Here is a 576,716-nt window from a genome sequence, read left to right as displayed (position 1 = left end):
CTTCCGTTTTGCCCAAAAGCCAGCTGAGAGCCACTCAGTCCCCTGAGATGTGGCTCCAGGCCTGGCACTGTGGTTCTGCTACCCAGACAATGAGGTGTGCTGTTTCCCTATGTTATGCATGACAAAGAACCTGCAATTTTCTTTCTGTTCTTTTTCCTCTTTTTTTCCCCAGTTTTGGCCAAATTTCCCAGCCATGTTCAGTTCCTTAAAAAACAGCTAGCCATTTCCAGTATTCATTCTGATTGAGGAGGAAAACTTTGCTGTCATTAATGTTCAAAGTAACATTGGTTTCATTGAAAGGAGATCAGCCTCTCCTTACTCCTTTGTTCACACTCTCTCGGAACATGGATTTTGCCCAAAAGCAGAAATAGAGAGTTGAAATCAAGAACCTGGAAGTATATGTGGATTACACCTTGTTCTTTCCAAATACTTTGTTTTCAACCTCTTTTTTTCCTTCTGTGCAAAATTCAGCCTTGCTTCTTTTGGTTCCCCTGATTTCCTAATCCTTTTGCTGTTGGCAGATCGTCCTTGTATTTTTCTCTTGACACAAGACAAGCATCAGACAAAGTCTGAGCTCTTCTGTTTCCTGTGACTGTTGATTCACTCTCAAGGGAACTTCAACCTAGTTCTCAAATATGGAGGGAATACTTCTTCCTGGTCAGGTTTTCTAATACAAACTTCCCCTCTTTTGCTATCTCTGTTTGAAATGGGCACTCAGAATGGCATTCACTTATCTTTAATTTAGGAGGGAAAGTTGTGTCTATTGATAAAATTTGTGCCAGATTTGAATCTTCTCAAGGAATATTTTCAGATGTAGAAGGAGATACTCCACAGAAGCCAATCATTTACAGTGAATATTTGGTATCAATTGACAGCTCATGTATGGATCACTCTCTTGGAGTACATACAGTAAGGCATTATGCCAACTCAAAAATGCCTCAAGTTCAAAAAGAAATGGACTAAAATGGAGAGAAGCTTTCTACTTCTGAAAATGTCAAAATAAAGGAGAAATATGAATTATTAAGTGAATGAAGGATAGTAAAAAAGCATTACATGGCAAAATACTTATGCAATTGGTTCATATTTCTGTAAATTGGATTTTAAAAGGAAAAATATCCATGTATCTCAGGCTCTATTACCTGTTAGTGATAAAAAAATGCATAATGAAATGCACAACTGGAAGATCCGAGGCAGTGTAACACCAGGAAAAGATGCATAACACTTGGTCTCCATTGAGTTTTAGAGGTCTTTTATGTGGCAGATACTCAGTGGTGAATTTTCCCTGTCAGCTTAAAGTGGGTAATAAAGTTATTTTTAAAAATTTGACCTTTTTATTTAAATGAAATGCAACTTCAACTTAAAATAAGCAAATCAGTACATAAGTGTGTGGTGAATGTTGCATTTCTGTGAAGTACTGTATCTGAAAATGACGCAAACACAATAATTAACTGTAGTATGGCATTGTTTTTTTCACAGATTGTACCCAGAGTGGGAATCTAGCCACTTATATTGAGACATTTAATAAATTCCTACATAGAAATTTTCCTGTGCAGCAGCTTGTGAAATAAAGGACCATTTATACAGGAAGAGTAGTTTTTCTTCTTTTTTGTTCCCTAAGAAATTTATTTATTTAATTCTGATTTATTTGTCTTGTGGTAAGACTTCTAAAGTTTTATGTGTAGGATAAATCTTAGGGTTATGTTGTTTCGGTATGATTTTAACACTCATATGCTAATGCTAGCTTTAGTAGAACATCTCCTGTTGTCCTTACACTAGTTAAAGGAAAAATAAAACATAGCAATAAATATGTCTAAACCCAGCAATGCACAGGAATGTGCATCTGTGACTGAAAACCGTTTTGGCAAGTAAGGATCCATACTTAGACTACAGTGCATTTACCTTGGGTGGTAACTAGCAGGGACTGCAGGGATGATGTTTGTTTGTTGAAGTCTTGGGGATTTTATAATTTACTTGTTTATTTGGGTTTTTTCAATTTTCTCTAAATTATGAAATCTCAGTAGTAGTTCCCATTTAATTATGAGTGTAAAATCTTAACTATATTTGCAGTGTTTAAGCCTGAAGGTCACTTTGGACACTGCTGTCTTTTACTACCCAGACACAAAGCACATAATGAAGATGAAGAAAATGATCACAAGCCTTCTATTTCCAAAGCAGACAGAACAAATAAAAGTTTTCTTTTTCTCTAGATAAGAAAAAATCTGTGAATCTCAGATGCAGAGAACTGAGCCAGGTGCTTTTAACTAAATCAAAATAAGTTGCAGACATTCAGTAAGAGAAGTAATCAAGCTTTCCTGATGACAAAAGTAAGCAACCTTTAAATCTGAGACAAAGTTACCGTCTAACATGGAATTGTTATTTCAAGCTGTGCATTAAGAAAAACAAAGGACAAAAATATGAGTGATTTCTAGATTTCAAGAATTGATTGCATGTTATGCAAATCTTTGTGCTTCAAAAAAGAAAGGAATGAGCATATTACATCTTTTATGAGCTATTTTCCTAACTGGCATAGCTCTCAGTATTGCATTTAAAGCCCTGATTGTTGCCTTGTAGAGAAAGGAAGAGACAAGTCTGGAAACCAACAAGGGACTACTAGGGTTTTTTTTATATTAGCCTGTAATTAAATAATAGTTCATGTTGCCTTCTTCCACCGGGAATTGCATCCTTTTCACCTCTCCTCTGCTAAAGCAGAGACATCCATTACGATGAGTAGCTACAACACTTGTCAGATCCAATCAGCTCCAAATGACTGAAAAGCAACTGACGTGTGCTCTCTTAAAGCATGGTTTCTTCTCCCCCAAAAGCCCACTGTCCTTTCACGTGCATGTAACAGTCAGAAGAGATCACATCATGCAATGAAGAAAAACAGAAGCATATGGTACTAAGGGGCCTCTGCAGGAGAGGGCTAAAATGCCAAGGCTCACACATAAAATATATGTAAAAATTTGTGTTCATATAGAATGCCAAACAGAAGCAGATTACAAAAACAGCACAGAAACACAAAATTTTGCCATCACTTCAGTTACCTTGGATTATTTTTTTTGGTTTTTTTTTGGTGTTGTCTAGAGTTCTTGACAGAAAATAGCAATTGCAGGCATTTAACTATGCATAGTCATCATAAAGTTCAATTTTTCAGTACAAGGAATGTATTCTTCCTACTATATTTTCCTTATGTGTTTAGTATGTTGAAACATGACAACTGACTTGCAAATTCTCAAGTGATTACACTGGCAGATTTACCTTCCTCATCTCATTGATATTAAATAGTGTATGTAAAAGCAGAGACATAAATTCACTGCATGTTCTTAACCAACATGTAACGCGCTCTCTCTCTCTCTCTCTCTCTGGAGACACATCACTTACTACTTCTTCTAACCCAGATAACAGCATTTTCTAAACTAAGCAGCCTTTTAGATGCTTTGCAAAGAAAATTAATGAGCTGAGGATTCTTCCTTCTCCCACTAAATTTCATATTTGTGAGGTACTTCTGTTGCGAAAACCGTGTTAAAGAACAACACGTACTAAAAGATGCTTCTTTCATCATGTCCTATAAACTGAGGCAGCAGCTGTTTTCAGGAACACTGTGAAGTGTATAAACACAGTTACAGAGATTTTTCTGTAAGCCACAAATTGACTAGACGCTTTAAAATATTTTTTGTTGAAGAAGACAATGTTTATTTCAGTTTGTAATTCTATCACAAAGAATGTTTAATGGATGTAGGGAATTTATGAAGACAGGATTCACCAACAGAGATGCTTCTTGATCCATAAAATATATCTGAAAGTATTTTGGCTGCCAGTTTTAGGTGATGACTATTTATATTTCCTGTAGAAATCCATAGAACTGACATTATGCAGGAAAGGGTTTAATTTTAGCAAATTTGGTGGGGTTTTTTTGCCCTAATTAATGAATCTTCATACTTCATGACTTCATTGAAAAAAAACCCAACAATTCCTATAAAACAAATACTCTAAAAACTTTGATTCACTTACTAGCTTTACTAAAAGATTTTATAAGAAGTTTCTCTCTAATAATCAAAAATATGTACTCAGTCTTTTGTAGCAATGGTCCCTTCCCTAATTCAGGTTGTTAAACATTGAATTCATTGTTAACAGCTCTTTTTGTTGATTTGCAAAGATTAAATTTCTTCCTTTAAAACTTATTGTAGGTCTGAAAGTTAATATGTAGGTCTAAAAGGGTTTGAGGCATCAATTGATCTTAATATCAGTAAGATTCCCTGCCTTGCAAGGATTCATTGGATATAATTAGGTAACTTTCTAATTCATATTTGCATCAAAACATTCAGTTATAACCAGGCTGTTAAAAAGTAGCTGTCCCATTGTCACAAGTTATGCTGTGAAAACATAATTTAAAAAAAAATAAAACCAAAAAGAAAGAATGAGTAAAATTAACCCAGAATATTCTACATGCATTTATCAGCTTGCTGAATTTATTCTGTTATACTATAATTCAGCAGAGAAGTGATTTACTAAGGAAAAATAAAACTGCAGTGCTATAATGGATAAAAAAGTGATAGTTGGATAATTCCTCAAGTCAAGATGTCAGTCAGCTCTGAAAATCCATGATGCTTATGTAAGAGATGGATTTTAAGTAAAGAAGGGTCTTTCTCCTTCATCTGAGAGGTGGTGATATACTCTGGTTAGGCTGTTCTTGATGCAGAAGTTTATATCCTGTTTTCTACAAGCATGGCTTTTTCATAGAAATTCAAATCAAATAATATATCCTATAATTTCCCTGTGTTTACTTTTTTCCAAAAGGAAGGAGGATGGTTCTGAAGGCAATTAGTAAGCAAGCTTGGGAATGTCATCCACAGTATGGAGGTGATATTGTTAAACATAAAGAAATACAGAAAGACATTAGAACTTTTTTAGGGAATATGTCCATTTAAAAACTACAAATTATGAGTGAGAGAGAAACCTGAATAAAAACAAATTGGTAATTTCTAACTAAAAATGACAATATTACTGAAAATATCTGCAAAGAATCACAGGGTTAGTTCCATCCTTTTTCCTAGCAGTGTAGATAATTTTTGTATTTTTTTTCTCAAGCGCTGTCCTTGTTTGTTAATACATGAAACAAAACTAATAAACAGTCTATTTTACTGAAAAAAAATACCATTAACTATAGACTAGAAGACCTAAAAGGTAAAAAAAAAGGCTTGTATCTTACATCTGGTAAGGAAAAAAGAATTCTAATCTAAAATCCTTGAAGAAACTTCAAATATTTCCATGAATTAACCCAAATCTCAATTAATCTGGCCACCCCTTTTGCCTGATGTGTAGGCTAGTCAGTGGTATAGAAAGCACCTCTTGCTAGTGGCACAGCCTGAATTATTACTGCCTTCTTCTACCTTCTGCTGCAACTTATCTTACGTATTGTTTTTTGAGGTTTGGACCACTCCTACAGGAAACAAACTACTTTTGAAGTGGTTATGTAAACCTGTGCAGCAAAATTAGAAGCTGCATATGTAAAACGTAAACTGACACTTCGCATGACAAAAGTATTTTTATCACACTTTTGATGTCAAGCACTTATGATATAAACCACAGTTGATTCACACCAGAACTTCTCTCTGGTGAAGCATTCCATTTTTAAAAATGTTTTTTTAAGGATTACTATGATAAGGTTTTTCTCAGTACAAGCAGCAGCTGTACTTGTAAAGAGAGAAGGTTCTCATTAATATAAAAACAATGAACCCCATTTCTTCTGGTGACATCAGACTTCTGACACCTTCAATATTTTGGGTTTTTTCCTTTGAACTTATCCTGTGTTTGAAATCTGAGGAACTTGAATGCATTGTTACTATTTCTTAAATCTTAATAGTTAGAACACCGACAAGGGACAAAGATTTTGGAATCAAGCTAAATACAAGTGAGAGAAAGTTCTTACATACATTTCATGAAGCCATGTTTTACAGCCATTCTATCATGGAATAATAGAATAAGCTCAAAGTTGCAGTTATTAGCACCTTTAGATTCTTCGGTTGGGTTTTTTCCCCAGTCATTTTATTTAAGGAGAATAATATTGAAAATACCTTCTCTTTATACTATTCCTATTTTGTATATACTATACAAAATCCTATTTAGCAAAATAGAATGTGCATAGCAAGAAAAATTGAAAAGGTTAACTCACAAGTAAAGACTGAAAATTCTTTGAACTTCATAATCCCCCAAAACCAAAGCTGTATGGATGGTCAATGGTTAACGAAATACAGTAAAGGTATGCCAAGTATTATTTATATTTATCATTCAAAAAAGTAAAGCAGTGATGGACACACAAAACATGTCTTACTATCAGGTAACAGATATGGTGCTGCAAGGACTCAGTCAAAATGAAAACTAAAAAAAATCATTATTTGAATTTAGGCTATCACATAATGGTGATGCATTGAGTCCTCCAAAACCAAAGTATTGATGTGACCTACTTAATTTCTAGTATATAAATAATAATTCTTTCAACTTTCCAGCACATGTAAGTATTCTAAATTTGCTGTTTCCAAAAAGTATTCAAATTTTCAATTGAGATGTATGCCTTTATTCAATTTTGTCTTATTCCAGATCCAAAACTAGTTCATAAAGCTGTCAGAATGCAGGCACTGGTTTGGAGATCAGCAGCTCTTTCACTTGAAGGTGTACATCTCACTGAGTCAGACTGACTAAAAGAATGGGCTCTGACCTGCAGTTGGAAGTCACAAAGTGCTAAGAAATTAAGTAAGTGCAAAGAAATATTACAATTCTGAAGGCACTTGAAATTGGTAATGTGATTAGCTATACTTTCTTGTGACTACTAAATTGGTATTTACATTTCCTAATAATGAAAGATGCCTTTATAACCTTCAGTCTGGAGAATTGAAAAAAAAATCTAACTTTAAAATAATATAAGATAAAAACATATTGCCTTATTCTGCTATAGTAATCTAAAATTCAGGTTGAAATAAGTTGACCAAATATTGATATTTCAAGGTGTTGAAACTCCAGGAGTTAATTTATTGTCTGTGCAAGATATGGATAAGGAGTTAGCAGCTGCCAAACTGGATACAGACTGTCAGTAAAAAAAGAATTCTTGTGAGAATTCTTTGTCTCGCTACTTGCTGGCAAGTAAGTCTATCAAATTACCACTTAGCATGATATTCTATTCTATTGTATAAATCGTGTGTGATAGATGTGTGATTTGCCTAGCATGAAGACAATTACATTTAAATTAATAGTCTAAACTCACATAACCTGTTTATAGGGCTTTGTTTATAACAGAAAGAGCTTGGAAAGGGAATATAAAATACATAATGCTCAGTAGGTATTCAACCCAGCTGCTGGTACAGGGGCTTTTATTCTGAAATGAGCTTGCTTCTCCTTGTACATTTGGGAGCGGATTAAGCTGACCATGCAAACCATTTCTGTTGTGGGCCATACCTCAAAATCTTACAGAACAATTAGATATGTAGCCTACCATGTTTCACAACACTTTTCTTCCTAAAGATAGACTTTATTGTTAAGACACAGACCTAGGAGCCTGCACCTTCTTAGCAGTCTCTTCAGCCTGTGTCAGCCAGTCACTCTCTGATGGCAGCTACACCACGCCATCGGTGTCCCACCTGAAAAGTGCTGACTGTCTTCAGCCCAGACCCACCAAATACTTTATTTGTGTGCTGTTTCACTTCACATGATCCATGGGTCAAATCTGGCAAAGGTTCAGGATCCCAGAGGGCTGAGTTCTGACAGACACACTCATGATCAACACAGATTATTTCAACTGCATGGAAGGTAAGGCAGTGATATTTCATGTTTTAACAACTTCTAGATCCACTTTAGAAAAAAAAAAAGAGAAAAAAATTGCTATTGAGTTAAAAAATTATTCAAATGTGGTGTATTTTTAAAGCATGTACTACACAAAGAATGATTTATTCTAATTAATTATGTGCACATATTGTAGTTTCACACCCTCTTTTCACTTGAGAGGTAAATGGTTGAAGACAGAAGACTTATTATAGATTTTAAATCCAGCCCATGAGGATTTGGACTGATTCCACAGAACAGGTTCAGGTCAGCTAAGTTCTTCCCTTCAAAGCATCATGGGTGTCTCTGAGCATCATTGCAAGCTTGTTCTGGCAGTAAGCCAGGCTTCAAAAGCCTTTCACTGTGCAGTCACTGACTCACTAATGGGCAACTTAGAGGCTTTCTGATTTTCCTTTCGTTTCATGTGTTCATTTGACATAAATTTAATTAAACCAAATCTGGTGTTAAAGGAAGAAGAGATAAAAGTGATATGTCACAAATTAAAGAACTGTGTATGATACAGGAAACATGATTTTTTTTCTGTTCCTGTAAAATATTGTCAATTTTAGTAAGCTCACTACTTTAAGTCTGCAAAAAATGTGCGGATATGCATTATTAAGAATAATGTGCATCCAGGGTTAGATGAAGGTCTCAGCCCTGTATTCTCTGTAGTAAAACCTTTCAGAGAATTCTTATAATTTCTTTCATACCCACACTTCAGGTAGTCACCTCTTCACAGGATATGAGACAAGTTTGCCCTTCTGCCAGCTATATATCCATAGTTGTTAGATAGCTCAAAAGCATACAACAGCAGAAACATGAAAAGATCACTTATTAAATATAAAAAATCATCATTTTTCAAAGACCTCTTTTGGTTTTTACTTAAGGCTAAAGAGGTGATAGTGAGAATGAAAAATATCATGCTGTTAAAAAGGTTTCATTTAATTGCTTTGAATGTTGCTTTAGGAAACATCGAACTTTCTTTTTGTTCTTTTTAAAAGTCCTTTTTTTAAAATTAAAAGAACATTCAGACTGGAAATATACTAATGTGAATTGAAAGGGTATTTGCAAGCTGCCCAGAGATGTTCTGAACTAATCATATTCAATGGGGTTCCAATACTGTCATTTCGTAAGAACTATATATAAGTTCTAGCACTGAAAGCATTAGCACCACAGGAAAAAACATGAACAGTGCAAGGAGGATCTAATGACCAGTGAGAAATTTTTGAAAAGTCTCATATTTGCTTATGTGATCTATAAGATATGAATGCATAATTTATGTATGGACCAAGTTCTCGTGGTCAGACTGGCTATTTGTCTTAGCACCACCTCTCTGTCCTCCTTTCATTTATAGATACTCCTGTTAGTCTGGTTTTTTCGGGTTTTTTTCCCAGGTGGGTGGGTGTTCAATGATAATTTCTTCAGCTTCTGACACCTAATTATGGTGGGCTGCTAAAGTAAAGGAGACCACACCACAGATGACTGAATAGAAGGTGTCCTTGAGCAGCCTGCACTGCAGGTGGCTTTTTAGTGTTTTCCACAGCTATGATCCCTGGCTCCACTCTGACTCCTGCATAGGGCAAGAGGATTGTGCAGATCACCCCTTAGCAGCCCTTGCTGTCTCTGGGGGAAAAGCCTCTTGCAGCCTGGGCAAGCAGACCTGATGAGAGAGAACTTCTGCAAAGTGTAGACAAAGCATCCTTCAGCACCCTGTAATTTCCCTATCTCTTACCCAAAGCTTTTTTCACATTAAGGTCCTTCAGGATGGAAAGGAAATATCTTTGAAGAAAACAATGAGAAATGCTTTTGTGTAGAGAAAATTCTTCCAAGACATAGTAAAAATGATGAAAATAAAGCATATAGAACTGAATGTTACTGGACTACTGCAAAGTCTTTGTCCTGCCCTGTTGAAGGATTTTCTTTTCCTTTTGTTAATGATCCAGAAGAGTCTTGCATTTATTATATTCAGAGACTTTACTCTGAAACATGAACTTCTTTAATTTTTAAAATCTTATATCTCAACTAATTGTTCCAATAGTTTGCATAGTTTAAGCCAAAGACACGTATTTCAAGAAGCAAAAATTTAATTCCATAGGATTATTTTGGAAACCTAAATGTATACATGAAATTAGGACATGTTTATGCTTGACTAATTAAAAAAAAAAAAGCTGTTTCACTTAAACAGACAACTTCCCATCAGCCTAAATCCCAATGGGGATAAATTTAGCATTTGACATAAGCAAAGGCGTTTTGGGTACACTTTTGTAAAGCAACTACTGCTGCTTATGTGCCCAGCTCATTTTGACTTCCAGTGCTCAATTCCCCTGACACAAGAAAATCCTAATTTGGTTTTCTCAAATAAAACACTACATGTGTATTGAAAAAGGAGAACATTAAAGAAAAATTAATTACAACATAGAGCTATCTTTGCTACAGACTGTAAAAGCTGCAATCACATAGTGTGGCAGAGTTGATGATCTTTTTCAGAAAGTGCTATTTTTTATGGCTATTTTTACACTGTAACAATGTAGGCCCCAATAAAATTATACTGGGAAAGCAAGTGGCTACATCTGTTCCTTCTAGTTCAAAAACTCCTATACTGTGTGTCTCTGAGTAAATCTGATAGTATATAAAATTATACTGTTTTATCTATTCTTGTTGTGTGATCTTGGAGATTTATCAGAGTGAAGCAGTTTTTATACAAGGGCTTCAGCCTTAATTATTTATTGACGTTAAACTCAGAAAGAAACAGAGGACAAAAATATGTAACAGTCTACATATTGCTTTATCTTCTTTCACAATCTATTTTTAGACAGGCTTAGCAGAGTTAGGCAGAGGCATCCTGACATTTAAAAAGCTTATGTTAATCCAGAAATGCTTCACCTCTTTATAAACTTTGGGACATAGAGGGCACCATTATCAGACTGCTTTGTGTGCTGCATTTCCTCCATGGAGAGCACCAACGCCAGCCTGTGAGGCCTTTTCTGGAGCCATCTCCAGACCTTCTCTCTCTCAGAGTACTCCTTTGCATTACTAAGTTACTTAGAAGCTGAAATTCTGTTAGACCTCTAGAACGAAACAAATTAAGTAAGAAATTAGCATATCAACTTAGTTTTCTGGAATCTGTGGTGGAGAGCTGATGTATAAATCTTATAACCTTCAAAGAGGAGGGTAAAAGTAAAATCTGGTATTACTAAGGATGAGAGAGCAAGGGAACATCTTTGTAGAATTAAAAAAAAAAGACAAAGACATGATGCAGAACAAATAGTAGCAGACAGATTCTTTAAGCTAATATAACTAAGACACAACAGAATTCTGGAAATATTACCTAAAATAAACAAATAAATAAATAAACAAAACTACTAATTTGTCTATGCACTCAACCAAAATAATGGTGTTCAGTTCAGAGACAATAATCATATCTAGTTTTAATATTCACATATTTTGCCTCATCTTTCAAAACTGCTGCTTGCCCTATTGTATAGCAGGCATCATCAGGGGCTGCTTCTGCTCTTTCTGAACATTGGGGGTCTCAGGGTAGTTTCTGTGATGTAGGAATGCATATGCTACTGCTCTTTTTTCTTTGCCAATGTACTTTCTAAATACAGAATATGTAAAATTTTGTACATTCTCATGTCGTATTTAGGTATTCTATCATTACTTTCCTTCCAGATGTGTCAGTGGATCAAACAATTAGAAAGGCCTTTAAAGAGATATAATAAAACAGTATAATTTCTCTCTTCACCTCTGAAGAAAGCTATGGTAGTGTACACCAAAGTTTTGGGGCTTTTTTTTGATAACACTGTTTACTACATAACAAGAGCAAAATATTATTATTGCTAGAGAAAAGGCCTTTTTTCCTTCATGGTTTCCATTAGCACTACTGTCAAATGTGACTACATGTTTCATATTTTTCTATTTTCTTTTCCAGCTGAACAGCCCAGTTCTGCCTCTTCTGCATTTGTACTTTGAAGTGGAAGTCAATAATAAAGATTAGGGTAAGAAAGGGGAGTTTTCTATGAAAACTGCATATCCCTCCCCTTCAACAAAAACACAAAGGCTATTTATATCAAACTTGCTGTCCTTGATCTTCAATATGTTTGTGACATTCTCACCTCCCCTTCAGCACTGACACTGTAGCAGGTCTTCACCCATTGTGCTTAAATACAGTCTTTTACTAAAACTCTTGCTCCTGTCCCTTGCCAGAAGGCATGATCTATTTTAAGGTAAGGTGGAGGTAGGCACTAGAGAGCTGTTACTGTACTCTGACATCAGGAGTGGGAAGCTAATGATTTATGGTAAAAGTGGTGCAGCGAACTTCAGAAAGTCTTGAGAGTTCATCCAAAAGCACACACCCCATCACTTGTTTTAAACCACAACTTAAAGTCAAAATAACTTTGTAACCAAGGGCTAACAAAGCTCCACACAACATCCTCTCAGGAGGAAATGCTTTTTGTCAATGTTAAATTTGGTTTAAAAATAGGTTCCCTTAGAATGTTTATAGAATGAAAGCCTAGGATTTGATACAAAACAAGGGAAGTAATTGGTTTCAAAGGATTTTGAATCATGACTTTGTTATCTACAGGTCAAAAGTAGATGACTTGCTTCCTAAAAACACACTACTTTATCAATGAGGAATACCTGGTTCAAGGAAGTCTCAGGGAAAAGGACTGAAATATTTTTCAAGATTTCATAAGATTTGATTATCAAATTCTCCATCTGAAAGCATATAAGATGATACCTTTAAGAAGTCAGAGAGGCTTTAGGCAAGAGAGACAAGAATGTGATAGGAAAGGAAACTCATGTTTAAAATACCCACAAATCAGAGTAAGTAGAGCACACATGCAGCAATACTCTGAAGTTTCACAAATTACACTGTTATCACTGTCTTTTCTTCTCTCCTACTGTGTGGTTTAATCACTTGTCTTTAATTGGACTATAAAGATACCGTGTCAAGGCCTATGTTTTCCTGTATGTGTTTTTACAAAACCTAGCACGGTAAATATTTATCTTCCTGGGACATTTAGGTAATACTTCAGAGAAGTCTACAGACTCTTTTCAGAATATTATATAGCCACCTGCAAAGCTGGTCAGATAATGACAATATCTGAATAATTTATTTTAAGTAAAAGGTTCTAATTAATCAGATAAATTAGCGGCAATTAATAATTTAAGAAATCTAACTGTAGGGAGCAATCTTTTACTTTCAGGAGAATGAACCGGATGACTCAAGATCTTTCCAATTTCTAGGAAACAAAAATTTTTAAAAGTCAGTGACAACCAAGAATTTTTGCATAACCTCATCTAAATCCACAATTTTCCCAAAGGCAGAATGAGAGACATGAGAAAGGGCACCATAAGGATTCCCAAGAGCTTCAGAAAGCAGAAGCTGTGCTGTGTGCCAGTACCTCTGCAGGGAGGTTTTTCCTTGAAACATTGGAGAAAAGCTGCAAAGTCAGCTTGTATTCTTTCCCTCTCACCTCACACCACGTAAGAAGCTCTTTCCCCCAAAGCACCATATATAAAAAACTTGAAATGGTTACATGCCTGCATGTGCAGCAGACCTATCCTCTTCACTACAAAGTCCTTGTTTTTTGGCAACTGTGACTTCACCATCCACTCCCTCAGTTTTGACTGCCCCTCACCCAAAAAAAACCAAACAAAAAATGCAAGCATTTTTAATTCTGCTCATTTAATTAATACATGTAATATCATATTTCAAAAGAGAATTGAACACATTTGTTCAATGAAATAAGCAAAAACATTATCTACCCAGAAGTATTCTCTGAGCAGAAGGCTAAATTTTCCTGAGTGTTTCAGCTGCCACACATTTTACACTTAGTACTAGTTAGTATCAAAATACTGAGCTTCTCTGCATCTGGACTGAGGGTTGAACCAATCTGACAACTAAAGCAGTTGGACTGTGCTGATGAGCTCCAAAGAGAGCCAAACATCTGTCCCCATTTTGCTGTTGCGTGTTCCAAACAGACGTTTCTGCATTAAATCTATTTATCAGACGATACTCTGTGTAAGCCAAGACATACCCTGTCACCATTATAGGATATATCTCTAATATGGGAATATGAAAGATTGCTACTTTGATAAGATATTAATATCAAAACACAAACCATTTCGCCATTTGATTTATCTTCAGTACTTTTCTTCAATATTTTTAACCTTGTATGAACAAGACATGAAAAAATATGAGATGTATTCACAGTTATGCAGAATGTCCTCCTCCATTTAGGATTACAAAAAATGTTCCCTCCATTCAAGGCTACAAAAATGAAATAGTTCTGTCCTCTGCTCTAGTTCCAGTGTCACTTTCATCCTGAGAGATGTAGGAGGATTTTGTTTATCTGCAGGCCCAGAGCATTGCCTCCTCCTTGCAATACATTGTGTAATGAACTTTTAAACATTCTACTGCTGGTAGGTACAGAAAGAGATTGCATCAGTGTCCCCATCCCAAGTTCCATTAGACATACGTGTTTCTATTTAAGATATTAAACAAGAATTTTGAGGAAAGGAGGGATACCTCTATTTAAGAGGATATCCCTTTGTGTATTTTTCTTATCAGCAAAGCCATGAGAAGGTGTACTAAGTGTTGGGAGATGTCAGAATTAATCAGCCTTGAAATAAAGTTCTGTTTCCAAGTCAAAAAGGTGTTTTGGTATTATAATTATACTAAAATGGCAAAGAACTATTACAGCATATTTTCAAGTTCGCTGAGTGTGGATGAGAGAGCAGATTGACAGAAAGTCTTTTGCCGGACTGGGACCCTCACAAGGTTTAACATGAAAAGGACATTCTGTGAAAACCCTCCAGTTCCACTGGCAATAGTTCTGAGGACAAATCTAGATCAGCTTAGCAATTTCCTGATTCAAATCCTTCTATTCTTCCCTACTTCAGGAAGTTTCATTTTCATAAGACTGAAATACTTCAGTCTAATTAATGTATTTGGGCTTTATGTGGAGTAGAAATGGTGAATGCTGAGCAGGAATTACTGATTATTGCCTCATGCATGAAACCTTATGGTATATTGATACACTGAGCATATTAATTTCATTTGTTATTTACTTTACTGAAGTCTTTTTCATGTTAAACTATGATGTAAATGTTGGAATGACATGCAAGTACCAAAGAAAAAATATTAATACAATAGGAACCAGGAAACCATGATCTTAAAGAATTTTTTTTCTAGAAGTCACTATCATGACAATTAGATTTTTAATGACAAAAAGACAGTGAAATGAACAGTAATAACATTGAAAGAAATATCCATCATGAGAATCACCTTTAGCATTATAGTCAGATATAAGGATGTGGAAATTTAATAGTTTAGATAAAAAAACCATCCCTTTAAAGGATTTCTAAGCAATGAAAAAATATTTTAGTTTTAGAATTGTCCTACTTCTAGCACAGTATACTAGTTGGGTCTGAATTCAGAAAAAATAAGGGAAATATTTAGATAAGTCAGAAATATATAAAGAGAATTTTTTATTATCAAGGGAAAGCTCGATAATGCAAAAAATTGCAAGACAAAATAGAACAAAAGAAAGCAGGAAAAAAATGACACTGTCTGCTTGCATTTTATATTGACAACCAGTAAAAAGTTTAAAAACTGCTAACAGCAGGAAAAAATTTTGTTTTAGAAATACCAGTATAGAGACACTTCTTGAAATGGGCTATGACATTTCTAAATTCTATATGTTGATAGTACTTTTTGTGCAAATTTTGCATTTCATAAACAACAAGCAGAAAACTCCAAGTAAGCTACTGCAGAAATTATTAATTTTCAAAAGGGATATACAGTAAAGAGTTTTCAGTTCACCCTTAAATAGTACTCAGAATAATTTTTAAAATAATTTAGACTTAGAATAATTTAGGCTAAAGACATTGGTTGTATCAGCTTTTGCAATGGTTACTATGCATTTAAGTTGATACAAATCTGAGTTCTGTGAACAAGTAAGTGTAGCACAAATAATCTTGTGATCAATAATGCAAAAGTGCAGATACTTTACATTTTCCTTTGGTTGGCAATTCCTCTATTTTACTAACTCACTGAATAAAAGCTAGGGAAAAATATATATACTAAGATAAAAGACCATAATGCATTGCACATAAAAATTGCTGACAGGGCATAAAAAACATACAGAGAAAAAAAAATTCTCCTCATCTTCTGAAATACAGCTTAAATTTTCTATTCTGTCTATAGGTCTGTCCAATCATTTTCCGAAGTGAGCTTCACAGAACTGTGGCTGATATAGTCCCTGGATCTAAATGAAGGGGGGAAAATCTAGAGGAGAAAAGGGCCATAAATACAGTATTCTTTTACAGATTTTATCTGAACATCAGGCATTACACCTTCAGGGCAATCTTTTTAACAAAAACTCTCTTAGATGGGCATGTCTGGAAATACTAAAAGCACTTGGGCAAAGAATGTCAACACTAAAAATACAGAAGTGGCTGGAAATGCTGTTGTGTGTCAACCTTTATTTGTCCTTTAAACCAAGAAAAAGGAACAAATGTATGCCTGTAGGCCAGAATGCAGGAGCTTGGGATTTTTTTCCTCCTCTCCCTCCAACTTGCATGAAATTTTTACAATGAATTGTAATAGGAGGTTCAGATGACAAAAATTACAGTGGTGTAGCCAAGAAAAATACCCATGGGGCTTTCTGCTTCCCTTGTGCCCAGCCTGAACTATCAGATCAGCCTTCTGGACTCAAATGCAACACTGTCAATAGGAATACATCATCTTTTTTGTGGTATAGAAGAGCTGTCGGTTGCAATTCCCATTATTCCAAGGCCAGGATTTTCCATTAGTGTAGCCACCTGCTGGGTTTCTCTACTCAGGTTTAATGGAGTCTGAATTTGAATTTATCACCATCTGTGGGAAGACAGGAAATGAGAGGAGCATCACTAATTCCTTTCTTCATTTACTAAGCATAAGCATAATCTTTATAAGGAGATAGGCAGAAGCAGCAGTGATCAGGGAGACAGAGAGAATATTTTAACTCATACTGACATCAGAGTTCCAGACCAAGCAAAATGCAGTCTGTTCATGAGTCAATTCCAGCAACAAAAAGAATTTTTTTTTAATTTCCTATGCAATGTTGTACCAAAACATGCTGATATGGGATATTATTTTGCTTTTGCTTCCAAGGAGGTCTCTGAAAACTTAATAATTTAGACGATAAAAAAAAAAATAAGGGTTTGGAATCTGAATAAGTTCTCAGAAAGAGTTAAGAATACTGAATCATGTTTTTTACCAAAAATGGACTAAAAGAATCTGTTTGCACATTTTGTTCTTGTTTTTCTGTCCCAAAAGAAAAAAATCTGAAACAAGAAGATTTGGGAGAGGAAATTAAAGAATTCAGTAGAAACAACTGTTCAAGGGCAACATGAAAATCTTAAAAAAATGAAACGAAAAGAAGAATTTCTGTATCATTATAAAAAGGAATATGTTTTTATAACAGAACACCCAAACCAGATGAAATTGATGTTGTTTCCTTCTTAAGTATAACAATAAAGACTCTTTGTGATGCTTTCATACAACACTGCAGCTCAATTTGGAGTCATAAGTGGTCCAGGAATCAAAACTCCAATCGCTTAACTATATAATTTGTTGTTCCTACCTGTTGAGGTTGAGCTCTATGCAATTCTCTGGTTTGAACATAATTGCTACTTTAGAATGGACAGAAGAGGAGGTGGAAATTTAAATGTATATTACAAGAAACCTTATGTGATGGCCATTTGCCCATTTCTAAGGAGCACTGACATCCAATCTATATTTGTATAAGGGTTTTTTTGAGTTCAAGCCCTTCTCATGAATTTTTCTCTATGTTTATAATCTTTGGATTTATGATTTTGAACTTCTGAGGCTGCTGTCTTGTCATGTGGGTCAAGAAAAGGATTTGACTAACCTAGATAATTTAAAAGAGCGTTATTTATTGCTGGGAACAAACAATTACAAGTTGAGAAAAAAATGCACAAACCCCCTCCACACAAATAACCATGCAATGTTTTTCCCCTTCCTTTTCCTTTTACTTTTAAACTACCTACATTCCTCTTCTATTGAAGGAATTTTGTGCATTGCAGTATAACAAATTGAAAACTTTAAGTGTGTGTTTCTGATGAAAATCACATGACACTGGGTCTATAATGAGGCAGAGGACAAAATAATCTCTGATTATTTGATGCCTTGATGAATAAACTGGATGATTGAGTTTAATTTGTTTCATTGCCGTATTCATTGTTAGCTGATTTGTCATTTTTTGGAGATCTCTTGGTCTTGTCATACCACTAAATGTTGCATCGTGGCTGATAATACTACTACACTTTGGTCTGCAGACTAAGTTTAGCCACAGAAATGACTCCCAATAATTCTTATATGATGTGGTTCAATTTTAATTGGCTCCCATTTTTGTCTTATGCCTGTGGATTTGTCCAGGCTTAAAAATCAATAGTGAAACACTAGGGTGTGCATGTTGCTGAAATTACAGCTTTTTCATTAAATGTTATGAATTGCCCTTGACCATAAGCATTTCAAGATTTTGTCACTGTTTTTCATTTATTTTTTAGGGTTATTGTGTGAGCGTAAGGTACCTTAGAGATGGGTAGAGGATATATTTAAACTATGTCAAAGCTTTTTTTTTTTTTCCAAGCAGATAGGCAGTTCCTCAGGTTCTTGCAGTGAACATTAAGTCACTGGGAAAAAAAAATCCAGCAAGAATATGAAGAACCTAACATGCTAAGAGAAAAAAGAGACATGTATTGCCATGGAAAACTCTGATGAAAGTCTTTTATACTAAAGGTTTCTGAGGTTTCTGATTTACTAAAGCTGAAGTCTACCAAACTTTTTCGCCCAGTTGATCTGTTTTTATCAGTGAGTTGTTTTTTATCTGCTTCTAGGACTAAAAGGATGATGAGGACAGAAATGTTATCTATTCATTGGCTGAAGAATTTGAAACACAGTTTGAGCATCTTGCTTTTTTCTGACAGTGTAAAAGTATCTGGATTGCAATACAACACCACTCCAAATCTGAAGGCATAAGAATATTTTAAAGTCTTGTGTATGTATGAAAGATTCAGGGTGCAAGCCTGCACCTGATCTGCGTGCATGAACCTTAGTAACAGGGAAGAAAAACAAGCAAAGAGAAGACAGCAAACTCACGGGGTAGTTAACCGTGGCTTGCCTGTTTTGTATGATGTCACACATATGGTTATTGTTATTCATACTGAGGGTGGCAACTTCAGTGATTCAAGACCAACACAAGAAAATCTGTCAGCTCTGGTTAAATGAACATTGTTATTACCTCAGGTCAAGCAGATGGAGGGCAAACTTCTCTGTTGGATTCTGCTGCTCTTTAATTAGTGTCCACATTTGTTATGTCAACATGATGCATCATGTTTAGTTTAAAGGTTTGTTTTATTCCTAATAAAAAATACTTATAAAATTGAATTTTCTACATTCTAAGAGTTGATCTGGGAACTGGGGACCTGTGATGGATGAAGATTACTTCAGTTACATTTTTGAAAAAAATAGTCAAACTTCCATAGCATTACACATATATTCTTCTTCTGTTTTCTTCTTGAAATAATTCTTTAATAAATTATTAGGAACTCTTTGCCTATCAACAATTCTTTCCAACACGGGAGGGAAATGTTTCTTCTTTGTATCTATATTGCTATACTTGTGGTGGTAAAACAAATACTAAAATAATTTTGAATTCAGTAAAACCTTTGTTATGTTTTATTCTGGAGGGAAAAAAAACCAAAACCTATCTTGTAAAGCACTTCCTTGGAAAGTTTTTCTTCATGCAGAAATCATGAAAATAAGAACATATGAAGGAAAAAAAATGTAATTACCATATAATGTCTGCAGAGACTCCTTCATAGAAGACTTATTTAAAAATTATAAAGAATAAAATGTGTGGACAAACATTTCATGTTTTTCACTTAATCCTGAGAAGCAAAAAAAATCTTTCAGCAACTGCCAAAATAACAGACGAAGAAGACAGAGGCTTCATGAAGCAGAAAATAAACAAAAAACCATTTCACAGTGCAATATTATTAAACGGCTGGAAGCTTCATATTTACTTCTTGGTACTCAGTGTTTTGCTATATTTTCAGACATTTAATATTGCAAGTTTGTAGGGTTTATATGGAGGAGCTTTTCTGACAACTGTGCAGTCAGCATTAAGGAATCTTTTTCATCTCCTTTGTGAGGCTTAGTCCTTATTTGGTGGCTGTAAAACCTGCCCACAAAAGGGTTGATGTGTTGATTACACATGGAAAGGAGCCATAGACAGGCTCTGCAAGAAAGGTTTTATTTGGTCTGTAGCCCTATGAGAGATCTCTCCAAGTGAAGTGAGTATTCAGAAGTGAATCAATGAAAGGTCACAGTGGCCTTTTGCATGTGGTCAATGTCTCCTACAAAAGAAAAAAATAAGTTTTATCTCATGTAGTCTCATTAGAATAATGACTTCCTTTCATTCCTTCTTTTAAATTATCCTTCCTACCCTACATGCTCCTTATAAAAAAGGAAAAAAAAAAGATCATTTTGGACGATCAGATATAGCTGTCACAATAGCAATAATTTTTTTACAGATTTCCTCAAATGTATCACCATAATCTTAATGTGTACAGATATATATCTCAAGATTTATTACAAGGACACATTTTTCAAAATATTTATATATAATATTAATATTCTTTATTATTTTAATGTTCTTTAGCTTGTTTATATATTACCTTAAAAAAGTTTCCATTCACTTCTTATGGTTTCCATTCATTTCTTATTTGAATTATTCTGTTTTGCAAATGAAGGATCTGTCCTGGTAAAAGGATTGATTTCATTGGAAGTCAAGAAAAGTAACAGTTTCAAATCTGGAGTGGAGTTACAGGAAAGTGAACATAAATATGCTCTTTCCTATTCAAAGATATTTGTCTTGATCAGTTACATCTTCTACAGAAACCCAAACCCAAAGGCATGAGGGCCTGCTTACATAAAAGAGATGAAGGATTTCCATTTGACATTTCAATAATCCTGCAGGTTGACTGTCCTGAGAAATTCAGAGTGTGTAGATAAGTTTGTTCCTTGTCTCTCAGCTTTGTAGTATTTCCTTGGGTCCCCTGTCCCAACTGTGCTCTGGGATTTCTGGCCCCACTGTACCTTTACCTCGGCTGTCAGTCCTCCATGCCAGCTCTGGTCAGCCCTACTTACGGCTGTTTCCTACAACTAAGAAGGTGAATGGAGGGAAATATTCTTTACCTCTCTTTCCTTTTCTCTATTTGCCAAGTATCTCTTGAAGCTTTGTGTGTCCTGAGATTAGGTTATACCAAGGAACTCAATCCAGGATGTAAAAAAAAAATAGAAAATTCCCAGATTACCATATTTTTACTAGTAATTTCAGCAGGAAGTCCTACACTTGGGACATCAGAAAAACTAAATGTCAAGAGGAGTGAATAGAGAGAAGGAGAATCTAGTTTCTACATGTCATGTCTAGAAACATCATTTATCTTTGTCCCAAAGGTTTAATAATAGCATGATATTTTATGATAAAGGAACAACATAATTGCAAGTATCATAATAGATTTGGGTGTTTCCAATCTCACTAATCTTCATCATAAGCCATTTTGGTCATAAGTCATACCATCTCCTCTGATTAAAAAAGTAAATAGAAGACTTCAACTTTAAAAACCATAGTGTTTTGTCAATTTCCCATGTAGAGGAAATGGATAGACACCAGGTTTTCCAGACTGTTTTTCCAGACAGCTTTCATAGAAATTAAAAAGAAAAAAAATTACTAAAAACCCTAAACAGCTATGTAAAATGTTCCCTTCAGTTACAAAAAAAAAGAAATAAGGTTGTTTTGTATTATGACATTAAAAGATGGCTTGGATAAATTAGAAGGCAGTGGTTTCCAGGCTTAAGCTCCTAACAGAATAGCTTCCCCTGCTGATCTTCCCACTGAATATCTATTTCAGTTTTTATCTGCACCCATCTCTGAAGTCTTTTCCTATGTCTCACTGTTTATTCAGTGAAGAACCTGGTTCCCTCCTTTGCCACTTCAACCTTGCTAAAGACTTGAACAAATAGCTGCTTATTAATTTCTCTCAGGTTTTTATCAAGTGCACATGTCTCATTAATTTTCCCTAGCTGGTATTCTTCCCTTTGCACAGTTAAAGGTGTTTGGGAGAAATTGTGAGAGACTTGCACAGGGAGCTGACTTTAGAACTCAGTACAAGTTGAGAAGCTGATTGCTGGTTGCTTCATTTGGTTTACTTATGGAAGTTTGCAGATAAATGGAGTCATAATTTGTCTATTAATATTTCAGGGTTCTTTAATTCTGATGTTGTATATGAAGCATGCACATTGATACGTATGTAGTAACTTAAATGTTTTTACTGACTGAAAACCTTGATACAGATCAATAGCATATCAAGAACTATTTTAAAAGCATTCAAATTCTATGTATGGCCTCTAGTGAAATTATTACTTTTTTCACCAGAAAAATGCCATGGAACATTACCTTGCCTTTGAATGTATAATTAAACATATAAATATATTTAATATTGAAGTTAAATTTGAGTATGTAGTCACAAAATAGAAGGATACAAAACACATGTTTAATGAAATATCAGCACCCCTTTTGCTTGTGAACAATCTTCATCATATATTCTTAATACCTGCCCAGGTCTTCTGTCCAGACTACTTTCTCTTTATTTCCTCTTGGAAATTCCTAACAAGGAAAAAAAAATATTTTAAATCAGTAAAAAATTGATATCACTCATTTCATCAAGGAAATACAGTTTGTCTTTGCTATGACCAAAGAACTCTAATAGATTCTGTATTGCTAAATTAGTGTCATTCACAAGATTGTACTAGGGAGGTATTTCACAGAGTCACAACATTGCTTGAAATATTTTTAATAGAGCTTATCTAATTACACCTCTGTTAAAACTTTGCTATTGCCATTTTAAAATTCAGTAAATGCATCAATATTTCTTTGATTGAAAACTGAGGTTTCAGATCAGTACATTTCACAGATTCTGAGGCAGAGCATCCTTGCTTATAGAACAAAGAACCTGTGGAACTAAAAAAAAATGCTACAGGAAGATATTAGAGCAAAAATACTCAGACAAGAGCCTATGGAGTTAATGATGTGAATGAAAGAAAATGCTTTTTAAGCATCTCTGCTTAAAAAGAAATGCTAGGCAGTAGGAAGGATTATGTTTAATGTCTACAGTCAGTGGATCAACAGCATCAAAAAAGGAATATGCTGGTCCCCAAAATTATGTAAACTCATGGGGTTTCCTAACCACCACAAGAGTGTAAATATTGCAATTTTTTTCTAAAAGCAATTTTTTAGAAAAACAAAGATAAATGTGTGTCAAAATACCTTTTATCAAAGTCTGGGAGGGTAAAGAGCTGCTCTAGATGAATTTTCTATATACAGCAATAAATGTGGGAAGAGGGGAAGGGAAAGGAACATACAAAGATATTTAAAAGGCAATTAGGAAACAGCAGCAAGTACAGAGGAAAATTGAAAAGGGCAATTCTAAAAGGTGGCTAACTCATGGGAACAAGATATTTGAGGCTAACCTAGCTGGATATGTTGAGACCTCCATTCTCTCTCACCAAGTCAAGAAAAAGGAATTTGAATCTTTAGTGTCTTTCTACATTTTAAAATACAGTATTTTATTACTTTCTATTACAAGCAATATTTAGGTTATTTACAAGCAATTTCTTTCCCTAAAAGAGCAGTTTTCTTCCTTAAATGCCAAGAATATTGACAATATCAAAGTCGATTTTTACACCATGTAAAAAAGTCAAGAGTTGGACTTGCGGCTTAGAGGACTCCGCCAAATATAACATTATTATATTTTGGCAGGCCATGGTGGGGAATGGTAAGAGTTTTTCAGTCTTTATTGATCATTATAATTAGAACATTCTAGTTTTGTAATCAAAAGAGTTTATAACTTAGTGTATACTCTGTAAGCTACATTTTCCAAGGAAAAATATTTGTGACTTTAACAGAAATTACAGAACAGATATATAATTACAATGCAGGACCTAAAATCTCAGTCAATTAAGATTAACAAGGAAGAAAACTAAAAGTTTACAAGCCATAGCACATCAGTCCTTGCTGGACTCTACCACTCTGCCATGAGGAGAAGTAGACTAATGTATTTGAGAAAACAGAGAGCTAGAAACAGGTTAGTAATTTTTTTTTATTTACAAATTAGAGGACCAGCTAAACATTAGCACTTTGGATTCTGAAGCTCAGTCGCAAGATAAAAATGGCTCAAACAAGTCACAAAAATAATGATCATATTATAGCAATACTCTTCTGTAATACAAAACACCAAATCAAAGTAACAGAGGGGAAAAATTCCTAAATCTATTCTATAGAAACTGTCTGCTGTTGCTATTAACTTGTTCTGATAGATGAAAAAAAGGTATGTACACAGACATTTCTTTAAAGTCTGGAATTTTCTAAACTATATTGACCACTGGGGACAAGAAAAGAAAAAAGCCTTTGAATTTTGGTAAATATTTATTGTGTCAATTATTTAACCTGTTTCTTACTCAGCTTCTCCCTGCAAAGTTTCTTTCGTCCATAAGCTATTTATTAAAACAATGTCTATGTTGTGCTGACTTGTATGATCCCTCTTCATCTGTCTAACTCTATAACTCTTCTGTGTTTCTATGAAGCTCTAATCACCAAATACACTGCATGTCTCCTATACAACAGCCAAAACAATAACAGGTCAATGGTTCAGTTCTCTCTTCATTGTCAGTAGTCCTGGTGCTTTGGCTCTCTTAGAGTATTCTCATTTTTAGGTATGGCCACACACTTTGGTGCTGCAGTAACAGAAGCATTAGCAGGAGTGTTTTAGTTCATGTCTTATTTATTTCTATTCTAAATTTAGTTATTGTGCTGTTTTTTAGTTTAACCAGAGAGGTAATTTAAGTACTGTTCCTATCTTGAAAGAAATTTCAGTCTTAGTGTCTGTTTCAGCAAGATGGAAAAGCATGTACCTAATTTAATAAGTAACTATTAATGAATTCTTACAGAACTGAAAAAGAGAAGAAAAGAGAAAACAAAAGCAGTATGACTAAAATGTACACTCCAGCCGTGTACTACTGCAACACAGTGTCATGAATAAGAAAGTGTTCAGACTACAATCTACTTAAACCAGAAGCATGGAAGGTTGGAACTAAACAGCTTTTCAGAGCTTAACAATTGCTTCTTGATTACACAACCTGTGAGATGTGTCTTGTAGCATTGGTTAATAATTATCAACAATAGCCTTATCATATGCCTGTGTGGACACAGAAATATTATGTACTCTTCCCTGAAATAGCTAAGAAACTTGCACAATCCCTTTTTCATCAAAATGTAACTCTGAAAAAATTACTTGTGTTCATCTTACGGTGCTCATCTTATTGTCTTCTCTACTCACCTCATCAGTAATCTGTAGAATATTGTGAAAGTTAGAGATGTCAGTCTGTAATTTCAAAATGCTTGATGTCTCCAGACCAGAAAGAGCATTTGAAGCTCCATTCTAAAAAGGACAGTCAATAATTTTGTTCCTTAGGCATAGGAGACTGGTGAGTATTACAGCTTTACCTTTATAAAGCACATATGTAGGATATAAAGAGTTTTCGGAAATAAATTATTGTGAAAGGTATTTCACTTTTTTTCCTCTGCAAAAAGGGTTCCAAAAAGATCCATTTTACATAGGAGGTTGATGATGTTTTAATTTATCTGTGGCAATGGAGCAATACATATATTATTATATATATTACAAACAATTAATGCCTGTTCTTCTCAAAAAACAATAGCTCTGTCAAAAAGAACCCTGTGATTTGAAACATATATGTAGTGATTGAAGGTCTGCATGAACTCAGTAATTAGCAGATTATCAGTCATATATCCACTGGAAATAGTTAAAGGATCTTTAATAACATAAAATACATGGAAATATTTCTAAGAGTTGTTGTCTAAATAAATAATAACGAAATTAAAAAACAAAAACATCTGAGACTGAAGTGTTGCCAGACAAACTTTTTGCTCAGCTGATTTTAGTACAGTGCTTATTTTGCAAAACCATTAGTCTATGGAACTGCACAATCAAAAAGGCATTAAACATTAACCAAGAAAAGGCACAAAATGGTGACCCAGCCCTGGTACGCCAGCTCAGCTCCATATTTGGGAAGTAACACCATTACCAAGCAGTCAGCTGTGACCCTGGGTTCTGTGACCACTAGAGACCATCAGAGGGACTCCTGGGACAGACAAAAGCCTACACAATGGGATGGGAGCTTATGTTAATGATTTTGGGGAAATGCTTATCATATGTATGTTTATTCTGGGAAAATCAATGAATATGTATGTAAAACATAGTATATGTAGGGGAACTTTTTCTCTATACTAGAGATGCACGACAGGTGGAGATATCCCCCACACATTCAGAGCTGTAACAAACACGCCTGCTACTTAATGCTGTACTGGTGTTAAGGAGTTTTTGACCATATTTTGGCAGCAGTTTCTGGCAACACACATAGTACACTACTCCAGAATTTCAATGGATCTGAGGAATCACTTGGAAAGATTTGGTCACATACTGTAGGAATTGGTGTCTGAAATACGCTTTGAACCATCACAGAAACTGGCCCAAATCTGGCACCCTAAATTATAAGATCAGTACGCAACCTCTAAAGAAAGAAGGCATTGGTAAAAAGAATATTCACCCAGTCTGGGTGAAATCAGACAGGAAACCTAAACCTGGATCTTTAAACCATCAAGCTCATGACCTTAAAATGAAGATGAAGAATCCCCCTGAGGGAGACCAGGGGAATCATCCTCATCTGAGTCCCTGGTTACATTATAGCTAGGGAAGGAAAAGATAGATTTTTTTGAAATTGATCCAAGAGCAACTTACTCAGTATTATCAGAACCCGCAAGCACTGTAGATGTGACCAGGAGAAAAGGTAGTAGGCCTTTTTTACAAGAATTACCATTTAAACTAGGAAGATGGTGGGGGACACATCAATTTTTGTGTATCCTGGAATGCCCAGGGTCCCTTACAGAAAGAGATTTGTTGAGTAACTTGGATGCAAAATCTAACTTTGAAAATAGAGAAATAAAATTAAAAATTCAAAAACATAAAATTGTGTGAGTAAGTACTTTTATATTGCAGGAGCAGGTAGAATAAGAAATACCTGAGGAGATGGAGAATTCAGTAACTCCTTTGGTGTGGCTAATTGATACACCAGGAAAATCCAAACTGACTATGCTGGTAAAAATGCCATTGAAGCTCAGCTCTATTTTATTGGATATTTTTTTGGTGAGTCAAAAAAATATCCAATAAAACTAGGCATGACACAAGGACTGACCAAGTTAATTAATAAATTCCTGTAATGTGGTTTATTGGTAGAATGTGACATTATAATACTCCAATTTTACCAGGAAACAAACTAAATACTGGAGAATTAGGTTAGTACAAGATTTGAGAGCAGTAAAACACTCTTTTAACTTCCTTTATAGAGGAGGGCAAATGACTAACAGTGCTTCTTAAGGATGCATCTGAAAGATGCCTTTTCCTGCATACTTCTTCTCCCACAGAGATAGAAAATGTTTGCTTTATAGTGGGGGAATTCAAACACTGGGTAGAAGGTGCAGCTAACATGAACACTGTTACCCTAGGGCTTCAAAAATACCCCCATTTTATTTGGCAATCAGTTGGCAAGAGAATTGGAAAGCTGGAAAAAAGAAATTCTGGATAGAAACTTACTAAAATATAGATTGTATTCTGCTAGCAACCAAAACTGAAAGGGAGTGTCTTGATGCTACAGTAAAAGTCTATTAATTTTTTTGGGACAAGCTGGATACAGGATATCAAAGAAAAAGGCACAACTAGCCATAGAAGCAGTAACATATTTTGATTTTGAGAGCCTAAGGGATAAAGAGGCTTGGGAAGAGCTTAAGACATTTGCCAGACTCTGGAGCCCAGGACTTTAAAAGATGCATGAGCCTTCTTTGGTATGGCTGAGTGGTGTGGATTACAGATTGTCAATTATGAGGTACTTGAAAAACCCTTGTATGATCCTCCACCAAAAAATATGTGGTAGGGACTCCTGAGAGTCAGAGGGACTTTAGAGCCCTAAAAAGAGCCTTAATGACAGCCTCTGCTTTCCCAGACTTAAGCAAACCATTGAGCTACTTTTAGTGAAAGGATGCACCTGGCACTAGGGGTATTGACTCAGTATTTGCGGGTCATGGAAGCAGCCAATGGGCTGCTCTTCCAAACAATTGGGCAACATGAGTAAAGCATGGCTCTGATGCTTGAAAGTAGTGGCACCTGCAGTGCTTTAATCCAGGAAACACAAAAGCTGACATAAGATTACAGTATACATACCCCAAAAGGTAATAGCTGTTTTGGAATCAAGAATGAGAATGCTGAAATACCAAGTTGTCCTGCTGGAGTAAGACAATGTAAAATTTGAGGTAACTACTTCTATGAACCCCGCCATGTTTCTCTAGGCTTCAGAATAAGGCCAGAGACCTTTGTACCATGACCACCTGGTAACATTAAACGAGTGTGTTCTGGCAGATCAGATCTCAAGAGCAATCCCATACAGAACCCAGAACTGGAGGTATACACTGATAAAAGCAGTAGGTACCAAATGGAAGATTGTCAGCTGCAAATCTCAAGCCCAGGCTTTAACTTTTTAACCCATCAGCACAAAAAACAGAATTAATAACTCTTCACTGACTCCTAGAAATTGCTAAAGGAAAAAGAGTAAATATATGGAGTGATTCAAAATATGTTTTTGGAATATTACATGCCCATGGAGCCATATGGAAGGGAAGGAGATTGTTATAGGCATAGGTGTCTCCTATTAAGTAAAAGAAGAAATTAGTCACTGATTAGAGTGTGTAAAAACTGAAAGAAGTGGCTGTGATGCACTGTAAAACCTCTCAGTTTGGAAATTCCTCAGTTAATACAGGGAATCACTTAGCTGATAAAACAGCTAAAGAAGTTGCTACAAAAGGTATCATTCTGCTAAAACCTAGGAAAAAGTTGGATGTCCTAGAACAAAAACCAAATTATTGTCATTAGGACTGCAGCTGGCCACATTATTAGAAGCTATGGAAAATTCACCCTGTTTATTTATACTATTGTATATTTACAATTTGAATTCAACCTCAATATAAGAAATATATAATTTCTGAGCTTCTTGAAAGGAATGAAATTGTTAGAATAGTTAGAATTCTGTAACATGCCACCCAAAGCAAAATCTGCCATGTGCTAGCATTACACTCTGTTTTTCAGAATATTCTTATGTAGCAGCAGAAAGACAGATTTCTGTACCTTTAAAAATCCACATAGACAAGAATATCAGCCTTATAAGAATTTGTCTATCATCAATCAAAACTTTGTTACTTCTTGTCTTGAAATTACACTTTCTGATACTTGAGATATGTATCCAAAAATGGTAGTTAATTTAAGTAATTTTGTCTTTTTCTCTCAATATACAAGGTCATTAATTGCAATTGGGACCTTCATAAACCCTAGTCTGCTGATGGGGCGAGAACTCTATTGTTAAATGTATTATGGCAGGGTTGTCTTCGGAGATTGCCTGCTTGATTGCTTTGTAAAGGCCCAATGGCACACAGCAATTAAAATCCATAGACCTTTATAACCCTACTGATGTTTTATGGGCCTTTTTGTGTCCTTCGGTGTGGTTTACCATTTGTGTGTCTCCCAGTGGATCTTCTTTTCAGAACTCAAAGTGGAATTTTTTTCCGGAGTGATAAAGCTAGTTATACATCATGCAAAAGGTTAATGACTATTTTCAAAAAAGAGCTTATGTTTAATGTCATAGGGTAAAAGTTATAGTAAAGAACAATTAAGTAAAATCACTTGCCATTTTTTCATTCTCAAAGTATTTAGATACTACCCCACTACTTACATAGAGCCCATTGAGTTGGTAAGTTACTGGATGATTTAAAACTTTTCAATTAATTTTGTAAAACAAGTCTAACTTCCTAAACAGAACTAAATAATTGGACAGTTATTCTACGTGTATACATATACATATGGAATGAAAAATATGCCAGCTTCAGAGTGTGATTCCCAATGTTTTCAGTCAGTGAGTCACTTATGGAACCATTACACAGTAGTGGGCCTATGAATGTTGTGTTCTTAGAAGGTGTGTGGCTTCATACTGACTTGTTTAAATGCTTTGAATTGCTCTCTTTTAACAATGAGTTAACCCACACTAGCAGCAGAATCACAGAATACTTGGGGTTGGAAGGTTCCTCTGGAGATGACCTAGTCCAAACCCCAAAGACAGCAAGACAACTGTCTAGTAAATGAGAGCCATATTTTTCCCCACACCTATGGTTTCACAGACAAAATATCCTTTCTATAACACTTAAGTATTTGGAGTTATAGTGAATGCACAATCTTTACCACTAGTGATCTTAACACTAAAAAATGTATCTGTCTGTATGATTTCTTATTTTATATTTGTGTCATGTTTTCAAGAACAGGAGAAATGACTGCTAAAATTCAGTGTAAAATAGCTATTAATTAAGTTTGCACCTGTGATTTAATGGAATGGAAAATGCCTGCTGCTAGAGGGAAATAATAAAAATTTCCCAGATATCTATGAAACATTTTTTTTTAAATCCATTTCTGTATGTAATAGAATAAGTGCCTTGGAGAACTAAGTTACACAACACCTTAATTCTCAAATGGTGTATAGACAAAAATTGAAAGAATGGTAGAAAAAGAACTAAAGATGGAACAGGAAACTAAACTGCCATTAACTTATTTTCAGGATACCTTTTGAGAATGCGATAATTCACAACTGCAAAGACAAAGAGTTTTAGAGCCTAGCAAATAAGGAAAGACTGAACATGTTATTTTACTGGGAAAAAGAACAGTTTAAATTTGAAGTACCGAAGACTTGTTGCTTTACACATCACTTTAACAATTTTTAAATCTAAATGCACTTTTAATTTTGGTTTCAATGCTAGTTACTCTAGCCACTTTGGACCCCAAAATCTATATTATTGTAAGATGAAAAGAATTTGGTGGCCAAAGTGGACCATCAGAAATTCTATTTAAAGTTGCTTAAGCCCAGAGTTATCATAATTAAAGACATTTGACTTTAAAGGTATAGCTGGATCCCAGAATTGTCTTGCAAAGTCTCTATTGTTACCTGTGGCAAGCAAGATACTAATTGTTAGAAGCTAGAAATGTTATAAACCAGGGATAAGGGGGAAGGTAATTACTTTTAGTTAAATTAATTGTATTTCATATTGAAATCAGAACAACACAATGAATACAGAATTTCATAACACCAAAGGAAAAAAGCCACTTTCTGATTACGTCATCACAGTTGATGGTCTCCACACAGCTCAACAATTAGTCATTTGGGCCCAGGTTACCTAAATGCATCTTTGATTTTCTCATGTCACAACCACAAGTATTGTGGCGTCCTCGGTTCTTTTAAGAGGCTATTATTCAGGGTTGTTTGATCATTAAGTGTATCAACTGGCATCAAATGTATTTTGTAGTCATGGATCACTCTCACTTTAGCAAAGAACAACAGCTGTCCACCCTCACAGCAGTAATTCTTCTTTGTAGGATTCAGTTTCTACCCCTCAGTTAACTTATGGTAATTGGGACCACAAACAAGAAGAAAATCAGCCCTCAAACCAGAATTTCTTTTAGCCCTTGGAGTTTCATTATTTAGGCCTTATGTCTGAGGTCAGAGAAAAAGTTTGGTCCAGTTTCTGATAAGGAATAATAGGCAGGTGGTCCAACAGCAGATTTCATCATAGCTAAGGTCCTAATATTTGTCTGAAATGAAAGTGTTGATGGTTGTTATACAGACAATTAACTGAATCTGAGTTCTGTTTCTTGCAAATTAAATCAGTTCTAGTAAAAGGAAGAGTTTTTTTTTCTATTTACTCTCTTCTCATCCATACTTCCTTAAAATAGAATTATGCCCAAAAGCTTTTCTCCAATCCATTTGTTTATTTAGAGAGAGGTAGAATCTATACATTAAAAAACAAAAATAAAACAAGAACAAAAAGGAAAACAAAACCAAAACCAAAAAATAAAACCAAAACCAAAACCAAAAAAAAAAAAAAAAAACCTGCCAAAACAAACAAGAAGAAACCAACCTTGTTTTTGCTGTAATGCTGAATATCAGATAAATTTGGAACAGGGGTATTTTCAATTAAATAGAACACACAATAGCTTTTCTCCTAAAACACAACAGTTTCTTGACAGATTAATATCTCTTTCTCCTTCTGGATTTTCTTAAGCGTTTTTAGTATTGCTCTGGAGCTGTTTTATTTGGAGCTTTTTTAATGTGTCCACAGCTCTTCATGTAGTATAAACTGTATAGCTAAATTTGAAGCAATAGAACTGTTATGGTTTATTCTAGGTGAGAGTATGATCTTCAGAAACATATTCAATCTTTTTTCTTTCTGTGAATAAAAGATTGAAAGATGAACTTAGGAAAATATCCATAATATTCAGCAATCTTTAAAGTTTAAACTTGTTTTTATCATTCAGGATATTTACATCAGAGTGAAATACTGCGAGAAAATGTAGTGAGAGGAAAAGGGAGAATTAATTTAAACTGAAAGACAATAGATTTAGGTTATATATTAGGAGGAAGTTCTTTGCTGTGAGAGTGGTGAGGCGCTGGAACAAAGACATGGTGGATGCCTCATTCCTGGAAGAGTTCAAGGCCAGGCTGGATGGGGCTTTGAGCAATCATGGTCAAGTGCTCATGGCAAAGGTGTTGGAAATTTATGATCTTCATGATCCCTTCCAACCCAATCCATTCTATGATTTTATGATTCTCTGATTTTGCAGCACATACTTTCCAATATAATGTATGGAATCATGTGTTCCTCCCCCACTAGTTTAATTTTAAAATACAACAGTTCAGAAGGGTTTTAAACTGTGTTCTAGCAAATATGTTTTACATCAGAATAAAAAAAAACAGGAATGAGTAAATGAACTAGTGCACTAAGTGCCTCTGAGCCATACAAAACAACAGAGCATTTGTGAATAGAGGTTTTCTGCTTATTTAAAGGTGAGGCATTAGTGTCACTTACAGTGTTCTTGATCCTCAGTACACCATGTTGGCTCTCAAGTACAATGGGAACATACTGCCTCATACTGCATGTTTAGTGCCTCATTTCCAGGACTACCACCATCCACATGGTAATGTTCATGTAGAGATCAAGCAGTACTCTCCTCAGAGTGGAAAGGACACTTTTCTCTACCTTTCATATATGGATCAAAGAGGTGGACCTTTTAAGTGCAACATTTCCTGAAGACTTCAGTGCTATGTCGATTGTTTTTGAGATGCATAATGTCTTGCAGATACATCAGCAAAGTTCCCTGAATTCAGAAACATGTAGCCTGAACTGCAAGCTCTGGTTACTCTTGTGCTACAGTGGTGACAGGGTTTAATTGGATCTCCGTTCCTCAATTCTGGAACTCTTGAAGGAAAACAACTAAAGTTGAAGACTTGTGCAGATGTCTCATCCTGGTAATGAGAGGAATCTGGCTGGTCTAGTTTTAAGTAAAATAGCTGAAATAAAAGCTAAATTAAGGCTTTCTGACATGGATGATCAGTGATTGCAAACCGAAGTCTTGAAATTAGTTGACATTTCATATGGTAATCAAAATGGATTCAATGAAGCGACTGAGCTGTCCATTGAGGTCCTCTCCACCATGACATTCATTCAGGAGCAGTAACTCATCAGACACACTTTGATGAAATCAGTTAAGACACTGTGGGAAAGTATCTTTTTTGGGAAAATGAAGACATTTTGAAAGGTCTGAAGGTTTGTGTTAGATTCTGAAGGTACTGCAAATGAGACACAAGAGAAAACTGCATTTGATAGCTAAAACCTAAGAGAAGACAATTCTCTGTCTTTATAAATAAAAATTGATGGGTTTTACCATGCATTTATATGAGGCAGAGATAAAACATCTTTCATTTAAAATGATATTGCAAGCTAGCTACAAGAAACATGAAGCAAAATTAGAAATTCTTGCAACTGCTTTCAAATAAGCACATTCTAAGTTTTAAAGAGTCTAATTATGAAAACTCCAAAGGAATATTAAGCAGGACAATGCTTACATTAAATCTACATCTGTGAAACTTTAGTGAAAATGTTCATTTTACTTTAGCCAAGTTACCAGGTTTGTCCCCTGAATGTATATCTGCTCACTGCAATCTCTCAGATTTCCAGGGTCAAAACAGGGATTTGCAAAATTCAGATTTAATTTTTTAGTCTTTTCAGTATTAATGATCTCCAATGTAATGTTAATTGGAGTCTGAAATTGACTCCTTTGTATTTATTTTTGGTTTACATTGTACTACATTATTGTTTACACAAATGACCCCTGCCCCTGTGAGGGCTCTGCAGGAGTACTATCTTTCACAGTCAATTGTGAAAATAAAGCAGCTTTTATTCTTTGTTTAAATTTTTATTTACTTATGGAGACTTTCAATGAGATAGAACCAGTCAAAGTGAGAAAATTCTAAAATCATATTTGTAAGTTTTATTTTTATTTTCAAATCAGTAGTTTGCTTTAAAATACTTAATTTATTTTAAGCCACAAGCTAAAATTATGTGACATTACAGTATGGGCCATTAACTTAAAAGTTGGGCTCAATGATTCTTGACAGCTCAGAATATTCTGTGATTCTAAGATAACAAGTAATATTGTTTGGAAACTGATTTTTTTGTCTTTGAAACACTCTAACATAGGATTCTTTTCCAGAGAAAGTATTTTTATAAATGTGCATAAGCACACACGAATCTACTTCCACTTTTTCTGAAATAATGGTTAGATGTGAAGTTTTCCACGTGAATTGTTCTATTCTATAAAATATAGAGGCTAGCAATAAGGGTGAAACCTTGTGCCATGTTTGACTTTTCCATTTCCAAGCTCTTGTAATAATAAATGTTAACTGTGTCTTTTATGTGTTAATACATGCTAAAGAATAAAATGGGCATTTTTCATGCCTTTTTCACTTTTCATATAGTCTCTTGTTTTTCTTAAGACATTGAAGGATTAATGCATCTAACTTCATTAGTCTCACAGTGTGCCTGTTAGAGCATCTCTTTGTGCCATGCAACATCTCTTGAGACACAAATCCCATCTCTCAGTTTGCCTTTGGAGAGTCACCACCATGGCTCTCCAAACAGATGAACAGCAGAGGGCTGTACTGCTTGGTGGTTTTATACAGCAGGAAATACCTACTCTACTTCCAGATCTCATCTTATGCAATTCTTATAGTACACTGTAGCAGGAGAGATATATTCTTGTTAGGAGTCAAGAACAAAAAAGTTATAGTACAGCCAAATACTTTTGGACTTGAATATGTGATTTTTGCTAGTCTAACAAATGTCATTTACATTGCTATGTTAAGAGAAGTTAGCAAGGCTGCTCTTTGGATTCATAGTGGTGAAGTTTTATGGAAGAATGGCGTTAAGTCTTTTATTTGTCACATGTGTACACCCAGAGATGACAATCTCCAACAGCGTTTAATTGGAGACTTAAAAAACAACTTCAAGTAAGCCTTTCCTCTTTTTTTACTTATTCAAAGACACATTCCCAGCACCCCAGCAGTCCAGTGATGAATATGGGAATTATCTGCTTCTAAAATCAAATCTTTAAGAATACTAAATAATTTTAGATACCTCTACATGGATTGAGAACAAAAAGTTTGTGTCAGTACTTCCTGTCAAGTCTTTCATGGGAGTCTGTGTAATAGACATGAGTCTGTGTCTAGATGGAAAAAATTCCACACTAGATGGAAAAAATCATGGTAAATGTTCCTATCCAGAAGTAAAGTTAGAAAGGTCTCCTTGTAGTCCAAGAGCAAAACACCCATAAAAATAAATAAATAAATAAATAGATTATTAAATAAATAAATTTATAAATAAATAAATAGACCTGTCACCCTATTTATTCAGGAGTTACACAATTCACCATCAACTACAAAGTAAACTTTTCCCTATAAATGCAAAGGTGCCTGAGGGATATTTTTGTTTTATGGAGTACCTTGAGAATAATTCAGGTTTGCAGTTCAGTACATCAATAAGCAGAGAAACTAAGTGCTTCAGCCGAAATCACAAACAATAAATATGATATTCTCCCACTGTAAATATATAATAAAACAGTATGACTTATAGCCCCAGCTACATTATAGACTCCATTACCGTGATGATTTGTCAGTAAATGTATGTTATTCACTACTGACAACATTTTCAGATTCAAGCATAAACTGAGTAATAATATTATTATCAGAAAGGTTTCCATGTCTTTTTAATTCAGATGCAAGCAAGACAGCTGAATAAATTTTAAGACACTTAAATAGATTGTTCATGGGGTGGTATGTGCAGAGGAAAATCTGCAGGCCTTTAAGTATACAAACACCACATGAATGTAGGCCTGCTATTACACTACCACATTTGACATTTGACTAAGGACAGCAAACTTTAATGAAAGTTGAAGAAATATGCTGAAAACAACAGCAGTGACATTTTTCCAGTGAGGTGGAAATCCATCATTTCAATATATGTGGGCTGAAGTGTGGATGAAAGAAACATGAGCTCTTGTGAGTATACAATGCACAATTGTTACAGGAAAAATGAATTGAGGTCCCGCCACTTCTGCCTGCATCATAAGATATTGTTTCCAGTGCTCTTACTTCTGGAGGTCAAACTGATGGGAGCTCTTCATTTACATGTCATTTACATAACAGTGAAAACAGACTGTGTAGCCTAAGCTACTGAACACCATTGAAAATTAAATCCCTGATCGTTCAGACTCATTTTGAAGGAAGAAATAGAAACTACAGGAAAGACACAAACCAACATTAACAATTCATCTGGTTTAAGTAATATCTGAATTCATTATAGTCACTTCTGCAGCAATTGTAAGGATGTGTCCCTACCTGATGCTTAATCTCCCACTATTCCAGATGTATTGGCATGGGCCTTGACTGGCATTTTCATTAAACTAAGACTGTATCAAAACCACTCCCTTTTTCATCCATAATGGCCATGAGAAATGGTCATTTAGGACAACAGAGTAGTTAATGGAACTGTAGGGGGGCTTAAACAGTGTGATTTCTGAGCAAGATAATCTTGAGGATGACAATGAAAAATCCAATTTCAAGATGTGAGAGTAGTCAGAGGACCACAGGAAACAGGGAATTTCCAAGATATAATTTGTCTCAATAGGTAACACCTTCTCAGTGAAGAACACTGTGCACCTATATTTTCATGACTTTTTGGAAGTGGACTGTAGTTAAATACAAACTGAGGGAAAAAGGGGCAAATGGAATATGTTTGGATAGGACTGCCATCAAACATTCCTAAATTACTAAAAAAACCTCAGTTACATTACTGTATTTAAGAGACAAAAGGATTTGTGCATGTTGTTTGAAGCAAGCCACTTGCACATGTGAAACCCAAAGCCTATCTTTGTGCCTAATTCAGAAATTTTTTCATGAGCACTTGTAAAGCCTCAATGTGAACCACTTCTTTCAATAGAATATATACTTGTTATTCTCTTTTAGCCAAGAAACATCAACTATCTATATTTATTTATAGATAAATAGTGTTCTTCACTGAGAAGGCATTACCAATTGAGAAAATAAATATAAAAGTAAGTCTGTGGAATAAAACACTCTTCAGAAATTAATATTATTATGGTTTGGTTATGGTAAACCATAAACAGAGAGGTGTTCAAGTTTGTCCAGGAAATTCTGCCTTTTTCCACAAAAACAGTGCATCCCTCATGGATGCTATTTCATAAATGCCTTTAACTTTTCATTGTGAGGTTTGTGTTCCTACTTTTGATGGTGTTTACTGTATTTTCCTTAACTGCTTCTTAGTAGTAATATATGACACTCCTTTATAGTTTTAGCCTCCATCTCAATCATTATATTCAAAATATTAACAGATTTATTATGAAGGCAAGGCAAAAAATGCTTGAAGACTCAATAAAAGAAAGGAAAATAGAGTGACATTATGTAGCTTTGGGCATAATTGTATTGTTGATTTTGCTGCTGCTTTTTTGTTTGTTTTCCAGGAAAATGGGGGAATGTCCAAACAAAATAATTTTATTTTCATAAAGGAGTTGTTATTTAACATGTATATCATAGCACAAAATCCTACATTTCTGTGCAACAGCTATGAGAATCTCTCCTATAATACTAATAAACATGTTTTTTTAGAACTGAGGGAATAAACCATTTTAGGGTAAAGCTAGAAATCTTCGGTTTATATGTAACTGTAGAGTGCTTCATTAAAAATTCTGGACTTCAGCTCTTTTCTCAGTTTCCTCAGCAAGAAACATACAGTGCTTAAATTTTCAATTGAAACAGAATAGTTGAAATTTTCCATTGATGAAGAAATCTCCCCTCTGCTGTGACTGGATTTTAAGCTTCTGACTGCTACTTTTGTGTGCAATCTAGCAAACCTGGACCTTAGTGTTGTAGGAAGTTCCATCTCATATTCCTAGAAAACGTATTCCTGCAAACCATTCCTACAAGAATGAAGAAAATTTCTTAATTGTTTTCTGCACTTTCTAGAACAGATTTCAGACCTGAATACTAGAATACAAACCCCTTGAGTAAAACTGAGGAAACCTGGTGGAGAACATGCAATTTATGGAGGCTGTACCACCACAAGAGTTGTTTTTGGTAAGTGTGAAAAACAAAACCGCTCCTTTTTGTGGAACAGAAATAGGACTAATTTCTCACCAAATAGGCTTTCCTTGGTTGGCTGATTTCCATCACAATCAACCTCCTAGGTGTAAGAAAATTATTTCAGTGGCCACTTCGCAGTAAAGGACTTATGTAGTGTTTTAATCTGTCTGGTTCTATTTCATATGTACATTTCTTTCTGTGGCTAGCAAGCAACAATAATTTCTGTAAAACAAGTAAGCATCATGTTGTAATCCTTAATTACATGCTAACTTCTTTTTCCCCCTTCCTTGCTCTCCTTTTCTCCCCTTTCCTACCCAGCTTAAAATTTTAGTTATATTTAATTGTTTGCAAAACAGGTGTTACAAGTATTTCCTCATCCTTACACAGTGGCAACACAGCCAGAATCCAGTCTATATCCTGTCAGCCTTCATGAGTGCAGTTGCAACTGTGTGCTGTGTATGAAACACACAGAATTATGTGAAAAAGAATTATGTTTTGGTTATTATCATAACCAAAAAAAAATTATGTTTTGATTATTATCATACTCATGCATAGTATTAATAATATTGATTACACATTATTGATACCCTCCAACAGAAATGTTGTAGTTGGTATTTTGTTTCATTGGGTTTTTGCACTCCTTTGAAATAACTCATTTATCACTGTTTTTGAAAACTTCTGTCATTTTGATAGAAACATTATGCTTTTTTTTTTTCCTAGCAAGCAGCAGATATTTCTGGCTTCTACATCTGATCAATCGGCTTAGCCACTTATTGTTCTGCTGTATTATGACTCATTTACAAGCACAAATCAAAGACAATATCCTTCTCCTGGAGAGCTTGAGGGGAATTTTCAAAGGAATGCTGGTCCAATAGGCAACCAACTTTCCCTGCCTTAAAATGGACTGAGCATCTAATTGTATTTTATGTCTTTCTTTTAGGATGCAATTATCCTGTCTGGCACTACAACTGGCAAAAAAGAATCCCTCAATTATATCTATTCTCACACCTGAAGTCATTGTGGTTGCTCTCCTATCAGTCAGTTCTTACATTGTGACTATGAGATAAGACAGGAAAAGGTTGTTTCTCTGGTTTGTTTTCTTTCTCTGAGACCTAGCAGCTCTGACTAAATTCCTCACAAAAAAAAAAAAAAAAAAAAAAAAAAAAAAAAAAAAAAAAAAAAAAGGCAAAAAAACCAAATACAAAAAAACACACATTAAAAAGGTACCCTCACAAAACCAACAAAAAAATCCCTGAAAATTAACAAGTAAAAAATAAAGGGTGAGCTGGGGAGGAAAAGGGAGAAAAGGGAGAGGAAAAGGAGAAATAGAAAAAGTTCTCATGTCAGCGGATTTCCTAGAACATAAAAATTAAAGATGAATGAAATTAATTTTTCATGAACTGCCTTCAGGATTTAGCTTCTTAATCTTGCAGCCTGTTTATTACACTAAGGACTGCAATTACTTTCCATGGAGGGCTGAATCACTAACAGATCAGTATTTGGTAACCAAGTATTGATTAATACCTTGCCATGTGGAGTAAGTTGCTTGTTGAACTGATGCTGAAGGTGGCATTTCAGACATCTTTGTCTCCTCATATGACTGATGTTTTTGATCCATTCACTCTGACAAAGTTTTCTTTTATTCAGAATAGAAGAATTCTATCCAAAGGACTCATGCCTTTCTTCTAATGTAATAATAGTTTTTTCTAATATAAAATATGGCTCTATTTCTGCACCAAAATTCATACAAATAAAACTTATTCATAAAAGCCAAAAGCAATAACTATTATTGAAAAAGAAGAATGACTAGTCTCATCATCAAACAGCTACTTGAATGCCAGGAGATCAAGGGTGCATTTGCATTACTCTTCGGTATCTCACAAAAAGCATTTGATAAGCATCAGCATGTTGACAGAGCTGACTAAATGAGCTGAAATAAATAGTGACCAAAAAAGTAATTTTCACCATGATTTCACTAGAAATGTTGCACGATTTGATGTCTTATGCGATATACCTGTTTTGTTCATATACATACAAAAATATAGTGTCTTACCGTGACCATGACAGGGATGGGTAAGATGGGACTGAAAGGACATGAAAGAAAGAAATGAGAGTGAAATGGTCAGGAGATGGTAATTGAGTGTACATTTGAGCTGTAAGATATGAAAAGGACTGCAGTAATGTGTGTGATACTCAGTTCCCATCCTTACCTTTGTTGCTGTTACCCAAAAGAGTCTAAGAGGGGACACTGCATCAGCCCTCTCCAGGTTGACTCCAGGATACAAGCATGCTTTTCATGCCTAGTTGCTTTTTGGTAGAAATCTGCATTAGGTTCACAGTTTGTCTTAATAATGTATTAAAACTGTGCATATTAGAAATGTACAACTCAAATGTACAACCCACAAGTAGTACAATCCACCAGTGGATCAACTCTACTGTTGATGTAAAACTTCACACCTCATCCCACCAGAGTAAAGGCCATCTTTCTAAAAGGATCAGGCTGATCATCTCTGTTGTTACTGGTGCTGCCTTGGTTCTTCAAGAAACAGCAACTATTGGTAGAAAGACATTGGTGGAAGAAGAAAGGAGGTCAAAGACATGAAGTGCAAGAACAACGCATTTGACTCACCACTTTTGGATACTCTGACTCCCTCTGCTCAATGGCCTGGGGCTGCATCCTAAATTGCCTTCAGATTTGGGGGGAAATGGGAAGCTGGAAGGGGGAGAATAGCACAGGGAAAAAATAGTAAAAATAGGGGAAAAGACCTGAAAACCAAAGACAAAACAAAAAAAACCCCAAAAGTCCCCAAATGAACAAGAAAACAAAAACCAGAACCAACAAACAAAAACCACCAAAATCCCAACAAGCCTGGTAGTCATGTTCTCACTATCCTACAATGTTCTTTTTAAGATTTGAATAAAGTTGTGCTCTGGTCACATTCATTTGCTGAGGCAAAGCTCCTGCTGGTGGGAATTCCAGGACTGAAATGGTTATTATGTTTTGTTAAGGGCAACTATTTATCTAAAGACAAGGAAAGACAAGACTCTGCAAATAAGAGATTTTAATCACTGTGTTGTTCTATTTGATACTGATTTTAATAATTCCCTCCCCCAAGACTTATTTTTATTACATTAGAAAAGATAAACTGATTTTGAGACCTCCAAGACATTTCTGATTTAAAGTTCTGAAGTTGGATACTGTAGAAATAAGTACCTGGAAGAACATTTCATTGCAAACCTTAAAGCTCCTTTTATACCTAAAATTTTTCTGTCTATATAGAAATATATAGTCTTACAAAGTACATAATCAAATAGTGCTTAAATGCAAGAAGATGAGTTTGCCACCTGTAAAAATCGAAAGTATGCAGGCATTTTGTCTTAGCACACTGTGTAGCTGTGCTTGTGGTTCTAAGCTGATAATAGTTTCATGGGAAATGTGTTGGTATGCCTAGATGGCTGCTTTGAACCCACACACCACTCCTTACTTTTTCATTTACCCTTTTTTCTTGACTGTTTCTCATAGCTCTATGCTGTCCTTTGTCACCACTAGACTAAAACTGTGGAACTGTCTTTGACCAAATACCCTTAATGCAATAATATAACAGCACAAGATAAAGAAACCTGCTAAACATCTGTAAGGGAAACATAACACAGCATATTAATTTAAAAATTGATTCTGGTCTATCCAGAAGGTAAAAATTTCCTGGCTTGGGTAAACATAAATAGGAAGAGATATGAGCTAGAATTTGAGACAATAATTTAGAAGAAATATTTTATGGAATGAACACTTATTTTTCACAAGGCCTGTAATAGCAATATGTCAATTGCTGTTTTCAGTGCATGATGGAATAATGGAAATTCTTTTTAAGATATATATATATATGGATAGATATAGATAAAGATATAGATATAGATATAGCATTGTTTACCTGTTTTTCCTTACTATGTAGCTGTGGCTGGCCTCATGATTCACATTCCTGAATCTGATTAATATTTCTTTTCTCATCAAGAAATCCCACCTGTCTAATGGATAGAATAGGGTCTTGCCTACAGCTCTTTTTAGAAATGTTTTTCTATCTGTGGTTTTGTGCATACAAAATAGGGACAATATAATAAAATGTACGATAATATTCCAGAAATAGAATGTGGCAGATTAGTTTGTTATCTTCTTTGATAAGGTTAGCTTTCTTTCTAAATAATGCCATCCATGTCGAATTTTGTGAAATACATAGGATGTCCCTTGCAGATCTGTCTACCAGATGTGAAATCTATGATCACTTTAAACCTACTTCTGAAATAGAATAGCACATGGCAGTCGCTAAGCTGTGCTTGGACCTCCAGTACTAACCCCATGATATTGAAGTAATTGTTTCCTTTCCTTCCTTGTTGTTCCTGGGAATGTTGCTGGGAATCAATGCTCCTTTGTAGAAGATAATTCACTCTTAGTAATAGCAAAAAATAGATGCCATCCATACCAATGCAGCACTTTTCAGAATAGAAAAATCTGATGTAAGTCCATTAGTGATACTGGATGATATTAAAATTACACTGAAGTTAGCAACCAATGTAATTGGCTTCAGTAATATTGGAGTTTGTTGTTTTTCATTGAATGAATGCTGCTTGAAAAGGAGAACAGACTCAGTTCTTCAAAAAGTTCTGGCATTAGTAATATTAGGAAAAAAACAAACAAGCATCCTAATAATAAAGGGCCAGCAAAACCCCTACCATTCCCATTTACTTTATTGTGCAGTCCAATTGTTACTGTAATTATCCCAAGTATAGTCCACAGTCAAAATCAGCAGTGATTTTAATTCTGAACATAGCTCTGATGATAATGCATCACTATTTACATCTCCATATGTTTCCTAGACTGTGCAATATCAAAGCTGGCCAAAACAAACCCTTCTCACTGTGCTGTCACTATCACATCTTTTATAGGCATGGAAATGGAAGTTTTTAGCTGTCATAGAGAGATAATGTAGCTATAATTATAATGTAGCTATGATACTGTAAAAGTAAAGTAGATTTATCAAAATAGTTAGAGGCATGATGCTCCATTAAGGTCAATGACTGCAGAGACAGGCTGACATAAATGAGTGGACTTTTCATTTACTTCTTTGTTGTCCTTCATTTATTCTCCTCCTGTGAATGGATATTCACCTGGAATATGCTGACAGAAGCCTCTCTGGGAACTGACATATTAAACCTTAGGTCTGAAATGTTTATGTGTCAGTTAATGGGAATACCTGTAGCTCTGAAGACATGCACAAACTTACATTTACAGAATCATTCTACAGTTTGGATAGTGAAGGATGGGGAGATACATAGTGCTAAAAATATGTTAAGAAAATTTCAGGGTTCTGTATATTTTGGATATTATGCTGCTAGTACTCTGTGGAATTCATACTTATGGGTATTGACATAAGTGGTTCTGAGCTAAGTCAATTCATTTGCTGATTTCCTATAGAGATGTACTTAAGACATCTCTTAGTATTAAATAAAAAATTACGGGAAAGGGTCATGGCTATTACCAACCACCTTCTTCTTTGGGGCTGTTGTTGATACCTAAGATGTCCCAATGTCTTTCTGTTAGTTAAACTTGTGTGCTAAAATATGAACTAGGTAAACTGGTTCACCAAAGTGCCCGATATTTTTCTATTTTTCTATTTTTCTATTTTCTATTTTAAAATTGTAAGAATTTTTTTCAATATTCAAGCTGAATAAATCAGGCATTTTCACTTAGATTTTATATGCAGATTCCATGCATTTATCCTTCCTTTTTTCCCCTACAGATAGATAGTGGTTAGATTTTTTTGAATGTGGGCTAGCAGGAATATGTACTGGATGTCCTCATAAAAATTGCAATGGCTCACATATTGATTTTCCCAAGACATTCTGATGCGCAGGTTATCTCCAGGTTCCAACAATATGAATGTGTCATTAATCATATCTGAGAAAATTTTAAAAATTAAGGTGATTGGGGCTTGAAAAAATCTCCTTTCCTGGTAATTAAAGTTCTCCTGCATTTTTAGGGTTTAATCTGTGGGACATAAAGAATTGCCATCAAGCATGGTAATGGGGACCAAGACAGTAGTCTCATTTGGATGCATTATAAAAACTGCTGTGAAATACATTTACATGTGTTGCAAAAAAATGGCAAGGAAATACTACTTTCTTAATACAAATGTTTAATGGAAATAGTTTCCCTTTCAATTTTCATTGAATCTTCTCCTAGAATGTTTGAGGTTTTGGTGGGAGGAGTTGCTAAATATTTTGGTACCTGGGTGCCAGTAGCTCTAATATATATTACAGATTTTTTTTCCATTTTTTCCAAGGAAAACAAGAACCAGTTTAAGAAAAACAGAACAGAAAAATTAAATTCTTAGTTCAAAAAGAAAAAAACCCACAAAAACAAACCAATGTGAGATAGAATTTTCATTCAACTTTAAAAAATGGTCAGTTCTTTCTCCTATAGATTGGCTGTTTTCTTTCAGTGGCACATTTACTGCTTCTTTCAGTTTGTAAGGTGTCAATTTCATCTGTTATACATTTGATATTGTACAGATACTGTAGGCTTCGAATGCTTTGTGCTAGCAAAAGTATGAGCAATTTAACTTACTCTAAAAGGTTTAAAAATCTGTCCGTTTTAACCCATGCATGTCTATGAAGAGAAATATCCACATGTTTTCTGGATACCTATCAGACTGTGTTTGCTTTGAACAGGAAAATAGGAGAGGGAATTCTGGGAACCTATGAAGGTCATAATGGGCAGTGGAAAATAGCAAGATTGTAAAATACAACTAACCAAATTCACCCATTTTCTCTGTTGGGTGCTTATCATGTAAATAATTCAGTTAATAATACACCAGCTCTGTGCTCAGTGGCCATGGAAAACCAAAATAAGACTTGAATTAATATTTGGAAAAAAACCCCACATTTGGCTTTGTGTCCATTCACCTATCAAATTTTCTTAGAATTTTTTCAATATGGCAGACAACCTAAAATCTATGAACTATTTGAGAATAAGCTCAACCCATAGAGACAGAGTGCTTATTTTCTGATTGTGTTAATCAATTTCCTGTCTACCAGTTCATCTCCTTCCCTTGTTTCATGTTACTTTGTGATGTGCTTGTTGTATCCACTAAATGCAAAAAGAATATAAACTTGTAAGGACTATATTTTCCCTTACTGTTTACCACAATTGCTTTATGTTTAATGAATGACTTCTACTCTTCACACCAGGACTTACTGTGACCATGAAATTAGTATTTAAAAACCCTAATAATTTATGTGGTTCATCTGCCTGCAGCTGTAGGTTGGTACAGGGATAGCACTGCCATGAAAACACATGCATAGTGCAGTTATTTTTCTTTAATAAATCACTTTTGCAGAATGCATACATTTATTTAAATACAAACATATAATATGCTGTTAAGTTTATCTCTCATTATGTGGGTTCATAATGGATGTTGTGATTCCTGATGCAGCTCATCCTGCTGTATCTGAAGTAAATTCAAAATTTCTGTTTTGTCCACCTTGTGCTCTTGAAGAGCCAAAGAACCGTGTTCAAACTGTAGATCGCAAACCAGTAATTTTAGACTCCTCTCCCCCATTAAAATCTGTTCCCCAAATACTCAAAAGTTTTGAAGTTACACCTTTTGAAATTCAGATTATCATATTCCCCTTACAAATTTTAAAACCTTTTTATTTACACAGATTTTGGGTGAAAATTTAATGGATAATTAGTTTTTGTGTCCTTTATTTTTTCTGGTTCCTACTTTTTTATGTTTTCAAAACTGGTGCCTACTTTATCCATATTTTACTGTGCCACCTCATATAGTAGCCATGGGCTCTGCAGTCATGTACTTTTCTCCATTTGTGCTTTATATCTCCTTGAGGTTGGTTAGAATCAAATCACTATTTTAAAATTACAGGATGCTATAATGCTCTCACTATCTCAAGAATGTGTTTAGAGTGTTGCTAAGTTTTGTTTTTGTCAAAAAAATCTGGCCAGTCAGACTCCACATTGTAAGTTATATTTTCAGCCTCTTGTGCTTATGAGTTGGTATCATAAGTTAGTTAAAATAATATTTCCTTTTAAACTGATTGTTCAAAGGACAATATATTGATTTCAAAGATTCCTGACTGCTGGAGACCAATATCCATCTCACTTACGATCTGCTCTTCGGCTCTACCCTATCACTGAAATCTGAATGCTTTGCCTTTTGATCTTTTCACTTTTGTCTTTTAGTCTGTTCACTGCTGATTTCCAGAAATCCCTACCTCAAGTAAGGTTTTTTGATAAGCAAGGATAACACAAGTTCATCAGTATTTTTAATTACAGTGTTATGAGTTGATGGGAATCAGATAAATTATCATTAATTCAATACTACTTTAAGTTCATAGAATCATAGAATCATAGAACCTCAGAATAGTCTGGGTCAGAATGGATCTTAAACAATCCTCTAGTTCCAATCCCCCTGACACAGACAGAGACACTTTCTGCCAGGACTAACTGCCCAGAGCTCCATCCAACCTGGCCTTGAACACATCCGGAGATGGAAGTGTTCCAGACACAACTTGTCTGGGCAATATGTGCCAATGCCTCTGCACTCCTTGTAAATAATTCCTAATAATAATTCCTTCCTGGTCTAAACCTACTGCCTTTCAATTTGAAACCATTTCCCCTTGTCAGGTTCATGCCTCATCCTGTTTTTTAACTGGGGATTGCCCCAACCCCATATCAGCACTTTGTACTTGCTCTTGTTAAACTTCTTGAGATTTCCTACTTCTTGAGCTTATCCAGGTCCCTCTGGATGACATCGCATTCTTCAGAAGTGCCAACTGCACCACCCAGCTTGGTATCATCAGCAAACTTGCTGAGGGTGCACTTGATGCCTCTGTCTCTGCTATTAATGAAGACATTAACTAGCTCTGGCTCCCATATGGACCCCCGAGGAGCACCACTGATGTCTCTGGGACACAGAGCTGCTGACTGCTTGGATGTAGCTGTCCAGCCAATTTCTTATCCACCTAACAGCCCACCCATCTAATCCATCTCTCTACAATTTAGAGAGAAGGATGTTGTGGGGAGTTGTCAAAGGCTTTACAGAATTCCAGATAAATGACATCTGTAGCCCTTCCCTTGTCTGCTGACACAGTCACTCCATCACAGAAGCCCACCAAGTTGGTCAGGCAGGACTTGTCCTTGGTGAGGTTGTGCTGGCTATCCCAAATCACGTCCCTGTCCTCCATGTGCCTTAGCAGAGCTTCTAGGAGGATTTGTTTCATGATCTACCCGGGCAGAGAGGTAATACTAACAGGTTGGTGATTCCCAGGGTCCTCCTTTCTACCCTTTTTAGGGACAGGTACAATGTTTTCCTTTTTTCAGTCCCCTGGGATTTCACCTGGAGCACCATGACTTTTTAACAATCGTGGAGAGTGTTTGACAACTACATCAGTCAATTCCCTCAGGACTCTGGGATGCATCCCATTGGATCCCATAGACATCTGCACATTCAGGTTCTTCAGATGGTCATGGATTTGATCTTCACATACACTGGCAAACACTTTGCTCCCTCAGCTCCCATCCTGCTGTCCATCTACACATGAGATGTGAGAAGAAAGGGTGCCTTTGAAGACTGAGACAAACAAAAGGAGCTGAGTACCTCAGCCTTCCCCTTGTCCATTGTTACCAGTTTTCCAGCATTGCTTAATGGGGTGTTCACCTCCTTTGACCTTCCTTTTCTTTCTTTCCAGGTAAACACACCTATAAAAAGCCCTTCTCATTATTTTTTGTATCTCTTGTCAAGTTCAGGTCTAGCTTTGCCTTGATCTTCCTCATCTCATCCATATACAACCACTTCATACCTACAGAGCAAAAGAGAAGTCATGTCTCAAAATTGAAGTATTATGGGGAAGAATTGCAAAAGTGTAACTGATAAATGTTTTGAAAATTACATTCATGCAAAAGTAACACATCCTTCAAATGGATGTGTTATATGAGACAGATGTGGATTTTAAAAATATATTCTCAACAATCTAGGAAATTTATTTAAAATTCTGCAGTTAAATATAAAATAATTTTTTTCATTTAAAAATATTTATATAAAATATATTAAAAATTCTTTTAGCTTTTAGTAAGCATGACAGCATGGCAAATGAAACTGATGTTCTAAAAATGGGCGATATTGTGACTGAATTAGAAGTCTCAATGGATTGAATGCATTCAGGTGTGAGCCAGTTTGAAGTTACAACCCTGGATCGTAAATAAGTAACATATGACTGTAAAATAGAAAATTCTTTTGACTAAGTGAAGCAGTCAGAATAATGTACATGGAAAAGGCCATGTTATGCCCATAGTTTATTCAAGAGAAAGGCAAGATACAGAAAGATACAAGCCCACTAACTTGATCTTGAAAATATTCAGAATTTTTATATAAATCTTGAAGGAATGTTGATTAAAGACCTTGAGGGAGGGAATGAACCTGTAACATGAACTCTGTAGCAGAATTGTGTTGCAATAACTTGATATTTGGCTTTGATGTCTTGTGGACAACAGGATTTCACTGAATGTAAGCTACTTAAGTTTGGTTTAGCATTTGAAATAGCAGGACAAGCAAAATTGTCACTGAAATTTGAAAAATAGGGCTTAGCAGATGACCTGGAAAGAACTTACCTTATCCATGATGCTGAAACAGCAAATATTTGCTCAAAGTTTCTTAGTGATAGTTCTGCAGGTTAAATCTGGACACACCCCTTTTACTAAAATAAAAGAAATCTTGTATTACCTCAAAGACTGGAGCCAAAAGGATAAACAGAATTAAAATCTATAAAAGAAAGTGCAAAACACTGTTTCTAGCTACCAGTATTTATGCAATAAATTTTAATGCACCAGATTTAAAAAAAGACAACCTGTAACCAATTGCGGAATTAGTGTGAACCATCAGTATGCTGATGTGAAGAGGGTAGATGTGATCTTAGAATGATCTGGGTGACATACTCTCTGTGAAATTATGAAAACTATTTACATCACAGCACAAGGAATTATAATAAAATATAATGGAATAAATAAATTATTATTATTATCATTAATCATAATCATAATCATAATCATAATGGTGGACACATTGTTTTACCATCAAACAATAGCATCACTGAAAATTTGGTGACAGGAATGAAGACAAGGTGGTTGCCTGTGAACTGTAGAAGAAACATTGCGCTGCAAAATGTCAGAATAAGTTTCAGAATACTCTGTTTCCAATAGTAGGAGACATGAATGAGTGACCCAGAAGTATCTTTCCTGTGCTGAGTCCTGAAAAATAATTTCAGAGTGGCCACTTTTTTCAATATAAATTAATTAGGCCAAAGTTTCTCAAAGAGAGATTATTAGATAGCCTTTACAATTCTGAGTTTCCTGAAATTATTTCAACATTAACTTCAGTGAAAATATTCATAAGACTGTATTTGATGCAGAGGGCTATTATTTATGGGAAAACTTCAGCAACAATATCAGCTAAAAATCCCTTTGGAAAGCAAAATGGTATTTTGCATTTGTTTTCCTCTTTAAGTTCTTTTTTCCACTAGTGAGGACATCAACATGACTCAGAATTTCTATGGTGAGGAATTGACTGAAGGAATGTCCTTTCTTCTTTCCTGTTTTGGCTAGTAAAAATATTCTGTAAGATGTCAGGTCAGCACAGTGCCACAGAGATTAAATATAATTTCACAAAAAAGCAAAAAACATTTTAGTGGCAGCATAAAATTCTTCTCATAAAATAAAAAAAAAAATCTTCAAGTAGAATGTTCTCAAAGAGCTTGGAAGGTGATTTTTAATACTGAACTAATTTAAAGAAAAGAATGTGTTTCTCACTTTAACTCTGTTTAATCTTCATGATACAGAGCTGCATCTCAGGAATATTTTCTTTTCCTTGCTAACTTTTCTCCCTGATTAATGTATAAAGATGAATATTTTACTCCAATACACATAGCATTAGAATAAAAAGAAAGAAGAATAAAAAAAAAATTTAACAAGTAGGACTAAATAAACAGAGACAAAACTTTTAGATCTTTATTTTACAGAAAGAACAGAACTTAAACCACATGGTCTTCATTTAAGATGTATTTGGTTTGTACAAATTTGCTCAATTTATATCTGTAACTTTATTAAAATCCCTGTGAGCTTTGGACACAGTATAGTCCTAAGGACAAAACTATGACCTCAATTGCTCCCATTTAATAAGGTCTGAATTTGCCCCTGAATGTCAACATTATCTCTAAAGCTCTCATTTAACACTGTGTCAGATCTGGAATTAGCGTGATAGTGGCACTGTTTTCTTTTTTTTTTTTTTTTAAGTGGATTGAATTTATCATTTAATCCAAGACTGTTCCTTAGTGGCATTTGTGTATTGTGCACAAAAATTAAAGCATTTTCATTAAAACAGAATGTGTGGAAGAAAGAAGATGGTTGACTTGAAGTGAATTTAAAAGTCAGAGCAGACTGTTAGTAGGATGGAATTGCACTGGGTGCCTGAACATTGCAGATGCTAATTGTAAATCAAATTATATCCATGGGGTCTCTGTCTGCAAAGCTGAAGGAACATTGCTCCAACTCTTTCCCTTCTAGACCAAGTTACTGTAACACAGAAGATCTCCAGGGGTGCTGCTGCAAGTGAAAGGGGAAATGTGTTTTTTTTTTTTTCCAGAGGCTCCCTTCTGACTCAAATCCCTCTGGGCCAAAAAAAGAGAAATTCATAAGCAATCAACTTAGCCATCATCAGTCATGAATGGGGAATACATGACAGCTAGGGAATTTTGTTACAATAACTCCACTTTACTAGAACTATGCCAAAAATAAATGATTTTCTGCTTTGTTATAAAATTCACTCTCTACAAAACATGTAAATCACAGTGGGAGTTTTTCAGTATGATTCAGCTTTCAAATCTCAAGATCCAAAACCAAGCTCCAGGCTGCTCTATTTAAACTGTTGGTTTCATAAATCTTTAACCATTAATTAAAATAAAACATAACATTTCCTGCAAATAAAGCCAAAGTGTGCCATTCTATGACTACATTTAGGGATTGTGACATTTTGACTTTAAAAGCAGCAGCACAATGCAGAGACAGAGTGAATAGTTTCCTTGCATGTATTTGTAGCACAGTTTAAATAATCAAGAGTGGGACTTTGTCTTAGATATCAAAGTCAGATCAGCAAATGTGTATGAATAAACTCATGGTCTCTCTGCCAGGCTGTTTCTCAACATCCAGGATGAAAACATGCCTTTAGGCTGTTAGCAAGGGCAATGAAGGTTCCTGAATCCCCAAGATAAGAGTCTCTAAATGTTGTACAACGACCTTTCAACTAGAGCTATCACTTCTACCTACATAAGCCTACCAAATATGCAAGGGCTTTTCATTGTGCAGAGTACATGAAATGTCAGGCCACTCACAGGATGAGATAAGCCACCTACCCACAAGACTCCTGGCTCATGACTCTGAGTGAGAAGGCTCTGGAATAGCATTTTTGTGCAGGAGAATACTGAGCTAAGGGGAAGATCTCTTCCACAACCTTAGGCTTACCACCTGATGTCTTTTCCTGCATTGTGTTTGCACAATTATTTTCATTATTTGTTTTCCTAAAAATAAAAATGTTGTTGTTCAGAACAGAGTATGTTTCAAAGTGGATAAAATTACAGTATTTTGAGAAATCTATAAGAACATTTGATCAAAGAAAAAAAGCACCCCTCAAGAGACCTGCACTCTATCTCATGTATTTTTCAGAGCAGTCCCTCTTTGAGAGTGTTCCAGACTATTCTGCACTGTGTATATGATTTGATTAAAGCTACCTGCAAACTAATGAGATGCAACTCCTCACTACTGGCATAGTGCCATACACCACCTGTCTCCTTTGTCATGTCTCATATGTTGTCTTTGAGCTCACTATAAATTCAGAAAATTTATTTCTCTAGATAAAAAAGCAAGTTCCTCCAGATATCTGTAAATAATTAATGTAATATATATGAGGCTGAGTAACAGCAAACATAGCAGGAAATTTGAACTTATTTGAACTCATATTAGACTCTAGATATTTAGATTGAGTAATATATCTTACTGTGTGATATATCTTACTATTAAGATATGTGGTGGTCAAAAATCACCCACATTTTCCTGAGAAATAGAAAGGGCATTACCTTAACTGGATTATATCCCTGTGGTACTTCTCCAAATGTTTATATTATTATAGAGCAAGACTTAAAGAGCTTCTGATTAGTCAAGCAATCAAAATATTGCTGCTGAGGCGAATATGTGACAGCACTGTACTATTTGTTCTTGCATAATTCATAATTCCTGCTACAATCTATGAAGCACAGATTCATAGAAGTTGAGTTGAAGAGTTTAAGTCCATGCTTAGTTTAGTATTTCTTAATTTATGAGGAGAGTTGATTTTCTTTCTCTTTATATGCACATTTCAACTTTGAAATTACCTTGTACCTGATATCTATAGAAGATAGAGATTGGTAATTTTTTAAGCCAGCAGCACCATGTGCATCTCTTGTTCCTAGATTTTCACTAGCCACAGTTTTTAAAATGTAATATTATTATTAATATTCTCTTTTTCATTTTCCTGCTTTCATAATCTGTGCGAGTATGGGGGTAGAGCAGGGGGTAGGTGCGTGGGGATTCTAATGTTAAGTATTCAATTATGTCAGCTATTAAATGTCAGAATCTCTCATCTTCAACCATTTAAAGCCATTTAAAAAACATTGACGTCTGTGTAAGTAATAGCAATAACAGAAAATAAGGATAATTTCTGTAATTTGGAGGTAATATTTTCTGAGTTAGCCTGTTCCCACAGGATTTTGTTTGCATGCAAAACAGGTGTAGTAAATAGACCCATTGTTATGTTGTGGGTGACTAGAAATGGAAGTAGATAGACTTTAAGAATCTGATTTTAGCCTAGGTAGTAGCCCTTTCATTTTGAAGAGAACCAAGACATGGACACATATTAGATTCATGAAACTATCACTACTATATAAGTGCACTACTATATTTAGTTATATACGAAGAGAGGTGAAAGAAAATAGTATGTCTCTATTTAACTTATTGCACATACATAGAAAAATATACATGAATATATATGCATGTATATCCAGACTTTTATAATATTTCCTTCCCTAAAATATATATGCAAGCACCTTTCTTTAAGTTTTAAAAATTATTAGTCTTCCAAAACTGTCTTTGGAATATCTCTATATGAAAACTAACTTTAGAATGATACACTACACACAATTATTAAATAATTATATTTTGAGTGACCTTTGGAATCAATCATATGACTAATTGTAAAGCAATAAAATCAGATTTGGGCTTCACACAAATTTTGAACTGAACAGACTGTGTCACAGAATCACTGAATTGTTAATGTTGGAAGCGATTTCTGGTGGGCTAATTGCATCCTTGCTCAAGAAAGATCTTCCTAGTGCACATTGCTCATGATGGCATCCAGATGGTCCTTGAATATCTCCACTGAAGGAGTTTCCACAGCCTCTCTGGGTCACCTGTTCCAGTTCACAGTTACACATACAGTACAGAAGCTCTTCCTTGTGCATCAGTTTCTGCCTGTTGCCTCTTGTCTACTGGCTTGGCACCACTGAGCAGAGCCTGGCCCATCCTCTCAATGCCCTCCCTTGAGGGTTGAACTCCCTCTGCCTTTCCTCCTAAGAGAGATGCTCCAGTCCCGTCATCATCTTGGTTTCCCTTCACTGGACCCACTCCAGGAACTCCATGTTTCTGTCTTGGGAGCCCAAAACTGGACACAGTATTCTAGATCCAGCCTCACCAGACCTCCTTGTTGTTGCTGTCAAAAAGAAACGTAGGTTAGCTGGAATTTTGAGCATTAATCTTGCTTCATGTCACTTATCTTCAGATTTTAATGAAGCTAATGATTGTAGAGGATACTCAGTACTTCATAGGAATTGTTAGGCAGCTCATGGGAATGTCTTCTTTGTTAATTACATTCTCTTTGATCTTCTGCATTTGAAATTCAGGCCCCCCATCTTGTAGACATTTATGTATGAGAATGGTTTCTCACATGTACACAGCATAACTAAACTCAGTGGAACTATTCAGGTATCAGAGAGTTTGAATACTGGAATCATTGACTAAAGATCTACACCAGTAGAAACCAAAGAAAATTGTATTCTAATAGTTTGACCAATGTCATAGCAATTTATTACAATGTTGTTGTGATAATAAATTAAAAATAGAAGAGTCCATCTAATGCAGAGTAAAAATTCTGGCAATGTAAATGCAAATTTTACTTGCCCTACTCCTCCCTTCCCCATTTCAGATGAGAATTTTCTTTTAAGACTGGCTGGTAAGAATAGCTGGTCTTGAGGAAGAACAGGCTTTCAGATGGAAGGCTTGAGGCAAAAACAGGGTGGAGAAGAATGAGGCAGCCAGAGCCCAAAGCACTTGGCTAAACTGATCTGTGTCTTTTAAGGAAGTAATTTTCTCTTTTAAAGCTTTCAAGTTTTAATTGTTACCTTATGGTATATAGTAAGAAATTATAAAGGCGAAAAAAGAAAAAAAAATCATACAATCATCACAACTGAAGTGCATTGATTTTGAAACAGTTTCCTATAACCAATTTCCTCTAAGATTTAAGGAAGCTGCAATATTCTGACAAAACCATAATTAATAATTACTGTGTAAGGAATAAGAATGCTGTTTATTTGATTGATGTTTATTTGAGATACAACCTATGATCATTGGTGGGATAAATATATGATGGAAATTTTCAAGATGTCCAGTGAGACACTTCAGTCTTTAAAGTTTACTCCAGGTCTCTGTGAGACCAAAGTCATATATGCAGAATTCATTCCCAACAGCCACCCTGTGTACTTTAAGGAACTTCTGCTATTGACTAGGAAAACGATTTGTACTCATGAAATATTTGAAAACACATTAAATCAGAAGTCAGCTCACAGATTTCCAGAGAAGAAAAGACTTCATGGCAAAATCCAGAACAGCAGTAAGGATGATAAGTGTTGAAATGCATTAATCTGGGGCACTGGATTTCCTAGATTGCAGTCTAAAAATCCCTGCAAACCTTTTTTTGGCTGGGGAAAGCTAGGTGTCTTAAAGTCAGCTCCAAACCAGCATAAAAACCAGTGACCCAGATAAATTCAGCCCTGCCAGAGAAGGCCACCTCTTGAGGGGCACAAAGAATGTGCTAAGAATGCGGTGTCATACACCTTGCCATGAGCATCAGGCTCCGGACTCCTGACTCCAGGAGACAAGCCCAGGTATTCACTGTCCACAGAGCAGGGGATGTGGACAGTGAATACCTGGGCTTGTCTCCTGGACAGAACAGATTCAAGTCTCTTTCTCCCAAAAAAAGTGAGAAACTTCTTATTTTCTTTTGCAGTATCACTATCTAGAGGTCTCCTTTTCCTTCAAAATCTTAGGCAGTCTAGATAGAATTTAGGAGACTGATATTTTTTCTTCAGTTAAAAACATTACAAATAGTTTAAAATTATCATCTATTGAAAATTACATCTGGAATACATTTGCAATTATAAGGGGAAAAGAGATGGTCCATACGTGTCCTTCTACCTTTTCTTAAAATGTATGTGTTTCTGCACAAAGAATGCAAATGAAAAGATACTAGTGATGAAAATATGTCATCCAGAGAGTATAGCACAATAAAAACTAATTCAAAGGTTAGTTTGTCATGGGTTTTTATCTACTGTTTGCTTTATTTAGCACTTCCGCAGACAGTCCTTGGTCATTTCAGCTGAATTTTATATAGATAGTGTGTTATTACTATCAAGTAATTTAATAAGAGCTAATTCTTATTCTTATTGCTGAAAAATCTAATAAACCTCTGATAAAAATATTATTTTTATCTTATATTTATAGAGCATATACATTATTTCAATGCCATTTCACAGAATTTTACTGCTGATACACTTGTACATGTTACAGTTAGAGAATGTAATGAGAAATTATGTGTCTGAAACAAAAGTATCATTTTAAAACATGCAAAAGAAACATCAAGTGAAAATAACATTTCTAAAAAAACCTAGTGAGTATTCCCTGAAGATGTCACAAGTGCAAACCAATGACCTTATTATCTGCTTCTTATTTCAGGTATTTCAAAATGCACTGTAATATTAAAATTTTGAAGTTACTTTTGCAAATATATCAGACAAATTCAAATTCTTTCTTTAGCCATATTCTGTTCTTCTTCAAAAATTTTGGTTTTGATTAAACTGGACTTCACCCATAGTCTTCCCAATATAGCCCATACTTCATGGTCACATTCTGAGGTGGTTCTCAGCTGTCTGTATTCCTAATAGTCCAAAATGGGAACTAGCCCATAATTCAAAATATCATTCTACTAGCTCATCTCTGTCAAATTTTTGGGATTTTTTTTCCCCTTAAAGAAAATCAAGCCTCTCAAGAGAGCTAGGCTGTACAAAACCTAGATTTTATCCAGACATAGTGATGAGATTGACCTGGAGCATAAACTTGGACCAAGTATCTGAGTAGCACTGTAAAGTTTAAACAGGGCCTGCGGGGGTCCATAAATGGCTGTGTACTCTTTATTGAGGTCAGTGAACACTGAAGGGAGGGCTAAAATGGGGTGATTGTGTCTGGGTAGCAAAAACAATTTAAATTTCCTGGGAGACACTTCACATATTCTAATTTAGCAGCTACCTGCTCCCTCAGAATGAAGTGGGTACTTAGACAGAGAAAATAGACCCATGAAAGCTATTAACTGATTACCTTAATACATACAGATATAAAACTAGCTGTAATAATACATTCTTGGTGACTAGATGTGGGTGGAAGTGACCCACAACAGACTTTTTATGTCTTTCTGTGCTATGCCTCAAGTCACACTTGATTTTATATAACTCCAATACTAAGCCAAGGGTTCCTGGTCAGAAATGTCAGTTGCCTCAACAAGTGCATGTCTTTACCTCTCACCACCATGACTAAAGGAGTGTGTTTCCACTAGCCCAGCTTAGAACAGAAAGTTTACAAAGTAATAGAAAAAGTCTCCAGTTCTCTGTAAAGAACTTTATACCTAGACAGCAGGTTTTAATGCAGTGTGGCATGTTTTGGAGCAAGGTGGTAACATGCAAAATAATTTTTCTGACTCTCTCAGTTTCCAATAAATATTATAGATGTAGGTGTGGTTGTCTAGTAAGTCATTAGCTGTTTGGGATTGGAGGTAAAAAATCAGAGCCTTAAAGGACACTGTGAGAACTAAATTGTAACATCTCAGGTCCTCTACAATAAATCCTTCATCAACTCCTGGTAATGTTTAAAGATTGAATTGATCTAGACAAAAATTGTTTGTCAATAGGTCAGTTTTTAGGTCATTTTCTTGACATTCACAGGGCAACTTGAGCTCAGAATTCAAAATTTTCTAGCCTGGGGCAATACCTGGGGCTATATTTATGTGACTACAACTTTAAATAAAATAAGAGGGAATTAATTTCATATTTGATGCTGCAAGCTATTTAGAATGTTCTAGAAGGGTATTTCAGAAAAAAAAAATCTCTTTACTGTGAACCAAACAGAGAGTTTAAATGATTGGAATTGATTAGAGGAGTCAGTCATGAGCTCTAACATGTATTTGTCCTCGTTCCAACAAGGACAGGACTCACTTCTGCAGCAGGCAGGAGGAGCATGTCCAGGATTCAGGAGTTTTTCTGTACCACCACACCCCACACATGGGGGTTGCTTCTTTTCCTGGTTAGTTCCAGTGTGTGGGCAGATAGGGCTGGGTTCTGCATGGAGAGCACTCACATGTGAATCGACTGTATATCTTGGACACTCATTATTAATATTGCTGCTGCTCTTTCGTTATTTCACTGCTGCTTCAAGTAAAGTGTTCTTCATTCATGGTCTTTACCTTTTGTGCACCCAATTCTGCTCTCTATCGTGGCATAGGAGTAGTTGGGTGGAGAGTGGGTGAGTGGCATGAAGTCTGGAGTGTTTTCAGTGGGAACACTAATTAGAGAATACCATTCCTAAACTATGACAACTTGTTTTTTTGTCTTGCCACTAACCTCACAATGCTACCAATCCTGCCCCTTGCTTGAGGTGTGGAAAATGTCAAAGTAACATCACTGTCACTGAAGTCATTGACACCATTTCTCAACCTTACTCTAAAAAGATGCTCAGAAGAGGATATTTTACCTATTCATCATTGCCACAGTGCATTTTATATCTCATGTACAATTAGTCTACAGAACAAAAAGCTTTATGGCTCTTGTGCATGGGAATAATCATGCTTCCAGATTATTCCCACCAATTTTCTCTCTGCAGCTACGTGCTAGACTGATGTGCTAGACTGTTGCTGCCTGTTGCCGCTTGTTCACACCTTGCCCCTGTGGCCTAGATCCCGGTAATCATTCTCTTTCTGGTATTCTGTCCATTTTGCATTGTGCACATTAACCTGGTGACATACTTTTCAGAATATCATATACTAAAGTCCCAACCATTTTGCAATAGAAATATTGACAGTTTTGATTTAGCCATAGTTACACAATGAGTAGAATACAGAACTTGAAGGCGGAGGGTCCTGTGTAATTAACTTTTGTGTAATTAAAACAGTTAATGATAATGATTGAATGGAGGGAGAAGTGAGAGCCCACCTGGCATACTGCATTCAGTTCTGGATTTCTCAGCACAAGGAGGATATGCAGCTACCAGAGAAAGCCCAGTGAAGGACCGCTATGGTGTTAAAGGGGTGGGAATATTTCCCACGTGAGGAAAAACTGAAAGGAAACACTTTTTCACTTTTCAGTGCGATGACTAAACACTGGCACAAGTTACTCACAGAAGTTGTGGAATCTCTGTCCCTGGGTGTATTTAAAAGCTGTCTGGACATGGTCCTTCTATTTACTTCAGAGGATCCTCTTAAAAGAGGATCCTCTTTTAAGCAGCAGATAGTAGGACAAGATGATTTCAGAGGGACCCTCAACTATTCTGTGGTTCTGCGATTCTGAAAAAAGCAAAGAACTGTATTTTGACTACACAAAATTCCTCAAATGATGTTTAGGAAATAATCCAATTAAAAAGGAAATACAAAGGAGTGTGTTTGAATTAACTATTGAAAACATGAAAAGTGAATCAAAACCTGAATAGCATATTGACTACCAAGCAGGTTAGAAAGGCAGCAGAATGAATATATCTTGAGGCTGTCCCTCTTTATACACCCACATCTGAGCCTGTGCACTAACTCTCTGTGACTGCTTTGTGGCAGAGCGAAAGAGTAATTGACATTCTAGTTAACATAGGCTGATAAACGACCTTGATTCGTCACTTTGTTCCTGGCTTAGCAGGGTAGCAGGGTTAAAGAAGGTCAGTTGATTCAAAATCTGCAAATATTTTGTCCTAACAAACACCAATAAAATGAGTGCAATACTTTAATTGTTATAATTTTTACTGGTTAATTAATTGAGAGAATACATAGTCCAATGATAAAAGAATTAGGTCTTCTTTTTTAAAATATTTTTGGCATTTTTTTAAGCTAATGTAATATTATATATTTTCAAATATCTATTCTGGACAATGCTCTGGCAAAAAAAGACATAGTAGTAATGGCAAGATGCCTAGTTTTTGTGTTGCTGTGGTGTGACAGACTGGCATTTCTCTGTCAGTGTTATTTATATCTAAAAAAGGAGTGGGTTTTGAGTAAAACATGGAAATGAAAGAGAGCATCTGTAGCATAGACCTGGTTTTATTTTTGCTGTGCTTGAATTCAAGTTACTCTATCTTTCCCAGACTTTAATACCCAGAGAACATTTACAACATGCAAATACTGAAACAGGTGGAAACACACTGTTCATTGTGTAGGTTTTTAGTGAGACTTCACAAAACTGGGAAATACAGTCAGAAAAGAGAAGTTGAATGCTTTTGCTAGTACAGCCACAATAGAGCAGAGTCTGCAATATTGACCTTCAAACTGTGGCAATTAGAAAATCTGTCCACATTTCAGTGCACAGAAAATCTTATATTTGTTGAATATACTATATGTTTCCTTCTAACACTGAAAGGAAAAAACCTTATAGTTTTTAACAGATGTTGTTATTTGGTCACAAAACTTTGCAACAAAAGGATTTCTGGAAAGAATCTTCTCCTGTGGAACTCTGTTGAAAATACTAAACAAATTAAGAACCATACAAGAAAAAAACCTCATCAGAACAAATTCTTATACACATAATACCTTTCCTATGCCTTAAATTTTGAAGAAATGCTGTATTTTGTGAAGTGAGTTGCATATGCAACCTATCTTCAGAAAAAAAAAGGAAAATGTAGTCACACAGAGATTGCTATATGTGAACCTTGCAGAAAAAAAAACCTCATAAGTTTTGTAGGTTAATAAGAGGGAAATATAAGCTACCTAAGAAATAAAAAGAAGACTGTAGAAAATTTCTGATTTTTGAGCTCTCATACAATAGATGACGTAGAAAAGTAACAGAGTGAGGAAATGCTTCGAAAAGAAGTTTCTGGAGTTGAAGTTGAAAAATTAACAAGTTAAATACAGACTCAGTAGTTAAAAGAAGTGATGCTTCTTAACATGGTTTGACAGCACTGAACAACCAGAGAAAATATTGGAAATGGTCTCCAAATGCTGGCTCTGTGTTAAATCAGGCTCACTGGGAAGACACAGAGGTAAGAAGCGTAGATGGAATGGAATTGACCAGAGAAATGGAAGAGGCAGATGTTTTCTGCATTTGTTGCCTCGAGTGCATGATTAGCATAATTAATCTATATTTTTTGCACTGACCCAGTGAGGGAGTGATTCTTTGATGCACCTGGTGAATAGAGGGATTGAGTAAACTAAAGGAGGTAATTGCTAATGCAGCTACATTACAGCCTTTGTGAGTAGCAAGCAGGTGCTTTCAACCCATCATAGCTGCCTACAACTCAGGGAAAATATAGGAATGTAATTTGAGTGCTTATGGCCTGACCCATGTCCTGCAGAGATCATAGATGGGATTGCAAGGACTGCAAAAGTGGAGTGGCTGCCTGATGGCAAAACTGGTGGAAAACAGTAGATGATCAGTGTCTTTCTGTGGAAGCAAGTTTTATTGCTCCTGGGCATGAGGGAATCTGTCAGTTCAGCCTTTCCCTTCTTCTTCTTTCTTTCATCTTCTTTCATTTTAAAAGCAACCTATTAAAGAACTTCAGGTGACATTGTATATGAAAAGCCAAGGATTTTAATTTTAAATACCAATGTCTTAGCAAAGGTGCATGCAAGTGAGCAGTACTGAAAGCTCCTGAAGAGACTATATTGAAAGGCTGTTTCATTACAATTTTGTGTCCTTAATACAGGTAAGAACTAAAAAATTCCATCTGGTGTGTAACTTCAGGAAAACCTCTATTTTATGATTTTCAAAAGCAAGAAGAAAATTACAAAACTCACATGATTCAGAACACCATTTTTCAGAAAGTAAGTTTTGATGTGTTTGGGTTGGGTTTTTTTGTTTCATTTTGGCTTTTTTTAGATACTTAGTTGTAGTAAACATGAAAGAAGAATTTTTGGATTTCCATTGTAGATTTTCAAATTTACAAATAACAGTAAGAAATGGAGGGAAGTAAATTCCTCAGTGCAATGGGCTATTAATTTACCTCCTCAAACTTGCAAGCTTTTGTACACAGAAGGAAGGGCTGAAGATCAACATTGCCAAGGAAATAGGGAATCAAAACAAAGACATTCCTTTAAAAGCTTAATTAAAAGACAGTAGTTGAAATACGTGTCTAATTTGTGAAGAACAGAGTTAGTTACTGAAGCAATGTATAATTGGGGGCTGTAACACTTTGACTGACTGATTTTGATAAATTGCAGAGTTAGTTTAGGGATCTTTGTGCGCTACTTCCCTGTGTACGTGTTTAGAGAACCAGTTTATAAAAAATAAGGGAAGTTTAAGACAAGATGAAAAGTTAGATCAGACAATTTGGATATGAGATATTCACTTTTATGTGCATTATTTAATTCATTTATGCATTTGGTTTCCTCAATTGTGTCTTGCTCTTCTAGTGGTATGATGGAAAATTTATTTAATATGAGTTAATATGAAAAGATTTTTAGAAAAGTTATGATTTTGATCTGGCACAAGCATAGGCTAGAATGAGAAAAAAGAATGTTAATGGATATTGTGCTGAAGAACAAAAAAGGAAGAGCATTCCAATGACTTAATGAAGGATCAGCAATTGCTCTTGAACTTGGGAGGTGGCACAGATATGAACTAACACAGCATTTATTATTTCATTCATATAAATCACTATGTCTCCCCAGATCTCTTCCTTCATTCCTAGTATCTAATATCCCATGGAAAATTTTGCACCTTCTCATGGAAAAAACATACACTATTAATATATTCATGCCATTTCTTCCTTTATTCTAAAGGATTACATTTCCCAAGCAAGTGATAAGATTTTAGGAATTGCACTCTGGTATGAATAGCTGTCAAACACATAGTACTTCCTGCAACAGTTTTACATTGCAAAAAAATTATGTGCATGTTAATTACATAGTTAAAAGTCAGGGAGACTTTCTAGCCTACGAATTCTGTAGTTATACACCCACAGCATTGTGACATAATTGATCAAAACAATGCTTAGGGTCCTCTCATTGCACATTCATTTAGCATTCATTAGAGTATCACTGATCATAAGGATTTCATTTGGTATTCAGAAGTGCCATATGTTTTGCCATAGGTATTCATGGACACTTAAAATAGATTGCTTCTTTCCTCTGCTGAATTCTCTGATGACATGCTGATGCAAAATGCATTTGCACTGACAGAGTCCCTCCCTGCCTACCTGGCAACAGAAGGGCAGTTCTTCTGTAACATCTGAATTAGCAATATAATGAATTTTTCAGTGTTGAATAAATGGATGGTTTTACTATTTAAAAACAAACAAAAAATTAAAAGAAAAATAAAAAGGAGAAGAATAATAATTTTACTTTTCTATTTAAATAATGGAGGTGTGAAAGAATTTATAACTTTGAGACAGACATAGAAAATGCTCAATTAATCATATGTTACATAGGTAAGATATGTTAGAAGAAGAGGATTTTGGATTAAGCAAAAACCCAAACAGAATCAGGATTTGGAACCTTAAATTTGCTTTTCACTCAGCAAAGATCTGGTATATCTTTTCTTAATCTGTCTCAAATTACACAAGTTAAAGGACTTCTGACTGGCATGAAGTGAACTTCAGTACCTACACATACCTTCCTGCCTGCCTCTCTCCTGAGTTTATACAGGTCTAAGGAAGAAAAAGCAGAGTCTGATTATCAGCCACAGGTTAATCTATCAGAAACATTGATTTCTCTGTCAGAATTGTTCATACTCCTGCTTGTACTGCCTTGCCAGTGCTGATGTTAAATTTCCCAGGCTAGACAGATGAAAAAATGTTGCCCTTCTTTTCTTGTTGATTACTGTTTGAGAAAGAAGACTGAAATTATTATTTGCTTCTGATATTTCCTGGGTAAGGATGAAAAAGAATTGATTAGACTCAGTATTTTCACCCTCTCATGTTCAGCAAAGTTACCTGGGAGTGTGGAAGCCTTTTCTGTACTTCCAAAATGCTTAAGGATTATGTGTCCCTAATGAGTTTCATGTAATCTTGCTTCCTTGCTCTAAAAGTAGCTGGACCAAGATAGTTATCATTGAGGTAGATTGAGCATTGAACATGATTAAACTTCTCTGGGCTATAAATGCTTCAGTATGTAAAAGATAAATTCACTTTCATTCTCATATTTTAACTTAAAAATAAAACTGTAACATGACTATCAATGATACAAACTGAAACACAAATCTCAGGAGGCAAATGCTTAAGTCAAAAGGGAATGGCTTTGTAAAACTACAATATTTTCCTTAATCTTTCAATTACCTCTTTTTTTCAGTGTCATGTGGCTTCAACACAAGTTCAGACTACATTTTCTGTTTCTTAAGGCAATACTATATCCATTATCAAATACATATTATTGTAACAGGTGTTTTTACTTGGACATAGTAGCATTTCCTTTCCTCCACCACTACAGATAAAAGAAAACGGTAGCATATAGAAAATGTATCTTGTCTGCAGGGAAGAAGAATTTTGCAATTTCTTGTGTGTCCTGCAGAAGTCATTCTTGGATTGCAAGGTATAATTAAAATACACTTTCAAATCTAGTTAGACACTGCTGAATTAGTAGGAAAAAGGAAATTCCTTAGTGAATCTCCAGTGTCTCACTAGATCTTTGGTTTTTCCCCATGGTTTCCTGAATAAACCTTCTGCCTGTCTTTTCTTTTTTCTCCCACAAGGCAATGCCACAAGTTATGCTCCTATGTCCATGTTCAAATGAATAAAGCTGCTTCATTAATAACAGTACTGAATGATGAGTACCATCATTAATTTAAATCTATTTATCGTATATCAGTCTTAATCTTTAGAAACTTCATATTCTTTCTAAAAAAGCTGTCAATCTATGAAGGGAGTGTCCCTAGTACTAAATTTTGACTTCTACCTGAGTGTTCAGTCTTCTAAGGCACTTCAGTTATTAAACAAAGTTCTGGTACCTCTTTCTCAAAATGGGGGTGATCTTGGACATTTTTGAGTGAAACTGAATACCAGATAATGGTTTTAATTTTTTTTTTTTAATTTGTATCCTCCTAATGATTAGCCTGCTCCCCAAAAGCAGGTAAGAAAGTTAGGTAGAAAGGGACATCAGAAGATCAATTTGTATAAAATCCCACTTGGATCAAGGCCAGCTGAGATCTAGTTTTTCAGGAACTTACCTAATTGAGAATAAAATATCCAGAATGAGCTTCATGAACACATGAAGCTATCATGTGTGCATTTCATTAAGTGCATTTCTCTACTGCAGCTGTCCTAAAACAAAGCAGTGATATTTTTGAACTATAAAATATGTGCAAAAATATGAGTGTCACACTAATGCTTTTATAGATTAATATTGTACTTGAAAAAATATAATAGCACAAATTCAAAGATAACAAATAATGCTGACAAGCACTCAGAGAAGGGCCTTTTCTGACAAATTATTAAAACACAGGATGTTTGTCTTTGTTGTTAAGATCACCTTCTTCCCTCCCTCCCTTCACACAGATTTAGCCCATGCACCAGCAGGGCTGGGGGCTGACCTGCTGGAGATCACCTCTGCAATGAAGGACCTGAGGGTCTGGGTGGACAACAAGATGTCCACAATCCAGCCACGTGGCCCAGTGGTCAGGAAGACCAATGGTATCCTGGGATGCATTGGCAAGAGCATTAACAGCTGGTCAAGGAATCCTGTCCCTGGTGAGGTACTTCTGGAGTATTGTGTGCAGTTCTGGGTTCCTTGGTCCAAGAGAGACATGGAGCTCAGCATTGCTTCAATATACCAGCTAGGTACAACAATATTTTAAATGCAAAGGCTTTAAATTAGTTTTCCTCAGAGTTCTTTTAATCCCATCTTTTTTAAAATTTATTTTGCCTGGTCCAAACCCATACATTTTGAGTGATAGTTTGCCTGAAATTATCTATTGTTGTTAAACCTGAAGGTTCTTAAAAAGTAAGTCTGATGCAGAGATACCATATTTGTTTACTGAGGTCTGCTGTTTTCTGGCACCTGGGAAACAGAATGCAATATCATCTCACATATCATGTAAATTTAGAAGAGAGATCTTCTCTGCATGATGCTTTTTGCACAGATCTGAAATTGACAATATCAAATTAGTGACTTGGGTAAAAAATCAGGAGTAATAGATGAAAATTAATGGTAGAATGAGAAGCTGCCTAATAAACTCTACGAGAAGCAAGCTGGGGCGATTTTGCTTCCTGTATCCTGGTGAATATTGCTTAAAACAGTACTTGTGGGAGAGAAAAAATTCCCTATGGAATCATTTTTCCCTCCTCAGAGGCAGAGCTCCCCTGAGCTTAGAAATCCCACAAGCATAATTTCTTTGAATAAGAGGAGAGGAAGAAATAGAGTCCTATCGCACTGCCTCTTAGCACTGAGGACAGAAAGAGAATGTCAAGTCCAATTTGAAGATTATAGGAAGTCTGAGGCTGAACTAAGATCTGAATTACTATCTGTGATGTTTTTTCATCCCTAATATTTCAGCCAGATCATCTTAATTATACAGAGTCATTTGTTCTACTCACCCTGCTGCCATCCTCACCATACTTCATTAGGATAATGTCTTGGTTGCAGTAGCCAGGAGAGGCCATGGATAGGACATGGAGGTTATTCTATACCACCTCACATCATTGTCAGAGGTGGAAAGAAAGGAATCTCTTACAGTCAGGGTAGTATAGCAGTGGTCATGTTGGGGTAGGGCTCTGCAGTGAGCATTTTGCACGTGAATCACTCTATCTCTTTTGTAGTCTTCTGCTATTAATATTATTGTTGTTACTGTTTGTTTTCTTATCTCATTGCTGTTCCCAGCAAATAATTCTTATCTCAAGCCATGAGCTTTATCTTTTGTGCCTCTGATTCTCTCCATGCCACTGCAGGCAAGAGTCAGCATGGTTTGGAAAGTTTTAATGGGAGCCAGCATTGCCACAAAACAAAGGCCAAAGGAACTTGTGAAGGTAATTCGATTTTTAGGAGTAAAATGGCCAGATGAACATAGTCAGATTCCAATGAATGTGGTCAACAAAACAGCTGTCCCCACCAACTAGCAAGAAGGACATTCTTTCCCAGTGTTGCTTTCCCAGGTGCTGTATCTTTTTGGAGGGTGCCCAGTCCAGATTGCAGTCAGATTGAAAACCTCTCCATCAAGTGGCACGGAAGAAAAATGGGCTACAGAAGAACATCATAGCAACAGGCATTTGGACTGGGCTGCCAGGATTAAAGTGTCTCTGGTGGATCTGGACTGGCAAAGGTGGATGTGGACTGGCAAAATAAGGGTGAATTATTTCTGTCTTGGTCAGCCTCTGACACCTCAGGTCGTCAGGGAGGTGATGCAACATTACAGATGGGCTTGTGGTTCAGGTGTGTTCTTACCTCAACCCACAATCTTTACCTTTTGTGCCTCCAGTTGTCCTCTCCATCCCACTACAGGGGGAGAGGGGGAAACAACATGTGGTTGTTTTCTTGGTGGGAGCACTAACTGTACCATTCCTAAGCTGCAACATAAACAGAACACTAAAATCAAACAGTGGCATCTACACAAAAGGATTCCTTAGTTGTGTTGAAGCTTAAGTAATCCACATTAGCAATAACTACTGTTTGACCATAGTGTCACCACAAGGCCTACTGGAGAAAAAAGTCACATTTCATTAACTCTGGTCATTATTTCTCCCTGTTATGACTCCAAGAACAACTGCAGCTATATATGACTCCATTCTGGCACAAGCACAACCACTCTGTTACTTGCAATCAGTAAGTTATTCCCTTTTTCTCTGTAATACGATGAATTTACATGCAGCAAAGCTTCATGGAAGTCCTGCAGTTGATCTCCTGGATTGTTCTTCACTTCCTAAATTTTTTTTTGCACTCTTCCAGATATCCTTACTTAAAGAGAGGTGAGCACATAGGCAAAAAAGAAAAAGTAAGAACTAAGGTGTTTAGTTATTTCTTAATTAAAGTCCTAAAGTAATTGATGCTTAATCTATAATTACCCAGTAGGAAGAAACTAAGAATCTAATTGAGACTGGTTATTGTTAAATATTGAAAACAAAGTTGGCACTTCAGTCTGCATAAGGAGAGTAAATTTAAATTTGCATATCACTTAAAATACAATAATTTTTAGCTCTCATCTTTCTGAATGGCAATGTGCATATTTATCCTCTGAGATTTACTACAGAAGCTGTATGTTGAAGTTACACTTCACCTTCCTCACTGTTCCTGGAGAACCCACTGGGTATTGTATACAAAAAAGCTGCATGTGTAAATACAAACATTCACAGCACTGCCTCCTGTCCACACCATGTCTGAAACACCCTCTGCAAGAATGGCAATGGTAATTTATCAGTGTGGTCAAAACATGCTAGCCTCCAGAGCTAATGTGATGCTTGGCTATCAGACCATATATTAATAAAAATCAGTAGTTTGTGCATTTCATAAGAAATATTGGTGCATATGACCAATGTCTGACATTACTGATGCTGGAGTTCAATGATTTTAATAATTATTATCATATATGCACAACAATGTGGTCTAAGCAAGAGCCACATATCAGTTGAAGATTTTCTACTCTAAGGACATGATCAGGCACTCATTTGCTCTGTTTCTAGCTTGTGTGGCTGTATCATTATCAGAAATATCTTTTGTTGATTTTTTTTTGTTGGTTTGTTGGGTTATTTGGGCTTTTTGTTTTAATCCTCAGGTCAGTGCAAATACTTTGCTTTAGCGAAATACCGCTTAAGGGTTTGGAGCCTGATCAATCATCTAGAGATGAAGAGTTCTTTCTGCAGACATCCAATAGGATGTACCGTTTGAGTGCTGGAAGTACAAATGCTTCCATAATAATGAAATTAACTTTGTGGGATTGGGATACTACCTTCACTTAGTACTAATTTGCTGGAATTCCCTGTAATTGCTGGTCAAATCCATCACCTGTTACTATCTGTCTATAATAGAAATCTATATGCTTCTTCACCTGTCTTTCTAACCTTGTAACTTAGTGGACCAATACAGAACAGGAAAGGCAAGAACCTAAAGCTGCTACAAGGTCAAGGTTCAAGTAAGAAGGAACAGCTTGTTCACAGCATTCTCAAAGGGAAGGAACTCACTAAGAAATTAATTGTGCACCCATAAATTAGAGACACATGGTTTTTACACTTCTGTTTTTCAAAGACACTAAAAACTGCACCAGTAATATTGATGTTGTAGGTGAATGTGAAAAATAGTGTGCAACTAAGGTTAAGAACAGCTTTGGCATATTCAGTCCTTTGAAGCAATTTTTTCTCCGAAAATGACTTGTCTCTGTGGCCCCAACGTGCCAGAAAGTGGTTGAGGTAATAAATATCAGCATCATATGTTCAATGATGAATCAGAACCAGATTTTGTTTCCTTCAGTTTTGGTATCATGGTTGGATCCACATGTACTGCAGGAGCACTCACACTCCAGTCTGTTCTGGGAATAGATCTAGGAGCAAACCAAGCTACAATACAAAAAGTGTGTGCTTCTAGTGCTTCCTAAGTTGTAGACAATATTATCAGACAGACAGAAAATCCTTTTTTTTTTATAGTTCCACACACCTTGTGAGGTCATGCATACCTCTATAAATGCTGAACTTGGTGCAGGAATGGAGGGCATATATATATAATCTCTTATTTAAACTAGCAATTTTTAACACTGACTAGGACTAAGAGTATGCAGAATATAATATTTTTTCTCCATCTTCTGTGGACTTATATCCTAGTATGTTTTGTCTCGTGCTTTTGACATGTATTTACAGTCTGAAGTGAGTAGCTGAGGGATTAGCTGCAATGTTAGCATTCTACTGCAGCCCTGATATTTTAAATCACTGCAGGGCTGGTCAAACAGATGAAGATATGTGCCTGTGCAAACACATATGCATATGCAATGGGAAATGCTCTTTTTGGTGGGTGAGACAACAGAGAGAAAGGCATACGGTCCCTGACCATGCCATCTTATGCTAATTGGCTCATTACTACACAAACAAAAATGATTACCATAATAATTATTTAAAAACATGTTCCCAGTTTATGTTCCTTTTGAATTTCTAGTTTTCCCCTTTTCTTGTGCCATAGGTAACTATTCCCCCACTAATTCATGTGGGATCTCTGAAAGACCAATCTGCTTTTCCTCTAGCATATGACTAATTAAAATATTTATGTTTACTTTCCTTGTTAAAAAAAATCACAATATTTATGTTAATTAACTTTTATCTAGTTAATACCAAGTGTTTTTCCAGCAAAGGTTCTTTACTACTCAGTAATAAATTTTAATAAGGGTTTACAAAAATCTATTACTTCAAAAGAGGAAAATGATTTGTGCAAAAATCATAAAAAATCCCTTTTGCTTTCATTCTAAAATCCAGAGCTGACTATGCACAACTTTTCCCAAAGTAATTATTCACTCAGAGGCTTTTGTCCCCCAAAATAGGGATTGTATTGGCAAACCCAGATCTTCTCTAGCATCAGTGAGCACTTTACAATTTTCTTCTAAAGCTGCATGCTATCTTCTTCCAAGAATTTCTTTAAAGAGTGAGTGTTAACAAGGGTTCAACTCTGTTAATGTATAGAAGGCAAATTCCTTTTGGCATGTATGTGTGCAATCTATAACTGTCAGACTCCGTGTTTTGAAACAGATAAAAGGTTCTAGATCTCTTGCTGTGCTAGACACACTGGCCCATGGGAACAGGAAGATTTTCCCACGAGATATGTGCATGTACAGCTTTGTGAAGCAGGTTTGTTTTACACCCAAAACCCACAATCTGTGTCTTCTTTGGCTGGGTTGAGTCAACATTTACCTGGAGCGAGGTGGTGAGGAGAGAGAAGCCAAAGCTGTGAGTGTATTCCAAACTCAGCTGATTGCCTTCAGAATGGCTGATGAATTGAGTCTGAGAAATATGCAAAGGTTTTGTTTAGGAGAGAATATTTCCAAACCATCATTCGCAAGTGAAATTCCTTATATCAGTGATATCAGTGGAGGGCTGTATGATATGGTCTGCTCCACAGGCAGGAATAAAACAAGACTGTCAGACTTTACACAAAGGGCACTTCTTAGATGTGATGGGTCCAAAAAGTCCATCTGTTCCTACACTTGAAATAACTGTCTGAGGTGTTTGGAAGTACACCACAGAATAATCTTATGGTTCAAAGACAGCAATACTGGTACTGATTGTACCTAAGAAACAAGGTAAAAAATGGGTGTATAGGATTTCTGCCTTCAGAAGAAAGCTGTATTTTTTTGTGCACAGACTCAAGGTGCAATTCATTTCCTCAGACAGAGATCCAAGAAACAAAGCAAAAATAAGTGCAGCAGGCTGATAAGAAAGTTTCAAACCATAGATAGAGCAAGAAATGGGTCTCCCATTCCGTAAAATATGCAGGCTTTGGAGACAAAAACAAAGACAGACTAACAAATGGACGCTTGCATTTAACCCTAAAGGTTAGAAAACACTATAATAACAACTTCTCAATGTTAGGTTTTTTGGTTTGGGATTGAGTTGTTGGTTTTTTTGCTAGTTTGACTGGGTTCTTTGATAGAGAAAAAGATATAGCCATACAGAATATTTAGGGTTTACCAGCATTGCATACTAATGCTCAGGGAGTTTCTTACTTCAAACTGGTATGCTTTCATGGAACTCCACTGCTCCATCTAGACATACTCAACTTCATCTTTAATGTATGCTGTTGCATAGAAGAGGAATAATCTCCTAACAGAAGATGATTTGGGCATGGTGCGGAAGAGAGTCTTACTCTAATTGGGTGGAATAGATAACTGACCTGATGTACCCACAGTTTCCAAAGAAACCCTGGAACTGTTCTATGGACAAGAGGTGGCTGCTGTGTTTGATTAGAATTTCTACTGCTTACTTAATAATCTTAGTATTACAAATACATCACTACAAATTATGATGCTAGTGCTTTTCTGATGAAGTTACATTGCAAACAGAATTCTAACTTCATAGATAAAGCTTTCAGCATAAAGATAAACTTTATTGATGAAAGCTCAAAAAATTCTCCAGTGACAGTGAATGCTTGTTCAAAATAATGCATTTTGTGTAAATGTAATATTGGTAAATGAAAGCAAACGAGATGAATTCTGGAGAATTGAAAAGGAGTTTCTTCACATGTTCCTATTCCTCTTCCTTTGACTGTTTTTTTAATTTTAGAACATTCTATATTTTTGACATCACATTTGTCATTAATATTTTTTTAAACTATATGTAACAGTTTTTAATAAATAGAATTTTATATTTGCAGGCTTGCAGACCTCTTCTGCATCACACATAAGTATAAGCTGACAAGAATCAGAAGAGATTGAATCGAAAGCTGAAAAATATCACCAAGTCTTATTGCAAAAATCTAATTAAAGGTCAGAAATCAAACTTTGCCCTTAATCTTTTTAACTCCACGGTGTTGGTTCTTGTAAGCCAGTTAGCAGCACTGAGGTATCCCAGCCCACTGTCACATTTAAAACCAGGCTGGACCAGGAAATGTGTTTGTAAGAAGCACAATTCATGGACAGTAGGTGACTTGTTTAAGCTAATGGAGATTTTGTCTTCCTCTCTCACTTTCATCTTTAATTCTGTGAATTCAAGATAAAAGTCAGCAGTGTTGTGTAGGGTTTCATCCTCAAAAATGGCATTTTCCCCAACTATTAATACATATTGTGTTAGAATAGAGTCTAAACACTAAGTGAAACCTTACAGTCCTTCTAGGACATAGACAGAACCCACTCATTTAAAAGTAGTGGGAGGCTTTTGACATATTTCTGGATAATTTATACATGGAACTATCATCAGAAATTTCACCAAGACAGTAATGGCATTTATTTCTCATTAAAGGCAAAAGGAGGCACAAATATCTGGAGATAGGAATATTTCCTCTCCTCACTTTCATAAACATTTCAGTGCACCAAAAGTTTCAGTTTCAAAAACTTTCCGCTCTGCAAACTGTGGAAGATAAGGCATCCAGTCCTCTCGTTAATATATATATATATATATATATATATATAAAGGGGGTCTTCAGGAAGATAAAAATTTTAAAAAGCTGGAATTTTTTAGGTGCTGACTTGACAGTGCTGAGCAAACAATTATATCTTTTCAGGTGAAGGTGATATCCTTTCCCCAGAGAACAAGCCTCTCCCTGCACTTACGTACAACATTATCCTGTTTATCATAGAATAATTAGATTGGAATATACATCCTGATATGATCTAATCCAATGCCTCTTCCTTTTCCAAGGTACCAAGGAAATTATTGACAGAGAAAATGTTACAATAAAATCATGGCATATTAAACAACAACAGCAATAATAATAATAATAATAATAATAATAATTTTTTTTTAATTATCCTTTTTTATTATATTCACTGACAAGTCTACTCAAAGTAATAAGATTTATTTGATTTGTCTTTATTTTTTTGAATAAAGTGCCCATTTTACTCAGCAGAAATTGCATTTTGAATGTGGTTTTACCTAGGTAATGTCAAGATGGTTTTGTTTAAATCATAAAATGTATCTTTTTTTATATTATGGATCTGTAATATAGTGTATCATATTTGATTGGAGATTATATTCTTAGTTTTTACTTTATCAGATGAAATGTGTATGACATTTAATCTGAACTGACAACAAAATCCATTAACTTTGACTCTTTATACCCTCCCTCTTCCTTTGAAGTATGATATTGGAAAGATTTTAGCTTCCTCCAAAACTACATTTTGGAAGTTAACTGCAGGTTGTCAGCCAAGGTCCTTACATCTAAGGAATCCAAACACAATAAATGTTTATGCAAATTTTTTTTATTTGGGATTTTCCGTCTGTGTTACTCCCATTGAGACTAAACTGCTCTATTTCTATCTATGGGCTTGTTTTAATTCTATTTATCAAATTGTTTTTATTATTATTTTATAATTTGAAGCAGATGAGACATATTCACCAACAAAAAACACTTAAGATAACCCTCTTGAAGATGTTTTTGAAATTAGAAAAATGAGCTGCTTCTTAAGAAAAGTGAGTTTGCATCTCATTGAACTAAATGTTTGAAAAGGTAGTCACAAACCCTCTGAAGCCTGTAAGGCACTGGCAGGATACTTGTACGTGGCAGCACAAACTATCCCCGAAAGAAGATTAGTGGTCAAGTTCTGGTAAGCTGCAGTATTATGACAGCAAAGTTTTAGTAAAGAGACATCATAAAACAGAGAAGAAGGAGTTGCATGATGTTTTATTTTTAAAAGACTTACACTTAGATGAAAAAATCATCCACAAAGATTCACTTCTAGGAAGGGCAAGAGGTACTGGGAATTGGTGTTATACTCCTTGTACTTCCCAAGAGCTATTGGGCCCTTTGGAAGGTGACTTCAGTCATACTGAAGCTGTATATGTATTAATATATGCTAAAATTTGTTACAAAGTCTTGAATTTTGCCCTAGAATTAATGACTGAAAAAGGTTCATGAATGGTATTTTATTCTTTTAGGTGGGAAGGAAAGAAAGTTTACAGAAAATGTAAGGAAGAAAGATAGAATAGAGTTCCATTCCAGGAGTTAGAACACGTGAGGATGCTAAAACAAATTTTACATAATAATATATAAGAAAGTTATATATAACATGAAAGTTATTCTTGATTCCTGCTTTTTTTCCCTCTTAATTTCTTTGATTGAAATAAATCTTTGTAAAAAGGTGTCATATCTTTCTGACAAATTTCAACATAATCTAGTTTTAAAATTTAAATTTAAACCAAATTTTAACAAAAGCTGGTGTTTTTTAAAGACTCCCAAGCATTGCAGCCCAACAGGGACAAGGATGCTACAGCTCCAGGACACATCATGCAACCAACAGGGTGACTAAAACACCACAGGAACGTGTGTCTACATGGCCAGGCACATATATCACAGACAGCAGGGCACTCACACAAGCACAAACAGCATCATCCTGCTCCTCTCTCTGGGGTGAAGGGATACTGGTGCTCTCACAAAAAAGGGCATGCACAGATGTGCAGTGCAGAGCCCTTCAGCAGTGAGGTTTAAACACTTGGATGCATCCAATGGCAGTCAACAGCTCCCAGTATCCTCCAGGGAACCTCTAGGAAGTGTTGTGTAGTCCCAAGAGGGACTTCCCCGGCATCCAACAACATGTGCCCTGCTCTCCTCAGTCCCAAAGGTGACCTAAAGAGCTGTTTTGGATGCTCACTATGATCTCCAGAAGCTGACATGTCCTGTGATTGGTCTGGGGAGAGCTGGGGCAGCCTATTTCTCAAAGCAGGCTATTTTACTTTGCAGATAATTCATGACCAGGGTTTTGTCATGCAATGGAATGATTCTCCCATTCTGTTGTGTAACACTGTCATCAGAATTAAAGAAAAGATATCCCACTGTGTGAATCATTTGACCATCTAGTGCAGTGACTTCTTAAAAGATCAGGAATATCTCCCAGACAAATAATAGAGTGATTCTCATGCAAATAAAACCTTACAAAACATTTTCTGTAACTTCTGATCTTTAGTTGAGACTACAATCATGAGGTAAAGAAGTACATAAATGTTTACTCTGAACGTCATTAGACGTTGGCAATTGAGCTAAAATACTTGGACTCTGAGTACCACTTACAAGTTTCAGAGAAGGAAATTGTAAAAACTTTTTACAGAAAAAGCTATTTGGACTTCACTCCTCATAATATGCACAATGCAGCTTTTTGATATTTTGATTTATTGGTTTACAATGTTGGACAGCAAGATGTGCATAAACTGATGGAAAACACTTTGAGCAGAATCTTCTGAGGCATGACTCATTCCATAAATATTTTGAAGTAGGTCTTTGTGAATTGGGCCACTTTTAGCTCTGAACTAATGGAAGAATAATGATGTTGCCAACACGAAGATGGTATGGAAGACCTACTCCTAATATAATAAAATCCCAGTAAACTCACTTAATCCCATGCAGTTACATAATTTGGGTACTAAATAAGCATGTTTGAGTAACAGGTTTTTCCCTCAAGCAGTAATTTAGGAAAATTTTTGCCATATAATCTTCGTCAGGAAGTTTCAGTTCATGACTGCAGCTTGAAGCACACGTATGACAACCTTACTGTGATTGGTTGGCAATTACTTTAGCAATACTATGCAGGAGAGATAAGTTGATTATTGATTCAGTTGATCTGGTTGATTTGATTTGCAGCAGTTGAATTTAGAATATTGTTTGAAATATTTCTAAATCTTGGTTTACTCTATGGACATTACCAGGCTGTCTATGAATGGGACTCAGATTCAGTATAGTTAAGCAGTTACAGTTTATAGTTAATAAAAGTGCATGAAGGTTCATGTCTCCTATTCTCAAAAATTCTTCAAAATCTGAATTGGAAATTAATCTTGATGGAAAAAGATGGTCATGTTAGTGTGTGGTGGTTTAAAAAAACAGCTGAGAATTAAACTCCAAATAAACATCTCTGCTTTCCTCTGCCCTGCTCCAGTGAGAGAGGGACAGAACCAGAGACTATGGGTGGAGATAACAATCTACTGAAAATAAACAGCAGTGTAAAGAGAAATCCACAGTAACAGCAGTGATATTAGTAACAAAAACCTACAAAAGACAATGTGCTTTACACACAAAAGGTGTTCACACCTCAGCTCAGTTCCACATGGCCCACCAATAGCAGAACAAGGTGGTGCATGCTCTCCCCTGCTGGTGTTTCCTGTCCTGGAGCCTGAGCCAACAGAAACAAGACAGAATTATCCACATTGTGTCACCTGCTTTTCAGACCACTGGGCTCACCTGTGGTCAGCAGAACTCAGCTCAGCACAGCTCCTCTCTGCTCAGCTTGGCTTGGGCTCAGCTGGGCCCAGTCTCTCTGCACCCCTCAGTGCCCACAGCTGCCCACTGCACCAGCGCTGTGGCACACGTGGACTCCCCCGAGCTCAGCTGAGTTTGGCACTTGGAGTTGTGTTCTTTCCAAGGGACAGGAAGGGATGGGCAGCGGTGGGAGAGCAACAAAATCTATGGTGTTGGTCCTGCTAACTTTCCTGAGAGAGAAATGGAACAAAATGGCGCTGTTTCCAGGGTGTGTTCACTTTTTAACTCCCCTTGAAGCCATACTCTCCTGGAGCAGTGGCCGGTGAAAAGTGAAACGCCCAGGCTAGATAAGTGTCCAGCCAACCTCCAGCCAGTAAGGCACTTCCCCAACCCGGAGTCAGGGGCTTGTGCCTAAGGCGATGTCAAGCCTTGCGGACGTGTGGCCGCAGTAAAGAGCTCCGAAGTCGCAGGATGAAATGAAGAGGCGACCCTCAGTTTCTTCGGGGGGGTGGTTTTATTGGTAGGGAAACGTGCAGGTTCGGTGGAAGAAGCTGAGAGCCCCGAGGCAGGGAAAAAGCCTCGGTTTTACAGAGGGTGGGAGGGGTGAAAGATAGCAAATCAGAGAGGGATACATTAAGGATTGGCATGATCGGAGAACCCATCAAACACAGTTGCGGGAGGGACCCTGGCCCCTAACCCAATCACTCGACACCCTGGCCCGAACTCTCTAGAAAAAGAGGCAGGGGTGTCGAGTGACAGGCAGGCTGCCAGGGGTGGGGAACAAGAAAGATACATTTGGTAACCAAGACAACTGGGGAGGGGTTTGGGGATTGACACAAACTGGTAACAGGGCAGGACTTTCTGAGAGAACAATGGAGGGAAAACTGAACAAGCATAAAACACACCACAACACTCTCCCAATGAAATTCTTGGTATAGAATAGTAATAGCAACCTAGCCACCCCCACACAGCTCTAGGCTCCTCCCTCCACAGCACCTGCAAGCAAATTGGGACATAGTGTGATTTTGGTCTAATAGTTGTTGCAGAATTAAATAATTAGATTTAATAAAGTCACATTTTGCAGGTGTCAAATCTCTGAACATTTGAAAAGGATTAATTTTCAAAAAATCCCTGTAGACATGTGTTTGTTTCAATTCCTTTTAATAATAAACTTGTATTGATTATGTGGAATAATATTCAGAATGTACTCACACCTGATTTTCAATTCAGCTGTAATTGCAGTAAGCTGAAGATTGTAAGAAAATTATTTTAACTTAACTGTGATCATGTCTATAACTGGTTTGCAAGCACTAAAAAGTTCTACATAACATAAATTATAAAATTAAATATGAATATGGAGCTTTTATAATATGAAGCCCTTAATTTCACAGGTTTATCAGTCTAACAGTTATATTTTATCTACATAGGTTTCTTAGTGAGAAGTCAACTCCAAACAAAATACTAACAGAAGGATGAAACACAGTCTAATGCTCACAGTTAAAATTCCTATGTAATTAGAATGCAAAAAAACCCTATATGCTTTGTTTTTACTTTATTTTTTCACCACCATGTCAGAGGTTACAACAAGGTCATTAACCTTTTTTCATGGCATTTAGGCCACTTCATTGATCTTCTGATCTGAGACTCTAAACAAATGATCTTTTGTACTTGCATCTGGGCATTTGTTATGCTCGTTTATTAATGACTATTCATTATAAAGGAAAAAGGGAAAAACCAAGCCAGATGTTTCAGTCCAGGGTCAACAAAAGTTAATCAACTGGGCAGTTTACAAAAAACTGTATCAATTTCTACCATGTTGTCTAGCATGAGACCTCCAAATTGGAGAAGTTAAAGCAATCTAAGGACACACAGGATAGTTTTGCAGTGCATGGGTCCAAATTTTAACATAAAGATTTAGCTTATTTCACACTGTATGGAAAAATTTTGATATATTTATGTCTTGCAGCTAAGCTTCTGCATTTTAAATATTCATGTTAAAAATCTGATTTCAGCAAAACTATTTTTTATGTAATATTTTAGTGTAATTTTAATTTTAAATTCATGTTATTTTTACCACATTTTATGAAAGTGTAATAGGCTGTTCCATGTAATATGCAACACAACTGTGTTCTCTTAGTTGAAGAACTATGCAAGAATGAGGACTGGCACATCCATACCTACTGGTAAGACATTTACAGGTGGGACCAATCTCATGAGTGTGAAGGAGCTCTCAGATTAAATGTGAAGGGATTTTAGCTTTTTAGTAGCTACAGTTTTATTTTCTTTATCATAGAAACTGCTATGACTGTGTTCTCTCTTTTCCCATGAATAAGCATCTTCATTACTCAGCTCTGCAGTCTCCTGTACTGACTCACTACCTTGAAGCTTCCTACAGCAATTACTCGTCTATATGTCACAACTGATACTCCCAAGAACTTGGCATTTCTCTACATTGAAATGACTACAATAAGCAAGTCTCCAAGGAAGATGAAAGTTTCCATCTTACTAAGGCCACAGTATCATACTGTTTTGGTAAATCAGGTATGTGCTATTGTTAAAAGAGCTGTTTTCCATTGCATATCTTATGATTCTGTGGAGGAAGACATACATTAAGAGGAACTTCATAATCAATAGCCATCACATCTTTTAGAAATTTAATTTCTGACCTTTTCACCCATTATTTTTGTGTACAAAAAGCAGTCTGAGACACAAAAATTAGTCAAAATCTGGAAATTATGGAATCACAGAATGATTTGGGGTGGAAGCAACCTTAGAGATTATCTAGTTCCAACCCCCTGCCATAGGCTGGGGAACTTTTCACTAGACCTGTCTGCTTAAAGCCTCATCCATGGCATTGAACACTTACAGGGATGGGGCATTGATAATATCTCTGAACAACCTGTGCCAGTGTCTCTCCAACCTCACAGTAAATAATTTTTGCCTAATATCTAATCTAAACCTATTCTTTCTCAATTTGAAGCCATTACATCTTGTCCATCACTACATGTCCTTGTAATATACCCTTCTCTAAATCTCTCACAGCCAACCTTTTTCAGGTACTAGAAAACTACTGTAAGGACTCCCCAGAGCCTTCTCATCTCCAGGTTGAGAAGTCTGAACTCACTCATCCTGTCTTTGTATGAGATGCTCCAGTTCTCTGGTTATTCCATGGCCTCCTCTGGACTCTCTCCAATATGTCTTCTCATACTGAGACCCCCCAGAGCTGGATGCAGCACTCCAAGTGGGATCTCAGGAGACCTGAGCAGTGGTGGAGAATCAGCTCCCTCAACTTGCTGCCCACATTTCTTTTGAGGTTTTCTGTGCTGCAAGTGCCCATTTCCAGGAGATGGTGGACTCTTCTTGTCTATCAGCATCCCCCGTCTTTCTTCCCAGAAATCAATTCTATTCTCTGCTCACCAAATATTTTTGGGAGATTCTCCTGACCCATGTGCAGAACTTTGCACATGAACTTGTTTAACTCCACGAGACTTGCCCCGGCCCACATCCCAAGACTGTCAAAGTCCCTCTGGATGGCATCCCTTCCCTCCAGCATGTCAACTGCACCACATAGCTTGGTGTCACCATCAAACCTGTTGAGAATACATTCAGTCCCACAGTTCATATTTCTGAAAAAGAAGTTAAACAGCATCAGACCCAATACTGACCCCTGAGGGGTCAGTAAAAAGCAGGTACTGACCCTCTTTTTTCACTGGTCTCCACCCAGACATCCAACCATTGACCACACTCCCTTTGAGTGTGATCATACAGCCCATTCCTTACCTACTGAGTGGTCCACCTGTCAAATCAATGTTTCTCCAGTTTACAGACAAGGATTTTGTGTATCAAACACTTTGACTTAGAACTCTTTGAATCTGCCAAAGCCAGCCTTGTGTTATTCTGGTGTTACACAGACAGATTTTTCTAATTTCAATGTCATTACTGAAACTGGTTATCATGAAACCTCTGGCCATAAATTGAAATCATTTGGACTTGAGCCAGGTGGAGCGTTGGTTGATTTGGTTTTGTATGTGGTGGAGTGGTGGTGGCGTTTTTTGACGTTTTTAGATTTGGGTTTTTTTTGCCAGAAAAACATTTGTTCACATAATTTTAGCTGTGCAGCGTCCCATCCATTCCTCAGCAGCGACATGAGTTTCTGATGGGGAAATAAATTTTCTTTTGGGAGAACACAGGCAGTTATAAATGGTCAAGATTCAAGCATGCATTGAGTCCACTGGATTGTTGAGTTGAGTCTTGTGAACTGTTGAACAAAACCAGTACTTGCCATACTGTGATAACTAATATATTCTGTTTTATGAAAACCATCACTATTTTATGGAATAGATTTTCAAAGGGAAATTACAAGAGGAAGAACTTATGATATCATCAAGCAGGGGTTTGTTTAGACTGGTAAGAAGTGGCAATGGAAGGGAAGAAGCTGGCATGGAAAAAATGTTGAGAATGTAGGAGGAAATTAAGATAGAAGCAATGATTTTAGAATGAGCAGACACTCGTTCTACAGAGGAGACAGGTCAGAAGAATTAGAAATAAAAAAATCATAATGGAAAAGAGAGGAGGATTTTGAAAACACAGTCTAGGACTGGTTACACACTGAAGGACAAATGGGCTAAGGAACCAGAATAGGGAGCATGACATACTGGTAATCAGAGGAGAAAAAATGAAATATATTAGAAGGCAGATTAAGAAAAGGTAAAAAGTAGTGATTTTTATTCATTTTGTCTTCAGAGTGAAGGAAAGAAGCTGTAGATGTAACTCTGTTGCATTTTTGAAGTTCATAGTATGAACACAGTATTTCAGATAACATCAAGCTACCTGGTACCAGCCAACATGTGTTTTTAATCCATTCATCATTAGGTAAATAAAACCTGGGAAAAGAAACAGACAAACTTGCAGAAAGAAAATGTATCCTGGAGAAGAATGTTGAACCAAGTTTATATCAACGTTCTTCTGGTTTTTAGTGGCTTCCAAGTAGAAAACTGAGGTGAATAATTTAAATTAAATTTACCGTACCTGAAAAACTTGAATCAGCAGTGCAGTTGATACCTAGAGTAGAATTATATCATTTGAGTAAAGGACTCTCACCTAACAAATATCCATGTGGGACCAATGGCTAAATAGCAGGCACAAGGGTGATGAAATAAAAGGTCTGACAGATTCTGGTAGTCATCTGTGTAAGCAGATGTCTCCACTTTATACACTCAAAGAACAGTCCTTAACTTTGTACAGTGGCTGTGCTATGGAGTCTACCAAGGCTGCTGAGAGGCCCATTGTGATAACAGCAACTTCAAATCAGGACACCAATGCTGCAGCAGGCACTGCACTGCACTGCTCATGACTCTCCAGTCTCATGAAGATGAGGAAGGAAAGAATAGCTTTTTTTAGTTAGGTACCCAGATTCTGCTTAAATCAGTTCTTAACATACTCTAAAGGTGATCTTCTCTGCAAACTAGCCTGTTGTTGGAGGGAATGTAGATTTAATGATGTTATCAGGTGTCAAAATGAGAATGGAGCTGTGGCTATGTTCTCTTTTTATTGACGATACTGAGCATGGACTACAGTGGGACAAGGTCAGAGAGAAGGAAATTGGAAGAGAGGGAATACAAGTAGGACTACTGTTGGACTACTACGAGTTTCATGTTCAGATAATCTCCATGAGCTGGGTGATAATTTGAAGCTGAATCTTTGTGCTACAGTCTAAGCTAAGAGTATGTTTACTCTAGATATGTGACACAGATTTGTTCCCCTAGTTTCTGTGGCCTTTTAAAATACGACTGCACTACGGTATTTGCTGTGAATTTTGGTACCAGCTATCTTTATCCCCTTTATTTTTGTTGTTAATTACAAAAAGTCAGGAAATTAAATCTGAAAATTATCCTTTCTGGCATTTGGCTGTGACAGGTTTTTGGTTTTTTTGTCAGTTTCATGTTTGCCTCTAGCTGTGGCAAACTGAAATGCTGCTTCTGGTTTACAGCTGGCTTCCATTCCCTTTGATTCTGAGAAGGATTTTAGCATATTGGTGGATTTTAGATTTTAGATTTTTCAAGGATTGTTATAATCAGAACCAATCCCTTGACTTAATAAGAAATTGCTCTACTTATTTATAATCTATTCCTTTGAATTTGCATTGATAAAAATATTTTTGTTTTGAACAAGTATGTTTGTTGGAAAGTAGATAGTGGATTTTAATCATTATACCATAAAAGACTTGTATTTGGAAAATATATCAAACAAACAAAAAATAAACAAAATCACAGGTCACAAAATTTGTACCCAAATTAGAATTCAAGACTTCTGTTACTATAAGGCTGTCAAAACTCTGGCTTTGGTTTTAAATTCTGCTTGTATCAGAAGTTACAATTCAGTTTCACTGAACTTTTTGACATCTGTCTTCCTTTTGAATGTAGTGTAAGGCTAAACAAAATCTTATTTTAATACTTATTTAGGAAACCTTCACGTAAGGCAGGAGAGGGTACATATAATGAAATTCAAATAATCTAATCCTTCTCATATATTGTATGTTTTCACTTTACATTTCAGATACATGAAAGGCTTTTACAAAGGCCTGTATTTATGAAAGTATTTTTACAGAATGCAGAAACATATGAAAAGGCTGTTTCTCACACTGTGCTCAAATAATCCATCACTGGGAGTCACACACTGGTATCAAAAGTCAAACATCTGTAAGTGAGAAAACAGAGTGTTAATAGCTTCATACCAAGACCACTAGTATCTACTTTGGCTGACATACTCTTAGTACATTCAAGGGGTATATTGCAGCCTATCAAGTTGCCCAGCACTACAGTTTAACATTTTGAGATCATCACATTAATCTTTCAATTTTAATATTGCTTGCAATACTTCTTTTAATTAATTGTAGAGAGATTTTGCACATATATATGCACTAACCTTTCAGAATTACTAATAATAACATTACATTTCATTACAACCAATGTCTATTAGTTTGATTAATTTGTCAAAGATTCACATTACCTCATTATGACTATTTTATTTGAAAGTTAACATGCATAATAAATGAACAATATTCCCTTCTATCACAAAAATTTCTCTTCTATTTATTTTTTAATAAGGTAATTTGTTGACAAAATTAATGAAAACCGTACATTTGTGTATATGTGAGCTTACAACGACGAATGAAAAAGAGCTTGCTTTGGGATTTCACTATGAAGTTATACCATTGAAACACAACTGTATTGGTACCCAGAATTGGAATCATAACACTTTGGAAATGAACTATGATTAATCATCCTGTTAATCCAAGCAGAGATAAATGGCAATTACTGTAGTTTAGGGTATATTTTCAAAGCCAGGAAAAGGTTTAGCCTCCAGCAGGTTCCCAGTGATTTTAACGGGCGTTGCATAGCACAGTCCCTCTATGTTGCTTTGAATGATTGCTTCTTGGTCTAATGCATTCCCATTAAAACTATCAAGAAAAACTCATGGGATGTGAAAGCTGCTCCATCTTTTTGACAAACTTCTCTATGGAAAAAGCAAGGGCTGGCAGGGGAGAAAACCCACCAACTCCAACAAGAAAAACCCTTTTAATTCAAACATTGTTGCTCTCCGAAGATGAAGGACTCAAGACTGTTTAATTTCACTGCAGACTATACATTTTTTTAAATTACTATCCTGTTATTTCGGGTTACAATAATTGCAACCAGTTTGTGGATTTTCTGATGAGATTTTCTTAATATGGACGAGTCCCAGCTGTATTCAAAAATCTCTGGTGAATCACAGGAAACTGCTTTACTGAAACAGAATGCCAATTATATTAAAATCTTTCTGCAGATCTCTCCATCAGAAACCACAGTTACAGATAAAAAACTGCAAAGACACCTTGCAGCTTTGAGATTTCAGTTCCTGGGACTTCAGCTTTGATCCTAGCAAGCCTTAAATCACTCAATCCCTCCTCAGGAACTTTTACCTCCTAAAGTCTTGAGACAGCTTCTCCGTTACCTGTCTGGTTTCAAAAACAATGTCAACCACTGTAATCTAAATTCTTAGGCTTCTCTAGGTTCCTCCCTTCCTGCAAATAATGCTGTTGTTTTGAAAGAGAAAAGTCATAAGCACAGAATTAGTCACAAGTAATTTTCTGATTAAATAAACTATTTTTAGTTCCCAAACTAAAAAAAAAAAAATAAAAAAAAAAAAATGCAATGTCAGATCCCAGTATGTTCTACTTAGGGTTTTGAGGTGCTCATGGTTCTAAACCATCTATATGACAATAAAGATGCCAGCCAGTTTTGGGGAGCTGCCAGCTGGAGATAACAACGTTCAGAATAAATGACAACTGTACTAGAGAATGTAAAGTGGTTATAGATGGGGTTAGAAAGTGTCCGCATGCTGTAGTTCTGATAAATGTTGATAGCAGCTCAGATAGAATAAAAATTGAAGGACAAGAATTAATTTGATTTGCTGCCTTCTCACGATAACACTGTTCATCAGAGATGGTCTAAGCAGAAGAGATTACACAGCAGTGAGGTTTATGAGTGACTTTCTAAAGGGAATCTCGTAATGCTTTATCTTAAAAGAATTCCCTATCCCACTATTTTCTTGCGAGATGTCAGTTTACCCCACAATTAAAATGCATAAAGTGTGCATGTGTCTGGGAAGTGGGAGGGTGTGAAATGATACAAGAAGCAAACAGAATTCAAGCACCTAAAATGCTAGAAATAATCTGGAAAACATGGCTCAGAATGACTAAACCAAATTCATTCCTCCCTCCCCAAGCTTGTTATTCCACTAAATAATGATAATAATAACAAAGACAATTATAATAAAATCAAACTTGTGAAAGAAATCAAGTGACTGGACAGCCCTAGGAGATGATGGCAGAGGCCTCACAAGCTATTATAAGTCATTTTCCAGAGGCCATTTAACCTGAGAGGAGGTCAGAGAGAATTGGTTTCTCTGCTGGCTGCCTGAGTAGCCCTTCTGCTAGGGCTACTGAAAAAGGTATAAAGATAAGTATAGGTATCACTCTCTTTCAGTTGGTAAGGAAATGCCTGTGGAGATACCAGAAAAATTTTGAGCTATCATTCCAGATAGAACTATAGTAAACATTGAAAATAATAATGAATTTGCCACAAAGGCAGACAATTTACAAAATCACCAGCCTAATTTTGGTAAGAACTTTAAATATCTGCTTATCTTGGGGTGATGAATTGGTTATCTGGAATAGTAAATAATTTTATGGAAAGGGTATACTTGAATATGCATGAAAAAATCTACATTATTTAACCATTATCTTAGCCACTAAGCAGTATAATGAGTACCTGTGTTACATGAACAGTTTCCACTCTCAGTAGTGAAGAATTTGAATCAATAAGCAAATATCAATAATATAAAAGCCTTGAAGACTTCCCACAGTACACAAGAACAATTCACTTTTTAGGAAGGTGCAATGTAGAGTAAAGATGCAGCAGTAAAAAAAGTACTTCTGAAATATATTCACGCAGAGTACACCTTACACTGTCAAACTCTGCCAAACTCATTTGAAATCTCATTTGAACACCTTTTGGATGTCTCCCTAATTTCTTTTCTTTTGCATGCTGGCATGAAGATGTGTAGCTGTACTTAAAATATTTTATATTTAAATTAATTTTACCAAACCAAATCATGTATGTCTTTTCAGTCATGGCACATCTTTTCCTTTACATTAAGCTGTAGCTTGAGAATGGAAAACAGGGATATGGACAAGGCAGGGTATATAACGCATTCTTTGCTTCTGTCTTCAACAGAGATGATGAACCAAGGAGGTGTCAGTACCCTGAGCTGGAGGACTGTGGCTGCAAGAATGATCGACTCCCAGCAGGCACTGATATAATGTGGGATCTGCTGCTCCACCTGTATGCCAACCAATCTATGGGGTCTCATGGGACTCATCCAAAAATCCTCCAAGAGTTAGCTGATGTCATCACAAAATCTTTCCCAATTATTTTAGAGCAGTCTTGGGAACCCAGAAAGGTCCCTGCTGATGGAAGCTGGTGAACATTGTCCTGATTTCCAAGAAGCGCAAGAAGGCCTGTCAGTCTCACTTCAGTGCCTGGTAAGGTTATACAGAAGATTAATCTCAGAGTATTGAAAAAGAAGAAGAAGATGCCTGGAAGACAACACAATCATTGGTCACAGCCAGCACAGCTTCATGAGAAGAAACTCCTGCCTTCCTCTTATGACAAAATAACTGCCCCTATGGGTTCCCTTGATCAAGGGAAGCCAGTGGATGCACTCTTTTTGAATTTCAATAGTGTCTCTCCCAGTATCCTTCTGGAGAAAATGTGCAGCACAGAGATGGATAAACACATCGTGGCATGGGTGAGCAACTGGCTCACAGGTGAGGCACAAAGGGTGATAGTGAATGGGGTGACATCAGACTGGTGACCTATCACCTGTGGGGTTCCACAGAGCTCCATCCTCAGCCCTGTGCTCTTCAACATCTCCATCAATGACTTAAACGCAGGAGTGGAAGGAGAAGCTGTTGACTCCCTCAAAGACAGGGTGACCCTGCAGAGAGACCTTTGCAAACTGGAGAACTGGGCAATCACCAAGCACATGGAGTTCAAGGGAAAGTGCCAGATTCTGCACCTGGGATGGGACAACTCTGCGCAACAAGAGCTTGGAGAGCAGTGCCTTGGAAAGTACCACAGAACTAAATGCAGTAGCATTCATGTGGCAGAGGGAAAGAGCAGGAAAGCACAGTAATGAAAAGGAAAAATAAAGTTCTGTTTGATTCTTTTGGAAACATGCTGAAATTTTAGGTTTTGATCTTTGATCTACAAACTCATGTACCATGAGAATGGATTTGGACTTCAGATAGTGTGTTGACCCCCATAGGACCAATGAGAAGGTCAGAGACAGAGATGGAGTACACATTTCTGACCAAAAGTTCATAAGTGAATTTTCTTGAAGATTGGAAAATTTTAAAAATTTAAAACTTAAAATTTCAGTCTCATTTTCAATTTAATTTGGTGATACACTTCTGACTGGTGACTATTAAGTTAAAATATGAAAAACCACATAACCTTTACAATTAGAGTGTAAACTCATTTCTTCTTTTACTCAGACTCTTGGAAATATTGAAAGCAAAACACATGAAAGAGAAATGAGGCTGACCAACTTTATGAGATTAACTCCATCAAGGTCATCTAATCTGAATGATCCACAGGCCCGTTGTCAAATCACTGATATATTAAGGTGGGGTACATCAGGGCAAAAGCATAAGCTAATGTCTTTCCAAAGTGTTTACTACTGGTCATTATTAGAGCCAGGATACTGTGCCAGAGTAATTTGTCAACTCATTCCATAGAATTGCTTTTCTGTAAAAAGTGGACAGAAGTAAAATTCATGAAGGCATGTTACTAAGAATAAAGAGTATAACTGCTAAAACCTCTCTGGGAAAATCACCAGACCTAAACTTTACCTGCTAATAAGAACTGCTGTACTCTCCTCTGAGATTTTCAGAGCCATATTTTAAAGAAACTGCAACTGGAATACCAGATATAAAAGATTTCCCTGAAGCTACATGTCTCTGTATACTAAATACATTTGTACATTTGTAGCTGTCACCTTAGAGTCTCTGACCTAGAGAGAGTATGCCCTGAGAAAATGGAACAATTTTCTCTTTTGCACAGCATATTTCTTACTTTCTTTTTGATCTGAAATTCAACCAATCACTAAGTGGAAAAGACAGAGAAATGGAGCTGATGAACTGAAACATGACTAAGATACAAACATGTTTATAATTGCTTAACTTTTATTTCTCCAATGTCTGTCTCTATAGGTGATTGTGTGACAAGCTTCCACCTGCACTTTTTATTTTGAATAGGTATTTGGTGTAATCCTACCGATGCATTGAGCCATGATATCACAAGCAACAGGTTTGACCATCTCACCCTACCCTCCCATCCTGCCAAAATTTCAATCAATTTTTCACCATGGGACTGGAAATCACCAGACCAAGAATGCCACCAAGAATTCTCAATACTAGTATTTTTGAATTTCTACTTCAAAAGCACTTTGTGAAAACTATAAGCAACTCAACAGACATTAAAAGAAAAGAAGTTTAGAAGGCTAATGACTCTCTCAGTGTCTTCATCTAGGCATAAGGGGGAGTAGAGAAGTTTAACTCATGTGCTAAAGGATATGCACGTAACCTCCAGTGACTTCCAGCTTATCTTTGCTGTCATTTGATAAAGCCTCTATCAATACAGCATATATGGTGGAGTGGATGACACTACTACACACCTTGGTTGCATTTGCTGTAAATAGCAGCTGTCACCACCAGCTCTGGGAAAAGCAGTAGAAATGAGTGAAGGCAACGCCCTCCCTCCCTCCCTCCCTCCCTCCTGCCCACCTTTTGTCCCTCCTGCCCTCCTCCCTCCTTGCCTGCCTGCCCACCTTTGAGTCTGGTTTTGGTACATCCTATGTATCTGCTCCTCTCTTCACTTCAACTATTTCCATTTAGGGCTTGACTGATTATCTCAAAAGATATGTAAACAGAACTGTTTTGGATGAACCAGAAAATCATTGAGTAGTCCATATCTTCTCTATGCCAAGTTTGCCCAAAGTTATAACCATCCTTTCTCTTTAAAACCTGACACCTAACTTGTGTGTTTTGCCCCAAGCTCATGGATGAATGGTGCAACTGTGTCTCTCTAAAAATAGGGAACACACATGCTTGAGCCCTCTTTTGTTTCTCTCCAGCCTTGGAGGAGAGGTCCAGGTCTCACAGTAGCAACCCAAGAAGCTGCATTTCAAAATCCATTACTGTTTCAGAGGTAATTTTGCAACAGCTTTCCACAAGCCACTGTGCCAAGCTGAGACTGGGAGGGCCAGGGCCACCACTATTCAGTGCTCAGCAGAGCTCTTTTTTTTTTTAATTTTTTAGTTTGTTTTCCCCCACACTGGGGCAGTGACCCAGGGCAGCAACAACAACACCAGCTGAGTGCAGCAGGAGGAGGCAGAGTCAACACTGACCCCACACATAGGAACACCCAACCTGGTGCTGCATCCTCTCAGTGTGCAGTGGGACTGTTTCTCCCCCCTGCAACACGGCAGTGACTTGGAATTGCAGCACTGGTCCAGCCAGGAAGCAGGAAAAATGGGGAAACTGACAAACGCATCAGAGTTGCCCCACACAACACCAGCATCTCGCATCTGCCACTGGTACTGCTTGGAAAGCTCCTACCTTCCCAGTCTTTTGTTCTGGGGGGAGGATCAGCCAAGCAGCTTATCTTCCATACTCTTTGTTTTCCAGCCCACGCTGTCTGTTGTGGCAGCTGCCATCTTGGGAGGAGGGCCTTCTCTGCCATCTTGTTTTCCTTCCTCCCAGGGTGCCCCTTGGGATTCAGCACCTTTGTGTCTAATGGTTATTGAGGTTATCTTGGTTGTTGCTGACTTGTTTTTTAGTTAACTGTTGTTTTTTCACTTAAAATCTTCTTGCATTCGTCTCTCTTTTTTTGGTGAAAGGGGAGTGGTTAAAAGTAAAGGGGAGGTAGCTCATTTGGGAGTCTCTGTCCCATATAATTGTCTTGAACTAAGACAAGATGCTAACATTGGAATCAATGACATCTCACTTAGACCCATTCTTTCCATGTGCTCCTTTGTGTAACAAATTTGTGTTTATAAATTCCCACAGAGCAGGGGAAGATATTTTTGGTTACTGTGGTAAAAACATGCAGCTTTATTGTGAATCCTTACATAACCTAGGAAGTATTTGAAAATAGTAAAGATATCAAAATGCTTGAATAACTGAAGACTGAGAAGGTTCTATAGTCTCAATTCACCACAGGCAGTAAAATCCCTGGAGCTATCTTTGTTTTTTACATTTTGCTGCAAGGAGCTGTAACAAAACACAACACTGGCCCTGCTCATACTTACTCTTTTGTACAAGGCTGAAAGACAAACGTTTCTAGTGGGACTTCTTCCAGTTAACTAGCTTATGAACCCTTTGCATCATGAAAGATAGCAATTGTGGATCAGAACCTAATAAAACTTAGGATACTACAAACACATGAAGTCTGTATGCCAGTATCCTATGACAAGATTTTAGGGCTGCTGCCTATTTAACTTCAGGTACAGTTTTTGTATCCCTCCGTAACCTTTCCCTCCAATGTTAAAAATTCAGTTGTTCTGTCTCAGGATGTTTTCTTGATTAAATAAATTAGTTTAGTGATCCAGCTCCTACATCGTGTTAAAACTCAGGTTGCCAGCAATTATTCCTTCTGACAAAGAAAACTTTATTTATTGATGTCTGCCTGTAACACCATTCAAATAACTCTGTTTCTAAGTGAAGTGTCTGATTTACTGCCTGAGACTATCTGAAAAACATGACCATTCAATCCAATCTCAGATTTACACCTCAGTTCAAAATACACTCAACTGGGCCATGCTGCCTCTAGCCCTGACTGATAATGAACTGATCTGTGATTTGACATTAAACTCAATTATTGGAAAAGGAAAAAAAGTTGCATCTTTCAAATACATTAGCAAAATTGTCACTAGAATTTATCTTCTGTTACATCAAAGAGACTTCAGGATAGTTTTTCTCAGGTTTTATTGTTAAAACATTTTAATTAAAAGATGTCTGCAATTTTCTGAATTGTTGATGGAACCAGGCGCAAAAGCTTGGATTTGCATATGAAAGCAAAACCCCTATGATATCTAGCTGTCAGCATTTTTTTCAAATAGGATATAAACCTGTCAAAGACTCTTTAATGTTATAGCACATACTAGAGTCTCACTTCAGACTAAACTGCATAAAAAGTGAACAGTTTACTCTGCCCTAATTGCCTTCCAAGAGCTTAAGATAAAACTTTTTCAGTCTAGCTTTTTTTGACTTGAACATAGTAACTCTTAAAATGTTCAAGGTAGGCAATATAAATGCAATTGATGTATTTTACTACATTTTAATGTGGGGTTTTCTGCTTTCATTTTTTGCAAAAGCACTTGTGATTATAATGAATTTTTATGTCTCTTCCCTCTAGATACATGCCTTATCCATGCAGGCACATTTAACCCTATTAATTCAGGCATGCATAACATGGTTTACTATATATCTTGCAGTACATATATTGCAGGACAGACTCTCTCTGATAATAGCAAATGACTTCCCTGCTAATCCCATTGATTTACATGGAAGTATGGAACTATTCATAACCATTTATCAGGGATCATCTGCACTGTATGCATACAAGGCTTGTTGCTTGTTGGAGTACACATTTTTCACCCTTCCCTTCTTTGCATAAAATTTTAAATATGTCTTTTATTTATTATATCCAAGGCAGATGGATATTGCTGAGAGGAATCTTAGTGTCTGGTGTTTTTTTTCCCTTATGCAAACTTTTGCTTACATTCATAAGGACAGCAGTCTTGCATTGAAGTTTCTTCTCCAGTTTGTGATTAAATGAAGGTGTGCATGTTTTCCTCTGGAGCTGATGGCTGCATATGTGTACAATCAATTGCCCCTCCTTCCTCCAGTGTGTCTTTGCCCTCTCCCTCTAATTGCTTCAGATGTTTTTTGCTGAGTGTTGCACACCACCAACCTCTCACTTTTCCTGCTCTACCTGAGCACTAAATCCCAGGAACTGGGCCAGGTGTCTCTTCCATTCTTCTGCCTGAAGGAAGTAAAATGAAGGGGGCAACTTTTTTTTTATTGAAGTGCTAAATATACAGGCAATGATACTTAAATGAGTAAGTAAATAAGAACGTAATTCAAGCATTAAGTATTGTCAGTTTCAAGTGTATCTAAAAGTGCTTGTTTAACAGTAGTTTTCATTAGATTGGGGGTTCTTTCTGAGGACTCTTAACTTTACCTTTTCTGAAACCATTTAGGGATCAAGAGGCTCTACGACACTAAAAAACATATCAACCAATAGAATAACTTCTGTTTAATTGTTCTGAGGTCAGAACTTTCACTTACCTTCCCAGTATATTAATTTCTTTTTTTTTTCCTTGGATATTTTCAAGGTCAGCAATGTGTTGACTATTTTTAGTTAACTGCTAACTGATGTACACTATTGAGTTCATCTTACTTCCCGTCCTGAAATTTAAAAACTCAAACCAGCTTTAACACTTCTAAATATAATACCCATTTTATAGCTGCTAATCTGCTGAGTTTCACAACAGAGTAGTTTTTTCATTATTTCTTTGCCTTAAGGCTTTCTTCATCTATAATTCTGTTTTACTTTATGGTGTTTAAAAGAGTACCTCAGCATTGCATGGAATTTGCACAATTTGAGTCTCATGTATTTCAAGTACAGATTACTTTTTAATGTTGATTATGCTTTTTTCTATGTCTAATTGTTTATCTTTTGGTGTCTAAAATTCAATAACTCTGATTCTTCACCTATTTACCCTTCATCATGGATAATTCACTCTTCTATATAAAAACAGCAAAAAAAAACCAAGCAAAAACAACAACAACAACAATTTAATGGGAAGGATACAGATAAGAATAAGTCTATTGTAGCAGGTGAAACTCCAGAACAAGAGAGTAAACCTATTTTCTTTTATTTGAAGAATATTTTCCTTTCTCACATTGAAAAGGACAGTAAAACTGGAACAGAACAGCACAGCCTTGGAAAAATCGGTAAAAGATGTAATTTAGGCATGCAGAAGTTGTGCAAAACTCAAGCAGGATACCAGCTCAGCTCTGCAAGGCTGACAAAGTAGAAGTTATGCAAAACAATGATATTGCACTTACTCAAAAGTGGGGGTCAAGGAACAGCCACCTAAAAAAGACACCAGACATTAAAGCCCACTGAAAAGGACCCCAAAGAGCCATGTAAGGACCTTTGACAGGGGAACAACCAGGTAAAATAAAGTGATACATATACACCAGGTAATCAGGAATAGCTGATGAATATATAACCAGTGCGTATTGCAAAAACTCTCTTTACCTGATGCTGAGGGCACTCAATTAGAGGGAGGATGCTCCAAGTGATCAGCATGGTGCAATAAAGAATAACAAATTTCTAATACTCAAAACTGAGTTAGAAAGTTTCTATCTGCCCAATTTCTATATCAAGGTATTCTATATGTGAGAATTACTATTTCAGGGAATCTGAGGAAAAAGACACCAGAATATTAAAAATACATTTACCATAGTGCCTGTAATAGAGACTCCTGAGGTAGTTTTTGAGGTACTACACTAATGTGAACCCCAAGTGTCTTGGTTTAAGACAGCTTAAGGGGGACATCCTAAAATGGGTTACCTCCTCTACAATTTAACCCACCCCTTTCTACCACTAAGGATAAACAAATACAAGTAGATATAAGTGAGAAAATAAGTTTAAAATTAAAATCAAAATAGCAACAGGCAAAAAATAACAGTAATAGCCACTAGCTACCAAGTTGCTGAAATCTCACCAATCCTCGGGAACAAGGAGAAAATTAAAATGGCAGAGTAGCATCTCCCCTGGATGCTGGCTCCCATTGTCAATTGCTGTAGGGAGACAAAGGTAAAAATGGCTTCTTCCCCCTGCCCCTTTTCAACCCCCAGTCTCTCCACCAGTGGCAGCTGCTCCATCAGCAAAGGCAGCTGCACGCTCTGGCAGCTGGTACTCGGCCAGAGGATACAATTTGTGGAGGGCCTTCACCTTCCTTTTAGCAGGAGATGGCAATGCAGGCAGCTGGGACAACTTGTACTTGGTGCCTTCTTGCCTCAGCCAGGCACTGCCAATGGGCTGGGGCACCTTGGGCTGGAGCAGGGCCACTCTGCTCCTCTCGGGGGGATGCTGTGGCTGCAGACAGGCACTCCCACCACTTGCACAGAGTCTGTACAGGGCAGTGAAACTACCCTCTCAGTAAAAATAAAAAAACACTTGGAGCAGCACCCTTGGAAAAAAGAAACAATCTTGTTGGTCAACTCTCCATAGATTTTCAATACAAATTGGCCTTTTATGAATATAATCAGAATTTGACTTGAGATGTCTCCTGTAAGAGCAGAGGGAGGTTTTCTCCCATTTTTTACAAATGCAGTGATTAACTAGCAATGCTAAGCTCATCTTTTTAAAACATTAAGCCAAACCACTTCATTATTGATTCTCCTTGAAATGAATCAGCTGTAAGAACATTCATATCCTTCTGTCTAGATTATTTTTATCTACACAGCTGAAATATTGCTGCATGATCTCCTACGAGGACTTCCAGCTAAATTTCACATTTCTCTGTTGTTTTGTTCTTCTTCCCTGCTTATACAGTTAAGTTAAAACCAAAACCATGAATCAAATTAATCAGTTCTTCCAATTGTTGGTTATTCCATGTAAATAGAGAGTGGTTGCTGTTCAGATGCATGCCATTTTTATATGTGTTTACATTTATCTTACCTCCATAATATGTTATCATTCTTCTGATGAGCTTATTTACTTATCTTTACAACAAAATAATCTGTAATGATGGCAAAATTTTGAATTATCATTTCATTTGAGGAACATCTACTTTTCATGAGCTGTTTGCACAAGCTTTTTTTCTGATATTAACTACAGCTATCAAGCAGAGAAAAAAAACCCAACAAATCACCTCTCCCCAGACTATCATTGAGTTCTAACCTGGAAGAACATTCAGCAGAGTTTATTCAATTATTAGTGTGCCATATTCTTTCAGACAAGAATGATAGTTGTACCTGAGCCTTTGGGACAAGCAAATTATAGTGAAATGACCAATAGCAACATAGTGACTGTAGGAGTCACTATATCAGTGTTTAAGGAAATGACATTTACCCTGTAAAATTTTACATTTTCCCAATGTTACTCGGTCCTATCAAATACCCCACTGCTTGACTGTGGCTAGCAACAGCTCATATGTCATTGTCATGTGTTGATATAAACTAGTTAACAAAATGCTAGGGTTTCCTCTTTGTTATTCAATGTTTTCATTAACGACACAGAACAAGATCTCAAGTGCACCTCAGCAAGTTTGCAGATGATTCCAAGCTGAGTGGTGCAGCTGACAAGCCTGAAGGTTGAGATGCCACCAAGAGGCACCCAGACAAGCCCAAAAACTGGGCCCATGAAATCTTATGAGGTTTAAAAAGACCAAATGGGGGCAAGCCCCATTATCAATATAAGCCTGGGGATGAACAGATTGAGAGCAGCCCACTGGAGAAGGACTTGGGAGTGCTGGTTGGTGAGAAGCTGGACAAGAGTTGGCTGCTCTTGCAGCCCAGAAAAACAATCATGTCCTGCATCAAAAGCAGCATGGCCAGAGAAATGAGGGAAGAAGTTCTGCCCCTCTGCTCCTCTCTGAGGCCCCACCTGAATGCTATGTCTAGCATTGGGTCCCCAGCAGACAAAGAACCTGTTGGAGCAAGTCCAGAGTGAGGCCACCAAGATGATTAGGGGAATGGAGCACATCTCCTCTGAGAATTGACACTCTGAAGCCTGGAAAAGAGAAAGCTTCAGGGTGACTGGATTGCAGCCTTCCAGTACTTTAAGGGAGCTTGCAAGAAAGATGGTGGGAGACTATTTACATGGGCACATAGTGATAGGACAAGGGAAGATGGTTTTAAACTTGGAGTGGGTCTAGATGAGCCATTAAAAAGAAATTCTTTATTGTAAGAGAGGTGAGGCACTGAAGCAGGTGACTCAAAGAAGTTGTGGATACCCCACTCTGGAAACATTTAAGGATGGAACTATAACAGGTTGGATGGAACTATAAGTAATCTGGGAAGGTGTCCCTGCCACAGATGGCAAGGGATTTGGAACCAGATGATCTGTAAAATCCCTTCTAACCCAGACTCGTCTATGATTCTGTGGTTCTCTGCATGTTGACTCTTCCAAATATGCCCACAAAATTCTCTAGCCCTTAGGTCATTCAATGTCAGAGTTCAGTGGAATTTAAGTTCATGTTCTTCTGTTTTACCCTGTCATTAGCAGATGAGCAATATGTAAAGGCACATCTTGAGATCAATACACTGTGGCCTCACAGTTTAGGGACTCAGGGTCCTAAAGCATTTGTCTACAGAACACTAATTATTTCTTTGTCATCAGTCCTCTTTCACAAATAAGCACTGATTGGGTGTGTTTTCCCAAGACAAATTTTTATACTGAACATCTGCTACTGCATAACATATGCTTGTCCTTAAGAAGCTCCAATTAATTACAATCAACAGCTAAAATGAGTAAGGTGGAAAAGCCATTTCCATATCTGTGTCTGACAGGCAGTCATCCAAACTGAATAACAAGGGGTGTCTTTCAAAAAACTGTGTCACTAGTACCAAAATTATTCTTGTAATGCAACTATTCATCATAAAATAATTTCCCTAATAATAGATGAACAACTAGGTAACTGTAAAAGTTGATTCCTCCTCAAAGCCTGAATAGAGACATAGCTGATGTGAGTGGAAGGAGCCACAGGCTTTTAAGGAATCTGGGCCTGGCTCTGAGAGGACCCAGATCTTGATTCTCCAGTGGTAATCAACTGTAGTAGCTGAAAATAAAATGATTACTTGGAAATATTCAAAAATGGGGGGACAAAGTAAAAAGGAGAAAGAGACTGGTGATGAAAATAATGTCAGAATTTATTCTCTTAGTCCATCAAGGAAATAAGGGATGCCTTAACAGAGAAACATAAAAGTATTTGGAATGCAGAATGACAATTTCAAGAATATTCTGAGTTGGAAGGGATGGACCCACAAGGATTGTTGAGTCCAGGTCTTAAGTGAAAGGCCTGTGCAGGGATCAAACCCACTACCTAGATGTTATTAACACCATGCTCTAACTTGCTTGGGTGCCTGCTGGTGGCTCGTTTGCAATCTCTTCTGTACCCTGCCCTTTTAATCACACACCACAATGAAGCAAAAGTATAAAGTATTGACGTTTTGAGACAAGGTAAAAGCCCCTGATTTTGGTGAAAGAAGTACTAACTGCAAAAAAATGTGGAGAAAAAACCTTGAGAACTTTTCTCAGTAAAATATATTTTAAAATGTGCCTGTTTGATGCCCATGGAACAATAACATTTATTTCTTTGTAGGGATTGTGTTGGGCCAAATGGATGGTCATTTTTCAAGGCATTTTCCTGCTTCCTTTGTTATACTTGCTACAGTATTCAAAAGTCAGGAATAGATTGTATAATATCATATTGTTTTTAATTGTTAGCCCAAGTCACTTCCTGAAAGGAAGGGAATGCTACATGGATATCTCACAATATGTTCAAATATGCATTGTAACCATAGGCATGAAAGAAACTTAGTACATTTTAAACATTATTTATTATTCGGGTTTCCATACAACTCCTGATATTCAGAGTCCATACTTAATTATTAAAATATTGCTCTAATCAAAGTCTCCAGATGATTCAAAGGAGAGTTTAAGATCAGGTAACTAAACGCATTATTGGGAGATATTATAGAAACTACAGAAAGGGAAAGGTCCAGACTGCTGTCAGAACAAAAGGGAATGGTCCAGACATTCGTCCAGACTGCTGTCAGAACAAAATTATTCCTTAAATAATATATTCCAATATTTTGTGTAATAAAACTGTTAGCATTCTTAGAGATGGAGCTTTTTTCCACGATTTCTCAGGGGAGATTGTTTAATAACCAAATAGTACTTAATGTCTAGTTTGATTTTTTAATTCGGTTCAATTTTCAAAACACATATTTGCACATCTTTATTGATTTATTTAGCAGAACATAGCAATAGTAGCATTTCAATATGCATTTTTAAGGAAAAAAATCAGAAATATAATCTCTTCTCTACACTTAAAAACAGCATGAGACTTACTGACCTGAAGAATCTTCACTCTGCTTCTGTTTATATGCAAAAATACTAAATAAAAGCAAGGAAAAGGAAACAAGATTTTGAAGTTGTTCTGCCTTTATCAAGTTCAAAATTTCATGCTTGTTTTAAATTATTTAAGTTGTTCCAGAATTTTTAACTTAGCTTGTGGTAACCCTATCTGATTTTTAAGAAATAAATGTTATATCAGTTTCATTAATTGAAAAATATTTAATTAATGTTCCTAGTCTTCTTTTTCAGATATTATTTTTATTGTTAGTTTCAAATATCTAATATTGTGGTTATTACTGATGTTGGTGACAAAAAAATAGCAGGTAAGGAGGGAGTATTAAACGTGATTTCTCACTTTTTTTGAGTAAAAAGCTGTTACCACTCATATTTTCAACCAGAAAATCTGTATTTTTAATAGGATCCTTAGAAAGGGTCACAGCAGAAGAAGTAGGTGACACTATTTTATTTCACAAGACCTCTCATTTTCCCTTTGAGAGAATATAAAATATATACCAAAGCACAACATCTTCAAATTATAACCACACTTCTCTTCAGCAGGAGAACATAAAATTGGTAAAATCCACTGCAAAATAAGAATAATTTCCATGCATTTTAAATTAGTTTTTGCAGGTCTTTTTTCTGCTGTCATGTTTGTCTGTAAAATGAGGCTCTTCTTGTAACATCTGAAAGACCACAGATAAGCCTATGAACTTCTGACAATTTGTGAGACATTTGAGGAATTTGCCATTCAAATCTTAGTCTTAAAGTACGTCATGACTTCTGCATTCACTTACATCCTGAACTTACTTGCTGCTCAGAACTACAAAGAGCATTCAGTGCAAACACTGAAACTCTTGTGTTTTCTTTGTCTCTTTCCTACTTTGGCATAAAAATAGCCGCTGATTATTAAGAGAAAAATAAAATAACTAAATTTGTACGTATAAAGAAAATAAAATTTGTAAAAAAAACAAATGTGGGAAACCTTGCCTATTTGTGGTGTTCTCTCTTCTGAGGTAGTCATCCACATAATCTAATTTCTATGGGTTTTTAATTTTTTCATGGAAAATAGTAACTATATTCTCACCAATAAACTTTGTTTAACACAAGAAAGTATGCTCAAACAGTCTTCTTCTGCTCTTGGGAATAGTGTCCTAGATGGATAGTAACAAGGACCTTTCATATCATTCAGTTCTAAGCTGGAAATTTCTCCAAAGCAAATGAGTGAGTTGATGCACAGAACACTGATGGGCTCCTATTACAAAGAAGTAATCCAGGTGAAAAGAAAATTCTTAAAAATCTCAAAAAGTAATCCAGCAGTCAGAATGGTTTGAAGCCATAATCTTGGCTCTGCCAGCCAGCGTGCTGAGTTTCTTACCTAATTTCACCATTTATAACATCTTTATTATCAAATACACAAATTCAATCCATAAAAAATACATTTCACCAATAACAGCTATATGAAACCAGGACACCTAGTGTCTCTGCTATAGGTTAATTTTCCTTTTTCATGCCATATATATGTCTTGCCCTGTATAGATTGTGATGTAATCTCCCCTTCTGCTGCAGAATCCATAAGTGTTGCAGTTCCTGGAGCTGAAAAAGTATGCCTGTGTTAATATATTCTAACTATAGAGCAGCAGTGTACTGCTAAACACCGCGGGTAAATACTGCAATAATTCCACACTATTTGTGCTCCTGGGTAGCATATCAAGTGAAAACATTGAAGCCTGAAAGATAAATGGAGACAGAGAGGATACCAAAGAATTTAGAAATTCACAGCTTGCAGTGAGATAGAATCAAAGATGGTCTAGGTACAGCAAGATAGAGTGGTGTTTGGGAGGAAGATGAAGATCAGACTGTGTCCAAGTGAAGTGATAACAAGCACACAAGAGAAAAGACTAAAAGACAAGCAGTAGCATCTTTGGGTAAAAGGCAAGCAGCACAAGTAGTGTGGAATTATAATATAATATAATTCCACCAAGGCAAGCAGTTGGTGGAATTACCTTCATCAAATAAAGCAAGTTATCTGATGATAGCTACTACTTATTTTGAGTATTAGCTCAGTAGATTTATGAAGATCCTGTTTCCCCAAGAAACTTTTGTGGATAAATTACCTGGTTGTAAATGGGTCCAAAACTTTGGTGGTGAACCAGTGCAGAATGTAGTCCTTGTTTCCTTCTGCTACACACTGGTAAATGTAGGTTTACTACTTTTCCTGAGGTCACACTGGAGTTATTTGTACAGAAGATGTTTTTAAGAATCCTCCCCATCCTGTCAACATTCACTTTTAGGATCTAAGAAAGATTAGGGCTCTAGAGAAGCAAATGTGATCAATTTCCACTATAATTTATAGTGCAACTTCTTTCCAAGTTCAGTTGCTGCAGGAGTTCAGAACTAAATTAAATGAAACTGTGTAATATTCCCCATGAAATAGTCTATAGATGCCTTTACAAGACACTTTTTTTTTCTTTTTTTTTCCTTTTTTTTTTTCTTTTTCATTCCTCCTAACCCTAGAGCTGCCACATCTGCCAGTTGCCTCCTTTTGACAACTCATCACTCCTGAAAAATGTTTTGGATAATTTCCAGTTCATTCTTGCAGGAAATGAGGATTTGCTTCCTCACTTGGGATACCTGCTGCTAGGTTTATTCACTAATAAGCATGATAAATGTTTTAGCCTTTGATCAGTGTTAAATTAGCAAGTAAGCTCCATAGAAAAAAAAAGTCTTTGAGGCTCAGAGGCTCAAGACAGTGAATGTGTTGGAAATATGATTGATTGTCTTGCTGTGAGAAATTTCCATAAAAAACTTTTATCATGCTGTTATGTTCTGAACAATTAAATCAAAAGTGAAAGACATCTAGCCTCCAAAGAGGACAAGAGGAAGGAAGAGACAGAATATACAACTTTGTTTCAATCTATACAGACTGATTTTCCTGGAATGTTTTTGGGTTTTTCTTTTATTATTGTTTTTCATCTGTCTTACTTGAAGGATTATTTTCCTACATGGCAAATTATTTTTTATTTATTTTCTTCTTTCTTTTTTTTTCCATTTTACTGGCTTTAGCAGGGATTAAGTTAATTTTCCTTATAATATTCCAAGCTGTGCTCTGCTTTAGATTTGTGACCAAACCAGTGCTGATAATTCAAGAATGCATTAGCTATTGTTGAACCCTGCTTGCACAATACCAAGACACTGTATGTTTTTTATTCTGTTTCTTCCAGACTGTAGGCTGGAGGTGGGCAAAAGAAATTTTGTAATTAACTTACTTACAAATTTCATACTATTGTGACTGCAGTGTAATATTCACTTATACAAGAAAGCTTTAGCATGTCTAGCTTTGAGACAGATAACTATATATTAATCAGAGCAGGAGATTTAAATGGAATTGAAAAATATTTCCTAAAAAGCAAAAAAATAAAGTTGAGCTTGAGCTAACATTTTTTGGAAGCATCACCCTCTCCTTTTCAGGGTGTGGGAGAGGATGCTCAATTAGTCTTCATGGAAGATTAATCAAAGGTTAATCTGTCAAATACACATACAGAAATAAGTTTGTGAAATGGTGTAAGGCACAAAAAACTAAGGCTCAATGAGTTTCTTAAAAGGGCTTGCAGTTTTTATGTACTCTAAGTAAACACATAGGAGAATTACTAAGATATCCTCAAGAGGTCAAGACAACAAAAAATTTTACTGGCATCTTCAGAAAATCAGATGATTTTGGCAAAAGTTTAGAGCAGCATTCAATCAACATAAAACCATCCACAAAGCATTAGCTTAGCCCATTCCACTGAGCAAACTCCAAGCCCATCCAATTTTAAGTTAATCAAAACTCTGAGACAAGGGAATTAGATGGAGAAAGAGAAAAAGGGAAGATAGAAAAGATACAGAAAAGAACAAACATAACTACCACTCCTGGTTCCAGAGGTGCTCAGCTCATAGAGATTCAAAGAGGAGATAAGGTGAAGACATGCTGACCTTGTGTCAGGTTAAATACCCTTTGGCTTTCCTGGGCCCTTCCCCAGGTGGGAGTTCCAGTCATCTGGCCACTCTGGGGCAGAACTGGGGCTCCAGGGGCAGAGTGTGGAGCATTGCCTGCAATGCCAGGGATTGGCGGCCACTGTGGGGCTGGAATACAGGCTCTGGGGATGGGATATGTAGAGCAGGACATTGCCTCAGCAGTGCAAGGCCCAGCCTGCTCCTTTCCCCCCACACACACAAAATGTTACAAGCCAGGGATCTCTTGCAGTCTCACAAATGGTAGACCCAGCTTCCTGTAATTCAGAGGTGCCTCTGAATCTTTTTTTTTCTCCTGTATATATAAAGTGCCCAGTAACCTTGCCATCCATCAATCCTAATTTCTCTTTTTCTTTAAACAGAAGTCCAGCAGCTAACATCCCTGTTTTCACTGGTGCCATTCAGAAAGTATACTGTGCACGCCATAGATCACAGTCTGCTTCCATATATTTATGAATGGGTCATTGGACTGACAGTATCAAGTACCTGGCCTAAAACAATGCTATATTACAAAATTACATTCCTTTGAGGCCAGATGTCAGATTGTTACTGTGGGACGTATCTGGTAGCAGGCAAATGTGCATACCTATTGGTTCACACTTTCTTATTAAAATTTAGGGTTTCTTAAGAACAGAAATATTTATTACTTTTTTCCCAGTCTTTGCAAACATTTATCCTTTGTTTCAAGTCTTTGATGTTCCTTTGTTAACAAAAAAGGAGGAAAAAAAATCTTTCCTCGACCTTGGCAGAAAGCTTAAGAGATTTTTAATGTCAGTCTTTAGATTCACAATGGTATGAATCTGTCGATCCTTTTGTGCTTTTTTATACTGTAAAAAAAACAATGTTTGCCTTATTTTTTTTTTTTATTCTGCAAAAATCTTTTCTAGGAGAAAGTAAATCTGGTTTTGCATAGAATCTCATTTTGTTCCTTGTTCTTTATACCACAATCTTTGGAACTCACAACAAAGAAAGTTTCATGGTCTGCCTTAATTCGTGGTTGTATATTATCTATTTTACAGTGGAATATTATCCATGAATATGTCTGAAAACCCTGGGACAGCTCTCAGAAATTATTCCCATTTTCTGCAGAGTCTCATTGGAAAATAATTATTTTTCATGACTACATTTATTGAATTTGCAAAGATAGGAGGAGAAATATGCTGCAGCACTATCCTTCTCTCCCCATGCAAATCTGTCTTACCAATGGAACTATAGTTTTGCAACAGAAGAGAATTCATATTTTTACATGAATGAACAACAGAAACATTCTGCTTTAAATTGAAGATTGCCAGTTCAGCAGTACTATTGACTCAGTATTGAAGTGTGCTGACAGAAAACAAGAGTGGACATGTAGGAAAAAAGAGCAGGGAGCAAAAAGCAGAGATTGGAAACACCAGACACCAGGTCTGCCATCTAAACCAAGACCACCTGTGGAGACATGCACCATAAGTCAGATATTCAGCTGGTTAGGTCAATATAATCTCATGAATAATAGTGAATAATTTTTAAAATGGATTCCTTTTCCTCCACTGCCCCAAAAGCCTCTTATTTTTTTAATACTGAAGCTGTTTTCACATGAAGAACTTAAGAGCCTTCCTTATACAGTATTACAGCTGTGTGCTCAGTACCTTTCGACAGAATTACACAGACTTTGAAGAAACAGAATAAATACTCTTTTCATTGGACCTCAGTATATGAAGTAAAAGGAAATACGACCACTGCATTTATTTTATGAGGAAGAGCTAGCTGTGATTCACAACTCAAAGCAAGAACATCAGATAGTTCCTACCAGCTTGGAGTAGGAATATCACAAGGTTGATACTGAAATCCAAGAGATCAGGTCATTTTAATGTAAACATCTCTTAATCTATTTTTAATGGCTAGTTTAGGCATATGCCACTTCAGCTTGGGTTTATTGAGTTATTTGTTTCATGTGAATCCTGCTTTTGCCAATAATTCTACTTGGAGACTGTATATAGCAAAAATATGCTGTGTGGAAATATACATTTTGCTGTGCTCAATCTGTTAATGTTTCAGCGGTAGATCTAGAGTCTTTCATCAGAATCTCAAATCCAGAACTTTCAAAGTTTTTTTCAGTCATTTTATTGCCATTATCATTTTTATCATAGGCTACCCAAATTAGTTATTCCAGTCTCAGTGTGCATGCAGAGATGTTTTACTCTGTTTTATGATGATTAGGGCTATAAACAGAAAAAGTCAGGTTTTTTCTGTGGAAAATGTCAAAATAGTTCCTCTGTAGAAAGCAACAGCAGCTGTACTAGAAAAATTACAATGCTTAGATGAATCTTCATCTCAAGCGTTTGTTTTATTTTCTGTGGATATATTAGTGTTGCCAGATGAAAAATTGTCTACACCTGGTGAGATAACACAATGCTCACAATTCTTCAAAGCCCAGTGGCTCATGGAACTGCAAAATGCCCATTGTGTAAGAAGGAGGACTGGGAGGTACCCAGCCCCAGTTTCTGCAGTTCACCAGTCAGTCAGTCAGATCTTTTTGGGTCCCTGACAGCTAGGGACCACCTAGTTGTGGGAGCCCTAGAAGAGGCTCCCAGGGCAGAAGAGCATATGTATAAAGGAGAAGAAAAATCTGTTCATGATTTCAGGAAAATTATTATCATATGTATGTTTATTCTGGGATAATCAATGAATGTGTATGTAAACTACAGTATATAAACAGAATTCTTCATGTATACAGTATGCACAATATTTCGGAGCAAATATCCTGTCATGCAGCTGGCTAAATAAAGAATGGCTGCTTCTTAATGCCACACTGGTGTTGAGGAGTTTTTTACCTTTTACTGATCTTTTGGTAACAATACCACTCAGATTTGAGGAGACCAGTGTTGGTTAAGAAGGCTCTATGACATCAACAAATGTAGTAAGCTAGGAAGAGTGAGTGATGTATCATATCCATTGCATATGGTTTCTTTCCTGATATCAGAAGTCAAGGCAAGGGACATGTACCTAGCCACATTCAGATGGAAATTAGAGTGTTCAGATTTGAAAACTCCTTGTGGGCATACTAGAAAATGAAAGGGAGAAAGTAGTACCCATCAGTGTTGAATTAATTTGATAAAACAATATTAGTAGACTTAATAAGGCCAGAAACTTCCCTGCAAAATAATAACAAGCACTTGGAAGCATAAAAGTGACATTTATATTGCCTATTATGGCTTTCACCTTGAGACCCACATGTTCCTGACAATAGCAGTAGAATCTGTCAAATGGAAAGAAAGTTTCAATGGGCACAGTGAAAAGACAGTGTTAACAACCTACAAATGTTAATGCAATTGATTCTCTTTCCTAAGGTAATGTGCACTATAGAAGATAGCTATCTTACACCACAAAGTTATAAGCTTTATTTGGAACTATATGAAGTGGATTGTCTCTGCTGAATACTGAATAATGAAAAACATTGGAAAGAAAATGGAGTTTGTATAGCATCACATATCTTCAGACACTGGTGGTAAATTCTGGAAATGGGGACCGGAGATTTTTCGGTGAATGGATTTTTAGCTTGTATGTCACCATTTCCCATCTTATTCTAAGTAATTTGTCCTATATCCCTGTGTATATGATTTAGATATACCAATTTATCAGAGATATATAAATATGCATCCATGAAAGGAACAAACCATTGCAGATGTGTTAATGGGCACCTAGATTATCCTTAATTCTACCTGATCCAGGTTTATGAAATGATGGTGAGTTTAATCTATGTTTTATCTTCTTTGGACAGTTTTATGGTGAGATAATTGGCCCACGGAGACTAATTTTCAATGGAACACTAAAAACCACAGCAAAAAACTTGCATTCTTTAATTTAAAAGTATTTTGAATATTGATGGCGTTTGTGTAAATTTGTGTTTAGTGTTTCCATGGGAATGAAATACATTCTCTTTCAGTTTTGTTCGCATCCAAGATGCCCGATAATGGAGTACTATGAGATTTAGTAAAAGTCAAGTTGCAGATTATCAGATAAATTCTATGCTCTTTTGACTGCAATTTGGATGACTTCTTAATTCAGAAAATCTAGTCAGATTGGCTTCTTTGTAAAGAAACTATAGAATGACAGCACACAATAAATCATGTCTAGCAACATGCTGAAAACTGGCAAGAGACAGCTTGTACAGTGACAAATACAGCTGACAACAAACATATACACCTGTTTGGCAGAATTTATGAGGAAATAATACAAACAAGGAAAAAGGACTTAGCTTTACAAGACATTTGAAAGTCTTTTATTTATTTCTTACTAGCAGTGAAAATGCAACAAATAAAAAAATTGAGATTAGTAAATAACTTTTAGTCATTTTAAACACAACTAGCTCATGAAGAGAAAATGTAGATTAATGTTTTAATCATCAGCCTTTTATTTTATTGCCAGTGGAACTAATAAGAAAGTGACTCTAGTACATACTGATTAAAGGATAGCATGGTGCATCTATTTTTAACGCACACATTTTGTATCCTGCCTCCAAAGCTAGGAATAAAAGCATAAGAATAGTTCATACATTATTCTTTGGTGCAAAATGAAGTATCAACCCATTTTTTCACTAAAAATAAAATGAAAATTTTATTATAGGAAATGACCTTGCAAGAAAAGTCATCAAATTCAAACTCTTTCATAATTAACTACTCAGTTATCTAATTGAAATAATCAAGGTGTGGTCATAAAAATTATGATGGCTGAGTCCTACTGAAATTATTACACCTTGGTATTTTGTGTTGAAAATTACCAATGACTTTGGTAAAGATTAGCTCTTCTGTAAGTTTATTCTTTTTAGTCAAAATAAATGTGTTTGATAAAATTTAATTTCATGGTAATGGTATAAAAATTCTAACTGAAATTAGTAAATGTTATGTGTTACCTCTCCAAAGAGCTGAAGTTTATTGTAAAGGATACAAATGGAAAGGAACTTAAAAATATCAAAAAACCTCAAGAAGTTTACAGGTAAATTAATACAGGTGTTTACTCTGTTTTGAGAGAAAGAAGTGAAAAAATAAATATACTTAATTTAATGTTTTATTAAACTTTATCTCATAGCTACAAGACTTCCCTGAGGAGAACAGTTCTGATAGATATACAAAAATGCTTGAGGATTGCAATGATATCTTAGAATTTTCATAGCACATTTATAATAGGAGAACCATGAAGAAGAGATTAAAAGCATTAGTTCTGTCAGTTTAGGATGAAGTCCTTCTGGACTGCTGTGTTTGAAGAGTTTTGGAATCATTATTGGAAAGAGCATCCTATTAATAAAATAACCCATGTATATCTCTCTCCAGATATGAAATCTCCTTTGGTTTTATAACTCCTAGGCAAAAGGTCAGCTAGCTAAGAGGAGTAAAAAAATGAAAAAAACTCCAAATTCATCTCTTCAATAATATCTCTTCTGTATATGGTTTAGGACTAGCATGGATTGGTTTACTGTGAAAGTTTCTGCCAAGCAAGGCCACATGTGGGAAGACAACGGTCCTGTGCTTCTGTTTGTCATGTTGCAAGAATACAATTTTCTTAAAAACTGTTTATATATATTTGCATTTTTAAAGAACTTCTGAAAGACAGAGATAGTTTTACAAAGACACTGGTGGTGTACTGTACCTGAATAATAAATTAAGAATAATTAATGTTTGTGGTTTAGAAACTTCAGCTTGAGGTTTAGAAACTTGTGGTTTAGAAACTTCAGCTGTGCAATCCACAGAACCAACACCATATTAACGTTGAAAATATTAGGCCTAAGTTCATTATAGCACAAAGTTTGCAAAAGGTGATTTAAAAGATAAAATGAGGCACCTCATGTAGTCTGGAAGAACCTCCACTTTGTGGAGATGGGGAAGGAAGGCTGTTCTCAATTTTCCTCAGTTATAGACTTGTATTAAACCCTGTCATCCTTCTCATGATACACTCATTATGACTTCCTCCAGGTATTTGCAATGTAGGCAAAATTGTCAAGTATTAAATATAGTTATGTGTGTTTGATTAATCTGACTGCATCACTAAAATATGTACTTATATTAGAAAATACTTTTGCAACTTTGTAAAGAAAAAACAATATAAATCACCAGGCAAATATTCATGTTCACAGCAACTGTTCTTTTTTTTTTAATTTCATAATAAAAGAATCTTATATTCATTTGACATGTGCATCTAAACTGAGACTGAAAACCTGATGCATTTATTGCAAATTTCAAAAGAAAATAAAAATCTATAAAACAATGCTTGTTTCTTTAAAATTTCATGAAACTCACAGAAATTACTTTTTTTTACAAATGCAAATGGCTTGATTATGAATGTTTTTTCACAAACTCTCCTACCTAAATAGAAAGAATGGTATTGCTGTCCTCATAAAATCAAATAACTATGTATCCATTCTTGCAGATATTCAAAATACAACTGGACAAGGCCCTGATGTAAGTTACTCCTGCTTTGAGCAAAGCACAGGAAGAAGTGACAACCTTTAGAACTTCTGAAACTAAGCTATTCTATGATTCTAGGTTGCTTATTCTTATGCTTATGCCACTTAACCATACATGGCTTGTTCACATTACACCATTTTGGTTTAGGGCTTTTTGGTTTTTTGGGGGGTTTTTTGTGCTATTTTTTTGGTTAAACTGAAATAATGAATTTCATGTTTTAGAAATATATTATTTACATAGGGGAACACTTTGTGTGGAATATTTTCAAATTACTCACCATACTTCTCAGATTTTTAAGAGAATGGATAGATATAAAAGTATTACAAAAATTTATTTTTTGCAATCATTAAAATAAAAACCAGGTAGTTCTTATGTACATACTTGCACAAATGAAGGGAAATATTAATAAAATATATCTGTGGTCCAGAGAAGTAGATAAGGAAAAATCAAATACTGTTTCAGTTACTGAGATATTTTCATGGATGAAGAGTAATCTTTAATTTTTGGCACTGCAAAATTATTTGTTTAATGCACATTTTTATTTTGAAACATAGGACAAAGCAATCAGTGTCTAGACATACTTTTATTCCTTATTGCAACTACTTATTAATGTGATTTTGTTTCCCAGAAAAACAATCAAGGCCAATACTGTGTCTTGCAATCCTGCCTGCAGAAGTCCTCAGTGAGAAACTGTAACTAAATTAACTTCAGTGTCAGTTTAAAGAAACGAGGGGCACTCTGTGGGAATTTTTCTGTTTGCACCTGTTACAATCCAATCCTACTGTCTTCTTCTTCAACTGGTTAGGAGCAGAAAAGCTTCCAGCAATATTAAGTAATAATCAAAAGGATGCATTGGGAAATTTCCTCTACACTGAAGATTAAGAATTCATCTGTTTTCAGCACACATGACAATGGGAAACAAATTTTCAGACTTCTGTTCAGACACCATTGCTTAGTGATACCAAAAGGAGCATACCATTAATGTTAATTACATTAATAATCCTACCATGTAGGATGATATATATACACTCTAATGAAGCTCTAACATGCATCAGAACTCAGAGGGAAACCTAGAATACATACATTTCTGAATGCTAGAAAATGTAGCTAAAAGAATGCAACATAAATCCATCTGTCTTAGGAAATTCTTGTGCATTTAGAGAATTAGCTAAAAAATATCTTAATATCAAATTTTTGTAGGTTTGTGCTGTGCTTATTTGTGGATAATTCAACTACTGACTTTGTTCAAAAAATGAAGAGTTAACTTTGATTCCAACCAGCCGAAGGAAGTATGGTTTTCTGATGGCAAAATTAAAGCAGATTTTAAAAACTACTGCCTAGCACAGCAATTCTTACAGGAATAACATAGGAATTTAGAAGTGATAATATTTATGGTAATTATAAAATCTTGAGTTACAAACATCATTGCTAGTTTGATTGCTCTCAGATGCTTTTCATCTGTGAAAATCTACATTATTTGTAAATTTACATTACAAATGTGTTCTTGTTTTTTATACAGAGGGCTTCTGAGACTAGAAGATGTGTAACCAATGCAAGCGTTATGATCTCCTGTCTCTGAGAGAATTTAGAAGCAGTCTCCCTGGAACAGAAGCCACAGTCCAGCAGACAGCTTTGGATATTATTTGGAATGCTTTCCCCTGGTCCTCTGTGTTTTACCACGGCTTTTCACTCTATCTGTGTTACACGGCCATCTGTCATGTCTTGGCATGGCTTCAGCTTTAAATATTACACAGAAAAGTCAAGATTATTTTTCTCTTCTCCAACAGTACTTGGAGAGTACCTGTTCTGGCTTTCTCAATCTCCTGGAGAAGCAAAAGTAGCAGTCACAGGACAATTTTTCACAAATCACTTCTAAAACTGAAATATGTCAAAATAACTTGAAAACTAAGTAGCTGAAATTATTGAGAAGGAATATAGACAATATAACTACAATACTTCCCTCACTGTGCAGTTTTTGCCTAATTCTCATTTATTTCATTTGTCCTAATTTGATCTCTTCCATAATTTAAGTTTTGACTTTTCAGATAATAAGATTTTAGGGTATATGTGTAATTACTGCAGGAGTCCTTTCTGCAGATCATTTAGATTTTTTTGTTCATCTGTGTTTCTGGGTATGCAGGTACATCAACAGGATATGCTTTTCAGTACCAAGTATGTAGAAACACCATGATTTATGAAATTTAGAGTACAATTGAAAACACCAATGTGTATTTCTTCAATTTGTCAATGCGAGGAGTTCATGAAGAATATCTTCACGAAGAATTCCTGCAGTTTCTGTCACTGTACACCTGGCACCTGTACAGCTGGACACCCTCTGCAAGTCTTGAAGACCTTGTACTGTCTTAGAAGACCAACAGAAGTCATTGGGCGATTTGAAGCATCATTGCTTCAAATCCCCCAATAGTCAGCAGTACTTCAAATGAAAGAGCATTACTCTTGGCTTGCCTTCATCTCCCTACCAGCTGACTTATTCTGCTCTTCCTACTGCATACTTGTGCAACCCTTGAAGTTTGAGTTTTTACCTGCTGTAGTTCAAGATATACGCCTTTGCTTCAGGCTGAGGTAAACTTCTAGATTAAAATTAGGCTGGCTCCTTATGGTTCACTGAAGGAAAGTCAATGTACAGTGGTATATTTTTATAGTTTATCTTGTAATGAATACTGTCTTAATGTCTTTAATGGGCAATTACAAGCATTATATTCATCGGGAAAGCTCTACTGAGAAAGAGTTCAAAAGTCACCTAACCTGTATTATAAAATTCAGTTCTTAACCTTCCACTGTTCTTTCTGTCCAAACTCCATTTCAGTGGTATTTGGCCAAGCAACATGCAGTAGAAACAGCAGTTAGTATTGATTGCTGAAGCAATCAGTTATGAAAGATGTACCTAGGTTAGAAAGCTATTCATTATATTATTTTACCTGAATCATCATTGCAAAGAAAGTAGTTCTTAAATGCTGGCTTGTTCACTTCCTTTTCCTTTTTTTTTAATATGCAGAAGAACTAAAAATCCTACAAATCTGCATCTGTTTTCATCTTGATTAAGTTTAGACAATATGACTAAAGAAATTCCATTGAAGTAAACTACTGTAAGTTTCAAATATAGCTCAGTATTCTGGGAAAACCTTGAACAGTTTATGATTGTAGGTGGCTTGAGAATAAAAATGCATCCTGTCAGAGCAAGACTTTTAATTCACTATAACAGAATTAAACAAAACAACTTCTAATGCCTCCCTTAAGACCTGTGTCTGTCCTTGACCTGCTGAGATACCCAAAACCACAAACTAGCCATTAGCATCAAATGCATGTCCTGGAATATTCAAAAAAATATGACTGTACCTGTGTCTTTTATTGTAGCTCTGATTAAATAAGGGGACATTCAAGGACTACTCAACATCTTCTTTTCTAGCAGTTAGTAAAGAGAACCTTTGTGAAGTCTTTCCTCCTGGTCATGTCTTAGATATAAGAAAAAATTGCGGCCTTTAGACTGATAAATGGATTTTTAAAAATGTATCTGTCCTGCTAAAGCATTCTTCCTTTAATATTTGATAATATTTTTGTACTAAAGACATATCACAGAAACATATATTTCTAGACATACTTAGAAACATATATTTCTAAGTAATCAGTATGAGAATGCTAAATAATAAATCAGCTCTCTGTCATTTCTAAAGGTCAAACAACATCATAAAATAAAATCTTTTTTTATTTATTATTATAAATATTGTCATTCATGTAATTTGTGACCGAAAGGTTTTGCAATAAATTTATTTTTTGCCGTACATTATGGTACAGAATCAACAGTATGGGTGGGTTTGGAAGGGACCAATGAAGATCATCTAGTCCATCCCCCTTCCTCAAACAAGATTACTAGAGAAAATTGTACAGAATCACATCCATCTGAATATCTTCAGATAATGAGACTCCACAGTCTCTTTGGGCAGGCTATTCAAGTGCTTTGCCACCCTGAAAGTAAAGAAGTTTTTCTGCAGATTTGGATGGAATAGTTTTTTATTTTATATTTTATTTTATATTTTAAAATATTCGTTTGTGCCTATTGCCCCTTGTCCTGCTACTGGGCAGGACTGGAGAGAACTGGCCCTATTCTCTTCATATTCACCTGTAAGATATTTGTCTGCATTGGTAAGATTCCCTTTCTGTCTTTCTTCTCAAGGCCAAACAGATCCTTTTCCTTGTAAGTGAGATGTTCCAGTCACTAAATCATCTTTGTAACCCTCCAGTGAACCCTCTCCAATAGTTCTTGTCTTTCATGAACAGGGAAGCCCAGAGATGGACACAGCACTCCAGATGTGGCCTCACCAGGGCAGAGTAGAGGGGAAGGGGATCACCTCCCTCAACCCACTGACCCCTTTCTTCCTAACACACCCCAAGATACCATTGTCCTCCATGGTAACAAGGACACACTGCTGGTTTGTGGACAGTTTGCTGACCCCCACCCAGGTCCATCTCTGCAGAGCTACTTTCTAGCAGGTGAGTCTCTATCCTGTACTGGTGCATGGAGTCACTCCTTGTAAAGTACAGGACATTGCATTTGCCCCTTCTGAGCTTCATCAGCTTCCTCTGAGCCCAGCTCTCTAGTCTGTACAGACTGGCAGCACAGCACTCTGGTGCATCAGACTCTCCTGCCTGCTCTGTATCCTCAGAGAACTTGTGGGGGTACACTCTGTCCCTCCATCCAGCTCCCTGATGAATATGCTATATAAGACTTGGCCCAATACTAATCCCCGGGAAACACCGTTTGTTAGGGACCCTGTGCTGCTGACCACAGCTCTCTGAGCCCTGCCATTCAGCCTGCTCTCGATCCACCTCAGTGCCCACTCATCCCATCCATACTTTCTGATGTATAAGAGACAGTGAGAAACACCCTGCTGAAGTCAAGGGAGACAACACCCACTGCTCTCCCCTCAACCAGGCAGTAATGTCATGACAGGACACCATGAGATTCACTGAGCCTGGTTTCCCTTTGGTGAATTCATGTCAAATACTGATAATCTTCTTCCACATGCTTAGGGTTGTCAGCTGCATTACTGATTCCAAATTAAAGGCTCCTAGCATATAAGTGGAAGCACGTATTCCTTTGGAATAGAAAGAAACAAAAATCTGCTGCAAGCTGGCTTACTTAATTATCTCCGCTCATTTCACTGCTGTGGGAAGGTGGATTCAAGCAAGAAAAAGGTAAGGTACTGTCTTCTTTTCTTTCTTCAACTGGAAAAAAGTTTGGCATAGAATACACAATTTGGGTTTACCTTTCAGAGCCTCTCCTTAAGAAGACAAATGACAAAACTGTTTGCAATGAGTAGAGCCCAGGAAATAGCAGGCATTAGTTAATTAGTAAGAACATTTCTCATCTGATCTACCTCCAAAAAGAGTTGAGTGTATTGGTCCAAGGAAATTGTAGATTTTCTGCTAATACGTCATTTGAGGGGCAAAGGGTGTTAATGGTTTTGGTTTTTAACTAAAAAGAAAAAAAGCTATTCTGACTTTATCTAAACTTCATGCTTGGGTGTGTTCTAATATTCCCACTGCACAGGAAAGAAAGTTACTGCAGTGTCTTTTACAGGTGGTGTAGCTCCAGTATTTTGTTTGTGGAGGTGGAACAATGAGGGAGGCCGTCTCATCTCCTGAAACAGAATTCAGATGTTTATAGGGTCATAATTGCTGTTAAAGCTTGGAATATTTTCTATATGGTAATAGAGAATTATCTATGGAAGAAATCACAGTAGAAATGTGAAATCTGTGTAAAAAAACAAAAAGGCTGACTTTTGGGTTTCCACTTCAACAGACTTGTTTTGAAAATCTCTTTTGAAAGTATCAAGGAGAGGGGAAAAAAAATGAAAGCAAAATAAAAGCACCTGGGCAAGATAATAAGTTCACTGGAGCTTTGCATCATTTTGCTGCTGTCATGATTGTGGAATTGCAAAACATTTCCTGTATGCAATAGCCGAACAAGTCAACATCAAACCTTGAGTCAAAAAAAAAGACTAAACAGAGCAAACCTTCCCAGTCTGAACCAGAGTAGGAATTTTGGATCTTCTACTGACTTTTTTCCTACTCCCTTTCTCTTCCATCTTTTTTATTTTGGTTAAAAGTGTGCAAAAGATCTCAGCTGAAGAGATGGGGACTGAAGTCAGTGAACAAAGGTAGATGGGTTCTGTACATGTTCAGTTTTGAGCCCCTCATTGCAAAGGAAGACATTGAGGTGCTGGAACATGTCCAGGAAAGGGCTACAGAGGTGGTGAAGGGTCTGGAGCATAAGACTGATGAGAAACAGCTAAGGGAGCTGGAGAAAAGGAGGCTTGTCAATTTAGGTTCTCTATCGTTGCCTAAAAGGAGGCTGCAGTTCACACTACGCTACTTTTAGAAGATAAAGAAACAATGAAACATTACTCTGCACATCAGACACTTCAGATTTAAAATACACTATAACATGATAGCATGCAGCAAACTTGCTTCTTGAGGTGGTATATTTTGAAAATGACACCACTGAAAGTGTACTTCATGGTACAGGAGTAGTTTGGTCTCAGGCAGTATAGGATATGGTGAAGCATAGATTCTTAACTTGGAATTCATTTTTCTTTTTAAATATGGTTATTGTAAATAGGAACAGCTTTTTGTGCTGTGCAGCTAGGAAAGGTCAGGTGTTGCTGCAGATGTCTCTGCTGCAGCAGAACAAACCAAAGAGGCACGAGGATTGCCTGTTTGTCAAGCTCCCACCCTGGCCACTGTGGGAACTATCACAGCAAGAAAGAGAACAAAGCAAAGGGCAGTGAAGGGAAGGAAAGAGACCATGATAGAGAATCTTGCAAAGAAAAGAAAAAGTGGTCTGTCAGGGAATGCAAAACAAAATCCCACCTGAATCACAGTTCATGTGGCAACAGTTCCCACATTAGATCAGAGGGAGGGTGTAAGGTCAAGGGAGCCATGTGCTGTGCAGGCAGCAGCAGTGCTGCAGAGTGACAAATGAGTGCATCACAGCTGCTGGGGAAATGTGCCCTCATCTCTAGATCTCTTTGTCATCTCTTTATAAGCCTAAATCTGTTTTCAGTTGCATGTCACTAAATAGTTTGAAAACAAAAAATTCTGCCAGCTTAGTATTGCATATGTCATTTAAACATGCCTTTGTTTAGACTGTACCCACAATGGCTCTGACCCTTCCACTCTGCTTCATTGTATGTTGTGTGAGGGATGAAGGTTAGAAAGGCAGAACATATCTTTACATATGCATATGCATTTAAAAATTCGAGAGTCCAGGAACCAAAGTAGTGGCATCCCTTTCAGTAAATATCCCAGGCTGTAATATATGCTCTACTGCTGCATATGGATAGTGGACAAAAATGCCCCACCCTTCAGGGCAATCAAGCAATCCATGGATAGTAAATTTCAAGCAGAATTAAAGAGAAGATTCTAACAGATTTCAAGTAAATTTTTGTCAAATGAGTACTCACTGATTTACTCCTATTTATGACATTTCTCTGTGAATTTGCATGAGCTACCTGTGCTGTAGGTCCTTCAAGTGTTAAAGTACTGTGAAGTGCTCATAGCTACAGTTTGTTAGTAACTTCAACTCTGTGACATTCTTTAATCACTACATTGTGTATTCTGTATTCATAAGCACACACCTGATTATTGTTGCCTACATTAGACTGATATGATATTTAGCTTGACTTTGACACTTCAGTATATGAACATGCTTTATGAAAGGCTGTCCAGGTAGAAAGCACCTTACCTATTCACTGCCTACTTCCCTAAGAAAGTGATTATGACAGAAGAAAACTCAGAGAGAAATACCTTGATTTCTTCTCACAAAATAACTGTAGTGAAAAAAATGAAATAAAGTTCGTAGAATCACAAGCATGTTGTGATATCAATTTTGTCTGACCTGTTGATTTCAAAATCACAAGCATGTTGTAATATCAATTTTTGTCTGACCTGTTGATTTTTATTGCTAAGAATGGTATTGTTATAACCAGAAGAACTTCACAGCAGTAAAGTTAAAACATATTAATTAATCAATGTTTAACAATGTGCAATATTAGCCATTGCTGAATTTGGGCCCTGTTTGGCAGCTTGAAGAAAGGTAGGAGATAATGAAATGCAGGACCCTATAATAAGCACTATTTGATTTGTTTGTTGGGTTTTGTGTGCTTGTTTTATTGAAAGATGATGTCATTTTTTTTAGATCTGTTTATTTCCAAAAGGGGTAAGAAATAAGAATTTTGTAAAAAGGTCTCAGGATACATTAAGCAGAAGAACAGGCTACTCACTAATCTCTCTGCAGAACAAAATTCCAGCCACAGCATCTGCTGACTTTCATCTTCTTTAGCTATTGCAGCTTTGAATGCTGCCAGCCCTGCCCTGACACCTAACCTCATTGACAACCCTCAACAATAAGTTCTGTATGTTAAACTGCATGGTTTGAAGCAAGACCAAAAGGAATACTTTGCTATTGCCTAGGTGCTTTTACCCATCAACCTTGAAATGGGAGAAAAAAGGGCAGAGACAGGGAAAGAAAACTTGCATTTGTTTCATTTATTGCATGTGACAGTTGTCTTCCAATTCCGCTGACTCAGTAAGGTCATTTGTTTTGCACCCCTAATCAAAGCATATAAAAGTCTTGCAAGTATGAGTTAGTCACCTCTCCCAACACAGAGGCCAGAGAACCTGTGAAGTCTGTTGTAAGTTTTTTGGCATTGGCTTTCTTGCTGAAAGGGCAAATCTTCTAAAAAGTTTGTTTTGCCAATAGCTAGTTTTCTCCATTCCTGAGGATGTGATCTGTTCCTGCATAATTTTAGCAATGTCACCTGGATAAACCTCTACTGTGATACTTTTCATTGAATAGAGCTGTAAGAGGTGAAGCAGGTGAAGCAGCCCTCAGTTCAAGAATTAAGTCACTCTGTGTGGTTTAGCTCTACTACATTGAAGCTGCTTGCCTCAGTGACTCTGTATTAAAATTACAGAAATTTGTTTCAGAACTCTTGCATTTTTTTCTCCACTTCAACAGTTCCCCTCATTGTAATCTTCAAATTAGACATTTACAAGGTGTTCTGTGCCCAGACTCCATTTATTTGTGCATTGCAATACATATTTATGTTCCATATACTGCAGGGTGCAGGGTGCAGGGTAAGATCATGTTTTATCATCTTTATTCTTCCTAAAATAAGATAGAAATCCTGTGAGCTGTTTTAAAACAAAGCTGAAGTAATTCATATGTGCAAACATAACATATATTAATAAAAACTATATGTTGCATTTATTCAGTATATCTAAAGGTCTAATATAAAATGGTCCTAGGCAGAAAGAGATACTTATTTTTAAAGAAAGTGGTAATGCATGACACATACATGATGCTTTTCTTTTGCTTACAGGTAACAGATTATTTGCTTACTTAACAAAGGCAGAGCAACCAAGATGGAATATGTTACACCATGGGTGCTTTAATATACTATCAAGAAGAAATTTTGAAGAAATTTTGAAGAAATTTAAATGTATTCACATTAAACACAATAGCACAGATGCAAATACTAGGCTAAATCATTCTGATCCAGTTCTATTAGAGCGACCTTGCCATGACTCGGGTATGCCTGCCAGAGAAAATACATCCAAGATGAAGCCTCTACAGGTGGCATGCAGAAAGTTGCTATTTGCTCTCCCCACTGCAATATCTGCAGTTAAGAAGACACTTTCAAAGACCCAAGGCTGACCTCCTTCCTGGCAAGGGCTGGGGGTACACAAATATGTTCAGAAGCTAAGGCAAAAGGCTCAGCAGGGCGTTGAACGTGCATTTTAACAGCAGAGGTGCAGGAAACACCGCAGGGTGACCCTCAGCACCCTTGCACTGCTCCCACCCCTGCACTGTGTCAGCCGTGAGCCAGGTGCACTGCTCTGTGCTTCCCTGCCCATTGCTGCCCAGGGCACCTCCAGGAACAAGGGGATGGCGAGTCCCAGAACAATCCTGAGAGTGAAAACTGGGGATACATGTTTTGGCCTTATTGATCAATAGCACACTGATAGAGAACACTGGGACTGTGCAAAGTACAAGTAGATCTGCTGCTGCTTTCCCCAGAGCACACACTTTTATGGAGCCAGGGCCACATATACAGGAATGATTTGGTCAATCTCAGTTACACTTGATTCACATGTAAATACCATATAGTATACATGTATCTATAAACTTTTAGGGACCAAAATATTAATTTGGTATGGTGAGCACCATAGATCTGTTAAGTTGACCTGATAAGTCTTTATCACCAAAAGAAAGATGAAGCTCTGTTCCCCTTTCTCAGGATACTCAATGTTTATGATAACCTTTAGACCGCACTGTGAACAGATTCATTTCATCAAGCTAGCAGAAAAATAAGCCACTAGAATAGGAATAATAGTTTTATGATCATTCAGTGTATCATCTCTGTTCTGATCATCCAGTCATGCATGGGTCTGAAAAATACGTTGGAATATTAAAATATTAAAAAATATGTTGGAAAAGAGGAAAAAAGGCAAGGGAAAAAATGAAAAAAAATCCGAGAGTGAGGTGATGAGTCAGTAAAAACATGCAGTCTGCAAAACATTCACAAGGTAATTACTAACAATCCATCTATGGGACATTTAATTCTTTGAATTTTACATTAAAAATCAAATTTCTGTTGTGAATATTAATCTCTATTTGTAAGCATCACTTTTGTAAATTCATGGAAATAATCTGATGAAAGCTGAAATTAAGATATCTACATCCATTTGAACATCAGTGTCCTAAAAGAAAAGTCTGGAAAAATTGCCTAACAACATTTTGTAAGTATGTAGTGTTGGACAGCCAACTATAAAAATAACTTTCTATATCTCTTCCTTACATCTAATTCTAATCCAAACCACATTTAGGAGAAGGATGTGTAATTGTAAATACTCAACTAGGTGCCAAGGTAGCACTGTCATTTAATATCTGAGCTACACTGCAATGGCACACTTCAAGGTTCTTCTGAAAAAAGATTTATTTTTTAAAAAGTTAGATCCTTACACGGTTGTCTATCCACATAGCTCCAAGCCTAGCCTAAAGATCTGAGTACATTTCTCACAACTCCTATTTACAGTCACATATTTCTCCATTGCAGGCTGAATTTTTCCCCGAAATAAAGTCTTCTATGGCAAGTGACAGAAAGTAATACTTTCAGCAACATTTGAGTGACTGACATTTGCAAGGATGCTGTATACATGCATTTATGAAGCCTGAGGGCTAAAAAGCTGGAGCTGACTGTTCTTTGTTGTGGGACTCTGCTTATGGATTGCACCATGGGAAGGCAGCAGCAGAGGCATTCACAGACCTGTCCTGTGCTGGGCAGGCTCACTCTTTTGATGCCTGACAATGGAGAAGGCTCAGCCTCATATTGTCTACTGTGCTGTCTACTGTACTTCTTGTAGTAACATTCCCAGTCACTCAGACATTGAAAATTATCCTTTTACTCTTTATGTTCTACTTAAGAACATTTTTATGGTATACCTTTCAATTCTATTTTAAATTTATTTCCTTGTTGAAATTAAGATTGCATTCAGACAAAAAGAATGGAGGACAAGACACATACTTTGGTTGAAATCTTTTAATCCAATGATTCCAAAGAATAATGTTTAACTTATACAGCGTAAAAAAGTGGCACTGTTAATTTTTATGCTCCTTTGGTCTCTCCAAGTAGGTTCTGCCACAATAAACAGCCAAAGGAAACATTTTCTAAGTGAAAACTAACATATCCTCCAGTTCCCTTTGACATAAAACTGCTCAGACAATTTCTGGCTATACTTTTGCTAAACTCTGTCCATATGCTGCAGGGGTGGCCAGTGTGGGAATTTCGGGTTATATGTAGCTGATGAATAGTTCAAGAAAGGTTGCTGGGCAGATGCTCTTTGATGTGCCTGGTGACATCTCTGATGTGTCACTGTGATGGCTGAACCCCTCTCCTCTTGGAGAGGACAGGGGCTTGAGAGCCTGACATTGCTGCGTTAGCCTGAGAATCTCCTGTACATCCAGCCTAACTCTACCATTCAGATGAGACTGTCTCTACCAATGAAAATTTAATGTTTTTTCTTCCTGTGATTTTTTTTTCTCAAAATGTATCTATTGCCTGAATGAGGATCAGAATTTTCAAGCCAGTATACACCCCATGCAATTAGAACCAGTAAGTGTCCAGTAAGTATTAGATCAACATGCTAATATGTTACCCAGCTGAGTAGAACCATAGAATGGTTTGTGTTGGAAGAGACCTCAAGGATTCACTTCAACCCACTCTCTTGGCAGGAACATCTTCTACTAGGCAAGAATACTCAGCACCCCACCTAACCTGTAACATTCTCAGGGATGGGGCATCCCCAACTTGTCTGGGCAACCTCTGCTGGGGCCTCACAGGAAAGAACTTCAACCTAGTCTAAACCCACCCTCTTCCAGTCTAAAGACTTTGTTCTCTCACCTTTTGTCCTTGTAAAAAGTCCCTCTACAGCTCTCTTGTAGGCCCCATTTAGGTACAAAAGGCCTGAACAACCCCAGCTCTCTCAGCCTTTCTCCAGAGGAAGGGTGGTCCATCCCTCTAACCATCTTGGTGGCCTTTCTCTGGCTTACTACAACAGCTCCACATCCTTCCTGTGCTAGGGACCCAAGAGCTGGATGCAGCTCTCCAGGTGGGGTCTCATGAGAGTGGAGGGGCAGAATCACCTCCCTTGATCTTCTGGCCACACTGCCTTTGATGCAGGCCTGACTTTTGGGGCTGCAGTAGCCCGCTGATGGCTCTGGTGCAGCCTCTCACCCACCAGCACCCCCAACTCCTTCTCACCAGAACTGCTATGATCCGGTCATCCCCTAGCCTGTGTTTACATCAGATGTTGATCTAGGGGTATCATTATGACTCTTTCTGTACTGAAACAGCAGCTAGCAAGGTTTCCATACATATCCTGTTACAAACAACTCAGACCCCAAGTGGGAATGAGTAATAAAAATTTTATTGAGAACTAAATAAAAATGCACAAAGCACAAGGGGCAATGCCAGGAGCGTGACTTGATGCCAGGGGCTCACAAATTGGTGGCTCTGCCTTTTATACACCTGGGAAATTGCATCAGCCACATGATGAGCATATTTTAATATTTTCCTTATATATATGCTTGGCCCCTCCCAAAGTCTACCAGTTGACTCTCCTTTGTAGTCCATTGGTGGAGTCTTTCTCACAGTTTGATTGTTGGTGAGGTGTTACCATGTTCCCCCAGGGACAAGCCTCCCCCATTCCCAGCTGTCCCATGCAAGGGGCACATGTACACATACGGAGGGACAGAGCTGTCTGGTGGCAACAACAGGGAGGGGAGAAGAGGGGATTGAAGGGAGATTGAAGGGGTCCAAAACCAAGCTACAGCAACAGAGTCAGATATCAAAAGAACTTTAAAGCTTAATAAACCTTTTTAAGACACAAAATCATTTGTGGGGTCCAATTACCTCACTACTCATCTATAACATCTGATCTTGCTGCTTGCACCAATGCATACTAAAACTGAGTACCTTGAAAAAGCATCTTAAAGTCACTACACCAGATCAAGATTCCATGGCAAAGATGGCAAAATTCAATCAGCTGGTAAGACTTAGGAGTCTCCTGTCTGAGTTTCTGTTACATTAACCATACATATTTGTAATAAAAGAAATAGGTCTGGGAACAGCATCACAAGATGGTCAAGATTGAACGGGCTCTCTAGAGGTCATTTTTCCAAATCACATGTCCAAATAAAGTCATCTGGAACCAATTACAAGTGGCAAGAATGTCACAACTCCCTGCAATATGTGATTGCTTAACATCAAGACACCTCAGCTGTGAAAACTGTGGATGGAACTAATAAGTCCAGGCAGCTTTTGAACATTTCCAAAGATGGAGGTTTCACAACAACCCTGAGCAATAAGTTCCAGCACTTGCTCACATTCACTGTGGAAAAGTGTGCTGAGGTTAAGAGGGAACTTCTTATGTTTCAGTTTGTGCCCATTTACCCCGACCCTGTCACTGGACACTGCTAGAAAGAGCCTGGCCTCATCCTCTGTGTTCCCTCTGCATTCAAATGTTAAGTCCCCCTCGAAGATCAGGTTCTGTGAATATGAGATTACTTGGAGGTAATTTTACAAGGTCTTACCCACCATTTCTTCCTGGTCAATTGACCTACAACAAATCCTCACCACCATATAGGTTACCCATGCTGGTCTGCTTTTAATCTGAACCTATAAGGTTTCAGTTGGCGTATCATCAGTGCCTAGATAGAGCTCCAGAAAGCCGTTCTTTTGCATAAAGGGTGACTCTACATCCATAACTTCCTACCTGGTCCTTCCTAAAAATCTTGTGTCCCTGCACTGAAGTACCCTGTGAACCTATCCACAAGTCCTACACAGTCCCAGTAAAAAAGCTCAGTAAAGCTCTCAACAGCCCAGAGATTTCTGAAGCTTCCTATGTGTTTTCCATGGCATCATTGATACCCAATGTGACACCGATTCCTCTGTCCCTGTAGCCTCTACAACACCAAATGTAGGCATACTCCTTAATGGTAATGATCCTTGCAGCACTTTAAATTGAGACCAACATCCAGCAGCAGCAAGTAGTACTTGTGGGTGGGAGGCAAAGCACAGTACTGACTAGTCTGGGAGTTTAGTATAGATAATGCTATTTCTGGGTACTCTCTTAACTTATTAATATAGACATAGCCTCAGATTAGCTTTAATCCAAATGAGGCAAAAGGGAAATTCCTGATTATTATTTTAATTGTTGCTTTAAAAGACAATCAAGAGCATAACTGTTCTTACTGCTCTGAAGAAGACCAACAGTAATACGACTTTGCCTCTCAGACACTAATTATACACAACCTCAGACTATGTGCTGTCTAACCCTGAGGACAGTACAATCTCTTGCTTTGCATAAAGGCAACAATATTGTGATGAGGAAATTATTTTCCTGAGATAGCATTCATTTTAAAGATCAGTGTTTCTTTTAAGGTAAGGAGGGAAGTCAAAGCTGTGGGAAAGAAAAGTTTGGCAGCAGTGTAGATTTATACTTCAATAATTTTTCTTAGATTTTTTTTGTGTATGTAAACTTTTTCTTCTCTGTTTAATGAGATTTGAGAGGCATAGTCCTCTCTGTCCATTAGTTGACAAAAAATACTAACATATTTTCAAGTCAGTTTAGAGGACCTTTTTATGGTTACACTGCTAATCCATCACTTAAGGCACAGAGTTAGCTGCTAGCTGTGTAGGACACAAAGCTACAAGAGTGGCCACTCACTTTGGCCTGTGTCAGAGCCCTAGTGAGCCCCTGGTTGTAGATTGAGATAGAAGAGGTTTCTCTTCACTCAGGTCTCTGTCTTAAGGCTATACATCTCCCTTTTGTATTTCTTTTTTTCTCCTAAATAAAGCCTGAAACTTTCAAAGCTTTTTTTTTTTTTTTATCCTGCTGAGAGGCTTTGAATAGCTCTGTTTATCCACTTATAAACAGAGGGAACTATACAGTTATTCTGCCGCCTGTGGACATAGTTCAATATGGATTATAAAATAATAACAGGAAAAAAATTAAACTGTGTGTCATTGTACACCTGAGAATCCATATTAGTCATATGATCCAAATAGTGTAAATTGAAGAACTTAGGGCAGCTTTTGTTTAATTACCTGACAAACTCAAAAACATGGAAGAAGCAGATATCCTGACTATGTCCATGATACTTAGGTTATGTGCTAAGCTGAGCCCTGTTTCAGACCAATGGCCTGCATCAGGGAGGGCTGGCCATTGCAAGAGGCATGGTGTCTGAATCAAATGTGGGGTGAAGCATCCTCTGGCTCTTGGTGTGGTAGGGGGTCCTGCAAATATGTCCAACTGCAAAAGTGTGAACATTCCATGGAACTTTGAGTCTAAAATGGTCACAGGTGCTCTTCTTGCTAACTAAGGAGCCAGGGGAGTCATTGGGGTGGGCTAGGGCCTGGATTGCATGGTAGATCCTGAATTCTGATGTAGGCTATGTTGGAAAACAAAGCAGTTTGTGTATCTCACTTCTATGCCCTATCACACATAAAGATACAATAACTCGTGTGGAAGAAATAGAGCTGCCTAATATATTAATGTTTCTCCTATTTTGGTGTTTCATACCATGAGAGGGAGCAATAACAAATGAACAAACTACTGAATTTCTTATTTTTTACTGGGACTGATTAAGAAGCCTTATCTCCTGGCAGCACTGAGTCACATGTGATCTGGAATTTCAATGTCCCAATACTCACCATGCTGCCTGAGAACCTCTAGGACAGATACAGTCAGTTGAAATGCTCTACTAAGCAGTCCCTGGTTTCTTGCATTTTTAAATGCAAGAAGCAAGGAATTGCCTCCAAGAAGGCCCTTCAAGATGGAATGCACTTTTCAGCTGCTGTGATACAGAGTTCAGGGGTATTCAGAGTAACCTGCTTACACTCTAGTGCTCATTTGGGACCTAACAGAGTAAAGGAGAGCAATACAGATAATTTTGTTGCATAGGAAAAGTGATCCTTCCCTTTCTACAAATAACCTTTGCTACCACAAATATTTCTGAATGACAAAATAACATATATCCACTATGAGTTATGGAAAGGACCATACAATAGTCCAGACACCCAACATAGTACTTTTCAGTTGAGATTTTTAAACCTGATTCTTTTCTCTAAAGTAAAATATTAACATAACTGACTAGGATTTCATTATCTGGCTCCCACAGCATGTTGTTTTTAGTTCTATAATACAAACATCAACATTAAATAATAAGCACCTAAAACTAACTAAGAGGAAGAGAAATTCTTATAACAGGAGGATTTTGCATATTCAAAGCAATTTTTTAAAAATTTTCTTTCTGTGAGTATGAAATTTTCATTTGGTTTTCTTCCTACCTGCAACATTTAGCTGTTTCTAAAAAGGGAAGTGTCACAGCTCCCTGCAATATGTGATTGTTTAACCTTAAGTCACCTCAGCTGTGAAAACTGTGGATGCAATTTGAAAAAATGTTTTGAATGTGGCAGCACAATTATTTTGCAACATTTATACATTTTTAATAATTCTCATTCCAGAAGAACTGGTATTTCTCGCAGCCACAGAATAATGAAACCAACTGTTAAAAGGATGCAGTTTTGCTTGTGTTGTTTTCTCTGTCTAGTTAGCTAAGAGACTATGGTGTAGCTTAATGCCACAGAATAATTACAGTGATGCTTTAGGAAGTCTCAAAAAGCAGAGGTACTTCTCCTTTTACATGTCTGCTTTTGGGGAGGAGGGCATGTGTCCATGTGTGAGGGAGCACAGCAGCATGATGGCAGATGGAAATAGAGTAAGACAGCCAAGAGAGGACTTGGACAATGTGCCACAGAGCTCAATAAATCTATATGGTCTCTTTATGCTCTGCAAGGTCATAGATGACACTGACACTGGTTTCCTAGCAACCCACTCTACTAACCTACTTTTGTCCCAATCACTGGAGAATGACTTTAATGCTCTGAGCTGTGTTTCAACATGTGGAGGAAAGAATCAAATTGACGCTGGTTAACCACTGATGTGCAAAATGCCAAAAAGCGTTTTACTGGTCCATCTCTCCTCTATATGTCTTGCACACAGAAGGTTTTTTTAATAAAGAACAGCATTAAAGAACTCCTAAGTTTCACAGGAATATTAATTTCATTTAAAAATGTAGACATATAATGTGAAAGGACACATGTGTTAGTTAAGCAGGCGTATAGTACTAGATCCCAGTGGAAAAGGATTTACCCCAAACAGGAGAAGCTTATGGAATTTAAAAATAAATGAATAACAAAAGGGAAAAAAAAAGTAGAAACTAAAAAATAGGAAATTACAAAGTACTTAAATGATTAACATGGGTTTAATAAGCCACAGATAATGTAGTCAATTAGTTAAAAATATTTAATGTACCACAGTAATTATTAAAAAAAAATCTAAATTTCATATACCTGCCATAAAAACCACATATATTACATAGAGAAACAGAGTTTTTCAATGAAAATTACTGACATAACCATGTGGAATGAACTCTTCTTTTGTAGCTAATAAGTAAAATGCATATGGTGAATAGGATACAGCTATATCTTGTCAAAGTAATGATGTATTTGTGTTTTCCTCTTTAAAAATTTTACATAACCCAATTCCGAAACAGATGTCAAATGACACAGCAGAGTAAAAAAATGTAAAGCAAAAAATTCATTCAATGAATTTTGCCTTTTTCTCTGCTTGAGTAATGCTCCAAATTCTAACTAATCACAATTTAGATTTATGTGATCATTTCTTTTAATTTTATTATTCAGATTTCCAATTCTTGACTCACAATATTCATTCTTCACTGGTTAACTGCAAATATTTATAAGAATCAGATGAAAAAGCTCTTCTGTGCTTTGGTAAAAAGTATTCTCATCCAGCCATAGGATGTAAAACTTGAAAAATAACCATTTTATTTAGCATATAGAAAATTATTACCTTCAGAACACACATACTGTATAAATCTCAGCTCTGATTTACATTTGGTAGGGCTTTCATTTCAGACAGACACAGCAACAGTGCTGTGGTTTAATCCCAGCCATCAACCAAGCCCCACACAGCCGCTCACTCCCTCACTGTCCCACCCAACAGGGCTGGGGAGAGAAGCAGAATAGTAAAAGCCAGTAAAATCCAGACAAGTAACAGGCTGAGATAAAGACAATTGAATAGGGAAAGCAAAAGTCACATACGCAAGCAAACCAAAATAAGGAATTAATTCACTGCTCCCCACAGGCAGGCAGGCATTCAGCCATCTCCAGGTGAACATAACAGTGACTTGGGAAGAAAAACACCATCAGTACAAATGTTTCCCCACCTTCCTCCCTTTTCTCCCCACTTTGTATACTGAGAATGATGTCATATAGTATGGAATATCCCTCTGGTCAGTGTGGGTCACCTGTTGTGGCTGTGTCTCATCTCAGGCTTCCATGCACCCCTACCTCACTGGTGTTCCATCACAAACAGCAGAAGAGGCCTTGACTCTGTGTAAGCACTACTCAGAAAAAACAACCATCTCTGTATTATCAATCCTGTGTTCAGCACAAATCCAAAATTTGTAGTACAGTAGCCCACAGTAGCCCATACTAGCTACTGTGAAGAAAGTTAACTGTACCCCAGCTAAAACCAGCACAAACAGGCTTGGGAGGTATGCCTTTGCTTCCCTATACTCAACAAGACTTGAAAAAAACTTGTGCTAACATCTTCCTAGCCCACTACCAGAAAAACACAGTGGATGTATCACTGGATGACTACTGAATATTTTGGTGATCTACTTGAGGGACACTTATGAGCTGAGATGGAGCATTTAAATTGTGCTGACACAGCACTGGTCTTCTCCATGACAGGTATTACCATTAACATGAGAGAACAAGTTCTTTAGTGCCAAATTGCCTAAATATTGGCTATCACCCATCAGCACACACAGAAGACTGGCAGATACAAGGAGTGGGAACTGAAAGATTACAAGATCCTAAACCACATATGTAGTGTCCTGCCCCCTGATTGAATTGAATGTGTCATGAAGATTCTCCTAAACTGTTTTGACTGTGAGTGGCATTGTGAGGCCATAACAAAAGCAAGAATCACCAACCAGTTGCAAAATCCACTGATAGGTGTTCCCCACATAGGGTTTGGAGAGTGGAGAGACATGCAGATTACCAGTACAGTAACTCCCTCACTGTAGGGCAAGGTCTCTCAGGATTACTTTGCCTCAGTTACACAGGATCGTCCTTAGGTGGGAAGAGTCTGAGCTCCCATAAAAATAACTTCTGTCACTCTCATTTTTACCCCACAGTGCATTCGTGCTGCTGATGTGGTTTGAGGTGTTTTTTTCTGGTGTGCCCAGCTGTCATTTATAACCTCAGAATAATGGCATTATGTAGGGGAAGAATTGGAAGTTTTTAGCCTAGTCTCCTCAGAGCAGGAAAGGGGAAGAGTGGATTTTTCAGGGTCTTGTCAAATCAGCATCTTAATATCCCAAAGGACTTCATAACCTCTCTGGAAGCCTCTTCCAGTGTTAGAAAATCCTCATGATGATTTTTTTTCCCCCTTAAAAGTAATAGAATTTTCTCCATGTTACATGTTTTTGGAAAAGTCTCAGCTAATAAAGAGGACTGATGAGTCCTACTCCTTCAAGAAATTTTCTAGGAATGACAGCTAAATTAATGCAGACTATATGTGTAGATGTGCTTGTTTAGTGATGAAGGAAAAATGCTAAATGAGAAGCTGAGCCTGAGCACAGCTAAATTGTATTGACTAAAATGTTTCCCAATTAACAAGGGGAGATTTGAAAGAATTATTGTCTCTATACACGATTAAAAACAAGCAAAAAAACCCCAAAACAAAGCAAGAAACAAACTAAAACAGAAAAAAAATTAAAAATATTAAATATTAATGCATTAAATATTCTACAGAAGCTTGCAGAAAACAAGCAAAAAGCTAAGCTTGAAGGTTATGCAGTGCTGCTTCAAAAAAAGCAAAGGAGAGTGATCCTGAACACAACTAGAGCTCAAATCAGCCTTGATGAAATCTCCTCACACTAAATTCTAGAAAATAAAATCCCTTAGACACTGTTAAGCAAACAGACTATACCAAAAACAGACTATACCAAAAAATGCATCCATTCCCATCCTCAGTCTCTTCTACATGAATCTGGTTCCATCTCCTTACACCCCAAAGGGCTGGGCTGAATGGCCTTTCTTTAAGACAGTTTGATAATATTAATACACTTTTATTTGCTACAATATTTTCTTGCTTTCTCTGTTATTTCAGCTGCTAAAAACCATACTTTCAGTCCCACAGGCATTTGTCTTGGTTTCTTTAGATTTATTTTCAAATGATACAGTTGTTTGGACTAATACTACCTGTATGGTAGCCAACCATGTGCTGGTAAAGACAAGCAGAAAAACAGCTGTCTTTTGAAACCCAAAAGGTTGAAAGTAAGGAAGTTTCACTTTCAGCTTAGTTATTATGCACATTTATATCATCGGTAAGGTCTAGCTGCACTGTGTGGTAATACAGATCTTGAATCTTTTCACACACCAGCCCCTTCCTAAACTGCTGTGGCTGAGAACTTGGCAGAACTGTAAATTTGTAACCAAGAGATAATAGAACGTCTTATGAAATTCCCTGGAAAGAAGTTTCTTTCTGTAGACGGAATTAGTATTTTAAAGAACCTATAGGATTTTTTGCCTAAACCCCAAAGTCATACTGCCAATTTTTCAACATTTCTTAAATTCATTTGCATACATTGGTAAAATGCAAATTGATTATGGCACTCTGAGTATAATTTTGATTCCAGTAGAACTGAAGCTCATGCAGAGTTAACTCACTAGCCCTCCCTAGTGTAATCAATATCAGAATCTATGTGTGTTAAAAGATAATAATGTTTTCAGTCAGTTTTCAACACTTGCATAACTAATAAGTAATACTAATAAAAGTAGACATAACTAATAAAAGATGGAATAATCTTCCCAAGAGCAAGGAGTGAAAGAAAACTTTTAAAAATGTATTTGGTGTGTTTGCTTCAGGTATATGTACACATTTATGCAAATACACCTATAAATAATGTAAAAAACCAAACGGGTATGTGGATCTATATGGTCTATCTCCCACTTCTCTGTAGATCAAGTGGCAGACAGGCAAACATTTTTTCTCAGAGAAAAATTTATCTCACTTTATATTTGCAATAACCAAAGAACATAAACAGCTACAGCTCAGCTGGATTGTAATTTACCCTTTGGTAACTTCAAACCTAAGCCAGATACAGGTGGATGGACACACACAGGAAAAGACAGAGGACACCTGGTTTGTGTTGTAACGGGCAGAAGAGTTAAATTCCACAAAAAATATTATGTAAAGCATGAACTGTACTTATGGCTGTCATGCCTTGCCTTTAGATTCACAAAGTGTAGGTGCTAAAATGAGACAAAGCTGCTACCATCCCTTATAAAACTTAGATACACTTCTTGATCGGCAAAGGAGGCAACAGATAGTTCATCAAATTCTCCCTCTTCTCAAACTGAGAAGTGGAAGCCAGTTTCTAGTTTTTAAAGGAATTAAGTGGCTGGTGCCAGAGATAACCAGTCCTAGAAAAGCCTTCCAAATTGTTTATTATGGCTTTGGCAGCTGCAAAAGGGATCCTCCTCCGAGGCATTGAGCATGGTTCCTTTATCTAGTCTTGGCAACAACTTAAATATCTTTCTCCCACCTGATCTTCCTTTGCTTTTCTCTTTTTATCACCTGACCTCTGATAATATAGGTATCACTGCCCAGATATTTCATCTGTGATAGGAGGGGTAATGTAGATAAAGTAAGAATCTGAACATATCTGCAGCTGTTTTTAGAATCCAAAATTTTCCTATAGAGCTGAATATATCCAAAAATGTTCTTCAAATATAACCTAAAATTAAATACAACCTTCTACTCTATTTATATTCTCTTTCTTCATGTGGGTTTTTTTGTCTTTGTTTGTTTGTTTGTTTAAAGTTAGAGAGAACAATTTCTCTGGGAAGAACATCTATGAAGAAAACCTAATTTTAATTAGAGACTTTTTCCTGAACTTTTGTTGGGGTTTTTCAATCACTGTACCTACATCAAATAATGACCTTAAAATTTCTTAACCGTGTTTGAACAAATGCAGTATATTATCAATGATGAAGAATTACATAAAACCATGGGTTTTTTTGAATATACAACTTAAATGTAAAATGTAAGATTTTTTAATGTAATTGTATTTGCCAAACAAGTAGGTAAATAGTAATTAACCTTTCTACGCTGTCAATAGTTCCTATAATACATTCAACACTAAGTCAATCCAGGGCATGCTTTAGTTAAACTCCATGAGATCTTTCTGTAAAACCAATTATTCTTCTCCACCCACGAGGCAAAATCCATCCCTCCAATCAGCAGCACTGAACTTCATTTGAAAGTCTCACAGAATAACCCATGAGACAGTAGGCATACATTACTAAACATTGTATTTAAAAATATGCTGAAATTAGCACCTTTATCTATAAATCCAACTAGCAGTAGAGTATGGATCAAAATTCCTTTTGGCCAATTATCCCTTATGTATCTGACCAAGGCCAACCCATATCTGTGAACATATGCACTTCTACCTACAAATATATGTGACTGCGTAAAAATACACATTATGCACAACATATGGAAAGAATGTTTATACAGACAATTATGCATGCATGTCAGTAAGAATCTTTAACCAGAAAGAATTTCACACACATAGAAAAAGTGCTCTTGTGCATTCTACACCAGCAGATATGTAATAACATTTTCCCCACTCCATATAGTTAGTCTGTTAAGAAATTATATGGTACAATTACTTTTTACAGGCATATTGTAATAATATCTGACTGTAAAGTGAGTGTAATGATATTCAGTTAATATTCATGTACTTAGAACAATATAAACATTTGAAATACAGTAAGCACCAAAATTTTGGTGAAGGAGGGCAGGAGGGTAGCTTGTCTGTGCAAGAAGAGCATAATCAAATTGACAGCTTACAGAGTGTGCATGTACATGCGCAGCAAGTTTAGCTTCATTTTTATGTATAACAGCAAATCAACCTTGGGGGATGTCAATTATTTTTCTAATCTTCACAGAAGTGTCCAACAGAAGATCTCCACAAGTTTACACAAAAACTGGAATTCACTTGTCTGCTAAAACACTGTGGTCATGGTTCAGGACTGATATTCCCCAGTTTAAATGTTCCCAGTGAAACACTCCAAACCATGTGCTGCTCCATCACACTTCCACCCCCTCCCCCATGCAGCATGCTGGAAAGGAGAATGGGAGGGATAGAAGTTAAAGATCATATGTCAAGATAAGAAAAATTTACTGGAAACATTTGATAAGGTAACAGACATTATCAGCAGCAATACTAATGATGGACGATGCAAGAAAGAGGCGAAGGATTGGCACGCAATGGAGCCTGGTATTTTGTGAACTGCTGCCAGGGCTCCCCAGCCAGAATAGATGCACTGCCCCCCACACCCAGCATTGATGTGAGGTGGTGCAGAACAGCTGCCCATCTTGGGCAGTTGTTTTGCACCGCAAAATTAGCCCTGTCCTGGCTGGAACAGGGAAAATTATCTACAGGTAGAAGGCATGGCAAGAAGACAGAAGATTTTGGTCAGAGCCTCATTTAAGCTGCCCACTATGCCAAAAATTGGATATAACTGACTGTAACTACTGAGAGAATGGAGATCCTCTTGATGCTGTGAGAACTAACAAGTGGTGTATAAATATGATTTGTCTGCCCCTTTTGTAGTGCAAGTAAGCCTATTCACTTAGATGTGTAAAAATATGTCTTGGGCTGAGTTTTTAGTCAATTAAATTATATCCATATAAACTAGGGTTGAAGGTGAACTATGTATGCTTTTTTTGCTACTTTGAGTAGGTCTAACAGATGATTTAAACTCATATTTTTAGTCAAGACATCAATAAATCCTGAATTTGTGATGTGTTGACTATGTTTTCCATGTATTTATTGATACTGCTTCTTGTTTTTAGTGTGTTGTAAAATCTTCAGAAATGTCTCATTTTTGACTGAACAATAAATAAACAGTAAACCTAGAATAATAACAAATAAAAGAAATGTAACTTTAGGATGGCTCATTGTCATTGACAACCTTACGTGTGTATTTCCATCTTAAATATTCAGAGAATTTTCAAAAGCACGCCACATATAATCACCAAATTCTGACCTGCCTACAGCTAGTATTTTGGCTCCTTAGTAAAACTCAGGATTTCTACTGAGTTATGCTGGACTTGCATTTCACTTCCAGCCACTTCTATGATAGTTAGAAGGAATTAACTTCTGGAGTTTTCTTCATGGACAATCAGTAGTGGAGATGGTTACTCCATAGCTCTTCTCATTGTAATAATTACTTTTTAATAGCCCCAAAAATATTTCAAACTAAACCAAAAGAAGTTTTTACATTGAAAACAACTGGAAATTTTTGTCTGTAAAATTTTGATTTTTAGTTGAGACCTTGTCAATTTTCCTATCAACAATATATCATTTGCCCTGAGCATCCATGAAGCAGTGTGTAAGGAAGTAAGGGTCAATTCAAGCAAGGCAAGTAGCACTGCATGGTCCTCCACATGGCCCTCAGCCAGCTCATCCCACCATGGAAATGCATGAATTTTGGTCCATGAACCTGTTAGCCACCATGTTTGGCTGGTCTGGGAGCTCAAATATGCCTGCTTGAAGCTGGCTTTGATCTTTCTGGCAGATCACACATTATAGACATATGTTATATGAATAGCTAATTTTCAGTTTGAAAGAATCAAATGCAGAACAATCATTAAATCTGTAGTAATATATCTGTTTAATTCAAGAGGACATAGCTGATGGCACCCTTTTAACGTAAATATCTGGCAGTTCATGTACTAATTATTTCTTGAAGCAAGAGTCTTTGCTGAATGCCATTCTAGGTAATACCTAAATCAAACCTTTTTTAGTATGCCAAACATGCTATTGATAATACACTGGAATTAAAATATACAATTTAACAATACACACAGTACGAAATGTCTCATCTTAACGTGATTTGGAACAGAAACTCAAAATGCCCTTGACAACTGAAAGCATAAAAACCCCTGGTATTTGATGGCAAGTCAGACACAATTTTGGCTGTAGATTCTGTTTTCAATTAATCACTAATCTTGGTCTGGTCAGACACTTTTGAGCAATCATGAATTATATGTCAAACTACATTACATATGAGATCAATTCATAGAAACTGCCTTTTAGATGCAGACAATCAAAATGGTTAAGTAGGTTTGCTAGTTTTTAAATGCCATGTTTTCTAGATTGCAAATTCAAATCAGTGCTGCTATTAGATCTCACATCACAATGGAGAAAAAAGAAAAAATATTTAAGGTATTTGGCATTCTAAATGTACCCTTTTTTCACTCGGAAATTCAGCTTGACTTTAAGTCTAAAAACACCAAAAAGTTACACAAAAGCTTTTGTATATCCCAATGTTATGGTTTCACATGTGTGTTTCCTGAGATGAGCAAGTAGAGGGAATAAATTTCAGTTGGCATATTATTTTTTTTCTGACATTTCTGGTTCAAAACAGAACATCAAATGTCTGTGTAATTACTTTGGACTGATGTTTTCCTTTACTCTTATACATGCATCTTTTTATGAATAAAAAAGGTTTGATTTGTATGGTGATGCTTAAATCTTTAAAAAATTTATTTACTTTAGTGATTTTTAAGGATACTTCAATGATGATAAATGTAGAGCACACAAGAACACTCATCAAGTGTTGAATTCAGTTTAACTTCATTCTTTAAAAAACTCATCTTTCTGAATCTTAGAGAAGTTGCTTTCTGTTAAAGGAAAACTTTTGTTGGTACCACATATTTCAAAGTTGTCTCAAAGGGTGAGAAAACAGATAACCTAATTGACATTGAAAATAAAAACAGGGTTTTAGAACAAATACCTACTTTGTATCTATAGTCATTTAATGCGTTGGAAATCTGATGGTATTTATGCTTAGCTGTTGTTTAAGCCACCTTGAAGACACCCAGCCATCAATTCTCAACCTAAGTTACTCCAGTGTTCGACTTGGGGTGTGAAGCATCAGGCTCATGTCACAAAAATCAACAGACTAAGCCAGGGGGCCGGGGCTTCCTGATAAGTAGAAAACAAGTCCAGGTGAAAGAGTCAAATGCTACAAAGCAATGAGATAGAAGCAAAATGTTGTGATGATGTCATATAAGGGCACCAGTATGGCCAAAAAAAGTTCACCAATCTATTTGGTGCTACCACATAAACTCAGAGTTAACTTACAAAGGACTGAAATCTTGCTACCACACTCATGGTGTTTTCCAGTACTTATTTACCAGTTAAATTAAACTTGTCATTAATCACTTGTGTAAGATTTATAACAATCAGTTGATTAAGCTATCCAAACATGGTCTTGGATTTTTAGTTTCCTTTCTGAAATGAAGTCAGAACTGTGGTAACATGACCACATTTACAAAAATATCACAATTTTAAGAAGTGGGGGAAAAAGAGCAACTATTATCCAGCATCTGAAGCCAGAATACTACATGAATGGGCATTTCTTTGTATAGACAGACGTGTTGCCAAACTTTTTCAGCCTAACCTTGCAATGTTCTTTGTAAATACCTCTGTGCATTGGGTCCCCTGAACACCTAAGTAAATCTCTTTATAGCAGTACAGTTCATTCAGGAAACAACAAATTCAGGAGCTCGAGGAGAAAAAGGTGCATTTCAGAGCCTAATTGCTTTTGTTTCTATGCTACCTGTATAAAGTGCATGGTCTCTGAGCTCTTGTCATTTACCCTGTCTTCTTTCTTCTTTGCCCTCTGAAATTTGTTCCACAATAAATTGTTGCTAAATCCAGATACCTTAGTGGCTGTGTGAACTGTTGATAAGTAAAGAAATAAGACCAAATCACTTATTTGTCAGGCATACTGTGTTTCTCAAAGAAAAAATGATAGACTCTAGTACTAAATTGTCATTGATGAATACTGAAATAATTCAAAATAAAGGATATTCAGTTTGAGATTTATAATGAAGGAAAGTTCATTAGCTCATTTGCTGTTAAAATAAGCTTTCAAAGGGTTCATGAATCTATAATAAAGAGAATCAATGCTATCTTATTTACCTTGTTGAGAATTGGTTACATTGACTTAATTAGGATGTACCACTGTAATTCAGGTGCATAGTTAAGTAACAGTACAGAGTAAACCTAGACTGATTTTAATTTCATTTAAACAAATAAAAATTGATGGAAAACAATAATATTCCAATTAGTTTTAAGAGTATTTTTGCCTGGGAAGTGTTATATATGTTCACTATAAAACAAATATTTGTTTTGTAAAGGCAGTAACTAAAACAGAGACATGTGATGTATTTAGAATTTTATAATTCTTTAAGACATAGCTACTCCAATATAAATATTAGATGTGAAATATTTTATTATTTCTACAGCTATGAAAAGTATATTGCTAGAAAAATTGCATAATGTAGTCAATCAGTCTAGCCCAATCTTCCCATATACGTTTATGGAGATTCTGGAGCTCTGGACAACATCTAATAAAATCCAGTTTAATGCACGTGAGGACAATAGAATAATCACTTTTCATTCAGCCATCTACTGCCTGCTCCATCCAGATGTGGTCTTCCTTTAACAAAGGTACTTTAAGTATTTAGTCAGGGAAATATTTTACATTTTACTTTTTTTCCTAAAGCATAAAAAAAGGACCCTGGCAACTAACAAACTGCTAGCCCCATCTCTGCCTGGGAAAATTGTGGAAAAGATCCTTCCAGAAACTCTGCTAAGGCACAATGGAGGACAGCAAGGTGATTCAGGAAAGACAGCTCAACTTTACCAAGAGAAAATCCTGTTCGACCAGCCCAGTGGCTTTCTAAGGCATGGTGATTACATCACTGGACAAGGGGAGGGCTACAGATGTCATTTATCTGGACTTCTGTGGCTCCTTTGACATGGTTCCCCAAAATATCCTTCTCTAAATTGGTTCCATATGGGTTTCATAGGTGGACTGTTCAGTTGATAAGGAGTTGGCTGCAGAGGTGCATGCAGAGGCCAGTGGTCAGTGGTGTCATGGTAGACATTGATGACAAGTGCTGTCCCTCAGGGATCTTCACTGGTTCTGGTCTATTCAAAAACTTCATAATGCCATGGACAGTGGGATTGAGTGCACCTACAGCAAGTCTGGTGTTGGCACCGAGCTGAGTGGTGCTGTTGAAACAGCTGAAGGTCAGGATGCCATCCAGAGGGATTGCACAAGCTCAAGAAGAGGGCACAGGGAACCTCCTGTGGTTCAACCCAGTGGAAGGTGCTGCGTCTGGATAAGGGCAACCCCTCCATGAGCACAGGCTGGGGGATGAAGAGATTGAGAGCAGCTCTTTGGAGTTGGAGGTGCTGGTGGATGAAAGGCTGGACAAGAACCAGCAGCGTGTGTTTGCAACCCAGAAAAACAATTGCATCCTGGGCTGCATCCAGCAGGGCCAGGGAGTGAATTCTGCCTCTCTACCAGCTCTGGGGTCACCAGCACAGGAAGGAAATCAACCTGGAGGAAAGAAAGAGCCCAGAGGAGGCCCCCAGGATGATCAGAGGGTTGGTGCACCTCTCCTACAAGGCTAGGCTGAGAGCATTGGGAGTGTGAAGCCTGGAGAAGAGAAGGCTACCATACTGAACTCTTTTTAGTACCTGAAGGGAGCCAAAAAAAAGGCTGGAGAAAGACTTTTTACAAGGGCACATAGTGATAAGGGGCAATGGTTTTGAAGTGAAAGACAGTAGGTTTAGAATAGTTACTAGGAAGAAGTTCTTTGCTGTGAGGTAAGTGAGGTAGTGGAACAGGTTGCCCAGAGAAGCTGTGGATGCCTCTTCTCTGGTTCAAGGCCAGGCTGGATGAAGCCCTGAGCAACCTGGTGTAGAGAAAGGTGTGGTGTGGGTTCCTGCCCACAGCAGAGGGGTTAGAACTAGATTACCTTTGAGGTCTCTTCCAACCATAACCATTGTATCATTCTCCACAAACTTCAGTGGAATCTCAGCTTTGGCAGGAACAGTTCTGGAATAATTTTCTCCCCTCTTCCTCCTCAGTCCTGGTGCCTGTAGGGCTGTTTCTTGCACTATTTCTCTCATTACTTCCATGCAGCATTTTTAATTATTTTTTTAATATAATATCAGAGAGATAACAGCACCTTGGCTGAGGGGCTCAGGCATGTCCTATGGTGTGTCCAGTGGAGCTGACTGAAACCCCCTGTGTCAGGTACAGGGAAGAGTCTGGCCTCTCCTCACAGAGGCCACCTCTGCAGCACAGCTCCTACCCCTCTAGCACCTGGGCAGCAACAGGCAATACAGATAGGTTTACATGATTCAATACCTAAGCATACCAGAAAGCAAATGAAATGAATTGAATTTTTGAGAGCTATAGCTAACTATTGGAATAATTTGCTTTATAGCATTACAAGTGATTTATTTGCTGATTGAAACTATGAAAGCATATTTCACTGCTTATCTGAGAGCATTCAGCTTCACTACATATTACCCCAAATATTTAACTATTTTTCTTAAAGCTAACAGTAATGGTTTCATTGTTCTGCTAGCCTGGAAATAAGTGTGCTGAATATTTGCCATTTCTGGGAGAGTTTATTGTAGGACCAGTTACAGTAGTTATTAAGTTGTGAATAAGTAGCAATTACAGTTGTGTCTCATATCAGCAAGGTACCATTTTGTGCAAACAGCTTTCAGCAGTGGAGTTTTGTTGCTAATAGTCCTTTCTCAACAGGACAAGTGACACACTGACCATGGTCAACTTGAGCTCCATAGTTTCTGCAGCACTTAAGTCTCACCTTAACCAACGATGATTGCAAATGATTCTGAATGTCCAACAGCAGAAGATCCTTTAGGCAATGAATTTTGATTGTTCTGCTCATAAGAGACTTGAAAATATATGAAAAGAGGAACTTTAAATGTCCCCCGATCCTATTAGAGGGTCATTATTCCAGGTCATGAATGCATTGCATTGTTAATGTATTATAATAAATGCTGACAACTATAAAGTACCAATCATGGAGAAAAGCAAACAACCACCTAGGTTATATACTAAATGATTCATTTACAAAGTAATGCAGGAAAAGTTGGTTATCTTTTTGTTCATGTCTTGTATACAAGTATAGGTCTTGACTAATTAAAAGCAACCTTCTCTAGAGTTTTGGGTATTATTTTTTCTTGCAAATCTTTTGGCAAAGGAGCTGTCCGAATAACAGCAGGTCAAAAACTGTTTTAAGACAGTATCTGGGCTTTCCTTTCTAATGTTATTACTCCACAAAAAGCCACATTTTTCTTATTATAATGCTACTTTCCCAGTCTGATTAATGTGTTAAAAAGAGTGGCTATACCCAAAGGTATAGTGGAAGTTCTCTTCCTTTTCATCATACCTACACACTTTAAACATATAATTTTAAAAACAGCACAGCTCTTCATTCTAGTGTTTTGGTCTCAAGGACAGACCTATTTTTCTTCTTGGAACACTTTCTAATTTACTGACATTATCCTGAATCATACTTTGAAAATGTTCCTCGTTTATTATTAGTTGTTGAGAGCAAAACCAGATATATTAGAAAGAGGGCTTTTTCTGGGCTTTTCCACTACAAAAACAAAACAGGCAAATATTGATAATTGAATTAGGAGTTGAAATGCAAGGGTGTATTCTAACTGTTGAACAACCATGTCTTTGCTTCTAGTTACAGTGGCAGCCAAAATCTGTGTAAATTAAATGTAACCCTCAAGTTTTCCTTTATTTAACTGGATGAAGTCAGTACAAAACCCATTTCCCTCATAGGCCTTACAGAAGAGTGCAAGTATGACTCCAGTGATGCCTGTTCTTTCAGTTAATATTTGGCTTTAGGAAATATTAAGAAACAATAGACATCTTATTTACAATGAATGAATATTTCGTTGTTTTCTTGTTTTGTTTTTTTTTTTTTTTATCTATGCAAAAGCCCCCTTCTCTCTGAGGCTCCAAGCTGAGTTTTGCAAAGAAATTAAATTTGTCTCTTGCTTTTTCTTGCTACATCAGACTGGGGTGTAACTTCATTTCTATCATCTAGTTCATCATGAAAGGGCCTCCAATTAGAATTTCATCTACCAGCTATGTCTGTTTCAAACCTTTTCTTAAGTCAGCTTGATAAACATGTTTCTGAAGTGTTAATTTGGAGGATAAAAAGTATCTCCATCATTGTTATCTTGCACAAAAACATTCAGAAAAATTGCTTTCAAGGATCAAGTCTAATAAATGACACTGTAAACATATAGCAAGTATACTTTTAGAGCTCATAGGAAATGAAACAAAATTGCAAGGTGTAATAAAAAATTAATGTATGCAAAAAGGAGCAATCACTATCCAAAGTGATAATCACCATCTTTGCAAATATTGTTAAATGAGATGTGGACTGAAATATCAATGAATTGTGATGCATATAGAGTTAGAAAGAGACAAAATACAGGTATCTCTTGGAAGTATGGTCCTTGAAGATGACAAGGGGTTCACAGCATATTCATGAGGATTTGCAGGTTGTTTCCCTAAACTAGATTTATCTTTGAAGACAAAGACTAGCGTAGCATCTCACAGCATTTAAGATGTTGATGAATATGTGAATTATTTGGATGGGTAGAAAAGAGTTATGCAGAGAAGCAGTCAGCTGCAGGGTTGTTACAGTTTGGCTGTGAGGAGATTCATGGGGGTAAATAAGGAAAGCACAGCAAACTACCAGAACCTGTATTTTTTTTCCCAGTGATATTTTTTCTGAAGTTATTTCTAAAGGAAGACATGAATTTTGGAAAGGCTTTCTTTTTCTTTCTCTCTTGTGGCAATACAAGAGAGAAGCAGTGGAAAAATTAATTTCAATTTTCAACTTAAGCTCAGCTGTACCCAAAAGGAAACAGGTGAGGTATAAAGGTAACATATGCTCTTTCTCCCAGATGCCTCACTCTCTGCTTCTTTCCCACAGATGTTTTATTTTCTTTTCAACTAGCACCTGTGAGAAAATAAACATTAAAAAATTGCAATTATTCTCCCTCCTGTGATTCAAGCACTGGAAAGATGTGCAGTGTGGTATTCAAAAAATGAAAGTCAGATATGGACCTCTATTGAAATTTAATTAATATTTTGTCTGTATAAATACAATGATTAAAGAATAAAAACCAAATAAAAACTAAATAATACACATAGAAGTGGAAAAATTAGTCAGCCAGTCATTATATTGCTGAGTCTGTCACTAAAAAACTGGAAAATAAACTCTCCAAACAATTTTCAAGGTTTTGGCTTTCTAGCCAATATTATTTCTTTAGTGGCACTGGATGCATGGGGAATTATCCTAAAGCATGCATAAGGAGCAAGCTAATAGACCAGGTTATAGCCATGAAACTAATACATATTCATCACATTTTTATTATGTTGTCTTAACATTTCCCGAATATGTACATATATGCTGATTATTTCCATGAGCTTTTTTGGATATGATTAAGGGTCTTTTGAGGGTCTTTGGTGGTCATTTGGGAACATCCCATTCCTCAAAATTTCTTTTTACAGTCCCAGACCTCCTGATGAATCCTGTCTCATTGGGAGTTTCCCAAATATGTTGTCAGGTAAGGGTGCACTGGCATTCTACCTCTGTTCTCAAGACATCCACTAGTCCATATTATTCTCTGATAAATGTAAATAAGCTGACACAAGACTCTGAGTCACAGACATAGAGAGTTAGCACAAGGCCACATTAACCTCTGGTGTTTGTACTAAGCCCTCTATTGTACAAAACTAAGCATTATTCCCAAATATAGGGATCATAACTATTGTGCTAAGGTTAAAAGAATTTTCTAAACTCTCACTTCAAGTATACATAGATTTCTTAAAGAAATATAAGCTATTTGGCTGCAGGGAGTATTTTTGATTTTTTTAGACTTAATTTATTTGAGAAAATTTGCTCTCTAGTTAAGCTAGGCTTTTGTCCAGCAATAATAATTTTGATGCTGAGCAACTTGAACAAACATGCTGGACATTATTAGCTGCACAGCTCCACTAACATCTCTATCTTTGCAGAAGGGAATGCTATCATTTAAAGACCCATTTTGCCAATCTCTTTTAACTTACCCTGTTCAACCCTCTCATTTTTACTCAGTAATTTCTGAACAGAAATATACAGTGCAAACACAGTGCAGTGCATCCAAAATACATAATTTCAATTTTTTAAGTGATAAACCATTGATCTGTGCTTGCACAGTAAGACCAACAGTTTGAGAATACATGACATTTATTTAAAACTTACTGGCATCTGTGCTTTCTCAAAGTGTTTGTAAGGGATTACTCTTTCACGTAGCAACAGGATCTGGTGTTTCTATCAGAAAAAATGAAAGAGGATGTGGTCAATTTCTTCAAGGGATCCACCAGAACTTTCAGATAAAAAAATTCTCTTGATCTTTCATATATCAGAAGCCCACAATGGTAATAAATATTCATTATAAAAGTAGTGCTCAAAAGAAAAGAGGTCCTTTTAAATTAAACTCCAGTCACACCTCCTGTGAATCTAGCAGCTGAACTAGCAACTGAGTTCTTTGGCTAGAAGCATGAGAGTAAAGATTATGTCACTTCAATCCTGTATTTACTTTGAGTTTCTCTTTAGTAGCTTTGTGTTGCAAACAGTGCAGGACTGAATGTCACATCTATTGCCAGGTGAGGTGTGCTGACAGTAACTCAGAATATTCCTGGCCAGCAGTGAGACTGAAGCTGCGTGCTGCAATCTAACCTCATTTGGTTTGTGCTTAAAAAGGTTATTAGTGAGTAGAAGGTGTTGAGCATATCTAATGGTAAGGGTGAAACGAAGCAGAGATCCCTGTCACACATACACACATACAGTTATGTACACCTCACTTCCCTCATTTTTTCCCTGTCTGGATCTTGTTCAATTGCAATAAAAGGAAGCAGACAAACTCACATAACCTTCATTCTCTTTTTCAGTGCTGTTCTCTTATTGTCAATTTTGGATCACTATTTCCATGAGGTATGTTAGTGTGGGAGACAGCACAGAAAGCAGACATCAGAATGAGCAGCTTATGTGTGTTCCTCATGTTGACTTCAGTTCAAGTATGTATGACTCAAGCACACACATTCAACTTGCACAAATGCTCTCTTGCTACTGAACATGAAGGTAATGTCTCCCTCTTGGCCTTCTTTCTCTAAGAAGAGAGAGGACACTGTAAACCCAACATGTCAGTGTAATTAATTCATCACTCATCCTTGCTGTCCTATATTGGTGATGCCTACTTTCTCTAGGCTACTGCTGCAGGCTGTCTTTTAGTGCTGCAGAAAAAAATAAAAACCTTTCTGAAACATAATAAAAGGGATAACAGCACAAAAGAATCTCCTAATGGCCAAACCTTTCTGTCAGTCCGCTTCCCATAGGCTGTTCTGCTAGGTTTGAATTGTAAGGACAGCTAACAGAGATGTGCAAGTCAGTGCTGGTGTCATGGTTATTGCTTGCTCAGAACCTCAAGTACTATCCTGCAAAATGACTGCCTAAAGGTAAGCATAATGGTTACCGACCTGCAAATGCCAATCCCATGCTGGGACAAGCCATGCTGCTTCCTTTCTCTGATTTCCTTGGCAATGTTAAAGCACACAGCATAGGTAGAAATACAGAGTATTGACTATTCTGACTGTCCCCAGGCACTCTAACTCTTTTTCTGGTCTTATTAATTTATTTACTGGTGGGCTGAATAAAGAATAAGGGCATAAAGCTTGGGCTATCCAGTATTGTGGACAGTGAAACTGCTGAGAAGGAGGAATACATTTATTTCCAGGGCATCAAAGCCATGGTTCTACAGTATCCAACAGTGTTTTATATATGAATACTAAGTGATCTTTCCTTTAAAACCTAACACCTTTGCACAGCCATTTAGGTGTACATGACACAGCTGATCCATCTGTAGTTCAGGGCATTACCACAGGGCATTTGTACTACAAAGAATTAATTTGTAGTGGGATCCATTAGAGTCTAAAGCAATACCTCAATAAGTTATATTATTATCTTCCATGCTTTTATCTTCTCTCCAACCAATCCTCATGCTTCAGGGCATATTCTGATTAGCAGCTGAGAAAGGGGAAAAAAGACATTCCCAGTTGTGTAGATTTATATTATTAGATGAATTGTGAAATTATGCAGTTTCCCTGAAATATCCAGCAGAACTAGGAAGACGATGCTAGATTAGGTGAGCTGATGTGGTTTTGCAAATCCTCTGGAATGGGTTCTAACACTGAAAATAGTTTGCTCTGGTTATTAAGAACAATTTGTCTGGATCTATTGAATAGAAACTACTGGAAGTTTCCCTCTGGGTTTTGTTGTTAGTTTTCTTTCTTTTTTTTTTTTTTTAATTAGGCATTGCTCTGTTGGCTCTCTCCAAGTTATTCAGATGGGGTACGCACTCTGATGATTACCAACACAACTCTTTAGCCTGTGGTCTTTCCCAAACACAGAAAAGCTGGCAGGAGGCAGCAGTGGTGGCCTGAATCTTTTCATTGATTTTAAAGGACTTTGGATCTGGCCAGTAGGCATGGATCTGTCAGAATTCTAATTTAACTGACATGTACCATTATAAAAGGCTTCATCACTGGAGGGAAGTGGATGAGACCACAGTCAGGTGCACTGGAGAATAGATAAGATGTGATTTGATATCCTTCCATGCAAGCAGTGGTTATAAGGCCTTGCACAAGCTTCAGAGATTCCTTGATCTTCAGTGTAATGTAGGACGGAATTTTCCCCCTCCTATTGCTCCTTTCCCAGTTTTTTGAAAAAGTGGCAACATTAATGAGGAAAGCAAAAATATGGTGTGGAGTATTTTTGAGAGCATGAAACGAATTCGTCTGTCAATTTCTCTCCTCTGCCATGCCTCTTCGTATTCTACTAATGGCAAATCCTAACCCTGATTAATATGGGATACATTTAGCAAATAGAGATCTTGCCTCTACGCTGATTTTCAGTCAGTGTTTTATGTGGCATTGCCAGTTAGATAACTCCCCAGTGAGACATGATAGCACTGGTACAGTTCTCAAAAAACATTCAAATTGAATATTTGTGGGTAAACCTGTCAACAGTAAATCATTTTTGGTCCCTTCAAGTGCAAACAAGATGTAGTATTTTAGCTTTGGAACATATTTTTATAGTCCGTGTGGGCCTGAGTGACATGACTGCTGAGTAATGTCTTTTTCTTTTCAGTGAAGTACACACTGTTTCTTCAAATATATTTTCTTTTCAGCAGTGCACAATAGAAGCTCTTTAAGCAACTGATCTGCTATCAAGAGAGATGAAGGTCACTTGCTTGGAAGTACCAAAACCTTGTTAGAGTCAATATGTGCAAATAGCTAAGTGAAATACATTTCCTATGACAGCCATAGCCCTAGCGGAAATGCCCATGGACAAAGTAATAGATCAACAAATATAGTTGCTTTATCTATCATTGGATGCAGTTGAAGTTGTGGAGGAGGGATGTCCTTAAGCCCTTGTGGCACAACATTCCATCCCAGAGCTGAAGCAGTGATGGGTGTGTACAGAGGGAACAGAGACACCAAAGCCATTTGGTATTTCTGTAACGCCAAGTGCTTTGTATGTTAAAACCATAGCTGCTGAGGGACAAACGCAGACCTTCATTTCAAAGACATAAAACACTCCTGATAGGACCAAATTTTTTTCTGATTTGTTGGCATTTTAGAGATTCATTTATTTGGCTAGCTGGCAAATATAAGAAATTTTGTAGGGACATCATCAAAATATACTTGAAATTTCTGAATTTCTATAAATCAGATCACTGGGTTACTGCATACTTAATATCACCTACTTGCATAATATGACAGTTGCTATAACATTTTCCCTTTAAAGTTATTTATTATGAAGTACAATCAAAATTATTCCAGAAACAAAAAAATCAGAGAATGCAAGCAACTGAATTTACTCAAAGTCTCTACATGCTTCTTCTAAATTCATTTTCTAGTTATGTTCTAATTTATATCCTTTAAAGATTATTCATAATATTTGTAGCATTTCATATTTCTTCATCTTGGGCCTTCACCTTTTCATAGGACACACAAAAAGCATAGTTTTAGTTACATTTTATTGATGTTGCTCTGGCCTGTTTACAGCCCTCTGATGAATAATAAGAAATTATGTCATTTTCCTATGAACACATACCATAATACGGGACCACTGGCTTTTCTCTCAGATAGCACCAGAGAAGTTAGTGTGGTCTTAGAAGAGGTTGTGGATTTTCATGCCTTAATTCAGCATGTTTTCAGTAGTGTTGAATGCTTAGCAAAAATACTTATAAAAATAGAATGCTTAGTTTTTTCTCACACACACAAAAAATTAACCATTGCAGTTGATCTAGTGTTATGAAAGCATATTAATGAGGGGGGAAAGTAGAAAAATGCTTTGATTAAAATCTCTATTTCTGCTTATTCAGTTTATGTAAGAGGGCATCCTGCTTCTTGAACTGATTTCTTTCTGAAGCAGGATAACTCACCTAGTTAATCTTACAATGCCAGCAGGTGTAATCTTTTTGAACTTCAGCATAGCTTTTGATACAGTCTCTCAGTATTCCTTCTGGACAAATATTCTGCACACAGCTGAATAATTCAGTGGGCTGGTCATGGGTCGGTCACAAAGGGTTGTACTGAGTAGGGTGACATCAGGCTGGGCTCTCCTCTCGTGTAAGGTTCTGCAGGACTCCATCCTTGGCCTAATTCTCTTCAGCACTTCATTAATGTCTTGGGCACAGGACTGGAAGGAGGAGCTGTTGATTTCCTCAAGAGAGAGAGGCCTGGCAAAAAGTGATGGGCCAATTAGAGACATGTGCAGTCTTCAATGATGTGAACTCTTAAAGGACAAGTGCCAGATTCTGGACCTGTGTTAAAATCCAGTTTTTTAAGTTATTAGGAGGGCTCTGCCTGAATTAAGGTTCAAATGAGACATATGCCAGAGTCAATAGTATGGGTTTTATTTAAAAGTAAATGTGTGAGAGAGAGAGAGAGAAATAGAAAGAAATAGAAAAGGGGTGGGAAGGAGAGAGTGACAGAGAGATAGATTAAATACAAAATAACCCCCCCACTGGGCATCACAGCAGCATCCATTTGATCCTCTTCTTTTAGTCTTCTTGGTGGTGGGAGTCCTGCAAACCATAGGGTTCAATCAATTAATGTACATTCAGGCCAGATAGGAATGCCCAGGGACCTTCCCTGGATGAAGCAAGTTTGGGTCAGTCTCTTCCAACAGACACTGGATCTATTGCATCACTTTGCATCACTTGCATCACACACAGTTGTCAGGTGCAAGGGCTCAGGAATGAGTCTGGGGGTACTTTGGGGTTCTTTGATGGTTTTTGATACCTCCTCAGCTGCCTCTCCATGAATGTCCCCTGTGGACATGGCATCCCTGCAGTGGAGGTTTTTCACAACTGACCCAGTTTGTGTAAGGGAGGATGGGTGCTATTTCCCTCTGGCCAGAGGTTATGCTACACCCACAAAATCTTTACTTATCTCCCAAATGGGTTGTAAAGGAGTGTGTGCAAACCTGCCTTCAGCAGATGAACCTATGGGTTGTGGCCTTCCTTTTCCTCAGATCCAGCCAGAGCAAATTTTCAGGACAGCTGCTGGGTTTGGCTTTTCTGTAGATACATTCTTCTCTCTGAGCCCTGTTTACTTCTCCCTAGACCTGAGATAATTGAACAGTAGTGTCACCTTTTTCTTATCTCAAGTTCCCATTGGCTTAACTCACAGTCCAAAATTCCAGTCAGAAGGCCTTTTGTGCGAGGGGTGGGCTTTGGTGGTTGCAGCTTCATGATATAGCTTTGCCATAAAGGGCAAAAAATCCTCCATAGCAATGTTTAAACCATTAACTATAACATTTCAGTCTCTCACAACCCGGCACAGGAGCAGCTGAGGTCACTTGTCTGTTCAGCCTGGAGAAGAGGAGACTGAGGAGGGATCTCATTGTGGTCTTCAGACTCCTCAGGAGGGGAAGTGGAGGGACAGGTGCAAATCACTTCACTCTCATGACCAGTGACCTGATCCAGGGAAACAGCCTGAAGCTGTGTCAGGAGAGGTTTAGGTGACATACCAGAGAAACATTTTTCATCTGAAGAGTAGCTGGGCACTGGGACATTCTCCCAGGAGAGTGGTCACAGCACCAAGCCTGTCTGAGTTCCAGAAGTGCTTGGACAATGCTATCAGGCACATGATGTGATTCTGGGAGTGTTCTGCACAGGGCCAGGAGCTGGACTCAATAATCCTGATGAGTTCCTTCCAACTCAGCATATTCTACCATTCTACAGTTCTATAATATTGTTTTGGTAATTGTCTAGTGACCACTAGAATAGCCAGCCTGAGAATTTTTTTAAAATTCATTTAGAATGTAAATAAAAGCACCAAAAATGAGACAACATAAACAATTCATGTCAGAGAACTGTTTTCTTAGTTCATAAAAAAACTTTCTTTCTTGTTAGGTGGTGGTACATGAACATTCCATCAAATGACAATGGAAAAAAAAGCATAACTCCCAAATAGGTTTGACTCAAAAGTGTGATTGTTTTTCACTCATTCTCCCTTAAAACTTCCATAACAGCCAGCAACAGAGGAGCAACCAACACAGCTGCAATACTGTATAAACTAGAAATGGATACAAAGAATATACAAAAAATATACAAAGAATATACAAAGAATAACTCTTGTAAAATCTCCATTATCTTTCTCCTTGGTGCCATAATTCATAAAATCTTCAAGTACCATTTAGCTAAATCTAGAAGTGCTCCAACATAAATGTAAACAGGCAGAAATCATCAGATATTTTCCAAGATCCGCTACAAAGGGAGCCAGCAAAATTGCTATAATTGAAGCCAAGCAAGGCCAGACTTGACATCCATCTGTTAAGATCAATTAGGAATAATTAAATCATGATGCATGATGGAGTAGATAAACTCTTCCAACCAGGTGATAATGACATCATTTCCCCTTTAGCCCAAACAGCCAATATTGTGGATCTGTTTTCATTAGGAAAGAAAGTTGATTACATGGACCTACAGTATTCTTTGATGTACTCAAGTTTGTTTGCAAAGGGTACGCTCAGTATCGTTGGTTTGAAAAAATAGAAATAAAAAATGGAAGGCAGTTTTCTTGCACACAGATCTCTAAGTCTGCCTTTTGGGCATGTTTAGGGTATTTTTTTTTACAAAGTGAAGATGCAAACATTCCTCCCACTTGCTGGCACAGACACACAGAGTGGTTTTTTGTTTTTCAGGTGTCTTTAAAAACACTCAGATGAACACTGTCTCTGCAGAGTTTGTCAGCTATTGCCCACCCTGCAACTTTAGACAATAAAATAACCTTACATCTGAGCAGCAGACTGCTGAGCAGGAGCACTCAAGCTGAGCTGTCATAATGCAGTGCTAAGTGACTGAACCAGGTCGTATTCACCAGCAAACCCTGGCTGGGCGTCTGAAATCTCTGCTCCAGCTCCTGGGGCTGTTGCTTGCAAAACTTATTGGGTTTGGTTACATTTTAAAAGGGAACCTACCTTCCTTCCACTTTCAGGGAACAGAGAGTGTTCATGTGGGTTTTGACATATTCATCTTCTCTTCACAAGACCAAAAACTTAATAATGGCAGCTATTAATGCCTAGCATAACAAGACTGAATAGAGAATTGTATTGTTAAACAAAGATATTGATCCTTATGCTTGGTGGGTGGCTGGGAGATTCAGTAATTACAGCTTCTGTTTCAGTCTCCAGAATAGACTCCAACAAAATGACAGCAAATTACTTTAATCTCTCTGAGTTTTAGTGTCCATAGATCAAACAAACAGAATATCACATCTTTTGCAGAGATTGAACCTATGGCTACTCTAAATTAGAATTTGGTATTAATCTGATTCAAGACTTAAGAAAATCAATCAAAATATTTCTATTGACTTTTCCAATAAATTAATCATATTTTTATGCACCAAGTAATGTTGTGGGTTTTTTTGGTGATTTTTTTTTTTGTTTTGTTTTTTTTTTTTTCTCTGAGGGGGAGTAAATGGCTTCCTGCCAAATGACCTGAGGTGATAGATGCTGTGCAGATCCATTGAGAGGGGGCAGGGCAGGGTTTGCAAGTGTTGAGGGGGTTGAGGAACAGGAGGAAATGCTAGCTAGGATATTAATCGTAAAAAACATCTTTTTTAATTAGATATTTTCCAAATCATATGACGATGAATTAAAAGAGTAACAAACTGATTTGAAAAATATAATGGGTGTGTTGACTGCTAAAAAGTATTGAATGGTAGATAGGTAACGTTTGGGCCAAAAGCATCCTTTCTCCTTGCTCTCACCCTTGCCTCCAGCAGGTTCAGTACAATTGGAACAACATGCAAACTTTTCTGCACATGCATAAAATACACAAAATGTTCCTCAGCTGATACTTACCTGGGTTTTTTTGAATGCTACCCAAATTATGAAAATAATGCCCTATAAAATACACCGTCTACAATATTATGTAAGGTTTATTATGAATGTAATCCTGTATTTTTCATTCAATGTAGCATTTAAGGATGCTTATCCAAGTGTTTTTCCCCAGTATACCTAGTCTATAAAAACTCAGAGAAACCTGTGCAATCACCTCTGCATGTGAACATTTCTACTGAACAGGATAAAATGTGCTGAAATTACTCTCATGCACAATTGTTTCCTGAATCAGAGAAGCAGAAATAAAATAATGCCTCATACACAAAACATAGCTAATCAATTTTGAACAGTTCCTGACCATCAGCCTTCCTCCAAAGCCTGAGGGTGTTCTTTTGTGCCTTAAAAAACATACAAAATATGCTCTATTTGAGTTTGCAGTAATAAAGTCTTATTGTTCTGTAAAACAGAAACAAATTAAGAGACTGAAGAAAAATCACACAGGGAAGTGAAATTTCTGACAAAAATTGAATGCAGAAACTCTGTGAATATCAAGCATACCAGTAATTAAGACTTTTTAATTTTTTTTTCTCTTTCTAATTAATATCTACTACCTATATTCCAGAGGTTAGGAAGATGAAGCAAAGTTGCATGAATTTCTTCACAATTGTAAAATCAGTTGGAGGTTGAGCAGCTCTGTCACTGCTGCTGAAAAAGCCTGGTATTAAGAAATGGCAGCACAGTAGAAAAAAAGATTGTTTATATTTTGTTTTCTTTCAGCTTACAAGGAGTGACTAGAGTATTTGTAATACTCTGTGTTCTCCATTGATTTGAACTTGAGAAAGGATGTCTGTCTTAGATTGGGATGGAATATCCATATTTGAGTTGAAGGGTAGGAGGGAAAATGGTATTTGTTCCCTGATAATTAGCTTTTCATAACTACTGAACCCATTTCCAAATTGCATGTCTCTTTTATTTAAGAGAAAATATCTGGAAAACCTTTATAACCAAAATACACATTGTTCTAGCACCTTGTTGAAATTGAAGTACTTTACATTGTGTTGGAGACACAAGATAAGTAAACTTCCATTTTCTTATATGGAGAAGTGAAAGATTCGAAGCAACTTTTAAAAAGGCAGAACCTTTTATTTCTGTCTCAGATATTAATTACAGTAAGAATATGGCTAAGAATAATATAGCCTTCCTGTTAGTAAAATAGAAAGCAAAAGTAAATGGACCACAGTTACTTCTGCTGGAGAGAGCTTGTCATCTGCTGGAGGCAAGCTTAAAGAAATAGTTACATGCAACAGATGAATACTACATTCAGATACCTTGATGATAGGGGCTCTTATTCAAACAGGATTTTAAAACAGTAGCAAAAAAGTAATAAATAAAATTTGCTTCTGAATGTCATAACTTTCGTTCTTTAAACCTTATTGGGTTATGAACTACTCCAGTGCTCATGAATACATGTTTTGATTTCTATAAAGATTCCTGGCAGATTGAGTCATTTTTGAACATTGTTAGCTATCTATCACTATTTTTTCCAAGCTGAGAACTAGACTGAGGGAGAAATCTGCATGCATGCACTGTTCTTTAACTGTGTACTCAGAGGCTAGTGATCATATTCCAAGGAAGGAAAGATTAGTCTGTAGATAATTTTGGCTATATTGTCAGGATCAATAATAGTTTTGCCTGTCTGCAAAATATGCACAAATAAATACAGTATAAACACTGTTAAATAAAAAACTGCAGCATTAAATAATATGACCTTGCTACCTTTTAGTTGCAGTGTTAGAGTACAAACTTATTTTAATTAGCAGTCAGCAACCAGACTGTAACTTCACTGAAGGAGCATTGAAGAATCACTGCCTATTAACAACCCAGCGGTAAGTAAGCCAGTACAAATACTTATAACCAAATAGTGTACATTTCAGGAGTGGAGAGGATTAGCTATTGGGCACACAACACAGTGGAGGAAATTGCTTTATTCCCAGTACTGCTGGGTACCAGGAGGCAATCACTATGCCTCTAGCCCATTAACAGCATTCGCAGTGTTGCTTCCCATAGAAGGGGTTATTGGCTAACCACTGGGTGACCAATTAAAAGCTATGAATAAGTCCCAAACCAAACAGCATGGGGCCTGTTTGTGGCACAGTGGTATCATTACTAAAGTGAAAAACTTGATGAGAAAGGAGCATATTTAATTATAGAACTATACAAATGGCTAATTAGGACTATAAAGTGAAATGAATGACTTTCCAGTGGATTTTTGAACGTTACTGATAACTGCTCAGCTTCTTTGGAGACCTTGAAAGTGATCTACAGTGCTGGGCTGCATGTTATAGTAATGAATAGATCTTCATTACTGGGGACATATTTGACCTGGTTGCTCAGGTAGCATGGGCAGTCCTAGATTCTGCTCCCTGCAAGGGTTCTGATGCAGTCCCTGGTCTGCTGTGAGCTTCACTTGCTTTCACCCCATTCTCACAGGTTTAGAGGCAAAAGAATTACCTGCAATTGAAAGCCCCTCTCACTTTGAAGTCAAGTGTCTCACTAATTTTGCAGAAGCTTAGACCCATGCTTAGATTTGGCCTTTAAAATCACTAATGAGTTTGAAAAAAATCTTTCCCCTTCATATCCCTCCCCAGGATCTTACAAACTCCTGCACCTGCACCAGTTATTTTAATCTTTACTGCACAAAGTAGAGATTCCTTTAAATTACTTAGTCTAGCTTCCAAAAGAGACCCCAGAGCCCAATGATTTCTTAATGAGTAGTGAACTTTTCATTTCTTCGCTACATGTATCCTCAAAATGAGGAAAGGAATGTTTCTACTTCGCAAAAATAAAGAGACCTGATTTTTTAACTGAGCTTTTTTCCAGCTGTGTAAGCACTCTGAGGCCTAGAGAGGATCCTTATCCAGGCAAACAACCCATGCAATTATTTATTGACACGATTAGTGGAAACAGGAAAAGAAGAGCCTGAATTTTAGTTAGTGTAGTGGGCATATTCTACAGCTGTATAAATAATGTGTTACAATATATCCATACCACACAAAGCAGTAAAGACAGAGCAAAGCCTGGCGATTGGAGTCCCTCAGTGCTGACAAAAACCCTTGTAAATAAGAGGTTTTAGTGGTACAAGAGTTGTGCTGACATTTGTTTAGACGGTGTCCTTAGATTCTCTGTTGATGGGGGTCTTACCCATTCAGTGTACGCGAAAGGCGTGGAAGGCCCAGGAGAAGTTTGTGGGCATGCTTTTACCAGGCTTTTTCACCCTAAATGGTCAATGCTAAAGGCTTGAAAGATTTAACATCACTCCCAGAGCCTTACAGCCTCACTTTCATTACATCCATTATCATATAAGTGCACACCAACTTTTCTGTCCTAACATGCAGAAATTAATGCAGTTCCTTGTTGACAAATGGAAAATCAATAAATGTTTTCAATAAACAGCAATCTCAATTAGATCAGCTTGCTTAAGATGCCTTTCTGCCCTAATTGAGTCATGAGACTCTAGTCTGTGAGTCCTATTGTGATTTAACAATTCACCATGGAGATGACAAAATACTTCACTGAGGCTTAATTTGAAATTTGGCTAACTCATCCTTTGAATCTGTTTTAAAGTGACATAAACCACTTTCTTAGCTTGGATACCTCATGAAATATGAATATAAGTCTAGGCTATAATAATATCAGTTGGGGTTGGTGCTTTACTTTTTTGGGAAGGTTGTTTTTCTTTTTCGGTTGGGGGGGGTTGGTTGGGTCTTTTTTTGTTTTGTTTTTTTCACCAAGGCGAAGCTTGCCAACAGATGGTTGTGGATCTGCTGTTTTATAAGCCTATAAAAGACAGCAATCTCAGCAACAGGAGACCTTCTGGCTTTACCTACAGTGTCCAAAGTCCTTTTCTTGAGAATTAAAAATCTTCTCAACAGCAACAGAAAATTATCATCAGAACCCATATGATATCATTACATACAACAACTTCTAGGATGTTTCAAATTCTGAGTTTTTTCCCTGAAAATTCTACCATGTTGTTGTCTGCAAATATATATATATATGTAGAACATCATTATTTATAGGGAGAGGATATAAAGAATATATATTTTTTGCAACTCTTATATGGAGTAAATCCTAAAGCTGGCATGAGATTGATTAGAACATGATGATATTGGACAGAGAAGTACCAGAAAAAATTATTAGAAATCTTTCAATACTCTTCTGAATCTGAATCTTATCCATATATTACAGATGCTTATATTAATGAAAAAGTTTCTCTTCATAGAATCAAGTTATTTTCTCCATATTTCACTTTTGAAGACAGAATAATGCTGAAAAATAATTTTGCATACTAATCATAAGAGCTATTTTTCCCTAAATCACACTATGCAGCAGAAATCACTATAAATGTTTTTTGTCTTCAACCACAAACTGTAGCAAAATATCCATCTTCTGGGCTGAAATATTGCTTACAAATACTTCTATTGATTTGATTTATTAATTGATATGCAGCAAAAAGCAGACAATAAAGCTGTGAGGTAACTAAAATTCAGAGAAAGTGTGGGAATATTTCACCTTACCATCAACACAAGAAACAGTATCCTATACATGTGATCAAGGGAAGAGTGTACAAAATGGTAAATGATCAGCTCCTTAAAAATTACAATTCCAGCTATGGTGTGCAGAATACTTTATTTCTGCTTAAAGGAAAGAGCCAAACTGAGCTGTTCCAAATGTTCTCATCAACTTTTCATTGCTAGTGTGTCCAGTAGTCTGTAGCTCCCCCAGTCATTGATAAAAAATTGCAGTGACTGTATTCTGACATGGACTGTACCACTTTACACTATCAGAAATTTTTCATTTTTGTTATGAAACTAAAAAGGGCTCTTTTTTATGCTGAACCACTGTAGTAACAAACAGACTGTACACAGTACAAATTCTTAAAAGCAGCCACGGCAGCAAGCATAGCAATATGATTTATCCTTCTGCACTAATCTGAACACCTAGACATAATTTATGATGTGGTATCCTGCACAGGTTAATATATTAGAGAACTAAAGCCAAAAGCTCCATGCAATGCCGTAGTAAATTCCTTTGTTGTGTGGATAAGTTAAAATTCGCTAAGTTAATTTTCAAAGAAAGGGTAGAAAGGTATAAAGTGACCACCCATGGATCCAGTGACTAGACAATTGTTGCAATTTCAGTGTTTGTTGGTCAAGACAATAATTGTGGTCTTGATCCATTGGGGCTGGGAGAAACCCGTGAAACACAAAGTTTAGTGGGTTAATGTATGACCAGGCTGGGTGGGAACACCCGAGTACCTCCCCTGGGGTGGGCAGTTCCACACTGTATGATTCAATGCTGTGGGTCGTGGGGCACTTTGAGGGTCCCTTTTCAGGCCTCTGACATCAGCACAGTTGACCCAAATATGCCACTAGAAGGGACAAACTCCTTTGGGCCAACTGCTAATGTGCCTGTACTTCCAGGGGAAGTTTTCACACGTGAGCCAGTTACATAATGGAGGAGAGTGGCTTGATAACAGCTTGCAACCTCTGGTGCTGGGTGTGCTGCCCCTCTGCGCCAAGGCACTTGCATTGCATATCTGCAGGAAAGCACCCACTGCTTTTGCAAGTGGCCAAGTGTTTTGAGTCATTAACCATTAACATTCCAGTCTCCCATACTTGCCAATCTCTTGTATATTCAAGCAGAACAACAAATTTGATAAAATTTTCTTGAAGAAATGCTGATATATCAATTTGATCCTAACTTAGTGGAAGGTAGATTGCCACAAATTGTAAATTCTTTGCCTTTGTTGTACCCAACTCCTTATGAATGTTGCTTTTGCATCAGATGATGAAAATACTTGCCACTATGATCTTATGCAGTTGAATAGCCCAATCTATGTACTAGTATTTTAATTTACCATATGTTTGTCAATATTCTATTCTTTAATTAGAATGAAAGGGATGGCAAATACACAGTTTCTTTCTTAAGAACATTCATGTAAACTGAGCATCCAGAGTTTAAACGATGTAAAAAAAGATGTGGCTAAGCTGACATACAGTAAAAAATTGTAACTCCATCTTCCCCAAAATGCAATGTTGGTCTCAGCTGTCTTCCAGGTGCACCACCAAGATACTTTATCAATCCCTTCCTGGACAGAGAGAAAAATATGAAGACAGGATCTGGGGTTGAGATAAGGACAGGGAGAGATCAGTCACCAATTATTGTCATGGGCAAATCAGAATCAGCTTGGGGAAAATAATATTATTTACTGCTAATCAAATCAAATTTGGAAAATAGGAAATATGAATAAGTATTATAGCACCTCTTCCCCATCCCTCCCTTCTTCCTGGACTCAACTTCACCCCCAATTCTCTATTCTTCCCCCACCTTTGCTATAGGGGGACATGGAACAGGAGCTGCAGTCTCTTCATCATGTATTGTCTCTGCCACTGCCTTCTTATTTTCTTGTCCTGACCAAGTGTCAGGTTCCTCCAACAGCACATAGCCTTCCATAAACCTCCCTAATGTGAGTCCTTTCCACAAGCCACAGTTCTTCACAAACTTCCTCAGGGATCAGCCCTGCAGCAATAGCCTGATCTAGTGTGGCTCCCCCATGAGACAAGTCCTGCCAGCAAACCTGCTCCTCTGTGGGGTCCTTTCTCCACAGGACCAGAGATCCTGACAGGAGCATGCTCCAGCATGGGCTTCCTGCAGGGTCACATCCTCCTTTAGGCATCCACCTGCTTTAGGGTCCTGTAAGGGCTGTGGATGGATCTCTGCATCCCCGGGGACCCCCATGGATTGCCTCACCATGACTGCAGTGGAATCTCTGCCTTAGCACCTGAAGCACCTCCTGCCACTCATTCTCCACTGACCTTGGTGTCTGAACAGTTCCTTCTCTCACATGTTCTCCCTCCTTTTTCAGAGTTGCAGTTGTATGGCTCTGTTTTTCCTGGTTAAGTATTTTATCCCAGTGGTGTTACCTCTGTTGCTGACTGACACAGCTTTGGCCAATGTCTTGGACCCAGCTGGTCCTTTCTGACATGAGGGGATGCTTCTGGCGTCTTGGTACAGATGATACCCCTGTACTCTCCCCCATTACCTAAACCATGCACATAAAGCAAATATACAGAGGTCTTTTCAGCCAGCAGAGACCAATGGGAATTACAATATTGAGAGGACTGAAGAGGCTTCTGGAAAGAGACATGAATAAAAACCTAGTGGTTGCCAATTTCCTGTAAATAGGTTTAACTTTTGGGAATTAGAAAAGAAGTTATAATGCAAAAACCTAATATCTGTAGGAATCCATGTTGGTCTAAATATTGGAATGTTGGGAAGAAAATAAGTGAAATAGATGTCATCCTTAGGAGCTTAGTTTACCCAAGCATTTCTTGTGTGGGCATTTGCTGCTGAATAGGTGGATGTGAGATAGCTGATAAACTAAATCAGTGAAGCACTAGACCTCAATGTCTGAGCCCTGCTGAGAGGTGAAAAGTGCCAGCCTGGACATATTTAACATAGTAATGCAAATGGATGTTTTCTAGACAGAAACACAATCGAGCCTGTACACCTTGAAGTGGAAGTTCATAACTCTCTCCTGGGCAGCATCAGCAAAACACAGATTTTTGAATATGCTTAAAATTTTGAAGTTATGTCTTTTTCTGGTAATATTATATTAGATATAACATTATGTTATAAGACAAAGATATTGGCTCCCACAGAACAATGAAACAACTTGATTCTTAGCTAAATGGCTACCTATCAATGACTTCTTGTCTGTTTTTTTCTTTTGGACCTAAAATTATCCAAGATTACTTTAAGGAAGACTGTTAGCAAAAATTTTCTGTCCATAAATGAACATTTAAAAGATATTTATGAACTGTTTTGAATTGATTATAAATGCTTTTTACCTGTACCTGAGACCTACTTTAAAAAAAAAAACATACATCATACTCAGTGCCTTCATTAGTGAGTTCCCTTTTCTTTTAATATGCTGAAGAATGAATTTGTATTCTGTTTCTGAAAATGTGCTTACAATATTAAAGATGTAGACCAAAAGCTGAAACTTGCAGAGGAACTACAAAATACATCTGGTTTTCATGTCAAGCTACTGTGGTTCTCATGAATGTGCTACTAAGTGATACTCAAAAGATTTCTTGCAAGAAAATTCAAATGAAGATTATGAATTTTCTGTTGCGTCTTCAAGGTCATCAGCATCTTTTTCTGCTGGTTTTCTTTGGAAGTGGCAGTTTTGTCATATGGTTCATTTTGTCATATGGTTAATTTTTCCAGCCGGAAATCATCTTTAGTAGTGTGAGAGGGAAGGAGTCTCCAAGGACAAGCACAACACCTTTCCATCCATGTGTATACACAAGCTCCTGGAACCCATGCTCAGTGACTGACATCTTCTTCTGCTTACTATGGTATCTTGTCAAAAGTGATGGAAAACTATTGTGTGGTTTTATTTAATTCCCTTTGAAAATCTAATTTTGCCTTTAAATTGTAAGTAGCCCAGTCAACTGGGAATATCCCATGTAATGTAGTTACAGCTCAACCTGAGAGCAATGACTGTGACTTGTAAGGTAAACTGAATGGCAAGGGTGACAAAAGTGAGATTTCCATCAGTTTACTATTGCCTCAATTTTCACAATGACTACATGAGAAAGGCTTTTATTTTTGGCCTTTAAGAATACCAAAGATCCTTGTTTCTTATAGAAAGAAATATGAAATGTGTTTTAATATTTAATATATTTTTGGAAAATATTTTTATGTCATTTCATGTCAAAGACATTTTCATTTTGGTGGTGATACAGTGTTGTTTCATGAAAGAGTAATGTTGGCATGTCTCTTTTTTTGGATTGTGATAGGTGAAATAGTGGTGTTTCATGTGTGATAGGTGCAAATAAAAAATTGGGTTTGTTTTGAAAATTAGGGCACTGATACTTTAAAATGTGATTATTGTTCTGTCCAATTATCTCAGGACTTCCTTGCTTTGGCCAATATTTCTTTATTAGGGAAATACATTTCTGTCAAAATATTTGGTATTTGACAGCCAGAATAAAAAGGACAATGTATCATTTCCCCCTTGAACTTTCACTGAGGTACAGTTATTTCAACATATATCTTTATTTTAAACAGCAGATTTATACCTAATATTGTGGTATTCCTTCAGTACCTAGCCATTAAATAATGTTTGTGGCCTAACTAATATTGGGATAACCATGAAAAAGGAAGTAGGAGCACTTTTGTTCTTTTTAAGGCAACTTCTAGGACTGTGGTAACCTAAAACAAAGAAAAATTTACCTCTGAAAAAGAAGACAGACAATTTCAAGATACTGTGCCTGGTAAAGGGAAGTTTAATGGCAGTCCATAACATTCACACTTTAAAAAGAAATTTAATTTTCTGTGTCCTCAAATCAAGGCCAAAAGTTAGAGGTTCTGGCTTGGAAAATTGAGTTTTTTCCAACAGTTAAAAACACCTTATCCCTTGAAATACAATGAGATTCTGATTTGCCTTCAAATAGCAAGATTTACCTTCAATTCAGTGCAGAAAACAGTATGGTCAGAAAAATTCCAGGCAGAGGAAACAAGACCAATCCTACAGGACAGTCCCTAGAAGTTCTGAGACTTCCAGGCATTATAAGATCTTTCTCATATGGAGTATGGGCCATTAATTCAGGAAATTTATTAAAATTTAAGAAATCTGTACTTCCTGGCTCCTAAAGGAAAAGTAAAGAAACCATGAGATTTCTATATACTGCTTTAAATATGGTTGAAGTACTGTGGGGCAATAATAGGGAATCAGAGCAATAGCAATGTGAGTACTCCTTGTTTCCACATGACTTAGAATCTTTCTGCTGCTTCTGAAAAAACATTGGTATAAAAAAAAACATTGTGGGGATACTTTATTTACATTAAACACTCTGGTGTAGACAAACTTTTTCTGATAAACACATCTCAGTAACCAGTCCCTAAGGCTCCTGTAACGAGTATCAGCAAAGGTGCTGCTTTCATTTGAATCCATGCATTTGGGGACTACACTGGCTAATAATGGCCCGTGATGTACTGTGGATTAGGTCAAAGGCATCCCCAACACTTCTTTCAGCCTGAACTCAATGAGAAAGAATTTAGCTTCAGCTATCACCCAAGACTGGTTAAACTCATTTTCTGTTTGCAGACAGGGGAAGCAAGAGACAGGCACTGGACAAGCCACAGCATTTTCACCAAAGTCATGCTTGGAAACCATTGAAAATGAAAATGCCTCACCTGTGATTTTCCTCTGTGCTTGTGACAATAGGACCTTGTATACAAATAATAAAAGCCATAAAACTAAGTAAAATTAATGGAACTTCTTCAAGACATGGCAATTTTCAGAATTATAATACTGGATGGCTTCTTGGGAAATGACAAAAACAACACTTGCAGAATTGGGTTGTCAGGAAGCCAATGCACTTAGGATGCAGGGATTTAGTTACATGAGCAATTAGAGCAGTTAGTCACAGCAAATTTGTCATGAGTCAAGTTATGAGTCAAGTTATGTACTGGAGTAGTACAACTATATTAAGGTCTTCATGTATATTCTGCAAGTAATTTCTGGCTACTGAGAAAGGAATGTTGCTAGTAATTGAAAGATTACATTATCATTTGTTATTATTCTTGACTGTCCTCCTGTTCTGTTCACTGGAATGCAAATGAAAAAGTAATATATAAATCAATTAAAGTAAAAAGGATACAATGCCTAGCAAAATGTGTAAATACAAACAAAATTGATGTATTTGGAAAGGCTATATAGTTTATAAAAATCAAGAAACATATTACTGTTCAGATGCAGTAGAAAACATATTAAATACTGCCAGAAATATGAATTAAGTCAGGAAATTTTCTCAATTTTTAAAGTTGTGATTTTAACATTAAGAGCTGGCATCCTAGAGCTACACTGAAAGCATCATTGCAACAGTAGACTCAAAACAGGAGAGTGAAAGCTGGAGTCCCAAGAAATATAGTTAGTATTTGTCAATATGGATGTCCTGTTCTTTTTATGAACTGCCTTAGATCCTTAGGAAAGACCTATTCTATAACATAAGAATTTTTTATTTGAATTATTTATGTTAATATCACGGGACATGCCTAGGAAATAAATATACAAACAAGTGGTATATGCTTGTTCTGATACTGTCCCAACGCTAAGAGATCAATTTTGCCATAGTCCTTAATTTCCATTTTGCCTGAGAAAAAATGGTTACCAGCACATGGCTATTTTTACATACTGCATGGCAAGATTCCAGCTGAAAATTATGACATTACAGCAACAGTCTATGTTTTGTGTTATGAATATTTGGCACTTTGCTTAGTAATCACTCTGTAGAAGTGATTTCTTCTCCTGCTGTCTTTACTCCTCTGCCTTTCTCTTCTCTCTTCCCCACTTTGCCTCTGTCATGTTCAGCTGAGATAGAAACACAATTCAGGAAACTATCTGAGAAAACAATAACTTTTTATGGAATCTTTACTTAAGATAGGAAAACGAGACAACTTGCAGCTAAAAATCTCTTCCATTAAACACTTCTTACTTCCAAAAATTGTGTAATTTCTGGATTTTTACTTTTCATTTCTGTTTTGATGTCTTAGACTCCATCAAGGGTAAGTAAGGAGAAATTGTCTCATTCACTGAACATGAGAAGAGGCATGTACTTCAGTAGTGAACTTGCTGCTTATACTTTCAGATCTGTCATATGACAACTATATTACAGGATTCACTCACCTATTTTATTAGCTATTTTTCTTTAAAACCTCCCAGGACGACTGTGTGAGAGAGGGAGAATCAGAAAGCATAGGTAATTGTAATTACAGCAACTTTGTACTGTTTTGTAGACGTAATAAATCTGAAATTGCAATGTAACACTGGAGCCCAGATGAGCCTTAAAGAATACTGGAATTCAGGCTCATACCTTGTTAATGAGCCAACTCACATGCATTGAAACAGGGAAAATATTACAATACTATTTTATTTCAAGTATCTCTCTAAAGACACTCTCCTAAAGATCATGTAGTTTACCTTGAATTTCTTAGAATCCTGCCTCTGTTATTCATTTAACATTCTTCAAAACATATTTTTAAGGAAATACGTCCACAAAAGCAAAAGATATGTTTGTATATGCAGCATAAGCAATAAAGGGGAGAGGGAGCATAACAAGAAAATGGAAAGTAAGTATTCTTTAGGATAGATGCTATAGAATGGCATTTTTGTAATTGTCACTCATGTTTCGTATATTTTTGTCAGTTTGTTTCTCAGTTTCAACAATAAAAAAAAAATTGCTATGTGGCTTAAATGAGAAGTAGTTCCTTGTGAATATAGAAAGACTTCAAAAAGTCAAAAGCTGTGCATTTAGGAACTCTCCCTAAACAATGTGAATGGGAATCATGCACAATTTGACACTGTTGCTTCTCTATTTGTTTGCCTTTAGTACATATTTTCAGCTAATTACTCATGTAGAGTATCCTTTGCTATTCCCCACCCCAAATAAATTAACAATTTACTTTCTGGAATGAAATGCTGTAACTTTCTCTGAATTAATTGTGCAAAGCAAAGTGAAACATGAAAGAAAGTAGCATTTGAAGATAGCTTACTTATACTTTATTCCAAAAAAAATTCAAAGGAGCAAAGTTCCACACTTCTCTTAACTTTCTGGTATTTTGGGAGGCTGAGGGAGCAGATCAGGAACAGAACATCATCATCCAGTAGCAGATTGCCTGTGCCCAATCCAGTTTGTAAATGCATTGGCCAGACACAGAGAATAATTCTGAGAGGAATAGGGATCTCTAGTTCTATTTCTTACAGACAGCAGGAAAAAGCAAGTTTCAGAATGAGACAATCTTTTCAAAAGGAAAAAAATCAGAAGAATAATAGGAAGAGGCTGTGCAGTCAAATTCCTCTTCTCGTTAAAACCAGCCAAACAAAAAAAACCCCTGATGTCTGTATAAATTGAAGCTCCAATGCAAGAATCTGCAGAAAAGGGAGAGCTTTATTAAGTACCTAATAAGAATAAGATGAAATAATAGGCAATATATAATGACAGAACAATGATTCTAAATCCTTGCCCTAATGAAAATTTTAAATTAAAAGCATTTACACATGCCAGACATCTCATGTCAATGGACTCTGTTTTGCCTTTAATGATTGATCTCATTACAGCTGAACGTGGCTTTAATCCCCTTGTCGCCTGCACTGAATTTGAAGATTAGCATTCTGAGAGACTGAGTCATCAGGTTATTCTGAACAAGTTGCAATCATTGACTTTGAGACAAGTTCTGATCAGTGCAATACAAGGTTAAGATAATACTTGGTCTTCTTGACATTTTGCCTCCCATTCTCGGTTAGGGAGACAATCAGCTGTCTGTGAAAGATTTCACAAGTGAAGGTGTTTTAAAGTATTTTCTAAAACCAAATTAATGGCACAAAATAATGGGGAACCAACCTATTATAAGGCCTAATTTAAACATATTTTGCCAAATTGAAGTGTAGCCTTTCACCTGCAGGGCTGAACATCCTATCCACATTTGTCTTTTCATTTAATTTCTGCAGAACAGCTTAGTCTTGCACTTTCAAAGCAGAAATCATGTAAGCCTGATACCAGGCCACAAATCTTCTCTGGTAGCATGCTACCTTGCTGGAGAGCTGTGGAGGAAGTTCATGTTGTTTTCATTTTCAAGGTGAGAGACTTAAATAGTCATGGTTAATACAGTATCTTTGCTTACCAAGATTTGTTTCCCAATTCAAGGGCTGTTCCTCATGCTGGTGTTTGAAAGTTGAATTTACTTTTATACCTTAATATTAAGAAATTGCTTTCAGGAAAAGCTATCATGTCTTGTCTTTGTTGCACTCAACATATTTCACAAGATGCTGATTTCTTCTGAGCATTGCTTCTTGTTGCATTTGCATCCTGATCCTTTGCCAGAAAGGTTTTGCAGGCTCCAATATTTTTAATTTTTGTTTTTTTAGTTGATGCCCCTGTTCTCTGTATAGTTAATTGGTTCATTTCTCTCCTGGAAAAGACCTCCCATGTTTTTGGTTCCTTTCTTAGGTACCAATAAAAGATTTATTGCTATCTCTGTTTTTCAATAAGTATCTGTGGTGGTTTGACAGGAAATGTGTTTTTTGGGATGCTGTGTTTTTGGCCAATGGATATTCAGACTTTAATATTGGCATTTAACCTGGCCATTGGGACATGGACACGCCTCTGAGAACACGAGGTTAAAAGCAGAGCTCTCCCCTGGGAGGGCCCTTTTGGGTTTCCGGCGGGAAAGAGTTCGGGTCTCTCCCATGGCCCAGCTGCTGGCTGGGCAGGGGGAGGGGAAAGCCATGTGGCCGGGAGAGGTAGGCCTGAGCCCCGGGGTGGAAGGGTGGAAGAGAGAGAGAGAGAGAGACACCGGGAGCCATCGGGTGCCCCCCCTGAGAGACAGAGAGAGAGAGAGAGAGAAAGAGCTGCTGCCTGAGACTGACCTTGAAGCTTGATAAACATGGGCCTGTGCCGGCAGCACGGCTGGGACGGAGAAGAAGGGGGGGTTCAGCCGGCCGCTTGTAGGAGCTTTTAACCCCTTTTTGGAAAATGAGAACTTTACAGAACATTGACCTTTCCTAGAAGATAGAGTGGAAGATGAAAAAGGAAATGGGCCAGTGTGAGAGAGGTCTGGGCGAGTGAGAGATAGTAGAAGAGTAGAGAAGAATCCTAGTGGGAAGAGATGATGGAGTAGCTTTTGCTGGACTCTTTTTGTATAGCCATGGGCAGAACCATGTTCCTTGTGACACAGAGACTGCATTCTAGGGGGAGGCAATGGCCACAGAACCAAGAGGGTTCAGTGTTGATGCCCCTCGGCCCCAGGGGGTGAAAAAATATGGGGGGGACAGGTGTCCCAAAGGAGAGATTGTGGGGACAGGTGTCCCAAAGGAGAGACTGTGCCTTTTTTGGATCGGGACAGAGCATCCTTAAAAGACAACCCTAGAAGCAGTTCTGGTCCATGTTCAGTGGTGAGAGCACTGGACATGAAAGGAAGAGGTCACGACGGCAGATGTACTCCGGGCAGTGCCACGAGTGACACGGAAACACAGGAGGCTTCAGCTGTGTTTCCAGGGGAAGCCCATGGCACAAGAAGGACTCCTCTCCTCTTGATGAACTGAGGATTGATTGTTTGAAGGGTGGTGCAGGACTGAGAGTTGGTGATTTGAGGATCAAATGTATTGTGTTGAAATTTGGTGGGGGGAGGAGGAAATGCATTTGTGAGGTTTTCATTTTCCCTGTGTATGTGTGTTCCTTTTCTTTGTAGTTGTAGTGTAGTTAATAAAGTTTTGTTTTCTTTTTTTTCCCTAAGTAGGAGCCTGCTTTGCTTATTCCTGGTCACATCTCACAGCAGAAACCAGGGAGAAGGTATCTTCATGGGGGCACTGGCATTGTGCCAGTGTCAAACCATGACAGTATCATAACTGCATACCTATATGCTGACTATACATATATTCAGATAACTGTGCAAATTATTTCCTTATACTTTCTTACCAGGCGTAAGTAACCAGCTATTATCCAAAAAGAAACCTCTTGAAAATAAAAACTTTGCTAATGACAAGTTTTATATTGGAATATGAATCTACTGCTCTATAGAATTATACAAGAACATTACATATGATAATGTTAAAATGTAAAGAAAAGATTATGCTCCATATAAATGTGTTTTCAAAACTAGTAATGGATACATTATTAGATAAAATATCAAAGACAAGTTTGAATCAAAATGTAATTTTACTGCAAATTAACTTCTTCAAAGCTTCAGTTGTTCTCTGTTTTTCACATTCTTGAGGGTTTTTTTTAGTCTGATATCCAGCATTGGAAATTAGAAGACCAAATGAAGAGCTATATACTGGCAATAATACCCTTATTTTACAGATTTTTCTTCTCCAGAATTGAAAGGTTATTAACATTGTTTTAAAAGTTATTGAAGAGAAGAAAAAAAAAACTAGATAAAAAGAAAGAATGCATTCTGCATGAAAAACTCAATAGACAACAGTAGTGCAATATACACACAATTCATTTTATGTGCTATATCTCTCAAGGATTTCTTATTGCAAAAACTTTTTTGACAATGAAAGTAATTTCAAAGCTCTTAACAGGAAAACACTGCTTTAAAAATATTTTCTGAAGGTATTGAAAAATCTTTGAAACTTCTAAAATATTTGCTCATCATTGTTTTAGGGTTTGTTCAAATAATTTCCTAGATTAGAACTAGATATTAATTACATTTTTAAAAAGGGTGAACTAGTTTTAAAAAATAAGATTTTTAAAAATCAAACAAAATTCTTTATATTGTTTTTACTTATAAATTTCAGATCTTCAGATGTTCACTTATAATTTTCAGCTGAACTGGAAGGGATTTTTAGGAAAATCTTACATAGCAGAAATACTGACTCCTTTATATCATACATCTGACTTTTTGCTGTGAGGATGCTCATAATGTTAAATTCACACTGACACTGCTTCTGTGTCATAGTTGTCTATAACTGACTCAATTGTCATCATCAAATCTGACAGTTGTAGCTGAGTGAGATACATCAGATATTTAAACAGAAAATCTTGACTTCTAGTAACAGAAGCATTTAAAGTTGTCTTGCATATGAAGCAGAACAGGACTTTTATGACAAAACCTCTTATCTTTTTCTCTTAAACAGACATGAAGAGAACTTCTATCAGGAAAAGCTCTATATGATTTGGTGAGGCATTATGTCTCAATATGCATAAACCTGTTATGGAGCACTGTGTGTGTATGTGTGTGTGTGTGTGTGTGTGTGTGTGTGTGTGTGCCTTTATATTCCACTCAAAACTGCAGTGGGATTTCTATTGCTGCCAAGTGTTATCACATATACTGAAATGAATTAACTTTGTGGCAGAAACCTGGGCAGAGAACTACTCTCATTTTAATATATTTACTGCTAATTGTTAATTTCTCAGTTGCTCTTTCCCTCTCTGAAATCTGCTGTCCCTAGGAAAGATTGTTTAAGTCCTCATGTCCCTGCTGGTGCAAATGTGGGTGCTTCAGCTTAAAGGGCAGCATATAGAAAACCCACTTTATTGTAAGCCGAGTCTATCAAATTTTCATTTTTTGCTTTTCTAGGACTGAGGATGGAACAACCTATGAAACAAACATCATCAGTAAATCATACAAGATGTACCCCTAAAAAGCTAAGTAATTCATGAGTGTAATGAGAAGTGAGTTGTTTCTTATAACCTGACCTGAAACGGGTCTGGACAGTGCCTACAAAGACATGCAAACACATGCAGGCTGAAATTGCATGTGATTCTCATAATTTCCACTTCTCTTTACACATCGGCATAGACAAGGTCTCTGTAAGCATCTGTGTGTCTCTATGCAACTCTATGTGCATAAAATTACGGGTGTATGTGTATAAAATGTAGGTATACCTTTTTTGTTTTCACTGGTTAGATTGACAATAATATTTTCTCTACTTTGCTTAAGGCTCTATACATTCACAAGTCTAACTGGAAAAGAATTACTGATTCTTTATTAGTTTAATTCAGATTTTTACTTTCATGTTCAGTTTTCTTTTTTTTTTTAAAGCAGGCCAATCCTTAACACCTATTTTCTTGCCCTCAGTTCTTCAGGCAGTCCGAGTAAACAGCTATTCTTTTTTGTTACTTGAAATATGACATGGACAAAGATGTTGTTACTATTAGGGCAGCTAGGTGAAATCCCCAGTGATCTGAACGAGGGAACCATCACATTTCTTTTTGAAAGAGGTAAAAAGAAGGATGATAGAAACACTGACCAATCAGCCTCCCCTCTGTGGCCATTACAGTCATGAAAGAGGTCTTGCTGGAAGATATGTCAATGCATTTGAAAGACTGGAGATAGCCAGCATGGCTTCACCACAGGCCAATTGTGCCTCACTAACCAGGTAACCTTTTATCTTGGAGGACAACTGAGCTCCTACAAATATCTTCTACCTGGGCTTCTGCTAGGCCTTGGACATGGTCCCTGCCTCTGAACTGCAGAGATTTGTGATTGATGGATGGCCACATCCAAATATCTTATATCTTAACTAAATATCCATATCTTACAACAGGAATCAGTAAGGACTGGTGTCACTCAGGGGTCCATACTGGAACTAATAAATATTTTTATATAACCTGATCAATGACACAGAAAATTATATTGAATGCATGTTCAGCGAGTTTGTGGATGGGCATCAAGCTGTGTGGTGTAGTTGATACACTGGAGAGAAAGGATGCCCTCCAGAGGGACCTTGAAATGTCTAAGAAGTGGGCCCACATGACCCTCCTAAAGCTCAGCAAAGCCAATTTCAAGGTCCTGTGCCTAAATGAGGTCAGTCTCCAATATCAGTGGAGGGTCTGTGATGACTGGATTGAGAAGAGTCCTGTGGGGAAAGGCCCGGTGATATTGTTAGAGGAAAAACTAGATGTAAGCCAGCATTCAATGCTTGTGGCCCAGAAAGCTGCAGTATCCCATATAGATTTGATAGGTTTTATAACAAATTAAAGACATTTTAATGTTGCACTTAAAAACAAAATGGAAAATTTTATTCTAATTCTTTTATATAATCCATGTCTTTCCAGTGTGAGAACAGTCCTTAGAGAGTTTGCATTAGTATGCTATCTTGTTCTAGAATGTATTCAACAGTGAGGAAAGAGATGGGTCTGCTACGTCTTAAAGCAGTAGATGAAAAATGTGGTCCTTATTAGAAGCAAAAGCCTAAAAATCCAGCTGGATCATTGGGACTACAACAGGTATTCAACATAGAGGAAGGCTGTACTTATTGAAAACAATGAAGCAAAATGTAAGTGCTATAACCAGCTTTAAATACTTTATACTGTCTGGAAAGTGTTAGCTATCCCTGAGTTAGGGCTATTTAACACACTGTCAGCAGCCAGTGTGTTTGCACCTGCAGCCACTGATTCTGGCATGGCCTCATTCTTGCCACATGGGTAGGTATGTTACTATTGTTACTCTAAGGAAGTCTGATCTAGAACTGCTTGAATGCTGTTTTGCATCAGCAATATGCTTGCAATTTCCCTCTCTTTGAGCTATTGATTGTTATGTATTCAGTATTCATGGGTGAGTGCATGCTGGAAGCGAAGTAACAGAGCACATTTGATGCCTTGAGAGGCTATACAGAGTTAAAGGAATAAAGTAGGTATTTATTGTAGGGGTACACCTCAGGCAGTACAAGAGCCTGGCCATGGCTCTGACCAAGATGGACAGTGAGTCACAAGTTTTCACACTTTTATGAGTTTTGGTGCATTTACACATTGGGGCGAAGTGTCCAATTACAGCTTCAGGTTATGAGGTCCCATCCTCCCAGAATGCTCTCCTCGGTTCCCTCTTGTTTATACTTTTTGGGACTGAAGCTTCAACAGTGTCCTTGGTTCTCAGTCTGGAAAAGGATTGTTTTGTCTGACTAAACTGTGAGGAGAACTCTATGTGAAGTTCATAGTTATATACTAATGCAGTACAGAATCTGGAAAATATGAAAGCTAAAACTTAAGGCATCATATTGCGGTTTCATTTCTATGCTTTTGGTCTGTTTTTCTCCTCCCTGTGTAGTTTCAATTATAGTTTGGGGTTTTTTTTAATTTTTAGTAAGTTTTTTTAATTTCACATGAATCACAGGCTTCCATTTTCACTTTTGTTTGCCTTGGTTTTTCTTTTCTTACACACTCTAATGTAAGGCCTGCCTTGCCATGTTTTCTTCAGCTGGAAGAATTAATCACAGCCATTTTGACAATGTATTTCTAATCCCACTGGCTCTCTTTCACCCTTCACAGCAAGTATTTTGATTATTTTGTCAGAGGATGTTAAGGATTTGCTAAGGACAGTTGTTTGTGAATGTTTAATCTTTAGTTGGCAGCATTTTGATAAAATATCTGTAGGAGAGATACACTGTTACACTGGAATTCAATATGTGGTTTACTCTAGAAGGTAATACTTACCTTTCTTCAGATTACTTAGGGTAATTAAGACATGTATGTCCTCCTCTTATCAGAGGAAAATTTTTGTTTTGCTTAACAAGATTACTGAATTATATGAAGTTCTGACTCTCATTAGTGTCAGTCCAAAATACTGTTTAATGATATTCTTGTTTGCCTATATTCTTGTGGGTTTAGTTTATGTCATTGTTCCAGAAGATTTCTAATCCCATAACTATAAATTAGTTTGTTTTGGTCTGCCTTTTTTCTAGAGCACAGGAGGTTAAGGTCTTCTGTTAAATCTGTGTGGAAATATAAAGTCCTCACAGTTATCTGGTTTATCCCTTTGCTTTATGCAATCACCTGAAATGGGAAAAAATACAATATTATTACATAGTAGGTTTTCAAAGTTTTGAGAAAGGTAAAATATATGCCGAGAGAAAAGATGGCCCCAAATCATTATATATGAGTCTGAAACAAGAGTGAAAGTCATGGTATAAGTTTTTGTTAATTTGAAAAATTTTATTTCAGAAAGAAGTGCTGTAGACAAAATCTGTAACCATATAGAAGCAGACATGCTTTGTTGGTCTCCTGCCTCTCAAGAAAGATGTCATGAACAGATGGTCTGGAAGAACAACAGAAAAAAAAATGCTGAAGTAGGACAGAATAAAAGCAGTGGGCTGTACAGATTTGTGAGTAAAATTAACTGGTACTGATTTACTAAGCAGAACACTTCATATAGGATCACAGAATCATAGAATCATTTCGGTTGGAATAGACCTCTACTGCTATTGGGTCCAACCATTAACCTCACACTGCCATGTGAATTGGAGGGGACACAGCCAGGATAGCTGGCCCAAACTGAACAATGTGATGTATATGTCTTCTCAGGAAAAAAAACAAAAACAAAAAACAAACAAACAAAAAAACCAAACAAAAAAAAAAAAAAACCACAGAAAACTTAAGAGAAAGAAGGGTGAAGACACACTAATTTGTTATTAGTGTTTGTCTTCTAACATCTGCTTCCCAGGAAGTGGGCACCTGCTGATGGAAAGTAGAAAGTAGAGAATAAATATTTTTTTTTTTTTTGCTTCTGCATGTGGCCTTTGCTTTTGCTTTAATAAATTGTTTTAATTTTGACCCACAAGGCTTTTTCTGTCATTGTTTCTCCCCTCTATACTGCTAAGAAAAGGAGTAACAATACAGCTTGTGGGCACCAACCAAAGTCAATCCACCACAGAATTCAGTTATGTGGTAATTTCTGAGTCAATGGAAAACAGTGTGGAGTCACAAAAGAACAATCCTTTTTTTTTGTTATTACTTGAGCTTGTGAGATGTTTATTTTGTCCCTTGTTGATCAGCTCATTGACCTCTAACTTCAGAGGGAAGTAAACAAGGTACAACCTTGTGGTCTGACATCACTTTTGTTTACCTCAGTGACCACTCACATCAGGGAACCAAATGGAGGTCAAGAAATTCTGCCCTCGATCACTGGGGAGGTGAAGCACTTTCCACTACAGAAAGCAGAGGCAAATCTATTTAAACACAAACAAAATGTAATTACATATCTGGTAATCAGTGTTGGTGCAGGTGTTGCTGGCATAAGATTCAAGCAGATTAATTATTTACACAGATTATGTCTATGATTTGCAGTGGACTTATGGGAGGCTTCCTGGCAAGGATTGAAGGAGGTTTGTTTGTGATTAACTTAAAAGCAAGGATAAAGCAATGCTATTATTAAGTAAATACTGCAGTCTGAATCAACATTTACTAGCTGCTTGGTAAGTCTTGCATGCTGATTGCCTTCAGCAGGCAGCCTGAAGACAAGGCAAAAGTATGGGCAGCAGTAAGGGGCAAGAGAGGAATGCTGTGAGTATGCTCAAATTCTGTGTTTGTGTTTTTGTACACTGCCAAAGAATGACTGTCTAGCAGCAAGAGAGTGGGAATGAATTAGAATTCTCTAAACACTGAGATTCTGTTGCCATAATGTGCTTATAGGTATTATAGTGGAAGTGAGTATCTGGAGGCAGATTGAAAGACTTGACCTAATGCCCTTATCTCTCAGTCCTCCAACTCCAATCTAGTGAACATATACCCATAATTATTTCTCAAATAGTTTTTATCTAATTTTAAAGTGGATAATTTATAGCAGTTGTATTAAAATGCTGTAAGTTTTACTAAAATGTTCAGCATTAGGAGGGCTTTGACCAGAATATATTTCCTTACTATGCTACAAAGTCATACATATTTATAATATTAAAAACTCTTCAGTTGCTTTAATAATGTTTTGTTCCACAGATCTGAATACTAATGTTAATATATCTGCTGCATGTATTAGAAGGCTGTGCACAGAATAACATTTTATACTTTCAATTTTTTTTTATTTTTCAGATTTTCATTTATTTACCTTCAATCGAAATTTGTTTCATTATAAAAAACACATTGTAAGCAAGAAATAAAGACTTTGGAAAGAAAACTAATATTTCCTAATAGCTCTGTTGGGCCCCAGCCTGGCAGCACAGAACATTTAGAGTTGAATCATAGACTCATTTAGGTGTGAAAGGACCTCTAAGATCACAGAGTTCAAATGTAAACCAAGCACTGTCAATTCCAGTACTAAACCATGTCATTAAGTGCTACATCTACACAACTTACAAATGCCTCCAGGGATGGTGCCTCAGCTACTTGCCTGGGAAGCCTTTTCCAATGCCTGACAAACTTTCAACCAAGAAACTTTTGTCTATTATCCAATCTCAACTTCACCTGATTCAACCTGGGGCCATTTCCTCTTGTCCTTGCTATCTGGGAGATGAGGCCAACCTCCTGACTGCCACAGCCTCTGTTCAGGCAGTTGTAGAGAGCAGTAAGGTTTCCCCATGAGGCGCCTTTCCAGGCTAAGCAGTCCTGGCTCCCTCAGCCACTCCTTATAAGACTTGTGCTCCATAACCTTCAGCTTCATGGGTGCCCTGCAGTTTGCTGCAAGTCTGACTGCTGACAGCTGAAGGTGCTCTGCACCACACAGGAGCCAGCCTTTGGGAGTGTGTGGGCATTGGGAACACCAATGCTCTCACCTGGGATGGATGTCCCTTCCTGTAGCAGCAGGCTTGGAAGTGGATGCCATTTAAAGGTCTATTCCAACCCAAACTATTCTATGATTCTGTACTTCTATTAATGTACCCACAGAAATAACTAAGCAGAGATAAATTTTTCAAAATGCTGATTTTCATATCCTTGGTCCATCTGGTGTACAGAAACAACAAAAACCAAGGCTTCTCCTGAGAAGAAAAGAGCTGGAAAACAAAAAAAGTAAAACAACAACGGAACTGTGTCAAGTTAAGCATCTGGGAGAGCATCTCCTTGGTATTCTTATCAGGCCAGCTACTTCAGCCCAGGAGGGGGTAGGGTTTTACCTCCTGAGGGAGTGCCTGGGGAAAGTGATTACAGAAGCAAAATTGTACTGTGACTGGGGAGGGGTAGTTATGCTAAAGCTGCATTTGGAAAATATCACAGGAGTACGTTTACTACCAATAAGTTCAGACCTCATCTCATCAATGAAAAAAAAATATTGCAGCACAACTCTTCTGCTGTTCATAGTTGAGACAATGGATAATGTTCTATTTTCTTAGCTTCCCTAAAATGCTCTAGTCAAATAAGAGTGCAGTAGCCCAAGATCCATAACATAGCTGCATAAAGTTTGGGCCAGCAGATAACAGCATAGACATGAAAATGTCTAATGGAGAAGAGAGCAGGCATATGCTTCATTTCTTCAGTGACAGAAACCCATTAAATTCTAGGTTTAAAGTGCACACACAAAAAACTGCCTTGCAGTAAATTTGGAAACACTGTCCGCAGGCAGAAACTTCAGAAAATCCTGATTCTAATATAATTTCATTATTGTATCAGAATGGTTGTGTTCTGATTGAAATCTCCCTCAGTTCACTGTGTATCTACTGAGATGTGTGAATGTGCTCGTGTCTGTGCCTAGGTAGGTGGTTTTATCACATCTCTGGGCACATGGAAAAATGAAAGGTGGAAAAAAGTAATGTGGAAATATTATCAAAAAGTTAAATATTTGTTAAGTGGTTTATTCCAGTTTGTTTTGTTCTTTAAGATCGTGAGTCTATGATCTTTTGACAATGCTGTAGAATGACTGCAAAAAAAAATTGTGGACAGTATGAAATCAGAAAGCAAGAAGACCTGGGTAGGATAGTCCTTACAGAAAACAGAAAGTTAGAAGAAAAATTGTGTTATTTAATAGTAGGCACAGCAGGAAGTAAAAAGATCTGCAATATATTGCTTCACAAAGGGATTAAAGGAAACAAAGCAGTCTAGCACAAATATAAAATATTTAAGTAGGATGATGAAAGAGCAGACATCCCATGAGTATTTATATAAGTGTATGTCCACCCCTCATCCACCTATCTGTTTATTTAGACATGTTTATTTAGACATGAACAGGGCACAAGAAATTTTAAAAATGCAGGAAGTTTTGAAAATGTTTAAAATACATTTTTTAAATACGTCAACTGAAAAGATGAGTCAGCAGGGAAACACGTTCATGTCAAAAAAATAGGAAAGAAAACACGCTTAGATTCACAGACAATATTACAAAAGGAATGAAAGGTCTACAGTGCAATTTTCTTTTTCTCTTTCTCCACTTCCTGTAAGTATGAAATTACTGAGCAGTTTTACACAGCATGCTTGTTTCTTCTGGCAAAATGTGGAGGCTTGGTAGAAAACTGTTTTAGTCAATTAAATAGAACTAGGATTTTCTTAGCAGAGGAAAAGCAACTAAGAATAATTTTTCAGTTGAAGAAATTTTAAGTAACCTTTCCTCCAAATAGTTTTTCTAAAATGAAAAATGAGGATTTTATAATTTAAAAATGCATTAATCTTAAACTACTGTATTTCAAATGTTCGATCTAAAACTAGGAAAAATGAAAATAAAAAACCTCTCGGGTGTTCAAAAAGGAAAAGAAATGGAAAACAATAAAATTGTTTTCTTTCCATGTACTAAACTTCCATGGTTTGTTGTCTTTTTTTCCTGAAACATTAATAATAACAACATGCCTTCTGAATTTAGGTTAGAAAGTTTTTAGGCTGAAAACTTTTTGGACTTCTTTAGACTCATACTTCTACACAGAAAAAGAAATTACTTTTACTCACCACTAACCTCCACTCACTGTTATGAAAAGACCAAATGTTACTAGTGTTGGCCAGAAAACCAAGAAGGAGAAAAAATATAATATATTTATTATTATAACATAATAGGTAGTATATAATTACACAATTATATAATAATATAATATATTGTATTCTATAATTATATAATTATAATATAATGTATATAGAAAATATTATATATAAAAATATAATAAAATGTACACCTATGGTGCAGGATATAAATAAAAATCTTGCTATAGAAAAGAAGGGGATTTTTTTTTGTTGTGAGTTAATAGAAAAGGCATTTGTTGAAAAATCAAAATTTTGGGGAAGACATGAGATACTTTTTCTGGGTGGGAGAAAGGGCATTTTCCTTTGTTTTCTTTCTTTTTTTTTATCAACCCCAAAAACTTCACCAAAACATGCAGCTCTCAAGCAGAAGTGAAATATTATAGAAAAGTAAAAAGTTTGCATATAGTGCTGTGGAATTGACAAATCATTAAGAATCCCTTTTGAACATTTAATGACAAATTAAAACATGATGTCTCTTGCGGCTGCGCTGATTGCAAGAGACCCGGCTGCTCACAGCCCAGCACGCAGCCTGGGTGCTTGCCCGACTCGGAGTCGGGTCCGCACCTGTGGGTCACAGCCTCACAAGAGAGCGATAGCCACGAAGCGCGCAGAGACGAAGAGAGGACTCAGGCAGTGTAGGGAAAAACGTTGGATTTATTGACCAACAAAACGGGAGAACTGAGGGGAGTTGCAGGGAGCAAGGTGGAGGGGAGCTGCCTGAGCAAGGAGCAACTGGGATGCAACAACTTATAAAGACAGGGGGTGGGGATGGGTGTAAACTTCCAACAGCAAATCAGGACACAGAAACTTAGATACATACTAAGAGTGACAGAACAGGTTAACAAATCAAGAAAAAATTGAGGAGGGGCCCCAGCCCCGGACCAATCACCCGACGCCTTGGAGAGAAGGGCCTAGAAAAAGAGGATGGGTCGCCGGGTGACGGACAAGGGGACTGGGGAGGGGAAAACTTGGATACATGAAAGGCACCATAGCAACACAGGAGGGGCAAAAGGATTGACATAAAACTGCTCGAAGCAGGGGAATTCCAAGACAAAACCATTGATACTTAGGATAGGGGGGGCTGGGGTGAACCAAGAACAAGACAACACATCTCCCCCTTTTTTGTTTAAAAAGAAGAGGGGAGAGTGGAGGAACAAACTCTTTCAATTGAACAGTCTTTGGGATAAAACTTAAAACAACTCAGTCTCTGAGGGGAGCTGATCCAGGGACACTTTCTTCTGAGGCGTTGGGGTCGTCGGAGGGATAGCTGTCTTCTGAATGGAAAGATGTTTCTTCCCATGAGTTTTCTTCAGGAAAATTGCTTGCTTGTTGTAGATGTAAGACTTCTGGTGTTTCAAGTAATTTGGCAACAAACCTCTTGAAGCAGCCCCAAAGAATTGCCCCTGAGATCAAAATAATGATCAAAGTAAAACAAACATAAACGACAGATTTCAAGACTGATCCGACCCAGCCCGACAGCCCCCACCCTGAAAACAAGTCTCCCAGCCAGTCTGCAGTCTGTTGCTTGATGTTAGAAAGAAGGCCATGCATCTTGTCAATGGCGACTCTTGCATCTTCGGCTCGGGAGGACAGGTTCATGCAGCAAAGGCCTTCGAATTCTTCGCATTTATGATTGTGAAGCAGCAATAGAAAATCTATTGCTGCTCTATTCTGCAAGGTCGCCTGCCGTGTCATTTTCTCATCATATAGGAGGTCGGAAAGGGCGGCTGAGGTAAAATTGGCTTGTTTCTCCACCCAACACTCTAGGCGGGCCAATTCGCCTAGAGACTTTGCGATAGACACCCACGGCAAAAAGAGGGTGAGTGCTACGATTTTTGGCTTAGCCCAATGCTCAACGACTGAGTCACAGTCTGGGTCAAGATCCTTTAGGTCTCTTTTTGCGCGGGCCGAATCAGAGGTCGAATTCAGGCTGAGACTCTTGTTTCTCCAATCATAAATTTGAGTAATGTTGGGGGTCAACAGCGACAGCCGACCAAATGCGCAAGGGCCTCCTATGTGGTGAGAGGGGATGCCTGCCCAAGCTCGGTCTCCGCAAATGAAAAAAATGCCCCGGGGGAGGGCCATCGGCTTCCCGCCCGGGGTGGAAGAGAGTGGAACCTTAATGGGTTTCTTGCACCACCGGGCGGCCTGATACCTAGGATCGGACGGGTTCAGGACCGTGTACCCTTTCTCTCCAGGACGGGGGGTAAATTGGAACTGAATGCAAACAGGGGCAGCTGCGGAGCCGAGCAAATGGAGCTCTTGGGGTTCGGAGTCTAAAGGGACAAGGCCTCGGACTCCGTCTCTCCAGGCGCTCCAGAAGGTTGCGATAGCTTCGCGGGTGGTGGACAACGAAAAGGCATAATTAAAAGGAGGGGGTAACTCTGAGGGTGGGAGAGGGATCCCCACAAGGCAGGACGACATCGGGTCCTTTGCTGCGCCGGTGTCTAGGCAGAGGTGATCTTGTCCTAGGGCCTCAGCAAGAGTTCGCCAGACGTTTGCCTTGGGCTGGGGGACGATCCACGCGTTGATGGCAAGCTGCGTGGACCACAGGGTGGTGGTAAACAGGAGAAAGCCGGTCAGGGTTGGTGCCATGTCTAAACGAAACTGAAAAACACAGTGTTAGAAACATCAGGAACTCAAGGGTCGGACAGATCTGCATTGAACAGGCAGCAAATTTCTGGGATAGCATGAGGAAAGTCAGGGGGCCTCTTCTTCCGCCTCCAGTGAGCGACTTGGACTTGGCTGACGGTTGTCTTGTGCTTCGTTCCTTTGGGTACATAAGGCCATACCCATTTTGAGGGGACCCACTTCGGGCCTGAGGGAGTGGAAACGCAAGCGTAACCTCTCCCCCAGGTCACAAGATCAAATGGTCCCTCCGTCTTCCAGGTCTCCGGATCCTTGACGAGGACCGGAGGCCTGGATTCAGGCTGCAGTTGATTGTGTTTCCCGAAGTGCCGTACCATTGGAGGATTGAGGTTCTCGAACGAGCAGTTCAGGAAATTAAGCGTGAACATTGCTTGTGCGAGACGGATGTGGGGAGGCTCTACCTTCATCGCCATTTTCTGATGTTCGAGAACCTTTTTCAGGCTCTGGTGGGCCCTCTCCACCATGGCTTGGCCTGTCGGGGAATAGGGGATGCCTGTTTTATGTTCTATTCCCCATTGCTGCAGGAACTGGCGCAATTCCTTGGACGTGTACGCTGGCCCGTTGTCTGTTTTGATGAGTTTGGGGATGCCCAGGACAGCGAATGCCTGAAGCAGATGCTTCATGCAATCAGCCGCCCTCTCACCTGTGTGGGCGGAAGCATAGATAGCGCCGGAAAAGGTGTCGATAGAAACATGCACAAAGCTCAACCGGCCAAATGCAGGGATATGCGTGACATCTGTTTGCCACACTTCGCAGCTTGACAGCCCTCTAGGGTTTGTCCCCAGGCTCATAGATGGCATCTGGTGGGACTGACACTGGGGACATGTCGCCACAATCGCCCTGGCCTGTTCGCGTGTGAGGTGGAACTGACGAACCAGACCAGGAGCGTTCTGGTGGAATCGCTGGTGACTAAGTTTGGCCTGTCCGAAAAGATCAGGGAGCAGGGCCACCTGAACAGGAGAGGCAAGGGCGTCTGCACGCCTGTTGCCTTCCGCAATGAACCCCGGCAAATCAGTGTGAGACCGGACATGCATCACGTAGAAGGGTTGCTCCCGGTGGGAGACTAGTTTAACAAGCTTCGAGAGCAATTCAAAAAGTCGGATGTTTGAGACGTCTTGAAGGATAGCACTCTCTGCCCTGGACACTACACCGGCTACGTATGCTGAATCTGTGATCAAATTAAAAGGCTCCGAGAACTTCTCAAATGCTCTAACGACAGCATCCAACTCGGCTACTTGTGGTGAACCTTCTACCACGGCAATGTCTGCCTCCCACTGTCGAGTTTGAGGATTCCGCCAAGTCACTACTGACTTGTGGGATGCTCCGGATGCGTCTGTAAAAACAGTTAGGGCATCGAGCGGAACTCTGCTCTGAATAGATTTGAGTGTTAACGTAAATTCTTGGTTGAATAATTTGTGGGCCGGCCGATTGACAGAAATTTGGCCAGTGTAACTATCCAGAGCTAACTGAAGCATTTCGTTGGTTTCGAAGACATTCTCAAACATCCTCATTTTGAGGTGGCCCGATTCGAATTTAATAGGGACGTGAATGCATTCCAAGTCCACACCTGCCAGCTCCCTGATCCGCGATCTCGCTTTCCGGATCAGGTCTGCCACCAGCTCAAGTGGCTGTGTCATTCTTTTGGACCGGTGATGGCTGAGGAACACCCACTCTATGATTAAGAGGGGGTCCTCTGAGCTCTGGCCCTTACTCTTCTTGATGTTATTGTCCCACTGAAAAAGCAACCCGTGGAGGTGTGGCAACTTCCCCAGGACGATAAAACGAAAGGGCAGGCCCGGTTGGTAACGGTGGGCCTGTCTGGCTGCAATTGAGCTTTGGATCTTTTCCAGCGCTGCCTGGGCTTCCGGGGTAAGGGCCCTGGGAGAACAGAGCTCCTCTCCCCCTTTCAACAAATTGAAAAGGGGGGCTAGGTCTTCAGTTGGAATTCCCAGCCAGGGTCTTACCCAGTTCAAAGACCCACACAGCTGATGGACATCAGCCAAACTCTTGATGTTTGTTCTGATCGCCAATTTTTGAGGAACAATGGTCCTCTTTGTGATTTCAAGGCCAAGGTACTTCCAAGGCGGCATCCGTTGAATTTTGTCTTGCGCCAATTCAAATCCTGCAGCAATCAACGCATTGGTTGTCAGGTCAAGAGCATGGGCTAGCAAGTCATCGGTCGGCGCACAAATCAAAATGTCATCCATGTAATGATGGATGATGACGTCCCCCACTGCTGCACGGATCGGGGACAGCAGGGAAGCGACATACCACTGGCAGATCACAGGGCTGCATTTCATGCCTTGAGGAAGAACTGTCCAGTGGTAGCGCTTGCCTGGGGCTTCACGATTGATGGAGGGAACCGTGAAGGCAAAACGCGGTGCATCTTCCGGGTGTAGGGGAATCTGGAAAAAGCAGTCTTTTATATCAACAATGGCCAGATTCCAATTTCGGGGGAGCATTGCTGGGGAGGGCATCCCTGGTTGAAGAGACCCCATGTCTTTTATGATGGCATTAATTTGCCTGAGGTCGTGCAAGAGTCGCCACTTATCTTTGTTAGGCTTTTTGATAACAAAAACTGGGGAGTTCCAGGGCGACATGGACTCTACCAAATGACCTTTTTGCACTTGTTCTTGCACGAGCTCGTTGAGCGCCGCTAATTTTTGTTTATTGAGCGGCCACTGCGCCACCTGGACTGGTGTATCTGACTGCCAATTCAATTTCCAGGTGGGGCGCTCTTCAGTGGCCGCTGCCCGAAAAACCTGGGGAGCTGCTGGTAGGTCAATTTTGGCTCCCCACTGGGCCAAGAGGTCTCTTCCCCACAAGGGCTCTGTATAATCTAAAACGAATGGACGGACGGAAGCCAATTGTCCGTCTGGCCCCGTAATTTGCACAACGCTCCTTGATTGTCTAGCCAATTGGAGGCCCCCTACACCACGGATCCGCCCTGGAACGTTTTGCAGATCCCAATGCGACGGCCATTCCCGAGAGGGAATGACTGTGACATCTGCCCCTGTGTCTAAAAGGCCGTACATTGCGACTCTCTCCCCTCCTTTGGAAAGCATACACATGACTTTGGGTTTTTCCTGTCCAAGGGCTTGGGCCCAGGCTACCGAATGTTGCTGTAGTGAATCGTGTTGAGCTCCCAGTGAAGATGTAGTGGTTGGGTTCTGCTCTGCCACACGAATGGCTTGAGCGATGATTTGTCCCTTGGGCAGGAAGAGAGGAGGACAGACACAGTGCAGCAGGAGTGAGAATTGTTCCAGGCCAGCTGGTAGCAGACTTGGAACAATACTCACCCCTGGTGGGGTCGTCTTTGTGTCACCAAGCACGACAAACTTGCAGCTCACCCGCTCCCAATCCTCCGGGCACTCAGGAAGCACGGTCACTTGGTGGAATTCTGCAGAGCGGAGATGGATCGGCTCTGCGAGCTGCAACCTGCAGGACGAAACACAAGACAAGGTAGTTAAAGATGGCTGGGATTGGTAGAATGTCAAGTCCGGTAAATGGTCAAAGTCGGTGGATGGAGGCCGGCTCCCTTCATCCTCCCCCCTCCCTCCAGATGTCAAAGCACCAAGGACTGCCTCCTGATTTCTGTCTTGGCGCAGGGGGGCACTGCGCTGCCATATTAGTTTTTTTGAGGTGCCCTTCCTGGGGCTCCCTGTTGCTGCTTTTTAAATTCGTAGAATTGTTTTCTCAATGGGCACTGGGGCATCCAGTGCCCAACCTTGCCACATAAGTGGCAAGGCGCAGCGGGTGGAGCGGAAACAGGGGTAGGTGGTTGATCTGTCCCTTGGAGGGCTGGGCAGCACTCGGCAGATGGACCGGCTTCTTCTGCGACGGCAGCAGCTTGTGGGGATGGCGGCTTTAGACGACGAATGACTGCGGGTGGTGCACTGGCAGCTGACGGAACGAGGACCTTTTTCCTGCACACTTCGAGCATGTCACGGAGAGTGCGAGGCGGCTCCAGGGGGAGGCTATTGATGGCTTCGCGGCAGGCTGGGTTAGCGTTCAGAAACGCCACTTGTTTCAGCACCTCAGACTGCACGCTCTCGCCTTCCACTTGACTGTTGACTGAACGTCGGAGCCGCTCTACAAACTCAAGGAAAGGTTCCTCTGCGCCCTGCAAAACTCGAGTATACGGAATTTGAGGCGCTGCTGCCCGCAACTCCAAGAAAGCTTTTTCAGCTGCCTTGGCAGTCTGCTGTAGCGCCTCTATTGGGATGGTCCTTGCTTGAATGTGACCATCGGCCCAGTCTCCGGTTCCTAAAAGGTGGTCAATGGAAAGCACTTCTCCCTCAGTGCTAAGGCGGGAGTTCGGGCTGTTCCATAGGGATGGGAGCACTCTTAGGACTTCTTTTCTCCATGCCCCCTCCCAGAGCACTTGCTCCGAGGTGTTGAGGAGGCAGGAGAAAACTCTACGGAGATCGGCTGGTGTGATTACCGACTCCGAGAGGACGGCCTGAAGGAGTCCCCGAAAATATTCGGAGTCTCGCCCGAACTCTTTTTGGGCTTTACACAACTCTTTCATAGAAGAGTGGGAGAAGGGGACCCACTGCGCCAGCGTCACGCCTTCCCCCACTGGGTGAAACGCAACCGGGGCGGCTGATGGGATGACAGCCGGTCCCAGCTTCCGGATTCCCACGCTCTCCCCCCCTCCCAAGTCGTGGGAAACGGAAGAGGAGGCGTGAGAACCGGAAGTGGAGGAGGCGTGGCGTGAGAGCTGGGTGGGAGGATCTACAGCAGAGTGTCCTGCCCCTTGGGAGGAGCTTGCCGGCCCCAAAAGGAAATCTGGAGGTGGTGGGAAATGAGGAGAAGGGGGCGGAGTCGGGGGGGGAGATGGAGGAGGAGGAGGAGGAGAAGGGGCTGGACGGGGCGGAGTAGGGGAAGGGCAGGATCTGGGGATGGAGCAAGAGGGATGATGGGAAGAAGAAGGGAGTTTTCCCGCCTGAACCACGCGGTCTCCGCCATCTTGTGACTTAAGGTCGCCATTTTGATGAGGAGACTGAAACTGAACTTTGGGTTTTGTAACTGGGGTGGTGGGAGTAGGAGCGAGGGGTATAGGATCAGGCTCTCTGAGAGACTGGCCAGGTCTCACAGGGCAAGGGGACCGAGCCGAGGGGGAGCCCAGGGAATGGTGGACACCTGGCGCGGGGCTGACGCGGTCTGCTTTCCCTCGGGACTCGGTACGGGAGAGAGGGCGACAGGGACGAGGGATAGGAACAGAGGGTCGGGGAGAACTGGGGCACGAACGGGGGTTCGGTGGCTGCTTTGAGGGATCAGATTTTTGTTTCAGAACCTGAAGGAGAAGTGAAATCCAATAGAAATGTTTTTCAAAGGAACGTTCTCCAGTCTGGATATCTCTCTGCAGTCTATGCTGCACTTTCTTTAGGAAAGCAGGGTCCAGAACTGAGGCAGGAGAAACGTCAGGGAAGTTCGAAAACAGCCACTGAATTAAACTCTTAATTTCTTTCTTATTAACTTTGACTTTCCCTCCCCCCAGGGATCCCACAACTTGGTAATAGACTCCCTTCTGGGATGCAGACAATTTCGCACCCATCCCTCGGAGATGTTAACTGGGGAGGTCTGCAACCCAACTCAACCCAAACGTTGCAGGAAAGCGTTAAAGAAACTGAAAGTAAAAGGTAGAAAAGGGGGTCCCAATCCGACCCTTACCCCAAAAGAGAGAAATAGAAAAGCAAGAAATCGGAATGAAACCGAGAGGGGTAAGGTGGTGACACCGAAAACGGCCACAAGAAACTCACCCTGTCGGCGGGACGAACTAAAACTGCAACGCAGGGGAGGCTCTGCACGCAGGACAGTCTCTCTGGATGCGTGAGAGGGCGCTGTCCTTATCTCCTAGGAGCACCACTCTCTAAAACAAGAGCGTGCTACACTAAGGAGTGGCTTGTCGCTCAATAGGATTTGTAATCCAAATACGAAAGGCGGTCAGATACAGGTCCAGATCACAGTCCTCTGGGACGATCCCAGGCGATCACAGCAGACGCGTCCAGACGCCGCTTCTGGCTGCCCCACGTTGGGCGCCAAGTCTGCGGCTGCGCTGATTGCAAGAGACCCGGCTGCTCACAGCCCAGCACGCAGCCTGGGTGCTTGCCCGACTCGGAGTCGGGTCCGCACCTGTGGGTCACAGCCTCACAAGAGAGCGATAGCCACGAAGCGCGCAGAGACGAAGAGAGGACTCAGGCAGTGTAGGGAAAAACGTTGGATTTATTGACCAACAAAACGGGAGAACTGAGGGGAGTTGCAGGGAGCAAGGTGGAGGGGAGCTGCCTGAGCAAGGAGCAACTGGGATGCAACAACTTATAAAGACAGGGGGTGGGGATGGGTGTAAACTTCCAACAGCAAATCAGGACACAGAAACTTAGATACATACTAAGAGTGACAGAACAGGTTAACAAATCAAGAAAAAATTGAGGAGGGGCCCCAGCCCCGGACCAATCACCCGACGCCTTGGAGAGAAGGGCCTAGAAAAAGAGGATGGGTCGCCGGGTGACGGACAAGGGGACTGGGGAGGGGAAAACTTGGATACATGAAAGGCACCATAGCAACACAGGAGGGGCAAAAGGATTGACATAAAACTGCTCGAAGCAGGGGAATTCCAAGACAAAACCATTGATACTTAGGATAGGGGGGGCTGGGGTGAACCAAGAACAAGACAACACAGTCTCTTTCTTTATAAAACATAGGAATTTTTTTATCTTAACAAAAATAATTCAATATTTTTGTAACCTAAAGTTAGAACAAACTAAATATTGAATAGCAGATATTGCACAAAATTGATGGTTGCAATAAAGAATGTGTCTGTGGAATATCAATGTCAATTATCTTTGCCATTCAGGATTAAAAAAAAGAGGTGTATTTTGGAGAGCTTTACCTCAGGTATTCTATAAATAGATAGCAGCATTATCACAGTCAACATTGTGCAATTAATTACCAAGTCAGAACAAGCCCAAGATGATGCAACACTTTCCATAAAGATTCTCCAAGCAGAATTTCTCAAGGAGTGGATAACTGTAGACAGAAGAATCAAAAGTCTGTGTTTCATTTATTCAATGTGCAATACAAACTTTAAGTACTATAATAAAAGAGAAGACAGCATCAGCAGAGATTCCTGACAATGTTCCTTATCCAGGAAAATCAGAAGTAGTAGAGCTGACCAATATAGCATTGATGTCCAATGTTTTTAAAGAATTGCAGAAACTTTGGCTTTATGTAGACCATTCAGGTCTCTAAATTTATCTCAAAGCAGCTTATGAAGTAATGATGAATCAAAACCAATAAAATGCAGAATCTATTTGAGTAAACAAAGTCTTAGTGGGAGCAAAACAAATATATAGAGAGATTTATGCAAGTAGGCAGCCCATCAAGCTAACCCACTAATCCATATTTGCGTTGAGTGCTTAACTTACTTCTTTCACCCCCACCCCCTCCATGGTCATTGTTTTGACATCTGGATACAGCACAAAAATATATAGCGGTAGAAAAATAAGTGGAGGGCTGTTCAGAAAACAGTAGAGCACCAAGTTACTACTTCCATTACTGCAGAAAGACAAAACACCTGTCATAAAATCTTTATAAGTCCTGTTGATACTAACAGAGATGAAACCAAATCCCTTCATTTCTGCCAGCTCACTAAAGCAGTGTAGTGGAGAACAGATATTACAGATGAAGACTCCTGAAAATCTCCTTTTGTCATAACTTTATTAAGAGAAACCAGGCCAGAAAACTCCTTGTGTGCTAAGATGTTTTGCCAGACTTGAGGGCTTTTTCCTATGCTTTGCTTTGCTGAACTGATGTAAACAAGACTCCACCTCTAATTCTCGTATTGTGGTTTTGTTGTCAGCTTTTTTCCATAAGAGATGAAAAAGAAAAGGCACTTTCATTTGTTGGTGAAAGAAGTTAAAAATATCTGAATTCAAACACATAGAGAGCATAGATCTTAGCAGAATGAGGTCTTAATTAGGCCCATGTAAAATCATGAAGGAAGAGAACCAGACTGTCACTAAGGCACTGTTTGAGATAATAATTTACACAAAACCAGAGATAATAGATAGATCTAAAAGAAAGGATTAATCTATAAGCAGTTCAGACAGAATTTCTTTATGCAGAGGATTACTGAATAATGGAACAAATTGTCAAAGGCAGTGATAGAAGCAAGTGTGAATTATTCTGACACATTTCTGGATGAGAGAATTGGAAAGTACAGTTGTGGACTAGATTTTCAAGATAAATGATGATATAAGGATTGCTTGCATTTCAAGTTGGTGAGGGTAAGGGAGCCAGCCTGTATTAAAAACTGACAAGGTTAGTAGTTACGGGAGATCTTAATGAGCCATGCTCTGCTCCTGATTCCCTTAGAAGTTCCTTTATGGTATTACTTAAGGCAAAGATTTGCATAATTGATAATGAAATGGCCTAGCTTGAAAGAGGGGAACAATCTACTTATTGATAAATATATGAAAGATTAAAGGATCACAAAATATTTATTTGCTTTTCTTTGTATAAATGCTTTTGAATGAAAGGGATTTTTAGGTATGATATGACAACTTCAAGAACACAATAGTGAAAATCTTGCATTTTAAAAAAAGTAGTCAGTAAAGGCATTAAACAAATCTTTCAAATGTAGCATGTGTGGTCATACAGTCACTTGTGCCAAAGCCCTTGACACAATCACTAATAGACTTGCAGTTTGTCTTATGGTTTTTAACACCATAAGACATGGTGCACAAAAAGGCCAAGAACATTTCATTTCAAATATTAAAGCATTAATATTTTAAGCTAAAACAGAAGCACTATGGGTTAATCACTATCATACAAAGATTGATGAAGGAGCTTAAAATAGGAAAATAATTTGACTACTTTCTTCTGAAAGCCCACATAATGAAAACTTTAGATGGAAGAAAATAAAAGCAGAATACTTTGCTTAGAAATAAATAAAAATTTCACATGCACCTGGTGGAAAGTAACTGCCTTCCTTCTCAGTCCCCTTGAAATTACTTGAAATAATGATTAATAATAAAGCTCTGCATGATAAAAAGCACCTATGATACATATATCATATTAAACCATGGAAGAAAAATGTGTCATAAACAACTTGTTCATCTATTGTTATGTCTTCTTAAAATAGTTAAGCTAGTGTTGATTTTATCCTTAGAGTATTTTTGGCATATAGCTCCCATTATGGGAAAAAGATATATTAGCACAGACATGTCACTGCTAAAATTTCTGTGAAAATAAATATGATTTTAGTCGTATGACAGGTTTGCAATCTTTGAGTTTGGGTAATCCCAAGGTATTACCCAAACTCTAATGAAGTATTAGTGAGAGAATGCATTCTTCTGTTGAATTTATATAAAATCCAGTGTGGCCTAATTTCTCAAAAAAAAAAATTAAAATCTTTACTTAATTGAGGGATATATATATATATATATTTGCTGGTTCTTTTATTGGGTTCACTAAAATGTCATAAAATGCTTTGAAATAGTCAAAACAAATATGCAACCAATCTATACTCATTAAGAAATAAAATTGTTTACTAAATTTAGCAAAGTTAGATTGGGGAATCAAGAAAACTGTCCTCTGAATTACTATGGGAGACTACTTTCAAAATCAAAAGGAATATGGAATAAAACTACCATCTAAACAAACTAATGCATCCCAGAATACACAAGAAGCAGATTGCCCAAACCTCTGTTTGAACTGCCTCAAAAGCAATCCTCAGTGATAGAGATGGGGAAAATGGGCTTTGGGACTTCTATATGGCTTTGGAGAAGTCTCAACAGATCTGAGACAGGTTTAATGAGGCAGGATCACAAGTTAGGGCAGCTAACAAGGACAGTGATAATTAAGCAGAATTCTAAAGATTTAAATATTTTTCCACCTAAATTTATTCCATTAGCAAAAATATTTACTTTCTAGTACAATGTAATTTTCTGTCCTAAAACAGCTTTCATAAGAGGATCTTACAAAAACTGGAGCACCTGACACAAGTGAGATATTCTGGCCTCCTGAGGCTGGCCCACCCACTGCTGTCCCAGGCAAACACAAATTTCTAGAGGCTGTCTAACCCAACAGGCTGTCAGATGTTCAAGAGTCTGTTGGACAAGCACTAATAAGGTGAAAGCGCTCAACAAAAGATGAATAAAATTAAATATTGTGCAGAAGCACCTTCATTAAATGTCAACAGTGTCTCTCAACAATGTCTCTCAATTATACTTGTGTTCTATTCACAAGAATTGGATACATGGAATCCCTACTACTTTTTATTCTCTCCATCACCCTATGAAACAAATCAGACCATTAATTGGTCCTCTAACCACATTAAATCCTAAGGAGACATCCAGGTGACCTGAGTCAAATATTTGTTGCCTGTACAGCCTGGCTTGAAGACAACAACACCAAGGGTATGGGAAAGAAAAGTAGATTGAGGTTGCCTTTCTCTGAGCCCCCTCACACAGGTTTTTGCTCTCTTCATGGAATGCATTTCCATATCCCAGTGAAACCCGTTATATAGTCATTATTAATCATATCAAACATTCCTTTTTTATTTCTACTTCAATAGATTCTCTTTCTTTATTTTTTCCACACCTTCCATCCCTCCTCTCTGTGTTTATAACGTTATATAATCTTTAGGGAAAAAGGAAGCTGTTTACAGTTTGTAATCGTACTAAAAAAGAAATCGAACCACAAATTCACTGCAGAGTGTTTGATCCAGAATATTGTTAGAAATGTAATTCATAGCTGAAAGAATTTGAAACTACAGTCCTCAACTTAGCTGCCAGACACACAGAAAAATACAAACACCAAGATTTTCAGAATTTAATGTTCAGATATTTGTTTTTCATTTTAGTATTTGAGAAATTAATTTGGTGGATCGTTTTGTTAATGGGAAACAGAAATTATCCCCACTTTACAACCTCAAAACATTGTATTTGTTTAAGGGTTGTTGATAGTAAACCTGTTGAACTTCACTGAAGGCTCTCATTTTGTAACACCCACCTTCTAATCTTCAGGGAGCCTTCAGACCTGGTAAACACAAAGGGAACAAAGGGAACAGGCTGGGATCACCCACTGAGCAGTGAGCTACATACCTGAAAAGGGTTCAAATTACATAGCAGAATCACCATTTTTAATGTTTCTCTGGCTGGTGTAAGGAAGTGCAGGTCTGCATTTGTGCAGTACAGTGTCAGCTTATGGGGTTCAGACCCTGGGAGAATGCTTTCCTTCATAGTTTCCTTTCAAATCTCTCCTTTGCTGGTTTCCACAGTTTTCACTGTATATAGGCAAAAAAATTAAGTGTTATGGACCTTTAGGCTTCCTACTGTTTATCATTGCTCATCTATTCACACTCTGTTATTTTTGCTAATATTTTTGGTTTTCTTTTTATTTTCTTCTTTTCTTCTATTTTGAATTCAGACAGGTGTGCTCATCTCAACAAGCCTCAGCTGTTCAGTGGGATTATTTTCTGCTCTTTTACTTTCCTCCTTTTGCTTTTTCTTTGGTTCACACATCACAGTAATGCCTCTCCAGGGATGAAGGTCTCAATGCACACAAGAGTGTCCTAGTGCATGAATCAAAATCCCCTAGGTATGGGTAACTTAGGTTTGCACCTGTTATGTTTGTGAAGGCATAATGCTGCCAAAAGTACATTGAGAAGGCTGGGAAAAGTCTGCATTTTTCCAGGTGCAATGTTGTACTGGAGAACAGAAGCAGGAGAAAGACTGGGCACAGTGTTCGGTCACAGCAGCAAGGCTAAAGCTTTAAACATGGAGTGAGATCTAGAGCAGCTTTCACAGGGCCCCCAAATAATGGATTCACACTCGAAGCAGAGAAAAACAGTTGTTTTTTTTCCTTCCTGTGACAACCATATCTAATGATGTTTCCAAGGCAATGGCAATCATCTGGGCTGTACACTGTTGTACCAATGTTGCAAGAAGACCGTGGGCAAGAGATGATTTTGCCCCTGCAGGAAGCACACCTTGGGAAGCAGCTTTCCCAATGGCTACTCTGGTCAGGTCTGCTCTGCACACATAGCAGGTCTGTCTGCTGCTGGGTTTGCACATCCTTTCAGGATTATCTCTGTAGCACAGATATCAGCTCAGCATTTATCAGGAATTTTGAAATATTTGAAGTCTGAATTTAAAAAACAAAGGAGAAGAGAGCTAGAATAATTTAAGTGCTCTACACAAATTAACTTTGAAATATATTCTGTCAGTTCTTTTAGCAGTATTCTTAATCGATGTGTTTTGTCACAAAAATTTTGAATGGGATTTTGTCTTTTTTTTTTTTTTTTTTTTAGCTTACGGGTTAAAGATTCTAGGGATACTTGTCCAACTGATACCACCTTTCTAGCTAATTTCCATTTCAGTTTATCTCAAAATTGCCATTATGCCAGAAGTATTTAAAAACTGATGTTGTTTAGGCTGGACTTTTCTTAATTTAAGTATATTAAATTCTAGTAATTTGTGAATTTTATCTTCTATAAACCAGCTAAACTTCAATCATCTCTTATGACGAGCATAACTAGTAAGTCTTAAAAAGCAGATCCTTCTTATTTTTCTCAGAATGATTTATTTCAGTGCATCACAAATAAAGATGCTGTAAAAATTAAAATTATAGTTAAAATTCAGTTTCCAGACAAGTTTTTGTCTGATATGTTAATGATGATCTTGTGTGTGGAAGTAATAATGATTCAAGTGCTCCACTGGGATTTTACGAAGACATAGGGCTGAACGGTCTTCTACTCATGCAGCAAACTGATTGGAAGTGTTTGTGTTTGTTATTAAATACAGATAGATATTGTTATACAATAAAGGCATGAGTCAGGTTTCTTTCTGCTGCTGCCTTTCACCACACAAGAAAGCAGGAAAACAACAAGTGCCTTCCAACACCATTGTCTGTCAAACTGAAAAGTTGGAGTCTAAACATCCTGATGTCTCAGTAAGACACTAAGAAGCATCTAAACCAATTAGCAGGAATGTCCAGCTGGTACCTTTACTAATTCTAGTCCAGACTCTGGCTGTCTGTACTGGAAGCAACAGAGAAAATCCCACAAGCCTGTTAAGTGCCTTATGCGGAGGTCAGCCATACATCCCATACCACGCAGATATTTTGATGAGCTGTTGCAATAGGTAAAAGGCTATAGTTGACCACTATAGGGTTGAATATACATTCTATGACCTCCACTTTTCATGGGACCCTGATATCAATGGAGGAAGACTTTTTCCCATGGTTTTCATACAAGTAGCTTTAATCACAACCTGAAAGAAACCATGAGTCCTAGACCTTCCAGAGCTATAATCTACACCTGGTAAAAAGTTCCAGCTGGCTGGGGAAATGATTAATATTAAAAGTGATTAAAAAATTGTTTTCTTGCCCTTTTTAAAAGATATTCCTTAGTGTGTGAGTGTGTTTGGAGTACTATTTGGCTCACAAAATCCCGAGATCTAAGAAATAAAGAAAAACTATTTCTCATTTTTTACTTAATGAGAGTGCGTTTTCCTTTCAGCACAGGTACTCATGCTGTTGTAAGTAGGTGCTCTCTAGTGGTTGCTGTCTAGAGTACACCATGAAGGTGAGCTGGATGATTTGCCACAGCACCCAAGACTTGAAGTAATTCTGTGCCCTTCATCCTTTTTCATTTTGCTTGCTTTCAATTATAGTGTATGCACTATTCATGGTGACCTTTAAACCACAAAGAGCCTGCTATCAGACTTGTAAATATGGACCAACAACTTTGGTCCCATAACTTTTAATCTAAGAGGTTTGCACGATGCATGGATATGATCAATATAAAACTGTTTTGCCAGAGTAGTTTTCAGCATGAGAGCTATTGGCCAACTTTGCAAACCACTGTCTACCTATCACTTCCATTGCATCCAAATAATCCAGAGAACACTGAAAATTCTCCATATAAATAACACTCAAAGCTATGTTGTTCTAGATTATTCCATTCCTTTTCCAAGCACAAGTGTTTTCTCTATTTTTGACCTGCACACTCTCATCTCTGTTAGTCAAATATTTCTTCATTGGCTACCTCAATTCCCTCATAATGTACCAAATCTTCTGTAAACTGACTGAGGCCAGGGCAGGGGGACGTCAGAGTGGCAAAGAGAAACAGGAGAATGGAACAATATGAAAATGGCATGCAAATGATAGGAAATATTTTTGCTTCCAGTAGTTTCAATGAGAAAATTCTATCTGCTCAGAGTCTTTGTTTTAGATTCTAATACATTAGGTATACCTCTTCTTTGATTCTGTAATCAGAAACAGATTTTTATGTTGCTGTATGTCCCATTAAGTTCTTGCAAGACCTTTTATGTATGTATTATGAAGACATTATTTTCTGTATGTATTATGAAGACATTATTTATAAGGGAGCATTACCCTAACTGAAGCAAAAAACTTTTGATAGCCTCAATCCTCCAAAGAGATACATATTTTGGAATATTTTCCAGGAAAAAAACACTTTATTTTTTTTGTAATTGTAGATTGTAATTAGGAGTGGAGTGTAATTAATAGGAGTTATGCTGATCTAAGTATAAACTGCCTGAAAACAAGATTCTTCATTTTTTATTTTCCTAAAATCTTTACTGCCAAAATATTTTAAGGAATTTGCGATGAAAGCGATCCTAGACCTTCAAAAGTACATGACAGTTTTGAATCTACTGCCTTTGAACAGGAATGTCATCTTCAAAAACATTTCTCTAAGCTTTTCTGCAGGCACCTCCATAAGAAAATGACTACCATCCTACCTACAATTAAGTCTGTTTTTCCAGGTGCTTCATATTTTACAAGGCCCACTATGCATTTTAGAGGGGAAAGAATGGAACATGTGAAGTGCTTTACCCTGCAGAAAGATAAATAATTAATGAAAAGAAATGCAGAGTATAGCTCCTCTGTGTCTTAAAAAACACTAAGATCCTAATGTGACTGATTTCATTGGATAAATGGAACTAAATATCACATTTGCAAAAAGAAATTACAGGACTGGACAATACACAGAACAAAAGTTCCTTGGTAACAGCTAGGGAAGGCAGACTCTCAGATGTTGCAGGATTTAACAAGTTGTGTGATATTTCCCTGTCCTAAAGTATTTATTATGGAATATATTGACACAAAAAATAAAATTTTCTCTCTTTCTCTTCTTTAAGCTTATATATTCATTACTATCAATTTTGCAGCACTGCTGGTTAGAAAGATGTGAAGTTGTCCAGTGTGTTTAGCTTGAAATATTACCATGTCTGAACACCTTCACTGACAAAGGCTGATTACTCTTTATGAAGCAGTTTTTGTTAATGCTTTCATGTTTCAGATTTATGATGTCATCAAAGTCATCTTTTGTAATATTAGACAGGTATTCTCAAAATAAACCAAGTAGCAATTTAGTTTGGCTTTTAATGTCAGCAGAAATTCCTGTATTACAAAACTACTCAAAATATTAATGGTGTTGTTTGTATTCCCAAATATACATTTCATCTTAATAAGTACAGCATATCCCTTCGGCTAGCAAAAATCTCCATTGTCTGAAAGTCAGAGGAAATTCAGTTGTACTTTAGAAATGTGATTCTGGGGCACAATTCACTGAACAGGAAAATTATAAATTTGATGATCATGGTGTAGGTAAAGTAGATACCTATATGAGAAGCTCAGATTTTCAAAATGCTCAGCACCGAACAGGTCTCTTGAGGATATTTAAATCAGGTCATGCAGTCTAAACTTGGAGCCAAATGTGCATTGTCATGATACTCTGATCCTGGTTTATAATTAATTCTGAGAAATAATAAAAGGCCTTATAGCACAGAATTAAAAATTATTCCATGTTGGTTTATTCTGATAAGCCTATGAAAAATTCTATTACTGTACCAGATGCTCATCTTTTTTTCTATCAAGAAACTTGGGGTATCCAAGCTTTTTTTGATTTTAATGGATATTATGCACTACATCAATATTCTGTCTTCTATGTTATCAGAAGGCTGATGAAGTGTCATGCATAACAAGATGCTCTCATGCTTGCAGAAGAAATAGGTGTTGAACAACTGTACCTTTTACTGCCATAGTTGTTTCCTATACTGTTTTCATGAAAAAGAAATCCTTTAAAGCAGGCTGGATGATAATATTGTCCTGATCTGGGGGAAGAAACATGCAGACCTGTGGAAAGCAGAAGCTGCAGCTGTACAAGGCACTATACTCACTAAATATCAAGAGCTCAGCATAATAACTTATGTCCTTATTCTCCTTCTGCTGCAAGTGACGGGAATTCTGGCCTCAGTCCAACAGATCACTGAAGAAGATGAATAATTTTGAGATTGTGGGAAACCTACTGATTGCAATGATAGAAAGTTTAGAAGTAGTGCATAACAAAGAAAATAAAAGCTAGTAACATGGTAGTCACCACTAGATAACCATTCCCTGTAGAAAATCTGCCATACTGTGAATCAAAATTGTTTTAAAAACCTTTGTTTGAGAAACAAGAATTTGCATCAATTAGCTGTACTTTAGCCAATAGAAAGCACTATTTTAAATCCGTGGATCTTCCTTAGTGTTGTTTATGGAAGGAATTTCTCCAACAAACAGAAATAAGGGGTTTCCCCAGAAGAAAGAAGGATGTCTCTCTTTCAGACTCAGCACATTGTGCTCTGGTTGAAGCTGAAAATCTACCAAGCAGATATTATTAGGTGCTAAAATACCTTGAGAATATAATGAAAATACAGTGGGGTAAAATCAACTCTAAAATTACAACATTAGTGACTATTTAAGAGGAAAAAACTTAAACTGTGTCCTTCTCCTGAATGTGATTCCAGTCCTGAAAAAATGCATGCTTTATCAGCACAATAGAAATGTAGAATTATACTTGCTTGAATTAAGTGTCAGTTGTCAAATATTTAATAGGAAAAAAGAAGATCCTATGGTACCAAAGACAGAAAAATATTTTTATTTTTATTTTTTTCCTATATGCATTATAGTCATTAAATTGTATTGTGGCTGTAGAAGAAGGTTCAAAATCAGAAAACAGTATCTCACTCAAAAGGTATGGGTTCAATATATCTTAGTGTCATCTGTACTGTAACTGATATTAAGGAGCTTGCCGTGTATTTGATGAGACAAGTGTAAATAAACAGAGAGTACCACATCCTGTACCTTGTCATTCTTCTCTATATTATGTGGCATAGTTCAGTATTTCATGTTAAATTTTTATTAACAGTTTTATTAACAGTTGAAGCTTGTTTGTACTCTCACTCTCAGAACAGATAAGTTATTCCCAAGTTTTATAGTGTTTAGGTGTTTTTAAAAAGGCAAATATATTTTATCCTCATTTCAGTAAACAGATGATTGTACTAAAATACAGAAAAACCTCTCAGCTATTAATATTCCACAGTATTTGCACTACTTGCTTTTTACAGAAACATCTTCATCAAAGGAAATCTTTACATAAACTGAGTAGTTACCTCTAAGGTCATTCATAACTTAGAAAATACTATTCATCTGTTTTAAGCATCATTTATGTCTTTGTATAACATGCACAAAGCCTCTACAGGACACCATAACATAAACTATAAAATTCACATGTACGGTATGTTGTTAATTCTTCACAATCTTTCATACCACTGAGACCTGTCCCATATTCTTTTCTCTGAGCCTGACAAATAGCACTTTATGATAAAGACTCTTCAGCTAATTTCTGTCATGACAGGAATGTAGGAAGGCTTAGGGAAAAAAATTGTATTAATATTTCCAGACATGTAATATGTGAAATAGAACTTACGGTATCAGATACTTATAATGAAAAACTATCCTCTGCAGAAAAGATATTTTGTCACAGAGGACTCCAATTTTACCTTACTGATTTTTCACAAAATTATAGGTGAAGAAACTGCAATAATGTCCAATCTGCAATCTGGGCATTGGTAAAAACACTATAGCATGAAAAGGGTAATGATTATCTAGGTTAGACATAAGGGATCAAAATCTGAACCAGGAGTAAGAGTTTTCTGCAGAATAAGCAACAGTTTTAATGTTTTAATTTTGTTCAGATTTTAAAATCTGAACAGAGTGAATCAAAAGCAAATTTTAGGCATTATCTTGCTGGTTTTTTAAATACAATTAAAAGGTAGATGTATCAGGATACATAGAAAGAACTGGATGATCTTGAGAAACTTTATATATATATACATATGTGTGCGTGTGTGTGTGTGTGTGTGTGTACTCATGAGAACCACTATTACAAATTGTTTGCACACCATTTTGGCAAAGTAAGAGAAAGAGAAAATTAAACCAGCACAAACAAGGTTTTACAGTAATTCACCCAGGTAATGAAGCTGTGGAAGGTGAGTGTGCTCAGGAAAGATGCATAGTTCAGTATATTTCCCATAAGATTTAGTTTGTTTATTGCTGCAGAGATTGTGGTAGGCATCTCCAGAATACCTACTGTACAACTGAAGAAAGATCCAGGCATCAACAAAGACCAAAAGTTGATTGAGAGTCCCACAAAGATGACTTAAAAAAATAAGGTAATGTTGTTATGCTAGGAATTGTAGACTAATTATGAAATGTACTGGCATATTATTAATAGATTTCTTGCACAGATAGCATGAAGGGAAAACAAATATCTTAGACAATATATATATATGAATTTCATTAAAAAAAAAAAAGGAAAAATGGGTTTTTTCCTCTTGAGGTCACAGAAGTGAGGAATCAGTAGGATTCCTCTCCTGCCACTAGTTTTCTGAAAGAGTTTTCCATTACAAGTTTCAGAATTAAAAAAATCAAAAACGATATGTGGATAGCTAGCTAGCTATCTAGATGATAGATAGATAGATAGATAGATAGATAGATAGATAGATAGATAGATAGATAGAGCTATCTGAAAGGCACAGAATCTTATGGATAAGATAATATTCCTAGAAAACAAAACCAAAGACACATTTTGGGATTTTGGGGAAGAATTTATTCACAGGTATATTCTTGGGAAAAAAGTTCCTTTACAAAAAAAAAAAAAGCTGTTTAAAATGCTTTTTCATAAGCAAAATCAAACTACATATTTTGATGTGTTTCTCCTCACCTATTTCAAAATCACAACTTTTTTGCAGGCATGCTGAATAAAACTTATGCTAGTGCTTGGAGATGCAGATGTAATCAAGTCCTAGGCACAGAGGCCTTATGCATGTTTATGCTCACTGTTTCATTTAAACAGGGAGGGTTTTGTGTACAGAGAGGCATTGCCTTCCCCACTCTTTTTTTCTGTGTTATGTGCTCTGCAATCTGTGAAATCAGTATGTGGTGCTCTTTGCTAAAGATTGTGATTCCTAATGTGTATTGAACATTAAATAATTTCTATTTCACTCTGTGGTGAAACTCAGAGAGATTATCTGGAATCTTCTGACTTTTGTGCACAGTTTAGAAATAGATTAATTTGAATATGGGAAATAATTATTTTCATTAAACATTGAGCTATGATATGAGGTCATTAGAGTATATCTTGTAAACTCAAATCTTAAAACTACCACTGGGAGATTTCATATATCTGTTCCAGCCTAAAACCAAGTTTAAAATTGGATGGCTTCCAAAATGTGCAGTTTTTACGTGTTGGGTTTTCTTATTCATTTAATACTTTTAAGCTCTCCCATTTTGAAGAAAAAAATTGCTCTGGCATCTCTCAAGATGTTTTGCTATATATAAACAAAATTAGTTCAACTTAACCATGGTGTAGCTGATTGAGACCTCTGAAAAGACATTTTGGGAATTCCACATACGTTTTGCAATCTTTTAAAGTGCCATTTTCAAACTGAAAGTTGCTTTGCCTTCAAACTTTGAATAAATTTTCAAGTACATGTTTAAGGTTTTTTGATACCATTGTTAAAATGAATACATATAAAATATGACATAGCTAATATTCAATAGCTAAGAAAAAGCTATTTTGTATTGTGTAATAATAGATGGCAATTTTCTGCTTTGATAGATAAAAATAATAGAAATGGCAATAGCAAGTTGAAGCTAGCAAAGAAACAGAGTAAATCAAAATGTTTCTTCTGCTGTTGTCTCTAACTTGTTTCCTCTCTGATTTTTCCCTGCAATCTCAAGATAAATTAGTCACTGAACTTATTACCAAAACGATCAATATATTTTCTGAAAAACAGGCAGGTTTTGAAAGAATCCCTGAATTTACTTCAAAGGCCCCTTTGCTGTCCCAGCACTGCTGCAAGTAGGAATCCTTTTTGCAATGCCAAGAGAGGTGGTGTCACAGCCAGCATACTGATGTAGGGTAGAGGAGGTGGCAACCTCCAGAAGCTGAAGTCAGACATGAAAATGAAGGCTAAGGAATCCATAGCTATCTAAATGAACAATGGCTTTCAGTGTAGCTTCACTATTTTGCGCCAGATGAGACTGGCACAACACTTAGAGGAGATAATTAAAGTTGGAAGGGATAAAAAAAAGGAAAGGCAAAATAGTATAGCCCAAGGCTAATGTTGGCATCTGATTAATTCTTCCCAATTCTCCTGTGTTACAAAATCATTTGTTGAGGGAAAAGGAGGAAGTTGAAGTGTGAAGCAAGAAACAGTGGTCAAACTGAATTCAGGAATACGTGATACATTTTTGTTCCCAAGAAATAATGAATAATTTCAGATCTACCCAACTTCCAGCTTCTGCATGAATAAAGTGCTGTTTCTATTGTAAGGTTTCAGTGTACAACTGGAGGGTTAAAGCTAAGTGTCTGCCTTGAGCTATTTAGTGCCATACAACATAATCTCAAATTGTGTATTAAAATCAGAGAATGAGAGCAAGACATGAGTGAGTGGTCCATGTACTGGGTCTTCAGCACCTCCTTAATCTAGCAGCCTGTGGCAGCTGTGGGTTGGCTGATCTCTATACAGCAAAAAATGTTACCCTTCATAACAAATTATTTGATTGCATTTCACTTCACTGGGCACAGAATACGTAACATGTTAGTAAAAGTTAAGAGAAGAGATAGTAGAAGAATTTATCCATGGTGTATATAGCACTTAAAACAATGACACAGATTTCTGTCATTTAATTTCATTTTGCTCCTGCTGCTGCTCTGTAATTCACAATATCCAGATCCTTTCAAAAATATTCAGCATGCAGCTTACTGTGTAAAGGACAGTCCTCAGATGCAGAGCTAAGCTGCTGAGTGGTGCTGAGGGGGATGGGGGACCTGGAGAGAAGCTCTTGTCTGCAGGAATGGCTGTACTTCAGCAGAGGTGAAGTGTGGTCCTGGCTGAGTTTTGACCTGCAAGGCACCTGGCAACCTGTGGGTGAAAGCAGAGAGGTCTGTGCACAGAGGCCAGGACTGTTGCCCAAAGCTCCTTGGGTTAGAGGGTGTGATTACTGAATGTCATTATATGAACTGTGTGAATACACTCAGGGTGTCTCTTTTTTTGTTGTTTTTGTTTAAAAGGAGCATTCTTTGTACAGTTAATGAGAAATCCTTCGCAGAATATTAACATTACGAGTGGTACAATCCCTTTTGTTGTGTACACACAGTCAATAGTGACTGAACTCAGATCAAAATCAGATGAGGTTATGCACTGCTTCTCTAGGGAGCTTGTGCTCTAGTTCAAACACAAAGTGTTTCAGGCACAGATGGTGCATGGTCTGCCAGTGCAAGGTGTTTTGAGGTAAAGTAGGAGCTGACCTGTTCTCCTTGTTCTATCTATGATCGATGCTTCCTGTGTACTTCAATTTCCTCATTAGTACGAAAGAGCCTCAGAGCAAAGATGGATTGGTCGGGTTTTTTGTTTGTTTGTTTTTAATTACAGAGCCATAAGAAATATCTCAGTTGCAGAGAGCACATGAGGTGCTGCTGATCTGCATGGTGGTGTAGCTAGCTGCAGAAAACAGCAATGCAGCCCTATGCCAATTTTCCTCAGTAAATTCATGCAATTAAGCGCAGGCCAGATTTCTGGTTGCAACAACTGAATGGTTCTTTTAAAGACAAGTTCAGTACATGGATTAAGTTCTCCATCTGGTTTTAGGAATTGTGACATCTCATTAAATTAGAAGAGATACCTAAGTTAAGACTAAGAGTGGCAAGTTTATAGAGCATTTAAATAAAATTATGTACCTGGCACTCTTCTAATTTTTATTTCTCACATCCTTAATCTATTTTACTAGTAAAACACTGGTGCCTGGGAAGGACATTAAAAAAAGTTATAAATTGGGACTTAAATATGGGAAAATATAACACACTTTACATAAACTTGGTTTCATCTAGAGGTCTCCAAAATGCCTAGAAAAAAAAAAAAAGATAACGCCATAAAAATGAAAAAGACAACACTAACAAGAATCTTTATTTTCATCTAATGTAGTATTATGGCTGATATTAGGATAAAGGTTTTGGCTATATCTTGAAAATGCACTTGTAATGACAAACTGTGACAAGTCCTGTCACTTATTTGTTTGAATATATTCATTTGCTTGAATAGAAACTGTTAAGGTGGCTTTATGAGTATTAGCTCTGGTCCTTCTATCACAATAAAGGAAACAAAATATGTCAGAGATTATAATAGTAAACTCTTTCCTTTATGGTTTGTATTTTTCATTTTAGGAGGAGACATTCATAAAAATCTGTAAGCCCTTTTACAAGTGTACTTTCAATTGAGTCTTGATAGATCTTGTATTTATTTGTGAATGACTTCCAGTGGGGAAAAGAGCAGTTCAGTAGAGCTAGTTTATTTATGAAACAGGGAAAAAAAAAAGAAACAAAACCAAGTAAAACAAGTTACAGTTATACAACATATATTTTTGGCTAAAATGGTGTGAGGTGTGAATGCTGCTTCAATTACAGGCAGTAAAAAATAACTTGGTAAAATCACACAGGAAGTCCTTATTCAACACTTTGCTTTGCTCTTTCCATTTCTTTGAGCAAATCTGACATTATAAGCACAACTGACTCTCTAAGGAACTCTTAAATAATTTAAAGATGCTGAGCCTCATATTCTACAGGCAAAAGATGCTGACATTATTTTAAATTAGGTTTTTATACTTAAAATATATTGAAGTGCATTTTGGGAAAATGAAGTTTTGCTACCTGTGCTTTTTCTGAGAGCTGCTATGTGCAGAACAATACTGACACTGTGGGTAGAATAATGTTCACATGCACTTTTGTATATTCTGAAAAACATTATTAAGCACAATACTAATTTTTTAAATACGAACTTAATATACCCATGTAATCTTCTGGAAATGTACTGGGTCTCATGGGGTTTTTTTGCAAGTAATTGTACCTGATAAATGTAGATAGTGTTTATATAAAATTTTGTGAATAACTAAAAATACACACCAGGTAAAATTGTACACTGGCCTATTTGGGGAATGCTTTGACTTCAGTGAAAGTTCAGTTTTGGCCTTTTTTGCTAATAGCTGGAACACAGTAGCCTCATTGTTATTTTTACTTCTAACTCTTGATATTTTCAGTTATTTGCCACAAGCAGCTGGCTCTGTCTTACTCCCCCACGTTGTTCTCAGATGTCCTTCAAGTCAAAAATCAAGTGAGAACATGCAGAGAAGGGACTCATGGATAAAAAAAATTCATCTTTAAAATATGGGGAACACTGAGACAAAGATTTGACACTAGTGTAACTTGTTTGTGAATTTTATTTTTATCTTCTTAAGGCTGTTGGGTAATACTAGTTTAACAAACAGAACCCAATAAACCCCTCATAATTGTCCTAAACTAAAACCAAAAGTGACCCCAGATTGTTCTGACCGTGCAGCTTGCTAAAACCTAATGCATGCTGGGATTAGACATTTGCCAGTTAGCCTATTGATCATGTCTGATAGTGCAGACATGATCAATAATGCCAAAAGTCATGTATCTCCATATCAATTGCCATTGCATCATCTGTGAAGCCCTAGAGATGAAAGCATAGCACAAAAGCAGCATCCTATGTTCCCTCTCACATTTGGCTTTCAGCTTAAAATAAGAAGCTTTTAAAATCATAGCAAAGTCAGCATTAGTGTATTTGCTACCCGATTTTGAGCCATTGGACTCTATCTGCTCTGCATTTTCAAGCTCTGAAACTTCACCAGCTAAAATTGTCTTTTCTGTCTTTATGAAGTGGTACAACTCTCCGGTACTTACTGCCTGAATGGGAAAGACATTGGAAATAGGTATATCAGTCTACCTTGCAGACATCCCAGGAGAGAGGAAGAACTTATTGTTCACCTGAGCTCATCTGTTACATTATGAAATAATGTGATTAATTTCTTTTTTGACTACTTTGGGAAAATATAATTCAGAGAGGAGCAAAACTTCTTCGGGGCAGTTTAATTTCTCTGCACCACCAGCTACTGCTCAGCATTCCTGCAGCTACTGTCACTGATGGCTAGCCTTGGTACTGGCTGTGACTAGCAAACTACATGTGAGAGAGATGGAGATAAATCTCAACACCATTTCAGAGGCTTTGATAAAACCCCACCCATATTTCATATGTTAAGTCCATTTTCTTGTACATCTCAGTAAAATCCAATTCCATTTTTCTCAAGGATGGTAAAGGACTCACAACCAAAGAACTCAGTACATCCCTGCTGATGACTTTGGGAGATAAGGTAATGGGATTTTTTTTGTTCTTCAAACCGGATTCCCACAGACAAAAGGCACATTTTTTTCCCTAATGGAAATGGCAGCAAGTTTACAGAAAATATGATACGAATTTTCATGCTGACCAATGACTTTGTGTTCAGTCAGTTCTAGATAATCTTAATGACAGCTGCAACTTATTGAAGAGTTTGAAAAAGGGAATTTCCATCATAGTCACAAATATACCAGGCCTGCATGGCACATTTCCACACTGGATAGGCTTGGACTGAACAGACTAAAGAAGACCTAGGTTTGAAGGTTGCAAGCTCAGTGAACTATAGACTGCAGCTTTCTGAAGTTACCCAAGAAGGTCTTCCACTCTGGTCAGTGCAGTAGAACTGCAATTATAATGTCTTAAATGGAACTCACTTTTTTGTGGTAAGTAGGCAAATACCTCATATACATGCTCACACTTAGGCCCACACACACAAATATCATTGTCAGAGGTAGAAATTCATCCTGGATGCATCATCTGGTGAAATGGAATGGAAAGCAAGCAGTACCTTCACATAAGACCAAACTTACAGTAGAGACTGTCAAACCAAGAGGCTATGCTGAAAATTTGGCTGGAAGTCTTGGAAGTCCAGACAGGAAGGCCAACAAATAAATTATTGGACATTTTTGTCCTTTGTTAAAGTCAGTAGCAGAGATGGGAGTGAGAAAAAAAAATGTTGTTGCCTTAGGCGTGCTTTCACTGTACATTTATTTTGTTGTTGCTGCCTGGTTCATTGAGCTGGTTTGCCTTTAATGGTTCACTAAGCTTTGACTACTGTAGAGATTATGGTAATTTATTTTACTGTAGTGGTGTCCCAGAATGGGGCATATGTTGGTAATTTCAAAGTACCAAATTAGGTAAATATCAATAATGTAAAAAGTTTTCTTAGCTGAGGTTAACTACTGGACTCCAAAATTGCAACATTTTTAAGTGGAAGATTCCAGTCCAGGAGGACAAGGGATGCAGTGTATTGGTTTGTTTTGAATATTTAGTGTTTCAGATACTTTGACTTGAGATTTAAGTCATATAAACTGCAGAGGTTTTTCTGAATTAGAATTAAAATGCAGAGAAAATGTTATTTGGAGCCACCAAACTATCAAGTGTTTAAAGCCAAACTGCGTTCACAGACATTTCTCTTAGGAGTAGAGAGACCAAGTGTGTTAAGTATCTCTCCTGTTTCCAAAAAGGTTTTTATGATGAAGTTATTACCATTATTAGAGAGACACTTCTGTACAAATCAAGATACAATTGAGACCACATGTCGAAGTCAATAAAGTAAATCTGAGATAGGGAGATAGCAAGAAACAGGAAAAATAGAGATGCAGGGAGAGAAAGAGAGTGACTGAGACCGATTAAATAGAAAGGTATCACTACCCCTATGGATCCAGTGGTGTCCCATTACTCCTCTTCTTCTGGTCTTCTGGTGGTGAGGGTCCCACAAAGCAGAGTTCAGTGGGTTAATATATGTTCAGGTACAATGGGAACACCCAAGCACCTCCTCAGGGTGGGGGCAAGTTTTGCACTGTCTTTTGACACAGACTGTGGATCTGTTGCAACACTTGGGTCAGAGGCACAGCCCTCTGGTGGAAGGCCTCAGGAATGAGTCTGGGGGGGGCACCTTGGGCTTCTCCCAAGGTGAAGATATAAGATATGCCAGCTGCCTCCCATGAGAATGTTCTGTGTGAAGGTGACCTTCCCAGGGTGCTTGCGAGTTTTACAACTGAGCCAGATTTTTGTAAGGGAGGATAACTGGCATCTTAAAAAGCACCATTCTATCTCCACAGTGTCTGCTTATAGCCTCCATATAGTTGGTGTTCATCCCTTCTGTCTTAGGCGGACCGGAGGCTTCATCCTCACACACCCAAAAACTTCCTCCCCCAGCTCAGCTGTGGGGGAGTGTGTGTGGAAGCCTGGCCTCTGCAGATGAGTCTGTGGGTTATGGCCTCCCCTACCCAGATCCAGACAGAGCTGATTTTCAACACAGCTGCAGTGTTTGGCCTTCCTGGTGAATACTTCTTCCCCAGGGAGTTACATCACCTTAGATATGAGATAATTGGACAATAGTGCCACCTTTATCACATCTGAAATTCTCATGATTTAACTCCCAGTCCAATTTCCTGAAATCCAGAAGGTGCTTTTGGGGGTGTGGACTTCAGTGATGCAGATGACTGCTTGCTGCTTTGCACATTTCTCTACAATGTGCCTTCTCTACAATGTGAGGGCAACCAGACTTTGGTCGAAGATGCCCAGAGTTGTTGCGGAGATAGTACCCCTGGAGAAAAAAAAATCACCTGCACACGGACCTGGATGGCCAGCTCTCACTTAGCACTCTTGAACAGAGGGGCTGGACCAGGTGACTTAAAGAGATCCCTTCAAACCTCAACAATCCTATAAACCTTCTGTCTGTGCTCAGCTGGGAAGGCTGGGTGAGAGATTCGGAACACAATGAAAACACATCACTGAAGTGGCCCTGTGTTTTGGCAATGGACTTTTTCAAACACAGCCTGACTTGAAGGGCAGCAGCAGGCAAGACAATACATTGAGATACTGTCGAGTTCTGTAGTCTGTTGTTTCAGTTCAGGTAAGTCTAGAGGAATTCTTTCACACTTCAATATTGCAAAAATCTTACTGCCTCAAAAATGGTAGTTTGATGGAGTTATTTTCCATTGATGTCGTTAAAGATCCCATACAGCAAGTCATTTAAATAAGATTATCTTCTGGTGATGCTGAAATCATGGAGTAAGTATTCTTGAAGGTTTCCAGTATTCTTGAAGGTCCATCACACACATTTCTCGTTCTACTTTAGCCAATTAGCATATACATAGTATTAGTTCCATCTAATTAATTAATTATTGGTTTTTTCTCATAATGATCATTATTATTTTTCCTTCTCACAATGAGTGGAAGTAGGATAAGTTTTGTTTAATATTATATATTGTGAGGATGTTTTGTTTGTACCCTACAGCTCTCCAGTATCCAAGGCCCACTGACTGCTTCTAGGCTCCAATTTTTCCAGACCATACTTTTTTGGGCAGAAATTATCAAAACTAATAAGATTAATCACCTGAAAAAAGCTAATTTTTGTGTCATCCCTGCAAAAACATTAGCACTTTTTTAATTTGCCATAAGCATTGAAATAAGTTTCCTCTGAAATTAGTATGGTAGATAATATTGTTCGTTCTGTGAAATGTGCTTCAAAATATTTATAAGTAACTTGTCTTGACTAAAAAAAAGGTCACCTAGAAAAAGCAAGTTATAATAAAATCAACTTCAAAACAAAATTCTAGTTTTTTCAAGACCTGCACCAAAAATATGACTATGAATAAGTGGCATACCTATTAGTGACTATTACTGTACAGCTACTGTCCCAAAATCCTTTTCCTGCCTTAATTAAGTATAATTGCAATAACAAAGGGAAAAATAATAGCAAGACAGTTTTCTAAATCCCAAGATCCCCCAAAACACCATGGAAGAATAAAGAAATAAATTAAATAAAGTTTATGCTGCTTTTGATATCTCTTTCCTTTTTCCAGCCTGCTTCACTGCTACCCCTAGAGTTCTGTTATGATGCGTTTGGATGGCATAATTGCTGCCCTTGTGCCACTTAGGCCTTTAGTTCAATAAAAGTTCTCTTCTCAAAAAAGAGAAGCTACAAATGGAAGGTTACTTCTTCTTGTTTTGAATGTAGAAGTGCAGTTTTAAAACACTATGCAGAAGAAATGAGTTTTGAAGTTTTGAGAATAAATGAGAAGGAAAATAAATGAGTTTTGAACAGTGTTGATATTAGATCTTCAGAGACCTTGAAAGAGCTCTAAAATTAAATGTGTTCAGGAGTTAAATCTGTCTCTTTCTCTGAAGCATTCTCTTTTATTTTAAAGTCCAGCTTTTGTTGCAAATAATTAGAGTTCATTAATGAAATTATTTGTGCACTCTTTTCTCCTTTCTCCTCAAACAGGATTGAATTTCACTACACCACAGTCATGCAGACTTACTGCTCTTCATATTCTTCGAGACTAGACTTCACATTCCAACTTAACAGCCTCACTAACACACGTCTAGGGTATACAACTGAAAAAGGAGAGTCAGCAAATACTTTACAAGAATTTTCTTTTACTTTTTTTTCTCTTAAGAATCTCATTGGAAAGTTTTGAAGATTTTAGGAGTACAAGTTATTTCTGGCAAGGGCAGAAACAAAGTTTGTAGCCCTTTTAAACACTGACACAATTCTTAGTGCTTCTTTTCTTCTGGTAGAGAAGTGGGAGCACTGCTTGCCTACTGTTTTGAAATGGTTACTAGTGCTATACACAAAGCTGTGTGTTGCTGCTCTTTCTCTTCACTGTTCTTTCTTTACATCATTTCTGATTTGCATGGAGTCAAATCTTGGTCCTAGTGAGTTTTCACAATTATTTAAATGGAATCAGAAAATTTCCAACAGTCATTTGACATATGATTTGGTGAAAGAGAACAACAACTTATTATCTTCTTCCTAAATGCCTCTGTACCCTCTTCCAGGCCCTCTGGAGCCATTTTTCTCATTGACTTGTGCAGGAGCTGAACAAGGCCATGGATTTGACTGCATCAAACTCACAGATTATAAAAATATAGATTAGATACCTAAAGGCTAAAAGTACTTGCACACAAAATAGTGCAAGGCAAAAGTCTCTAAGGCTGGAAGGACAAAAGTAAACAAACTATATCCAACAAAAGTTTTTATTTTTCTGAAAAACAGTCTCTCATTCACAATATTAATTAATAAACTTTATAGTTCCTAGACTGAGTTGTATCATTCATCCACATGCAAATCAATTTCTCCACAACTTCTAAAAAAGGTCACAACTAAGCACAAAGCCCTAATAGAACTACAGGACTATGTGGCTAAATTTGTGTCTTCCTGTCATTACCAGTGGTGAAGTTTCAAAGTCAACACATGACCACAAATAAATAAATCATCTCCCCTTACAAAGACATCCTCTTTCAGAGTTTGCATTTTCCTGGACTAGATGGGATAAAATTTGATGAGTGATTCTCCATGGCAGATTCTGTCATAGTTTTCATAAACTTGGCAGTCCCCAAATGAAAAGCTAGGTGTTATACAGGTCCAACTGTTTTTCTACTTCTTTATTTCATAACTTTTGTCTCTTCCAAACTTGTGAGATGCAAAACAGGACACACAGAAGGAGTCATTCCCTAGAACAGAAAAATAGTATAATTATACTCACTGTTGTTTTTTTACTGTGTAATATTCCAGTGGTGATATTTCCTGTACTCATCCTCAGTGAAAATGCCAAAGTAGCCTATAAGTTCTGTGTGCATTTACTTTAGCAGAGCACAGCCTTTTTGCTGTAACGAAATGCAGTTACGTGTCTCAAAACACTGTCAAAGACACAAAAGGGATTTCCCATAAGATCAACTGGCAGACAAATAATTCCCTTTGTGAGAGCTTGAGGCAAGTATAGATGGCAAAAACAGGAAGATGCTATTTTCTGGCCTGGTGAGACAGATCTGGGTAAACTATCCTGACAAAAATTTGCACAGTGGCAAACTGTGGGGAAGGAAGCCACTCATACACATGCCAGCCCAAGCTGTGGGAACAGCATCCATGCCCCAAGGATATCTGGGGCTTTTACTGTATAAATGTGGTGCCTTCCAAAGAGCAGCTCTGGAAACCCCATCACCAAGAAGACCTGGGTGAGGAAGGATCAGCTGGACACCATGGGATTCATGTGGTGGTGACTATCTTTCTCTCTAATCTCTCTCACTCTCTGTTTCCCAGCCCCCTGCACCTGTCTTCCTATTTCTTTCTATCTCTCTCTACCTTTTTCACGTTTCATATCCCTCTGGATTAAAAAATTAATAGAGGTAACTAGTGTTCTGAACTCGTATGGTAATCAGGAACATCACTTGCTAGAATTTGTCTGTTTTATTCCACAAAATTATTTTAATGCATAGGAAGCAATGTAGGAAAAATTAAACTATAAACAATATTAAATCCATTAAACAATAGGTCTTGTCAATCTATTTCTTGGTAACTAAACAGTGAGACCTTTGTTTTCCTGGTCAGAACAGGGTTAATTTCTGCAGTAGCCAAAGGCAGAAAGGGGCATGGCTAGGAGGTTATTCTGCTCCACCTCACAGCATTGCCAGAGGCAGGGGAAGGGATTCTCCTGTGTTGTAGTTCGTTTTTTGGTATGTTCTGTTCCCCCCACGTTATTCTGTTAATGGTTCTGCCTTTGGTCCCCTCCCTTCCACAGTTATCTGTCAATCTCCCAACTCCTCCCCAGTTACCCCAGCAACCTATGCATCTTTTTAATTCCCTGCCCCCGGCTGCCTGCCAGTCACTCGGCACTCCTGCCTCTTTCTCTAGAAGCTTCCAGCCAGGGTGTTGGGTGATTGGTTAAGGGGCCGAGGCCCCTCCCTAAGTTCACCATTATTGGTTTTCCCTTTATGTCATCTATGTATCACCCTTCCCCAGACTCTGATTTGTTCCTGAGTTGTTACCACCCCTACCACCCACTCCCTTTAAAAGCCGGTGTTTCCGCACCCTCTGGGCTCTTCTGTTCTTGGCCTCCTTGGGTGTGCTTGGTTCCCTTGGGGCTCAATAAACCTTAACCTGCCATTAACTGGAGAGTCGCCTCTTTTTCCTGTGGGGTTGAAGTCCTGTACGGCAATGTCCCTCAAGGCGGGCTATTGTCTTTGAATGAGACGCCAGCCTTAGGCACTGTGCCCAGCCACGGAGTTGGGAGAGTGCCCCCTCTGGCTGAAGGTGGGCTGGCCAGCTAGCCAGAGCGTTTACCATCTGCTGGTCGACTTCACTCCTGCTTCTTCCAGTCAAGCAAGAATGGAAGAAGCAGAGCAGGCAGGGTAGCAGGGCACCAGTCCCAAGCCAGAGGGAATACTGGGCTGGCGTGGCTGTGGTTGGGTTGAGGTCAGTGAGCATTTCTGTGGGAATCAATCTCTTTTTTGTACTCTTTTGTTGTTAATATTGCTGTTGTCACTGCTTGTTTTCTTATCTCATTGCTGTTTCCAGTAAATTGTTCTTATCTTAACATATAGTCTTTGCTGTTGGGAGGGAAAAAATGAGGAGAACCATTCTTAAACCAAGAGAATCTCCCCGTATAACAATAATAAAAGTCTCTTCCTCCTACACACACACAAACACACACAGGGGTACAGGTGAATATATTTTTAGCAAGAAGCTGTTAGAGCCCTAGTTTCAAAAAATTCATTTACTTTTCAGCAAAGCAGAACAATCTTTCAAAAGGCATCTACGTTTTACTTTTTTTCATCAGAGGTGCTAAGGAATAAATTTCTTGGAGATAAAATGCATTCTACTAAATGAAAAAGATTGTGATATGAACTTATTAAGGCATTACATGAAAGAGATAGGTAAGTATTTCAATTCAAAAACAGACCAGACACCATAGAAAATTATCTCCTTGCTTCCAGGTAGAGTGGAAGATATAAATGCCAAGACTTCGTGACAAATGTGACAAAATTTGTACTTCCCCAACAAATTAATAGAGTGCAGAAAAATCTGGTGTCTTTTTCTCTCCTTTTGCATGGGATGAGCAAATAAAAAGAAATTCTTTATGAATGCTAGTATTTTTACCATGCAGCCACAGTCTGACTTGCACAGACCATGTGCTTTCTCTCTCATCATTTATTCTAATGCCAGATACCACAAGCTCTGTACAAGCACATCCATGGCCTGGCAACAAGTATCATATTTATTCAGACAGATACTAAGCTTATTCCCATCATGGTCCTGCCCTCTGTGACAGTCAGTGTCCTCTACCCCACTTCAATGGCACGCTGGAAAATGTTGTTCTCTACCCGTGTTATGCAGCTTGCAGGTGAATTGCCTGACATTTTTAGCACAAGCAGGTTTTCACCATTTCTTCCCATTTAAAATAATCTCCATTAATTGCCATAAATACCATCTGTATGGTATCATTACAAGTGCCACTTACTTAAAATAATTTACACCTCACATTTATATGTGATCTGATTTTTAGCAATGTTTGCAACACGGACACAAAGGTTAACTTGATACTAAATCTGCTGTTTTAATTATTATTTGGTGTTAAATTTAACCTAAGAAAAAATATTCATGGAATTGTTAAGGTTGGAAAAAACCTCCAAGATCATCAAATCCAATATTGCAGACTATAATTTGTTTGTATGTTTTAGTTTTTCTCATTTGTTTTCTCATTAACATTTATCATTCTTTTAAGCTAGCAGCCTGATATACCTGGTATTAGTAATCTAGTGGATTCCAGGTATATCAGTTTCAGTAGTCCACTGGTTTATTGCTTCATGAGTGAACAGAAAAAAAAAAAAAAGGGGTGAGACTCCTTAAAATCCTACAGTTCCTCTGTAACTTCTTGATTGTGGAATTCTATAGATTTCAGATTGATCCCTTTTAGAGTTATCCATTTGATTTTCTAAAACTAGGATAACATGCAGACTGCTTGGTCCAATGTTCCAAACATTCAAATCAATTTGGGAGAAAACAGCCTATTTAAACAAAAACCTTACACTGAATTCAGTAGGAATATGTGACCATACTTCAGAAATGTTTCTCTGTATCTATTTTTCATCTCTCAAAAAGGGATTAGTTGCTTATCCCCAACTCACTACAGGTCTTCTATGGAGTAAATAATTTGAATGTAGTAACACACAGTCACATTCTGCTCTCTTCCCATCTCAGTGTCCCCAAAGAGTTCCCAGTGTGAAGTTACCTCTAAGGTGACTCAAAGGAAAGGGGAACAGGGCAGCAATGGTATGCATGCAGCCAAGTAAACTTGCCCTTGGGTGCCAGAGTGAAGATACTCGTATCTGGGATGGAACAGTGTAGGTTCTTGCAACAGACTCCTTTAATAGAAAAGTAGGGAATGGGAAATTGCTAGAGAATGGGAAGTGTTTGATGGTTAATGACTCATGGTAAGTAACTTGGACTCAGTGATTACCAGAGTTTATAAAAAGCTAGATAAGACATACCTTGTGCATATATCTAAAATTAAATACTTGTGTAAAGGTATTTAACACTGTTTGGTTAAGCTATCAAATATCAACCAAAAAGAATTTTTTGTCATTTTGCTTGTATTCCGTACTCTTTGTGTTCAAGGTTTCTGCAGTTGTTCTCTTTGTGTGATGTCACTGGTTACATAATTCTGTAGTGCACTCTTAAAACTTCGTTCAAACATAAGAGCATAAGAATCATTGCTAACTTATCTGTATCAGATCATGGATTCCCTGTGCATTATCAGGATATTCAATCAGCTCAGGAAATAAGTAGTGTTTAGCAGAGTGTTGTACCTGTCTTTGATTCCACAGTCAGGTTGCAAGTACTGGCCCTTGCTAGACAGAGGATATTACAATTAACAATGTTCACATCCCTAAACCCACAGCTTCCCATACAGTACATGAGTAGCTCAGTAAATGGTAGCAAACGCTGCTACAGACAGCTCCATCATCTGAAAGTGCTTGCATCTAAACAAATTTTAGATAAATATTTCCCATTTTAAAATGGCTTTTTTAAATGTGAACTCTTGTATTATTAATTCGTTTTCTGGTCACACGGATCTTTCACTAGAAGTTGCCAAACTCTGATAACATTAGGAATCAAAAGGTCAAAGAGAGGACATACCCTGAAAATAAAACCAAGTTCTAAGGACATTTCTGTTTTGAATTTCATAACTAACAAAATGCAGTACTGCAGCTAGGCTAAAGTTCTCATCATCTGTATTCACAAACTTCAACAACACACAGTGCAAATTAATTGAGACTTAAATTTCAGAACCAGTTATCTCTACTATGGAATTAATCTTTTACCAATTTCACATGATTCCTGCAACCTAGCACAAAATATCGTAATGCATTTTATTAAACACCATGCATTCCATGTGTTGGTTTAAGTTAGGGCAGTGGGGGAGAGTCTGCTTTTTACAGAAGTCCTCATTAAAAGCTAGACAGTTTTACATAGAATTGATGGTCCTATATGGCTTCAGTCCAGTCTTGTAATAAATACGTGCTGTGTTCAGGAAACTGAAAAAGCTGCACAGAGGATATGGAGATATTTCTCTTTTCTTGAAGTTGGCTTTTTGTATCCTGACAGAGGCAGAGATCACAGCATCTGAAATCAAAACCTGATAACTAATGAGGAAAGTATTAATCTTCTTATAGAAATTTATATCTCCCTTTTAAATTAAGTAATGAATTCACTTTTAATAATTTCCTCTGAGTTCCTTTTTGACTCTTGAAATTTCAGATTTGCATGCTAATAGTGACAAGGATTTCCAAATGAAAGAGATACGATCAGACTCAGTCCTGCAAAAGCAGATTTCTGGCTTTTCCGGTTGGATGAAAAGAGTAGAAAAATGTTAATTAGTGATGCCAGGGTATTTGTTTGAGCTGTTATAGATGTGATACCAATGCCTTTAACTCCTTCTAATGAAGAAAAAAGGAATTCCACACAGTAAGTATTCAAAGACTTATGGTGTTCCTTGGGTAGTTTTTACCCAGAAAAAACAAATAATTTAACCATCCTCTGTACCACCAACAAACTTCTGGCTGCCTTATGCTATGGTTGTTAGGGAAAGAAATAGTGAGACTAATTCTTTTTTTAGTTGTCTATGACAGAAGAATCTACCTATTGAATGCTACAAATGAAAACACTGAAATAAGGAAGAAATGAGATGCATATTTTTCTCTCTCCAAATTGTGTGTAGATACATACGTACTTGTATATTAAATATACAAGTTTTTTATGGGTTGATATTTATGGGTTCAGCTCTAGGAGTTTCACTTTTCTGTACTAATGATCATTTCATACCATTTATTAGTTATTTTCACTGGTTTTTCTTTAGGGATCATTTTAAGGACTGCTTGAATGTGGTTTGAGAGTATATAAGCATTGATAATGTAGGAGATGGAATACACAAGTGACTAAGTAGCACAAAAAGAGAGCTAGTTTCATCCCTGGCTGATATATTGAGTGCATTCACCACCACACAGCTAAGGATCAAGGAGATGTGATGAAAACAATCTGCTACTAACTAGATTCATATTTTTAACAATACTATAGAGCTGAGTGTCAGTGCTTTTGTGAACACCACAGTTTCAATATCGCATTTCCAGGAAGAAAGCTGAGATGTTTAAAAAAAAAACCCTACAGTATGTTATCAAATTACTTGCCAATGCATCACACTGAAAGCAATTAGTCACCTCATTCCTTTGATATTAGTTTCTGTGTCGTACAGGGGAAAGAATCTCCTAATGGCATTGTCTACTTTTTGCTACAAATTTTCTCATTTCCATACATTCCAAGATTCTCTCTACATAGAAATATTTTTTTAATGGATTACTTAATAACAGTGAGACTACTATACTATACCTGGAATAAGTGTTGTCAGTTACTTGCTTTATCTTTAGTAGTGGACAGTATTTCTTCTCCAAAATCAGGCAGTTTCACACTGATGATGAGAAACAGACTTTCTTTCTGAGAAAAGAAAATTAACTGGACCAGAAACTTCATAAATGTTGTAATAATTCCACTCAATTATAAATCTTCTGAAGGGTGACATTGTACAAATTTGATTGCAACACTACTTTGCATACTGGGTCTATATAGGTAGTCCTTAAATTTAAGGACGTTGTGCTATGTCTTGGTATTGACCAAGGAATAGTATGAATGAGAAAGAGCCTCAAATTAAAATGACGTATCACAGAAATAATTCTGAATATGCTTGAGATACTTAAATAAAGTGGTGAATACAGCACCAGCAAAAAATCTTTACCATGTTGAAGCAGCTTACCTAGAAATTTGTTCTGATTTTAATGAAGATGTTGAACTTCATTGGGCTCTGTGGCTCTTTCACGTTGGATAGCGTAGAAGTGTGCAAGCCACAAAATTAATAAAGTACTCTTATTCCCTCCACTTTCAGATGTGTTTTGCAGTGTTTCTTTGAGACAAACTGTGTGCAATCTTCAAGAATTTTATGTTCTGCTATAGTTCTCCCGCACTTCCATAGAAAATGCACAGTATTTTCTGTGGAGATAAGTATTTTCTGCTGGAGACGTCACAAGTAAAAGCAACCTCTAGCTCTATAAAGACAAGTTTTACCACTGAGGTTCCATAATTTCTTTGTATAAATAATAATGGCAGGTGGCAAATAGAAAATCAGGCAAAGCTGTCTTCTCACAACCGCTGAGGGAAGGATGCAAGCCTTGGACTCATACAGATATTTAACTTATGAATTACAACAATAATTTTTAAACTATTTATTTATTTATTACAACACAACTGCATTACAGGACAATTAAGTAAAGTAGAGCAAGGAAAAGTGCCAGAGAAGAGTGACATGTGCACTATTAATTCATTCATATTCAGTTTGCGTGGCATGATTTTGGTTCTGGGGGGCTAAAAAGGTGGCTTCTTGGAATAGCTGCCAGAAGTTTCCCCCATATCCTGTAGAGACAGCATCAGACAGCTCCAAGGCACACCACTGCTGAACTGGCTGTGCCCATCGTCACCAGAAGCAGTCACTCTGGGATAAGGTATTTATGGGGAAAAAATCAGAGCAGAGGAGAGTGAGAAACAGCCCTGCATATACTAAGGTCAGCAGAGCAGGACAGACAGGAGGTGCAGCAACTGCCAGGGCAGACATTCCCCAGCAACCCTTGGTGAAGACCAGAGTGTGGTAGTCTGCATCCCTGCAGCCCACGAAAGCCCAGCGGGGAGCAGAGATCCACTTGCAACCCCTGGAGGAGTGCACACCAGAGCAGCTGGCTGCCTGAAGGAGGAGGCTGTGACACTATGGGAAATCCATGCTGTAGTGGCTTCCTGGCAAGGCCTGCGGACCCATGGAGATAGGAGCCCATGCTGGAGCAGGTTTGCTGCCCTGCAGGAAAGCCATGCTGGGACAGTTTATGAAGAACTGTAGCCCCTGGGGAGGACTCACATTGGATAAGTCCAGAGAGGACTATCTCCACCTCTGGAGCAGGGAAGGAGAGTGAGGAGTCTTCCACACAAGGAGGAAGCAGCAGCAGAGACAGACAGCGTGGTTTTACTTCTTCTTTACTCTTCTCTAATTTGATAATAAATTGGTAATTTATTTCTTCAAGTCATGTCTGTTTGTCCCATGGTGGCAGTTGGTGAGTGCTCTTTCCACGTCCTTATCTTAACCCATTAGCCTGTTGCTTTATCTTTTTAGTTGAGAAGTGATAGAGAGGCATTGGTGGAGACCTGGCATTAAGACAGGGTCAACCCACCAGGTCATCCCTCGTGTGTGTACCTTAATTACACAGTCAGATACCATCTATTTTCCTCTCGGACCCCAGCTTCATTCAACACTTATGGCTTAGCTGCAAAATCTCTACTGACTGTCTTCAAACTGAAGAATTTCTTAAAAATATGTTGAGCTGTCACTGTCTGTGAAAGCATGTTTTCCCCATGTCCTGTAAATGTGAGACTGGCACAAAGTGTACACATTCCTACCGGCCATCTTTCTTGGCCAAGTTTCAGAGATGAAATTCCTATATGGTTTGTTTTTTTCAATAGCTGATGGTCTGTTCTTAACTTGAGTGAAGACATGTACTTGTCCTTTTATAAATCTTGTTGAAACAAGCATGACTTGTTCTTGAATATAACTTAAAAAAAAAAAAAAAAACACTTTAGCCTGAATTGCTAACATGGGAAATACAGAAGCATTTACAAACCAATCATGAAACAGTAGTAATAAACTTAATTGCTGTCAGCAATTTCAGCTGTATGATAATATACTGTAAAACATGTAGAATTGAGGATAGACCTTTTTCAGTTGGGCAGTAAACCTGTGAAACAGCATTGTGAATACAAGAAGTAAACATGGGTTTCACAGAGAGTGGACAAATACTTGGAAAATGCACCTGCTGGGATCTGCCAAACTGGTAAAATATCAAGAAAACATCTAGATTAAAAATATCTTACTCCTTTCCAGGTCTCTACTACAGACACATACTCTTTTGCCTTTTATGTTCTTCAGACTACGCTTGTTCACATTTTGTTGTGTGGCTCTGTGTTTCCCTGGGCAATAGCATTACCTGTATATACAAAACATGCTCCAGAGGGGCTGTGACTTTCACCCAGAGATGGTTCAGGCCATTATTAGGAATGGCACACTGCAAATGCAGTTGCACCTCTGATTCCCATCCTGTCCCCTGACATGCTCCATCCAGCTGGAGATTATCCCTCTTTAGATACTCACCTATGGCAAAAAGCTTACTACTGGGCACTGCACCAATCCACTTCCTAGTGTGATCAGGAACTCAGTCCCTGCAGAGCAAGTGGTGTGTGTTAGTCACAAGAAAGGGAGTACTGCTAGGAAAGAGTGAAACTCTTAAACCTCACCTCATCCCCATGGTATAAAGCTTCACCTCTGTGTCTCCATCCCTTTTCAATAACAGCTGTGATGCTGGTCTGTGTGGAGTATTTATTTGAACTAGGAGAGGTGTTATGTTGTTGGTAGCAAAGACTAGCTTAATAAACTCCTCTTCCATGGAAATAGCCAGTACAGTACAGCCCAGCAGGAATTGTGCAAGGAAGAAAAGGCAAGACAAGTAATATTCATACATGAACAGAAAATCTAGGGTGTTACAGAGTTTTCTTTCAGCTTTCTACCATCAGATGGAAAACAAAAGGTTTTCCTAAGGTCTAAGGAAAGCAAACAGCCACCTGAGGGGTCTGCTGCTTTTCTGAGTGCTGCTAACCACTTTCATGTACTTTAATTCCAAGCTAACTTAGTGGTGGGACAGAACACCTTGATCATTCCAACATAGATTAGATGCTTATCCACGTTTTAAACTGGAAAAACAGAGCTAAAAATTTACATATTTTGACCTATACATGCAGGAGTCTTCATAGAGAAAGTAATCCTAAATATCTTACAGTGGCTATAGATCTCTAGTTAGAGGCACTTTGGGAGACTTGCTTGCTATATGAAGGAAATTTTGAAAATAACAGCTTGAAGATCAGCAGGACAATGAGGGGAGGATTACAAGGGAGAATTGACAAGCTGCTTGTATATAGCTTGACTGAATAAGTGCTAAATTATAATTATGACCAATGCTAAATGATAGTTATGACCAATAGATATTCTAAGTACTGTGACAGAACTGAGGTTGTTACTCAAAGGTATTGAAACATAACTAATTTAAGGGTATTAGAATAAAGCTGGGAGAAAGATTGGGATCAGGAACACTACTCTGGAAGTGATATCTGGTGGATTGCAAATCTCCCAAGAGTAAGGGAGAGCTTTCAAGATATAAATCATTTAATATTGAACTAGCAGAGTTCTCAAGAACATTGTCATCTTGTATCAGCACCAAAAAAGGCTAGGTAATCTTATCCTATAAACCATGCTAATATAGGAAAAGGAAGGATTATTTTTTCAGATACACCTTGAAGCATATTCCATTAGGAAATGATGGCTATGTAACTCCGCTTTTGAACTAATCTCTTGGCAAATAAGTGTCTGTCTAAAGTTCAGTCTCATACATTAAATTTTACCCCTCCTATGTACTACACACAATTATTTTTCCTATGTTGTAACAAAACCTCTATTCAATGTAGTTTAACAAATTTGTCAGATTTCAAGTGCAAAACTTAGAGAGAATACAAGATTTCATATGTGTGCTTTCTGAAAGACACTAGAATTATATGATGACAACAGGAAAACCAGAAGGATAGTACAATTAGGATGACATTTTTTTAGAATTCGTCTCTGATAACAGGAGAAAGCTTGGCTTTACTGCAGAAGAAATTACTGTTCTTGTCGGTCTCTTATGTGATTAGCCACAATTTGAATTGACCGCAAAGTCCAAATTCAGAGCTGACTTGTGACAATATTTGACAAGTCAGCCATGGTCAGATTTCACTGCTAAGACAGAGCAGACCCTTGGCCCTGTAGTTTTCAGCTAGCACATCTTTCCTGGGCTTTCTTCTCCCTGCCCTCAATTGGGCACTTATTGTCACTGAATCTGTAGGGTAGAGAATGTTCCAGTTGTTCAGAAAAGGTACTATTTAAGGGCCTTTGCAGTTTTGTAGCTGCTTTTTCTGTAAAAAGCTAATGTTACCATTAGCATCCTGGAAGGTAAATTTAGTGCAATAAGTAAATACTTCGAGCTTTGTGAGACAGAATTTTCATCTGTTGAAAAAAAAAAATCAACATTTTTTCAATAATAAGTTTCCTTTTAAGATGTTTTCTGAAGGGAGAGATTTTTTAGGCTTGCTGTTTTAAGAATTTGTGAGAAAAATCTTCAACATATTGAAGCAGAAATTACATCATAAGGTTTGACTGAATCTTTCTTTAAATTGTATGCAGCATCCAGATGTAGGGATGGTCTTGGGTGAAACAGATGTTCTTGCTAGGAACTCAAAGCATAGAATCCCTACTTGTGCTCAATAATTCCAAGATCTCTGGATGCAACTAGTCTAGATTTCCATACATGTACTTTTGCCATTTGTTTTGGGGTTTTTGTTTAATATTTGACATTGCTGTACATTTTATTTTGCATGACACTGTCTAACTAGCTTCAAAGAAAATCTGTCTTTCTGTCATGAGTCACAGACAAGGAAAATAGGCAATACAATTTTAATTATTGGGGACAATATATGATATTTGACTTAAATAGCCAAAATTCTATATCAGTGCATTATGTGCAAAAGCTTCAGGTTATAAGAGGAATCTAACTGAAATTGTCAAAGTTACTACCTAGTAATACTGTTTACTTTAGCATCAGCAATGTTATGGTGCTTGGTGCCAGCATTTCTGAATGGTTTCGCAGTGATGTGGATGGAAACTTTCATTGACAATGATGTTTTTTCTTTTTCCCACACATATATGCATATTGTATGGCTGCTTTTCTTTCTTTGAAAGAATACTTTCAGCTTGAAGTTGTCTTCAAAAGAAGAGAATATATTGAAGAGTGTCAAAGGTACAAAACCCAAATGGGTCAATATCTAATATTCCAGATGAAGCAACTCCATTATGGGGTCAGTGAGATAAGCACATTGATTTTGAAGCTTGCAGTCCCTGCAAAAGTGGTCAACACCAGCTGGTGTGACAGTGTTAGGATTCTACATCTGAATTCTTGTTTGATTTTTTTACACACATTTCGAATTAATTAGCTAACACTTCTGCTGCTTATAATGAATGAGGTTTGGACTGTGAAGTGCTCCTTACAACCTGACACTTGTAAATAATGATATGTCTCAAGGTTACCTTTGTTCTGCCCTTTGTTCTTCATCTGACTGTTTTCCTGGGGTACTGTCAGACAGACGGAGAAAGGGAGTCATTTGTGAGAGAGCCCCTAAGTATGGCTAGATTGCACTTGTAGAGCATGCAGAACTGTAAATATTGTGTTGCCATGCACAGTTTGCTGTAAACAAAGCATTTTAGTTAAGAGTGCCTGCAGACATTTCTCCCTGCAACAGCAGAGTGTACTGGGGACTACTGAAAATATATTCAGTTTATGAGATCAGTAAATCTCCATGTGTTCATCAAAGCTATCCCAATTTTGTTGACACTGAGAAAAGAGTCCTAAAAGTTTAGAGAGTTTGCCCTACTAATTTCATGGTCAAAACACTCATTGATTCTACCCTGTAGCTAAAGAAATAGAAACTGCTTTTAAGCACATACCACATCTTGCATTAGCCACCATTGCCTTTGCATGAATATGGTTTGGAGAAGGTCAAAGCTATTCCAGAGTGTGTATGTTTCCTGGGAAAGGGCATTCCAGCAATGCATTAATACATAGTCTGATTCATGCTGAATCAATGAAGTAATTTCACTATTGTGAGCCTGCACAATAGTGAAATTAGTGGGCCAATGATACATAAATCAACAGATGGGGCCTCAAAACATTCATGCTCATACTCTGTCAACATGATCTCCACTGAATTTCCCTTACTTATTGTCATCTTTTTCAGGACTGTTTGATGGTTTGTCTAGTGTAACTAACCAGAAAGCATTTTGCCTAAAGATAGTCCTCTCCAGACAACAACACAACATGTCATCAGTTTCTGACTGAGAAAATATGGGCATTAATAAGTTACAGTTTGTTGATTTTAGGCACTCAGTGGTGGTTTGGCAATTGGTTGTCAGCACTGAAAGGTCTGAGGTACAGAGTGCCATGCAACTTTTTTCAAGCTGTGTCTTGATGAGATGAATTCTAATGAATCCCTCCTCTACACGCTGAAGCTTAATCCCTATTCAGAAGGGATTAGTATTCAAATTTATCATAGACTAAAGACTGATTAGCGATCTAACACAAACAGTATGTCATGGAACATTCACTGGAAAGTTTGTGACATTTCTTGTTTATTTCTCAATTTTTATGATATTCCTACAGTTAGCAGGGTGACCTGTCTCACTGTTGTCATTTGCCATTAGAAGTTATTGATTAAAATGCTGCAAGGAGTTGATGGGGGAAACTTCAAGACTGCACTTAGCGACCGTTTGCAGCTGTATGCAAATTACGAGAAAAGTTCTCTGTTTCCTGGGGGAAGGTCAGTAAGAAATCTGGTTGGGTGCACTGGCTCAGGAGATGTAGTTTTGATCCTGCCTGCCTAAAGAAGTTTCTACAGGGACATTTCATCACAATCATGAGCTACAGTGGCAGGCTTGTGACGGAGCATTTGACTGAAGAAGTCTTGCAGATGGAGGGCACAGACAGTTAATCAAAGTACTATTTTAAAGCCCCTTTCTTAATAAAATGGAGCTAGGTTACTTCCAAAACTTAGATAAGCCTGAGTCATCTGAGGAATTAGACAGAACTAGTTGGAAGAAAACAGGAAAAGTAATACAACTAGGAATGTGCACCACCAATCAGTTCAAATTGGCAGTGGTTGCTGCTGTGAATCAAATAGCTCCTGAGTTCAGATTAACAATTTTTAAGCAAAATGTCATCACAGGGGCCTGTGTTCACTAATGATTTGGTAATAGGCTCCAAGATTTCAGATGTGCTTTCCAAAAGAATCTTTCTATCTCTTCCTTTTCCACCACAGTCCCCATAAAAGAAAAATTAGGGAAAATGTTTTCAATTATCTCAGGGAGATAGGGTTTATGGAACATAAATAAGAACATTTCTGCCTAAGTCTATTAAAATTTAAATGTATACTATTTTATTATATACTTGCAATATTTTTTTTTCTTTTAGTTCTATTTAAAGTCTGCTGAAATTGATGGAAATCTTCCTTTGATCTCAGTGTTGTGTGGGTTTTGGTGCTCAGGAATGTTGAATGAGAAGCAGAAGAGGAAGATTTTCAGGTCAAAACAAAAAGAAAGAGCACTTGATTAGTGTATATGTTGCTGGAATTTAAAAAAAATTAAGGTTGTATTGTTGATATATGAAACATAAGCCCAATATTTATTACTTCCATATTGATACTACCAAACAATTGCAACTCCAATAATTCTCCTGCTGTACCATCATGTAGATAACCGGTCTGATCATGGAGGCACCTTGTACTTTACAAATGTATGAAATATTTGATATGAATAAAAAGTTGAGCAAGGGACAGTATGGAAGAGCATAGAACCATAAATGGTTGTGCCCACTAAAGCTGAAAGTTTTGATCTGTCAGTAACGTGATGCTACTTCACAATTTTTTATACATAGCTTTTGGTGTTGCGATCTTTCCTAAACTCAGATGGTAGGTGAATATGAACTCTTTGTCACTCATCACCACAGTTTTAAGGGTGCCTGTCATATTGGGACCATGCTTATAGGAGCAGTAAGAAATTGACTTAGAGCTTAAATTGTCCAATGTGTCACATAAGTACCTTAAAAATTTGGTTTGCAATATATACTTAATTTTTACTGACTCTTAAATTAGATGTAGGTCATGGTCAAGGTGAACTACAAGTTTGTGTAGAAAGAAGGAAATCGTGTTCTTAGGAAGTTACTACTTTGTTGCCATAGTTTCATCTCATTCTGTGGTCTCATTGTCCGATATCAGTGCTCTGAGGGCAACACAGTACTAGGAATCAGACTAATGATGTAAATTAATTTACATGAGCCAAGTGCCAGTATCATTAGCTGGCAATACCACCTCTGCAAATAGCTGATTATACTGAAGGAAATAGGGCAACCAGGCAAATTGGAAAGCCATAAAAAGGATGATAAAAGCTCTCCAAGCTGTGACATTCCTATTATAACAAAGTGTGCTGTATCGACTCCTTGGTCACACCAAGTCAAAGGTAAATGAGTGAGGACTAGGCAGGTCCCCTCCCCCTGTACAGTCTCCTGTTGCAGTGTCATTCAAAAGCTGTTTAGTTAAACAAGAAGTATTGTACAGCGTAAATTAGAGATTGTGAGCTATTCCCTACCACCAATAAAAAGTCATTTCATACCTCAGAGCATGGAATCAGATTACATTATTTCCTTCGTTTCCTGAATGCTGCATCCAGGTTGTGAAAAGCCTCCTAAAAATCAGCTGAGAGAAGGTATTTCAACCTAGAGTTTCATTTATGGTGATGCCTTTTTCTCTGGTCCTAGAATTATGAGCTAGACATGGTTAAGAGGATGAAAGGGGTTTTATCTCATTTAATAAGGATCCTTATGGTGTGCAACTCAACAAGGTGTAAAATGCTGAAATTACAGCACGTGACACATATACAATTTTTATAGACTTTGCAAATTAACACACCTGATGAAGATTCCCCTATGAGAAGCTTAATAGATTAAGTAATGTCCCCCTGCTCTGGCAACCTCAAGTATCTCTCCCCCTCAGATGAGGCTTGTATCCTGGTTATAAAAATCTGCCCTAGAGACCTGGTTCCAGCATTGGCTCCTATGGAGAACAAAGATAGCAGAAAGCTTCAGGCCTTCAACAGGGAGACTTTTAGAAGATTTTGTCCTCCTGCCTAGGGAAATACCAGGCTGAAAATATGTAAGCTAAGCATATAGAGAATATATGAAAGGTATATTAAACAAAGCAAAAAACTGCCACAGCATCAATGCAAGATTCCTGCTAAAAAGTATGAGGAAACAAGAAACACAAAGGGTCTAGAAGAGAGAGGACAATGAGGAAGAATTACAAATGGCTTGGAAGACACTCTGAAGAGAGATGACAAAAAAGTATTTTAGTTGGAAGCACTGACCTTCAAGAGTAAAGACAGTTTCAATAAGCCTCAGGAAAGAAATAAAGGCCTGAATCACTTAAAGTGACTGGTCTTACTTTGGGCAATGACATAGCTCAGTTACCCAGGGAAGGTGAGCTTCATCTTTGCTATAAGAAAATACAGTTTAAAAAAGTCAGTGTGGTCTACACTTCCTAATTGCACCTAGCTCCACAAACTCCAGCAGGAGTAGATATGTTGACCTATCTCATCATATCTATCACTTAAAAGAATGTTTGCAAGGGAATGGACTAGAAGCCCTAACAAGTAGGAAGGATGAGAGCAGGCGTACAATGATAGCAAGATGTGGGTAAAGAACTGGTAACTATGAGGTTAGTGCATGGTGGAAAAAAGGAGATCTCTGACTCTTTTTTGAAAACTGTTTTTTGACTGCAATCAAAAAGATTGGTTAAAATCTTGGTTAAAACTACACCACTCCTGACTAGTTAAATCACTTAGCAGCTTCATCCCTTTCACTGGAAGTTCATATAAGTCAAAATATCTTTTAAATGCCTGCTGTACTGACATTTAGTGAAAAAAACAGCAAAACCATTTTGCTGTCCTGCATGCCCTCAGAGCATTCTTTTGCAGGCAAAATGGTAGGATATTCTGAGTTGGAAGGGACCCATCAGAATCATCAAGTCCAACTCCTGGCCCTGTGGAGGACACTGCAAGAATCACAGCCCGTGACTGAGAGTATTGTCCAAATGCTTCCTTACTTCTGTCAGGCTTGGTGCTGTGACCACTTCCCGCGGGAGGTTATCCAGTGCTCAACAGCCCTCTGAGGGATAAGCTTTTTCCTGATATCCAACCTAAAAGTCCCCACACTCAGTTTCATGCTATTTACTCAAGACTCATCACTGGTCATGAGAATGAAGAGACCATTGTCTGCCCCTCCACTTCCCCTCATGAGGATGTTGAAGACTACAGTGAGATGTCCCCTCAGTATCCTCTTCTCCAGATTGGATAAACTGAGGGATCTCATCCACTCCTCAAGATTTCCTCTCCAGATATTTCACCATCCTCTTCGCCCCACTTTGAAGGGTCTCTAACAGGTTAATGTCTGTTTTAAAAACTACACACAGGACTCAGGGTGAGGCTGCCCCAGTGCAGAGCAGAGCAGGACAATCCCTCCCTTGTCCAGCTGGCCATTGTGTGCCTGATGCACCCCAGGACAGAATTGCCCCTCCTGGCTGCCAGGGCACTGCTGGCTCATGTTCAACTTGCCACTGACCAGGATCCCCAGGTCCCTTTCCACAGCACTGCTCTGCAGGCTGTGTGTACAGCCAGGGTTAATCGCACCTATCCTAGGCTGTGTGTACAGCCAGGGTTAATTCCTCACCTCATCCTAGGTGAGGAATCCAGTTCTTGTCCTTGCTAAACTTCATATGGTGATTGCCCATCTCTCTGGTTTGTCCAGGTCATTCTGGAGGGCCTCTCTGCCTTTGAGGAACTGCACAGTTTAGTGTTATCAGCAAACTTAGTATTACTTCCAGTTATTTTTGAAGTTGCTGAAGAGAGCTGGCCCTAGGACAGAGCCCTGCAGAACCCCACTATGAAGCTCCTCTGCTCTGCTGCAGTGGTTTCATTCTCATTTCTACTGCTTCCCTGTACATAAGCCTAGAACCAAGTAAGCGCACAATGATTTAATCAAATCTCTTTTCTCGGTAACTGGTGATTAATCTAAGTAGTTTGAAGTCAGTATAGCTAAAAAGGGGAGTAAAAGAAAAGCTTGTAGGAAAATACTTCTATTTTTCTTTTATAATTTAAAATGAGAAAAATAAAAATTTATAATTGTATATTGCATCAGTTCAGAAAATTGAAAGAAGAGTTTCCCTAGGTCAGACCATGAAGCAGAGACTGGGAGATATTGTGTATTAAATTCTGCTATACTCATTACCATACAATCAGAACGTTTACTACAATATCGTTTTTTGTTCTCTTATATTCACATGGTTTAAGTGATAACCTTGTTCATTGTATAAGTGATGCTGCTTCCCTCACAGATGCCTCACAATATTTGTGGTGTGTTACCAAGGTCTTGGTTCCATCACAGCCTCCATGGCGCAGCAGCTGGTTTGTTATGGGTTACACTGTCTCAATCTCCTGAATGGACATTTATAGATCTTCCGCAGTAACCCACACCTGATTAATGAGGTGAGAATATAAAATACTCAACCTGCCACAGCAGCCACAAAAACTGAATTAATGTGTAAGGAAAAAAGGGAAAAGTAGTCTCAAGGCTTCAGTGTACAGAACAAGCAAGATCAGCTGCTTATTTACCTCAGCTCCTAATGAGGCTGTCTGTGAATGAGTTACTTGCTTATTCATTTGGCCCATTAGCAGACAGTCATTCCAGGGAAAATCATGCCTTATTGTAATAAATATTGTATGACATAAAAAACATCTTACAGTCTTTAAGACTGTAATCTTCTGGAAAATCCCTCCGAGTCATTATTCTCCATGTAGTGCTTAAGAACAGTAAACTACTGCCTGTTGAGATACAGAGGGGAATAAATGCATTGAGTTTTTGCAGGCTATAGAGAATGTGCACTGGTTATAACTAACACGTTTCTGGTCTTTTTTTTAATATGAAGGAAATTTTTTTTTATTTTACATTAAACAATTAACAATTGTAAACTTGTGTCCAAACTGTGTGACTCTTGCATGACACTGAGAAAGTTTCTCAATCTTTATTTGAAATACATTAGTATTCGTTACTTGAAAGATATTATATGCAAACAATCACATCTTGAATTAAAACTAGATCCATTCCTTTCTCTGTTATGTTTAAATTAATGTAAATATTAGCAATCCATATCTAAACAGAATCCATGAGTGCTTTATGAAACCAATAAGAAATCATGTGCCTCCTTTAAGTGGAAAGGCTTTCAGCACAGTCAGCAAAGTGATCAATTCAAACTGTTGAGCCGAAGGGAAATCCAAAAGATAGTAACTGAAAATGTAGTCACCACTTTTTGTGCTTATAAAAGGAAAGTGTCTCAGCAGCCAGGTGGATGGAAATGTAAAGACTTTTACATTTTTAATATTCCCATTTTAAACTAGTTTATCAACTTTTTTTTTTTTAATCCACAGAATTTTGAAGATATCATTTGCAGCTGATTTTTTTAACCAACACTTGCAGTTTTCAGTGAAGAGTGAGGAACTGACATCTGCAAGCGAGAGTTCTCACACTCGGCTACTGACTGCCAGCAGTCTTTCCACTTTCATTTCCATGGAAACTGGGCAAGAAAAGGTTGTATTTCTTATACTTTTTTAAAATTCTTATTTTTATTCACCCAACCACTTAACTTGCAAAAATAGGAATTAGCCCAGAGCATCTAGCGGAGTTTATGTGCGACTAGTGCTTTTAGCAGATGTAGTCTAAAGCTGCCACAAGACCTAAAGTTCATTTCATTGACTGGAACTACTTGTTGTGACATGTTTTACCTTTTTTGGTTTTGCTTACTGATAAGTCCCAAAAACTCTGATGTTTCAGTAGCAGTTTTGCTTCTTAGGTGCATACCAAGTAGAGGGCTGATTGGAAAATATAGATTTCTTCTGTAGAGCTTTATATGCAATTTCTAGACTCTAACTACTGTACAGCTCTGAATCTATATTTGTTCCCCCTATTTATAGCTGAACACCACTGAAGATGAGTTCTGATTCTGAATTAATTTCTTTCTTATTCAGCTTGTGCAGTCATAGGTCTTCACTGAGTTTAATTAACTAGTCCCATATTTACCTGAAAACCAGATTTAGATCAATTCTGTTTAAGAAATGTGAATGTCAGCCAGTAGCTCTGAAACCACTTCAACTGGGAGTTGTCTCAATGACAATACTGAAAAATAATATTGCTGCAAGTTCTAGAAACCTATCTATTATAACCAAATCTACTTCTGTGAATCTGTGTTTACAAAAGGAAATATTTCTAAAAAAGAAATGTTTTGCACTTTCTCTAACAGCCTTCATAGCAGTGCTGGATCTCATTAGTTTACGGGATTTGTGGCTTAAGATATTAAAAATTACAGAAGTGGCTGGATTAATCAGGTGTCATTGAATAAGATGAGTAATGAAGAAAGAAACCAAGAACCTATGAAAGTATTCTGATGTCTGGTAATGAAAAGTTCAGGAATTATTTGGTGATATTGTGAATAATTAAAAAAAATGGAAATTTATTCCAGCAAAATGTCAAAAATTGTGTTATGAATAATTCATAATGAATAATTCATCCATCTCCACACTATATAGAAATGTTCTTGGCATTCTGCACATACATTTATACCATTACTTTAAAGTTTCACTTCCAGTGGCTTCAAGCAGTGTTCAGCAGCTGAATAAATTCAGGAACCCCACAATTTTACCATGCAAGACAGAAGACCAAAACAATGCTTGCTCATGACAACCCAACTGACACTTTCACCATGGTAGTCCAGACTGACTGTGGGTGCACAGGAGCTGTTGAATGTGCTCCCTTTTCAGTGCTGGTTGTTGGACTCTCCAGGGAGAGCTTCAGGGACAGCTAATCACTGGATTTGTGAGGTTGCATCCCCTGCTCACACACAGAAACCTTTCTAAGACATCATTCTCTCCATAACAACCCTTTCACCTGCAGGGTTGTTATTCCCTCCCTGGGAGACATCTCATCGTCTGTATCACATTAAATACAACAGGTTGTTATTATACACACTGCCTTGTCTGTCTCTTTGAGCTGCTCCTGAAAACTCACAGGCCAGAAGTCCACATGCAATTCAGAAACATGCTGGATGCCGTGTTTTCAAATACGGGTCTTCCACTAGCTGCTGAAACCTGGCATACTTTTCTTTGCTACAGCAGACTGTGGGCTGCCATATATCCACTAGCTATGGTTTTTAGAAAAAGAAAATATTTCAGAGTTGCTATACAATTTCTGCTACAGCTTCCACAGCTCCAATTCTAGGGAAGATATAACTTGAATGTATCTTTTGACAACAACTCTGATCTCAAACTATGCTAAAAACTATTTTTTCTTCAGCCCATCTTTTTTCATTACTAACCTACACGTGAAGCTGCCACATACAGTAGTGTAAAACATCATGAACATTTTTTTTACAAGGAAACATCTCAGTTAATGTATGTAGTGCATTAAAATACGTTTTCCTAGATGCAGAACAGATAACAGAAGCCCACAAATACTCCCCTTCTGCACCAATTTTGATGTTCCAAAGATTGTTTGGTGACTTGAATAATTATATTTTAGCAAGAAGGAAGTCTGGTCATTTTTATTTCCTTTTTCAAAAATGTAAATTGCAATGGTGTTGTTCTCTATCAGATTTCCCTTTTATGTAATTTTGTAAGTTTATTGTGATAGCATTCAAAAGGCTGTGCCTGAAAAGTTCTATAACATATGGCATATATTTAACATTGCTTGTGAATTAAAAATAACAACCAGCCATCTGCCTTTCTGAGCAGATTTTAACAAAGTCTAAATGAAAAGCTCAACGATGTGAATGTTGTCAATTAAAATATGAAACACTTAGGTTCATGACAGGGTAGAAGTGTTTAGACTTACCTTACTTGAACCTGAGTCACTAACAGATTAGCCTCCATATTTGAGTAGTCACTTTATAGAGGAATAAAACATCATAGTGAGCATCAAGAGCAGGTTTTGTTTTAAGAAAATATAAGCTTCAAAAGTCAGCCTATTGTCTGCTGGTTCATCATGTATGAACTGTTTGAAAAAGTGTGATTTTGGTAATTTTCACTGATGCTAGCTATTTAAATTAGCATTTCTATAAAATCTCATTAAATCTTTTCAGCAACAATTAACTGAAGGGTTTGTAGATTTTACTGTACTAGAGCAATACAGTATAAGCAATACCTGTCCCCAGTTTTCTCCACTTATTGAAGTCAGAATTATTAATTACTGCTTATTGCCTCATGTTTAGCTTCAGAGTTATTTGTTGGGGTTTTTTCCCCAAGAATGTAGGTGCTTTTTTCCTTTTTTTTTTTAATGAGGTAAATGAAAATTCATTTTAAAATAGAAAGTAAAAATATTTCATTTTTTAAATGTTAACAAGAGACACAGAGACTTTCAAAAGAAATCTCCCACTCCCTCAACTCACTAAATTTTTTAGCTAAAATTATATACTAACTTGTCAAATATATAATGGCAGCCTGGCTGACACTGTCTGCCCATAATATTCTATATTTTTGTTACCTTCTGACTTTATTATTGCAGCTTTTTACCCAAACTACTTTCAACTGGTGTACCACCACCTGAAAAGAGTTACAGAGTTTTGTTCTCATAAACCTAGAATACAACTCAAAATACAGAATATAATAGTGCATCATAAATACAGCCAAAATTTTGCAGTCTCTGCCAGCTCTGCTCTGAGTATGTTTTCTGTTGTATGTAAATGCTTTTCAATTTTCTCTCTCTCTCAAAACTCTCACTTTTTAATTCTTTACTCATTTTTTAAATGATTAGGCTTTTTAATAAATTGAGAAGAGAGGAAGGAAGCAGCAACTTTTGTTTCTACTTTCAATGCAGAACCTCAGATGTCACAGTGAAGTTGTACAGTATCTAAGAGAGTTTGTAGCACCCATAAGATGTGTCACTGGAAAGAGAGAAGCTGGTCAGTTCAGCCTCTATCCTTTGCACAGGCATGATGCCACCTCACACAGAAAGCTCTTAATTCAATTGGAATAAACTAAATTGCATATGTGGGTGGTGTGGAATCAATTTTTGTCACTTTTAGTTGCCCTGAACTGCTGTATGCTCTCTAAAAGAGGGATTAAAGAATAATGTCTGGAATCTGACTGCTGCAAAAAAGTATCTACTGTTGGGGAATACAGCACTTCCCTTGAGAGATCATTCTAAATGGCTGATCTCATTGTGAAATAAATTTTCTTTTTGTGTCCAATCAGAATCTCCCCAGGAGTCATTTGCACCCATCACCTCTCATCTTTTCTATGTGACTCCTTTTTAAAAGGGACTCTAGATGAGTTATTCAATAAATAATTTGAGTTCGCTGCTCAGATTGCTTTCAGCATTTTTGGTAAAACTTCAGTGACTTCCAAGAATGTAATAAAACTAATTCTACTAATATTTAATATAAAATTAACTATTTTAAAATACATATTAATATAAAACAAGTGCAAGCAAGTTCCAGTTTTTACATAGAAAAGCCCAATTACATTTTGAGCACCAACATGAAGTAAGGGAGTATTGAGTTGCAAGTAACATATGACCTAGTCAACCTAGATACCTTAAACAAGTCAAAATAGATTTGAATTAAATTTCACAAGGAAAGTGTTGGAGAAATTGTAGCAATTTATTTAGCTTAGAGAAAAGACAAGTCTTATATTCTCTGCAATATGTAGAGTGCAGAGCACAACTCCAAAAATGCATTGTTAGGGAAAAATACAACTTCTTCATGAAAATGGGCTTTCTCTTTGTGAAGGTGGATTGGCATCAGAAAGTGTCTGGCAATGAACATCTTTGGATCCACAAGACAGGAAAAAAAGCTTCTTCAAAAATGGATGAATAAATAAAGAGATGAATAAATAAAACCTTACCTTGGGCACTCCAGAAAGCTCATAAAGCTACAGGAATTGTGATTCCTTGCTTACATATTGTTTTGGACTTCGTTTTGATTAATACATTGGATCAAATGCATTAAAATTTCACAGCCCGCCAAGTTCAGTGTACAAGTGTTCTCTCAGAAACAATTAATTTGTCTAGCTGCAAATATTTGACAGCTTCTCTGTAGAACAGCCTGAACTTTTGGAGTGTTACCATTTCCCTTTCTTAGTCTTGTTTGATCATTTATCATTGTCTTGTTCCATTTCACCAGTTAAGTAAATAAACAAAAGAAGAAGGAAAGCAGAATTATGTAATTTTTTGTCATAGACCTAGTGAAGCTTTTGTGTAATTTTCTGTGCAGGAAAGTGAGGGAGCAACAATTTGAGGCAAAGAGGAGGTTTGTAGTTAAAGCACAGGAGTAGTAGTCAGGAAATGGTCTTCTTTTCTCAGTTGCTATGGATGTTCTGTGGGATCACAAGCCTGGTTTCTGAAAATTGATACTTAGACTTAGCATCAATTTGGATAGAAATAGAAGCAGACTCATAATTCTATTTATCATCTGAAAAATGGGCCTCCTATTTGATCCCATTGAAAAGTCTGTGATCCTCATAACTAAACTTGAAGGGGTACTGGAAAGAACAAAACCATTTGTGATGACAAGCAAGTAGTTCATATTAATAAGATTATACAAATGTTGCACCTATGCATATGCAATCTCTAATTCATTCTGTACAGATTTAAGTAGATAACAAACCTTTAGAGTAAAAATGCACTACATTTACCTCCTAATTATCATTCCTAACCATCTCTTCCACGTTTGCTTCCAAATAACATGTTTGGTTTGTTTCTCAATATTTTTTTTAATTTCATTATACTGAGAACATACACTAGACTGTAAGAAACAATTTTGATATATATTTCCAAGCCATTTTCTCCAGGAAAAAAAAACAAAAACAAAACCAGTTGAAAATCAGGTAGTACTTTACATGGAGGTTCTCTCCTTCCTTTTCATATTTCTTATGATTTGATGGGGAACTGGAAAAATAATATTTCTTGGGTTTCACTGCATGTCTCCTTCACCTGCACGCTTCACAGAATCACAGAACTGTTTGGGTTGGAAGGGACCTCTAGTGCTCATCTACTCCAATACCCCTGCCAAGACACAGTCATGCAGAGCCGGCCACAGAGGAACTTATCTAGGTGAGCTTGGAATGTTTCTAGGGAGGGAGAATCCATGACCTCTCTCAGCAGCCCGTACCAGTGCTCTGACACCTTCAACATAAAGCAGTTCTTCCTCATGCTGAGGTGGAACTTCTTGAGCAGGCTTTAGCTTTTGTTCCTGTCACTGGGCCCCACTGAAAAGAGTCTGGACACCTACCTTGGAGATATTTATTTACATTAATGCCATCCCCTCTCAGTTTTCTCTTTTCCAGACTAAACAGGCCCAGCTCCCACAGTCTCTTCTCAGAAGAAGGATGCTCCAGACCCTATCATCTTCATGGCCTTTACAGGACTCTCTTCAGTAGCTGCTTGTCTTCCCTGCACTGAGGGGCCCAGAACAGGGCCAAGTAGAAAAGGGGGATCTGCTCCCTTGACCTGCTGGCCAAGTAGAAAAGGAGGATCTGCTCCCTTGACCTGCTGGCCACACTCTTCCCAGTGCACCTCAGGATACCATTGGTCATCCTGGCCATAAGGGCACACTGCTGGTTCATATCAACCTGTCATCTGCAAAGACTCCCTGGTCTTCTCTGCAGAGCTGCTCTCCCTGACCTGTGCTGGTGCTTGGGGTTATTCCTGACCAGGTGCAGCACCCTACACTTGCCCTTGTTTAACCACATTGGGGTTCCCTCCACCCAAATCTGCAGCCTGTGAAGGTCCTGCTGAAGGTGAGCACAGCCCTCAGGTGGAGCAGCCACTCCCCCAAGTGTGGGATCATCAGCAAACTTGCTGAGGGTGCATTCAATCCCTTCGCCCGGGGGTGAAAATGACAACACTTGAGACTTAACAAATGCATTTGTCTCTTCATTTCAAGATATGCTTTTGATATGGCAATATAAAAGGCCATATCAGCTGGAACAATCTTTCCCATACTAGGCTCCATGGAGAAAGTTTGGTAAAGGTTCTGGAGTAATACTATGAACCTGTATGAATCAGTGGCACCTCCTGTGTGCTGTAATAGGCCCTTACCACTGGGAGCTAAGAGCAGTCCATTTTCTTAGTTACAAAAGTAAAGATAAATATTCCATCTCTAAGGTATTGTTTTAAATGGGGGGGTTGTCAGTTTTTTGGTTTATGGTTTTTTGTCTAAGTTCTCAATTCAGAATGTTGCTATATTTCAGAAAGTCCTCTGTCATAGGACTGAAAAGAAATCATCCACAACCATGTTTTTTTTTGATTACACTGATATTCAAATATACTTAATAATTGTTTCTGGTTACTTTTTAGTTAGGATTTACAGAAAGATGAAAATAAAAATCACAGAGGAAATCCTAAATGACAATGCAGCTATGGGCAAAAGAATGAAAGTAGCTATTTTTAAAAAGAAAAATACAGAAACACAAGAAAAACAAACAAACAAAAGCCTCCAATGGAATAACCCACCTTGGCAATCATAAACAAAAGGTTTAATTTTCACCCCAGTAATTTCTGGGAATATATCTACCCAAAAAAAAGGAATTATCAAATTCAGGTGGTGTTGGATCATCAGTAAGAACTTGTTTCAGGTTCCAACTGTTCTCAAAGTCTCTGTTAACAGCTCTTTCTCTTTTTCATGTCAAGTCTGTCAACTTTAGAATGCCATGGAGAAGTGGGTCTCAGGTGGTCCCTGCTGAAAATTCCAGCCTAGTATCTCTGGTGACAACAATAAGTGGGTAAACCAGAAAACACTTTCCAGGTCTATGATGAATTAAACTCTGTTGCCTATTAACAGAAACAAGTTGAGGTAGCTAAATTCCTCATAATTCTAGAAGTGAAAAATATGGAGAAAAGAAAGAGCTCAGAGAATGACTCATCAATAGCTAGTGTTTGTTCTTAGTTGGTCCAGAGGCTACTAATAAAAATTATATATGAATACTGAAGTCTAAATGCTGGATTCTAAAAAAAAACCCAGAACCTAAAACCAAGAGATCAGATAGATTCCATATAAGTTCATATATAATGAAATACCTGGACAGTCCTTCTCACCTTCCTTCTATAAATATCTGTTCCTCTTTAGAGGAATGCTTAGGATTTGTCACGAAAAGGATTTATGCATTTCTCTGAAATGAAGATGTTAGCATCCACTGACCATGGCTTTTCTTTAGCTAGCTACTGAAAAAGAGAAATGACAACATCTCATTTAATCAGTGCAAGGGCATAAAATTTGTTTCCTGAGGCTGCAGGTAGTGGGCGTGGAGAGTACAGTGAGTTTGGCCTCCTGCTTGCTTTGGCTCTCCCAAGTAAAAGAAGTCAGTCTTACTGCTGCTGCTACTGGGAGAGCAGCTGGAGGTGCCATGTACCACAAGTCAACCCCACTCCCACCCATTCTTTTTCCCTGGTGATGCCTTTACTTTCCCTTATAGCAAGAGTAGCTCCAACCACATACCAGTCCCTCTGTTTGAGTTAGCAGAATTCATCTCTCCAGAACTGAAAAACCTTGAGCTTACCATGAATCTCAGTCATCAAACACATTGCATTTCAAGTATTTAAAAGTAGTAGGAAATGCCAGCTAATTAATATGATTATTAGTGATTATTTTTGAAATGTTATCATTTTTATCACTTTTTTCTCTCACGGTCTCTTTTTTGTAGCAACAAGTATGTTCTCAGAAAAATGTTTCATTTTAATTATTTAACTAAATTACATTTTAGAGGAGGAAATGCTGACAGAAAAACCTCACCAAATCCTAGCAGCACACAACAAAAGACTTTGAGTCCAATAAAAAAGTAGCAAAGCCCAACTTCCTGTGTAAGTAACAGCAGCAAGCTTCAAAAGCAGAAGACTTCTATTTAAGGTAAGACATTGTTTATTACTACTATAATTTTGTCAAGACAATCCTGTGTTGCCAGTGCTAATGATTGCCAGCTGTAACAACATGGTTTCTTTACTGCTCATTTTACATATATGGGAAAGTGACAGCAATTCCTTTCATTCCAATTTTCTTTGCCTTACTGGCAATAGTATTAATAAGAATGCTGATGTCTTCTGGTGGAGCATGAGTTCTTGCTATTCTACAATTCCTGCTTTCCAATGTAATTAACTTCTGATGGTTCTGGTGACCTGCGCAGGAGGCAGAGGCCCCCTGCACACACATTCCAGCTCCTGTCATTAGAGGGACAGTGTAGTGCCAGTCAGCAGCTCAGTAGCTTTACAGCATCCATGGCCCTGCAATACTTTGCAGTGTCAGGTGTGCTGTGCCTGAGAACCTCTGTAACCAACAGAAAATACAGGAATAGTGGGACATGACAGCTGGGTGACTCCAAAATGAGAAAGGGAAAGGATTGAGTTGGGGATAACTGGTTAGTCAGCATTCTAGTCTCCATTGAAGGAATGAAGAAGCAAAGCAGTGTGACCTGGGATGCAATCAGGATTTGGCAATTAGGACAACTGCTAAGCTCTTTCCTTTCATCTTTAAAGATGCCTGTGGGGTCCTAGCACATTAGTGAAGCCAGAAGGGGCTGCCAAGCATTTCTGACAAACAGCTTCCAAAACTGCAGATCCTCATGCAGCAGCACCCATCCCACATGCCTACAGCCACCCCTGCCAAGCAAACGATAATCCAGCCTCCAAACAGGGAACCAAGAAGACAGAAACCCACAGCTTTACAACTGTGGGCAGAAAGCAAGTGCCAGCAATCTGAGATGAAAATAATAAAACATCTGGAGCTCAAGCCTTGAGTCAAACTCCAAAAAAAAGGAAGGAAAGAAAAAATAATCCCAATGACACAGTAAATCCTACTGGAAGACAAAAATATGAAAAGTCAGAATTCCTACAGAGAAAGAGTAGCAGAAAATACTATGTCACCACCTACTTTTGATGTCATATGCTATTGGTTGTACAGCACAGCTGAGTGATACTGCACCTGTTCTCTGTAATTTACCTGGAGAAAAAAAAAAAAAGATTTTTTTTTGATCTGCAGAAACTTGCATTGTAAAGGGACTTCTGAGAATATTTGTGTTGGTTTAAACCCTGTAGCCATTCTGAAACAAATAGTTTGTGATTAAGATATCAGTCACTCACAGTAGTGACAGACGTTGGGGTTTGACTGAGTAGTGTTCTCTCTTTTTGAAGCAAAATTTACACTGAAAGATACATCAAAGTGTATCTTTCCCCAGGCCTCACAGTAGTAATAGGTAATTTGGTTTTAGGTAGAATTTTTGCCTGTATTTATTTTCCACAAAGTGCCTGTGGCCGCAGCTCTCTTCATAGAGAGCAGCAGGCACAACTTCCCCAGGCATTGTCCTGGGGAAGGCTGTGAGAAGATCAGAGAAAAGAATGATAAACCATTCCTATCTCCACTTGCTGCACCCGTTGTTGTGATGTGGAATGTGTTATGGAGGTTTGTTTACCAAAGGGTGATTTCTTAATTAGCCAATGGTAATGGTGGTTTGGAATCAAGGACCAATCTGGTCTGTCTGTATTGGCGATGAGTTTCTTATTAATGTAGTGTAGTATGGTAGAGTAGAGTATAGTATAATAAAGTAATTGATCTGCCTTCTGGAAGCATGGAGTCAATGCTAATTATTACCTGGTGTGGACCCATGCTACAATATGTGCCAAATAAATTCTTTTGCCTTTTCACTGGCTAAAAGTGCTATGTTGATCAGGAGCACGTCTTTTTGAAGGAAAAAACCCTTTTCTCTGAGTAGTTTTAAATATAATTCAGTTGTCTCTACTGTTTAACCGTGATGAGCTTACCTCAAGTTGCATTAATGAAAATGCAAACCAAGGGTTTTGAAAAACTTTAGGAAGAATTAATGTTCACCCTTCTGAGCATCTACTGCAAAACCTAAAGGATGGCAAAAGGGACATATGAGGGTTTGCCCTGGGCACTGAAAATTACTGGGCTTGCTATCCATCTAAACAAGTCTTCATATAAAGTGACAGAAATAACTCTTGCCAGCTACATGTAAGATACATAAAAATTCCTTCTTTAAAAAGCACCTGTTAAGGCTTTGTAGTATAATGCTGCACAGAGGTAAATGCAACCCATATTGGTGGTGCAGGGAGAAAGAAAATTAGATCCTAAGTCTCCTTAACTGCTCCTTAACTGTTAAATTCAATTTGAGTTTACAACATTTCTCCTCCCAGAGGTACTAAAAGAAGTTGCTTTTTTTATTATTGTTTAGTTCTTATACAAAACTCTGTAAATATCAATTGAAAGCATCAACAGCCAGCAGAGTTTTAAATCAATTGGTAAGTCTTTTACAGCAGCACCAAATAGTATTTACCTATTTGGCGCTGCTGGTGACCAGAAATAGACAGAACCTAGCCCACAAAAATGATGTTGAGGTATCCTACATTATGAAATTGTACTGTAATTCCATGGTGAGAGCACTAATTCCAGATTCTGCTACTAGTTTGTTGTACAGGTGATGTACACTACATTTCTCTTTCCCTCCTGACAATCTTCATGATTCTACAGCTCTCAATTATTTCATAATAATTAGCCCAGCAAGGGCTAGCAGGTGAACTTAGAGTGTTATCAGTCCTATTAAAAATATAAGGAGAAAAATTGCATGCAAAATATGCCTTCTTTACAAGAATACAGATTGAACCACAAACATAATACATTCAAAGAATAAAATTTATTATATTTGCTCAGGAAATTAACAGCATGAAATAGTTACACAACCAGTGTGTTGGTATTAATTTAAAATTCAGCAATATTTCCCTGTTGATGAACACAGACCAACAGAAATTTTAACAGAAATATTCACCATGGGCTTTACTAATGTAATTGAAGGCAGTACAAAAACCCTATAATCTGTGATTGGTATCTGACTTCAAGTTATATATAAAATATATAATGGACATGACAGAAAACTACAGTGCATTTCAGTCAAGCCACAATGTAGCATTGATTTATTACAGGACACAGAAGCAATGCCACTGGTTAAGGATCTGATAAGATTCATACTGGATGTGTGAGGCTTTTGAACCTGCTTTTCTGCGCTAAATAGCTCCTGTGAGGAAAAGGATGTATGTCTCACCTAAAGGGGAAAATGAAAGTGATCTGTTTTGACATTTACTGAGTATGTCTCTTTTGTAAGACCATGACATTTTGGTATTAAAAAAAAAAAAAAAGTCAAAGAATCAGAGAATCTTAGTATCTTAGAACATCCAGATTTGAAAATGACCCACATGGATCATCAAAGTCAACATCCTGGCCCAGAACAGGACAACCCCAAAAATCACACCATGTGCCTGAGAATGTTGCCCAAATGTTTCTGAACTCTGGCAGGCTTGGTGCTGTCCCACAGGCTTTGGGTTGCCTGTTCAGTGTTCAGTCATTCTCTGGGTGAAGAATCTTTCTCTAATGTCCTGCCAAATGCCCTCAACACAGCTTCATGCTGTTCTCTCAAGACCTATAACTGGTCACTTAAGAGGAGGGATTGATCCCTGCCACTCTACTTCACCTCATGAGGAAGAAGACAGTGATGAGGCCTCCCCTCAGTCCCTTCTTCTCCGGGTTGGACCAAGGGATCTTGGCTGCTCCTCATATGGCTTCTGCTCCAAACCCTTCACCATCCTTGTTTAAATGTTAACAGCTCAATGTCTGTTTTATGTTGAGGCACCCAAAACTGCCCCCAGCACTTGAGGTGAGGCTGCCCCAGAGCAGAGCACAGCAGGACAATCTCCTCCCTTGCCTGGTTGGCAATGCTGGGCCCGATGCCCCCCAGGACACGCTTGGCCCTCCTGGCTGCCAGGGCACTGCTGGCTCACGTTCAACTTGCCACTGACCAGGACCCCCAGGTCCCTTTCTGCAGCACTGGTCTCCAGCCTCTCATTCCCCCCAGTCTGTACACATGTCCAGGGCTGTCTCATCCCAGGTGCAGAAAGAATCCAGTACTTGTCTTTGTTAAACTTTATATGGTTGCTGATTGGCCAGGCCTGTAATTTGTTGAGGTCCCTCTGCACTGACTCCTCTCTGCCTTTGACGGAGTGGACAACTCTTCCCAGTTTATTGTTCTCAGCAAGTTTACTCTGTATACCTTGCAGTCCTACATCCAAGTTATTCATTAAGAAGAAGAAAGAGAAGTGGTGATAGGATGGAGCCCTGGGGATTCCCAAGTGACCAGTCAACAACCATCTGGAGCAGCAAATCCTGCACAAGTTCAGGAGTAACTGGGTGTTTATCATTCTCACAGCCTCAGGTCAGAAGATATTCCTCATACCCTCACATCCTTCAGCTCAATACACTGGCACTCCCACAGCCCATCTTCAGTTTTGAGGAACTGAAGCAAAGTAATACATTTCTCTGCCTTGTCCCTGTTTGTATGGCCACCGTCCTCATCCTCCTCAAACAGGACAAAGTCATTACTGAACTGCCTTTAGCTATAGACTTTTTTTAAAAAAACTCTTTTTTTTTGTCCCGCACAGTACTAGCTAACTTCAGTACCAGCTGGGCTTTGTCTGCATAAAGTTTCTCCCAGTGGCAAGCAGCATCTCTGTATTCCTCCCATGTCACCTGACCTTGCTTCCACTGGTTGTACATTCTATTTTCTTGCCTTGGCTTCAGAAGAAGATGCCTGCTCATGCAAGCCAGCTTTCTGCCTTGTCTGCTTGGCTTCTGACATTCTGAAATTCCCTGCTCCTGTGCTTTTAGGATGTGAGCCTTAAAAAGTTGCCACCACTGATGGATCCCAGCACCTTTGAAGGCATTTTCCCAGAGGACATCATTAAGTAGTTCCCTAAGTAACCTTAAGTCTTCTCTCCTCATAACTAGAGCTGAAGTTTTTCTGACCCTTTTTCTGGGTTGCCACCAAATATAAACATGATTGCTTCATGATATCTGTGGCCAGGACATCCACCAATAACCATTTCAGCCATGAGACCCTCTCTGCTGACAAATTAAATCAAAGCAACAAATCAAGGAGGACACCTTTCCTAGTTGGTTTCTTTTGTACGTGTACCATGGGTTATGATCCAGGTGTTTAGGAATCTTTTAGGAACCTTCTGGATCTCTTCATGGTCCTAGAGACATTATGAAGGCAAACCACAATCTTACACCCTATCCATCTCCCTTGTTAGCATGCCAGTCCTTGTCAGAGGCAGCCCAAGACAGAAAATAAGGAAGTAGACCATACTCAGCTGAAACTATGAAGGAAATTTAGCTATCAAAATACTTGAACTGGCATTTTGCCATAACACTTATTATAATATCTCAGTGCAATAAGTAATGACTAAGATTCTTATGCTTTTGAATGTTGACTTGTACACTGAGAACAGTACAGTTGATACCCACCAGGGTAAATACAGGGTATCTCCATTGCAGACAGCAGAATCACTTTTCAAGAGGAAAAAACAGTAGCATTTTTCTATATGCATTTTCAACTATATAAATCTTTTTGATACAGAAAAACTCTTTAAAAGCAAGCTTTTACTTGTGCTTTGCAAATGCTTTTGGCCATATGCAGAAAAATTCATTCCTTCCCTGGTGGTAATGTGCTGCTGTTGGGCAGCTGTGTGGCAGAAATGAGGAAAGGACCAACTATATCCAACACAAAAGACAGACTGGCCAGAAAATAAAGAACATCTAACAAAGTTAGAAGGACATCAGTGATAGTCATTTTCATTTGGACATTCTCCCAGATGGAGGAAGTCATCAAGTTCTCTTGTTTAGTGTAAAAAATGTATAATTCAAGGTCATGAAAAATATCTCCTGTCTTTAAGAGCTCGAGACTTCATACAGAAATAAGAGAAACATTCTATTCCCTAAACAAACACTTCCCACCACACACCTCCTAGTCTTGGGAAGGTGGTTTGCAGACTTCCTGGAATGGTGATGGCTAAACAATCAGGAGTCAAGCTGCTGAAGTGCAAAGTAACCACTCAGGTGCAGAGGGCAGAGCACACCCACCACCTCAGGCTACAAACTCAATGCTGAGCAAGGTGAGGGAAGAACTCTGGAAGTGGGGTACTGTCTCTTTGTCCTTATTAAAGCGAGATCAGGCGTGAAAACTCCCCTGCCAGAAAAGTACCCAGACATTCACTCCCAGGTCTTCAGCTCTGCTGATGGGCCATGATGGCTGTGATGGACTCAGCTGCTCTGATGTAGGCAGCTGGCCTCAGAAGGCCTCACTGAGCAGTCCTGTGATACACAACATTACCTCATTCAGCTCCTCACCCCTCAGGGAAGGTGCCTGGACATTCCCACCTGAACCCGAACCCTCTGTTCTGTGGATTTACCCCACCATTTTGACAGGGCTTCCCCCACCCCTGACAGAGCAGGACAGCAACCACCAGACACTGCAATTGCAACACCAAGCCTTGTTGTGGGATCCAATGAATGGTGACTATATACCTTCCTACTTTCATTCCTTCTCTTGGTTTTCTCTATTTCTTTCTATCTCCATCTACGTCACATTTTCTGTTCAGTAAAAATCCGTGCTAGTGTCTTCAGCATATGGTCTTGTTCAAATGTCCTTTTGGGCAGATGCATCTCTCAAAAAATTTTAATATTTGGATCATAAATTATTAAAGTTATTTTAGTAGAGATAACCATGGACTTTTTACTATCATTTCACAAAATTCCCTTGATGAGAAGAGTAAACCAGCAAGAAACTTCATCATTTTCTTATAGCTAATTTGCAACTCAACAATTAAGGAGTAAGGGGATTCAATTGCTCAAGCTGATCAGTGTATCCTACTCTGCACACTGAAAAGAACTCAAAAGTCCTCTGTAAAACTCCAGAGTACATTTAACAGCAATGGAGAGCTTACCAATGAAAGCAAAGGACACTGATTCAAGATCACTGCTTTACATTCAGTCTCTGTTGTGGTCCTTCCCCGGCTCTTTGGCTGTACTCCAGAGTTTAGGTACAGTAAATATTGATCTCACTGCAAGGTTAGGAATGGCAATTTGTAGTCATATGCCTATAATTCTAATTTCCCTTTTTATTTTTTATGTTTTTGACTGATTTTTTCCATGACATTAAAAAAAAAGCCTCCTTTAGGACTTCTTGTGTTTGCTCTGGCAAATGCAAGAATTAAATTTTCAGTCAAGATTAGCTCTGTCACCCATGGACTTGTTTCAAGCCATTTTCATGAAAATTTTTCTCTGATCCCTTGTTTGCCTAATGCAAACCTTGACAATGTCAGTGTAGATGACCATAAGAAATTTCTAAATTTTGTGACAATAATTTGCTGTTGTTGTGACAATATAATTCCTGTAGAGAAAGTAGAAAATAGAGAGGCATAGGAAATTTATTATGGTATCAAGTAATTTATAGGAGTATATATTTGATCTCTAGTAAACTGTGACAAGCCTTTGACTGAAAAGACAGGTGTTTTTCCTGTATGTGTTAATATGTGGCTTTAGATATGTAGATATTTTGCTAAATCAGAAGTTTACTGTTGTGGATTTTTTTCCTTTTATGAGGACTTTTACCATTGTGGAGGACTCTTCTTTTTATCAATGACTCCAGCTTCTGTATTATAGCACACCACTCCAAGTTCTTGCATCTTATTAACAAGAAAACACAACACTAGGCCAAAAACTGTTGTGGCAAAGTGTTGAATACACAGCTCAGGTCTTTAAAGCAGAATTCACTCTTCTTAATTGAACATGAATTCTTGTGTTCTTATGGTGCCATCATGGTTTCATCCCTCTGGACATAAGTGCTATGCCTTTTTACTAACACAGTAGTGGGTTACACCGTGCTCACCCTTTTGTGCCCGAGCCCCTGAGTGCCTCCCTGACTTCATCTGGGAAGGTTCTCATGAGAAGCTGTGTGCAAAGGTTCATAGTGAGACCTCCAACAAATACCAGCAAAATTATAACCAACAGAATTGTGACTGAAATGGGCATAGTGTGTGTTCAAAATAGTAGCAGAACGCTGACATTTTTTGAAGGGAAATACAAGGAAATCAAATCTGCTTTCTCTGCTCCTAGGACACCAGATTATATTTGCCATTTAATTCAGCTAAGCAAGTTCACACAACTGGGCTGATAGTCACAATTATACTTGTTTTTCTGCTAGCTCTGGTGACTTATGTCACCAGTACAGCAAAAAGAGGTCTTCATTGAAGTCAAGAGCCACAGCATACAATGTTTGCAGGAATTGGTGACAGCAATTCAACCACATTTGTGTTCTTAATAAAGCCAACCTTTTTAGAAACAGACAGGAAGTCTACAAGTAAGAGTAAGAGGAGATGTGCTCCAGGTTTGTATATTGCAGTACTTGCCATGTCCTTCAAAATGCGATGGCACAGCAAAATGGCTTAAGTAAATGAGACACAGTGAATGAACTTTTAACTTGTTAATTTCCAGTGGTGCTCAGAGCACTTTGTCCTGTACATACATGTGTTTTGGCCAAGGATGTGAGGGGACAGAGCTTCGGCCATACAGGCATGTCTAGGTTCTTGCTCTATATTACCCGCATCATCACTGGGGGACAGAAGTAAGGGATACTTACCTTTGAAAAGAAGGAGGTATGACTTTGGGTGGAGGAAAAAAGGGGGTCAAGAGGGATCTGTGGGAATTTTACCCTTTTCTGGGGGACAGAATGGCAAATGGAGCAGTTTGTCCCATCTTGTTTTTGAATGTCCAAGACTGGGAGGGAACAAACATGCATGTAGAAGGGATGGGGCCATTTTGTTCTTTGTCTCAGAGGGACACATGGCACCAGACCAGGTCAAATGGCTCAGTGAGCACTTTTTGTATGTAAATAACTCTCTTTTTTACTTTCATTATTAATATTAGCGCTGGTTTTATCTTATTGCTATTTGCAGTAAGTGATTGTTATCTCAGGTCTGGATCTCTGCCTTTTGTCTCTTCCACTGGACTGGGTGGGGGTACCTAAGCAGTTCCATGGGGCTTAATTTCCAGCTGGGCTTAAACCATGACAACAGTTTACATTTGTCTCCCAGACTCGATTTGAGGCAGTTGTAGCTGATTCTCTGCCTGCTTCTTGGCTGCATAAGAAACATTGCCCAGAAATGAGCATTAGTATATCTGGCTTTCAAACAAAAAAAATAACCTATTGTTTAAAGTGAAGCTGTATGTTTGATTACTTTGCATTTCAGCCACAACTGACAATGTATCAGTTAATACCAGTCTTTTAGACAACAGTCAGTATTCTGTAGCTGGATGTAAAGTACAAAGTAAAAAGCTTTGGCTAAAGTGCTCTCTGTATTAGTTTTAAAGCAGAAAAACTTTTTTTACAAGTATGATAACAGAAAGAAAACAGAATTTATTGCTTTACCTGTTGAATCTGAGCACCATGAAATATTAAAAAAAATTAAAATCATATCCAGAAATAAACAGTTGCGCTACTGCTTCATGAGAATTTAAACCTCAATAACTACAGTTGTGTTTACTTTTTTACAGTGTTTTGTCCAGCCACATGCACATATTCCTGGAGAGTCTAGCACATACAAACATTTTACCTTTACTAAGGATATTTTCAAATGTGCAGAAGACAATGACGATATCCTGCAAATACACTGCCTATTCAACATGTTATCAATAAAAGGATGTTTTTTGGAAAGCATTGTAGCAAATACACAGAAACCACCAACAAAAGGTTCATCCTTAAACATTAATTTAATAGAAAGTCTATTTTTCCAGAGACATTAATGTCTTCAAACAAAACTAAACTCTCTTACAGGGTACTCCTTCTTTCAGGGACACTTCAAAGCAGGGGACTAACTTGGGCACACCAGGTGTTTCCCTGAAAGTCTTTTATCCCTTCAACAGAGTGGAAGAGAAAGAGGAGGAAAATTGCCACTTGTAGGTTCATGTTGGTCTTAACTATCCTTAAAGCTTCAAAAGATTTGCCTCTAAGACTAAGTAAGGTAGTTTTATATGAAAGAAATACCGAATAAATAAACTGGGAAAATATCTTCTGTTATGAATGTGGTCAAACAGAAAACCAGAAAGACTGGTGAGATGAAAGCAGAAATTAAAACTGTTACTTCTCTAGAGAAAGGATCCCTTCAGACAAAAGAGCTTCAGAATACAAGCATTCCATTTCATAGATGCTTTCAAGCAGTATTGTTACCTAGCCGCTGAGCAATTGATTTTATCCAAAAATGTTCCTGGCACCTAGAAGATAGATAAGAAAGCCATATGAACAGTTCCATCTCTGCCTAAGATGATTCTCATCTGAGAGTTCAGGAATTTTCAATTCAAGGGTTTCAAGCCCTTTTTAAAATATTTTCCCAAATGTTCCAGTTTCAATTTTCTAATCGAGCTTTTAATTTATAGACTGGCCTTTTTCATTTTAATGGATTTGACCTGTAAAGACAACAAACCAGGCAAATACTAGGGTGAATATTTTCAAATGGCTTGGGAGACTTCTTTTTCCTTATTTACCTAGTTTTCTTATGCAAAGTTTTAAGTCAATATTTAGCCATAAATCAAATGCTCGATGGAACTATCAGCACAATACATCACTGAGTCCACTAGGAACTGATGAGATTTATTGAAAGTGTGACAGAATAAGTTCAAATTTATTTGCTGAGTTTTGGTGCCTAAACGTGGTTATTTTCTGATCTCAGGTCTCCAGCAAAAAGAAATGTCTCTCCTAAGCTAAACTGGCAAAAAATGCAGGCTGCTAACAGTTTGAAAACTTTGTTGCTTCGACAGAAACACCAAAAAAGTCTTCTCTGGATTAAAACAATCTTGAATATTGGTATTTGATTTGATGACATTTAATTAGTACAGTAAGTGTATATATATACACTTGTACTTTTGTCACTAGGGAATAGAGTGCATCAGATTTGCCTTTTCAGTATTGTAATGTAATGCTGTCAAGTAGTCAAAAATACCTACACCAGTATGTTACATAAAACTTTTTAAAGTTTTTTAAATACTGGGTAAATAGCATGTTCAGTTACGAAGATGGTTATGTGCATTCCTCCTGCTATTTCTTTATACAAACATTTATCACATGTCAGATAATTCATCAGCCAATAGATAAAATAGGCTTGAAATTCACTTGAAGAGTAATGGTTCTTTTTTTCTTTTTCTAAAGCCATTGACTCACTGACTTCAGCTACGTGACCAAACAGATTTGAGGGAGCCATGCACGGGAGAGAAGTGTTTACCTCCTTTACTATACATCAGAAGAGAAGATGTGAAGACCATTTCTTAAGAACTGAAGCATCTAAACATGAAACAAGGAATTTCAGACAGACAGTCAAGTTAGACAGTCAACTTAGGTTAAAAAGCCAATTGTTGTTTCATTGACATTTGGAACTGTATCATACCAAAAGCAATTATAGAATGGTTCCTAATCTATGGTATTAAAGTGGGCAATAATAGATCATGTAGTTTTCATTCATTTTCTTAGCCTGGGTAAGACATTCAGTGCTTATCAGGTTTCTGCATATCCATCAGTTCTCCTTCCCCTACAATTTTTTCCTCTACTGTGTAATCCCAGTCAAACTTGACAGATCTCAATGACAATTAATCTTCTCTGAATACAGAAAAAGTCACTGATTGGTCAGACAGTAACACCCTTAGCTGAGAATAAGTTGAGAGAAAATAAAATATTGCATTCTAAATTTTCGCCTTACTTTCTGGCTAGCCAGACAAAACAAATATAGCATTGACAATTCACCCACATGGCAAGTCACCTTGGTCATTGGCACTGTCAGAAAAGATAGGAGGTTGCTAAGGACAGAAATACTGTGACAGAAAAAGGGATATAAGCATAAAAGGGCACAAAATATGTGAACATTTAATTCACTAATGTTCGTTACTATGTGTCTTGGGTACAGAGACAAAGGTGTTGAGGGTGTCTGTGCTGTCTGTTCGGGTACCATTCATGTTACAGCCGTTGGTGTGGCTCTGGCAGGGAAAATCCATGGCCACAACTGGAAAGGGATCCATTTTGTCTGGCTCACTGAAGTCAAGGGCAGACCCTGGCACCACACAACCAGCCTTTCCAGGACATGTCTGCAGAGCCAGGCAGTGAGGAGAGGCATCAGGGCCATTCCCAAGCCAAACAGTGCTGAAGTGACAGCTCCAGAACTGCAGCTGGGACCAGCAGGGCAAGGGGCACTGTTGTTCGGTGACCAGTGAGTCCATTTCCTTCCCCTCAGCATCCTGGCAGTGGGTCCAACTCTGCACTGACACCAGCTGAGTCCTGTGGGTGGCAGGAGGAGGCAGCAAGCAGCAGGAGTGACCACACACACACAGACACACACACATGCCTCCACGGCTGCTGAAAGGAAGAAGGACTGACACAAATAAGGACAGTAGAACTAGAGCAGAACAGCACAACTATTCTATTTTGGAGAAACAGATGAAAGATGAAACTCAGGCAAATATGAGTCAGGCAAAATTCAAGCAGGATGCCAGTTTAGGTCCGCAAGCCTGACAAAGCAGAAGTTATGCAAAACAATGATATTGCACTTACTCACAAGTGGGGGTCAAGGAACAGCCACTTAAAAAGGACACCCATCATTGAAGACCCCAAAGAACCATGTAAGGATTTTGATAAGGGGTGAAATCTAAAGTAACCTTGCTGGGGTGAAGGTAATAAGATTGACCATTTTTTCTGCTAAGGATGTCTTCACTTCCTTTCTCTTCAAAGAAATGAACAAAAACATATTTACAATATCATCAGGAAACACAATGCTTAAAAGCAAGCGGATTTTGAATCTGTGTGAATCTGTAAATTATAGTTATGAAACAATTACACCTACATGAAAAGACATATTGTGTACATAATAAAGGGTTGCTCATACCAGGTTCAAAGAAATGCATATCTGAGCCAAACAACTTAATATCCAATCCATGTTTTCTTGATTGTAAAGTTCATTTTTGGTTATAGTGAAGGAAAATATCTCTCATTACTTACAAAAACTGTAGTATGAATATTAGAATGATTAAAATCATTATCAAAAGGGAGTACTGCTCATTGTTAATGCAGCCATCATTGCTTTTTATGAGAGTAATGGTGCATCCTTAACAGAAAAAGAGAAGTACTGAGCACTATTCATATTAAAATTATGTCTGTGTTATTGAACTTAAGATAAATCAATATATGCCATTGAAGTGATTTCCTCAATCTTCATAATCTCCTCATAGAAGCAATTAGTTTTAAGTTCCTAGTTCATTAGACTGCTGCCAAGAGACCAAAATATATGTGAAATTTGTGTTTATGATTATGCATGTGCAGGCAGAAGATGTAATTAGCTTGGTTTCAGATTTGGTTTAAGGAATTTGGAAAGGAAAGCTCTATCATGAAGACTTATATGCCCTTCTGTGGAGTTGCCCTCCACATGAGATGACACTTGGAATATATTTAGCTCTGTGTCTGAAGAGTGTGTAGAGATCTTATAGGTTAGGATAAAAGGGGGGCTAGTAAGGGTGACACTGTTGTGAGTGTATGCTACAGGCTCCCTGATTAAGAGAAGGAGAGTGGATGAGGCCTTCTACAGGCAGCTCAAAGCAGCCTCTAAGTCAGAAACATTGGTTCTTAACTGCCCTTATATCAGCTGGAGTTAAGGGTGCACTGCAAAACACAAGCAATCCAGGAGGCTTCTGGAAAGCAGTAATGGCAACTTCCTATTTCAGGTAGGGGAGAATCCCACCAGGAATTATGCGCTGCTTAACCTTACCCTAACAAGAGAGAAGGCGTTGTTGGAGAATCAGAGATTATCCTGAGTAGGAAGAAGCCCACAAGGATCACCAAGTTCCATTTTTAAGTAAATGGTCTCCACAGAGATTGAATGCACAGCCCTGGTGTTATCAGCACTGTGCTCTAACCAATTGAACTCATCTCAGTATTTAGTGAGGGCTGGGGGCAGATACCACTGAAGGGACCATGAGAATGTGGAGTTCAGTATCAGATGAGAGGGAAGCAGGGCAGCAAGTAGGATTGTAAACATGGACTTCAGGAGAGCTAACCTCTTCAGGAATCTTCCTGGAAGAATCCTATGGGACAGAGCAACTTCCTGCAGGCTCAAGAATGATGTATCCCAATCAAACAAAGGGGCAAGAGGCCTGTGTGGATGAACACAGAACTCATTTCATTACTCAAGCACAAACAGAAAACCCAGAGAAGATGGAAGCAGGGCCAGACTACTTGGAATTAATATAGAGAGGTTGTCAGAGTAAGTAGAAAGGTCAAGGCTCACCTGGAATTAAATCTAGCCAAGGATATCCAGGCCAACAAGAAGTACTTTTGTACTGATCTACTTTTCCAAGTATATCAGTAATAAAAAGAAAACAAAGGTTAATGTGGGCCCATTACTAGCGGAGGAAACCTGGTAAGAAAGGATGCAGTGGAGGCAGACTTACTGAATGCTTTCTTTGCATCAATCTTCACTGACAAGATCATCCCTCAGAAAATTCTAATCCAGCAGACCAGGGTAAAGGAAACTTGGAAGACAGATGGACTCTAACCCAATTCTTCTTGACTCCTGGTGAAGCAGACTCAGGCTAGAATCATCTAGGCAAACTTGATATCCATGAGTCCAAGGGCCCTGACAGAATGCATCCTTGAGTGAGAGAGCTGGTGGAAATCACAGCAAGGCTGCTCACCATCATCTTTGAAAGGTCATGGAGTTCAGGAGAGGTGCCTGAGGACTGGAAGAAATGAAATGCCACTGGTCTTCAAAAAGGGCAAGAAGGACTGCACAGAGAACAGCCAACCATCTCAGTTCCTGGAAAAGTGATGGAGAACCTCATTCTGGAGGCCATTTCTATCCATGTGGGCAGGAGGTGATCAGGACCAGAATGGAGTCACAAAAGATAAATCATGCTTGACAAACCTGATACCTTTAGAAAGGATATTGTCGACAGGATATTGTCTACATTTAGAAAGGCTTTCAGCACTGTCTCTCACAAAATCTTCATAGACAAATTTAGGCAGTGTGAATTGGATGAGTGGGCAGTGGATTGAGAACTGTCTGGATGTCAAATTCTATAGTGTCCAAATCATTGTCACAGGGTCTGTTTGGGAGCCTGTCACTAGAAGTGTCCCTCAAGGTTCAATACTGGGCCCAGTATTGTTTAACTTATTTGTTATTCACTTCCATGAAGGGGAAGATGCCTTCTCAGCAAGTTGACTGATGACACAAAGCTGGGAGTGGCTGATACAAGAGTGTTGTGCAGCCCTTCAGAAGGACCTAGACAGACTGGAGAAATGGGCAGAGAACTCCCTGATGTTCTATGAAGGCAAATGCAGGGTCCTATAGCTAGGGAAGGATAACCACAGGCACAAGTACCAATTGGGGGCTGACCTGCTGGATAACAGCTCTGCAGAGAATGACCTGGGGATCCTGGTGGACAACAAACTGTCCATGACAACTATCCATGTCCAGCAATGGGCCCCAAGAAGGCCAATGATATCCTGAGGTACACTAGGAAGAGCATGGCCAGCAAGCTGAGGGAGGTGATCCTGCCCCTCTAGTCAACCTAGTAGAAGGGTTTCTCCAGAGGCCACATCTGGAGTGCTGTGTCCAGTTCTGGGCTCTTCACTACAAGAGAGACAGGGAGCTCCTGGAGGTCTACAAAGGGGGGCTACAGAAGGCTACAAAGATAATTAAGGGACTGGATCATCTCTCTTATGAAGAAAGGTTGAGAAAGTTTGGCTTGTTCAGCCTCATGAAGAGACAGCTGAGAGGGGATCTCATCAATGTAAGTTTCTGAAGGGAAGATGCCAAGAGGATGGAGCCAGGCTCTGCTCAGTGATGCCAAAAAAATAGGACAAGAGGCAATGGGCAGAAAATGATGCACAGGAAGTCCCATCTTTTTCAGACTTTTTCACCATGCAGGTTACTTTACACTGGAACGGATCGTCCAGAGAGAGTGTGGAGTCTTCATCACCAGAGATATTCAAGAGCCTGCTGTACACAATTTCATGCACTGTCCTCTAGGATGACCTTTCTTGAACAGGGAGGTTGGAGAAGATAACTCCCTATGGCCCCTACTTACCCATTCTGTTATACTGTGATTCTGTGAAATGCTTTACATGATAAATACCTTGCAAACAGCTGGAATTAGCAAGTATAACTCTAGAAAAATTTTAGTAAAGGAACATAAATCATCCTCTCATGATACTCCTTTTTTTTTAGAATTAACTCCTCCAATTAACCATGGGATTCTTCTTCAAGATTAACATTCTTCAAATTTTTTTTAAATTAAATATTTTATTTTGTTTAAATCACCTATACAGTGATGATGAAAGGTAGTTTGGTAGAATAATGTGTGTTGAATGGGACTGTAGAAGACTTTAGACTTTCTACTAGAACTGTAGAAAGAACACAGTTAAGTCGAAAAGAAAGAACACAGACGTGTAAAATAAAAAGATGATTAGTAGACCTGCAATTTAACAAAGAAAAATGAAAGTACCAAACAAATAAGAACAAATATGCTAATGAAGATTAGAAAGTGGGTAATAGCAAAACCAGAAAATTTATATAAAAGATTCATGAGCAAAATTCATGTGAAACAGTAGCAAACACTTATTTGAAGGGCCACTTATATTTAGGAAAACTTTTTGGTATAAAGTAGATAACATGTACAGGTCCCTGAGGAGTCTATATTGTTCAGCTTAGACATAAGCCTTTTTTAAGTCAGACAAACAAATGTAAGCAATTAAATTCAAATTTGGGTAGAAAACAAGGCAGGAAACAAGGCATGAATTTCAAAAAGCACTTTAGTAAAGGCTGAGTTTCAAGTCTGCTTTTGAACTTCCTTGAAAAAAAAAATTTTCTCAATTTCAAAAACATAAACCATCAATTACAAATCATCCTTTTTGTAATGGTTGTTCAGATATTTTAGATGCAAGCATAAAAATTGCCTGTGAATATTCAGAATGCTTTTACAGTCTTCAGCATACAAAAAAACTTGTGCAAAAATGTATTCCCAAAAGGTAAGCACTTTGAATATTACGGCTATAATTGCTGATTTTGTTATTCAGAGAAATAATGTAGAAAATTAAGTTATTTTATGGCTGGAATAAGCAATGAAATAAAATGCAGTAAAATGCTTCCAAAAATCTTATGAGGCTGTGCTGGATTTAAATCCTATTTAGAACATTAAACCCACTCAAGCTGATCCCTTCTCGCCCCTGCACCTTCTGAAAATGGAAGAACACTGGGAGAGATTATAAATTGGAGTGTCAGTTTGCTTAAAATCACAATAATCATAATCTTAATGATAAAGACTGTACGAAAGAGACAAGGTGTTTTACTCACAAAAAAAGAGTCACCACCAAACAAACAAAAATGTTTCCCAAAGACAGCATGTGACATGGTTTCCAAAACAAAGACAAGCTGGGGGCTGGCCCTGCACTGGGGCCAATGGTACTCAAAAAAACAAAAGTAATGTGAATATCAATGAGAGCTTCCACAGTTTAATGCCTCCCAGTGTTTTTGCACTCGCCCACCCCAGTGCAAAAACAACATCGAGCTAAGGCCAACAAAACCTCTTGGAACCTGGATCATCTGTGCTGCCCCGACCACTCTATTTCACTGTTTCAGCTCCACATGGACCCCTGTGGTATTAGTGATGCTCCACCCAGCTCTCCTGGGGCCTGGGCCCCACACAACTCTGCCCTCACACTGCTGCTGCCACTCTGGCTCCCTTTCCTTTTCCTCAGAGTGGTATCTTGGGCTCACCATCACTATCTTTCAGCCCCAAACCTCAAAAACAGCAACTCAGAGGAACGGGAAAAGGAGTAGCTGATGGTGGCAGCAGGACTAGCTCCATCAGGCTGACCTGGGACCTTCTTCCTGAAGAAGCCAGGCAAAAATGGCAAACTTTCTGTTTCCAGTTCCACCCCCGCTCCCTGCTGTGATGTGAGTGGTGTTGAAAAAACAGCACTAAAAGCTTCACCACCTTGTCTCTGCACCCAGGAAACAGGGGTACAAAATAAGGGAGGATATACACCAAATATATAAGATATATATAAATTATAAAAGACAGTGATTAATATTTTAAAAATATAGGGTGCAGGATATTGTACATGGCTTTATGAGCTACTGTGGCTATGGCTTTTAGTGGCAAATTTCAGAGTTTGAATTCCTTTAGGTTTCAGTTTGGTCAGAAATACTTCTTCATTTAGACCTGAAGCATGTCTTTTTCTCTCTAAATATTAAGCAGCTAGGTTTGCAGTGTAGCTTAAGAGATGCAGCAAGCAGGACTGATATTACTGAAATCCCCATTTATGAACCAAATTGCTTCCAGAGCCCTGATGCATGATCACTTAAGAAACATTTAATGTGGTGGATGCTCTTGTGCTCTGAATGCATAGAGGTGGATGCTGCAATTCTGATGAGGTCACATGCAAATTGGCTGCATGGGCTTTCTGTCTCCATTAATGTACATTGAGATGGTTTGCTTAAATCAAACCTGAAACAGAATGATTTTGTCCTGGAGTGAGTTACAGACAGAGAAACGGAAGCTGCTTGTTGTCTTACTTCAGCTGAACATGAAATATTCCTGCTACAATTACTCTATGTATTTTCATTGTGTTCTGGCAGGAAAGCAATGAATTTCATATCTGTCCTCCAGAGGGGGACAAGGTTTCTTAACATTCTTCTCTCCCATCATCTGTATTTCTGTATTCCAAGCACTGGCAAGTCCACACTGGAAAGGATCAAATCAAATGAGAATCAGCAACATGTAAATATTAGCTCTAAATAACAGCTTGTCTTCATTTTGTTTTAGGAAAGCAGGACACATTTTTCTCTTAGAAGAATTTTCATGCTTCTATTGCAATGTAAAATAAAGCACGCAGAGAACTAAGATCAAAGTAGACGAAATAAATTTAAATGACATTAAATTAAATACCTTTTTAACAATTAATGTTTGCCATCTTTAGTTTTGACACGTAATACATACCAACAGTGCCAGAGGAATTAAGTTGGCATCAATGAGAGCTAGGGAACTGTATTTCACTTCAAACTTACAGTTATGTTATTTGAAACTGGGTTGGGGAAGAAAGATCATAAACAACAGACCATGTTGATGGCTGGTACAAACCAGCTCTTTTGAACCCTCTCGAGCATGCAGATTTCAAATTTTGGTGATTCTGCCACAATATTTCTCAATCACAGTTTATATGTAACTTCAGATAGGAATATATTTGTTCAATGTGGCAAAAAAATTCAAAAATTCATAATAATTTTCTTAGTATGTTGTTCTTCCTCTCTTATTTGTGCTTTTCTGGTTGTTTTTGTTTTTTCCTTTCCTATATCTTCTTTTTCATTAAGTGATGCAAATAAAAATTGCTTTCATTTTGTGATTGTTCATATGCCAACTACACCTGTTCTTTCACATCCATTGTATAGTCTATTCCCAGATGGATTTTGTCCTGGTTTTAGCCAGGACAGGGTTAATTCTTGCAGTATCCAGAAAGGGCCATTGTTAGAATCCAGAGGTTATTCTACATCTCCTCATGTCATTGATGGGGGTACGGAGAAGGGACTCTCTTCTGGGGAGAAGGGATTCCAGTCTGGTCAAGTAAACATGGCAGAGGAAGTTGTCTGGTATGGCAACAGGTGCCATGTGAATTTTTTCTTTCTTGTACCCTCTGTCATTAGTATTGCTGCTGTTACTGTTTGTTTTCTTATCTCATTGGTGTTTGTAGTAAGGGGGAAGAGGGACAGGAAAACAGGAGAGAGAGAGAGAGAGAGAGAGAGAGAGAGAGAGAGAGAGGAACATGATTTAGGGGCACTGAACTGGGGAGAACCACTCCTAAACCATGACACATTTCCTCTGTGATACAAAGACAGATCTTAGTTAAGATATTTGGTGAAAGGGTTGAATATGGTCCCCAGCTCTACAAGGAATGTGATTTAGCTGCAAAATTTTATACTGCTATCTAAGCACAGTGAACCCCATTGAACCCTCATGTAGAGGTCTCAGTAACCTGGGGGCTTTGACAAGCCTCTGATTCTCTACACATGATGTATAGAGTATTAATTATGTCATTTTTATTGCAAGGGAAAGAAAAGTCCTATGGATCTCAGAGAGATGTGTTCCTAGAATGGCTACCTCCTAATATTCGCAGAGAGACTCCAGAAATTCTCTGAAAGAGTATAAAATCCTAGAAGTAATATCTCAGGTTCTCAGTCTTACTGGACTGCTCAGTCTCAGAACACAAGACTGCCAAGAAGATATATTATGTCAGGAAAGTTTAAGGAATGACATGTTTATGGCAAGGATTCTATTTATTTTGACCGTGTAAAGAAGTGGCAAATTAATTTCAATCTTCTCAAACAGTGAATAAATTTTCTGTGTTGTCTTCTTTGACAGAGTCAGTTGAGAGAGAAGGAAACACCAGAAGTCTGAAACAGGAATAAGAAACAATTTATTGGTAATATATGTGTAAATAATAATGGTGTGTTTACACCCAGGTGTACACACACATAGAAACACACAGAAACACATGCAAAAAAATAGTATATTCTTCTTTTGAATATTTGGTCTACATGGGACAAATTGGTTATTTTCCCAAAGCTAGTCACTCCAACACTCAAAAGGGAAGTCTTAAAAGCAATGAAAAAATGTTATAACCAGAGAAGTAAAAATGTTATACATATAATATGAAACAGAACTAGAAATGTGATATATATGATACATAGACAAATTAGAATGCAGTTAGTATTTTCAGTAGGTTTAATCATACAAGACCCCAAAGATGATAAAATAATTAATAAAATGCCACCAGACCTATTCATTGCACTGACTTAAATGCAAAGGGTGTTCTGTTGAAACAATATCAGAAATTGGAAGAGGATAACTTTCATTTTTAAGGCCTCCTAGCCTGCATGCAGTTAGAACTTCCATTAGAGCTTAATCTCTACTATAATAATATTAAATTCTTAATAAAGGGTGCACAATAGAATAGACAGTGCACATGTTCTTTCATTTGCAAAAGTTATTAAAAATAATATGTTACTATTACTAGGAGATAAATAAATTCTGCATCTTGCATTTAGGACTACTATTCACTCACATTTGACTTTTCATATTTTATTATATATTTCTTAATCCATTAGCTAATAGCTAATTATGTTGAAAAATATGGTTCAAACAAGATTCCAGGAGGAAATCTTGCCTGGTTTATAATCAGTCAATCTAATAAACTAAAAAATCTTGGAGCCAGGACTTCAAGATGAGGTAGGTAAAAATCTCATGTCTGTTTAGGATAATGTGCTGTGTGACTGCAAATTTTAGGACTTTTTGAGTCTTGGATTTTCAAAAGAAGCTCACTTCACAGTTCCTATTATTAATAATAGTTAATGATAACAATTTGAAGTTACAGGAGGAAAAGGAGACATACATTTATAGCATATGAGATAGGTTTGAACCTATGCTATCCCACAGAGCCATAACAATTTAGGTTTAGAATCTTTATCAGTGTAAAACTCAACTTTAGAGCCATTTTGAAGATTGGCCTCGCTGTCAGCTGATAATAATAATATCAGGCTTGCAATCCAGGTGCAAGTCACAGTAAGGAGTTTTCATAGCTCTTCTTATGCTAGATTGCTATTGTTTCTTATGTTTCGCTTGTGTTTTTCACTTGTGCAGTAAGAATATACTGGGAATTCACAAGAGCAAAATGAAGTGTCTCATTGCATGTTTGTGTGCCTCTGCCTACAGCTCTGATCTGCCCATGTCATACATTATTATTAATAATTTCTGTTTGAATCTATTTCTCTAGCGTCCAAACTGGGTTAGATGCTATATGAAAGAGGAGAAGGGCACTGTTCCAACCCTGCCTACTCCTAAAAAGAAATAAAATTGTCAAGTGATTCATGATAGAATCATCACTAAATGTCAACAGAGCAAGCAACAGTTTAGGTCATACAAAAAGAAGTTTTAAAATGTCTCTTTGGATGTTTTGGATATTTTTCTAGGAAATTTCCTCCTCTAATGTATAAATGCTGATAAAGTTAACATTTGTGAAGTTATCAAAGGAAATTGAAAAGACCATTTCAATGGTTCTTTTAAACTATACAAACTGCTCAGTTTTTGTAGAGAAAAACGTATGTTCCCTGAGGCAATGTGGAATGAGTAGTTAAGAAGAAAATACACATTTATTTCCATTACAGAAAAAAAATCATTCATGACCAATTATAAAAGATGTTATGGATCTCTGAATTCAAACTAGCCCCTTTTTATTATAGCCAGGAAAAGAAGACAAAAACATGAAAGCCATCCTTTTTTAAAAAAATTCTTCCTTTTCTTTTATCAGTAAGTAATCATTTTTCTTCCTACTTCATAAGGATTCTGTTTTTATACTTGTTTAACTTAAGACATATCAGTGATTAATGCTAGATCTTGCTCTTGCAATCGAGTTGAAGTGAAATGCTCAGTCTTAAGTTACAGAATAAGCATAACATAGTTACATTTTTTCCTTTCACATTCTTCTCTGAGTAATATCTACCAAAAGTCTACTGCTTAATCTTTTGTTTGAATACAGTTTGCTATTCTAAAAAGCTGCATTTTCATCTGGCAGATACATCAGCAGTTGCAAAGCTGAACCAAATTTAAAATTATATGAAATATTCTACTGTCTTAATTTGATTTTATTGGATTTAGGCATCTTTGAAAAGTAACCAACAGGTGCTTCAAATAAAAACAAGCAAAAACCAGCCAATCACAGCCCTTCACAGCTTATAGAATGGTTTGTGTTGGAAGGGGCCTTAAAGATCATCTGGTGGTGCCAACCACCCCCTGTCACAGGCTGGGACACCTTTCACTTGACAAGGTTGCCCAAAGCCTGTCCAAGCTGGCGTTGAACACTTCCGGGGATGGGGCATCCAGAACACCTTGGTGCAACATGTTTTGGTGCCTTGCCATTTTCACAGTTAATATCTGCAATAAAGGAAAATAATGTAAGGAAGATCAAGACTAGAAAACCTAGGGTTGCCACAGTCTTTTTAAAGAAAAGTTAACTCAGCCTACATTTTGAACTTTTTCCCTAAATTGGTAGTCCCCATGGAAAAGGTTTTATAGTTTATCTTTTGGTGGTTTTTGCTTCAGATGAATAGCAAGGTTTTTGCTTCAGATGAATAGCTATTCATCTTCAGATGAATAGCTAGGTCAGCTCATCTTAATCTATTTCTGTACTGGTTTTGGCTGGGATCGAGTTAATTTTCTTCATAATTAAGCACTCTGTATAGTGCTATTTTAAAGACTGGTGATCAAAAACACTGGTGGATAGGACATCCACCCTTCATGTAATGGATCCATTGTGCATCAGGACGCCAAGGAGGGAATGCAGCATTGTGTTCCAAGGGTAAATATGACCAATTGAGATTCTTGCACAAGTTATCCTGGGACTGCAAAACATGCCATATTCAAAAGACACAAACATGCAAAGCTTGGCTTTCTGGCACAGAGGATGGTGGCTGAGATACTAATATGGGGAGGCCTCCCTTACCAGGAACATGCCACGATTATTGCCACTTGCTTACAACAGTGGAAACTACTACCAGATGGCCAGAAACATGAGACGTGACCAACTCCACTGCCAGAAACACCGTCCTGAACCTTGGAAAATAAGCCTCAAGGCAAGAAAGTACTCCAGTATAAATCAGATCAGGCTATTGTGCTCACAAACACCTTGACATATCATACACCAAATTTTAATTGAACAGTTAAAAACTATACTTAAGAGTGATGGGTACTGGGACCTTCAATCATTTGGGATAAAAATCCAACAGAGATCACTTGGGTGATTAACACTAGAGGGTTTGCTAAACAACCTGGTTCTGCCCAAACAAAATCCCTATGCATTGTAGAAGGACATACAGTTACTATAGTCCACATTAGTGACTCTGAGAAAGCATAGATTAGGAAAAGGCATACCCATTCACAAGATACTTTTTGCTCAAGGACCTTGGTAGATAACACAAAACAATGGGGAAATTGAGTGTGCACCCTGAGGAGGTTTTACTTTGGGTGAAAATCATCTGTAGTCTCGGTTGTATGTTGCCATTGCTGTGTGATGCCATAGTTCTATGTCAGAAGTACCAAAGCAAGAGCCATGCAACAAATGGAGGTAGAACCTAATAAGGAATTGGGCAAATGCAGCAAGGACCTAACACAGCATCTCTCCAGTCTTGAATGACCATCAAAATTTGAGGAAGGACTAAATTACTGAATGGACATTTGAATGGATATTTGAATGGATATTTGAATGGGAGTGGCCCATGGAATGAATGAAGTTATGTCTGTAAATACGTCAAAAGGCAGGGCAGAGTATGATGGTGTCTTAGGAAAATAGATTAAATAATGCAGTACCTGATCACAATACAAATGGTACGGAATAAGGTATAAATTGTAATTCCTTACAGTTTATTTTCTTCACAGTATCCCATATGGTGCTGTGGCTTATGTGACAATTGAAATTGTGTTGATACTCACAGATGTTTTAGTTATTGATGTTTTAGCAATTGCTAAACAGTACCTGCACAGCATCATGACCATCTCTATTTACCTCTTTTTCCCCTCAGTGAGAAGGCTGGCTAGAACAGCCAAGGCCGCCAACACAGCCAGGGCAGCTGAACTGCCTTAATCAGAGATCTGTCCCATGCCCTGGAATGTCATGTTCAGCAGTAAAGAATGGAAATGTGTGGAAATTCTTCCAAAGTCTCTTTTGCATGGGTACTGGCTGGGCATTGATATTCTGGTGATGGGAGATTGGGTTTTTGCAAAATTTGGAGGGCATTATCCTTTTTCTTTTTTTCCTTCTTCAAGTGGCCTTACCCCAGCCTACAAACATTCTCATTTTTGCCCTATGGACTCTCTCCCACATGCCACCAGTGGTAGAATTAGTGAGTCTGCAGCTGTGTGGTCCTTAAGCAGTTTGTGACTTAAGGCACACATGTGAAGGAAGATTTGGACTCTCATTCCTTGTTGAGTTATTTTATAAAAGGATTTATGTTGAAAATTTATATCCTGTGGAGAAAGCTTGCATGCTCTGTGTAGCCATCTATGCATTGCTCAACACCTAATAGGTGTTCATTGGAGAAGGTACGGAATAGTGGCTTCTGTCACCTCAGGAGAGGAATTTTCAGCAATGAGATTTTTTAATTGTTCTCCTTCCTTGTACTCCAACAAAAACCTAAACTTTTCATAAAAAGTAGAAGTTTTAGAAAGTTATTTATTGTTAGAAAAACAACAAATCAGGCTCAAATCTTTGCCTTGACAGAAGGACTAAAATTTGTGTTCTGGACATATTTTTTGTGCAAGGCTGCAGAGTTAATGTGTTGGGAGTTAGATACAATAATAATAGTGGAAACATCGTCTCTTTACTTATGAAATACCTTGTCCTTTACACTCATAGGAATAATTCAGATTTAGCTTGAAAAATATTTTACTTGCCAAAATAACAACAACAACAACAACAACAGCAACAACAATAGAAGATGTTGGTTAGGCACTAAACCAAAAAGTCCACTATTTATGCAGCTTTCTTTTTGAGAGGAAAGGACTCAAAAGAATAACTCTATAATGAAGAAATTGTCTTTACTGGGTAAAATAATGCCAAAATTATGGGAAGATAATAATTTGTAGTGTGATAACTTAAAATTACATAAGAAATTGTTAAATAAAATCATATCACAAAACATACATATATGTTCATTTATACAAATTCAATTAAGACTGAAAATTGTCACATGATATGGTGAGCTTGCAGTACCAGGGGTCATTTAAATCAACTTTTCTATCAAACACAGGTACCGATCAGACTGCTGGTATAAATATATTAGCTAAACTAAAATTAGCTAAATTAAAACTCTAGCTAAATGACTAGCTGTCTCATTCTCTACATACATTGAAACTATTAGACAGCTCCTGAGCACACAATATAGTTTGGGCTAACTAACAGCTATCTCAAATAGATTACCTCCATCTATTGTATGCTGTGTAGCAACTGGAGGAAAGTTCAGTGTTTGTGGGGTTTTTATCTTAAGATAAGATGGACAGACACTTAAGAATTACTTCTGTGAATATTATTTCAGGCTCTTATAGCCCTTTTCCAGAGCTGGAAAGGAAATTTAAAAAAACCCTTTTTTCTAAAATAGAGAAGCTGCTTATTCTTTTATGAGACTCCAATTTGAAGCAGTTCCCACTTGAATTTACAGCATAAATAAGTATAGAAACAGCAAATTTCTTTACCTTCAAATTTAAAACTGGAAAATAACAGAGATTATCTCTGAGACACTTCACTTGTGGGTTTTAAATACAACACATGCAAAATTTAATTTTTAAAGATTACCTAGTGCAGCAATTATATTTGAATATGTTAAGTATGAGAAATCTGTGAGGTAAAAATATTCAATTTCATCATGAAGAAGATGCACAATTTTATCTCACCGATACACTGCAATTATGATCTTCATAATTTAATATTTGTATTCTGTTTTAAATATAGCACTGTCATTTATCATACTACACAAAGCAAGAGGGCTGGGTCTCTGTGAAATGGATAAATGAGTCCTAGTAGCAGTCTAGAAACAAAAGACCAGAGAACTGCAACAGCTACTTTGTAAAAAGAGAATGAATGTATTATTTCATTCAACAGTTTGAGAAATATTTTATTGGAAAATAAGATAGGAGCAAGTAAGGGCCAGAGGCCTGACTGTTTGTAAATCTCCCAAGCTATGGAGGGAGGACCATTCCTACACCCAGGAGATGTTAGAGAAAAGAATGCCACCTTGAAAACAATACCAGTTGAAATACCTTCCAAATTTCAAATATAATGGAGTATAGTATTTTTCACAGAAATTGACTTCACAGCACAGAGATTTTGGTAGGAAAACTGGAATGAATTTTTTTTTCTGGTAAAGTCAATCTTGAATTTGAGTTGGCATGAACTTGTCAGAGAAGCTACTGGTGGTGAAATACCTGAACTTTTTCTCATCCTTTCCACAAGCAGCTGTTGAGATCAGTGGACAGGAAAAAGACATTCAAATTTACCCTTTGTCCCCCCCATCTCCAGCTAGCACAGCTGCAGGCTATTAGTGTGTTCCCAGAAGCAGGAGAAGGTACAGCAAGGAATGGCCTTTGCACTCCATAATGGGTTTTTTGGGTGGTTTTTTTTTTTTTTTTAGGAGCATGTAGCCAGAAAAATGGGAGGTAGTGTTTCCAGTTTATGAGACCTCCACCATCTGTGAATATCATACTTTTAGAAGGCAATATGGGTGCAGGAGCATCTCTGAGATATTGAAGGTGAATGATATCAGTGCAACAGCAGAATGTAAGAAAAGGTGTAGTGATCTGACCCACCATCTGCTCTCTAGTAATAATATGACTAACAAAAACCACTTCTCTTACCCAAATAATCTAACATGTAAGTGTTCATTACTTTAATACTTTTTCTTCCTTTACCCTAAAATCCAAACATTTTCACTGACATATGGAAATTAGGTTAAGAAGGGGCCTGTATGATTTTAGACCAAGGAAATATAGATATAAAACATCCTATCCTCACATTAGCCAAAATAATCAATACCATCTCTAACTGTGAGTTTAAATCATATTCCATCATGGATGCACATGGTCAGTGGGAGTCCAGTCCTTTGAAACTGAAAAATAAAAAGCTCTGATTAACTAACTCTTCCAAAACCTAAACAAACCATATATGTTGTACATATATGTACAAACAAAATATGCTGTAGCCAGTCAAATATGTGTATCTCTCTAATTATTCAATTGTGATGAATAATGAGAGGGAGGTTGTCTGGGTTTTCTTTCTGTTCTACCTTTAGCAGAACATTTTTTTTTTTACCTGAGAGCCTTTGAAGGAGCTTAAGCTTTATAACATCACTTTTCTCTAATGAAAAGACTTAATGCCTTCCTCACTGACCCCTGTACTCCCTACACAATACTTGCTTAGAAGCTTTGATTCAGGTTTAACAAAGTAAAGGGACATCTTACTCTTAACTGACCTAGGTGTGATATTTCCAGCCTATCTATAAAAAGTGGAGAAAAAGGCATTGCTTAGAATGAAAGATACGTATTATCACCTCATACTCAAGTATGGATCACTGATTTAGCACTCTTCTCTTCTCTTCTCTTCTCTTCTCTTCTCTTCTCTTCTCTTCTCTTCTCTTCTCTTCTCATTCTATTTTTTGACACATTATGAGCATGGTGCCTTTTCAATGCTTTTCAATGTATATGTTGTTTATTAATTGTGCTGAAAACATACAGCAGAATTCTTGTGTAATATGAGTACTCCAAAGCAGACTCCTTGCATATCAGCATATATGAGCATATCAGATAGTTTCTCAGATTGTATCCAGTGTTATAAGAGTACTGTATAATAGGAAAAATGTGCCAATAGAAGCTGTTTTCTTTTGGATGTATATTTAAGAAATCATTATCAGTGACTGGAATTATTTGACAACTTAGGTCTGTATGAGAACTGAATGTGCCAGTATTTTAATTAAGCTTTGGCTTCTTAAGTCAAAATGGACTACATTTCCTTCTTGCTGTATTTCATTCAGGCAATAAATCTGTCATTGTGTGTGTGGAATATGGAAAGCTACAATGAGAACTAGACAAAACCAGACATAACTCCTGTTCAAAATTGGAGCCTGGTTTTAGAATGTAGCCTATGCAAGAAAGGAGAATCACATGGATTTCAGAATAAGAGAAGTTCATTTTGTCTAATTCTTCACCTATTTTTTGTCTATGGTGATGTGTCTCACTCTGAATTTTGCAGAGTTATACTAATCCAAGACAGTAGAGATTTTGTACCAGTGAGTTTACGAGCTTCTTCCTTACTCATGTAAGCATGACAATTATCTTCACAAGTCTATCCAGAGGTTTACCATAACGAATAAAATTAATATCCTAAGGAAGTTTTTCCTTTAAAGAGGAATCTGCATTCAAGTTTTGGGGAATATTTTCAAAAATGGTCATATGGCTCAAATTCTATTAAAGTCCTTCTGATATCTGTGTATTCAGAATAGTTTTTCTCTGTGCTGTAGCTCAGTGTTTAGAGGTACTGATCTTTACATAGGATACTTACAGAAGTCAAGTTTTAAAAGCATAGTGAATTCCCAGATCTGACTGTCTAACAGCAGAGAGGCTCTAGGACCATGGAGATAATGGTGCATCTTCCACTTTCACTCACATCAGAAAGCTGGTCCCTTTACCAACTTTGTGCACACCCAGCCTTTTGCATCAATCACAGTTCACAAAATAATATTCAAAAGTTTGAAATTGTTAATCATCTGCCTAGAGCATATATTTACCACAAGCTTAAACATCACAGGGATTTAAGAATATGTTCAGTTGTCAGTTATGCTGACCTAAACCCAGAATAATTTCTGTGAAGTCTCTGATATTAACCCAAAAGTAAGTATGTGACAACAAAACATTTCCTATCACATCTAGTCTGTTAAACACAATCCTTCCCAACTTGGAATTTTTCAGGGCAAATTTTAATGGCACATGAAGATATTCAGTGTTAAGGCTGCACTACTTAATCACTTTCTGACATGAAGAAGTTATTCTAAAACTTTGTAAGGTTTGGAAATCCCAGGTTGGCACAATGGTCTGCTTTGGGAATTTATGGTCTTCGTTATCTAGAGAATTTCTGACTTACACCTGTTCTGAATCAATCCCTTAATCTTCTTTAATATCACAGTTTTTTGAAACCCATGCAGCTACCATGGCTGGATGAACAAAACAGGGATATTGTTGGAGAGTTTAAAGGTGCACAATTAAATTCAGATCTGGTACACAAGGACTGATGTAGTCCTAGCCACACCCTATTTCACCTTTTTCCTTTCTAGATGTGCTGTTGATAGTGTGAGCAATTATTTCAGTTCTGTGATAAGTGGCATGATATAGTACTCCAGAAGTAATAATAATTTTTCAATTTACTTCCTCTTTTCCTTGGGGAAAATAGTGATTTTTAGAGGTGTTTCAAAACCCACCTTTGGACAGGAAATTAAGACTGGATAAGAACAAAGGTTCTGCTGGTTAAAATAATTTTGCTTTTTAGCACCTCTTGCTGATTAGTGTTATGAGGGGTGTTATGGTGAGTGATAAAAGTGGCATATTTATCACATGTTTATTCTAACTGGATGAAAGAAGATGAAGGTTCTAAATGCCTTCATAAGTAAATGACATCGTGTTTATCCAGGTTCCTCTTTAGAAATCTCAGCCTATACGGAAATAGTACATAAGTCTGGCAGAAGATGTTACCTTTGAAGGTTATGGAATGAAATGTGAACAATAAGCCTAAAATTTTTTTCTGTCACAGAGAATTTTAAAATTATGACAAATTGGTTTGCATTTAATAAGAAAAGCTTAGATGGGGATCATATTTATGTTCAGGTCAGAAAACTGCTGTAGTTAAAACATTTTTTAAGATCAAAAAAAGATTACATTTACCATGACTGGTAGGTATCTGCTGACTGAACTATAAGTGTTCTTTTCAATAGCATGTCATATTCTTCCCTGAATTGATACTCCAGAATATTTTGGCTTCGAATGGTTACTTGAAAAAGTAAAAATAAAGGCTACTGGAACAGTGAGAAGCTATTGTTCAATTATAGGACGGAGTTAAATAACCCTCATAGTAATGTTGAAATTCAGCAGGCATAGGCTATCAATTGTATCTTTTTAATATAAAATATGCAGCATAAGGTTAAGCATACAGTGCAGGTCTGTGTGTTTGTCTGGAAAGACATTTAATGCTGCATGCTGTAATTGCAAAATACAGTATACACTTCAGTGAAACTGCCAAACAAAGGTGAAAATCAAATAGAATTTTCTTCCAGTTCTCTGGGTCTTATGGGCTCAAAATCATTGCAATATTTTAAGTATTTATGGAAATGTATTTAAAAACTGCTCAGAGTTGGAAATCAGTGTAATAGAAATTTAAGACTTATTTACTTCACTATAAATACTAATATTACCTTTGCCTGACAAAAAAAATTCACTATCTGAAATTTGGGTTTTATGCATAAAAGTCTTATTATCTTTCTTTGTGATATAGGAATACTGTTGCCATCCAAGTAAGTATAAGTGTATTTTTTTTGAGCTAGAATATGGTGAAGATCTAGCTGCTGCTGGGAAAACAGCTTTTAAACAGCATCCAAGGGATAAGGGAAAAATATCCTAATCATGAATATTACACTTTCCACAAATTTTTTATTCAGAAACACAGAACAGAGAGGAAAAATAAACCTGAAATAAGCAAAAAGAAACCTCTTTCATCTGACTACATGAAATCAAAAGTGTGATTTTCTGTCCATATGCTTTTGTGATATAGATGCAGAAAAGTATGTAGACACATTCTTTATGGAGTATCTTCTGTGCATAATCTGTAAATCTCTACTTGTATATTTGGTGTGTTTCAACATAAAAAGCCTTGCAAAGAAAATCCATTAAAAAGGACTACGTAAAAGCAATTTTTGAAAGTGTTCTTCAGAAAGGAGGGAAAAATGACAAAAAAAGCATAGGCCAGGACATGTAAGATTACATTTTACTACTGTTGAAATAAATGCCAATATTGGACCCCAGCTCACCAGAGGTTAAAAAAGTCATGTTGCCAGCTAGCAGACTGTTTAACTAGAAAATATTTACAAAATATGCATCCTCAATTTTGTAGCTCATAGTAATATAAAATGATAGTGATAAAATTAATGAGACTTAACAATCAAATGTGTAACTCTCATGCAGAGCACTTAATACAAAGTCTCTAACACCATGTCTTAAACTCTGTGTATACTCTTATTAGATTGCTATATCCTAGCAATCCAATAAAATTAGACATATTTACTGCATTTTCTGTGACTGATACTGGCTGCCATAAATGTTATATGAGTATTCATCAATGATTAAATTAACATCACTGTGCTTTACACCATTTTCTTACTAAGTCTGGATTCTAGTTCATATTGAAATATTTGGCTATTTCCTAATGAAAGTAGCAGAACTTGATCTGTCATTGTTAGTTATGGCCTTTGGGATACTGACAATTTAGAAAAATACTATATTCTTTAGTATTTATGTTCATTGAGTTGCAGCATTTTAAGGGGGGAAAAATCAGAAGCCTACCTGTGCTGGAATACTGTGTTGCAAGGGAGAATTGACAAACCTGTGTGTGATGACAGAGAGGTGACACCAAGCCAACTACCTCCACATTGCTGTGGACAGCTAGGGTTCATGGGACAAGTTCATGTTAACTGGTTTTCTGTGCCCCAGAGGGAACAGACACATGATGGTGCAGCTGAGGGAGGAGGAAAGCCTGGTGCAGGGTTGCAGATCTCAGATAGAGTTATTGGAAAGTTGCTGTGGCTGCATCAGAGAATGATGGTCTTGCCTGCAAAGGTTTGTGATGCTGTGAATGTAGTGGAAAGCCGTGGGGCATTCAGTTGTACCCCATGCAGTGCTATTTTCTATAGTTAATCTTTGTGTGTCTTTCTCTTTTGCCATGCAAAAGCCCAAAAAAAAAATTCAGATGCCATGCTGACTAACATCTTTTCAGTCTTTTGGGAAAAAGATGTGCTTTTAAAGCCTGTGATTTTCTTCTTTCCCTCCTTTTAACTCTTAGTCTTAGTTGGGACCCTTGATTTATGATCCTGTGGGTTTATAAGCAGAGCACAGCACATCTTCACTTCACTTATATTTTGTCCCTAGTTTGTCTTGGAACAAAATCCAAGGGGAAAAAATAAAAAGAAAGAAAATTCACCTAGATTTCTAGCATCCAAGTATTGAAATGTGCTTGTCCTATTTGGAACCTTTTTTCCTTTTTTTCCCTCTTTTGGTTAAATGCAATAAAAAATGTATTTGCTGTTGTATGCAGCTACCTATCACCATTATTATTCTTGCTCTCTTAAAACTCTTACTCTTTTTTTTTCTTTTAACTGTACTTTACCACTTCTTGTTAAGAACATTTTGCAATAGTTATATTATTTAGGGAATGGTGACAACATTGTGTAAATTTGTTATAATAATTGCTGAAAATAGCCCATCCACCACTGTTCATAAATAATCCCTGTTGAAGTATCTTTTTTCATCCTTTCCTGTGTTCATTCCCCTGGGAACTCCTATAGCTATAGCTCTCCTGAAGGCAGGAATCTGCTGCCTGTAGTGAAGAGGTGGCAGTTATTTTCTGAGCTGTTGTTCCCATAAGAGGCCAACTCACCAATGCTATGGTTTGTTAGTCACTTAAATATCTAGCTCTTCCAGATCAGACTCAGATAAATACAAAATAGGCACTCCCTGCAAGCTGAGTTCAGCTTTTGAAGAGTAAACAAACATTTCATTAAAATGGTCTCACTAAAGACGGGCAGAGAGATCTGAACTGAGCTGTCACCTTGTATTAGTCACACTCATAAATTCTGCCATGTTACAGTGCTCACTTGCAGTATCCCAGAGAGCTTGGAAGAGGCGATTCCCTCTCTTTGTTTTGGAGTTTTGTCTGGGGGGAGGTTATCACCTTTCTTGCAGGGTCTGGTACGTTTGCACCAGAAATGCTGCACCCGCTTTGTGAACATGTACTCAAATACTGATCTTGACAGGAATAATTTCCATTAAGCTACTGCAAATATGTATTTCTCTTAGGAAGACTGATTTTTCTGTATCAGGTCCTCTCAGGTCTGAGACACAGGATTTCTGATGTTGATGGTTTTCCAGTTTTTTGATTCTTTTTCCTTCAATAGCAGCAACAGCGAATTCAGTCCTCACATTCCCATTGACATTCTGACAACTGATATCACTATGGCACAGCTAGGAGTGGTTATTATTACTTTTAGTAGGGTTTATTTAATTCAGCTGCATAGCCTAAGGGAGTAGGGAAAAAGATTTAACTCTAAATTCTTGCTTTAGTCCTTTTAGTATTAAAAAATTGTTAAGAGGAATATGGAGAGAAGACAGAAAAGCAATGGTTGGAAATATATGTAATGGAAACGTAGTTATTAAATGCAATGAGTCATGGAATTGGGCTTGCTAAAAAATTATGAAGCAAAAAATTAGAGGAAAAAGAATAGCAACAGGCTTTGTAATATATATGATAAGAAATTAATAAAACCTCTGTGTCCAAGATTTTATTGGAATATTGGCTGGATGTTTTCTTTCAAAGTACAGCATTCTACTGTATTGAGAGAGTCTAGAGGAATAATTCTGTCTTTCCAACAAAAAATCCACCAGAAACAGCTTTCTTATTCAATAAAAATTACTGTGCTTTCCATGCAAATGCTGTATTATTTTTAAAATTAATAAGGAGAAAAAAACCCTTATTAAAAAGAAAAAAAGACATAAAAGTAGGGAAGGATTATGAAGGATCCAATTGAGTTTTGAGTAGCTTACATCTAGGAGCACTTGTTAAAGAAGACTGTGTAAACAGTGAAATTATAAGAGCTGTCTATTGCATTCTAGTGGTACCACTCCAAACCCAGTACCCCTGACTGATCAGGAATTTTTCTCTCTATCCTGGACTATCAGAAAGCAATCAGTTTCTTTCACACAAACTCAAGTCCCAAACAAGGAAATTCTTTGATTCTGCCTTTCATTGCTCATGGTAAAATTAACTTATTCATGAAAACAAAACACAGGCAAAACAAATGGAATGGAAATAGTTGAACATAATTATGAAACATGCTAGCTCTACCTTTTATATAATTAGCTTCGGAGGATTTATGTTATTTCCCTACAAGGATTTTGTTGAACTGGTGAACCTTTCATGTCATGATACCACAGACTATCAACTTGCTTTGATATTTCATTTAGTTTTCGGCACACGGACCATACAATCAGCTGAGAAAGTGAGTACTGCTTGGCAAAAACCTGGAGCAGCTTCCTAGCCCACTAGGAAGTAGAATGTTCTTTCCCTTCAGGGCTGAGGACTGCTTCAAATCCACAGATAAGCCTTTCATGTTTACACAGTTGGTGGTTTTTTCTACTAATAAGCAACTTGAAGAACAAAGCAAATAGTTACCTAAATGGCATATGCAGCATCTCCTTGATGGTCAAATGAGATGGCAAGCAATAACCTCAAATAATAATGGCTGTAAGAAAAAATTACTCCCATGACTGCCAGTCAAGGATTCTGAAAAAAAGAAAATGGGATAGCCAAAATATAATAATTTTGATATTTTGTTCTTTCAGGTTAATATCTGCACTGAACTTACCATCAGTCAGTGAGGTGGCAGCAGTGACAGCAAGCAATGACTGAGGGAAGCCTGGAGGTAACTGTGGGATCACACTGTACAGGGGGGGTTCCTGGGCTCAGGGACACACCCTCAGCAGCTCAGAGCCCCATGCAGATCTGGAAGCCCTCACAAGCCAACCAGGGGGAGCTGCCAGGAGCATCTGTGGGAGATTTAGACAGCTCCAGGGTGCCGGTGTACAGGGTGCAGCACCTCAGACAGGGTGTGACAGGGCAATGTGCACAGCAGTTCACAAAGGTGGGACACAGTCTCCCCAGCTGAACCTGAGGAGAATTTAATTTAGGCAGTGAGTCATCACCCAACCAGATAGAAGAGAATTTACTGTTGTTTCTACTCAGTTAAAAGCCACTGTAGGAACGTGGTGGTCCAGACACACCTCACACTTCAACATGTAGTTGTCCAGGTTGTCAGCTGCAATGAGTGCCTGAGCTTGTCCCTGATGCTGCAGGGCAGCAGAAATGACACTTGCCTGTGGTGTGAACGGGTGGATGAGCTACTTACTGTTAGGGCTGAAAGGGGAAGAGGAGAGGTGAGGAAGTATGAGGGAATGCCAGAGGGATAGTTCACTGAACTCATAACAGGTTCAGTGACTTGGTAGAGGACCTCCAGCAACCTCCAGGCGGTGAAGCAGCAGGAGACAGTCAAAAGACTGAGGGATATCAGGGAAGCTCATAGGGAGTTGGACAGCTGATCCAAGTCCTGGTGGTGGGAGAAAACACAGCCCACTAAGGAGAGGCCAAAAATTCATCTACCAGCACTCATGGAAGAGAGGGAAGGCATTAACATAAGAAGTTGGGAAGTAGTGAAGAAAAAAACCTCAAACAAAAACAAAACTAAGAGGAAAGGAACGAATAAAAGGAATGGGCTTTCTTCAAAACCAAATATTCCCACACAGCTGACATCACCACCCAGAACCACTTTATAATTCTGCAGACTAATGAGGCAACACCCAGCATATGGGAAGAACAGCCAGAAATAACAGAAGCATTTCTCCACAAATCAAGAAATTAACACCCAAGAAAAGGTGGCAGGTGATAGTAGCAGGTAAGTCTACTTTAAGGCGCATAAAGGCATATCTGACCCATTTTCAAGCCTGAATCAAGGAGGTTACTGAGAAGCTGCCAAGCCTAGCTAAACCCAAGGATTATTATTCACTGTTAGTATTTCTTGTGGACACAGATGACATAGCCAGCAGCTGGCTGGGAATCATTAATACAGATTAGAGAGCCCTGGGATAGGTGGTAAAGGGCTTTGGAGGTCAACTATTTTTTTTACCTGTAATGGATATCTGGAAGCATGCAAAGGCATTCCAGACACTCCAGCCTGTGAGCTGGCTTTCTCTGGGGCCTTCATCTGGTTCAGATGTCTATACACAAAAACACATAATATGGGGAACAAGCAAGAGGAACTAGAGAAATGCACACCTGCATCACTGGGATATCATTGGCATCCCAGAGACAGGCTGGGATGGCTTCCATGACCAGAGCATGGAAGCCATCCAATGGAAGGTTTTAGGAGAGGAAGGTGGGGCATAGCCCCTATGTCAATGACCTGCTGGAGTGTATGGAACTCTGCCTGGGGAAGGATGCAGAGCCAACCAAGAGCTTGTGGGTCAAGATTAAAGGGAGGGCAGGGGACACTTTAGTGGGGGATCTGATACAGGCCACCCAGCCATGAGCATGGTGCTGATGAAGCCCTCCACAGGCACACAGGAGCACTGGTCCTCAGCTACCACAGTATCTGGGAAAACATGGGACAACACAGTAAGGGACAACACAGTGAGGCACAAGTAATCCCAGAGGGTTCCTTGAATGCGTCAATGACAGCTTCCTTACACAGTGATAGAGGAGTCAACAAGAAGAGTTTCCATGCTAGACTTTGTGCCCACCGGCAGGGAGGAGCTGGTGGGGATTGTAGTGATCCAAGACGGCTTTGTCTGCAGTGACCACAAGACAGTGGTGAGGTCCTCATGGCACCAGGAGGGCATGCAGCAAGCTCCCTGCTCTGGACTCAGGAGAGCACATTTTGGCTTCTTCATGGACCTACCTGGGACAGAGCCCTGGAGGGCAGAGGGGCACAAGAATGCTGCCTGGTATTTGAGGATCACCTCTTCCAAGCTCAGGAGCAATGCATACCAACAAGGAGGAAATTGGGCAAAATCTCACTTGACAGATAGTACTTGAAAGTGATGATGAATAAAGCTGGTAGATGAATAGGCAGAGTATGAGGCCTAACTGAGGAAGAGGTCTACAGGGCAAGTAGGTCATAAAGGCAAAAAGACTTTTGACAAGTAAGTTACATTTATGGAAGTCACACCTTAAAAGCCAGATCAACTCACCACAAGAAGCAAGTTGGTAAAATTCAATCTCTAAGTCTCAGAGAAGTGCTTGCAACTTTTTGTTTGTTATGCAAAATTAATGGGAGAAAGGACCATGCACCAAAAAAAGAAAAGAACCTTCAGGCTTACTAAAATGGTATTCTCTGTTATATAACAGGTGTCTTCAGAGAGGAGGAGAAAAGCAAAGCGCTAGTTGAAAACATTTTCTATTTTCATTTCACAAACAATTGACATCTTTTTACCAAATCTGGCACAATAATTAAAGTGTTTAGTCCCTGAAAAGTACATGCTGATAACATGATGCCTTAATTAAGGCATTATGAAATCAACTCTCTAATATTACACAATATAATTACTGGAGCATTAACTCAGATGCCTTATTAAAGGCTGTAGAACAGTTTCAATGGATCCACGTTTCACAAGATGGACCAAGAGCTGTGAAAAATCCACCACTTGGGCAAAAATATTTTGTGCTAGGCGCTAGGTAAAGACCTTAATTGCTATTTTTTAAGTTGGAGAAAAGTCACATATGTTGCAGATAGCTACTGTGGTATTGAAAATGGTTCATGGAATATAATTTTAAAAAATGGACTTGCAAAATTCAAAATAATAGAACTATTACACTGCCTAATTAGATCAGCTTTTCCTCATCTAAGGAGGCTATATGACATCAGGAGAATCATCACATCTTTCTACATCACATCTTTCTTACCCATTTTTCTTTACAGCTGAAGTACACGTGAACAAACAAATTATAGAAGTGCTTCTATACTCCAGTTGTGACTTATATAACACAAATAACAAATAAAAGTTGTCACACAAATTGGAAAAATTAGTTGTTTCTAAATGCTTAGGAAACTTGTCCAAATAGATTTTCAATGTGGTCAAGACACTAAATTATTGCACTGGAATTCAAGAACGATGAGACAGAAGTTTGTCTCAGTTTGAAAGACAAGTGTCTGCTATGGAAGGCAGGAGCCTCCTTTGGAAGGGAGAATGCAAACCTCCTCCTTCCGAATTATTAAAATTTGAAGTTAAGGGTCTCTCAGTCAAAGATACGGGAAAATGGACAACAGTTCTTTGCTACTGGGTATAACAAGGGAAACAAACAACAACAGCTCCGGCGCTAACACCAAACACGCACAAACCCGGGCCAGGCCGCTCGGCCTCCCCTCGGCGCAGTTCCGGGCACGGCCGGCAGGGGCGCTGCCGCTACCGGCGGGCGCGGTGCTTCCCCCGCGCCTGCAGGGGGCGCTGTGGCGCGGGCTCGGGGAGCACGCGGCAATGGCGGCTCGGCCCCGACGGGCAGGGCTGGAGGACAGGCTTTGCCTCACAGAGCCCTGGGGCAATGGTTCCCGGTGCGCCTCCAGGACTCTCAGAAGCAGCAAGCTGGAACGGCAGGGATGAGCAGAAATCCCAGGGTGGTGTATGAGACTTATCAAAAACTCCGCGGCGATAGCTGGGACTGCGGGTGTCCGGGCGGGCAGGGGTGGGGGCCCTGCAGCAGAAGGAAGGAAGGCAGCCCCCGGCGGGGCTATAGCTGTGGGAGCGAAATTCCTTTCCCAATTAGTAGCTCCACCGTCTTCCTCCGAAAGCCGAGAGCAAATGAGAGTCCCCAACTGCCCAGCCCTTGAATTTTTTTCCTGCCTTTCTTGCGTGATATCTCTGTCCCGCCGCCCTCAGAGAAACCCCCCGAGAGTTCCCCTCCCCGCTGTCTCAAGCACCCAGCCCTCAGTGCTTCTTAGCAACTCAATGGGAAAAAATTCCACAAGTAACAAGGAAAGAAAAGAAAGAAAAAAACCCCAAACCCCAACAAAGTTTTTCTTTGGCTCACAGGCCTCCTTGGCTAATCATGCATGCACCGCTTGGGTCAGTATTTTTAAGCACATAAAGACTCCTGCATTTTCTGTGAGGAAGAAATGTAGTTAATTCAAGCTCCTGGTTTATATTTCTGGACTATAAGTTTTTGTTTTGGTTTTTTTTTTTTTTGCTTATAATCCCTCATCTAGTGTTTGTAGGTTTCTTAGTTGTTTGACATCTATCCCTTTCTCTTCTGTTTTCTTAAGTGTTTATTTTACATTTACTTCTCAAAAAAAAAAAAAAGTCAAAGGATATTTTGATTAGTGGAAATCCTTAGTTTAGTGGTTTTCATTAATTTTGCAGTGCTGGATTGTGTAAACAGGTCTTACTTTCATTTGTTGTGCCTTTGGCATAGCTTTCTTCTCCTCAGCAGTGCTCCCCAGATGGGCACGTTGGCAATCCAAAGGTGCCACGTTCCTTCAGTGAGGGAGCAGGATGTGCCCAGAAGCTCACCATGCACCACATCTGCTTCAGAAGGCAAAAAGGTCATTATTATATTGATTTTTAGAGAGTGAAATGCATGAAACTAGGTCCCCAGAATTATTTATTTTTACCGATAACTGCTATAATTTTAAAATTAACTTAATTTGAAGACTTCTGTCTCAATCAGGAATTATACTTTTAACTTAGAAAGTTGGCTGCCTGCTCTTAGACAGGGAAGACCTCCATACAGTTTTTAATATGACTCTAGGTCCTGAAATCAGTGTGGATTAGCATAGGTCTCCTTAATTAAAAACACAGATCAATGGAATACTTTTCCTGGAGATAGCAGATGTGAAGTGTAGCAAAGAGTGATCAAGCCACATCCTAAGGGAGGCTGGTTTTGGAGATTTTATTTACTAAACTCTTGCAAATATTTACTTAGTTGAGTGATAACTTCCGCTTTGGAAAGATTCATAACCTCACTAACTAAGATGAATTTTTATTTATTTATTTATTTTTTTATTTTTATGAAGATGGCAAGTGTTAATGCTTGGGAGTAAAGAGCTCAATCCATAAAATTCTGAGACTTTTCCTAACTCTGAGGTTTCTCTGTATCTGAAAGAAAAAAAATGGTTGGCCCCTTTATAAAATCTATCCTAGGACAACTGAAGAATACAAAATCCCCAAGCATTTGTCTAATAAGAGACAAGATAATAAATTTGGGGCTGTATTCACTCATTTTTGTCAGAATTAAAGTGCCTTGTTACTCACAGTCTCAGTACAGGCCAAAACTGGAGAAAAAGTCATTTGATGGTTTTCAGCTATAAATTCCCCTCCCAAGCAAGATTTATCTTTTCTCCTGATAAATTTGTGAATTAGTTAAAAATTGTCGTGTCTTACCTACACCTGTGAATACTGCAGCCATTTAAGAGAGATGCTTCAAGCTAACCTGAACGGCAGTGGCAAAGAAAAGGTAGTAATTCAAAACTTTGTGGTTTTCAGATCCTTCCTAATTCAGTAGATTATGAGATTATGACACCTTCCAGATTTCTTCATCTGCTTTGGCACCAGGAATGATATTGTAAAATTTTTCACATCTGATCTAAATTAAACCAATGCCATACAGCTTTAAAGATGCACTCACAATGAACAATGAACTTTTAAAGATTATTTAAGGTGCGTACCCATTTTTGGTATTTGCTTTTTTTCACATAATTTTTTTTCTCCTTCTCACTGACATCCCAGCCTAAAGCAAATATTCTTTAGCTAAATCTGGGACAAAATGAGGGCAATAATCTCATCTTTTTGAGAGGATAACAATAGCCTCTTCAAAAAATAATTCCCCTAAAGACTACAAAACACCAAGGTTGAAATCAATTCTGGTACCCTATTCCCACAAAGCTACCTTATTTTTTTAGAAGGAAAGGAATTTTTGTCTTATTTTTATTGACACCTCCAACTTTATTAGCAAGACCAAAATTTTTAATTTCTCTTTTGTATTGCACTTCATTTCCCAACATTTTTTATACAGATTAGCATATGGGAAGCTATAAGGAGCTTTCTACACTACCCTTCTGAAGTCACATATAAATAATCTTACCCATCTCTAATGCGTAGTTGGCAACATCACTCTGCATAACTTCAACTTATCTATTTTTCCATAATGCCAGTGTCATATGCACTGTCTGAAAAAATATGAAACATGATTTAGGGTGTCCTCTTTGACTAGGCTGTATTTTCTCTTTCTTCTTTGGTTCAGCAGCTAAATGGAATAAATCTGTTTAGGTTATTGCTTCCTAGTGATTTTCACTTCCTGCCCCCCCCTCCTCCCCCCTCCCCCTGAATATAACTGAAAAATCCTTAAAATGAAACAAAAACCTAGGAAGTTTTTAATTCAACTGTTTAATTTCTAGTATGTGGGAGGGACATCAAGAGCTACATTTAGTAGCTATGCCATCCTAAGCAAGAACCTTCAGTTGCTGTTCCACCAGCTTGCTTGTGTACCACCACAGTGCGCCAGAGAACCAGTATGGCTGGAAAATAATCATTTAAATCATCACTCCACATCATTCTGTTTTCCTGAGAACCGAGAGGATTCAGAGTTTTCCGGCTTTCCAAAGGGTATTTTAACCTATGTAGTTCTTCTGTCTGTGCTGACTTTAATCCCAGCAGGGCAATTAAAGTTCAAACAAGACATTCTCTCCCCCAGTCCCTTTCTGTAATTAAGGGACAATAAATGCAAAATTATGAGTTGCAATAAAAATTTACTAAAACCACAATAACAGCAGCAGTTTTAATAACAAGAGTACAAAAAAGAAGGTGATTTACCCACACAAGGGTATTCACCACTGGGAATAAAGGAGAAAAAAAAAGCTTCCCAAAGGTGGTGCTCGCACACCAGGTATTTGGGAAACAAAGGTAATGTGGTGAGATCTCCCACAGCTTAACATTCCCCCTCTAGTCCCCACCCCAAAAACAATGGAAAACAAGGACAAACAAACCCTGGAAGTTAGTTCATGGAAGGAGGGATGGTGCAGCCACTGGCTGAGCTCAGCTCTCTGCAGCTGCTTGCACTGCCACCTCCAAATCTCTGTAACACCATGTGATGCGCATGCATCTGTGTGTCTGTGTGCCTGTCTGTGGGTGGGTGTGTGTGTGGGTGTGTGTGTGTGAGTGTGAAACACCTCTGCCAGGGTGCCTGCCCTGGTGGCTCAGACGTGCCTCAGAGCTGTCCCTTTCAGCACCGTCCTGCTCCAGAGGAGAGACAGGACAGCAGGGAGATGGTGGGCAGAAGAAGGAACCAAGTAGAAGGAACCAAGTTCAGCGGGTTTTTAAGGCAATAGTACACTCTGCTCCAGCAAGCCTGGTAAGAAGAACTTCTATTTTCTGGTGCCCAGGTTGTCCTGCTGAACGCAGTGAAGTTGATGGTATGGAATAAACACCGTGGTCACACGCACATAGCGCTAAAAACCTCCACCCCATCTCCGCAACCAGGCCACCACCGCGTTCAATTTCCTCTGGTAGAAAAAATACTGGAATTGTGTGCCATAAAGTGGATCTGGAACAACAAGAGAGTCTAAAAATACATGTGAGCAACCATTATATGTTAAATTTGCATTGGCCAAGTTTTCTGAGGCACCTGGCAAAGCAAGAGAGAAAGCAACTTTTAAATTTCCTTACTGGAAAAAAAAAAAAATTTGTATTATTAATTATTCCTCTGTGGGTTAAGAGCAGTTCATGATCTTATATACCCAACCCAGAACCTTGATTAAGGTGATAAAGCTTTTGAGCTTTTATCCTTTGCAGTTTAAGGATTCTGCGAACTTCCATTGCATTTACCAGCATAGCAAAGACTGAAACTGAAATTTTACTGAAAAAATCACATAAATACAATAAATAGTTTGTATGGTGTTTTAACAAAAACATAACCCAAATAATTTTTCTAGATCTTTTAATTCAGGCAGTTCAGATGCTGAAAATATCCTTTCAAGATACATAAAAACAGACAATTTAAAAAAACCCTCTGAATTTGTTCAAAATGCAACCTTGAGATCCATTGTCAGTCAGTTTTGGCTTTTTTTTTTTTAAAGAATGACAAGTCAGGTGATAAAGGAACAAGACTTTATGACTTTATTTCAAATAAAAATGGATGAATGAATGTATATTACACACACCATGTCACAAAAACTGTTGTGTTCCAGTCAGATTTTGCCATCATGTCCACATGAATGTCAAGCTATTTAATCACTTTGACTTTTAGTGCTTTTACAAAAAGCAATTTTTTTGTTCCATAACAAGACTCATTTCTCATTTCTGTTTCAAGGGGTGAACTGTGGAGAGCACTTAATTGGAGAGTACGAAACCAAAAAGGATCTGGGTGTACGGCTTGCAGCTCCTGGCTCTCGAACCCACTGAGTGTTGATTAATGCACAAGGAGCATGGCAGCCTCTCCTTGCAGCACAACTTTAGGAGGAGTTTGGCCGGGTGACAGGACAGGGAGACAGCAGAGATGTTTATTATATAAAAATTTGAGACTGGCCATTGGTAAATAGCAGCGAACCATGTTTGCTCTAAGGTCACAAAGTAGGTGAAACTGGAGATGGAATAAAACTTACTATACTTCCACTACAAGGAGAAACATAAAGCAAACATTTAAGCCAAGATGCTTATAATTTACCCATTATTGGTTGCCACATTTTATAATATAAATTTATTGGTGTCAACTAATCAGGTAAACCAACAAAATACTTTATCTCACTGAATCAAGAATGAAAGCTTTTATGGTTTTTTTGGTTTGTTTTTTTTTTCTCTTTGAAGCACATAATATACATTTCATTTTAAAACAGAGCTTCTTACATACAGGAAAATGCCTCATATCTTTTTGGGAACTTCAGTATTTTCATTTAAATGTTAGTTTGAAAAATATCTTTAGTGTTGTACTGCTAAACCCAGGAAAATTAAGATGATCTTCACTGAACAGGGTTTTCCACTGGGGACTCCACCGGCATTCAGTTGTCTCATTTAATTATCACTTTCCTGATTCAACCATTATTCATGAGCTTCCTTGTGTTCTTAAAAAGCTCTGAGCTGTGCTTGCCAATGTTATGGCACATTATGAAGCACAGTTATGCAGCAAGAGGGAGGGGGTGATAATGCATTGGTCTATACTGCTGGCATATTTTCTGTTTGATCTCCTCAGCTGCCAGTGGAATGCAGAGCTCTTTATTCAAAATCTACTGCTGCTTCTTAAGCATTGTGCTGGTAGCACAATCCTTTGCATTGCTTCAGTAAAATAGAGCAATACTGAAACTGTATGAATTGTTTGCATGGAGTTTATACTAGTTTCTATTTGACTGCATTTCCCTTTTTAATAGTGGTAAAATAAAAGCCTGGAGAGAAAAGTTCCTAAGAGATGCGCGGAAAATACTCCTGGGTAGGTTGGAGATGAATTTTAATTGCCATCAGTTCTACCCATATTGAAGCAGGAGTATATGTCATTTCAGATCTTCGTGCCTTCTCTGCCTAATTTTAATGTTTAGATTTTTAGCTGAATTTACTAGTTTGGGATTTACTAATGCTGCCAATTTACTAGTTTAGGATTTTTGCTGAAAATCCATAGTCCAAGGTAGTTAGACTAAAGATAAAGACTGAAAGTCTAAATTAAAAACAGCTGTTCTTCCAAATGTGCCTCAAATCATGCTACAACTTATTTAAATCTTGAGGAAATCAGTCATTAATGAAGTTCACAGCTAGTTTGCTAGTGTTGTTTGCATAGCGTTATGTCCTTGGCTTCACCCTAGAATATTATGTCAAACCCCATAACTTTTTAATAAAGATGAATTTTTTTTTTTTTTATTATGCCTCAATAATGAATTGGCACATATGTAAATTTCAGAATACAGTTAAGGTGGAATATTTATTTACTGAGAGTACAGGAGCACTACTATCACTTCGTATTTTCAGATATGGAAAGCAAAAACTGCAAAAAAATCTCAGCATGTTCCTTAGCAGTCTTGCATCAAGTATATATGAGAATAAAAGCTGATTCTCCTAAACTCATGCTAAAGTGAAAGGAAATACCTCCTAACACTTTTTACACAGCCTGGCTGAAATATTTATTATTCCAAATTCCTCTCTGAAGAATGCAGAGCTTTAAATAAATCTATGAGGCAGTTTGAAACAAGATGCTGTTCCAATAAATTCAGCCCAGTTGCTTCAGCCTCAAACAAGATTCAATTTGGTAGCAAATTATACTCTAACTGAATATTTACAAAGTTCTGAAGTCTTCTCTTAGTCATATCTTCCCATAATTTCAGTAGGGACGGTAATATGACATGAGTGGGAAGTTGCTTGAATGAACATTAATTTCGTATCCAAAGACATTGACACCAGTATGTACCACAAATGAATAAAACAGGCCAGCATCTATTCAGAGCTGTATCCTTGTAACCAAGAACAGAACTTGGGTTTGCAGGCTTGGCTGGGGCTACGCTTGCTATGAGTAGTCTGTGAGTCAGAAGAGCTGCTGCAACCAGGATGTGCCAACGGGGCCAGAGCTGGAGCTGCTGCACCACCTCTGTTCCAAAGACTTTGGACTCACGGACAAAGCCACTTGGTCAAAGCCTGTATTTCTCCCAGTGAGGGCTTCAGGACTAACTTCCATGCTACAGACCATTTCCAGCTCTATAACCTGTTTTATAGAGCAAGATACTCAGCAAGTCACACTAAGAAGGAAAGACAGCAATAAAAAGGGTAAGTTTTAAATATAAAGCCCCAGTAAATTCACACAGCATGAGTTGAGTTTGGAGATATTATCTTAGATTTCTAATAAGACAACAAAAAACTGTTGCTACTGCTGCTTTAGAAAAGGACAAAGTAAATTATTCACTGCTGACAAATTTCAAATTAGTCTTACTTTGTCTAAAAATTATGCCTTAATTCAAACAGGTCCCTGTGGAAACCATATGGATTTCATTATAAGTAAGTCTAATAACTCTTTCTTTCAGTATACTTCATAAATATGTTTTTCTGCAGATTTTTTATCACATCTACTGAATGCTGATTCCATTCTTTTGCTCCTAGTTTTTGAGGAGAAAAATGTTCATGTCTATCTCATTTTATTTTTGTTGTCAACTAGTCAAATGTGGATGATTCGGTGATTTTTTTATTAATGTTCTTATTTTGATAAATAGCTTTTGTTAATGTTTGATGTGGCTTTAGTATCTGTATCATATTAAAAAGCTGATATTTAGGATCAGATTTTCTTCTTTTAAAAAAAAATAACATAAAGTACAGCAAATCAAAAATTACTTGGTATAACAGTTTTTGTTTTCAGTATTCATTCTTTTTGCGTTTTTTTTAATGCAGGATATGCAGTTCAATATAACCAGTGCGTGGCGTTGCTTAAATTCAGGTTTGATATGTAAAATACATCTTAGCAAGTACACCAAACCCCTACGTCTTCTCTGACTTTGATTTGATCACACTTACAAGGCAATACAAAGTATGAATGGTGCAGAAAAATTGCAAAAAAATTACACAAGCAACAGTTTCATAAGCTGCAAGTACCAAGGAAAAGACAGGTTTTATTTCCAAATTGCACACAATATTCTTTCCTCTAGGCATTGTACTTTCTTTCACTTATGTCTTTTACAGCTTTTCTTCCTCAGACACTACATTTTAATCATTAATTCTCAGTTTCACCAATAAATATTTGTTTCTCTGGGACCTTTATTTAAAATGCCATTAGAAGAAAATCTGGGATGACAACTGTGTAAATCCCCAAATCTCACTTAGGTAACAAAAATTACACTTGTCTCCAATATTCTTAATTCACAGTTTTTCCTCTGCCAAGTATCAATACAAGTTTACTATACGTGTCACTTAAGTGAGTGTTTAGTTTTGCCAGTGCTTATATGGCTTGACCATATCACATATAGTTTTCATTTAATCCTGTTACTTCCTTTCCCTTTCCCTTTCCCTTTCCCTTTCCCTTTCCCTTTCCCTTTCCCTTTCCCTTTCCCTTTCCCTTTCCCTTTCCCTTTCCCCTTCCCTTTCCATTTCCCTTTCCCTTTCCCTTTCCCCTTCCCTTTCCACTTCCCTTCCCAGAACTTCCCTTCCCTTTCCTATCATTCTGTCTTTTCCTTTCATTCTGTCAAAGAATCACTGCTATATGCAAATATTTCTCAGTGACATCACAATCAGACTCTGCAAACAGAGCATACTAACTCAAAATTTTATTTCTATAGCATGTATAAAGAAAATTATGCTTCCTGAAATTTCACAGTATTTACTATGTATTTAGAAAACGGTGTTTTTCAGATCTTGTAGAATGAGATAGCTGGTGGAACTGTTTAACCAAAACAATGGTTCTTTACAGTGTAAAGAAATGGTGAAGTGAAAGGGGGAGAAGTGCTGTTAATATAATATAGCTACGGGCATAGAAAAATTGAAAATTCAGAAAATGCAGTTTTCACAAGAAACAATTTTTTTTATGGTCCTTGTTGATAAAGAAATTAATTTCAAGCTCAAGACCAGTCCATAGTCCTTATCTTCCATTTGTGTATGCTTATCATATAAAGTCCTCCTGTGTAAAAGAACACATGTATCATTCCACAAGTTTAAGCAGTCTTCTCAGTATCTGGGATCACCTAAAAATATAAGCAAAGAGCCACTGACTCAAATTAAAAATTCTACATGAAACCAGTGGAAGGTCCCTCTGTCTGTGGTACCTGTGCCACTTAGGAAATACGACAGCTGGCTAAGTTGGTGTTCCCTACTCATCAGTGGTTTTACATCCAGCTCTGTTTTAGGCTGTAGTTTAGTCAAAGGAAGTCATTCTTCTGGCAGACCTGGAAGGAATTTCCTACCTATGAAGACATTATTGACTACTATGTTTTAACTGATACTTTTTGGCTGGAGTTTAGAATCAGCAAGAACCCATCAATAGCCATACACTGCACACAAACCAATGTTCACTTTCAGAACACTGTCGCAGGACTGACCTTAAGAAATAATTTTCTCCTCTATTTCCAGATAGGACTGGACTTTGACTGGTTTTGACCAGCTCATTCCTTCCTGGCCAGGTTGGAGGTCATAGTAAGATGACTCTAGGACTGCTAGAGCTGAATATCACGCTATCTGCTGCCAGCACTTAGGCACTTCTCTGGTGGTTTACACAAATTATGTAGGGAGCTGAAGGGAAATAAAACTGACCCTTGTGCAGGGTGAGTTTATAAGTCAGGCATCAACTAACAGAGATTCAGCAAGACAAAGGCATGAATGAATAGCTCTAAAATGCTGCAGAAAAACCTAAGATTGAAAGGAGATTTAGTGGGAGCAAGAGGGTAATGTCTCTGGACAAAACAGTATTTATCAATGTTGACTTCTGATCTTACTCTGAAACAAAATAGCTGAAGACTGAAACCGAAATCTGGCCCTTGGCACCAGTATATTTAGGAATGAAAGGTTTGATTCGGCATAGATACTGTTCCAAATGTGACATATAATCCAACTGGCCATGGGGATGTGCACAGAGGAGCGATTTGATTTCTTTCTTTGTTTGGTGTTTGATTCTCTGTATTTGGAAAAGTGATTGCTTCTTCAAAGATGTCTATTTCAATAGCATAGGTCATTAACACCAAGGAAGCAATGAAAATGGGTTTTTAATTTTGGAATTTTGGTGTGTATTTTTCTCTGGTTGTTTTTGGTTTTGTTGTGGATTTTTTTCATTTGTTTGTTTGCTTTTTTGTTTTGAATGAAAGAAAAAGAAATATAAACCTATGACTTTGAGAGCTTGCAAGGAACCACATGACTGTAATTTGTATAGTGTTTCTACAGTTGTCATTTGAATATTGTTTTCATCATTCTTTTGACAGCTTCTGTAATTTTGAAGAGGTTTAGAAGTGCTTGACATTAATATCTTTTATTTCTTGTGAGTGGACTCTTGTTTTAGTATCTTTGCAATCTAAAAGAAACATTGAATATGACAGTCTAAAAATGTCTGTAATGTATAACAATTACATAACTGATGCTGACAATATACTACTAAAGTTTTCTAACATCACTTTTTTCCCCTAAAGATAAAGCTTTATTAAATTATTTTGATATATACAAAGTCATACATGCATAGTACTTGTACATTCTATTGAGCTCTTAGAAGTATAGGAGTTATCATAGTTTATCATACAATGATCTAAGACAATACTTATTCTCCAAAAATTGCAAACACTCTTCTTTTTATTTGCAAATAAATAAAAATTTCAACAGCTTATAGACTTCTTCAAGAGCTGAAAGAAAAAGCTTTAAGATCTTTTCCTAAATTTAGCACTTATCAGCCTTCAAAAAATCACTACTTCTGTGGAGTCCAAGAATTTTCAGTCTGGTCAGACTACTGTCATTGCACAGAATAGAAAAAACTTGTGTAACATATGCAAGTTCTTCTAAAACTCAAAAAACTTACAAGAAGAATTATGTAGCCTCATACCCCCTCAATATTCCCTCTCTCTGCTCTTATCTTAGTAAGGTGTGCAGTATCCTGGGCAGAGTTACAAAAAACATCTTATATAAAAAACATGATGTAATGAAATACTAAGTAAGGCAACAAAGTATCATACAGTGGTTTTAAGGATATTTCTTAATTTCATTTGTTTTTAATTTCTGTTCCTGTGTCTGTTAGTACTTATCTTCCTCATTATTGTCTACTCTTGTTCTTGTAAATAAGTGATTTTAATATTTATAATAGATAGCAGTATGAGTCTCTATCCCACATAAGGTAAATTGCTTACTTTGTGTAGCTAAAATGGCTGCATTTATGAATTGGTAGACATTTGGAAAGATAACAGGAGAATAACCATTACATTAATTTCAATTTGTTGTGGTTAAGAAGGCAATTATTTTTGTACTTTTCTGTTTCCCTATGTAATTCTAATCTCTGCTTAAAATCCCTAATTTGTAAATATAGGAGTTTAAACCTATCCTTTATTTCTTATTTATTCTGTATTGAAAATTGTGTCCCTGCTGTTGTTACATGAATATTTTCCATGTGTTTCTATATCCTTTCTGTTAACTGAACTTACTATCATGCTTTCATACTGCTTACCTGATACCTCTTTGTACAGTCATTCCTTGCCTACCTGAAAAGAAAGTTAATGTGACACATCAGATATCTCCCTGCAATGAAGTGGCATCCTACTATGGGCCTGGGGCACCCAGGATCTTCTTGTCACTGGCATTAACAGCAAAGAGAGAGATTTTGCTGGTTTTTCATTGTGTCCTATTAGCAGCAGCAGTCTTGAATCTCAGAATATTTCATCTGAGAATCTTGTAATAACTGTAGGTGTTTGGAGATTTACTCTTCATTTGCACACGTGCCCCACTACAAGTAGCGTTCCTTCAGAAATGCCTCATTTTTTTCATGTGAATGTTTTCTTTCTAGAAAGCATACATCTCAAGACCAGCCACATTTTACACAGAAAAGTTCTGAGAAAGGGGGAAGTGGTATAATGAATTGGCAGAAATTATTGGAATAAACTATGCAATTATAGTTTTATAGTGTATAATATACCTTTAATTACATGTTTATTGTGTATTATATATATATATTCTTTTGCAGTGTAGCTCTAGCCCAGTTAAGTGTTGTTTGTCAGGTGCCTCTGCTCTACTGGATACATTTTGCATGGCAGGTATTATGCAAAACATTGCATAGCAGCCACCTCACAATAGCATGAAGTGCAGAACAGGCTGCTAAACATGCCCATGCAGCAGAATAAACTTCTTGCACAGAGTAAGGTTTCTGCTATCACAGCTTGACTGCTGCCAGTACCCAAAATACTTCATTTAAAACTGGCTTGCATCTTTATGCTACACTGTGTCCTAGTGGGCTTTTATATTTTCCTGTTCCAGGGATTTAAACTGAAGATACCAGTGGAGAACATTTGCAGTTAGTCAGGTGCAAGTGGCCATCCTGGAGAACTGGAGATTTAAAGGAATATTAGCTCCTAGGTCTTGCTTAGTTTTATCCAACCTATGCATTCATCAGCCCATGAGCCAGCTATGGCTGGAGGTCCCAACACCTTTTATAGTTGGAACATCTTTAAAAGTTGAATTATTTAAGTATTTTCTACTTTCATGCTGTAGTGACACAGAGTAACAATAGTATGGGGTAGTGTATGTGCCAAGAACTCAATTTATACCAGCATTTATTAGTTTCAAACACATCTTATGAGAACTCATTTGTGTGCATCTGTTCACAAGTGTGAGTGGTTCAGAGTTTTTATATCACTGTATGTAGAAGTTTTCTCTTGGTCTTAGTCATATCTTATCACAATAGACATCACAAAAATAATTTTGGAAATAAGACATTAAATGTTTATTAGCTAATCTATGTCTTTCATACAAATATTTATATATTCAATGTATTTTACTATAAATTTATAAAACAAAAGGAACATTCAAAACAATGCCACTTTCTGTATCAGGTCAGCCAACACAAGAAGATTTTCTTAATATCAGAATTGTAGCTAAATAAGCATTCTGACACAGATTCTAATTCAAAAAAAAGCACATAACCACATGTTTAATCCTGAGCATTTGCATTACTACTTTCTCAGATCAAGACTTGTTAAATCTGCCTGCCTTATATAAGGGATAGAGCTGGGGCCATTTTTTTCCCTCTTGGGATTGGCCTATGAACTGGATGGAAAAATTAACTGCATAAATTAAAGTGGTGCTAACAGCTTTATAAGAGAAACAGCTCTTTTAAATGAAAGGGGAGCATCAACAGTAATTTCTGCTTTTGGCGATTATTTTTGTTATCTGAGGTAACTATCTTGTTTGCTTTGCACTGGCCTGTAAATGTGTCCTGCCAAAAATAGGAGTAGGCAATCTGTAAGCTCTTTTTCTCTTCAAAAATATACTTTAAGATTATAAAAAATCTGCTTTTTAATATGTGTATTTTCAAAAACCTGATTCTTTTCTCATCTGTTTCATAAACTAGGCCAACAATAGACACTTTGAATACTCCTGGCCTGATTGTTTATATTTAAGCATATTTTTTTCCTACTATGTGAAAATAAATGTACTTTGGGATATCAATTTTAAAGCTAGCTATGCTGAAAGCAATTTTATTTTTTTGCTATAAAAATAGGTAACTGATGTATACAATTTTCAAAGTATTTGGAATATATACAATGCATATACATACCAGTTATTCCCTAAGGAGTTTATATTGATTTGGTATAGTTATTCTTTACAAACATAGCAGAGGAGCAGGGGAAAAAAAGAAAAACTGTATGTAAATCAGGAATACTGTCATGGAGTAGGTGCACATTCTGCGATGGAAAAGATTCTTTATCAAGAGAGGAAGGAGGGAAGGAGGTGGCGGAAGGAAAGGAAGTGGCAGAAGGAAGGAATTGGCAGAAGTGGTGGAAGGAGGGAAGGAAGGAAGTGGCGGAAGGAAGGGAGGAAGTGGCAGAAGGGAGGGAGGGAGGGAGGGAGGGAGGGAGGGAGGGAGGGAGGGAGGGAGGGAGGGAGGGAGGGAGGAAGGAAGGAAGGAAGGAAGGAAGGAAGGAAGGAAGGAAGGAAGGAAGGAAGGAAGGAAGGAAGGAAGGAAGGAAGGAAGGAAGGAAGGAAGGAAGGAAGGAAGGAAGGAAGGAAGGAAGGAAGGAAGGAAGGAAGGAAGGAAGGAAGGAAGGAAGGAAGGAAGGAAGGAAGGAAGGAAGGAAGGAAGGAAGGAAGGAAGGAAGGAAGGAAGGAAGGAAGGAAGGAAGGAAGGAAGGAAGGAAGGAAGGAAGGAAGGAAGGAAGGGGCGGAAGGAAGGAAGGAAGGAAGGAAGTGGCGGAAGGAAGGAAGTGGCGGAAGGAAGGAAGTGGCGGAAGGAAGGAAGTGGCGGAAGGAAGTGGCGGAAGGAAGTGGCGGAAGGAAGTGGCGGAAGGAAGTGGCGGAAGGAAGTGGCGGAAGGAAGTGGCGGAAGGAAGGAAGGAAGTGGCGGAAGGAAGTGGCGGAAGGAAGTGGCGGAAGGAAGGAAGGAAGTGGCGGAAGGAAGGAAGGAAGGAAGGAAGGAAGGAAGGAAGGAAGGAAGGAAGGAAGGAAGGAAGGAAGGAAGGAAGGAAGGAAGGAAGGAAGGAAGGAAGGAAGGAAGGAAGGAAGGAAGGAAGGAAGGAAGGAAGGAAGGAAGGAAGGAAGGAAGGAAGGAAGGAAGTGGCGGAAGGAAGGAAGTGGCGGAAGGAAGTGGCGGAAGGAAGTGGCGGAAGGAAGTGGCGGAAGGAAGGAAGGAAGTGGCGGAAGGAAGTGGCGGAAGGAAGTGGCGGAAGGAAGTGGCGGAAGGAAGGAAGGAAGTGGCGGAAGGAAGGAAGGAAGGAAGGAAGGAAGGAAGGAAGGAAGGAAGGAAGGAAGGAAGGAAGGAAGGAAGGAAGGAAGGAAGGAAGGAAGGAAGGAAGGAAGGAAGGAAGGAAGGAAGGAAGGAAGGAAGGAAGGAAGGAAGGAAGGAAGGAAGGAAGGAAGGAAGGAAGGAAGGAAGGAAGGAAGGAAGGAAGGAAGGAAGGAAGGAAGGAAGGAAGGGAAAAGTTAGCAAAAACTGAAAAGGCACTTTTGAAGAGAAGCCCTTAAGCATCCTCAACTTCAGCTGTTGCTCTGAGCTACAGCTAAAGCTATGGTCTCTAGCAGCGGACTCGATATGCAAACGAGGTAAGTCTAGAGCAGTAACACCAGATATGAATGCCCCAAAAGTGAAAGCAGGGCAACAAATCGAAACCTAAATATTTCTCAGTTGAGTGAAAATTAGAAATACATACATACTTTTCAGTTCAAAACCAGGGAATACAGCTGTTTTAAAATTGCTTACTCCAAATTAGCCTTTTATCACCAGCCTTGTTCTGCAGGTACTACTAACTTATTGTGACATAACAATAAAGAACTCAATGATCAAGAGAATGTTATGGATTACTCAGTCAATATGCTTCATGGTTCCTATAAAGTCCAGAAATTTAGGCCCTCTAAATTTTTCTGTTTCATTTTCTTGTTATCCATTATATCCAAGATTCCAGTTTCAGTGATACTCTGTTTTCAAATGAATACACAATATTTCTCTTTACCTTTATTTTACCTCTTTTAGAAGACAATTACTAACATGCAAATGCTTTTATATGCTACCCATAGCAACGGATCAGTTTTTAAAAACTGTGTAAACAGCTCTGATATACTAAATGCTATGATTTTCTAAACAGATATTAGCTCAGAAATAATATTGATTGTTCATACAATGAAAAAGAATTTAGAATAAAGGTTTTGAACTTCTTTGATTTTATAATGTAAAACTGTAGTGCATAAGTAAGAATAGGAATACTGAGATTCCACCAGAAAATTAATTAATTTCTTGATGAATAAAATAACTGTATTCTGAGTTTGCAATTTTCCAGTAAAAAAGTATTAAAAATTTGAAAAATTTGAAAAATCAGACTGCTTCCATGAGGCTGAAAGAATAGTTAGCTGGAGGGTGAGTATTCATTTAAAGGGAAAAATTTTTGCTTGTAATACATGCTCACATTTAAACCTTAAACTACTTCATGAGAGCATGTATCTTCAATATACATTAAAAGATACACAGAGTCTCATTCCCAGGCAATAGTGTCTCGTGCCTCAGAGGCTGCCAGGAGGATTTGAAGCACTGATCTGAAGGCAGGTCTTCTGCCTCATGCTTCTTTCCTACAGCACTTTCTTTTGCTCACATATTCCTTCCAACTCTTATCTTTCTATCTCCTTCATTGGAGCCCGTTCTTGGTCTTGGATTGCCTCAAAACAACATAGGAATCCTTGTACCTTCCAAGGATGGAGAACGTGGACACAGATCCTGGAAGGTCACTGCCCCTTGGCAGGCTTTTTGCTGCAGGAAGATAGCCTTTCACTGCTGCCTCCTCTCTCATCAATGTTTGAATATGCTGTAGTTTCTCCAGAGCAAACTTCAGGTTACTTGGGCATAGGTACTACTGTCAAATTTATCACCTTCCTTGGCTAGGTTTTAGAATCCAAAATATAATTTCAAAATTTGGTGTTCTAGGTTTAATGCAGCAATTATATCCTTAACAGACAGTTTTTTCAGGTGCTGAACAGTTTGTCAGGAGTTGAAGTGGTGATGGTATCTAGTATCTCAGCTAGTACCCATTTCTGTTCCAAGATATGTTCAATTGGGATATTTTATAACATGATCAGTGATTGACACTGCATGTAAAGCAGGGGAAGACACAATACAATTTCTGCCGTTAAGGGAGGGAAGAAGAGACATAATGAAATAGATGTCATGAAGTATTTACAGGAGTTGAGCTTCTTTATTTGTGGCTAGGGATTGCTTTTCATTTCACAAGAGAGAGGAAAAAGTCAAACATAGTTTTTCACCTAATTTTTTCACCTTTCTGGTTGTCCTGTCATGCATAATACTTAGCTTCTAAAACTAAATTGGCATAAATAAAGATTTTTCAATTGCTAAATGTCATTCCTTATTGTGTCAGGATTTTCTAGGGCTGCTTTTAAAATAATTTTACTAGTTTGGAAGAAAATGCAGAGTTTTGAATTTAATAATATTTTGTGGAAATGGTTTAAAATTGCATAATGGTTATAAGTCTTTATAGGAGACAAAGACAATATAGTACATGTGCAGATTGCAGGCAGCATAATGAGATAGGAAGAATTTCAGAAAATTATTCTGAAGTGAAGAATGCATGAGAGAAGCTCATATTCCTGAGTCTGTCAATAACTTTGTGCAAAAGTCATAAAATGAAAAACTGGAAAATCTTTATTACTTACATGAAGTTAGGAATGTCTGGCAGTGAAGCTGTAGACAAATGAAGAAAATTGTGACCAATGCTACTCTTATTGAATCAAAGAAATAAACTTTGACTATGGGGTGCATCTGGCTTCCTTTCATGCCAACAGAAATTAGTCATTGATACCCAGGGGAATGAAATGGGACCTGCCTGATACCGTTTATTTTGACTATTCATTCAGTACTTTTTAATGAAGCAACTAAATTAGGCATAACTTGCTATAGCTCTAATGAACATATTGCAAATTATTAAAATGATAAAACTATGTAGCCTTAAATACTGTCTTAGAAGATTGTGCTTGAAAAGGTGCTAATGTAAGTGAATATTCTGAATATCAATTCCTCACTGTTATTTTGCAGTGAAAATATAGTAGCAATAATATAGCTCTTTAGCCATAGAATATTAGTTTATATTTTGAAGCAAAACAAATTATTTGTTGTACTTAAACTATATTTGTCTGATGTTTTCTAAACTTCTCTGAATCACTCACCTGAAATGAGTAAAACCTGAAAAAGCTGTCTTTGAAACCTAGGATAACTAACATCTTTGAAGAATATTGGGCTAAACTGTACTACTCAGTTTATTTAACTATTGAAAGTATGTGTTCAGTTTTTAAATATTATCTAAATTTCTATATGACTTCAGATTATGTGGCTTTCTTGTGTGTTGTTTACCTGCTTCAACATATAACAGTTTCAAGCAGCCTTGTATTTTTAAATACAGTATTTGTAATTTGTCTGACTCTCACTGAAGTTCACACATGTTTATAACATGTCTAACTCTTTCACTACCATTACTAGTACTTAGTAGACAATATTTAATCATAAATATTTAAAAAATGAAATTTAACAACTTGCCCTAACTAGTGAAGTTATCTCAGACATCATTGTACATATACTATATTGGAACAAGAAAGATGAATAAACTAAATTCTACCAAGGCTTCTGAAAATGGATAAATAAAAATTGCCACTTGGTATGGTAGTGAGAAATATAAATTAATTCCAGGGCCCAAATTATGTGGGTTTTGTAGGAAAAAAAAGAAAAAGAAGAAAAAGAGAAAAAAATCTTTTTATCAAAATCAAGCTAAGAATGAATAATGAGATTTTTTTTTTCCATTGTCAAAAGCACCACACAAATCCCATATAAAGATGACCCAGAACTCACTGTAATAGTGTAAGGTATTTTGAATGCACAGCACAGCAAGTAGATAGCTTGTTATTTACTTAATAAAGTTTTGATTGGTGTTAAGATGCAGCTTGAAAACAAATAAATCTAAAAATCTTTTTGGTATAATTAAGAACAAGATGTCTTGACAATACAAAAAGAGAGTGCATGCCTCCTCTTGAAATCCACCTGTCTTTTGTTCCTGCTGCTAGGTGAATCTCCAGTAGGGAAAAAAAATGTTCTGGTTCCAATACAACAAGTAGATGGAATCTCTGCTATCTCTCCTAGTTGCTTTTGTAAGGGCCATAAGCACTATTCACTAAATTTCCTATTAGATACCAGATAAATGATACCTATTATGAGATGAGACTTCCTAACATGCTTTGCAAAGTGATGTGTAAGAGTTGTTTTATTGCAATTACCTCAGAAACTTTTGAACAGGAGGAACAGATTGAGGAGATGGTTTGTGGGAAAATCCATAGAAGAGAATCCTGGAGGCAAGCCTAACTGCCACCAGCCACATCTGCTAAAATCCCAATTAAAAAGAAAACATGCCACTGTAAATTCCATGTCTTGTGAAGTGAAAAGATGGAGAGCATGTAACTGTTACTGAAAGGTGTGCTGATATAAGTAGACTAAAAGCCAAGTAATTGGTAAAAGTTTCTGGATGAGGTCCTAACAACTTTGCATGCAGTATATAAATTGCATAAATACAATAGTGAGGAATACAAATACCATCTAATATCTTAGGAATTAAGAATTTAATTTTTTTTAACTGACCCTGTCTTCACTACAGTGAATGCAGTTAAAATTCACCATGGTCAAGTAAATCTAGACATTTGCAATACCGCAGAGTTGATTCTTTCATGTCTTTTTCAGTTGCAATTCAAACAGGTGTTTGAAACAGGCTAACCACACGAACTTGCTTCCTCTAAACCCTGTAACCTTGTTGCCCAAGAATAAAGCTTTGCCACTTTGCACTAACAGTGGGAACTTCACTTTGTATCTTTCCTAAAATAAGTCATAAGACAGCAAAAGACATCATCCCTATGACCTCTTGCAAAAGAGACCTAGTAGAACTTAGTCTGATAATTCATGTAGTAACAAATAAATCTATTTTATTACGTCCAAATGTAATTAAACAGTATGAACTATGTATCCATTTTGATTTATGATGTCGATATACTTTGTTACCATTTACATTTTAGTTAAAGCAGAGGCTTTTTTTTTTTCATTTTAGGCTTAGAGCTAGGAACTGTAAACCTTGATAATAGGGACCTGTTTTTAAAATGTGTTACTGAGCTTCGATTGTGTTCCATGATCTATCACACAGGAAAAAAAACAAAACAAAACAGTAATTGAAAAGATCCCATACTCTTTTTGTTTGTTTGGGTGGGTTTTGTTGCCTTTTTTGTTTCTTTTGTTTTTTTGGGGGGGGTGTTTGTTTGAGTTTTTGTTTTTTGGGGGGCAAACATCAGTTTGTCTATCAGTTAATCAGGGGGAGAGTTGTGAGTCGTGAAAATCCTGCTGGCCGCAGAAACACACCGGTTTCTGCAGAACCTTCTGCTAGTCTTACACCGGAAGACAAATTGCTTTCGACGTCCAGATTCCCTCTTTAATGAGAAAATGACTCACCACCAAACTTTCCCATTCCCGTCGGAAAATGAAGTTTTCCGATGAGGGTCACACCGTGGTGACCGAGTGCCTTCGCCTTTCTCCCCGCAGACACCGCCTCCTCACTAACAACGCCACAAGGGGTGATTCTCTGCGCCCGCTGCCTTCCTCCGCAAGCTCCAGAGCTCTGCACGCCGGTCCCATCCTTGCACCACCACGCCCAGCCTTGCCTGCCGGGCAGGACCCGCCGGCGCTCCCAGGACGAGCGCAAGTTGCGGCGCGGAGCCCGCGCGGCCGGGCCGGGCCGGGCCGGGCGGTGGCGGCGGCGGCGGCGGCACCCGGGGCCACCCGCGGCGGCGGAGCCGGGCGGGCCGCGGCGATTGGCGACGGCGCTGACAGCGGGCGGGGCGGCGGCGGCGGCACCGCCCACCCCCCGCTATAAGCCTCTTTGCCGCTTTCTCACTGGGTCTCATTTTTGCTCCGTGCGTTGCTGTGGCTGCGCAGTGGAAATCCGCACCGGGGAGCTGCTGAGGGGCGCCGTTGTCATGTGAAAGCGCACATGCTCTGCCATCCACGCGGCACCCCCCTCTCTTCTGCCTCCGCGTGTTTTTCCTGTTTTTTTCTAACGTAACTCCTTTCCTCCTCCCCTGCTCAGCCCCTCGCCGCCGCTCGGCCGCCAGGCGCCCCCCGCAGAGGCTCCGCCGCGGGCAGTCGCGGGGCGGCCGCCCCGGAGCAGCGCGCCCGGCGGCGGAGAGCCCGCGGAGCCGCGCCCCGCGGAGCCGCCCCGGAGGTATGGTTTTCCCGGCGGAGCGGAGCTGCGGCCGCTGCCACCTTCGCGGGTGTTGAGACGGGATTTGTGCGGTGCGGTTCCTGGGCTCCTAGCTTCATGACTGCGCGGAGCGGGGAACCAACACCATGCGAGGTAAGCGGGCCGGCGGGCGGCACTCTTTTGGGAAAGCTGCTGGTGAACGGGCTGGAGAAGAGGTTTCGTACTAGGGAAGAGGGTCCGAGGGAGAAAGTTGATGGATCATGCCCACCCGCCGGGTGGCTACTGACGGTGGGATTCCTGCACCCGCGGGGGCCGCGACCCAGACCGAGAAGGCTCCGGGGCGGATGGTGGGCGGACACCCCTCGCGTACCTGTCCCGGGGAGCCCAGCGCCGCCCTGGCCCGTGGCAAAAGGGCCGGCAGGAGGGAGGCTCAGGGGTTTGACAGTGTCTGTGCCGTGAGGTCCCCACCTGCAGCTGCCCGCGGGGCGCGGCAGGTGTCCCGTACGGCGGAACATGCTGCCGCTTGGTCCCGGGTCGTTGCCACCACGGAGAGCTTCCCCTTTTCTCCCAAAAAGTTATGTCGACTTTGTTCCCCAACCGGCACGTCGCCTGGAGGACCCCATTCCTCATGGGTTGCTAATTGGGCGACAAGGGTTGCGCTGCCCGGGAACCCCTTCCCCGTGCCCGCAGGTCTCTTCAGGTCCTGAGCCTGTCCTGCCTGCGCAGCCCGATCGTGGAGGGCGGCAGAGATTCCTCCGGGGCTTGCAGCCGCAGGTGAGGGTCCCGCCGGAGAACAGAATATCGTCACCGACGGGACACCCTCAGGCATGGAGAGCTGCCGGTGCCCGGTGGGGATGGAAAGAGGCTGCGTGCTGGCACGCAGGGTATCCGGGTGGGTGTGTAGGGCTGCGGAGGACATGGGAATGCGTTGTTTCCCTGTCTCACAGGACCAGACTCCCCTGGGCCCCATCCCTCGGGCTGGACGAGCACCAGCACCGGGGCAAGAACAGCCCCTGCGAGCCTCGGGCGTCCGCGGGGTTTACACAGCTCCTCCGCCCCCATCTTCCACCTTACCCTTTATCACCCAGTTTGGCAGGGCGGTTGCTTGCCTCACCCATGGCATGGTAAAAGGGACAAAAAGTAGTCTCTACCAGGGTACTGGAACGGAGGAGAAGGGTTTATGGGGAGTGGGACGCGCTCGGGGTTGACAGCGGCACTGCATGCAGATTTCTTGATCTTCTGTTTAAAGATGGGACACACACACGTACTGTAAAGAACTTCTAGCTAGAATTTCAGCTTGTTTGATGTCATGTCCTGTAACAGCATGTGTTAACAGCACTAACAAATCACACGTGTGTAACTGGCTTTAAAAGAATTGTAGCTATGACATTGGCACAGATCGACTTAAAAAGACCTTCTTTTCCCGCAGCGTTCTTTGTTAGGGTGTTGGTTGTGGGGCATCTGGCAAGAACTTGCTAAACAGTGTTTGTTTTTCTTAAGAGCAACAGGAAACAAGGGAAAACACTCAATTCTGTAAAGTGGCCCCTGTTGCAGCTTTGCAGCTTGGGTTAGAGATTTTCTATTTGTTTGAGTATGAGGTTTGTGTGGGTTTTGGTATTGTTTGTGGTTTTGGTTTGGGTTTTTTCCTTCTTTCTTTTTCTGCGCACCAGAGTGCTTCCAATTTGAGTAAAGCCGGTCATTGTCTCAGGGGCTGTTTTTAAAAATGTGCCCATCTAGTGACCCCTGGTCAGGAGCCCCAACTCTCCTTTCTGTGGGCAGGTCATCCTTGCAAGCTGTGGCTCCCATGCCTCTCCTCCCCTGCCCTGCGGTGGCCTGTACAAGGGTGATGAGTAATGTCCTCCCTCTCCTCAGACGCTTTCCTTCTAAACAAGGCCCGGGGTGGTCTAGCTGTGCTGGGCACGGATAGGGAGGCAGATCTTGCTGCACATCTGGTTACATCTCCTGCGGGATCTGCCCCAGCTCCTTAACCATCTCTGCCACCCCTTTAGCTGTGCTGTCAGCCAATGTGAAGAGGTGCAGCTCTGCCCCTAGAATGCAAATTAGTATTTGCATTGTATTTATGTTTACTCAATAGGGAATTTACAGGTGGGGAAAAAAGGGCTGGGGGGGATGGAGGAGAAAAACAAACAGGCAGCTTTCATTCTTATTTGAAACTCATGTGCAAGACATCAGTAAAGTGAAGTTTTGCAACAGGTGTGTGTCAAGGCCAGAGCAGTGCTTCATACCACCTCAATTAAAAAGGAGCATTACACATTAATTGAGCATCTGTCTTTGTGGCTTTCCAAATAATGGAAATAAATGAGTGTCACAGTTCACAGATTGTGAGCTCCCACGGACTGATGCTTTTAGAGAGCTGTGAGCCTTCTGGTATGGATGTAGTTGTTTTCAACTGTGTTTGTAGTTGGTTTGAAGGAGGAAGCGCTCAGTCTTGAGCATGTGAGCTGTTCCCCCAAACTTTCCCAGCTGAGCTGTGATCCTTCCAAGCTGCGGTTGGCGCAGTTGACACAGCGTACCTGGGATGTGGGATGTACAGGGGCTGCTGTGGTTCATTACTGCTCCACATTGGAGATGGAGGCTAAAAAATGCCTGAAAATACCTAACCTGGCTATTTTCTGCTGAATCCCAGAGCACTGGAGAGTCACATAGACTGTCAGTTATCCCATCCTGTGGAAGCCAAGCTAATGTTTTCAGCGGTTGTTACCGTCATTGGTCATGTTCCATCCAAAATAATAATTTTCTGCACTTCAAACCTTGATTTCAATCCCATTAAGCATATGTAGCAATACTGAATTATTGCAAAACAATATACAGGGCACTGAGCATTTGTTGATATGGTAGGTCTGGATATTTCCCTCTGAATGGAAAATGGATTTTTTTTGGAGTTGATGACTTTTATACCAGTATTTTATAGAGGCAAACATAGGTGTAAAAGAAATTTACCGTGAGTGTTCATCACAGTCTTCCTTCCATCTGTCCCACTCCTGGCAACATCCTGTGAGGGAGTTAAGAACATAGAATGTGTAATTCAGTGTATTTTTTAGAAAAAGAGAACAGAAAACGCACTAAAATGATTGTGCTATTTAACTGAAAAACAAGACTTATATTTTTCTTTGTAGTTTATTTCTTACTAAAATTATTTTTAAAGTTTAAAGTTGTTAAAAGTTAGTTCTGTATATAATGCAGTTGTTACACAAACGTGGAAGGTTAACTGTGACAAAAAAAGTGTCAAAATATCTACTTTTACTCTGGGAACATGCGACTCGTACACATACAAAAGTCAATTTTGTGGTTGTATCTCTTTAAGTTGTGAAAGTGACATTAGTACCCAAGTACTTCACTTATTACAAAAGTAATATTTAAACTTTTACTTGGAAATCTTACTAAAAGCTTTTTTTATTACATCTAAAGAAAAGGACCACCACAACTCCCTGAAGCCAAGTTATTGAAGTGAATTTTCTGTGTAGTTTTTTCTTGTTGATGTCAGGATGAGCAATAATGCATGTTGCATGATGTTATGTAGTTACTCCATTTTCTTAGCATGACTGAAATATTTGTAAGAAATTTTAAAAGTGCTCAGACAAATTCTATATACAGTATTTCTAAGTGAGCTTATTAAGTAACACATATAAAGAGACTGGCTCGCTTAGAAGTTCTCCTTAATTGAGTAGATGAGTGCAAGGAATCTTTATAGACTCATTAACTTCAAAGGAAAATTATTTTGCAATTTATTCCAGGAAAAGTAAATATGTCTCTATTTGCAATATGTAACATTAGTATTCTAAAATTCATTGATTGCATTGAGTATTTAAAGGAAGGACTTGGGACCTTACCCTACCTTTGTAAAACCAGTTTGTCCTCACAGTGTAGTGCATCTAGCAACTCCTTAATTGAATAATGTTATTTGACTTCATGGGGATTCCTTGATATGTGATAAAGCACAAGTTTCTGGTGTTAGGTGTTCTCAGGTAAAATTTAATAAATATCAGTAAATGCTTTGAAAATTGTGAGTCAGTAATAAACTGTGTCATGTAATAAAAAATACAGCTGTAGTTAGTCAATAAACAGTGACACGCCTGCAGAAGGAACAAAAGTAGAAGGGAAAGCATGAGTGCCCATTATTACCTCAGCAATACTTTTGCTTTGCATTGGATTGTACTTACATTCCATGTGGTATCTTCCATTTATATTAGGGATCAAAGGAGAATCTATAATGAAAGTTCATCAATAGATAATTATATGATTTAATAGCAAATAGATATTTTATAAGAATTTTTTCAGCATATAATTATTTTTTTAAAGTTACATTTGTTTTTCATAGATGGAAGTCTAGTGACAGTTAATTTAAAAACTGCAAAAATACTATGTACACTGGCTGAGAATAATTTTTTTTTTTGTGGTATGGAAAATATCTGACTTCCACTTTTGGTCTTTTCCAAATCCAGTGGCGAGCAGTAAGTTGGTGTGATTTTTTTTAATTTGACAGTGCAGTAGTAGAGATCATTTAAATTGTGTATTATGGTTAAAAACTATTTTTGGCATTTGAGGAGTGAATCTATCAGGAAAAAAATGTTCTGAGTAGACAAGAATTCTGGAAGTCATAATTCCTGTTTAAAATGTACTTGTGATAATTTGTGAAAGCTCTTTAGGGTGCTATGGGAGGTATGGCTGTATATCATAGTGACATTTGCATCCTCAAAAATGTGTGGGTAAGGTATACCTTCAACAGTACTGAGTCTTATTAAACAATTTCGGGACCCAGGGTCTGCCATAGTGTGCACACCGGTTACCTGATACAGGAAAACAGTTCAAAGGGGTGAAAGATTCCCAAGTTATCCAAAAAATTTCTACCTCACAAGTGGTGCAATGAGTTCCCAGAAATTAAGGTCTGCACTGCAAAATTGAAGAATGTGTGCTTTGTAGCTGAAGGTGCACACAGGAGTAAATATTGATTGAACTAATCATCTGGTGAATAGAAATGAGCTTTATCAGCACAGCAGTATAATGGTTATATTAACTAGCTGTTTTGTAGTCCATACGCTGCCCTTTCAACCCATGAACCAGTCAATTTTGCTTTTAATGAGGAAAATCACAGGTGTTACATTTATGGTAAATTGTGCTAAATATATTAGCTGCTCCAGTTTCAAAACTGAAATAATTGAGAAAGATAAGAAAGTCTGAGCATTGCTACACAGTCATGAGATAACAGTAGTGTGTTAGTGGTCGTACATTTTTTTACAGTTCTAAATTCTGTCTTCGATCACTTGCTGTTGAGCTTGCTAATAAACCTGTTATATCAACTTAAATCAAAGTGTAAATTTTAAAAAACTGATACATTTGAATTTAAAATCAGTTTCTTTAAACAGTAATTTTAACAGCTTTGTACATTTAGCACAGTTGGGGCTTTCCATAATGACTTTCATAGACTAGCTGTAGATGTCAAAATGTTGTTCTTTGTGCTCTGTGTTTAAAAAAGTTCAATGTTGTTTTTTCTTCTGATTCTGTATGCAGTCTGGCAAAGTCTGCAGTGCAGCTTGGAGAATAAAACATCGTACAGTGTCACTGGGGGTGGCAGACAGAAGGTGCCTTTTGGATTGTGCCATTTCTCTGTTTGTTTCTAATATTGGTTTCATGAGCATATTAAAAACTCTAATTTATGCACAGGATTGAGAATACAGTACAGCTGTGATGGCCTGGTCCTTGTTTGACTGAACAATGATTACTCACTTGAGTGGTCCTATTAATGAGACATTTGGCCCTCTACATTTTTTCAGTCTTGGAACTATTTTTTATGAAGCAGAAATGTTCGTGCTTAACTTTGCCAGACACATTCTGCTGGAAGTTTATGCAAACAGACTAACAGCTGTTTCTGCCTCTGTTACAAGTATATACACTAATTTAGCTTGACATAAATGTTGTTACTTTGCTGTTAATTGTGAATTATTTTGATGAATTGCCAATTAAAATGCATGTATACAATTTTTGTGGAGGATCTACACTTACTGCTGCACAAAAATGCAATAACTTTTTAAAATGTAAATTTATGTTTATCTGGATCATGGCCATTTAAAAACACATACTTATTCAAGAGTAAGCATCAAGTAATTATGCTTGCTTGACAGACAAACTCATTTATGAAGAGTTGTCATGGGTCTTCTATATGTGAGTAGTTCAGTTAGGTTTTATGGGACTATTCACAGTAATAAGGCGAGCTGAATTTAAGACTGCTTGTTCTGTGTCCCTTGGACACCCAATGATTTGAGGTTGTAAGGAGCATGAATGATTATAAAGGCCACAGGGAATTGATATCATAAGAAGCATGCCAAATTAGAAAAAGTCTTCTTGCTCTGAATTTTCAGTAAAATCACCTTCCAGTTGTCACTGTCTGCTGTTCTTCAGTGTTTGAATACAGCTGTTTACTATATATGCTGGAAAGAAGTGCTTGTAAATATGATACATGTTTTCTCTGCTGAGGCTGACACATAAAAAGTATTCAAAAACATTGTTTTTCTGCCAATTACCAACAAACTACTTTGTCTATTTGTTATGCTCATGCTCATTGCTGTACTGTTGCTAGTAAATAGTGGCCAAGCAAAGATTGGAAAGATCTTTAAGTAACGATTAAGAAAATACATATATTTGTATTGTATTTATGCATGAATATGCTAGATAGGGTAATAAATTTTTAGTATGGCTAAAGAGCAATACAATTTTAAGGGCAATTTCGATGGTTGTTACAAAGTCAGTCTATAAAAGTCTGTCTACTTACAGATGTTCCTCAGGTGATTTCACATGTAAGTGATTTGTGTTTGTTACCCATGGTCACTTAGGTTTCCTGAACAAGCAAACTCCTTTCATAACAAAATTATTCTTTTTAGGAGTCATATTTCTGGTTCATTAATCCATGATATTCATAAGTGAGGTTATCCTTCAGAGTGACGCGTCTGAACAAGACATGCATTCCCATTACATTTAATTTTCTCCCCTCCTCTGAAGCAATCCTTTAGAGGAAAAACATCTTTACAAGCAGTCTATTTGTTACAAGTTTCAGTTGTTGGTGTTTTTTCATTTTTGTTTCTTCTCTTTGTTTTGTGGGGGGGGGGGTTGTTTGTTTGTTTGTTGGGTTTTTTTTAGTGAAGACATTCATGGGGGAAAAACAGATCAAAAGAAGGCAAAAAAATTAAATTGCAGTTCGCTCTACTGTCAAAATAATGAGCTGTCAAGTGGGTAGCATATTGCATTTTTTTGGTCTCAGGTGAAATTATGGTTCTCCTAAAATAAACTTCAAATGTAAAAAGTAAAGACAAAGCTGCTAATAAATAAGCAAGTCTTAAATTATTATTCCCACTACAACAGGAGGTAAGAGTGATAGGCTTTATGCACCTGCATAGTTTTCAAAGGTTAGATTATTTAGTGTGCATTACACATTGAAAGTTTCAGAGATATTTTGAAGCTATAGTCTCAGTCCAAAGTTGTATCTCTTAGCTAGAAGACTGAGAACTGTTCAGCAAATATTTTTCCAGAACATTTATTAGAAATAAGGATCTTTTGGAGAAGGACAGTTAGGGGATTTTACTATAGGTGAACTATAACAAAATTAAGGACCATATTTTCATTAAAAGTGTTGCTTAGAGACATTGATGTGTGTTATCTTCTCTTTCCTTCTTGGAAAATACATCTAGTTCTACTAGGTGAGGGTAAATTTTTTTGAGTCAGCTTTTTTGATTTGAGAGCCTGCCACAGAAGTGCATTTTGGAAATCCTAAGACTTCCCTGCTAGCAAATTTTTCCTTGATCATTTGTGCATGCCAGCAATGCAGCACTGAATTTGCTTTTCTAAAAAGATGGAAAATGAAAATAAATATTACATTTCAGGTCCTGGTTGAGTAGTGAAACAGGTGCTCTGTTGTTTCTTTTCATATTTGTCAGTCTGGAAGAATGAAGCATCAGCTGGCTATGAAAAGCATTGCTTACTTCAGTGCACATTGTTTGAGAGGCTTTGTACAATATTTGTACAATGAACTGTATTTGGTAATTAATTGGGATGAACTGAAAGTAACTGGAATAAACTGAGAGACCATGCACAAGAATTGAGGCTGGATACTCAAATGCAGTGGCAGCACAAATATAAACAAATGCAGCACAGTCTAGTGGCACAGGGAAGTAATGGCATTAGAGGAGACGTGTGTTAATAAGGCACAAAGCCATACATTGGTATCATCTTTGTGAAGAAAAGACACATAATTTTGGAAAGAGTTCCACTGGTGGACAAGGAGAAATTAATTCAGTTTGTTCAGGAAGTTATATTAAACCTGTTATTGTTTTCTTTCAGTGTATTATATAAGCTGTACATGTACTATCATTGGAAGTGCCTGTCAGCAAGCCAGACTTCTCCTTTCAATTGCATAAACCACTCTCTCTGTAGGAATGCATATGGAAATGGAAAGGTGATGCAAGAAATACCAGCTTAACTGTTTTGTTTAATGTAGGGAAACATCTAATAAATATTATACTATAGGTAGGATGTACGCAGTACTGCACCAGAAGTCTTTTTTTTAGATATATTCACTAGATTACTGGGACAATAGCACTTAAAATTAATATTGCATTGAAAAAAGTAAAGAATTAGCAACACTTCCACAGAATTTTCTCATTCAGAAATCTATGTATTTTATTTAGAATGCTAGTTTCCTTGTAGCCATAGCCAATTCTTGAAAATTCAGTTTATATCAACTCTCACATGAGTAGTTGGAATAAAGAGGAAGATTAAAACAACAATGTCAGTGGAGGCAAAATATGGTTGATTAACATCCACTGAGAGTAATTTAAACTACAGATTATTCCATGGCTTGAAGAATGTCAACATCATGTTCTACTACAATTTGTAAAGCAACTCTACATGCTTATGAAAATAAACTCCTTATTCAGAACTGGTGGATAAGAAAGGTATTACCAGTGCTATAACAGCTGCTACAGTATTAAAAATAAAACTTCAAAGGTATCTAGTAATCTCCATAATTTAGGCATAATTTAATTAGTAATTCATATATTATTTAAAGAACAGGAAAAAGGTATTGCATGCAATATTCACTCTAACATTTAGAGAAGTGACAATAACCACACAAAATTTTTTTCTGAGAAACTGTTTATATGTGATAATAGTTCAAGCAAATGTATACTACAGTAAATTGCATCAACTGAGTGAAATCTATAACTGCAGAACTGTATGTCTTTGAAATAGAATTCCCTATAGACTTTGCTGGGACGCCTTATGTAAAAATCTAGGTGCAGTATGTTCTCATTTGTTGTTTACAGCCCACTGGTTTTTAGAAAATGGGGGAACTAATCAGTTTTGAGTTCAGTGGATAAGAGGGAAGAGAACTTGTGCTGTCCTAATTCAGGTGCCTATGTGAAAGGCACTTTCTTTGTCTATCATTGATTTGCATTTGCCAAAATTCCAATTTTTTTTTTAAATATGATTGGACAAGATGTGCTCTAAATCAGCATTCCTAAGAACTCTAGTGGAAGTGCCATTAAAACAGAACACATTAACTAAGACCTTTTGCAGCAAGCCATTTTCAGGCTTCAACAGAACTGTGGAGAAAAATATTGTACCAGCTGCATCATAAAACTGACAGAGAGAAATGTATGCTTTTAAGACGGGATTTAATCAGGAGCAAGACAAAATAGGGAGGAAAAAAAGGATGGTGAATTCGTATAAACAACAAATTGAATAGAAAGGTGCTGTTTTGAAATAGAGTTATGTTCAAGAAGTAAGTGGAAATGTAAAGGAAAAGAACAACATAAAACAGAAGAGTGAGGAGATGGAAGGGGTTTTGATGTGAACAGTCCTGTACTACAAAGTGCTGGACTTTTCAATTTCCACTCATTGCAGGTGGAGTTAACTACAGTGAGCCTGCTATTAGAAATGAGAAAGAAAAGAGAGAAGTGTAAAGAGAAGAAAAATAAAGAAAAGAACAAATATGCAATATAAGTGTATTCATTGTGCTACTTTCTATTACTGTTATTATTAGCTATTAACTACTATTATTAACTATAACTACTATTATTTCTTTCTATTACTATTATTATTTAAGCATGTAAATTTGTTGTAATGGGGCTTCAAACTATTTGGTATTCAGCTAAATGCTAGCATTAGACATCTACTTCCATTCATTTCACTGTATATCCAGAGCTCCGCTACTGAGGAGTGCTGTAAGTCAGGGCATCACATATACAGTTATGTAAGCTGTCTGTACAAGCTTGGCATTCACTGCACTTCAGCCAAGTTACCTATTGTGAAATTGAAATGTCATTTGCAAAATACATCCAAAACTAATCTTTTTAAACTCTGTATCAAATCAAATTAGGTTTGGTTAGATTTTTTTCCCTATCTTTATATCATTTTTTCTGTTCCTCTTTCTGATTTTTTTCAGTCACTTTTGCTGAAAAGCTGTACAATCAGAAAGGTACTTGCAACTGAAATCCATTCACTTGTTAGAGAATGTATAATTGGTTCCCTAAATTATATATCATATGTCCCTGTGTGTTACAGTTGTTCCTTCTAACATTTTCTTTCATTTGGTTACTTTGCTTTGGATTTCCTGCTACAAAGAAATAAGAGGTTTGTTAAATCTTGGCCGGGTTACATCTCCATGAGGTACTTCTATGACATTTTTATGCTTGTAGCCTTGGAAATAGATGAGGTGCTCAAGAGTTGAATCTCTGCTTCCCTATTGCTTCTTGCTTGCCAGCACCTGTTCTTTCTTCTGTCTGGTAAAATAATATGCTGGTATCTTTCAATTTGTTTGTTGGGTTTATTTTGTTTATGTGGTGTTTTGGGGGTAGGGATGTGGGAGATTTTGGTTGGTTTTTTTGTTGTTGTTGTTATTTGGTTGGGGGAATTGTTTGGTTGGTGGTTTTGATTGTTTTGTAGTGGTTTTGGTGGTTTTGAGTGGTTAGTTTGGTTGGTTTTGTGCTATTGGTTTTTTTTAAAAAAACCCACAGATTTGTTACAGAGATTTTAGCTTTTGGAGATGCTGGAAATACATGGTGATAAAGGAATAGTGTCCTATCTGATTGTAGCATAATATTTTTTGTAAAACAGAAAAAACATCTTCTGATCTTCTCTCCATGTTTAAAAGAAAAAGAGAATGGACAATGCTCTTAAAATGCTCTCAAATTCTCCAAGACCAGGGTGATTCTTAAGAATATGCCCTTGACTAACTTTTCTTTCTATAGCAGCCCCACAGAGCTTATTACAACAATTGCAGAAATCTCCATGACCAAAAAGAAAAAGATCTCAATTTTCAGAAAACTACACTGAAAGTGTAGGAGGTACACTTATATGAAATCTCTTGATTTCCCACATCCCTCCTGGAATTTTCTGTAAGTCCTAAGCATAAAACAGGCAGAATGCCAAGCTGTCATCCGTTAACATCTATTTCATCCTCTCACAGGATCAGTTGAGCTAGAGGAGGGTAGATGTCTCAGAGTCTTTGTGCTATTACTGAAATGTTTAGGAATGCATCTGATTTTGAGCCAGTGTTAGCCTACATTGTCTTCTGGGCACAAATGAGCAGCAGTATACAATAATTCCAGGAAACAAATGCTATTAAATGCATATTGTGATTTTTCATAATGTCCAAAATAGCATTTTTTATATGTTTCACTGTGGAACCAAGACAAAAGATGAACTCTTAATTTACTGTCAGAAATAATATAAGTTGTTTAGGAGTTACGTTCCACTCCTAAGGAAAGGAGTGAAAGGATTAGGGCTATTTTTGTATGTGTCTAAAGCCTGACTGTTGATATTTTAAGGAACACTAAACAATTAATATTCTACATGCTGCTCAGGAAGTTAAATGAAAAGGCTTTGGATTTTAGATGTTTGTATGTAAATGTTTCTTATTTTGTGAGGGTATAGGTGGTATTTTGATACATTTATGGTGTTAATCAGTCTCTTAAAAACTAGGTGATATTATTTTCCCATGACGTGAATTCAGCAAAACATTTACAGTGCGAGATATATGCACATCCAAGTATACAAATTTTTCTTTAATAGCTACATATTTTTGGTTTCTAATGAAGATTGAAAAATGAAAATAAAATGCCATATATCAGATTTTTTCTCTTAGAGCTAAACAGTTGTTACAATGTATGTTTATTATGTTTATGTTACAATGTATGGTTTGGGGTTTTATTGCAGTTAACCTTTTTAGATTTTTTGTGTTGCATTCATTTAAATTCCATCTCCACTGCTCTCTGATTACTGGCTACTTCTCAGTACATTTCACATTCTTCTGGTCTTTGTGGTTGTTAATGTTGTGACCTGTTTCTCTAACAGGCATACTAGCAGACTCAGTAGAATAAGAGGTGTTGAACTATTGATGTGAGCTTGGAACATGATCCTTCCACATCATTCATTAGAGTCATTAGAAAGGCAGACTGAAGATGAGTCTCCATACCAGTGTACTCCATAACTACACACACGCTCATTAATGCTTTCTGTAGTGGCATTTAGCAACTATTCATATACAAGAAAACCAAGAAAAATTACTGAGTTATGTTATTTAATTTGCTTTGTTCTGCATGATGGTTTCTACTGATGTGACAAATGATAGTTCCCCTTCTGTTGCAGATATGGTCAGCATCTTGTACATTAAGGAAAACAAGCAGAAGCCTTTTGTACAAAGAAATTTTGTCAGTTAGTTCAATTAGAACTTTCCCAGGCATTTTGCTCTTAAGTACCTTCACACATGCTGTATTCTTTAACTGAAAAGGTGCCAGATCTGTACCCTGCAGAGGTTTAGGATCTATTCCTGAAGGGGTTTGTACCATGCAGATATTTGCATGGGTAGGGTGGCTGGTGTGCAAAGTCCTTGTCAGGCTGATGTTTGGTGCAGCCCTAGTGCAGGTCAGGGAGCTGAGCTGCCCATGGCGCTGGAGGTGGCTGTCTCCCGTGCCACTTCCCTATTGTGCCTCCACAGTGACCTTGAAGGACCCTTTTCCTGAGGCTGTTGTAACCTTGGCCTAGCCGCTGACAGTGACAACAGGGGTGCCAATTAGTGCTATGTGGTGGGGTTTGTTTTTCCTTTCTAATGAACTGAGTCCATTGAGGATTGGACTGACACCACCAGCTTACTTCATGCAGGCCACCGAGTGCCATGGCATTTTTATTTTGGTCAGTCGCTGCTGACCTGGTGTTGAACCTTCATGTGTAATCTGTATACAGTCTGTGTCTACCATTAGTTTTAAATGGCTGTACTTGGTAGAAGAGTTTTGCTTCTGAAGTAAGATTTGTGAATAAAGCATAGTATTATGTAACAAATACATAAAATATCTCCATTTACTTCTTGTGGTTAGGCACTGAATTTGACTCTGCTCTTACAAAATGCACAAATTTTAGAAAAAACTCTGAAGAACTGACCAGACATACTAAAAGGGAACAGCAGGAACGACAGAAGCAGTAGAATTTGGCAAAAAGTAGAGAGAATCCCGTGTGTTACAATAAGCTTTGCAAACTAATACAGAAACATGAGAGTCTCTGTTTTATTATGTACATCTCATAAGTGATCTTAGGACATCTTTAGTTTACCAGGACTTTTCTGTCCAAAGAATTTAAATATAGACATACCACAAACTTCTAAGGTTTCACAGATAGAAAATAGAGCTGAAAAATGAAGTTTTTCTTTAGTATTATGTGTAGCCAAGGATTAAATCAGTAATTCTGAAACAGTTTTTATTTTTCTGTTGGATGAAAAGTTACTTTACTTTTTATTCTTATTTTTATTATTCTTTTAAATATGCATGAACAAACTGTTCTTAGTGTCCAGTAGAAGTGGCATCCACTAGTCTGTGTTTAAATCTTTAATGCCAAATTTCACGTGACATATATGAGGGTGTGTAATAAATTGTCAGCTCAATGCAACAGTCTTGGCTTTTTGCTTTTGGAGTACTTTGATATTTTAAAATTTTAAATAATTTGTTTGTTTTCATAACTGAGGAGGAAATGGATTATATAGCTCAAGTTTTGGTTGGGTTTTGTTTTGTTTTTCTTTTCCCACCCAGTGGAAGCTGGGATCCTTCACAGTGAGGTATATTACAAGTATGTCTGCAATTTAAGATCATATGGTAGTGAAGCTGAAGAAGTATTAGAACTTTGTTATTACTGACAGTAGCAGTCAACAGCACTAGGAGAGCAGAACTGAGTTGTTATTAAATCATAATAGGGCTGAGATTTGAATGTGAATATATCTGCTTCAAATAGCTGTCTCAGTTCTGAAAAGAGTAAGTATTAGAAAAGAGTTATTTTTCAATACATATATAAAAAGAATCATGTAACTGTTGAAATAGCTTAGCAAAGTTTGCCAAAAAAACATTTACTCCAGTTTAGTACATTCATGTGGCTACATATCTGAGAAAGAGATAAGACTAGAAGCAGGAGGGGCAAGTGTATGACTCGGTGGGAGTGATATTGTGAAGTGGGATAAAGAGTTCCATGCAAAAGTGAGAGAATTTGGGGAAGACTCTTTAGCCTCTCAGTACATCTCCCTCCTGAGTACATTTACTTCCATCACAGAGGGCTAGAAGAGATCTTTGTTTAGTAGTGCAGTGCCCCTGAGACCTAATTTAGCTTTTATAGCAAATTCAAAAAGAGAGTGGGCAAGAGAGAGCAGAACAAAGATGCGAGTTTGCACCACAAATATTGGTATTGTAGTTGCTTCTGTAAATCCTTTAAAAGAAATGCTCCTGATTTGGACTTTCTGCTAAAGGGGGGCTGAACTTTAGACATTATATTGGTTTCATTTTTAGATACTGTTTCATTATCTGGTTGTGATTATGATGAGATGGTATAAATGTGTATTGTAGCAGAGCAGTGCCTTAATTATTCTTAAATGACAAGTAGAAAACCATTAAAGACAAATGTAACAAATAATTTTGCTTCTAAAAATACTATTTTTTTACTAAGTCGTACTGTTAGAAGCACATATTGAATCTAATTCTTTGAGCATGGCAGAATTTTACTCTCAGGAGTCTCAAAACTACAGAGTATGACATTTCTTACTCCTTTATTTGAGCAACTTCTCTGTTTGAGAGTTCAGAATGGTTTTATGTTCATTTAGCAGATAATTTTGCAAAGTTCATCTTTGGCCCCCTTGAATTAGAGTTATCATGATGTTTTTGCATAATTTTTTTCCTGTAGTTTGCAAGTATATTTTCATCATGAATGAAGTTGTATTGTATGTTCATGTACCCCCATGAATCTTACCCAGCATGACCCTTTACCCCCTGAGTATTGACATCAGCTCTCGATTTTACCACTCTACAAATGTGCCTTGTGGCTATTTCAGAAGTAGAATATGAAAAATTCAGATGTGGGGGAAGTTTGCTTTGGAATAATGTAGCATTCAGCTATCAACACAGAAATACTGCTTTGATGTTCAGAGTTACAGACAGATGAGATGATACAATTTTGGTTAAAATTAGATTAATTGCATGTCTCATTAGTTGATTTACCTTGAGGTTTTATTGGTACTTTTATTGCTGATCCAGTTGTCCTGCAGGTTGATACTTAACATTGACATTGCTGTCAAAGTGTATTTGATAAATAAAACATAGGTTTGTCAACAGCATATGGAAAGCTTATTTGAGTCAGCTCAAAACCAGGCATTTAAAAATGCATATTATTAATATAGTCATATTTATACTTTATTTATCATCCGATTTTGACTTGCTTCTTGTTCCTTGTCTGAGGAGGTCTCACTAGTAAATACTACTTCAACAAACTTGTTCCCACAAAGGCGGTCATGGCTTGTGTCATCCCGTCTTGCTGAAACTTGTTTCTGCAGTTGCTAGGCAGCCCCATTTGAACCAGCTGAAAGCACAGAGCAATTCCCCTCAGCAGCAGATTTCAATTAAAGATCTGGACATACAGCTGGTTTCTCTGGCTGGTCAGCTCCAGCAGTAAAAGGAAAGGCTTCAAGAGCTGTGCTGTGCAGCAGCTTGATTCCATAGGGTTTTCTGTAGTAAATTCACTCTGGGTATCTTAGAAAAAAATTTAAACAAATACTTGAGCTGTTTCTGTTTTCTCTTGTATGCATCAACTTGCAGGGGAAGCTAGTGTTTGCATTGATTTTTTTTTTCCCTTCCTTTTCAAAATAGATTTTATCCCCTCTGTGTTGGGTTGAGGAGAAAAACAACTGAACATGAACCAACAGAAAATCCCATCTTAATCTACAGTATGATTAGGAATCCCTCAAAGACGCTGTGCCAATGCTCTCTTCTGCCAAAGAAGGAAGCATATTTGACATTTTCAAAAACATTTTGGGATCTGATTGGAAGTATTACATCTTAAGCAAAAACTAAGAATAATCAAGAAGCTTTGGGATTAACATATTGCCTTGCCATTCTAAAATAATTTTTTAAGTCTGTTTTTTTTGTATTTAGGAGTTAGGGGGAACTCAAAATCTGTGAAAAGGAAATTGAATTAGAACTACGTGTGCTATGTTATGGCTGGAAAAACAGAAGTGACAAAAGCAGGTTTTGGTGTGGTGTCATTTGATAAAAGTCTGGTTAGTTATGCTATCTTAACCAAATTAAATTAGTTACACAATCTGAAGCAGAGATTGGAGGAGAGCTTTTGTCAGCATGCAAACATGCAGCTATCTTGCACTATCAAAATGTAAATACTTCACTATTGCACATCATGTTTGTGGGCAGGTAAGCCAGAATTTAGCCATTTATTTCATGTTTAGAAATGTGTCTCTGGTTCTATGCCTCAGTACTCTCTTAACATAAGTTTTTCAAAGGTAATACAGAATTCTGCTTGTCAGAATTACACTGCACTAGTGTTTTAATTCAAATTCTGATAATGGATAGGCCTAAACCTATTATTTAGTCTTTCTGTGGAGAAACATTATTGAAGAAAGAAGCAGTAAGATCATACAGAGTGAGCAGGTTGTGCAAGGTTTTCCACAGCAGTGCAAAATTTATTACAATTTGTACTCTGATCTCTGTTGCCAGAATGCAGTTCTGTAGTTTCCCTTAATTTGCCAATATTACTGTAGAGATTTTCTGTAGAGCATTATGTTTTATTTTTTTATAATGTCTTTATTATATTGTGTTCAAGATCTTCCTTTTTCACCAAGTTCTCTCCAAATGCAAAGAACGTTCTTTCACTCAGCAGAGAAAGAGATGGATTCTGTGTGTCCATTTTTAAGTAACCATGTCCAAATAGCTTTAGTTCTCCTAATGAATTCCTGAGGTTTGTTGTCTTTCACTCCTTCTACTTGCCAGAGATGGTCTCTGGGGTACCATCAGGGTGAATACTTTATTCATTATCTTTCCAAGCATCTCCACTGAGATAATCACAATGCTACCCAAAGCTGGTGCTCCATACAAACCCCCATGATCCACTCCATATCATCTATGCTGACTCATTTAATGCCATTGTCCATCCATTAGGAGGTTCCTCCATTGTCTTCTTGGCCCCCCCCATGTGGATTTCACATAACCCTTTGGATGTCAGCAAAACTCAGTAGCACCAAAGGGGTTTGTCATAGAGCAGTGTGGGGAATTTTAAGCCAAATTACCAGGACATTAGGTTGAGAGGATGATGTATTCACTTAACACTCAGCAAGGGCCAATAAAGCTTATTATTGATGAGGATCAAGTACTTTGTTTCTCCTTGTTCAGTCTGTAGGTAAAGACTCACTACAACTCTTCTCAATGTCAAAAAAGGAAAAGGTAAACAAAAAAACTGCTTTTCCTTAAACATCTGTTTTGGTTTTGCTGTTTCAGGGTTTTTTTCTGAAAGCTGCTCAAAGTATTGGAGAAGGAATATGTTCATGGCACATTGTGTAGTGCTATGATATTCAAAACCTGAAAAATGAGGCTGAGGCCACCAAGACCATAAGGTGAGAAATGGACAGTAGCAGAAAATGGGCAATAGCAAAATAAATGTCTTCCGCTATGGTCTTCTGCAAGACTGTTAAATTAATTGTACCTCTGTGTCCAGAACAATTAATACAAAAAAAATCCTGTTAGTAAATACTAGTAAATCCTAAAAAAAACCCATTAGTAAATACTAAAAAAAACCCATTGTCATTAAAGAAAGATATGTCTCACTTCAGTTTAAGAATAACGGTTTCTTTTCCAGACACTAAGTCTGGATGAAAAAAACACTGGACTGGTGAAAAAACCACCAGGACAATTCCCTGCCAAAAAAGCATTACATGCTAACTCTTCTAACGACTTAAGGATTATTGCAGTGTTCCCAGCCTATATGCTTATTGTCTAGCTCATCACCAGACTGGTTGTACTAGGGAAATATTTTTAAAGGTTGTGTTCGTCATATCTTGTCTGGAATGCCCAATACCATCTTTCCTCTACTTACGCGCAGACAGGAGGAAAGGATAAACATCTTTTTTCTTTTGTGATGGCAGACCAAATTACTATGAGCTTAACAAACACTAGATTAGGACAGGCTGATGTAGTGGTCAAACTTGTAAAGTCTTGTGAGTTGGCTATTTGCTTATTCAGAAAAGATGGAAGAATATGGGAGAGATAGCAAGGTGGAGAAGAAGATCAGAAGCGGGGTCAGATCGGGTGCTGTAGCTACAAATGACACACAGAATTTTTCTATGTTTCTGTTCAGCCTGTTGTTAATGTTCTGTGATATGCTCTGAGAGACCCTGAGAGGAAGGCTCTAAAATATGTTGTGGAGTCACTTTCTCTTCTTGTCGTATAAGTGAAATATTCTCTGTATCTTCTCTATCCCTGAACAGTCAATAACTTTTTTGTGGCTATTCAGTGTCTTTCCATCTCTGAGGTTAAGAACTCCACTAAAAAATTGTTGCTATCTTTCTTGTAGAAATGGTATGATATCTTCTGGTCTGTGTTTCATAGCAATTGTGATGTGAAGATCAGCAAATGGATACAGCTGACTTGATTTTTTGGCCTACAGTAATCATCTTGGAGGGAGGAAATCATATGAAGTCAGTATTACTCTTGCCCTTCCTCAGCTTTCAGCTTTCTCCTTGTGACACATTTCAGTCTCTAGCAACTCTGAATGATCCTCCTCTGGAAGCTGTCTTCAGTTTTGCAAGAAGCCAGCTGTAGACAGGCCAGGAAAGACTGTCTGTGGTAGAAGCATAGATGTTCTTGGGCATTGCTCTGGGGTGTATCTATGGAGCAGCTGTCTGGGGCAAGCACTTTGAAGACTGCTCCTTGGCAGGCTTAGGGATGCTGAGGAAGTGGTGTTTTCAGGAACAGCCTAAAGGCAAAGTTAGTACACACAACAAATTCTGCCCAGAGCAAGTTTCCCAGCTGTATTCTCTCAGGACAACGTAGATGCAAATTAGAAACATTATTGGTGATTTAACTTTTTCATCACAGTGCTATATAATATCTTAGATTCTCTTAAATTTGCAAACTGAGTCAGTCCTGGTAGGAGAGCCGTGGGACACTTGTAGAATAAACTGTGATTGACAGAGATGCTTGGACCATCTAAGGACAAATAGGCAGTGTGAAAGCAGTGTATGTCAGAACCCTACTAACAGATGTAGGTATTATTTTAATGCTGACCTTCACATTGCATCATGGTGTAAATTCTGCTCCATTTTTCATGTGTGTAGATCAGTCAAGCACTTACCAAGTTGAAGAAGTAAAATTAGGGTTCATGCAGAAGGCAGCTGCACCAACAAATATTATATTTACCTGCTCAGTAAAATACAAAGAACAAATTGGGAGATTGGGAGTGAATTCTACAAGTCTAGTGTCTGTGAGAAATATTCACTTAATGTTTTTCAGAAGTTCAAATTCAAGACAGAGTCATTCTGGCAACAATGAGTAAGTGTCATTAGGAGGCTTCTCACCATCATGACGATTTTGTGATACCTATTCTAAGCAGAAAAAGTTAAGAGGAACAGATATATTAAAAGTTTCTGGAGTGTACATTTGGAAGGCATAGCCTGAAGTCAGGCAGGAGGTCCTTGTTCCCCATTTTCACTCTCTTCTGTGGCTCTGCTGAGAGTATTACTGTTTCTGCTGAAGTCAAGTCGTTAGCTTGTGTGTCTGAGGCCTCCTTCCCAAACATCACTTTGTAGGAACAAGGTGAAAAGGACAAATTAGAGCCAAAATGTTTTCTTGCCAACCTCTGATAAAGCATTCCAGCCATCTGTTCCAGTTTACTTCTACTTTGACTTGTATTTCTCTTTCACTAGTCTTGTTCTTTCATGTGATGTTTCTGCATTCTTCTCCACTTCCAGTTACTTTTTCCTCTTCAATCTCCAGATGTCAGCTTTTCTCCCTGTACATGGATTACCCCTCCTCTATAGCTCTAGCCCTTAGAAATAGGGCTTTTCACTAGGTTCAGCTTTTATGGTCATGTTCTCTAAACCCACGGAATCACACACACGCATAGAATGACTTGGTTGGAAGAGCCCTTCTAGATCATCAAGTCTAGCCTTGCCCTAACACCTCAACTAAACCATGGCATTGTTTTAAAGACATTGTTTTAAAGGTGTGTACACCAGTCTTTTTTTAAACACATCAGGGATGGTGACTCCACTACCTCCCTGGGCAGACCATTCCAGTACTTTATCAGCCTTTCTGAAACAAAACTTTTTCCTAGTATCCAACCTGTACTTCCCTTGGTGCAGCTTGGACCCCTGAATCTCCAAAGGTCATGCATGCAGTTCAGGCTTTCCAATGAGATTAAGTTAGTTGCTTAAATGTTTTCATCATTGATGGTGTGTCTGCAAAATTAGTCAGTGGTTATCATGGACATACATAGCTCTTTGGTGGGTTTACACTCATATTGTCTCATATTGAGCTCATTTGAGCTCATATTGTCTCCAAAAAGGTTAAATATATTAAAAGAAATTACTGATTTCACTGTAATGCTACTGATTTTGAAGGTAAGTTTGTGCTGGTGCAAGTTCACCAATATTTTTCTGATGCTATAAAAACTTATTCTCCACCAAATCATAAATTCAGTTTTGCACATATGATAGGTGATCAACTACAAAATTATGACACTAAAAGCCTCTTTTTGGCTGCAGAATCCTTAAGCCATGTGAGGACATTTGCTTTCCACATTTAGCTTCTGCAGAAATTAAAACTACCTATTTTCTTCTGCCTTTCTTTGTATCTCTTAGCATAATCCATACAGTGCAGAGAGTGTTCCTCTGCATTGTGCTCTTTGGAGGGTCAAATCCATAAATACACAAAGATATACCTTACAGAGCAAGCTGTATACTGACCACTGATGGTTCTCATTTTTAATACTTTTAAAGATTCACTGAGTCAGAAATAGGGCAAGCATGATCCTTTAACCACAGAGAGCAAGACTGAACATCCAGATTACATACTCAAATCTTGGGTCTATTTTCCAGATTGGAAACTAACTGGATAAAGTAGCTACTGAGTCTGGAACTGAACCAAGATCTTCCTCCCAAGGAGGCTTGGTGACAATGCTAAAGAACCATGCTCTCTCTCATTGTCCCTTGACCTTCACCTTGCCTCCATCTTTTATTAAATAACAGGTAGTCCAAAACTGAACAGTGACATGAAGAAAAGCTAAGAATACTAATGACCCCTTATAACATCTTTGAAACCTCCGTGAGCTCATAAAGGTGAATATTATTGTGTCTTCATTCCTCAACATATATAGGCTTTAGCTGCCATACCATGCAGCAGTAAAAATAATTGTCTGTATTTTCAACTTGTATCAATCAACACTATTCTGTTGAAAATGCTGAAGTTGTGATAATTTTCTCCAGCTGATATTTTGCATGAATGGGTGAGTTGTATTAATATTTTTAAAAACAATAATTAAGACATTTGTATCAAAATAAAAAGTCATCATTCACTTTTAATGGAATGATGAGAATGTCTTCTAAATATACTGCTTCAAATGCCAAACATTAAATTGGGATGTTAAATTGGGATGTTAAACATCCCCAAAAATGAATAAGGATGGATAAGGATGGCTTGTTTTGTTTGGAGTGTTTTGTTACCACAATTTTTTTTTTCTGTGCACTGCAACAAGGCAAGGCATCTTTCAAATTCCCAGTTTTGTATGGTGTATGCATCCACATGACCACAGAGTTCACAAACTCGGGCTTGGTGCAGGTGTTCTACTGAGTGGCGTGGACCAGCAGCAGCTCTGCAGCATGGGGATGGTGCTGTCCCCAGTGGGTAGCTCTGGCACTGGCAGCAGGCCTGGCTGGGGGAAGTGGGTCAGTAGAAGAGCAGCAGGATTGGGTTCTTGGTCATTTCTTGTCCTAGCACATCACCAAGATGCTGTTGAGCAAATTAAGTTAATGCACCTTAATTTATGGGCCATCCTGTGTAGCAGGTTGTTCTTCAGAGAGTTCCTGTCAAATTCATTGGAGACAATAGAGGAAGTATTACTGAATATGATGTTTATTTTCATCTCAAAGTATCTGTTATTTCTGTCCCTCAGTTTGTTGCCTGTGTACAATAAAAATATTTCACAGAATTTCAAGGGGATTAATTGTGATTTCTCCTAAAATATTAGGTAGCTAATTGAATAATTTATTCTTTTATATTAGCTAAACTTGATCTTCCTGGCTTACTTCTGACTAAATTCACTCAGTCTTTTTCAATTTGCTAATTGTAAGACAAAGAGGGTATCCAAAGATGCACTGGTCATTTGAGCTGTATAGCTGACTTCCACACAGATGACTGAAGATGGGGTTTTTTGTTTAAAATTCTGCTTCTGAAAGAAATAAGGCATCACTCCTTGCAATCAATTTGTATTCTTTTTGTTTTTGTTTTCCCTTCTTTTTCTTTTAATACTCAGAGCAATGCCTGCATGCAGAAGTGAGAAACGCAATATAGAATTCTGCTTGTGTACTCCTTACGTTTTCTCTTATCATCTCTGTATATGTCTCCAAACACTTTTCCTTGCATTACCAAGTTACTTCAGCGAGTCTCAATATTTTAGGTCCTTTCCCTTCAGCAATCTTGTCTTTTCTGCTGTTTTTTGGGTGTTCCTGGCAGTTTCTGACATTGGACTTCTATGAGGTTTGAAATAAACTTGAATCCAAGCCTTTTTCCTCTGCCAGTGATACCTCTTTCTTGGGAACCATTTACAGTGTATGCAGCATAGCCTGTGTTTAGTCATCACTTCTCTGCTGTTACTTAGGTAATGTCTGAGGAAAACTGCTTTCCATTGCTTAAGACTGTTGTTCAGATTGTGTATAGCTGTGGTAACACTGAGATAATCTGTGCAAACCTGGCCCTGTATTTTGTACAACATTGCCAGTGCAAGCACTGCCAGTGCAAGCCTGTAACTGTTCTCTTAACTTCCCTTTCCTCAGTACACTTCACCTTCCATTTCAGATGAGGGGGCTGAGCTCAACCATGTAGTAAATACTTTACTGTGTGTAAATCTTGTATGCAATGTGCTCTGCTAGGCCTCTGGTCTGTTTCTTTTGATCTTTACTCTAGATTAGGATCAGTTACCTCTGTTTCCTCTCTTATCCCAGATGTGCTTTTGTGATGGACCTATTGGAAACTGTGTCCTAATTGTCTCTCTCCAGCTATGATGATACATCGTCTAACAGATAACATCTCTTTCTGTGTGTTGGCAACATTTACTAAATAAATCACAAGAAATTTAATGAACTGCATACTCAGCTAGCTCTGCTCTTTGTTACTTTTTGAAAGATATTCTGTCGTGTTGCTTTTCTCTTGGGGAAATTCAGCTAAACAGTCAAAACACAATCAGACATATAATGGTAAAATACAGACTTTCTAACCAAAAGAGATTTATGAAATGTCCCAAATTCTGGTGTCACTACATGAAATAGTAACATCATGATGTCTCCAGTGGCCCGAAGTATTTGAATGATAAAATTTTCTGTTCAGTACCCTTTGTAAGAACCTCCAGTCTGGAAAACATCAACTTTCTGTAGTTTTTGTAATAATAGTGTATTAATACTTCTATTACCTCTTTGCCCTTGCTTTTATTTCTAAATTTTCTTTTGGTGTTTTGTTTTAATGAATATTTTGCCACTAAAGTTTGCTGTATTTACTTGTATGCCTCAATTGCACTTGGTAAGAAGGCTATCTTTGCTGCTAATTCTCCACAAAGAAAAGTCAATTTCCCAATACCTTTTAATGTACATGTACTATGATATTTTTTATAATGTGTTATTTAAGATTGCTGGATCATATCATGGTCACTTTGCCAATTCTTGTCATATGTCAGTGAGTGACTGGTAAGTGAGCAATTGGTAACTGAGTTCAGCTGATAAAATCTTTTCATCTTTTTGAGTCTTTGCTTGTGTTCTTGCTCATACGTGTATTTGATTTACCAACTGCGTCCAAATTTTCGCATGAAATTGGAAGTGCTGGGCAGGATGTTTAGAAGATGCACAGGAATCACTTTCTAATGTTCTTTAACGTGCTATATTTCAGCTTAATTCCTTTGTAAAATTGGCGTAACCATTTCTGTACTCCTGGGACATTTGGTTGTTAACTTGCTGAGATCTGCATGTTTTTATATCAAGGTCAAGGTATTTTTTAAGTTTCTTTTAGTAGCTAGGAGATTTTCCCTTGGGGCATTCTAACATCAACAGCTGAAATTGAATGCAGTCACCATTTTACCTCCACACCATATTACCCACTGGTACAAATGAAGAGTGATTACAAAAAGAAGAGGAAAAGTTGTGGGAAGGAGAGAAGGTTCCTACTGTAATAGGCAGGGTGGAAATAAGAATTTGCCAAATTAAAAAGTTGTCATAATATTTCTGAAACAAACCAAACAATGAAGTCATCTGATATCTGATTGCCTTTACTTGATGTTGATGTACTGCCCTAAATAAACTGTTGGGACTTTTCCCAGAATCATGTCTCAAACATTTGGCTCATTAGACATAAAAAGGCTCTGGAGTCTTTCCCTGCATTTTTGGCTCATTTACTCTTTTTGCCTTCAGTGCAGCACAGAGTAAGACCTTTTTGCAGGCCATTAATATTTTGAAAGAGAACCATGTAGAAAAACTATCAAAATGTATGCGTTTTCACCACAGCAGATTGGTGGCGTTTTTTAAATGTTACTTTTATTTTAACCAAAAATGTAATTACCAGAGTTTTAAGGCTAAAAATTTTGAAGTTCAATTGCATAGACATTCAAATTCTCATTGCTTTCCTTAATTGGTCACAACATCTTTGGGAATGCTCAGAATTTTTGTTAAAATCTTAGGATTTTGGCTACTAGCTTTGGAGTATTTACTCTGTTATAGGAAAATCTGCCTTGTGATAATTATTACCATCATCAAGAGAGCTACGCAGATACCTTTTATGTTTCTTGCATGTTTCATTTGACTTCAGAAACTATTTTATGGAGGAATCGGTTCAGACTGGTAATTCATATATGTTTATGTATTTTCTAACACTCTATCCTCTCCTTGGATGCAAGAGTTCCCATTGCAGCAATTTTGTTGTGCCAAAATAAAGTTTTAGACACTTGGTGTGGTGTAAAGAGACCAAGTTGTTCAACTCAGGGTGTGGGAAATATTATAGAAAGATTATCCTCTTAGTTGCCTTTCATTCTGACCTAATACTGTTTTTCTTTATGTCAAATCATTTACGTTAAATTTTCAACAGAGACACTAGTTTTCATACCATAAGGAAGCCTGAATTTTCCCTTTTCCATTTCAACTGCAATACTAGAAATAACTCATATATTTACTTGTCTCAAGTTAGAAACTTGGCTAAAATTTGAAAAAATAGTTTTCCAAGTTCCGTGAATACATGTAGTATGTAGAACATGTAACATAGTTAAGATAGGATTTTAGAGTCTGTTAAGGTTTACTTAATGTTGTCTCTTAAATTAGAGACAACATAAGTGAGCCTTGATAGACTCTAAACTAGACAGATTCTAAAGCTAAGGTAGGCAATGCAGTTTTCAATACCCAGTAACTATGAATGTTAAACAAGCAATGGATTTTTGTATTCTGTAATAGAAGACAGCTTCTTGGTGTTTGTAATTTAAAAAAAATTGTGTATAACTTAAATGAAAATGATTGGTTCAGTGCATTGTAGTTACAGAAACATCATCATGTAGTTCACATAATTGGAAAAAATATTGAAAAAACCCCAAATTTCTGCATTGCATGTATTGTTAAAGACTCAGTGAAATGGAAGACAAACATTATAAAAATTGTGTAGATTGCTGATTTTTCATTATTGGACAAAGGTTTGCTTACAACTGAAAAACTGGGAGCAAATAGTAATGGCTGTGATATCCTTTTGTGAAAAACAATAGAAGCAGGAGCACCCATCTGCCTTCATTCGCTGGTTTGCATGGTGTGTACAGATTGTGACGCAAGACTTTTTCATTTCTGATGTTCAGGACATGGGTGAGAAATGTTTGGTGTATGTTTGGTTTGTTTTGTGTATGTTTGCAATTAATTCTACAGAATCCAGTCAAACTATCTTTTTTAAAGAAATTTCTTCTGTATTCTCAAGCACACAAAATGGAACTGCAGTTTCCTTCAATTATTCATGTTTACTTGCCAAATTTCCTCCGTAAATAATCTAAAATCTCTAGAGTGTGCATTATGGTTTTTTCCCCAATATATGATATTTAAAATTCCGGGTGGCCTCATTCTCTTTCTAAAATCTATGTTCTTTAACTAATGAAGGTTATTCAAACAAGTGACTTCGTAGTGTAAGTATTCATAAATTAAAATTCCTTAACATTCTTTAATATTTCTTTAAAATCAGTTTTTTATGGAATTTAGTTGGGTTTTTTTTTTTTCCTAAAATAGTTTTGGAAAGTGCATGTGAAAGGTACCTGAAGAAACTTAAATATGTCTCTTTTTTTCCTGAAATTATTTCTAAAAGTATTTCTAGGTATTTGTCAATATTTTATCTATGTAAAACTCACTCACAAAACTGCACATAGATAATACACAAAGAAAAGAAAACATTAATTCAAGTAATAACTCCAAAGTCCAAATCTTGTGCTATAGTGGTCATGGGGAACTGTTTCTGTGACTTGCTACTGCGGTACATGAGCTTGCTCAGTGCCTCTAAGGGGATTGATCAGCACCTTTCAGTATTAGACCCCCTAAATTTAATTCTGGACTAGTAACTTTTGATTAATTGAACAGTTGTTTTTTAAATTTTTCAGTTATGACCAAAGGGGCTGTATCAGACTGGTTTTGGTACCAGAGTGGTTGCTAATTTTATAACAGAAATAAAATTAATAAATGAATAAACAAACAAAATAAAACTCTTCTTTTCTTATCTTGATGCACAGACTTCATGCCATGCTCTTTGTAAGCACATACAAAATTGCTGTTCTGGTGAACTTGAGGGTACTAGTAGTAGGAAAGGAAGCTGCTTCAAATCTTGTTGGTTTTGCTGGCTGAGATTACTTAGTGCCTGAATACTTATTCCAGTCATTTACAATTAAGTGTGAATTTTTGCAAAACCACCTGTGTTGCTGTACAGTCTTATTCTAAGTGATTGGAGTGTGGGCTTCTAATTTCCATGGAGGTGTACCCACAGAATTCTCAAAGGGCATAAGCACCCATTGTGCTGTTTTATGCATATTTTTATTTAGAAATCTTCCTGGTCTATACAGATGCCTAATTTTTTAGGAAAAAAAAGACCATTGCTAAGCTTCCATGGGAATTTCCGTTAATTTAACTGTGCAGCTTTCAGCCTTGTGGGTTACAAAGCCACTGCTGTGGATGGTAGTCAAACCTCATGAAACATCATTTGACAACACATCTTGTACGTCATAGGGTTCTGATTGCCAGTGCTCTGTTTTCAGAAGATTGTGACTGTCTGTTGTTTTTGCTGGTTTGTAAGTAATTTCTGACACTTGCATATTCCCAAGAGCATTTTTTTGGTTGCTTTATTATCTAAATGAGATTATTATTAAAAATTGAACAAACATTGTTTGGCTTCCCTTTGAATAAAAGAACAGCTCTCTTGAGACAGTTATTAAACTTTACTCCAGGCATTGTATTTCAAATAACAGGAATTCTGTCAGTTACAAGGAACAAACAAACAAAAAAACAGCAACAAAAATGCAGATGAAAGCCCACAAATACTTTTGATTGATTTACAGTGTGCGGGGGCAAACGAAGACACAAAAAGCCTTCTGCCAATAAGTTAGAAGTTGGATGCAGACTGCCTGGGTGTCCAGACATCCCACCTAGAACAAGGCTGGACACATCCATTCTTGAGCTTACTGTCCAGATCCTCAACTTCCTTACCATGAGAGGCAGGCATTACATTTTATGCAGAAAGGATTTTGTTGAGTAGCTTATTCATGTACCTACGTGGTGTCCAGTTCTGCCAGCTGTGTCTGAAACCATGTGAGGTGTGGCATGTCATGTAGCACCTTTGCCTTACTGGTCCCCTTGGGTGAGAGGTGGGGTCTGACTTTCTCCTCTTCGAGTCCATGCCCATGGTATGAGGGGAAAATTAGGTGTCAATCAGATAGCCATGTGTCTTTTTCTCCTGCATCTGAAGACTGCTCTTGAATTGTGTTGAGCCACTGAGGCATTAATTGTCAGATGAGTTTTGCTAAGAAGCTAAAGGGGAAAAAAAAAATCAAAGCCAAAACCCTAAATTCAAGTGGCCTTGCTGATATCTACATGTATTTAGTAAGGTTTCCTATTTAGATGTTTCCTGCTAAATTTTGATTCTGACCTTTCATAAGGGAGATTTTACACTGGGATTATGCTTGGTATTCTCAACCATTACAGTTGTTTTCAAACAATGCTATTCTTCATGTTACTGAGGTTCATTTTATCCTGTAGAATCGAATTCTATTACTCTGTAACTGAATTGGTCAATAAAGGACAGTTTGGTTTTCTCTGTCTCGTGTTAAGTGTTGTAGTTTACCCTTCAAAAGTATTGTCAGTGACCTCAAACATGTAATGTAGCATACAGTCTCTATCATTTACAAAGACCATGTGCAATCAGTATTAAAAGAATCACAATGATTATATTCTGTCATGAATCTGTGGGGTCTGCATATGTAATGCTAGGATGAAAAGTTATTATATCCACATTAAAAGGTTACTTTAAAATGCAGAACATGGCCATTTTCCAAAGTGAGTATTGCAATATTAAATAGTGTTAATACTGAATGTACTATTGTAGTGCTGTAATGTGTGACAATATTTTAATACTGTCCATCCTCAAAGACCTGCCAGTTTGCAATTAGATAACTTACCTGAGTTGTTTCTATATTATCATCGCTTCCCTACTCTTGCTACAGGGAAAACATGGAATAATTAAAGTAATGCTCTATAATTACCTCTGACATTATTATTCAGTAAGACTATACTGGTTTTGTCATTATAATGAGAATTTTGTGACTGAATAACTAAATGACTAAAAATATGGCTCTTGGTGCTCAATTCTGTGGTCCAGATTCATGTAGTTTGATGTTCCCATACAAATAGACTTTGAGTGCAAAGGATCCAGGATGATGCTGCAGTAGGGAGGACAGAGATCTAAAAGAAGTATTTTGACAGCTTCTTGGTGTTTTGAAAGCAAGACTCCTCCAGGCAGGATAGAACTCAAAAAAGTGGGAGGAGAATTAATAAGAAACTGTTCATGTTAAAATTAGTTCAAAAGACGGAAGTTGCTGAAAGAAGGAGAAAAAAACCCCAGAACAACAACAAAGTAAGTGCTAGAGGGAGAGGAGAAAGATTAAGAATTCTGAAAACTTTCTTCCAAAAATTACTCATGATAGTAATGCCATATGAGAGGTTTAAATAAGCCCTATAATCATCTCTTGAACACAAACAAAATTCTTGCCTTTGCCAGACTGATAGTATTTCATTGATACAAGAAAATATTTTTGTAAGGAATTAAGAATTACTGACTCAGGGAGCTAAATAAAACTGGGAAGATATCGGTAGAATAGGTCTATTTTGACGTGGTAACCTAGGAGTTGTCTGTGAGGTCTTTGCTTGCATTTACAGACATTTATCCAAAGTTCCTGCAACTTTTCAGGCTACATTTAAAGTGAATTCTTTGCACAGTGTCTGCATGGTGCTTTTGTATCACAGTAGTGCTTCTAGCACTAATGAAGAGCCTGGCAACAGCAAAGCCCTGAATAACTTGGTAAAAAAAGCTAGATGGCTAGTTCACCCCAATGATCATAATAGCAGCTAGATAAGGTGGCCCTGAGAAGCAAGAAAGGGAAAGAAAGAGATTTGCCTATATGTAAAGATGGGCAAAGTTTTTACCATATGAAAAGGAAAATCATAAAGCTTCTTACTGATTTTGTTGAAGATAAACTAAACATTGGCTGTTCCTCGTTTAACAGATTGTGTGGTCACTCATTCCTAAGTATGAGTATCCTCTTGTTTCCAGACTGCTAATAGTTAAATATTTCCCAGCTGTTGCATGGACTCTAGGTTTCAAATTCACGCCTGTCACTTTTATGTGGAGGAGGATGAGCCATTGAATTTCAGTGTCTGGGTGTGTAAATCCAGATCCTAGCTCTCCATCTTGTTCATGCACAAACACAGATGCATGGTGTGTATCATACAGGCTAAACTACAGAAACCAATGTTTGCTTCTAAATCTGACTTCCACATGGCAGAACAGCATCATGGAAGTACAACAGAAGCCTATAGTTGTAATTATTTTCAACCCTGTTCTAAAACAAGTATGATGTTGCATTCTTTTTCTTCTCCTAGGACTGGGGCAGTGCACTAACCAGAAGTTGAAACACCCCTTGGGAAAAATCTGTGAGAAATGTTTGGGCACATTTCTTCTCCATATTTCTTACAGTCTTATATAAAGTAGGGGAATTTTCTTAATTGATATGGAGATGTATTAGAAAAGAAGTTTTAGTTGATAAACACATTGTTGTAAATAATTGGATTGTTTCACGTAGCAAGCATATCAGCTTTGGTGAATGTTGATGTGGCTGTTACTAGCTAGCACTGAAATGTATTATTTTGTGGGATTGGTTTGTTTGGTTGTTTTTTTTTTTATAATGGCCAATAGGGCTGTCATGGAATAAGTAAAAAGATAAACTTTTCCAGTTGGGTCCTTTGGCATCATTATTTCATTTTTACACATTGTCCTTCTTTAGAGAGTTTTTCACCTTTCTTTCCAAAAAATAAGATGGAAGTGATTGCAGGAATATATTGTGACTCTTTTTTTATAGGAAGCTTTGTAGTAAACAAGACATAGATATTAGATGTAAAATAATAATTTTTTAAAGGAACACAGAATTAAGTTTTCCATTAACAAATACATCTGTATTAAAAAGACATTACAGCGTTGCAGCAAATAATTTCTTTGGCATGGCATTAGGAACTTTGTGGTGGTGATGTCAGTAATCTCAATCCCTCTCACAGTAGTCCCTAAAAGCATCCTTCCATTTAGAACGATAAACCTTACACGACATAGATCAGACATGAAGCTGAACCCTCTCCAGGTTCCTGGTACACACAGTGGCTGTATTGTGAGAGGTCTGACTCACAAAGGGTGTCTTACGTAAAGCATGCTATATAAAGTAGCTCTTCACCCAATGGCATGCATTCAGGACTTCAGAAGATTCTGGAGATCTCCTGAAATTTGGATGTGTCACCATGTTTAGGTCTGCCTGTGCATGTAAACGTGTGATTTTATAAGGGCATATGCACTGGTCAGACCTCCTAGTGCAGTTGAAGAAGCGGTCAGTAAGGAAAGAGGAGCCGGCCTGTTGGAAGATTCGGCAAATACTGGCTTTTGCCAAAAATATCAGTGCAGCTTTAGTATCTGCACAGAGCAAGTAAGAATTTAGCCTGCACATGAAAGATTGTTTGAAGTGAACTCTCTGAAATGAAACAGGAGGCTCCCTCTGTATGCTAGTACAAAACACTTAATCATTCTGTATATGATGATTAATAGTTATTAATTTTTTAATTTTATTTCTAAAACTGCCAATGTGCTGAAATGTGACATAGGAATTACATTTCAGGCTGCAAGCACATCTTGCTCAACTCAGCTTTGCTTTATAGCTCACAGGCTCTCAGCCCATTAATCATAAGGTGACACTCCTAAGTGGTAAACCTGATGATACATATTAATATTTATGGGTTTGCTATAGTATACTCTTGCATTTGCTGTACTGGGAAAGAGCAGTTCTGTCTATCAGTATGAGCTAACACCTCTTTAAAGCTGTAAACTGACAGGCAGCACACTGGCATTCTTTCTAATTATTTTACTGAGCTGATGACAACTAATCAAACTGAACTGCCTAGTGGTTGCACTAGTTGCTTTCAGTACCTGCTTTGGGGTTTTAGGAGTTTGCTTTCTCACCATATGTAGTATATAGAATAAAAACATAGATGTGGAATATGGCATACTTCTTGAATGCAAATTGATTTACTAATCTTCAAAGAATAACAACTGTAAGGTCAGCCCCAAATGTTCCTGGTTTCAGATACTCTTTTATTTAATCTAAAACATTTTCAGTGGAGAGTACAGGGTCATTTAGGAATTAGGCCAATCCCCCAGGTATGAATAAATACATATATATATAGAAAAAGTGCATACATATATAAAATACATCCCGTGTAACAGTACTTTTTAATATAATATTTCAGTGTAGTAGTACTTTGCTTATAGTTAGGTGTCAATCCTGCAAGTGTTTTGAAGAGAAACCTCTCCAAGTATGCATGATGTGAATTATTTTGAAATATAGAGGGTTTTTTCTGTGTTTGGTTTGGGTACTTTTTTAAGAAATTTTACATTTTAGGGAATGCCTGATTATCTATGGCTCTCTGCTATTTCTGCGGAAAACAGAACTGTTCGAAATTACAAACTTTCCACATCAAAAGTTATCACACCATTTGACCTTGAAAAGCAGCAGTCTTTTTAGGTGGTCTGAGGATCTCCCACTAGTCATAGTGGGAGATACACACTCATACACACAGTCGTTGAGACTCAGTCTGTAAGTCACATGGATAGAGTGAGCCACTTGTATGTTGAAATAGTCTGCCTTGAGAATACTGGCTCAACTCATGTTGGAGTTCATGGGTTTAGAGTTTTTAGGTAACTCTTCAACTTTTCTAAAGCCAGCACTACATGAGGTTGTCCCTGTGACCTTTCTTAGCCAAGCTGACATGTTTCTTTGGCTGAAAATAAACTGATTCAGTGTGCTGAAACCAGATTCTGGGCTGTGCATTCTGTCAAGGCTACTTTTCTTTAGGCAGCTCTCCCAATCCTTTGTCAAGTGTTGAAAACACACATACAGTGCAGTAGATTGTAATGCATCTTCTGATGTTGATTTGTACAAATGCGAAAAAGTGAAGCATTCTCTATTGCTAACATCTAGTCACTGATAAATTACATGTTCAGAGAAAATCTGCCACCATACTAGAAAGGCCTACTTGAAATTATCTCTATGTGTGTGTATCTATCTACTTACATGTATACAGTTATAAATAAGATATATAATACATATTCAGATATGTATGTATACACAGGGAGGTACATGTATTTATATAGCTACATCTCAGGTCATGTTTTGGTCATGTTCTCTCAATTTTTGCTCTGGTTGAACCGTTAATTAGTGATCAAAAGCAAAATAATGGAAGTTTTTCATTAATCAAAAAATACCCTAGATTTGACAGTGGTGTTCTTTTTCACATTGTGTGATCGTACATACGCAGCGTTTGTGGAAATCTGCATCATGTTCCCTTAGGGCTCATACATATATTTATACACAAATCCTTTTGCTGAACCTATTCTTGTGTGTTGACTCAATAAGCTCTGGTTAAATATGACTCTGCATGCCAGTTGTAATATTCAGGAAGAATAAGTTTCTGTGACAGACAGTTTACGTGGCAAGCACAGTATTAGTTCACAAGTCAGTTCTATATGAAAGAAAAGTAAGAAAGTACTGCAACAGCACCAGCAGGGTAAGTCTCCTTGGTGTACTCTCTTCCTGCCACCTTGGTTTTTATCATAGTGCAGTACACAGAAAGATTAGGCCTGCACTGTGTATGAAGTTTGCCCTTGATGAATCCAGTCATTTGAGCTTTCACAAAGAGCAAGCCTCTCTAAAACCAGAGTGGATTTGTAAAGTATTTACTAAGCTTTAAACCCCGGCATAACAGGCATGATTAAATAGACATCAGTGACAAACAAACATTTCTGTACAAAACAGCACAACACATAACAATAACTGTTCACAAGTTTACTGTTTGTTGGTGCTGCTGCTGCTTTCAGGGGAACTGAAAATGTGCAGTATTTTTTATTTCAGGATTTGTTGGAGGACTAGAAGAGCCCTGTTAATTGTTTGTTACAGGGGTTGTGCTAATTTTATTACAGACCAGTATTCCCTTTACTTCCAGTGGAACCCCAAATAAAAAGGCTCTTGTGAGCAATACAATGTTTGTAACACTGTTGTGCTTCAGGTGTGGAGACAGTGGTTATTTCACTCTGTGTCAGCCGAGAGTTATGTTGCTTTTCAGCCATGCCATGGTGCTGAGCAGCTGGCCGGTTTCATGGTCCCCCAGTGATGTACAAACCATCTAGTAAACCAATGACCAAGTTTGTGCATGGTGTTTGCAGCAAAGTCTCTCCTCTGAAGACTAGCAGGGATAATCAGGCAGTAAGGAACATGGCAGCTTCTCAGATGAATTTGCTCCTGGAGCCCTAGCAGAGTTGTCCACGTGGATGATGTGGTAAATGCCTTACCCAAGATCAAGCCTCATGCCAGTCAGGTCTGGAAATATCATTGAGGAACAGTGGTTCTTTGTCCCATCACTGCAAATTGCTACATACAAGTTGCATTAATCCCTAGAAAGGAAAATTAATACAGCTACTATTTTGTAGTGCAGAAAAAAAGTAAAATATATTCTACTGCTATTCCTTAGGTGAGTGGTAAGGAACATGATGTTCTGAACGAAGTGTTCTGTCCCTCAGCAAAAAAGCAGCCTTTAAGCAGCATGGTTAAATACACTTGATAGAGTGGATACTATCTTTCTTAAGTTATTCCTTTATTTTTAGCTTAAAAAATAATAACTGAGACTAGAAAGCAACACCACAAATAGGAGACCAGCAGCCAAATTTTACAGAAAGGCATAGACAACATTGTCAAAAGCACTAAAGAGAGTCAGACCTACACTAGGCCTGTTGGTCTCACCTGTGTCTTCTGGAAGAAGCACAGAGAAGGGTTGGCAATTACTTCTGTAAATCTTGTGTGCCTTTCACCTCACTTTATCAATTTTATTGCCAGAACAGTTCTATTGAAATATATCTCTAGCTGCAAGGTAATAGTGATTTTGATGTGCTTTTTTTATTTAAGTATTTAAATTTACTTTTCAGTAAAGTTTTGGTCTAATTGACTTATGGTCAAGAGTTCTGACAAAGCACAACATGTTGGAAAGATTGCAATGGAGAGAATTGCAAAAGTGAGAACAGATAGGAGGATACAGGCCAGGAATAGAGCATTACGTATGCAGGCACCCAGCATATCCGTCTCCATACTGTTATCCCTTCTTTCACTCCTGTGTTTTTATTTTTGACTTTGAGTGGATGCTGTATGTGGTTTTCTGTAAACTGTAACCCTCATCCTTAGTCAAGACATCACAGCATCTCCTCAGGGTACGGTAGGTTTGGAGAGACAAGAAGGGCTCTTTTTCTTGCAGGTCACACGAGGTCCTGCCTGGGGAGTCAGATTTTAGCAGAGACTGTGATTTTCTTTCATTCTCACTGCTACCTGTGCTCTTTACTGGGGTAGACATAAACTATCTCAGTCCACTGAGTAATGCTGGCATATGGCAATGCTTGCACTTCAAAAGTCAGTGTCATCCAGACGTGGGATTGCAGGTTGAACACCCCACTAACAGTGCTTCTAGACAGGGGTGGTTTTGTCTGAGTAGCCCACGCAGGGCTTGCTTTTTTTGGAGCAATGTCTCTGCAGTTTTAAGGCAAGCCTTAGAAAAATCAAGTAGACCATTGCTCTCTACTTCAAACACAGCCTGAAGGCTCTCCGTCTCCAGGTTCCCTTTACAGTGTTATCTACTGTTTTGTGTGCTTTGGTAGTGACACATTTAGCTGTACAAAATATCTTCATTACTGACAGCCCCAGGAGAGGTAGATACCTGCTTCCACATTGTGCTGTGCTGGACTGTGTAGTGAGTAAACTGCAGGGGCAGGAGGAGATTACTCAATAACTCCAGGATCACTGTGGCTGCCCTGGAAGATAGAGCACAGCACTACAGATGTTCTAAGAGGTTTTTTTTCTACAGAAAGTGTTTGTGTCAGGACATCCCTATCTCTTTTCCTGTTTTTTCAACCACAGAAATAGGCTCAGAATTTGATTTGGCAGCCACTGAGCCCCCATAATATAGCAGCATACAAACCTATGCAAAGAGCAGATCTATCACTATATCTGACTGATCTCTCTGCTTGTGCACAGTGACAAATTCTCACCTCTCCATATAGATCAGCAAGCTCTCTAACCAGTCAGTCACACATAAGTTGTGACAGCGCATCACAAGCTTGGCAATTTGGAAGCCCAGAGTACAAGGTAAAACATTCCATTTTTTAAAATGAAAACAGAAACCTTTTCCATTCCAACACTTTATACCTACTCCCCTTAATTCCCCCAAAACATTCTTTCTCAAGAAGACGTCATATATTTCTGTATCTACCAGTAGATAGAAGCCAAACAAGGAAGCAATGAAAACAAAACTTTCAATATAAATTTCCTGTAATGTTTATTTATTTTTCTGTGACATATTTTTGTTCTGTCAGCTCAGGACTGTTTAAAAATAAAATTCTTTCTTACTGCATTAACTTTAATATACAAATCTAAAAACCACAGTCTTGAGATAAAGATTTAGGTTTGTGAATTGATAGATAGTCATGAGAAGAATAGTCTAGATATGGTAAGTACCATCATCTGTCTTTGACATGGAAATGCATAGTTTAGTTAGAAATTAGTGACACGGATAAGAGATATTTTTAAAGTAGCTTTAGGGGTTACATTGGTTGTCTGTAGAATTTAAATTATTAAAATGTTTGGACATGCCAGCAAATCCATTCCAGTTAGAGGCAATGGCTCTCATTTAGAGGCAGTTGACCAGACAAGATATTTCAAAGAGCTGTTGAAGAACATATGAATTTTGTATGTTTTGATGTTGAATGAAGCCGTTAGTAACCATAGAAATAGGGATATGGAGCTGAAATGTATAAAACTTCAGTTGAAATAAATAAGTGTGAGAATTAAGTGGATTTTTAGGCATTTTTATTGTTGGCAAAAGCTATGGGGCACAAACAAAATGTGCTTACTCTCTCTAACATGAGACTATGGAAAATACTGAAGACTAGTTGTATCTTACAGCCTCTTCTGAAAATGTTAATTAAAATAAATCAGTTGTCAGTTCAGAAATCCGAGATATATATAGAAAGACAAATTAGCAAATAAGGTTATACAACTTTATGTTGTTTAAGTTTAACTTCCATGTTAGACTTGTTCTGTTTTCTGTCATGTGATGTGAATCTAACGGAGATCTGCCTGTGGCATTGCAATATCGGACTGTCAAGTATGTCAATGACATTGCATTTCATATGATAGTGACCAGACTTTCTCTGATCACTGTACCTAAATGGTATTCAGATTTTTGTATGGACCACTATTCAGGCCTAGCCTTAAACTTTTAATTTAAAACTCTATTTAATTGAAAATAAAATAATAGTGTCTTTGGAGCAGCTGAAGGCAGTTGAGCATGAACTTACAGACCAGCCACTAATCTGGAGATGTCAGTCTTGAAACTGCACTTGAGGGGCTTTATCTGAATTTTTTTTTTATTATTTTTATAGTTTGTGTATAACTATCTGGGTTTAGCTAATTTCCTACAGTGTCATTCATTGTCTGAAAATGTTGTTTCATTGTTGGTGAAGGTTGGCAGACCTTTGGTATTAGAAAATTTGGGTTCAAATAGCAACTTTGAAACCATCCAATGTTGTAATTATGCAGGGTGTATTGTTCTGGATCCCTGGCTTGCTAGGCCTGATATTGGTTGTAATGATGGTCTAGGCTACCAGTGAAGCAGGGACAAGACTTGAAATGGCTTGCTTTTTTCAAGAGGGGGTAAAGCCTCAAAGATTTCATATTTTTAGTGAACATAACTGATGGAAATACCTAGTTCATCAACATACTTTGGTATATACCTAATTCTGGAGCCTTGACAAAAATGAAAGAATCTTTTAAATTTATATGAAGTAGGACATAAATTCAGGAATTTTTGCTGATCTTTCTGTTGTGAGAAAAAATACATTTTTTCAGCACTGTAAATTCTGAAGTGATATGGCCATGTTCAAAATGTCCCCATGCCAGGGGTTCCAGGAGGCAGATCATCAGGGATAACTCTGAAAGCAGTCAAATTTAAACTCTAGAGTCTCCAGAATGCAAGCTGTCTGTAATTTATCTTCCCTCCATAACAGTTTTAATACATAACTTTCAAATGTAATTATTTTTCGTTGGGGTGGCAAGGCGTTGGTCAGTTATGTTTTGCAGGACTTGAAGAACCCCAGGGACATGCAATTCAGCCACTAGCAGGGGTAGCAGTTAAAAGTAAATAAGCAAGCTCCAGCTTCCAGAGGGGTCAGAGGGTATGTGAATATTTATAGAATTACCCATCTTGTTCTCTTCAGTTCATAAGGATGACCTTCTTTGAGCAGGTGGAGGAATAAAATGATTCCAAAGTGAAGAAAAGGGTTCAGGACTTTCAATACTTCTTCATAAGGTAAAGAAACCATCTTTTGAGGAGAGATCTAAGAATGGATGTTCATTGCATGCCAATGCTTTCAGAAAACAGGGGGCAGTTTGTGAGAGAATGGAAGGACTCCTAATGTTTATATAGTTTCTTCCTTTCAAAAGTACAATGATATTTCTGATGTAGTTCACAGTGAAGCCATTGTTCACAAACATTTATTTAAATAAGTATAATCTTGTGAGAACATGCATAGCAGGTTCTCAGGAACTCCATTTTAGTCTTAACTACCTGTTACTCAGAAAGCTTCCCTGTCCAAGATCTGTTTTACTTGCCTTTCCTACAGGCATGCTGTAGTGAAAGACTTGAAAATGCAGTTGTGTATTAATACTGTGTAGCTTTGTTTGGTAGGTACCCACATACCCTGCTCTTTTCACATTTTGTGGGGCAAAGTAGACACAAGTCAGCAAAAGCAACATTCAGAATCATAAAGCATCAAAAGTGCATCTTGTTCTTTCATATCACAATAGTGAAGTAAACAAAATTGTATTTTCTTAGTCTGCAAGTGTTTCCTTCCAAAAGATGGAGGCAAATCCATGAGATAACTTTTCTTCAAGTTACTCCTTAGTTTCAAAAGGTCAGCATGTATTCAAAGTGTTTTTATCTTCAGGTGTTAGGGTCGTGAAAACTCCTTCTTTAACTGCTTCACCTTTAACTGCTGAAGGATATTCTATGTTATTTTAAGTTCCTACATTTCATGCTATGAGCTTTTTGATTCACTGGGATTTTTGCAGCTTCTTGTCCATACCTTTGCAATTTCTGCATCTGTTCTTTACTTGAGGGAGAGGGAAAATGTTATCACAGTGCTGTCTGTTGCACTGAAGGCAGTACAAAGACTGAGAAACACAGAGCACTTCCACTGACCTCTGTGCCAGATGGATTATTTACTGTGCAATGTTTGTGACTCACAGCCACCCAACCTGTGTTTAGGGAAGAAGAACACCAGTTCTGCCTGGCATCAGCTGTGCAAGGAGTGATAACCAATGCTAGAGTCCACAGTAGGGTTCTGGTCAGGATCTAAAACTTCAGTAGTTGCTCCAGAGCTATCCAAAACCAATCTTCTCAGGGAAAAGCTTGGGCAAGGTCTGAGTCTTGATGAGTGTGAAATCTGGGGGGAAGAGGCACTGTTCCTGTTGCCAGTGATCTTGTAAGTCATTGTGCAAATCTGTGAGAACATTCTACAAAGATTTAGTTAAAGCTAGTTGCTACCCTCTGTAATAGCAGGTACACAATCAAATGGTCATTGGATATGGGCTAGGCAGAACGTAAACTCTTTATAAAAGATTTCTTTTTCTATTCAGTGTGAAACACCTCTTGTCCTTGATCCCTTCCTAAAGTATCCATTTCTTGTTAAGCTTTTTCAGGGAACAGAAAGCTTTACTTAGGAGAATATCTTCTGTTCCCTTTCCTTTGAATAAGTCAATGAATAGTTAGTAACATAAATCCCTAAGTAAAAAAAAAAAAAAAGAAATCAAGTTACTAGTGTGCTTAGAAATGCTTTATGGTTTGTATTAGGGAAGGGGAGGGGAAGTCAAGGTGCTATGTTCTTCTTTTTAATTTCATATTAATTCCACTGAAACCATAGATGGAAGTGGATTTGTAAATGGATGCAACTGAAAATCTGATTTATATATGTGCTTCTAAAAACATGAATCAGGAAATCATTCCAAATTTCTTTTTGTGCATTAAGGAAATCAGTTTAGACTGGAGTTAGGTACAAGGGAATCAGGTCTTCTGTCTTTATTCTTCTGTAGTCATGCACTTGTTAAATTAAGTTTTGATGACCTTTAATGAGATAGGACCTCTCTTTAGCTCCTTTCTGTCTTGCAGATAAGTAACAATAATTTGGAGAAAAAGTAACAGGACCACAACTTCAGGGAATCATGTGGAGCTGAAATGCTTTCCAAGATGAAGTAATAAAATTCAGTCATACCCAACCAATGAACTGATCAGTAGAAGCCTTTAAGTACATTATATTGTGCCAGGAGCTGGGGTGTGCTGATGGAGATAAACTGTCCATCACTCATAGATAAAAGGAGAGGTCTACTAAACTGGTATTAAGATAGTAGTGCCTGATAGTGGGCCATTTTATGTCCAGAAATATTGATAACTCATGTGTATGCATTACAGGAGGCCATCAGAAAAGTTCTGTGTTCCTTTATCAACTCAGTGATGCTGTGAGTCAGGAAGGCCTTATTCAGCTTGCTGTTAAAGCAGGAGGTCAGACAAGATGACTCCAGAGCTCCCTTTCATCTTGAATGATTCTGTGGTTCTGCCAGCCCTGTAACTAAGGCTGAGATTTGTGAAATTCTGGATGCTTTTATATTGCCCTAAAGAATTAGGGCTGTACTGCGCGGAAGGAGGATATCAAGCATGTTGGACTCTCTTCTCTGATCCTGCATGGCATATCCTACTTTTCTAAGTGTAATGTGTTTTAGTTGCTGTCTGTGCAACTTACTTTTAAACAATTTGCTATAATTCAACCAATGAAATGTGGCTTCAAAAAATGAAGTCTTTTTTATTGTCATGTGTAATGCAGGCTTAGGGAAGGAGGCTTGGATGTGATCAGAGGAAATTATGTACAATGAAAAGATGTGAGTACAGTGTCATTTGAAGGTGTATGGCTATCTCTTTAAAAATTTTCCTGTTGCGCCAGTAAATGCCTGTAATGAAGATTCCATGCATCCAGATGCACATCAAAAGGTTGTTCTAGCAAGATGAGAGAGAGAAATAGAGAGAGAGAGAGAGAGAGAGAGAGAGAATAAGGATTTTGCATAAAGTTTTAGTCAAAATCTGCATTCAGCTTCCCAAATCATTTGCTGATGTCTGGGTATTTTTGAAACTGGGATTTAGAGTGTGGTTCAACTTCAGTATAAATATATTTTAACAAATACTATCATTTTATTTGGGGGCTGGAAATAAACTACTTCTGTTAACAACCTAAGCTAACATGTGGTCATGCCAAACTACTAAAAATTGCCATTAACTTTTTAAATGTCACCATTTTAGGAGGTAAGTTAAGACTTTCAAGTACCATTTTGGCCATGTACTTTGTAAATGATATATCAGTGACCAGCTTCAATCTAGAAGTCATTTATATGAGAGAAATTAATGCAAAATTGTAAAACTTAACAACATTTCTTTTGAAAATCATATTTATTCTTAAGAACAGTCCATACATTCTCTCCATCAAGCTCACTGATTATGTTTGTAGCATATGGGTCAGACTATATTCTGTATGATATTTTTTGTTTGTTTTGTCATGTCCTGTATGCATCTAAACATTGTAATGTTTTTCTGCTGTTTGTGCTCTTTTTCTTGAATGTTTAGGATAGTAGTCACCTAGGTGGCAAAATTTTTAATTCTTCCTCTCCAGAAATCCTTAGTAAAAGTGAGGACAGAACATGCTGCTACCTGACATTTAATTTATTTGAAAATTGCATTTGAATATCTTTAAGAAATAAATGTCAGATCATTATTCCTTTCACAGAATCCTTATCTGACTGAAGCTTGTAGATAAGTTCCCTTTCTGTTAAAGAATGAATTAAAGCAGATAGTTCCAGAAGAAACAGAAAGTAGTTGAAAAACTAACCTGCCTGTTCTGATGATCCATAGTACTTAAGCAACAAGAGACTGGGTGATGTTTTCCCCAGACAGTTTGGGTTAAATGGTGTTAAACAGAATATTGTTTGTAGTTTCTCATTATGTTACCATGTTAAAAGCAGAAAAGTGCCATCTGATGCTCTGATGAATATGTAAATTGAGAAAAGCTGAAGCTAGGAATATTATGTAGGACGAAATCAAAATAAGGTTGAACCGTCCTTTCTTTCCCAGTTCCCTTTTTCCTCATTCCTTTGACTGATTTCCTGATGTGCTGAAGCTAGAACATGGTCTTCATCCTGTGCAAGTCTGAAATCAGAACTGGCATGTGGCTTCTTTCAGCCTGTCAAAGAGGCAGTATGCTATATTCTATTCAACAATGCTGCTCAATACAGCATATGACTGGCTGTCTTCCTTTTAAAATACACTTCAATAGAGACCTTTGTCCCTTGTGGTTCACCAGGCTTTATTCAGCTGTAAAAGGACCCATGTTCAGGAGCTGTTTTGGGAGGAATTCAACTAGTCCAGGGATAATGCAGAGAGAAGGTAAAATTCTGTCACAAAACCACCAAACAACAGCAACATCAAAAACCACAAAGAAATAGAAACAGATGAAAATTTGTATTTATTTCATGGTTCCTTCAAAAATACTGAGCAGATGTTGCTTAAAATATTACAGGTCTGAAGCTAATAACTGGAGACATAACTATGAGAGCCATTGTGGTCAAGAAGGCAGTATTTTGTTCAGTAACTATGCTTTTTAATTCCTGAAATTTTTGACTGTTTATAGTACTACAAAACTGAACCAGGACTTGGAGTAATTTTTTTTTTTTTTTTAAGTAACTTTAAACAAGAGCCAATAATGTCATGCTTAGCTGCTTCTGAATGTGGATTTGACATGGCAGCTTCTCCATGTCAGAAATAAAGAAGGAGTAAGTATCTGTAAGCCTACCAGAATTCCTGTAGAAGACATAAATCAAGCCAACTGTGCTGAATACACAGTTTAGGCACTTAAAAATATATATTTAAGCCTGAAAGTCCTGTCTGTTACTGTATTTGTATTGCCAAGATTTAGCTAGACTCCACTGAAATCATGTATTGTATTGTTACAAAGTGTCATCTATCTTCTGCCTATATGTCATTTTAACCTACATTTCTGAGGAAAGTGTTTTGGAAGACTTAAACCATGGAACTAACCAATTCCACACTGAATTTCTGAGCCATTAAGAAGTTTCATATAGATTAGTTAGAAAATATTGTGCCTGGGTCTTTATCATTCTTAATGCCAAAATCTCCCTGGAAGCACAGGATAGATTTCCTGATCTCTGCAGACTGATAAGGCTTAGCTGGCCAGTGGAACATTTGCTCCTCCCTACAGTATGTAAGTTGCAAACATAAATGGTTAAGCAACTGCTGATGTTGCTATTGATATTGATCCATAGCATGCACAGATCAATCAATTATTCTGCAGACAGCTAGGATAAACAGGCAGTCCAGTGAAGGTCCCATTTACATTCAAATACTCTGAATATGGATTTATTTAGGAATATTAATAAAAGTTTTGTTCATCTGCACAGTGAAAAGAAAATAAAGCCTTAGGATGTGTAAAACCACATTCAGGGAAATCATAGGGACTAAGACAAACCCATTAGTTCTCTAAACACAATGCTCCAATAAGCAGAAAATGCAAATGAATGTGATGAAACAACAATGGATGAAGAGTTTTCTCTTGGTTGTTTATTAGTTATTCTGTGAAGCTGTGAAAATGCAGGAGAGTGTATTTTGCATAAACTTACATATTTATATGCAAGGCAGAGGTTTGGAGTTCTTTTTCTATTCAAATAAATATAAAGGAAAAATGATGGGAAAACTGTAGGTAGTGGGTGAGAGGCTGTGAAAACAGAAAAATTACAGGGTTATTAAAATCAGTGTTGTTTGCTCAATACTTGTGTTAAAACACGTGCTGTTTTATAAATTGGTGAATAACATTTGCACAAGCTTAAATGAAATTATACATTAGAATGCAACATTTGGGAGATGTTGAAATTCTTACCACATTTTAGGGTTCATTTCTTTATATAATCATCTGAAGTGAAGTTAATTTCGTATTATCCCTCTAAAGTGCTTGAATTTATAAAAACATTCAGCTCTCCTCTGCCTACTCATTATTTATCTGGGCTCATGCAAAGACAGGAATTACACTTATACTGGGATGATTGTATAAATTTTTCACAGGAAAATACATTACAATGTGTAACTGTGTTTTATACTAGATATTTTTGTTACTAATGTTAATGCACATTTACACAGAATGTTTAGGGTATGCTAAGTTTAGGTGCATGTCCAAGACTTCAGGTGTTTAATTACAATTTACAAGCTTTAGGGTGATTTGTTTCCACTCAGAGGACTTAATGTTCATCTGGTTGTGACAATATAATGCCTACATCAAGCAGTAGAAATTAGTAAATTGATAGAAAGCACCACAAATGAATGAGATGTTTGCATTGCAATATTGAATATAATGTTGCCCAAGAAGGTGGGAGCAAGAAAAAAAAAAGGTTGCATGATTTTATTAGTATGTCATGTTAAATAAAGCCTGCTAGACAATGTCAGCGTAATTAATATGTTGACCTAAATTTGCATGTTTCAGTTTTTCCTACAGAAACTGAAATTTCTTCAGTATAAATCACTGGTTAAAGTCTGAACACCAACTCACATTCCTGTGTATGTATATGGGTGTGTGCATGCATGTACATTAATAGAGAAAAAGCCAAGGTATCTACTGCATTCACTATTTCCTAATGACACAGTAATAATGGTCTGTGTTAGCTGGCCTGTACATTAAATTAGAATCTCTGCAAAATTGCCCACAGTAATAACCAGAAAATTATGAATTTGTTTTGAAGTAAGACAAAACATGAAACAAATTTAATAATAAAAAAGTTTAGAATATGTCTAAATACTTAAGGGTTTTTTTAAACTGAAATACTTTTTTTTTCCTCTTCCTTTTTTTTTCCTTTAAAATAGTACTGGGCCTTGAATTTACCTTCTGCACACTGCCTTTCTTTAATCATCTAAAATGTTTTACAGAATCTATGATAATTTTAAATTGCTAGAGATTCCTGCAGGTCTATTATTTCAGTTATTTTTGTGGTAATTATGTAATCAAATAGTTGTCATATAATTGAGGTCAAAATGTATAATCCCAGAACTGTTAGGGCCATGTAAAATTTGCTGAATTTATTAAAACAGTTAGAAGGTTAGGAACAATATTTTAAAGGAGTGATTGAGAAATTCTATTAAATTCTCTTTGATAGAGAATTTTATATACACTTGTACATTTTTGTATTTAACTGTTAAGAAATTTCAGATTTTATGACTATCAAGAAAAAAAATTAGGCTGACAACAAGAAGAAGGGCATGCAAAAATACACCATAATTTCAAAGCTGCATATTGATTCTTCTATGAATTTTGTAGAACTACAAAGTGCAAAAGCTTTATTTCTTCAAAAAAATTTTTCTGGGAGCAAGCCTTAGGAAATACCTGGTATTTCAGGTCCCTAGTTTTAACTAAACCAAACCATTTGAAGACCTTAAACTTGAAAGTTAGTGCAAAAATCATGCACATTGGAGCATGCACACAATTTTATGTAATGCCCAAGTCACTCTTGCTTACAGGAATGCAGAAATTGATATTCCTTCCTGGTGTGAGAGTAGAAGATATTCAGAGGAAGTGTTGCATATGGTAACAGGCTCTGAACTCTTAGCAGATCTATCTACATTTTTTTTTTTTTATTCTCCAGGAACAATTTTTGCAGTTCACAGAATGCAAAAATTAAAAAGGCATCTTGTACATCTGCCCTCAAATCCCTAATGGCATGCTTGTTGCTTCTATAAAAGTCTTTTATCATGGTTAAGGTTGCCAGATTAGTATCAGCCAACAATTCTTCCCCCCACTTCAGTCTGATGTGTCTGATTATCTGGGTTTGTCTTTGGGGTTATTTCTCTCCCACTCCCCCATTTTGACTAGGTCATCTAACATTTCAGCTACCTGGTATTTTAACAGGTATGAACAGGTATGAAAGCTGGGGAGCTGCAGGTCATTGGCACTTCTTGTACAGCAAGCATGTCTTATGCACAGGGACTGAAAGCAGTTTTTTGGCTGACATGCTGTAGAGGATACCTGATTAGGTGTCTGCTAATAAAAGGCTTTCAGAATTTTTTTAACTTGTGGTTCTCATTTTGGGTGCTAAAACTTCTGTAGCTGTACTGTAGGTGTTGAATTGGAAAACAGTTTATGATGTGTCAGTAGCAAAACCCTCTAATCCTTTTGATAAAGGCTCCATTGTCCTCTCATTTCTGCCCATAGAAACACATATCAAAATTCAGTTTGCAGTTATGATGTTGAATATGTATGACATGGTAGAATGCAAAATTAAATACAATTCCACACAGACAACATTTTTTGAAAAACAAATGAGTCAAATAAAAATGGCTTAATTTCTATTTGTGACTGCAACATTAATTTACATTAATTTTACAGAAATTAAAGTCAATGTGATGATGATGATGATATTTCTTATTTGATCTAGTGATACAGGAAAGTGACAAAATTAATGTATCTATAAACACAACTATTTCTTATTCTCCTCAGAAGATCCAATTAGAACATAACAGACTTCTTTTCACAATAAGTAACCTGTAGCTTTCAATCTTCTGTTCATAATTTAAAACAAAACCAAAAAAAGGCAAATTAGAAATGTTCTGCTGTTCAACATTCTGGGATTTTTTAAATAGAAAATACTACTTCGAGTCATCAAAAAAAGTAAATATATTGCAAGCATTTCTAAACCCCCAAGTTTCTGGAATTCATGCTGTGGATCCAAACAGTGAAATTCTTTAATCTCAGCATTGTGTATTCGCAACTGAAAAATGTGAAAAAAAAGCAGCAAATGTTGCTCTTTACATGCAAGCTGTCATGGTCATATTCTGGACCCTGTGAAGGTGCTTTATGGTGGATGTTTGCAGGGAAGGTGAGCTGGTCGCCAGGGACATTTTAAAAAATTATCCTTGTACAGCTGGTATGCTGTAGAACTGCATTCATAAATAATCTAGCCTAAGTGGAACTCACAAGTAACTAATCTAACAAATTACACAAGATTTTGTTAATACCTTCTACCCCAGTTTATAAAAAATTATAAATAGCATTTTTAATCTTGTAATTCTCAAATCTAAAGTCATAGGAGCAAACTTGGCCAGGCTCTGCTGAGGTGAGTTACTAGCTCCATTAAGGTCGCTGTAATATTAATCTGAAGTACAAGTACAAGTACAAATCTGAAGTGTGGAGTTTTACTTGGCACGGATTTTGCAGGTCAGGCACCTGTGGGGTACAAACAGCTGGGTGGTGACAGGCCAGTATTGGAAGGTACTCTACATGTAGGGAATGCTTACAAGCAGTATAGTGCACACCTGAGAAGGCCAAGACCACCTCTCACTCCTCTCACCCACGGCAGAGATTTATATCTCTTGCAATTAAGCAGGGAAGAAAGTATGTGTGAGAGTATACACATGTACATACTCATCTCTTACCTCATGTAAACACATAGATTTGCATTGTCTAATTAACATGGTAAGTCTTCTTTTCTTAAATTACCATAGTCTTTTAATATTACAATGCAAGCAGAACAAGTCTTAAAAAAGGACCTTTAGGAAAATATTCCTGTTGTTTCCTGCTAATGGTGTTCTTGTCATTCAAGAAGTATTCATTAGTCTCAGACTGTCACTAGAGTTGGGTAGGAAACCTAATTCTGCAAAGACTAATTATTATGGATCTAAGCTCCATCTCCAGAGATCTTAAGTAATTTTTTGCTTTCTCATAAGCTGTTGTGGGTTATATAGCCTACATTTGGATACATTTAGCCAGTTGTTAATGATTTATTCAGTTATGACAAGATATATAAATTGGTGTATGGTTGGTAATGTTTTGTAAACATTTAAATTACAAGCAAGTCAAGTAACTTCCACTAGATGGAACCAGATTGGCTCTGGCATGCTTCTATATCAAAATAAAGCATTTAAGCTGCTGTAGTAAACCATGTCAAGTGAACCTCATTGGACAGTTATGAATATATTCATTAATAATAGATGAGCTCTCCTTCCCTGGTTTTAACCTTCTGCAAAAGTAATTGTGGAAAATAAATTTTAAGTTAGTTTAATTAGTTTCAAGTTGCAGTCAGACAGATTAATAAATTAATAGTATGTGGTCGAATCAGCAAATCAATAATCACACTGAGTTGTAGTCTTAGAGCAGCCAAGATTTTTTTGGCTAGTACATAGATACTAGTGTTATTACTTGGATGGAGACAGTCTTCCCATTGGGTAGATTCAGTGAATGGTATATGCTTTGTGTAACAACATCTGCAAGCATCTTGGCAATGTCTGGGTGCTAAAGTATAAGAGAAAGAGCATCCCACAACGTCAGGTCAGAAAGACTGCAAAACAAACAAAAAAAATACCCAAAACAAAATCATCTTCCACCATGAGAAGTCAACAAATTCAACAAATACAATGTCTTTGTATATGGGAAGACATAGCCTTTGGACCAAGCTCAACCTTGTTATAACTAGACTTGACCTATTTTCAAGGAATTAGACTGTAAATGAAGGAATTATATGCTGATTATCTTTTTACATGCTATTTTGTAAATTTCACTTTAGGATTGTGTAAATACTTGTGGCACAATACAGCTGATAGTGATTCAGTGATCCATCATACAGCTGATAGCTTCATCCAGCTGGTGCAATAAATTCATGAGTGCATTAAAATGGGGACATTCTATTCTACTTGATACCCAATCTGTTAAAAAGTAACTCTGACTGAGTCTTACCACTGTAAGTTTCTAATTAGAGCCTGATTTTCCTGTCTTTTAATTTTTTTTAAGGGTTTGCCCCAGAGTTTTTCTTGATTGTAACATCAGGAGAAAAACATGGAGTGGATTTTTATGTTGTCATAGTATTAAGATAGAATGTGTGAATGATCCACGCTTTTCTTAAGGTTTATGATGCATGATAGATTATTAGACAATTAACAGTAACACTACAGCCTAAAGAAATCAGAGACTTTTCTGAAATAACTGTGATGTATCATTAATTAAGTAACTGGAAATGCCTGGGCTTGTCTCCAAACTCTGAGAGTGCCCAAGGAAAGGGGGATAGTGTCAGTGCTGGAATAAGGCTGGGACCCACCACAAAAACATTCTGGTCACTCAGAGAGCTTAGTTTTAAAGCAGGAAATTAAAGCAAATAGAAAACTGCAAACTGCATTTTCTACAGTATGAGTCACCCAGTAACTTGTGGGGGTCAGAGAACCACCACACACTGATGAGAAGCTGTGCTGATAAACGCTGAATTGGGAGCCAAAACTGTTTGAGTGGGCAAATCTAGCCATAGTACTATTAAGTATCATTATTGAAGTGATATTAAACCAAATAGAAAAAATAAAGTCTGAGGGAGTAAAAGAACCTTTGCCTTATGTTCCTGTAAATTAATTATGTTCCTGTTTAATGCACCTATCGGTCCTCAATTTTATGATATTTTATAACCAAATCTGGGGCATGACACTATGAAATAAGGTAGTATTTCAGTGGGATGGACTGTATTGAAATCCCTTTTCCTGCACCAGTGGAAAGGCATCTTGGACAAGTCTATAATAGTTTATAAACTGAGGATATAATGACTGAATTTCTGTAACGCAGGAACTTATTGGTGATATTGGTGAAGTAAATTTGACAGCTGTAATTTTGAAAAGCGATTGATTTTGGTTAGGTTGAGCTTCCTAAATTTTTGAGTTGATGACACATATCCTGTAATTTTTGGGGGGTTTTTTCAGTCTGAAAATGTTTAATATTCATCAAAATTGTCAAATGTTTAATTAAATTGAAATTGTCTATGGCAGCAGGCATGCCACATTTACAAGGAAAAAATATTTGGATTAGAATAAAAGCCGTGAAGACAGAAAGTGAGAACTAGCAAAACCTTCTCCTGTGGCACACAGTGTTTGCTGGAGGGTAAACTAGCCAAATGGACTTCTGGTGTAAAGTAGTTAGAGTCTTTACTGCAAGAAGTATTTCAATATTAGTTCAAGGTAGCATAACCCTAAGTGGGAGAGAATTGCGAGTGGATGAGTAGTGAGGAGATCATCTTGATTACAAGAGGGCAAGTCTTATCTTTTTTTGGAAGAAGCAGGACAGAATTAAATTTTGTTACATTCATATAAGTGATTTACCCAAGTCCTGATCTGTTCTAAAGCTGATATGTCTGACATGATTTGCATAAACTACATCTAAATAGAGCTTGAATTTAAGCCACAGAGGTTAGCTCTGTTGTTTGGAGCATGGTACTAACAAACACCAAGGTTGCAGGTTTGATCCCTGCTTGGGTCATTCACTGAAGAGCTGGACTTGAGGTTCCCTGTGGGTCCCTTCCAGCTCAAATGATTCTGTGAAGTAATTTCCTATTACAGGAGGAGAAGGCCTATGAAATGCCCAAAATTTCCACAGGGTAGAAAAATAACTTCCCACTGAATCTAGAACAACTTCAGCAATTCTCTGCAGTCAGTGGATTGCAGTAGCTGAAGCTAGGCATGATTGAGATCAATTTCTTCTGCAGCTTAAGTTCTCAGTTCAATTGGCAGTTTCGAGATTGTGTACATGGGTTTTGGTGTCTGTTCCCCACTTTACAACAGATATATTTATATGATCTTTGACAAATCTACAGAGATGAAGCCATATGTTTTTATTTGCGTTTTTGGGGTTTTTTTGAATCTAAGCAGGTATTCCTGTAAATCAATCTGTCATTCCAGGCTCTTTCCCCTTTCTTCAAACTTCACAAGCTGTATACCACAACTTCCAGCTGTGCTGAAAAGTTTGTCATGTTGAGCCAAAGTGGCAGCTACCTGAGAACTATGTTATGAGCAGTTCATCATATAAACAGTTTCAGGAATATTTTTAATATGAAGTTCCCTATGGCAGTGCCAAAACTGTTGATGTGCAAAGTTTGAAAAATGACCACATCTCTAAAAAATATGTAACTTGAAAGGCAACCATGTAGAACTTCATACTGCAGTTCTCTTGAAATTTCTGCTATATTTGGTAACTCTAGACATAACTGCTTTTCATGGTGCTATCTGATCCTTAGACTTGAATGCAAAAATACATCTTCATTGTTTTGTATGATACTTAGACCATACAGTACAGTTCATTAACTTGTTTCTTGAACATTACTACCATGACCAAAAGATTTCAGGTCTGAAATGACTTACTCTTTGTTAAGAATTGCTGTTTTATTTACTGACAAGACATATGGCTTTATAGGAATTGTCTTAGAAATATCAGTTTCAGTTTTAAGGGCATAATACCACTGTGACTTACTGCACTTCAGACTTTGACTTACTTTTTGTCATATTGAGCTACCAAGGTCTCATTGAGACAATAACTAAAATGTATGTGTAAATATCTGATCTTCATTACTTATGAAAAAAGTTTTGATGCAGTAAACATTTAATGCGAAATATTTTCAGATCAGGAGAGGTATATTAAATAGTCCCATTATAGTGTTTTCATCATCTTCCTTCTGAAAATAGGGATAACTTAGTCAGAGCACGGTGCTTGTAATGTCAGGGTTGTGGGTTCAATTCACTTAAGAGTTGGACTTGGTCCTTGTGGACCCTTTCAGTTTAGAATCTACTGTGATTCTTCCTGGCCCTTTAGAAAATATCAAGGTATTCATGTTTAGGAAGAACAGAAGAAAAGGATGTTTATTTTCCCTTACAGTTTATTTCCATTTCAGTTGTTTGAAAGCCATTTCTAGTGAAAAAATCTGGGCTGTGTACTATCTGTGAATGTAATGGAAGGTATTTTCTACTTATAAACTGTAGTGCCATACTAGCAGCTGTAATCCCCCGGCGTAAAGATAATTCAGTCATTAGGTGTAAAAATCTTAGAAACATCAGAAAACATCAAACCAAAATAAGGACCAACAACTGCCTTTTTTCTGATGATTTTTTTGATCTTAACTGAAGTCTTTGTATCTCTGCATTGCCAGCCAGGCAATTGCCAATTATTTCCCCTTGCCAGACGATGGGGAGAATGGTGCAGAACTTAAAACAGCAAAATTGTACTATGGAAGTTTGGTTTCCTCTTGGTAATTAGTCATGTCTTATGTAAGTGGTTGGATTTCGGCAGCTTAAAAATGGACATCTTTTTATACTTCATGTAGTTTTTGCGAACTGGTATGACACAAAGTTGCACAATTTAAAAAAAGATACTAGACAACTGAGACGTCTGGTCTGTTTCTTTTACATAAGGACTAGATTTTTTCACAGAATAGTCTAGACGGTGGCAAGAATGAAGTGAGGCAGCAGCCCACACGCAATTTGGGGAGCAAATGCTTAAAACAGGTTTTTGAGTTCTTCTTCCACCCAGAGATTTGGATGTGGAAAAGAGAAAAAATTCAGAAGCATATCTAGTCTCTCTATGCACAGGGTAGGACAGGGACAAAAGATAGCAAGTGATCGATCACGTTATTCTGACCTTGGATAGTAAGAGCACACTTCTGTGGACTCAAGGTGGATCAGAGGCAAAAGGGAACACAGAGAGGGCTGGTTCGTAACTTTCTACAAGCCAGTTCTGGAGAGTTGACAGCAATTTCTTGTGAAAGCCCTGATAGGGAAGGATGTTCTCATAGACACAGAATAAGGGTCCATAGAATTCATGAAAAGAGAAGGGAAATGGCCAGCCTGGGTGAAAGCAATCTGTAAGCAGCACAGTATTGCTTCCTATCAAAGCTGAATCATTTCCAGCCCAGCAGGGAAGAAAGAAATTCAGAATCTGATAGACGAGACAAAGAACTGTCCAACAGACGAGTTATTGTACTCATTGTCTATCTGGGAAGGACAGACTGCAGGATCATCAGAATATGTGTTTTAGGCAGAAGAAGACGACTAAGTTCCTAGGATGTGGGGGGGGATGGGGAAGGGGAGTGGTTCTGCATTAAAAAAAGTCCACACAATATCATTTTAGCATCAACAAATGGAAAAAAAAATTAGCTAACCCCAAAGATTTTGAGTTAGGAGACAGAAGAGCATGCAGATTGCTCAGATCCTGTTTTGCTTTATTTTTCTGCAAGTTGAAGTATGTATATATACTATGTTGGACCAGCAGTAAGTATTTTTAGACACACTTATGTGATGCAGCTTTTGAGTGAACTGTCTTCTGAATATCAAAATATTCCTCAATATATTTTACTGCACTATTCTTATGACCAAAGCTTTTGTAAAAGTAAGGCTTTTACTTGCCAGAGGAAATTCTACATGATTGAAAATTACTCAGTGTGTGACACCAATGAACAATGATGTTGGAAAGGAAACTTGCAAAAATCAGTCATTTACCTTTTCATAGTGGAGTCATTTAGGCTATGTCCAGGCTGCACAGAACAGAGCTGGGTTAGAGCTCTGCAAGAGCTCAGCTTAAGGCAGAGTTTCACGTGTGGATGTGGCAAAGTACATCTTTGGGGAGACCGAGTTTTCCTCCACCTTTTCACAGAAAGCTCTTAATAAAGCCTGAGAGTGTATTCTTGTGAGATAGACATTTCCCTGAATCATTTGGGATTTTTTAATTTAATTTTCAGTGTATGAAAAGTATCATTCAAAACACAGGTAGACAATAAACAGGCAGTTATCAGTGGAAAAACTGGATTAATCTAGACTATGATCTTGGGTTTATTTCATCTCAGGGTTTTGGGATTCCATGTAAGACAAAGTGATATATTGCTGACAGGGACATACAGTAATGGACTGAATACAATAATTTTTCTAGGGGAGTTCCTCGGGCATCAGTTTCTGTGCTGACCTTATTGAATATTTCCATTAATGACTATAGCATGATTATTAGGGATGTACAGCATTTGGGATCTACTATAGGGAAAACAGACATGGCCATAATAGGAGTAAAAATGGGATTAAATACTGTAATACAAATGTTACAGTCTATAATTGAGGATATAATGACTGAATTTCTGTAATGCAGGAATTTAGCTGTGGAAAATGACAAAGACCAGGATCAACATAAGGTGGTAAATCATCAGATCACAGTATTTCCACTGTGGCTTTGGGGAGTCCTATGATTGTTTTCTTGATTGGTTTGGATTTTTTGATTGATTGTTTATTTTGTTTGTTTTAAGTTTTCAGGTGAGATTCTAGAGGAGATTTAAAAAGATTCACAGTATTGCCTGGTGCCAATAAGGTGTCCCCCAACTGCCAGAGTACGAACTTCATAGTTTTGTAGTACTTCAGTGTTTATGTCACTTTCTTATGATCTGTGAGATAGGGATTTAATGACACTGCTGCTGAGGCAGGGAAGCCCCAAGCACACACATTGGTGAGGAATAGATATGTGCCTGCATGTAAAATACTAAAATAAAAAGATGTGGTGGAGTATCATGAAACTCCAGTGGTTCATGAACTTCTCCCTCCAGAGAGAAAAGAAACTGCCTTCTGTACGTGATTAAATACTCACTAGTCTTGGAAAGGAAGAGTGTGTTTCCTTAGGCCAGTGATGGGCCAAAGTAGAAAGTCAGCTTGCACGGTCAGTCCCATTAATGATTCTTTACAATTCTGAATAGAACCTTCAGATTTTTAATATTTTTCTTTAGGTTTCATAATGGGTCAGAATCTAGACAATATTTGTTCTTAGGATTTCGTTTTCTTTTGTTTCATTTTATTACTACTAATGGTATTATTGCTAACCAAAAGCCCCTAGATAGAGTATTCGAAACATTTGTTTGCTGCTTATCTATTTGATTTGGACAAAGAGCCAAAAAAAAAGCTCGGTATATTAGAAACTCTGTAGTTATCAATGATGTACTTTGAATCTACCTTTTCCTTCCATATTTTTGTTCTGTTTATTTGAAAGGAGATTTAAATGGAAAAAAAAATCCAGTCATTTCCCTAGCACACTCATTCTTTCAAATCTCTGTCGGTCTACAGGATTTTGTGTTTTGAAGAGGATAACTGAGTTCAGAAATGGGAGAAGAAGCAACCAGGAGCATTTATTAATGTAATTTTAACTAATTAATTTCTCTATTAATCTTACATGTTAGGTGGTAGCTTTGCCACTTTTTATGTATTTCACATAGCAGCTGAAATGCAGAGCCCCTGTGAGTCTGATCTGACAACCTTCACCACAAAGGCAGAGCTTCTGTTTGACAATGGGACTTAATGATCACAGCAAGCAGGATTGAAATTTTAGTGGTGTGCTTCTGTGTGATTGTGACAGTGTTGACACTAAATCAAATTCAATTAGCAGGGCTTGTTGATGAGTTATAATGCTTTGCAAAGTAGAAAGGACAAAGCATTTTGCAATCTCCAGCCTGCAGACTAGTTACTCCCAATGCTAATGGAGCAATAGCTCAAGGAACCACTGCTGGATTTTTTTCTCTAGATTTGTGTTAAAGAGCGCTTTGCTAATGAATCCCTGAACAAATGTGTTGTGTATTACTGGAAGGGGGTTGAGAAAATACAAGCTTCTTTGTCCTCAAGTGCTCTTGAAGTGGTTTGTAAAACCAATGTGCAGCATAACAAGCAGTGGAAAGTGCAGCAGCAGGTGACAGCATGCTGAACAAAGTACAGTATTGGGCAATATGTCCTGTGAGCCCCCAGCCCTAGAGGCACTGCCCCTGGTGCTGAGCTCGTGGGTGTTGCACATCCCAGGAGTGTGCAGCTGGCAGCTGCCCATCTCCCTGCTCTGGCAGTGGATGCATAGGTGGCCACACAGCAGAGCGCTGGGGTAGCCTGAGGGCTGAGAGCAGGGGCCATCCATGGAGCCTTGGGGCCAGGAGCCTTAGCCAGGCTGCAGCACTCATCCTCTGCTGGGGCTGGGCTCTGCCAAGTGAGCACTTAAACAAACACAGCAGCTCTGCTCATGAAGCACCCACCAGGGGAAGGTGGAAAGTGTGTGATGTCTGCCTCAGCTGCCTCTGAACCTGTGTTCCATTTACTGGTCACTTTGTGACCTTGTCTGTATAGGTGAGGTCTTTTGGGGGAAGAATGTGTTAAAATTTACTTCATAATGCATTAATGAGGTAGTCCCAATTTAAATTGTAAAATAACAATGACAGTAATAATTTCTCCTTTAATGTAGGCTGACAAGTCCAACAGTAATTATCCAGCAAATTATATATGTGTCATTCAAACTGAATTGCTTCCTTGTAGTCCTCTACCAATATATCAATATTAACTTACAGTGATAATTTAATGTTTTAAATACTTATATTCCTAGTGGATGTGACACCTCTCATTTGTTTCCACAAACATGCTTTACATCAATGTGTATGTATAAAATTAGCATTTTATCCTGATATTATAGGACTCCAATTACAACTGCTTTTTAAAATTTAAATACTTTGGACCAATTTTTCCCCCCAAAACTCAAGATTTCCTTATCAACAAGTGCTCTTGGAAAATTTTAGTAAAGAATTTCACTCACAGAATGAAGGTTTGAGAATAGTAAATCATATTGTTGAACCTGAAGTCATGATCGAAACAAAACTGTGTTGCTGCTAACCCAGTAACTAAGCTTTGCAGATTTGCTGTGCTTTGCCCCTGAGTATAGAAATGCCTGTCGTGTTAGCAAGTGCATGTAACACATTGTTTATGGCAGCTTAGAAGGGGTTCCAAAGTAAATCTGGAACCAAATCCAGTTATTTGCAGTTTCAGTCTTCTCAGCTGACAGTTTCTTCTAAATCAGAGTTGTATCAAGGCATTCATGCCCCCATGCTGCAATTCACCACATCCTGACTTGCTTTGTAAGAACTGTGCTGTACACCAAGTAGTCCAAGTCATCAGACACACTAACATACTAGGGACAAGAGGGGGAAATGCCCTTTAACCCTTAGCATCACCTTTTGGAGTGCACTACCCTACCCTGCACAGCCTTACCCCCAGTACTGTGTAGGAGTGCCTTGTTCCTAGAAGGATGTCAGACTCGTTGAGCAAGTCCAGACAGGAGTGACTGAGACAGTGAAGGGCTTCAAGGGCGAGACACACGAGGAGTGGTGAGGTCACTTGTTTTGTTCCCCTTGGAGAAGGGGGCTGAGGGGTGACCCCCATCACCATCTGTATCTTCTTAGGGCAGGTACAGGGCAGGCACTGGTCTTCTCTCTCTGGGGACCAGCGATAGGACACAAAGCAAAGGAGTGAAATGAGTCAGGGGAAGTTCAGATGGGGTGGGAATGAAAGGTTTTTCACTGAGACCATGGTCAGTCACTGGAACAGGGCACCAAGACTGCTAGAGTTCATGGAGTCTCTGAACTACTCTTAGCTGTGTGGTTTAGTTTTATATAGTCCTTCCAGAAGCAGGCTGTTGGATGTGATGATCCTCACGGGTCCTCTCCAGCTTGAGATACTCTGTAAAACACTGATGGTTAGGTAGGAGTTCCCTGCTTCACAGACGTACATATCCTCCCATTATCATGGAGGCTCACCCCAAGAGCACTATATTTTGCACATGTGCTGTGAAGACAACTGCTTCATGGCTAGTAAGATGGCTAGTTGCTTGGAATTTTTGGTCAGCAGTTGGTGTTCCCTGCCTGAGGTCTGTGAGAGACTTGAAACATTCAAGTCTTTTTTTGTTGTAGCTGAGTATCATCTTCCCTGGTAGTGAGCTTTTCTGTGCTTTTGATGGTCAGGAAATGGCAAACACCTTAAAATTAACACATCCTTTAGGCTTCATCAAAATTATTTTCATAAACAACTGACAAATCAGCATCTTAGAAGGTAAATCATCTGATTAAGGAAACTTCTGAAGAGATTTACTTCTTTTACTTCAGTCTCCCTATTCATCAGCTGCTGCTTTCTAAAATTGACAAATGCTTATCTAATTAATATACTGTAAAAACAAGTATATTCATAATTCTAAATATTAGAATACCAGTGATATTAAAAAAAAAAGGCTAAGGAGATTATTGAGATTTTTCTTTTTAGAGCAGTATCGTGTAGTATGTATAATGAATAAGACTCCAGGCCAAACATTGAACAACTAGCAGAAAACAAGCTATTGATTCATTGTTTTTCAATGAACACCACTCACCCTGTGTATTGTGTGAGATAGAGTTCTGTGGAGAGCAATAATTGCATCTTGTAATTCACAGCTGTATCATAATGCATGCACACCAGACGGGAAAATTGTTTCTAGTATTTCCTATCTTCAGATAGCTTGAACCTTCTTCATGTGTGCCGTGCACGTTTTGTAGCATGAATGATGACACTCACACCATGAGATGGTTCAGTGTGGTCCAAATGTTAAGTCAGGAGCACTTTGAAAATACAGTATTTTGCTTCATCACTGAATCAGATGATATTCTGCATTTCTCATTAATGACAACGAATGTAAGAGGAGACTGGTCCTGCAGAGAGTTGATTCCTTCTCTCGTGTTTTGTATTCATGATTCCCTTTGGGATAGCCACTTTGTCAGCTTCTGATCTTGGTTATGTTGGTAAGCCTGAAGTAATTCAATCCAAAACAAAGGAGCTGAACTCAATTTATATGACCACAACAGAACAAAATCTGTCTCTGAAAGTGCAGTGTAAGGGCTGGAGGAGGTATAAATATTATTTATTGTGTTTTTAAAAATATCAAAATTTTACTTTCCTCACACAATTTCTCTATCATTTTTAAGTTTTAGCATGTATCTGTTTCCTATACCTTCTACAAGATGGCGAAATGAATACTTTTGGAGCAGAAGGGAGTATATTCCTTCCTCTTGAAACAGTTTTTCAAAATTAAGATGATCTTTCAAATATCATCTGTTCCACTGAGAGAATGGTTTGCGAAATTTGTGAAATTGCTGTACTGAAAACAATTAAATCATAGCATCCTGCCATCCTTGAACATACTGCATTGGAGCCCAAGTTCTGCATTTTATTTTCATGTAGTAATTACTTTAGACTTTGTGGAAAAAGATGCATTGTAACCTGGGGCTTTGCTCTGCATACGGTGGAGCCTTCCATCCATAAAAGGGCTGCAACAAGTCTTCCTGAAGGAGTAAAATACATCTAGGTGATAATTAACACTTAAAATTATGTAACCATTCAAGTGGTAAAGAATTCCATGTTTTGGCTTTCTGCTTCCAGATCTAACTACATCACTGCCCCAATGGAGATAAAGGGTCCAGAGAATAAATTCACTAAATTATTAATTATAATCCTTTTTTAGCCACTCTGTTTAGAACAGCAACAGGTATGTAAAAAGTAGATAGCCCTGCAGAAAGGTTTAATTGCAGTAGAAAGGCTTTTAGTGAATCTAAAGGTGTAATAATATGAGAGAAGGCAGAAAGAAGGTGGAGCAATTAATGTGATTGCAAGTATACCCATGGTTGAGAGATAGAAGCTCCTCTTTTGGTAAGCATATTGGAGCCATTTATAGACGTAAGAGAATTAGAGAGAATTTTTCTCACTGTTAAATCCTCTTACCTTGAAGGTTTAAATTAGTAGTAGTAGTTAACCTAATCTTAGGTAGGCAGCAGTGTGAATACCAGTAATAAAGCAATTTTTATTTCCTTACCCAGAACTGAAGTGGAACTGGGTTTCATACAAGCCATGTAATCATTTTTCCTATTTGCTTTGCTTCTCTTTACTTAAAATGCTAGTAACAAGTAGACACCTATTGTGAAGAAAATCAAGGTAACAGGTTTGTTCATAATGAGGTAGAATTGACAAACTGAGAGAATGTAGTTCCTTGATTAAATGAAAACAGTTTTGAAGTTTTCCTTTATGAGCAGTCCCTGAGGAAAATCACCAATTCTGACTTTGTTCATATTCCAAAATGGAATTTTAACTTGTTGACTTCACTGTTAAGTATTTTCAGATGCTAATCTGTTTCTATTAGCTACCTGACCTACTTTTCTATGGAAGAAAGGTTGCATCTCTAAACAAAGGCTTTGGTATGTGAACACTGTGAGTGGGGGGTCTGTGCAAGTATTTAAAATTCATTGGTCAATAGATTTGTTTTATTCATACTGCTGATGACAGGCACTTGAATTTTGCTTTCTTGTGGTTGAATCCACACAAGACTGCAAATGGGAAGGGGATACTTCCCACTTCCCACTGAGACTGCGTGCCTGAATACCAGTATAGCATGGAGTCTGGAGAGAAGATAGGGAGGGAGGCTCTCTCCAGGCACTTGAAGGTGAAGCAATCTACTGAGGTGTAGTAAAAACAGGTGGGTAAATTACAACTGGATCTCGGTTGTCAGAGGAAAGATGGAGCAGGAGATCTCCTCGGCTGTGTCTTGTGTGACAGCTGTGCCAGGCCTGTGGCATGGACCAGATGAGATCTTTCCTCTCAGGTACCAAACTCTGCCACATGCTTTACACTCTCCAAATATTACTCTGTATTCAAGATCAATACTAGAATGACAAGAGAGATTTTAGGTGCTGCCTGCCCTACAGTTTTTACGTCCACTTGTTTAGTTGACGTTGGAAGGACTGCTGTGACTCCAGTGCCACCTATGGATCTGGAAAACCTGGTACACCAGATTCCTGGGCACTTAGCAAAAATATTGCCTAAAGAGATTGGGAGTCCTCCTAGAGCTAGAGATGAATCTAAAGTGTCCTCTCCTTCCTGTAAAGGAGATCCATATTAGGAAAGAGATGTTTAGGTGAACATGACTATCAAATTCATATTTACTGGCCGTTTCAAATTCAGAGTGTTCCTCCTTAGCTAGGAAAAAAAGCAAGTTAAAGCAGCATCTTGAGGTGCATTAAAACTGAATCTAAGTTGAGGAAGTCAAATGTGTTGAAATGTGAAATGGCAGCTTGACCCCATTTGTCTACTACTGTAGGCATGACTGAGCCCACCCTCTGGTGAATGTTCTGTGCCATCATGTCTCTGGGAGTTATTAAAATTTATCATCTATAAAATATTAATTATACAAATACTAGGAATCCTCAAAGTTCACTCTATCTTAGAGAGTGCGTTTGGGTGTATTGTTCCTGCAGAATGACAGGAAGCCCTGGATGTTGTGAACTCAAAATTAAATGTGTTGCTCGCTGAGTTGTTCCTAAATCTTTTTTCTTAAGATAGTGAAAATGTGTTAAGAACTGTTCAAAAGTGAGCTCTATGGAGCTCTGTTCTTTTTAAATTTTTTTTACTGAATGATAGGAGTGAGAAGTACTGTTAAGCAATATTCCATAGGTAGAAATATCACCAAGAATCTTTACTGTACTATATCATTATCATCCTTTTCTCCTACTGCTTTCTTAAACCTTTTTCTTCCTTGGATAACTTTTATTTGTGTAGCTATTTGTATGCAATGAACCCTTAAAGCAATTAATTTATTAAATTGTTGTGCTCGGTCACTATATCAGTTTAAAATAAGTAGGTACAATATTTGGATTTTTATTTTATTTGTACTACCTGATAGTGCCTCAATGAATTTTGAAAACAAAGAGATTTATTTATCTGTTTTACAAGTGAAACTGATGTTCAGAAAGTGAAATGTGTACCTCAGGGTCCATAGATCAGGCAGATAAAGATCCTTTTGGCATCCCACTAGGCTTTCATATGATTTAATAGAAACAGGCCTCCTTTTCATGATATTTTAATAAAAAACTTCTCAGAACTTGGCCAATAGACATGTAATGAATATTGAATTTGTAAGTTTAAAGAATCAAGCCTGCCACCTGATTTCATTTTGCATATTCATTCTGCATGGATGGTAACCTAAGTAGCAACCATGCAAAGAAATAATCATTGGATTATTGACCAATAATCATTGGTTGCTAGAATTGAATTTGTGGTCACAGGGATATACAGACAAATCACTGTGTATTTACACTTCTATATGTACAAATGTACCCTATGTAGGGGAGGGAACATGGGTACAAGTGGAAATCCAACACTTGTATAATTGGGGATGGCTTCAGCATCACTGGGGTTCAATATACAACTCGTGATGTCTGACAGCAACTCACCAACAAGTGTATGATTAGTTGTCATGGCTTGCAGATTTTGCAATAATAGTAATGTAAAAAACAAGAAAAGATTATAATCTTTTACAGTACATCTAAGTGGTTACAAGAAATAAAAATGCACACATCCTTGTACAGCTGGCGCTATCGTTTAATTTAATGACTTCTGCTTTTAACATTTAATTAGCTTTTTTTCTGTTATGGGTGTAAGAGAATTTATTTTTTTTAAGATATATGATTTCACCTCGTTTTAGAAGAAAGTAAATAAAAATTATCTATGTTTGAAAAGCTGAGTCTACGAACATCTTATGTTTTTAAAATTCTCCATAGGACATAGCACTGCATGAAAGAAAAAATCCAAATTTTATCTTAGAGCTTTAAGTACTCGTTGTGATGTATTTTTTACAAAAACCAGATTATGCCCACCAAGCTGGAGTTTTCTGCTATGCACTGTGAGCTTTAACGAGGTCTCTGCTCATTGTTAACCTAGGGACAAACTGGTAAAAAAAGCAACTGTCTAGTAAGGACTGAGGAGATGTAGAAAAGACTATTCTAGTTGCCACTGCTGTTGCTGAATTTCAGAGTTCCAGAGTTTATTTTTCTCACTGCTCAAATGCAAGGCATTTTCTTTGCAAATTCTACAGCTACAATTTTAAAAGAAAAAAAATTCTTCTGAGAGATAAGAGCAGAATTGCTTATAATAGTTCTAGCCACATTTCACCTGTGTGAGAGAAAAGTGTGTTATCTTTTGCAACTGATACTTAAAATTGTTTTGTTAAAAACTGCACTGATGGTCAAGCCTGCAGTTGCTATCAAGAAAAATGTGAGAGCTAGATACTGACTGGATAATTCCATTAACTGGATGACAGTTTCTTGATCTCTGACTGTCACCTAACATAAGTACTGAGAATTTCATGCCAAGGGCTGGACACGATGAGATGAGGGAGGGCATGGGACACATGATATGACTGTAACAGAAGATGTCACCAGGGCTTTAAAAGCTCCAGTTTTAAAGGCATTATCTAGGTGATAGTATACAATACAAAAAGGACTCATTAGGACACTGGGTGTTCGTGTGTACAAAGCTAAAAGTGACAAACAAACTCACTTCTTTTACTTTAAACGGAGTGCATCTAGAATGGTGATTATTGTGAGAAAAAGTGCATGTGGAGCTTTACAATGCTATCATTAGTGAGCTTTTGCAGGGAAAAGCTGAGCTTCAGGAAGTTTTATATATGAACACTGGTAAGTGTAGCCAGTGCTACTAAGGTTTGTTGTGAACAGAAGCTTAAAGGTGGCAGGAGCTACCCAGTGGCAAAGGAAGGCATGCTAAATAGTAGAGTATCTACAGATTGCTTCTTATTATGGCACAGATTTATGTGTGGAAGGGAGGATAAGGCAGCTCACCGTTAACGTTTAGTAGAACCAAATTATTCCACCCACCTGTCACGAAATAGCAAAACAATAGACAATAAAGATGGTTGCATTTTGCTAAGTGATTTGTGTATCCGCTGTTGTGCAGTCTAAGCCAGTCAGTTAAAAATATTTAATAAACTGTTTTAGCTATTCAAGCAAAGTTCAGGTCTCTTAAATTGGGCCTTGCTTAAAAACAGTGACCTACAATATGGCCTCTTATAAACATTTATATTTTGACAATCAGAACTGCTCCTTTGCTACCCAGTCTGAAGGGAATAATCAGTTACTGCACTGGAGAAACAAGATCTCTGTCATTGCTAAGAAGAATTTCACTGACATAATGATTAAAACCAGCCTCAGTTTCACACTGTAGTTATAAAGAAAGTATTTACATTCTGTGAAGAAGCAATGATTATTTTCATTGGGAGAAAATACAAAGGAGAAAGTGTTACTTAAAATATATGGGGATGACATTTATCCATGAATGAATATCATAGCTGAGAGCCAAGTTCATAACAGAAAAATATTGTAGGCAGATATGCCATGCAGAGCAGAGAAAAAAGAAAATTACATTCTAAAAGGCCTTGATGCGACTAAGATTTGTGTTCATTCTTGACTAGTGCTTAAGGTTGCCTAAAACATTGTCTGAAAGGACATATACTGTCTGAAAAGATCTCATAAAGATCACCTTGAATGTGATTACAACAATGAGAGACTAGACATTATCAAAGACTCAACATAAAAGGAAGGGCTATTTTGTAATTTAACACAGAACAGTTGATCAGTACAGTTCTGTAAGGTTACATAAAACTGTCCTAGAATAAAGCTAGTCAAAAATATATTCTGTTGTCATTATCATTTTATTCACATTTCCTATATTTCTCTCCCTGGAGTTTGACACTTGGAAGAAAGTTCAAAAATGCATAAGATTTTTCAGCCAGGCTCACTTTTGACCTGTGTTTAACTTCCATTGCCCCTTCGGTTTTGCACTGGGGTAAATAAATACCTTGGGCAATTAACACGTTTCATATAGTGTTGTCAGTGGCCTAGATTTTGTGGCCTAGATTTTTATTTGCTATATATTTTTAAAAATACCTATGTGGTTTTCATACATTTGAACAATAAAATCAGAGTACAGCTTTGACTATGAATTATAAAGCTGAAAGGAACTTAAATTGGTTGAGCAGGACTTTTCCTTGTAAACCCATGCTGAGTATGACCAATTGTGTCTCAAGAGAATTCATAGAATCAGAGAGTGCTTTGGGCTGGAAGGGACCCTAAAGACCATCTAGTTCCAACCCCCCACCTCCAGAGGCAGGAACACCCTTCACCAGACCAGGAGTCTCCACACCACATCCAGCCTAGCCTTGAACACTTCCAGGGATGTGACGTCCACAACTGATCTGGACAACCTTTTGTAGCAGGCACTGGCAGTATATGGTTCTCAGGTCGTACATATATACTGTAAAAGATCTATATTGAAATGCATATTTTTGTCTGCTTGCTATAGAAATATGTCTCCTTTAGCTCTTTGAGAAGTAAGTGGGACAGAATTTTATCGTCAAGATAACATTGAATATAAATAGCTGCATTTGTTCCCAAATAGCATTTTAATAACAATATGCAATTTTTTAAAAGGCCCCATTTTTCTCAGAATTCTTAGGAATAAAGAGCATAAATATATTTGTTGATTATATCAAACTAGAGTAAATTGTTTACCAGAGTAAATTGTTTGAGCCTTCTCTCAAATATTTTCTTGATCTGTTTCTGTTTTGTTCAAAGAAAGTTTCTTGTAGTTAGAACTTATTTCCTCAGGACTGAAATCTCACAGACCATTGGTATTGTGGTTTTTAAATGGTAGGGTCTTTTTTAGTTCATTTTTGTGTGGATTACGGGTCATAATTTTTTTAAAGATTGTTCTTCATCATATTTATCCCCTGCTGTGGATTTTGGAGCCTTTCTTCCTCATCTACTAAATTAGTCTTCAAAACTCTTAAGCTTCTTTTCAAAAGAATATTTCTTTATGAAATATCTGTTTTAATCAAAATAAGATTTGATACAAAATCATGGAAAACTTTATTTATTTGATTTATTTGATTATTTAGATAGTATTTCAAAGCAACTTACAATAGAATGCATATGCTAGGAGAATCATCCACTGTTAATGAAGCCTTGGGTTGGTGCTGTTGCAGCGCCAGTGCATCCATGAAAATATATTTTTGATATATAAATATATCAAAATGTATTTTGATTGGTTTGACTATAACTTCCCAAGGAAACTCACTTCCTTGTCAACCTACAACAGGTTCTTTGAAAAAAATAGTTTAAAAAGACATTTGATGTGTTTCCTCTACTGTTCAGCTGTGGTGAACTTTCTGATTTTTTCAAAGGCTCTAAGTAGAGTGGCTAAACAACTCCAGGAGGTCTTTTCTTGCCATTTGTTTAGTTATATGGTAAATGAAAATGTGTATATATACAATTAATATAATTTATAATATATTTCATTTGAGCCCTTTCTTAAGGGAGAATCAATAAACTGCGGTCCACTTTCAGGTCATCATTAGCATGAACTTCTCAATAGCTCTCTGAAAAGCTGATTTTATGCAGTGATGATTTTAATTACCATTTTTCCCTTTTGCTGTTTCAGACCAATCTAATTCCCTTTGGGCCAGGTTCTGCTTGTGAATATTTTGGAATCTGTGCAGTTACTGTTACTAATCTGAATAACTATAACTTGGGATTTTTTTAATTAGTTTGCTTTGTTTTTTATCATGAAGAGTACTGTTGTTGCTTTTGCTGTTTTTGCAACAAAATGGCAAAGCAAAGAGGATTATTTTTGAATACCTGAGAGATAAAGATAAAAGATATGCGCTCATGTGGATTCTATTGACAAGTTGCATAACCTATTACTTTATCCATATTCTCTGCAAATCAAGTTTTGACACTAGTCACTCGTTCTTTGGGAAGATAGTTTATTTGTAAAGAGCTTAAATTAAAGACCTTATTTGTCTTTAAGGGTGGAGATTGAAAATAGCCATTCAGGACCAGTTAAGTAGATGACTGCATGGTATTGCAGAAAACATTCATGATAGGTACATTTTATTGGTAGTTATTCATGCATATTTCTAAAACCTTGACTTGCCGGCTTTGTGTAGCACCAATCCCAGTCACACAATGCTGCCTCAGATAAAGAGGAGCATCTCTGTGGACTTGTTGTTCCCTCAGGGTCAATTTTCCATATTGGTCTAATCCCAGGTTGCCATGGTAGACAGTGGACACATATTCCTTGTGAAAATGCTGTTCATTTACACTCCATCTAAGTACCCTGCTGTTGAGCAGACCACCCCAGCACAATTGTTTTTGGAAATTGCTATTAGCAATTCCCTTTGCTCTATTGTTTTGCCTAAGAAAAACAGCTGAAACATTTACACAGTGCTGTTCCTCCTGTTTTTGTCCTGGCCACTGCTCCCCGACAATCTTATGTCACAGTCTTTGCTTAAAGAAAAAAGTGTGAATTAGCTGGGTCATGGCTATTTCTTGGCATAGGATGCATACATTTATCATACAGTGTACTGTGTTGGATGATGAATTTGCCTCATCCCTTAACAATATCTATGAAAAGTTCTCCTGGATCTGTCCAGGACAGAATTAATTTTTGCAGTAGCCAGGAGAGGGTATGGCTTGGACATGGAGGATATTCTGAACCACTTCACAACATTTCCAGGGGCTGAGAAAAGAGACTGTCTCCCAAATCTCAAGAAGGGCCTTCTTCCAGACAAATAAACATGGCAGAGAGCCATGTCTATTGTTGGGTAGGGGGATTCTTGTGAAGAGTTACTTTTCTTGTACCCTCTGTCATTGGTATTGTTGCAGCTGCTGCTTGTTTTATCTCAGTGCTGTTTCCAGTAAATTGTTCTTACCTCAATCCACAGTCGCTACTTTTTGTGCCCCCAATTCCTTGCTTTGGTGCACTTGAGGCAGAGGGGAGGAGAGAAGGGGAGCAGCATGTGGTTTTAGTGGGTTTACTAAATTGGAGAATAAGGTTTCAAAAGCACAACACAAGTTATTGTTCAAATGCACTAGGTGATTATTTCAAAATGCTTGGAAGAAAAACATAACTGTTCATGTACATAGAGATGAAGGATTATCCTGTGAATATAATTATTATTTGTCAACCTGTGCAAACAGTCCTTAAGCTGTATGTTATTTCAGTTCATCTTATCATACAGGCCTGATAAGTTTTAGCAAAGTGAATATGTAATTCAAGTGGAAGTACATTATTTTAATGTGACATCACAACCTTCAAATGATATAATACTTGTTTCACCTTCATTTCTTGTGTTTTTTCAAGAGTTGTAAATTTTGTACACAAAAATTACAGTTTGTAAGCTTGATGTTCTGTCTAATTGAGAACTTTATACTTAGGATGTCCAGGTGGACCAGTTGATGCAGAATAAGGGTACATCAGAAATTTTCCATGTGTAATGTTTCTAATTTATGTAAGTTACCTTCATTGGACACTAGTTGAATTATATTTTTGAAGTTGCCCATCTGTATGTCAAGGATGATAAACTGCATACAGATGTGAACATATGGCATTCATCCATTTATGGCTGCAAAGAACTTTGGATACTCACAAACCAGCATTGTATCTTGGAGCAGTGAATTTTGCATTTGGGTCTCCTCAATGAATGAATAATGCATATAGTCTGATGTATCAGCCACTCTGCTGGCAGTGCCTGATACACCTGAAGGCTGTGCTGCCATTCAGCGGGACCTCGATGGGCTGGAAAATTGCCTGGAGAGAAACCTAATGAGCTCAAACAAGGGCAAGTGAGGATAAACAAGGGCAAGTGCTGCATGTTGGGAGCAATAACCCCAAGTACCAGTACAGATCAAGGGCTGGCTTATTCGAGAGCAGCTCTGCAGAGAAAAGCCTGGGAATTTTGGTGGATGAGAAGCTGACTTGGATGACAAGTTGACTGTGAGCCAGCAGTGTGCCTTGTGGCCAGGAGGGCCAATGCTATCTTGGCATGCACTGGGAAGAGTGTGGCCAGCAGTTAAAGGGAGGTGATCCTCCCCCTCTGCCCTAGTGAAGCCTCAACTGGACTACTTCACATCTGGAGTCCAGTTCTGGGCTCCTCACCAGGGAGACGAGGAGACAAGGAGCCACTGGACAGGGTCCAGCAGAGGGCTACAAAGATGATGAGAGGTCTCAACTATCTCCTGTGAGGAGGGACTGCAGCAGCTGGGTCTGTTTTGGCTAGAGAATCATGGAGTCATAGAATGTTGGGGGGTTGGAAAGGACCTTAAAGATAACTAGTCCCAGCACCCTCTGCTATGGGCAGCAGCACCTCTCACTAGGACTAGAATTTTAGAAACCAGAGAAGAAGAAACAGCAGTGAAAAACCTGTCACAAGGAGTGTCCAGCCTTGCATACCATTGGTATCTGACTGGCTAATGCCAGCTTTCAGCTATATTGCCTGAAGTGACACTGTATAAACTATTACCAGGGTGGTATTGCTCAAATGAAGCTTGGGCTTGATGTGTGACTCAGGAACTTAAACAGATCTTAGATCCTTCTCAAGGTAAAGGGACAGCACACTAGAACCGCCAAAAAGCCCACTGGTGGACTGACATCAGCCACTAGTGATCAAAATAATCACCAGTGCTTTTGAGCACTGTTAAGCAGAGTTATGAGAGGGGTGTATTTTAAGAAAACAAAGACTTTAACCTGGGATTTGCTACTTCTACACAGTGTGTTTTAGAAAGATCAACTTGCTCCTGAAACACGTTTTTTAAATTGTTGTAGTGTAAATTATTTCATAGCTGTATCAAGATTTACACAGACAATTGGTTTAGTCAGTGTGGGAACTCAGCACATCCCTCTGGATGTCCAGAGTTGCCGAAAACCCTCAAGGGGGGCTCGGAGACCCTGGCATGTTGCCCAGAACACCTGGTGGCTTGACTTTGATCCTTCCAGCGAATTGCCACCTGTGTGTGAGGACATGAGAGCCACACAGGTTTGAATGGTGCAAGAATGATGTATTTACAGGGTGGAAATATAGATTTTGGGGTTTTTTGGAATAGGGGTTATGGAGACAAGATGGAGGAATCAGGGTGTGTCTCATCCTTCTTCTTTCTTCTTCTTGTTCTCCATTTTCTGCTGTGATGTTGGCACTTGGGGATTGGTTTAGAGTAGAAGTGCACTGTCTAACATAGGTGATAGGTATTGGGAATTAAAAGTAAATGTGATATACGTAGTTTGTAGTACATAAAGACGACACCGCCTCAGGGGCGGTCAGAGTGCTTGTGGCTGCCTTGCTGTGCAGACCTCAGCTGGGCAGAGAGAAAATTTTGTAGATAAGAAATAATAAACAACCTGAAGACCGAAAAGTGAAGAGTCCAGACTCATTCTTCGGAGCGCGCGCTGCCTCAGAACCATCCCACACATCTCAGGGCAGAGACAGGCAGCCAACCCGAGAAGTCAGCAGGCTAAACCTAGAGAAAATTTACCTTTGGTTCATTGTAGATAAAAAGTGAATAGCATAGATCTAGGTAATGTATGAAGCTAGGTATGCTTTTTACAGTCTTGAGAGTGTTGTGTTGTGAATTTTCATTTCTCGTTCTTGTAATAAATTCTTCATTGTAATTTTTTTATTTGTTCATAATTCCATTATATTGGAGCCTCTGTAATGAAAACTTTGGACTGAAATTCATGTATTCAATTTTTTTAGTAACTTTAGTCCAAAATGAATGTTTAGTTTTAAATGTTACACTTTTGCTGGACTTGTAAGTTCCAAGCCAAGTGAGAGGGGGTTAACTTTGCTCTATTTGGTTTTGTATTTCAGCCAGTTAATTGTTAAATTTCAAATAGTTATGGCCGCTCAGGTAAGGAGTTTGCACTTTCTATGTCATCAAAGACTAACCACAAGACAGTGGAGCCAGAAACGAAGGTTATTTTTCTAGGAAAACTGTTTACTGTTTATGAAATAAAAAAGAATCTGCTGGATTCTCAGGTGCTGCGATTTCAGGACCTACAATTAGAAAAATAGAAACAAAAGTCCTCTTGCAATGAAAAAGGAAAGAGGGAATTTTTAATGCGGGATTTGAGGGCTTTTCTACAGTTTCATAAAGCCCTTTTAACTGGTATACAAAGTACTAAATCTAAATATTCCCAACATCCTACAACTAGTCCCCCCTCCTTGGAACATTATACTGTTTCTGATGGTTTCCTTTTCATTTATAGTTCACAAATCTGTTGTCTTTCTGAAGTCATCTTCTGGGGTAAAATAAATAGAAATGCCAGCAACAGATTTAAGGAGTTATCTTTCTCACTGGGACCTGTACACATATGTACCATAGATTTGAAGCCACAAATAAGATTTTTTCCATTAGTCCCACAGAAGGATTTCTCATGGTTCTTGCTACTTGCTGTGCTAAGCTTCCCAGTGATCCATGGCCAGCAAAGGAGAGATAGAGCTCACATAGAGCTGTAGCACCTGATAAGCTTACCTGTAAATCGGGAAGTTCACAGAAGCCTCTGTTAATGGAGTCCATGTTAAAGAAAAAGCTGAACCTATGGCTTCATGTGGAGATTAATGGCAGTGTAATCCAGGATTAAATAGAAAAGTATGCTTGAATAAGATATTTTCTCAGGAGAGATGTTTATTCTTGTGTACTAGCATCATCCCTAAAATAAAAACTAGTCCCTCCTCTACCAGCCACCTTTCTACTCTCCAGGGACCTTATCCCTCTTAACTTCATTCTGAATACTCATGTCAGAAAGAGCTCGGATTCTCATTAGCTTTCTCTAACTCCCTGTTTAATGACAACAGTAACAATTTGGGCTGATTTTCTAAGATCTCAGATTGAGCTGGTTTTTTGTTAACCTCAAAATGGCTAAACTTAGCAATGTCCTTTTAAAAAAAAAACAAAAAAAAACCTAAAAACAGGGTTCCTTCCCTAAATGTTCAGAACTGAAGCATTATCTGAACTGTGATTGCAACAACTTCTCTTTTTGCATATGGAGTGCAGGTAGGAGTGACTGAGGCACATGATTCCTCTGTACCACACTGACTGACCTATTAAAGGCACTCTGCACTCAAGGGCAGTCTGTCATGCTAGAGTCTGTACTTGCGTCTTCTGAACTGAAATTTCCTTACAGAAAATACAAGTAAATGAGTGATCCTGCACTTGGTATTATTGGTCATGTGAAACCCCTCATGTACTGTAAAATTCACAGGTCCTGGAATTGAAGAAAGCTTTTTCCACTCCAGAATTTACACACCTCAGTTCTAAGAGAGATAGAAATCCCATTTTGGACTTTGCTGAGGCATTTAAAGTAGTTTATGAGAGATGTGCCTACAAATCCCTTAGGCAACAAGAAATACTTAGCCTGCCACAGTCATTAACTGATCTGTTGGGTAAAAGGAAGTGTCAGCATCTCAATTTCCTTGCCCATTCTGCATTCAGATCCATAAACACTTTCTCCTAAGAGAGAATAATTGTTTATGGTTCCAAAATGGGTTTCCTATAGTAAACAAACACCTAGTAAACAAGAACCCTGGAGTAGAAGAGATCACATTTTGTTCATTTAATGAAAGGCTAGTACTGGTAATAATATGGTTTTGATTATGTACCAGAGAAAGTAGTCTAAACTGCCAATGCTTTAGACCTCAATACTCTCCTGTCTGTTACAGGTTTGCTTTTCTACAGTCCAAATGTCTTTATCAGAAGAAATATGCATGTCTTACATTACGTCAACACACTGCAGAAACTCTGGACACACAAAAAGTTGAAATAGAGTGATTACATGACAGTTTCAGGCACTCATGAGTCAGGATATTTTTCTTGAATATGTCAGTAACTGCTACTTAAAACCGACATAAACATAATTCTTTCTAAAGGGCTATTCATTTGATTCATTTGCATTGTTTTGAAGTTTCTATAAAGAAAAGCTATAATTCATGTCTTAGCTTTGGACAAGAAGTCCTTTCAGGTAACAACAAAACAAAATTATCAAATTTTGTCAACAAAACACAATTTTCAACAAAAACACAATTATCAAATGTAATATGATTGCTGCTTCAAAATCCCTAGTTAACTCTTCATTTAAGTCTGTGTAAAAATGTGTTCTAGCTGATTGGTGAAAATTTTCTTTCACAACACGTGACATTTATGCCTTTTTTGCACTTTATGTGATTTTCATCATCAGTTTTGATTCAAAATAAATTGCGTTTGAAGTCTGAACCAATTCTGTTATAGAGGGTTTTATTTCAAGTATCTTTGATACGTTTTGACTCCTAAAGCACCATGGGTGGGTGCTAATAATTTTGGAGTTCTGACATCTTCCAGTAGCCTGTTGTTTTCCTTTTAACTGGCTGTGGCTGGGTAATTTTCATCTGAAAATATTTACCAAGGACACTTTCTGTTCCAGTTCCACATTGCAAGATCTGGGCCCTGATACTGCAGTTATTTGCTGTGCACAAATAAATATTGCAGCTTACAGAACTTCTTGAAACGCTTTTAAAAAGTCCAGAAGGGATCCCAGCATGCGATGTAGCGTACGTGCAGCGAGTGACCGGTGCATAGAGCAGGTGACCAAGTCATTGGCACATGCTGGGTGGGCAGGAAGGTGATCCTTGTCCCAAAAACCTATCATCCACTTCCTAAACTGCACATTCCACGTGAAGCCAGAGGTGGCAGTGGCAAGGCGAACGGAGATAGTCTCCTGTTTGTTTATTCTGGCTCTAGGGAAGAAAGAAGAAATTGAAAGAAAGAATGCCTGCAACTTCTACTGGAAAGCAGAGTGGAACTATGTTATTAAAAAACATATATAAAAATCCATGAGTACTTTCAGGAAAGAAGTGTTGGGATGCTAGCAGGAGGATATCTTAACCCAGTGTTTGGGAAAGGAGATTGAACACCAAGCAACAGTGTTAATTTCACTTCTTCCGAAGAGGAGAAAGAAAAAGCAAAAGAAAAAAATACTGTTTTCCAGATGCTTGTAGGTGCCCTATCAGAAGAAAATATTAAAGTTCACATCAACCTAAATTGGAGAAACATGTAATCCATCCCTTTTTGGAAAAGTTAAGTGGTCAAAGGTTATCATCTTTTGTAATAGCCATACATTGTAACTTAAATGCATGCACCCTTCTAGGAGTAAGAGTGAAGGCCTGTAACAAAAGATAATAATGCTCATAATAGTTGTTCTCAAGTAATTGTTTTATGAGCCAGTGTCTGTGATCCTACCAAGAATGTATTTAGCTGCATTACTTACACAAAGGACTCGGATGCCATGTCTTCACAGATAATCCGAGTTGCTCAAGTAAATGTACCACTGTAAACCATGACCATCTGCCTTTCCTACTTAGAATGGAGATGAGCGTTTGCTGTTGGGTAATTTTTACACCTGGAATGATATAAGGTGAAAGTTTATAAGTGCAAATTAGTCAAAGTTAAATTAATAGTTAATATATCCTAGAATATTAACCATCTTGCTTAGAAAAATTAGCTGTTATCTGTCAGTGAGCTACAGAATCACTCAGATTTTGAAATACCTCTGAGGTCATTGAATGATCACCACCTTGTCTACTAGACCACGGTACTGAGTGCCACATACAGTTATTTCTTGAACATTTCTAGGGATAGTGACTCCACCCACTCCAAGGAGAGTCTGTTCTAATGTTTAACAACACTTTGCATAAATAAATTTCTCCAGATGTCCAGCCTGAGCGCACCTTGTCCTCTCATCCTTTCGGTGGCTGCCTGCAGAATAGGCTGGCTCGCACTTGAACACATTGTCCTGTCCGGCAGGTGTAGAGAGAAAGGTCTGGCCTCTCATCTTGCTCCCTCTGTAGAAGCCTCCCCTGATGTTCAGTCTGTCAGGTGTCATCCAGCTGAAGCAGTGTGCACATCATAAGGACAAGTGATGCCACAAAAACAGCAGATGTGGAAAATTCGGAAATGATACCAGTCAGGAACTGTGACACAAACCATCTAAAAAGGCTTTTTTTTGTTTTTTGTTCAGTGATCTAGTTGCATTTCAGCAGAATATTTAATGTATCAATGAAAAGACACAGCTGCATAGTACATATTGTTGAGACTTCAATCAGATTTTTATGTCTCTTTGTGGGGGCGTTTTCTCAGAGATAATAGAAATTCTTTCTGCAGAAAAGATAATTTTGAAATTTGCCCAGTGAAGACTTGTTTTCTCATAGCTATTTACTGATACTTGGATTTGAGAAGACAAAGAGGAAATTGTACATAGTTGCATATTAACTGTTAGCACCATCCACATGTGAGAAACCCTTAAGCAAAGAGCCTGCTGTTACATGTAATAGCCCTGACTACTTTTTGGGAAAAGAGCATGAGTCACTTGAAGAAAGGAGATTCATATTTTTTCCTAGATGTGTTGTTTAAAGACTGAACTGTATAAAACAGGATTGGCATTGTCTAATTACTTGCATCTTACACTGTGATAACTCAATTTGCTTTTCATTCCTAGGTATTTAAAACACTGTTATTTTCCCATCAGACTTTACTGTCTGTCAATTAAAGAGAGAAAGAGAGAGAAAGTGGAGAGAGAAATTTGTTACAGAATGTTTCATGTAGATATATTGAAAACATCTTGCCTGAATTGCTTTTCTTACAATTTTCTAATGTTTATGATTTTTACCAGATAAAACAATCTTCGAGAGATTTTTAATAAGGTTTTTCCAGCATTTTTCTGCAGAGCAAAACATTTTTGTTTGAATGCCAGTTTGCTTAGTAATGCTTGCTAAGACAGTATGAGAAAAACCTCAAATACTGCAGAATGTTGTTTCTTTTGCCTTCTTGGCACTTCACAACTAAAGCTACAGTGAGTAAGAGGTTAGCATGGGCTGCACTTATGGCTTATATCCCTGGCTTATTGTTTCCCCCATTACCTAGGTAGGTAGCTCTCAGTGGGACCAGAATTACAGTTTTGCTCAGATTTCCTGAGCTGCATGACCAAAGTAATTAGTGTCCAAGGGAACATGAGGTAGGGTTGGTTAATAATTGAGTGTAGAGCCACCTGAATTGAAAATACTAATGCTATCCATAATTATTCAATGTCATCTAAAGTATTAAGAGCTATATTAGTGAGGACTGTCTCTTGTACAGTAATTTGAGTTAGGGTAATTTTCTTTCTCTGCGTATTTGTGGGAAACTGTTGCACTTTTGAGGTGCAGAAAATCATAAGAATTACATTATACATGACACCTGTGTGAAGGGGTAGATGATACACACTTTTCTTTCCCAATAAATAGCATTTGTGGGGAGAAGAAAAACAGTTAGAGAGGTGATTATAGGCAGACCTGAGCATACGGTACCATTAAGGCATTTTTAATAGCATTAAGGCATTTTAATAGCAATTCTTCTTTTTGGCCTCTGTAACACGACTGTACTTCTATTTATAAGAATTCAGCAAACAGTATTGTAGTATGTAACATTGATAAATATGATTGTTCTTTTGTACCACTTATTTACCTTCTTAAAGCAAATTAAGTTCTCTGTCTCAGCACAGAGTGAGAAATCTTTCACTTTCAAGTATATATGTCTTGTCTGGAGACATATCAGAATAAAAAATTCCAATAAAATATTTTTATTTTACTTCTTTTTTACTGTATTCTTCGATTTCATCAGCTAGTCTACGTCACTAGGAAGTTATATCTTGTATTGTTTCCAAGAACAATCAATATAAACTGGTGAAAAAGTGTTAAATTTCATAGCTTAGGAAACCATTTATTAGAATCCTTTTGCTGTACACTTCTATGTTTTATGAAGATAACTAACACTACTGGTCAAATAGATTTTGTCCTTAACTTTGGTTTTGAGGGTTTTTTGGAATCTAAGAGGTAAATTATAAAAATTTATATTTCACTTCTCTAAATTCATTGGCGGCTCCTGGAAGGGGAAGCCAGAAAAGTACACCCAACATAATAAGGGAGTAGTGCGACAGCGACAAAAAAGTTACAGTAACAGCACTGTTCTCCTTGTGGTCTCTTCTCTTCTTACAGCTTGTTCTCATTTCTTTTAAAATGGATGAAAAGCTTCTGACAAGAATGTATTATTTCACTAGCATGGCAGGAAGCTGTATTTGTGATTCATCTGATATTACTGCTTCCCTTTGTTCCATAGCTAGTGATAGGCTTTACCGTTTGATAAAAGGGAGGTTCTCACTGAGGCCTCTCGCCATGTCTTGTGAAAGTGTTCTGATAAATTGCTGCTAGTACACCAATACACATGTGCCTAATTACCTAAATGTCCCTGAAGTTCTTGTGGCTCCAACATTTTACTCTACTTGTTCTGCATCAATGTTTGGGTCCTACAATGTTTGGGTCCTCAGATGTGGCAGCATCCCAGAAGCTGCTAGGTATGGGCTTACAAACAGGTTAGTCTTTGCTCTGTAGCAATAATAAAACAAATAAACAAAAACCCACCCAGTATATTTTACAAAGCTAGGATGACAAAGCTGTGTTCCATTTAGCCTTAATGAAGTTACAGCTATATTCATTAAAGTTTTGTCAGAAAAATAAAATAATTTTGTCAGATACTTTAGGCAGAGGGCCAGAACATCTCTGTAAACAAATGCCTACATTTGGTGTATCTACTGATTGCTATAAAAATAGCTTGTTCACTCTTTCCCCTATATTCTAATGTCACTAGTACAGTTTTATTAGTTAGCTGCTGTTGAGAAGGAAATTAGGCAAATTTTCAAAATTAAATACATCCCTAGGTATGTTGCCCAAGGCACCTAAGATACTCTTTTCTTCTCCAGCATTTGTGTGTTAGCAGTTCACAAACCCAGACCCAGTGGCAGATGACTGGACGGCCTGTACCCTGCAGAAACATTTAAGCATATAGAGGTTTACTAACTCCATGTTAAGTGTCTCAAGAGACAGATATCAGAGTACCAAATTCTTAGGTGTCTCTGATCTTTGGGGTTGGTTTTTTTTTTTTTGGTCTGACCCTAATGTATCTCAGTGTGGATGAAAATGTTTTGCATGTCACCAGTCTGAATAAAGCTGTCATACTGATTGGAGTTTCTCTCCATTTCATGCCTCCATGGAAGATTTGAAGGACAATGCCACAAGCTTTGTCATACGCTTGAATATTATGTGGAACATAATAACTGAAATAGCAGCACAGTACATTGAGTGGCTCATGCTCACTCTATCATCTGTCTTCTGCCTGCAATGATGATCTTTTGATCTTTAGTTAATAAGTTGTTTGTTTTTTTCCATCTCACTATTTTTAAATTTGTTAAATTCTGCATCTATTATTCACATGCTGTGCTTGGAAACAGGTGTGAGGTAGTATCTAGAAGAGTGACTTAAAAGCACTCACTCTTTCTGTCAAAAGCACAATATGTGTCTTCAGGAGTGCAGAGAAGTGTTGGCAGAGGTATTACAGCAAAGCTCTGGGCTTGTTGTTTTAGAAGGGTTTGATGTTCTTTTGTGTATTGTTTATGAGATTGAGATTCATGATTAGAAACCCAGCAGTGATGCTTTCTTTCTGACTGGCCTTATAATATGGCAGGCAGTATTCTTATTCATGAAAACTACCTGAATTTTACGTAAGACACAAGGTCCCTATTCTCCTTCCAGCTGGATGGAGCATAAATTCATTAGGTTCAGGATGCCCACTGAAATATTTCTGGTATTTGTCATTTCAGTGCTTGGTTCCAGTGTTTGGGCTTGGCAAACTGAAGGGACATGATATGATTACAGTTCAGAAACAGCATTGCTGCCAATCAAATAGCATTTGCTAATGCATATAATGAAGAGGTCCCTGAGAGAATTTACTGTTTCCTTACAGTAAAGTGGAAATACAGAGGTTTCACACTGAATTATGCATAGTGATTGTCGTCATTGACAGATAAATTGTCCCACTTTATTAGGTTTCCAACAAGATATTATGGTTACAGAGAGTCTAGAATTTAAATTGAAACACATTATAGGAAGTAGTGTGGTTACAGCAGTTTATAGGAATAAAACCAAGAGGTTTCATTTCATACTTTGATTGAAGTATAAATGAGTAAGGCTTACATTTAGATACTAAAAAAGTCTTGAAAAAAGGTTTCATTTAATATAGTTTATTTAATTACCTAACTTATATAAATCCTACTAGTTTTTTTTTTTTTTATTTTCAATGTGTAGTCACAACTCTTCTTGACAGATCACTTCAGTAACTGCTTCTCTTGTGAGACGCAAGTTTGTGTAAAACACAGCTTTCCCAACAGTTCAGACCAAGTGTTCAGGAGATAATGGTTCTGTTGCTGCAGAAAGTTGAAATTTATTGTCAGAAGACAAAGAAAAGAGCTATATCAAAATAATTTCTCTTAACATTCAAAATTTGGGGCATGTAGCTATTTATCCTGTGCAGGCAAATGAATGCACTTCAACATGTCCAAATTATGGCATTCATATTTAGACTATCAAGTGTGTAATATAGATCAGTGCTTTCAACTTGGAAGGAGCTATCAGCATATTCCTTCTCAGAAGATGACTCACAATTTAAAAGTTTACTGGCTTTTTGAATTGTAGTAAAAATATCAATAAATTGGGCAACCAGTGAATATTGGAGCAAATCGTATTGGTCACTAGAAGAACTAAACTGATCTACAGAAATAATCAATAGCTTCCCAGAAAATGGCCCACTACAAATTGTAATACAGACTGTAGGAGTCTAAAATACCTGATTTGCTCCTGAATGTGTTTAGCTGTGAATTTCTCCTTACACATGTCAGGGACATGTGTCGTCCCTTTTAGGGAAGAGACTTTTTTATCAAGAGTGGTCAGTCACTTCTTGGGAGGTAAAACAATAAGTAAGCGGTGAGACAAAGAGTCAGGCAAAGCAAGTCCCACAGATCTTGCAAGTTTAAATGGAGAACTATGATATTAGACCACCCTATTATTATCTCACCATTTCCAGTGCAGTTCAAAGATATGATTCTGTACATGTTCATAATTTCTTTTCCAGGTTTTCCATGGGTGATATTCTGGTCCCTGGTTCTTAACATTCATTCAGTGTTTTTCAAAGACCTAAAGAGTTCATACCAACAGAGGAAGCCTGTCACCTCAATGTTATAAGGTTGTCCAAAGATACTTATTTTCTGTACATAGAGGTATGGCCTCTCGTATCATTTCTGAAGTCTTTTAACTTAAAATGTACAGCACAGTGGACTAATAGACCTTTAGAGCATGCTCTCTTTCATTCATGGCTCCCCTTCATGCAGTCTGCTGGAATCACTTTTTACCAGAAAAAATAAAATAGAATAAAAAAAGAGCTGACAGAAAATCCTGCTACCATTTTCTTGTGCTGATCCTTTTGCTGTGATTGGGGGAGTCACATATATATTATGCCATCCATATTCTATCATACATAGCAGCTCTGATTAAAGCACTAGCATTCTTTTTAAGTTTCTATTGATTTTTCTTTAAACTAGAAAGTAGCATCACCATTTTTGTATCTTTAGCTTGCAAGTGGAATAGAACTTGATTCACATTGTTGAAATGTCCCTTGGGCTGCAGAGACTTAGATTTACAGATCACAAGGATTTCAGGATACAGTAAGACTTTTCTTTGTTCTGTATCTGCAAAGGAGGAAGGCCAACATCCGAAAGGGCACTTGCAAGGTTGATCAGAGCTTGCATGGCTGAAGAATATACAAAGCAAAAGACAGAGCGAGGTTCATCTGATCACATTCCCCAAGGACAATACCTACTTCCTAAAATAAATGAACAGAAGCACGTTCTTCATAATAGTGCGGGCCACAGTCTAGAAGCTGCTGCTCAATTTTCTACAGTTCTGGCAGTTAAGACTGGGGGATATATCATAGGCAGCCTTCAGAAGGAGAATCATACAATTACCTACAACCTTTTTATAACACCCTACTTTATTTTTCAACTGTTGTGTGACATCAGAATAAATGAAAAGAGGAGCTGACCTACAGTCAATATAATTAATATTGTTTGGCACAGCTTCACTGACTTTGGCCACCCTGCATCAGTCCATACCAAATGAGGTTCTGAACCAGTAGTCTTGTCTCTGCACAGATAAACACACTTTTTTTTTTTTCATTTCTCTCACTCCCCAGACAACTGTCCAGATAGCTGGATAATTTTTGATAAAACTCCCAAGAGCAACAGCAGAAGAGTTCTATCTATGGGTGTGGCATGGTTTAGGAATGGTACTCCCCAGTTTAGTGCTCCCACTGAGATTCTGCATGTGCCACTCAGTCTCCCCCTTCTCCCATTACAGGAGAGGGGAATTGCAGGCACAAAAAGTAAAGATAACAGGTTGAGATGACAACAATTTACTGGAAACAGCAATGTGGTAAGAAAATTAGCAGTAACAGCAACAACAATAACAACAAAATGTAAAAGGCAAACAATTCACACATGGTTGCTCAGAATGCATGTTACCCAGCCATTCTCAGCCTCAGAACCAGAGCTACAGGACCACTCCATCTACCCGATTTACCTGACTGGAAGGAACACATTCTCCCCAGAAGAGACTTCCTTACTCCTGCCCCTGGCAATGACTTAAGGTGGTGTAGAATAACTTCTGGATCCTAGCCATGGCCCCTCCTGGCTACTGCAAATCATGAGCTCTGTCCTGACCATAACTAAGACGTTATCCAGCCCATATCCTGTACCATCAATATCTTGATCCTACACCTTCCACCTATAAACATATATAGAGATATAGACACAAGCACAATTTCCATAGTCAGTATCTGTCTTTCCAAGGTATCTGTTGAGCTCATTGAGCCCATGGCTGTGGGTTCTCTGTCCTAGATGCCTTCCAGAGCAGGAGGGCTGGTTTGCTGTCAGGTGGTTTCAAGCTGCATCATGAACTCATGACCAGTGTATCTGGAGCAGTCCATACTTACTATCCATGCTAGTTATGGCATTCAGCTACTAATATTTTACAACAAAATATTACAGACTGCTCTCACCTAAAAATCAAATTCCCTTCAGGTACACATCATGTTTCCCCATCCAACTGCATTAGATACCAAGTACACCCAGGTCATTGAGCAAAAACAGTCCCACAGATGGGTTTGTCTTAGCTTAAACCTGGACTAATCCAAACTGTCTCCCCTAACACATTCATCAGATGTACTTCACAGGGTGCATCCCATTTGTGATCTGTGAAGGTTTTGATTGGGCAGAGCCAGCTCAGCTCAATTGGTGGAGCCTCTGGTGGTAGCTAACAAGGTGGCCTTGGCTAAGTGAAAGTCCCGGTGTGTGAAGGTCCCCCCCACCCACTGCTTTATTGTGGTGTTTAGCTGTCCGTTGTGTTTTTCAGTTTTCCCAGAGGCTGGTGTATGATAAGGAGTATAATATACCCATTAAATACTGTGCTCTTTTCCTTATATCTAACCTAAACCTCCTCTGGCTTAGCTTCATGCTGTTTCCTGAGTGCTCTCCCTGGCCACAAGAGAGGGGAGATCAGTGCCTGCCTCTCCACTTCCTCCCAGCCTGAGCAAACCAAGGCACCTCAGCGACTCCTCACCCAGCTTCCCCTCAAGGCCTTTCACCATCCTGGTGCCCTTCTTTGGATCCCTCTAACAGCTTAATGCCCAAAACTGCACACAGTACTTAGAGGGAGGCTGCCTCAGTGCAGAGCAGAGGGGGATGAGAGCAATTTACTGGAAAGAGCAGTGAGATCAATGTTAATAACTAAGTGTATAGGATGGGCAAAGGATTCACATGTGAGTGCTTGGAAACGTGAGTGTTTCCCAATTGCATGCTCCAGCTTAAAGCCAGCATTACTTGACTGCTCCTTCTGCCACAATCACTCAGCCAGAAGGAGCCCCTTCTTCCCAGACAAGACTCCTTTTCCTCTTCCCCCAGCAACAACATGAGGTAGTAGAGAATAACCTCCATGTCCTACCTGTGGTCCTCTTTTCTATTGAAAAAAAATAACAATCTGACCAGAACCAAGACAGGGTGCATCTTTTGTCTGCTTCTTACAAGAGTAAGGTCGTTAGGTGGAAGTGAATTCCACTGCACCTTCATCCTGCTCTCTACATTTATTATCTCTAAAGTGATGGCCAGATTTTCTTTGCTTTAGCTAAATAATTTTTACCCCAGCTATCAACCAAACTGGATATTATCTACAAGAAGCTGAAGGACTCCCTGAGCTATAGAATTGCACAGGGTGGCTTCAGCAGACCATGTTGGTGAGTACATTAATAGTTTTTACCAAGAAAAAAGTAATACCCAGTCAGTTTTTGAATTTTGATATATTTGTCTTTCAGGAAAATGCTATTAGTTTTGTGGGAGTTTTTTACTGTACTCTGATAATCAGTTTCTGTGCAAAAGTTTCAATAGTTTATTTTCTTTCTAAATTACTGGGATACATTGTTTACATTCCTCATTTCCACAGTTCATTCTGTGATTCTGGATGTTATAAGATGCTATTAACTGCTCAACAAATTAGACTGATGAGAGAATTAACTCATTTAGGAATAAGTCTATATTACAAAGTGTTCAGTGGTGTCAAATTCCTTCCTTTCTTAATGTGCTAATTTGAAACACAGCAGGAAAATTAAGCCCACTGAAGCTACTCCATTTCCTCCACCCTCTTCTGACAGTGGAGGAAAGATTATAAAGTAGAGTCACTTCAGTGAAAAATCACAATAACCACAAAAATATCAATAGAAGAGCATAGAAAAGAGAGAGTGTTTTGCACAAAAAAAAAGAATGTTCATCACTGAAGAAACAAAAACACTTCCCAAAGACAGTGCCCAATGTGGTTTTCCCAGCCAAAGGCAAAAACAGTGGCTGATCCTGTGCTGGGCCACATGGTGTTTGGGAAAACAAAGGCAGTAAAATGTCAGGGAGAGTCTCAGCTCAAATTCCCCTCCCCACCACAAAAACACTTGAACAACAGGGACAAGACAAAACCTGGTGGGATCTGAGAGGGCTCTGAAGCAGGTCAGGGCACCTTCTCCTGGGCCCGACTGTGTGTGAGCAGGAGTGGAGATCGGCAGTTCTGGCTGCAGCAGTGGCGGCACAGCTGGGCTGGGCTCCGCTCCACACCCCTGCTGCTCTCTCTCTTCTGTGTCTTGTCGCACCAAACCAAAAAAGATGCAGTCAGAGGAATGGAGAAAAGATTGCAGTGGCAGAGAGGGTCTGGCTGTGCCAGGCTGATCCCAAAAGTTGCATACCTCCTTCCTTGAGCCCATAAAAAGATGCCAACCCTGCCACCGCTAGCCCTGGCTCCCTCCTGAAACCATATCCCTACCACAATATGGGTGGTACATAATTAAACAGCTCCAGAAACTCCACCTCATTTCTCTATAACCGCTTACCTCAAAAATCTTTATCATACAAAAAAAGAAATCTCTTTCCTTTTGAACACAATAGGGTAATATTTTGTCATGAATGTGCAAATATGACTTTTCTATGCTCATTGCAGGAATGCTGAACTAGATGACCTTTGAAGATCCCTTCCAACCCAAACTATTCTATGATTCTATGATCTCTTTGTGTTCAAACAGTTAAAAAGAACGCTAGGTGCATGGGGATGCCTTTTATTGAGATTGTTGCTTCAGGCTATTAGGCCAGCTCATTGGGCAGCTTCATGGTCAAAAGGGAGCTTTTAATGTATGGATTTCAGAGCTTGCTGTAGCCTGTGCTGTAGATGAGTGGCGTATTTATTTTGTATTTGTTTGGCTCTTGAAATCATTTTTCAACATAGGATTTTTTCAAGCTGAGAGTCGGTGGGGTACATTTCTAGAAATACAAACTGAAAATTATGTCATATCATCATATTTCTGTAAGAGTTAAAATACTTCAATTTTCTTCTTGAAATCAGGTCTCATTTCAAAAAGTAAATATTGCATAGATTTTCTCATCCAAGTTCTGCCTGCTCTTTGTTAGGATCCAACTGGTAAGAGATGCCTCTGACTGAATTAAGGTGCAAACAAGACCAAAATCAATAGTACAGATTTTATTTAATTGTTAATGTGAGGTGGGGACACCAATAGGAATAGGAGGAAGAGGGAGAAGACAAAGAGTGAGAGATTCAGCAAGATTCACTGCATAGATTCCTCTGGCATCCTGCTTGTTCTTCTTCACACTGGTTAGCTCAGTCCTGGGGGTCCCAAAATGTTCTTCTGGAGGTACCCTCATTTCCAGGTCCAGGTCCCCACTATCCATGAGGCATAGATGCTGTTCCCACAACTTGGAATGGCACGTGTGTAAGCAGCTGTTTCCTTTCTCCCCATTTGCCATGGTGGGAATTTTTGCCTGGATAGGTTACCCAGACCTGCCTCACCAGGCCTGCATCTTCCTGTTGTTTCCACCTGCACTCTTCCCATTGTCTGCACAGTGGAATTTGCCCATTTGCCCACAGTGGAACATGCTAATTCCAAACCTTCACCTCCATTTAGGTCTGGTATTAATGCCTCCCTGTTTGCCATCTGTGCTTTTCTTAAGTTCCTGTTGTGGTGGCTTATTTTACAAGAACTTCTTGTTTTCCCAGAGTTAGAGGCAGTTCACTGTGCTCTTGAAGTCTTGAAGATCCCACCCTGATCCCTGTAGAGGCAGCACATATTCAGCAGGACATGCAGTGAGATTTATTGGGCTACCAGTCAATGGCAGTTCTGGAATTGAAACCTGGTGTGTCTGGAGCCATTGCTCAGTACCAGTTTGATACTAAATCGTGCATCAGAAGGATACACAGTATTTGGCGGCAATCTATGATTTCTTTCTGACTCATGCAGAACTAATTTTCAGTTACACAAATTACAGAGGGAAAAGATGGGGGGAAAACCCACTTAAATATTGTTCATTTCTTTTGGCCATTTCTTTGATCCATGTTTTTTATCTGAGAGGAAAGCAGTGTGTCTAATGGGAAACTAATATTTTATGAAACAGTGAGACTTAAAGATCTTCTTAGGCAATCAGTACTTCAGCAGAATGAAACACTGTTGCAACAGAAGGAAAATTATACACCAATTATTTACCCAGTCAGGAAAAGTTATGCTCCATAACATCAAAGAGCTTCAATTAATGAAATAATAGAGAGTGAACTGTTTTTTACCAAGCCAGAAAATGTTTATTCATCAAAATGCCACAGGCCAAGAGTTGGAGACTGTATTTAAGATTATAAACCCAGAGCAACACATGTATGTGACTATATGTGAGTGATTCTAGGAACAGACGAGAAAAAAATAGCTGTGTAATGCTTATGCAAATTTAAATGAGTTGTTGCAAGTAATTAACTCATCCTTACTATCCTTCAAATAATGTTTTCTGTACTATTGGGAAAATATTTTTTCAGCCTGACTATTCTCAGCTCATGTATTTGTTTGTTTTCTGTACTTTTCCCGATTTCCAAAAATACTTCTTAGTTTCATAAACTTCAGAACTCTCCTGTAATATTTCCTCTTGCATGGGTTTCTTTATTTGAAAATCTTTCAGCTGTTTTATTTAAACTAAGCCAGCATTCAAAACAAAGATGGCTGAGATGGCAACTTTGAATTTTTTTTCCCACTAGTATGTGTGATTAGCAGTCTTCTGTATGTATCAGGCTAACTGAATCTTGAAAATTAAGTTCTCTCTGTTTTATCTTTGGCATGAATTCCAAGGAAATTGATATGCAGGGTTAGCAATACAGAACTGTTAGAATCTTCTTACTTATTCCAACAACTTCTTCATGCAAAAGGTTAGAGCACAAGAAAATGGATTAAAAAGGAAAGGTTACCTGGAAGTGGGGTGACAGTGCCACAGAAAAGCCTGGGAATATGTACAGGGAGGGGAGAAAAATTCTTTCAAAGCACAGGAAAGACTCAAGGGAAAAATGAATTAGTAGGAGACAACGCAGGTAATGTATTAGTTGTCTTGTAGAAATGCTCTCTTCTCAAATACTGTTTTGCTGTGTTTTATTCTTGACAGAAAGCCTGTGTAAATCTTGCTTTGTGTTCAGCTGCACCACATTGGGTGCACAGCAGCCGCTGCATGCCTTTGCACATGTAGCCCATGAAACAGGATGCAGTTCTAACCATTATAGAAGGCTAGGGGGAAAAAATGTAGTAGTTCCAGGCTCTGAGCAGCTCTGTTAGAGATTCATACTGAGAGCTTACCCCTAAGTTCCCCTTTTCTGTACAACCTAAGGGCACCTGGGATTCGAGAGGGGCAGTTCAGACAGGTCTGTCACATGACATATAAAAACACTGGAAGGAAACTTACTTTTTAACTCTGGCTGAAAGTAGGCAAGATGTAGGCTCATGACGTTTCACAAGATGGGGATTTTATCTATAATAATTTGGCATCTTACATCTGCCACTCTAATCCTCCATGCTTTTATATATATCTGAAACAAAAACTGATGACAAAGGAAAGCTGAGATTTATTCAGAATTTCAAGGGGAGAAAATTTTAAAATTATTGGAATGAAATAGGAAATGCATACATGAATAGAGTATCAAAAGGAAATATTTTTTCATTACTTAGTGCCTCCAGCAGCCTTCTTTAATGACATGGAACAGTCTGTGCCTTATTACTTCTTCCATTTAATCTTGTTAATGCAGTCTGTTAAGACTCCACTTTTGCAACAGCACAGGTGTAACTCTGAGTAAGTAGGCTAGTAGGAAGACTACTGTTCTGCTCTTGGAAGTCTTATTTATTTACAACAAAATGTGTGATATTCAAACCAATATAAAACTTAATGCAACTGGTGAGTTGGAATATTTTTATTCTTCACTTCCTTTACATTATGGGACATTAAAGTGAAAAATAAAGAGGGAGATATTAAACATGTTGTACAAGTCTACCATTGAGACAACTGTACTTGGAATTTTACTAAGATTAAGTCTTCCTACTGTCTTTAAAAGATGGCAGATTAAATTGGTAAGTAGACAGCTGGTAAGTACAACATTTTTTCAATCAGCAACAGATGCAAATCCAAGAATATCTCCAGCTGATTTAAATGCTTTTCAAAAGATGGAGCAAAGATTTAAATAGGAATGTGCAAAAGTGAAAATCCATAGTGATAATCAAAAATATGAGGAAATGTGAAGAAGTTCAGGAAGTTTTAAGAAGACAACATCAGAATGATTTCAGAGTCATTTCAGGTTGAAATCACTATTATTTGGTTTTCATTGCTTGTGTCTCTCATAATTTTGCCTTGTAGGACTTATATTGTGTCTAAAGTAAGATATTGCAAGAAAAGTGGTGCAGGAAAGTGGATTGGAAAATGTTCCTTTGACTGTGATTGCAGCTATGCAAAGTCCCAGATAATGCAAGTTAGACCCTCATTTTGCTGCAGTGCTCTAATCTAACAACGCAGCAGTCCTCACTTCCCTTGAAGATTTTGCATGGTGTAGACTGGTGTAGGTTTGAGTGTTACTGAAAGTGTAGGAATTTGTGGGCATTCAAATGAATCTGGGCAGGTAAAGGGGGGGGGAGATGAGGGATGCAAAGATTGTTGGTATGCTGCAGCTGCATTCCGGTAGCAAAAAACTGGAGAAGAGGGTGCTGCTACAGACAGAGCTGAAAATAACCACTACACCCTCCTACCACTATGAGATGAACTAAGTTTTAAGTTCATTTCCATCCCGCTCCAGTAAGCAGTAACACTTGGCTGGGTGTGAGGAAAGATAAGGTTGTGTGTGATCCCACAGCCTGGAAAAACAGGTCTTCACAGCATGTTCCTGCAGCATCTTTCTCTGTGTTGCTCAGCTTTGTAGCTATATAGCAGAGACCTGTGCATATCTGACACAAAAAACAGGTCCTGACTACTGTATGACCATTTCAGCCAGCTTTGACATGCAAAATGGACTGTAAATATTTATGATGGCATCTGAACTCTTCCTTTGCAGAGTTCATTAGTCCATTTATTCAGAAGGGAAAAGAATGCAGATGTGGATTGTTGTATTCAGGAAACAACAGGTCAGCACTACTTGGCACAGTCTAAGTAGCTTTCTGAGTAAGGAGAAGTAGAGAGGGAAGATAATATGTGCTGTTAAATGCCTGATATATTATAAAATGTTTTAATTATGAAATTATGAACTTTTATTATGAACTTTTATTATGACAAACATTTTGGCAGAGTAAATTCTAAGTATAATTCTTATAGGAAAGAACTTTGCAGCTATTTTTGGCCAAGTGCACTTCCACTGTTTTAGAGTGTTGCATAGACAATATGGTCACCACTACTCAGTCATCCTGACCAGCTTATATAAACATTAGCTAAAGCTCCTAGAGATTATTTGCAGAACATTGGATCTGATGAAGTCAAATATAGGATAGCTTCGGTAGTATAATATTTGGGATTAGCATAATAATCTCTTTAGAGAAAGTGTGCAGTATCAGCAGAACCATTGCTTGAGTCTTTGAGGGAAACAGAAACTGTACCATAATAATTCAGCATATATTATATACTTAAATTTTTCTCTGTGAATAGGGCAAGTTTCTGAGCTCTTTAGGGGGTCCAGGATAAGGCCTTGATAATTTTGTTAAATAACTTTAACTCACATGTGGAGCCCAAATCATCAGTTTGGCAGCATGTTAGTGTTGTGTAATGACTTGTGTTACTGTAGTACCATCCTTTGAAGTTACACACATAATTTCCATGAATTTGAATTACTGGGTAAAAGGGTTTATGGATTAATACAGAGATGTGCACATTGAGAGGCAATGAAAATGCTTCTATACAGATTTACAGAGTGCTAGGTGAGCCATCAGGGTTTACTGATCCTTTGGCACTTTCTTACCTCTATGAGCACAGACTTTCAGGGATCATGTTTTGAGCCACAGCTTCTGACAAGGCACCTGAGCTCTGTCTTTTGGGATCTGGACAATGGGCTGTACTTTGTGTTATTCATCACTGCCCAGCAGAGGATGCAGGCAGTTCTGCTTCTCTTCTGCTGCCATCCTTGTCTGTGAACCATTCAAAAAAATCTGGGAAACACTTGTGCTTGTTTAACACTTCAGCCACTCTGTTTTGTCCAAATTAAAAAAACAAAAAAGCTTCTAGGTAGCAATTTGTGTACCTTTGTCAGATTCCTAATCTCTTAGTGTTTCACTGAGGACTGGGCTGACATTCATGGCAACAAAGTGTATGGTATTTTTCTGGAGTCCAGGAAATTGCATCACTGATCTTGTAATAACCTGGTGAAAATCCAAGGGTTTTGTTAATTTACAAATTTACACATTTTTTACGAAGTACGAATTGTTTTAATTAATTGAAATAATTAGGTCTGCAGAAAATAAAAAAATCTTGTGATCCAAAATATATCATCTCCAACATTATATCACTGCTCTTAAAATTGTTGCCTTTTTTTTGCTCACAACTGGCTTTGCTTCACAAAGAAACACCCAGCCTCACAGAGGCTTGAAGTCTTTGCTCCTATCTAAGTTATGATAAAAAGCTAAGGGTCCAAAAGTGTTTTTTTTTTAAAAAGAATGTATCTCTTGCTCTAATAAAAGATATTAAATCTATCTGAAAATCTCATGTCATCTATAACCCTGGATCATCACAAATGTAACAACTTTCTGCTATTCATAAATTGTTAAATTATAGTGCTAGATTCACTGTACTTATTACATTTAGGAAAGGAAAGAAACAGTATTTGAACAAAACATTTTTTCTAACTTCAGTGCTTATTAGTACTTAAGGTTGTTATACTGTGCTCATTTTTTCTCCTTATAATTTCACCTTCTCTGGTGAATATAAAGGCAAGTATATAATTCTTCCCAGACTTGCTCCAAAATTACTGTGTAGCAATAAGATACAAAAAGATGAGATAATATGAGCAGTTTTAAATTACCTTTAGCTGTGGAGCAGCCATAATAATTTGAACTCATATTCACCTATTTCATACCATTTGACAATGTTCAGTAAACATTACTATTGCCATGGAACTCAGGAAGACATCTTCCAAAGTATGTATTTACAGTGTAGATATAAGCATATTTCTTCATATGCAAAAAGGCTAATACACACCACATCATTTTAAAACTTTTTGTCACTCTACTGTCATCATCACACATATTTCTAAGGTTTGATCTTTTGTTTTAATAGATTTTAAATGCACACAATAAGGATGCAGAGAGTAACTACATAAAAACTTGCCATGAAAAAAGCTTTAGGTTTTAAAATACTCTTTTTCAGTAGTCTTTGGAGTAGGCATGCAAAAGGCAGAATTGATCTGTAAGGGGAGCTGGTATACAATTCATCGTGGTTTAATTTGGGTTGGATTGGGTTGGGTTTTGTTTTGGGGTACTTTTTGTTCATTTTTTCCCCACTGGAAAGTCATGAAAGAGGAAGGGGAAAAGAAAACATATTACCAAATAACTTTCCAATTGATATTGGTTATAAAGTAAAAGAACTTCAGCTAGGAGGTGAGACAGTGAAAGAAATACGACATGACTATTGCATGCACTTATTGGAAAAAACATTCATTTTTTCACTAATGTACCTAATTTCTATTTTGAGCAATGATCTATCAGATTTCTCAATATCCAAATTCTAGGGCTATTGCTTACCTTGATACTCAAGACACGTTTTTATATATTATGTACAGATGACATCTAATATCTGTGCCCACTGAGACACAGAGATACACAAGCGCTGCTGCTTCTTGAGATTTGTACATCTGTGCTCATGAGATGTACTGGCTTACTTGAGAACCATCAGCTTTGCAGAGAGTCTCTGTTGCTATAACAAATCCAGGGGCCAGACCCACAGTCAGAGTTTAATGTATCTCTGTGCAAAAGTGCTGAGATTTTATGAAAACATTAGTTTTCTGGGTTAACTGCACTATATCGGTTTCCTCTAATGGCTCATTTGGGTTATGATTGACAGCTAATGTATCTACGGACTTTAATTAACATTATCTGGAATTAATTAACTTGCTGAGATATTACTAACTATATAGGTCTCACTGCATGATGTATGACAGAGGCTCTAAACATAAGTAGTATCCTCAGCTGTATATTTTCAGATTATTAAATGCAAAGCACCTAACATCTTGCTGAGAAGCTAGAGAACATCTATTCCAGTAGCAAAGGGGATGCCAAGATCTCATTGCCAGCCTAACTTACCATGGAAACTTCTACTGACAGTTACATGCAAGGAAAAAAAGCATTTCCTACTCACAGAGGTCAGGATAAAAAAGGCAGAGTTGGCAAGTAGATAAAAATGGTGAATGTACTTAATTTGAAATCATTTGAGAATCTAAACATGAAAGTGAACTAGGCCAATCTACCAGCAATTTTTGAGGAACTCCAAAAAAGGGTGATGGGAATTTTTGAAAGGTGAAGCAGTTGGATTTTTTTCACCATCAGTTTTCTGATTAGCCTTGATGCTTCCAAGTGCAACCTTTCTTGGATCTACTGATTAGAGAATGGACTTCCTTTTCGAAGCTTTTTCCTGGCATGCTTTATTAGTCTCTTTTGATCAAGAACTAAATACTGAAAGCTCAAGTCTTTATTCCCCCTTAAACCAAAGCTACAGGTCTGTGAGATTATAGTCCTGTCTTTCTCAAGTGAAGTTCTTCAGGTATTAAACTGAAATTATATAAAATATGAGCTTTGTTTTTCTCTGTTAAGCATCATATGCATGTGAATGACAACACCCACAAATACACATCTGACACGTTAACTGCCTTGTTGACTCTTACCTTCCTTTCAAGAGGAATTCAGAAAACTGTCTCCCATTACAGATTCATTCCTAATTTCACCCACATAACTTTTGAAACTTGATTATTTTCCTGCCTTTAGGATTTTTTTGTCCATGTGTAATATTCTATTGGTGAAAAAAAGAAAACCCAGCAGTGTGCTTTTGATTTTTCTTGCAGCACATTTGAGCTAATGTTTTGTTTGAAGATGTTTCTAATTACTGATTTGTTTATATGTAACTGTTCATTTCAAATATGCGAGACGATTTTAGATTTACTTCCTTGATACAATTCCACCCTACTTTCTGTTTTCATAAGAGACTGAATTAGATTCCAGGTTGTTATCCCATCATCTGTGGATGAGAATTACTAGTCAGGTAGAATTAATTCATTTCCATTGTGGCATTACATTTTCTAGACTGTCCCATAAAACTGGAGGCAGTTTCCTGTCCTAAAGAACATTCAACTTAAGTATAGAATAAGAGATTAATACTGCAGAGACATGACTCTGTGGTACTGAGGAATTATGCTACAGCTGATGGTAGGGGGCAATCACTGTGCAGCAAACATTATAAATGTTTTCTTAGACATTAGGGTGATAGTGGTTTTGCAGGCTCTTGTTGAGTGGTACATCTCAATGTGCTTACTGAAAAATTGGACAAGTGGGCTCAGATTGAGACTTGCTTGAAAAGAGGTGGGAGCCATTTTTCTTGCTCATAGTATCAGAGGAAAATGGGTGAGAAGACAAGTGGAAAGGCTTTCAAAGTGGAGCTAAGTAGTTTTGCTCTAATTCCTTCTTCAAGTTTATCACATTGGAATTTGTCAGTTCTGTTCCTGTGCTGGTGAAAGCTACCATTGTGGCAACTCCACTATTGTTTGTTCATTTAATTTTTGCCCTCAATATTTAGGAAGTGGCACTTGGTCAATGCATTTTATATTTTTAAGGAGTTCAGAAGAAAGCTGCTTATTTTATAATAGCTGTAAAGAAAGTCAGATATACAGCACCCTGAACTGCTTGTTAGCTTAATAGGTGAAGGGAGTAAGAATAACATAAGATAAAATAACATAAGATCATAGGTGGACAAATAAAACCAGAATGTGCAAAAAGTGCAGTACCCTGTGTCAACTACTAATGCCAAGGTGGTATGTTCAATCCCCATGCAGGCCACTCACTTAAGAGTTGAACTTGAGGATTCTTGTGTGTCCCTTCAACTCAGAATATTCTGCAGTCTGTGAACTGTGATTATATCTGCAAAAGAAACATGGTATTCTCTATGTTCATTACAGTATCTCAAGACTCTTCTGGGAATACAGTGGTTTCTTTTTTATCTGGCCTGTACAATCAAGATTTCTGTTAGGAATCCTGAAACTGTTTGGCTCTTTCATTAAAGAAATGTCGGGGACAGTAGCAAAATACACTTTTCCAAACTTATTCAAATGCCTTTTGTGTCCTAAGGATGTCTTTTCTGTGAGTTGTCTTAACAAGAAATGGTTGCAATTTCCTAGAAAAAACTGAATTTACTAATTTATAGAATGGTTATTTTCAAATAAAGGTTTGAATTAACTGAAGAGTCACAAGTCTAAAATATTTTTACATATTAATTGAAACCCAAAGCCTCAACATTTAGGGACTTGATCCACAAATACCATGAATGTAGAGCTTATAATTGAGACTCATGCATGGAATTGTTGTTTGCTTACAGTAAAAAGTACTGTGCTAATTGCAATCAGTGTCTCAGGATAAATTCTTCTCTCTCTGTTCCTATCAGAGTTACAAATGCTATATGCAAGTCACATTAAAAGTACCTTGATATTTTTGTGGTGGTTATTTTTTCTCTGTCTTGTCTTTTCCTGAAGATTTCTTTCTCTTCTCATTGAAGCTCCTGCCTCTGACATTGACATATGTCAATATGACATAAAGCAGCACATGGTCCCAGAGCTGAGACTTCCTCCATCCACATGACTCTCAGGCAGAGACCTGTGAGCAGTTACTCAAAGTAGCCTCACAAACAGCAGTGCCTGGAGGCACATATTTAAAGGGTTTTTTATCCTAGTGGGCATAAGGCATAGGAATTTTTGAGCAGGACCAACCTGGAAAAATTTCCAAAGAACTGCAAGTAATTCTCTGTTAAGGAGTTCCCTCTGTTCCCTCTAACATGCATTAGGAGCAGTTTTAAAACTGGTTTACTTGCCTGAACCTAAAATTATGCTAGATCAGAAAGAGTATGTCAGGAAAATGAGCTCACAGTGAGGAGTTAAAGTCTCTTCAGCCGTCCATAAGTTCCTCTTGCCTGGGTCCCTTGGAATATGCTGTCCCAAGGGAATAGTTAATTGACTTTCCAAAGTAGAGGGCCTGCAAATAATAATGACTAATAAACTGTGCAGTTTACCCCTTAAGCCTCTGCACTAAATAGGAGGATAAAGGAGTAGGGTATGCAATGCACCTTTCAGTCGGAAGTGTGGTGGTGGTGGCTCGCTGGGACACAGTAGTGAGTTTTGGTTGTTTAACTACAAGGTGGTGGGAGGAAGGAAGTAGTAGGAAGGAAACTTCTGGCTTCTGCTAAAAGAGATAAATGATAATCATAAGTAGAAACAGGGCATAATCCAGGCTATATGATTATATTTTCACAGTATCCACTGTGCAAGTATATTTAGTGCTTAGCTTACAATTGCAGTCATTTTTATGCATCTTTTTTTTTCCAGTTTTTTTAATCTTTTCAACAGCCCACAAGTTTGAAATGGAATTCTCTTTTTAGGATTAGCATCTGGACAATAATCTTGTTTCTCTGTCTCAATCCATTTTAGAGTTATCCGTGTCTTGTTAAACGTACTAACAGTTACCTATCCTTGTGCTTGGGCTAGCTCTACTAAAAAAGATTTTCTACTGAAGGATTTGATGGATGACTTGAGTTGCAGAGAACTGCTGCTGTTCCTGCCCTGGGCATGGAGAAACAGCATCTGCCAGAAGAAAAAAAAGTAGGAGGAGAATAGCAGGGAGGGATGCATCCTACACAGAAGAAAATGAAAGGGAGAGAAAACAAGTTTAACATTTCTTTTCAGTTCATCTGACTTAAATAAAGGCACAGCTTTTCCTAACATGTCTAATGTGCTCTTACAGCATCATCAAAGGAAAGACACAGGATTCAAAGTAATTGAGAGAATCAAACAGTTGCGTTAACAAAAAAAAAATTTAAAAGATAATGAAATGTGTTTTCCTTCTCAGAATCAGATGACCACTATGTTTATAAAAGGACCTGAAGCACATTCATATGTAAACATTTTTCAGGCTGTACCTGACTCTCCCAGCACATAGCCACTGGCTACCTGAACTCCATCTGGGGGCCTGCCAATGACCTAGTATTAAAACAAGTGGTATGAAGACAGGAAGATGAAGCAAGCTTTTACCTGCCTGTCTCTGACAGTGGTATTGGTATCTTCATGTCTTGAACATAATTTGAAGAAAGTGAAAACTTCATCATGTCTACTCTTCTTTAAAAAGGGCATCAAAATACACCCTGTGTCTCTACCTCAGAAAAATGGAAAGTCACAAATATTTGAAGTATGTAGGAAAGGACAGTCCAGATTATTCTTTAGGACCCCTAATGACTGTCATTAGCAATAATCATTTATAATAATTATAAAACTAACCAGTAAAAAAAAAAAACTTTAAAAAAGGAATATGAGAAAAAGCTTACTAATTGTGAGACATTTTAAAATGTTGAAGAGTTTTGTGGGATGTGGCAGAAACTACATAACGTGAAGCATTTAAAATTTGCCAAACAAAAGCATTCAGGAACAGACATACAATACAAAGCATTTTTGTATTGTTGGGGTTAAACTGGTTATCTACTCTCTATTTCTAAAGATCTCATTTTGAGAAAAAAAGAAATTAATACAATTATATACTCAAAATATCTGCCTTGTTTTCTCTTTCAGCACAAATTGAAGTGATACCATGCAAAATTTGTGGTGATAAATCCTCTGGAATACACTATGGAGTCATCACATGTGAAGGCTGCAAGGTATGAGATTTTAATACAGCATAGTCATCATCATTTGCATTAGCCTCAGGCACCTCTGTACAATGATACACTCTTACAAGCTTTCAAACAAGTGGTGCCAAAGGCTGTAAAGCCTACTGATGATAAAGACACATTTCATGCCTAATTTTCCTAGTTGCTTTCCATTTTATCAAATAGTCTTTAGAGCTACCTCCTTGTTTGAAACATGAATTAATTACATCTGGTGCAGTGTAAGTGCTGAGACCAATATAGGCTGGCAACTGGAAGTCACACACCTGTTCTACCTTAAATCAGCTTTGAGGGAGGTGGATTTCTTATCTTGTTCCCTATACAACCCATGTAGCATTACATTTAGCATATTACTTCTGGTCAGCCTTTTTTGAGAGCTTACAGGTGTGATTTGGGTCCTTTTTTATCTCCTTTTGCACAATCTGCAGACCAAATTGTAATCTCAAAAAGAAAGAATGCCTTACATTATGAGCCATGTAAAAGGATTCTTTGTCTTCTTTCTTAAAGGCATTAGTGCAGGAGCAGTTGCTGGGAACTGGAAGTTAAGAAAAGGGGTGGAGAGGGGGAAATGCATAAACTTGCTGCTTAGACATATCAACATATTATTTCAGGCATTAGTTCAAATAATGCAAATCAGACCCAATCAATGAGAAGAAAGGCTTCAATTTTCAATTTTAAAAATTGTCTGCGATTTTATTATCTAAGGAATTACATTATTACTCATGACAAACAAGAGTTTCATACCACATGTTGGTATTTCAGTTATAATCGTAAATGGGAAATTGCAAAGGTAGAGAGGCAGTGTCTCTGATTTCTTGTACGTGGAACACAGAAGCTAGGACATTGGAAAATGGGTGCCTATTGCAGTGTGAAATCACAAGTCTGTAGCTAATGCTTTGCAAAGTATTAGAGTAGCTAAAAAATCTGAAAATTTGGGTGCACCCATTTGCAAAAGAAATGCTTTACTGCCAGTACATTGAGAACCAACTGGTAAAGATAAAGGTTTTTTTTCAGGAACATTGACAATTGTAAACAGAACAATTTGCAGTGTGTCTTTGTCTTACTGTGGCACTAGACTAGAAATAACCATCTTCTTATGATGATCACATGAAACAGGATTAAACTAATTGATCCGATACTTCAAAATTGGCACAAAAGCTATGGAAGGAAATTACTTTAAGCAGAAAAAAGAGCATCTTCTCTCAGTACTCAGAGCCCACAGACTGTCTAGGGGTATAGTCTTCCGTAGAAATAATTAGGGTTAATGCTAGCCCCTGTGTGTGCCTCAAGAGGAGATGATACCACTGTGCTCAGTGAGTAGACTACTTATTGAGATAAAGAGATTCTCTTCCACTTTTAAGTTTTAACCCCTATTGGGTTCGTGCCAGTTTTGCTGTATCAGATCAATTAGTCTAATCTTGTTTTGTGAGCCTGTGTGAAAAAAAGGTGTTGGTTTTTTGTGTCAGTTCCACTGGGAGGCATCCCAGTCTGTCAGAGCTCCCTGTTAAGGTGAGCACTGTTTCTGGCAGTGCAGCTCTGCTATCCATTTAAGTGCTCAGCACTTAAATAGCTATTCACTCAGCCTGCATACTCATCATTTCTGGCTCTTTTTGTCTCGGTTTCTTGGAAACCTGAAATTATTAGGAATAGAGGCCATGAGTGGAAGAAAGAGGGTGGAATCACTCCGCAAGCATGCACACATGTTGAGCCAGGCACCTGGAAGCCTGGTGGATACTGCATCCGAGAATTACAGTGCCAGTGGCGGTGCTGCAAACTTCAAGGAACAGAAAATCCTTTAACTCTGTGTTGCTGCATTAGCTATACTGTGGCAGATCCACATTCTAAGTGCTTAAGGGTCATCTGAAATACTGCTGTTGGTTTGTATGCATGCCTGCCTTATGCTGAATGTGCACATGCAGTGGGCCTGCTGGACCCGCTGAGTGAGTTTGCAGGTCTGACACTATTCTTACAGAAAGGGTGAAACTTGAAGATAAGTTTGCATCACATCTATCTCTGCAACTACTTCTTCACTAAGAAGCCTTTTATCATTTCGTGTGCCTTCCCCCACAGCAAAGTACTTTCCATCACTGTTTTGTCATGAATTAGAAAGCAGTTCATTCAGCAATTTCCTTTCTCAGACTGGCTGTGGGTGGTGGCTGAAGGGATCTGTTCAAAGACTTGTTGCCCATATTGAGAAATCTGTCTTTGACTCTTTAGCTCCTCAGCTATGAAATACATCTTCCTTAACACAAAATTGGATTATTCCAATTCAAAACAATGTAGCCAAATCTATATAAAGATAACATAAAAATAAAATGAAAGTATTATCTCTATTTTATAAAATAACATTTAGATCTTATGCAGGAGAATGAGAACATAAAATTCTCCTCAGAAAAATTAATTACCCGCTGTAAATTAATTCTCTTATATAACCCTTGATACATTATATGGTCCTTTTTTCCTAAGGAGGGAAAAGATGAAACAAATTCCTCTGAGATGAGATCAACCTTAAAGGGAACAAAAAGTACTGCAGGAGAAAGCACTGTCAATGCTAAATGGTTGAGTGTTTTTTTAACATTACTGAATTAATATTTTCTTGAAATCCATAGATGCTGCTAAAATCTAAAACTGAAAACAGAAAATCTTCACAAGTCAAAACCAATACTGGCTATAAAGCTCAGCAAAGACATATACAATTAACATCTATTTAGTCTTAAATTAAAGGCAGTTCTACTATATCAGGAAAGTTTTGGTCAGCTAAGATCAGCTAACTTTCCACCAGAATTTTTCTGAGAGTTCCCTCAAAGGACATCTATTTTCTGAAAAGTATGAGTCATAAAATTTATTTTTTATTTTAGATACACTGTAATCACTGATAGAACAAACTCAACCCAGTTCAGGTGGGTCTCTGTGCTCACCCTGGCAGTGACTTTGGTGGAGCACCATGCCTGTCACTGTCACTGACACCACACCACCCTCATTCAGCTCGCCAGGACCTGAGAGAGAATTCATGTATAAGCTGTGTAGCAAGTGAGCTGAGGCCTGTAGCACTGTCACCTTGTGACTTTGTCCATTGCTCAGTGTTAACATCCGTCAACCTCTGCAGAGATGCCCTATTTTTTGCCCGATAAATGAAGTCAGCTTTCTGGCTTTATTCCAAGGTGTTTGCAAGCCACCCCAGAAAGGCACAAGCACTTTGGTGTCACTTCTGGTGACTGGTGTAACTGCAGTAATATTTCTGCTGTTTTACTACTCATAGCCAGTGGCCAGGCTGTCCTTCAGCTTTCCCACCACAACCTGCACTGCTTGCATTTAAAGTTGCCAAACTGGTTAGGGGAGTTCTCTACTTTATTTTCCCTCTGGACTTACAGATACTCCTGACCTTTTTTTTTTTTGGTATAGATCTATTTATTTTCATTTCTCTTCACCTCCTGGTTTCATTCCTCTTGTCACCTCAGCTGCTTCGTGTCACTTCTACCATAACAGGAGAAGCACCTTATGGTGCCACTCTTGGCACCACCTCGTAGCAGCTGGCAGCTCATAAAGACCTAGGTGTATATACTTCCCCTCTAGCCCTCAGAATTCTAGACAAACAGCCCATGGAAAATACCATTACATTCTCATGGTAGTGCCTAAAGGTGTTGCTTTCTCCTTTGTGTGTTGGCTTTACTTGATACAGTCATTATATCCTAGTGCTTTTGTGAAGACTGAATTTTAATCCCTTCAGTCCTGAATCATATGCCTCTCCAGATCAGATCAACATCTGCCAAGTAAAAGTGAACAGGAGACATAAGCTTCTCATGCTATGTGTACCCAGTAACAGTTACCTCTACAGTTACAGTTAGTCTCTTCATTAAAGGGAGAAATGTCCAAACAAGTATTTTGAAGTCATCTCTTACAAATGCTTACAAGTTTTTCCTCTATTAGGAGCAAGTATTCGATGATACGGGGTCATTATTGCATAGTAAAAATGCATTCTGTAACATAATTTAGTTTTTAACAAAGCAGAATGATATTCTTTACAGAATAATACAAAGTTCTCCTTATTATAATTAGATGTTCTTTAATACAATACCACCATATCTGCAGAGCCACAGCATAAGTAGCAGTGCTCTAAACAGAGGTTTGCTGTAGTTGTTTGCATGCTCCTCTGTCTCTGTGTGTGTGTGTCTGCATGCATGCTCACACACATAAATGTACTCATGGTAATGCTTGGTCTTTCCTGCTCTCTTGCCCCAAGGGATTCTTTCGGAGGAGTCAGCAGAACAATGCATCCTATTCCTGTCCAAGACAGAGAAATTGTTTAATTGACAGAACCAACAGAAATCGCTGCCAGCACTGCCGACTGCAGAAATGTCTTGCCCTGGGAATGTCTCGAGATGGTAAGGAGTCAAATCCGTGCTTCACATCTAAGCCCTTTGAAACTTTTCTTCGTTGCTGACTTACTTAAACTCCCTGTAGGTTTCTGCAAAAAGAGAGAGGAGAAGCTCCATGCTTTGTAATGCGTGCGCTGTGAGCCAATCTTTGCCATCCACTTAACAAAGAAGGCTATTTTCATGGGCAGGGGTGAGGAAAATCACAAAATGGAGAGCAGTATCAGTTTAGAGCAAAAAGAAGCAGAAGTGAAATATGTTATTCTAATCAAAAGAACAGAGCACAAAAAAGTCATCTCTGGTGAGGTGGGTTTACATTAAGTATTACATTAAGCATCAGCATTTTTCATAACATTTAATATTGATGTGTGAAAGCACCCATTTCCCTGAGATCTTTAAAGACCTGGTAGTAAGGAGATGCAACCCTACACAAATTTATACCTTGATATCATTAGGGGTTTCTGTTTGCTTTTTTTCAGGGCACTTGACCAAATATTTTGCATTGGAAGAAACCCCATTTCTTTTACTTGCACATTGCCTCCTGTCCCTATCTGGGTCTGCAGAAGTTTCCTAATTTAGTACTGAAAGTATATCCTATGCAAGAGGAAAGCTCCACAGTCTATGCCATCTCAGGATCCTGTGCTCCTTGTAGAGCTCTGTTCCACCTTCCAGGTGGTGGTGGACCAGCCAATATCAGCAGGCTGAGAACATGCAGCACACCAAAGCTGCAGGCAATGGGAGGCTTGGGCAAAGTTGCCCACAGCTGACATGCCCTGGGCACCACTCCTCGTGCAGGGAGTTTCCAGCTCAAAAACATGTTTCATATAGTGAGAAAGTATTAGAGGAAAATGTTCTAATTTTTTTAAGCAGTTTATATTAATTTCAATTTCCTGGAAGCAATTTTCTCTCTTAAAATGTTGACTCAAAATGTGTATTTTTAAAATGAGTCATTGATGGAGAAGTTACATAAAGAACTATTTATTTAGACAGGCCACAGACTATAAACTTGTCAAAATTTGGACCATAATAGGTCTTCTTCTACCTCTGTGTGTCTTATGCCTCACTGAAGTTACTTGTTTACCAGCCTCGCCTGGGAAGGGCCTTTAGTCCATAAATTCTTTTTGGTCCTAGCACCCAGTTTACTTGACACCTTAGCTCCTAATTCTTCATGGTGATTAAAGAAGTAACATTTCAAAAATTTAGCAGCACATGCTTTCCTCCTGAAAATAGTATCTTCCAATGATTTAAGGTAAATCACAGGAGCATTTTAATGTGACTGACAGTGCCATCTTCCCAGCCAGTAATTCAGGGACCACTGCAGAGAGACAAAAGGAGATTCTTCCAACAGCATCACTTTGTTCTGTCCTAGTTGATGTAAAGGTCTTTATGATTGTTTAGGATTAAGACTACTAACAGCTCTTGCAAATTTAAAATTGGGTGTGTGAATTTTTTGACAGAAAACTTAATTTGATTTTTACCTCTCAGCCATGTAATAAATGCATTTTTATCACGCAGAGGCAGGATGCTAATTGACAGCAGCTGGAGAATCCAATTAATGAATATATAATGAGGATAAACATTGGTTTTATTGCCGAGGCCCTAAATTTGAAGAAAATACAATTGCATTATTCAAAATTATTTAAAATACAGTCATTGTATATTGTCCATAAGGATATGCAGCATACCATGCACTGATTCCAGGGGCAGGCTGAGTTTGTGTGAGGTAACTTGTAGCCTGAATGTAGGGCTGCAACTAAACTGAGGTTGGCAATAAGAAAAAAATCCTCTTGATGTAAAAAAAAAAAGTGAAAATAAAGCAGCTGTCACCTTGTTGTTCTGGCACTGTATTTTCATATTGTGCTCTACTTCTTCTGTTCTTTTTCCTGAATTAAGAATTTTATATTTATCCACATATAAGTTCATACTCTTCTCAAGGGCTAAATGAGAGTCATGTGCTAATAAATATGATTCTGAATTTATCCAAATTTCAGACAGACTGGAAATACACAATATAGAAAATACACCTCATAATACGTAGAACTCTGTATTTCTGGAGCTATGTCCCCTTACCTGTTCTGATTAATTCTGTTGGATGTATCTCTCATTCGTTTTAGAGCACAATCAACAACTGTCTCTGCTCTAAGATCCCAAGATCTAGTCCAGTAAAAGACCAGAATTTATAGAGAGATGGGGGTGGAGAGTGATAATCAGCTGTGATCTACTGTATATACAGGCTGTGAATTTACTCCTCGTAGTTCCACAGCAATCAGACTGTCACCTTTGAAAATTTCAATCTTGGTGTAATGAACCCTGTTTCTGGGGAAAATGGTTTACCTTCTTATATTTTCCTCCCTTTCTCATCAGAGGGAGTGCATGGATTTGTGCATGAAGGTTATTGAAATGGAGATTGCATAAATCCCTAAGACTTTGCTCAGTGGAAAAGATAACATTCATTTGTGCTGTTTACCTTCAAATCTGTTATTTTCCTCTAGGTTCTAACCTGTAAATTTTTTTTTTAAAGTTGGAAGATAACACCCCATTGAGAGGATACGATAATAAGTTTTTGGGGCTCGTTTTCACCCAGAATACTAATCTTCTTAGTGTACTGTGTAAAGATTTGTGGAAAGTTAGTAAATGGATATGAATTCACAGACTGTACATTTCATGCAGCTCTGGGTGGTTGTTCAGAGAACACAGAGATATAAAAGGATGCATGGTCTTTTTAACATTCATAGTGGGAAGTGAATTGCTTGACTGAGGCCCTCCTGTCAAACAGGAGCTCTTGTTGTCAGCTGGTAAGTTCAAGTACGCAATATTTTTTCCTTTATGAGATGTAAGTGATGCAAAGCTTTGCATCCTTTCTCATTTCCACAGAAAAAGGTGTTTCCACAGCAAAATTAACCCTGAAAGTTTATGACAGAAGAGTGGTGGGGTTGAGGGGAATCGAGAAAAATTTAAAGATGACAATGGTTCACACTGTGCTTTGCTTTTCAGCTGTGAAATTTGGAAGAATGTCCAAGAAGCAGAGGGATAGCTTGTATGCTGAAGTGCAGAAGCACCAGCAGCGACTGCAGGAGCAGCGGCAGCAGCAGAGTGGAGAGGCAGAAGCTCTGGCCAGGGTTTACAGCAGCAGCATCAGCAATGGCTTGAACAATCTGAACAGCGAAACTGGCAGCACCTACGCCAACGGGCACGTCATCGACCTGCCCAAGTCTGAGGGCTATTACAACGTGGATTCTGCCCAGCCCTCCCCAGACCAGTCTGGTTTAGACATGACTGGAATCAAACAGATAAAGCAGGAACCTATCTATGACCTCACCTCTGTACCAAACTTGTTTACCTATAGTTCTTTCAACAGCGGGCAATTAGCTCCAGGGATATCCATGAGTGAAATCGGTAAGAAAAATTCTTATTCCTGTAGTGCAATGTGTATATATAAGCTAAGATCCAGTACTGTCTTCATTAAAATGTCATACAGGCATTCCATACAGAGGTACACAATAGTTACATATTCACATGTGTGTGTGCACACACGTACAGAGAGTATGGGAAAGAAAATAAGTCTGGAACTAGTTGACATAACATTAAGGCAGCTCTTTTTTTACTAAAAGTTATGCAGTTCTTAAAACCAGCAGTTCATTTCTGTTTATTAAATAAGAGCATCAAAGCATGTGATGAATCAATCATAACCAAGTGATAATTAGAAGGGGCTTGTTTCAAATGAGCTCATTACTGGCAGGGTTAAATGATCTTTTCAGCCAACTATCCGTATTCTTGTCAACACCCAGAATCCCCATAGCAGCAAATTCTAGGGTACTTACTGTGAAAAAACACCAGTTCCTACTTCAGCTGCACAGATGTGAGCACACTCACTAAATTCCTAAAGTGCACAAACTCTGAATGTATTTCTGTGGATATCCCTGCTTCTCTGCCCAAGGACCTTGGAGAGCTTGTCCCTTTGCTTTCATCTTTGACAACTGACAGAGACCCCTCTGTGAGGTGAGGCTGTTAGAAACTCAATGACTAAAGGTGATTTTTGTCTAAGGAGGATTTCTGTTCATCTAATGCTTCTAGTTGTATTTCACCAAAGCCACTGGAAGTACTACTTCTATTACAAAGAAATAACATGAACAAAGATTGGCATCCTAATTAGGTACCTGAAGAAGTGAAATATGCTGAATCGGTTGTGGCTGAGAACTTAATCAAAGGGTAACACTTTGTTAATGGAATTTAATTTAAAAAAAAAAAGAAGAAGGTAAAAAGTCATCTTCAAGAGCATTCTTAACAAATTAATTCATTTCAGATCATGGAAAAAACCCTGTAGTTCTGGTCTAACTTTGCTGTCTCATGTACATGGATAACACTGAGATCTGTAAGTGTGTGTTTGTGCTCAGTCCTACTGAGGACTGTGGCCTCCCCTCAATATAGGTTACAGTAATGGGATATATAGTAGTTACTGTCTGGTAAAAAAATGAAGTTGCCGCTAAAATTGATAGCATGTATTCTGCCCTTGCGTGCTTATTTGTAGGGAGCGCTATAACACATTGTGTGCTTTAGCTACAAATTGTCCAGGAGAAAGTTAAAACTTATCTGGCACTCTGTTTATTAAGACCTGATTTATTATCACATTTGGCCTAGGCCACTGTCCAATAAAACTGTACACCCACAGAGTAAGATTGGAGATGAACATTTGCTCCCTCAGCGCTCATGGCCATATGAATATTACTCACATGTGGCTTGTGCATACCTCGGTCCTGAAACAGTAGATTACAATGCTGCAAACCAGCTGAGAGGCAATGTAAACAGTCCTTAAGAGCTCTTTCCTTGCAGACCCAGTACCAAAGGGTACCGGTACCAGTTTCCAGAGAGACCCAGGGGAGGCCCAGAAATGCAGGAGTTCTGATAGTCCATGAGTTGGGGTTTGTGCTCAGTTACAGAAATGAGTGCAAAGATAGAATATGGCCAAAGGCCACTATGTCCTTAGTGGCCAGAGAATCTCCCTGAAGTCAATGGGACCTTTTGACTTCAGACAATCAAAATTTTATCTTTTTAACTTAAATCAAGATAACTTTTATCTCTTGCAGGTTCACTTAGAAATAATACAACATTCTTCATTTTTCACCCTTTTTTTTCTCTCCTAGCTCTAAAACATCCTGCCATAAATCCACCCCACATTTCCAAGTTATCATCCTCCTCTGACGCACACAAATCAGGGAAAAACCCAGAGCAGAGGGAGTGCCATAGCAAATGGCCTGTCTCTGAGCTGATGGCAAAATGCAGAGGCTCTGGGATTTACTTCTTTTCCTTTTGAAATTGAAACTAGGGCTCCTAAATTGCTATGATTTTACACAAGTATGCTGTCTTTCATTTGTGGCACCTACAGCAGAGGGGTAAGGGAGACAGTGAGAGATAATGTAGTATAACAAATCAGCTGACAACTGGAAGAGATGCACCATAAAATATTTGGATTAGTGCACAGGCAAATGATATCTTCAGTGTTTAAAAAGAAGTAGAAAATGTCTCTTAATGTTGCAGCGGATTGTTGGACCATCTGTAGAGCTGCAGTCTTGCAGTCCTGGGATGTGCTGATTTCATATTATAGTGTGCTTAGATTTCACTGCAGAATTGCATCTCACTACAGTGACATTTAGGAATAAACTCAACTTATGCTAAATAGATGTTACTGCTTTTAACTGTTAGATGAAATCATGGAGAATATATAGGAGATAGAAAAGCTATGCTGCATTGATACTTGTGGCTGATGGAAATTTCTTTGTACCAACATGTCTAGTGATCTAGCGAAACACTAAGTATCCCAGCTCATGATGCTTCTTTTCTGCACTGATGATTTTCTACCAGGTAGAAATTTCCAGTCTTAGCTTTTTTCTGGTCCTTACACTCTTCAAATTAATTTATGTATATCAGCACAATCTCAACTGCCACTTGCCTGATCTTGAGTGCAACTATTGTCTTTTTTTCCCTCACGAATGAATGTGTGGGAACTTCTTTCATCCTTGGGTTCCTGGAAGTTTCTGTAAGCTCTCCAAGGAGCAGACTTCTTCACAAGCACTCAGAACAAAAGTAATCTATGCAGTTTCTGATTACATGTCAACCAAAATCTAATTCACTTACTGCTTTGGTGTTAATACTTTGTTTCAAACTCACTTCTATCCTGTGTAGGGCATTTTTAAGTTAAGATGTAGTTGACTGTACATTTCCAAGTTTGAGTATCATTTTCTCTTTCTTATTTTTCTAATTCTTTCAATCCTGTCATATTATGTCTCAGTCTTCATTGATGCTTTGTGACTTCCTTCAGTTTAGAATTGTCTCTTAATTAGCCTGCTATGAACCTTCTCTTTCAGATTATTATGAAAATGTTAAATGCTTGCAAAACAAATCCTAATAATGATCCCTGCTGGGCCTAAAATACTTGCTGCAATTGCATATATTACTTTAGTATTTATATTTGGCTTGCTATCCAACAGTAAGTTCTCTGTAAAATCAAAGTCACAAGTCTTCCTTTCCCTGTCAGTTTGATTCAGTTATAAAAATAATATTTTCTAAGATACTCTATGACATGATTTACACATCATTTACATGCTCTTCTTCACATGTTAATTTTCTAGTTCCACCAAAAAGTAATCTAAATGGTTAGAGCTACTTTGATCTTTAACAGTTCTATGCTTTAATTTGAATGTGAAAGTGTTCTTTTTCACAAACATACATTCATCTACAGAAGACTTTGTAGTGGAAATGGAAATTGTTCAACTTAACAGTTTTGAAATGCAAAATTTTTTACATAGCAACTGTTTTGACATGTAGTATTAGAATGGAATGGCAAGGAAAATATCGCTTTTCTTGTATTGCATGCTTACTGGTATCTATCTATCTATTGTGCTAGCAAATAGGTGTAGGAGAAAGACATGCTGACAGATTAAAGTTATATAGGGCTCTGTCACACGCACTTGGTATTATTATATTTCTCTAAATGAGTTACGTAGGCCTAGATACAACTGCACATTATCTGATCTCCATGAGAAGCAGGATAGGCAATGCCTCCATGCCTCCTATGGAAGAGAGGGTTAAGTGTAACAAAAAGCATTTTCAGATACAGTCACAAATTTCTCATGTAACTGTCAGAGCTTATGATGGAGAGAAGTTGTACAAAATCAGGTAGTTCCCCATTAGGCACAGCCCTCAATATTCCACTTCTGTTACAAAAATCCCTCAAAGCATAATGACATCACTCCAAACCTCATAAATACACATAAGAGAGGAGAACCGCAACTTGTCATCAAGTGCATTTCCAGTTCAGATCCCTTTACTTTAAAGAGATGTATTTTTGTCCTTAACTCAGAGCATCTTGTTGGACACTTGATACAGATTTGGGTGGGCAGAACAGAAAATAGGTGAGGTGACCATCTGGCAGTCACTAGCTGAGTTAGGCAGGCTGTGTCACTGGGTGGCATGATCCAGGTGTATTCCATCAGCTGGGAGCGTGGGAGACACCCACATCTCAAGGACTCATGCTGCCAAGGACTTGGCAACATCATCCTCTTTCTCCATGACCAGTGTACCATCTACACATCTGGGGAGGCAGAAATTATGCAGTGGGAGCTCAAACCATGGGGTGAAATCTGCTTGCCACGTCAAAAGCAAGAATTTGGTCATTTGCAGGCTTTCTCCTCACACAGCAAATCATAGAGGTCAGCTGGTGGGTGGGAAATTCTGAAGTGAGAAGGGAGCTCCAGTTCCTGGTGTCAATGCTTTCTCCCAAGTGTGGTTTTAAATTATGAGGCATTAAAGGCTTATTTTTAGACTTGGTGAAATTAAAAGACTATCTTGTTTAAATATATGTGCATAATATTATCTGCCACTGAGCTGAATATTGCATTTTCCTCCCTAAATATGTGCCTCCAATCTTGGTCTGTAAAAGTTAATGGAAAGGCTTTCCTGCTTTAACTGCAGTTGAGATTGCCAGCCTGTGATTTCTTAAGGACAAGATGAAATGATTAGCCAGCTGTTATGGAGAAAACAGATTGGTTAAGCATTCACTGCAAGCCAAACTTAAGGGTGCCCTGTAGCTGTGTTTATGTAGGTAGTCAGTAAGACACCTCTGGAGTGTACAGGAGATAACACAGCCCAGCCTCTATAATTATAGATGAAAGTATTGTTTACATGTATTTACATGACATTTCTTCAAAATCAGGCCTGTTTGTACCCAGTGGTTTGGAGAGCTTACATTTCTAATAAAATTAAAGTAAAGCTGGTGAGCCTTCCCTTTCCCCAGTCCTTCAAAGCCTGCCCTGCTATGTGTATCTTAGGGTGGGCAATAACTCCCTAGGACACATGCCTAATGTGGATTGGAGGAGGTATCACCTGCCTTATATTGTAAGGCACAGCTCTTTTGACCTGCACACATAGACTGAAAAGTGATAGTAAAGGAAAACCTTAATTTTTTTTTTCAACTTGCTCAGGATAGGTTAAAAAAAGTCCTCTTGGTAACCACAAATGACATTCTGTGCATTTGTAATTTAGTTGTAATTTAGCTGTATTAATACATTCATCCCAAGACCACAGTGAACAGTTTTACACTCTGTGAAGTTAATTTCCATTGCTGCGATATTGTACAAGCAGGAGTTATTTCACTCTCTCTCCTTGGAGGGAGATCTTTACCTGTAAACATTCTGAAGTCCCCTGCTGAAGATCTGTTTGAAAGCCAGTCCCACACCTTTCTCCTTTCAGCAATCTCCTCACTAAATTAACAAGAATTTAGTTTATTCCTCTACGTCTATACTCTTCATGACTGACCACAAGACTTAATGTTGGATATGCAATATATAAATGCATATCACCATCAGACTGATATCTTAAAAAGTCCACTGTGCTTTGGTTTTGAAAGCACTTCTCCATGTGATAAACATTTCTCATTCCTTAACACCCTTCTCTTTATCTCCAAGGTTTGTTCCCTGTGCCAGATCAAGTGTTAACATTACTGAACATGTATTGGTCAATTAGATGCTATTTCAAGGGACACTCCAAACCACATTCAAAATGCAGCGAGCTCACCAATTAAAGCCCATACCTAAGGTGACAGGAGCATCTATGTTTATGTTCCCTTTACAAAGCCACCACCCACCCCACAGTAAAACAGAAATTATGTTTTTTAGTCCTGTGTAATGTTCTCCACTTCTTTTTCCAGGCCATGGTTTAATATTCCTTCTATCAAGGTGACAGTCAAAATTTTACAGGACTGCTGTCTGTAAAATGGCAGCTGTATTTAAGAGAAGCAATATTGCCATCTAGTGAGCATTTAAAAATGCAACATGTGCATTTTATGCGCATGCCATCAGGGCACTGTATCTTACCATCATTACCTATTTAAAGATGTCAATCAGAATATGCTCGCATTTCAATTCTGTGTCCCTTTCAGCTCACTTAGAACTTCAGCTTGTTTTACAAATGAGCTAAAATTATGCATTGAATGGTATTAAAAACAACCTTATCTATAGCCTACATTTTTTAAGCATCATAATATAGTTCTTTAAAGAGATCAAATTTCTAATCCTTTAAAGTATTTGAAATTACTCCTTTTCTCCAAAGACAAGAATATTTTCTTCCATGACCAAACTTGGCAAAATATGTTCATTCTACTGAGCATCCGAAAAAAGCTGTTAGAAATCAACCATTTGTAACAGTCGAAATATGTAAAATACCTTATCATATATCCCATATATTACCATATATCATGGCAATCTATTCAGGAATAACATTGTGCTGTGAATGTTGTCAGATTACAAATCACACAGGAAGATCAGGGTAGATCCAATGGTGTGGTAAGTGCTGTTGCTGCCAGTCGTAAGACCAGACTTGTGGCTGGTTCCCTGTCATATGCTTTGGACCAGCAATGCCAATAGCAGACAAGATGGCTTTCTGCAAGTAATGCTCAAAAAAAGAAGTCTGGAGAGGTGCCAGAGCACAGAGGGGCTGGGATGTGTGGAAGAAGTATGTTGTCTTCTGGGATTATGACTCACACACAGCCCACAAAGCAGGGAACTGCAGACGAGAATCGAGAGGTCAAAGCAGTGATGTTTTAGGAATCACTGTAGTATATGGAAGTGGCACACTATCTGCCAGAATTGCTATGGTTTGAATTAGTGGCTGCTTGTTTCCATCCTCCTCCATGTAACCCCTTCATGGATTTAGTGTAAACTTTCCCACCAGTGTTTCTGTCTGGTGTTTCTGGGCAGTCAGCCCCAATAATTACAAGGTGATTCTACTTTCTGAGAGCTTAACCTGGAGTCCTTGTTATATTTCTTTGTCGTCCTGGACGGCACTGGTTGATCATTCCTTAATCCTAAGGCACAAGGAAGGCATCAGAAGTTTGGGTTTACAACTTTTTTCTTTCCCAGTATACATGCAGCATCCTGAGTTTGCCTTTCCAAGGCTGTAGTCCAGTTTTTCACACTATGTGCTTTCTGTCTGCTATCTTTCATCACTCACTTCATGCACTTCACTACTTCCCACTTTATTCCTGAGAATAAGGTAATTCTGCTTGTTTTGTGATGCTGTTTCCATCTTTGTAGGTACTGATGTCTTCCATCACTCCATTCAGCTTTTGATACTTTATTTCACAGAACAGCAACAATTCCTTTATAAAAGAGTGAAAAATTATGAGAAGGAATTCGAGTGAAATGCACAAGAAAGGAACATAGTTGTGCACAGTGGAAAAATTCAATATGACAAAACACAGGGCTCAGAGACAAATGCTGAAACTGATTATCAGAATGTAGATTTTATAGTGCAGTAATCTTTGAGGAATGAAAGTCACAAGTAAATGGGAATAGTTAATACAGGATATTAAGGTGTGGAGCCCTGTTTTGTGTTCCTTTTTGACTGCATGCATGGCTTTTCTTTTGATCAGTGATGATTCTGTCATTGTTTATGATAACCAAGTTATTCCACTTTCCGACACTATACAGCTACATCACTTTCATCCAACTCATTTGCCACACTACCAGAAAGTAGAACTATTGTAGAATGTTTTGCCATTACTTTTTAACATGTTTCTGTAGATAGATTGCTTAAAATCACAGAAAGCTAATTTGAGGACTGTGACAGTGAAACAAGTGCTAAAAGATATATTAACCTCTCTCAGCTTTTTGCAGGCTATGACAGGGCAAACCCTCACAAACATGCTTTAAAGGCAGTAATATTCTAATTATTACATATATATTTCTCAGTTTAATAGAGAACAATGTCCACTTCAGGAAATGTATGCTTTATTGTAAAAAATAAAACCACGTTCTTGTTTCACAACAGTCTCATTTTAATATAAGGGTTTATTTGTGGAACCTGTGCTAGAAGAAGCTAAGAAACAGCTCATCTCAATAAATTTGTGGTAATTATATGGTGCCTTTAGAGTTCATTTGAACTCCAGCTATTTCCTCGGCTAGTGCTTTTTTGCCAGTTAAATGTCTTCTAATTTTTTGCTAAATTGGCTGAGTCCCAGAAGAATTATCACTAACTAGAGACCATTAAGCATTTATAAAAATCCTCTAGGATCTAACAGAATTCTAGCTCCATCCACTAGTTTCCTTAAGATAAGGACTTCATTCCATTGTATTGTCATTTCTATTAATTTATTAGCATTTTTTAGAAAGGCAAACGAAGCACTGATTTACTTTGAAGGAGAGAGACAAAATAGAGAATTCACACAAGTAACTTTTACTCTTTGTGGACTCCATTTGTGATGTTAAACATGCAAGAACTTAAGCATAAAGTAAATGTTATTCCTGAACTAAATTCTAGCACTTCTAGTCTCATATGAGTGTTTTTATGTTTCATACTATCTTCCTAGGCCGCATATTGTGTAGTGTTGCAAATTTATTAAGCAAATAGGGATTATGAAACTAGCTTGTTTTTTAAAGGGAAATACTTTCTTGTGTTATGGCATTGAGAATGCCACAGACAGATGGAAACTGGAACGAGCTTTTTACAACCACTTTCAGGAAAAAATGTTGCTGTTTGTCTAAAAAAAAAAAATCAAACTTTTCATCCAGTTCATGTAAAAAAAACAAGAACCTATTATTCATGTTTTACAGCAACCACTGAGGTATTTTTACTTTATTAGCTCTGTCACTGTCTCTACAACTGTCAAAGAATTTAGGAATAATCTGAATTCAATGATTCAGTTTTCAAAAATTTTCATTTTGTAGTCATAATATCCTTGAATTAGCATACAAAAAAGTGTTGATCCAATGCTATCTTGGTAAGTTTTTAGGTCCTAGAACAGAGATTTTATTTAGAGTGCCTGGCTGGAGTTTTGTTATGTATGCTTACAGCAGCCAGCCAAAGCTGTGATGTTACTGCAGCATTAATTCAAAGTGGATCCCTACAAGAGCTCAACTTAGGATATAAGCTGAGATAAGCTCTTGGTTACCCAACTGGATCCTGCGGGTAAGTGGCAAATTAAAGATTCATTATTCATTTTAATTGAAGAAGATTATCAGTGTTTTAGAAGGCAAACTTCAAAGTTTTTCAGTTCCCTGTGCAAAAGAAGGGAACGCTGAGAAAAACTAGAGGGTCTCCTGAGAAAAGAGACACAAATGAAAGAACTAAGGAGCCTGTAGGAAACAAATGCTGCTGTAGATAAGTTCCACTTAGCAGGCCAAATTCACAACTGGTGAATGTTGTGTGCACTCCATGGATTACATCCATCCCCACCAGCATTGTACTTGACCTCAAGTTGGATTTTTTTCTCCACTATTGTAGTTGGAGATCTCTGAATTTTGCAAGAAAGTGCCTGAAAAAGGCAGTACTGATTTATCAGCTGATGGTAGATCCCTGTGGGTCTGTGGTATGCCGATTTTGATTGCTGTCTAGGTTGCAGTGTTCAGTTTTCTGTGTGTACTTGTATTTAAGCAATTCCTACTCTACCAATAATGTTTGAGCAATTGGTAGTCTTTGAAAAGTGCCTTTTGAGGGGTAACTCCTGAAATCTAAAATAGGAAACTACAGCAGGAGAAAAAGAAAAAGGAGGGGGCTGGGGCAGGGGGAAGCCTGCCAGAGCAAACAAAACTGGAAACAGAAAGTCCCAAGTTTATGTGCTGTTGTTCTTCTCTTGAAGCATATGCTTTTGGCCTGTTGTTGATGAAATAGGGCTTTTGCAGTCTTTCTGTCTCTCCAGTCCTTCTGTCAGGGCTGTGCAATGATTCTTTAGTTACTCTGCAGCACCACTGAAGTGAAGCAGCAGTCTCAGACACTTGAGCTCCTACAAGTTTTGGAGAAGTGACTACTCAGTAGGCAAAGGAGACGGACAGCTTTAGGGAAAGGAGGAAGCCACAGCCCAGTCCCATGTTCAGCCGCGAGGGCGATGGCTGATGCCCAGTGACACTGAGCAGAGTGGTCCCTTGTGCACTCACGTGGTGCCTGTTACCCACCCTGACCAGGGACCAGGGATGTTACCCACCCCAACACCAGGGACAGAAGGGCACAGGGGAGGGGCAGGTGATATTTGATGCATCTGAAGGCATCCAAGTTTGTTGCACTAACTTCTCTGCATAGCTTACTTCACTGGGCAATCCTCACAGAATCAAGTCTCTTGATTCTGTCTTCTGTTTTAGGTAGGCTAGGACAAATGTAAAAACCATTTCTTTTCATGAAACAGCATGGATCTCTCGTGGTCCTCTTCAGCTTCATGATGTACAATTTTCAGTTTTTTCTGAACATCTCCTACTATACATTGAACTTTTCTATATTTTTAACTGCTGCATTGTAAATTCCAATTAAATAATCCACCCATGGGTCTGGCACCTCTCAAGGCCTCACCAGGCCCTGCTACAGGAAGGGCAGCATGCCCTATGCTGCGTGGACTGGGGACCAGCCTGACCTCTCAGGTGTCTGCTCTCCAGCCATGCCAAAAAAACCATCTGGATTTCCTTGTCCTCTAAGAACAGATGAGGCTGTACAGCTAGAATAGTGGGCCATTATAGAAAGTCAGTCAGAGACGTGCAGGACAGTAATGAAATGTAAGTGGACACCCCATGATGTATTTTGTTTGAGTGTTTCTGTTTTTTGCAACTGTTGGTTACAATTATTGACAATTTCCTTGATTGAGTATGTTGTTTCTGGTTTATCTCTCTGGAAGCAAATACTTCTTTCTAGATTTTTTTTTCAATGAAGCAGAGCATTTTTAGAAAAATTGTTTGCTTTTCAAGAAAAAATGTTAAGCTACCAATACTAAGAAAACTATAGAATGAAGCTGCCTAATACAAATGCTTCCCAACCCAGTGTATACCAGAGTTTGGATACTAGGAACATTATTTTCTGGGGACCATGCTTCCCAGACAAAGTAAATCCGCTCGGAAATGCTGTGATTTTTATGTATCAAGTGATCCAGATAGGAGATTTAGCTCTAATGTAATAAACCCAGTATTTGGGCAAAAGGGGAGGAGTAAAGCACCTCGTCTACATTTGTGTTTACCTATGTGGCAGATAGATAAGCTTTACAAATCCTGCCATTTACAGGCTGGTGGTGTACTGTCATCCTGGCTCAGGGATTCTTTTCATTAGAAATACTAATTTTCACTCAATAGTTGGAGCAGTTGGTCCTTAGAAAATAAGATGTTGCAGACTTTGATTCTCACACCCGTGTGGCCAGAATAATCTCTTTTGCTTTCCCTTTCATATAGCAAACCTACTGTAACTTATGTAAAATGGGAGCTGACCATATTTCAAGTAGAAATGCAGCTCACATTGAAGTCACAAGAACAGAGTTGTCTTTTGTAGTTCCTGGAATTCATCCAAACAGGATTTCTAGTTGTGTACATGCAGTTACCCAGTGATAGGGGACCCTTGAAATCTATGGCCCAAGATTTTTGAAAACAAAATCTACTGAAAGTCAAGACTTGATATGTGAAGTAATTGCAGTGGACTCCTCTAGCCTGGAGAACATAGCTATTTATTAGATTATAACCCCTGCTGGGTACCTCCACAGGCTTTGGACCTCTGCATCAGGACAGTATGTCTCTTCCTGTTGTGTGTAGATATTCTCTTGTTTTCCCCATTGTCCATTTTTTCTAATTCTATTAGAGAACTAACCTGTTGAACTTGGTGGTCAGCTTATTTCAGAGCTGCCAGGTCTCCCAGAAATTCATATCTTTTGGGTACAGGACTGTACCTGCAATAGGACATTTTTACATCAGATGTCATTTATATTGTTGCCAGTGGTTTAGGAATGCCATTCTCCTTGGGATTTGCCAAGATGTGCACTGGCTCCAACTTCAAAAAGTTGGAGTGGATTAGCAAAAAGATGCTAAAATCTGAAAATGTCAGGGTCAAAAACAAATGCTATGGTCTGTGGAACTCTTTAAGAGTGACATTCTTTGTTCTGCCTGTGTTGGATCTTCTGTTCCTGGACCATCTGAGAAGCCAAGACAGGTGTATACTTCTTTTCCTTTTTACATCATGTCAGCTCTGCCACCCAGCTGTAGGCTATATTTGCATAAAGCTCCTTCCAGGGACTCCAGCAGGGAGTGCAAGCAAGCAGCCTCCTCTGCTGAATGAGCAGTTCCCTTCTCCTCAGAGACCCCGTGTACCCTTTCCGTCACGCACTCAGCCTCGCCTAGCCTGCGGCACAAGGGTTTCAAGTCTGTCTTGCACCTGATTCCTCTTTGGATGTCAGCAGTCAGAGCTGCTGCTTGCTGCGATTGCCCCAGGCCTTTGCACATCTAAATGGGTTTTAATGTCAGCTCAGCATAAGCATAAGTGTGTAAGGAAAAGATGCATGGGGTAAAACACAGGATGCCATCCCTAGAAAGCTCTGCAGAGCTTCTCAGCTCTTCATTCCTCAGGTAAATACATAAATGCTAGGAAGAGGAGGGAAGCTGAGGAGCTTTGCAGCCATGTAGAACTGTTAATGGAATATATTTTGAAGTCAGTGAAATCAAAAGGTCTTGTTTTCAGAATGTTGACATCAGGTTACTTTATCTGATTAGAAATCTGTCTACGCAGTAATATGGAACTATGTGAGACATTTATTGCAAGAGAGATGCCCATTTATGTTCAAGATTTTTATTATAAAATGCAATACCTTTTTATTATAAAATGCAACACCTCAAAGGTTAAGACTTCCATCTAACCTTCTATAAAAGAACAGTGGGTAGATCACTCTGTTAATATGCATCCTTAGTTATCTATAGGCTGGAGTCAAGTCTTCCATTAGGAATCCTAAAGATAGTGTTGACCTGTAAAAGGACATCTGCACAAATTCAATTAAGCAGGTTTTATTTTTCCTATGCAAACCTACAACATTTTATCTTCAGCACCTTTCTACTGAGTCTCAGTTTATTAACTGTGAGTAGGACAGGCATCTGTCCTTCAAATAGCTCTCCTCTAGCAGTTTTTACAGGGACATGCACTTCTGCATTCTTTTTTCAGCTTCACTTCTTGCTGGTGTTTCTAAGTTCAGTCAGTTCAGGCCAAAGAAGCAGATTTATTTTGGAACTCCAGACTCCAGATCCCTACACTCTACGCAAACTGTTGAGGATCTGAACAAGTGAGCAATGGTATACCTAGGTCTTTCTATTTCCCATGCTCAGGTTTGGCTAATGCATTTTCAATGTCCTTTTCTCTTTTTTGACAAATGTTTTCTGTGCAATGCTGATTCTACTGCAAGTGCTTCAGCTTACTTCTGTGGCTTCAACTTTGTTCCTTTGTTTGGCTTAAGTAAAGTTTCCAGGCTGAAGCAATAAGTTTCATTAGATGTGTAGGACCCAAAGTTGGAAAATAGGAAATCATCAGTTTTCAGTAACATGTTTTATCACAACATTTCAACTCCTAATGCTAATGAATTTTTGCTGGAAGCTTTTGTGAATTTTTTTAATCCACTCAAGTGGCTTTAAGGGCAAAGGTTTGCTTTAAGATACTTGTCTAAGAAGTTTACTCATAGTTTCAGTGGGTTTCCAGGGCAACATTGAATGCTTTCCTTTCTGCTTGTATCCTGCATTCCATGTTGTGAAGTAGTTTCTAAGGCTGCAATTTCAGGACAGATTTAAGGTAGCTTAGTGCTGTGTGTGAGATTTACATCCTCCATCTTTCCTTCTAGACCCCAGGATACTAGTTTTAGCTTTTAACCCGTGCTAAAACCAGTCTCCATGTTCTTGCTCATCAAATTCAATCAGAAAATGATCCTGCTTAAAATTAACTTGAGAAAAAAGAGATCTGTTTACACTTCTTTTATGAGTCACACAGTGTTCAATGTAATGCAAATGTTCATGCCAAGTTCAAGCAGTCAGTCAATTTGAGAGACCTGGCAGCTCTCAAACATGCTGACCACTGAGTTCAGCAGATTAGTTCTTTTAGTAGAACTAGAAAGAAATGGGCAATGAGGAAAGAAAGCAAACACCTACACACAGCAGGAGGGGAGATACTGCCTTCATGCAGAGGTTGTGGCCTAAAGCCTGAAGGGGTACCCTGCTGGGTTGGTAATCAACAGCAGTGTTTCTTCTCTTCTCCAGGCTAGAAGAGTCCACCAGTTACTGCATAGGTTTGGGGCAGACAAAAGCAATTGGGTAAACAGGGTCTCCAAGTGAAATTTATTTAAACATATTAAATCACTTCCAGAATGAGGATTCTGTATAGTTTCACAAAAGTCATTGTTATTTTCATCTACAGATCCACTGTTTATCAAGATCATTTGGCTTTGGGTTGAATACTGAAACATTTTGCAATAATCAACTTCCAAATTAAAAACAAATGAGAAAGGTAGCATTGAAAAGAAAAGATTAATTTTCTTAAAGTGCATTTTCCAACACCTTCATTGTTTTCAACATTTTGCTGTTGCAGATCACTATTCACTGTTTCATGCAAGCTATTTTTATTCTCTTTTTCACAGATCGAATTGCACAGAATATCATTAAGTCTCATTTGGAGACATGTCAATATACAATGGAGGAATTACATCAGCTAGCGTGGCAGACCCACACATATGAAGAAATAAAGGTTTACCAGAGCAAGGTACAACCCTGTAATATGCGTTATCTTCTGCTTGAAATTGTTAACAGAGTAATTTATTTGGCAAGAATACACTGATGAGTTTTGTACAGGTCACAATACACTTTTCACTTTCTTTGGGGAACTGGTTACTGAGAGCAAAGCAGTGACACTTCATAAAAAGAAGCAGCAGCTTTCCAGCATATTGGGCTCTTTGTAATGTTAAAGCTTAGATATGGTCATAGAATCCAGTTTTCTGTGCTTGTTGTTACAGATCTAAACCTCATGCACAAATTCTGTTAATTTCATGTGATTATTATTGGATCCTCTGTTATAAGGATTTTAAGAAAATTAGCCAACATAAACCTCAATTCCTTGTAATTTTGAAAACACATCTGTTTTTTAAGTGAATAACAAACACCTGTCACTTACAACAGTAGATAATAACAAGCTGAAAGTACTCCTTAAATTGAAGCTTTTTAATATTGGGTGGAAAAATGATCTCATTACACTACATGTTTTTCTATTCCTGCAATTCTCAGGTAAAGTTCAGTCTATTTTCCCTGTCACGTCCCCAGATGTAGTAGAGTCAGCAGAAACCTCTGTGCCTCTTGCACTGGCTTCATTGGTGATGGGTCTGCAGTCAAACTTCAGTTGGCACATTAGCTGGTCATGTAAGACACAGGAGAGACTCCAGCTTGTTCTTTGAAATCTGAGAGGCTATGCAGTATTTGCAGTAATAAAAACACACCACAGTTTGCAGAGCTGTGGCATGAAACCAGGAACATCCATTTATATTTACACACATGTGTGTGCAAGGAAAATGATTATCAGGAACTCCAAATTTTTATGTAATCTGTGTTCAGATACTTCAATTATATATTTTAAGTTTCTAACTAGGAAAAATAGTCTGTTGAATAAATTAATAGCATTGCACCATTTCTTGCCTAAGAGTGCTGTGGAATGTGTACATTTTTTGTGCCACTCTTTGTCTGTCCTGCACAAAAGCCAACATTAGAACCACATCTTAACAGTGTGCACTGCATTCTGCTCCTTTGAGGAAGCAATGCCAGAGTTCAGATGAGTAATGGCAATGGGGCAATGGCTTGTGAAAATAGCCTTCTAATGATAAGTGTTGGCTACCTAGACAAGAAGAGGGGCTGCTAGCTCTGCCTGGGTATGGGGTGGAGTGTGGGGAGTGCTGCTGTCTGCAAGGCCACCTGAATTACTTGATGCACTGATGTACCTGCTTGCTCACCGCTTTGCTTTTCCGTGTGTGTTTTCCTGGAAGACAAGAGAAGCTCTGTGGCAGCAGTGTGCCATTCAGATCACCCATGCTATCCAGTATGTGGTGGAGTTTGCAAAGCGCATAACAGGCTTCATGGAGCTCTGCCAGAATGACCAAATTCTCCTTCTTAAGTCAGGTGGGTAAACACCAGAGGCTTGAGACTAGTTTAGCACCCAGCACCCTAGAAATGCATTAACCTTGCTGTATTTTTCCACCTTAATAATGTTACTGCCATATGATCTCCTTCCCTCTACAGTCAGTTGTGGTTATTAAGTACACACACACACACACACACACAGACACACACACACACACACACAGACACACACACACACACAAAACCATTGCAAAAACTGCAGTCTTCAACATGACATGTGGTGGAAGGAGCCTGAAAATTGAGCTGGTTGAATCAGTCATCTGCCACCCTGTAAAATCCCCACTTGTCATTAACGAAACGAAGGCAAGCTCACTGGGGCCTGCCTCTGTGGTCATCTTTAATCTTTTTAATGAGACTACAGAAATATACTACAGCCAGTGCACAGGAGGGAAAATTCCTGCTGGTGCCAGTTGGTTTCAGAATAAATGAGAGCAGATTACAGCAGTGTGCTCCAGCCATGCTGTCTCTGCATGGCAGGTTTGCATGTGTGTGCATAAAGGCAAGGGGAAAAGGGCTTTCCTTTCATATCAAGGGACTCAGTAATTTCTGTCCTCCAAAAGAATCCTGACAAGATTTATCGTGACTGTGCAGTAACACTGCCAAGCCCAGAAGGACAAAATGGCATGACTAAGTGAGCCACAAGAACCATGACTGGTAATTAACTACATTTACCCTGTCATATCAGTTTCCTGCTCTGTCCATGTGTAAAAGCTAGGATGCTTATGAGGCAGCTTGTTAAAACTTAAGAAGTGCTTCTGTTTGGAGAGAGATCTCTTCACTAAGGCTGAAAGCCTGTGTGATTCAGCACTCCATACACAGAAATCACTGACTATTCTGAGTTGTAAGGGAACATTGAGGCCAGATTTTCTGTGAATAGCCCAAACAGAGATCAAATCCACAACCCTGGTGTTATTAACACCATACTCCAACCAAATGAGCTAACCTCAGTGGCAAAACCAGAATCACAGACTATTCTAAGTCTTGTAACACCCCACAAGCCTGGTGTTACAAGCACCATGACTGTGTCTTGGTGAGAGACTGGGCTCTGATGATGGACACAGCTGCAAAGGGAAGTGATACAGAGACACAGGGAACACACAGGCAACCTCCTAGAAAACGGGAGTTATAGCACAAAAACTAATTTTTTTTTAATCTTGTACTACTTTTGAAAATTCTGCAGATACCACTGTGCCCCCTGTGGTTAGCTTTGCCAGTCAAATGAAATTTCATTTGACTGGCAAAGCTAACCACACAACTGCACCTTCAGGAAAAGATTTATCTCACTCTACTGTTGGAAAACATTGCTAAGCTATAGCATATAAAAATATATGAAGTTTTATTTTCTCTTCTGCTGTTAATGCTGACCAGGAGTTAGAAAATGAGGACTTTTCTCTCAAAAGCATGTCTGCAGAAGAGTCCTCAGATTCAGGACTCATCTTACAGGAGATCTGTATTTAGTTAAGGGATCTTAAAATTCTTCCTTCCACTTTTCCAACTGCCTATTTTTGCAGTTGGAAATTAGAAGTGAAAAAAGTGTTTCTCTCTCTAGTCAACAACCAGTAAAAAAGAAAAAGAAAGACAAACAAGAAGTAAAACCTATTTAGGGGTGCTCTTGGCAGCACTTTAACTTGTACATTCTTTCTAAAAATGCTTTGTGATGTTCTCCCTCTCCAGCCAAAATAAGCTGGGATTTTTATATGCCTTGACCAAAGCTGCTTTTTGATATTAAAAAAAAAAAAAGTTTAATTATTAAAAAGAAGTTCCAATAAATGCCTAATTTTCAGGATAAAGTATTTCAAACTGAAATTATTTGCCCAAGATCTAAATTCAGATTCAGTCCAGGCTGCTAATTTTCTGCAAAAGGTGAAAAAGTCAACCTATAGAAAAGGTGGTTAGACTGGACCAGAAATGACCCCTTTCTATATTCAAAGCAGAGAGAAATACTTTTTTTCACCTTCATAGATGTATAATCTAGATGTCTTCAAAGAGTGATGACTTCGTAAATATCTTCTTGAGATTTCCTGTGCTCTGGTAGGCAATAATACCTGGTACCTTTGCTCTTTTTTCTGTCTGCTAGGCTGCTTGGAAGTGGTTTTGGTGAGAATGTGCCGTGCCTTCAACCCACTTAACAATACTGTTCTGTTTGAAGGAAAGTATGGAGGGATGCAAATGTTTAAAGCTTTGGGTATGTTGCTCTTCTTTTTTCAACCAATTGCAATGAGCCATATTGCAAGAAATTTGTTTTTATGAGAATTGTGATCCACAGTGGAAATCTCCAGTAAATGTTGAATCCCCAAGTCTCCAAATGCCTAGGTTGGAAGAGAAAAAGAAAAAGAAGGTGACTCCATTAGCTACTAGCAATGATAGGTGTTTTTCTCTAATAAAAGAGCACAGCAAGGGTTTCTTTGGTTTTTTTTTTTTTGCCTTCTGAAGTTTTGATGAGTCATGAGTTTATGGCAGGAGCCAAGCTGTTTATCTTCACTGTTCAGTTATGTTTGATGTATCAAATCCCTCCCAATAATTGTGTCCTGCAGAAGGCAATTTTAGCCCCAGCAATGAGGAGACTAAAATAATGAACCGGTACAACTTGCTGAAAATACTGTTTTGCCTAAAACTTTTAAGTAAGCTAATTTAGATTCATGCACTGAAAAAAATATTTGGTTTCTCAACATGATATTTAGTGCTACCTGAAATGTTAATAGTGAAGTGTTTGTGTTTTGTGCATCCATCAGACTGATACTATCAGAAATTGATACAGGACCAAACTCAAAGAGAAATACTGCCTTCAGATGCATATATTTATCATATATATTTTTTTCTTAGTGTGTATCATAAACATACTACTTTACAAGTTTAAAGCATTTATGAATTGGTTGATTTATTTTTATCTTTATGATGCTTTTGCAAATTTTAAAATTTGTACTTTTTGTAATTTGTAAAGTTTGTACTTTTTAAAAAGTACATAAACATTTGTACTGTTTATTAGTAAAATTATATATGAACGTTATTTAGGGCTGGTCTTTCCTCCTGTTTAGGTTTAATACCTGTTTAGAAATACCAATTCTTTCCTCAGATCAAGGGAAAAGAGTACTCTCTCCTTAGATGTCTGTGCAATTTTTGTACTTGATCCTAATTCTTGGTATTTTTTTTTTTTGCTTCAATGTACGCTTTAGTGCCATTTTCAGGTTCGGTGGAATTTCAGTAGTTAATAAAAAGCACTTACTTTAGCAGTACAGAAATTCAGGAACAACTTTTTCTGACACCCAAACAATCCCTGGAGGTTAAAGAGCTGACTTCTAGCATTGGTTTTGTTCTCTTTGGTCTGCAGGTTCTGATGATCTGGTAAATGAAGCATTTGACTTTGCAAAGAATTTATGTTCCTTACAGCTGACTGAGGAGGAGATTGCCTTGTTTTCATCTGCTGTTCTGATATCACCAGGTAATTTTTCATTCCAAACACTGATTTTTTTTTGCTCTTTATCCACCTCTGTTTCTACATACTTAAATAGCTGTTTAAGCTGCATCAAATAATGTTAAGCAATGTATTAAGCAGTGGAAGAATGCCTGAATTACCCAAATATACCATCAGGAATTACATATACTTGAGGTAGATCCTAAGTGTAACAAACATGGAGCAGGATTGTGCAGACAAGAAATGCAGGCTGACCTTCCTCCAGGCCATGTCAAAAGAAGCATGTTACTCAAGAGGTACATATTTCTCTTAGCTTTTTCAGGGAGCAAAAAATCACCACCCTGAGCAGGTTATATAGTCCATAACTATGATGGGCTTTTTTCTTGGGAATGAGAATTCAAACAGTAAAAATTGGTGATCAGTCCTGTCTGAACTTAGTTCCAGGTGAGAGGTAGTGATTAGAAGTGCAACATGCTCTTTTTCATGTATTCATATATCATAACTCTACATAGGCAAGTATGCATTTGAGGGAGTGATGGCTGGCTAACCACAGAGGAAGTCTGTTTTGTGATTTAAGTTGGCTCAGAAGGTGGATCTAGTATACAAGCTCACAGTTTAGTGTGGGATTTTTAAATATGCCTCAGGGAATATAGATACACATTTTCATCTGAGGCTAATCTCTTAAAATGCCTTACAATAACAACCACACCATGATATTTCAAACATTTTCCGCTGAAGACTTCTTCTCGGTCACCTTGCACTTTTGCACATCTGTGTTTGAGGTTATGTTAGTCAGAATTAGGCTATCACAGATGGTGTCAACACATTCATTCTCATTGTTAACAACACCTACTGAAAGGACTATACTTTTTTTTTCACGTGGAGCAGTTCTTGACACTGTCTGCTCCGAAGTGAAATAGTTGAGCCAGTGACTCTTCACAGGGTTACGCCAAAATATTGGACCTACAACCCTCCAAACATTGACGATTTCCACCTCAAAGGTGTCCCAGCTGTGTGCAGGCATGAGAGCTGCCTCTGCACCACCCCCCAGATGTCCTGACTTTCTCTGGATCAGCAATGTCTCTGCCTATCATTCCTCTCGCAGTCTGAAAAGATCAAAGATGGGTGGGTGGCAGAGGGTGCTAGCTGGAAAAATTAGGTGGAATAAAAATTCTGATTAATTTCTGCAGTTCTGCATACATCCCTTTAGTTTGCAAGCCAGAGAATACATGCAACATCTCCTATTGCTTTAGCTAAAAAAAAAAAAAAAAAAATTTAAAAGGACCAAAGGTGTTTGGTGCATGCAGACTGTAGTGTGTGAGCATGTGTAACTAGTCCTAAGACAGAGCAAGAAGGAAATTATGGGCTGCAGGAACAAGTGCATGAGTGAAAGCAATCTTTCTTCCATAAAAAACCTGTAATCCTTGATTGCCTAAAAAACTCCTGTTTCAGCTGGGCTGCTACATTTGAGGCGAGAAGACAGAGAAAATAGTCCAGAATGAACTGATACTGAAATGTGCCATTCATTTTCCTACCAAACCAATAACAGTAAACAATAGAAAAAGAAATATTTCCTTCCACACTTGAAGGTCTGGTTCCTTCACAATAAAGAGTTTCATCATGGGAACAAATTAAAAAATTTAAAAATAAAGCACTGCTTCACAGAAGTCCCTGCACCAGTCCTTTCATTGACTAATAAAAGCGTACAAAGATTCCGTATAGGAAGTACTCATATTCAGGTTTCTTTTCTGCAAAAGTCGCCACCTGAAAGGTGATTCGTGCAGCCTTCATCTCAGTGTTTAGGCCCCTTACAGAAACCAGAGTAGTCCACTGGGGGGTAAGGGCACCTGAGAAGGGTGTCCATGAGCAACATCCATCAGTAGTCTTGCAAAGGTTGCAAAGGCCAGTGTCTCATCCATCTACTTCAGAGCAGAAATCCGGATTTTCCATTTCACAATGAGCATAACCACACTGCTTGAAGGTGATTCTCTAGATTGACTTGTGATTTCAAAAGCTGAAATGTTGTACAAATCCAGTAAAGGCTGCAGAGGCATCTCCACCTTCAAACATACAAAAGAGGCACATGATAAGACAGGAACATGGCTGCTCCCTTGTGCCAATCCGTCTCCTGAGACTTTGACTTGGCATTTTCCTTCTTCCCATCTTCCTTTTGGCAAAAGCAGATCTTGTCTGTTTCTGAGCTGTCTCTCAACTTCCTTCTTACACTGTTCTCTAGCCTTTTGGACAGCATGCTTTTTGAAGACAGAGAAGTTCAAAACCCAAGAGGAAAACTACACTATTGAATCACTGCTTCTTGTGTCCTTTAAAGGTGGTCACTGATCTATTCACTTTTTCTTGCATTTCTGTGAATATAGCTAGAGTTACCTCTGAAATTCCAGCCAAATTTACAGATGGTGTTCAGGGGGTAGAAACCACATTTTGGGAGACAAAGTTAGCATCTGTTAAAAATTTTTACCTAGCTCTTGTCATGAATTTAAGAACTCTTGTGTAATATACAGCATGCTTCATGACAGGTGAGTGATGAACCTGTCCTTCAACCACTTCAGTCTATTTTTAACCTTATGCTAGTGAAGAAAGGTAAACCTTTAGGGATTGGTCTGTATGGTAAATGTTTCTAGCTCCAGTCTGCCACAATAGGCATTAATTTAGCATTATTTAAAGACCAGGTTTTGCAGTAGCATAAAGTTTAGCACCTAACCTCTGAAGTCTAAACATTACTGTGTGCTTATTGTGTAGAAAGTGCATGTGTTCTCAGCTAATTCTGTTTCCATGGCCACTGACGGCACAGGATCCCTTGGCTTACCTTCAGGGAACACAGTTCTCTAACGTTTACAAAATACTGTTTTCTTTTCCTGATCATCTGTTAAGTAGCTGAAGTTTGATTTTTTTCCTTTTCACAATACTTGACAACCAACTCTTTTAATACACCTCTCCCCAGAGACAGTCAGACAAATGGCAGAGTTGTGCTACTGCTGTGATAAAATGTCACTCGGTTCCAGCCTGTGTGGCATGTGTGTTCATTGAAGTGGTTAAATTAATTCATTTGTGTGACTTATTTTAATGATGGCAAATGGATGAAAGAAAAGTGAAAGGGGTTTTTCCTGAATTGTTCAATTTGTACATGAAGATTCATGCCTGTGATAAAAGAAGTTTTCCTATTTCCCTTATGAAAGCTAAAATCTATACCCAAGAATTGGTCTGGATTGAGGGAGAAAAAAATAGTTTGCAGTGTGGGAAAACAGAAGGTTCAGTGGTGCTGCAAGTACACTGCATTAATGGGTTTGGGCTGTCTTGGGGTCTGCTACTTCCCTTTCTGTGTGCTTTCTCCAGAACTTATGACTTTTGAAAATACAGATTGTAAGGACAACCTCCTGCAAGTGGGATTTGAGTCCAGTAGCAGCCATATAGGTTTTAAAACAACTGTGTAGCTGTTGTTCTTCCAGATTATCTTGCATTTTGTGTTGTTTAAGAGAACATTTTTAAATAATGAGAAACTTGCACTTTGCAATTCTTTTGAATTATTGAAAAAATTCTCACGAAGAAAGCCTTTTATTTTTATTTAGAATATATTTTTCTCAAAATATTAGTCTAGTAAATAATGAGATATAATAATATTTGAATAATTATCTTATTTTCAAAGAACTGTTTTGATCAGTAAGTTTATTATTTATGTATTAAGACACTGAGATAATGGGACATGTTTATCACCTAGCCAGTATGAAATTAGAACACTGATTGTACCAACAGAGAATAATAAAATGTTGAGCCATGTTTCATTTCTGTTCCCATCTTGATGCCTAGCATCCTGTTTTAAACAAATAAATGCAGAGCCAACACTGTGTTCCTGTATGTTTTGTATGTGTTAATTAAGTGCTCAGGTAACCCTTTAATGGGTTAAGACAGTTTGCCTCTGAAACCATGCGATGCAGTCCTTCCCTGTGAGATTTATCATTCCTGTGGATACTTGCCAGCACAGTACCCTGTATGCACCATGAGCATGCCCCACAACTGTGCATTCTTTAACTTTTATTTTCCTTTTTCTCAGATCGAGCCTGGTTAATAGAGCCAAGGAAGGTCCAGAAGCTTCAGGAAAAGATTTACTTTGCACTTCAACATGTTATTCAGAAGAACCATCTCGATGAGGAGACATTGACAAAGGTAAGTTCTTTAAACAAAATACCAAGCAGTCCTCAAGCATGACTCTTCTCTTTCTGCAGCCAGTTCTGTGTGTATTGCCACATTAATGTAAGCTAAAAGAAATGCACTGTGTTCTTGCCATGTGTAGAGGCTTGTCTGACTCTTGTCCCTGTTGCCTCTTACTCCATTTTTTGTTCAATATAACAGTAATTTTAATTCATACCCTATAAAGAATGTGACTGCCTTAAAAATGTGCTCCTTGAGGCTGTTCCTTGTCAGATGCATTTTTGGCCTGTGGCTGAAACTTTGGGGGCAGCTGTTTCTGCTGTTACAGGCTCTTACAGTAAGAACAATGTCTAGTCCTGTGGGTGGGTTTTGATGGAGCTTAGAGTATCGCTTTCAGTTACTCAGCAAGAAGCTAACATAGTTCATTTTGAAAAGTGTAATTTATATAAAATATGCTTCCACCTTCTTCCTTTTTTTTTTTTTTTTTTTTGCTTCAATGTCTTACAGTTAATAGCCAAGATACCAACAATTACTGCACTTTGCAACTTGCATGGAGAGAAACTGCAGGTATTTAAGCAATCTCATCCAGACATAGTGAACACACTGTTTCCTCCATTATACAAGGAGCTTTTCAATCCAGACTCAACCACTGGCTGCAAGTGAAGGGGATAATAGAATTTTCACGTAGTCATGGAATGCATCACTAGTAAGACAAAGAGAAATGTTTTCATGAAGAAATTATTAAAAATGTCACTACTGCAACACTAGGAATGTCCTGCACTTAATAGAATTATTTTTCACCGCTACAGTTTGAAGAATGTAAATATGCAACTCTGAGTGGGGATGTCTTTTTTCTCTTTTGTTTACTTTTCGTTTTGTTTTTTATTTTTCATTTTTGAACTGACAATGAATATACAAATATAGGACACTGGGTGTTACCTTTTTTTTTAATTTACTTTTATTGGGGGATGTTTTGGGAGATAACTGTTCCTAGAATTTTATTGTAGATATACATGATAATAGAGCAGTACTTTGCAGTATTACTCTTGCTGTTTATTGTTAAAATATAATTTAAGAAAATTCCACTTATTAGACTGCCTAGTTCTATGTTTTTAGATAGTTTAATGCATGTGGAAATCTGTAGCTGTCTTGGAAATTATGGTGCATATATGGAAGACACACACACTCACATATATATACATATATATGTGTATGTATGTACATGTGTATGTATGCATTATATGCATACATACTGTAACGTAAAATCACATGCCTACATTTAAAGGATGCTCAACCCAGCTGTCATGTATTTCCCATTCTCCAAGTAATGTATAGATTTACTTTGGGCAATCAAGATTTGCTTTGCCAGAGTTAAATTGTCAGCTGCCAATCTGTAATGACAGGATTACTTCTGAGATGTGTGTATTGTAGTGCATGTGTGCTGTGTGTAAATCAAACATCAGGAATGTATCAATGGTGCAAAAGCCTTGTCTGGATGGTTTTACTGAAAAGAGGAATAGGATTGGGTTTTTTTTTAATTTTCTCACTGTTACAGGGGTATAACCTATATAAAAATGAACGTAGTAGGACCTGATCTCAGTAAAGTATCTGAAACATGGACTAAAAATGTAGACAATCCCATTTGTACATTTTTGTGATTTCACACAGGATTTTGTTTTATATATACTGGTTTGAAAAGTAGCTTCAAGTCTTGGTTTGTTTTTTGCTGAACTCATTAGAAAGATAGGTAGTAAGCTCAGTGAAAACCGTGGAAAGCCTAAAATGTATCTCTGAAAGAAAGGAGGGAAGGAGGAAGAAAGTCAAAAGTGAGAGAAGTCCATGGTTACTACAAGCAATAGTGTAATTGTCACTGTTTCTGACAGTCATCATCTAGATGGGACTGATGGTTTCCATTACACTCATACATCTGTGTATGTTTTAAACACGTGCATATATGTATGTATATATCTGTATGTATATAACTGTATATATATATGCATATATAGGATTTATTTTAAATGCATTTCAGGAGTGGAGCAAAGGGCTGGAGCTTTCTTATTGTCTGTCTCTGAATTGACTGTACATGCATTTGCTTGCAAAACCAAAGGCGAACACAGAGGGGAGTGGAAGGCGGCCATGGAATTAATCTTGTGGATTAATTAAGTTAAATCAGCAGTCATTATTAATGTATCTGCATTCTGCCAGTAGTACAAAACACAGATGGTTTAGCTTTGAAAGAGGGATTCAGTTTCTGCTACATCTCTCTTTACCACCACTTTTACCCATTGTGAACTTTTTCAGAGAAGTGTCCTCCTGGGATACCAGCAAAGGGCATAGAGCAGAAATAAGAAGAAGCAGGCAGTAGAGAAGAAAAGAAGTGAAGGCAGGATCACAAGCAGATGTTTCTTTATTTCAAATCATGCAGAAGCCAGTGCAATCTGAGGCAAGGCAAGGGGAAGCACAAAGGACCTGCATGTTTGCCAGGCTCATGGAGGGGCAGTGTCACAGGGAGCCCACAGGGACACAGGTGGGCCCTGGGGTGGGTGAAGAAAATCGGGTCTGTTGTAGTGATAACTTAATGCCTCAGGCAGCTCTGGTCTCAGGCTTCTCTCTTCTGCATGAGCAGATAATTCACAGGCTATTTCAAGTACTTTGAGGAGCTCTCCCTTGCCTTCCATCAGTCAGTTTGCAAGTTTGCATATGTATTTTGTGGCAGAATCAAGTCTTGAGAATATCACAATTTATTTGTTCTGTTTTAACAGTGCCAGAACAGGTACAAGAGTAGTTACAAACTCTCAGCTAATAAATGTTTCTGTGCAGGTCCATTACAACTTAGAAAAAAAATCTGTCCAGCAAATTTAGTTGTGAGAATTTTGTTGCAAATATGACATACTCTTCAAAATGCTTAATGCTATATAGAACAGCAGTTACTAAAATTACCTTTTTTACTCCAAATTCAGAACACATTTCTCTAGTGACTACCTTAAAATGTCTTCGATTAACATAATAAAGCATTTCTCTTGATGCTTCTTTATACCACTCTAACAGTAAGACTGAAATTCCTTTATAAGATGATTTACCTGTTTGCAGCCCTTTTTGTATGGCAAATCCAAGAAAAGGATCCCAAATTTCAAGTATGTGTATACCAAAACTTAATGTCTACCTATTATTTGTGTAGATTTATCGGGAGAAAAATGGAGTCATACTGAACTCTAGAAGTGCTCAGTTTTAATTGCAGGGGATTCATGTTTTTCTTGATTTCCCACCACAAGAACACACACATACTGTTTGAAATATTTTATAAATTCATTTACAGTATATCAAAAGTATATATTTAGCCAACCCATAGAAATATAGAATAAGTGATAAATACTATTGTTCTTAGTGCAGCTTAATAAAGAGGTTTGTCATGTTTATAAATAGTCCTTCACAATTGTGTGTTACATCTTGAAAATGTTGTTTTCTTCTCTAATAAGCTAATTGCTCCTTGGGATTTTTGAATTACTTCTCAGGCAAGATAACTAAATGGAGGTCACCAGTGAAAATGACACTAATTATTATCTGCAGGGCCTTTAATCTTTAAAGCACTATTCTTATATCACTACAATGTCATGACCTTTCCAATCAGTAATGATTATGATCACATTTTAAAGCTGTGGAAATGAAAGAAAAAAGGTTAAGTAACTTGTGAGAGACCACAAAGGTAGAAATACCCAGTTTAAAAATAAAAGTGAATTCTTGGCTTTTTAAAACTTCTAATTCTCTGCCATAGAAGATCTTCATTGTCATTGATAGGCAATAACATCTACTGAGATTTTCAATTATTGCCAAACAAATTTTTGTTACTATTAGTACAGGATTTGAGCAAATAGTGTTGTGGTTTACTTGGAAAATGAAAATTCATTTTCAAACACTATTTATTTATGGAACTGTGCTGTGGTAACTGCAATTAGATTTTATTTAATTTTCTGTAACTTGGGCTTGGCCACATAGGTATAGTACCTCTTTTGCCCTTCTTTGACTGAGTGTACAACAACACATAATGATCACATGCCACAGGCTGGATTTTTGTGATTGTTTTTGCTGACACAGTCACTTACACTCAAAATTTCAAATTCTTGATATTGGACTTCACATATTCAAGTTGTCCATGGACTTTTAAGGACAAAATAGCATGAATTTTAGTAAATAATTTAATAATTCACAATATTAGTTCTTCATTTTAGTTTTTTTGGCTTTCAGTAGTCCACGGTAAAAGCTGAAACTTTTCAAATAAGTGTCTAAAACTAAAATTCATCACATCTTCTTTCTATAATAACTGGATATGTTTGTTGATTTTTTTAGTGACAAACTTTTCAAATGAGACATGTTTTTTAATGATTGATTAACCTGGGACCTGTAACAAAGGGTTATTTTAAAGCATATTTAAAGCATATATTTAAAGCATGTATTGAATCTACTACTTCTAGCATTGCTCTCCAGTAATTCAACCATATTATGCTAAATTACCTTTGGCATTGAGGAAGCAGATTTACAGTGTTCATTATACTACCACAAAGAATTCATTTTGCTGTATCTCTCTTGCCTGCTCTTTTTATAAAGAATTAATTCTAAGATTCACATTTCCTTCTAATGGAAGTTGCTAGAAAAGAAACATGGTATTAGAAGGCACCTCAGTTGAGAAAACCTGTTTCTGAAAGCAAAGTACAGTTTTTGATTGGCTTGTGAATGAACAGCATGAATGAATTGATTCTGCAAGTTGTCAGACACTTAGCTCTAACTAAAGTCAACAAAAATTGAGGCATTTCAGCAAAGAAGGTGCTCAACTGATAGCAAGACTGGGGCCCTTGGCATTGAGAGGTCCCACGTGAGCTCTGTTGGGCAGAAGGGAGATGTTGCTCTCCTAAATGCTTTGACTTCATGCTCCATGTTGTTATTTCAGCCCAGTTTCACAGGGGTCAGTTTATTGTCCTGTTGCACCTTGGGCACCAGTGCTGTTTCAGTACCTGTGCCAGGTTATGGTGCTGAGGTGGAGCAGCTGCCAGAGCTGCCCATGAAGATGAGCTTTGTTACGTGATTTTCTTTGTTCAGTTTCACCATGGCAGCTTGTGTAGGGGTGTGTTTCCCTTTGGGACAGTTTGCAGGGTTTCTGATGTAACAACTTCTACCCAAAGAGGATGCAAAGCTGCTCCTGTGTGCTAGCCTCTTGGCCTCCCTCTACCAGGCTGTACGAGCTTCTCTAAGACTGCAGCAGTCCCATAAACTGGTCAGGCAGCATAGCTATAGATGTGCAGCTGATAGCTCCTTTCCCTGTTGACTTTTTGACCCCTCTGAAGCTGTGTTTCAAACATCATTTGAAAGATGTTCAGGCTCCCCCAATCCTCCTCCTCCCTCCTGACTCTGCATTGATTGTGCTGTTTCCAGAAGAGCTAAGGTCCCGCCTGAAAGGTCATTCCTATTTTCAGTCATTGTCTTTTGGACATCCCAGGAACATAGCTCATAAGATCAAACTGAAACACAATTTTTTTTTTTTTTTTGGTCCAATCCATTATGTCTAAGGATGTGTGAAATAGAACCCTGAGACAGAGCAGCTTGCTTTTCCCTGGCCAATAAAATAGTAGTGTATTTACACCTACCAGCCTGTCCCAGCACCTTCTGCCTCCACTCTAGAAACTAAATCCTATCTCTGACATCCATTAGGAACAGTGTGCTGGAGGCCCCGTCCTCGTCTTTACTCTATTAGTTTCATGCTTCGTAAATGACAATCACTGCTTGATGCAAACATTGCACTCTATGCCACTCAGGGATGTTTCATTACTGAAAATAACTATAAATATAACAGTGATAATACGAAAGAGAATGTTAGAGGTTTTGAAGGGCATGGGTTGAGCTGCCCAAGTGAACGTGACCCAGACAAGGCTTTCAAGCCAATGATTAGAAATAACATTGGTATAAACTGAATTCACTGTCAGCATTTCCTCAGCTTGATCTGTCAGACTTTGTCTGTTGTTTCACAGTCAGCAGAGTCCTACTGACCCATCGGCTCATGAAGTTAAGGTCCTTTTGGGAACAAAGTGTAAGCAAGCTTTGTATGAATTACTGAATTTAGACAACTGACAAAGTTGCAAAGTACTTAGTTTATGTACCATTAATGTGAGCTCATATTCAGACTTGCTGCAGGTGTGTAAGAGGAAAGGTTAAGACATGGAATAAGTATGTCAGCAATGATAAGAGCGCTGAGCTAGGACATGGAGAAGTGACTGTGAAGAACAAGTAGACATGAGCAAGTGGCTAACAGCTACCATTTTCTCTCAGGGATGCACAAAATCATAGCTAGCCCATGACTCTGTAGCAATACTTCTCCATGGTATGATTAGTTCCTTTCTCATATCAAGAAAACATTACCCCATTTTATACTATGCTAGTGAAAAGTACTCCCACCTCCTAGAGTTTTGAAATGTGCTTATCCCTAGCTTTACACCACAGGTTTTCTGTCACTACAAGAACACACACAGAAAGATAAATTGCAATGGATTACATTGCCAGTCATTAAGTTAATTCCATGTCTTCAACCAAGAGGTTTTCCTCAGCTCTGAATATGATCATTGCTCCCATTATCACAGTGAGTATGCGTGGCTTTTGACTCCTTCCATCCTTTGAACCCGTCCACCTTGAAGGCTGATGGACACTTCAGGAGTTAAGAGGCCAGCATCCCTATGCATCAGGATCTTCACCATCATATTCTTTGCCAAGCATCCCATTGCAATTTTTATTTTAATCCTTCATGTTGCTAGAAGCCATGTCCAAGTGACTGAAGTTCTTGTTAGCATGATAGCTTCCCATTAAAAGGCTCAGTCTTTTGGTCAGAGGACCTGGCCTCTCTTTCCTTTTCCTTTCATTCCTAGCTCCTAGTGAACGAGGCTTGGAGTAGTAAATGACTCATCTTCATTCTTTCTCAAAGTTGATCGGTACTTGCAACCTGCAAGGGAAGCTCCACCCAGGTGGTAGAAAGGAAGCTCCTTCCTCCTTTCCCTTCATGCTCTCACTTAGCTGTGCTGTCCCTGCATGCATCGTGTTGTCCCTGCACGTGTTGTCCCTGCATGACTGTGTGACAATGAGCCCAACACCCCAGTAAGTTATCATCCCAGAAGCTGTTTGCAGCTCTAAAAGCCACTTGTGTATGCAGTTTGCAGACAAGAGCCATTGTGAAAAGAGTCCTAAAACTTCCACAGTGGTAGCTCACAGATCAGTAACTCTCCTAAAAAGGCAGGCTGAACCTCCTCTGGGAAAGGAGAAGTATTTCCTGGGTGTTACTGCAGGCAGCGAGGATAATACTGCTCACAGTGAGTTGAGTAACATGATGTACTACATTTACATAATTTCATCATCCTCACAGTTCAAGCACAGCACATAGGGAAAGTGAAAGAAAACAGCGTTGGCTATAGCAGCAATAAGTAAATTGTAATTGTTTCTTTGTAACTGTACTTGCAGAAATTGTTTGCTTTGCACGTGGTCTTCTGTACAATAACATAAAGAAAAAATTCAACTAATGTAGATATCATGGTGATTTTGCATATTTTTTTGATTTGTTGGATATAGCTGCTAATTTATGAATGAAGATACTGCTGTTGAGAAATTTTTTCCTGCTTCAAGAAAATGCTGAGGTCCTTGTTTATGACTGTACATGGACGGCAGTAAAGTATGTTCAATATAAGACTGTCTGGAGAGAATTTTAAACAATTATTCCTAGTTTTCAATATAGGAACACATTTGCCCCTTATTTGGGCAACAGGAATGCAACTGCATTGAAACACTAGCAGGAGTAGATGGTTAATCACCAAGAACAGGAAAGAACAGGAAAGAATAGGCTTTACCTTGACAACTGTTTTGGATAAAACCAGCTTATTTGAAGGAAAAAAAAAAAAAAAAGCACTTATACTTGTCTTGATTAGACACGCAGCTTAATTAAGTCAAAGTAACTACATTAGGCTGTTGACTTTGGGGATTCAGATTCAGATGCACTACATTTGTGGTTTTTTTAATGTGTCACTTCAATGTCAGAATCAGGCAAAAAAGTTGTTTTGTTGTTAGTACAAAAAGCTAATAATCATTTAACCCTACGGAGTGTGGACCCCACATTCTCGTGCAGTATATGGGGATTTATTCGTGCACTTATTTTTTAAAAAGCCACTGAGTAGCATAGCCTGTGAACTAGCCATGATAGTCTTTGCCTCTTGTGTGACTGCCATGTGACCTCTAGTACACTTTTGGGAGCGGCTCTGTGATTGTACTTGTGGCAACAAATAAAGCACAACTGAACTCTAAGCTGTTATCAACACTCAGCTAAATTGAATACATTGGGTATTTTGAGATTTATGCTAATTGCTATAATTCCCATGTCAAATTAATTACTTCAGTTGTAATGAATGGACAATATAAAGAACATAGGAATCATAACAGCAACAAAATCCCTTATTTTACAGCTGCACTCTCTGCCTCATTTGATTAACACTAAAGAAGTTACTTAAAAACTAAACAAACAAAACAAGAAGAAAGAAACCTGAGTATGTATTGTAGAAATGTAGAAGACAAATAAATATTTTTTCATATGTAATTACTTTTAATATATGCTTGTGGAAGGTCCAATACTATGTATGCTGTCTCTGTAATTTTTGCTGTAAATAACTCGGGACAGTGAATACACTGATTTTTTCTATGTCTCTGTTTAAACATAAGACTTTGTAATGTTGGATTTTTTTTAAAGAGGAAAAACATCAAAGAGCAAATTATGTACTTGCTTCCTGTAAGTGTAATGTACTCTTCAGTTTTTATGGAAACTGATTGTAATAGATAAAGCCTTTTGACCAGCCGTTGATATTTAGTGTATGCTTCTGTTCATAATTTGGAAACAAGTGTGGGATTGTCAGAGAAACGTGATCCCAGGAAGTCTGTACAGTGAGTACTATAATAATTCCTGCAGACTGCATTTGACTGATTTGAAGAAAACCTGCTCAAGCAAATAATGCTTCCTTATATCATATGGCTTTTATGAATCCTTCTGACATTACTTATATTAATAGAAACATTTCTCTCTTTCCAATGAGCAAAATATTTTTGTATGCCTTTAATTTCTTATTCAGATTTGAGGTCAGGTCACTCATGAGCTGTAATCTGAAGCCATAACTGATCTTCACCAAATGCACATTTTAAAGATCATAATGGAAAAAAGAAACTATGTCCAGTTTATCAACAGCTGTAATGTAATACAGGCAGGAGCATAAATAATTAGCAAAGTACTTAGATGCTGTTCTGGCATCCAAATGTGACTTTAATGGCTAGTATTTTGTGATTACCAATTTATAAAAAAATAAAAACATAATTAAGATAGATATTTAGATTTAAATGAAGCTTTCTAATATTTTTGGAATATCCCTGAAAATGCTTTTAGGATTATGAGAAGAAATGATTTTTCATATACTTCCCACTTTCAAATATCTAATGTTTTTATCCTATTTCCAGTTCATTTTGTTAAAATGAAATGAGATGTTAAGGATCCAGGATCCAAGCCCCGAGCTATTTGGTGCTTGGCTGTAGTTATATTGTTGTAAATCAATTTAATTTTAATTTTAGGGGTGTGTTGTTTTTTATTTGGTAAGCATGTTTACCACTGTTGGTAACACACAAGAGTTGCATTGCCTGTCAAGAAGTATGATAATAAACAATCTAATAAAATAATGAGTAACACTCAAAATTAATCACTCTCAAAAGACAAATAAAAGTTCCTTTCTAAAATCAAATGCCTCATAGAGTCAACAGTGATTTCTTTTTATTTTTTAATAAGCTTAATTGTGTAATAACTATCATGTATCTTAACTGGCTTGTAGATGCAAAAAGCAGAACTGCAAATGAATCATGATGTACTGAGTAAAAATCTGGCTCCATTGAAATCAGCAGCAAACATTTCACTGGTTTCAACAGTGCCAGGAGTTCATCCAGCATTTTTACATCTGCAATTCTCTTCTGATCTTTCTCCCTTGTTTAATATAATTGACCTAATTTATGTGTATGTGAGTGAAAAGACAGCCTGATTAATTTAGAAAGTGACCATTGAGGGTTTTTTTATCATGAATCTTGTAGGACCAGCATCCATGTCAAATGAAAAGGTTCTATATTACTTTAGAATGTAATAGATCTTTGTCTTATTTTATGACCTGTAAATTATTAGTTAAACACTGTTAGCATTTCATAATAATGCACACATGATTTTTGAATGTTTTCTGTAAATGACAATCAGTGTTGATGAAGTTCCTTTCTTTAATGCAAAATTAAAAAAAGAAAGAAAGAAAATAAATTCTGTTGTGGGTTTTGGTTTGGGCTTTTTTTTTCCTGTCCCTTTAAATTACCTACATCTATCCAGAAAAGGTACAGTGTGTGCATTTTCAAAAGAGAAAATAACCTTAACATCATGTGTCCATACCCACAGCAGGGGAGTTTTAACGAGACCAACTTCAAGATCTCCTTCCAGCCATAACCATTCTAAGGTTCTATGATCAGGTGCCTGTACTTTCAGGGGTTTTCCTCACCGATGGAATTAGGTATATGGCATGTTGAGACATCAACTGATGGTAAAGGGGCTTTGTTTTGCATTCTAAGTTACAGCTGTGACTTTTGAATATGGGAATTGCTGTACTTACTAATTTATTTCTCTGTTTATTTGGGGGAAAGCTTCTGCCAGTAGAAAAGCGAAACAACATAGAAACAATTGTGTGACAGCAAAGTGCGCAGTAGTGTAATAGAAGGTTACTTTATTTAAAAGAAGAATCTTTATTTAAAATGGTCAATATGTCAAGTATTTTTTTAAGTCTGTGTATGTCTAGCTGACAAGGCTGTAAGCAGTACCTTTTAATGACACTAACTTTAATTTTTTAGTAAATTAATATCAGCAGTAAATTTAAAAACAATAATATCAAAAGACCTCGTTTTGCAAACTGTTAGGCACATGTTTATTAGTGAGTACACTAATACTCAGCAGGCTTAATGCAGTGTTTACACTTAAGGCCAGTTATGTTTAATTTTTTTTTACATCTGTGGGAAAGTGACTGAGACTATAAAGAAAACACTACAGAAATTACAGAGGAAAATATGCTTGCTGCTCCTGAATGGAAGGCAGTCAGCACACCTGACCTCCCAGACACAACACAATCTATGGGGTCTAAATGCAGGGTGGAGACACCATGGCCAGGCTCTGTCAAAACTCATGAGAAGAGAGAACTCAGTGTCCTCTCCAGCCAAAAACCCTCCCAGCAGCTTAAAACCAGGAGAGAGAAAGGGAGATGTCCTGCTCTGGAGTCAGCAGCTGTGGGGAAGGTCACTGGCACAGGTCCCCATCCCCAGCTCGTCTCAGGTGCTGCCCTGAGATATCTGCCCTAGGGCACAGCCACCCCTCGCTGAGGAAGGGGCTGGGCAGCCGGCACTGGGTACAGATGTGGAGATGCGGGAGGGGGAGTGACCCCGAGCCACCCCTGACCCCCTGAACTGCCCAGTGAAGGGTGCCCACAGCAGGATGCTGGCAGACTGGTCAGGCACAAGGGCTGAGGCTTTCCTGGGGCACTGACAGGTGACCACATGCTGCGGGTTTGAGCAAATCTCCCTTTACACATGACAGCACCACACTACCGGTAAGTGAGTTTGGGTCATGAGAGGCACAAGTGCAGCTTAGTTTTATTTGATTTTCAAGTCCCAGATATTTAAGGCTCATTTTAAGGTTTCACATCAATTTGGAAAAATTTCAGACAAGTGTAATGGGGAATTCATATATAAACATTTATATTTCAGATATGATGAAGCTGAAGAGTTTACTAGCCATATGAAATAAATGGAGTGCTGCATTTACACACATTATTTTAGACACAGTTATATAAAAGTCTTACAGGGCATAACTTACTACACTATTGTGCTGGTTAAATGTCATTTCATATTTCAGTATGTGCAGGCCCACAACAGATCTCCTCCTACAAGAATGAACTATTTTATATATTTTTCACATTGCAGGTTCTTGAAGGTAGATGGATGAATATAGGCTTTCTAGAAACACAATGCATTACACAAAATAAAATTTAATAATTATAGTTGCCAGTCCCAAAAAAATTAAATACTTCCAATTATTTCATACTTCAATTAGTTACAAACCCATGCAAATGCAGCCTCCTGGATCGTGATGTATCATAGATGCATTCAATCATAACTTACATGCACTTCAGACAACATCTTTGTAACAGAAACCGTCTCATGGAGTGTGATCAACATTCTAAAAACAGTCCAGTATTTGTATTCAGTTAATCAAAATCTAGCTAAACAATTTTTCTGCCTCTCTTCCTTCTTACTCCTTTATTGTTAATCTCACTTCCCATCCTCATATACCCAGTACATCTTGAAAAAGTCCTTTGCCTTGCAGATTGCTTTGGGAGGACAAACTCTAACTTGTTCTGGTGCAGGTGTAGCTGTAATGTTGGTGTTAAAGGTCATGCTTCCATTTCTGAAAAATGTCTGTTTACCTTCCTATGCCTGCAGGAGTTTAATTGTGGTTTTAACAGTCTGCATATAGGAGAGAAGTGAAATTTATAGGAAACATAAGAGTTTCAGTTAACCCCAATGAAAGGACTGATCCCAGAAGGCTTCTACTCCAATTATAGTGGGCAGTCTAATAAAAATATTACCTCCCCCAACAGATGTGCATTAAAAGTATGCTATAATCTTGGCAAGTCCTTCACCTGCTCATTCTGCCTGTAAGGGCTCAATTCATTTGGCCAGAGAGGTGCACTGGTCCTGTTTGCATTGTTCTTGGATGCCTCACATGACATTTTCCTGCTGCTCCTCATGGCTTTCTGCAGTACATTGATGTTTGTAATAACCTATGGCAACTCCAGTGTAGCTATGTGCTGGTGTTCAGATGTCCAAGAAGATTTTGGTGCACAACATCCATATTTAATATGAATGCCTGGAATTTTGGGTGTATTAAAGTAAACAGACTGAACACTATCAGTGATTTGGAAATAATTGCTGTGATTTGCCTTCAAAAATCCTCACAACAATAATTGCATTACTTAAGAGTTTAAGAGAGCACTTCCATGATCAGCAGATTCAGCTCAGTCCTAATAAAGTGTCATGTAATGTGTTTGCAGTTCCACTAATTAATCAGTAGCAGATTTGAGCAAATGCTGAATTAATCTGGAGTTTCCTCAGACTAATAAAAGAAGCCTTATCAGAGGGCTTTGAAAATTGCATCCTCTATCCTGGTGGGGTTTTTTTGTATTTTGGCATTCAAAAATGCATCCAGTTATAAAGACAGCATCACTAAAATTGCAGTTGTAGTTGATCAGCTTTGTGTGGTTCCTCTGGAAAACTCAGTGATTGAGACAAACAAGATTTGGTATATCCTTTGCTGCTTTGTGACAGCACGTCACACATGTAAATCTATAAAGATTTAGCAAATACATGCTTGGTATTCCTCTACCAATAAAAATCTACTGTTGGCTTAGAAGTTAGGTCAGTTGTTTATACTAGGCTTGTAATTTCCACCCCCCTCCCAATTTTTCTTGCAGCAATGCATTCAGGAGCATTACATCAAATGGAATGACATCCTAGAAGGTCAGTGGTATTAGCTTGTGTGTGCTTTTTAAACTCATGCCATATAGAAAGAAATCACTACATCCTCTGTGAAAACAAAGATGTGTGCTTAAGTAACTATCTGAGTGTAGCTACCCATGCACCTTTATCTTCAAGTACAGAACATTTTAGCAGCCAAACATTGTGCAGAAAAATATTGCCTTAAGGAATTTATATTTTATGTCCAAAAACTAAATCAAAATACCTTTCTATAGATAATTGAGAGGCCTGCCAGGAAATGACAGCACCACCAAGTTTACGCACTGTATTTTAGGGATGCTGACTCTGATCATGGATTACTCATTTCTAGGCAAACAGATAATTTGACACCTGTATATATACATATTTCGCTATTTCTTGTCAGCTTTGCAGAATAAGCCCTGATCTCATCTTTATTTCAAAATTTTCAGATGTTATCACATAAACACCTATTGTCTTGGCAATTATCTCCTCATTCCCTTGCTTCCATCTGGATTATTAATGAAATCCACTCTTCTCTCTGAGAACAGTGATTGTTCCAGGGTCTCAGAGTGACTTGTTCTGTGCAGGTTAGTCAGAACTGTAACAACCTTTACATTACTAAGGGAAAATTCAGCAGTCCTGTGATTTCACTGAAACAATATGCTGAGATGCTGTGGCTGTTCACAAATCAGGATTTAAATTCCTCACTCCTAACCTTCAGTGCTGCATGCTAAAGGATATCCAGCTGTTCTAAAACATTCACCTTCTCCAAATGCTAGCAAAGCAGAGGTATCATGCCTTTTGCACACTAGTGAACTGAATCAATAGATTTAAAAATCTTTGTCTGAAATAGGTTATCTAAATTTGTTAATTTTCTTTTAATTTGACAACATTCAGTGAGAATAAATAGAAATGGAAATGCAATAGAAATGTGCTTTGCACTTTTAGAGGTGTTGAACCTTAAGACCCCTAAGCAAGACATTATCCACCAAAAATCTCCTGAGAGCATGTGTGACCAAAGCTAATGAAAGTGTAAACAGTCAAAAGATTAAAAATTGCAATTAGTGTTGAATCTAGTAATCAAAATTCTGCAGCCACAGTTTTTCCTATGAGCAATAGAGCCTTGGAAAGTAAAGGAAAATTATATTAATATGATGCATGATTTCATTAGATTTAAAAGAAAACAGTATATCTCTTTTATGGAAGGAACCAGCACACATCACAGAAGACAAATAAAAGAATTTCTGTTCAAATTTCTTCAGTCATTTGATGACTGTATACAACTCATTATTTACCAGTGTGAACCAAAATGTGCCCTTCAAGTGCCTGCTCCAAAGCACAGACAATATCTCTGATTCTGTTTTCAATTTACATATGGTTGAACCACTTGAACTAATGACTAGTCTCTGTTAGCTGAGCTTGGGGAATTAAAAACTTTTTCCAGTATATTTTAAGGCTTTTTTCCAAGAGATTCTGTTTCCAGTACTGTGTTGAACAGGGATCTCTGAGCTGCTATTCCTTTCAATATGGAGCAGCATTGCAACACAGAAGGCTGCTGACACATTACTCTCAACTCATAGTAAAAATGTGTATTTCATCCTGTGTCCAGCCAAGCAGTGGAGGTAGGAGTGGTTCACACTGAACAGATCCATTCTACTCCATGACAAATTGTGGTTTTCCAGTATTCATCCACAGCCTGAAGATATCCATCCCTGCTAATGAGCCATAATTGACTCAACTTTGCTGAGACAAGAGGCAGCTGTAACATCTTTGAAGATGTCATAAACCATCTTCAAAGATTCCTGAAGTGTCCCATGATCCAAAGCATTAACATCATCTAGTGTAAAACTCCCTGCCCCACAGGAGGTACCTGTACTTTTTCACCTGACTGTGAACAAACATAAACCCGGTGGACTCTGTGTTTCTTGGGCTTCCCCCAGCCCAGATTGGTCGGGACTGACACCATCAGGATCCACATAGTGATGACTTACTCGGTCACTCTGCTCCTCTCCCCCTGCCCTCTCTTTTTCTTTTTAAGTCTCCCTCTCTTACCTCACATTTATTGCTAAATATAAATCATTTATTGCTAAATCATAAATCACTTCAGCACGTGGTCTCATTTGCACTTTTACCCAAGCAGAGACACCTCTCTAATAATTTTAATACCTGGATGTTTCGCAGGCTGACCAATAAAACAAAGCCCTCATCATCTCTCACGCTGGGATTTTCTAGGAAATGTCAGAGGTTTTAGGTTGCTGTGTCAAGAGGGGCCCCTCCCAGGGTGTATAATGTCCTTGCAGATGCCCCAGTGAGCCAGTGAGCAGGAGTTCTGCTGAAAAGCAGGCCATAATAACTGGCTCCTGGGGGTCCAAGCAATGGCCACTTCAGACCTCAACATCTGTGGAGGAAGTTGATGCCTCTGTTAAGAACCTTCAATCTGAGAATGGCCAAGTCATAGTAAAGACTCTCAAACTGCTATTCTGCTTCGTGTTCATCGCATTTCCTAGATTCTTTCCAAGTCAGAGTCAGAAGCAGGTAGCATGAGAGGGCACTGGAAAACATCTAGGAAATAAGGAAGGCAACACAGTATCTGGGAAGCTGAGGACTCCAATTTGTCCTCCCAGTTGTGGTACGGACAATTTCACTGACCAACTCTTAATTTCTTTGCCTTTCACTGCTAGGAAAAGAAAACTGTCCTCCCACTGCACCTTCATTAGAGGGGAACAATTGCCCCCCAAATTTAATGCAGTCTATATTCAAGTCTACCTGGAGAAAGGAGAGAGTAGGGCCTTCAGGCTGATGTTATTGGGGGAGAGAGAGTGTGAAATCCCAGCCTTTTTTAGGCACAAGTTTACAATTAATAAAGAAATAAATATCTCTGGAGGACTACCACCTTCAAAAGCCTTGCAAGAAAATAGGTTGCATTCACAGTGGTATTAATCATGCTCAATCTATTTCCCCTCTCACTGGAAATCAGTGCAGTTTTCAGCTAACAAGAATGGGTGCCCTACTTGAGCAGACAAACCCAGGTAGGAGAGGCACTTAGCGTGGCATTACCATCATTACATCCCAAGGTTAAAAGCAATGAAACTCCAGGAGCAGCAAAGTCAAATCAGTTCAATTGTATGACTGTTCATACTCATGAAGTGGTGAGGCTGGCAGGGGATCCAGCATAAAACTTAGGACTTTCCAGAGGAGCTCCTTTAAGGTAATTCATTGCCCTCTACAGTAGCTTAAATCAGAAGGACTAGAATGGTCACAGTAAATGTGGCTCCTGACATTTCTAAAGAGCAATATTAGTGATAGCCAGCTGCTAGGCCAGATGTCAAAGATGCATTAAGAGCACTTGATTTTAATCTAACTCATTCCCAAGAAACAGAATGGATTTGGCTTTGAGCAATGCGATAAAAGATAGATTGTGATTAATGAAGCAGCACAACTTAACCACATAAGTTGACTCCCACTTCCTTCTCTCCAGTATTTTCACTGTCCAAAAGCAATTCTTTTGCTTACCAGCCTTACAAGGGACATGTAAATTGTTAATTATCAATCTGCGAGCCATTAATGAAGTTCCTTTTGCTTTCTCAGCTTGAAAACCAAGGGGGAAGGATAATAGGTTTGGTAAACAGGGCTATTCAGATAATGGAGAAATTCAAGGAAAAGCTATCATAGAGTCAGCATGGAAGCTCAGTCCCATAATACTTTTACTAACCTGACTTCAACGTGTAGGTGGAGACTGGAATTCAGGACTGAGACAAACAAAAAAGAGATGGGATTTTTCATGGGATGTTCCAATTCAGCATGGTCTAGAACAGCAAGAGATGGAAGTATATCTTCCCTTTTGCCTAATCATTTGAACAGAGGGCACAGTGCTGGAAATAACTAGTTAGTGTTTGCCTTTTAGGATTTCACACTAGGTAATGATGTGGAGCACATGGAACTGCAAATTCAAGACAGAAAAATAAATCAAATCCAGTATCTAATAAATGGTGTATCTTTAAAACAAGAAGTCATCATCTAGAGTTTTTCCTCATTACATGGATTCAAAGAGCATCATGCATAGGAGCCATTTTTTCATAAGCTTGAGCTTTAAAAATTGAAGAGACTAACAATATTTAGAACATGCAATTCCATAAGCCATTTTGCAATCTGTAGGGAAGTCTTCATCTTCCAAGGAGGTGGAAGGGGTGTAATAATTCCAAACATCAAGAGTTACTGAGAGGCAGTTGCTAAGCTGTGACAGTCAGAGGCCCTGGAGGCTACTACCAAAATCAAGAAGGCTGTCAAATTCTCAGTTTTCTGGGACCTCAGGCTGGATTCAAACTGCAGGAATGTCCTCACAGGGCATCTAAACTTCCCTTAACTATTGTGTCTGAATCCTCAGCTTCAGACATGCTCTAGTAACAGATGTAGTCCTGAAAAAAAAAAAGAAAATTGACTTTTCACACATACCAGCTGCTCTTTAAAGGGGATTTATTTTGTGTATTATACATCACACTTCAGAGCTCACTAGCCAAGCAATAAACTTCAGCTGCTCCAAAAAAATCACACCTCTCTAGCCCTATTTGAAGGCTGTTGCAGTAATCTTAATGAAAATATAAATACTTGATTCCCTAAGCCATTACAGAAATTTTGTCACTACCTCATAAGACTTACTCTACCATGTCCCTGTATGAAACAGCAGACTTACAGGATAAGAGGGGTTTGGATTCAGGTGGAGTTAGCTGTGCTTCCTGATATTGCAGGGTTGGAAATAAAAGACCTTCACCTTGCTCCTCCCCACCTCCTCACACACTCCATTTTCTTAATATATCCTTTTTTTTTCTTTTCTGCAATTGGAAAGTAAACATCTAAACTTCTATAAGGACTTTTGGGGTTGTCCTGGTTTTGAGGCTTGGGTACAGGTGGTATTGTGGGGGGTTTTGTTTGGTTTTTCTTTTTTTTTTTATTAACATATACCCTTGTTAAAAGTAGCTGATTTTACAATATCTTAAGTGGAAAGCTGGCACCAGCTCAGTCTATCATTTCTTTTTTCTTCTTCATGGACCTGCAGAATGCAATTGGATGGTCCTTCTGCAGCCTTGATCTACATTTTCTGAGGAGAAGAGAGTCAGGAGAGTCTATGTAAATTCATATTTCCCTTTCCACAGTTTCTCTTTACACAAGCCCTTGGGCCACAGACTTTCTTGCTCTGCATGGAAAGGTAGGTGGATTAATCTATGAAGAATGGCTTTGTGCTCAAATGTAGCAAAACAGAGGTGCCAAATTTGCAGTTGATATTCTAATTTCCAAATCTAATCTAAAAGGCATACGAGTCTACAAAAACAATTGTGACAGGATTTTTTTCTGGTTTTTTGTTTCTTTCTTCTTTTCTTTTTGCTATGCCATTGAGTCTGCTTATTCATAAGAAAACCAAAAAGAATCTAAATTCATGTTATTGGTGTAACTGATTGTGTAAATAGTGCTGGGTGGATGTGGTGGCAAGAAGCTATAGGATATGAGATTTGCAAAAAAAAAGTAATCCAGTTTTCTCATAGTTCATGTCCAGCCTCACTTATTTGGAAACCAAGTGCAACCACTGCGCAAGATATGTGCTGATCCTGAAAAAAACAGTACAAAAAAGGCTTAGCACTCAATAGAAATCAAATGAAGAGGTTAAGCTTTGCCAGATGCTAGTAATATCAATATCAGTATAACTTTCTGATTGCAAATGTGGTTTTTTGCCCTCTCTATTATTTCAATATAGAGGTGACTGTTTAGCTTGTCTAGCTTTCCAGAACAGATACCAGCAGAAGACAATCTAATCACTTTGTCCTACCATAAATGTCTGAGTACAGCAGTTGCCTCCCTCAGCATTGAAATGCAACCTGTGATGAAGAGCACATCAGATTTTTAGTATTTTTCAGCAGTAAACAGAGGCACTATTCATTATTCCTGCTTTACATGCAGAAAGAGCCCAGTTTGATCCTTAAGTCTTATTTACAACAATTTTAGAGTAGGAAAGATGAGAAAAAAAAGAAAGAAAAGAATGAGATGAGAGAAACAAGCATGTGGGAGGTTCATGAAATTATTGAAGTATGAGCACTCCACTGTTTATTATTTATTTATTTAAACACTGCTGGGATGTTTGTTTAGTTAATTAAAGCAGGTTCCCTGGAGAGTGACAGCTACCCTCATGCTCTGGAAGGGACTCTGTGTGCTGCTCCTTTAAGATTTAAGGGGTCTGTAGTGATTTAAAACCCATCTGGAAGATTAAACCCCACTCAAGCTGTTCCCTTTCCCCTTTCCCTTCTCACAAAGGAGGAGGACTACGAGAGATTATATATTGGAACAACAATTTACTGAAAATCACAATACCCACAGGAGCACTGATAGCATAAAAGAACCCAACAACATTTTACAAAAGAGAGAGGTGTTTTAGCCTCAAAAGCATGTTCACCACCAAACTTTGCCCTCCACCTCCCCATTAAAAAAAAAAAAAAACAAAAAAAAAAACAACCAAACCAAAACAGCAACAAAAAAACCCTCCAAATCAACAAATAACTAGGACAAAACTATCCCCTTGGGAGCTTAGATTATCCATGCCATGCTGCCCACTGTTTCCTCCAGCCCACTGTTCTCAGCTGTGTTCAGCAGTGTCCACTCAGCTGCTTCTGCTCCAGCTGGGCTTTTGGGCTCCTCTGTAGCTCTCCTGGTGTGGTGGCTCTGCCCCAGTGCTGAGGGCAGCCCCAGATCTCCAAGCAGGTCTCTGCAGTTTGGAGCAGCAGTGCCTGGGGCTCTCCAGGCTGGCACAGGACACTGCCACTGCTGCTCTCCGGGGGCAGCAGGGCTCTCTCCTGGTGCCAGCAGCCCTGTGGCTGTGATCCTGCTCCCACACGCTCCAGAGTCAGCCAGGAAAAATAGCAAACATTCAGTTTCTGGCCCCATCTTTGTCTTGCCAAAATCACAACCCCAGCAATGATGTGGGTGGTATTGAACAGACAGTGCTAGAAGATTCTGTCCCTTTTTTCTGTAGCCAGGACAGGGTTTGACAAAAAGAAGGTCATGTAAGAAGACCTACAAGGGGTAAGGGTTCTGTTTGAGATACACCATTCCATAAAGGACAGAGAGAATGTTTGATGTTTGCCAAAGTAAAGCATTCATTCCTGGGTTGTTTAGCATCTTGGTGACACTTGGAACATTGAATAGAGGTACTTTCTTTTCTATAGGAGATCATTCTCTGTTTTATGGGAAATGAGCATGAGATCCAAGTAACTCCTTGGGGTCAGTAGAGGTTAAATGAGAATCAATTAGCTGGTCTATGATCATGTCTCAGAAAGGTCATTTGAGATCTGCTTGTGAGCTAAATAACTTCTGTCGGGTCACCTGAGGTGAACCTGAGGGGTCAGTTAACCTGTCAAATAGGGTTTATCTGGCACCATCATGAGGCCCAGGTATATGCAAGGTCTGTCTGAGGTTAGCTAGGCTTTTGTTTGGAGCCTAGGATCATCTGAGGTCAACCTGACAAACAGAGATCTTGGCAGAATTGACATACCTTTGACCTTCACAGAGGTCCTTTAAAGTCATGGTTCTTCTCCTTTGGAGGCGGGGCAAATATTTAAAGTCTGTTTGGTATCCAATTAAGCAATTAGGATTCATTTGAGGTCACCAGAGGGCCTGTTAGGGTTCATGTGAGGTCAGTGCAGCCTTTGCTCAGCGCCCAGTCATTCAGGTAAACCTCAGATCCAATTAACTGTTTGGTTTGTCATTTGACATCAACCTGCCCCTCATTTGGTGCCAGTAGGTCAGTCACAGTCCTTGACTCCTGTCTGAGGTCATCTGAGTTCAACTGAAGATGCAACTCGTACTGCAGGGTCATCTAAAGTCAACTCTCACAGTCATGGCACAGTTCAATTCAAGAAAACATGAGTTTAAGTCACTTATGGGAGTCACTGTAAGATCCAATTGGCTTCATTTTTGAGCCCCAAGGCTGAAATGTTGACCTCATCTGAGGTCAAGATACTAGCAAATTAGATAAAAGAGGTCACCTTGGGACAATATGATAGCTGGTGATCTGCTTGGGGCCATCTAAAGTCAATGCCTGGGGTCAGCTTTACACTCAGGAAATTTCCTGGGATCACACTGGTCCTTGTTTTCATTCAACAAGTTGTTTGGAGTCCTATTCAGAACAAATTAACCTGCAGATGTGTCATCTGATATCAACCTTAATTCCAATTAGCTACACCAAGTAATCATTGAGGGTCAGCCTGGGCTCCTTTAATGCATAGAGGCCACCTGAAGTCAATCCAGATCACATTTCCTTATGGTTGCTCGAGGCCAGCCTCATATCCATTTATTAGGACAGGAGGAATACGTGGCCATTCCTAGCTGACCACCCTGCACCTCCTTTGCTCTCCTTAGCAGTTGCTGACCTGACTGTTTCCTGCTCAGACGTTTTCAGAGGGCACATTAACACTTCAAATGTCATAGTAGGGGTCATCTGAGGAGAAGCAGCTCTTTCTTCATCATCAGGTGAGACACCTGCTGAAACCAGGCCATCCTGACTACACTGTGCAAATGTGTTTTAGTTCATTTTGCTGCCTCATGCTGCAGACCACAGAAACAAGATGACATTGGCAGTATCTCTGTGGGACAAGACTTCAGTCAGGAAAAACAGCAGGAGAAGCAGCTCAGAAGTCAGACTGCTCTCTGTGCCTCAGCTTCCTCTCCTCTTCCTCTTCTCTCCTCCTCCCTTCTGCCACCCTTACATAGGCTGGGATACCTGCAAAGTGCCAAACCTAAATCATATTCTTTTCAGCGGCAACCTGAGAAATGAAAGGTTTTAGCCATTTACCTAAATCTTTGACACAAAGATCACAGCCAGACTTCCTTTAGACAACAAAGTTACTCCTTTCCTGCAGAACTTTTCCCTGATTTTTCTTCTTGAACCTTAAGCACATTATCACGACTGAATATTAACATCTAAATGGGGTACCTGGGGTATTTTAAAGCACTGGTTTGTTTTCTGTTCTGCAAACAGAACCAATGCTGTGGAGCAAATGGGCAGAGGACTGTAACTGTTAACACACTGAAGAGTTTTAGTTTGAAATTTTTTTCCAGAAGCAATTACCATGAATTGGGAGATCAAACTGTTTTCCAGGATAAGTCAAGATATGATGAAGACAGTGAAGAAAAGCATAACAGATCTTGCAAATGATCTAGCAATAAGGGAAGCACTGACGACTCTGGTGTGGCCACAGTTGATGAGAAGGCCCAGGCCAATCCAGACTGGTTTTTCTTTATCTCTGGGAACAATTTTTCAGCAAAAAGTAACTGACAACAGCATCCTAAGAACAGAAAACAGATATAAAATGTAGCAGATTTGATAATTGATTGCTATTCATTTATGTCAGCTCCTTGTTTATACTTGTGGCTATACAGGCTTTTCACATCAGAGAACTAAAATTACAGTAAAAAATAAGACTGTGATATTAAAGCAGTGACATCTATATTTCTAAAACCTGCAAGACTGATTGGATTTACCAAGTTTCCTAAGAGTTGAGCACACATCTCAACTAACACAAAATAAATCCAGACTTTATTGAACAACTAATAAGTAAATTAAAATATCTACTTGCTTCTTCTGTAAATTAAATTTTGGCTTATGAGACAGGTGTAGAAATATTCTTGCTGTATTGACTACTGCAGAACTAAAACAAAAGATGTGCTGGAAACCATGTGATAAATATAGAATAGATGTTTATTACTTTGAGATTAAAGATAAAAATAACTGCATTATTCTCTGTATGTTATTTTCCCCTGTTTCCCTTAGTGCTCAGAAATGTTATTTCATTTTACACCTATCAAGAACAGAAACATTATGAAAGTGTTCTTTTATTCTTTAGAAATAATAGGAAATAGACCGACAAAACTACAACAAATATAAGTCCATTTCTAGAAAATACATGTGTAATATCCCTTTTGATTTTATTGCATTAACAATAAATTAATAACCCCAAATACACCACAACAATGAATAAAAGCAAAAAAACCCAAAACTTCCTGAGTATGAGGTTTTCAATTTCTGAATATTTTTCACATGTTCAAGCTACATTTCCAATGTAGCAGATGCCAAAACAACATTTTGCTGTGGATAATCCCAACTGAATTCCTAAGTAAGCTTCTTTTAAGCTCATATTAAAAAGTGAGCTTATAAATACTCTGGTGGATTTTTTGTTTTGTTTTGTTCTTTCAAAACTTTACTGCCTGACTTATTTGAACAAAGTAATCAGGGCTTTTTCTTCCTGAACCCACCAGTATTATAAAAGAAATCCCTGTATGTGCTTTTCAGCATAAACAAATATTGACGCTAATAATCAGAAACCCCTGTGGTTTGGTATGACACACGTGATTTCCTCTTCTACTCTAGTTGTCAAGCAGTTGGAGAAAGAACCTGACTTTCACATTTTTCATTTCACATGAACCCAAATTTTACTGTGAGTGGGGCTTACTGCTGTCCCCTTAAAAGGCTGTTGGGGTTTTTTTTTTCATGTTTTCAGTAGGCATGTGTTTCAATCTAAAGATCTAAATCTAAATTAGAAATCAAAAGACAATTTAAAGAATGTACAGAACTTGTAGTAAGAACGATCTCAAAATTTTTTTTTAATTATGTTCAGGATAATTTATTACTGAACTATAAAAGGGAGGGGAGAAAGGTCTTCAATCATATACTTAAATTTAAAGTTTAGTGAAATGTGAATCAGCACTCCCAAAAAATGTGAAAAGAAAGGTGAGGCATAATTCATCAGCCAGCAGATTTACTGGACTTCTTGAATTTAGTGTCTTCACATTTGGAAAAATTAGTGCAAGGATAAAAATATACAGTGGAGCAATTTGAAATGCCTCTTTTTCTTGTTTCATCCACTTAACATTTCATGCTGAACAAAATTAAATAGCTACAAAATTAAATAAACTACATTTTAACACAGATTAGTATCTTGCAAGGATCCCCATTTCATACTGTAGTGTAGTATTTACCTTGACAGATACTGACAAGAAGGAATAAGATTAATCTGCACTGAGCTAGCTCTACAGCATAAGAATTCTCACAAATGTTGCTATGAATGCAGGAGCCACCCACTCTTGCAGGCAATAGGAGGATTGCCAAGAAAAGGTCATCTGATTTGTGCATACCTTCAAAACTTGTAAGAAATGAGAAGTGCTCAGGCCCAGCCTGGCCTAGAGTTTTTTGGGGTTTTTTTTGTGCATAATATATATATATATGTGTTCTAAATTTATGGCAACATTTCAGGAAAACAACACTATCAGGGCAGGAGTTCCATTGTCTTTAACTTTAAAGGCATATCCATGAGTCATTTAACTTAACTGAATTCAAAGGCAGGCAAATAGTTAGAGATTCTTGAGAGAAAGATCTTTCTTTAAAGAAAGATCTTTAATATATTTCTTTCTTTAAAATGTATATGTATTCATGTAAGCAGATATCTCCCTAAAGTCAGATTTTAAACTGATACCCACAGGAAGCAGAATTACTGCCTTAAGGGATATGGACCAAAATTCACCCTCAGTTTGCAGAGATGCAATCAAACTACCTCTTTCACAGACAAGCTAAGTTTTCTGATATATTGGCTTGCTTCCAAAAAGAAGAGCCAAAGGAAACTATATATTTTGCAAAATGAGAAGTATAATCTGATGGGAAAAAATATGGGAGCGTTCTATCAAATTATGTTAAAAAGAAAAAACAGTAGGAACCTCTTCTAAATGCTCTCAGAAACTGAAAGCATCTGAGCCAAACATTGTGTAGATGATTACTCCAATGACTGTTTACAATGCTGATCACTTCAACATCAATATAATAATCAATATAAAAACTGGGGACACATAACTTCCAAATCCTATGTATATGTGGACACTTCCTAAATATACCAAACAAATCACAGATCACAATAAAAAGCCCCCTTACAGCTTAAAATTTACTGTGAGCTGTAGTGGAAATATGATTTCTTTTTTTTTAATTCAAATATAAAGTTTTGTAATGACTAACCTTTGAACATTAGTTTTGTTTTAATCAACACAAAGTAAAAAGTTGCTTTTAATGGTTTAACCTGTATTAGAACACCAGTTTTGTTAGAAATACTTCTGCCGAAAACTTCTTTTCAGTCTTTATTCTAAAAAAATCATATTGCACAGATTGATTTTTCTGTTTTCTGAGCTTCAGCTGTTATCAGAGGACATCAACAGAAACAAATGTGGATGCTGCCTAATATAATTGCACCACTGTTAGACAACAGTCCTACATTCTGCCTGACATTAACAACAAGTTAAATACCAAATGGAACATACTATTCTTTGTGACTTCTAAAATCTTTCTTCCAATTGCAACTTTAAAACATTCAGAAGGTAAAATATTGTTAAGACAGGCAAGTCCTAAAAGTCAGATTATATTCAAAATGTTTGTATTAAATCCACAGAATATTCACCTTCATCAGCTCAAGATGAGAAAAATTGATGGTTGTGAGTCCAATAATCTGCTGCTTTATTGTGCAACTTTTTCTTAGTATGTGAAAATATTTGAAGAAAAGCTTCCTACAAAATTTTTCAGTCTGTCATGACTACTGCTTAAACCAAAACTTTATTCTTGGCTTATTTATTCTTGGTTTATCTCTGCATCAAAATCAATAATAAAGAGAAAGTAGTATTTCTGCAATTTCCTGAAGAGCCTTTTACACTCAAGAAAAGTGAGCATGGGGCTGAGTGGGCTCTGACTGAAAATTAATTATTTGCACGCGTACACATTCATTTATTTAGTAAGGAGCAGAAAGAGAAACAAAAATTACTACCACTTGGAAATAAACTTGTCACAATCATCTTCCTAAGAAAATATAACTTGGAACCATGACCCACATCATGAAAAATGGCACTGATGAGAGAGTTCATCCAGGTAAGGGGTGACCTGCTCCTGGTGATTTGTTAATCTGTACAAGAAAGGCCAGCACAAGAGAATGCAAGGGGAGTAAATAAAGCTGATTCTTTTCATTCCTTGTCTATAGGGTCTAGCTAGGGCAGACAGATGCTGCACTCAGTCACCTGTATTTTGTTATTTTGGACAAACCCTTGGCAGTGATAAAGAACAGGTTTTGAAGGATGCAAACACATGAGCTCTCTGCTTCACAGCTGTGTATCACACTCAGAAGGCTTATCTGCATCATCAGCTTCTTCAGTGCTTGCTTCCACTTCTATTCCAAAGGCTGGACCAGCAGTTTCCAGTGTGTAGTCACTTCTTCTCAAATCTATGGCAGGAAAACAAATTCAATAACGCAGCCAAGTGAATGTTTGAAAAGCACAAACATCTCAAGCAGTGTTCAACCCAATAACTCATGGCAGTTTATTTGATGTTTCCAGGAGGAAGAAAATCTGGAGCAAGGCAAATAAGAAGCAGGGAGTTGAGAGCCCTGGGGAACTCAGTGGTGTGAGCCCATATGAATGAACCTTCCCTGATTGTATTCATTCAGCTGATTTTCCCCTCTATTATCTCCAGCTGCCACAGACAAAAATAATCAAACCAATAACACTGCAGTTTCTGTTTCAGAATAAAATAGCAATTATTACTTCATGTAGGCCATGAAGGGAAGGAGCTTCCTCTACAGAAAAAAAAAATCAGTGTCTGAAAGTCATACAGAAAGCAATCTATTTTGGCTTTCAGTCTTTAAAACGTGCCACACATCACACAGAAGCACATTCTACCAAATGTAATGTGAACAACAGGCAATCCAACCAAGCCTAAGTAGGGGCTGCAGCAGAGCCAGGAAACCTCCAGGTTTTCCCCAGCTGATGCATTGCAAATTTTCTATTGTTACTCTTTCTTACTGTAAAAATTATTTCAGATAGTAGCTGTAGTGATGATCCTGGAAAAATGGGCTCCCATTTAGCAAAGAAAGGGAAAAAATTCAATGGGAAGAAGCTTTCATGCTGAATGCCAACATCAGATCGATGAGCTCCCACTCTTACATGGATGTTAGGCAAAAGAGCAGTATTCTAATATCTGCCCTTGCACAGGAAGACTATACCTACCTGAGTCTTTCAGCTCAATAGAATTTCAGTTCTTGTCTTTATAGCACATTGAGACCTTTACTTCATTGCACTTGTAAACTTATACATAGATTAAAAATTAATCTTTACTTTGCATACCGGGAAGTTTCAGCTTTCTGCAGCAAGAATTACAACGATGCTTTGCAATGAAGTTTCTTATTGCATCTTCTCCTAGGTTTGCTGGTCCAAATACCATTTTTCCAGACCTAAAAGAAATATTCTTAAAAAATCAGTGAATCTAAAATGAAGCAATTAAAGGGGAGGGAGATGATGCCATTTTTAATTTTTTTAATCAGTTAACCCTTTTTATCAAGACAATCAAAAGTTAATACACATTAAATTTTCTTAGATATGAGACAAGAAAACTGTCAGTTCCAGTAAAATATTAGCCTACATATATCCCACACTACTTTTTTTTTCTCTAAAGGCAGACACGACAGACCCATCAGTCCCTCCTAAGAGGCTGAAAGGAAATCTGGCCACAGTGACATTTTGATGATGTTTGCCACAGGATGATTCTGCTGCAGCCACATCTTTTTCCCAAGCAAGTAGTCTGGTTTCAGTTTTGATGCAGGGTATGTGAGAATAAAACAGAGCTAACAAGGACTTATTTTCTCTTCAATTAAAACCAGAAATGCAAAGTCTAGCAGAACCCTAGCCACAAAAACCTGCAGCATAGAAAAATGAAAAAAAAATATTAAAACCCCAAAACCCACAGTATGCAGCTGACAAGCAAGGTTTTAAAATTTATAGTCTTCATCCTCTGCTCATCTCCATGTGTCAGTTCTCTGACCAATTAATCAATGCTACTAGGGGATCCATTTGTGGAATTATATTGCATATCCTGAAAGAAACTGCCACAATTACAAACAGAAACCACCTCTATCCACACACATATTGGAAGTACCCCACAGTTACCACAGATTCTTAAGGTAGTCTGAAAGCTGCACTGTATTTTAGTTTAACTGCACCTTTACTCTCAAGAATTTGACAGTCTAGACACTATGGAACACAGCACACAAGAAACACTTCCAAAGAAACTTTACAAATACTAGTATTTTATTTTAATGGCATGCAGAGTGGAAACAGCACATTTCCAAATCTGAAATCAATTACAGCTCTGAGAAGCTATAGAAAAAATACTTTATCAAATCTATCTGTAATTCACACTAACAAAACTATATTCTCTCTAAGGAAAACAGTGTTCAAACATGAAACTTCTCCCTTTCACACAAGACAACAGCAACGATTAACCGAAACTACTATACAAAATTTAATATCTTTCTGTTTTCTTGCAGACCCTAGAGAATATGTGTCTCCTGAATCCTGTGAAGCATTCATCTAATCATCTTATAATGCAAATTAATACATCAAACAAGGGAAGGATTGAATTATCAATCAAGGGCCATACTTAAATAACTTTAAATAACATGATGCAGTATATCCATTTCTCTGCTTTTCTGGAATCTGATGAAATGCTATAGAAATAGTGTGTGCCTAAGTATTTGCTTGAGCAGATATAGGAAATTAGGAAGACTTTGCTAATATCAAGGCCACACAACCACTCTGATACCTCCTCTAATCTAACCATTACTCCAAGCAAGGTGAAGCAAGTAAGACAGAATGATATCTTCTCACACTGTTTTGAGATAAAAAGGTATACTCTCTGTAATATACATGAAGTAACCTTTCCTGTCTACTCATTATAGACAATGCTTCATGAGGAATACTGCATTTAAATTTGGAAAATTATTTCAAGGAATCTGGGGATAAATGGGAAATGATCATCAGCCTAGAAACCATAACATGTAAAGATTAGGGAGTGGTTTAACATGAAAAAAAAAAGATTGAAGGAGAAGACTGTTGATTTTTTTTTCCTCTGAGTTGTCAGTAGGTAGCATGAGAAAGAAACATTTACATTAAAAAAAAAGAAAAAAAAACCTAAACAAAACCAAACAAACAAAAACAAAAACAGGAAAAATCTTTCAGGCAGTGATAATATCAAACAATTGGAAACAAATGCTCTGTGAATGTATCAGTTCTTTTCAGTCTGAAAATCAGAACACTTTTCTTCATCTCTGAATGTCATATAATATCCCTGAAAACTCTACCCTCATTAACTTTGTTTGGCCTTGCAAACTAGTACATGTTACAAAAAGCACCCAAAATATTGCTTTTGAGGCAATTCTTCTCAACATTTGGGTAGGGCAGAAGTCTACAAGGACTTTGTTAAACCCTGCTGTTGTGCCTCAATTATTTCTGTTTTAAAGGAAATCTTCTTGTGAATCTCATATCTGTACCACTTTGTCACTTCATACATTCTATGAAGTTCCTGTGGCCAGATCTTACACTGATTTGCACCATCTCAGGTTCTGTCTGAGCTGTCACAACATTAGGCATACTTTCCAAACAGATCTATTATATTTGTCTTGACCTGGATATAAAACCAAGACATAAAGCTATCTTATGGACTACCACAGACCTGGAGGTCACACTTTGCCATTGCAAAGACCTTTCCAAAACACAATATGGGATGCATGAAATTAAAGACTTACATGACACATGACAGGAAAATGACATGAGCCAATAAATTGATGGAGTTAAAAGAGCAAAACATAAATAATTTAACTATAAGTAAAGCTAAAATTTCAATCAGCCCCATAAGTCAGGAGTCATCTATTTTATCCTAGGTTTTCAAGAGAACATGAATGCAAGGTATCTTTTGAGGCAGGTTTTGATCTTATCTAAGTATCTTACTTACAAAAGGAAACTTAAAATACATCTTGCCTCTGTCAGAAATGTTTCTCCTGTGAGCAAATGAAGGTTAGAGCAAAGACAGTGCTTTTACAGTGTAATTCTTATTACTCTTTTAGAAAGCATTTCTTAGAATTGGGTATCTACTTACAGAAAACACCACAGTTTCACTGCCTTATTCCTTTATAGCCCTAAATCAAACAATATAGTTTCACTAGTTGCTGTTCTGAAAATTTCCCTGAATACAAGAAAATAAAGCTGGGTTTGATGAATTAATCAACACTTCCTCTCTAACTAGGACTAACTATTTTGCAGATGATAAACAATAAAAAGTCCTAAAAATAAGCTTGGTAAACAAAATTATTTAATAGCAAAAACAATAGAGAAGAACGCTAATAAAAATTAACTTCACAGTAATTAATGTAGGTAAATATTATCCTTATGTTAAAGAGGATAAACTGACTTGTCTTGTGAACTACTTTGGTCAGTGCCTCTTTGCTGTTTACAGCAATAACTGTTACTGTTTATGTGACCACTGACATTAAAAATCTACTTGAACAGTAGAAAATCAGAATTTTATACATCTGTACCTTAAAAGCCTTTTTTTTGCTAAAGTCTTGAGAACAACTACATGATTGACCTCTCTGCATCTCTAACTTGAGCTATCTATGTGCTTCTGTCATGAACATATGGTCTACTTAGGGCAAAGACTTTGTCACTGAGAAGCACTCAGCATATCTTTCCTCTCATATATTTGTTGTTTTCAATATAAATTTTATATGTACAATACACCAACAGTCATAATTAAACATTAAGACAGTTGTTTAATTATCTTTTTGAAATACTGATTATGGTCCCGGAACTAAGAACTTGCTTACAAAATTAACTTGGATTTCCAAGTTGTAGGCAAGTAATCTGACATTTCTATAGTTAGTTGCCCTTTATATTAAATTAGACTATTTACATTTGCATCTCCCTACCTTCCTACCTTCCAAACATGAGACTTCCCTTCAATCAAATGGCACGAGCTGAGCAAGGGTCAGTCAAGATGAGCACCAGAAAGGAGAGGGGCAGGGATGTCAGGGCAGATCTGGAGAGGGATGGGGTTTAGGAAGTGTAGGAGAGCTGTAAGAGAGCAGCCATCAACAGCACTGCTTCTGCTCTTACTGCAGGAAATAGCACTGAAGAGCAAGGTCAGAGAATGGGAGAACAGCCATGGCTCTGATTCTGAAATTTGATTCACAAAGGCAGACTGCTGTTTCTGTGTGTCTAGTCTACCCAGTTTTTGTAAGTTCCCACTCATGATTTACCATCTTCATATCACATTTCTGAAATCATGCTGCATGCTTAAGTGCAGAACTAAAACCTATTGGAGAGGGGCATGGGGCCCTCTCTTCATCCTCTTAAGCCATTGTGGCCCCATATACTCCTAGAAAAAACTCAGGGGAAACTGGACTGCCATATTCATATCCTTTGTCCAGCTCTGTGAAGAGATTGCTCCCAGCACAGCAGCGCAGACCCTCCCACCTCTCATACACCTCTTAGCCCACGGTGAGAGCTGGGACCCTCAGAGTCCTTCAAAGCATGGGAGAAGACCCAGGCTCTCCATTGGCATCATACTATCATTTAACGCAAACACCATGTGAAAAAAGAAATTAAAACCTCCCCCACAAAATATAGAAAACCATCCTAAATATACAGACTGCTGGCTGAATGTCTGAAATGAATGACAATTTCAACAGAAAGAAACCTACTTTTTATCTTCAGGTTTAATCACAGATGGATCTGTAAGGTTTTCCCCAACACCTACAACAAATAAACATTGTGTGTGTTACAAAGAAAGGTAGTCATGATTTCATAATCTGGCACTTAACAAAAGATGTAATTAACCATTTAATTGATATATCATAAAGTGTCATAGTTAAAGTGGTCATGAGCTAGAATGAAAATGCTACGAGTATAAATATTTGTAAAGTACTGGCAATACAGTTACAGTTCTTCAGCTGCTTTGAGGTTAATTTATTTGTAGATGGAAAGTATATGAAAATACAATAAATCTATTGAAGCTCAACTAACTAAAATGTGACCAACCAAAACATTGTTATTTTACCTGGAGTAAAGGTACTAATCAGATATGGATCTTACCAATATCAATAGAGCTACTTTCAGACACACATTCTCTTCAAGGTAACAAACACAAGAAGTCACAACTTCATGATGTGCAAATATTTGCATCTGTTATCCCTTTCTCCATTTGGGTGGCGAAGGAAGCATATTAAAGAAATAATTACATTTTGACACCTATGTTGCAGTTTTCGCCAAACTGATTAAAGTATACTACCTTTAGAAAATAATCTTTTCTTGAATCTGAAAAAATTGCTGTGCTTTTACAATAATGAAAAATATATGGTCATATGACCATGTGATATGTAATTTTTTTTTTTTCTTTCAACATGGTAACTTTAAGTTTTGCAACAAAAATAAAGATTCTGGAGACAGGATAATGCTGCTGAAGTACCCCCAGACTGCAATATAGGCCATTTCAGTTGATGTAAATTAGGCAAAATGTGTATGTACTTATATGTGTATGTGGACATGGCCATGGTATTAAATAGTAAATTGTTATCTAGATCCATCCTAGTAGAACTCCAAGGAGAGCAGCCCTTGCACTTTTCCTGAGTTTCAGATTTAGAGAATTAAATATGAGGCAAAAACTAGAGCTGATCTCTGTTTAAGATGAAAACTGAGATTTACATAGATGTTTATATTTTCCATTTTTGAGCCAACACAGTTACTCTGGAATTTTGAGAGTTATGTAATAAGCCTGAGCAAATTTCATTCAAATTCTCATAGGCTATGGCAGAGACACATTTATTCTTTCTGTATAATTTCTTTTTTTTTATATGCAGCTAAAGCAAATCAAGGCAAGGATGGAATTATAAGCTTATTTTGCATAATAAGTACATCTTTTTTGTAACTTACAGCTTCTGGATGCCGTAAAATATAAATATGTTAAGTCTCTGGCTACCCATAGACTTTTCCCTTGACAGAAATGAAAAGTGATAGTGTTTATACTGTTTTATGGGTGATGTTCATCTGAACATTGTCAACTGTTTTATCTCCTCAAAATATGCCATCTTCCCACGTACATATGTACAGTAAAATGATCACATGCTCTTTGAAGGAGTCACTAGACTTTGTGAATAGCATTCAGGTTTACAGCTTATTTAAACTGCATACAGATCGATTAATATGAACAATAAAAAATGCGGAAAGTTCACACATTTTTGACAGATTTACATACATATTGTGTGTGTATGTACCCGAGTACATTTGAATCTCTGTATTGTTTATACATTTATAAAAATATTTATTTATGAAAAATACAACTACCTTAACTGCGGAGTGCCTTTTTTGGAGCTGGATGAAATGTTCCTGCAGTTTATCTAACTGCTCTTTTGGTCTTTCAGCCTGGAGGCATTTGAAGCAGTATTATTTTCCCATTACACCTACATTAACCTAGACTGTTTCTGTGGATTTTCATTTATTGGCATCACACAACAGATATCCAGAGGTTTTTTGAGCTTTGCATTTTCTCATCTAAGTGAGAATTTGGCCCTCAGTACTAAAGTCTCTTTTGAGATTATTACTTTTCATCTGGTTTCAAATAGCAGTCCTATGCTAGCAGTCACCTTGCATATCCAGGACCAGGAGCTCCCCACGGGTGTAGACGTAGGTCCAGTGAGAGAAGGCCAGCATTAGCTCTTCCAGCAGGCTGATGGGAGTAATCTCATCTCCGTTGTTGTTGTTGTATTTCCGAAATTCACCAGTCATGTACTTCTCGATGGTCAACCACTGCTTTGCTGAATGGCAGTAAATGAGGAAAACTTCCAGGAACCTGTAAATATAAATATTGTCTGTCAGCAGCTGGCAAGGTAACAGTCAGCAGCCATCAAGATGCAGAGCAAGCATACCAAAAAGGAGGACATGTCTTCTTTGACTGGAGCATTTTCAACAACAGTAGGTAGGTACAAACAATAGAGAGAACAAAGGCTTTTTTGGTCTGACAACCCTCTAAAAAAAAGCACCTTATCAGAAAGTATAGTTTATGGACAAACAACATAATCTGATTTACCCTAGTGCACTGTAAATGAGCCACATCAAATTATTTTAGTTAATTATGTAAAAGGCAGTTCTTGCTTAAGTCTATGGAACAGAATGTTTATTTTTCCACTACATGTAACTATGAAAACAAACTTCAAAGCTGCCTACCTTTCCTCTTAAAAGTTCATTACCTATCCTTAGACATTATCATTGGCACTGCATTATCATTGCAACCTACAATGGAAAAGGAGGCTGAAAAGAGAAACTTTAGGGACTTTCACCTAGTACCTAAAGACTTGGAATTTACCTTGGAGTATAGGGAATAGTATGAGGCTTCACTTGGTTGAAGGTATAGATTAACTTCTGGGCAACCCTTTGCTGTTGAATCTCCTGAAAAAAAAGATAATGTTATAAACATTTCATGACACCTTTCTTCGTTTTCATGAAGAAAAGTGTCATGAATTTTTCAAAAAAATGAACAATCACAACACACATACCCTGATTATCTGTTTTTTACAAATGGGAGATACAACTTCCTCAAAACCTTTTTTCTTTCCAAAAGATAACATCAAAACACATGTCAACCTTGTTGAAGACATTAACAAGTCTAATATCAGGCTAGACCTGATGTGTTGTTCCTTCAGGTCTGAACTCACCCTCAGACAGAGATGTAATACTGTGCCATGGTGAAAGATCTTTTGCCAAGCTTGAACCACCTCTGGCAGGAAAGACTTCACAATAAAAACCTGTCCCAGCTTTAATACATCACTCTCAGACCAAGTACAAATGACCTTCATGGCCCTCCGCAGACCCCCATCCATCTCCTCCCGTGACAGGACTTGGATCATTGCAGTTGTGCCACACTGGGACCAGGAAGACATGCTTTTATCAAGATTCATAGGTGAACTCTCTTCTAGCTGATAAACTGTCACTTCCTCTCCGGCTTAAATAAAAAGAAGTTTTGTTAGCAAAAGTCACTGGCAGAAACAGGAGAGAACAGCACTTTCATTTGGTGTCTTTAAATAACATACCTCTTTACACACCTTTCTAAGTCACACTTCTTTAAAAAGAGAACTTTTTATCATAACTGTTCATCTGACTGAAAACTTCCCCAGCCTAAACTTACACTATTTATTCTTCTACACATTCATTCTTCTACTATGATAATAGGTGGTCCAAGCATCTTGTCTTAAGCCTCTAAACAATGATAAATTCAAGACCTCCTGGATTCTTCCACACAAACATGGCTCACTGATACTCTAGTCCATAGCAGTCATTTTAAGAACATATTTTTAAAGGGTCACCATTTTTATCTCCAGTGTGCAAACTCCAAATATCTCATGTGTAATTCCCTCTCTTTATGCACTTATATGGAAGGAGAATTTTTAGTAAGACTTTTAAGTTAATCTGTGGAACACTCCCTGAATTTTTCTTTTAACTCTGTATTTCACAAAGTAAACCCCAAAAAGCAACAAACACCAAAACAAACTTGCAGGAGCAGAACATCTGAATTCAAATCTTAGTCTAAAAACAGTTTAAATAATAGTTTAAAATAAATCTAGGGGGAAAATCATAACAACAAGGCAAACAGTTTGTAATAGTTATTGAATATTAAAGGGATTTAATTTTGTAGTTGATGCAATATGGCCTGTAGTCGAGAGTGCCACCTTTTGCTGCAGAGAGCTGAGTTTGTTTCAAAAATTGTGACTTGGCCATGATGTGATGAGCCAGGGAAATTAAATTGAAAAATACATTTCCAGGAGAACAAGCTAAAGCTTGTTCAGGAAGCTTGTTCAGAAATTATCAGGAAGCTTACAGTTTTGGTATTTTAAACTAATATTTTTATTTTTTTTCTAGAAATTCCAATGTTATATGCAATGATGAAATGTTTGAGGTGTTCTGCTCCTGCTCGTAACACGTTTTCTGCAAGCAGAACCTAGTGACTTTTAACTCAGTTGCATTCTCTTTCCCCCTGGAGAGTTGTAGTGGCATTCCTCTTGCAGCAGAATCAACAACACTTTTGTGTTGCCATTTGTAAACTAACAGCAAAGTAGACTGATTTTTTTAAAATCTGGCTTTCCTTCCTACAACTCACATAATTTGTAACATTAATTAATAAGAAATAGGTTTTCACAGGGAAGTGTGATGAGGTAACTAAATTGCCAAAATAGCAAAGACCATCATAAGCAATTACAAGGTGAATTCAGCCTTGTAGATTTCCTCCCCACTTTTGAGCTTGCCTTTCACCAATTAGCACAAATGCAGATGCTGTTGAATCCAGTAATTTAGGCACATTTTAATTTAAAATAAAGCAACTGGAAAAGTCAGTACCTTACATAAAAGACAGACACTTGAATAAAGATAGTATAACTAGACACATTTTTTAATCTTACATTAAGTCTTTATTTTATTATCTTTTGACAGTTTAATACCTAGAAAGCTCTTCTGGGAGCTTCAACGGTTAGAATTCTCAATATCGCCATGGCTATATTAATTATCTACAGCAATCAGGTCCCAAGAAATCCTATGATGCTACAAGTATCAGCAATTAGTTGCTGTGAGACAAAGTATTCTGCCTATTGAGAAGGCAGCATCTAGATATCAAGAGTCTAGAGGCAGACCTTCTGCTGTTGTAAGTCAATACTGCACAATATTTTCAGAACTCTTCCCAAAAATTTATGGATTACGCTCTACCATTCTTCAGTTACAGCAAAGATTTTTGTCCTTGACACTAAAGACACTAAAAGTGTTCTGTGCCAGATAAAAGAATAATGCTCTTTAAATCACTACTTGATTTTTCTTCTTGAAGGCATATCCTATACATAGATTTACATATGCATCTCTGTTTGTGTCAGTGTGTGTGTGAGAGAAACAGAAAGAATGAAGTTATCAAGGTTAAGGGGAAGCTTCTGGCTGTCTTCAGGTATCCTAAGGATGGATATATAGAAGATGGAGTTAGACTCATCTCTGAGGTTGACAGCAGTCACGTGAATACTAACAGATACAAGATACAGCAAGGGAAACCCCAACAAACACAGACAGAAACCCTGGATTCATGATTAGGTCAATCAAACAATGGAAGAGGTCAGCCAATGAAAATGAGGAGTCTCCATTTATAGAGAAAATCAAAATGCAATTCACAAGTGCCTCAGCAATCTGATCTCAATTGACCATGGAAGGACTTGGAAAAGGTGACCACCAAAAGTCCCTAACTACAGCACAACTACCATTCTATCTTGTTTTGTCTCTTTCAGAAAAGAAGAACTGTCGAAATAAATCCAAGACAATTTCTCAAACACGGTTTTTAAAAGATAATGCATCAACTATTTATAAAGCAAACATAAGCTAGAAGTTGGTACTCACCAAAGAGCTGGACTGGTGTAAATGGTATGGTCTGAGCAAGTCTCATTAAGTTGTTTCTTTCAACAGCTGCAAAGAACAAAGATTTCACTGCTAGATTGAATAAACAAGCTGGCTAAGTTTCAAAAATGCTTGGCTGCACTTTACTGTAGTGTGCAAAGTCAAGGAGGAGGCAGCAGTGTGACACTGTGTCACATCTGATCACCATTTGCTTTACCCGGACAGCAGCTCACCTTTGCACACTGTTGTATTTCAGGAATGATATTCCCCAATCTGGTGTTCCCACTGAAACATGTCAAACCATGCACCGTTCTCTCACTCTTCCTCCTCCCCCTGCCCTTGCCTCTGCTGGGGCTGCAGAGGAGAACGGAAGGCACAAAGGCTAAAGATCATGGGTTGAGATAAGAACAGTTTGCTGGAAACAGCAGCGAGATAAGGCAATGAACAGCAGCAACAAACTGATGACAAGGGGCACAAAAAATGAACAATTCACATGGAAAACCCCTGACAAGACAGACCTACCTTGAACCAGAAGGGACCCCTGCTCCCCAGAAGAGATTCCCTTCCCCCCAAGCCTTGGCAATGACCTGACATAGTAGAGAACAACCTCTGGGCCTAGCCAGGCCCCTGGCTGGCTTCTGCAAGTAATTAACCCTGTCCTAGTCAGAAACAGGAGAGAAAGATACCAGAAACTCAGCTAGCATTAAAGCTTTGCATCTGGAATCATAACCCAGATTCCAAATTCAGTCATTACTCTCACACAGGCTTCAACAGGTTTCAGTCTCTTCTACAGGATTAACGTCAGTGTAATTTATAGTGACAGCTGACAGTCCAGGTCTCCTTTAGACATTTCAGAAGTTAATATACCCTAGGAAATGGAGATAAATTCTTCACTTTTCCTCTTTTAAGAAACCAAACACCCTTCAACAACCCGGATGCAACTGCCTCAGGCCTCAGCTGTACTACTTGTCCATTTAGGGGCAGGTTAGGTGTAAGCATCTGCAAGACCCTGGAGATGTGCATTCTAAAAGAGAGAGTTTTCAGTGGTGATGAGTGAGAACTAACTGGTGACAAAGACGCAGATTTTTAAAACCAACCAACTAACAAACCAACCAAAACCAAACCCCAGAACAACTGGAAGGAAATGCAGGAGGTGAGCTGCTTTAGTAAGATATTTCTTGATACCCAGAAGCCATGAAATTAGGTCTGCACTCCACTTTTTCAACCCAAGCAAATTAGGTTTGTTTTATTCAATGCTCTGCCAAAGCAAACTGGAGAAGGAAGTCTCCTACACTCTTGGGGAACAAATAATGAAACTATTTTAGTCGGTGGAGAATTAAAGAGTTGCGGCAGACTGGCACTGTAGAAAAGACTTCAGTTCTATTCTCCCATGCATGATGATGGTTAGCTAAAAGTCAGAAAGCACTCAGGTTTACCAAATTTTGTCAAGATAATTCAACACAGATTCGTTTTCCTGTATCACCTACACCTTTTCCCTAGCTGATACAAATAGTAGGATTCCACAGAACTCCAGTCACTTGCCAAAAAGAAGTCAGATACACCCTTCTTCTGTACCACGTCCTTCATGACCAAGCCACACACCTTCCAACTATATACATAGATAGAGATGTATGTGTACATAAGCCCTGCTATGTCCATAATCAATGGCCAAGATATCTCTTGAGTTCTTTGAGCCCATGCTGTGGATTCTGTCTGTCCTAGATGTCTTCCAGGGCAGGAGGGCTGGTGTGCTGTCAAGTGGTTTCAAGCTTCATCACGAGCTCATGACCACTGTATCTGGAGCAGTCCATACTCACTGTCCATGGTAGTTATGGCACACAGTGCCAGTGTCATTCAGCAACCAAAAATACACACACATTTTGACATTACAGACTGTTCTCACTCAAAAATCAAATCCCCTTCAGGTACACATCCTGTTCCCCATGCATCTACATTTCTCCAAAAGAGCAATCAGGTCATTGAACAAAAACATTCCCATGGGTAGGTTTGCCTTTGCTTGAGACAGGCTAATGCAAACTGACTTCCAAAATATATTCTTTATATGCATCACAGGGTCTTTATCCCCTTCTACAGTACATGAAGCTTTTGGTTGAGCTCGATTGGTGGAGCCTCTAGTGTTAACTAACCAGGTGGTTTTTGCTAAATCTAGATACTAATATTTGAAAATCCCACCAATGTGGTTTGTAGCAATCCATTTTATTGTTCAACATTCCTAGAGGCTGGTGCATGACAGAGAACACGATACCCATTTTGATACTGTACTCTCTGACCCAGAGTTCTATGAAGCTATTTTTGAAATGGGCCCTGTTGTCTGACTGACCTATTGATGGGGTGCCAAGACAGTGTTCTGGGCAGTGGGGTGAGGCACAGGGTGCATCTCTGCCATCCAATGTTTTTCTCATTGTATCTACATAGAGCTTGCCTTGGCACATGTGCAATACAATGCCAGGCCTCTCCATATTTATATTTTAACCATCATCCCCCCATACCACAGAGGCTTTATCCCCTTTTCATTTCAGCACATTTCACAGTTATCAATAATGTCCATGGTTAATAGTGTCCATGGTTAATCCACCCCTCACTCACAAGCCCATCTGTATTGCTGCATCTCTTCCCTAACGACCTGGGGTGTCATGGGCCCAATGAGCCAGAAATAATCACCCTTATGATGCCAGCCCAGGTCCACCCACGACACTTTATTCTTGACAGCTGTGGTGGTTTGACAGGAAATGTGTTTTTTGGGATGCTATGGTTGGGCCAATGGATGTTCAGATTTTATATTGGCATCTAACATGGCCATTAGGACATGGATCTGCCTCTGAGAACACGGGGTTAAAAGTAGAGCTCTCCCTTGGGAGGCTCTCTTGGGTTCTGGTGAGGAAAGAGTTCGGGTCTCTCCCCCGTCCAGCTGCTGCTGCTGGGCGGGGCAGGGGAGCCATGCGGCCGGGTGAGGTAGGCCGAGGCCTGGACCGAGAGGGGAGGTGAAGAGGCCCCTGAGGATGGAAGGGTGGGAGAAGTACCAGGAGGCATCGGGCAGCCCCCCCAAGGGAGAGAGAGAGTACAGCCTGTGCCTGGGACTGTGCTACCTTGAAACTTGATAACATGTGCCAGCAGCAGGGCTGAGAAGGAGAAGCAGAGTGGGGAGGAGGATGCAGCGAGAAGGTGTCCGGCCGCTGTGGGAGTTCCTGAGAAGGCAGAGTCCGAGTTTTTAACCCTTTTTTTGGACAATGAAAACTTTACAGAACATTAACCTTTCCTAGAAGAGAGATAGAGATGAAATGGAATAAGGAAATGTGCAAGTGCGAGAGAGGTCTGGGCGAGTGAGAAATAGTGGAAGAATAGAGAAGAATCCTAGTGGGATGAGATGATGGAGTGGCTTTTGCTGGACTCTTTTTGTACAGCCATGGACAGAACCATGTTCCTTGTGATACAGAGACTGCATTCTAGGGGGAGGCAATGCCTCAGAACCAAGAGGGTTCAGTGTGGGTACCCCTCAGCCCCAGGTGGTGAAAAAATATGGGGGGGACAGGTGTCCCAAAGGTGAAACTGTGCTCTTTTTGGAACGGGACAGAGCATCCTTAAAAAGACAACCCTAGAAGCAGCTCTGGTCCATGTTCAGTGGTGAGAGCACTGGACATGAGAGCAAGAGGTCACGATGGCAGATATACTCTGGGCGGTGCCACGAGTGACACAGAAACACACGAGGCTTCAGCTGTGTTTCCAGGGGAAGCCCATGGTACAAGAAGGACTCTTCTTCTCTTGATGAACTGAGGATGGATTGTCTGAAGGGTGGTGCTGGACCAAGAGTTGGTGATTTGGGGAATAGATGTATTGTATTGGAAATTTGGTGGGGGGGAGAGGAAATGTATTTTTAAGGTTTTCATTTTTCCTGTGTGTTCCTTTTTATATATAGTCGTAGTGTAGTTAATAAAGTTTTGTTTTCTTTATTTCTAAGTGGAAGCCTGCTTTGCTTATTCCTGGTCACATCTCACAGCAGAAACCAGGGAGAGGGTACCCTCATGGGGGCACTGGCATTGTGCCAGTGTCAAACCATGACAGCAGCCCAATCCACCTGTCCATTGTTTTGATGTTCTTCAGCAGCCCAGCCCTTGGGGGTGTGTGCATCTACACGATGTGCTTTTACAGCAGCTTCTCTGATAAGCACCAGTGTCTTCCCAGAACTCAGCAGCCCACATGGGTTTACCTCTGCACTACCTATTTATCTTTTTCCATTGGTCCAGCCACCCCTGCAGGGCATTTACTGCCATCCACAAGTCAGTGCAGAGGTGCAGCACTGGCCATTTCTCTCATTCAGCAATATCTAAAGCCAGCTCGATGGCTTTCAGCTCTGTGACCTGACTTGATGCACCTTGTCCCCCCATAGCTTCAGTGACTCACCGTGTAGGACTTCATACAGCAGCTTTCTGTTTTTGATGGGAGCACCCTCCAATAGAGCAGGGAACATCAGTGAAGAGACCATATAACTTCATTTTCTGGTAACTGGTTAAATGCTGGGACCTCCTCAGCACAAGTCACCTTTCCCTCCTCTGCTTCCAAAGATATTCCAAAATTTTCATCTTTGAGCCAATTTGTGATGACTTCCAAGATTCCTGGGTGCTTGGGATTTCCTATTGAAGCTTGTTGTGTGATCTGAGTGATGCACTTATTCCATGTGTCATCAGTGCCATGATCCGTGGCGGGACTTTCCTCTCTGAACATCCAGCCCAGCACTGGCAGTCAGGGTGCCAGGAGGAGCTGTGCTTTGGTGCCAAACACTTCTGAGGAAGCTCAAACATCTTCATGAGCTGCCAGGGTCTTTTTCAGTTGGAGTGTGGTGGGCCATGAGTCCTTTGTATTCTTGACTCCAGAACCACAAGGATCATTCTCAAGCCTCCATGGGTGCGTTTTGTCAGAGACTCCAGGAAGGACCATTCTCCTCATCTGCAGTGTAGAGCAGTTTTCACATCTTGTCCAGTCCTAACTGGCCCAAGGGCTACTGCTACAAATTAATCTCCTGTTTAATTTGTTTAAGAGCTTGTTGTTGTTCAGGATCCCATTTGAAATCATTCTTCTTCTGAGTCACAAGATAGAGAGAACTCACAATCTGACTCTAATATGGACTATGCATTTGCCAAAAATTCACAGTATGTAGGAGAGTCTGTGTGTCCTTGCTGCTGCTTGGTGGGGACATAGCTGCTATTTTGCTGACTATGTCCATTGGAATCTGACAATGTCCATCCTGCCATTTTACTTCTGAAAACTGAATTTCCAGCACAAGTCTCTAAACCTTACTTTGACTTATGGCAGGACTGGCCTTCAGGATGATTTGAATTATCTTCTCCCCATTCTCAAAAGCTTCCTCTGCTGTGTTGTCTCACAAGTTGATCTCATTAATGTATTGCAAATGTTCTGGAGCCTCTCCCTTTTCAGAGCAGTCTAGATCAGTCCAACGCAAATAGTGTGGCTGTATTTCCACCTCTTGGGCAGCTGGTTCCAGGTGTACTGGACACCCCTCCAAGTGAAAGCAAACTGGACTGCCCTTTACTGCTAAAGGAATAGAGAAAAACACATTTGCAATATTGATGGTGACACCACTTTGCTGTCCTGGACTCCAGCTCACACTGAAGTTCCAGCACGTTTGGCACAGCAGTGCACGGTGGTGGTGTGACTTCCTTCAGGCTGTGGTAGTCCACTGTCAGTCTTCATTCTCCACTGACTGACACACTGGCCAATTAGGGTCATAAAAGAGTGAGCAAGTCTTGCTGGCCACTCCCTGACTCTGCAGCTCAAGAATCACCTCATGGATGGGGTCATGGAGTCCTGGTTGGTGTGATATTGCTGATACTGCACTGTTGTGGCAGCCATCAGTACCTGTTCTTCTTCAATCCTCAGCCACCTCACAGCAGAGGGGTCCTCTGAGAGACCAGGCAAGAGGTTCAGTCGCCCAACTTCCTCTGTCTCTACGGCTGTCCCAAAAGCCTAATTTTTGGGTCATTGAAGTACCCTCTCCTGAGGCAATCTGTGCCCAGGATGCACAGGGCTTCTGGGCCAGTCACAGTGGGGCGTGTTTGCCATTGGTTCCCAACCAGAGTCACTTCAGCTTCCAGTACAGTCATGTGTTGGGATCACCCCGTCACCCCAGAAATAGAAATGGATTTTGCCCCTCAATATCTTGATGGCATCAAGGTACATTGTACTCTGGGGTCAACTAAAGCCCAATACTCTTGTGAGTCTGATGAGCCAAGGCCATGACATCCACAGAGTCCAAGAGATCTGATTGTCCCTTTCCCCTGGACGAGGAAGGACCTGGCTGAATGAAAGACCCCTCTAACTCTGGTCAAAGAACGGTTCACTTCTTGTAAATACAAGCTGAAAGTCCCTTCAAGAGGACTGAAAGTAACACCAGCCCTCCTATTCTGTCTGAGGACATTCTGGAAACTAGAGTGACATTTGGTGGTTGTTCTTCCTTTCAACTCACATACTTCAGCTGCTAGGGCAGAGGTGGGTTTTCCATCCCACTTCTTCGTGCCCTCTCCATGGTCACACACAGAAAAAACCCAGGTTGCCTCATGGTGTGTACCCTCTCTTGAGTATGGGGGTACTTGCTCCCAATAGCAGAGACTCTGGTCCATACTGGTAAGGCATGGTAAATTTCCTCTTCATCTTGCTTGATGGACTACTAGGCAAATTCACAGATGAAAAAAAATGGAAGGAGATGTTGACTCTCTCAGTGGCAGAGAGGTCCTCCAGAGAGACCTTTCCACAGCCAAGGTGCAGGCCAGTAGGGTGGAAAAAAAGATGATCTTCGTATTGCCAGAGCTAGGTAGTCACCATTCCCTCACACTTGACAGAAGTTGCCACTGAGAGTTTCTGCTCTATCCTCAATCCCTTTGTGAATGCCCACATCCTGGGACAGGGATCCCAGCTGATTGGTTGCATTACCATAGAGTTTCATATCATGGGCTGTGATACACCAACACCAGAGCCACCAGGTCAGCAGGGACTCTCCTGACTGGTGGGTGAAAAATTTTCACATACCTTGTAGCTAGGGGATGATTTTCTCCATTTCTTCTTCCCATTCTGAGGGCCCTGCTTCCTCTTCAGTATGCAAACTTGTCTGGGCTTGAATTTCTTCTTTTGTATAGGAACAACTGGTACCATCATGGGTTGTTCCTGGGGTTCAGCTGAAGTTTGAGTGGCCACATTGCCTGTTGTTCTGCTTTCCTCTTCTTCCCCCTGAGGGTGCAGTCTAGTGTTGAGAGCAGTGTCGGATAAAGAGTAAACAGGGCCCTGGACATTGCAGAACTCTCTGTTTCTCTGTAACTGCCACAGCATTTTTCTTTCAGATATTCTGCCACGTTAACAGGGTCCTGTAGTTGTTCAGGGGTGAACTTCCAAGCCATTGGAGCAGAATAATCCTTCAAAAGCTGGCCCATTTTCTCCCACATCACAGACCAATCATGACTATCCACCCTCAGGGTAGATCTCTGAAAGGCCCTCTTAAGAATCCCTTCTTCTAATCAGGGTGTAAGACTGCACTGAAGAGACCTGGCAGACTTAGCAACAAAAGCATGATTTCCGTAATATCCAAAGGGAATTTAAAATCCTCCAAAGCTGTTGTAACAGGTCTCAAGAAGGAAAAAGGAGTGAAAAGCTGGGGAAAATAATCCTTCCCTGTTCTGCTCACAGACTGGGTACAATTATTACAGAAACACAGTATCATACAATATGCAGAGGGACCCATTAGGAAGCAGACCCATTAGGATCATCAAGTCCAAATCCTGGCCCTGTGCCTGAGAGCCACACTGTGTGCCTCCAAGTTCTTGCGAGCTCTGTCAGGCTTGGTGCTATGACTGCTTCCCTGAGGAGCCTGTTCCAGTACCCAAACACTCCCCAGGTGAAAAACCTTTTCCTGATATCTAGCTCAAACCTGACTAATTAACCTCTGACTCAGTTTCATGCCAGTTCATTGAGTCCTGCCACTGGTCACAAGAGTGAAGAGATCAGTACCTGCCCTTCTGCTTCCCTCCATGAGGATGGTGAAGACAGCAGTGAAGTCAACCTTCAGTCTCCTCTTCTCCAGGCTCAACAGACAGCTGCTGACCTCTGCAGCTTCTGACAAGGCTTCTGCTCCAGGCCTTATGGCCCTCTTCTGGATGCTTTGTAACAGCTTAATGTCTGTTTCATGTTGTGGTGCCCAAACTGCACACAGAACTCAAGGTGAGACCTCACACCAGTGCACAGCAGAGCAGGACAATCATGTCCCTTGACCAGCTGGAAATGCTGTGCCTGATACAGGCCAGGACATGGTTAATGGTTTCCTAAAGGCAGTGCCTGAGGTAAGGATAGAAGACCAACACTGAATATACATCACAAATGACCCTCACTGCTCTTGAAGTTATCATTTCATAAGCTGATATCACACAGTTCAGCAACAAAGCAATCCTGATCCCTCTCCCTGCTCTGAAAAGGTGTGGGAATCCACAAAATTAGAGGGAAAATTAGAGGGTTTTGGGGAAAGCTGCAAAAGGCAGGCCTCAGATACAGCAGGACTGTGAGTAGAGCTAAAGCAACAGCCATGAGTTAGGTCAGAAAAATTATTTAAACTGTAGAAAAGGCAATGGCAAATACAACAATGGCCTGTGTATTAACACTTGTCTGAATAGCTCCCTAAGCTGCAGAAAGTTTATCTAGCAAGATATTAGGAAGGTTAAAGCTTAATAATGGAGCTCTGTGCATTGCGTTTTAAGCCTCACAAGCAGGTATTGTATTTGAAATAAACAAGCATTGTTTTAACCAAAGGTATGTGTGTTTATGGTGATTGAACTACTGTCAATATGCTTTTGCTTTGTGTGATTGGTCAAGAAGCTTATAAAGTAAGTTGTAACATTAAGTTTCTTGGCCTGCTGCCTGGATTGTGAGCTGCTGGCATCTTCCCATGTAATGAGACTGATGCTTCCAATGTAATGAGACTGATGCTGAAAAATAAACAGCTCGAGGCACTTTCCACAGCAGCCCCATCTCGTTCATGTCTGTAAATAACCCCCCTTGCCAGCATCAAAAAGGAGCACCTCATTGGGCACATAGTGCCTACACTGAAACATACAGGGTTAGGTTACAGCATTGTGACATACCTAATACAACAAGTACTTGTTTACCACCCACTCTTACCAGATCTGTGGTTATCTCAGCTCTTCATGTTTCACGTGAAACACCAAATAAGGTTGTTGTGGTTTAGGAATGGTGCTCCCCACATCACTGTTCCCACTGAAACATTCCAGACCAAACACTGCTTGCTCATTTCCCTCCCTCTCCTCCCAGCTGTGGAATGGAGAGGATTGGAGACACAACAGTTAAAAACCATGGGTTTATATAAGGTCAATTTACTGGAACTGACAAATGGAAACAGCAATGAAATAGGAAAGTGAAAGTAACAGCAGCAGAATTAATAACAGAGGGTACAAGAGAGGCAAACAATTCACACATGAATACTCACTACACAGAAACCAACAAACAAGTGAACCTCCACTACCCCAACATGAAAGGACTCCCTTCTCCATCACCAGAAAATTATGTGAATTGGTACTGAATAACTGTCAGGACCTAGCCATGACCCCATCTGGCCGGATACCGACCCATCGTATCTCACCCTGTTCATAAATTCCCTCCTTCCAAAGAAGCAGGCTCTCTGGGAAAGCCCCTTGCAGCCTGCCTAGAAGGACTTCTGCTATCTTCTCATCCTCCTCCTTTCACAAAGGGCTGCTTCTGCATCCTGCTCCTGCCAACTCCAGTACAGCAACACACACTCACACTGTGCTGATGAGATGCCTTGACTCCAGCTGCCTTCATTGTCTGTCTGGTCAGGGTTAGAAGCACCTGAAGATTTAGCAAGGTATGACAGGAAAATCCAGAGTTCCCCTGCACAGAGTACTGTTTCTTCATTCAGGCTTCTTGCCAAAAAAACCATCAGTAACATTGTTATATCTCCCTAACTTGCAGCATATTTCTCAGGCAAACACCTTCAAAACTTCAGAGAGCCAACCAAATCCTTATGGATTTGTCTTTACCATGACTGAGGTATCAGGAAGGGGGAGGGAGATGTAAAACAAGGCATTCCTAGAAGTAGGAAGCAACCTGGATGCCACTGTTCTGACTGTCAATGGATGAAGGCAAAAGTATCGCCCAAAGCAGAGAGTGAACCAAAGCAGAGAGTTAACCACAGCAGAGCTGTGTTTCTTTGCAGAGGAACAAAAAAGCCATGGTAACAAACTCTGGAGATTATGGAACTTAGGGAGTTTGTCAGCAGCTATCCTTCTTTTAAGATTACCTCTTTAAGCAAGATGTAATTGGAGATTATTGAGTCCAGAAGGGCAGAGCAAAGGGCACCCATGACACATCCACCCTATGAACTGGGGTCCCCATTTGAGAAGATCTGTACTTCATACTCCAGCTTAAGGTTGTTTACACATACCAAATTCAGCAGGAGTTGGTTACTATGTCTGAACAGTGTTGGAGCATGCACTGAAAAACAAGATCTTCCTTTGGTGCTGCACTAAGAGCACACTGATCATGAAATCCATGCATAGCAGGAAGAAGGATGTGAACAGAGGAGCTGCTAAAATCCATACCATCTGTCAGACCCTGCCAGCAGTCTCTCTGGAACTTTGAGAAGCCATGTGACATGGACATGCAGCAGCTGCCAAACTTGGGACAAAGATCTAGTTCTTTTGGGTATAAAACTGCAGAGAGGCAGGATTATATTTGCTTTCTCAAATTGGTAGCAAGAATAACACAAAAGCAGTAAATGGTACAGAATTCTATTGCAGGATTTTTGGGCCTAGTTGGCTAAATTCTGTCCTAATTTTCCTGCAGAAAGAAAACATACACTGAAAACCTCTGAAGACATTTGTCAGCTCAAAAGGGAAACCGCTTCCATCTGTGCTAAAAAATCCAACATCAATTCAAATAGCCCGCCTGACAAACAACAAATCAATACCTGCAACAATGCCACCATGCCAGAGAAACTATGTCTCTACAGTTGATTGCAAGCCAGGAGGTGTTATTCCCAGTGAAAACTCTCTACATTTTGGACCTAAGAAGGCTGCTAGCCGTTTTGGTTTATTCCAGCCCTGCCTGTCCCGGAGGCCAAGTCCTGTGGGCAATGGTGACATCTACTGGCAATTTCTGCTCTCTTCTCCTCCTGGAAAACTGACATCTAGGCCTTGTGGGAAAATCCGTGCAGACTCAGCCTGGGGAAACGCAGGACTGCAGGAAATTAACATTCAAAGATTTATTCCCTGCCAGATTTTCGGGAGTTCATAAATATACAAACACAGATTAGGTAGTACAGGACCAATTAACTGAAGAAAAGAACTCCAGAAAGTACCAAGGAGGGTTTGGGAGGTGTGAGGAGACTGACAGCTATAAACAAACTAGTAGTGCCTCTTCAGCCTGCTCAGGAAGCTGACTTGTATTCATGATTTCCACTAATATCTTGAAAGTGATTATCTACATTCTGCTCTGGATTTGCCATAAATACCCAGAATGAAGCAATTATCAACAGAAAAAAAAATCAAAAATCCTTTCATTGGGGTGTTAGACATGAATTAAGACAGAACCTTCTTACCAGTGGGCAATTGTGCAAGTCCTCAAAATGAAAATCACAGTGGATGACAACGGGACAACTAATGTTTGTTTTAATTTTTTAAATTCCTCAGCTGTCATTCTTGTGTCTCCTGCTTACCTGAGTAGTGAAGATGCAAATCTTGAGATGTTTTCAAGCAGGAGAAGATATCTGAAATAATGTTTAAAAGATTGTTGTATTAATTATTATAGCAGACACAAATGCAGTATTTTTAAATTCCTTCCATCCCAGAGTTTGTCACAAAACAGATTAATCAGAATTGCTGACTCAGCATTCTAAAGAGGAGAATTACTTTGGATATGGGATTTAACTACTTTATCATGCACTGTATACTGCCAAATATACTTTAAATATGGGATTTAACTACTTTATCATGTACTGTATACTGCCAAATTTCAGTTGTCAGTGTAATGTAGGCAGACGACTTATTTATTCAAGGAAATTGTGCAGAAAATCATATATTAACCTCAAGGACATGTTAAGCCAGCTAGACCCCATGGATATCAAAAGCATTTTACTATCCACTGTGCTTCATGGCCTCCCAAAGACATGTTTTCCAACTCCATCCTCCATTAAGTATTCCATTAACTGTACTATTGCACCAAAACTATAATAATACTTTCCCATTAACCCACAGCATCCAAAGTGCTGTTAAAATATAAGCAGACAAACATTTTTGGTGGTTACATATGCTCAGACAGATCAATTTTGGTCCAAAAACGTTTGCTTTATAAAAAAGCCTTTTTAATACAACTAAGAAAAAGGAACACATTTTCATTAATCAGATGAAATAATTTTGTTGTCCTGGAAAACCATAATTCAAAATGCCAGATTTCAGTATCTATATATACTGTACTACTATTAATTTTCAAAAAATTACATAATCAAAACAATGTTCACCAAAATTTTTTGAACTTTACACTTTTCTTCTTGGTGTATTCCATTTGCTTTTAGTCCCTTATCTAGTTAAAGAGATCTTACATGAAAACATCTATGGATACTGGGGGAAGGGTCAGCATTTTTCACTCCTCTTAGTGATTCAAAGTCCCTTGTGATTTTTTTCTTGCTGGACCCATCTACTTTTGCAGCATTTTGCGTGTTGCATAAAAAACAAAACATGAAAAGGGGCCTTTTGAGAATAGGAAAACTGGATTTTAATCAAAAGAATGGTGTGCTCTAGAGAGCAGCCTTACAACTCAGTTTGCTTGCAGCGGAATGCTTCAGCACTGCAGTGTTCTGGGCACAGATGGACCCACAAAGAGCATCACTTGCAGTGGAGATAAGACTAGGAGCAATTGATTCCTGCACCACAGCTAATCTCAAAAAGAGATAGGTGCCAGCTGCTCAGCCTCTTACGGCTAAGTGTCATGCCAGGAAAACTGGGATATGAACAAAAACACAACAAATACCACACTAGCACTCTGCTTTTGAGGAGCAAACTGATTCCTCACTAAAACCTTGAATTTCTTCATTAGGCATTTCATAATAAATTCAGTCCTTCACAGATTTCGCAATTCCAGGTAGACAACCCAACTAGAAGTATTACAAATAATTGCAATTTGAAAAATCAAGCATACATTAAAAATCTTATAACTTCAGACATACACCCTGGTTTAACCCAGGAGATCACTTGGACTGTTAAGGATCAAAGCAGCAGCATCTTAAAGAGTTTCTTCCTGCTGAAAGGACAACATTACTGGTCAGACTAGAGTGAAAATAAATCTTTTTCTTTTAAGATTATGCAGTTGTTATGAGAACAACATGTTTCTCATAAAAAATCATTCACTTTAAAGTAAAAAATTAACACAGGAAACAATGTCTGTGCTATAATCTTCAACTACAGTAAATTAACTTCTTTTTGGATTTTGTGCTTCAGAATTGTCTTCATGAGAATTGCAGATGGGAATTAAAATGAATGACAACCAATAAAAAACTTACTGTCAGTTTCCTCTGGAGATCTCAATCTGTTTAAAAGCAAATATTTGATATTTTAATCCAGCATTTATTTCTGTCATTAAGCAAAAACTAGTACACATGGATCATATGTGACTCAGCAATCTTAAGGCAAAATAACCCTCAGTGCAATTTTGTTCAACAAAGCCATGAGCAAACAATCTTCAGGCATTGAAGAACTGACAAATTTCTCTACGTGTTTCTTTCTCTGCTTTATGTTGAACTGCTCTTGAGTCTGCACTGCTATTCATATCTTTTACACTGCAATAGCAGTATCAGTTACAGAGTTTTCAATCACACACACAACTGCTCGTTTTTAGTCAATGCTGAGATGCATTAACAGTTACTTTTGTCATTACCATTCCTCGTACAAGAACATACTTTTAAAATTCATAAGAATTGGTGATTCTTTGGATTAACAAGTCTGATTGCAAAAGCACTGCTACATTAAAGCAGTCTTTGTTACAGAGCACAGAAGATGTGATTCACCCCATAGACCAGAGATATCCCACTGAAGACAACAGACTAAGCAACAGATTCAGGCCACTCAACAGCCCCTACATCCTGCTGGTAAGTGTGCAGTTTGTCTACTCTCTATAAATGGTGGGGTGTAAAAAAAGAAAAAACACCCTAAAAACCCCAAACCCACAACAGCAGCAGAACACCCAACCCTGCTCCTCTGGCCCAAACACACACAGAGTATGCATAAAACCCCCAGTAACTCTTCTCCCCATGGTGAGATGTGACAGCTTTTTAGTATCTTCTACTAATTACCTGCTCAGTGCTGAAAAGAAAAAAAAAACCAAAAAAAAACCAAAAACAAAACAGAAGTCTAGAAGAAACTGATGAAAATAGGAAGGAAAAGGAACATAAAGATAGCTCTGCATGTAGCAAAAATCCTACTAATATTATGATAATGATTAATCAATCTGGGAAAAAAAAGCATCACAAGAAAATGGAAACCACTTGTGAAACCAGTATACTTTTAATAAATATAATCAAAGCTTTATAACTTCTGAAAATGCATGAAGAAAACTGAGCTAAATATTTAGTAAATGTACAAAAGAGATGAATCAGTCAATGAGAGAAGTTTTCAGGAGATGCTAGCATTGCAATTACTAAAAAATAAAACATGCAATTGCACAGCAAAAGAAAATACAGTTTTTCATGCTAACTAGATTGGAAAAAGGGCTAATTAAAGATGCTATGGCCATAGAACCATGGAATCACCAGAGAATCACAGAATCATTAAGGCTGGAAAATACCTTGTAAATCATCAGGTCCAGCTCTCATCTTAGTGACAGAATTAGAAAATTCAATTATTGTTAGAATTAGAAAGGGTGTCTATTCCACCTAAAATCATACACTTTTTTAAATGGATCTCTTTGATCTCCATTAGTAAGATTTCCTTTAAATAAACTTAAATACACTGAATGGCCTTAACTCTCCATGTCTCAGGAATTTGTCATCCTGAGTATATTGCGGAACTGAAATGGAAACCTGCAGACACTACAGACATCTCTTTCTGAAAACCTGTGGTGAATATCTTAACATACTAATGATACATACGAGGAGTTCCTGTTCAGATTACTTTTCTTGATATTTCCAGATACGCTATTACTGAAATCCTAAAAAAAGAAAGACACTTTTACCAGTAAAATGTGGACATCTTTATCATATTCACATTGCACAGCTCAAGAAGGTACAATGCTGAGAACAATTGTTGATATGATTTTTGTTAACATGAATAATGACCCTGACAGCAGGTGTATCATAGCACTGCCATACCTACACTAAAATGGAAATAACTTGCTCACATTGCCATTTTCCATGTTGTCTCCAGAAATTTGAATTAAATACTCAGGTCACCACCTATATCTCCATACACTCACAAAGCTGGTTAAAGGTCTTCTAATAGGCACAGTATTAGAGAACTTTCTTTATGTTGGAAAATTCCAGTGTAGGCATAACCTTTACTGTTGTTGAAAATAAGCCCTGGAACAGAAGAACGTAACACACTGAGCAGCTTTCCAGGGATATTTAGATCACATATTTTCAAGGTCTTATATTTAAAGAAATGCTCAAATAATCTTTTAAACTTCAAGCCATATTAGGAAAAAATGGGCCAGCCAGGTCCTCCTAATATGGTAGTAAGAAATGGAATTTTTCTTCTCAATAGTATTCACACCAATTTCAATCCTCAAAACACACACACACAAAAGTTTAAGGACAGCTAAGTTTAAAGATGAATCAAGTAAAATTCAACTTTTAATTTAAACTGAAACTTAAATAAACTTTAATTTTTTAAAAATTTCTCTTATATTTTGAACATGTACCTTGCTTTGAAGACGAGAAAGTCTTTACCAAAAGCTGCCTACACACCCCTTCCTTTGCTCTCTGCTTCCTATCAAGTGGGATTTCTGAATCCCTGGTATGCCATGAGTGAGAAGCTTCACTTTCAGAAAGATACATATCTTTAAAATACATTATTCTCCAAGTGGAACAGTTGGATACAGAAACTTTGTTACATCTCAGTGTAAATATAAGCTTTCATAGTCCAGACAGAGGCACAACAATTCAGTGGATACTGGAGGCTGTACCTCGGAAGAATAAAGAATTTGAAGTTGATGTTTCAGAAACAACTGTTTTCAACATAACTCCAATACTGCTATTAATCAGCAGAATGGGTTCTTTTACAATTTAAAAAATATCACACTTGTGTCTTATCCGAATATATCTTAATATGAGCTATGAAACACCAGATTACTTGGTTACCTCACAGAGTTTTCCTGACTTTATTTTGCCTGGCTGCTCCTGTGATTCACAATTAAAAGATGTATTGATTTTGAGTCCAAGTTTCAGTTTTACAGAATACAAAATCAGTAAATTTATTTCTATTTCTCTCTCTCGTCACTTTTTCATACAAAACCCCAACATTTTTTTAAATTAAAACATTAAAGCTCTCATCCAAGGTATATGGGATTCAAGTTCCTCAACACTCAGAACAGCATAACTGAAATTACCTGTTTCATTTTTATTCCTAAAAAAAAGAAAATGACAACATTTTCAGTAAAAAATAAGCTAGTCTTTGAAAGAACTCCATTTTAATAACCAAAAGTCCTATAAGTGAAATCCACAAGGAAGGGTGCTTTGGTGCTCTTGAAAAGAAAGAGGAAAGGATTCGCTCACATTTCCTTTTCTTAATTTATTCTTTGGTAATTTCCTTTCATTCCTCTGAGATATTCCTATAAAATTTAATGAATGGTACATTTTCTTTGATTAGCTATTCCATTTCTTCTATTAGCTACATAATTTTAAAACAGGTAGTGGTTTCCACAACCCAGATTCCTGTTCAAGTCTTCAGGAAATATAAATTGGTCTAGCTCCATCAAATTCAAGGAGCCTATATTAGTTTTCACACAGCAAGAGAAACTTTAGATTACAGAGCTGCAGATTAATTCTGGTAAATAATAAAAGACAATTTTTATAAGACAATGGTTAAAAAATCCATGCTTTGCAATTATTATCAATATTTATCCACCCTTTTGTAAGAAACGACTGTATGGAAAAGTGAGTGCTATGTAGTTAACTCTCCATAATTTTCTTCTAATCCATTCTGCCCATCAACAAGTTCAAGACCAAGTTGTGTGCTCACTCATTGCCTGATGAAACATCAACACGTGTTATTTGTGGCTAAGCTCATATTCAGAACCACTGGACGATTCAATAATTTAATGTTGTATTTCAATAATCTTAGGAGAGTATTAGTAGAGCTGCTGTTAAATTATTCATTTACTTCCACATGTACACTGTTCCAGAAGAAAACAAAGATTCTCATCTCTCAAAAAGGTATGTCATGACAAAGAAACTCTATTGGCAAATCCAGGCATGACTGTAGAGCTACTGTGGGCTCATCCCAGCCAAAATTATGGACTACGATGTGTAATCCTAGGTCTTACCTCTCGAGAATGCCTCAGGTAATCACAGAATGGTATGGTATGCCTACCAAAGTCTGGATTTTTAATTTTCTGGTGCTTGTAATGGAGACGTTCCAAACCTAGTCAAAAGAGAAGCTGTCAGCTATTTCGAGAGGGTAAATGAACAATTCTATTGCTATAAACTAAGTAGCTACACAGTGTTATAAAATAAACACCTATACACCATATTGTCCCAGTAAATGTGTAATGGGTTAAAAAAAACAGTGATAGAATTTCATAGGGCTAAACAGACTATTTCCACCTTTTTCAGCAGACTTTGGAGTACAGCCCTCCTCTGAGGGCTGAATGCTGAGTGGTAGTGAGCCACAGCTCTGTCTAGTACTTCTCCCAGCAGCTCACAGGATGAAACCAGTGAGCCACATCATAGCAAAGCTGAAAGATGAGATGAATGATGCATAGAATGTCTGAGAATGAAAGAGATGGATGACATGAATGACATGACATAAATGAAGGGTCAGAATGCCATTCCTTTTCACTCCAAAAGAGACAATACAGAATTAACTTCTTCCCTTTGGAGGATATGTTTCTGAGCAATGAGAAATGAATAATGCAGGCAGAGGATCTGCCAGCAAATACAGTATTACGGCACTGCCTGTGAGAGTAAATGTCCTGAAAAATAATGAGTTTAATTTTTTGCAATTAGCCAGGATGCCACTTTGGAAGATGTTACTTTAGAAGACACTTCAGGAGAGGAGACAAAGACATCATTCTTCCTACTCATTCCTAAGGATTAGCACTCAGCTATCTCCCATGGAAGACAGGCAGTGGTCCCAAAAAGATTCACCTGATCTTCCATCCATCCTATGACTCTTTTGCCTCTTCAATGTTGCATAAATTATCAAGACAAATTAAGTCTAATTCCATAAAAATTATGCCATAAGGTGAAAATGGTGGATGACACTTGGATTTTCTGAATTACATTGACTGCTTCTTTTTGAAAGCTGTTCTGAAATTCACTTTGTGTAACATGTAACATACTTAGCTGACTGAAATTAGACACGGTGAGCCAATTCTTGCTGTGTTTCTCCTGCTCATCCCAGATATTGATTTCTGCAGGCTCTGAGTTCACTTGAGTGTTCTGGGGACAATCATCCACTCTAATCACCTGCCAAGACACAGACAAAACAATACTGAATTTACAGGATGACTAGTATCTCTACAGTTCCTCTGACAGCATTATGATGTGGCCTTTCAGAGCACCTCTGAAATGCCAGTGAATGAATGAATGTACTCCCAACTGAGAAACAGATTTTCCCAGTTTTGTTACAAAGTGCAGAAGACATGTTGCTCTTGTCTAGCAAGTACTGTGGTCTCAGACTCTCTAAAGGTATTTGAACCTTGAGACCTAATACCTTGAGAGATACTAGATTTCAAAGTTCAAGTCTTTGCTGACGTGTATCTTATGTAAATAAACTAGCCTTCAGTATTAATCTCATTAAACAGTGATAATTCTTTCCAGATAATGAAGACCCTAGAAATTTCTTTATAGGCTCTAGAAATAGATTTTTATTTATGAACACACAGACTCAGTTGCAAAATTTGCCCCACACCTATACACAATCAATATACTTTCTGCAATGTGCTAAATGTTTGATGGATTCAGAGAAAAGTCTATGGGACTCTTGCAGGCAGGAGAAAATGTTATGAGGCCTATCTTGCCTGAGTACAGTTGTAACCCCCCTGGATATGGTCACTGCTTCAGTCTAGTCTAGATCACAGGAAGCCCCCACAAGTTCTCCTGAAAGCTGAAATGCAACAATGATTTACATTTGTGAATCACCACAAAATCAGTATCAGCATGATATAACAAAGTCCCTGGATGGCAGCAATTCAAAACAGAAATCCCACACATCCAAAAAAAAAAAATTGAACCAAAACTAGATACACACAGATGCTGCAGTTTGTGTGCAGCATTTTAAATGTTTGCATTTTCAATTAAATGACACTGCAGAACTGCTCTTAAGGAATGAAAAAGACAATTTTGGGATACACAATTCTCTTGCATCTGCCCATACCGGCACCTGAAGAGGTTTTTGATTCCTCTTTCCTCTCCCAGACTTTCTGTCTCTGTTTTGCTGTTTTGCTTTTGTTGCCTCACTGTGGTGTAGCTCACAGGATCCTAAAGATTCTGCAGGAAAGAGTAAAAAAACATCTTTGAGCTATAGAATTTCTGTTTACCAAGGGAAAATCTGATAGGACTGACAACTGGCAGATGTCTAAAGCAACCTGAGAAAGAGTTGTGATAACCAAACTCAGTACTCAAGCAGTTCCATGAAAAGATGTGCACCATCACAAGATATAAAACAACTAATGTCATCCATCATGTCATACTCTTCATAATTAAAACTTGAATCTGATGTATTTTAACACTTGGTAAACAAACCTGGTGGGGGACAGAGAGGTATTTAGACTGACTACAGAAAAGTATGCCTTTTCATTCTCCATGCACCCATCTCTGATACTGCTAATATATCTCTACAGGATCATGAAATGTATTTTGATTCCTGCAACTCTGTCTTTGCATCCCCAGGGCAAGAGACTTCCCCAGAGTGAGCACAGTCCTTCTGCCACCTGGCTGTGTAGCCACAGACATGGAAATTCCATGAGATGGGGCAGATCAGGGTGGCTGGCACACAGGTGTGTTGCAGCTTGGATACCAGGCACACTTTGGATATTCCCAACACCAGACCCACACAAGCAAAGTGAAAGGGTAACTCTGGACTCTCAGCTCCCATCCTCCACTGCATCTAATACCTTCTGGGTGCAAATGAAACATTTTTGTGATGTCTTGGACTCTCCAGTAGAAGATACTGTACACATTTAATGTTTTGTAATTACCTCCTATGGCCTTGCAGACTTTTCCTGATCTCACTTTCTTAGGGAACGGTAAGCTGTTGCTTCTGCAGAAACTCCAGTCCCTCCAGACAGGGCTGATCCAGAAGGAGATGCTTCTCTTCAGCCTGTTCTGAGAGATGCTGTTGCTGGGACATGACTTGACAGAGTTGTAGGAGAAGGACTTCGAATGAATTAACTGGACATGCCTGGTGGGATTGTTCTGGCAATTGTTATCCCTGTCATAGGAGGAATGGAGGCACAGGACTTTCTTCTTTGAATCTGAGATGAAAACTCCTTTTTCATCACCTTCAAAGAATCCCCAGTTCACATAACCACCTTCAGTTTCTTCCCTGTCATCACAGGGGGATGCTACACTTTCTTCAATATCCAGTGGTAGCTGGAGATCAAGAGGATGATCAGCTTCTGCAGCATCAATCTTTTCTGATGGCAAATGAGTAACAAAGTCTCTCTGGCTCCATTGGCAACCTTCTGTCTCTTTGCCAAGGAAGCTGATACCCGGCAAGTTTTGAGGAACCACAATGCCACTTTGCAGGTCATCTCTGAATCCTTCAGCCTTGTACTTGGCAGCAGTATTCAAAAAGGACAAATTTAAAGTGACATCCTCAGGAAAAGACCCTCCCTGATGGTCAGGGGGCACCAGCAAAAACTGCCCATACCTAGGAGTCGACTTAGTCTCAGAGGATACTCCTGAAGTGAGTGTATCTGTTTCTATTTCTACCTTCTGAGAGCTGTCTTCTACCACCTTGTTACCCTCAGACTTCAAGAGTTTGCACTCTGATGGAGACTGAGTCCTTACCAAGCTCCGTAAGAGGGAGGGTGGCATGCTGTAATAGTGGTATTTCTTGTCACACAAGCCCTCCAGGCTGCTCAAGGTCTTGGAATAGAATGCATTGCTCCAGCTATGGGGCAGCTTCCTACAGGTTTGATGTTTTGTGTCAGCCAGTAAGGCTTCTTCCACCTTCAAGGTGTCTACAGCAGAAAGCACTTTCAGGATGTCCACTGTCAGGGCAGACAGGTCTTGCAAATGTCCTAGCTGGCTGTCCAGGGAGAGTAAAGACTCCTTGATATAAAATACCTTCTCATGCACTTCTTTAAGTTGTTGAAACATCTCTTCCACTCTAGGTAGAAAAAGAAAACATAACTAAAATACCAAAACATAGATCTTTACATCTGTTGGAGAGATAATGAGAGAAACCATTAATAAATTTCAAAAATTCAGCATTTCAAATGGGCGTTTTTTTAAATTGTGACTTTCATTGCCGTTAATACCTGTATTTGACAAAACCCAGCCAAACTGCCAGTGGGTTTCTTAAGGAAACAGACATTTTGCTCAAGGAATATATATTTTAAAAATTGCTTACCTAGTAATACCCATTCATTGCCATAGAACTACTAAAACATTGATGGCAGGTTACATTGGGTATATGCATATGAATACATACATATATGCAAATGAAGTATACTTATGTCAGCTGGACATCCTGATTTTACACTTCTTGTGCAAGCATGAGAAGGATAAGACTCACACAAACTCTTTAATTTAATCTTGCATTGTTCAAATATTAGAGACTGCTGAGAAACAGGTCTTCCCAAGAACATATTTGGCCTCCAGAAGCAGATTCTATGCATCTTATGGCATTGGTTATCTTTAGATAAAACTGAACTGCCCAAAAAACCAAAGACTTATTTATTATCCTCAAATACCCAGTGAAAAGTGCAGGAACTTCTTGGCCTGGAATTAAATCATTTAACCAAATCAGTATCTTCATATTTCCTGAAGATCTTCTCTGTTACTTTATCACTAAGATAATGATAAGTTATCTGCAGGCAATATGCAGTAGTAATTTCTTTCCTTCGTCACGGAGTAACTAAAATATGTAGTATTAAGGCATTACCATATCAAATCAAGGACCAGTGTTCCGGAACATTTTATTCATCTAAATTAATGTATTGCATTAATGTCATGCAATGCTGTGAAGAGTGTTTCCTTTCCAGATATATATTTATCCAATAAATGAGACCTTCTTGAAGTAATCAATTCTGCACTTTCTGAACAAAACTACTTATTTAATTTCTTTTAGAGAGGATGTTTCTTGGCTTCTGTGTTGAAGAAGCCAAGAAAGTTATTTGTGTTCAACTTCTGTGTTGAAGAAGCCAAGAAAATTATTTTGCAGAAAATAATGTTATGTTTTCTCTGGCAAAACAAATTTGTTAGATGAAATTACTGTTGGCATTCAGTAAGACTTTTTATAGTGTTCATTTTTTTTAACTGTTCCCATTAAACTTAATGGTAGATTTACCAATGATTTCAATAAAAAGCTTAATTAGGCCAATACTGACTGTTTTGAAACCCATTTGGTAGTTGTGTATTGACATGGTGTAAACCAAGACACTGTATTGCAAATAATGCTACAATGGTTTGTTTGCAGGCTGTTTCTGTAAACAGCAATTATACCCAATCACGAGCAATACTCTCGGTGTCTGTACACTACTAACCTTTTAAATAAAATTACATATTGTATGCTGTTCTCTGGCTTGCTTTTGTAGTGCTACCTGATCTGCACAAGTGAAACCAAGCAACACCTCTCTGTACCCCTTTAACCATGTGCACACTGCGCAGGTCTGGGGATGCAATTCTGTCAGCAAGGCTGCCCAGACAGATCTGACATACACCTCAAAGAGATGCAGATACAGAAACAGACACAGATCCATCAAATTAACAAGGCCTATGCATGTTCAGAGTGGCCATAGCCAGCTTCAAAAGCATGAACTTATCAAAGTCTTTTTATATGACAAATTTATACAAAGAACATAAATATGTATAAAAACACACCTTTCTGTGGTCAAACGGATCCTTTCACTGCCACTGGAACTCAGGTTTTCATTCTTTTCAAGAAAATATTCTTCTACACACTGTTCCTCAAAGTCATGGAGTTTCTTTAACTCCTCATCACTGAGGTAGAGCTCTGAATAAAGGAGGTAGGAATCAGTATGAAGCATGTTAATAATTGCAATCACTTATAAGTATGCATAAGGAAAAAAAAATTTTAAAAAATCCCATCGAAAAACTTGTTTACACTCCCTCCTTTGACAAGAATGAATCAGGCCTAAGTGCATGAATTTGGGCTTCGGTATAAAGACTCAAATACATGAAAATGTGTGATTTTGTCTTTCCTTACATAGGGAACAAAACCACACAGACAAAAATTCCAGTACACTCCTCTTTAAAGCTTCAAAAATACAAATCTGAATGGCTGCTCACAAAGATTAATTTTCTCACAAATTTTTTCCTGTACTCTGTTATACATATGTCATTCATAAGACTTAGATATGAGCATGCAAACCTTACAAAACTTTCACTCCATTTTGGCCCAGGCATTCATTAGTGCTAGTCACCTACAACAATTACAGTCCATTCAGGTGCTCAAAGCTGCAAAGCTTTTTTTTTTTTCACCTGATTAGTTAATACGCTCATATCTATAAAACATTCAGATATCCTTGATAAAAGTTCATATGTACAAAACATTAAGACCTTCCACCCCAAGATTATTGGGGAGAAAAAAGCATTCAGAAGTTTAAAAATCCATAACTTGGGCTGCTCATGGTGCTATTCTTCTAGCACACCAAGACTTCTGAGAGAGCAGCTCCATTACAAGGCAGTACAAAGAAATGCATATGGTGGAAAGCTGCTTCTCTGGCTCAAACTCCACATTTTCCAAGCTCCTCTTTTCTGTCCTTTTTTATGTACCAAAGTCCTCACTGTACGTGCTAGAGAGGTGCCTGTTACAAGCAACAAGGCAGAGTTTGCTACAAGGATGTAGTACTCAGCTGCAACACACAGCTCAGCAGTGAAGACCCCCCTCACTCCAAATGAGACTTCATCACCTTCCAGACACTTTTTTCCCTATTTGACCCGTGTTTTTTCCTCCAAAATCTTACTCTGTGTCTTGGTATTGATTTTCCACAGGGTGGCCCTGGGTACTCATTGTGAAAACCAGTTAATTATAACAACACCAAAACTAAAGTAAGAGAAAGCTATCAAGCAAAAGTGTATAGAAAAAGGTGCCCAGAGGTGGCTAAACAGAAAAAAATTCTCCTTCTGAGGGAAAATGAGGGAAAAGTAAAGAAAGTATGAGCTCTCTTCTGTGCAAGGATTTTCAGATGTGCTAAGCAGTTTTCCTTCAGCTCCTTACAGGACACCCTCTATGCTATGCCACTGACTTATGCTGTGCTTGCACATAAAACAAGCAATGGCACTTCCAAGGCAGGCTGGTGTATACCATGATGATGGGGGAGCTGAACCAGGAAGCAGCAGTACAGTTCAGCAGTGTCATGGTTTGACGCTGGCGCAATGCCAGTGCCCCCATGAAAATACATGCTCCCTGGAATAGAGCAATGCAGGCTCTAACTTAGGAATAAAGAAGAAAAAGCTTTACTAACTTACAACTATATATAAAGAGAAACCCACACAGAACTTGGAATGAAAACCTTCTAAAAAACATTCCTCTTCCCCCCACTAAATTTCCAATACACCCACCTTTCAGATCACCAACTCTCAGTCTATCACTACTCTTTACATAATCAATACTCAGTTTATCAAGGAAAGAGGAGTCTTTCTTGCACTATAGGCTTCCCCTGGAAATACAGTTGAGACCTCTTATGTTTCCGTGTCACTCATGGCCACTGCCCAGAGAACATTTGCCATCGCGACATCTTCCTTCCATGCCCAGTGCTCTCACCACTGCACATGGACCAGAGCTGCTTCTAGGGTTCTCTTTTTAAGGATGCTTTGCCCAGTTCCAAAAAAAAGCACAGTCTTTCATTTTCGGGACACCTATCCCCCCCAGATTTCACCCCCTGGGGTTGAGTGGCCTCTAGAACAGAGATCTTCTTCTTCCCTGAAGACAGAGGGCACCACCACCACCTCCTCACCCATCATCTCTGTTCACGCAGTCCTTCACACAACATCACGGCACTCTCTTGGCTCCGAGCCATTGCCTCCCCCTGGATGCAGTCTCTGTGTCACAGGAAAAATGATTCTGTCCATGGCTAGACAAGAAAAGTCCAGCCAAAGGCCACTCCATCACCTCCTCCCACCCAAGATTCTTCTCCACTTCTCTCGTGGCCCATTTCCTTTTATCTCATCTCTATCTCCCTTCTCATTCAACTCCAGGAGGATTAGCATTTGTAAGGTTTCTATCATCCAAGAAAAGGGTTAGAAATCTGAGGCTCTGTCTGTCCAGAACTCCCACGCTGCCCTGCCGGGCACCTTCTCACCACACCCCCCCTTCTCCCTCTCAGTGTTCCTCCACCCTTCCATCCTGCAGGGGCTTTTACCGCCCCTCTCTGTCCAAGGCCAGGCCTACCTCACCCGGCCCCATGGCTTCCCCTGCCCCGCCCAGCCCGCAGCCGGGCAGGGGAGCTCTGAACCCTTCACTGTCTGGAGCCAAGAGAGCTTCCCCCTAGTCAGAGGTGTACCCATGTCCTCAGTGGCCACACTAGGTGCAAATATTCAAATCTGAGCACCTATTGGGTTGAACACAGCATCTCAAAAAACTCACTTGCTTTTCAAACCACGACAAGCATTGATTAGGTAAGCCTATTTTGAGTTCTATAACCACCTGTGAGCATGCCAGGTATCTTCAGGGATTCATGTTCAGAAGAGAAAATTCTAAGTGAGGCATAGCCCACACAGGATCTTCCTACCTCTTTTATAAGGCATCCAGGGTTTACAATACATCAAAAATGATGAGACTGTACAATACTAGATACCAATGCTTCCCAATTTTTTTTAGATGTAGTTACAGTCACCTTTTCCCCTGCCTCACACCCACCACCAATCCCCACTACTTTCCATCTCATTATCTTGAGGTCCTTTTCCCACAATAGCCCAGGCTACTCCTGGCAGAGCTGTTGAAAGTGGGACAGGGAACTGGACTAAGGAGGCATTAGGAAAGATCTGGCATGAAGAAAAGGGGCTTTACCACCCTTCTCTGGGTGATAAAAGTGAAGGCTGGGAAAAGTGAAGAAGGTAATGTGCAGTCATAAGCCAGTGCACAAAGGGACAAAAGCAGCAAGGAGGTAGGAAGCCTCTCTGCATCTGCAATCACTGGATCTCCTCTACCCTTGGGCTCTGCCGCTACTTTCCCCAGGTAGTGATAAAGGAATTATTTGTCTTCTCATGACAAACATACAGAAATTCATACCTTTGGCACTGCTTAATTTCTTTGAAAATAAGATATTATTTAGTTCCTACACAGTAAGTTGCTGTCCCTTTATTTCACCTCAGAGTTGTGAGGTATCTTGACTGATGCACAGTATGCAGCACAGCAACAGCCAAAAGCAAAGCATTACCCCCTTTTTTTTTTTTTTTTTTGTAGCTCAACTCCACAGTGATGGGACTGATGATGAACTATTTTTGGTTCCCAGCTTACTTAGTCCAACATCTCCTTCCTCTTGGTCCGACTCATTTGGGGGCTGGTGGTGGAAGATGCACTTTACCAGAAGCCCAATGTGACTGAGGAGGATGAAGGGTGGAGGCAGCCACGGCTTCTCACGGTAGGTCATGATGTAGCGGTAACGGTTGTATTTCCAGAGCTTGTTCGAGATGGATTTCAAGTCAAAATAAACATTACTGAGGAGAGAGCCACAGAGGAGAGGAGAAGGAGGGTAAATATTCCCAATGTAGCACAAGACACTTGTCTACAGATCTAATCTAACACTGGTCTCATTCCTTCAGTAAGGTAAATCAGCTTAGCATGTCATGTGCCTGCAGCTAGTGCACTTAGAATGAGATCTTCAAAGCTGCCCAACATATTTGGAGATCCAACTCCCATTCACATTAATGGGAGCTGGGCAAAAGATGCTACTGACATGGCTTTGAAATCCCAGTCATACTATTTAAATTTTAATATATACCCTAACTACAGAATTCAGCATTGTTTGCCTCTTTGGACTGGATTAAAAGTAGGTGTCAGGCTAATGGAAGACTGTGACAAAATAGTTTGCAGCTACATGAGCCATTCTTCTGCAGAATACTCATTGGAGCTGCAGAATTAATAACCATGACTGCACTGAATAATTTTCTGTATCTACTATGATAGACTCAAGCACAGGAAAGAATTGTTGTGGTTTCTAGCATTCCATTTCTAGTAATTTCAGATTCACTGTCATTCCACACAGCCAGCATATAATCACAAAAACATCAACTTTCCTTCTGAGAGCATAATTAAATGTGTTTCTCATACCCACCCATTTCTGGTCCCACTTCTGGAACAATCAAATCACGACGCAGAAGATTTACAATATCATCATTACTAAAGGTTTAGTTCCAGAAATAATTCAGATAACAATTTCACACATGTAAAATAATACATAATGTGTAAGATAATAGCTTGATTCCTTGACACAATTTCAGGAAAGGGATTTCTTATTGGGAGTGGAAATAGAATGAGTTTTGATAGTTCAGGGGTTTTTGTATGTGAATGAGTTCTTTTATTAATTTGAATTTTTTTAAACTGCAGCTGACTTTTTCTTCCCCAGAATTGCTAGAACTATAAGAAAAAATAAATAACTGCTTGGGTTAGGCTGCTCTTTACTAATATTTTACAGAACCTGCTCCACTACAAGGGGCTCCTGTTAAAACATAAAGTAGAATTACTATAAAGACACTGGTAAAGTACTATGAATTTCTATAGAATTACTATAAAACCCCTTTGTACTGTGGCAGCACACATTAAAAGGCAAATTGCTGGAAACACTACTGTTAGATTTCAGTCTAGAACATATGGGATTGCTTAAAGTAAGTGAGAATTTTCAAATTATTTCCTAAAGGAAAAGCATACTCCTCCTTTATCCTCCTCACTTGAACATCTTCCACTTATCTGCCAGTCTGGCCTGCCAAACTGGGGTGATGAATGTTATATAGGCTTTTGGCACAACAAATACAACTTTTAGGAAGGGAAAACTATTTAAGAGATGAATTAATGCTGTTTTTTTTGCCAACTGCAATTGTCCACTCTCACAGAGTCACATTATTTTTAAGTGGCAAAAGAGTTTAGCTGTCTTATCACCATACGTTTCCTTGCACCATCTGGCTACCACCATTCTTTCCTTCATTTGACTTACCCCCATGGCTGATGGGGTACAACACCACCATCAACGTGCCCTTGCTGAGGCATTTTTGCTGAAAACCTTTCCACAAGTGCAGGCACAACACACCTTAGTTGCTTTTGCAGCAATATACCAAGGTACCTACTTAAAGAATGCAATGAGCAAGTTGACCATGATGATGTACTGCACAAAGAGGTAGACAGCTTGCAGAAAGGGTGTGAGAAAGGAGCCAGGAGGACAGTCTTCATTGGCTTCACAAACTGGAAATGAAAGACATACAGAACGTGGGTAGCACAGGAACCAGAGCACAGCACAGCAATGGCCTGTGCTTCTCATTTGTCTCAGCAAGAAACAGAATAGTCCTCACTAATTTCACAGAGATTTCACATCACTAAATTTCCAACTTAAAGATCAACATCTACTGAAAGGAGAACTGAGACCCCTTTGTGCTACTACCACCTTAGTTACCACTGTTCAGAAGATGCAGGCACCACTTCATACAAATCAGTTATTATTCCAGTCATTCCACTTTTTGTTAAGGGGGAATACGCAGCTGAAATGTATTTGGGGGATGCCTTTTACCCAAGTAAGCTGAAAACCAAATCTTTGATCCTTAAGGCAGGAGTGCCTCAGACGTAAAGCAACAAATTGTGAAAATTAGGGGATCCTTCCTGATGTTTTTAAATTGTAAAAATAAATACTTCCCAACCTTTTTAATTTCTAATCAAATTTAACTCTTCAGAGGAGTTAATCAAATTTAACTCTTTGAAACATACTTATAAAGAAGCAGCTCGAAATTCGGGATATATTCTGCAGGATAAAGAGTCACCAGAGAAATCATAGCTTTATTTGGGAAGTGTCAAATTTCTAAAGGTTTAGAATTATTAAGTGATTAAATGGATTAAACTGGGAACTTAACAATGTGCTTTCATTAAAAGAATTTTGATTTATATAACCAAAATACATGTGATTGTTTCAGCAGTAATAATGGAGGCAACATGGTCGATTATTTTAATGAATTGGGTCTATGCTGAACTATGTACCTTAAATATGTATTTCTCTTTGGATTACTTCTTTTCTATTTTAGGGACTCTTTTACTTATACCTTCAGTCAGTAGCATGAGAGTGCCTTACATCAGTAATGCTTAAATATCTCTGGGGTGCCTGATTCCTCTGTCTTACTGAAACAAGGCGAAAGCCATAATCAAGGTACATAATTTTTCCTATTTACATTGATTGGTTCTAGCTCTCCTATGTGCACATGGTTTATCTGTTTAAGAATAGTGCCAGGCAGCTTATTTCTCCCTTTCTTTTCCTCCTTTATTCTTTCTTCCTTAAAGGCAGCTTTTCTCTTTTCTCCAAGAGATCAGCAGCTTTGGATTCACTTAACTGGAAATTTATTTCACTGGCAGATCCCCTGACCAGGAAGTATCTTAGTATTAGTTCCCATGTACTATGCCCTGATATTTGCAGTATATTTAATTTGAAGCACTAAATTTGAAGGTTTTAAAGTTTAATCCTCTTTATTTTTCACAAAGAAGCTCATATTTTCAACTTCATTCATGCAGTATTACCCATTATGTACATACATATATTGAAATCAGAACTGTTTAAGGAAGAACAGACTCAGTAGGTAGTCAAAACTCAGAAGACCACAGAAGACATGCTTCTCCACATATTAAATTTAAGCCGTGAGCTATAGTATCAAAATCACCTACCATCTATTTCTCCAGCATAGACCTCACCAAACATCATCCAGTAGGGCTGAAATACAATATCGCGAGCCAGTGTCCAAGAGGGAGGCTCCTCTGGTGAAAGAATTGCCTTTCGTGACACCCCAAAACTCAGCAGGACTATGGCCATCATGATCACAATATAGAACATGTTTCCTGTCTGGAAGACATGTTTGTGTAATAGAATTAGTTGTGTTAATTATATATAAAGACAACATTCATTTTAGGGAAGAGTATCAATCCCTGTTTTTTCGAATCAGAATATAAAACCACGGGTAATAATCTAATATGCTGGAGGAAATAAAAATATTTTGTTTCTATGACCTAGACTACATGAGCATTTTATAGATGTTAAAATCATCTTAGACCAAAAAAGCCTTACTTGCCTCAGTTGTCCCTCTTATATCTTAAGCAAGATCTAAAAAATGCAGAGATCTTACAATGGTGATTTTGCTCAGTGGTGCTTCTTTCAAACTGAGAGGAAGGAACAGCAGTGAAAATTATTTTGCCGCCTAAACAATCACCATGAAAGACAGAATATAAAAGTATTAAGAAGAGAGGTCTCAGTAAAGGAGGCAAATTACAGCAGGAATCTTCACATGTCCCCCAGGACCAGACAGTTGTTCAGCAACAGTTCTTACAGCAAAAGAGAAACAAGATTAACTTGGATTTCACAGAAATTGTGACAGATAAACAAGGATGCAGTTATTTGAATCAACAAGTAAAACAATAATGATACTGTTTCCAAGAGCTGGGGGAATAACCTGTCACAGTGAGCTCATATCCAAGAAGCAGTGACTTTTCTTTCTCCTGTTACCAAGCTAGATTGGCAAACTAACTCAAACACAACCCTTCTCTAAGGAATTAAGTAAAAATGGCTTTTGTGAATAAATCCATATAATTAATAAATTAAAGAAAAGTGCAATCTGATTTTGGTCAACCCACAAACAAAAAAATCATGGTATTTTCAAGTAAAACATTCACTGTGAGCCATTAGACCACTTCTCCTTTTCTGTTACTTCTGAGCTTTACATATTCCTGAAGGTAGATGCCTTAGCTACAGAAATACTGATCCAAAGCACAGTACTTACCATTTTCCCAATCATTGTCAGGTATGGGCCAGCATGCTGATTCACAGCAAAAAGATCAAGGAGCCGAGTGTACCAAAATATGATATCCAAGCAGTAAAGCAGCCTCCCTGCAGTTTGAACAGGGGGGTTGGACCACCGCAAACCAAAACCAATCATAAACAGGATGATAGCTACAGAATCAGTAAAATTCCAATATTCATAAATCCACACCTTCACCTTTTGGAAGAATTTTCCAGGTTCTGAGATAAATACCTAGGTAGAATTGGGAGAAAAATGCCATTAAAATCACATATACATTATTTATCTTTTCTGCATTATTCTGCATTATTTCTGCATTAGTCTGCATTATTTCATGATATTTGAGAATGTATCATTTCCCCCCCTCCTTTTTTTTTTTTGTTTTGGACCCATTTACTGCATATTGCCATTCATCATCAATTGAGGTTTTTACTTAATCTACCATGTCATGTTGCTCAAATATGCCACATCAAATGGGATAGCTCTTCCTGAAAAAGAAATGGATCCTGAACCTGAATCTATTCACTAAAGGGCACATAGCTCAGCAGAAAAGAGCAGCCAGTAAAGAATTGTTATGCACACATATTATTAGAAATTAACAAGCATTTTCTAGAGGGATGGTCACGACCTGCAATGGCCTTTTCATTAACCCCTAAGTCATGGAAAGTGCTGGCCTAACCTTGCCCCTGGGAAAATAACTAATGTCCTTTATTTCAGACCAAAAATATAATGAAAGATCCTTGTATTCTGCCAAGGACAGGTTAAAAAAAGAAGTGCTGGCAACTAGCAAGGTAAAGAATGAAATGTTCACTCCTTGAACTGTAAGGTGCCCCAAAGGGATTTTAAGCTTCACTGAGCAAGCATGTGAAGTGGAATCCTAGGGAGGAGGCAAATAAAATGTTTGCACATTGCCACAAGTGAGGCCAATTATGCAGTGCTATGTGAGATTACACTGATAAGTACCAAGCAAAGGAGAGATTTTGAAACATTATGCCCTGATCCTGCAAGAATTTATGCAGATGACCACATAAATGTAGACAAGTGATCTAGACTAAATCACATGAGTAACTAGTTGCAGGGCCTAAGGCTTCAGCAATTATTTGATACAATCTAGAGCAACAGAGGTTTGCAGCTATATATAACAAGGCCCTCAGCAGCTAAGCAGCTGCCCAGCTAAAACAGTGTCCTACAAAGTCTTTGCCAACAGACCAGAACTAGAACATGTCCAACCAATGATACCAGAAAGAAGAGCTGTTCTTTCTGCTGTCCCAGCATCAAGATGGTGCAAGAGCACAACAATGATTTCAAAAGTATTTTTACTGTCCCTTGGAATCCTTCACCTCTCTCATACTGATTTCACAGCCTTCTGAGTGATCTGTATTTGCAGTGTCCTTTGCTCAGAACTGTGGCTGGCTTTTTGTGGCTAGCTTTATTCCTCTGAAAGCACAGCATTTCAAAAGTCATACAAAAGACTATTCACATTACTGTTTGCTGATTTGTTATGTGCTGATTCTGCAGTGAAAGCATGTCAGAGCAGATCCAATAATTGAGGAAATACATTGCTGCATTTGTCCCTAGACTCAGGTTTGGAGCTCAGGTTGCATTCAGAAGCTTGGGTCTAATTAACTGCAAATAATTGCAATAATTTTGATTGGAGTATCTTTTTTTTTGTGTGTGTGTGTGTGTTCAATAAATCCAGCATTAAAAGTTGATTGTAGTTTTTTCCAAGTGCATTTGTGGAAGGCTGACTAGACTTGAGGAAGAGCCATAGATTATTCTATGTAAAACATCTATTAATTCATAACAAGTTCTCACTCAGATTAAATATCTAAAGACAAATTTTATTACTAGAAGTCTAGTAATAAAAGAAGTCTACTAGGTCAGCTCAAGAAAATTAAGGACCAGGTGCCTACATCAAGGTTCTAAATCTCAATTCAGCAGTCACCTACACATTGCCAACCAGCTCTACACAGAAAGGTAGAGAATCAAGGCCAAAATTTGAGATGCATTTTGACAGCCTAAGAACTGGTCTTCGAATAAAAGAATTCCAATAAATGAATTCTCCGTATAATTCTCCATAAAACAAAGCAGGATTTAGCATTCTTCAAAGAGGTCTTCCTTGGTTATAAGAAAAATGAGAATGGGAATGGAAAAACTTACCTCCCTGATTTTTTCAATAGCAGTAGTGAAAATATAAATGATAACAAGCCACTCTTGCACACTTGGTCTTGGTTCCATCTTCACCAATACAGTGTAAGTAAAGAGCATGAGGAATGCCAAGTATGACATCTGCAAAACACATGGTGTATAATCCATACACACAAAAACCTCAAGCAAATTTCTGCAAATAAAACAGCTGGTTGGCTTCACTATAGGTACTCAAACTACTGGGACACTGCCACACATTTTTGAGCCCAGAATCTTTATTCCAGTTCTTAAAAATTTTGTTTTGTTTTGTTTTGCTTTGTTTTATGGGAATGTCCCTAAACATCATTAGAAATTGGTACTTTAATCCTGAAAAAACAGGTAGGAGCAGAAGGTAAACAACTGCAGCATATGCTCATCCCCATAAAAGAGACAGATTTTTTTATCTTGGATGTTGGACTAGATGGTCTCCAGAGGTCCCTTCCAACAATAACTATTCTGTGATTTTATTCTGTGATCTGCACACCATTCTTTGAATGCAAGGGCAGTCTTATGCCTTTATCCTAGCCTTCCCTATGGATGAGCAACAATTCTCAAAGTTAAATAGGTTACTGCTGATTAATCTGTACCTTCCAAAACACAGGAACGATATTAGGTGGAAAATACATGATCACAGCCTGATCTTAAACATCCTGAGCTCTATTGACACAGGGTTACTAAAACTGATTTAATAAATTTACATTTCCTATAGCAAATGATCCCCTATAGATAAATATTTGCTTTTCCAGAGACAATTCTTAAAGAAAGAAATGAATATCAGTGAAGTATTAAAGGTACAGAAGGTCACCTTCAAATCTATGTCAGCCTTTGCAACTGACCACTGTAAAAGGCTGTCCTTGAGTTTTTCTTTAGTTCCTTATGATTGTTTTCCTGGGTTTTTGGGTTTGGTTTGGTTTGGTTTTTTTTAGTTCAGTTGCATGAATTTAGCAGACAATCTTTACACTTAACTGTCAGAGAAACATTCAAATGGCTTCCCATTTACACCCACCACTAAGTGACTGCAAATCCATGCTAGAAGAAGTAAAAGCGGGATTAAGTGGCATTTGAAGGACCAAAGGAGGGGTTTATCACTCCAAGTTCTAGAATGATGACTAACCGTGTGAAACCAGAACTTGACAATTGGTGCATTGTAGAACTCATAGATTTTTCTAGTTCCAGTCAGGTTTCCTTGTCCACCATCTCCTTGGCTTTCATCAGACTTCTGAACAGCCTTTTCTACATCATAACCCCTCTTCAAAAGAAAACAGCATTTTTTAAGTAAAAAACAATGGTCTATAATTGCAAAGGTAGTGTTCGTTCAGAGGGAAGACAGACACAAATGTCTAAACTTAGTTCTGAATACACCAACCATTACTGTAGCTTGTTTTTTTCTGGTTACAAATATCTCATTTGCAATAATCAACATGCACTCTGTGAAAGATGCCGTATATGGTACAGCTACACTGTCTGTATATTTTGTATAGTATTTTGTATAAGAGTATTTAAGGAAAATCAGTAGCCTGATCAGTATTTTGTATAAGAGTATTTAAGGAAAATCAGTAGCAGTCTCTTCTGCTAGAGACTGATAGATAAAATCACAAGCTAAATTAAGCAGAATGTGTGTGAGCACTTTTCCTAGCTGCCTCAGGTAGGACTGCTCCCTTCCTGCACTAGCAATACACGTGAGGTTGGAAAGGACTTTCTCATTATGACCAGCACAGAAGTGACATCCAGGACAGATGAAGTAACTTGTACCACATTCACTTAAGTCCATATCCAAACTAGGGACCTCATCCATATTTCTGGAGAGAACTGGCCTCCAGCCATTTCATTCCACCTGATGAGCACCTTCTCACTCCTGAGAACTGCACTGTGGTAAACAGACAGACTCTGGCACACAAATGACTGATGCTCACAGACTAACCAAAGTATCTTTAGAGCTGACTGGGCTCTGTTCCCCGTGATACCATAACTGGTGGAAGTCTTGGGACTGAGGCACATGAGACATTTCTGCCTTGCTTTTAAACTCCAGCATCAGGATGGTGGGAGGCAGGAGAATACTCATAATGACCTAAAAGAGAGACACAAGATTAATTAAGCAGTGATAGCCTAAACCTTAGGCCACAGTCAGCCATGCCTGGTGCCAGCACAAACCCAGTGCAATTCCACTGGCTGCAGAAGGAGTCACTGGTGCTGGAAATCTGTATCACAGAGTCTGACAGCCTCTGAAGATTTGTGCTGCTCTTGCCTGATTTCTGGCTTTGAAGAGTGTCATTGTATCTGGGATGCTTTCAATACAGCTCCCTGTGTCTGGAAAGCATCCTTCCCACCAGCAGCTCTGCAAGGAATAGGCAATGTGGGGAACCAAGAGCAGGTGAGGAAGGACTGAATAGTGCTCAGAGAATGGGAAGAGCAACAAAAAATCCTTCATCCTAATGTGATCCCACACATGCTTTTGCAAAGAAATAAAACAGAAGCAAGTACTGTTTTCCCTCCCTCCCTTGCTTTTTTTCCCCAGATGTGCACATTCCAACATATGCTTAAGCAGAGCTGTCTGAAACTGCATTAGCCATGTCCATAACCAAAAAAACCCATATATTAGGCATCTAAATAGCACCTAAATAGTCAGAAAAAACCAGAGCAATGCTACCTTAAACCAGGAGTTCTTCCGCATCTTCAGGCGTCCCATCCACATGTCGGTCAGCAGCATCTGCGTGCACGTGTGGGACACAAAAGGCCGCAGCCCCACGGACACAGCCAGCTTCAAGCACGTGGAGTTGCTCCAGTTTTTCAGTTCATAGGTCAGCAACTTCATGGCCATCTGCTCATTTTGTTTGAATGCTTTGTCCAGCACATCTAAGGCAAGCTGCCCAAACTCCCTAAAGCAGAAAGGAATTAACAGTCAATATAACAGGGTTCAGTCCAAACTCAGAATTACTGCTGAAAAGAGGTTGCTGTGAATACTCTGGTAACTCAAGTTCAGCTATCAATCTCAGTAAGCATGCCTTCTCCCATTTTTCTCATTGTTCTATCAATATACCTAGTGAAAAACAATTTGGGATGTAAACCTAACTGTTTAGTCCTAATCACAATGTTTAGGGCCATCCTGTTTTGTCATTTTTCATTTGCTTTGTTCTTAATCTCACTCAGTGATCAAAATGGACCCTACAAAGTTCTCTGTATTTGCTTCAACCAACAGATTCACCGCCACTGTGGGCAAACATTGCAGCCAGTTGCAAAAGTCTCTTCTTTTTGGACTGACTTTAAAACACTTCTGCAGAGAAGACTCTTAATGGAAGGCACATACCCTCCTTCAAATTAAGATTTGGAGCTGCATACAAAAGAACAAAGTACGTTTTATTGCACCTTAAGATTTTATTGAATCTTAAGCATGAAATCTACAAAGCAGAAAACACATTTCTAACCAGAAAAACTACCAGAAAACACTAAATGGAAATTACAAACTCAAAGAAAATTTTTGTTCCACTTCCCTTTTAATTTAATCAGGTATCTCACTTTCCACTTAGTCTTACACAGAGCAGGATTTAAGCACTGATTTTGGTTTGCTCATTACTACTTGCTATAAATTTGAACAGTGCAGACCTATGTGCCATATGGCTTTTTAACAAATTGAACTGGAAGAAAAGCTGCAAAGGAAATTTCAGCCTTTCACCTGACCATTTAGCAGATAATGAACTATACATTACTCACCTATATTTTCAAATATGCATTCAGGTAATATGCAAATAGTTTTCCTTTAACTCTCAACATTACACACCTGTACATAGACCCATCATATAGCATCAATAGTGAGTATCTGAAAGTATTTTTTTTATACTCCATAATCCACGGCATCACTAACTTTAGTATGTCTTAGTGGATTAGGGCAGTCTCTAACAATTCTCAGCACCAGAGAACTTAAACTGAAATGAAGAGAGAACTCATACTTTGAATACTTCTTGAGTTCTTCTGAAGTGTCATCCACCATGTTGCTCTGTTTAGCTTCATGTGCCATTGCTCTGTAGAGTTTACAAGCAACAACAGCTTTGACCATGGCTTCCTCTCCATGCTGCCAGAAGAACATAGCCATCTTCTGTCTTTTCATTAATACTGCCCAAACCAGGAGGTCATTATACGGGTAGATGAAGCCAGTTGACTCACAGTTCTCTGTGTAGTTTACATCCTCTTTTGATTTCTTCTTATACTTTGGGAAAGGGCTGGATCTTTCCTATAAATTTGTAAAAAAACAAAACAAGGAAAAAAAACCACAAAGAAAATCCCAGTGACTGGTTGAGGTTCAGATTCATGAAAATAAAACTGCACGCAAATCTGAATTGCAAGTAGAAGATTATTTGATAGCTATATAAATTTAAGTCATAAACCACAGCTAGGACTATGTTCAGATTACCAATGCTAAGAATCTGGTAACGTTAATGAAGGAAAAATACACCTTGCTCTGCATCCATGCCTTTCATAACTTCCCTTTCATAGTGTTGGGCACCCTCCAAACATCATGATTCCCCATGGAATCTCCTTTTACTCTCTTTTACATATGTGTCATGATAGAAGAAAAAGTACACAGTAGACTGAATTATACACTTTAGATCCTTAAAGATTATTTCCTCTGTCCCACTTGCTATACTTTCACATCTGGGTATTTCTCGGTGAATGGTACAGGAAAAAGAGTCTTACTGATGTAAGTGAGGAAGTCTCAGTGCTGTCATGGGTTCTTTTTGGCTCTGACTAATTCCAGCACAGCCATTTAAATCCATTTCACTTTAATGTTTTGTCAGATAGATAGATAGATAGATAGATAGATAGAGAGATAGATATTAAAGCTAATATTAAAGCAAATCTTTGCTCTTCTATCATTCTTTCTCTGAATGTTCTTCTTCTTAACAGTCTTACTGTAGCAATTCAATAAGCCAATTATGAGAAAGCATTAGGAAAGTCAGAAAACTCCTATGTTTATTCCAAATTCAGAAGAGTTTTCACACATGCTTGATACTCAGATATTTGGTGATACTACACGTCAGTGAATTAAAGCCCTTAGCAACTAAAGGATGGAAGTTAAAAATTATCATAGAGTCTGAGCTTGGTTTCACCAATAAAATGGCATGATTTGCACTTTGTGAGCAGTGAGCAGTAAAGCATTGTTTCCACTGCAATTTAAGTAGAATTATAAAAACTAAGAGCCTGACCAGCATGTCTAAAACTTGTCAATAAAATTATTAACAGCCTGATATGTCCTAAGCAAAGTCTAGATAGAATAAGCAATTATATTACCTTGTATTTGTAAGGCTGTGCAGTCCTGAAGAACTGAGAATGCAAAGTACTTTCAGTGGATCCCATTCCGCTATCCATCTGATTACTCTGATGAAAGGCATGAGACAGGCTTTGAGGCAAGCTGGAGACCGCTCTCTAGATCCAAAAGCAAACCATAAAACATAAGAAGAGAAATAAAAATTAGAAATAAAGTTTTCTGGTATTTGCAGAAAACTACATGCACATAAAATAGTGCATGTAGAAATTGATGTTATTCAAAAACCAGTGAGTCAAAAATCACCATAACTACCACTGAAACTTATACCATCAAGGAAAAAAAATGTCCTGTTTCACATCTCAGTTAACAAATAAATATTTTTCTGAGTCTCTGAATTCAAAATTGTTATTTTCCACTCATAGCATCCATGAATTGCAACAAGCAGGGTTTCAACAGATGGAATTGCCCAGTCTGGATGCTCTTCTGAGTGCCAACCTTTATAAAATGTGCCATAAGCTGTTTGAAAGACAGAACTCTCCGAACTTTTTGCTGATAATTTCCTTTGAAGGATAGCACATCCAGCATCTCTGTAAATTTTGTTCAGTGTTGGCTAAGAGGGAAGGATGTTAACAGCTGAAACACTAATGCTCTTCCCAACAATTCCTAATTATATGATTATATAGTTTCACCTATCACCATTAAGGTCATATTTCATTAGGAAAGAGCAAAAAGTGTTAGAACTTCTCACATCTTTTTAAAGCATTGTGCTAAAAACTAGTGACACACAGAAAGCTCTGTCTCTCTGTTTCTAGTCACTCCAAGTTACAGGTTCCATTACTTTTTCACATTTTCCCTGATAATTATGAGGCTTTTCTCTTAGTCATGGAAACATTCCATGGGTATGGGAGGGTTTTTTTGTTTGTTTTTTAACATATGGAAGTACTTAAATGTCCAGTTTTACTCCAAAAACTGGGGGTCACTTTTATGCAGTAAATCTACACCTTCTGCAATGTTGGGAATGACTTTTAACTAATTTATTGAGAAGTTTAGCTGTTTTTAACCTACTGGTTTTGGGAAATCAACAGGGAGAATGCTGGCATGCCCTAAGTCTACTTCAAGACATGTGGAATTTAGTATTTCCGTGAGGCGGTTCAAGCTGCAAGAAGGAAATATGTAACTGTTTCAAAAAAGAGAAAATGGTGGTTGGGACAGTCTTGTCATACCTTATTGATAGACAAAATACAACCCAGATACTGGACACAAAGGTAAATTTACTGAACTAATAAATAATTTAACAACCAACAATACTCTTGGGGATATCTCTCCTTTATTTGCAACCTCTCTACAGTTCTCAAACAGACAAGCATGGCCCACATTTACATGATACTCCTCAGACAAACCAGGATGACAATATGAGCTATTTTCAGGTGTCACATTTTGGCTTTTCTTGGTAACCAGTGTTTTGGAAGAAGCTACCTTGTGTTTTCTGTAGAGATCATTGTAGAGAATTCGGAAATGCTTCCTTGTGTAGCTGCTCTGATAAGCTTCACCAAGGAGGTATTCTATCACCAGTCCAATGTCAATCAGTGATATCTTGTAATCCAAAGAAAGGCTATTCTGAAACACCAAACATCACAAACATTTCACGATGCTGTTATATGCAACATTCAACCATGTTATAGCCCTCCTATTGTAAGGGAAAATCTGGAAAAATGTGTCAAGAAAGTGTACACATTCATTACGCACACGGAACTCTTCTAGAAAAGAGGGGGAAATGTGATTCCTGCAGTTCACTGTACCCACATTGCATATTTTGCAATGTTCACAAGATCAGCTGCATCCAACAGTAAGGGTAACAGTTCTTCTGGACAAGGACCAACAGCAGAGGTACAGATAAAAACCTTCTCACAAGAGAAAATTAGCATGGTACAATCAAGCACTTTGATTAACTAAAACTGAAGAAGTAGCTGAAGCATGTATTTAAGCTGAAGCAGAGTAATAATTCCCAGAGACTGGAAATATCCTGTTGAGGCTTAAGACTGTCTTGACAGCTAGGACAACAGCAGTACATGCACTAGCTCTACATTCTGACTATCTCACCTCTTCTGCTTAAAGCACCAGTGCCCATCTAACCTCCACTGTCTTTCAAAGACCCAAGGTTTATGACAAATTCTCTGAAGAATAAATTCTCTTCCATGCAGATTTTAAAACTTATTGGTAAAACCTCAACTGCAACTCTTTGAAGTGAAAAATGAGCCTGTATATAAATGGGATCAGAAATGTTATGTATCCCTGGCAGTGTAAGCCTTTCAGACTGTGAAAAGTCTTTTTCTTCATTGGACTGAGGGTGTTTTTTCAATATACTTCAGTAGCAAACCTCAGTACAGTCAGCTAAGGCCACTCAGTCCCAGGTCACTGAGAGTTAGGCAAGTATTTTTGAATGCCTAAGCTTGTAGATACTTCTCTGTGCACTAATCCCCATTTTTTACATCATCAGAGCAGACTGCATGTATCTTCATTCAATTGCAGCAGCATCAAAGCTGTTCACAGTAACAGAAAATATTCTAAAATCCAGGGTCACATCACTCTGTTGACTGACCCAACTACCATGTCACCAGGTTTAATCAGACTGCAACTGCACAACCCATTCACAGAACACTTATGTGAACTTACAGAAGCTCAGGTAAATAAGGCTTTTCAGCATTTAGACCTGTTTGCAGATCCCAAACTTAGCTTACACAAAGGCAGAGAAAGTATTGAAATTGTGCAAACATTAATTTTTTACATTAATTCCCTTACTGTATGTCAGGTGCCAAAAGCTTCTCTTTAGATCACACGTGTTTTTTCAAGATTTAGACCTTTCAACATAGAGATTCCAGATTTATAACATGTAATAGATCTTGAATATGTCCATCAGTATGAAAAAACACAGAAAACAGTTTGTTTGGGAGACCAGGATACCCTACATCTATCTAAAGAATCATTAATGGGATTGACATGAAAGTCATCCACAGCAGCAAAACAATACCACAAATCCAACAGAACTCTGCAAATAGTCAGACTTGCCATTTCATTTTATCTTAGCAATCACACCCTGGAAAGAATTAGCCAATTAGTCTAGATTTGGATCTAGAAATCTCCTGTCTTGAAGTGTGGATGCATAAAGAACAGCTCATCCCTTTCTGGCTAAGCAGTGCTGTGAGGAACAACAGATAACAGAATTGTGAAATAAATTAATGATGTATCTAAATAACAAGGCTGCTACTAAATCACTAATGGAACCAGTGCTCCATGCAGTAGTCATCCACTCCCACCTTCTGTTCTCCTAGGCAATGCACCACATCCAAATATTATCTCTTGTCACAATATCCTTTCTGCTGTCTTTTCTCTTGTCACAATATCTTATCTACTGCTCTAACAAGGAAAGACCTTAACTTTGGGGAAAAAACATTAAACCTTAAAGCAAGGAGCATAACCACTGCACTAATTCACTAAGTCTTTTGTACCATCACTTCAAAATGTCATTTTAGTAATGTGAGAAAGAGAGTCTGATCTGGATGAACTACTGGGTTTTGAAATTAAGGTACAGGCCCTTGGGAGCCTCAGCAGCAGTATATTGGTTAATTGCTTAGGGGGTCAGTGGAATTAAGATGAAACCATTTAGCACTGCAGTAATGAAGCTGTCACTTCTATTACCAAAATTCCCCTGTATTATCTAATAGCAGCTTGCCAGTGGACACTGAAGTATTAATCTAGCATTTTTGTCCTCAGCCTTTCCTATGTCTATTACCTGTTTCACATCTCGAACTAGATGGTGTAAAAGCAGATTTGATGGTCCTTGTTTCTGTGGTGTGAATAGAAAAGACAGTAAACAAACACGTCACTCTATACTAGAAAATCAATACATATAATATATATAAGAAATATAACATAACGTAGCATAACATAATTAATACAGCAGCTTAAAAAAATCTACAAAATAAACTACTGTGATTCAAACTCTCCCCACTCTACCTACAAATCTTCAAAAAAACTTCAACACCAATCAGCAACATCTCCACTATCTTAAATCTTGACTTATTCTAGAAAGAAGCTGATATAGCTTTGGTCTAAACAACAAATCATTTTCAGCAAGGTGAGCATGTATTACATATCAGATTAAAATCTGAACATATTTCTTATCATCTTCCACTGACTACCCAAGCTAGTGACAGTCAAAAATAACAACCAGGTACACCATTCCCAAACCCCCACATTACAATCAAAAGTAACCAAACCCATAAATTTTCATTTTTTGGTTTTTTTTCAAAAAGCCTTCATAAAAACATGGCCTAATCATCACACCCCTTAAGCAAAACAGCATTGTTTCCAGGCTTTCATATCTAAAGTGGTACACTGGGATTTCAAATACTCACTGTATTGTAGAGTTCTTCCAAACGAGATATGGTAAGAAAACGGTGCATGTTCACTCCGTGTTCTATTAACAGTTTAACAAAATCTACACGATCCATGACTAAAGCATCCAGCATTGCCTGTTCCAAGGCACCAACCTCCAAATGGACAGAGTTGAAGGATAATATTAGAAAATTACTTTTGTAAATAAATAAAACATTCCTAGAGCTAGTAATCTCTCCACCCAGTGACTTGTCTCTATGTATATTTAAAGTGCAAGTACAAAAGAAAAAAATGCTGGAGGAAACATCTGTGTAAAAAGCCAATAGAGGGAAAGGAAAACAGTTTGCATAAACCAAACATCTCTAGAGACTTCTACAAATGTAACTTCACGACCAGACTCTGATAATACATTCCCTACTCTGTAATTCAGTTCAGAAGACAAAGTATGATAATGCAGGGCACGGGAGAAGCCTTTTTCTTTTTTTTTTTTGACACATGACAAAAGCTGTTTCAAAGTGCCATACAAAAGTCTCTGCAGAAATGCAAGTTCTTTAAAGCAAACTTTTTTTTCAAGTATGAGAGAGAATGTGTGTTAGAATAAACTCCCTCAGAGGAAACATGAAGCAGAGATCTACCTACAAGCAGTGTCCAAATGGTGGAAGTACTCTACTCATGGCATTTGAACAGAGCTCAGCAGGGCTTATACATACAAAGTGGCAAAGGAGGTAGACATACGAGGTTCATATTAATCCACATAAAGTTTTTCTACAGAACACATATGCCCAGGAAATGCCATGGGACGAGCAGAATGAGGAGGCTGGAGCCCTAACAGGGCAGGTGTTAGTGCTAACTTGAAAATTGTACATTCCATGTCTATATTGAGGTTTAACAGGCATAATTTTAAAAGATGATTAATAAATGTTACACAATTCTTGCACATAAAAAGAAAACTTTTCCACTGATCCTGAATTATTGGGGTTTTTTCCCAGAAATGAGAATGACTGGACATTCTTGCATTAAATTTCTTCTAACAGTCCTTGAGCTGGCAGTGTGTCTGAAGAGCCCCTTGAATACTATTAGAATGGTATTCTTTGGTATTTGAGGTAGAGTTGACATTTAAACAGAAACACAGCCACACCTGGTTATAACCTTTACCTTCTAAACTCCTTTCTAAAAAGAAAGGACACGTGCATAATTGTGTATGTTTCCAACACTTAAGTGAACAGAAATATTATAGGAGTCCACAGACAATCACCTAAAAACTGTCCCTAAATATGTAATTCAAAATTTGAACACACAAGTGCAATAACTCAGCAGAAACTGGAGAACCCTGACAATTGCAGGTCTAGCAGTACCTGACAGTCAGAGGGTTGCTTCACTTTAATTAAGAAAGCAACTAAATTAAAGGCAAGCTTTAAAACAGTCCTTGTATGCTTTCTTTTTTTTTTTTTTTTCTGTTCAGTGCAGGAACACTGGGGTTTTTTCCCTGCCTAAAAAGAAAAGCATTCACGTATATATGTCATCCCAATTTTTGCCTGGAGAAGCAGTAAGAGATGTGAGGTTTGTTTATTATGAGATCTTTAAATCTTATGTGAATGGGAGAACACAATTATTATTTGACAATGGCTTTTCATTCAAAATGGTGCTGAACATTGTACTGAAATAGATATGAACAGATACACTGGCTTTTTTCAAACATATCAGAAGCAGAGGAGTGGGAGTAGGGGGACTGCCAGTGGACCTGTAAGGACAGAGGATGACCAGGTATAAAAGAAACACTTAAGGCTATTGTAGACACAGCAAACTAATTTGTTGTCCTACTGCTTACCAAACAGGCTGGGAAAGTCACCTATCAAAGCTGTTCTTTATGGCAGAAAAATCTGAGGAACTGTGTCAAATTGAAGTATCAGTAGAAAAGATTATAGAAACCATCCATGAAGTGGTAGTGGCAAATTGTCAGGACCCTGTGGTATTCACCTAAGAGTTTCCAGAGAACTGAAGTACAGCTGAAATCAGCCCCTTTGACATCAGAAACATAGACAGTAGATATGAAATATGCAAATTGTTAAAAAACCGAGTTGTCAAAGTATGGCATATCAATAGAGTTAGGACTTTGTAAGGGCAAATATAACAGAAGTACAATAATAACAACATGAAAAAACACAGCAGAATAAGTGGAAGCAAGGTAGTTACTTTGTAGAGAGAAATCAGAATTTTGGCAGTGACAGGCAGAAGAAAGTTCTAGTGGACCTATCTCCTGCAATCATTAATATAAACCAGATATAAGTTAGAAAATTTTAAAAAGGCATACAGCCCATTGGGATTTATCCTTTAGTTAATATAGAACAATATGTAAAATAATAATTTTTCCCTAAATATCTAAATGAGAATATTGAGTGCTGATCTACCTATCCCAAAAGATGACTTTTATACCTGAATATTCAAGTACACAGAAGAGCAGGAAATATTGTTAAAAATATGGAAAAACCAAACTGATATTCACCTTGGAAAAGCCAAGAGTAAAGAGGCTGAACTGCTCAATCAGTCCCTAAACCCTTCTGTGTTGAAGAGGTGGGGATCAGAAAAATTTTATTACTTCCCCCACACACAGAATCACAGATTAACTTAGTTGGGAAAAGATCTTTAGATCATCAAGTCAATAAGCAAAGCTAACACTGACAAATCCACCACTAAACCCTATCCCTAAGTGCCACATCTATGTCTTTTAGGTAGTTCTGTGTTTGATTACTCAACACATCCCTGACGAGCCTGTTCCAACAGTTGATAACACTTCTCATTAATAAATTTTTTTCCAATATCCTGTCTTTAATTCATGGATCTTCAATTGTAGACATCCCAGACATAGTCCTCCATATATTCAGCCTTATGCACCACAAAAAATATGGTCTGGTGACCATAATCAGGTCTCTTGTTGTGGCAAACAACCAGCTATGGCCACTCAAATATATACAACTGCCCATTTTTCAAAATTTACATTTTAAAGAAGAAAACACACTGGGGACTGAAAAAAATCAACCTTGTAATTCTTGGCAGGGAATGAAAGAGTACTTCTGGGAAGTACTTCTTGGATCATTTTCTTTCTTGAGGAAAATATTAATTGATATAACAAATGGGAAAAATGTGTTGAGGCACGTAGAGTTTTATATTTGTCATCTATAAAAATCTTCTTATGAACAAAAAAAACTCATTTATGGAGGGTTATATTTAAGTACATATGAAAATTTGAAAACCATTATTTAAATGTAATTAAATAATTAATTAATTTAATTGCTATTGTATGTTCTTTCACACACATGCAAGTCTAAATCCTGGTTTGCCTTCTGTAAGGACCTAAAAATGCATTTAGTTGTGCCAAAACACTGTCCTGATAAGATAAGCCACCACAACAGAACCTGAGATAAGCACAGATGGCACAGCAGGAAAGAGTTAATTCCAGGCCTAAGGGAAGTAAAGGTTTGGTTAGCATCTGGACAAAAATTCCCACTGTGGCAAACAGCAAGAAAGGAAGCAAGTTCTTATCCACATGCCAACTCCAAGTTATGGGAACGGGATTTCCCATATGGGAACAGCACATCTTGTGAGTATCTGGTACTTAGACTGTGTAAAAGTGGTACCTCCAGAAGGACAGCTCAGGCACCTCACCTCTGAAGACCAGGGTGAAGAATAACCAACAGGACACTGCAGGAATCCCTGTGGTGGTATCTTTTCTTTAACCTCTCTCTCTCACTCTCTTTCTCTGTCCCCTTCTCATACCTCACATTCACTGTTAAAAAATCTCTACTATTGAGCATGGTCTCTTCTACACCTTAAATTGAGTAGAGACATCTCTTATAATTGGATCATAACTCTCTCATTGCAACGATTCCTAAGAAACTATATCTAAAATAATGACATGACTTTTTTTTTACCTGGTGATTTACTCTGGGATTTCTGTATATCCGTCTAGAGGTAGGAAAACAGATGCAACACCCCTTTTGGGGTTTATATCTTTGGAGAAAAGAGTATTCTAAGCTACAATGAAATATCCCTAAGCACCACTGATTGCCAACACATGCTTGAAAAATACATACCCAGAATGGAACTGAAACTACTTGGAAAAGCTCACAGCAAAACCAACCTTAGGATACCATCTCTTCTCTGAAAAAACAAATGCGATCTGACTCAGTGCATAGTTGAATACTTCACTGTTTTAAGGGTAATGCTCCTCCAATGTTGAAGCAGACTACACAAGACTGAGTCCAGTCTTCAAACTATTAATTAAAGCTTGACAAATGCAAATCATTAAAAATTAGTCACCAAAAAAAAGTGTAAAGACATGGTGAGAAAGAGGAGGTAATAGTACCTTCCAGTGTTGTCCATAAACAAGTATGTGTTTCTTGGCAATATCTAGCTGGTTCCAGGCCAATGCCAAATCTAGCTGATCTGAAGCAGATATATTCGTACCTAGGAGGCAGCAAGGATTTATCAGTTTCCACATATTTATGTTACTCCCTTACTTTGTAAAGATAAGTCAGTGAGACTGCATGCCAGATAAAAACAGGTCGTATTTTTCAATACCTTTCAAGAGTGCTGTCAGAATTGCCAAATCAATGTCCTGCTCATCTTCTGACTCGGCATCAAATATGGTTATCTGTTAGAATTGCAGAAGTACACTGTTTGAGGTGAGGCAGAGAAGTCTGTAGTTATTTCTCCTTTGTATGGGCTGTGGTAGATTAAATCATACACATTTCAACACAAACAATGGCAAGGATCCAGACACAGTTTTCCTTTGCTTCAGACAGAAAGTGCACCATTTTGGTTTTTAATGCAATGGCACCCCAGGAAAATTGGAATAAACCTACTGCAAGAGTCTACATGAGTTTGTTTCCTTTTGATTAACCTCTAAACCTGAGAAATGTACAAATGCAACATTGCTGATATTCACCCAGTTCTCAACTAGAAAACAATGCTAGACACTCGAATAAAGTAATACAAAAAATACTAAAAATGTACTGGGTAGTATCCATTTTAGTGATTATTAGTCCAATTATCATTACTTGTTTAAATACTGGGAACTCCATCATATTTGAAATGTTGTGACAGAGGCAAAGTAACTGGAAAAGGGGAAACAAAACTACTGTTTTTTAAAAGGCTAAAAAGAAAGACCTAGGGAACTACAGGCCAATCAGATTCAGCACAAGCATGGAGCAGATGCTTCTGGAAACTATGCTGTCACATGGAAAATAAGATGGTGACTGGTGGCAGCCAATATGGTTTACTCAAGTGCATGGCCAGCAGCTGGAGGGAGGGAGGGGATTTCCAGTTACTAGCAGTGTTTCAGAGATAAGTTCTAGCACAATTCTCTAGTGAGAAGGAGAATGGAAGGAAACCTTTCTAAATCATAAATAAGACTCTAATGGAGAAGAAAAATTTAGGAATTACTTGATCTTTCTTGGGAAAACAAAGATATTTGGTCTTTTATTAAAATCAGAAAGGCTCTCATTTTATTAACGATGTTTGAAACTGAAACTTGGTAAGTTAACTAAACAAGCTCTATAGAGCTATTCAATATAGAAATTGGCACGGACACAACTGTGTTATCTTTATCTTAGATATAGCACCTGTGTCCATGCCAGCCCACCAGAGAAAGAGCAAAAAGAGTAACAGGAAATGAAGACCTCCTAAATTCAGCACATGAACCCTACTCACAGACTCTTTGTGTTTCATGCATTCCATCAAAACATGAAATAGACGACTGGACTGCTTCTGTTCCAACCTAAATATGTTCTGAATCATCATTAAGATCTCCTCCTTCACCTGAGGGCGCAGATCCCTGGAAAACAGACATATAATCAATGACAATTCTATTTTAGATATTTCTTACCCACCCAAATGGCTCATCAGAAAAGCTGAAATTAGGAGAAATTTATTTTTCTTCTACTTCCCTGTTGACTTAATCTCTCATTCAACACAAAGAAAAGTTATCCCATAATATAAATTATTAATCACATACACATTTGTTCTGACATACATATTTACTATTGAAAATACAACACATTAGTAAATTAACAATTTTCAAAGGATTTTCTGTGAACACAGAGCTAAAAATTACTGAAAGTGATTTTTCTTTCTTTCAATAAAGAAAGAAAAATAGACATAAAATGAAATTCCTTACCATTTGCTCATTAGACTTCATATCTCTCCCATTTTTCCTCATTTTTGTCTTTCTGTTAGCCTTTCCATTCATATTTTCCTTTTTTTTTAATGGAAGGAATTTTTTTAAAATATCATAAATACAGGGGAAAAAGCAAGTGAAGAAAAAAGTTCTCAAACACACTAGGGGTAAATACCACATATCCAAAAGTATATTCATGAAAGACAATAAGTAAAAAATTAGGATATGAAGTTTATTAAATAGTTCATTTTCTTAAATGGGAGTGAACACAGTGACCTCTTTAAAATTCAATTTTTATTTAAAAAGCTATTTGACTTTGAAAAACTTTTACATATAATATTAAATTGCTATGCAAACATATATTTTTATGTCCAGTTTGGATGCAGAATTTTCACCAGGGCAGCTTCAATAGAGTCTGCAGCTGAGACTGGACTGGTGGTGACATAGGCACCTTGACAAGGGTGACTGGGCTACCACTGAGAACCCAAAACCAAAGATGAAGAAACCGAGTCTTCCTTCTACTCCAGTCTGAGGCTTCTACAGCAGTGAACCCTAGCTCTAGTCTCAAAAGTTTTGTACAATCCAAATCCAAGCCTACAGACAGAATATTGATAGCTAGAGACATAGCTGAGCTGAAACAATAGCAAATACTCTGGGGGTAGTCCATTAGTGTGTCTCAGCAAAGGTGAGAAATTTCATAACTCAGAGTAGCTACATGCAGTTTTCTCTCTTCAAAAAAGCCATAGTAAATTTGGCAGAATAATTATCTCAGCACTAGTTTGAGGCAGGGAAGAAAGAAACTCCATTCTCTTACCACAGAAGTTAAAGCTGGCAAAAGACCAGAGGGGCATCATTACCAGAAGCATTAGAAATGATCCCAGTAGTTTGAGACAGGGGTTTGCAGGTGCCTGCCAGCATGGCAGACCAGGGAGGAGGAGCATTGTGCCACTACTCACCCCGTGTCACCCGTGTGCTTGTGGGCAAAGGCCAGGATATCTGCAGCTCTGCCAGTGCCCTCGTAGACCACCACTGGCACAGCTGGGCTGGCCCTCACGTACTCCCACACCATCAGGATCACACTGGGGCCTCCTTCCAGCACCAGCCCGACCATGGGAACACCTTGGCCCATTCCTGTTTCAAAACACACCTAACCAGTTACAAACAATTCTCAGTCACACACACAAAAGTCAAAACATTGGGGAAAAAATACTTATACATGGTTCAACATGGAGAGGAAATAATTCCTTCACCATCTGTCATTTCACTTACATCTTTTAAGACTTTCAGAAAACGTCTTCAACTCGATCAAAAAGATCATGAAAAACTACTGAAAAAACTGAAACCATCAGGAAGAAAGAATATCCTTCTAAATACCCCTCTTCCCTTTATAATAGTTGTCACATGCAAGGGCATTTGAAACATGTTCAACAGCCACGTATTTACCTACAGACATAGAAAAGTAATCAGGTATTTCTTCAGAGACTCTTCCCAGAGTTACATCAGCAGGGCAGGTTTTTTTAAAAAAACAGAAAAGAATTTCAAGTACAATGCAATAGAAATGAAAGTGAAAGCCTGACTTGCAAAAGCTCATACTAAGAAAATAAAGGAGTCCAAGTAAAAAGCTCTATACATGAACATGTTAAAAATTGGGTTGGTTTCTAAGTTTGTCAATTCTATTATGTGAGCAGATAAAGGAAGCAACATCAACATCATAATACTAATGCCTTTTTAACATACCATAAGATTTGAATGACTAGGTAAGAGTGAACTTCCACAAATAATTTGTACAAGAAGTGCATAAAAGGAAATAATTGTCTATGTAATAAATATTTATTTAATTATTTCTTTACTGTAACTTATTTACTCTATAAATAAACAGTGGAAGCAATGCAATCTGTCAAACACTGGCTAAAGGTTTTGCTTCTGCAACCACTCTTCATTGCTGTACTTGAGGAGGTCATAGACTTGCAGTAGAGAGGAGTGATGAGGGTAAAAGTAGTTGACATGGTAAAAAGGATTTGAATTCCACTGAATGTAACAATCTTTCCATCTCACAAAATGCTGGGGAAGTATCTAGTGGTGAAATAGCGACCACATAAAACTGTGAGCAAATGCTCAATATTTTCTAAATAATCTGAGTCATTCAGATGTCTCTACAACTGAGAAACACCCATTTGTAAGTTCATCCATATATATAATGCTTTATAAAAATGCTGTCCTTTCATTTTCCTGAGTTTTAGAGTTCAAACACATACAATTAATGACATTTGACCTCAGTGAAAGCTATGGCAAATCAAGATGTACAATACATAACATGAAAGGTAAAGTACCTCCCCAGCTTTTAGGGTAGGTTTTTCTGTCATAAAGCGATATGCCACAGCAATACTCACTTGTGTGTATTTTTTGAAGTGACATGTACTTCTCCAAATTCCTCCTGAGCATCATTTCATTCCCATACTTGCCTACTGTCCCATCATCTGCCATTAGAAAATGAGAATGCATGCTGTTGAGCGTACTCAGCTTGCTGAGTGGGTTACCAAGAGTCTGGTACAGGCAAACTACCTGAGAAAACCAAAATAAAAATGTCCTCAAAGAAACCAACAAAATAGCACAATTTATGTTTCCTCACTTGTATGTATTTCTTCATCACAGTGTGGCTGTTCCACACATGATTTTAGAGCTACTCAAACATTTGATTCTTAACAGCAACAAATCCGTAATTAATACCCCAGAAAACACTTCTGATTGGGTTTACAACCCTTAGAGTCACTGCCTGGCATTCTTTGCAACAGCTGGAACACCATGGCATAGTTTCCCTGGGTTGTATTCCCATTAATAATATGTGAGCTAACATTTATCAGGAATGATTTCACCTTACTACTTAAGTTCTTTTAGACACTTGAGTAGATTATGCCCTCACATAAAGTCATAGTTTGTGAATATAAAATAGACTGTGAATAAAATAATACACCTATTAATAGCTTATTTGTATACATTGCTAACCTGACTGTTCATTCTGAATCTTAATATAGAAAAACAATTTACAACTACAAGAGAGTTGCCTACATAATTACAAAATTTTAAAAAGGAATGGCAATTTCCTGTAAGAAGAGAAGTATTTTAAAGATATTCATTTATACATAAAATGCAAAATGCAGTGCCTCAACACGCCATGCAAAATTCTGTTGCTGAGTAAAATCTAATCCTCTATCATAGTGAAAAAAAGATCAAACTAGTGAAGTTAATCTAGAAGAAAATCAGGTATGCAAGAAAGCTCTAACATCCCATGAACATGAAGGCTTTTGTTATTAAAATGCATCCAACTCACATCTTTTCCAATGAGATCCCTCTGATTCTCAATGATACCCCATGGAGGAATCCCAATAGCACAGATCTTTCTCAGGTGTGGTGAGGCACGGCCTTTGAGTGCATCCCCCACGTGCCTGGACGCTCCTAAACAGATAATCAAATGATAATTTTTTTCCATATTCAGAGACCTGCTACAGGACACCAAGAAAGTTTTCACATCACATAATTTGTACTGTAGTTGTGTTTCAACCAAAACCAAAATGTTGTATCCAACTTGTGTATTTGAGGTACACTTCAGAGATCTGGTGTAATGTACCACTGCTTCAAATTCAGCACATATTTCTAATTAATAATACTTTTACATGTTGCTAATGGTGCTTTTCACATCCATAAAACTTCATTAGTTACATAAATGCCCAGGACAGTTCTCCTGTAAGATCACCAGATTGAATAACAGCTAAAGAAGTAAAACTTTCAGTTCCACTGTCTACTGACCCCTCTGAGTTTTTGAGAGTAGTCCAAAGAGATTTTCAGGTACTAATAGGCTAATTATTGGATCATCCTGATTCAAAACTTTATCAATTATAAAACACAAGTTAAATTGAGCTTTGAAAATTGTTTCAAAAATACTAATCATAGTCCACAAAACCCAAATATTTTAAAGAAGCAGATAAATTTACTGCAAATAAGTTCTGGCTATATGCAGTGTTTCTTAATACATGCAGAATACTCTGCTCTAATTAAAATATGCAGAATGTGTGTCAACAGCAAACTAACATGATCCCACTCTTTGAATTATGCACTGCTCTTTATATAAAAACGGCTTCATTTTGTATTAACATATCACCAATTTTCAGACAATTTCACTCTATTTTGACCCTACATGTTATTAGGCAGGGAAAAAACACCAAAAGGAAAAGTGAAACAAAGAAAAATAATTACACTACCGCTGTTGACGCCTTCTGTAATTATCCATGCTCCTGTCGACTCAGCTGCTTTCACCAGCCCTTTGCTGAAAACCTGCTTGACCTTTGAGGGAAGCTTGAAATTTTGAATGCCTCCATGAACAGAGATCACTAGCTTTGGCAATTCCATCTGCCATTCTTTAACCATCAGGTGCAACAGCTGATCCAAATTGCTGTCATAAGAAAGTCTAATATACTGAAAAGGAAAATAATGGGTAAAATAAACATCTTTTAAATTCTTCAGGAGAAGAAACTACAACACACTACAAAGTTCTAAGGATTAATGTCCTGCAGATTTGTGAAGGATTAGAGCTGTCATACTACCCTAACACAATAGCACCAAAATGCATGTGAGCAATACAGACAATGTATCCCTAACCTAAGTTAACCTAAGTTAATATATCCCTATCCCTAAATTCAACATAAAAATATACACACATTTTAAACCAGTTTCCTTTTAGATTCCCCTGCCCTCTTTAAGGCAATCAATCTGATATGCACCCAATCAAATTTTTGCCTTTGTTTGCCTTTCTTTTCTTATGCTGAAATTGCAAAAACAAATCAGACATATAAACACAGCAACTATTACCTTGGCATGGTACGTGCGGTCTCCATCTTGAAAATTGATTGTACCAAATGCATCTGTTGGACTCATCTTTGTGTGTTTTTGCACAGACCATTCTCTACCATTGCTCTGTGAGCCAGCCTGATAAACAGGCCAGCTGCATTCTGTTCCTGGGTGCTCTCCAATCAGCCGTCCACAGCAGCACCTCACATTAAAAGTACAGAAATTATTTTAAATCAGACTCACTTGCATACAGCTTTAGAATTTACATGTGAATGGCCCAAATAACTTCCTACAAAGAAAAATACTGCAGTTGTCTCACATGGAATGCAGTAAAAATTAGCTGTGTTGAAAAAAATTGCAACAATAGCAAAGTGGCATTGAATTATATCCTAAATATGTTTAGTTGGGTATAGAATTTTTTCTCTATCTGAGGAACACTAATAACAGTTGGGGGGATTGAACTGAACAGTCTTCAATAGTCCCTTCCAATCCAAACCATGCTGTGATTCTGTGTGGTTCTGTAACTGTTTGAGAGTCCCATACAGAAATTCTGACCTGAGCAATGCAGGTTCTGACCTGTTCCAGTTCAGAGAAATGTTGTAGGACACTGAGGTTTGCTATGAGTATTACCACTGGTTATTCTAAGTACTAAAGGAAGATCTAGGAGTTATCCTCAACAATCAGGAGGAGAATTTCAGGGTGACCTTTATGTTAACTCTTGGAAGCCAGCAGAGTGCATATACGAAATACATGGATTGAAGTGCAGTATTGAGGGAGATTGTCATGGTTTGGGTATAGTAATCCTCACTTTAATGCTCCCACCGAGACTCTCCAAACCACACACTGCTCACTCACTCACCCCTTTCCCTTCCCTTCTCCATGCAGTGCACTGGAGAGAAGAACTGGAGGTTCTAAGGTAAAGATTGCAGAATGGGATAAGAACAATTTACTGGAAACATCAACAAGACAAGATCAAACAGTAACAGCAACAATACTAATAATAAACAGCACAAGAAATGAATATTTCACACAGAAACCCCTCAACAATAGACAACACCTAACCTCTACCTCTGTCACTCTATGCCAGCCCATACCTTTCAGCACATGGTATGACTCTTGGGAATAGCCCTGTCAGGGCTCAGTGCTCACTGTGGACTCAGCATATTCTGTGGTACTCCTTGGAAGAGAGAGAATCCCTTACTCCCAGCAGTGATATGAGGTGATGGAGAATAACCCCTAAATCCTAGCCATGCCCCCCTTGGCTCCTGCAGAAAATAACTCTGTTCTGGCAGGAATGGGGACATTTTTCACCCCTTATTCTATACCATCTATGTCATGACCAAATCATATGCCTTAAAATTACATACATACATACATACGTACATACGTACATACTTACATACATATATACATACATACTTACATACATATACACACACATGTACATGTCTATCTATACATACAAATACATATAAACATATAGACACACAAGCTTAAGTATCATTTAGGTATCATAGTCAATGGCAATCCCTCCAAGATATCTGTAGAGTTCGCTGAGCCCATGGCTGTGGATTCTGTCTGTCCTAGATGCCTTCCAGGGCAGGAGGGCTGGTGTGCTGTTTCCAGTATATTGTTCTTATCTCAAACCATGATCTTTTTGCCTTTTGTGTCTCCAGTTCTCAGCTTCACCCCACTGCAGTGGAAAGGGAGAGGGGAAGATGGAGTGGGCGAGAGAGGCATGTGGTTTTGGAGAATCTCAGTGGGGGCACTGAACTGGGGAGTACCATTCTGCAACCAAGAACATCCCTGACTCCAGAACCCAAGGAGTTCCTTGAGCCTCTCCAGATACATTTTTCCAGAGGCTCCAGAAAGGACCATTCTCCCCACCTGCAATGTAGAGCACGCTTTTCACATCTTGTCCTGACGTGACAGTGCAAGAACTGTTGCACAATCAGCCTCCAGTTTGATTTGTTCAAAAGCTTGTTCAGAACCCCACTTAAAATCATTCTTCTTTCAGGTCACTTGATCGAGAGGACTTTCAATCTGACTGTAATCCTAAACACAGATCCTTCAAAAACCCACAACACCTAGGAAAGCCTGTGCTTCTTTCTTGCTGGTTGGCTGGGATCACAGGTATTAATGTGTTGACCACATCCATTGGAATTTGATGACATCCATCCTGTCATTTTACTCCTAAATTGAATTTTATTCCTAACTGAATTTCCTGGGCAGCTAGTTGAACCTTACTTTGGTTTATGGCAAAAGAAGTCTTTAGGAGAATTTTCCATCCCACGTCCACATATCGTCTCCATGGTCATGCAACAAAAATCACAGGTTTGCTCATCATCAGTACCCTCTCTCTTGAACTGGTCCACTTGCTCCCAATAGCAGAGACACAAGTCCATACTGGTGGGGAATGGGACATTTCCTCTCTACCTTACTTGAGCCTTTTGAATCTGTCTGCAGTCTTGGCCAGTCTTTCCACAGCCAAGGTACAAGTCGGTCAGGAAACAAAAAAAGTCATCTTCATCTTGCTGGAATCCTGTAGTTACCTGAAGCACTGTTTGTTCTCCTCCTGTCACGGACATGGATGCCAGTGAGTTGGTGTACGATGATCATGTGCTCCGTTCAAACTTCTGCCATGTGGATTGTGCACTCTGGACCCCATCCAGATCTACAGGGGACTGCACCTTATTTGAATCCCTAGAGACTACCTCCAGAACACTCATTCTCCCAGATACTGGATAGCTTTCTCCATGGTGTCCCACCTGCCTGGGTGCACTACTAAATCATCCCTGAGAGAGAACCTTTCTCTCACGCTTGACAGGAGTCACCTCCAAAGGCTGAGAGCCTCTGTCCTCTTCCCAGTGCTCTTGTCAATGACAGATCCTGGGACAGGGATCCCAGCTCCTCAGCCTCATTACCATCTAGTTTCATATCATGGGCCACAACACCTGAGCATCAGAGCAGCCAGGTCACCTGACTGGCAGCTGAAATCGTTTTCACATATCTCACAGCTCGCCAAGGGATAGGGATCAGGGAATCTGGCTCTCCCTCTTCCTCCTGTCATGAAGGCCCTACTTCCTCTTCAACTAAGTGAACTGATTTGGTCTTGGATTTCTTCATTTGTAGGAGCAACCACTACTGGCACTGGCTGTTCCTCTGGTTCAGGTGCAGTTGAGTGGCCACAGTGCTTCTTGCTTTGCTTTCCTTGTCCTCCTCCAGAGGGCACATTCTAGTATTGAGCAGTGTTCAATAAAAAGCAGTCAGAGCCCAGCATGTTGCATAACTTTGCACCTCTCTGGAACTGGCACAGCATTTTTCCATTATATATTTTATCATTTCAACAGGGTCCTGTAGTGGATTAGGGGTGAACTTCCAATTCACTGGAGAAGTCTTCCAAATACTGGCTCATGTCCTTCTACATTGAATGTCACTCATGATTGTCCATCCTTGGGGCAGAACTCTGAACAACCCTCCCAGAAATCTCTTTCTTGTCTCTAACCATGGTGTGGACCATGTTGGGGAACCTAGCAGGCTTAGCAACAAGAACATGGTTTCCTCAACATCCAAAAAAAAAAAAAATTCTCCAAAGCTGTCATAACAGGCCTGAAGGAGGAAAAGGGGATGTAAAGCTGCAGAAAATCACCCTCCGCTGTTTTCCCCGTGGACTTTATACAATCATTAATGGACTCCCAAAGGTAGCACCCAAGATCAGGTTAGGAGAGCAACACTGAACAAACATCACAAATGACCTTCACAGCCCTTGATGCTATGATGCCATAAGTGATATCACACAGCAGAGCAACAAAGCAATCTTGATTCTACACCCTGCTTAGGGAAAGATCATTGGAAGGAGTTCATGTGGCAACATATACAGCATTGGGTACCACAGCCACATGAACAGACCTACTAATGTTGTGGCCCACGGCTCCATGCCTACTGTGAAATACTGAGATCAAACTTGTTTCCAAGTGACTCTGTTATCTCAGCTCTTCTGCACATTAGGTGCCAAATAAGGCTGACATGTTTTAGGAATGGTATTCCATGGTTCAGGAAGACATTGAGACACTTGAATGCATCCAGAGGATGGCAACAAGGCTGGTAAGGGGTTTGCAACACAAGCTCCATGAGGAATAACTGAGGGAGCTGGGGGTGTTTAGCCTGGAGAAAAGGAGACTCAGAGGTGACCTTATCACTCTCTGCACCTTCCTGAAAGGTGGCAGCAGTCAGGTGGGGGTCGGTCTCTTTCTCCAGGCAGGAACTGATAGAACAAGAGGACACAGTCTTAAGCTGCATCAAGGGAAGTTTAAGTTGGATATTAGGAAAAAAAGTGTTTTACTGATAAAGTGATAAAGTACTGGGATCATCTGCATGGGGAGGTGGTGGAGTCACCATCCCTGGATGTGGCAGTCGATGTTATGGTTATGTTAAGGTGGTACTAGCGCATGGGTTGGACTCAATGATCTCAAAGGTCTCTTCCAACCTAGTGATTCTGTAATTCCCCAATCTGGTGTTCCCACTGAAACATGTCAAACCATGCACCGTTCTCTCACTCTTCCTCCTCCCCCTGCCCTTGCCTCTGCTGGGGCTGCAGAGGAGAACGGAAGGCACAAAGGCTAAAGATCATGGGTTGAGATAAGAACAGTTTGCTGGAAACAGCAGCGAGATAAGGCAATGAACAGCAGCAACAAACTGATGACAAGGGGCACAAAAAATGAACAATTCACATGGAAAACCCCTGACAAGACAGCACTACCTTGAACCAGAAGGGACCCCTGCTCCCCAGAAGAGATTCCCTTCCCCCCAAGCCTTGGCAATGACCTGACATAGTAGAGAACAACCTCTGGGCCTAGCCAGGCCCCTGGCTGGCTTCTGCAAGCAATTAACCCTGTCCTAGAAACAGGAGAGAAAGATACCAGAAACTCAGCTAGCATTAAAGCTTTGCATCTGGAATCATAACCCAGATTCCAAATTCAGTCATTACTCTCACACAGGCTTCAACAGGCTTCAGTCTCTTCTACAGGATTAACGTCAGTGTAATTTATAGTGACAGCTGACAGTCCAGGTCTCCTTTAGACATTTCAGAAGTTAATATACCCTAGGAAATGCAGATAAATTCTTCACTTTTCCTCTTTTAAGAAACCAAACACCCTTCAACAACCCGGATGCAACTGCCTCAGGCCTCAGCTGTACTACTTGTCCATTTAGGGGCAGGTTAGGTGTAAGCATCTGCAAGACCCTGGAGATGTGCATTCTAAAAGAGAGAGTTTTCAGTGGTGATGAGTGAGAACTAACTGGTGACAAAGATGCAGATTTTTAAAACCAACCAACTAACAAACCAACCAAAACCAAACCCCAAAACAACTGGAAGGAAATGCAGGAGGTGAGTTGCTTTAGTAAAGTACTTCTTGATACCCAGAAGCCATGAAATTAGGTCTTTCACTCCCCTTTTTCAACCCAGGCAAATCAGGTTTGTTTTATTCAATGCTCTGCCAAAGCAAACTGGAGAAGGAAGTTTCCGACACTCTGGGACACAGGGCTCAAGCTGTAGTGGCACTAGCAGGCTGACATGATGCTTAACACAGGAGCACTTGTTTCACACACATGTCAGGCTCCATCCCAGGGTGATGAGGGAGGTGGCTGATGCCCTTGTACTGCCAGATTCCAAGGCTGTGAAGATCAGGGTGTCCTCAATAACTGGAGAAAGGCAAATGTCATGCATGCCTTCAAAAACAGGCAAAAGCCACCCTGTGGAACTGCAGGCCAGCCATCTGGCTGTAAGTCTGAAGTAAAATCAAGGAGTGAGGCCTCCTGGAGCCCACATCTGGCCACATGAAGGAGGAGACAGTGACAGGAAGTAGTAAACAAGGATTAACAGAGGGTCAGTCATGCCTCACCCACCTCACTGCTTTCTGCAACATAATTGTGGGGATAAGAGGACAAGCACTCTGCTCCGTGCTTGTCACCGAGCCCCTGCCAGCTTGGTACCTCCAGCTTCAGTCCACAACACAGGAGAGACACCAGCAAACTGGAGAGGCTTCAGGGGGAGAGTGACCATGCTGGGCACAGATGGTGGGGCTGGAGCCCTTGATCTCTGAGAAGTGGGGATGATTCTGCTGGGATGACACATGGCTTCAGGGGCCCCACACACCCAGCACTGATGGGACAGGATGCAGAAAGATGTTGATAGGCTCTTCAGTGAGGCATAGCAGAAGGGTGAGAGGTACCAGCACAGCTGAAACATGGAGTCTGAGGCTGGAAACAAGAAGCAGCCTTTCTTCCAGGAGGACAACCCAGCAGAGGAGTCAGGACCTGGGGAAGGTGGGTTATCTCCATCCTTGGGGGTTTCACAAACTGAGTGAAGCATCCTCATCTGACCCCCCTGGCAGAGCATACTGGAGACCATGTCCCTGACACTCTGAGTTACTCTGACCCTATGGATATGTGGAAAGCATCTTTGCAATGACTTTGCCCTTTTTGCCTCAAAAGCTCACCAAGCTACCAGAGAAGGTGGGGACATCATCAGTAACACTAAAGCAGACTACTAGAAAAGTCACCCTTTGAGCAACAGTGGAAAACCCCAAGGGTTGGCACTGAAGTAAAAGTAACTGCAGGAGTGAGAGTGCAATACCCAGGCAGCAATTTAGAAGCTGTGTCTAAAACTTATGCCTTAGAGGTGAGATATATAGACAAGTTGCAAGAACATCTCAGATGTATAAGGATGCAGGAAATTGACACCTCACTTCTGAATACTCATATAGAGAGTATTCTCATATATGAATACTCATATAGAGAGTCCATTCTAACTGCTGTCTGGGATGTTTTTGTAAGTACTGCACAGAAGAGTAAATAGAGACCAATTTCAGCTCACCAGGGGAGCATGGGCAAAGGTGCTGGTAAGCAAATTTGATTAGCAACTTCTAAATGGAGTAATTCTACTTAGAATTAAAAAATTAGTTGCATAACACATTCACAAACTGTTTCCATTCACAAACTGCTTGCAAACCTTGCAAGTTCTCTACAAAAGAAATCATTAGGGGATTTTATTTGCCTACAATATTAGGTCAAATTATTGTAGGCATCAGGTATATCCACATGATTTTATGACTGTTGTGGAAAACTACAGAACCCAGGAGGCCCAAAACTTGTTTCATTGCTGATCTAATAAATACAATATAACCAGTCATAACAATTATATGGAAATTATTTCTCCTTGTTAGAAATAGAAAAATTCTCCTAGAACAAAGCTCTCTGTACACTTTCAGGTACTCAAGAAGACAAGAACTGTTTATATTTGGGAAATGTACTTGCTAGATAAGGGCTGACTGAAATGTACATTAGACACCCACACACATTCTGCAAACATAGACCAACAAACTGGATTTATATTGAATGAAACAGCATGATAATGCTCAGCAAAAACTGAAAGAAACAACTACAAGAGAAAAGACACACAAAGATACAGGATGTCTTGACAGAGAAAGGTAAAAGAAAAAACCAAATCCATCCAATGGATTTTCTGTTCTGCTTCCTCCTTCTCCAAGTGTTGTATTCACATTTATGCAGCTAAACTATGTTTGACTAGGAGGCTGATTTAGTGAAAGCTCATCTTTTGGTTTTCCACTTCTTTAGGTTAATTTTTGTCTTACTGATCTTCCCAGACTGACTAACCACATGGTCTGAGGGGGGAGAGGGGGAGAACAACAGAACTGCTGTAGTCTTGATTGAGATAAAATTAAACAACTGTATTTTGAAGGACAATATAACTTTGGTTGCAATTCACAGCTGAGTATCTGCAGGTTAGCAGGAAGCATTAAAACACCCCCTACATTTCTTCTCTCAGAAAGACCCACAAAAATCTTTGAATATCTATTCTTCTGCTCTAAAGCAAGATATACATGAGACCATTCTCTTAGAAGGAGCTCACACTTTCTGAACAGAAACACAAATCACTTGCCTTACAATGCCAGCACCACTCTGCATATCAGCCCTTTACAGTGACCTAATTTCAGGAGTAATTTATTTACTCTTTGTAAAACATGACTCTTGTAAATCTCAGAAGCAAAATGAAATGTGAAGCATAATGAAAAGGCAGATAATCATGGTAACACAGATTGTTGGACTACACTGGACTACTACTGGACTACACCAGCTTGCTAGTCACCAGTTGTTGCCTCAGCTACCAGATGCCTTTAACACAAAACAAATGAAAGTTGAACTTTTTGTTCCAATAACTCATATCATATTATCATAAATACACAGTACCAAAATGTGTTTGGTAATACCATTTGAATGACAAATACTGGATTGAAAACAACTATTTAATACAGGTCACAAGATACAATTTCCCTGAAAATAACACAATTTAAAAGCACCAAAGTAATGAATTTTTTGTTGTTTGCCTTCCCAAAAGCAGAGACTCAATCCTCACTGCAGAAAAGATGAAAAATTTTCAAAAATCCTATTATTGGGATATTTCTTTTACCCTTTTTCTTCTCCCTTAATTTTCTTTATTCTTTCCATAATTCTCACTGTCCTCTATTGCTATAGACTCACTCTCCTTCATATAATCTGGGATATAGCTGGAATTGACTCTCATTTAAAGACACATTTCTGCCTTCCATTCCTCAGGAGGACATTAAAACAAAATCATGCACACAAGGTATTTGGGTAGAATTTTCTATTGCAAATAAATCCAAGGTTATCATACCATTTATTCTACTTATATTTATGCCAAGCATTCTCCAGCACATCCCTAGAAATGCTGCTCTGACCATAAAACAAGAAGGGTATTTCTCTTGTAATTGCTTCCTTGACTAAGATTGCCTATTACTAGGTCACTATAAAAATAGTACATATATATTTATGCACTCTTACCTGATTAAATTCTGGCACACCTGGCATCCTGTAGGACATCTGTGATGAAAAGTCGATGATTAATATATGCTAGTGTAGAATAAGACAACTTTAACATTATTCTTAGTATATCAATTCAACAGTGAAAGAATTCTCATCAACAACAAAACAGGCTGTCATCTCCACCACTAACCCCTGGAAAATGCAGCGGATAACTTCAGTGATTTGTTTGGCATTTCACAACTCAGACTGTATGTCAGATCTTCATTTCATAGATGAGTTATCTATCCACATCTGCTACACTGTCCATGTGTTCTAAACCAAATGATCAAAATTACAAGTTTACATTCTCAGAGCATGACCTCCAGTTTATCTAGGCCACACCATCCACCTGATGGAATGCCAAGTTATGTTTGCTTCCTAAAGCATAGGTTGAGGATTTGATCTCTTCCTTACTCTTTTCATACTCTACACCAGTATGACCAGAAATGTCTGTATCAGAAATCTGTGATCAGCAGCAGTAATTATTTTAAGGAAGGGGAAAAATGGTGCAGCAGTAACTCCATGTAATTCAGTCTCTTAATCGGATACTGTACTTGTTTTTATTACCACACCAAAAGCAACAAATCTAAGAAGCACAGTAAGGTTAATTGCTACCAATTTCTAATTCAAATAAACAGTTTCATATAAAACAGACTGGGGATGGGATCCATGAAAACCCACAGACCAGCAATCATTGGCTGAGACACTAAAAAACACTGTCCAAACCAAACACAATGCCCATAAAAAATATTCTGATTCTTTTTAAATGTAACAGAAAAAAGAGAGAATTTGCTTGCTTTACCTGTGTGGTTCTTTTGAGCTGGGAATAATGTGGGAACATTCTCTTTTACTGAAGACCTCTTCGATCCAAGATTTGGGGGGCTAAAAAGACATTTCAAATATAAATGCATTCTTGAACTTGGGAACATGATGTCAAAAATTGCACTGTAATGACAATACGTCTGTATATAGATAACTTAGAGCTATTCCCATCATGTTCTGTGTAAGACCACATGCTGAAGCTACAGCTCTGAACAGTCCTAGCCCTTCAACTCCAAGCTTTACAGAATTCCCCAAGAAGATCAATATTTAAATTTATTGCCACCATGAGAATTATTCAGATGTTCTGTCAAACATATGTACAATAGAGAAAGTGGCAAGGATTAATCAAAATTGCTTTAAGTATTGCATTCTTCTGCCAGCAGACTGGCAAACTGCAATCTTACTAAAGCTGTGTCAAAAAAGGCAAGATTTTCATTCTACCTGAAGGAGACAGTTGAGTCCTTCTTTTATTATTCTTCACAGAATAATAGGTCTAGAGTGAAATGCAAAAGCAGGGACCCAGCACTCAGGGTGGATGACTGTGAAAGCCACTCAGGTGGGCTTTCTCCCCTGCCTCCTGGAGAGCTGTGTCGGTGATGCCTGCTGCAGCTCAGCAAACTGAACACCCACTATAGCACACAGATTCTTCAAAGAATCTCCCTGTAAATTTTTGAACCTTTCTTTTCAGGTTTATCAGGATCAAATTCCTTGAAAGGAGCAGTAACTGCTGGATGCTGAACTTCGAAATATCTGGGACTTAATTAAGTAATTATTCTTCATTTTTATAGGTAAAATCTTCACATAGTATGTACAATTTACAGCAGAACCTGAACATTAATTTCTTAATCTAAGGCTTTACTTAGGCTTTTCAACTGATTATATCATTAGGAAAAGGGGTTTGAAACTTCATACTTTTTTACAATCATCCACACCTTCAGGCCTGGGCAAATAAAAATGGAAAGAGGAGACATCTGAACTGCAGACTTTTCTAGTCTAGCTCTTGATTCCTAGTTTTGTAAAAGACTTCTGTAGCATGTGCAGAAGTCCTAGAACTTGATTCCTAGTTTTGTATAAGACATCTGTAGCATCTCCTTTCACAAAACTCTGAATAATATTCCAAAATGTCATAATTTAATTAAATTTCAACAGCAAATGAAAATATTCCCTGTCACTACAATGAGGTACATATATCTCAGTCATCATTGACACTTATCCTTTTCACCACCAAATCCTAGAGGAGACAAAAATACAACTACACAGTCCTTCTGACTGGCAAATTTCTGCTCTGATATACCAAAGACCTGAAGCCAATTCTATTGTAGCTTTCCTCCTACTTTTTCCTCTAAGGAAGTCCTGAGACCTGTGTTTGGGACTTTTGGCTTCTCTTTTCTCACCAGTCTGAGGATTAAGCTTGCTGCTTATAATTCCCTGCCACAGAAGAGGCTTTGGAGATTTCTAGACTGATTTAGTCAATGGAGTGGCGAGAGTTTGGCTCTGAAATTTAAGGCACATGAGTAGTTTTTAGAAAATTGCTTTTAATCACTTTTCCAATATCTTTAATGTCTGAGATCCTTGCATAATATGGTATTAAAGGGACATTGTCAGGTCAAAATGTTCAAAAATTAAGGTTTCCAGAAGTAAAGCAAGAGATCAGAGTGTAATATATAAGGAAACATTTGCACCACCCATTTCTTTAAAATTCTTTCTGTTGAGCAGTGAGAGCAGACAAAACCTAAAAACCCAGCCTAGCACAGAGGTCCTTCAAAAGGCAGGGGTGCTATCAGCAAGGAGAGTGACTGTGCCACCATCCCACGGGGGTGTCTGGGCAGGTGCACAGAGCTTGGCTCACCAGCCTCCAGGGAAGGGCAACGCAGCCCTGTGATGCCCTGCTGTGCTGCTCCCCTCACTGATTTCACCACCACCCATCCAGCAAAAACACATGAAGGCTTCCATTTTTGCTTCTGCTTCCTTCTGCCTCAGGCCACACGCCCCTCCATCAACATCCTTGCAAAGGCCTGCTGAAGCCAAAGCCTGTAGATGCACTGTGACAAATAAACACTGCCAAGCAGGGGGTTAATGTATGCTCTCCCTGCTCCCAAATTGGCTTTACTAAACCAAGAGCAGCAGAAAACATTCGGCTCCTTCAAGCCCAGACAATAAACACTGTTCTGTGGTCAAGTACCAAACTCAGGAAAACTAGGTTACACTGTCAATATGAAACAGCAATCTTTTAGTTTCCTTAGCTGTACATATGCCTGCCTTAGGGTGAAAGGCAGAGATACACATATTTTCTAATGAAACACCAGGCTGCTCTGGACATTGTTCAATTCCCTGCAAAAGAAAATTAGAAGGCACACATCTCTGTGCAGAATAATGTCATCCATTATTGAAACACAATCAATTTTTGGACAAAACAGCCGCAATTGCTTTTAATGACAGATTGTAGCTCCAGACAGGTGCAGATAATTAGAAATCACACAATGACTAGCCAGTTTATATAACAGGTTAGTTCATTTAGGCAAAGTACAGTTGTGCTGGAAACTAGGCAGAACAATCAAGTTGTAAGTAGCTTACTGAAACTAATTTGTACTGATAACAGAGAAACACAGTGCCTTAGCCAAAACAGTACTTCAAGAGCTGAAAAGTTCTGTCAAGCACCATACGTCAGCTCTTCATACACTCTCTGTTTAGTGAAACCAGTACACAATGTCACTTCCAAAGAGATGGGGTTTTCTAAAAGATCTTAACTACTAGTGCCAGTATTTCTATTTCTGCACTGTTGAAGAGATTTGTCAAAATATTAGCAAAAAAAAAAAAACTTTTAAAAAATTGCATCATATACAACTTTTATACAGCCTTTTCTCACCCTCAAAATTAGATGAAAGCAAACACTCTTTAAAAAAGCAACAGATGATCGTGGGGCTAATAGAATTGCCTCAGTACTCCAGCATACCTACAAAGACACTTGCTAATAATCAGAAATAATAATATAATAATCAGAAATACCTGAAAGATCCAAACTGACTTTTAGTGCCTGTGAAGGAGGGAGGTACTATTTTCAGGTGTCTGTGAGAAGTCAGCAAGGTGCAATCTGTGACAAACCTTTATTCAAATACATCAGAGGAGGGAAAGAACTTCCCCTAATTACAGGTGGTGCAAGAATCCACTGTAAGCAGAGTGTCCTAAAATACCTTAAACCCTTTGCAAATTAAGTTCACATGTAGCAAGTCACTTGCAGTAACATTAGATACCTGAAATGCAGCCAGAGTTCCTGTAAGCTAGTACTCAAGACTATTTCACAAGAGCTTGGGGCTTAAGCACACTGGTATATATTGAACCCTTCCTTACCCCTGAAAACTCTGCATGGCTTCATTACCAACTGGTTAAATTACTGCCAGCATTAAAGAGATTTCCCACTTAAGAGGCTGTCTCACACAAGCTTTTCAGAGCAGGAATTTTGTGGTTCAGCACATACTCCATGCATGCTTATGGTATGAAGCAATGTAACAATTGATTGCTAAACAAAGAGCACCACTCTGGATCCACACAGGGTAGAAAAACATTGCAAAACTCCAGGGTCACATGCAGTAAAATATGAACTCATGAGAGGTTTTCCATGGCCTCTCAGGTCTTCTAGAGTTTCCTCGTGTTCAGGCTACCCTGTCACAGGACAACCACCTGGCTCTGTAACACAGACAGGCTATGGTTCCTCTGATCTCCATCACTACAACACAGTGGTGCATCTAATGGCAGTTTTTGCTTTTACAGTCTTTCTTACCTACTTCTTTGCCCCAGTATTCAAGATTCTGCATATCTGTGGAAATACACAACTATAAGCAATAGAATTCATCAGAAAATTTTCATCACAAAAATTCACTAAGATTTGAAAGACATTGTGCAAATAATTTCATTTGAATGCTTCCACTGTTCACCTGTCCACCATGGCCAATCATAAAACAGCTATCAGCTAATCTCAAACCTTTGCAGGCAGACTGCAGATTCAGTAGCACTGAGAAGCTTTTATATTTTCCCATTTTAAAGATAGTGTGTAATTTCAGGTCCCAGCAGAATTTCTGTGATTTTTTCCTCATAACCAATTCAAACTCATCCATTGGAAACATCCTCCTAGGTATTCACAAATACAGTACAAATACTAAGAGAAGTCACCTGTGCTTGTAGGATAAATGCAGACCCAAGTCACAGAAGGATAACGGAACTTCTTATAACTCATCAGCCATTCTGAAGAGAGATCTTAGGTTTTTTTGTCATCAAAACAAAAGTAGTGTGCTAGCTTTTCAAAAATACACTAATTCAATCTTCACAGAGTGCTGTAGCACTTTCTTTCACAGTTAATCAACTATACTTAAAAGCTAAGTAGGTATGCTTAAGTGATTTTCTGGATTAGGGTCTTGCATCAAAGGCTCATAAAACTGTTTCCACTATTTTGAACCCAAGCTTAGCCAAAAAAACAAAAACCCTTTGACTTTATTGGGCTTTCCAATGTGGTGCTTCTGACCCAGAGTAGACCACACAACACAACAAATACCAACACATATACCAAATGACAACAAAATGTAGGAAATACTAAAACTAAAACGCTCACTGTGAAAAAAGCTCATCTTGACTCCTGGGACACAGGGAACAAAGAACTGATTGAAATCTTATCTCAGTCTGGAATATTAGACCTTCAATTAGTTTATTACTTTCTACTATTTAGGTTTATTAACTGATCAAGGCTTAAGTAAGCCTTTCTGCTATCCCTTAACATGCAATGTCTTAGAAAAACACATCAAGGAGCACTGCTCCAAGAGCACACCCAGCTCAGAATGCAGGTGCTGGTGGAGGAGCTCCTGTCTTGCAGAGGGAGGGGCTGGGCAGACCTGTCCCTCTGCACAGCCCATGGCACTGGGCTAGGTGGGAAAGGACACACAAAACCTCACCTCAACACTGCTGCCAACATCCCAGGATTTTGCAAAAGAAGTAAACACAAGAAATCTCAAACCACAGTTTATATTCTTCAGCTTTATCCTTGAAACAGGTCTCAAAAACATTGCTAGAAATCTTGTACTGGCAGGAGATATCTGCGAATTGCTTAAAAACAGGTTTCCCCAACTGTAAATGCAAAAAGTCTCTGTGACATGACATGCAATTCAGTGAAAGCAGGTCACTCCAAAACCCACTGTTCTAGAAGCATGGTGATTGCTGACAGTTTGGATCTGACTGCTTCATAACTGTGGCCCATACACATAATAAAAAACCTGCCTATGGCTGATGGCAGCCACCTCGCTAAAAGCTGATATTTGGTTTATTTTGGTACTAGGCACAATATAATACTGTATATCATCTCTTATAAAACCAGTTCAATGGGCAGCATAAAATATTAATTATTGAACAAGTAAGTCATACGTAAATATACAGAAATACATATTCTAAATATTTTTATTGACAAAAACAGTCCAAATTGCAGAATAAATTATAGGAGATGCCTAAAACTTGCAGCAAATAGAAGCAGGCACCAGTAATAGAGGAAGAAATGGCAAATTGATCCAAACTATATTTGAAAATTATTATCTATCTTTAAAAATAACCATGCCTTATTTTACTGTGTCTCTTTTGGAGATAAAATTGTCACCATTTTATAATGGACAGTCCTACCAATCTTACCAACAATATTTGCGAAGTCAGTCCCAAAGAAAGTCAGGCATTTGGTGGTTTTTTAGTAATTAATACAATATAATCAGAAAATTATAAATATTCAAAGCAAGTTACATATCCCAAATTAAGTGATCTTATTGTAAGTAATTTTAAAGTGAAAATCCAAGAAGCCATAAGAAAATGATGTTTCAAATGTATTATTCAGAGGGTCAATACGATGCCTCAAGTCTCATTCAGATTTCCACTTTGAAAGCCAGTCACAGAAAGGCAGTTCTTGTTCTTGTTACTTGTTAAGCACTTGATCTTATCAAGAGCTAATCAATTTGTTCTTTTTAAAATTTGGTCTCACCTACCTAGCACTGGGCAATCACAGAGGTCAGCTACTCATTGCTGTGACAAATGTGTTCCTTCATCAAAGGATTCAAAATCACAGAGAACAAAGATCTACCAAGTTTAAACCAGGAGGAGGAAGAGAAAAAAATTATCTGATAGTAAACATCAGAGCTTTCTTTTGCCTGTTTTAAGTTTTCCCAACACAGGGTTTAATGCTGACTACAGAGGTGACTCTCTAAAGGCCAGATATATCTGTAGTATCCGATGTGAAAAGCAAATGCAGGTTGCAAAATTCAGCTGGAGGAAGCATGAAGAGCCCCAGGAAGTCACACATTATTAACAACCTGCTCTAGAAGAAGGTGGCAGGTAGGTAAGAACTAGCTGATCTTCAGGGTCACTGCCAACCCAAATTATTCTGTGCTTTTATGATTCCACGATGCGAGCAATCCACACAGCTCACCTCTGGAGCCATATGACTGTTCACTGTCATTTCTATCAGAATTCTTGTTTTTGCTCCATTGCTTGTCTCACATAGTAACAAAATTTTCTTGGGCTTGACAGCTGCATACAGCGGCCCTTGCACACACTACAAGACAGGTCACAGAACTGGAATTGCATTTTACAGAGAAAGAGGAAATACATCTTGGGCACTTTCTAAAGAGGCTGAAGGTATGGTCAGCCCACTTCTGTATTTCTTACCTGGACATGTTTTATCTCTCTCCTCAGCTCTGCCCTCCACACCACCTTCCAAAAAAAAAAATTTTCCTTTTCCACATCAGCTCACTGTTAATAATAAATTGTTTTTAATGACACATAAGTCACATCATCAATCCATCAAACATTGCAGACCAACAAACTAGCTGGAGGAAGAGTCACCCATGGCCTGAGAGCAGCCTCAGGGGACTGCAGGGCCCCTTTGTGCCCCTTTGCCCCAGAGACCACCTGGACGCCCCCCTAAGCTTTCCACCAGGTCCTTCTGCACCTTCAGCCTCATGTCCGAGACATATTCCACCTCACCAGGTTTATCCCCTTGTTTATTCACTGGGGGTTGCAACAGTGGCCAAAGTGACTCCCAAAGGCTGAGGTTTCCCCAGGGCCAGGCAGAAAGGAGCAGCTGCGATTGCAGTTTAAACCAGGCTGCACAGAACGACTTGGCAGGCATCAGCACTGGCCTCCTGGCACAAAGCTGGGCTGTGCTCCAGGCTCCCAGCAGGTGTGCTATGTTCCAAGGCATACTCTCCTGTCTGCTCCACCATGATGGCAACTCCTCTCCCTTAAACGGCAGCTCCAAATGCCACCCAGCCTTCTGGCAGCACTCTCTGCTCACCAGGATGCCTGCATGTGTGTTGGGATGGTCTCAGGAGCTGTGGTGGCACAAGTGATGAAAGAAGGGGCAGAGTAGGGGCAAGGAGGGAGCTGTAAGGAGAATGGACAGGACGAGCTCACTGTGAGGGCTCCTCAGCCCTGCACAGCACTGCGACACAGCCTTTCTGAAACACTGGCTGACCATCAGGCAGAGAGATGGACATATTTCATAAGCACTTGGGATGTACTAGTAGAAGTTCTGCTATGCCTCTTTGGGTGTTAAATTGAAAGCCAGTCAATACAAGGTAATCAAATGCACTGGTTTATAGAATTGATAGGACTAGGACTGATCAAACCTGGGATCATCTCACCCTGGCCAGGCTGGTAAAAAATTTATTTCCACAGCCTGAACTTGACAATGCAGCGTAAAGCAGCAGTAGAGTCAGAACAGGCTGCCAACCCTTCAGAGATACAACCAAGTCCCCATCACCCATGTGCAATCTCTAGCACTAGGAGCACTAGGAGCTCACTAGGAAAAGTCTCACTAATGTTTCCATAGTTGAAACACTAATTTTCTTACATCACAGGGCTGACACCAAAGTGCAGCCATGGTGCTTACCAAGTTCCAGACCACTATACCTGAAACCACTGAAGGCTGGCAGGCATGCATCTGCCCCAACACCGTTCCTCTGCAGATATTTCCATTACTGATAACACAGAATGACCTCCACTCTCATCTGTATGACTTAATAATTACAGAAAACCAGAAGCAACAGTTTTATTAGCAACAAAAAAAACTTGTGATTTGGAAACTGAGATGACAATATGTCATATCACCAATGAGTTTTAAAAACCCCTTTCGCTGACTAGCATTTATCAAAGTACATCATGACAGCACCTGGCTTCTGTCCTGGTAAAAAGAACACCAAGAAAGTTCAGAAACTGTTTTTAGATGCCTCATTCTGTTCCTATATGATGGACAGAGAGTACTGCACAACTTAGAACAGGATGTAACAGCAACTGAACTATGACAGAGATGCAAAGGAATGGCAATCCTACAGAAAGGATGAAGACAAGTGCTTTAATGCTCCCTGCCTTCTTTGAAACTTAAACAGCTATGGCCCCTGACCAGGGTCTCTATTCTTTCAGCTAGAAGGTGAAAGTATGACCACCTCAAAAACTGAGGGAAAGTGTTAGAGATGAGAATGTAAAGCAAAAGAACTGGTAATTCAAGTCACACAGAGTCAATCACGAGATTTTACCTAGAATGTATGTTACATGGTAATAAGTTTATATATTACAAGAATTAAGGAAGGTTCACACAGCATTTGATAGAGCCTGTCTGAAAGGAACACAGAGGGAAGATCAAAACTTGCAAAACTGTGACCACCTCAGGTTGTGCTCTAAATCATTCGAGGAGTCTCAAATTCATTGCTGCAATACTCAAAAACTTGGATTACCCTGTTTGAACCTAATACTTCCATGGAGAGCACAGAAAAACCTATAGATCAGCCTGCTGGAGGACACACATTCAGGGATCCACCTTTTCACTTAATATAGTGCTACTAAGGAAAAAATAAGATAATCTGAACCACAAAAAGGAGGGATGAAGGAGCTATTTATGTAGGAAAATAGGTATGAAGAGTAACGCAATCGTTCACATAGATTTTTCCTCCTGGAATAGTTTCATTTAGCTTCCACAGACCAGATTACAGCCACACTGTCAGACATTGTAGATGGGATACAGCAGTCTAGCATGGTCTGTGCATTCCTATTTGTGACAGCAATCACATTCATCCTAGTGCTGACAGCACCACAAAGGGACTGACCTTCCCCTCACACTGCTGCAGCTTTCCCGTGACATGCTGTCCTGTACTGCAATCCCACTTTAAAGACAGCACAATTCTGGCTTCGTGGCCATTAAAACCTGTTTTCTATTATCCAGGGCACCTCCCAATGTGGTTATGCAGAGGCAAACAAGAAGTCCTAGGGAGAATGAAGGAGTGACACTCCACCATTTCCAGGCTCATGAGGTTCTCCACAAAGCCAATCAACATGTACACAAGGTTTCGCTGGCCCCAGAGGGATCTCTGCTCTTAGGCGCCAACATCAATTTTGAAAACTGAAATGGAGGCAGGTAAATCATTTACCCACAGCCCAGACTGGAGTACTGTCTCTACTGCATAATCATATGTATGCCTGAACAGACATGTTTATTGAAACTATATTTTCCTTTATGAGCAGTAGACATTTCAAACTCACTTACTTTCTGCTCTTTTTAACCTACTACATGGCATTTTGCCTTTCCCTAGGGGGTCACAAAGGGGTAGAAGGGGAGAGCACTAGCAAGTAACAATTATCTGCTGCCTGTTCCCGTAATAGAAAAAACCAAAAAAAAAGTCACAGTGAAGCTCAAAGAGAAATGTCTTTTACTGGTATAGTTCTGGATGATTGTAATGTTTTCTTCCTGATTCTGGTTACTACTAGAAACAACCTACTTCAATACATTCACTACTAGATGATCCCTGCACCCTGACTGCATCTGCCTGCTCTCTATGAAGAGAGCTGTGGCTACACCCTGACCTTGTAACAGTCATGAAATCTACATTTTTTCCTTATCAAGCCACAAAACAATTAAGGAAACTGGTTCAAACACAATAACCTATTTGTTGCTTAATGTGGTTTTAATACTACTATATAAGCCTGATACTATTTTAAATAAGGTTGTTATGGTATAAGATAAACTTACCAAAAACCTGTAAATTGATTTCACAACTTTAAAGCATGCTTCAGAGAGAAAGAAAAGAAAACTGTGATGATATTTCCTTAAACTCATTTTAGGCTCAAATCAGGATCCACTGATTCTTTTAAGTAACACTGCAATTGCCCTGGCAGGTCCAAAAGACATGAAATCTCTAAAAATTGGCTACTGCAGTGTTTTGGTAGCAGAATTTTGTGGTTTAACTTCAGGTGTTCACAACTCAAAACACTAGCTCATATTTTTCCTTAGTTTACAAGCAGATATTGTGTGTTTTGAAAAGGGTGTTCATAAAGAGACATATAAAGAATATTCCACTGTATACACATTCCTTTTAACAGCAAGCATATCTGAAAAAGATTCAGAAGGTACTTTGCTACAGCAATGTTGCTACAGCATGATCTGTGTGAAATATCACCCAAGTTCGTAATGTTATGTATAGTAGCAGACGTCTCTTTTTAAATCCCAAACATCTGAATCACAAACCTTCCATCTTTAAATTTAAAGAAAAAACAAACAGAAAAAAAAAACCTCCAAAACCGCAAACAAACAAACGAAAACATTCAGTCAGCATCATAGTAGAAAGAAGTGACAATTTACTAAAGCTGGAGGCACTTTTCTGACATGTTGCACCTAATCTCGTGGCTATTTGGAATAGCACTACGGCAAAACTGCCTACCCCTAGCGTGGGCAGTTGTTTTTTTTTTGTTTTTTTTTTTTTTGCCAAAAGCCTTTCACGGCCACTAGAATGCAAGCAGATCTATGTGTTTGTATGAAACCACTCAAGTCCCCGTCTGCAGAAATACCCGGAGCTAAACAGCACCGGCCCCAGAACACCAAATCCCTGGTAAAACAGGCCCCAGAAGCCAGGGGTTTCTCTTTGCCGTCAGCTAACGCTGACCTGCTCCCCCCAAGCCGCCTGCACTTTCAGACGGAGCCTGGTGCCAATTGCGGATTGGCTCGGACGCCCCTCAGGGCGCGGCGAGCGCTCCGTCCGAGCCGGCCGAGGCCGGGCAGGATCGCTCACAGCCTCCGCTGCCCGGCGGGACACGGCGGGACAGGAGGGACACGGCACCGCCCGTGCTGGGGGACAGCGGGGTCCCCGCCGGCCGTGCCGCCCTCACCTGCGGGTCGGCGTGCTCGCGGTGCGGGGGCTGCCAGCCGCGTCCCCAGCAGCGCCACACGGAGCCCGGCGGCGACAGCAGCAGCTCCCGCCACGCCGCCATGGCCCGGGCCGCGATCCTTGTCCCGCGGCGGCAGCGCGGGGCGGGCGGGGCGCCGTCCTTTACCCCTGGCTTCTGGGCGAGCCGGGTGCTATCTGCCCCCAGTCCTGGCAGGCGCTATCTGCCCCCAGTGCTGGCAGGTGCTATCTGTCCCCACTCCTGGCAGGCGCTATCTGCCCCCAGTGCTGGCAGGCAACATCTGCCCCCAATCCTGGCAGGCGCCATCTGCCCCCAGTGCTGGCAGGTACTATCTGTCCCCAGTGCGCTCTTCTTCCACCCTACCAAATTCTTTCTCAAATTGAGACTGGATCACAGGCACCCCGAAACCAGCATATGCTTTTTACTCTGGTTTCCCTCCATCTCAGCCCCTCTCCTAATGCCTCAGTCATTTTTCAAGGGGCTGTAAAAGTAAATTCATGGTATAAGTTATGATGAAAGTAACAAGAAAGTCCAAGAGGAAAGTAGCAATTTGCTTGAATTATGAAATATGAAGACTTGAATCACAGGTAATCAAGACATTATTGAAGGCAATAAGGTAAAAAAAGAACAGTAGCAGTACTACAGCTCATGACAGTGAGCACAACCAATGAATAAGAAAACAGTCTGTGACCAGTGTATTAACTAAAATCTTCATAAAGTGATGAAATTTGGATAAAATTTTGAACACTTAGGTTCTTGATCTTCCTAGTCATCTTCACATACTTTCTGTATCAGTTTTTCCACACTGACAAAACTTAAAGGAACTTCAACAGCCCGTCAGCAGTTACCACTTTCCCCTACAGGACTGGAGCCCTTGAATGTCCCAAGGACCACAGCCATCAAACCAAACAAAGTTCCTACAATAATTATACTTGGTTGTACCTAGTGTAAACTAATAAAACAGGCATACAGCATTCTTCTTTTTCCTGAGTTACTTTCCAGTCTTTGTTTTCTTCAACTTGTTTCTCAAGTTTGTTTCTCACACCTTACTTTTCAGTCAATCTCCATTTCCTCTTATCTCAAACTTACCCTCTTCCTATAATAAACCCCAGGCTCCATTTCTTTCATATCTCAGCTCTGCTCTCTCATCTGCTTCTTGACTGCTGTTTCTTTTATTTTGTTGGTTTCTGGCCACTGCATTGACTGTGAGCTCAAATGTCCATCCAATTCTGGATGTTATCTGTATTTCCTATCCACTTGTACTTTCTAGATCTTTCTTCCATTTTCTGTCTCAGTTTCTAATTTTCCTGCTCAGCCAATTCTTATCTATCTCTGTTGTGCTCATGTGTCCCTCCTCCTCCCTACAGGAGAGGCTTGCCTTCAGACCATCTTGTTCCATTGCAGGAGCCTGTGCAGAGCCTCTGTGAGCACCAGGGAGAAGATAGCTTGTACACACAGTCTGAGCAGCACCCCAAAAACCAGAGTCTGCTTGGTCCTTGGGCATGCCTCAGGACCTCTGGAAATACTGGCTGTCAAACTTGGCAGTGGTTTCATATGAACTATTATTTCAAAGACAGAGAGGATAATAAAACTGTTTCCAGCCCCCTGCCAAACATGGTTTTCTTCTTCTTGTATTTCTTCTATTTTGTCTTTAGACTTTTATATTGCATTTCCCACGTGGTAGACCTTAAGGAAGTATTACAGCTTCTAATAACAGGATGGACTTCTAGAAATTTTAGCAGGTGTTGATCATGTTAATTCTTCACCTAGCTACATCTTTTTTTTAAGGCATTACATTACTGTCAATTAAATTTGCTCAATCCAGTCATCCTGAGTCAGCATTGAAGCTTTTGGCTCAATTTGCTAGTATCATCAATGAAATGAAGAAAATAATTCTTATAATAGGATGTATCAGTAACTGTTGCTGTGCCCATTCTTCATATGAATCTGAACTCCATAAGGAACTTGCAACGCAATTATCCCAGCACATGCAGGTGCATTGGAATTACTGTGTCACAGCTACATCTACACATTCCACTGAGTGCAAGCATTTTCTTAATCCCAAGTTTCTGCCATTTTTTTCTAAGTTGTGAAGAGTCTTTCAGTCATAAGAAATTCTCAGTCTTCCCTGAAATCAGGTCTTGCCATTTCTTACCTAGTACAAAGACCTAAAAATCTGCAAAAAGCTATATGAGCCAATTTATGCTGCAAATTCCCACACCCAATTCCTCAGAACTTCACTGATATGAAAATACATGTGGTATGTTTTATAACAGCCACTTTAGTAGTTCGAAGTCCACATTACTCTCATGTACTCTCCTATTTTCTCTAGAAACCAGAACTGCTGAGATGTTTCCTCCTTATCAATCTTACTTCTACAGACTTACCTTAAGACCAGTGCTATCTTGCTTGTCCATCTTTTAAGCTTCTTTTTTGTTAGTCCTTTATTTCCAGTGTCTAAGCTGTCACCTCAACAGCAGTGCAGACAGATCAGTTCTTGGACACTCATTAGGAACGGTGCATCACATCTCTTGCTTTTCATGTCCTAAGTAAGTTAAATGTATACTTGTCAAAGTATGACTGCAGTAATTCATTAATCACCTTGCATAGTTTACAAAGTCCAAGTGTACCAAAAAGCAATCTCAAAGGAGGATAATATGCTTAATACAAACACTTACCACAGAGGAATGGTTTGTTTCTGTTGTTTCCATGGGTGGCCTGCAAAGGCATAAACATCCAGATACCCACTCTGTTCTCTAAGACCTGTTATATCATACCTCATATCCAGCAAAGTACACTGAAATGTTTTTGGTGTTTTTTCCATCCATCATGTTTAATCAAGCAGAATCTACTAGATCATACAGAGTTCAGAATGAAAAAGCTCAAACTAATTTATATGTCATGCACTAATCTGTTTTAGAGGGAACTCCCAGTTTCATTGTTTCATCATGTCCAAGCACACTGAAGATACCAAGTTTCATAAGACTGTATACACACCTTTACCTTTGCCTTAGTGCCCTAGCAGACCTTCAAGAACTGATGATGAAGCAAAGAGAGGAGCGAGGAAAAAAAGTGGTAGACTGTTTCTAGATTTCTCCCCATGCATATCATCATCAGCAAATCAACCTGCCTTCAGGCTTATCTTTATCCAACAAAACTAAAGTAGTGTAATGTAAGTCAATCCAAGACCAAAGGCTGGCAGCAGATATATTGAACACACTCATCAGATGATGATTTATTTCAGCCTCTGCTTTAGCATGCTGTGGAAAGGCATTGTGGCAGAATGTTGTTCATTATAGCACAAAATACAAATTTTTTTTACCACGCAGATTCTGAACTACAACGGAACAGAATTTTCTGCTTTGGTCTCTGCCTTCAACATACAGTGCATGAAGGCAACCTCCTGGGAGCAAACTTAAGTCATGCTTTATTGCTTATTTCACAGTATGCATATCTAGAATGATTGTTCCAGGTCTGATCATAGCAAATCTTCTCTCCTGCTGCCCAATGCACACCGATATTAGAAACTGATCTGCCAGCAAAGGAGAACATTACATCCCTCATCCTGAATAGAATTTTTTTATTATTAAAAGATGATAGAACCCCGACAGGCATATAAATGTCATCATTTACTTGTTCACATGATAAATGTGCTTCAACAGGAGACAAGAAAGAAGAGAATTTTGAATATTGAATTACACACAGATAGGATGTTTTCTTTTTTAGGCATGTCACCCATGCAACAAGTAGTTACTGATATCTGAGGATGGCTCAAAATCCCTGAACATAGTTCTGAAATTGTATTAATGAAGAATTATTTGAAGTCAATTGGAAAGTCTGCAGAACTTATTCTGTGAGAAAAATTGTTTTTATAACTTTAGAATTGCTAGGAACGTGGTGGGGTAAGTTTTGTCAACATGATGGTCACAATCACAAAAAAAAAAATCATCATTGTCCTGGAATGCATTCTGAAATACTCTAGGTATAGACCCAAATAAGAAAATGTGATAGAATATTTTAATCCTGTTACAATCACAAATAGTTTCTGTGCTTGCAGTGATGGTCCCATGGATACCAGTATACTGTTTCCCACAGCAGGACATCACAGTCCAGAATGGAGAAACAGTATTTCACATGGTGTCTCTAGTCTCTGTTACTAAATCTTACTTAACAGAAAATTAGTAGGAAAATTAGTGGAGGCATTTTAAGAGGACTTGGTGTAGAAGTGTGTTTGGCACATTTAAGGTGTAGTAACCTCCACCTCATGTGGATAATGCTTTACAGTTATATAGAAGCAACATGTACTTTCACAGGACAACAATTATAGATCCACAGAATCATTTAGATTAGAAAAGACCTCTAAGATAAACCAACCATTAACCTAGCACTGCAAAGTCCACCACTAAACAATAACACTAAGTGCCACATCTACACATCTTTTAAAAACCTCCAGGGATGGTGACTCTATCACTTCTCTGAGCAGCCTATCCTATTACCTGGCAGCCCTTCCAGGGAAGAAGGTTACCCTAATATACAATCTAAGCCTCCCTGGCACAACTTGAGGCTTCATCTTGTCTTCTCTTGTTACTTGGGACAGAACCCCAACATCTGCCTCACTACAATCTCCTTTTAGGTAGTGAAGACAAACACAAGGAAGATCCAGGATAAAAGGACAACATTATGGTCTTTACCTCAACATTCAATGACTCATCAGATAGTATGTGTAGCTAAATAGTATCACCTTTAAAAATTTCCAAATTTCTGGGGAACCTTTATTGACCAATAACACAATTCTTACTCCTAAGAATAAGTATACAAAACTTGAAGGTTTTGTAAAATACTCCTCAGGGAATATTGACTCTCTTCTGTAGCTCCCTCATTCCTGGTATCTCTCAGAGTGGTCAGCAGATTTTTCAAAAGTACTTTCAGAGTACTCCTAGAAGGAAAGATTACTGTCTGACTTAGCTTCCTGGACTGTGTCAAATGACAGGTATATGGATTCTTCAATGATATTTCTTCCAGACATTACCCCAGAGCTCTCAAAACCTCATTTTAAAACAATTTTCAAAATCTGCATTTTCCTTTCCCACCAGTTTTTTCACAGCACAAGCTGGGGCTGGTAGTGTGCAGATACTCTTCAACATCTCATTGGTGACACAGATACTGGGAGCAAGAGCACCCCAGCATGTTTGCCAGTGACACCAAGATGGAGTTGTGCAGTCAAACACTGGAGGGAAGGGATGCCATCCAGAGGGACCTTGATAGGCTTGAGATGCGAGCCAATGCAAACCTCATAAAGTTCAACAAACCTAAGTGCAAGGTCCTACACCTGGCTCAGGGCAATCCCAGACACACCCACAGGTTGGGCAGAGATGTAATTGAGAGCAGCCCTGTGGACAAAGATTTGGGGGTGATAGTTATGAAAAAACTCAGCATGGGCCAGCAGTGTGCATTTGCAGCCCAGAAAGCCAAATGCATTCCAGGCTACATCCAAAGGAGTGTGGCCAGCAGATTAAAGGAGGTGATTCTGCCCCTCTGCTCTGCTCTTGTGTGACACACCTGGAGTCACCCACCCTGTGTACAGTTTTGGTGTCCCCAGCATAAGAAGGACATGGAACTGTTGGAGCAAGTCCAGAGGAGGGCCATGAGGATGGTGAGAGGACTGGCACATGTCCACTACAAAGACAGGCTGAGAAAGCTGGGACTGTGCAGCCTGGAGAGGAGACCTCATAGCAACCTTCCAGTATCTGAAAGGGACCTGCAGGGAAGCTGGAGATGTCCCAGCCCTGGCAGTGTTCTAGGCCAGGTTGGACAAGGTCTTAAGCAACCTGGTCTAGTGGGAGATGTCCCTTTCCATGGCAGCAGGGATTGGAACTAGATTTTAAATCCCTTCAAAATTATTTTAAGGTCCTTCCAAACCCTTAACATTCTATGTTTTTATGGTATTTTCTCACAGGGACTATACAGAAGTTAGAATTGGGAAAACAGAGGTATTCATATCAAAGATGTGTCAAAGCAAATGCTTTAGAGGAGATAAACAAAAATCTTTGAGCTTAAGACTGAAAAAAGAGCCCTATCCACATGACTGATCTCTTTAATTTGAACTAACTGAAAATTATTTACCTAAAAATCAACTATTCACAAAAAAAAAAAAGTAAAAAGTTACCTACAAATCGAATGCCTGAAAATCAAGGGTTAAACAGTGATGAATGTACATGAAGCAGCACGCTTCACTAAGGAAGAAGGAAGTCTGTCCTTTAGTGACAGACTAAAATAGAGAAAACCTGAATTTACTAGGGTATCTGTGAAGTACACTGAGCACACCCATTCTCAGAGTGGAACACAAGACTTAAAGCAATGCCAGATTATACAGTGCAAGAAGGTGGGCAGTTTCATGGTGAATAATACTGTCTATTGTCTGTGCCAGCCTTCCAGGGGCTGAAGGCACATCCCTGTTCATGTGACATGTGCATTTAATAACTGCTGGCTGCTCTGCAGACAAGGGACAAACACTTGACTGTTGGCTTTCACAGGCTACCCTAGCAGCTCTGGGATCTGGGCAAGGGCTCCCCATCACGTACTGCCTGATGGCCAAGCCATGGCAGAAAAGGCAGGGAACCATTTGGATTCACCTGCACGTGCCTGCAGGCATGGTTTTGAGTACCCTGTGTTGAAAGCAGCAGGCAGTTATCAGCAGATGCTGTTGTCAGCTAGGCAGAGCACTGTTATGACAACTATTCTTTAAAAAGTGTTTTGAGTAGCTATCCCATACTAAATAATAGAAATATACCATAATATGAACAGTCAAACTCATTAACTCGGCTGTTTATTGCTGCTGCTCTAATTTCACCTTTAGGTACCCAGATTTCTAAAAGGAAAGCAAAGTAAACTTAAGCTTACTTCTATTCAAGAAATTAAGTTTACTCCTTCCTTTCAGCAATCACCCATTTCTAAAACAATATTCTTCTCTTATAACCCAGTGTCTTGGTTCTTACATAATTTTTATACCAATCTGTTTGCTAATTGCTATAGTGTGTTTTTAAATTGTAGGGTTTTTTATCACAGGAATTAGTATAGGTGATATTTAAAGTTGTATTCTCTTAAATTCCTTCCTCATATGAAAACATCTTAAGTATTTTTCTTTTCTGAGGAAAAACTAACTAGCCTAGAAGACAGAATGAGTTTAGTTCCATCCTTGTGAAAATCACATCAAATTAGTGTGACTGATTTTAATTTTCATACGGTATTGCACAATCTTACTTCAGAATTATTTTTATGAGTTAAATTTCTACAATGAAAAGCTGTCTTTGGTGTCTCTGTATTTCGACATTACACATTTAGAAATACAGAAGTTTGTCTGAAGTAGAATTTCCTCTTTTCAATCACAGGTTTCTCCAACTTCATAAAGGTAAAAGAAGAAAAACTATTATAGCATTCACAGATGTAACTTTTTGTGATTATTTGATTTTTTTAAAAAATTGTGGTTTCCAACTAATGATCATGAAACCAAAGGATTTTGGTAGCTTACTTTATGCCAAAGCAGTTTTTACATAATAATTATGTGATCAGAAACAAAATAAGGTGGTGGGTTTTGTTTTTTGGTTTGTTTTTTTTTTTTAATTCCAGGAATTAAAAGAAACTGAAAGCAATTTCCATACTCTACAAGTAGAAGCATCAAAAGAAAATATCCAGCATGCAGCATAAGGCTTCAGAGAGAGGTATTTAACAGTTTGAGTAGATCCAATAAAATTTATTATTGTGTTTCAATTTAGGTAGAAGTGCATCTGTGTACTACTCAAATGAAGGATACAAAATTCACCTGTGGAAGAGAACAATGAATGACTTATTTCATAGCTCTGCATGAAAGCTTTTTCTCTAGCTTAAACTTCACTGCAGATAGTACAGTGCTCTTTTTGTTTCATTTTCTCAACCTCATACTTGGTAAATCACTTAATTAATCATACTCAATTAATCCAAATATGAACTGCAAGCATTCACATAAAGAAAGTGGAAAAAAATTGAATGCTTAGCTAGTCCATATCCCTTCTTTCAAAAGTTCATTATTGTAAAATAAGACAAAAAAAGCAAGAAAACAATCATCCACCATAATATTTTTTTTTTAAAAAGTAAACACAGAAACAAAAATTTAGCTTGCCTCCATCCTGCTTTCACATTTTTTCCCCTGGGAAGGGTAATATTTCACTAATAAAAAAACTACTTCTTCCTTCAGTAGGGGAAAAAATTATTATCTGTATGGTTTTAAGAGAAGAAAGAACAGTATTTTCTAAGTCCTTAGAAGTGACTAAGAAGTCATGAATACAAGAATACTTCACCAAGAACATTAAAAACATAAACTACTACTGACTACAACTACTACTTTCAAATACAACACTAATTAAAATATACTGTTAAAATATACTTTACATCACCATCAAACTCTCTAATACAAAAAGCATGAAGTAGGAATTTTACTCAGGAAATAGGAAAATAAGTATCTTCCTTCTCTTAATTTTCTTCATACCTCGCAAATAATTACCTATATACAAACATTTAAATACTTCTTTGTGAGTTAGTTTCTTTTGAATTAGCACTTACCTTTCTCTTCCTCATATTAGACACTTCAAGTAGCCTTCAGACACCAGCTGAGGTTTTCATCCAACACACAATCTGATAAAGCTTGTTCCCCACTTCTAACTAAAGGAAACAGTGATACAAAGCAGTGACAACAAAATCCCATGTATTAAACTGATAATTGGGTTTGGTTGGCTGCTTTTGGTTTTGGGGGGATGAGATTTGAAGAGAATTAAGAGATGAATCAAAACTCCTTGACACAATGTTTTTACTCTAGTTATGCTGAAAACCTTGTGTCACCTTATGATCAGGGACTTGTGAGTTGATCTGCCCTTATTTATCAAGTAAGGACATGATTAGCATTCATGATGTCACAGCTTGAATTTTCAGTAGCAGTCTGGAATAAAAGCATGCCCAAAACGTTTTCCAGAGTCATGGTAACTTGCTGTGAATGTGTATTGCCACCTAGAGTGTCAAAGTTATAACTGTAGGCATGGAAGCAATTAAGCCAGCCCAGGCATATTAGTTATTATGAAATGCTCCTTTGAGCACAAGTTTTGCTGCAGAAACAGTGAGCCTGTGCAGTCTAACTCCTCTTCCCACAGTCAAGGTCAGAGGCTTTCACAAAAGAATACATTAATTTCCCCAAATGAATCTGCTCTGGTTAAAACACGCTGGCAGATGCTGGACACTAATTATCTTTAATTTCATCTGGTAACATATACGTTTGCACACTTTTCATCTTCTTTATGAAGGATCCTATATATTTTCCAAGTTCCTATATACAAGCATGCTTTTTTAACATCCACTAAATTCCTGGCCAACAGGAAAAAAATCAACCAGCAATTGTCAAAACAGTGAAAAACCTATTACTGTATCAACTATTTAGTTGATACTATATTCAAATTACTGTAATGTTGCTGTGCTGAAATGGAGCTAATGCTGAAAATATTGTCATTGATCGGCTGGCCTACTCACAAGCTGAGTTACTTCATGATCCACCTTCCATCCCCCATTTTTTTCCCTTTCCTTCTACCACAGTCTACTTACCCAACACACGTTCACTTATGCAGCCTGTTTTTCTCCGTAGTACTTCACTTTCCTGATCTGGACTGAGCTTTAATCTCTTCCCAGAGACTTATCTATCTTAGGAACCATAAACATAATCCATCTCTTCAATAAACACAAATCAAACAATGTAAATCAGGCCTTTAGTTTAGAATAACGCAAAAGACTTACTAAACGTTGGTCATGCTACTTTGCTGTTTAAATCTGCTTTTTTAACATCTGACTTGCTATTATTCCTGTACCCTTACTGTGCAACTTGCTGATACTGCACCTGATCAACCTGGGTAGTGTCTAGTTGTTACCCCTTACAAGTTCTTAAGCTTGTGACACTGGTCTTTCCTTTTAGAGAGAAATATTATAAAGAATACAAACTCCTAGTTAACTATCGAAAATATAATTTTTTTTTTCATTCTGAAATTCAAAACCATATCAAATTAAAACTGTCAGTCAGTATGCAGCTACTGGATTGTCACAATGTGTGATGGCATTTCTTTATCGTAAGAGAACATTTTCTTTTCACTGGATGTTAATGTATATGCAAATTAAAACTTACATTTACATATAGTTTATAGGCAGCTTTTGAATGAAAGGTCTCTAGAAAAATGGAGTCAGAAGTCAAGACCAGCAATTTGGCAGTTCAGTGTCACATGGCAGCTGGAGACACTAGACACTGAGAAATGCAATTTCTTATACATTTGTCCCCTTTAGTGCAAAATTTATGTGATCTGTGATCACCCCCCATTACTGCTCCAGCCTTCTGCATAACCCAGACTCTCAAGAGTAATTTCAAATAGTTTTCCAAGGCTTTTAAATTTACCTCTATTTGCAAAGAGATGAATGGAAAAAATTAATCAGCTCGGGAAACACTCTAAAAGTAACCGTAACATTCCAGCCCATAACAGAGTCTACAACTGGAAAAAACTATGAGGAAAGTGCTTGCCTACAGCACAATTGCAAATGAAGTAAAACATATGGCTTACAGCACACTGCAAGCTTAATTTGTTGTAAAGGACTTATTTATCTGGTTATGGGATAGATCAAACATGTATTTGAAAGACCATAATAAAACATCTTCTGTTCCATGAAAGGAGTGGAATGACAGATTTTAATAAAATGCAGGCTACTGCTAGGATGTACCTACCATGAATGAAGCACCAAGCAGATTTTAAATGACCAGTGTGTTGCAAAGATACTAGCTAATGCAAAATACTGGATCCTGAGAACAGTGGATGCTCTGGAATATTATAAAACTCACAAATACAGGAAAGCATGTATATGGGGTCAAAACCCCCTAATCATATAACCAACTCAAACACCTCAACAAATTAATAGATCTATTTTTTCACTAATTTATTTTGGTTATAGTAAACATGAAATAGCAGTTTTATAGCCTTCTTGCAGAAAAAAGTTTGTTTTTTAAAAAAATTTCAAAGTACCTCCTAAAACAAGTTGCTGTATTTGAACTTACACAAAATGTTAAAACTGAGAAAAATACATATTGTCCAAATATGTATCCAGCTAATCTGACAGAAGGTAGAAGGATATCCAAAGAGGCACCATAAACTGCTTAAGTCCCTAAGCCACCTCCTTTCTCCTGAAGGTTTGAGATATTAACAAGCTAAATGAATAAGCAACAAATACAGATATCCTATGCAGCACAAATTGCAGAAAAAGTTTCCAAGTGTTTACCAAGGAAGCTGACAAGCTCACTATTTTAAGCAAAAAGACCTAGTAAAACAAAGATACAGAAGCAGCAATCTTATGAAATAAAGGCAAGAACTTCACATAGTAATAGTGACAAAATTTTCACATACACATAGGCAAAACTTTATTGTCCTTTAACAAACACATTATTAGAAAAAAATAAAATTCAAAAGTTGCCTTTTTCCATAGTGATTACAGAAAAAATACGTTTTCTATCCTTAAAGACAAATCATATTCCAAAATGTAAGTCTTCCCATACAACTTCAGTCTATTATTAAAGACGTCTTTCTAATTGTACTTCAATATGTAAATAAATTGCAGATCACAAACATCAAGTTCATATTACACAGCAAAAAACCACTATTTGAATGAACTTCTGCAAAAACTTTCTGCAAAATTCACAGTCTCTGCAAAAACCACACCTCCTTCAGTATAGTTTGAAAAAGCATGTGTGGTCATTTTATATTGCACTAACTTTTCTTGACACATCTGCCCAAACCTGTCATTCAGATGCTATCAACTGGTTCAGAGCAACATCACGAAGACTAAGAACAGCAGTAACTTTACAATGAACCAAAAACATAAAAAAATGGGTGCCCACTGCTGTCCATAATGCAAAAAAGAGAAGGTGTAAAAACTTTTTCACAATGAGAATGTGAAACTTTTCAGAACAGCAGCAGCTTTCAGCAGAAAGTAGCCCCTTTTCCTTCCCCTTCTCTGCCACACTTGGTTTTTGGTTTGCATAGAAAAGGGAATGTTTTGTCCAATTTTGATGGACTCTTATTTTTTGGTTTAGCTATTATACAGGAAAAAAAAAAAAAAAGAACACATTAGAAATCACAAAAGTTTGTGTGCTTTATGATAAAGTCACATGTTAAATACTCCACTTTCAGGTACCACACATTTTTTTGTTCAGGACAGACAAAATAATTCTGCATTTCCTTTCAACATGTAACATATCCCCATTTCTTTTAATTGCATCCCAAAGTTCTAATTTTCTATATTCTTCTTTTAGTCTGCCTCCATGTCTTCAAGTATTCCTGTCAGACACTGTTGGCTCCTCCTTACTGCACACCTTCAGATAGCTTCCTCTTAAGTACCCAATATTGTTTATCCCATCCACTAAGGCAACTCAGATTTGCTTTTAAAGACTGCCACAACAGTTTCTCCAAGACCGCATAAGCATGCTTATATTCACCCAAGGAACAAAACCCCAATCTCAGTGGAAACAAGTTCCCTGGGAAACAGATGCACAGCTATGAAACAACTGATCAGGTTTCCATTTCAGTCTCTGCAGTATCAGTCCTTGCAGCAGTTTTAGCACCCGATGGAGTCTCTTCATCTAGGTTCTGAATATCAGACAAATCAATAGCAGGCAGTGGTGCTCTCCAGTACAGGAATGAGTTATATTGACAGAATTCCTCTTCTTGCTTTGAAAAGAGACAAATAAACAAAAAGTTAACAAAACATTAATGTCTATACCAGCAGCAAAAAATAATAAAAAGAAACTTTTTATATGAGAAACTGAAACTAGGAAGAGTTACTCAGCTATTATGTATTAACAACTACTTTATGATTCTTAACTAGATCATGATTTACTTCTGCCTTTTCTAATACTCTTGCCAAGAATTATGTAACAGCTTCCATATTCCATACATTTCTTCTGCTTACGACTTTTGCACAGAAAAAAAGGTGTAAAACTTGTGCAATTACTGGACTTTGCATACAAAAATGGCTCACTGCTTTTTCCTCTTATAATAGTATTCAATTTTAATGCACATTTAGAAACTGGTATTCAAAAGAATGCATTTAGCTACTTAACAGCAACTCAGAGGGATGATACATGCAGGATAAAGAAAGCATTTTAAACAACATTCTATTTCCTCTTTTCTGTATCCAAATTTTGTATTCAAGAGAGGAAAGCTTAAGAATCACAGAATATTATGAGCTGGAAGGGACCCTTAAGGATCAGCAAGTGCAGCTCTTAAATGAATACCTCATATGGGGAGCAAACCCACAACCTTGGCATTATGAGCACGATGTTCCAACCTATCTAACTAGATAATATCTCAAAAAACCTTGGAGAAACAAACATATTCTCATCTACTAATTTAATACGGCATCACAATTTTAATTGTTTTTTAAATGTCTATGAGGAAGTGCACTGCCTGTTTATAAACATGTCACAGTTATCAACAATGGCTAAGCTGTACATGTTCTTATGGACATGATACATCTAGGCAGAGGAATGAATTAAGCCATTCCTTAGGTAATGAGCATGTATTTTCTTCTGGTATATAAAAACAGTGTATGCTGACATAAATATAAAAAAATGCATTTTCATATTATATTGCATTTGCATTTTTTCTAACATACAATTAGAATTTTTTAATATTTTACTTTACTGTCTCAGCTGTAATAGAAACTGAACAGAAGTATTTTTAACAAATAAACTGGTGTAATTGTTTTGGTATTCCTGAGATACCAAACTGCAGCCTGTGGGGGGTCAAAGCACAATTGCAATCCACACTGTGACTAAGCCAACTTCAGGGGGCCTCTACAGTATGGCTCTTGAAAATATTAATTACTTGTCTGTTGGTTTTGCAACAGAATTAAAAAAAAAGTAGTGAGTATCATCCCTACACCTTCTCAAATACTGAAAAATTATGCTTTCCCCACTCTTCCCAGAAGAGAGAAGTACATAAAATCACCATACTTCTCATTTAGAGAATACATTTTTCTATTTGTTACCACACAGACCTCTCCTGAACTATAATCTGTTGTACCAAGCAACATCTTCCTGCTACAAAGCCCCTGCATGATTTAAAACCTGTAATAATAAAGAGAGGATGAAAGGTGCAGACATTTCGTAGCAGTAAGATGGCTCCTTGCCTACAGAGTGCTACTAATGTGAATTTCCTCATTGGGAAAGTCTGTCTTCAGAAAACATTAAAGAACAAAAGTTCCCATTAATTGAGACCAAAACCAATTAAATGACACGGTGACACAGGAACAAAAGGACTGATTATACTGAAACTGGAAGAAAGCCAAACTAAAAGTAGTTGCCCATTCTTGTAAACTGGAAGTTTTGTTCTGCACAGCATTAACAACAATTGACAAGTGTGGAAAGGATGACTTTCCAATCTGTACTGCAGCATAGGCAGTATCACTCACACAGAACTGTGCGGGGCCGGTGGCTAACAAATTATTTTAAAAAATCTCAGGCGGTGCAGTCTCAGAAACTGTCAACTAATTTTACAAATTCTTCCCTGCATTATTTGAATTCCCCTGACATTTTATTAATTTTTTTTTTTTAACTGAGAGCTAAGTACTTAAAATCAGAACCCTGATGCTTTGTATGCATAAAGTGAATGACAGCACCCTCATTTCAAAATTATTAGAGTCTAAGAGCTCATAAACACATACTCAGACTAAGACTACATGCATAATTACTCTCAAAAGCTTTCATGTTTACAGGTCAGCAACATTGCAGTGTGAAAATGAAAAAAAAAAGTACAAAAGACAGGCACAAATGCTAAACATTCATACCTAGAAGGTAAAATAAAACACCAAATATTCACCTTCAACTAAGTAAGTTTCTACAGAGATTTTGAGTAGAAGTTCTATAAAGGTGGCAACAACGTAGGCAAGCTAAGAGATACAAAAGCCCAGTTTCTATAGACTAAGTTGCATAATATTTAAGGAGTTAGTTTTCCAACTCTAGTTGCAAAAGTGTATTTTGAATTAAAATAATCTTTCTTCTCTGGCCAACTGCAATATGATGCTTTAAACTTTCACAAAAATACTGTGAAATTAACAGTATCCTGATCATACTTATTAATGTAATGAAATACACAAGCCATAAACACCAAAGAATAATACCAACCTAGACACTGTATTTTCAAAAAGGTTTAAGAATCATCATCAGAAATAGCATTATAAAGTATTTAAAATAGACAGGTAGGACACACAAAAACCAGAAAAAATATCTCTAGCCTCAAGTGTTAATCAAGCTTTATTTTAAAACTAAAACATTTTTTACACAATACTGTGCTGACGAGAAACAACCTGTTAAAAATACACACCTAGAAAAATATTTTACATAGAGAACTAATCTTTACTGTGTGGAAATTCAAGGGGCTTGTGGCCTTCTGATCACTGCTAAAGCTTACAAAATTATGCCAAGCAGCACCAAGAGCAAGTATACCTGTGATGGGAGTCAGACTGTTCTGCAGAGGTTTGTTCAATTTGTTTAATTACTACATTCGTGAATATATGTGTTCCGTCTTCAAAACTAAAAGAAATGCTTGTGTTTAAAATGGCTGTATAATACTCATATGACACAGAATTCTTTCTGGATTTCTCCCTGCCTTAATTAAAACCCACTAACAAATCAATCAACCAAGAAAACACTAAAAGGCAGATCATGAAAAATAAAAGCTACTGTTTTCTTTACAGATCGTATGTGGGTATTATGCTCTGAGAGGCCTCAAATTATCGAAATTAGAGTCTACAACTGCCAATCAAAGCCCTGATCAGGGCTAACCTGATCAGACTTTCTGCCACTTATATCACTGAGTCTAACAGTTTGGTCTTTCAAGATCCAGGTGAGAGAAAAAGTTAGTTTAATATGTACCAAACTTCTATGTTTGAAATGTGTGAAATCTGATTACAATCTGCTTTGGTTGTGCACAGTTTTTGGGGTTTTTTTAATTACAATTGTCTTCGTATGTACCAAATTTTGTTTTCTGAACTACAGAAAACAAACTACAGATTGCTTTTTACTACTGTGTAAAAAGCAATCAAGGGCAGGAAGAAAAACGTATATTATTCAAAGTTAACCAGAAAAGTCGTTTCAATATACTCTAATCATTACGACACTGATGCCCTCCCTCAGACCACCGCCTCCGCTAAATGTTTTGGTTAAAAGACAGCTCTGGCATTGCTATTAAATGTCAAAACAAGAAGTTAAGGAAGCTGACGCTGTAGTGAGCCTCACCCTCACCCAACAGAGGCGACACCACAATAATCTCTGCAAGCTTCCACCGCACTGCTTGATGGGGATAAAGCTGAGCATAACCTCAGGTGAGGTGGACAGGCTGTTTTATGACACGGAGCGGGGAGGGAATCGGCAATGCTGGATGATACTTCTCTTGCCTCGAGGAAGACAAAAGTAAAAGGAGCTTTAAGATGCCCGCGACCAGGAGGCGCAGATGAGCCGGGGCGGCACTGAGCGTTCCCGGCGAAAGCCCGCCAGCACCCCCGGCGGACACCCGCGTCCTGCAGACACGCTTCAGCCGCTACCGGCACCGCCCCCCGCTTCCCTCCCCGCCGACCGAGCGACGCGGGCCCGTCCCGCACAGCTACCTCGGAGGCGGCGGCGGCCCGCTCTTTGCCCCGGCCGCCCGCGCGTCCCTCCGCCGCCGGCGCGTCCTGGGGCGCCATAGTCCCGCCGCGCCGCCGCCGCCCGCCGCCCGCGTCCCCCGGCTGCGCACGAGGGGCGCCGGGCCCGAGCCGCTTTCCCGGCGGCGCCTCCGCTTCCTCCAGCGGGCGCTTGAGCGCGGCCGGGCCGGCGCCGCCCGGCTCTGCCTGGGGCCGCCGCTCGCCCGCGCGGGGCAGCGCCGGCTCGCGCAGCAGCCGCTTAACGGGCACGTGGCACATCAGCGGCTCCGCGCGCCGCTTGGCCATGAGGGGCCGCGCGCCGGCGGCTCCGCGGGGCTCCTGTGCCTCGCCCGCGCATGCGCGCCACGCTCGGCGCCGCCGCGAGGGGCGGGGCTGCCCGCCGCACGGCCTGACGGGAGGAGCGGGCGGGAAGCGCCCTCAGAGCCAAACCCTCACCCCGCCGGGAAGGGAGGAGCGGGCAGCGCCCCGGGAGCGCCCGCACAGCTGAACCCCCACCCCGCCGGGAAGGGAGGAGCGGAGAGCGACCTCACGCGGCAGTGAAGGACGGAACCAAACACGCGAGACATCAAGCCTTACAGCAAGCTTTAATATCCAAAAAAACCCAGTCCATTACACACACTTTAAACAATGAGAAGTGCACACAGACACATGAAACTTCCCATTCTTACCATCTTTGCAACAATTTTAGAATATAACACATTAAAAAAAATACAGGACGTTTTACATTTATCAAACTCCATATACAGAAGTTTTACACTGAAGATTATAAAGCATTTTTACACTTGTTACCATGTATAGTTAAATAGTGACCTAAAATAAAGTCTTAGCTGACGAACAACTTGAGCATTTCCCCCGCATATAAAACTAAATAAAACAATGATCAAATTCTATAATAGGCAATTATCCTGGTGCATTACAGTACAAGTGGCGAATTCTAAGAACTCTTAAATGGGACTGAAGACAAAACACTACCAACAGCTTATTCACAATATTATTTTGCTTCCAACTCTTAATGTGACTGTTGCAATTTAAAAGCAGAATGCTCTTGAAAAATCCCCTGCATTTTCTAGATCAGAAATAAAAGCATATCACTGTATTATACCATATGCAAAAATATTTTCGGAGAACATACAAAAATGGCACCTGTGACAACATGGAGTGGTATGGAAAAAAACCACCAGAACACAGGATATTAACACTCAACCATAAATTAAGAGTTCCACTGCTTTTCTTTGAAAAACAGAACAGCACATTTCAAGTTACAGAGTGTATGGGGCAAAAACTGGGTATTATTACAGACAGGTATGCTACTCAGCATCAGCTTAACTGACATTCAGCTAACCTCTGTCCTATTTCAAGAAGCTTGAAAATCAAGTAAATTACTAATCATATTCTACCTAAGAGAAGAAAGCATAATGAAAGCAAAGAATCACAAATTTTCTCAAAAATTAAATGGTACAATGTGGAAATTAAAGCATGTGGTTTTTTACTTTTAGCCACACAAGGACTTTTATTTTCTAACTATTTGTTGAATAGCAGTGTTTAATCTTTAAACACATCTCCCTTGGAACAGAGTAGAACTTCGACAGTTCATGCACTTTTAGAAATAAGAGAGTTCAAAGAAGAGTAGTTTAAGCCAAACTTAAAAGCTTCTGTAGAGCAGAAGCCTCAGAAGCCTCTGTTCTCAATCAGGATTCTGAGCAGAAAGGAGCATAATACTGAAACATACACAAGCATGCACTCTCCTATGCAGCGTTGAAAATATTTTTTAAAAAAAGGTTTGTTTTCCCTCCTTGCAGATTTTCAATTTAGGAGTAAAGGCACAAATTTCTGGCCTTGATTAGAAAAATTGAAAAGCCAGTAACAGATCTATTAAAGAGATATGATTAGGACATCACCATGAAAGACAGGACAAAAAATAATCAGAAACAAACAACATACTGACCAGTGTCCTTCTAGCCAAAGAAGAAAAAAAAATTCAGCCCTCATCATAATGGTTTTATATTTTAAACGTATTTTTGAAAATGCATCCAAATGGCACTTAAGGTAATCAATATATTACGCAAACACAATGCCTAACATGACACCTCATCTCAGACTAGTGACTGCTAATTAGGGTTTTTCTCATTTCTTACATAACTTCAAAGTGACATGAGATTGTATGTGACATGACAGCCTCTTGTATCATGACTTGTAGATTAAATATTCACCTAAGCCACATTTGTTAGGGAAAAAAAACCACATTAGTAGGAGGAACCAAGAAGTCACAAGGGTAAAGTGAAGTTACAAAGAAATTGTCTACCATTTGGCCTGCCATATCCTGGCTCAGGTGGAAGTAATTATGTTATAGCACATATTTACATGTAACTTCACTGCTCCGACAGGTATTTTTTATGTTGTACTACCTACATGTGGCATGGATAACTCAGCTATGTTTATCAATATTAAAAGTTCCGTCTTAAATAGTAGAAGATGACTCAAAAATCAGTGTTATTTCAAGAAGGCAAAGCATCTAACACATTTCAGTTCCAACATTAAGATCAATCAAGACCAGTGTTTTCCTGAACTGAGGTTAACATATAACATGCTTCTCTGATGGTCTGCTTTTTCTTCACTCAGTATTCTGCTTTCACGTAGCATTTCTAATTTCCTATCAGTTCTGGTTTTTGATTAAACCTTTAACAGTGGTATAGCCAAAGATCAGAAGTTGTAGAATATCCTCCTTTACTTCAGTTGCACAGGAAATGCTCTAACAGTTCTGATGACTAATTTATTTGTTCAATAATAATTTTAGCACTTCCCAACCATTTCATACTTCATAATTTAAGTATACATTTACAAACACTTCTCTAAAAGTGATACAGCTAGTACAGTAAGCACCTCCATGCATTCCTAATATCATCAAGTAAGAAAAAAAAGCACTATAAATCTATGAAAAATGAGGCAGCATTTGCAGAGAATTATCCTAGTTATGGCAAACATTAAATTTTTTTCTCAAGAAAACACTTTTGCTTTTTTATTTAATGCATTCCAAAGCACAAAGACAGTGCATGTGAACCTTGAATCTTTCACAAGTGTATTATGAATATCCATGGCGCAGTAAATGTCTGAATAGCAATAGAGATATTAAGAAAATAGACACTATCTATATCCTCTTAGGAACAAGAAGGCACCACTGATTTGAGGTTGTGTCCATACATCACCAGACGATTTTATTCTCATTTCTAGCTTTCAAACCAACATTATTTTCTCATTAACCTATTCAAACCACTACTATTCTGGTTTTCTCACCACAAACAACACACATTCATAGTAGTATTTCATCATGGAGAGTTCATTCACAGTGTAAGTTGACAGTACAGATTCTTTCTCCACCTGAAAAGAAAGCAGCAGTTTTCAAGACAGCAGCAGTTTTCAAGACAGCTTCTGCACAGGAACTATACAAGAAAATGCTATATTGTTATTTGATTATGAGGTTTATCTATGCACTTCTTATAAAATGAGGAAAGCAGGTAATTTGTAAGATACATAATACTCCTAGAAGTCATTAATATATGCCATTATATTGAATGAAATTCATGGTGGTTTAATCAAAGCAGTTTGTCTGATTCATAACAATACTGCTTACTGCAAACTACACTATCTTCTTACCTCTATATGGAATCCATATTGCAGGATAACATTTTTTATATCCTCGTAGCTTAATTCTATGGAAAGTTCATTTCCCAAGTTCTCAAAATGGTAAAGGAGAGGACCTGAAGTACAAAGATACAACAGAAATGGCTACCAAAAAGACGAAATATGTGTTAGAAGTCAAAAGTACACACTGATAGTGCAACAAACACTTATATCAGATTCATATACTCAAAAATATGGAAGGTTCCCGGCCCAGGAAGGGTTGGAACTAGATCATATTTAAGATCCCCTCCAAGCCAAACCATTCTATCATTCTATAAATACTGATAAAAGAACATATTGCTGTTACTTGAATATGATTCTTATAATGAATACTAATTACTTTAGCTCTTATTCAACAATTTGCTGCATTTCCTAACAGCTTTGGTTTTCTGTATCTTGAAATTTCTTCAGTCAAGCATCACTGCTGTCTCCATAGCTGAGAATATTTAAGTCTGCCTAGAAGCTCTGCTAGCACTCTGACTGGCTGGGACTGAGAGAGCAACCAATTGACCAATTTTTACTGTGCATAATGTTTAATGCCTGTGTCTTGTGAAACATTCTTTCACCATGGAAGACTCCAATCACATCGCATTCCCAAAACTTCTGCTTCAAGGCAGAGTACCAATTAGACATTGGAAAAAAACCCAGAAAAGCAAGGTTGTATTTTAAAGTTAAATTTTCAGATCACCACAGAATACGACATTTGTCAAAAAACAAACACTTGATGAATGAATGTAAAACATGCCACTGGCAAGATTTATTTGCCTATTTAAAAATCACAGCGTTGACTTGATCGTAACTAGCAAACATCAGACTTGTATATTTTGATAACTTCTGAGATAATTTCCAAGCCCTGTATTTTTCTAGCTATACAGTTTGCTGCATAGACACAATTATTTGCACACACTTCTCAAGTATACAATCAAAAATAAGTCAAAAAGAGCAGCTGGTCACACTTGCCTACATTTATCCATATTCCTCCAGGCTTTAGTATTTTCCATATAGTATCAATATAATCAATAACATTATGTGCTGTATCTATGAAAAAGCAAGTTGCTACGCAGTCCCACGTATCTGCACAAAAAGAGCAAAGTACACAGAGATAAGTTTCAATGCTTTTAATCCTGTAAAAGTTCATCATTTAACCCCGGTATTTGTTGATACTCTCAGAATCACTATCAACTAAAACCAGCTGAAGGATCTTAATTTTGTATGCAAGTTGATAAGTATTTTGGTTTACATTAAAAACTGTTAACTTTGGGTTTATTTGGCCTGTATTCACATGTGTATATGTACACATACACAGACTACAATATTACATATACTTACTACTCATTCACTTAATGAAACTGTTCATACATTATATATATATATTGTATTCTGTAAAATTATACACAAATGAAGTCCCAAGTGTGCTATTGCTCACCTGTCCTATAAATTTAATTATGACAACTGTTAAAAATACAACTGCAGAAATCCCTAATCATTTCAGGTCTCCCTCGTTAGTATCTAGAACAATACAAGTCTGCACTAAAGTGTACTTTCAGAAGTTACTTAGCTTTAAAACATTTTACTCAGTATTTGAACATCTCCCCAGCTGTTTTTAACTAGTCAATTCAACAGGCAGGATTTCTGAAGTCTACCTTTTAAAGCATGAGTCTCCCTGTTTTTCTCTGAACAGGTATTCTTGAAATAGCAAAAGTTTTAAGTTCTATGAATAAAAAGTATTAGAAGTCTTAATTTATGCCAGTCTTTGATGCTCTACTGTTAAAGATAGAATCTTCGGAAAATTAAGCAGCTGTGGGGAAGGTTCCTGCAAGATCTGTTAGACAAGGATGTGTCCACATTTGCTATAACTAGGAATGAGAGCTGATTTGGAGTAAGAAATAGACCTATTGATACAGCTGGAGAAATATTCTGAGTATGAGAATCTTGCTACAGCTAGTTCTTTATACTTAATATTGGTAGACACACTTTGATTCTCTTCATAATCTGTCCCAAATACTCTGGAAGTCTGTACAGTTACATGGATAGCCTAGAAGTTTGAATTTACTCACTGCACTCAGAATAAATTTCCTGAAAATCCCCTGCTGTCATAGAGAAGTTTGAACCAGAAGGAAGACTGTGAGGATCAACATCTGGGAAATAAATTGGTCGTATCTGATCAGCAGATCTTCTGTTATTGCTAAATTGATGAATCCAGGGATAAAGCTTACATGAATTAATTTGAGAGCATCTGCAAAATATGAAAACCAGCAAAATTTGTTTCAACTAATTGTTTATCTAGAATCTAGAAATATAAGAGTCAAAGTTCTTGTAACAGCTCCATATTTGCCAGAAAATTTAATCTAGTTCACAACACTTTAGATGCCCATGAAAATGAAGTGATCAAAAAAACTAATTTTAATCCGACAAAATCACTACTACAAAGGAATTGCCTTTTCCAGTTTTAGAATTTTCTTTTATGACTTCTTGTCATTTTCTCCAACTTATTTCTCTGCTGAGAACAAAACACATATGCTTATTTTGTAAGATTAATGAAGTTTGCAATTTGCTATATTCCGTAAAGCTGAGACTTTCTGGATCATCTCTCTTCCTATTAAAAAAAAAAAAAAAAAAAACCAACCAAAAAACCAAAACCAGCAAACAAACAAACAAAAAGTAAAAATACTTCCATTATTTTTTTTGGAAATGTTTGTTATCATTCTGGACTTTTCTGAACCATAATTATAGGAAGTTTTGAAGCACTGCTAAACAAAAGCATTTTTCAGATGCTGACTGAAAAGATGTTTTAAGAATTAAAAATATAAATAAGCAGCATTTTGCATTAGCACAATAATGGTCATTTTAAGTTTGTTGTCATTTTAAGTTTGTAACACCCGGATCTTTGCAATCATGCTAACTAAAGATGTCTTCATAAAACAGAGTTTCTGGATTGACATGACTAACGATTCATATTTTAAAAAGTTATAAAACACAGCATTTAAGTTTAACAAGAAGCTTTTCCCACCATCCTGTAAATTAGTTTGTAACTAGAAAATGAAAAAAAATCCATTTTCTTTCAAGGACAACAGAGGACATATCTGTCTCACAAAATACATATAACCAAGCATTTCATAAACTGCAAGCAATCTACTGGGTTATAGAAAGTGCACTCTTTTGGCTGCTGATTAGAATATATTTGTGATAAAGTGTTTGAAATAGTATTTTTTACCTTCTCCATTTCATATCTCTGTTTCATTTTATCAGTTAAAAAACTAAAACTTGAGCAGCAGTATATCGTGTTCATCAACTTTCTTCATGTATAAATAAATACCAGACATATGTAATTGGTTAAAAAAATCAAACCCAAAATGAAACAACAAAAAAGCCCCCTAACCACTACAATAGCAACTAAAAGAAAAGATTAGAAAGGAGTTTATTGTTCACAGAGACTTTGAAACAGTTCCAATTTAATAGAAAATAGCAATCTCTTTCATATACAAGTTTGAAAACTTCCATTTCCAGTTTCAACAATTTTTACTTCAAAACCAAGTATTCCAGTCCTTGGCAACTCCATTCTTACAATAAAAGATGTGTAATACACATTCTATTATAAGCAACATATTTAAGTTTGATACACTTCATTAATTTCCATAGGGGTGGCGTATTCACTGTTCAACATTCAGCTTAAAAGACAGTTTTTTGAAAAAATGGGTAGGTCAAATCTCACTACTCACCACTGGTATACACATAAAAATGTAACTTAACTGTTTTCATCCTAAAGCATTAATGGACAAGCAACAAACACAACTAGCAGTCTCCTCCAAGTGTCAAGATTTATCCAAAATTATATTCTTTCCATAAAGTAAAGAAGAAAAACACACCATGTAAGAACCTTAGGCACACAAGGGAAAGCAAGATGTCCCATACAATGACTGAAGCAGCCTTGGAACCACTGCAGGTTAGTCTAGGGTCATTTTATTCTCAAATTAGAGTTTCCTCAACAGAATTAACAAACTCTAAATAATTTCAGATATTTACAGTGACCACAGTTACACTGTGACACACACTCTGCATACCATACCCTGCAGCTTTATCCACTGTAACAAAAGTTCACTATTTCAGAGATATGAAAGGTTTTTTCAAAATGTGTAAAAATCAGCAAATATCACTTTGCACCCAGAAGCATTAAGCCAATGTACCACATCTAGGAGCCTACTGTAGCAATGCTTGACATTCAAAACAGTACTTTGTCTTCCTAAATATAAAGCACTGTCAGAGAAAGAAGGTAAAGCTGTAAAACTGTAAGCACAGACAAACAAAATCCTCATGCTTTATAAACTAAAAATAAGTATAAATTAAATAGAGACTACAGTTAAAAACTCACTGGCAAATTCTTTTTTTTTTCTGACCACTCTTCTTTAGGTATTATCTTCAGCTTATATGGATCACTGCTGTTTCTTTCAGAATAGCAAATGTGCATTTCAGAAGGCTAACTGTGAACAACTACTTCAGACTAAATTGAAAGAATCTTCAAGTCCCTAAAACCCTTATAACAGAAGGTTACATCAAGCCCACAATTACATCTGGCAGAAAGGGATGCTTGGACTTCAACTAAATTGACTGCTACTCAGTCATGCTAGCAGTATTCTCTTTCATGATAACAATATAACTGATAAGATAAAGACTACAGCAGTTGCACAACACTCAATTTTCCTGTCCAAAATCTCATATTGTTAGCAAGTTTAATGCATATACACCTCTTTGCTAAATATCCTGCATAAACACTACATTCCTACATAGGAAACACTATATGAGCATTAGATGCTAAAATTACTACTGTTAGTGAAGCATGATTCTTTAGGATAATTTCACATATAGGCAAAGACTCTTTATTCAAGGAAGCATGTCATCAGAGGGTAGGGGTGAAGTCAACTAACCTCTGCTACAGCTGACCAGTGCTCCAAAAGATGGGAAATTAAAGCTTTTATGCTGCTTTGAAATTTCAAAGCATGAGAGGAATAACAGTTTTCTTTTAGTAGCTAAAAGGCATCAGAAACATCAATTGTAATATACAATTACACCACCAAATGAGTCACTTGAGAATAATGCAAGAAAAAAAGAACAAATGAACCTCCAGTAAACATCTATTATCATCACACAAAGCACTACTGCTATACTGCAGATACTCAGCAGACACCAAGCAGTGTTTTCCCCTTGTTTTTGAATAGTAAGCTGTGTGAGATGCAAGAGCATCATAGTGCACCATGGATAATCAGTCTATAAAACAGTCTCCAAAACAATGGTAATATGGTAAAAAATATGGTAATACAGAAAAAAAGCCAATAGTTTAGGTATTTTCAGCAAAGGTGTATAATTTCAGACTCATGAATGAAATGTCAAATTCTGCCTTTGTGAACTTGGACTAACTGCCCCCCTCCTCCCCCCCACCCAAAACACCCTCCAGACCTCTTTCAATACTTGCCCACCTGTAGCTTTCCCACTCTATTTCTTAAGAGAACAGTTGCATGTGCTACCTTTTTTTCTTCCCTAACGAAGTCATTTAGAAAACAGTAACTCCAATGCAAGGGGCAGAATACCAAATACAGAAATGTCATTTTAAGTAAAACCTGTAACAAGAAATTTACTACATTTAAATTTATTATCTGAGCATAACAGTGGAACTATTAACTCTTAACGTCTTGCTCAGCATGCTTCAATTATTCTTTTTCTTGTCAAAACAGTGCCTAAAATTTTAGTACGGAAGGTGATGCTTTTTTTTTTAAACAGGTATCACCACCACTGCATAACACCACCACTACATAACATGGACGTATTTACTAGCCCATATTCAGTAATAGTAAGATAGGTGTCCATTTCACAGAAACAGATGTGAAATAAATCATAAAACCTAATCAAAATTTTGCAGAAAATCTGTTGTACAATTTAGATTTTAAATCTCACAACTTGAAAGCTATGCTTCCTGTAATGTTAATGACTCAGATACAATACTTCCTTCCCCATTTATCCCTAAGACTTTTTTCCTTAAAGCATTCTAAAAATTGAGTATGTGTGCCTTGTAGTACAACTTGTAAATCTATTATTTTGTGACATATATATTCAGATTTCTCTCATTTATAATTTTGCCTCTCTAGGTTTTATTCAGCAAGTAAAACATAAGCTATATACCTGTTGAGTACAAAGTTAGAAGAAAAGAGCATAAAGAGGCTCCATTCATTTCCTTGGCAAGCATAACCGAGCATAGCTATTTCCCACGCCAATCTACCTAGCCCAGCACCAGGTACCAGGATATTAACTTTGGAGAAATCCCTGCAACAGAACAAAAATAATAGTTAAGTCTTTATCTGATACCCTTTAACACAACTTAAAGGTCCAGCCAAACATTTTCCCCACCATATACTTAGATAATGTATTATGCTTCCTATATGACTCACTTTTAAATGAAACTGAGCCTGCTCTGATCAGATTGGTTAATTGTACAGTCAAAATAATTTACAGAAATTACTCAAAAGAACATATACAACCCTCATTCAGAATAGACCATAAATGCTATACACAATTTGTTTTCCTTAAAAGTTCTACAGTTACCCAGCCAAAAATTTCTCAAGTGAACTGAAGAATATCATCATATAGCACAATGTATCTTTCTTTAAGCCCCACTGATAATCAGAAAGCATACTAGACATATTTTTGTTACCTTGTAATAAAAAAAAAAAAAAAAAAAAAAAAATCCCAAGTATTTTGACATAAGAAATAAAAACATAAAATCTGATGAACAATTCAGAATGTAAAAACCTTAAAGTAGTGACTGTTCCAGCAATGGTGAGTTCTTCATATGCTACTCACTGGTTTCCCCAAAGTACTGTAAGTGACATATTTCCTAAATCAAAGTACATTGCAGCTCTCTAACCATTTACCCATAACTAGGCATCAAGTTGAAGACAACCAGAAAACATCCAGCAGTGTTTTCATTAAAATACTTAAAATCTCTCCTAAGTGGAGCAACTAACAAACAGAACTAAGAATCTCAAAAAGGAGTTGCTTCTCTTGGAGGCAGAGAAGGAAATACATACATATTCTGTCACACCTCCACCACAAGGCAATCAAACCGTCACTCGTAAAACAGAAACCACTCGCATGCGAAACTGAAGATACTTAATCTCAAAGGAAATAGTTTTTCAGTCTCCAGTCATAAACACGACTTCAAGAGTTCACGTTTTCATACACTGAGGTATGAATATTCATATACCTTCTGACACTGTTTTGCATATAACCTCCAGAGACAAAAAATAACATCTACCAATGTATAAGCAAGTACATGAAGGAGGCCAGAACCAGCAGTTCCAAAGGATAAAAGGCACCAAAACATAAAGCCTTTGACTACTTAAAAAATTCAGAATGCCAAGAAGGGTTCAAAAGAGTAAGGATGCCACACAAGCATGAAGATGATTAAAGGAGTTACATAAATCTTAAAAGCTGTACATTTCTGAACACTATTACCCAAAACCAGAAGTATTATTCTTTTCTAAAGGCCACACAATCTAACAACGCAGTTTTAACAGTGCCTTCTGAGTTTTGATTTCATCATCTAATTAGTGAAGTCTCTGAAATGGAAAATCATCCCATTCATTTCCATTCCATTATACATCCAGGTTCTTTTTCTGACTTATCAAGAAGCTGGAAATCAAGACTTTGTTATTACTTAAGAGCACTCCTGAGAGGCAAGGGTTCTCATTACCTCTCTTCTACAGGGGAAACCAGAAGCTAGCACAAAGTCCTACTGAAAAAAAAATACTTCAAGAGAAAACTACATGCTCAATATGAAATTTTTGAAAATAGGAAGAGGGAAGGAAAAAGATGAAGAAGGAAGGAAGAAGGAAAAAGAAAATGTGCGTTCTGGTAGAAGCCAAAAAAAGCATCTATCTTACAGCTTTTCTTATTCATAATGGTACACCCTTATTCCAAACGGATTTTCTAACCTAATCTATTTCTCCATTTCCTTACAATTTCACTTCATTTATGAAATACTTAGACTAGCTCTACACAGATTTTAGCACCCCCATGTGGACACTTCTGTGATAAATGGGATGATAAGCCATAAACTACTTTCAAGATTACAAAACATTGATTAGAAGTCTTTTCTTAAAGCAACAATTTTCAACTTAATACTTCCCTAAAAAATGCTTCAAAAATACACAGATAAAGAAATAAAATTTCAATATTCACATTTTGAAATCTGCACCTTTATGTGATTTCAAAATGTGATTCTGAAACAAGAAAAAATCTCTATCAGTCAAGTGAGTTGATTTTAAATTGCCCGTAGTTGTCTTTATCTTTTCATTCACAATATAAAGTTTTTGTACTTTTAAACAGATGTTCCAAATTCTCTCTTAGAAAATAGTTTTCTATTCTCTTTTTCTAGTGTAGACTTAACTGCACTTTCATATGCACCTTTATTAAGGGATTAAACTCTGGAAATTTGTTAGCAATATAATTTCTATCAGTTACTGGAGAATGCTCCTGCCACCAACTTCATTTCAGCAACAGAGCACATCTAATAATAAAAGACAATATAAGTAAATCTCAGTCCACTAGCATTGACACTTTCCGAGAGCATACTTCTCAATTTAGAGACTGAGAAATTATGTATGTGGCAAACTTACTGTTGATAGTGTCCCCTTATTAGAAAAAATTTGTCTAACACTTTTTTCAAGACTTGAACTGTTTGTGACAAACTGTTAATGAATAACACATTTAATTTTGAGCCCTTATAATAGCTAAAAATCTTTAACTGCATAGAAACTGCTTTTTAATGGCTATAGTCCTTTAAGAGGCTAGAAAAGAGGCTTTTGTCTAGTTGTTATGTGATTACAGCAGTTACAAATTTAACTAAAAAAATCCCAACAACTGCGGTAACATAATAACCCAAAGTGATCCATAAGCAAAACTACCTTCCAACCAGCCAGCAAGGACAGGATTTCCATGCCACACATCTAGCAGTGCTTAGGAACATAAATGAGCATACTACAAGTACGCACTGAATACCTGTGGGCCAACAGGGAAGGAGCATCAGCCTATTAATCTGACAGGTGTGGGGAAAGGTGCTGGCCAGGTAGCAGAGAGGGCTGCACAGTACTATGCACCTCAACTACTGAAACTGCAGAAGCCTCTTTAAAAAAATAATGGAGAAATACCAGAAACAAATCTTTCATGTCCTTTTCACACTGCATGTTTCAGTGTGATATATTTTCAGCTTTTAGAAGACTATTGATATTAATTAAGATTTTAACTTTTTTAAAGGTGCTCTTTTTAAAAGGGGGAAATTAAACATTATAAAAATGGAGGCTTATTTAATGTCTATTGTGTTGTAAAAAAAAAAAAAGTAATGGTGCTGAAGGGGTAAACGTGCTTAGCAAAAAAAAAAGAGTGTCTGAACAAACACAATCCTCATACATGCATAGGAACATACTGTGGGACTCCTTTCCTAGTGTTTATGAGGTCTATAAATTTAAATAAACAGATCCAATTCTCAGTATTCCATATTTTGTTATTTTGCTTCAACCATATTGTCGGTGATTTTGTTTTTAAAGACAAGTGCTAAACACCACGATCATTTGAAGAGTAATTCTCTGAACTTGGCAGCTGAGTTTTATAAACTTTCATTTCAAGACCTGCAAAGCACTGAGCGATGCAGTAACACTGACAATCTATTTGCTCTTAAATCCAATGCGTAAAGCAAAGTTTAGGCTAAGTACAAGGACCTGCAAGGACAAATGTATTTCATATAAAGTCAAATAAAATTCAAATAAAGCAGAAATTTCAACTCCACTATAAATGTTACTGAGCACACTCGAGAAGTATAGTCAAGCTCAGGCTCAGGACTAATAAGTTGTTTTTCAAAGTAAAAACTAAGCTCTGACAATTTTTTTGGGCTGCTCTGTCAGCATCTTGGAAAATACATTTGATAGCTGGACAGCATGACACAGATGAATTTTAAGTTATAGTTCATTCTAGAGGTCTAGTTTATGAGAAAACTGGAAAAAATACCTAAGTACTTTGGTATTGGCCATGGAATGATAATTAGCAAAAAAGCTAATTATTTCATACATTTCTTTGGACAAGAAGCTGATGATCTTTACATTGTTTCACCTAAGCAGGAAGAGCAACACCAGAAGTGAAAGGAAACCAAGATGATAAAAAAAAAAGGGAAACAAAAAAAATTTACGAGTATGCTTATTTAGATTTTCAACTTAATACTTCCCTAAAAAATGCTTCAAAAATACACAGATAAAGAAATAAAAATGTATTTATGTTTTACTATTTTCTCCTAAAGCAAGTACGTTCATTCTAATCCAAGAAACTTAAATAGTACAGAGCTCCTGCAAGCTGAAACATATATTCCAACATGAAGAATGCAAGAAATCTATCAGCTGTTCAGGAAGACCTGATCTCATGGGATATACTTAAAACTGCTTTGTTGACTCTGCTTACAGATTCTGTGTTAAGGTGCTAAGCAGAAAGAGGCAGGAACAGCTTTTGCCATTTAATTTACCTTTAGATGACAGCCTAATCAGAAGACTAGACTGAAACACATGATAACACATGATAAGTAGCACCTACTAAATAACTATCCTGCTTTACAGCTGCTTTCAACCATTGCTTGTGCTACTTCTACCTCCCAAAGAGCAAGCATATACAACACTTCCCTGCTTTTCCTGCTATTTACATACCAACTGAACCCATACACATCAACTTTGCAAACTGCAAAGCTACAAGGTGTGCAAGCACGGAGTGAAACATACTTCAGTAGTTTCAAAAATTTAAACTCCATTTTCACATTATTCCAATGCATGGAATTAATAACATCAACAAATTACGTTAACTAGAAACTGAATGTACCATTCCATTGAGTATTACAAATTTGATGAGAACTGCAATTCCTTTTATAAAGTAAAAAGTGACCAGCACTGACAGTTTAAAATTATTTATCATTTTCAACACCAAGTACATTTATAAAAAAGTTTTTTTTTTCACCAGTACAGTTTTTCTCTTGCACTTTCATTTCGTTCTTTCAGGAGACTTTAGTGCTCTGTGCTACAACAGGAAACTCTAAAGCAATACAAAGCTGCATTCTGAGGTTCATTTACAGGCTGCTTTCTTTCACACATTAGAGTCTATGGTCAGTCCTCTCCCACTATACACAACAGAGTAACTCACTGTGGTCAGTTCAGGCCCCATCAATCTCTTCAAAATTAAAAAACTTGTCCACTCCTAGATCACTGAATCACAGACTATGCCAAGCTAGAAAAGATCTGTCAGGGTAAGAGAGTCAAGCTCCTGGCCCTATGCAGGACACTCCAAGAATCATACCATGTACCTAAAAATATTGTCCAACACTTCCAGAACTCAGACAGGATTGGTGCTGTGACCACCTCCCTGAAGAGCCTGTTCCAGTGATAAACCACCCTCTGGGTGAAGAATTTTTTCCTGATATTTAACCTAAACCTCCCCTGACTCAGCTGAATGCCATTCCCTCAGGTGCTGTCACTGGAGAGTGAAGAGTTTGTATAAAAAACCAGACTTACCAGCTAGCTACCCTGCCAGGGAAGTTATTTCTTGCACAAGGATGAAATGGAACTGCCAGTTAAGCTTGATAGTATATGACTCTGCTTGTTACCTCAAAAAGGAAAGTGCACCTAACCAGGAGAGCCTTCCGTCACCAGGAAAAATGAGTGAGCTAACATAGTATCTAACAATATGTGAACTGAGAAAGGGTTTTACCAAAGTGCTACAACAGCCCCACAATGATAACTTAAGTAATACACATTTTAGAAATTGAAAAATGCTGTTTGTCTGACAAACTCAAACTTGTAGTAGAGATCTTTGATCTGTAGTGATGTATTGAGATTTCAGCAGAGACAAAATAAAACTCAAATGGTACTTCAGAGCTACCACAATAGGGAGCAATGCTCTGCCACATTAGTTTTGTCCAACAACCATGAGAATTCCCTGTAAAGAAGCACAAAGCTGTCAACTTCAGATTCACCCCATCTGTTACTACATGTTGCTTCCTAATATCAGTGAAGGTTTTGAAATAGAATTCATTGATGACAAACATAAAAGTCAAGATTTTCCAGCCTCAGTCTCTTAAGAAGAATCTCTTAAGATTTGACATAAGCTACCTCTGCCACAACCAAAATACATTAACAGCTAGCAGACAAGAGAAAAAGTTGCATTGCTAATTTGGAGATTAGAATGACCTCTTGGAAAACTAATCATGAGTTTTCCTACACATCTACACGTCAGAAGTATACCTGCAGTATTTAATTCATTTTTTTATCTTATGGAAGGCACCATTAGCACTAGAAAAATTGCAGAATATTCCCTTGCAGATGAAACATTCTAAAAGGTGTATGTATCTTTAGGTAAATCAGTTCAAGGCAAAATAGAAACCATCTATATTCCATGTTCTCCCACCACAAACTGTCTTTACCAATGAAACTAAATAATGGCTAGTGGAAGAGACTTTTTAAATTCACACAAGAGCATTATTAATAATTGCTGAGAGAGAAAAAACACAATAATGACCTGTTATATCAAACTTCCGTAGTGGCCTGTTACACTTATGAATAAAAATTCTCAAATTTTCCCACTGTAAAAGACTACTAAGTTTAAACTAAAATGCACTTTAAGATGACTGGGTTGATAAATGGACAGAACCAACAAACATGGAATTCTTACAGCACTATAACCTTTTGAGGCTTTACTAGTATGCTTCCACTTAAATGACCTAAAACCCCTGCATCAATCACTATTTTGGCACTGTTAACAAGCCAATACTTACAAAATGACCCTCAAATGTGCAACTAAGCTTTAAGAATTGTCTTAGAACAGCTGTCCGAAACTAAGGTTAGAATTTACTCTTTTCAGAGTAAATTACTGCAATTAAGTGCAAGTGCACTAGAGGTTAAGTCTTCCTCCCTCTTTTCACAATGAAGAGCAGAAGTCTTACTTCCTGCTGTCAGAGTCCTTCCTTGCATTTGCAGCAGACACACTCTGAGAATCTGCTAACCTGCAAACCTTCCCTCATTAAGCACAACTGAGCTAACCTACTGAAGTCTCTTACTTGAAAGATTTACATATATTGTCACACCCAGCTGCAGAACAACAACAAAAAATTATTACTGGTTTACCTGGTATTACTTTGTGAAGCTTATGATTATACTCTTTTCCAACATCTTGTATTAGAAATAAAAAACTTTCTTGATTGAAAAATAAAGAAAGTTCATTTTTGAGTTCATAAAAAATTCTCTACTTTTGAAACAGCTTTTCATTACTCCATAAACTGTTTTAGATTTGTGCAACAGTGTAAGTCCACATAAATATAAGCTTTAAGACACTATTACCATCTTTCTTTTGGAAAGTTCTTTATAATTTCACTAATAATTGGCTGGTAGCAAGAATCCCGCTCCGACTTTCCCTCTTCACTCCAGTCTCTCACAAATTGCTTCAATGTGGACTTTAATTTATCCATGTCAAATGTTGAAGCTGGTGTAATCTTCCCACTTCCCTGAATAAAGTGGAGAGAAAAAAAATGTTAGTGGAAAATATACCAAATATCTTGAGTCTTGCAGGGGGAAAAGCAAATTATGAAGAAGGCCATGCTGCAAGAACTGCTCTAAGTATCAGCTGACAAAGCACTTCCCTGTCACTCCTGAGACCTGGGCTTAAATCCATCTTAATATCTGGCCTCTCTTTGGCATTCAAAAGTCCAGTTTCCATACCAAACAATACACAGCAAAGTACAATTGGTAGTCCCTATTCAGGAAAGGATCAGGGCTTAGCTAGTGCAGAAGCTGAACTGCATACCCTGAAAAAAGGATCCCTTTAGATACTGTAAGGCAAAACTGAGAAGCTTACATTAGAGCTGCCCATTACTGTATCTTGCCTGTATCAAAGGAGGACTTCAGTTTCCATCTCTGTCAGTCCCTTAAGTCTTGGGGTAATTTTTTTTTGATAGAAAGTAGGTGAAGTAGTAAAAAAGTGTATACAAATAACAACATTAAAATACTTACAATCTAGAATTGCAACCAATTTATAATGATGTATTATCTGAAGATATAAGACATATAAGAAGCTATATGAAGACAGACAATATTACTTATATTCTATATAGTTAACAGAAAAAATAACTTTAAAATGTAACCAGGGTAAAGCTAGAACTCTGGAGTAAAAACAATGATTTGCCAGATTCACAGTTTTCATAAGTGTAACTAACAGAACTAACAACAAACAGCTTCATTAAGCATCAGCTTTGCAAAATGTGAAAGACAAAGAGTGAGAAAAGTGTGAGCAAACAAGAATCAATGAAAAAGGAAGGCAAAAGAAATTTGTAGGTCTGAGGTATTAGTAACAAATGTAGAAAATCCCAAAGCATATAAGCAATCCCAAAGCAACTAATTTTGGAGCAAGAAAAAAGTCCATTTTAACATACATCTTCTCCATATTCCTTATTTTCAAACATATGAACACAGTCATTCACAATGGTTTGTAGTATTTCTTGATTATGATCAATGCACTTCCGGATCTTGTCAAGGTGAGGGAGAAATTGAGGAAGAAGACTCTGTTGGTTAGCTGGGAGAGACTTAAACTGCCTCTCTGTTCTGTTCACTCGTTCATGCATATTCGTTCTAAAAAGCAAAAGTTTTAAATATTTAGAAGCAATATACAGACACATAAACACTTCACTCTAAACTACTCCAATTACAACTATTCTTTTTTTTTATACACAGAAAGTGAAAGTTTTCTAGAATTTTTTATTGTTTTTAGCTCTAGTTCTACCTTACCACTCTAACACATTCCAGTTTCAGAGGACTATCCTCTCCTCCTTACTCTTTCATCCACAGCCACTCATTTCCAGAGCAGGTGATCACCTTAACACATGGATCTATAAAATTTAACAACCAACCATCTTCCAAGTGTGTTTCACAAATCCAATTTAAATTGAATGAATTTGAATGCAGTGGTAAGCTTCGGTTACAGAAATAACAAGATGTGGAGTGAGAACTGGGATCCTCAAAATCCATTGCTTCCAGAACTGTGAAAGTCTCAGCTGGACGATACCAGAGTTCTGGCAGCCACACTAAGATACTAAGCTACCTTCTTTTAACAGCATATTCCTCCTAAGTACTGTGAACATGATCATGTGACTGATGCAAGCTAAAAATAATTTTCCACTTCACCAGGATAAAAGTTTGATAAAAATGGTGACTTTTCTGAGATTCTGCTAGATTTGATTTCTGTCTAAACTGACAGAAGTATAGTAGCAAAGCACAGTCAGGGCGACTCTGGCGACATAATTCAATAAGAGATACTGACCCTTTTGACCACCAAGTGATTTTAGCCAGTCAAGTCATACTGAAGTTTCCTAAATCTTGTGTCAGCATACAGCAGCACAAAGCTGAAAAACCTAGCCATTATGAGAGACAGCTGCAATTGCTGGTGTTTTAGTTACAACCTCATTCTGGAAATTTGACCAGATAATATCTCATTCACGTGTTACTGAGAAGGGCTTGTTCAGTGCAATAGCTACACTGGTTTAAAATTACATTCAAGGACCAGAAACAGAAAAAAAAGAGAGAAAAAATAAACTGATTCTCTACATAAAGCACATCAACTTAGCTCAAAAACATCTTATTCTCCACCCTTTTATGCTAAATTACAACCATCTAGCAGAACAAGTAAGTGAAATCACAAAAACTACAAACAATGAAGTTATCTCATTTTATGTCTAGAAGACAAGAACAAGATCTGGGTTCATCTGAAAGTGTGTTACTGTCTTATTCAAACAGATGTTTCCAACTTAACTGGAAATATCTGTATGAGGAAAGAAAAAAATCCATTTATTAAGTACCAAGATATGCCATTTCACGTAAATTTAGAATTATTTCTTTCAGACAGAGATAATTTCATTGAAATTCTATACTGGAAATCTGAATCACATCTTTTTTTTTTATGTTTTTACTGAAACTAGCATTCAAAAGCAACCCAATGCCACAGCTCAGAAGAAGGCTGAGAAGGATATTCCCAGCTTCTAAGGCCTGACGGTACAATTATACCACTAATATAAATAAATTATAGGTCGGAATTGCACTAGTAGCAATCGCTATTAGATACTTTTAACTAACTAGGTCTTCAATATGTCCAAACCGAATTAGAGAATTCACTTTGGAAGAGACATCAAAGCGTCACTCAGACTAACCTCCTGCTCAAACACTTGTCCTGAAAGACAATGAAACTTATATGGACAAACCTCAAACAGAAGAAATTATGTAAGTATCACCCACTCCTACCAAGAATCTCACTACCATGTACATATTATGCCTGTGCTACACTGCCAAAAGAGGGTCCAGCACATCGCAATGAGCCGCATGATGCGGCTTCCTTAGCTGAAGTACAAACCTGCTTCCTAAACCCAGAAACAGGAAACGGTTTACCAAAACACTCTTCCTGGCTGGACTTTTCCAGCCAGGTTCCACTACCTTGCAAGGCGAGTAACTTGCTTCCTTGTCTACAAAAATGGATTCAGTTCTAAAACTAGGTGTCTCCACCACCGCTGGCTCATTTCTGTGGAGCCAGCAAATTCTGACTCAACAGATGTTATTAAAAACGACATCCATAATCCCTAACAATAGGCCTTATCTCTTCTGCAATGTAAAATGTCTTTCAAGAAGTCCCACCCATAACGAAACACCATTCTGCGTTTCTTTGCCAGCAGGAAATAATATTGTTTTCTAGGCTGTACAGCGTCTCAGAGCATTTTATCTCCTAAGAGAGCTCAAGACACTCTTCTCAGTGTGTCTTTTATGTCTTCAGCTTTCTTTTACGCTTTCTAACCGACAGGTATCAAGGCCACTGTGCGCGTATCTTGAAAGGAAGCGGTGCAGAAGCTCTTTGCCGACGCGGGCCCGGCAGAGCGCAGCGCACGGAGCGCAGATCGGCAGCCGGCCGCACCAGGAGCGCCGCGCTCCGGGGGCAGCTGCGAGCCCTGCGGCGGCCGCCCGGCGAGCGGAGGGACCCGGCAGGGCCCCACGCCCAGAGGGCAGGCCTCAATTACCCGTAATAGCGGAAAGCGTTGATGATCCTCCGAAAATGTTCCCGCTCCAGACGTTCCTCCTCCTCCACCGCCCTGGCCGATGCCGTCGGCAGCGCCCTCGGCTCTAGAGGCGGCCGCCTCCGCCGCTCGTCGCTCAGCGGTGCCGCCCGCTCCGCCTCGGCCTCCGCGCCCATGCCGCTCGCGCTCTCTCCCGACCACGGCAGCTGCTCCCGCTCCTCCTCGCGGCCTCGCCGGAGTCCCCTGCGCATCACCTTGGCGGGCGGCTCCCTCTCGCCCTGGGGACGCGGCCTTGGCAGCGGCGCTTTCCGGGACACGGCGCACGTGGCCGACATCCCCCGCGCCTCCTGCGCCCGCGGGCACGCCCGGCGCGCACGCGCACCGCCGCCCTTCCGGCCCCGCGCAAGAGCGTATCGCGAGAGGGGGGAGCGGCCGGGGCGGGCATGCGCATCCAGCAGTCGGGGCTCCCGCGCCGGTGTCACGGAGATCGGGAGCCGCTGCCAGGCAGGGCGTCCCCTGGCATCACAAGGGACGCTGTCTGTGGCGCGGTGCCCGGCCCCGCTGTGGGAAGCGGCACGGCGGGTTCGGCCGCGGGCGGCAGTGGCGCTGAGATACGTCGGGCGTACCGGGAGGATGCACAGCTCCTCGGGGCTACCCGGGCACAGAAGTACCGGCTCAGCACTCAAACGCCGCCCCTCCGCCCGGTTGCCGCTCCAGGCTGGGGTCAGGTGTACATCGGGCCCCGCTGGCAGCAGCGGGGCAGCGAGCTCACCGTGCTGACAAGAGGCACTACTTCCCACTCTGCACCAGGCTGAAGATGGATGATGGTTCCTGGGAGGATGAGCAAGGACCAGCTGTGGGGAGGGAAAAGCAAAGTATCTAACCATGCATGAGTCACTAAGTACTAGATTTCCCCACACAACAGACTTTGGCCTGGATGATGGGCACATCTTCCTCCACCTGACAAAACATGTTTGACCAGGTGCAGACACCATGTCATGCAGCAAGTCACACCATACACCTTTGCACCGTGCTTTGAGAAGAGGTGGCTGATACAAGACTGCCTCATTTGTAGGGACACATCCCCTCAGTCTTAAAGCCTAAAGAGCACTACCATACCTTCTGTCTGTCTAAAGATGGGGCAGTCATTTAATAATCCAAGTAAAGCAGCAGGAATAGGAAAGGGTTTTGGCACACTAACTTTCTCTCTGTGGAAGCAGGAGCATCAGCTTCCTAAAATAAATACTTTCACTTTACTCTCACACTGCTCCTGCTCTCTTGATAAAACAGTAACTGACCAGGCAGTGAATGGACACTGGACACTCTGTTCAGTTGCAATGCCAGAAAGAAACCAAAGACATACCCAGCTTGATGGACAGAAGAGTCATTGTTCCCAAGTGGGTATGTAAATTAGGAAACACCTTGTGTGTGACGAAACCAACAGCTGAACAGTTTTGACGTGTGTAGTAATGGAGTGAGGAACTGGATGAGGATTGAAGCGGCTAGTTTGCCTCCTAGCTTGTTTGGGATGGATCAGAGGATGGCATAGGCAAGTAGAAAGTATCATTTGGGTTTGATGTGGGGAGGAGTAACTAGAGGGTTGGCTGGTGTAAAGTTTTCTGGGTCTCGTAGGAGGCTGAGGGAGAATAGGGACAGGGAGACAAGTAGGGAAAGTATTAGTGCAAATCCTAGATTATCTTTTATAGTATAGTATGGATGGAAGGGGATTTTGTCGC

At 38.1% G+C, this 576,716-nt stretch overlaps 4 protein-coding genes across 4 annotated transcripts; 1 reads left to right on the top strand and 3 right to left on the bottom strand.

Moving 5' to 3' along the window:
- The first annotated feature begins 296,070 nt into the window (after nt 1-296,070).
- On the top strand, nt 296,071-434,107 carry RORB (RAR related orphan receptor B). The gene is made up of 10 exons (XM_077171407.1): nt 296,071-296,522; nt 392,828-392,913; nt 397,163-397,304; nt 400,290-400,691; nt 415,192-415,313; nt 416,581-416,713; nt 418,812-418,919; nt 420,063-420,173; nt 424,213-424,325; nt 424,818-434,107. Exons 1-10 carry the CDS (start codon nt 296,516-296,518, stop codon nt 424,971-424,973), a joined length of 1,380 nt encoding a protein of 459 aa, XP_077027522.1. The 5' UTR covers nt 296,071-296,515; the 3' UTR covers nt 424,974-434,107.
- A 16,584-nt stretch (nt 434,108-450,691) lies between these two features.
- Nucleotides 450,692-534,034, bottom strand: TRPM6 (transient receptor potential cation channel subfamily M member 6). The gene is made up of 37 exons (XM_077172164.1): nt 533,912-534,034; nt 532,696-532,821; nt 526,228-526,307; nt 525,405-525,443; nt 516,546-516,726; nt 515,939-516,152; nt 515,011-515,135; nt 514,073-514,244; nt 512,639-512,813; nt 511,217-511,340; nt 510,086-510,158; nt 509,871-509,971; nt 505,528-505,662; nt 504,903-504,956; nt 502,589-502,729; nt 501,136-501,222; nt 499,797-500,077; nt 498,500-498,728; nt 497,766-497,920; nt 496,967-497,099; nt 495,826-495,954; nt 493,648-493,899; nt 492,542-492,716; nt 490,969-491,083; nt 489,146-489,345; nt 485,545-485,677; nt 482,694-483,829; nt 481,871-481,983; nt 480,834-480,960; nt 474,004-474,054; nt 462,243-462,308; nt 459,536-459,822; nt 459,187-459,269; nt 458,468-458,673; nt 456,530-456,581; nt 452,121-452,227; nt 450,692-451,222 (listed from the first exon to the last, which is right to left on the bottom strand). Exons 1-37 carry the CDS (start codon nt 534,032-534,034, stop codon nt 451,101-451,103), a joined length of 6,102 nt encoding a protein of 2,033 aa, XP_077028279.1. The 3' UTR covers nt 450,692-451,100.
- Nucleotides 534,035-548,871: 14,837 nt separating this feature from the next.
- CZH9orf40 (chromosome Z C9orf40 homolog) lies at nt 548,872-554,548 on the bottom strand. Its single transcript, XM_054651611.2, has 2 exons — nt 554,151-554,548; nt 548,872-550,213 (listed from the first exon to the last, which is right to left on the bottom strand). Exons 1-2 carry the CDS (start codon nt 554,469-554,471, stop codon nt 550,055-550,057), a joined length of 480 nt encoding a protein of 159 aa, XP_054507586.1. The 5' UTR covers nt 554,472-554,548; the 3' UTR covers nt 548,872-550,054.
- Nucleotides 554,549-554,751: 203 nt separating this feature from the next.
- Nucleotides 554,752-575,471, bottom strand: CARNMT1 (carnosine N-methyltransferase 1). Its single transcript, XM_054651605.2, has 8 exons — nt 574,984-575,471; nt 572,362-572,557; nt 571,274-571,437; nt 564,036-564,176; nt 559,922-560,100; nt 558,825-558,938; nt 557,838-557,941; nt 554,752-557,561 (listed from the first exon to the last, which is right to left on the bottom strand). The coding sequence occupies exons 1-8, from the start codon at nt 575,313-575,315 to the stop codon at nt 557,460-557,462; spliced, it is 1,332 nt and encodes a 443-aa protein (XP_054507580.1). The 5' UTR covers nt 575,316-575,471; the 3' UTR covers nt 554,752-557,459.
- Nucleotides 575,472-576,716: the final 1,245 nt, after the last annotated feature.

This window comes from Agelaius phoeniceus, chromosome Z (assembly GCF_051311805.1).
Source record: "Agelaius phoeniceus isolate bAgePho1 chromosome Z, bAgePho1.hap1, whole genome shotgun sequence".
NCBI classification, from domain to species: Eukaryota; Metazoa; Chordata; class Aves; order Passeriformes; family Icteridae; genus Agelaius; species Agelaius phoeniceus.
This window is presented reverse-complemented; position numbering and strand designations above follow the sequence as displayed.

Excerpts from the sequence above, each read along its gene's own strand:
- CARNMT1 (XM_054651605.2), bottom strand. The coding sequence starts at position 575,315 with ATGTCGGCCACGTGCGCCGTGTCCCGGAAAGCGCCGCTGCCAAGGCCG. Across the intron at positions 571,438-572,361 it reads ATAAGGAATATGGAGAAGAT|GGAAGTGGGAAGATTACACC; the intron begins GTATGTTAAAAT and ends CACTTTATTCAG. Across the intron at positions 564,177-571,273 it reads AACTTTCCAAAAGAAAGATG|GGATTTCTCCAAAGTTAATA; the intron begins GTAATAGTGTCT and ends GTTCTGTTGCAG.
- TRPM6 (XM_077172164.1), bottom strand. The coding sequence starts at position 534,034 with ATGGGTGATGGGGACTTGGTTGTATCTCTGAAGGGTTGGCAGCCTGTT. Across the intron at positions 532,822-533,911 it reads TTTTTACCAGCCTGGCCAGG|TGTGTGCAAGGGCCGCTGTA; the intron begins GTGAGATGATCC and ends CCTGTCTTGTAG. Across the intron at positions 526,308-532,695 it reads ACAGTCATATGGCTCCAGAG|CCCCCCAAATCTTGGATCGA; the intron begins GTGAGCTGTGTG and ends ATGTCTTTTTAG.
- RORB (XM_077171407.1), top strand. Across the intron at positions 415,314-416,580 it reads TAAAGGTTTACCAGAGCAAG|ACAAGAGAAGCTCTGTGGCA; the intron begins GTACAACCCTGT and ends TTTTCCTGGAAG. Across the intron at positions 416,714-418,811 it reads AATTCTCCTTCTTAAGTCAG|GCTGCTTGGAAGTGGTTTTG; the intron begins GTGGGTAAACAC and ends TCTGTCTGCTAG.
- CZH9orf40 (XM_054651611.2), bottom strand. The coding sequence starts at position 554,471 with ATGGCCAAGCGGCGCGCGGAGCCGCTGATGTGCCACGTGCCCGTTAAG. Across the intron at positions 550,214-554,150 it reads GGGCCGCCGCCGCCTCCGAG|CAAGAAGAGGAATTCTGTCA; the intron begins GTAGCTGTGCGG and ends CTCTTTTCAAAG.